The 547,265-nt window shown below is 54.9% G+C and overlaps 25 protein-coding genes, 6 long non-coding RNA genes and 2 other non-coding genes across 183 annotated transcripts; 10 read left to right on the top strand and 23 right to left on the bottom strand.

Moving 5' to 3' along the window:
- Positions 1 to 4,930: 4,930 nt before the first annotated feature.
- Positions 4,931 to 10,715, bottom strand: PRDX5 (peroxiredoxin 5). Of its 6 annotated transcripts, none has more exons than XM_045370543.2 (6): positions 10,533 to 10,715; positions 9,059 to 9,193; positions 8,163 to 8,294; positions 8,052 to 8,090; positions 7,887 to 7,948; positions 4,931 to 5,156 (listed from the first exon to the last, which is right to left on the bottom strand). In XM_045370543.2, exons 1-6 carry the CDS (start codon positions 10,704 to 10,706, stop codon positions 5,051 to 5,053), a joined length of 648 nt encoding a protein of 215 aa, XP_045226478.2. In that variant the 5' UTR covers positions 10,707 to 10,715; the 3' UTR covers positions 4,931 to 5,050. The 6 variants fall into 6 exon arrangements, with proteins under 6 accessions (XP_045226478.2, XP_045226477.2, XP_045226481.2 ...); XM_045370542.2 differs by having other exon boundaries at positions 4,931 to 5,204; XM_045370546.2 differs by lacking the exon at positions 9,059 to 9,193.
- A 652-nt stretch (positions 10,716 to 11,367) lies between these two features.
- Positions 11,368 to 12,235, top strand: TRMT112 (tRNA methyltransferase activator subunit 11-2). Of its 2 annotated transcripts, XM_015434523.3 has the most exons (4): positions 11,368 to 11,483; positions 11,563 to 11,664; positions 11,780 to 11,869; positions 11,959 to 12,235. In XM_015434523.3, exons 1-4 carry the CDS (start codon positions 11,406 to 11,408, stop codon positions 12,064 to 12,066), a joined length of 378 nt encoding a protein of 125 aa, XP_015290009.1. In that variant the 5' UTR covers positions 11,368 to 11,405; the 3' UTR covers positions 12,067 to 12,235. The 2 variants fall into 2 exon arrangements, with proteins under 2 accessions (XP_015290009.1, XP_073869483.1); XM_074013382.1 differs by lacking the exon at positions 11,563 to 11,664.
- Positions 12,186 to 22,884, bottom strand: ESRRA (estrogen related receptor alpha). Of its 6 annotated transcripts, none has more exons than XM_015434520.4 (8): positions 22,672 to 22,884; positions 21,711 to 21,850; positions 20,885 to 21,221; positions 15,162 to 15,278; positions 14,861 to 14,989; positions 14,342 to 14,509; positions 13,983 to 14,252; positions 12,186 to 13,219 (listed from the first exon to the last, which is right to left on the bottom strand). In XM_015434520.4, the coding sequence occupies exons 3-8, from the start codon at positions 21,207 to 21,209 to the stop codon at positions 12,960 to 12,962; spliced, it is 1,269 nt and encodes a 422-aa protein (XP_015290006.1). In that variant the 5' UTR covers positions 21,210 to 21,221; positions 21,711 to 21,850; positions 22,672 to 22,884; the 3' UTR covers positions 12,186 to 12,959. The 6 variants fall into 6 exon arrangements, with proteins under 6 accessions (XP_015290006.1, XP_045226474.1, XP_005577474.1 ...); XM_045370539.3 differs by lacking the exon at positions 22,672 to 22,884 and adding an exon at positions 21,955 to 22,371; XM_005577417.5 differs by lacking the exon at positions 21,711 to 21,850.
- Positions 22,885 to 23,626: 742 nt separating this feature from the next.
- Positions 23,627 to 28,633, bottom strand: CATSPERZ (catsper channel auxiliary subunit zeta). 6 transcript variants are annotated; one of them, XR_012423126.1, is made up of 6 exons: positions 27,649 to 28,633; positions 27,088 to 27,418; positions 26,059 to 26,231; positions 24,819 to 24,898; positions 24,533 to 24,599; positions 23,627 to 23,856 (listed from the first exon to the last, which is right to left on the bottom strand). XR_012423126.1 is itself a non-coding variant. In XM_065529454.2 (5 exons), exons 1-5 carry the CDS (start codon positions 27,667 to 27,669, stop codon positions 23,753 to 23,755), a joined length of 603 nt encoding a protein of 200 aa, XP_065385526.1. In that variant the 5' UTR covers positions 27,670 to 28,633; the 3' UTR covers positions 23,627 to 23,752. The 6 variants fall into 6 exon arrangements, 4 of the variants coding, with proteins under 4 accessions (XP_065385526.1, XP_065385527.1, XP_073869482.1 ...); XM_065529454.2 differs by lacking the exon at positions 26,059 to 26,231; XM_065529455.2 differs by lacking the exon at positions 26,059 to 26,231 and having other exon boundaries at positions 24,489 to 24,599.
- KCNK4 (potassium two pore domain channel subfamily K member 4) lies at positions 28,056 to 36,468 on the bottom strand. 9 transcript variants are annotated; one of them, XM_045370541.3, is made up of 7 exons: positions 36,243 to 36,468; positions 34,621 to 34,886; positions 31,126 to 31,249; positions 30,830 to 30,990; positions 30,443 to 30,629; positions 29,848 to 29,987; positions 28,056 to 28,737 (listed from the first exon to the last, which is right to left on the bottom strand). In XM_045370541.3, exons 2-7 carry the CDS (start codon positions 34,807 to 34,809, stop codon positions 28,357 to 28,359), a joined length of 1,182 nt encoding a protein of 393 aa, XP_045226476.1. In that variant the 5' UTR covers positions 34,810 to 34,886; positions 36,243 to 36,468; the 3' UTR covers positions 28,056 to 28,356. The 9 variants fall into 9 exon arrangements, with proteins under 9 accessions (XP_045226476.1, XP_045226475.1, XP_015290010.1 ...); XM_045370540.3 differs by having other exon boundaries at positions 36,024 to 36,278; XM_015434524.4 differs by lacking the exon at positions 36,243 to 36,468 and adding an exon at positions 35,691 to 35,831.
- Positions 36,469 to 38,577: 2,109 nt separating this feature from the next.
- GPR137 (G protein-coupled receptor 137) lies at positions 38,578 to 59,811 on the bottom strand. Of its 8 annotated transcripts, none has more exons than XM_015434530.4 (8): positions 59,297 to 59,811; positions 41,184 to 41,555; positions 41,051 to 41,100; positions 40,119 to 40,344; positions 39,850 to 39,999; positions 39,596 to 39,724; positions 39,343 to 39,461; positions 38,578 to 39,030 (listed from the first exon to the last, which is right to left on the bottom strand). In XM_015434530.4, exons 1-8 carry the CDS (start codon positions 59,387 to 59,389, stop codon positions 38,871 to 38,873), a joined length of 1,299 nt encoding a protein of 432 aa, XP_015290016.2. In that variant the 5' UTR covers positions 59,390 to 59,811; the 3' UTR covers positions 38,578 to 38,870. The 8 variants fall into 8 exon arrangements, with proteins under 8 accessions (XP_015290016.2, XP_065385501.1, XP_065385502.1 ...); XM_065529429.2 differs by lacking the exon at positions 59,297 to 59,811 and adding an exon at positions 42,675 to 43,255 and having other exon boundaries at positions 38,578 to 38,924; XM_065529430.2 differs by lacking the exon at positions 59,297 to 59,811 and adding an exon at positions 42,675 to 43,255.
- BAD (BCL2 associated agonist of cell death) lies at positions 42,634 to 60,125 on the top strand. 3 transcript variants are annotated; one of them, XM_005577427.4, is made up of 4 exons: positions 42,634 to 42,992; positions 43,691 to 43,885; positions 58,531 to 58,721; positions 59,624 to 60,125. In XM_005577427.4, the coding sequence occupies exons 2-4, from the start codon at positions 43,699 to 43,701 to the stop codon at positions 59,747 to 59,749; spliced, it is 504 nt and encodes a 167-aa protein (XP_005577484.2). In that variant the 5' UTR covers positions 42,634 to 42,992; positions 43,691 to 43,698; the 3' UTR covers positions 59,750 to 60,125. The 3 variants fall into 3 exon arrangements, with proteins under 3 accessions (XP_005577484.2, XP_045226466.1, XP_005577483.2); XM_045370531.2 differs by lacking the exon at positions 42,634 to 42,992 and adding an exon at positions 43,361 to 43,466; XM_005577426.4 differs by lacking the exon at positions 42,634 to 42,992 and adding an exon at positions 43,361 to 43,424.
- Positions 60,126 to 60,563: 438 nt separating this feature from the next.
- On the bottom strand, positions 60,564 to 78,732 carry PLCB3 (phospholipase C beta 3). 2 transcript variants are annotated; one of them, XM_005577430.5, is made up of 32 exons: positions 78,496 to 78,732; positions 75,891 to 75,968; positions 75,567 to 75,635; positions 75,340 to 75,480; positions 75,065 to 75,144; positions 74,929 to 74,982; positions 74,762 to 74,837; positions 74,557 to 74,657; positions 73,832 to 73,998; positions 73,610 to 73,756; positions 71,320 to 71,560; positions 71,071 to 71,155; positions 70,796 to 70,982; positions 69,944 to 70,149; positions 68,386 to 68,482; positions 68,218 to 68,302; positions 67,807 to 67,931; positions 67,323 to 67,477; positions 67,076 to 67,237; positions 66,287 to 66,386; positions 66,089 to 66,193; positions 65,776 to 65,867; positions 64,781 to 64,934; positions 64,657 to 64,692; positions 64,381 to 64,573; positions 63,843 to 63,996; positions 63,680 to 63,756; positions 63,479 to 63,568; positions 63,331 to 63,388; positions 62,605 to 62,691; positions 62,304 to 62,523; positions 60,564 to 61,425 (listed from the first exon to the last, which is right to left on the bottom strand). In XM_005577430.5, exons 1-31 carry the CDS (start codon positions 78,592 to 78,594, stop codon positions 62,320 to 62,322), a joined length of 3,705 nt encoding a protein of 1,234 aa, XP_005577487.1. In that variant the 5' UTR covers positions 78,595 to 78,732; the 3' UTR covers positions 60,564 to 61,425; positions 62,304 to 62,319. The 2 variants fall into 2 exon arrangements, with proteins under 2 accessions (XP_005577487.1, XP_015290011.1); XM_015434525.3 differs by lacking the exon at positions 60,564 to 61,425 and having other exon boundaries at positions 61,966 to 62,523.
- Positions 78,733 to 83,289: 4,557 nt separating this feature from the next.
- Positions 83,290 to 85,652, top strand: PPP1R14B (protein phosphatase 1 regulatory inhibitor subunit 14B). Of its 2 annotated transcripts, none has more exons than XM_005577433.4 (4): positions 83,290 to 83,816; positions 84,926 to 85,009; positions 85,251 to 85,283; positions 85,378 to 85,652. In XM_005577433.4, the coding sequence occupies exons 1-4, from the start codon at positions 83,559 to 83,561 to the stop codon at positions 85,444 to 85,446; spliced, it is 444 nt and encodes a 147-aa protein (XP_005577490.3). In that variant the 5' UTR covers positions 83,290 to 83,558; the 3' UTR covers positions 85,447 to 85,652. The 2 variants fall into 2 exon arrangements, with proteins under 2 accessions (XP_005577490.3, XP_065385528.1); XM_065529456.2 differs by having other exon boundaries at positions 83,383 to 83,816; positions 85,159 to 85,283.
- Positions 85,653 to 86,060: 408 nt separating this feature from the next.
- On the bottom strand, positions 86,061 to 88,897 carry LOC123568623 (uncharacterized). Of its 2 annotated transcripts, none has more exons than XM_074013376.1 (6): positions 87,964 to 88,897; positions 87,619 to 87,793; positions 86,879 to 86,991; positions 86,693 to 86,739; positions 86,317 to 86,352; positions 86,061 to 86,225 (listed from the first exon to the last, which is right to left on the bottom strand). In XM_074013376.1, exon 1 carries the CDS (start codon positions 88,895 to 88,897, stop codon positions 88,100 to 88,102), a length of 798 nt encoding a protein of 265 aa, XP_073869477.1. In that variant the 3' UTR covers positions 86,061 to 86,225; positions 86,317 to 86,352; positions 86,693 to 86,739; positions 86,879 to 86,991; positions 87,619 to 87,793; positions 87,964 to 88,099. The 2 variants fall into 2 exon arrangements, with proteins under 2 accessions (XP_073869477.1, XP_073869478.1); XM_074013377.1 differs by having other exon boundaries at positions 87,619 to 87,820.
- Positions 86,061 to 89,091, bottom strand: FKBP2 (FKBP prolyl isomerase 2). Of its 6 annotated transcripts, none has more exons than XM_005577442.3 (6): positions 89,045 to 89,091; positions 87,619 to 87,793; positions 86,879 to 86,991; positions 86,693 to 86,739; positions 86,317 to 86,352; positions 86,061 to 86,225 (listed from the first exon to the last, which is right to left on the bottom strand). In XM_005577442.3, the coding sequence occupies exons 2-6, from the start codon at positions 87,787 to 87,789 to the stop codon at positions 86,164 to 86,166; spliced, it is 429 nt and encodes a 142-aa protein (XP_005577499.1). In that variant the 5' UTR covers positions 87,790 to 87,793; positions 89,045 to 89,091; the 3' UTR covers positions 86,061 to 86,163. The 6 variants fall into 6 exon arrangements, with proteins under 6 accessions (XP_005577499.1, XP_005577498.2, XP_005577501.1 ...); XM_005577441.4 differs by having other exon boundaries at positions 87,619 to 87,820; XM_005577444.4 differs by having other exon boundaries at positions 88,939 to 89,091.
- Positions 89,092 to 91,398: 2,307 nt separating this feature from the next.
- Positions 91,399 to 95,357, bottom strand: VEGFB (vascular endothelial growth factor B). Of its 5 annotated transcripts, none has more exons than XM_005577447.4 (7): positions 95,039 to 95,357; positions 94,413 to 94,455; positions 93,897 to 94,093; positions 93,507 to 93,580; positions 92,962 to 92,997; positions 92,529 to 92,663; positions 91,399 to 91,837 (listed from the first exon to the last, which is right to left on the bottom strand). In XM_005577447.4, exons 1-7 carry the CDS (start codon positions 95,096 to 95,098, stop codon positions 91,816 to 91,818), a joined length of 567 nt encoding a protein of 188 aa, XP_005577504.1. In that variant the 5' UTR covers positions 95,099 to 95,357; the 3' UTR covers positions 91,399 to 91,815. The 5 variants fall into 5 exon arrangements, 3 of the variants coding, with proteins under 3 accessions (XP_005577504.1, XP_005577503.2, XP_073869480.1); XM_005577446.4 differs by having other exon boundaries at positions 92,529 to 92,764; XM_074013379.1 differs by lacking the exon at positions 95,039 to 95,357 and adding an exon at positions 94,611 to 94,770 and having other exon boundaries at positions 92,529 to 92,764.
- A 152-nt stretch (positions 95,358 to 95,509) lies between these two features.
- DNAJC4 (DnaJ heat shock protein family (Hsp40) member C4) lies at positions 95,510 to 99,745 on the bottom strand. Of its 8 annotated transcripts, XR_010581163.1 has the most exons (7): positions 99,346 to 99,745; positions 97,985 to 98,078; positions 97,332 to 97,516; positions 97,081 to 97,245; positions 96,612 to 96,690; positions 95,954 to 96,046; positions 95,653 to 95,861 (listed from the first exon to the last, which is right to left on the bottom strand). XR_010581163.1 is itself a non-coding variant. In XM_015434541.3 (6 exons), exons 1-6 carry the CDS (start codon positions 99,429 to 99,431, stop codon positions 95,750 to 95,752), a joined length of 678 nt encoding a protein of 225 aa, XP_015290027.3. In that variant the 5' UTR covers positions 99,432 to 99,745; the 3' UTR covers positions 95,653 to 95,749. The 8 variants fall into 8 exon arrangements, 7 of the variants coding, with proteins under 7 accessions (XP_045226457.2, XP_045226458.2, XP_015290027.3 ...); XM_015434541.3 differs by lacking the exon at positions 96,612 to 96,690 and having other exon boundaries at positions 97,135 to 97,242; XM_005577451.4 differs by lacking the exon at positions 96,612 to 96,690 and having other exon boundaries at positions 97,081 to 97,242.
- A 517-nt stretch (positions 99,746 to 100,262) lies between these two features.
- Positions 100,263 to 103,968, bottom strand: NUDT22 (nudix hydrolase 22). Of its 3 annotated transcripts, XM_005577471.4 has the most exons (6): positions 103,814 to 103,968; positions 103,109 to 103,606; positions 102,575 to 102,673; positions 100,929 to 101,026; positions 100,703 to 100,796; positions 100,263 to 100,429 (listed from the first exon to the last, which is right to left on the bottom strand). In XM_005577471.4, exons 1-6 carry the CDS (start codon positions 103,814 to 103,816, stop codon positions 100,289 to 100,291), a joined length of 933 nt encoding a protein of 310 aa, XP_005577528.2. In that variant the 5' UTR covers positions 103,817 to 103,968; the 3' UTR covers positions 100,263 to 100,288. The 3 variants fall into 3 exon arrangements, 2 of the variants coding, with proteins under 2 accessions (XP_005577528.2, XP_005577530.2); XM_005577473.4 differs by lacking the exon at positions 102,575 to 102,673; XR_012423123.1 differs by lacking the exons at positions 100,929 to 101,026; positions 102,575 to 102,673.
- TRPT1 (tRNA phosphotransferase 1) lies at positions 103,889 to 106,419 on the top strand. Of its 50 annotated transcripts, none has more exons than XR_012423122.1 (8): positions 104,018 to 104,256; positions 104,384 to 104,467; positions 104,673 to 104,754; positions 105,281 to 105,450; positions 105,535 to 105,598; positions 105,762 to 105,967; positions 106,042 to 106,152; positions 106,281 to 106,419. XR_012423122.1 is itself a non-coding variant. In XM_074013361.1 (8 exons), the coding sequence occupies exons 5-8, from the start codon at positions 105,553 to 105,555 to the stop codon at positions 106,370 to 106,372; spliced, it is 453 nt and encodes a 150-aa protein (XP_073869462.1). In that variant the 5' UTR covers positions 104,018 to 104,256; positions 104,384 to 104,467; positions 104,673 to 105,114; positions 105,217 to 105,450; positions 105,535 to 105,552; the 3' UTR covers positions 106,373 to 106,419. The 50 variants fall into 50 exon arrangements, 45 of the variants coding, with proteins under 45 accessions (XP_065385509.1, XP_065385511.1, XP_065385513.1 ...); XM_074013361.1 differs by having other exon boundaries at positions 104,673 to 105,114; positions 105,217 to 105,450; positions 105,535 to 105,709; positions 105,878 to 105,967; positions 106,039 to 106,152; XM_074013365.1 differs by having other exon boundaries at positions 104,673 to 105,114; positions 105,217 to 105,450; positions 105,535 to 105,709; positions 105,911 to 105,967; positions 106,039 to 106,152.
- Positions 106,365 to 123,726, bottom strand: FERMT3 (FERM domain containing kindlin 3). Of its 3 annotated transcripts, none has more exons than XM_015434534.4 (15): positions 123,633 to 123,726; positions 122,924 to 123,094; positions 119,632 to 119,865; positions 119,304 to 119,423; positions 119,032 to 119,200; positions 118,729 to 118,831; positions 110,842 to 110,949; positions 110,541 to 110,675; positions 110,411 to 110,460; positions 110,185 to 110,309; positions 109,898 to 110,004; positions 109,555 to 109,788; positions 109,087 to 109,211; positions 107,061 to 107,202; positions 106,365 to 106,935 (listed from the first exon to the last, which is right to left on the bottom strand). In XM_015434534.4, the coding sequence occupies exons 2-15, from the start codon at positions 123,081 to 123,083 to the stop codon at positions 106,756 to 106,758; spliced, it is 1,992 nt and encodes a 663-aa protein (XP_015290020.1). In that variant the 5' UTR covers positions 123,084 to 123,094; positions 123,633 to 123,726; the 3' UTR covers positions 106,365 to 106,755. The 3 variants fall into 3 exon arrangements, with proteins under 3 accessions (XP_015290020.1, XP_005577511.1, XP_073869434.1); XM_005577454.5 differs by having other exon boundaries at positions 122,924 to 123,097; XM_074013333.1 differs by lacking the exons at positions 119,304 to 119,423; positions 119,632 to 119,865; positions 122,924 to 123,094; positions 123,633 to 123,726 and having other exon boundaries at positions 118,729 to 118,900; positions 119,032 to 119,201.
- Positions 123,727 to 126,216: 2,490 nt separating this feature from the next.
- STIP1 (stress induced phosphoprotein 1) lies at positions 126,217 to 146,164 on the bottom strand. 2 transcript variants are annotated; one of them, XM_074013334.1, is made up of 15 exons: positions 146,098 to 146,164; positions 145,004 to 145,200; positions 139,470 to 139,679; positions 138,410 to 138,551; positions 138,121 to 138,262; positions 136,302 to 136,470; positions 134,738 to 134,864; positions 134,542 to 134,644; positions 133,875 to 133,995; positions 131,529 to 131,625; positions 131,270 to 131,394; positions 127,852 to 127,888; positions 127,536 to 127,639; positions 127,144 to 127,316; positions 126,217 to 126,703 (listed from the first exon to the last, which is right to left on the bottom strand). In XM_074013334.1, exons 4-15 carry the CDS (start codon positions 138,426 to 138,428, stop codon positions 126,631 to 126,633), a joined length of 1,290 nt encoding a protein of 429 aa, XP_073869435.1. In that variant the 5' UTR covers positions 138,429 to 138,551; positions 139,470 to 139,679; positions 145,004 to 145,200; positions 146,098 to 146,164; the 3' UTR covers positions 126,217 to 126,630. The 2 variants fall into 2 exon arrangements, with proteins under 2 accessions (XP_073869435.1, XP_005577532.1); XM_005577475.4 differs by lacking the exon at positions 145,004 to 145,200.
- LOC135967209 (uncharacterized) lies at positions 139,800 to 141,274 on the bottom strand. The gene is made up of 2 exons (XR_010581173.2): positions 140,986 to 141,274; positions 139,800 to 140,833 (listed from the first exon to the last, which is right to left on the bottom strand). It is a non-coding gene; the product is annotated as an uncharacterized lncRNA (long non-coding RNA).
- LOC141408437 (uncharacterized) lies at positions 145,091 to 145,963 on the bottom strand. The gene is made up of 2 exons (XR_012423130.1): positions 145,849 to 145,963; positions 145,091 to 145,203 (listed from the first exon to the last, which is right to left on the bottom strand). It is a non-coding gene; the product is annotated as an uncharacterized lncRNA (long non-coding RNA).
- A 4,491-nt stretch (positions 146,165 to 150,655) lies between the features above and the next one.
- On the top strand, positions 150,656 to 153,778 carry LOC135967206 (uncharacterized). Its single transcript, XR_012423128.1, has 3 exons — positions 150,656 to 150,737; positions 152,647 to 152,819; positions 153,622 to 153,778. It is a non-coding gene; the product is annotated as an uncharacterized lncRNA (long non-coding RNA).
- Positions 153,779 to 165,688: 11,910 nt separating this feature from the next.
- On the top strand, positions 165,689 to 337,965 carry MACROD1 (mono-ADP ribosylhydrolase 1). 7 transcript variants are annotated; one of them, XR_006692350.2, is made up of 11 exons: positions 165,689 to 166,105; positions 180,568 to 180,669; positions 182,255 to 182,371; positions 320,851 to 320,880; positions 336,208 to 336,324; positions 336,756 to 336,877; positions 336,959 to 336,989; positions 337,117 to 337,190; positions 337,445 to 337,566; positions 337,649 to 337,683; positions 337,834 to 337,965. XR_006692350.2 is itself a non-coding variant. In XM_005577484.4 (11 exons), the coding sequence occupies exons 1-10, from the start codon at positions 165,808 to 165,810 to the stop codon at positions 337,651 to 337,653; spliced, it is 978 nt and encodes a 325-aa protein (XP_005577541.1). In that variant the 5' UTR covers positions 165,689 to 165,807; the 3' UTR covers positions 337,654 to 337,683; positions 337,834 to 337,965. The 7 variants fall into 7 exon arrangements, 5 of the variants coding, with proteins under 5 accessions (XP_005577541.1, XP_005577540.1, XP_073869449.1 ...); XM_005577484.4 differs by having other exon boundaries at positions 337,485 to 337,566; XR_012423120.1 differs by lacking the exon at positions 337,649 to 337,683.
- On the top strand, positions 170,315 to 174,269 carry LOC135967208 (uncharacterized). Its single transcript, XR_010581172.2, has 2 exons — positions 170,315 to 170,439; positions 173,823 to 174,269. It is a non-coding gene; the product is annotated as an uncharacterized lncRNA (long non-coding RNA).
- FLRT1 (fibronectin leucine rich transmembrane protein 1) lies at positions 215,976 to 299,815 on the bottom strand. Of its 2 annotated transcripts, XM_005577481.5 has the most exons (3): positions 299,436 to 299,815; positions 229,675 to 230,664; positions 215,976 to 218,719 (listed from the first exon to the last, which is right to left on the bottom strand). In XM_005577481.5, exon 3 carries the CDS (start codon positions 218,668 to 218,670, stop codon positions 216,646 to 216,648), a length of 2,025 nt encoding a protein of 674 aa, XP_005577538.1. In that variant the 5' UTR covers positions 218,671 to 218,719; positions 229,675 to 230,664; positions 299,436 to 299,815; the 3' UTR covers positions 215,976 to 216,645. The 2 variants fall into 2 exon arrangements, with proteins under 2 accessions (XP_005577538.1, XP_073869433.1); XM_074013332.1 differs by lacking the exon at positions 299,436 to 299,815 and having other exon boundaries at positions 215,976 to 219,447; positions 229,675 to 230,211.
- Positions 337,966 to 338,104: 139 nt separating the features above from the next.
- OTUB1 (OTU deubiquitinase, ubiquitin aldehyde binding 1) lies at positions 338,105 to 350,224 on the bottom strand. The gene is made up of 7 exons (XM_015434550.3): positions 350,141 to 350,224; positions 348,458 to 348,519; positions 348,104 to 348,202; positions 339,873 to 339,991; positions 339,591 to 339,675; positions 339,288 to 339,482; positions 338,105 to 339,183 (listed from the first exon to the last, which is right to left on the bottom strand). The coding sequence occupies exons 1-7, from the start codon at positions 350,196 to 350,198 to the stop codon at positions 338,986 to 338,988; spliced, it is 816 nt and encodes a 271-aa protein (XP_015290036.1). The 5' UTR covers positions 350,199 to 350,224; the 3' UTR covers positions 338,105 to 338,985.
- Positions 350,225 to 356,034: 5,810 nt separating this feature from the next.
- On the bottom strand, positions 356,035 to 356,651 carry LOC141408436 (uncharacterized). Its single transcript, XR_012423129.1, has 2 exons — positions 356,522 to 356,651; positions 356,035 to 356,259 (listed from the first exon to the last, which is right to left on the bottom strand). It is a non-coding gene; the product is annotated as an uncharacterized lncRNA (long non-coding RNA).
- A 3,538-nt stretch (positions 356,652 to 360,189) lies between these two features.
- Positions 360,190 to 362,341, bottom strand: COX8A (cytochrome c oxidase subunit 8A). The gene is made up of 2 exons (XM_005577486.4): positions 362,197 to 362,341; positions 360,190 to 360,508 (listed from the first exon to the last, which is right to left on the bottom strand). Exons 1-2 carry the CDS (start codon positions 362,308 to 362,310, stop codon positions 360,413 to 360,415), a joined length of 210 nt encoding a protein of 69 aa, XP_005577543.2. The 5' UTR covers positions 362,311 to 362,341; the 3' UTR covers positions 360,190 to 360,412.
- Positions 362,342 to 364,283: 1,942 nt separating this feature from the next.
- NAA40 (N-alpha-acetyltransferase 40, NatD catalytic subunit) lies at positions 364,284 to 399,054 on the bottom strand. 11 transcript variants are annotated; one of them, XM_045372031.3, is made up of 11 exons: positions 398,804 to 399,054; positions 391,689 to 391,784; positions 389,981 to 390,033; positions 385,282 to 385,377; positions 385,050 to 385,208; positions 384,778 to 384,861; positions 383,677 to 383,754; positions 383,209 to 383,321; positions 381,232 to 381,299; positions 372,784 to 372,927; positions 364,284 to 364,476 (listed from the first exon to the last, which is right to left on the bottom strand). In XM_045372031.3, exons 1-11 carry the CDS (start codon positions 398,807 to 398,809, stop codon positions 364,411 to 364,413), a joined length of 963 nt encoding a protein of 320 aa, XP_045227966.2. In that variant the 5' UTR covers positions 398,810 to 399,054; the 3' UTR covers positions 364,284 to 364,410. The 11 variants fall into 11 exon arrangements, with proteins under 11 accessions (XP_045227966.2, XP_015290044.3, XP_015290039.4 ...); XM_015434558.3 differs by lacking the exons at positions 364,284 to 364,476; positions 372,784 to 372,927 and adding an exon at positions 380,368 to 380,510; XM_015434553.4 differs by lacking the exons at positions 364,284 to 364,476; positions 372,784 to 372,927 and having other exon boundaries at positions 380,368 to 381,299; positions 385,140 to 385,208.
- On the bottom strand, positions 365,799 to 365,905 carry LOC123569001 (U6 spliceosomal RNA). The gene has a single exon (XR_006692533.2). It is a non-coding gene; the product is annotated as a U6 spliceosomal RNA (small nuclear RNA).
- Positions 398,159 to 399,482, top strand: LOC135967207 (uncharacterized). The gene is made up of 2 exons (XR_010581171.2): positions 398,159 to 398,467; positions 398,812 to 399,482. It is a non-coding gene; the product is annotated as an uncharacterized lncRNA (long non-coding RNA).
- Positions 399,483 to 424,360: 24,878 nt separating this feature from the next.
- RCOR2 (REST corepressor 2) lies at positions 424,361 to 430,320 on the top strand. Of its 5 annotated transcripts, none has more exons than XM_005577493.5 (12): positions 424,361 to 425,192; positions 425,911 to 425,967; positions 426,269 to 426,349; positions 426,570 to 426,622; positions 426,709 to 426,870; positions 426,984 to 427,108; positions 427,195 to 427,264; positions 427,356 to 427,571; positions 428,591 to 428,668; positions 428,806 to 428,863; positions 429,006 to 429,235; positions 429,370 to 430,320. In XM_005577493.5, exons 1-12 carry the CDS (start codon positions 425,066 to 425,068, stop codon positions 429,682 to 429,684), a joined length of 1,572 nt encoding a protein of 523 aa, XP_005577550.1. In that variant the 5' UTR covers positions 424,361 to 425,065; the 3' UTR covers positions 429,685 to 430,320. The 5 variants fall into 5 exon arrangements, with proteins under 5 accessions (XP_005577550.1, XP_015290057.1, XP_065384108.1 ...); XM_074013393.1 differs by having other exon boundaries at positions 425,052 to 425,192; positions 425,739 to 425,967; XM_015434571.4 differs by lacking the exon at positions 429,006 to 429,235.
- Positions 430,321 to 430,529: 209 nt separating this feature from the next.
- On the bottom strand, positions 430,530 to 506,310 carry MARK2 (microtubule affinity regulating kinase 2). Of its 20 annotated transcripts, none has more exons than XM_015434561.3 (19): positions 505,860 to 506,310; positions 446,464 to 446,643; positions 446,168 to 446,221; positions 443,533 to 443,581; positions 443,140 to 443,205; positions 442,980 to 443,050; positions 442,704 to 442,760; positions 441,727 to 441,963; positions 441,164 to 441,283; positions 440,963 to 441,062; positions 440,773 to 440,885; positions 439,198 to 439,330; positions 438,746 to 438,924; positions 438,371 to 438,468; positions 437,390 to 437,551; positions 436,491 to 436,748; positions 435,430 to 435,456; positions 433,255 to 433,299; positions 430,530 to 432,685 (listed from the first exon to the last, which is right to left on the bottom strand). In XM_015434561.3, exons 1-19 carry the CDS (start codon positions 505,911 to 505,913, stop codon positions 432,325 to 432,327), a joined length of 2,364 nt encoding a protein of 787 aa, XP_015290047.1. In that variant the 5' UTR covers positions 505,914 to 506,310; the 3' UTR covers positions 430,530 to 432,324. The 20 variants fall into 20 exon arrangements, with proteins under 20 accessions (XP_015290047.1, XP_005577554.1, XP_065384105.1 ...); XM_005577497.4 differs by having other exon boundaries at positions 438,746 to 438,927; XM_065528033.2 differs by lacking the exon at positions 505,860 to 506,310 and adding an exon at positions 453,160 to 453,592 and having other exon boundaries at positions 438,746 to 438,927.
- Positions 459,386 to 459,489, top strand: LOC123568875 (U6 spliceosomal RNA). The gene has a single exon (XR_006692435.1). It is a non-coding gene; the product is annotated as a U6 spliceosomal RNA (small nuclear RNA).
- A 9,704-nt stretch (positions 506,311 to 516,014) lies between the features above and the next one.
- Positions 516,015 to 531,091, bottom strand: SPINDOC (spindlin interactor and repressor of chromatin binding). 5 transcript variants are annotated; one of them, XR_012423131.1, is made up of 7 exons: positions 530,730 to 531,091; positions 526,416 to 526,745; positions 526,185 to 526,334; positions 525,903 to 526,028; positions 525,554 to 525,754; positions 522,029 to 522,246; positions 516,015 to 516,808 (listed from the first exon to the last, which is right to left on the bottom strand). XR_012423131.1 is itself a non-coding variant. In XM_015434573.3 (7 exons), exons 1-7 carry the CDS (start codon positions 530,854 to 530,856, stop codon positions 516,676 to 516,678), a joined length of 1,125 nt encoding a protein of 374 aa, XP_015290059.2. In that variant the 5' UTR covers positions 530,857 to 531,091; the 3' UTR covers positions 516,015 to 516,675. The 5 variants fall into 5 exon arrangements, 4 of the variants coding, with proteins under 4 accessions (XP_015290059.2, XP_005577560.1, XP_015290062.1 ...); XM_015434573.3 differs by having other exon boundaries at positions 522,029 to 522,086; XM_045372024.2 differs by lacking the exon at positions 516,015 to 516,808 and adding an exon at positions 521,506 to 521,680 and having other exon boundaries at positions 522,029 to 522,086.
- Positions 531,092 to 547,265: the final 16,174 nt, after the last annotated feature.

Raw genomic sequence — 547,265 nt, forward strand, 5'->3', positions numbered from 1 at the left:
CTGTCTTAACTCCCAGCTCCTTCCCTACAGACAGACAGGCTGCATGGTAGAGAATGGAGATCTTTATCGTTCTTTTTTCTTTCTTTCTTTCTTTTTTTTTTTTTTTTTTTTTTGAGACAGGGTCTCACTCTGTCGCCCAGGCTGAACCGCAATGGCACAATCTTGGTTCACTGCAACCTCTGTCTCCCAGGTTCAAGTGATTCTCCTGCCTCAGCCTCCTGAGTAGCTGGGACTACAGGCATGGCGTCACCATGCCTGGCTAATTTTGTATTTTTAGTAGAGAGGGGTTTCACCATGTTGGTCAGGCTGGTCTCGAACTCCTGACTTCAGGTGATCCGCCCGCCTCATCCTCCCAAAGTGCTGGGATTACAGGCATGAGCCACCATGCCCGGCCTGATTTTTATCTTTCAAATAACCTTTTATTGAGCTTTCCTTTTTTTTTTTTTTTTTTGGCAGGGTCTTGCTCTATTACCCAGGCTGGAGTGCAGTGGCGTCATCATAGCTCACTGCAGTCTTGGCCTCCTCGGCTCAAGTGATTTTCCCGCCTCAGCCTCTGGTGTAGCTAGAACTACAGACATGTGCCACCACACCCGCCTAATTATTTTATTTTTTTGGTAGAGACGGGGTGTCACTTATTTATTTATTTATTTATTTATTTATTTATTTATTTATTTATTTATTTTGAGACAGAGTTTGGCTCTTGCTGCCCAGGCTGGAGTGCAATGGTGCGATCTTGGCTCACCGAAACCTCCGCCTCCTGGGTTCAAGCGATACTCCTGCCTCAGCCTCCCACATAGCTGGGATTACAGGCATGAGCCACTACGCCTGGCTAATTTTGTATTTTTAGTAGAGACGGGGTTTCTCCATGTTGGTCAGGCTGGTCTCAAACTCCCAACCTCAGGTGATCCACCGACCTCAGCCTCCCAAAGTGCTGGGATAATAGGCTTGAGCCACCACACCTGGCCTATTTTTATTTTTTTAGAGACAAGGTCTCGCTCTGTCACCCAGGCTGGAGGGCAGTGGCACAATTATAGCTCACTACAGTGTCCAACTCCTGGTGTCAAGCGATCCTCCCGCCTCAGCCTCCTGAGTAGCCAGGACCACAGGTACGCACTACAACTTATTTATTTATTCATTTATTTAGTAGGGACGCTGTCTTGCTATGTTGTCCAAGCTGGTCTCAAACTGGCCTAAAGCAGTGCTTCCACCTCAGCTGCCAGAGGAACTGGCATTATAGGCCTGAGCCACTGCAGCCAGCCAGTTTGTTATTTTAATGTAAATTCTCAATAAACAACTCAAGAACTCTCTTGTCCTTTTAAAATCCATTTCTACTGCTGCTAATCCGAGTGTATATTCAGGGCAACTTGCATGTGTGCTCCTGGGATGCAATCCTCAAGCTTGGCCCAAATAAAGTCTCTGCTGATATTAATTTTGCCTAGGCTTCTTCCTATGAGGTCAACACTCTTTTTTTTTTTCTTTTTTTTTTTTGAGACGGAGTCTCGCTCTGTCGCCCGGGCTGGAGTGCAGTGGCCGGATCTCAGCTCACTGCAAGCTCCGCCTCCCGGGTTCACGCCATTCTCCTGCCTCAGCCTCCCGAGTAGCTGGGACTACAGGCGCCCGCCAACTCACCCGGCTAGTTTTTTGTATTTTTTAGTAGAGACGGGGTTTCACCGTGTTAGCCAGGATGGTCTCGATCTCCTGACCTCGTGATCCACCCGTCTCGGCCTCCCAAAGTGCTGGGATTACAGGCTTGAGCCACCGCGCCCGGCTTAGGTCAACACTCTTACGGCTCATGTGGGGGTCTGTTCAGCTGTGTTTCAAAGGGACTCTAGACCCAGGAAGGCCCAGAACCACTGATACTGAGTAACACCCTTGGCCTTCTGGGTCTGAGTTGCTATGGCCTTGGGCATGCTAGGACAGGCAAGTGAGTTTCACTGGGGCATGTGCTGGGTGGATGTTTCAGGTTCTTTTCTTTCTTTTTTTTTTTTTTTCCAAGACAGAGTCTTGCTCTGTCTCCCAGGCTGGCATGCAGTGGCACAATCTTGGCTCACTGCAACTTCCACTTCCCAGGTTCAAGCAATTATCCTGCCTCAGCCTCCCTCTTCAGTAGCCAGGATTATAGACATGCGTCACCATGCCCGGGTAATTTTTGTATTTTTAGTAGAGATGGGATTTCACCATGTTGGACAGGCTGGTCTTGAACTCCTGACCTAAAATGATCCACCCGCCTTGATCCCAAAGTGCTGGGATTACAGGTGTAAGCCACCGTGCCTGGCCTATTATGTTTTTTTAACTTTGGTCTTTCAGCCACCAAGAGCCCAGGAAGGCCACACGCACAGCTCTGCCAGATGCAGCCCAGGTGTCCAGGGCTCTCTGGTCCAGGACACCATGGCCTGGTCTGCCCTTATCCCCAGGCCTGAAGCCGCACCTGTCCACCCTGGAGACAGCTATGCAAGATTCTCTTGCCAGGTGCTGTTTAATCTTGGGCCCTCCAGGGCCTGGAACAGCTCCCAGGGCCAGTCCTCCCTGCCTCCACCCAAGGACGTCCTCACCCCAGCAAGCTCAGCCACATGCTCAGCAGTCAGGGCCACTGAGGCCACAGCCCCGCCGCGACCCACACCAGGCTGTCCTAGAGGGCCACCCCAGCCCTGGAAGCCCCCTCAACCCTTCCTAGAGGCCCAGCCAGTGGCAATGGACCCTGGAGGGGACACTTCCTCTAGAGGCCTTTTTCTTGGCCTCAGCCAGCCCAGATAAAAACCCAGGAGCAGAGGAAACAGAGGCAGCGGAGTGACAGAGACAGAGCTGGGCTTCCCCGATAGCAGGGAGCTGCCTGGGTAGCACAAGGCTGCAGGAACGAGGAACGGGGTGCACAGCCCATGGGGTGGGCTATTTGCCACCACCGCCCCCTGTTTACTGATGGAGACACTCACTAGCTCACAGGCAGCTCCACGTCTGTTTCCTCATTTGTATCAGGGAATGATAGGGGCTCTGTGCCATGCGTGTCCACGAGGACAGCACTGTACCCCCGAGAATAGCAGGAAAGGAGAGGCAGGCAGCTTACCAGGGTGGCTGGAGGTGCAGTCAGCCTCCTTCCCTGCCCCTACCCGGGACCCCTGAAGGGGTGGCAGGTTGTGGGAGAGAACCATGGTGACAGAGGTTGGTGGGCAGTGCGACTCGGGCAGGCTGGGCACCTGCAACCCTGGGCAGGGAGGCCAGCTCCCCTCCTACTGTCTGTTCTCACAGACATGACCATAAGCACCCAGCCCCTCCACCTTCAGCAAGCGGCTGCCTGGATGCACCCTCCCTCCCAACACGTCCCCACCCCCACCTCCTGGGCATTGCTCTCATCATGGGTCCTGCTCTCTGCTGCCCACCTGGTGCCTCTCCCAGCCTCCCCGCTTGGGGGCTGCACCCGGTAGCCCATGGCCAAGGTGACTGTAGGGTGGAAGGCAAGCTGCTCGTCAGCTTCAGGGGCCCCACTGACCTCCAGGCATCCTCTCTTGTCCCCGACATTTCCCCTACTCCCACTACCCATCTTGCTGTGGCAGCATGGGACTGTCCCACCCTCCACCCCTAGGGCTATGGGGCTCACCCCTAGGATGACGGGGCTCCCTCCGACTCCCACTTGAGGTGCCACTCCCACTACCTCAAGGGTCATTTGCTCTGAGGCCCCGCTTTGACCTTCTCCCTGACCTCCCGAGTGTGGCCTGCCCGAGTCAGCAGTGGGGGCTGACCCCTGGGGACCACTAAGCACGAAGTGCCCAGGAGCCAGGTACTGATGTGGCTCATGGCAGGGCAGCTCCACACAGTGATGGAATCCGGACTCCCTGTAGGTGGCTGAGAGGCAGCAACAGTCCATACCTCACTGATTCTTGTGAAGGCTGTTAGGACACCTGGGGCAGGCAGGCAGCATCCCACGCAGCGGGGCCTCACCATCACACATGTGGCTTTCCAGCACCAAGGGACAGAGGCCCAGGAGCAGGGCCTGCCATGGCAATGGCCCCCATCCCCACACCGTGCTGGCATCCCCGCTCAAGGCCCCTCATACCCAGCCACCACTGGTCAGACCTCACCAGCGTCTTCTCCCCTCCACAGCTCACCTAGTCTCTTCCCCCAGGGAGCCCCCCTGGACTGAGCAAGTGCTGTGCCAGAGCCCCTCTCCCTGTTCATCAGACGGTCCTAAGGTGACCTGAGCTCTCCCTGGGATGAGGGTGCACCCCGGAGGGGTTCAAGTTTGAAAGGATGGTGGGGCTGAGCCCCGGCAGGAATGCTGGGAGCCAGGGTTCCCACCATGGGATTTCCAGACAAAATGGCATCAGTCAGCACCCAGAGAGCAGGTACAAAGGCCACCCTGTGCGCCACGCGGCATAGGCCGGGCCTTGCCCTCTGTGCTGCCTCTGTGGGGACCGCTGCTTCCCTTCCTCTTCAGATTGCTGGCTCCTTCTCAGTGCTCAGTAACACCTCCCTCGAGGCCGGGTGCCGTGGCTCACACCTGTAATCCCAGAACTTTGGGAGGTGGAGGCGGGTGATCACCTGAGGTCAGGAGTTCGAGACCAGCCTGGCCAACATGGTAAAACCCTACGTCTACCAAAAATACAAAAACTTAGTCGGGCGTGGTGGCAGATACCTGTAATCCCACCTACTGAGGAGTCTGAGGCAGGAAAATCGCTTGAACTTGGGAGGCGGAGGTTGTGGTAAGCTGAGATCATGCCACTGAACTCCAGCCTGGGTGACAGAGTGAAACTGTCTCAAAAAAAAACCAAAAAAAACCAAAAAAAAAACCTAGGCCCTGCCTAGCTTCCCCTTAATTAAGCCAGGACCCCCTACATTCTCCCTTTCAGCCCATCTGTACCCTCACCACTCTCACCCAGTCTGTGATGATGCCAGAATGCCTGGCACTCAGCAAAACAGCCATTCATAACCAAGGAGATGGACACAAACTGCAAGTGTTTATTGCAGAAATCTGGCCAAGATTCCAACTGCAGGGCCCCGGCACAGGGCTGGACAGGTGAGATAGGGAGAGGTGGAGGAAGCGATCTGGCCCAGGGCCTCAGAGCTGTGAGATGATGCTGGGTGCCAGACTGCAGGTGAGGCCTGTGCCATCTGGTTCCACATTCAGGGCCTTCACTATGCCATCCTGTACCACCATGGAGAACCTGCCGGAAAGAAGGGCCCAGCCAGCTGCCTCAGCCTGGGCTTGGAGGCTGGGCATAGAGACAGGTGGTGAAGAGCCAGGGGCCGAAGAGAACTCCAGAGAGGACTCCCCGACAGAGGACTCTCCCCACAGAGGACTCTCCCCCACAGAGGACTCTCTCCACAGAGGACTCTCCCCCACACAGAGGACTCTCCCCCACACAGAGGACTCTCCCCACAGAGGACTCTCCCCCACAGAGGACTCTCTCCACAGAGGACTCTCTCCACACAGAGGACTCTCCCCACAGAGGACTCTCCCCCACAGAGGACTCTCTCCACAGAGGACTCTCTCCACAGAGGACTCTCCCCCACACAGAGGACTCTCCCCCACACAGAGGACTCTCCCCACAGAGGACTCTCCCCCACACAGAGGACTCTCCCCACAGAGGACTCTCCCCCACACAGAGGACTCTCCCCACAGAGGACTCTCCCCCACACAGAGGACTCTCCCCACAGAGGACTCTCCCCCACACAGAGGACTCTCCCCACAGAGGACTCTCCCCCACAGAGGACTCTCCACACAGAGGACTCTCTCCACACAGAGGACTCTCCCCACAGAGGACTCTCTCCACAGAGGACTCTCCCCACAGAGGACTCTCTCCACAGAGGACTCTCCCCCACACAGAGGACTCTCCCCCACAGAGGACTCTCCCCACAGAGGACTCTCCCCCACACAGAGGACTCTCCCCACAGAGGACTCTCCCCCACACAGAGGACTCTCCCCACAGAGGACTCTCCCCCACACAGAGGACTCTCCCCACAGAGGACTCTCCCCCACAGAGGACTCTCCACACAGAGGACTCTCTCCACACAGAGGACTCTCCCCACAGAGGACTCTCTCCACAGAGGACTCTCCCCACAGAGGACTCTCTCCACAGAGGACTCTCCCCCACACAGAGGACTCTCCCCACAGAGGACTGTCCCCACAGAGGACTCTCTCCACAGAGGACTCTCCCCCACAGAGGACTCTCTCCACAGAGGACTCTCCCCACAGAGGACTGTCCCCACAGAGGACTGTCCCCACAGAGGACTCTCTCCACAGAGGACTCTCTCCACAGAGGACTCTCCCCCACACAGAGGACTCTCCACACAGAGGACTCTCCCCACACAGAGGACTCTCCACACAGAGGACTCTCCCCACACAGAGGACTCTCCCCCACACAGAGGACTCTCCCCCACACAGAGGACTCTCTCCACAGAGGACTCTCCCCACAGAGGACTCTCCCCCACACAGAGGACTCTCCCCCACACAGAGGACTCTCCCCCACACAGAGGACTCTCTCCACAGAGGACTCTCCCCACAGAGGACTCTCCCCCACAGAGGACTCTCCCCACAGGGGACTCTCCCCACAGAGGACTCTCTCCACACAGAGGACTCTCCCCACAGAGGACTCTCTCCACACAGGGGACTCTCCCCACAGAGGACTCTCCACACAGGGGACTCTCCCCACAGAGAACTCTCCCCCACAGAGGACTCTCCCCACAGAGAACTCTCCCCCACAGAGGACTCTCCCCCACAGAGGACTCTCCCCACAGAGGACTCTCCCCCACAGAGAACTCTCCCCCACAGAGGACTCTCCCCACAGAGAACTCTCCCCCACAGAGGACTCTCCCCACAGAGGACTCTCCCCACAGAGGACTCTCCCCCACAGAGGACTCTCCCCCACAGAGGACTCTCCCCACAGAGGACTCTCCCCACAGAGGACTCTCCCCACAGAGGACTCTCCACACAGAGGACTCTCTCCACACAGAGGACTCTCCCCCACAGAGGACTCTCCCCCACAGAGGACTCTCTCCCACACAGAGGACTCTCCCCACAGAGGACTCTCCACACAGAGGACTCTCTCCACACAGAGGACTCTCCCCCACAGAGGACTCTCCCCCACAGAGGACTCTCTCCCACACAGAGGACTCTCCCCCACAGAGGACTCTCTCCCACACAGAGGACTCTCCCCCACAGAGGACTCTCTCCCACACAGAGGACTCTCCCACACAGAGGACTCTCTCCCACACAGAGGACTCTCCCACAGAGGACTCTCTCCCACAGAGGACTCTCCCCACAGAGGACTCTCCACACAGAGGACTCTCTCCACACAGAGGACTCTCCCCCACAGAGGACTCTCCCCACAGAGGACTCTCCCCACAGAGGACTGTCCCCCACAGAGGACTGTCCCCCACAGAGGACTGTCCCCCACAGAGGACTCTCCCCACAGAGGACTCTCCCCACAGAGGACTGTCCCCCACAGAGGACTGTCCCCCACAGAGGACTGTCCCCACAGAGGACTCTCCCCCACAGAGGACTCTCCCCACAGAGGACTCTCCCCACAGAGGACTCTCCCCCACAGAGGACTCTCCCCACAGAGGACTCTCCCCACAGAGGACTCTCCACACAGAGGACTCTCTCCACACAGAGGACTCTCCCCCACAGAGGACTCTCCCCACAGAGGACTCTCCCCACAGAGGACTGTCCCCCACAGAGGACTGTCCCCCACAGAGGACTGTCCCCACAGGGGACTCTCCCCCACAGAGGACTGTCCCCACAGAGGACTCTCCCCACAGAGGACTGTCCCCCACAGAGGACTGTCCCCCACAGAGGACTGTCCCCCACAGAGGACTCTCCCCACAGAGGACTCTCTCCACAGGGGACTCTCCCCACAGGGGACTCTCCCCCACAGAGGACTCTCCACTTTTACCTCTTGAGACGTCGATTCCCAAAGATGGACACTAACGAATCATCTAGTAATAAGTCTGTCTCCTAAGAAGAGACAGAGAAAAGTATCAGAAATCCCTGAAGAGGCTAAGGGCCCCCACTGCTCCCCACACGACCATGTTCCTGTGGTGGTCAGGGGAACACTCACCTTCCCAAAGGCCCCAGTGGGATCAGCCAGGAGCCGAACCTGCAGAGAAAGGAAAGGTCACAAGAAGAATATCCTACCTGGCCCTGACTCCCTGCAGGCCCCACACCTCACCTTGCCTTCCGCCTTGTGGGCTCGGCCCCACTCGCCAGTCACAAAGGCATCATTAACACTCAGACAGGCCAACACCTGGACTCCCTTGGCCTTCAGAGCCTCAGCCTGCTCCACAAACCCTGGTAGGTGGGTCTGGGGAAGGGGAACAAAGGGTTGGCAAAGTGATAACTGCATCTGCCCCCTAGCCCACCCTTCATCTCCAGGCCCTCCTCACTGCTCTGCCTCAACACCTTTGATCAGACAATGAGAGTTGTCTAAACCACTCTATTTCCTTTTTGCCTTGGCCACTAGGAAGCTCAGAATGAAACCTAATGCCTTATGGTCCAGACGTGAACTTTCCATGGGCAGAACTATGTCTTAGTTATCTGAGTTCCAAGCACCTTCCAAAGTGCCTGTCATTTAGCAGGACCAACAGGGGTGTTGGATTTAATTGCAATATGTTTTTCTTCAACATTCCTGGTACTGTTCCCTTTTTGCAGTCTCTATTTTTTTTTTTTTGAGACGTAGTCTCACTGTTTCGCCCAGGCTGGAGTGCAGTAGCACAATCTCCACTGACTGCAACCTCCGCCTCCTGGGTTCAAGCAATTCTCTGCCTCAGCCTCCCCAGTAGCTGGGATTACAGGCACTCGCCACCACGCCTGGCTGATTTTTTTGTATTTTTAGTAGAGACAGGGTTTCATCATCTTGCCAGGCTGCTTTTGAACTCCCAACCTCGTGACCCACCAGCTTGGTCTCCCAAAGTGCTGGGATTACAGGCGTGAGCCACCGCGTCCAGCTCTACTTGTTTTCTGATGGCACTGAAATGCTTTTTAGGAGTCCTGTCAGGACTATGTGGACGACTTAAGAACAACACAAGAGATCCCAGGTCCTGATCTTCAGAAGGGGAAGGGCCTCACCTTGGAACATCCAGGCGTGAAGGCCCCGGGAACTCCAAACAGCACACCCTTCTTGCCCTTGAACAGCTCTGCCAGGTTCACCTTGTTCCCTGGCTCCCCTTCAAACACCTCCACTGCAGGGATGGCATCTCCCACCTAGAGGGAAGGACTCCAAGGTAAGGGGGGTGAGGGAGCGGGGCAAACCATAGGCAGGAAAGTGAACAGAGCGCCTGGCAGCCGGGCCTTCAGGAGCCGGGGCTGAAACCCAGCAGGATGCTCCAGCCCTGTCAGAGTTTCCAAGGGCCCTCCCTGCCCGCTCACACCGGGTTACCCCATATCCTCTAGGTTTCAAGATGGCCCTGCTCCTTTTAAGGGGCCATTGGTGACAACAGAGAAAGGGAGGGAAGGCTTCCCCTAGTGTCACAAAGGGTTACATAACATGCTGTCTGTTACAGGAAAGGAGTGGAATAAAATGGGCAGGGGCTAGAGGGCTGTATTTGGAGGTGAGGAGGAGTCCCTGACAACATGGAGGGAGAGGATCTTGGGCAGGTCTGAGGGTCCCACCCTCAAGAGGAGAAAGAGGGAGGGCAGCGGCAGGTGGAACACTGGGGGAGGCTGTCCAGGCCCCTACACCCAGGAGGGGTACAACAAAAGAAGGAATCTTTTGAAGGGGGAAGGATCCGCCCCTGGAGTATGTGAGGGCTTCATGGGGCCAGAGTGGGTAGGGAGAGAGAGTCTGAGGTGGTGGAGTCTCTGAGGAGCCCAAAGGTTGGCAGCAGGATGAAGTAGAAAGGGAATGGGGTCTCACAGGGTTTGGGAGGAGAAGGGGGAAGGTCCAAGACCCCGGGGACGGTTCCAGGAGGTGAGTGAAAGACGAGCAAAAAGGTGGGAATTCGCCATGGGAGGAGGGGAGGGCGGAGCGGGATGGGGGAAGCCCCGGCGGGGGCACTAAGGGACAGCTGTTTCAGAAGATATGGGAAATCAGGCCAGGAGCGGTGGCTCACACCTGTAATCCTAGCACTTCGGGAGGCCGAGGCGGGCGGTTCACCTGAGGTCAGGAGTTCCAGACCAGTCTGAACAACAGGGTGAAACCCCGTCCGTCTCTACTAAAAATACAGTAGCCGGCCGTGGTGGCTCCCACCTGTAGTCCCACCTACTCAGGAGGCTGAGGCAGTAGAATCGCTTCAACCCGGGAGGCGGAGATTGCAGTAAGCAGAGATTGCGACACTGCACTCCAGCCTGGGCGACACAGAGGGACTCCATCTCAAAAAAAAAAAAAAAAAAGAAACAATGCCTCGGAACTGCCCCGGGAGGTGAGGTCCCCACGATTGGCGAGAAGGGTGGGCAGCCACGAGGGCCTTCTGAAGGGATGAGCGGGGCGGCCGGCGGGGAGGGGTCTGGCAGGCAGGAAATAAGGCGATATTCCCAGACCAGCGCGACGGGGGTTGGCATGGGGGTAGTGGGGGATGTCAGGCCCGGCCGGGCCAGCGGTCACCTTGATCGGGGCCATGGCTGCAGCGGTTCTGCTGAAACTGCGGACCCCGCCAGACGCCCACCCTCCTTCACTTCGCCGTCTTGCTGCTGCTGTCGCTGCCACAGACTGACCGGCGGCCCCACCGAGTATATAGCCCGCTGAGCGTCTCAGGACGCACACGCCGGCTAGTCCCATACCCGCCCTAAGACCACTTTCACTCCGCCCCCTAGCTGGGGCCACCGCAGCAGGCGGGGCACGGCTGGAGGCACTGCTGCGACACCCTGCGGAAGGCGGGCCTGGGCCGCCTCCACTGCGCAGGCGCGAGCGGCCACGCGTGTAACAGAGCTTCCGGGACCCTCGCCTCATTTGCCTTGGGGGCTAGCTGGACAGCAGACGCAATTACAAATTGGGCAGAGCTTTCGGCATTGGGGCAGCTAATTTGCATATAAGAATGAGGTGCCGCTCGGCTTCCACGGGTCTAATTTACAGATAGGGCAGTATTTCTGCCCCTTAGCCGAAAGCGGGGTACAGAAGACGACGGTGTTAGGCGCCTGTGTAGGAGTAAAACATGTTTATTTTGCATTCAACGAGAGCCCCTGCATTGCAGCTATTTTGCATATGATTTGCATGATACGACGGATTTGTGCAAAAAAAAAAAAAAAGCTGGGCGTGCGCTGTAGGAACCTCCTGCTGAGACGCTTCCGGTAGTGGCGCGTGACCCGACAGGTCTTTCACTTACCTAGCTCAGCTCCCGCAAGCACGAGAATTTCCAGTAAGTTCGCCACTTCCGGTTCTCCTGGCCAACCAATAGCATCGAGTGGAGCATCCCCGGAAGTGACGAAGCGGAGGACGCCCTCTTTCCGGTTCCGGCCTGACGAGAGCCTGTTCGGCGATATGAAACTGCTCACCCACAATCTGCTGAGCTCGCATGTGCGGGGGGTGGGGTCCCGTGGCTTCCCCCTGCGCCTCCAGGTACCACGGCGGGCTTCCCTTTTCGGGTGGGATGGTGGGCCAGGGTCCAGTGCTTGCCTAAACTCCTCCGCCCTGCCAGGCCACTGAGGTCCGTATCTGCCCTGTGGAGTTCAACCCCAACTTCGTGGCGCGTATGATACCTAAGGTGGAGTGGGCGGCGTTCCTGGAAGCGGCCGATAATGTGAGGATCCTTACCCCGCCCGAGCATATCCCGGGGAGTGCGGGGCGGGCACACCTCAGCCGGGCTGAGGCGGGAGTTCGGGATGCCCGGAGATAATTTCGCCTCTTGCCCACAGTTGCGCCTGATCCAGGTGCCTAAAGGGCCGGTTGAGGGATATGAGGAGAATGAAGAGTTTCTGAGGACTATGCACCATCTGCTGCTGGAGGTGAGAAGCGGCCCATCACTTGCTTCCTGGGCCACCTGCCTCCCTCACTGAGGCCGCCAGTGCTCAGCTCTGTCCCTCCCCGCCCGCAGGTGGAAGTGATAGAGGGCACCCTGCAGTGCCCGGAGTCTGGACGTATGTTCCCCATCAGCCGCGGGATCCCCAACATGCTGCTGAGTGAAGAGGAAACTGAGAGTTGATTGTGCCAGGCGCCAGTTTTTCTTGTTATGACTAATGTTTTTGTTGATGTATACCGTTTCCAAATTCTGCCGTGTATATCCCCAACCCTTGACCCAATGACACCAAACACACAGTGTTCTTGAGCTCGACATTATATATTTTTTTCTCATTAAAGGTTCAAAACCAAAAGCGGTTTCTCTTTGCAGCAAATATACATTAAAATAGAGTCTCTGTACAGCCAAGGGCTCTGGGCCCTGGCTTGCCCCATGTCCCTGCGCCTCCCTGGCCAAACCCAAAAATAAATATAGTGTTATTGCTCTGCAGGGCATAGAGGCAGTGCTCTCCTACCCCCTGAGGAGGCTGGATGGGAGCTGATGGGGAAGCTCTGGCCACCCCAGGGGTCCAGGGGCTGGAGCCTGCTTGGAGTTATTGCTTCAAGGGGGGGCACTAATGCCCAATGCAAATGATGAGAGGAGGAGCGAAGGGGTATGGGCCTTTGCTCTCCAAGTCCCACTCTGCTCTGAAGAGGGGGTAGGATTAAGCAGCAGCAAAAGCATCACCCACTGGGAGACTGTGGCCTCCATCCCCTTCCCTCCCTGAGATAGGCTTCTGCCTCCCACACATCCCCTGCAGCCCCCTATGGCTTCCGCAAGGCCCCCTACACTCTGGGGGCACGTTATGGCTTGCAAGGGGCAGCACTGTGCCCAGAGTCTGGACACACGTTCCCAGCTTCTGACACCCCCTAGGAGGGGGGAGGGGAGGGCGTGGGGCCTGTTCCCAGGGGCTGATGGCATTGCCCTGGCCTTGCCAGCAGGCTGTGGCACTGCCCAGACCCCAGCTCCGCCCCAGCCCTTGGGGCTGACCCCATGCTAGGCAGGTCCTGCCAGAACCCCCACCAGGACCACCCCTTGCCTCAGTCCATCATGGCCTCGAGCATTTCCAAGAAGAGCTTGTGCATGGGCACCTTGCCTTCCAGCTTCACCCCATAGAAATGGGCCAGCACTTTGCCCGCTGTCTGGCGGAGGAGCGGTAGCGTGAGCAGCAGCCTGCCCGCCCTCCGCCGCTCAGCACCCCCTCCGGGGCCAGCCCGGCCGGCTTCGTACTCCAGCAGGGCCTCATGCAGAGCTTCTCGCAGCTGCTCCACAGCCTCAGCATCTTCGATGTGCACAGAGTCTGCAAGAAGAGAGGAGCATGGTATTGGCCTGGGCTGTCTCTGGCAAGGGCACTCCCCACATCTTGAACACTGATGGATGGGGTCTAAGGAGGAGCCAAATGAGGATTTGGTTTTTTTTTGTTTTTTGTTGTTTTTTTTTTTTTGAGACGGAGTCTTACTCTGTTGCCCAGGCTGGAGTGCAGTGGCCGGATCTCAGCTCACTGCAAGCTCCGCCTCCCGGGTTTACGCCATTCTCCTGCCTCAGCCTCCCGAGTGGCTGGGACTACAGGCGCCCACCACCTCACCCGGCTAGTTTTTTGTATTTTTTTAGTAGAGACGGGGTTTCACTGTGTTAGCCAGGATGGTCTCGATCTCCTGACCTCGTGATCCGCCCGTCTCGGCCTCCCAAAGTGCTGGGATTACAGGCTTGAGCCACCGCGCCCGGCCTGAGGATTTGTTGATTGGCTGATTGAGGGGCACCACTCACTGCTCCAGCACGTGGGCCAGGACCCCACCTTTTCTCCCTCAATTGTGGCCACCTTGTACCGTCCCCATCTTCCCTCCCACTAAACTTGACCTTTCTGCATTAGCATGGCACTAGGGCTCAAAATCCTGTGTGCAGTTTGGAGCCTGCGCTTGGCTTGCTTTTTGAGTTTGAGCAAATCATTGTTCTTCCCTAAGCCTCAGTTTTCCTTATCTGCAAAATGGGACTGTGTCACCATCACTGAGTTAAAAACCTGAAGACCTTACGGAGACACCTGTCCGTGCCTGCTCCAGACTCACCTGAATTGGCAAGGGCCAGGGCCTTCAGTAGAACGTACTCCTCTCGCTCCAGCCGCAGGGCCTGCAGCCGCCGCACCAGTTGCAGCAGGGCAGCCCCCAGTTCCCCCAGGCCAGCTGCCCGTGCCCCCTCTTCATCCAGGACTAAGTCCTCAGCAAAGGCCAGCTCATCCTGCAGTGGCAGTGAGCGCTGGGCCACACCCAGCACCAGCACCTCCATCCACACGCTCTGCAGTACTGACATCTGGTCAGACAGCGACAGCGATGAGAAACCTAGGGGGCAGTGGGGAGCGGGCCTGGCTGAGCAAGCACACCAGAGCCGGGCCTGTTCAGGGCAGCCCCAGGTCACCTGGGCCCTTTACCTGGGATGCTCTTGGCCCAGCTGATGGTGACCACAATCTCTCGGTCAAAGAGGTCACAGAGGGTAGCCACGGCTGGGAGGTGCCCATCAGGGCCCGCGGGGTCGGGCATGGCATAGAGCTTCTCAGGCTCAACCACCAGCAGATGAGACACCAGTGCATTCACTGGGGCTGCGGTGACAATTAGAGGACAAGAGTCAAGCCTCAAGGGGTCAAGCATCTTCCCAGAGTCGCTCCCCCTGTGGCCTTCCTCAGTAGCAGCTGGCCAGCGACTTCCCTCCGGGAAGAGCGCTGTCTCCCAGGGAAAGCCCGTGTGTTTGTGGACAGGCTGTGAGTGTTGGAAAATCGTCCCTGTTCCCCGTCCTACTACTTTTCCCAACGCAGGGAAAGGCATTTTCACATGTCTTGGGGAAGTGAGTGAAGAGACGAAGGGGAAATACAGGTCCCAGTGCCAAAGGTTAACTATGATGCCACACATAGGCCTCCCGTGTCCTAGCCCCAGGGGACCCACAGTGCTCTCACCTGTCTTCCGGGGGCCGCCAGAGACTGCCAGGGGCCCAGCAGGGAAGGGGCCCGGGAAGGGCAGTGGGTCCACCTCTGGTCGCCGCTTGTACTTCTGCCGCCCACCCCGGACGCGGTCCAGGCGCACTCCTTGAATTGTAGGACAGATAGGACTGTGACTGCGGTGCTGTGGGCGGAGTGGGGCTTGCTCTCCAGAGTTGTCCTCCCCCAGTCCACTCACCAGAACTCCCAGGCCTCGCGCCCATCCGGCCCGGGCCCCCCCACTCCCCCAGCCCTCGCCCAGCCCCTGCCCAGTGCTCACCCTCCTTGAGCATGCCCACCCGCAGGCACTTGGTGAAGCGGCAGGCCTGGCAGGCCTTGCGTCTCCGCTTGGTGATCTCACACTCGTTGGAGGCCGGACAGCTGTACTCGATGCTCCCTGCCAAGAAGAGGCAGGGCTCCAGAGGTAGCCTCCCAGGGTCGGGAGGGGACCCAGCTGACAGGAGAACCCTGACTCTCCCCGGGCAAACACAGGTCTGGGGGTACGGGGAGGAAAGGGAGAGCAGGCAGCCATGAGCGGGCAGGGAGGGGAGTGGTTGCTGGGCCGGGAGACCCTGCCTGGATGAGGGAGGAGCTGGAACAGGCAGAGGGGCTGCATCTCGGCCCCAAGCCTCATCTCTGGCCCACAGCCCTCATCTGCTGATGAGGCCACAAAGGCCACAAAGACCTCTGCGTTGCTAAATCCAGTTGTCAATTCTCAGTCCTCATGTTACTTGGCCTAAAAGAAGGATCTAAGGCTGTTGATCACTTCCTGCTCCTAGAAACACTTAAACACTTTCTTCTTTTGCTTCTAGGACACCATGCACTGTGGTTTTCCTCCCACCGCACCAGCCACTTTGTGGTTTCTGTGCATCTTCCCAAGCTCTTCCATCCAGACTGCCAGGGTTGTCCTTGGAGTTCATCTCCAATCCTATGGCGATCTTCTCCAGCTGTGGGGCTCTCATGTTTCTATCTCTAGCCTGGACCTGCTGTGAGCTCCAGACCCATCTCTCCAGCTGCCTCCTCGACATCCTGCATGTCTAGAAGGCACCTCGGACCGAACACAGCCTACGTGGACTCCACGTGTTCACTTGCCCAAAAAGAAACCTGGGCAGAATCTCTGGTTCCTCTCACACCCCACATCCAAGCCACCGACACATTCTGGTGGGCTTTACCTCCCCCGAGGTCCAGAATCCACCTCCTGCTCCTGGCAACTACTTCCACCTTTGACCCGATAGTCACCATCACCCCACCCCTCGCTGGCCTCCTGCTCTGTCCCTGCTTGCTCCAGTCTGTTCTCAACACAGCAGCCAAGAGGGTTCTATTAAGCCTCCATCACATCCTGTACCTCCTCTTCTCAAAACCCTCCAGGGATTTCCCTTCTCTGAGTCTAAGCCAAAGCAAACCCACGTCCTCCCAGGCCTATGCCCCTGCTCCTTGCCACCTTTTGACCTCTGCTCCTTGCTCTCGCCTCCTCCATGTTCCTCCAACAGGCCCTGCCTGGAGCTCTGGTCCTGAAGTTCACACAGGCTCCCTCACCTCCCTCTGCTCACTGTCACTTTGGAGGTCCTCAGCACTAGTAACGTGGTGCTGGCGGCCCTCCCGGCCTCACAGGGCCTCACAAGGACCAAATGACACAGCTAGACAGCAGGCCAGCAGCACATTTCTCCTCGCAGTGCGTTTTCTCCTACCCCCTACTTGGGCTTCTACGCTCAGCTCAAGACACCATGGCCGGGCGCAGTGGCTCACACCTGTAATCCCAGCACTTTGGGAGGCCAAGGCAGTCGGATCACCTGAGGTCAGGAGTTCGAGACCAGCCTGGCCAACATGGTAAAACCCCGTCTCTACAAAAATTAGCCTGGCATGGTAGTGGGCGCCTGTAATCCCAGCTACTCAAGAGGCTGAGGCAGGAGAATCGCTTGAATCTGGGAGGCAGAGGTTGCAGTGAGCCAAGATCATGCCACTGCACTCCAGCCTGGGTGACACAGCGAGACTCCATCTCAGAAAAAAAAACTAGCTGGGCATGGTGGTGCATGTCTATAATCCCAGTTACTCGGGAGGCTGAGGCAGGAGAATTGCTTGAACCTGGGAGGTGGAGGGCGCAGTGAGCTGAGATCGTGCCATTGCACTCCAGCCTGGGCAACCAGAGCGAAACTCTGTCTCAAAAAAAAGGCCGGGCGCAGCGGCTTACGCTTATAATCCCAGCACTTGGGGAGGCCAAGTCAGGCAGATCACAAAGTCAGGAGTTCGAGACCAGCCTGACCAACGTGTCTACTAAAAGTACAAAAATTAGCTGGGCGTGGTGGCGTGTGCTTGTAGTCCCAGCTACTTGGGAGGCTGAGGCAGAAGAATCGCTTGAACCTGGGAGGCAGAGGTTGCAGTGAGCTGAGATCGCACCACTGCACTCCAGCCTGGGCAACAGAGCGAGACTCCGTCTAAAAAAAAAAAAAAAAGAGGCCGGGCGCGGTGGCTCACGCCTGTAATCCCAGCACTTTGGGAGGCCGAGGTGGATGGATCACGAGGTCAGGAGATCGAGACCATCCTGGCTAACATGGTGAAACCCCGTCTCTACTAAAAATACACAAAAATTAGCCAGGTGTGGTGGTGGGCGCCTGTAGTCCCAGCTACTCCGGGAGTGTGAGTCAGGAGAATGGCGTGAACCTGGGGGGCGGAGCTTGCAGTGAGCCGAGATCACACCACTGGACTCCAGCCTGGGTGACAGAGCGAGACTTCGTCTCAGAAAAAAAAAAAAAAAGACAAGCCCTCTGGAGCCTCAGAACCAGCACCTCCCCTTCCTGCACATACCACAGCTGTAATAAGACAAGTCTGTGCCACTCACTGTTGCCCAGCTCTCCCCTCTGCCAGGAGGAAAAGTGCCTGAGGGCAGAAACAGCCCTGCTTCAGCCCCAGCTGTGTCCCCAAGGCCTGGAACACTGGCCAGGACAGAAAAGCATAGGTCTGTGCCGAGCAGGGACTCTGGCTACCACATACCTTTATGATCTTGGGCAAGTCCCATACCTAACCCCTTGAACCCTCAGTTTCCTAGCTGTAAAAGTGCCCCGAATTAAAGGGGATAATGTGGGCAAAACATCTAGCATGGTTCATAACACCTAAGTGCTCAATATACAATTCCTATTCACAGCCAGCACACAATAAATATTTGTCAAGAGTCAACATACAGTGAGGGGCCCCAGGGTAGGTAGGAGACATCTGCACCCTGGCCTGCTGGCTCACTGGTCTTCAGAGCGGGAAGGGTGCACAAAGTTTTAGATCAGTGAATTTTGGCCAAGTTAAAACTTGCTGGATTGGCTGGGCCCAGTGGCTCACACCTATAATCCCAGCACTTTTGGAGTGTGAGGAGGACAGATCACCTGAGGGCAGGAGTTTGAGACCAGCTTGGCCAACATGGTGAAACCCCATCCCTACTAAAAACACAAAAATTAGCCGGGCATGGTGGCAGATGCCTGTAATCCCAGCTACTTCGGAGACTGAGGCAGGCGAATGGCTTGAAGCCGGGAGGCAGAGGTTGCAGTGAGCCATGACCGCAGGCACTCCAGCCTGGACAAGAGCAAAACTCCATCTCAAAAAAAAAAAAAAAAAAAAAAAAACTTGCTGGAATGTCACAATCAGTCATTTGGCGTCTGTCCAGAGTTTCGTGTTACTAGTAATAAGCAGAGGCAGCAGTCTAACATTGAAGAGCTCAGCTCTGGACCTATACTGACCCAAGTTCAAATCCTGGTTCTGCCATTTCCTAGTTGTGAGACTTCAACAAAGTTTCAAATGCCTCTCAGTCTCACTTATAACAGTACTGACACCTTAGAGGGTTGCTATGGGGACTAACTGAGATCATAAAAGAACACAGTACCTAGCACAAGGTAAGCACTCAAGACTTTTTTTTTTTTTTGAGATGGACTCTAACCCTGTCGCCCAGGCTGGGAGTGCAGTGACACGATCTTGGCTCACTCCAACCTCCGCCTCCTGGGTTCCAGCGATTATCCTGCCTCAGCCTCCTGAGTAGCTGGGACTACAGGTACCCACCACCACGCCTGGCTAATTTTTGTATTTTTAGTAGAGACAGGGTTTCACCATGTTGGCCAGGCTGGTCTCAAACTCCTGACCTTATTATCCTCCCATCTCAGCCTCTGAAAGTGCTGGGATTAAAGGTGGGAGCCACCATGCCTGGCCTTTTTTTTTTTTTTAATTATACGTATTATGGCCCCCAAAGTAACCAATGGTTACATAAAAGCAGAAATAATGGAAATAATAGGCGCTTCCCAGGCAATGCTTACGTCAGCATCTTGCTCATTCCCCCGAATTCTGATAAGCTTTCCTGAGTGAGAAAAAAATTAGTGACTTTTAAGAGCAGAGATGCCTGTCTTTTTTTTTTTTTTTTTGAGACGTGAGTCTCACTCTGTTGCCCAGGCTAGAGTGCTGTGGCACAATCTCAGCTCACTGCAACCTCTGCCTCCCAGGTTCAAGCGATTCTCCCGCCTCAGCCTCCCAAGTAGCTGGGATTACAGGCACTCACCACCACACCCGGCTAATTTTTGTATTTTTAGTAGAGACGGGGTTTCACCATGTTGGTCAGGCTGGTCTCGAACTCCTGACCTCGTGATCTGCCCGCCTTGGCCTCCCAAAGTGCTGGAAGTGCTGGGATTACAGACCATGAGCCACCAAGCCCAACTTTTTTTTTTTTTTCGAGACGGAATCTCGCTCTGTCACCCAGGCTGGAGTGCAGTGGTGTGATCTCGGCTCCGCCTCCTGGGTTCAAGCAATTCTCCTGTCTCAGCCTCTCAAGTAGCTGGGATTACAGGTGGGAGCCACCATGCCTAGCTAATTTTTTGCATTTTTAGTAGAGATGGGGTTTCACCACGCTGGCCAGGCTGGTCTCAATCTCCTGACCTCAGGTGATCCACCCACCTTGGCCTCCCAAAGTGCTGGGATTATAGGTGTGAGCAACCATGTCCAGCCTCGCCTGTTAGTCTTTTTAAAGTTGGGTGCTAAACTATGATGTAGTCCCTCTCAAGCACTGATAAAAATCTGCCTTGTTTTGGGAGGCCAAGGTAGGTGGATCATTTGAGGTCAGGAGTTCAAGACCAGCCTGGCCAACATAGTTAAACGTTGTCTCTCCTAAAAATACAAAAATTGGCCGGGCACGGTGGCTCACGTCTGTAATCCCAGCACTTTGGGAGGCCAAGGCAGGCGGATCACAAGGTCAGGAGATCGAGACCATCCTGGCTAACATAGTGAAACCCCATCTCTACTACAAATACAAAAAAAAAAAAAATTAGCCGGGCATGGTGGTGGGCGCCTGTAGTCCCAGCTACTCGGGAGGCTGAGGTAGGAGAATGGCGTGAACCCGGGAGGCGGAGCTTGCAGTGAGCCGAGACTGCGACACTGCACTCCAGCCTGGGTGACAGAGCAAGACTGTGTCTCAAAAAAAAAAAAGTACAAAAATTAGCTGGGCGTGGTGGTGCACACCTGTAGTACCAGCTACTCAGGAGGCTGAGGCAGGAGAATCTCTTGAACCCAGAGGCAGAGGTTGCAGTGAGCAGAGATCGTGCCACTGCACTCTAGCCTAAGCAACAGAGTGAGACTCTGTCTAAAAAAAAAAAAAAAAAAAAAAAATTTAAAATCTGCCTTGTGTTGGTGCTGCTTTGGGAAAATTAAGAAAAAGGGGACATGTTCTATGCTGGGGAGAGGTCAAAAGCTGCCAGAAGCAAGAACAAAGCTTAGGAACAGAGGCTGCCTTGGACTCTTTCAGAGCCACTGTAGAAGGTGCTGGGCCTAGAGTACCCAGGTGGTACCCTGAGCTCACTCACATCCACTGCAATGCATCAGTACACCCAGTGCGTTTACCATACTTCTCAGGGAAAGGGTGTCTCTGGGAGGTAGAGACCCTGGAAACACCAGATTGCCAGCCTCAAGCGGTGCCACAGCCATCTGGGGGCCTATTGCACCCAGAGGGTGCAGGGCAAAGGGCAGGGGAGTGGGCTGGGGGCTCACCCTGGATGGTCCTCTTGAAGAAGGCTTTGCAGGCCTCACAGGATGCCACACCATAGTGATAGCCAGAGGCCACGTCCCCACAGACCAGGCAGAGGCGCTTGGGCAGGGAGCTGAGCACCAGCTTCCCACCGCCCTGCTCACCAGGCCCAGCCCCCTCCCCATCCTCCTCTTCCTTATGGCCTGGGAGGCAGCGGGTGGGAGCTGGACCAGGGGCCAGTGCCACAGGAGGCTCGGTCTCCGTCTCTGAAGAACCCTTTGGACTGTCAGGGCTGGCCGGCTCTGCCTTGATGTAGAGAGGCTCAATGCCCACCACCTGGCTGGACATGGTGCTGGTCACCTGCAGGGAGAGACCCGTGGGTTCGTAGGGAGGCACTGTGATGGGGGATGGGAGACACCCTGCCACACGGGTTGCCCAACCTCGGGCCTAGGGCCAGGCTTCCAGGCCCAGCAAGGGGGGAGGAATGGGGGCAGAGTCCAAGGAAGGACTGCCCAGTAACACTGTCCCCCTCCCAGCTGTTGCCATGGAAACAGAGTCTTCAGGGCCAGTAACTGACAGCTGGTCTCTCCCTTGGGAACCTGGGGGAGGCTTAGAAAGGCCCTACTCCCACCCAGTCCAGGGAGCAGGGTAACCGTAGCCCCCAGGCAACCTTCAACCCCACCTGGAATCCCTAGACAGGGGCAGGATACTTCCCAGTTTTCTCCAGATGTTGGGGGGACCTCTGAGACCCTGCCCTCATGTGGATATTCTGTATTGGAGAGCGTGCACTGAAGCCCAGACCCCAAGGCCAGTGGACGTGCTCACACCGAGTTCACACACTCCACTCACCGAGGTGCTCAGGGGCCCCACAAGCCCACGCAGGCTCGCTCTCTGCTGGGGGTTTTCACATTCGCACCGGCCTTCCCAAACCCGTGCTCACTCCTGCTCACACCTGTGCTCACATACTTCTCCTGGAGCGCACACCCCATCTGCGAACTCAATCAAGGCTCATGATCACACACACTCTCACTAGGTACCCACATCCACAAGCACAGGCACGGACTCATGAAAACACCTCCAGAGCTTTTCACACCTGACACGCGGCTGCCCTCCTGCCCCAGCATGCCGATTCCAGGCACACGGCGGGTGCCGCTCCACCTCCTCGAGACCGGCCTGCAGGTCCACTCTTATACTCCCGCTGTCGCAGAGGCCGCCACCTCCCGGGGCGCCGCGTACCACCCACCCCCCCAACCTGCGCACACCTTTGGGAAGTTGCCTAAAGTTGCTATGCCTCCCCACCCCGCCGGCGGGAGACCTCTACCAGGTTATCAGGAAGTAAGTGGGGAGAGCCAAGGAGGAGGAAGTTCTCCCCTGCCGGTGCGATGACCTTTGACCCAGAGAGGAGGGTGGCCCCAGGCCCCTTCGAGCGCCCCCACGTGGTCTTCAGAGCCCCTTCCCCGACACAGAGCCCTCCCCGTCTTCCACCCGGGCCAGCCCCAGGGACTTCGGCAAGTGGGGGATTGAACCCTGCCCCGGGGCGGGCCGGATCGGAGGCCCAACCCTGACCCGGGTCAGGACCCGTAGCCAGAGCCAGATCCTGCCCCAGGCCGGCCCACCAGGACTCAGACGCCGGATCCCGCTCGAACCCTGACCAGCCCGACAGTCGACTGGGTCCCAACCATGGCCCGGACTGGCCCCAGAGCTGGACCCCGCCTGCAGCCCGCCCCGCCCGCCTCCCTGCCGCGTTCGCACATGGCCCCCGCGCCCCGCCCGCCCACCCCCGCGGCAGCGCTCCCCTCCGCCCCCGGACCTGGGGCTCCGACAGGGCGTTCGGGCAGGCATGGGGGCCGAGCGGCCCGGAGTGCCGGGGTGAGCCGGGGGCCGCGGGCGGCCCCTCCTCCGCCGCCTCCTCGGGCCGTGCCGCCCCACCGCGCCGCGTCCCCTCACTCGGCGGCGCCGCCGGCTGCTTGTAGGACACAAAAGGACATCGCGGCCGCTTCCTACTCCGCTTCCTCCAGCTGACAGCGGGGGCGGGGCCGGCCGTGCGCATGCAAAGCAGGGGGCGGGGCCCGGGGTCCTATGCTAATCAGACCAGCGGGGCGGGCGGCGCCTGCGCGCCCGTACGAGTCGGGGCGGAGCCGGCAGCGCCAGTGGGCGGGCCTTCGCGCAAGTCCCGCCCCGCAGCCGGCCGAGCCACTGCGGCGCACATGCGTACGCGGCCCCTGGGAGGGGCGGGGGCGGAGGCGCGGAGGGTTGGGGGATTAGAGTCGGGAGCTAGTGGGGCCAGAAGCGCGCTTTCGTAACGGAGGAGGTGGGGCGCGCTGCGCGCGCGAGGAGTGGGAGAGGCGGTGCAGGCTGCAACCGCGGAGCCGAGAGACCACTTACATATGAAAACGCAAGGGCGGGACGGGTGGAGAGGCTGGACCTGCTACCTATGCTTGAGGGGCGGAGCCTAGCGCGCCGTCGCGAAGGGGGAGGTGCTGCCCCCTTCCTCCTTCTCTCTTCCCCCTAGCCACTTCCCCCAAAGCGACACCAACTGGGCACTCGAACCATAGACCCAGTATCCCTACAGAGCTGCGGAACTCGGGGTGGGTGAAGCCGACTTAAAACATGCAAGAAGCCCTGGATTACGAGTCCCGGAAGGTAGGGCCGATAGGGCCCGGACGGAGAAAGCTCAAGGTCACTGCGGTGACCGAATGAAGGTCACGGGGAAGGGCGGGGCCACGTGCGTCCGCCTCACGCGGGCTGCCATGCACTGACTCACGGACCATGCATAGACTCTTTTATTTCTTTAGGACTCAAATTCCACTCGGATGGGTTCGGGCTTGGGTCTGGGGACCGGGCAGGCACAGGGCTGGTTTGGGTCGCTGCTGGAGCCCAAGGTGGCGTTTTTAATTCACGTACAGCCTCTTGCTCCGGCGCTTCTTGAGCCCCTCGATGTATCGCTGCAGCTCCTTAGTCAGGAAGTGGTCCCTGCCGATCCCTAACTGGTAGCCTAGGAGGAGGGCAGAGCTCGGCTCAGGGCAGTGAGCAACCGAAAGGTCTCCCCACCAGTGGGCGCCCCATATGTAGTTCGAGGAACCGCAGATGATTCGGGGTAGCAGCAGCGCAGGGCACTCAGGTCTCTGTTAGCCTGGGGAACTTTGCATCTCTAAGGGTGCTGAGTGTTAAGGTCAAGGCTAGGGAAGACGTTGCAGGCCTGAACTAGGGCAGTGGTAGCGAGCAGTTTGGCCACCTTCTGGACCAGCCACCCGTTCTAAGCCATCAGCCGGCCCTTTATCACCACTGGGCTTTCCTACCCCAGCAGCAGAAATTCACCCACATAATCCACTGTCCAAAGGCTCCCCAACCAGCGGGAGTCGAGGCCACACCAAGGCGGTTATCCCACTGGGCAGGTGGAGAAACAGCCAAAGAAAAGCCTCCCTCAGCTAGAGAGGGCCTGCACTCAGCCTGGAGCCCAGGCCTCTGCCCATCACCACATGTCCCCCACTGGTTCTTCCTGTGCCCAGTCCCTCAGCTTTTAACTTTTATGGGGCCCTTGGAATACTTGTGAGTGCCAAGGGCATCTGACAAGACATAAGGCACCCTGAAACCCCAACCCTTGGGCCCCAGCCCTGCAAAATCCACCAGAATCTGTCGTGGTAGCTCTTGGGGGTTGGCGGGGAGCTCACTCCGGAGGGCTTTGGTGAGGATTTCCAGAGCTTCATTCTCCATGAGTTCCATCAGGGGCAGCGGCAGCTGGAGAAGCAGCAAGAGGCTTAGGCGTCCAGGGGACTTCATCTCTGCCCACAGCTGAAATGCCCCCACCTGCTCCCTGTGGCCCCCAAACCCCCAACCAGCCTGCCTGCCCGCCCCTCCACCCTGCCAACCACCCCCAACTTTCATGTCCTATCAGCAACCCCCAACTTGCCTAGCCCCTACCCCACTGAAACTCCCAGTCTCCCCAGCCCCTCCAACCCTGCTCTGCTGCTCTGCCCAGTAGGCTCGATGGGGCGTGTGCTTCGCAATATTGAGTGATGACATTGAGGAAGACTTTTCTGGGAGAAGAGAAAAAAGGGTCAGTCATCTGCAGACTCCTGGGCCTTCCCTGGGGCAGAGGAGATGGGTAGGCACCTTGTGAGAGGGAATGGCCTTCAGAGACCAGCTCCTGGTGCAACCGAAAGGTCTCCCCACCAGCGGGTGCCACAGATGTGGGGTCAGCATGGGACAGAGGTTACAACCCTGGGCTTTAGAGCCCCACCCACCTGGTTCCCGTTCTGACTGCCCCACAGTGTGACACTTAGGACTAGTGACTGACACTCTCTGACCCTCAAGTTCTTCATCAGTAAAATGGGGTAATAAAAATAGCTCTTGGCTGAGTGGTGGGTCATGCCTGTAATCCCAAAACTTTGGGAGGCCAAGGTGGGCAGATCACAAGGTCAGGAGTTTAAGACCAGCCAGGCTAGGCCGGGCGCGGTGGCTCAAGCCTGTAATCCCAGCACTTTGGGAGGCCGAGACGGGCGGATCACGAGGTCAGGAGATCGAGACCATCCTGGCGAACACGGTGAAACCCCGTCTCTACTAAAAAATACAAAAAACTAGCCGGGCGAGGCGGCGGGCGCCTGTAGTCCCAGCTACTCGGGAGGCTGAGGCAGGAGAATGGCGTAAACCCCGGGGGCGGAGCTTGCAGTGAGCTGAGATCCGGCCACTGCACTCCAGCCCGGGCGACAGCCAGACTCCGTCTCAAAAAAAAAAAAAAAAGACCAGCCAGGCCAATCTGGTGAAACACCATCTCTATTAAAAATACGAAAATTAGCTGGGCATAGTGGCAGGCGCCTGTAATCCCAGCTACTCAGGAGGCTGAGGCAGGAGAATTGCTTGAACCGGGGAGGCAGAAGTTGCAGTAAGCTGAGATCACGCCATTGCACTCCAGCAAGGGCAACAGAGTGAGACCCCAACTCAAAAAAAAAAAAAAAAAGAAAAGAAAATAGCTCTTTATGCAGGTTGTGAAGTTTGAAGGTGACAATCCAGTTTGAAGGTGACAATCCGGGGGAAGCCCCGTGCCTGGCACACAGCAAGTGCTCAATATGTGACCATTGTTATACTGTTATTGGTTCTGACTCTGATGAAGTGGTTTGAGGGGGTGCCAGACAGTGTCCAGCGTGTAGTAGAGGCTTAGAAATTGTAACCAGCAACTGACTAATGGAAAGACATACACCTCCTCAACCAGCGCAAATCATAAGACAAGGCGGGATGATTCCATTAAAAACGCAGGTCTTGCTGGGCACGGTGGCTCACACTTGTAATCCCAATACTTTGGGAATCCGAGGCAGGAGGATCACTTGAGCCCAGGAGTTTGAGACCAGCCAGGGCAACATGGCGAAATTTTCTCTACAAAAAAATAAAAAATTAGCTGAGCAGGGTGGTGCCGGCCTGTCTTCCCAGCTTAGGGTGGTGGGGGTGGCTGAGGTTGGAGGATCCCTTGAGCCTAGGAGTTTGAGGCTGCAGTGAGCTATGATCACAACACTGCACTCCAGCCTGGGCGACAAAGCAGGACGCCGTCTCTAAAAAACAAACAAAGTCCGGGTGCAGTGACTCAAGCCTGTAATTCCAGCACTTTGGGAGGCCGAGGCTGGCGGATCACTTGAAGTCAGGAGTTTGAGACCAGCCTGGCCAACATGGTGAAACTTCGTCTCTACTAAAAATACAAAAATTAGCCGCACGTGGTGGCGCACGCCTGTAATCGCAGCTATTCGGGAGGCGGCGGTTGCAGTAAGCAGAGATCGTGCCATTGCACTCCAGTCCGGGCGACACAGCGAGACTCCGTCTCAAAAAAAAAGAAAAAAAAAAAGGCGGGAGGCGGGAGGATCACTTGAACTGCAGTGAGCTATAATCCCACCACTGCACTCCATCCAGCCTGGGTGACAGAGCGAGATCCTGTCTCCAAAACAAAACAAGAAAACCCCGCAGGTCCTACCGCGGGATCTTTGCGCAATTTATTTGGTGCGTCCTTCGCCGGACTCTGCGCGCCACGACTGAAAGGCCTGTTACAACGCCTGCCCGGGAGGGGGCGCTCCAAGAATGCCTGGCGGATTTAAAGGGCGAAAGATTCGCGCTGGCGCCTCTCCCAGGGAATCCTAGAAACTTGGATCCTATCAGCTTCCCCCCATTTTACAGCTCCAGAAATTGAGTCCCCGGCTAGCTTATTGCCCCGCGGGCGCCCACGGCCTGGCGAGGCCACACTGACCGGCCTCGATCTGGGATGCGGTGTCCTTCTCCCCCGGATTGATTTCCATGGAGCTGCCGCGGTGCAACTCTAGCTCCACCAGCGCGTGCTCGTCCATTTCCTCCGGCTTGTGGCTGGCCTTGTCCCCTTCGTCCAACGAGCGGCTCCCCGGGCTGTACCACCCGCGGGTCTTGCTAATGCTGCGGCCCTCCGCGTCGAAGCCCTCGCAGACCTCGGACAGCGGCATGTTCAGCTGTGCCTGGGACAGCGTGGTCGTGGTCCACAGGTCCCGAATGTCGCTGTGCACGCTCTCCTTGTCCGAGTCATGGCGGTCGGAAGACTTGAGCGACACCTGTGGGCCACATACAAGGAGGGAGCCAAGGGTCGCGGGTGGCTGGAGCCGGAAGGAAGAGCAGGCTGGGGATCTGAGCCGGGTCCGGGCGGGGATCCCGTAGAGCGTGGGGTTGGTTGGGTGGGGGCTGCGGGAAGCCAAGGCTGAGTAAGAAATCGCGCCGGGGACCCGAGTCGGACCAAAGGTGGGTTGGGAGCGGACAGAGTAAGGGGTCCGGGGAGAGGTCTTACTTTCGAAGGCTTTTCCTCCATGGTTCTGCCCCAACGGACCCAGACGCCACAGGCCTCCGGACGAGAAGGGGGTCAACGCTCCAGGAAGGGGGCGGGGCAGGGCCTCTCGCGCCGGGAGAGTTCAAACGACAGCCCGCCACGCGAGATGCCATCCTCTCTCCCCTGCCTCTCCACCCCCGCACCCCACCCCCCAAAGTGTGTGCAGAGGCTGGAGACGCACAGCCCATCCCGGCTGATCCCCACGCCGGACCCTACCCAGCAGCCTCCAGGCAGAGACGCGGGCCTGAGCCCAGCCGAGAGGGCGGAGAATTGACCGACCTGGGTGCCCGGGGACCCTCGGCCTGGGGGCCACGGGAGGCCAGATGTGCCCCCACGGTGGCCCGAGGAAAGCACTTCCACACTCACTAGCGTCCGGGAGCGTCATGCCCGCAGCGGTGCAGACCGTTTTCATTTATTGATGCAGGCTTTCAGGCACAGTCGTGAGGTGCTGTGAGGGACACGCCCGCCCGGGGCAGCGACACAGAAAGCCGTGGGGGGTCTGGAGATGGATGGAAGTGAGGAAAGGGCCGGGGGACGGCGGAGAGGCAGCCGTAGCCTCCTCCCCAGACTTCAGTCTCGTGGAAAGAGGGCTCTTTGGTCAAACAAGCCAAGCATGCCGGGGAGAGCAGGAACGAAGCCCTTGAGAGGCCCGGGCCGGGGATCCTGCCCCTACACCGGCACGTCTTTGTCTCGGGGACGCCCGGGGCCGCGGGGCCGCACGGGCTTCCTGGGGGGATTAGGGCGGCGGCGACCTCGCGGCGCGCGGGGCAGCGGGCAGCCGCGCTCGCTCTGCGTGTCCGAGGACTCGTCGATGAAGGCCAGGTTCTCGCTGGGATAATCCAGGGCCGAGGCCGTGGGCGGGGAAGGCGGCTGAGCCTTCTTCGGGGGCGAAGGGGATCGGGGCCTGCCCAGCGGCTGCGCTGGACAGGGCGGTGGAGGCAGCAGTGGCCGCTCCTTCTCTGGCGGCGGGGCAGCGGGCCCGGCTCGCTGGGTCACGCGCGCCGTCACCGTGCCAGTCCAGCTGGCAGCCTGCGCCGTGAGGCCGCCCATCTGCACGGAGAGGGAAAGCAGCCCTCGACTAGAGGTCCTGGACCCCCTCCGCGACCCCCCAGGAACCTGCCCCTTCACCAGCAGGGATCAACCCCCAACCCTCTTTTCTGCCTGGTCCTCTAGCGTCAGCCAGCCCCGAGGATGGAAGGGCTTCTCTCCGCTGGGTGCTCCCAGAAAGGTGGCAAAATACAAATTGCCTGGCTAAATGTGAATTTCCGAGAAACAACAAATAAATTTTAGTATAACTATATCTCGTGCAATATTTGGGACATGCTTTTATATATATACATACATATATATATATATATATATATTTTTTTTTTTTTTTTTTTTTTTGAGAGGAGTCTAGCTCAGTCATCCAGGCTGGAGTGCAGTGGCGGATCTTGGCTAACTGCAACCTCTGCCTCCCCAGTTCAAGCAGTTCTCCTGCCTCAGCCTTCCAAGTAGCTGGGATTACAGGAGCCTGCCACCACCCCCAGCTAATTTTTGTATTTTTAGCAGGGTTTTACTGTGTTGGCCAGGCTGGTCTCGAACTCCTGACCTCGTGATCCACCCACCTCAGCCTCCCAAAGTGCTGGGATTACAAGCATGAGCCACCGCGCCCGGCCAAATTAAAATTTCATTTATTTGAAATTCAAATTTAACTGAGTTTTGGTTTTTTTTGTTTTGTTTGTTTGTTTGTTTGTGAGACCAGGGCTTACTCTGTTGCCCAGGCTGGAGTGCAGCGGTACAATCATGACCCACTGCAGCCTCGACCTCCCCTGGCTCAAGTGATCCTCCCATCTCAGCCTCCCGAGTAACTGGGCACACACCACCACGCAGGGCTAATTTTTGTGTATTTTCTAGAGGCGGGGTCTCACCATGTTGCCCCAGCTGGCTTTCTGCATTTTTATTTGCTAAATCTGGCAATCCTACCCATGAGGGCAGAGGTGGTGAAGTTACCCACAAACATATACCCCTCTGTTCCCTGCGAGGCACACACAGAGGCTCACTCAGCCCCTGCCTCAGGAGCCCACACCCTGGATAGGAGACAACCTGCTCAACCCCCTGCTAGGGAACAGCACATTTGCACCACAGTGCACAGACGCAGTGCCAACCCTGGGCGCCTACCTCTGCCCGAGTGCGGCGGGACACTACTCGCAGCCAGTTCCCGATGGTGGTGAGCACTGAGGCGAAGTAAGCCAGGCCGAGCAGGATCCAGAACCACACCAGCGGCTGATAGGCTGGGGAGTCCTGCCTGGGGTCCGCGCCTGGGATACCACCAGGAAAGGCAGAAAGAACTGGATTGTGGGGCAAGCCTGTGAGCTCTGGTTCAGTGTCCCCCTCCCAGCTCCTGGAGAGGACCTGCGCTCCCTAGGGCAATGGGTATGTGCTTGAGTGTGTGAGTGGAGGCAGGAAAATGAGTGGTGTGCATGAGTTGAAAGTGTGCAAGATCAAAGCATGCAAGAAGGGGCGCTCCTGTGCAAGAATGTGACACATGCGAGGGGTGTGTTTAATATATGTGTGAGCATGCATGGGACTCAAGCATACAAGAATGTGAGTGTGCATAAGGCGCTGGTGTGTGTGCAAGGCTGTGATGGTGCATTCCATGATGGAGGCAGGCGTTAGAGCAACCACATGGATTTGGAGGGAAAGGTGGGAGTGCAGAGCCCCTGATCAGGAATAAAGTAGATGGGAAAGTGCAGCACAAGAAGGGCAGCCTCACCGGCCACATAGTCACCAAAGCCCACGGTGGTAAGCGTCACTATGACAAAGTAGATGGCCTCCAGCTTGCTCCAGTCCTCCATATAGCAGAACACGAACGTGGGCGTGAGGACAAAGAGCAGGCAGCCGATCAGTAGGAAGAGCATCGCTGACAGCACTCTTACTAGCTCCGGTGGCACGTGCCACTTCTGCGGGGAGGGGCAGTAGACAGGACCCAGGAGACACCAACAATCCCCACTCCCATACTGTCCACTCCCGCCCCCAGGAGCCTGTGGGGAGAGGCTTAGGGTCGGCGGGCGGTGGGGGTGGGGGGCACTCATGTGCCAGGGACATGGGGAAGGGTAGCTGGAGGCCAGCACAAGGGCAGGCAGGGCATGGAGCAGCTCACCAAGAAGATGGCTTCAATGTGACCGATGCCACGGCGCAGGGAGGAGCCCAGTCGGTCCCCAACCCCTGCCAGTAGGATCCCAAACAGCGGAATCCCCACCAGTGCATAAAAGATGCAGAAGAGGCGCCCAGCATCTGTGCGCAGGGCCACATTGCCATAGCCTGGGCAGAGGGGCGATGCAGGAAGTCTAGGGGCCGCCTGGGACCCCTCCGTCTCCCTGCACCTTCCCCCATGAGGAAGCTCCTTGCCTGTCCCCCACATGCCACCGTCCCCCACATGCCAATCCCCTCCCCCACCGATGGTGGTGATGATGGTTCCTGAGAAAAAGAAGGCGCTGCCCAGGTCCCAGGCTGAGTGGCTGCTGTTACTGGTCGAGTTGGTTTCTGGGTCCGCACCTCCTCCCAGGGCATCAGCCACCTCCTGCAGGATAAGGTATAGAAGGAGGAGCTTCAGTTCTTCCCTCCTGTCTAGGCCAACTTGTGGCCCCTCCAGTCTGTAGGGTGGCTCCCCCCCTGCTCCTCCCTGTTCTCCCCTTCTCTCTGATCTCCCAGGAGGCAGTCCCTTACAGCAGAAGATGCAAACTGGGTCTAGTCTACCTACAGGCAAGTTTGTTTGACCTCTGCAATGTCTGAGAAACATTTTTGGTATCTGGCCCCTAACTTCAGACAACAAATTTCTACTTTTACCATGGTCAGGAGCAGACCTGGGACCAGATTGCCTGGCTTCAAATGTTTATGCTGTGGGACCTTGGGCAAGTTAACTGTCTGGCCTCGGCTTCTACATGTCTCAAGTGGGGATGATAATGACAGCATCTGCCTCCCAGATTTTTTGTGAACTTGCAACAAAGTAAGCACTGACTGTTAAGTTCCCAAGCAGTGACCACACCCTGTGTTTCTAGCTTTCCAAACCCACCCTCCCATTGCACCTATGGAAGCTGAATTTGAGTCCGTTTCCTTAGAAAATCTCATGAAAGCTAGGGCCTTTCTCTCCAGGAAGGTTTATGTGCCACAAAATTTTGCTTCCAATTTTTAGAAGGTTTATACGCGCACGCACAAAAACACACACATCCCAACCCTGCCGAAGTCCAAGCCAAACCCTGTGCTGCAGTGTAAGTAATGTTGATTGAGCACCTCTCAATAAGTATTACTATTTTTTTAAGGCTAGTCAAGTGAAGCAGTGGGAGTGGAGAAGGAACCAAGAAATCTGTAACTGGTTGTGATCAATTAGTTGTAAACAACACCACTGTACTCAAACCAGCCAATACATATTATTAAATGAACGTAATGTCCCTATTTGGATGTCTCCCTCTCGCCAGCATGCAGGTCCCACGGGCAGGGACTATTTTGAGAGTGCTTGCCCTAGGTGAGAGGAAGTCAAAGAGACTCTTCCCCAAGCAGCAGTGCCAAGGCACAAGAATGGTGTCTGTGGGGCACATCGTAAAGCACTTCTTCTCTCCCTGACTGCAGTCCTCATTAGCAAGACTCAGTCCCAACTGATCTTCCTAAAGTGACTGCTCAGCGCCCTCCATGGCTCCCCACTCCTTGCAGGCCTAAACTCCCCAGCCCAGCATTGAAGCCCTTTTTTCAAACTGGTCCCCACCTCCCTTCCCCTAGTCTTGTCCCTGGGACTCCAATTTGGCACCCCATGTTACAGCAACCTTCCCCCCAGATTTTCTGAGATGATTGCATTTCCTGTAATAATTTTTAATAAAAGCAAGAAGTGAAAGAGCTAATTAAAAGTGATTTAATGTGTATTTTGCAACCCTTTTCCAATAAATTCACAACTTCAGGGGAAAATCCTGTGTCATCCTGTGTGTTCTAATTTTTGCTTCAAATGACTAGGCATCTGCTAACTCCAGGTTCTGCAAAATGCACCGGAACTTTCCAGCTTCCACGCCTTTGCCCATGCTGTCTTTCCACATGGGCATCTCTTGCCCCTCGTCTCTACTCTCTATCCCTCTCGCCTGGTGTGTTTCAATCACCAGGTCATCCCTCAGGCCGCTGCCATCTCCCTCCTGGTCCCCAGCACCTAGCTCAAGGCCTAGCACAATTGGTGCTTCACAGAAAGAAGGAAACTTCCTTTCCACTGAATCTACAGTGATCTGTCTGACCATGGATCTCTCCCCTCCCCTAGGTGTGACGCCCTCCAAGGCAGACCCTGTGTCTGATCCACCCCAATATCCCCTTGGCGTATAAAACTACAGCACCTAGCACACAGTAGGTGCACAATAGCTGCACAACTAATTCAGGGAGTGAATCCTACTGTGAAAGAGAAATAAAGTGGCTGTCACCCACCCTTCTCAGTCCTGCCTCTCCTTTTCTTCCTTTTTCTTATCCAGGAAAAAAGCAGTTCCATTGTGAAGACAAACTAGGTCAGATTCCCTCCCTCCCTCCCTCTGCCCTGTGGTCTGGCCAGACACATTCTTCCCAGGCCTCTCTGAGCCTCCACTGGCATTCTGGAAGTGTCAGAGATGATGTCAGGTGGTCTGTGTCCTGACCCCACCCCACACACATCTCTGCCCTGAGTCCTGCTGCCTTGAGAATCAGCTGGAACACTGAGGCCTCCGTGCCAATGGGCCCTCCCTCCACAAAGAACAGGCAGGGAACAAAGGGTACTCTTCAATTTCAAGTAATAGACATTAATTTATTAAAGCTAGGTCTTCATTTTTTTGTATGACAGTGACTCCGAAATCAGAGAAAGCAACAGAGGTGCCTGGCTGACTGTACCCCCAGAAGGCTGCAGCCCAAAACTTTCTTGAGTCTATGGTTGGAGTCTGACCAGAAGTGCCTCAGGGAACCCTGACGTACCCCCCTTCTCCCCACATGGTAAGCATGCACCCTAGGGGGAAGGGGCACCTGACCTGGCATCCCTGGTGGCATGGATCCTGGAACCCTCCCAGATCACCTGCACACGCTCATATGCACACTTTTCCAGGGGGACGGGGTGTGTTCACTGTGTTCTTGGGTTTTTCTAAGACACATGACTCCAAAAACTGTATGGGAACCGGTGTAGGCAGGGTTGCCAGATTTTAGCAAACAAAAATATTGCACGGGATGGACTTGTATTAAAAAGGCATTTGTGGGCCAGGCGTGGTGGCTCATGCCTGCAATCCCAGCACTTTGGGAGGCTGGGGTGGGTGAATCACTTGAGGTCAGGAGTTTGAGACCAGCCTGGCCAACATGGTGAAACCCCATCTCTACTAAAAATACAAAAATTAGCCAGGCGTGGTGATGCATTGCATCTCTGTAATCCCAGCTGCTCGGGAGACTGAGGCAGGAGAATCAATTGAATCTGGGAGGCCGAGGTTGCTGTGAGCTGAGATCACACCACTGTACTCCAGCCTGGGCGACACAGGGAGACTCCGTCTCAAAAAAAAAATAAATAAAATAAAAGGGCATTTGTGGTTTAACTGTAATTCACATTTAAATAAGAGTCTTGGATTTTATGTGGCAACTAGACCGGTGAGTGAGACCTATGCAAATGTAACATAGCCCTTGTGCTATGGCCATTCATTCATTCATTTTCCCCTCATCCCACCACCATCACACCCTGAAGGACACAATCTAGGTTCACAGTCCTGTGCCAGGCTCTCCAAGGAAACAAATGACCCCATTGTTGCCCTATTGAAAACACAGAGACCTGGACCCCAGCCTCTGTCCCACAGCCTCTAGCTGCACCCCGTCCTCAGGGATACTGATCTGAAAGCAGCACCGGCACAGGGCCTCACTGGCACGCAGCTAGTGCCAGGGGTGATGGGTGACAGCTGAAGGGGCTGAGGCCCACCCACGCACCTTGATGAGGAGGCCCAGCTCCTGGTCGCTCACACACGGATGGGCCCTCAGGAACTTCTCTCGGACCTCCCCCAGCTCCCTCTGGGCCTGCTGCTCGTGGGGCTGCTCCAGGGCCCGGAACACCAGGGCACCAGACACCAAGTACAGCAAGACCAGCGCCAGCAGAGCCAGGAGCGTGGTGCTGCGCATGGCGCGCCCAGGCGCCGGGCCAGCTCCACTGCCCCCCTGGAGGGGCCGGGCAGGGGGCTCCTGGGGAGCTGTCGTCACTGCGGGCAAAACCAGGGATGCTGGGGTCACTGAGCTGGCCTGACATCCACACCCTTCTCCTCGATCCCCTACACACCCAAAGATCCATGAAGTCCCCAGCCGCACTGTCCACAGATATCCCTCTGACTGAACACACCCAGTCCCCCTCCTATCTCCAGCCTTCCCCTTACCTCCGCTGCCCCTGTCGGGGACCACCGGGTGAGGAAAGAGAGGAGGGCACGGGGAAGGGAAAGGAAGGCGAGTGGGAGGCCGAAAGAGAGCCTAAGCCTGGCTAGGGGGAAGCGGGGCGAGTGAGGAAATGTGGGGGGTTTGGGGGGGTGTGGGGAACTGGCCCTCGAGGAGGAGGCTGAGGGGGGCTCAGAGACGTCCGAAGGGAAACCCGGAGGAGAGGCCGGACAGCGTAGGGCGGGGACAGGGGAATGGTGGGTCCCGGCTCGCCGGCTGCGGCTGCGACAGCATCTCCGCGGCTTCTCCGTCCCCTCTCGCCTCGCCCTGCTTCCCGGCTGGCCCTCCAGGGTGCCCCCGCGCCCCGCTGGACTTTCGAGGAACCCAGGGATGGGTCCCGCACCCAGGCGAGGAGGGGTGCGGGGGACGCCCAGTTCCCGGAAAAAGCAGGGAGGGGGTCCGCAAAGGCCACACCGGGGCGGTAGTCCCCGGGACAGCTGTCAGTCCCTGACAGCGGGCGGCGGCGCCCACGCGCACACACGCCCCGGCACGCGCCGCCACGCGCGGGCACAAAGACCCGCGCGCCCACGCTCCACCCCGAGGCTGCAGCGCCGCACCGCCCCGCTGCACGCACGCACCCCACCTGCACACTCCGCAGACGCCCGGGCACCCCCGGCCCCCATGGGCGTGCCGGCCGCGCCAGGGCACCCAGAGCCCACGCACATGTGTGCGGACACTCGCGTGCACACGCCAGACCGCAGGGCCACCGCGCAGCGCCCGCCGCTCGCTCCCACCGCCTCCCCCGCGTCCCCACAGCTACGCCTCGGAGCGTGGCGGGCGGCGGGACCGGCGGCCACACCACTCCCTGAGGCGCCCACGCGTGGGAGGTGGGCACCCCGCCTGGCCAGTCGCCCCCGGGGCGCCCCTGCCCCGGAGTCCTGCCCGCGCACCGGAGCCCGCCCCACACTTACTGTCGGCCCTGCTGCGGCTGCGGCTGAGGCCCGGGTTCCAGCACGGCCTCGCCTGTGCCGACTGGGCCGCGGAGGCGGCAGGGGCGGAGCGGGCGGCCGCTGGGGCTGGGACCCCCCTCCCGCCGGCAGAAGCCCCCCTCCTCCCGCGGTTAACCCCTCCGGCGCCGCTCTTCCCTCCTTGCAGCGCGCTCGCCGCCGGCGCCGCCCCAAGCCCTTTACCTGCGGCCGCCCGGCTCCCCAATGCTGGCCAGCCCCGGGAGGTGGGTGGCAGAGGAGCCGGAAAGGGGTTGCAGCCGGGGCCAGCCTTCTAGCCTTGGACCGGAGCCCAATGTGGCCAGCGGCAGGGCCCTGACCTGGGCATCAGCTGGCCCACCTCTCTGGACAGGCAACACGCTAATCTGGCATCTCCCAGGCCCATTACTGGATCGGGAAGGGCCCGCAACTCTCCGCCCCTGGGGACAGCCTGGCCCTTGGGCTCAGCACTCATGAGGGAGGGGCTCCGCGGGACAAAGGGGTGGGGGAAACCCGGTGAGGTCACCTGGAATTGGCCGACATGGAGGTTGGGACCCACCTCTGGGGAGTCACTGCTGGAGCACTTCCTGCCCCCACTCCAGTTTTGGCCCTCTACCTGCTCCCGGGCTATCCCTCCAGGGTGCTCCCAGCCCCAGCTTTTGGTTCTCACTTCCATGACCAGAAATCAGCCCCAGAAGGCTGTGGCTGGAGCTGCCTGCAGATCCCAGCGTGGCACTGGTGCCAGCATCCGCTCTCCCACTGCCTGAACACCCAGGACCTGGCTGGTCCTGAACTTGCCCTGCCCTGTTCTCACCCGCTTGACAACCTGTGACCTCTCCAAAGACCCTCTGGTGCCCGCTGGGGTCCTCAGCCCTCATGCTGGATGGCTTTCAGGCTGGGCTTTGAGGCTGACCACCCCCTACTGGTAGGGAACCTGGACAGGTTTCCAAACTCTGGAGTGTCCCTGTTCCCACTTACAGAAAAGGGGTGATTAATCATCACTTCGGGGTGCTGTTCTGGGCATTAGGGAGGCCAGTGTTTAGAAATCCTCAAAACAGAGCCGAGCACACGCAATAAAGTGCCCACAAACGTTAGGAGTTTTCCTTTCCACAAAAAGTGATTGTCCAGCTTCAAGCTGATTCTCTGAGTCTCAGATGCCCTCTCTGGAGGCCCTGAGGGTCTGGTGCCCACGATGGTCCCAAGTAAAGGGTTTTGAGGCAGGCCCAGCAATAAGCCAAGGGAACTCTGAAAAGCTGGGACAACCACCTATGTGGGCAGGGGACAGACCCTCTAGTAAAGGACTCCTAGCCATCAGACAGACCTGCCAGGACCATGGGAGCAGAGAGCAGTGACTATGCTACTAAGGACAGTGGAGAAGGGGGCCACTGGGAGGGCACAGCTAGGGGACCACCTGTACATCTGCACAAACCCACACCCTGGTAGGAAGATGGGGGCTGCTCAGTCACCAGGCCAACTCCCCGGCACGCCCTGGACTAACTCCTGGCTCCTAAAGACCAGGTTGGGGTGGTGATAGGGAAACAGGGCCTCCAGAAAGTCTAATCCATTGGGGTTAAGACTCAGTAGCTGCCAGGCATGGTACCTCATGCCTGTAATCCCAGCACTTTGGGAGGCTGAGGTGGGTGGATTGCTTGAGCCCAGGAGTTCGAGACCAGCCTGGGCAATATGGTGAAACCCCACCTCTAAAATAAAAAATTAAAAAATTAGGGCCGGGCGCGGTGGCTCAAGCCTGTAATCCCAGCACTTTGGGAGGCCGAGATGGGCGGATCACGAGGTCAGGAGATCAAGACCATCCTGGCTAACACGGTGAAACCCCGTCTCTACTAAAAAAAATACAAAAAAACTAGCTGGGCGTGGTGGCGGGCGCCTGTAGTCCCAGCTACTCGGGAGGCTGAGGCAGGAGAATGGCATAAACCCGGGAGGCGGAGCTTGCAGTGAGCTGAGATAGCGCCACTGCACTCCAGCCCTGACGACACAGCGAGACTCCGTCTCAAAAAAAAAAAAATAAAAAATAAAATAAATTAGGCAGGCTGAGGCAGGAGGATTGCTTGAGCCTGGTTGGTTGAGGCTGCAGTGGGCCATGATCGTGCCACTGCACTCCAGTCTGAGTGACAGACCCTGTCTCAAAAAAAAAAAAAAAAAAATCCTCAGTAGCCACATAACCACAGTAATGTGGGGCTGTGGGGCCTAGTAGAGGGGCCACATCCCTTGACCATTAGACAGAAGGCTTCCTAAAGATAGTAACAGTTGACGCAGGTCTTGAGGAAAGAGTAGGAACTGTTCAAGTGGAGAGGGATCTGGAGTTAGTGGGGCAATTCTGGGCCAGCAGAGCTTTGAGAACAAAGGCCTGTGTGGTCTCCTTCCCTTGCAAACTGCAGGCCCCTCCTCTCCCAGCCCACCAGCCTTGATGGGGTAAGTGGCCCCTGCCCAGCCTAGCAGCCCACTTCAAGGGCCACTGTTCAGCCTTAGGCCAAACAGGCAAAAGTGACAGGAACACAAGGCAGATGATAGACAGGTGAACAACTGTGGGGCGCAGACACTGTTTATTGAGTGGCAGGCACAGGAGAGGTAGCTGACTCCGGTGTGGAAGCGGAGGTGGCAGGTCATGCCAGGGTGCTGTGGGCATCTGGCAGCCAGGGCCACGCCCCCATCCTAGGGGGACGGCACAAGCTCACTATGACAGGAGCAGCAAGGAGCTGGCCAGAGGAGGGGGCAGCCACGACCCCCAGGATCCTGGGCAAGAAGTGGCAAACTTGGCACAGGGGCTTAGGGTGACGGGGACTGGGGCCTGGGTATTCTGTGGGGGAGGGAAGGGGATCACGTCTGTGGGGTGGAGTAGAGACTGTGGTGGTGGCCACCTGGTCCTGGCACCTGGGAGAAGAGCAGAGGAGTGGTCTTCGTCTGGCTGCCCCCATACCAGCCCGGCTCACGCCCGATGGCGCCATACCAGCTCCCAGAGCCTAGACTGCCTGACATACTGCAGCAGAGAAACAGGGTCAGTCTCAGGACAGTGACCAGGGCCACAGTCACAAGAGCTGCAGGAGGAACAGAGGCTTAGAACAGAACCCCTGTGACCTAGACCTTCGGGGCCCAGGGCAAAGTACATCTCTAGGCAAGGGATGGAGGCTTTAGCCATAGGAACCCAGGGGACCTCACCTAGTACAGATGGGGAAGCAAAGGCCATGGCAGGGGTGGAAGGGCAAGACCCGGCTCTCTCAGTCCCCCATAGCTCGATGGAGCCAAGTGGGTGGTGGGGGCAGGGGTACTGAGGCAGTGCCATGGCTCCTACCTGGTGCTCTCACCCCGGCTGTGCTCCCAGGAGCAGCCCTCATCTTCACAGTGCCCAGCCCGGTCAAAGAAGTAGGACCGGGAGGCAAAGACCTGCCCATTGAGGATGTGGCTGGTGCTCTGGAGAAGGAAGCCATCATCGATACTTACTCCTGTCCCACACTGTTCTCCCTGCCCATCCCCAGATGCCAACCCAGGATTCCCAGCATCTGCCCCTCTCCACTGGGCCCACAGGGGAGGGTGCAGACCCTTACCAGGTCCTGTGGGGGCCGGTGTACCCGGAAGAAGCCCACCAGCAGGGTGGTGGGCAGCAGCTCCCACACGAAGAGGATGAGGCCAAATACCAGGTAGCCTTTGTTCCCCAGGTCATTTACCAGGTCCGCCTGTGGGAAGGCAGGGGCTGGTGCCAGTCTGCAGTCACGCCAAGGGGGCAGTGGGACAGGGCCCAGGCCAGCTGGGGCCAAGGTGCCACGGCTACTAAGGAGGTGGCAGACATGCGTATGCCCACCTGATCAGACACATTGTACCAGTCGTAATCGAAGGTGTCCAGTCGGCTCTGGGGGGCCAAGGCCAGTGCTGTCAGGTTGTAGCAGGCCCGGCTGGCATAGAGCAGGACCATGGCTCCACCCATCGCGGCCGCCTGGCACACACTGGTCCCCTGGCACAGGTAACAACAGAGGACCCTCAGGGAGAGAAGGCTCCCAGCTTCCTCTACACCCTGAGAACCGCTGCCCAGAGATCCCAAAGGACACCTGGGCATCAGTGCTGCGGCCCTACCTTGGCCTCCAGGTAGATGCTAGTGGAGGGGGCCCGCCTGGCGACGAGGCAGAGGCAGGCAGCAAGAGACAGCGCACAGATGACGAACAGGGAGTCGCTCACCAGGACGCGGACAAGCAGCAGGGCCCAGGGCTGTGCCCGGCGCCGATGGGAGAGCACAGCACACAGCACGTTCACCAGCAGAAAGAGCAGCGAGGCCCCCACAAAGGCCCCTCGGACAGCCAGCCTGCAGCCACAGCACAGTCAGCCCGGGCCCTCAACAGCCCTCAGCACTCACCACCTGCCCCACCTCCTGCAGGAAACCCCAGTGTCCACAGAACTCAGGGCATCCAGTCTGAGCCCTGTTCCTCCATTCTTATAGATGGAGAAACTGAGGCTCAAAGAGGTCAGAAGGTGACTGACAGCCATGGTACCTCGGAAGGGGCACCAACTGGAGTCAGAAGTCTCCGTCTGAGCCCCAGCTCTGCGACCTTGATCCTGATGCCTTACCTGGCTGGGCCTCAGTTTCTTCATCTCTCAAGGGAGGAGAGTAGCCTCTCAGGGAAATTGTACAAATGAAAGATGGCTGGGAAAGCTCTTTATAAACCGTAAGACACTGTACAAATGACGAGGGCATTGCGGCCCCAGGTCACCCAGGAGTGCATATGGCTTTGGTGCTTCCATGGACTGGAGCCTCCAGCTCACCCTCCATGGTGGATGCCACTGGGTTCCTCTCCCTCACACTACCACAACCATTCCTATTCTTGTGCCTTGCAGATCTGCAACGCCTCTGCTGAGCCATCTGCGCCAGGTGCTTTAACTTTTCCAAGCTCTTCCACAGACATTCCCTGGGTTGTCTTTGTCTCAGCCCTGAGAGGTGGGAAGGGATCTACATGGGACTGTCCCCTGCCCCTGACCTGGAGGTTGAGCCCACCAGTGTCCCGAGTACTTACAAGCCTCGGCTCATCTCCGGCCGACGCTTCGCCTTGGCCTTGAACACCACCTAGGAGCAGAGATGCCCTTCACTCCCGTGGGTCCTTAAGGCTTGCCACCTCCCACCCCCCACCCGGGACCACAGTTGGTTACCTGGGCAAAGTAGAGGTTCATAAGCGTCAAGGTGAAGAACTGCAGGCAGACGGGGCAGCAGTAGAGAAGCCAGAAGGGCAAGGGCCCCAGGCGGTTGGCGCGGGGAGTATCTCGGAAGTAGAAGGAGAAGAGAGTGGTACGCAAGGCAGCCCAGAGCAGACAGAGGGCCAGGAACACCGTCTGATAGCTGAGACGCTTGTGCCCATACAGAAGCACCAGCCAGAGCTGGGCATAGACGGAGAAGAAGAGCAGGGCATACAGGGTGGTGTAGGCAGCCGTCAGCCCCAGGGTCACAGCAGGTGGCAGCGCAGGCACCAGCCCGGCAGCAGGCACCAGGCCAGACAGGTTACTCTCCATGTCAGGGAGGGAGGCCTGAATCCCGGAGACAGAGAAGGAGGGGCTGTCGGCAGGGCCAGGGTAATAAATACGGAGGGGTGGGAATTGCAGGGTGCAGAGAGGGAGATGGGGCGCTGAGGAGGAAAGAAGTTGTGGCTGACAGGCCCCTCCTCCTCAACAGAGAGACCCTTGCCCTTGGGGAACACGGGCAGCCTGGGCCCCAGGCCCCTCACTCAGGGGCATGGAAGGGCAGTCTCTTCTCTCCAGGGCAGACCGGGTGGGGGTTGGGGGTGTCTCCTCCCTGGGCCTACCCCAGAGTCAGGGATGGGGGGATGCAGAGGCCCAAGGAGCGGAGTCCCTGGCCTCGGTCGCTCGTGTCGTCCTGGCTGGAGGGGGAGAGCCAGCCGATGCCCGTCGGGTCAGGGCAGCGGCCGCTGCAGGGGGCGCCCAATGCCCCGCTCTCCCCCTCCCCAAGCTGGGGGAGGCTCTCCTCCAGTAATGCGGATGGGGAGGGCCTCTGCCTTCTGTCCTTGTAATTCTCGAAAGCTGCCCCCCGCCCAACCCCCCCCCACCGCGTCCACTCTCCAGCCTCAAGGGGCGGGAGGAGGCGGATGCCAGGTCCTCAGGCCGCTGATGGGAGAGCCGGCTCAGGTCGTGGGGACCCGGGGCTCCGGCTCCCCGGCTCCCGCTGCTCCGCCCCCTCCTGCGCCTGCGCGGGCGCTGTTCGCTACGCAAATTGCGCAGGGGCCCGACCGGCTCCGCAGTCCAGCGCCGCACCCGGCGTGAAACCGTACGAGAATTGGCGCGAGCTGCGCCGCTGGCGGGCGCCCGGGGTTACGGGAGGCGGCTGGAGGGCGGCCGAATTGCGGGGGCCGTGCCGCATCCAGGGGGTCCCCGGGTGGGCTGTGCCTGGGCGGTCCGCCTTAACTTGTATGGGGGGCCGCCAATTCCCACGCTCCTCTCTCCTATACCCAAATCGGGGTCGTGCCACCCAGCCGGGGGCGGCAACGGATTCCCGTCCCTCGGCCTCTGAAGAAAACTTCCGCCCATAGCCAAGATGGCCCCCGGGCCCCGCCCCCGGGCCTGAACCCGCGGAGCCCCGAATCCCCAGCGCGGGCCCGCCCCCCGCCCCGGCGCGCCCGCGGCCCTGCTCACCTGGCCGGCCGCCTGCCAGGCCTGAAGCCCCCACGGATCCTACGGTCCACCCTCACCGGGTCCCCGGCCCTCCTCCCGCGCCCGGGCAGCCATCCCAGCCAGGGAGGAGGTTCCTCTCCTTATCTCCAGTGCCCCCGAGGTGGCGCGGGAGGTGTCCCCCGAGGCGGGCGGCGCGAAGCTTCCACGCCTGGGAGGAGGAGCGGGGAGCGGGACTTTCCGACCGGGCACCCAGTCCAGGCGGAGCGGTAACAATAGCAACAATAATCGCATCCGACGGCTGAGCTTCAGTTGTGGCTGTGCCAAGCGCCTTCGCCCGCAGTAATCACTCCCTTCACAAAGTTTTCACTGGCTCCTGGGGGAGCTGTCACTATCCCCACTTCACTGGGGGGAAACTAAGGTCCAGAGGGGCTGAAGGACTTGTTGGCAGAAGTGGGTCTCCAGGTTCCAAATGGGGACCCCAGAGAATCCCTCTCCTGCTCCCACACACGTCCAAGGTGTGAGGCAGCGAGGATATGAGCACCAGGGCTGCAGGAGGGAGAAAAAAGGCTGCGGGCGAGTAGCCGTAGGTCCGGCGGGGAGGCGGGGCCGGGCCGGGTTGACCCCGCCTCTGGACCTACCCGAGTGACGTTCCGAGAGGTGATTGGGCCAGGTCGCTGACAGTTCCCGTTGCCCAAGCAACTAGGGCCGGGAGCCCGGGGTGCAGGAGGGAGGCGGCAGGCCCGGGTCAGGGGCCTCGAGATCGGGCTTGGGGTGAGACCTGTGCGCCGTCACCACGGGCGGGGCGGGGCCTGGGTAGGGGCCTGGGTCCACCAGGGTTCTAAGGGGAGATTGAGGCCCTGAGCCGACAGCATCAGCTCCCTGCCAGGCCAGACCCAGCAGACAAATGAGGGCCCGGGAGGCCTGGCGGGCCTGGGGGCCCTAGGGTGGGAGAGGGAGCCAAGGGTACCTGCCTCTGCCTTCCAGGGCCACCGTTGGCCCCAGCTGTGCCTTGACTACCTAACATCTTGTCCTCATAGCCCAGAGCATGTTCCAGATCCCAGAGTTTGAGCCTAGTGAGCAGGAAGACTCCAGCTCTGCAGAGAGGGGCCTGGGCCCCAGCCCCGCGGGGAACAGGCCCTCAGACTCCGGCAAGCATCATCGCCAGGCCCCAGGCCTCCTGTGGGACGCCAGTCACCAGCAGGAGCAGCCAACCAGCAGCAGCCATCATGGAGGTAAGTACCCCACCACCTCCACCTGCCGGGTCACCTCACCCCCAGCCCACTGGCTCCCTGCATCCCAGTTGTATCCACGGGCACTGAAGGCTTTGGGTCGGTCCCTAACCTCTCAGAGCCCCAGTTTCCTCTTTTGTAAAACAGAGCAATTAATAACCACCATTGTAGGACTGTTGAGTTAATTAGCAGGAACATATAGGATGCACTTGATTACAGAGCTGGTGCACATTAAAGCTAAAAAATGGTAGCTGCCAGGCATGACGGATCACACCTGTAATCCCAGCACTTTGGGAGGCCAACGCAGGAGGATCGCTTGAGCCCAGAAGTTCAAAGCCAGCCTGGGTGACTTAGGGAGACTCCATCTCTTAAAATATGTATATATATATATGGCAGCTCTCAGTGTGGGGCCAGGACAGAAATTAGTGACAGGCAGGCAGGCAGTGATCCGAAAAGGAAAAGGGGCCTACCTAAGGCCATACCTGCCTGGCATTTCTTTCCTTAGAAGGTGGGGGCTGGAAGACTCCTTGGTGCCCTGCCCCAGGCTACATGCTTTCCCTGGGATTGGGCCTTCCAGCTCCCAGATGTGTTCTTTCTTGCCCCGAGGCTTGCGCCCACAGCAGGCCTGTCCTGGCACAAAGGCCAGGGGCAGGTGACCTCAAGGGGCAGACGGTCCTCCCAGACAGCAGGGCTGTGTGGGGTGGGAAGCACAGGCTCCAAGATGGAAGGATAGACACTGGGGTTCAGTGTCCATTTCTCAGTAGGCTCCACCACCCCTGTGCCCAGCACTGGCCTTGGCACCTGGAACAACAACATATATCTTCTGAACACAAAAACCAGGTCAAGCCAGGTGGGGTGGCCCATGTCTGTAGTCCCAGCAGCTCAGGAGGCTGGCTTGAGCCCAGGAATTCAAGACCAACCTGGGCAACATAGCCAGACCCCATCTCTAAAAATAGAAAACTAGGTCATGTCACTCTGGCACTGAAGCTTAAACGACCTCCTTCCCATTTTCAGGATTAAGAAGGCTTAAGAGGCCTCCTTCCCCTCCCTCTCTTACGCACAAACACACACACTCAGTTCTCTCAGATTGGATCCCATAGCTTGCTTTCTTTTTTTGTTGTTGTTGTTTTGTTTGTTTTGAGACAGGGTCTCGCTCTATCACCTAGGAGGGAGTACAGAGGTGTGGAGTACAGAGGTGTGACCTCAGCTCACTGCAGCCTAGAACTTCTGGGCTTAAGCGATCCTCCCACCTTACCCTCCCAAGTAACTGGGAATACAGGTGTGTGGACTACACCTAGTTAATTTATTTTTAACTTTTTCTTTTTTTTTTTTTTTTCTGAGACAGAGTCTCACTCTGCCACCCAGGCTGGAGTGCAGTGGTGCAATCTCAGCTCACTGCAACCTCCGCCTCCTGGGTTCCAGCAATTCTCCTGCCTCAGTCTTTCAGGTAGCTGGGACTACAGGCATGTGTCACCATGCCCGGCTAATTTTTTGTATTTTTAGTAGACATAGGGTTTCACCATGTTAGCCAGGGTGGTCTCTATCTCCTGACCTTGTGATCCGCCCGCCTCGGCCTCCCAAGGTGTTGGAATTACAGGCGTGAGCCACCACGCCCGACATTTTTCATGTTTTCATTAGAGACGAGGGCAGGGGCGGGTCTCCTTTTGTTGCCCAGGCAGGTCTCAAACTCCTGGGCTCAAACAATCCTCCTGCCTCAGCCTCCAGAACAGCTGGGACCACAGGTACATGCTGCCACACCAGCTCATTTTTTATTTTTTGTAGAGGTGGGGTCTTGCTTTGTTGCCCAGCCTGGTCTCGAATTCCTGGGCCCAAGAGATCCTCTCATCTTGGCCTCCCAGAGTGTTGGGATTACTGGCGTGAGCCACCATGCTCGGCCTCCACAGCTTTCTTTAACTTTCTGAGCTTGCACTTGGCTGTTTTTCTGCTCACAAACTCCCCCTGCTTTCTGCCCCCCGCCACACACACTCAGCATTGACTTGTGTCTCAGAGTGAGTGTTCACCATGTGACACAGGTTGTTCCAGTTGCTAGGGGGACCTCGGTGAACCCAAGCATCAGGAATCCTTGCCCTCGTGGAGCTTACATTCTAGTGACGTGGTGGGTCCATAAGCAAACAAGCACAAAAGTGCATCCTATCATGGATGAGAAGATTTGTATGGGGGCAGCATGTAAGAGTTAAGAGAAGCTGGGCGCGGAGGCTTACACCTGTAATTTCAACACTTTGGGAGGCTGAGGCGAGCGGATCACAAGGTCAAGACATGGAGACCAGCCTGGCCAACATGGTGAAACCCCATCTCTACTAAAAATACAAAAATTAGCCAAGCATGGTGGCATGCACCTATAGTCCCAGCTACTCAGGAGGCTGAGGCAGGAGAATCACTTGAACCCGGGAGGCGGAGGTTGCAGTGAGCCAAGATCACACCACTGCACTCCAGCCTGGCAACAGAGTGAGACTCCGTCTCAAAAAAAAAAAAAAAAAAAGAGTTAAGAGAATCCAGAGTCACGGGGCTGGGGGAGTGATGGTAGCAGAGGTGGTCAACACTCACTTGGTGAGAAGCACCACTGGAACCAAGGCCACAGGGATGATGGGAAGAGAGTTCCAGGCAGAGGGAAGGGCAGGTGCTAAGGCCCTGAGGGCAACACCTGCTCCCAGCTAGGGTGGGCCTAGAGGAGGGGGTTAGGAAAGGGTCTTTGGAGACCTAAAGGTGGAGGTCATTGTAAGGACTCTGACTTTGCCTTTGGGTGAAAACCTGGAAAGGCTTTGAACAGAGGCAGCATGGTCAGATTTAGACATTCAGAGAGTCACCAGGGAGGTGGTGAGAAGTAGCTGGCCTCTGGATTTATTTATTTATTTATTTATTTTTTTTTTTTGAGATGGAGTCTCGCTCTGCCGCCCAGGCTGGAGTGCAGTGGCCGGATCTCAGCTCACTGCAAGCTCCGCCTCCCGGGTTCACGCCATTCTCTTGCCTCAGCCTCCCCAGTAGCTGGGACTACAGGCGCCCGCCACCTCGCCCGGCTAGTTTTTTGTATTTTTTTTTTTTTAGTAGAGACGGGGTTTCACCGTGTCAGCCAGGATGGTCTCGATCTTCTGACCTCGTGATCCGCCCGCCTCGGCCTCCCAAAGTGCTGGGATTACAGGCTTGAGCCACCGCGCCCGGCCTATTTATTTATTTATTTATTTATTTTTATTTTTTTGTTGAGACAGAGTCTCGCTTTGTCGCCCAGACTGGAGTGCAGTGGCCGCATCTCAGCTCACTGCAAGCTCCGCCTCCCGGGTTCACGCCATTCTCCTGCCTCAGCCTCCCTAGTAGCTGGGACTACAGACGCCCGCCACCTCGCCCGGCTAGGTTTTTTTGTATTTTTTAGTAGAGACGGGGTTTCACCGTGTTAGCCAGGATGGTCTCAATCTCCTGACCTTGTGATCCGCCCGTCTTGGCCTCCCAAAGTGCTGGGATTACAGGCTTGAGCCACCGCGCCCGGCCCTGGATTTATTTTTAAAGCAGAACTGGCAGGATCTGCTGATGGACTGGATGTGGGGTGCGAGGGAAAGAGAGGAACCAGGATGATGCCAAGGAATTTTAAAAAAATTATTAGGCTGGGAGCGGTGGCTCACACCTGTAATCCAAGCACTTTGGGAGGCCCAGGCGGGCGGATCACGAGGTCAGGAGATCGAGACCATTCTGGCTAACATGGTGAAACCCTGTCTCTACTAAAAATACAAAAAAAAAATTAGCCGGGCGTGGTGGTGGGCGCCTATAGTCCCAGTTACTTGGGAGCCTGAGGCAGGAGAATGGCGGGAACCCGGGAGGCGGAGTTTGCAGTGAGCCGAGATCACACCACTGCCCTCCAGCCTGAGACAGAGCGAGACTGTCTCAAAAAAAAAAAATTATTGTTGGCTGGGCGCGGTGGCTCATGCCTGTAATCCCAGCACGTCGGGAGGCCGAGGCGGGCAGATCACTTGAGTTCAGGAGTTCAAGAGAGCCTGGCCAACTTGGTGAAACCCTGCCTCTACTACAAAAACACAAATTAGCCAGATGTGGTGGTGGACAACTGTAATCCCAGCTACCTGGAAGGCTGAGGCAGGAGAATCACTTGAACCCAGGAGGTGGAGGTTGCAGTGAGCTGAAATTGTGCCACTGCACTCCAGCCTGGGTGACAGAGCAAGATTCCATCTCAAAAAACAAAAAATAAATAAAAATAAAATAAATTATTATTAATTTTAGAGATAAGGTCTTGCTATGTTGGCCAGGCTGGTCTTGAACTCCTGGCCCCAAGTGATCTTGGCCTCCCAAAGTGCTGGGATTACAGGCATGAGCCACAGAGCCCAGCCAACACCAAGGAATCTGGCTTGAGCATCCAGTAAGATGAAGTTGCTTTTAATAGAGAAGAAACACTGAAGGGTGGGGAAGGATCTGGAAGCCACCCTAGAGGGTGGGCTAGAGGTGGCTTTTTTTTTTTTTTTTTTTTTTTTTTTGGAATGGAGTCTTGCTGGGATTACAGGCATGTGCCACCATGCCCAGCTAATTTTTGTATTTTTAGTAGAGACAGGGTTTCACCATGTTGACCAGGCTGGTCTCGAACTCCTGACCTCGTGATCCACCTGCCTCGGCCTCCCAAAGTGCTGGGATTACAGGCATGAGCCACCACACCCGGCCACTAGAGGTGGATTTTAAGCATCTGGTGGGATTTTTAGCAGGGTGCTAGTGGGAGCTGGCCGGGAGTTAGAGTCAATCAGAGTCGTGCTTGTCTCAGCCCAGTTAGGGGTAGGGGCTTCAAGTGTGTGCAAAGGAAGGAAGGGTAGGTGTGGGGTCCAAGCTGGCTGAGCTTCAGGGAAAGTAGCAAGCCCTGGGAAGCCGCAGCATGGTTGGAGTTGGGGTCCCAGGGGTATGATCCACACAGGTCGGGTCAGCTGGTGGGAAGCTTGGGATGGAGTTATTTGATGGTGACAAGGCCTAGGTTATGTCCCTGGGAATGAGTCTGAGGGGAGAGTGGGACAAGATCATGATAGAAGGAGTAGCAAGGTACAGAAAGGAGATGGGGTGCTGGTGGAGTGGCAGAAGACAGGAGTAACATTCTGCACTGGCCAGGGACTTGACCCAGGAGCAGGGCATGGGAGGGGCCTGCAAGGTAATAAGGAGCAAAGCGGGCGACACCTCCCCCCACCCCCAGCTGCAGACCCGCAGGAAAGAGGGCTGCGGGAGAAGACAGCTGCTAGGTGAGGACAGAGCTGGATTTCTGAACCTTTTGATGTAGTTTTCAGTGTCTCCAAAGCAAGTGATTTCCCAAAAGAGATCAGCAGGCCGGGCGTGGTGAGGCGGGAGGCTGAGGCGGGAGAATGGCGTGAACCCGGGAGGCGGAGCTTGCAGTGATCCGAGATCACGCCACTGCACTCCAGCCTGGGAGACACAGCGAGACTCCGTCTCAAAAAAAAAAAAAAAAAAGAGATCAGCAAGTGCCAGTGCCCTTCCAGAGCCACGGGGCGTCTGCCCCTCTACCTGCGCAGAGCAGCTCACACTTGTTCGGTCACTTTTCACAGCCCCTGCCACCAGGCCCCTGCTGGAGGCTAAGGTGCCCCAGGGCAGGGACCGCAGCCACCTTGTGCTGTGACAGCCCACACAGCCCAGTGTCTGAAACAGGTGTGGACAGTGGAGAGACAGAGAGAAGCAGCCCAGTGCTAGCCCTTGGGCCAGACTGCAGGTTCAAATGTGGCTCTGCCCTTCCTAGCAGGTTGAGCTTGAGCAGGTTAATGAACTCCATCTACCTGAGTTTCCTCATCTGTAAGCGGGAATAGAACTAGTCCAACCTCGCAGGGGTATAGCAAGGACCTGATGAGTTAATACAGGAAAAGTGCTTGGAAACAGTGCCTGGCACAGAGGAGGGGCTAAGTGTTTGCTGCTCTTATTATTAGTACTGACATTGTTATTAATTTATGTATATATTTTTATTATATATATATTTATATATATGTAAATATATATATAATTTTTTTTTCCCCAAGATGGAGTCTCGCTCTGTTGCCCAGGCTGGAGTGCAGTGGTGCAATCTCGCCTCACAGCAATGTCTACCTTCCAGGTTCAGGTGATTTTCTTGCCTCAGCCTCCCGAGTAGCTGAGACTACAGGCGCACACCACCACACCCAGCTAATTTTTTTGTATATTTTATTAGAGATGAGGTTTTGCCACCTTGGCCAGGCTGGTGTCTCACTCCTGACCTCAACTGATCCTCCTGCCTTGGCCTCCCAAAGTGCTAGCCACCACACCCAGTCAGTAATTTTTTTTTTTTTTTTTTGAGACTGAGTTGAGCTATGTTGCCCAGGCTGGAGAGTGCAGTGACATAATCTCGGCTCACTGCAGCCTCCGCCTCCTGGGTTCAAGCAATTGTCCTGCCTCAGCCTCCCGAGTAGCTGGGATTACAGGCGCCCGCCACCACGCCTGGCTAATTTTTTGTATTTTTTTTAGTATAGACGGGGTTTCACCGTGTTAGCCAGGATGGTCTCGATCTCCTGACCTCGTGATCCACCCGCCTCGGCCTCCCAAGGTGCTGGAATTACAGGCTTGAGCCATCGCGCCCGGCCCAGTATTTTATATATTTATAAAGCCTTGAATTTCTGGGCTCCAACCATCCTCACACCTCAGCTTCCTAAGTAGCTGGGACTACAGGTGCACGCCACCATGCCTGGCTAATTTTTTATTTTAATTTTTGTAGAAACAAGGGTCTTTCTGTGTTGCTCAGGCTGGTCTCAAACTCCTGGCCTCAAGCAGTCCTTTTGCCTTGGCCTCCCAAAGTGTTGGGATTACAGGCATGAGCCAACACATCGGGCCTACATTTTAAAATTGTGCACAAAAATCCAAAGAACTATATTTTGTAACATGTGAACATTCTATGAAATTCAAATTTCCAGATCCCTAAAGAAAGTGTTAGTGGAACACAGCAAGGTGCAGTGTATTCATTTACACATTGATTATGGTTTCTTTTCAGCTCTGGCCACAAAGCTGAGTGGTTGTCACAGAGACCATGTGGCCCACTGAACCCCCTTTATAGAAAACATTTCCGGCCGGGCGCGGTGGCTCACGCCTGTAATCCCAGCACTTTGGGAGGCCGAGATGGGCGGATCACGAGGTCAGGAGATCGAGACCATCCTGACTAACATGGTGAAACCCCGTCTCTACTAAAAATACAAAAATTAGCCGGGCGCGGTGGCGGGCGCCTGTAGTCCCAGCCACACGGGAGGCTGAGGCAGGAGAATGGCATGAACCCGGGAGGCGGAGCTTGCAGTGAGTGGAGATCGCGCCACTGCACTCCAGCCTGGGAGACAGAGCGAGACTCCGTCTCAAAAAAAAAAAAAAGAAAACGTTTCCAGCTAACGGGAAAAGGGAAAAGAAAGTGAACAAACATTTACCAGCCGGCCTTAGTAGCTCATGCCTGTAATCCCAGCACTTCGGGAGGCCGAGGCAGGAGGATCACTTGAGCTCAGGAGTTCAAGACCAGCCTGGGAAAGATGGCAAGACCCTGTCTCTAAAAATTTTTTTAAATTAAAAAATGAGCTGGGCATGGTGGTGCCTGTAGTCCAAGCTACTCGGGAGGCTGAGGTGGGAAGATTAATTGAGCTTAGGATTTTGAGGCTGCAGTGAGCTGAGATCGTGCCACTGTACTCCAGACTGGGTGACAGAGACCCTGTCACTGTTTTTTAAAAAGAAAAAGGAAACATTTGCCAACTTTAGAGTGCTTTCTGATTTTATCAGCTCTGAGCAAGACTGGGGATTGTTCTCTGCAGGCCTGAAGGGGCTTCTGTCCTGGAAGGCTAACGTCAAGGCCGAAGCCTGCAGGTGCCAGAGGCTGACAGGCTGCAAGTGTCTGCCCAGGGTGGGGTGGCAGCACTGGCCACCGTGACGTCAGCCTCCCCCAGCAGCAGATTGTGTGTGGTCGGTATGTGGTTGGGGCAGGATCCAAACCCAGCCCTGCCTGATGGCAGAGCTTGACTGCTTCAAACGGTCTAGAACACCACTGTTTTAATTAAGTGTGCAATTCAGCGTGCAAGAGTGTTGTAATTAAGTGTGCCCCTGTTTCCTCATCTGTAAAACAGGGAGAGCTTGGTATTCTCCTTCTTGGGAATCTGAGGACTCTGAAAATCCCAGTGCAAGGATGCTCGCGGAAGCATCAGCACGGATGTCTGCCCCAGCCACTGACTCAGAAGCCCAACACGCAGAGAATGTAAAGCTGAAGGTGCCATGCTGGGGCCTGGGGCACTTCTAGCCACAGCCACCATCCCCCGCTTCCACACCCCAGCCCCGGGCCAGGCTCTAGACGGATGGCAAGAGTGGGCAGGCCTGGGCACCCACCCACGCTCGCACCCAAGGAGGAGCCACACCCCCTTCCTTCCCCAGAGGAGGGAGAGGCTGGCCCAGGCCCTGCCCCAGCCCTCCCCTTCCCCCAGGGAATTCACAGGGTTTTTTTCCCCGTAAATAGGACACTTTTTAAAAATTCAGTTTAGGGCTGGGCATGGTGGCTCAGGCCTGTAATCCCAGCACTTTGGGGGGCCGAGGCACATGAATCACCTGAGGTCAGGAGTTCAAGACCAGCCCCACCAACATGGTGAAACCCCGTCTCTACTAAAAATACAAAAATTACCCAGGCATGGTGGCAGGCGCCTGTAATCCCAGCTACTCAGGAGGCTGAGGCAGGAGAATCATTTGAACCCGGTGAGCAGGGGTTGCAGTGAGCCAAGATCACATCACTGCACTCTAGCCTGGGTGACAAAGCAAGATTCCCTCTAAAGAAAAAATACATACATATATACACACACACACACACACACACACACACACACACACACATATACACACACACACATATATATACACACACAAATATATATATATATTTGTACTTACATGTATATAATTCAATTTACACAAATGGGTGTCATCTTGATAACAACTGGCTTGTCATTGCTAAGTCCACGAATTTGGTGAGAAACTCCCACCCCATAGGACAGGCTCCCGGCAGAACTGGTGCTAGCAGAACGCCCAAGGGAGCCTTCCCCAGCCTAAGCCTCCAAGGCAGCCCACGGTACAGCTGAGAGGAGCCTGGGGCATGACAGCCAAGCACACAGCCCCTGAAGCCACATTGGTTGGGTTGGGATCCCAGCTCTGCTACCTACTAGCTCTGTGACCTTGGGCAAGTTACTTAGGCTCTCTGCCTTAGTTTCTTCCTCTGTAAAGTGGCAACCATGAGGAGCCTCCCTGATAGGGTGTGGCGAGGATCAAATGAATGAATACACAGGGAGGCTTCCGACCATCCACCGCACCTGGCCAGTGTCTTCTGCTTGTTCTGATCCCTGGGCAAGGGGCGGTGCCCAGGCCAAGTGCCTGGGTGCAAGTCACTCACCTTCCACCTGTGGGGCCTTGTGTCCGGCAAGCGCAGTGGTCCTGTGGCCCCACTCAGAGCTAGTGGAGGAGAACAGCTGCTGTTTCCTGCGTATTTAGGTGGCTAAGCAGGCTGTCCCAGTCACATGGCCTCAGGCAAGTTCCTAACCTCTGCCTCTGTTTCCTCATCTATACAATGGGGAGAGCTGGGTATTCCCCTCACTGGGACTCTCAGAGGCCTCAAGCTGTGAGGGGCAGGTAGGGGCTCTCCTGCTCTCATTTGTTGTCACGGTGGTCCTGGCAGATAGGGAACTGCCTCCATTTCACAGAAGACACTGGGGCCCCAAAGAGTCGGAAAATGGGCCAAGGTCAGAGCAGGAATTTGACCAGGGCCCAGCCCACCTAGCTGACCCCTGCTCCACATCCACCGCCCCACAGAACTGGAAATTACTCTGCGAACAGGCCTGTTCCGTCAGTGTCCCTTCTGTTCCTGGCTCTCCTGCCCCTATCCAAAATCCTTCAGCCTTCCAAAGTGCTGAGATTACAGGCATGAGCCGCCACATCCAGCTCTCATCTGTCATCTTTACTCCTGACCTAGTATGCCTCTCCCTACTGCCACCTCACTCCTCTAGGGGCTTAAGGAATCCCCACCTGACCTGGGGGCAGCTCCGGGCTTTGGTGATGCTCAGAATGGCCAGGCACTCTGATCACACCTTATCTTACCCTAGGCCTTTCCGGATTCCATCCTCTTGTTCCCTTCCTTGCTTTTTTTGTTGTTGTTGTTGAGACAAAGTCTCACTGTGACTCCCAGGCTAGAATGCAATGGCGAGATCTCAGCTCACTGCAACCTCTGCCTCCCAGGTTCAAGCGATTCTTGTGCCTCAACCTCCCTAGTAGCTGGGAATATAGGCCCACGCCACCATGCCTGGCTAATTTCTTTTTTTCTTTTTTTTTTTGAAACAGAGTCTTGCTCTGCCACCCAGGCTGGAGTGCAGTGGTACAATCTCGGCTCACTGCAACCTCTGCCTCCCAGGTTCAAGTGATTCTCCTGCCTCAGCCTCCTAAGTAGCTGGGATTACAGGCTCGCGCCACCACACCCGGCTTATTTTTGTATTTTTAATAGAGACGGGGTTTCACCATGTTGGTCAGGCTGGTCTTGAACTCCTGACCTCGTGATCCACCTGCCTCAGGCTCCCAAAGTGCTGGGATTACAGGTGTGAGCCACCACGCCCGGCCTTTTTTTTTTTTTTTTTTTTGTATTTTTAGTAGAAATGGGGTTTTACCATGTTGGTCAGGCTGATCTCGAACTTCTGGCCTCAAGTGATCCACCTGCCTCAGCCTCCCAAACTGTTGGGATTACTGGCGTGAGCCACTACGCCCACTTGCTTGCTTTCTTTTTCTTTTTCTTTTTTTTTTTTTGGCGATGGAGTTTCACTCTTGTTGCCCAGGCTGGAGTGCAGTGGCTCGATCTCGGATCACTGCAAGCTCCGCCTCCCGAGTTCACACTATTCTCCTGCCTCGGCCTCCCGAGTAGCTGGGACTACAGGCGCCCGCCACCAAGCCCAGCTAAGTTTTTTGTTTGTTTGTTTTTTGTTTTTTGTTTTTTTTTTTGTTTTTTTTTGTTTTTTTTTGTTTTTGAGACAGGAGTCTTGCTCTGTAGCCCGGGCTGGAGTGCAGTGGCCGGATCTCAGCTCACTGCAAGCTCCGCCTCCCGGGTTTACACCATTCTCCTGCCTCAGCCTCCGGAGTAGCTGGGACTACAGGCGCCCGCCACCTCGCCCGGCTAGTTTTTTGTATTTTTAGTAGAGACGGGGTTTCACCGTGTTAGCCAGGATGGTCTCGATCTCCTGACCTCGTGATCCGCCCGTCTCGGCCTCCCAAAGTGCTGGGATTACAGGCTTGAGCCACCGCGCCCGGCCTGTTTTTTGTTTTTGAGACGGAGTTTCACTCTTGTTGCCCAGGCTGGAGTGCAATGGCACGATCTCGGCTCACCACAACCTCCGCCTCCCAGGTTCAAGCGATTCTCCTGCCTCAGCCTCCCTAGTAGCTGGGATTATAGTCATGTGCCACCACCAGCCAATTTTGTATTTTTAGTAAAGACAGGGTTTCTCCATGTTGGTTAGGCTGGTCTCGAACTCCCGACCTCAGGTGATCCACCCACCTCAGCCTCCCAAAGTGCTGGGATTACAGGCGTGAACCACCGTACCCGGCCAATTTTTTTGTTTTTTTTTTTTTTTTTTTTTTTTTGAGATGGAGTCTCGCTCTGTCGCCCAGGCTGGAGTGCAGTGGCCGGATCTCAGCTCACTGCAAGCTCCGCCTCCCGGGTTCACGCCATTCTCCGGCCTCAGCCTCCCGAGTAGCTGGGACTACAGGCGCCCGCCACCTCGCCCGGCTAGTTTTTTGTATTTCTTAATAGAGACGGGGTTTCACCGTGTTAGCCAGGATGGTTTCGATCTCCTGACCTTGTGATCCGCCCGTCTCGGCCTCCCAAAGTGCTGGGATTTTTTTGTATTTTTAGTAGAGATGGGGTTTCGCCGTGTTAGCTAGGATGGTCTCGATCTCCTGACCTTGTGATACACCCGCCTCGGCCTCCCAAAGTGCTGGGATTAAACACGTGAGCCACTGCGCCCAGCCGCCTACCTGCTTTCTTAGTCATGTGTCTCATTTATGTGTCCTAGCTGGGACCCCTGGAGGCCCTGCACTGGCCCACAGGCCCTGCCTCAGGTCCTCTGAGGGGAGAAGAGACATTCTGATGGTTATCCCCCGCTTTCAGTTCCTGGCCTGTAATTTACCATCTCCAAAGAGCCTCCCTGACAGACATACTTTTCCATAAACACCAAGTATGTTCCCTACCTGCCTCTATTTTTTTTTTTTTTTTTTTTTTGAGACGGGTGCAGTGGCGTGATCTCGGCTCACTGTAACCTCTGCTGCCCAGGTTCAAGCGATTCTCCTGCCTCAGCCTCCTGAGTAGCTGGGATTACAGGCACCTGCCACCCCGCCTGGCTAATTTTTTTGTATCTTTAGTAGAGATGGGGTTTACCATCTTGGTCAGGCTGGTCTTGAACTCCTGACCTCGTGATCCCCCCACCTCGGTCTCCCAAAGTGTTGGGATTACAGGCATGAGCTGCCGCGCCCAGCCCCCCACCTGCTTCTCACTCTAACATTGTGCTCTGAGTGTTTGCTCCAGGGCGTGGTTCCAAGTCTTTATCAGTCTGGGTAGAAGAGTGGAGTTGGCAGCAGTCGAGAGATGGCATGGAGCACAGTTCAAACACAGTTCAAACAGTAGGCGGGCCTCTGAATAATAACCCATAGTGTATTTGCGGCCTACAAAGCACTTTCTTTTTTCTTTTGTCATTATTATTATTATTATTAGAGACAGAGTCTCGCTTTGCCGCCCAGGCTGTAGTGCAGTGGCACAATCTCGGCTCACTGCAGCCTCCACCTGCTGGGTTCAAGCGATTCTCCTGCTTCAGCCTCCTGTGGAGCTGGGACTACAGGCGTGAACCACCACACCTAACTAATTTTTGTATTTTTAGTAGAGACAGGATTTCACCAGTTTGAGGCCAGGATGGTCTCGAACTCCTGACCTCAGGTGATCCACCTGCCTTGGCCTCCCAAAGTGCTCAGATTACTGGCATGAGCCACTGCCCATCTGGCCTTCTTTTATTATTATTATTTATTTATTTATTTATTTATTTTGAGACAGAGTCTCGCTCTGTCGCCCAGGCTGGAGTGCAGTGGCGTGATCTCCGCTCACTGCAAGCTCCACCTCCAGGGTTCACGCCATTCTCCTGCCTCAGCCTCCCGCATAGCTGGGACTACAGGCACCCACCACTATGCTCAGCTAATTTTTTGTTTTGTTTTGTTTTTTTGTTTTTAGTAGAGAATGGGGTTTCACCATGTTAGCCAGGGTGGTTTTGATCTGACCTTGTGATCCGCCCACCTCGACCTCCCAAAGTGCTGGGATTACAGGCGTGAGCCACCACACCCGGCCTATAATTTTTTTAAATTAGTAGAGATGGGGTTTTGCGATGTTGCCTAGGCTGGTCTCAAACTCCTGAACTCAAGCAATCTGCCTGCCTCGGCCTCCCAAAGTGCTGGGATTACAGGTGTGAGGAATCACACCCAGCCACAAAGCACTTTCACATTTTTTTATTTTATGTGACCTTTACACAATCACTGGGAGTCAGGGCTAGGATTATCCCCTCATAAAGGTGAGGACACAGGCTCAGAGAGTCAAAGGCTGAATAGACAAGGGGAGAGACACAGAGCTCCACTGATAATCACTGGACTCTGGATTCCACCAAGCCTTTGGAACCTTCCAGCCTCAGGCCTCCACAGCTTCACAGAAACTGGGCAAGTCTTAACTCTCTAAGCTTCTGTCTTCTCACCTAAGCATGTTTAGTACTCACCTCCCAGGGTGGTTAGGAGGATAATGAGGGAATGTCTTGGCCTACACATAAGTGCACCATCAATGGTACCTAAAAACGTCAACAGTTCCAGACACTGTCTCCAAAGAAGGCTCTGGGGGGGATGCAGACATGTAGCGGACAGGTTCTTGTTCTCCAGGGGCTTTGCAGGTCCCTTGCAGAGGCAGCGTTCAATCCTGCCAGCTGTGGCAGGACACTTTCCTGTCCAAGGGATTGGCTTCCGCTGATGTAGAATAGACGCTATGAAATAGCTACCAACCCAGGGCTTGCCACGAAGCCCCATGAAGGTGTTGCACTAATAATATGCCTTTCTTTTTTTTTTTTTTTCTTCTGAGACAGATTCTTACTCTGTCACCCAGGCTGGAGTGCAGTGGCACGATCTCAGCTCACTGCAACCTCTGCCTCCTGGGCTCAAGCGATTCTCCTGCCTCAGCCTCCCAAGTAGCTGGGACTACAGGCGTGCGCCACTATGCCCAGCTAATTTTTGTGTTTTGAGTAGAGACGGGGTTTCACCATGTTGGCCGGATGGTCTCGATCCCCTGACCTCGTGATGTAACTAGTATTTCTTATGCCCTTATTTTGTGCCGGGCACAGGGCCTCACCCATTATTGGCACTCAGTAAGGATTCGTGGGATTAATGAAAAGTTAACCTGAATCTTCAACAAAGGCCCCAGAGCTTCCCTGGAACGGACTGGGGCTCCGAGAGGTGGACTGTGATGCGCCCCTGGAAGACCTACGAGTGGGCCTGCAGAGCTGATGGGGAGGGTTCAGGCAGGGCCAGGGACTTAGAGGAGCTGAGATTAACGTCACCCCCTACCCACTGACCCTCTCCAGGCGCTGGGGCTGTGGAGACCCGGAGTCGCCACAGCTCCTACCCCGCGGGGACGGAGGAGGACGAAGGGATGGAGGAGGAGCCCAGCCCCTTTCGGGGCCGCTCGCGCTCCGCGCCCCCCAACCTCTGGGCAGCACAGCGTTATGGCCGCGAGCTCCGGAGGATGAGTGACGAGTTTGTGGACTCCTTTAAGGTGAGCGCCGGACCCCCGCGTGCCAGGACCTGCAGTCCCAGGCCGCCCCGCGCCGGTCTGTCCCTTCCTTGTCCCAAGGCACGTCCGGATCTGATGTCCCACGATCCCTCCCCAACGCCGTCCTGCCCCTTCCTAGCTCCATAGCATTATGGGATTTGTAGTCACAAGACCTCCCTCTAACCACCCCCCCCCCCAGCTCTTCCGTTCCAAGTCCCAGAATTCCCCCCTCCTGGTGGTTGGATGTGGGGGTATGTGTGTGTGTGTGTGTGTGTGTGTGTGTGTGTGTGTGTGTGTGTGTGTGTGTGTGTGTGTGTGTGTGTGTGTGTGTGTGTGTGTGTCACAGGGCATGCTGGGACGTGTAGTCTAGCTCCCACTCCAGGCCAAAGCTCTTGGATTCCCCGAATTCTTGGAAGACTAGGCATGCTGGTATTTGTGCTCCTTGCTGGCACCTGTGCGCTCTGTCACCCAGGCTGGAGTGCAGTGGTGCGATGACGCCTCATCGCATCCTGGAACTCCTGGCCTCAAAGGATCCTCCCGCCTCAACCTCCCAAAGTACTGGGATTACAGGCGCTCACCACCACTCCCGGCCTTTTGATTCTTGAATTGCGGTCCCATCTTCTGGGTGCTAGGTCTCCAGCTCTGGCCTTTCCATTTAGGGCCCTAGGCATCCTCTCTTCCCGTCCCCGGCACGGAGTTCCTGGGATCTAACCAGTTCCCATTCCTGGGGGCCCGTGCGTCCTCCCGAGCGTCCCTGACCACCCGGCGTGGAGCCTCCTGGGAGTTGTGGCCTTCATTATCTCCCCCCGATCTCAGTTAGAGGAAGGCTCACGGAAGTGGAGAGCCTGGCACCAGCTGCCATGGTAATCTAACTCATGTAACTCTTTTCTCCCACAACCCGGAAGGGACTTCCTCGCCCGAAGAGCGCGGGCACAGCGACGCAGATGCGGCAAAGCTCCAGCTGGACGCGAGTCTTCCAGTCCTGGTGGGATCGGAACTTGGGCAGGGGAAGCTCCGCACCCTCCCAGTGACCTTCGCTCCACGCCCGGAAACTCCACCCGCTCTCACTGTCCTGGTCGGCCATCTTGGATATGGGCGGAAGTGCTTCCCTCAGGCCTTATGCAAAAGAGGATCCGTGCTGCCTCTTTCGGTGGGAGGGCTGACCCAGATTCCCTTCCGGTGCATGTGAAGCCGCAGAAGGCTTGGTCCCATGGGAAGTTTTGGGTTTTCCGCCCATAGCCGCCAGAAGTGGCTCGTGGCCCCGCCCTCCGGCCCCGGGCTACCTCCCCAAGTGCCTGCGCCAAGTCGTGAACCAGGCTTAACCGTTGCGTCACCCGGACCCGAGTCCCCGCGATGTCCCGCGGGCCGCGCTCACTACTAAATGTTAATAAAGCCCGCGTCTGTGCCGCCGAGCCTTTTCTGTGCGTCGACTGGGGCTCCGCAGGCCGGGTAGTGCTCTCACGGATACTTTCAAAAGAGGCCGCTGTCTTACGAGGGATATAGGCTTTGCCTGACATCCGCGACAGAGACGGAAGGGGTCGCGGCGGCTCGCGGGCCAGGGCTGTGAGGCCCAGGTCCAAGTCCCCAGCACGCGCATTGGGACCGCAGCGCTGCCGGCCGCCGAATCTCGCGCTTTGTAAACCGCGCCGCGGCCCCCCAGGGAGGGTCACTTGCTCCTATTTGGGTCAGCCCTTATAGGACTGACCTAGCTGGGTCAGCTACTGTATGGCCGGCCCGGGGGCCTGGCAGACCGCGCGGGGCGGGAGGGAGCGGCGGAGCCAGGCTGGCAGCAGCCCGGTCGCTGGAAACCGAGGCTTCACGCAGGGACCCGAACAGAGCGGGGGCTCCGTTCCAGAAAGATTTATTGGACCCCCCTGTAACCCGGCCCGGTGCTTCGTGCTGGGCACAGAGATCCGTTGCGCGACGGCCCTGTTCTCGGAAGCTCCCGAGGGCCCGAAGTCGGCAGGGCAGTCAGAGGGCTTCAGGGAGGAGGCGGCTAGAGCCGCTACCTGAAGGTGAGGGTGAGGGTCATCCCTCCCGGCGCAGGGAGGAGTGGACCCATGGAAGGACAGGGGAGCAGTAGAGGCCAGGCTTCCGAGGGGCTGGAATGTCACACCCAGGAGTTAGCAATTTAGCTGGTGTCCTTCAGTGGACACCAGCTAGTCAGGAAGATGGGAGTTGGCTGCTGAGGAGCCTGGATACGGAATACACTGGAGTGAGCAGAACTAGGGGATAGGGCAGGGCCCCACAGCAGAAGTGAGGAAGTCTGGGGCCACTGCACTGACCCTGAGGGAGGAGGGCCCTACTCCGGAGCCTATTTCCCTGGCCTCCCCACCCCATCTGTTTGCCTGAGGCTGCAGCAAAAACAAAGCAGAGAAGATACTCAATTGGCAGGAGATAAGCCCAGATAAGAGGCCTCCTTCCCCTGGAGGAGGGATGCAGGCGGGCAGCCTAGGAAGAGCCAGGAAGCTGGGAGAGGCCTTGAAGAGGTGCCAAGCCGACCCTGCTTCGAGCCCAGCCCCGCCCTCGAGCCCGCACTGTGGGCTCTCCGCGACTTTTCGCTGGTCTTGAGGCATAGGACAGGTCCAGGCTGGCTGAAGACAGTCCACCACGGAGGGTCCAGGCCCGCCCTGCCTCCAGGTCAGGACATCTTGATTTAGCTGTGGCCTGGCACATGAGAGATGGCTCCGGGCCTCAGTCTCCTCATCTGTAAAACAGGCATAATATCTCCCTCACAGGGATGAGGGTATGCTGGGTGGCCCAGCCCCTGCGTGTCTGTGACTGTCCACTTCCCTTCCCCCTGGGTCACAGGCAGGCCTACTGCCCACCTCTCTCTGAAGACCCCCGTCCCCTGGCGTTGGGCAGGTTCTGAGCTGCCCTGCTCCACCCTGGCTGATCCATCACCCGATAGAGTCAACTGCCTGTCGGGGGCCCAGAGCAGCCCGGGCGGAAGATGCTAGGCGTTTGGGTCATATCAGGCCACAGGAAGCGGGGCAGGGAAGGCTTCCTGAAGCAGAGGCCCGAGCCTCAGCGAAGAGAGAACAGGGAGAGCTTCGGAGAGATGAAAGTCGTGGGGATGGAGGAACAGGAACAGGGAAGCTCAGCAGACTCGGCAGGGCAGGCTCAGGTTCAACCCAGCAGTCCTTGGCTGGAGGCGTGCCCTCAACCCCACCAAACACCCAAAGCCCATTTTACAGATGAGGAAACGTACAGAGTCCTCTCACCCCAAATCACACTGCACACAGGGTCCCTGAAATCCACTTTTATTCATGTAAAAAAAATCCTCAAAGAATAGAGAAAAAATGTGACACCTACTTCCTGAAGCTCCAGCAGCTCTCCCAGGGAAGGGAGGAGACACTGCTACCTCGAGGGTGTGGGTGTCACGGGGAGCAAAGCCCTGACCAGGGCCCTAACCTAAGACTGAGGGCAGGAAGGAGGGGCCCCAGGAGGATGAAGGGAGTTAGCTCAGGTACTTGCCCCAGGTTTAAAAAAATAAAATTTCTAGATAAAAAGTTAAAAAAAAAAAAGCATTAGTGTCGTTGCCTCCTGCCCTCCACCCAGCGCCCACCCTGGCCCTGTGGCCACCTCTTGCTCAGCCAGTTCAGAGCTGCGTGTTCTCCTCCTGGCTCTCCGAGTCAGCGCCCGACAGGTGCCCGCTGCTCCCAGGTGCGTGACCGTTGCTGGCACAGGCCACCAGAAGCCCATCCCCCAGCCCCTCCGGCATCTCGCCCAGCAGGCTCCTGCGGATCTCCTGGGGGAGCCTCGCCCGCTGCTCCTGACACTCCTGGGCCAGCTGGGCCAGCAGCTGTGGGAGGAGGACGGGCATCACAGGCGAGGCCTGGCTGCCTTGCACCCCATCTGCCCGCCTGTTCGCCCATGGCCTCACCTTGGGCTCCTCTTCTGCCAGCTGTTGCAGGACCTGCTGCTGCCCAGCCACAAGACGGTCATGCCGCTGCTTCTGGGCCTCCTCCAGCTACAGGGGTGGGCAAGGGCTCAGCTGAGGGGCCCTGAGGGGCTAGGGCCTCGAGGCTCTGGCTGGGTATAGAAGTCAGGTGGGCAAGGCCAGGCGCAGTGGCTCACACCTGTAATCCCAGCACTTTGGGAGGCCGAGGTGGGCAGATCACCTGAGGTCAGGAGTTCCAGACCAGCCTGGCCAACATGGTGAAACCCCATCTCTACTAAAAATACAAAAATTAGCCAGGCGTAGTGGCGGACGCCTGTAATCCCAGCTACTTGGGAGGCTGAGGCAAGAGAATTGCTTGAACCCAAGAGGCAGAGGTTGCAGTGAGCCAAGATCGCACCACTGCACTCCGGCCTGGGTGACAAAGTGAGACTCTGTCTCAAAGAAAAATAAAGGAAGTCAGGTGGGTGAAGGCTCCCAGGGTGATGTATCAGGTTTGTGAAAGGACTGGGCCCAAGGACACCAAAGCCAGGGGCACTGGTGCAGACAGTTGGCTTTGGGTATGAAGCGGGTACCCTGGAGCTGTTGGGCACTCGAGAAAGGCTCTAGAAGAACTTTGAGGGCAACGTGGCACCAGGCCAGGCACGGAGAAGGGTGTCTGATGAGTGAAGGAAGGGACGTGGGGTAGGGTGGCCCAGGAGCCCAACTCACCCGACGGATGGAGTTGACTGACTCAGTGATGTGCCGACGGTTAATCTCCGTCAGTTCCCTGCACAGGAGCAATGCAGGATGGCTCGGGGCCCAGACACCCGCCCTGCCTCCCCAGTACCCAGGTGGCCCCCGGCCCTGGTGCCCTTACGCCTCCTTCTTATGCTTGTCCCTCGTCTTGGCCTCCGAGATGCTGTTATGGCGCTTTCTGTCCAGGATCTTCTGCAGTTCCTTCTTTTCCCTTGAGAAGCCAGCAGGGAAAAAGGAGGGGTCAGCGGCAGAAGCACAGACTCTGCCTTCCTTCTGTATTAGAAGTCCCCAGCCCTTCCCATAGACAATCCTAGGCCTTCACCTCTCGTTCATCTCTTTCAGCCTCTTGAACTGAGTTGTGTTTGCATCAAGGACGACCTCCCTGAGCCGCTGCAGAGCCTATGGACACAGGGAGCCGACAGGTGATGCCGGGTCGATGACCAGTCTATCCAGGAGGCTTTCCCTGGCCACTGCAGGCCTCCTACCTGTCTCAGATGCTCCAGCCTCCGCTGGGCCTCTGCGTCCACCTGGGCCTCCCGCAGCTCCAGCAGGCTCTGCACCTGTCTGTTCTGGAACTCCTGATACCGCTTTGCCTCGTCCTCCCCCTCCTTCGTGTCCTCCACATCAGCGGCCCCGCCTCTGCGAGGAGAACCCCTCTGGGTGATGCTTGGGTCCGTCACATGAACTGGGATGGGGAGGGTGTGTGGGGGGGCACACCCCGGCAAGCGATGGCAGACACCACCCCATGGGGCCAGGTCTGTTATGCAAACCAGGAGGCCTGTTAGCTCCACACAAGTGATGGGAGCCTGTTTGGGCAACACACTCCTCATGGACTTCAAAAGAGATGTCACTCCCTGGGGGACACGGAGGTGCCTGGTGTAGAAAGCCTCCTCCATCCTTGCACCCGAACCCTCCTCCCTGGGGGTCAAGGAGCGGCTCTTGCCATCTCTCCATGCCCACCGACCCCCATGTTCACTTCAGTGCACCCAGCACACATAGCACACAGGCGGCCCAGACACTCACAGGGCACCTGGCCGCAGCCGGCACCTGCCCTCAGCCTGTGCCTGAGCCAGGCCATCCAGCAGGCGGCGGGTGAGGGTGACTGCCTTCCGCTGATGCTTCTTGCGCAGCTCCCGCAGGTCTCGCTCTTGCCGGCTCTGGAGCTTGACCAGAGCCTTGTGACCTCGGAGCTCATCCAGCGGGGTGGGGGCCACCTCTGGGAGTGGCAGAGGAAAGGTAGGCGGGGGGTGGGGGAAACTGCAAGGCAGCCCCCCGGCCTCCAGGTACCCCGCCCCCTACCTGAGAGGATGCTGGCGATGAGATCGTCGCGCTGCCCTAGGGAGCAGAGGCCCTGTGAGGAGCTGAAGGACAGGGTGGTGGGGCACCTCCCTGCAGCCCACCCCTGACCCGAGCTGCTCCTTACCTGGGCTGCTGAGGGAGGTGCTGGCAGGGGAGGCGGTGGGGCCGGGGGGCCGGCGGGGGGAGGCATCCAGTGGGCTAGGGGTGGGGTTTGGGGACAGCTGAGACCCCAGCTGCTGAGACTGGGTGTCCTGGCACATCTCTTGGCCAGCCTGAGCCTATAGGGAGAAAGGAGAATGCTCTTTCCAGAAATGCTGTTCCCTCCAGACCCTTCTGTCCTCTACCACCTCCCGGGGCCCCTAGCACCCCTGGCAGCTTCCCTTAGTCCAAGCCACTGCTGGGCTGCTCTGTAACAGGAGGCTGTCTGCATGAAAAGAGCTATAAATCAAGCCTTTCTAAACCCCTTTTCCACATGGGCTGTGGGGAAGATAACATAATGCCAGCCCACTGCATGCGCTCAGGAACACCCAGATTGTTCTGGAAAGGCCTGGCCCAGGCCCAAGCCTCCTCTCCTCCCCTGCCTGTGTCCCCCAGGCTTGCCTACAGTCGCTCATTTTCCTTGCTGCTCAGCTCCTGATTAAATCAACAGAGGACTCCACCAGCCGCAGAGTGGGCACCAGCCTCTCCACTAACAGCTCCGGGCAGCCCTAATTGCAGTCATCTCTCCCTGCCTGCCTGCCACAGGCCCCGGGGGGACTGGGTCTGGAAGCACAGGTGAACCTCTGAGCCTGACCCCTCCCCACGGAAGCCACTGCCCTCCTCATGGCTCCCAGGACACCACATATGAACAGCTTCTGTGGCTTCGCACTGCCCTGACAAAGTGAGTGGGACCCCTGTACCCCCACTCGGAGCCTGTATAGGCTGGAGGAATTCCAGCCCAGGTCTGACCTGAAGGCATCCTGAATGCAAATGGGTGGTTTTCATCTCCTCAAAATCCCAGGGCTGCCAAGCCTATTGCACTAGAGAGACCAGAAGCCTCCTCCTCACGTGGCCACAGCAGTCGTGTCCAGCGGCCCCCTGGGTCACAGTGAGCCTGAGCCCTGCCCTGCCCCGGCTCACCTCACTCTCCCCAATGAGGGCGGCCAGCTGCCGGGCCCTCTGGTCCATCAGGCTGACGTGCTTAATGGGGTTGATCAGGGCCTCCGCGTAGTCTGCGGGGAGGCAGAAGGCCAGGGTCTCAGAGACAGGCCCCCCAGGCCACCCCCACCCGCCAGCTCTGGTCACAATGAGGAATTCCAGAGCTTGTCCTTGGATCTGTGGATCTGTTCCCCACTCAGTCGGGGCCATCCAGCTTGGCAACTCCCAGACCCTGGGGATGGCCCTTGTCCCTCACACTCCCTGGCCAGGCCGGCCCTGCCCACCCCCAGCTCACCCTGGTGGTCATCAGGAATGTAGTCCGAGGCTTCAGTGTAGATGAGCAGGGCCGGAAGGCACAGCGGCTGGTTGGCCTCGTTCCGCAGGCAGACGTAGTGGTACCCTGGGTGGGCAGGAAGGCAAGGTTGGGTTGCTAGGCCAGGCGGGGGCCCTACCCACTGCCCGCTGTGCTTCCCAGAGCCCACCAAGGCCTCACCAGAGCGGATGGCAGAGACAGGCAGGATCCGGTGCCCTACAAATTTACCCCCCTCCTCAAAGGCTGCGATGCGAAGTGAAGCCAACGTAGGCAGCACCACCTGTGGGCCAGACTGGAGCTGAGCCACGGGGCTGACCCTGAGCCACCGTGGCTACCAGGCCACAGCTAACCACAGCCATCAAAGCCTAACAGAGCAGACCTTCAGACAAGCTGGCCTACTGACCATCAGTCACCATTGCCACTAAGCTGATGGCTGACCCCAACTCCATGGCCTGGCCTAATGGATGACTATAGCCATCAGGACCCTGAGGCAAGATGACAGGCAGCCAGGCCCCTTCAGGGCCCCCACAGACAGTTCTGGTCATCGCCAGTTTAGAAACTCGAGTGAGCCATGAGCAGGAAACCAAGAACGCATGCGCCTAGGTTGGGAGCAGAGGCCGCGTCCATGCAGGGCCGTTCAGGGTGCGGAAGAGCGAATATGAGCTTGGGGTTGTGACCTCAGCTCCTGCATCCGAGATGGGGCAGGCTGTGTTCACTCCTCGCAGAGGATACAAGATCTCTAGCTGACACCCCCCAACCCCATCTCACCTTCTCACCCTGGTGTCTTACCCTGAGGAGGGCAGGGAGCCTGACGCTCGGACAGGCAGGTCCTGGGGGACCCATGGTGCCCCCCACTTTCTGATCCCCAGTCGCCAACAGTGTGCTTGGTTTTTGTTCTCCCACCCGAGAACCGGGGCGGTCTGTGCTGGATCTGCCCTGTGCCTGAGCAGGTGCGGGGGCCAGGCTCACCTTGGGGAAGTCGAAGGGCTCCTCATCCCACACGGGGTTGAACGAGTTCCCCTGAGAGGTCCGGGTGCGGTACTTGCGCCGCGTGTCAACAGGGAGGCCAAACATGTCCACCTCCACGTAGATGCCCACCTTCCTGTCGGATAGGAACTGCCCCGAGATCACCTGGGGGGTGGGCCAAGGAAGGTGAGGCAGATGCTGAGAGTCCTGCCCCCAGGACATCCCTGGCCTGAGCACCCCCAGGCCCCACCTTGACCCGCAAGGCATTGGCCACGATGCCATCCACGATGACCTCAGTGAAGGGGTCGAAGGATTTGTCAGGCCGCCGCATGAACTCCGGCTTGAGCAGGTACCCACTGCGCCCGTTGTACTCAAAAACGCCCGCATTGAGCTGCATCGCCACATCTGGGGTGCCATGGGCCAGTCGAGCAGGGCCAGGGATCAGGCAGGACGGTGCCATGTGGGGAACGGGAGACCATCAGGTCAGATGGCATCCAAGGTCCAGGGCCAGGGGTGGGCTCAAATGGCATCAGGGTCCGGATCCAGGACAGATCAGACAGGGGAGGGGTCTGGCATCAGCCAAGGGCAGGAGGCGGGTGAGTCGGGGGCTGGGATCCCCTGGGATCTGGGATTAGACAGGGCCAGAGGTCTGTTCAGGCAAGACCAGCAGGATCATGGGTCAGAAGTCAGTAAGACTGAGGGTCGGGATCAAGATGGAGGGGGCCAGGGCTCACCGAGGGTCTGGAAGTTGAGCGCAACAAGCTGGCACCCTACGTTCCAGAAGAGCTGGGGCATGTAGTTGGAGGAGTCCACGCGGGTGCCCTTGGGGTAGATGCGGCTGAGCTGCTGCTTGTTGTATCTGAGGTTGGTGGTCAGGGGCCACACAGGTGCCAAGGCCCACCCCATCAGCCTTCACCTCCGGCCTCAGCCAGGTGCTCCTGTGACTCCCACACCCAGCCTCCATTTCTCAGCCTAGCCATGCCCCCTGAGACTGCCTGGACCTGCCCAAGCCACAGGCCAGGGTGCAGGAGGGCCGCCGGAGGGCCAGCACCCTGTGCAGGTGGCACACGTGGGGACAGAACACCGCAGCCAGCCTCCAAGCGCCCCACTCTGGCCTGCCCGCCCACAGCACCTTCAAAGGATACTCCACAAACTCCATGGGGCTCTTGGTCAGTTGCTCCATGGCCTTGGTCTCCACGAAGGACGACATCTCGAAGCATTTGTTCCTCTCTTGGGGTGAGCCAAGAGACGGCATCAGACCTGGCAGGGCTGAGCTGGGCAAGCTCCCATGGCTGCCACCCACCCCTACTCACTTCGAGCAGCTTCAAAGGACTTGAACTTGACAGGCTCGATGTAGTTGACAAGCGTGGACATCTCCTCAGTGGCATTCACCTCGCTGCTGGCCGTGCCCTGTGGGCCCCAACCCAGGGTCAGCAGTGCCACTCCCGCCACAGCTGGCCATTCCCTCACCTGCCCCCCATGAAGGAGGTGCTGACCCTCTTCCCACCACTATCCACGCACTGCTGGTGATGCCAACAATCTTCTTCCCAGGGTCTCACTGATGCGCCCTGGACACCACCTGGCTCAAGCAATTTTCCTGCCTCAGCCTCCCAAGTAGCTGGGATTACAGGCGCCCACCACCTTGCCCGGCTAATTTATGTAATTTTAGTAGAGAGGGGGTTTCACCATGTTGGCCAGGCTGGTCTTGAACCTCCTGACCTCAGGTGACTCGCCCACCTCGGCCTCCCAAAGTGCTGGGATTACAGGTGTGAGCCACCTCGCCCAGCACATATAGGTGTTAAAATTATTACTTTTACTGAATCATTTGGGAGTAAATTACAGACATCATGACCCTTTACCCATAAATACTTCAGCATATATGGACATTCTCTTATATAACTCCAATACAATAATTAAATTCAGGAAACAAAACATTGACATATTATCTAATATGTAGTTCATCTTTAAATTTCACTAATTGCCCCAGTAATTGTCTTTATAGCAATGTCTTTTTTTTTTTTTTTTTTTTTTTTTTGAGACAGAGTCTCCTTTTGTAGCCCAGGCTACAAAATCGTAGCAACGGCGCGATCTCAGCTCACTGCAAGCTCCACCTCCCAGGTTCAAGGGATTCTCGTACCTCCGCCTGCCGAGTAGCTGGGATTACAGGTGTGAGCCACCATGCCCGGCTCAGATTTTTTTGGAGACGGAGTCTCGCTCCGTCGCCCAGGCTGGAGTGCAGTGGCCAGATCTCAGCTCACTACAAGCTCCGCCTCCCGGGTTCACGCCATTCTCCTGCCTCAGCCTCCCAAGTAGCTGGGACTACAGACGCCCGCCACCTCGCCCGGCTAGTTTTTTGTATTTTTTAGTAGAGACGGGGTTTCACCGTGTTAGCCAGGATGGTCTGGATCTCCTGACCTCGTGATCCGCCCGTCTCGGCCTCCCAAAGTGCTGGGATTACAGGCTTGAGCCACCGCGCCCGGCCCAGACTGGTTTTTTCTATACCACTCCTCACAGCTACTCAACGCTCCCCGCTCCTGCACCCCCTGGCTCTGCCCTAGGACCTTTGCACATGCTGTCCCCCTTCCTGAGCTCTGCCAGCCCCACCTCCCTGCCCAGGGCTGCCCTCTGCCAGTTCTGTGCCCTAACTCACACCTCCCAGGCCACATCACCAGGAGAACTGTATGCTTGTTTCCATTCCTGATGACTGAAGACCCCTCCTCCCACCTTCACTCACACCCACACTGAGCCCCAGGGCGCAGGGTGATGTCGGTCTTGGTGGTGGTCAGACCCTCAGCCCCCAGTGGAGGTAATAAACTGCTTGGGAGGTAAATAGATGCTACCTCCCCGACCTGCCCGCCCTCTGGGCCTGACCTCATCTGTGGTCGGCTTTTTGGGGTCTGTCTGCTCCTCCTCTTCCTCATCTTCCTCCTCATCCTCACGGTCAGCAGGTCCAAGAGCATAGGGGCCCCGGTTCAGGCCCTCCTCACCCAAAGACTTCCGAGGCTCCAGGCTGGGCTTCTCAAGGGCCCCCTCCTCCCCGTTGCTCAGGCCTGGGCAGCTGTCAGAGCTGGGTGACCCTGCAGAGGACAGGGCCACAAGGTCAGGGGTCAGGACCACACAGCTGCTTAGGAAGCGTGGAGGGGTTTTTCCCAGTGTGTGCAGGTGACTCAATGGGGAATTCAAGGGGTACTCTCAGAGAAGTGTGGCTTGGGGAGAGGCCAAGAGGTCAGGGGTCAGACAGTATTAAATCCAGTAGTGGTTGAGAGGGGTCATAGGTCAAAGGTAAAGGTCTGGGGTGATATTCAGCAGGGAGGCAGATAGGGTGGTTCAGTAGGGTGAGAAGTCAGGAAGTAGGGTACCCCAGCCTTAATAGCGGGGTAAGAGATGACACAGAGGGGTTACAGGTCACGGGTAAGTCACAGCCATGTCTAAGGAGGGGGCATAGTGAGGTGAATCGTCAGGGGTAAGAGGTCAGAGGTGAGCTGAAATGATAACTAACTGGGCAGGTGGACTCAATGCAGCTCGGTGAGGCATGCACCTGAGGTCAGGGGTCAGAGGCCCCACACCAGCCAACAGGTGGTGAGGAGAGAGGCCAGTTGTGGGAACAGGTGCACAGCGAGGCGGGAGGGTGGGCTGGGGGTCTGGGATGAAGTGTCACAGCGCCGACAGCATGAGGCCAGAGGCTGGGGTCAGGTCAGGGTGGCGGGCCAGGCTGGGGCCTACCAAGCTGCGGGGAGGAGGGCTCAGTGGCAGCGGAGCTCTCGCTCAGGGCCGAATTGCTCTGCTCCAGCGGCCGCTTGCGCCCGGCGCTGTCTGGGCCACCTGTGCTGGGTCTGTGCCGCTTCTTGTTCTTCACCAGGATACGGCCCATCAGGTCCTGGGGGCTGGGCAGGGGAACACCTGGGGCCAGCTGGGCAGGCATGGACGAGTCAGGGCCCTGGACCAGGTCCACAGCACCGTGGCCCGCATACCCCCACCCTCGCTCTGAGCCCCCGTACCGGGTACTTGTCCAGAGGCTCGATGAGTAGCGCATCTCCAAAGATGGAGCGGCAGTACTCAGCCATCTTTGCCTGCTGCTTTGCCCTGCGGAGCCGAGGTCAGAGATCAGAGGTCCCTAGGGGAAACTGGGGTCTACAGGACAGGTCAGTGGCGGTTCACAGGGTTGGAGGTCCCTGAGCAGTCCAACAGCGCTGAGGCGGGAGGGCTGTCCCTGGGTCCATGGGGTTTCATGCCAGGGGCTCACTCACGAGTCCACGTGGTTCTCGAAGGAGAGGATGACGGGGTAGGGCGAGGTCTTGAAGGCAGTCTCGGCAATGGCCTCCAGCACGTCGCGCAGAGGCACCTCCGTGGTCATGGTGAAGCCATGGGTGATGAAGGGTTCCTCCTCGGGCGGCCGTCCTTTCCACACATCCAGCTCCACACAGCGGCAGCCCCACAGCAGCACCTGGCGGTACATCTCCACCGACGAGGTCCCGGCCAGCTGCCCAGCTAGGGGCAAGGCTCTGTCACCAAGGCCGCCCACCAGCCCAGCTCCTCACCATCCCGGCCCCACCCGGAACCAGGCCATGCTGGATTTGCAGAGGGCTCTCCATCTCTCAGATGGATACCCACCACCTGACCATCCCACCAGCGTGAGCTGGGGGAGTCATCCCCGAGGCTCACTATAGCTCCCCACTGACTCAACAATCGCCCCTCTCCTCCCTCCCTCCACCCATCTCGGCCCTGGCACAGCTCACACCACTTCCTGTGTGGAAGGCTCAGGCCTCCCTGCCTCCAATCCAATCTCTCTGTCTTTGTTTTTTTTCTGAGACCGAATCTCACTCGGTCACCCAGGCTGGAGTGCAGTGGCAGGACCTTGGCTCACTGCAACCTCCGCCTCCTTGGTTCAAGCGATTCTCCTGCCTCAGCCTCCCTAGTAGCTGGGATTACAGGTGCCCACCACTATGCCTGGTTAATTTTGGTATTTTTAGTAGAGACAGGGTTTCACCATGTTGGCCAGGCTGGTCTCAAACTCCTGACCTCAGGTGATCCACACACCTCAGCCTCTCAAAGTGCTGGGATTACAGGCGTGAGTCACTGCTCCTGGCCTGAATCCAGTCTCTACAGAGCACCTGGAATCATCCTTCTAAGAACATATCATATCAGATCACATCACCTCTTCTGCTTCACCCTCCAAAAGGCCTCTCCCTCCCACTCAGGATGAATCCAAGTGCCTCTGGGTCCCTGGGCCTAGCTTGCCTTGCTCTCCCTCTCTTAACAGGCACCTATCCCCAGCACTCTGCACCCTGCCCCCTCCAGCTTCCTTTCTGCTTTTTTTTTTTTTTTTAATTATTATTTTTTTTTTGAGACGGAGTCTCGCTCTATCGCCCAGGCTGGAGTGCAGTGGCTGGATCTCAGCTCACTGCAAGCTCCGCCTGCCGGGTTCACGCCATTCTCCTGCCTTAGCCTCCCGAGTAGTTGGGACTACAGGCGCCCGCCACCTCGCCCGGCTAGTTTTTTGTATTTTTTGTTTTTTTTAGTAGAGACGGGGTTTCACCGGGTTAGCCAGGGTGGTCTCGATCTTCTGACCTCGTGATCCGCCCGTCTCGGCCTCCCAAAGTGCTGGGATTACAGGCTTGAGCCACCGCGCCCGGCTCTGCTTTTTTTTTTAAATTATTATTTATTTAATTTTTTTTTGAGAAAGGGTCTCACTCTGTCACCCAGGCTGGAGTGCAGTGGTGCAATCACAGCTTACTCCTGCCTCAACCTTCCCAGAACCAAGGGATACTCCCACCTCAGCCTCCCAAGCAGCTGGGACCACAGGCATGCGCCACAATACCCAGCTAATTTTAAAAAAATTATTTGTAGAGATGGGGTCATGCTATGTTGCCAAGGCTGGTCTTAAAACCTGGGCTCAAGTGATCTGCCTGCCTTAGCCTCCCAAAGTTCTGGGATTACAGGCATGAGTCACCACACCCAACCCCCTTCCAGCCTCTTAAAAGCACCCTGCAGGCCGGGCGCGGTGGCTCATGCCTGTAATCCCAGCACTTTGGGAGGCCGAGGCAGGCAGATCACCTGAGGTCGAGAGTTTGAGAGCAGCCTGATCGACATGGAGAAACCCCGTCTCTACTAAAAATACAAAATGAGCCGGGCATGGTGGCGCATGCCTGTAATCCCAGCTACTTGGGAGGCTGAGGCAGGAGAATCACTTGAACTTGGCAGGCAGAGGTTGCGGTGAGCCGAGATCGTGCCATTGCACTCTAGCCTGGGCAACAAGAGCAAAACTCCATCTCAAAAAAAAAAAAAATGCACCCTGCAGTCTCTCCTGCTGCAGGCCCTAACACAAGCCATTCCAGTCCTTGCCTGGTAAAGCCACCATGGGGCACACTCCCGCAGAGAGGCCCCCCTGCTCAGGGCCGCTGCCTGTTCCTTGCCTGCATCCCCAGCACTGGCCGATGAATGAGCAAATGGGCCAAAAGGACTGTGACCCAGGAGGAGTGGGGCAATGCAAGGGTTACAGGGCAGAGGTCATGGGCCCCACCCTTGCTCCCCGCTCACCAGTGAGATAGGTGTTATGCGAGGAGTTGATGAAGTAGGCACTCAGCGGCTGGGTCATGTCGGCGCTCAGATCCAGGGCTTCCAGGGGCAGGATGCCGTTCTCCTCGCCTCCCAGGTAGCGGCTAAAGCCCTCCATGGACATCTGGTCTGGGGTGGGAGGGGATCAGCAGGGTCAGCTGGGGCCCCACCTGCCCCCGCCCACCTGCACCCTGGCCAGCTCACCTCGCTCCAGAAACTGCTGGTTGGGCTCATACTTTTCGATGAGCAGTCGGGCCTGGGAGGGCCGCAGCGGCGGGTACAGCACTTCGTTGAGTCTCGGGTCGCGTTGCTTCTGGTTGATGAAGTCCATGAGCTGCTCCAGTGTCAGGTATGGCTTGCCCTTGGCACCTCTGGAGGGGGCAGGAAGCCGGGTGAGGATGGAGCCTTGCAGGGCTCCCATCCCCTCACCAAGCCCTTGCCCTGGGCAAAGGAGTCAGAAAGCCTACTCCTGGGTCTGGCACCCAGTGAGTGGGACTCTGGGTGAGTCACGGCCAACCTCTGGGTCTCAGTTTCCCCGTTCACTCTCCTGACCACTCAGGATTGTCAAGGCAACAGACTAGTGGGCACTGGCAATGGCCAGGGCTGAGGAGCTGCCAAGTGGTCAGCCCACCACCCCTTGCTTCCAGACCTCACAACACACCTGAGCCTTGGACCCCATTGCAGAGTGGGCTGATTAAACCAACCCTGGTACAGGGTTAGCCCAGAGCTACCTGTAACTGAGGGGCAGAAATAGCCGCTCTGAGCACAGGCATATCATTGACAGTTTCTCCCCGGGCACTCCCACCCGCCCCCGGCGCTCCAGGACCCGGCCCACCAGTTTCCCCTCTCCCCATTGAGCTAGAGGTGCACTAAGCAAAAGCCAAACACAGAGCACAAAAATGGTGGGAGGCAGGCTGGGCCCTGCTCACATCTCCAGCAGGATCTTGTCAATGTCCGGCCGCAGACACAGCTTGTTCAGGAACCGCTCAAAGATTTCCAAGGAAAACTCATCAGGCCGGATGGACTCACTCTGGAGGTCAAGGAGTGTGGGGTGAGAGGCCGGGGGCAGCCAGCCCCGGAAGGGTGGGTGCCCACCATGACACCCCACCCCGCCCCTGCCCCCACCCCACACACCCGGTTGAAATTGAGGCCACAGGATTCCAGTGCAGTCTCCACCCGCTTCTTGTCTGCTGAGAACATCTTCAGGATGCTGATGCGGGCAGGAGGGGTTGAGGGTCAGTGGAAGACAAAGGCTACCAAGGTCGGGGCAGGAGGAAGGTGCTGGGGGAAGGGGTGCTCACTTCTTGACGGGGATCCGACCATCCTGGTTCACCTGCAGCTTCAGCTTCGTGTATCTGGGGAGGCAGGTGAAGAGGTCACACCCTGAAAACGGCCACGTGAACCCCCCGGCTCCCCCTCAGGTGGCCTGGGGCTCACGCTTTGCGCAGGAAGGTGTTCCGGGAGGCGTTCTGAGCCAGGATGTTCATAGCCAGCTTGAACAGCTCCTCGGACCAGACCTGGGGGGCCAGTATACACGGGGAGGCGGTGAATGGGGGACAGAGGGGCTGCCCAGCCACAACCCAGGTCCACAACTATCTCTGGTACACAGTAGGTCACAGAGCAGCCTAGAACACAGCAGGTGTTCGGTAAGTGACGGCCAACTCACAGAATAAGACAGTGACTCCCCGCTTGTCCCCTTGGTGCCAGCCCACCTTGGCTGTGTCATCCTGCACGGCCATGAAGTTCAAGAACACTGTGTTCACTGGGTCCGGCCCAGACACCACCGTCATCAGCTTCTCCTCCAGCCGGGCATCGGGACCCCCAAAGCCCAGAACTTCCCGGATCTTGGGGTCCTGAGTAGGTGACAGCGAAGGGTGAGGAGGAGCTCCCAGGCCTCACAGCCTCGCTGTGGTCTTCACTCCCAGGTTCCATCACTCACCTTGGGCAGACGGGCGTACCGGCCTGTCCGTGTGTCCCTGATGGAACTGATGTCCAGTGTGTCCACCTCCTGGGGGGAACCAGATGCCGGGCTGGGTATGAGAGGCTGTAGGGTGACAGCCAGGAGCTTCCAAGCTCCCTACCCAGGCCAGGGAGTGGCCAGCCCCTGGCTATAGCCCCAGCCTCAGCTCCTGCCCTGAGCACTTCCTGTCTGGGCAGCAGTGGGAGAGGTCAGCCTGCAGTGCGGCCCCACCCCCACGGGCAGGGCAGGGGTCTGGGACAGGGGCCTTTGGCCTGAGCGAGCTGCACCAGCGGCCCCCCTCACCATGTTGGGGCCTGTCCAGTACAAGAAGAAGCCACTGGGGTCCACACGCAGGGTCACCAGGTTCCGACTGGAGGTCTCCTGGGGGCGGCACAGGGCAGCAGGGGTCAGGGAGTGAGGGCTGTGGTGCAGGCCTGGCCCCTGGGGCTCTCCCATCATGCACCCCAGAGTTCCTGCCCGTGAGCTAAGACAAAACCTCATCGAGTCCACAGGTCCTGTGTGGCTGCCTGTGGCCCTCAGAACAAAGCCAAGGTCCTAGGTGTGACATTCAGTGTCACACCTGGAAGGGCTCCCCAGCCCCCATCCTGGACTCCATTTCCCCAGAAGTGCTGAGAGCTCTGTGACGGTGACAGCCCCCCTAATTCACCCCACTACAGAATGTTTAAGGCATGAAAGTGAGAAGTCTGACTCCCACTGCCCTTCTGCATCCCTTGGGATACCACGATGACCCCTTGGTCTGCCTCAAAGTCCACTCTTCACCTTACCACATCTGCCGGGGTCCTCACAGCTTCAAAGCTCATCCCATCTTACAGAAGAACAGTCCCCCTAGAAGGGGACTCGCCCTACTCTCAGGACAGGGCAGTGAGCTCTTCCTCCCTCAAACAGCCCTGCAGCTGGCAGGGGGCAGGGAAGTGCATGCCAGCACCATTTTCTGAGAAGGGCCCGGTCCCTGGCAAACTCCCAGGGCCACCCCGTGTGACTCAGGACCAGCAGCCAGAGGGACTGTTCTCCAGGGCTTAGACTCAGCCAGGGCCAGACTGACCAAGTGGCTACAGGTAGAACCCTCCTATTCCAGGCTCTTCCAGCCAGAAAAGGACCCCACCTCATGTTGGGCACCACCCCTAAACAGCTGCTCAGTGTCTGGTGGACAATACTGTCATTATCAATACATCTCATATACACACGTCGCCCCTACTGCACACCAGGTACAGTTCTATGCACCTAGCATCTTCGAGCACACAAAGGCCCCCTAACCAGCCTAAGAGATGTGCTGTTGTCACTCCCATTTCACAGATGAGGACACTTAGTTACAGGCACACTTCGTAGCCTGCCCGAGGTCATTGGAGCCAGGACTTGCTTGCAGGCAGTGTGGTTGCAGCGTCCTGTGACCTGGGAAGCAGGGATCGGAGACTCCCAGCTCCTGGCCTCAGCCACACCCCATTGTGGGGCCTGGGATAAGTCTCTGCTTTCCAGACCTCAGTTTCCTTTTCTGGAGAATGGGGATTGCAGCAGCCCCACCCATGGCAGGTTTTGCTTACAAACTATGGGTGTTCATCTGGGAACAGAAGGGACAGAAGGCCTCAAAACTTTGGGGATGCATAGGCCTCCCCACTTCAGTGTGCTGACACCCAGCCCCGAGCCCCTCTCGGGATTCCCAACCCTACATTGAGTCTGAGGCCCCCCAGTGGTGTGCGGAGGGGGGAGGGGAGTCTATGGGTACTGCCCCTCGGGTTTCCCCCCAGCCTCTCCCCAGAGGTCTGGCTCTCAAAGACAGCCCAGGACCCCTGCTCTCCTGCCCCAAGCCTCTGTCTGCACCCCCCACCCCACCCCCAGGGCCCTCTCCCTGTTCCCACTTCCTTATTTGGGTTTATCACAGTGGAAAGAAAAGAAGAAACTTTTCCCTTCAGGCCAGCCTGGGGGGAGGGGTCTCCCCCGGCCTCTGGGGCACCCAGGCACCCCTCCTCACACACCTGCCGCTTCGGGCCACGCCCCCATCTCCTCCCCCCAGCTCCCACGCCTACCCCGGGGCCCCACCCAGCCGGAAAAGAGCCCAGAGTCTTCCAGGCCCGTGGCCTGACTGGGAAGGAGCCGAGAGGAAGCTCAGGCCGGCCGGGTGGAGGCCCTGGGGAAGGAGAGGCCCAGGGGGCAGAAGAGGGGACCCAGGATGGGGATGGGCAGCCAAAGGTGGGGACACGGGCATTTGGGAAGCACCAGGGGCAGGACAGGGAAAGGGGGGCCAGGATGTATTGGGGTTCAAGATCCCAAGCCTAAGGAGTGGGGAGCAAAGTTCCCAGGGGTGGAGGAACTTGGGGGTCAAAGTCTTCCCTAGGGGGTGACTGGGTGCTCCCACCTGAGCAGGGAGCTGAGCTGGGATCTAGAAGCAGGGCGAAGGGGTGCCAACCAGAATAGGGGGAAAAATGATGAATGGACGAGGACTGTTCAGGCAGGGCACCGGGGAGAGTAGGGACGCCCTGGCACACACCCAGAATGAGGATGCCCCAAGCCAGCCTGGAGGTCAGGGTCCTGCAGCCGGGGAGTCTAGTGCTGGGCAGGGGTCTGGGGACCAGGCCAGGATCGAGGAACCAGAATTAGTCTGGCAGGGAGTGGTGGGAAGGGCGAATGAAAACGGGGGAACGGGGTTTATTGGGGTTCAAAGTCTCTGCGCCAAGGAGTGGAGCCCAGTTTTCCAGAGCTGAGAGACTGGGAGTTGGGGGGACAAAGTCTTCATTACGGAGACGATCGGGGACTTAAGTTTCCGGGGCGCCGCCAGGCTGGGATGAGGGTGGCGCCACGGGCAGGCGAGGCTGGGGTAGGGGTCCCCAGCGACTGGTCGAGCTTGACAGAAAGAGTCCCGGGATCGGGGCGGAGCAGGGGCCCGCACGCTTACCTCGTCCCATTTGATGAACTTACTCCCGCGCCGCAGGGTCTCCACCACGGTGGGCGGCTCCAGCTGCAGCGCGTGGACGCCGGGCTGGGCGCCCGCCATGGCCGGGCCAGGGGCGGGTCGGGGACCCACGGAGCCCTGACGGGGACTGACGGCGCCGCTGCTCCCACCGCCCGGCCCGCTTCGGCCCCGCGGCGTCAGTACCCGCCCGCCAGTCTGTCCCGGACCCACCAGAGCCTCGGCGGGGCCCGGGCGGGGCGGGGACGGGGCGGGGCCTCCCGGGCCCCGCCCCCTCCCGCCGCGTCGGACCCGCCCGCCCCGCGTCGGCTCCCCCTGGCGGCCGGGGCGGCGACTGCAGCCGGAGCAAGGATTGGGGCAGGGGCACGCGAACCGGTCGGGGGCTTTGCCGCGGGGCTCAGCAGGACCTGATTCTTCAGGCCTATGGAGGAAGGAGGGTGCTGGGGGCCGAAGTGGCTGTTGGGGAGCAGCTGGAGGAACTGGGTGTAGAGGGCGCTGCTTAAGGCGGTCCGGGATCAGCCCACTGAGGTTTCTGAGCGACGGGGGCTGCAATACCACTGGAGAGCTGGACTTGGGCCGGGGGTCGCCGCAGAGCCCTGTCGCCCACCCTCTTCTGCCTCACTTAGCTGAATGCAGGAAAAGCTTCTCCCGCCCCCCTCTGCCCTGGCTTCGCCTCACCCACTCTTCTGCTGCGCGGTCCCCCCTCCCTGGGAGCACTTAGCCGGCTAATGGGCCTCCCGCCGGCAGGCGCCCCTCCCCCGTCCCTGGCCCAGGGAGGCCGGGCGCCTGCCACCTCCTCTGAGGACCCAAGCATCCTGGTCTTCGAGAGTGGGCCCTAGAACAGCCCCCTTCTTGTTGCCGCAGACTCCCATGACTGGAGCCTGACTGTGAGCCTCTTGGCTGGGAACCGCGGGGGGGACGCTGTTGTCTGCCTAGAGGGGTCAGAAGCTTTGCGGGTGTCCCCAGACAGGAGGGTTGAGGAGGGGCTCTGCAGTGCCTGGCCCACAGCAGGTGCCCTGAAATCTGCGTTCCAGGGATGGGAGCGGGGAAGGCGCATGGGCAATGGGATGGGTGGGGGCTGCAGCCCCTCCCGCAGGGCTTGGCTGGTGGGGGGGGTTCCTGCCTGGGGGCCCCTGTGGGAGCCCCCCCAATACAGAGGCAGTAACAGCAGCAGGTTTAAAGTAGAACTCATCCAGAGGGGCCAGCCAAGTCACCTAGAAACCCAGAAAGAGATGCAGCTGGCTCTGGGGGAGGAGGGGTCAGCGGAGGAGGCGCTCCCCTGCAGGCCCCTTTGCCCCAGGCTCTGAGACCCCCACAAGGACCCCTGCCTGGCCCTGGCCTTCCTCCACACCCCACCAAGTTCTCCATCAAGTCTAACCTAGCAGATCTCCTAGCTCTCAGCCCTGGCCTTGTGGGGTGTGATTACGATCTCCACTTGAGGCCCAGAGAGGGGAAGGGACTTGCCCAAGGTCACACGGCTTCTTAGGAGGATTTCAACCCTCCCACTTCCTGAGGCCCAGGAGCCTCTAGACCTCATTGGGAAAACAGAGCCATGCAAGGTGGAGCTTGGCCTCTGCCCTCACAGGCTGGAGTTCAAGTCCGGCTCTTGCTAGCAGCCTCTTGCTAGTGGCAGAACCTAGTCTCTCTAGGTGCCTCAGTCACCTTGTCCAGAACCTAAAGGTTGTTAGATACATAAGCAAATGGGTGGGACATGAGTGGCTGGAAGCTGTGGGGACACCAGGGAGGGAGCAAAGGGCATAGGTCGGCTCTGGGGCAGGGGAACCTCCAGCCTGTGCCAGGGCTAGCAAAGCCTGGAGCCAAGGCTTTAGCTTAGGGGGTCTCAGCTGTGGGCCCTAGGCCTTGGGCAAGGGTACTTTAGAGAAGCATTGGGCGGCAGCTCCTTGGGGAAAAAAACAGGATAGGCACCTGTTTCCTGGGCTTAAGCCTCTCTCCTCCCCCAACCCTGTGTCTCCGGAGGCCAGGGCAGCCCCCATTACAGGGCTCCTTCCTTCCCAGACACTTCCATCCTTGGTAACGGTAATAGGGTTTCTCAGCAGGCAGTAATGGTGAAGGCAGGAAGCCTTTCCGGACTCTCCCCTTGATTAAGGAGCGGTCTTGACCCACAGGACCCTCCCCAGAGCCTCTGCTTCAATGATGTACTCTAATGGAGGGGGGGCTGGGGCCCTGGGAGGGGTAGGGCCGAGGAGGCCACAGCCTGAGGCTAGAAGGAGGAGGAGCAGTAGTACACTCCAGTCCCAGTAGGGCTCAGGCAGGAGGGCCAGGGCTGGGCACGGGTCCCAACCACAAGAGGTCAGGACCGCAAGCCCCGTGAAGAGGCTCTGGGCAGGTAAATGACTTGCAAACAGCCTCCCAGCCCATGGGGCAGAGCCAGGATTTGAACCCAGTTCTTCTACTCCAAGACTAAGGTTCTGTGGCCCAGCTTCCAAGCAGGTGGCAGGCCAGCATGCCCACCTGCACCAAGTCATCTTGGGTGGATAGCCATGGGAACTGGACAGGAATCTGGGTGTGCCTGGGCATGGCACAGGAGGGGGAAATAGGGAGTGTCAGGAAGAATGCCTGACCTGTGGACATGGCCGGAGACCTTCACACCAACCCTGAGGGAGGACAGACAGAAAGGTCAGTGCTCAGGGTCACAGCATCTTGGGGGCAGAGCTAGGGCTGGAGGTCCTCATGGCCTGCAGGCCCCACTTCCACAGAAGCTGTTGGGCATTAGGGGCTGTTTGAGGGTCTTCCCCTTTAATCCGTGTGCACCTGCAAGGTGCAAACAATGCTTGGGTTCAGAGGAAGCTGGCCTGGCCTGGTGGGGTGTGGTGGGAAATTTGGACTGGGGTCAAGTGATCCTCCTGTCAGGCCAGGCTTAGGGCAGGAGGCCAGGCCACAGATGGGGCTCCCGGTGGAGAGGGTGGATCCTGTCTAATCCGCAAGAGTGAGGGTCAGCCCTTCCTCGGGGCCCAGACTGGCTGAAGGGAGGCTGAGGCCAGAGGAGGGGCACAGGAAGGGGAGGGGTCAGCTCACTCTACCCTTCCCTGAACTGAGCCCTGTGAGCCCATTGCCCTTACAATGCCCAGCTTCAGTCTTCTCTTTGTCTCTTCTCTCTGACTGTAGGGCAAAGGAGGAGCCCAACGTCCTGGGTTGGAGTTTGGATGCAGCCCCAGCTGTGTGACCCCGGGGCCAATCCCAATCCATCTCTGAACCCCACCCACTGCAGAGGGCTTCCCCCCACAACATCCAAAGAGTGTCTGTGAGGGGCTGGAGCAGAAACATTGTCTCTCAGATCCAAGACCCTGTTTGGGATGGCACAAGGTGAGCCTGCCTTCCACAGAAATATGCCCCGGGAGCTGCACAGCCTTACTGGGTGGTGTCTACAGGGAGGCGAGAAGGTTGAGTAGAGACTTCGTGTCGGGGGTTTGAGCTACACAGCCTGGGTTCAAAGTCTCATCTCCCGTTTTATCTAGAAGTGCGACTTAATTAACCTCTGTGGTGTAGTAATTGAACTTTCTACGAATTTTCCTATTTAATCTTTGTTACAACCTTCTGAGGAAATGCAGGCACAGAGGAAGCCATTCATTCTTTCAAAATCATTTGTTCAACCAATGCGGCGACCTACTGAGTGTGACATAGTTCTAGGTGCTGGGGTTCAGCGGGAACCAGATAATTTGCCTAATAGCAGTGGATTTGAAGACCATTCAAGCCTGGTGGCACCAGCAGGCCATGTCCAAGCAGGGCTCAGCCCCACGGAACTCACAATCTAAAAGTGGGAGACAGACAATAAACGAATGAATGAGGCCATTTAAAGATGCAGAAAATCAAGTAGAGGAGGGAACGGGATGCGCCGTCCACTTATAGGAGGTGAGCCAGGGCTATGTGAAGGACCGAGGGGCCGCAGGGCTGGGGTGCAGAAACCCCGGCACGGCCCCCTCTCCGCGGAGCCGACTGGGCGGCGGTCCGGACGCACGCTTGTAGGGGCAGCCGCGATTATCGCCTTTATTATTATGAGTCCCGGCCCCCGCACTGCCCAGCTCTTTGCGCCTTAGTTTCCCCCTCTGTGCACACACGGGTCGCGGGGCGCAGAGGAGGCCCCAAACAACTTTGCGCTTCCCGGCCTGGCCGCACAGCGGGGGAGGGGCGGTGCCGGGCGCGGACTCCGTTTCCCACAAGCCCGAGCCCCGCGCCATCTTGCCGGTGGGCGGTGGCTGCCCGGGGTCGGCCGTTCGGGCCGGCCGGGTGCCACCGCTCACCCCCCAGCCCCGGCTTCCTCCGTTGGGGGCGTGGGACCTGCTAGTCAGAGTCTAGGGACCCGGACAGCTCCTGGCCGCCTTCTCCACTCCTACTTTCCCGGGAGCCCAGTCCACGTGTGGGTCCGTGCGGAGCAGCCCGTTTGCCCCTCGCCGGCCGAGGGCTGGAGGACCTGAACATCGGGGACCGCAGCGTCTCCTCACCAGACTCCCTGTCTGCACATGATGTCCACTCCCCTGCATTCTCAGATGGCTCCTATTCTCAGATGGCCTCAATGAGGATAGAATGAGGAAGGGTCCAATGAGGACTAGGGTCCTGGCGTGAGCGCAAATCGTCGTCCTGAGCGCTTAGAACGCCTGGGTTTGGGACTGGAAGGTTGCATTTGGGGGCGATACGGACAGCTAGGCCTCCCCTTGCCGAATAGACCCTCCCCTACCCCTGCCCGGGGGCGGAGTAGGGGAGAGGGGCCCGTAGAGGGGCTGGCCCTTTAAGGGGGTGTGGTCGGGGGGCGGAGGAAGAGCTAGACAGAGAAAGCGCTTCGGCGGCGGCAGCTCGGGCGGCGGCCGCGGGGGACAAAGGGCGGGCGGATCGGCGGGGAGGGGGCGGGGCGCGGCCAGGCCAGGCCCGGGGGCTCCGCATGCTGCAGCTGCCCCCGGGCGCCCCCGCCGCCGCCCTCGCCGCGGAGCCGCGCGGAGCTGAGCCGGCGAGCTAACCCGAGCCAGCCGGCGGGCGTCCCGGAGGCGGCGGCACAGGGAGGGGCCCAACGCGCGCACGTGGCCCCGGCGGCCGCCATGGCGGACAGCGGCACGGCGGGGGGCGCGGCGTTGGCGGCCCCGGCCCCCGGGCCGGGCAGTGGCGGCCCAGGACCACGCGTCTACTTTCAGAGCCCCCCCGGGGCCGCAGGAGAGGGCCCGGGTGGCGCGGACGATGAGGGCCCAGTGAGGCGCCAAGGGAAGGTCACCGTCAAGTATGACCGCAAGGAACTACGGAAGCGCCTCAACCTAGAGGAGTGGATCCTGGAGCAGCTTACGCGCCTCTACGACTGCCAGGTGTGTTCCCACCCCGCGCCGACACCCCAAAATCGGTCTCGAGCCGGTCCGCCTGGGAGCCCCACTATGAGCTTGCCTGTCACCGGAGTCAAAGGGCGCTCTGCTTCCCTGCGCGCTCCCCTCCCCTCTGCACTCCCTGCCCCCAATATATACTCTTTCTTCCCTGACCTAAGTCACTTCTATCTTCTCCGCTGCCTCGGACCCTGGCCCCCATTATGCCACTCCCCGCGTCCAGCTTAGTGTCCTCCAGAAGCCTCAAGGGGTGGCCTGGGCCTTGGGCGAGAGGCAAGGGGGCTAGTCTGGGCTGGCAGCGGCAGGAGGTCTCACCGCCTGGTGCCCACTGGCTTAGACTGTGGTTACACGGGGCTGGTCTGGTAGGCAACTGGGGCTGGGCTGTTCTGTGGGCTAGCCTGGAGCTCCATCTTGGCGTGCGTGCAGGCTAGCCCGCTTTCTGGGCTCTGCTTCTCCACCCCCATGACTCCCTGGTTGTTCAGACGGTGACTCAGGCCCCGGGGGGCAGGGTGGAGGAGTGGGCTTGCCTGGTGCTGCCTGCCTACCCTAGCCCAGCCCTGGAATGCAGCTGACTACAAACAGGATAGGGGCTTCCTGCGGAGGGTGGGGCAGGGTGGTGGGCACCCCTCCCTCACCAAAGCATGGGCTCTTTGTTTCCTCTTTGCCAGGCCTGGGTCCTTCCCAGTGACCCCTCAGCCTTCACTTCCTCCTTGCTCCCGGGGAGCTGTGACAGGTGTTTGGGGGAGGGGAGGGGGGCATGATAAGCTGGGACAGCTGCACCCACCGGTGCTCTGGTGAGATGGGGGGCCCGGATGTTGGGGAGACACATCTGCTGGGTTCCCAGCCCAAGGTCCCCAGCCCTGGCTGTCTGGCCTTGTCTGGCACCCCCGGTGCCCACTGGCAGGGACAGGAAGCTCCCCCCCCACCCTGCTTTGGGCAGTTTGCCTTGGCACGGGCCTGATCTGTTTTCCTCCTCAGAGCAGCTGCCGTTGTGTCTGCTGGGCAGAGGGCCGGGTTCCTCAGAGGTAGGCAGGGGCCTCAACCCCTCTCTCCAACTCAGGCTCATGTCTCTCCCTCCTCCCCCACCCCCACCCCAGGAAGAGGAGATCCCAGAACTGGAGATAGATGTGGATGAGCTCCTGGACATGGAGAGTGACGATGCCCGGGCTGCCAGGGTCAAGGTGAGGGGGCTGAGGGGCAGCGGGTTGCCTGAGGCACTGCCCTAGGAAAGCGAGGCTGTGGAGCCAGGCCCTCAAGCCTCAGCTCCTGCCTCAGCGGAATGGGGCCAATGCCTAGCTGTGAGGTGGTTGTGGCATCTCCTGTGCCTCAGGGTGGCCCCAGTCCCTTGGAAGTCGGTAAAGGTGAGCTCCAGGCCCCCACTCCAGAGGACTCACTTATCCTTCCTCCCCTATCCCCTGCTAGGAGCTGCTGGTTGACTGTTACAAACCCACAGAGGTAAGAGATTTCCCTGGGGCGGGGGTGGGGTGAGGGGAGCCTGGCTCCTGTCATCTAGGGGTTTGGTCTCCTTAATGTTTATCCTCCCACCCAGGCCTTCATCTCTGGCCTGCTGGACAAGATCCGGGGCATGCAGAAGCTGAGCACACCGCAGAAGAAGTGAGGGTCCCCGACCCAGGCGAACGGCGGCTCCCACAGGACAATCGCTGCCCCCTGACCTCGTAGCAACAGCAATACCGGGGGACCCTGCGGCCAGGCCTGGTGCCATGAGCAGGGCTCCTCGTGCCCCTGGCCCAGGGGTCTCTTCCCCTGCCCCCTCAGTTTTCCACTTTTGGGGTTTTTTATTGTTATTAAACTGATGGGACTTTTTGTGTTTTTATATTGACTCTGCAGCGCGGGCCCGTTAATAAAGCTAGGAGATGCCTTTGGTGCAGCTAACAGGCTCGGCTGGTCTCTTAGGGGGCACCCTGCTCTGTGACTTCTGCCAGCTCAGCTTCTCCCCAGGTGACCACAGGCCTTCCTGAGGGCCATGTAGCCATGATGATAGCCCAGTGCTGGCTCCCAGACCAGGAGCTGGAAGTGGCTGGGGCGCTGTGGGGAGCAGTGCTATTGCTGCTGGCAGGCAGGAACACTCCTTTTTCTCTGGGCAAGGGCCACCATGTCCATTGAGCCTAGATCCCCAAGGCTCCACAGTCAGGAAAAGAGAAGGTGGTGGGGTATGCCAGAGCTGAGGTCTCTGAGTCTCTAAGGGCCCACAAACACACACAGGCTTACTCCTTGGGCTTTTAAGTTTTTTTGTTTTTTTTGTTTTGTTTTGTTTTGTTTTTGGAACAGTCTGGTCCCTGATGGGGGCCTCTCCCCCTACCCCTCCCCAGTCTGGTTACAGCTCGGATCGTCGCTCGATTTTGAGCAGCTCCACCTCGAACACCAGGGTTGCACCACCTGTAGGGGAGAAGGGGAGTCAAAAGGCCAACCAGGGCCACAGGGAGGTGGGCTGGCTGCAGGTGATGGGGGGCGTCAAAAGGTTTACTACCTGGAATCTTTGGGGGAGCTCCCCGCTCTCCATACCCTGTTGAAGATGCACAAAGAAACAGTCAGTGACGGCCAAGCTCCCTTCCAGCTTCGGCAAAGGGAAGGTGTTCTGCCCCTCTCAGCAAGAAGGCCAGAAATGGAGAAGGGTAATGGAGATGGGAAGGGGGTGCCAAAGGCCTGGCAAGGGCAGAGTTGGGCCGCTACAGCTGAGTGCTTCAAGGATCTTGCCCTGTACTCACTGCTAGACAGCCAAACTTGGAGAAGGCGTGTATTGTAATGAATGGATATGGTGAAGACCAAGGAAAGGCTGAAGCAGCTTTCACCCTTCCCAGTCACACACCGCAACCTGCTCTGCACCCTCAGGAGGGGCCTCTTACCCAGCTCAGACGGGATCACCAGCTTGCGCTTCTCCCCCTCACACATCCTGCAGGAAGACACATGCTCAGCCCATGGCAGCACCCAGGGCCTCTGTCTTGTATTCTTGGGGCTTGCCTCCCACAGCTTACCTCCTGGGCGGTGGCCATGCACGCCCCCGCTCCCAAGCCCATTCCCCCATGACTCACCCCAGCAGCCCCTGGTCCCAGCCCTTGATGACCTGGCCTGTGCCAAGGGAGAAGACAAAGGGCTGGTTCTGGGGCAGGCTGCTGTCAAACTCTGTCCCATCTTCCAGCTTCCCCTGTGGGACCAGGAGAAGGCCAGTGAGGAAGAGGGGACCACCCCAGACGTCCCCCTCCCTCAGCTGCTTTCCCCATCAAGCTGGCCCCCACAGCACTGGTGGTCAGTCCTTTTTGTTTTTTGAGATGGAGTCTCTGTTGCCATGGCTGGAGTACAGTGGCATGATCTTGCCTCACTGCAGCCTCTGCCTCCCGGGTTCAACCAATTCTCCCACCTCAGCCTCCGAAGTAGCTGGGATTATAGGCGCCTGCCACCACCCCCGGCTAATTTTGTATTTTCAGTAGAGAAAATTTCATCATGAGGCCAAGCTGGTCTCAAATTCCTGACCTCAGGTGATCACGTGCCTTGGCCTCCCAAAGTGCTGGCATTACTGGGGTGAGCCACTGCCCGGCTGGTCATAGTTTTTTAAGAGGACAGAGCCTTGGGCAGCTCACAGTATACTGTCACTGCCTGCTGGTGCCCACCTGGGCAGTAGGCAAGGGCAAGGCAGAACCATGGAAACTGGCTTAGAGGGGAGAGGGGACTTGTCCAAGGTCATCTACCTGACTGATGGAGAACCAGACTCCCAAGCACTTTCTGGTCCTCGGAAGCCCCATCCACTTCCAAAAGGCCCGCCCATCCCACTCACCGTGTAGTGCATGTGCAGGACATCCCCTTTACGAGATTTGATGGGACAGTGGTCCACCCGCTTCTTGACCCCGATCTGCAGCTTCCTTTTGCCCTCGGCCCCCGTGGCCGTGGCCACGGCGCTCAGGCAGATGGACAGTACTGTCAGGACCCGGACCCAGCTCAGCCTCATGTTTCTGTGGGCACAGACCCCGACCGACCGACTGAACGTGGGGGAGGGCAGGAAGAATATGGAACACGGGTAGGTAACAGGAGGGTTCCACCACCACTGCATCTTGCTTGCCCCGGGGAATCCCCTTTGTCCCGGGTCACCGCCCTCTCCCCCGGGCTCCGGGGCCACACTTACCAGTTCAGTGAGAAGGGGGCTTGGCCGAGGACCCCAGCAGCGGGGGGAGGGGGTCAGGGGAGGCCACAGCAGCCAGGGCCCCGCCCCTTTGCTCACCCCCATACCTTCCCTCCCTCCCGGTCCCCACCTCCGCTCTTCAGTTCCCGCCTGTCCCTTTGCGTAAAGTCCAGACCCTATCTGGCTGCACTGCAGTTGCCCCGACTGGGCGGTCCCACTCACGCCACACCCAGCTGCCCCCGGCCCAGCACACCCACACCTCTGCGGCCGCTGCCGGGGGCCGGCCCCGAGGCACCCACACATCCCCGCTGGGTGGCTCCGAGGAGCCCGGGTCCTCGGGAGATACCCCCCAGCCTGGTCCTGTGCCTCCGCCCGAGGCGCCGCCCCAACTCTGAGCCCTTGGGGGTCTCCGGGGCACCCAGACTGGCCCTGTGTCTTCTGGCCGCCGAGCCCGCTCCACCCACACCACCTCTCCCGGTGGAGTTCTCGGCCTACCGCGTCCCCAAGCCCGGCCACCACGGAGACCACCCCCACGAGGACGCCCGGGGCCATTACTCGGGCCGGGCTCCTCCCTTGACTCCTTGGCACCGCCCTTCGAAGGACGCGGTGCCGCCCCCGGGCCTGCAGCCCCGCCTTCGACAGAACTAGACCCTTTTTCCGGAGCCGTAGCCACGCCACTCACCGGCTGAAGCCCCGCCCCCAGCGCCTGCGCTCCGTCCCCCTCTGCTTCCGACCCCGAGGCTCCGCCTTTCACCTCCTCCAGCTCCTCCTTCAAGAGCCAGGCTCCGTCCCCCGACCTTCCTAGCTCCGCCCCCTGCCGCCGGGCTCCGCCTTCCACTGGCACCAGCTCGGAGGTCCCACCCGTCACGGTTCCACGTCCCGCCCCGAGTCCCAGGGCTCCGCCCCGTGCGGCGTGAGAACCCTCCCCCTGCGGCATCTCCGGACAGCTCCGGCCCCCACCCCCAATTTCCTAGTCACCTAGCTCTCGTTGACACTTGGAGCCCGGTCCGCTCCTGCCCGGCCTGATCCAGCCTGCCCTCTTGCACCCCGGCTCCCCCCAGCCCGGGCTGTGGCCCCCGCTCACCTCCTCGCCGCGCCCCCGGAGTCAACCCCGGTGGTGCTGCCGCCTCTGCGCAGGCGCGTCCTTGTCGCTACCAGGCCGGGCCACGCCGCCCTCCCTCATTGGGCCGTGCGAAACCCGCGGCCACACGCCCGCTGGCGCGGGTCTTTCCCTAGCCCCGCCCCCACGACGGCGCTGCTGCGTCACCTCCGGCGGAGCGGTAGTCTGTAAGGTTAGGTGAAAGTGACTTCCGAAAAGGCCGGAGGCACTTCCGGCCGAGGTGATAGTAAGGTCAGGACGGCGTGGGTTCCCGGAGGGGGTCTTGAGGCGCCATTTCAAGTCGCCTCCAGCCTCTCCCACAGCACTCCTGTTTTCCCAGGCCTCATCATAGCCCACAGCCCTCAGTCGCTGTGGAAAGAGCCTGGGCTTCACAGTGACCCTCAGGTTTGAATTACGGGTCGGCTGTGTGCTTGGTGGAATTTGTCATCCAACACAGGCGTGTAACACAGGCTTGATGACACCCAGCCCACGGGATCCCTGCAGGACCGAGATGATGTTCAGTGCCAAGCCCTGGCTTCCAGCCAATGCTCCCACCCACGTCTCTCTCCCAGGAGCCAGGCTTACCTCTACCTGTGCACCTGGGCTGTGACTCATGACTGGAATGATCTGGCTGGGCCTGTTCCCCCACCAGACTTATTTTCAGGCGCCCCAGCAGCCACCAAACATCTGTCAACTGAAGTAATGAACCTGCGGTTGAGAGGCAGCTAAACCTAGGTTGAAGGTTAGGGAGACAGCCGATTTGAGGTCAAATCCCCCGGCCAATTAGCCTTTCTGAGCCTATTTCCTCAATTGTAAAAGGAAGACAATCATGATGCTGACCTCAGAATTAAGGAGGAAGTGAGGAGGTGCATGTGAAGCATTGTGCCTGTCTGGTGGGGCTGACTGGGCTCTGGAGGTGGTAGCTCTTTGGAGCCCGAACCCTCCTCTGCTTCATGCTAATTGACCTATGGCATGTCTAGTGACATCATGACTGAGAAAATGATTTGAAAGTAGTAATCGCTGTCAGGAATTGTCTGCTGGTTCAACCCACTCCTGCTTTAGGCCCACTAAAATCATACCCACATGCTCTGACCCAACACCTCAGAGAAAGCCTCCATTAGGGTGGCTGCCCACCCCCCCCCCCCCCCCGTGGCTGCCCAATTGAGTTAACTCTGCCCCGAATGTCCTGCCTCAGCAGGCAAAGCACTGGTGCCCAAGGTTGGCCTTTCATCCACCCCAAACCACTCAGCCCTGGGTACTGGAGGCTGCAGGGAGAAGGGTGGGGGCTGGGCTTGGGCTGGGATAGACAAGTCAGGAGAATCTCAGGCAGCAACTAGTGAAGGGAGCTGCAGGGTGCGAGGGAGGTGAGGGTGGAGAAAACTGTGTGGGTTGGGCGGGCGTGGTGGCTCACACCTTTAATCTCAGCACTTTGGGAGGCTGAGGCAGGTGGATCACCTGAGGTCAGGAGTTCCAGACCAGCCTGACCCACATGGTGAAACCCATCTCTACTAAAAATACAAAAATTAGCTGGGCGTGGTGGTGGGCGCCTGTAATCCCAACTACTTGGGAGACTGAGGCAAGAGAATCGCTTGAACCCAGGAGGTGGAGGTTGCAGTGAGTGGAGATCGCACCATTGCACTCCAGCCTGGGCGACAGAGTGAGACTCTGTCAAAAAAAAAAAAAAAAAAAAAAAGGAAAGAAAAAAAACTGTGTGGGTTGGTTTGAGGGGAGCCTGCCGCCCAAACCAGGCCCACCAGCCCCAGACCTTTGGTGCTTCTCTTTCAGGGAAATGGGAGTGAAGTTAAGACAGGGCAGGTACCGGGGCTTTAGATTCAAGCTGCAGGGAACAAAAAGCAGCAGATGCTGAAAGTGCTGCCTGGCAGGAAGAACAAGTGTTTTTTTTCTGTTATGTAAAGATAGTCTCAAACTTCTCTGAGACCCGAGGACGCCAACCATAGCAATCTTCTGTTCCCTCTATGTGCACATGTGGAAACTGCTGCTCAGAGAGGCAGGGGTAGTGACAAGCAAGGTCACTCAGCAGATCTGGGTCCTACCCCAGGCTCTTTGGCCACAGAAGGTCGTCTCCTTCCAGAAAAGAACCCCGGTGAAGAGGAGGAGGGCAGGCTGTTGACTGGGCTCTCCCTGACTCCCATGCCTGGCAATAACATGAAAGTAATGAATACATAATTCTGGCCCTGCCTGGGATCTGCTGTGGAGCCTTAGTCCTCATTTCTTCCATCTGCACGACGAGGGAGCAAGACAAGCTTTAGATTTAGTGATGCAAACATTCATGCCCAAACCAGCCAGCCTGGACAGTGACAAACAGTGACACAGGCAGGGACAGCTCCTTCCATCTCTTTTATCAGGGTTGGGGGATCACAGTTCTTGTACCAAAGCCCAAATCCTATTATGCAGAGATTTGGGTCTTCTTAGTGAGAGGAGGAAGAGCCAGTTGTAAGATGCTTACTTGCACAGAGTGGTTAGAAACTGAGACAGTACCCCATTCTCCCCTGAGCTGGTATATGACCCCTCTTGCTGCTTCCCAGTCTCCTCTTCCAACTCTGTCCTGTTTGATGATGGCCTCAGGGAGACAAGGGATGGCAGAAGAACCCTCTGAGAGGCCCAGGTCCTGGAGCAGCTTCTGCCTGGGCTGAGGTCTTGGGGGCTTGGCTGTTTTTTACCAGGCTCCTCTTTGTCCCCCCACTGGAATATAGCCTATGAGGCAAGTCACCCCGCTGAGTCTGAAAAGCCATGTGTCACCTTCGCAGCTTCCGGCACCTGAGGAGGGAGGAAGTGATCTGTTCATGCTGGCTGGAGCACAGCCCCAGCCCTGGACTCACGTGTGCCTCGGGCCCACTAAGATCACAACCTGAGCGTCCTGCCACACCACTCGGCCCTGGGCACTGGAGGCTGCAGGGGGAAGGATGAACCTTCTGTGAAGGCCATCCCCTCCTGACACTCCTCGGGAGCCCCCACTGGCCTGGCCCATATGATGTCACCCCATGGCCTCACTGCAGGAGAGAGGTGGTGAGAAATACATCAGATAAGGGTGTACGAGGGTTCCACTATGTCCTCTCGAAGCCCATAGGTAGGGAGATGTCTACCACAGGGGCTTCTGGGAAGGCCCGAACTGCAAGCTGGAAAAGCTATGTCCCACATTTCTACCCCAGGCAGATGTCACCTCCTCCAAGAGATCTCTGACCTCTGAAAGATGAGGCCAGGTGCCCCTCACCACAGCCCTTGACATCCTCTGCTGGCACCGTCCCTCCTGTATCTGACTCCTGAGTTACAATGTTGGACTTGCTTACATAGCTCCAGGTGCCAGCAGCTGCTTGGTAAATATTTGTTCAACACATTCAACAGTTTCCCCTTCCCTGGCCCTCCTCCTACTGGCAGGCTCACCCTGGACCTGCTCCAGGACAGGACCTTGGTGTCTTCCCAAACAAACACCACCCTACAGACACCTCACCTGCAGGTGTCTGGGTTGAGCTCTAAGCCCCGCCCTTGGCAACGGAGGAAACTGCGGCGTCGACAGTGGCAGCGGCAGGTCCGGGGGTCAGGGCGCTGGTGGCGCTGGGTGCAGCGTGGGCAGAGGGTCCTGGGGCTGGAGTGGGATGGGTGATGTCAGCTGGGGAGGGTGCTCCGGGGGCAGAGTCCCAGCCCGGAACAGAGCGGGGCTGGGGACGGTGGTGGGGAGTGGCAGCCCTAGGGAGGAGAAGCGACATGTCTGGGGTGGGAAGGAAGAGTCTTCCCTGGAGCTGGGGTCGGGACAGAGAACACAGGCTTGGGGAGCAGAGGAAAAGGGAAAGCGGGGGACAGGTGGGAAGAGAAAGAGGGGCAACAGCTTCCGGACTCACTTGTACTCCCCCTGCCCCCACTCAGCTGGAGTCCAAAAGACTCACCTGTCCGGCTTCACAGCACTGTCCTTTTTTTTAGGTCTGAAAAATTAAGAGAGATAGACACAAAGAGGAGGAAGATCAGGAAATCCCAGCATCCTACTCTCTCTCTCTCTTTTTGAGACTGAGTTTCCCTATTCTTGCCCAGGCTGGAGTGCAGTGGCATGGTCTCAGCTCACTGCAACCTCCGCCTCCTGGGTTCAAGCTATTCTTCTGTCTCAGCCTCCCAAGTAGCTCGGATTACAGGCATCCGCCACCACACCCAGCTAATTTTTGTTTTTGTTTTTTTTTTTAGTAGAGACGGGGTTTCACCATCTTGGCCAGGCTGGTCTTGAACTCCTTACCTCAGATGATCTGCCCACCTGGGCCTCCCAAAGTGCTGGGATTATAGGTGTGAGCCACTGACCCAACCATCCTACTTTGTTGCCCCAGATCCAAGGCCTACCCTTGGCTCTACTCTTAGGAACCTGGTCCCCAGTTCTGTGGACCACCATACCCAGCACCCCCCCAGCCTGGCCTCTGTAAGCTCAGAATTTGGGCCTGGCTGGCACCTGCATTCACACTGGCTGTGTTCTTCCAGGGACATCTCCCCCAGCTGACTGCTCGGGTACCGGATCATGAGGATCTGTGCTCAGGAGAAGAACAGGGGGGACAGTGAGGGAGAGAGAGAAAGGGGATGCTCTAAGGCTGGAGGGAGAAAAGCTCACCCAACAGCCAGGAGGCTGGCCACCAGCCCTCCCCCCAACCCTACCTCCTGTGCCTCAGTCTCCAGGCTGCCCCAACCCCAGAGCCAGCCAGCATCCACCCTGCCCACTGCCCCACCTGCCCAGTACCTGCATCCCCTGCCCGCTGCCCCACCTGCCCAGTGCCTGCATCCCCTGCCCACTGCCCCACCTGCCCAGTACCTGCATCCCCTGCCCACTGCCCCATATGCCCAGTACCTGCATCCGGACTTGGTGCTGCCCAGTGGGCACACACTCCAGGCCATCATCAGGGCAGCAGCCACCACAACGCTGCACAGTCACACAGCTGGGCACCAGCTGTTTGGCCACGGTGCCCATGAGCTCCACAGTCAGGGGCACCACCACCTCCCGGGGCTGGCAGGTAGCGCGAGTATACACATCTATCCATGACACCACTGGGAGCAGACCGGTAGGGGTTAAGTCCTCACTGTTTTTCCTGCAGCTGCTCCCAGCAGCTGTCCCCCCCAGTCCCCAAGTCACAGCCACCCTCCAGTAGCCCTCCCCACTCTGCCCTCACAACCTGTCTTCCCCTGCCCTGTTTATCCAGATCCCAGTAACCCCGCTGCCTCAATTTCCTCCTCTGTGAAATGGGTAGAATAACAGTTTGCATATTCTAGGGGAGTTATACAAGATGACGGACACCAGGCACCTGGAATCAGGGCCAATGACAAACCCTCTCAGTGCTGGCTAGTGCCGAGTTTTTATGAGTATTACCTTTCTTCTGGTGGCCAGGAGCATCAGGCTGGGAGACAGGGGCCTGTGGGAGAGAAAAGACCTGTACCCAAGGTACCCTTTAGGAGGGTCTTTCCCTGTCGCCATCCCTGGGGCTTTGCCCTTGCATCAGGAGGCTTCACCACCTCTCTGACATCTTTCCAGATTGCTCTGTTCCTGTGGCCACTGCTCTAGCTTTACCTGTCCTTTCCTGGCCACCCCGGACCTGCCCTGGCCCAAAACACAACAGGTGCTCCGGCGGCCTCATCAAATCTCCAGGCCGCAGAACCGAGCATGTCTGGGGGCTGCATGCAGATCAGGAGCGCGCACAGTGGGCACCGAAGCAGGTCCTGCGAGCACTGAGGGAGCCCCGCCCCCGGCGGTGCCCAGGGGACGGGGTGGGGCGGAGGAGTGGCCCCAGACTGGGGCTGGCGGGCCAGCGGGGAGGGGCACCTCCCAGGGGATGCACGCGCCGGGCCCCGAGACGCCCGCGTCCAAGGCCGGACCCCGCAGATCCCCCCGGCCGAGGCCGCGGGTCGCCTCCTCACTTCCGCCAACCTTGAGAGAGGGCACGGCGGGCTGGCGGGCTGGCGGGCGGGCTGGCGGGCGCGCTGTCGGGCCGCACGTACCTGGGCGGGGGCCAGCTGCAGGAGCGCGGCGAGCAGCAGGCGGCGGAGCAGGGGGCTCATGGTGCCCGCGGGGGCCGCCCGCCGGGGACGCCCGCATCGCCCTAGCCCGGCGGGGCGGGGGGCGGCGGCAGCCAGAGCCCCATGGCGCGGGCCCGGGCGCGGCGGGCGGGGGCCGGGCGCGGTGGGCGGCTCCTCCGCGGCCCCCTCCCGAGCCCTGGGTGCAGGCAGTGCAGCGCAGAGCAGCGGAGGCGGCCGGAGGAGCCGGGAGGGCGGGCGGCCGGTGGCGGCGGGCGGCGGCGGCGGGGACGGCGGGGGCGGCGGGGGGCCGGGCCCGGGCTGGCGGGCGGGCGGCTCATGTGACCCAGACACGCGCTCCCCACCGGGCCGTGGGGCGGGGGCGGGGCGGCGGGGCGGGGGGGCGAGGCCGCCGGCGGGACCCGCCTCCTCCACACACCCCCCCTCCCCCCTCCCGCCGCTGCAGGGGAAAGGGGACGCACCGCCCAGGGGGCCGGGCTCCCGGGTCGCGGCAGTCACTACCCAGAGGGCGGGGCGCTGCCCCTCGGCGAAGCCGGGGCAGGGGGCGCCGGGCCTGAAGGAGGGAGCCGCACACTAGCTCTGCGAATCACTTTATTGCACGCGTTTTGGGAAGCGGGCAGTCCAGGGAAGGAAGCAAGGCGGGAACGCACTGCAGGCCCTATCCAGGTGAGCCCCTCAGGGGCCGGCGCCCGGGGGCACGATCTCGGGGACTTGGGTTGGCTCCGGTGGTGGCGGCTGCTGCTGCCTTTGCTGTTGTCGCTCCTGCTGAAGGCTGGCTCTGTTGGCCCTGGAGGAGAGGGCACCTGGGTGGTTGGGATAGGGATCCCGAAGTGTGGTGCCGGGACAGGGAGCAGGGGGCAGAATAGAGCAGGGACAGACCTGGCCCGCGCCCGCTCCCGCGCTTCATTGTGCATGGCTGTGATGATCCGATCCTTTTCATCCATGAAGTTAAGGTGCATCTGCTTCACCTTCCTGCAATGTGTCACAATTAACCCTGGGACTCGAATTCCTGTTGTCCCTGAAGTCCTGCCCCCTTCCACCCCACTCTAGGGGCCTCACAGCTTTTTAACCCACACAGGGTTAGGGACCTCAGCCTAACCCTGCCTGTGATAGGTAGGGAGGGCTCAGAGTGGCCCTGGCTTGTCTAGGGTCCAATGGCATCCGAAGTCCCTGGCCACTTCGAGGTGTTACAGCAGCTGTGGACATGGGGGTGCTCCTCCCAGAAGACTAGAAAGGGTATGCATCTAACTCCATCACTGAACTAGGCAGGCTGCTAGCAGTGGGCACTGGCCTTTAGGTATTTGCTATAGAAAATCGGCTTCGTGGCTAGGCGCGGTGGCTCACGCCAGTAATCCCTCTACTTTGGGAGGTCGAGGCGCATGGATCATATGAGGTCAGGAGTTTGAGACCAGCCTGGCCAATATGGTGAAGCCCCATCTCTACTAAAAATACAAAACAATTAGCCAGGAGTGGTGGTGGACGCCTGTAGTCCCAGCTACTTGGGAGGCTGAGACAGAAACAGAAGAATTGCTTGAACCTGGGAGGCAAAGGTGAGGTTGCAATGAGCCAAGATCGCGCCACTGTACTCCAGCCTCGGCGACAGAGTGAGACTCCACCTCAAAAAAAAAAAAAAAGAAAAAAGAAAACAAAAAAGAGAATCAGCTTCGTGGCACGCGAGAGTGGCGGGGAGATGCCTGCTGCCAAATGAATGAGCTGTGCTGCATTTGCTGCTTGTGCTTGATTTTGTTTGGCTCAATCCCTTCCTGGCAGCCAGCACGAAAGATTTATATTCGAAATATGAAAAAGTGTAAATGACAGTGTTAGCTCTTAGTGCAGCGCTGTCTTTACTAAGTAAGGAGAGGCTCCAGAGACCGATTTCAAGCAACTCTTAGCTTGAGAGACACAATAGTACGGGACACGAGGTGCTGTGGAGGACTGGCTGACCACACTGGAATTCGCCCACCCTCCTGCCCTCTGCCCATCACCCCAGGGAGAACAGGCATCACCTGAAGGCAATGTAGTGCAGGCCCATGCCCGCCAGCATGAGGAGGAGGCAGTACCTCAGCACTTGCTTGTTTTGTTTGTGTTGCTGCTGCCTCGACTGGGGCCCCTGTGGCCTCACGCTATGAAACTGGGACCAGTACTGTGCGTTGGGGTGTGCCCAGGAGCTGCTGGGAGGCAGAGGAAGGGACATTGTGGAAATGAGCCTCCCCAAGAGACCTGGGGGTGGGGCAAGTTGAGGGCGGGATTACTGTACCTGTGTGTTTGGCCGGCAGACTTGTCATGGGCTGTGGTTTGTGGAGACTTTGGGGGACCACCTGAGCGGAGCTGAGCATCATACCTTCGGCGGCTCTGCTCACGGCTGAGCACACGGTATGCCTCACTCAGCTCCACAAAGCGGCTGTGCAGGCTTGGGTTCCCAGGGTCCCGGTCCGGGTGCAGCTGGGGTGGGGCAGGACTCCCCTTATCTCCCTTTGCCTGTCCCTCCCCAGGACCCATGCTGATGACATCCACCCACACCAGGGCTCTAGTCATACCCAGGAGCCCTGCCTGGTCAGTGACCCTCACTCAGGCCTGCCCACTCCTCAGAAGGCCAGAGAGCATGGACTCCTGCCTCCTCCTGCGTTCAAGCCCTCCCCACCTGCCAGCCCCCTGCATTCACCATATGCCCCGGTCCAGGTTTCTTAAGAGCAGGCAGGCAGGTCAAGAAAACGAAGCCCAGCCCATCAGACAGGACCCCTGGCTCCTGCCCACAGCCTTCCCCCCACCCTTGAGCACCCGCCACTCACTGTGAGGGCTGAAAAAAATGTGGCACCAGCCAGAGATGCAGGTCTACTCCTGGGAATTTGAAGCACACCCCCACTGGCTCAGAGTTCCTGCTCCCCCTCCCCACCTTAGGGGTACCGGTACCTCTTTGGACTTGGAGAAGAAAGCTCGTTTAACTTCCTCAGTGCTGGCACCAGGATGCACCCCCAACAGTTCATAATAATTACTGGGGCTGGACCTGTGGACAGAGTCGAAAACCTGCAGGGGCTGAGGGAACCCAGAAGCTAGCTCTGCCCTGCCCTTCCCAGCCCCTCCCTGGGCTACACCCTTCAACTCAGCTACCAGGAGCTGAGAGGGCTGAAACAGGTCCCAGGACAAATCTGTCTCCCTTTGGAGTGTTTCAGGCATAGTGCAGGTCAGGATTTCTCAAAGTGGAGTCCAAAGACTTGTTAGAAAATACTGATTCCTGGCCAGGTGCGGTGGCTCACGCCTGTAATTCCAGCACTTTGGGAGGCCGAGGAGGGCGGATCACCTGAGGTCAGGAGTTCAAGACCAGCCTGACTAACATGGAGAAACCCTGTCTCTCCTAAAAATACAAAATTAGCTGGCTGTGGTGGCGCATGCCCGTAATCCCAGCTACTGGGGAGGCTGAGGCAGAAGAATCGCTTGAACCCGGGAGGCAGAGGTTGCAGTGAGCCGAGGTTGTGCCCAGCAGAGATTGTGCCATTTGCACTCCAGCCTGGGCAACAAGAGCGAAACTTCGTCTCCAAAAAAAAGATAAAAGAAAAAGAAAGAAAAAACTGATTCCTGGCCGGGTGCGGTGGCTCAAGCCTGTAATCCCAGCACTTTGGGAGGCCGAGACGGGCGGATCACGAGGTCAGGAGATCGAGACCATCCTGGCGAACACGGTGAAACCCCGTCTCTACTAAAAAAAAAATACAAAAAACTAGCCGGGCGAGGTGGCGGGCGCCTGTAGTCCCAGCTACTCGGGAGGCTGAGGCCGGAGAATGGCGTGAACCCGGGAGGCGGAGCTTGCAGTGAGCTGAGATCCGGCCACTGTGCTCCAGCCCCGGCGACAGAGCGAGACTCCGTCTCAAAAAAAAAAAAAAAAAAAAAAAAAAGAAAAAACTGATTCCTGAGCCCCACCTAATTGATTCCTCCAGTTCAGAATCTCTAGAGCAGAGCCGAGGAATCTGGATTTTTGTACCCAACACCTCCCCATCTCCCACCTCCCACAGAGGGTTATGCACAGTGATGCCTGGAAACCACTAGAGCTGTGGTAAGAGCGTTGGGTTTAACCTGGACTCAAACTCCTCCTCTGCTGCTTAAATCGGTGTATGACCTTGGGGGTCTTCTCTATCTCTGATCCTCAGCAGGGAAGGCGAGGGTTACCTGAGACAAACCTGGGAGCCTCCTGACACGGAGTAGAGACCACAACTATCTCAGCACATAGGGCAAACAGAAACCCATTGAACAACCGGGCCGGCCCCCCGCGCCCAACTCACCGCTGCCCGGCGGCCGCTCCGAGGAGCCGGGAGGGAGGGCTGCGGGGCCACAGCCGGCACAGGCGCAGGGGTAGTAAGGGCGGCATGGCGGCGGGCGGACAGCTGGGAAAGGAGGCTACCAAGAGCGCACTGGTACCAGGATGGGGGCTACACTTCAAGCACCCGGGGGCAGAGAGAAGGGGCCCGGCCCGGTGTTCTGCGAAGGAAGACTGAAGCAGGCCCCGGGAGGGGGCGGTTCTTGCCCAGGACCAGACCTGCGTATTCTTGGACCTGCCCCTTTCTTTCACCCGGGCATCCGCAGCCCTTCCCAGCGCTGGCTTCGGGGTCTGGCCAACCAGCCAGGTACTCCGAGACCCCGTTCCCACCCAGGGAGCTTGTGGACGGGCGAAGGAGGGGCCACAACCAGGCCCCGCCCCCGCTGCTCAATGACCCGCGGCCGTCGCCATTTCCTGCGTCTACTCAGGCCCCGCCCTCGCACTCTCATTGGCGTGGATGCCAAGACCACGTCCACCAGGCGGGAAAAAAAAAAATCGGTGGAGCCCCCGCCCCTACATGTCTATTGGCCTTTGGTGCCTCCGGTCCCCCAGCCTGTGGACTCTCCGGACAGGCGCGGGCGCCCACCCGGGGACCGGGCGGGACAGAGCCCGCTCTCTGAGGCTTTGTGACGCTTTCGGCCCGGCCACCGTCTCTCCGTTCCTCTGTTGCTCCCCTCTGCAGCGAGGCATATCTTACAGAGCTGCTTCGGCCCCGGAGCCTCTCAGGAGGCAGCCAAGGGAGCCATAGCTCTTTATCCTCTGCTTGTAGAGAAGGACACTGAGGCTGGGCGGGTTTTTTTTTTCCTCAGGTCACTTGTCCTGCCTTACGCACTCAGGGCCCACTGTTCCTCTCTGTCACAGAAATAGCAGATGCCAACAGAATCCAAGAATAAAGTCCTTTATTATCTTCAGAGCGGTGGGAGTAGGGCTGGGGACCCTAGGGCTGCTCCGGTGGGACTTCCCTGAACCTGGTTGTAGAGGATGATGGCGCCTTTGGCCGAGGGGCAGAGTTCAGCCCACATCTCCGTCTCCTGCAATCTCCGCACGTTCTGTGGGGAGACAACAAGACCCAGGCATTCAAGCTTGCCACATCTCCTGCCAGGGCTGTGCCCAGAATTCCTGAGCCTCAGAGACCTCTGCGCTGTCCTTAGGGAGGCATGTTAAGGGGCTGAACAGGTCCCTGGACCTTTCCCTTGTACTAAGGGCAAATCTTGTGCCTCTGGAGGGAATTGTGACCCAGCCAACACCTGGGGATAATGCATTGCCAGGCCTCTGCAGGCCCCAGCCCTGGCCTCCAAGCAAGATGGTTTGTCACTCTGCACCTGTGTCTCCACAAAGATGATGCCTGTAGACTCGTGGGCCTCGGGTCCCCCACTCAGGTAGTGCTTTCTCACCTGCTCAGAAGTCAGGCTGCACCTGGACAAGAACACAGGGTGGCTTAGTGGGTGACCAGCCCCTGCGGGGTCCCTGTGGAGCCACAGCTGCCTCAGCCCACTCCTCACCACCCACCTCCCCAAGACCCAGGATCATGTACCCGAGCCCACTCACTGGACATAGAACTCGGCACTGGCTCGGCCAGCACTGGTCTCGTTTCGGGCGATGCCCAACAGCAGGGGCTGGCTCAGGGTGAGTAGCGGCAGGTTCACCTGTGGTGGAGGGTGGGGTAGGGGGAGGTCCCCCCATCAATGCCACTGCCCATATCCCTGCCCCTCTCAATGAAAAACAGCCTGTTGCCTGTGTACAGCACTTTACAGCCTGTAGATCAAGGGCCTGGCATCACAGAATATCAGATGATGGGCATGTTTGTTTTACAGGTACACCAAAACCAGAGAGATTGAACACGTTGCCCAAGGTCACCCAAGTGAAGTCAATTTAGTGACTGGGACTCCCACTTACTCCTTTTTCCGTTTTTTTTTTTTGAGATGGAGTCTCGCTCTGTCGTCCAGGCTGGAGTACAGTGGCGCCATCTCAGCTCACTGCAACCTCTGCCTCCCAGGTTAAAGTGATTCTCCTGCCTCAGCCTCCTGAGTAGCTGGGATTACAGGTGCACGCCACCATGCCCAGCTAATTTTTGTATTTTTAGTAGAGACGGGGTTTTGCCATGTTGGTCAGGCTGGTCTCGAACTCCTGACCTCAGATGATCCACTGGCCTCGGCCTCCCAAAGTGCTGGGATTACAGGTGTGAGCCACCACGCCCTGCCACACTTACTCCTTTTTCAACAAACTTGGGGAGTAGGTAAGATATTTATCATTGTTTCCATTGAAAAGAAGAATCCTTGGCTGGGCAAGGCATGATAATCACTTGAACCCAGGAGGCAAAGTTTGCAGTGAGCCGATATGGCACCACTGCACTCAGCCTGGACAACAGAGCAAGACTCTGTCTCAAAAAGAAAAAAGAAAAGAAAAGAAGAGGAATCCGCTGGGCACAGTGGCTCACATCTGTAATCCCAGCACTTTCGGAGGTTGAGGCAGGCAGATCACGAGGTCAGGAGATCGAGACCATCCTGGCTAACATGGTGAAACCCCGTCTCTACTAAAAATACAAAAAAATTAGCCAGGCATGGTGGCGGGCACCTGTAGTCCCAGCTACTCGGGAGGTTGAGGCAAGAGAATGGTGTGAACCTGGGAGGCGGAACTTGCAGTGAGCTGAGATCGCGCCACTGCACTCCAGCCTGGGCGACAGAGCGAGACTCTGTCTAAAAAATAGAAAAGAGGCCGGGCGCGGTGGCTCACGCCTGTAATCCCAGCACTTTGGGAGGCCGAGACGGGCGGATCACGAGGTCAGGAGATCGAGACCATCCTGGCTAACACGGGGAAACCCTGTCTCTACTAAAAAATACAAAAAACTAGCCGGGCGAGGTGGCAGGCGCCTGTAGTCCCAGCTACTTGGGAGGCTGCGGCAGGAGAATGGCGTGAACCCGGGAGGCGGAGCTTGCAGTGAGCTGAGATCCGGCCACTGCACTCCAGCCTGGGTGACAGAGCGAGACTCCGTCTCAAAAAAAAAAAAAAAAAAAAAAAGGAAAAGAAGAAGAATCCAAGGCAGAGAGTACTGCGGGCTAGAATTCCACTCCTAGTATGCCTAGCTGCAAAGCCAGATGCCTGCAGGCCTCCCGCCAGCCCAGATCTGTAGAATTCTGGCAAGTCCTAACCCCTCCCTTTATGTCTACCACCCTGTCCAGGTCACCCTCACTCACCTCATCACAGATCTCCTGAAGGACACTGGAAAAGAGCTCACGTACCACCAGCTCCCCAGCGAGGTCCTGGTGCTGGGGGCTGTCACCAGGGCACAGGGCCTGTGAGAGGTCAGGCTCAGCTCCTGCTCCCCACCTCTTCCCCCTGCCCCATCTCAGGACCAGCAAGCCTATACCTGCTGGCCCTAAGGGCCTGATGTGGCACAGTGTAAGAGACTTAGTGATCCTGCGTCTGGTGTCCTTTTCCCGGCAGACAACCAGCGGTCCAGCTTCAAAGGGGAACACAGGGGGCAGGGGTGGGGTAGGGCATCTTCTTCCTGTGCCCAGTCTTTCCCCCCTGTGTTTTCTAGTTTCTCACAGGACTGGGGCAGGGGTCAGCGGGGAGGCAGCTGGACTGCCCTGAGCAAACTTTCAGAGAAACACCAGGCCAATTTTCCCTTTAAGGAATGAGGAAACCAAAGCTGGGAGGATTGGGAGGGTGGAGAGCTGCAGCTCCCTTGAGCTGTCTGGGTCTTTGTGCCCAGCCTGGCATCTCACCTGAGGCTCAGGGTGCCCACCAGGCACATCCACCAGCCCAGGGGCCTCAGCCACCTGCCGGGAGCGGCGCAGGAAGACAAGGAAGTCATCGGCCGTGGCTAGTGCAGCGCCCACCCCCAGTGGGTCCGCGAGATAGGCCTGCGTGTCACCCCAGTTGGTGGCCCCCTGCTGTCGCAGCCAGGCAGCTGAGCTGGACCAGTTGGTGCCCAGGAAGTCTCGGTAGGAAGTAAGGCCCAGGCGCAGAAGCAGCTGTGGCCCCCGAGAGCCAATGGGCGCCAGGGTGGCTGAGTGCAGGCGGAACTTGGGGGCGTTGAAGAGCCAGGGTTGGGCCTTTAGCCGGGTCTCCCAGATGGCAGTGATGGCCTCGTCCCCACCTGGCAGTGGGCGTCGGTCGTGGGCGGGGCTCAGCTCGGCCTGTACTTGCTCCCGGGGCAGGCCCCCACCAGGGCACTGAAGCAGCAGGGTCACCTCAGGATCCATGATCTGGACAGGGCAGCTCTGGGGGAGGATAGAGCCAGGCCTGTCACCCAGGGGGGCCACTACCACTCCTGGGCTGCGCAGCTGGCCCCGTCTGTCGCAGACCTCCTGAGGGTACCCGCAGCCCTTCTCCACCCCCCTGACCACTCCCTAGGCAGTAAAGCGCCCCTTCTTCCCCGCAGGAGCCCCGAGTCCCGCAGGGTGTCCGGGACGCCCGGGCATCCCTACCATCCAGAGGTCTTGGGTTCAGGCGCCCCCAAATGCCCATTCCCCTCAAACCCAGGGGTCTGCCTCCGACTCGGGATGCGCGGGGACCCCTTTCCAGGGCCCAGAAGCTCCAGCCTCCAGCCGGCGCTCCCCGGCCTCCAGTTCACGCAGGCTCCGCCCCTTCCCCGAAGCGGAAGTGCCCGCCCCCTTCCCCCGCGGCTTTTCATTGGCGGGCCCGCCGCCCGCCCCGCAGGTGTCAAGGAGCGTGGAGGTTTGTACCCGCAGCCCGGACGCTTCCGCCCCATCAGTCTGCACGTCGGCCCTGCCTCCCAGACCACCTTGCGGGGGGCACCAGTGATCTGGAGTGTGGGACTCGGCCTCCCTGCGCTCGTGGTTGACGGTGTGACCTTGGGCAAGTCTGGCCTGCTGGGCCTTAGTTTCCCTCTCTGCAGCAGAGCATGGAGGTGGTGAACTTAATGAGCCTTATACTCCCACCCAGCGCTCACTTCCTGAGGCTTTGTGACTTTCTGGGAGGGGTGGGGACGTGGGAGGGGCCTTAAAGCAGTCCCCCCTCGTCACTGCTCCCCACAGGTCTTGGCCATGAACTCCTCTGGAGGAGGAAGGCAGGAAGCAGCAGGGTCCAGGGGTAGAAGGGCCCCCAGACCCCGGGAACAGGTGCGCGCCTCCTCCCCACCCCCTCCCACCAGTCCAGGCTCCCTGGGAGTTGCTGGGGGGAGGAGTTGAAGGGTCCTACTATTCCTGGAGACCACTGGCACTCCTTTCTCTCTGGGCTCTCTCTGCAGTGGGTCATTGAGGGTTCAGGATGGGCAGCAGGGCAGGGTCACCATGGAGACCAGGGGCCACTGCTGGGTTCTTTCAGGACCGAGACGTGCAGCTGTCCAAGGCTCTGTCCTATGCCCTGCGCCATGGGGCCTTAAAGCTGGGGCTTCCCATGGGAGCTGGTAAGTAGGGGCCTTGGAGGCTGGGGCTTGAGCCCAGAGAGAAACGTGAGCCTGTCTGCGACTCCTCCCCCATGGCTGCCTCCACTGCTCCCTGAGGAAGGCACAGAGGGCACTTCTTCCCCATGCACAGAGGAGAGCAAGGCCTAGAGGCCCTGTCATGTCCACAGCAGACTGAGGAGAGTTCTTGTCTGGGCCAGGCCTGGTGACCGCCCCCTCCAGCCAAGCAGCCAGATCAGCACTTACCCCGAGGGTGTACCCCGGAGGGTATGGGGCAGCTGGTGTTGTGAGTGTGCACTCCAGGCCAGCTCTATGCTGAGCACTCACCTCCCTGCCCCTCCGTGAGGCAGATCCTCTTTTTATGTAAGTTGAAAAAACTGGGACCCAGAAAGGGGAGACTCAAAAGGTCCTACAGAGGATGCCCAAGCGATCTCCAAGCCCAGACTTTGTTTCGGTTGCCTGTAGCTCCCTGTTAACCCTGGCCCAATCCAGTGCAAGATTGGCTCCTGAGCACCCTGCCTGCCCACAGATGGCTTCGTGCCCCTGGGCGCCCTCCTGCAGTTGCCCCAGTTCCACGGCTTCTCTGCTGAAGATGTGCAGCGTGTGGTGGACACCAATAGGAAGCAGCGGTTCGCCCTGCAGCAGGGGGATCCCAGCACTGGCCTTCTCATCCGAGCCAACCAGGGCCATTCCCTGCAGGTCGGGGTGAGGGGACAAGCACGAGAGCCAGATGGGAGGGACCCCTGCCTGCGAAGGGGGTCTCACTGCTGCCTATTCAACCAGGTACCTGAGTTGGAGTTGATGCCCCTGGAGACGCCACAGGCCCTGCCCCCGATGCTAGTCCATGGTACATTCTGGAAGCACTGGCCATCCATCCTACTCAAGGGCCTGTCCTGCGGGGGAAGGACACACATCCACCTGGCCCCAGGACTTCCTGGAGACCCCAGTGTCATCAGTGGTCAGTGCCCTTCCCTCTCACCTAGCTACTCCCACCCACTCTGTCCTCCCAGGTCCCCTCCAAAGGTTGCAACACTTGTCTGAGGCCACCCCATGCCTGGCATGGAGCAGCAACCCTGCAATCCCAGCCCAGGACCCCAGTCTACCCAGGTTGCTGACTGCCCTCTAGGTGCCCAGTCCCCAGCTTCAGCTGTCTCTGCAGGCATGCGGCCCCATTGTGAAATAGCTGTGTTCATTGATGGACCCCTGGCTCTGGCAGGTGAGTCTGGACAAAGCAGGGGCTGGCCTTGCCTTCAGGGAGGGCACGAGTCACATCTCTGGCTCTGTCAGCAGATGGAATATCCTTCTTCCGCTCTGCCAATGGGGTGATTCTGACTCCAGGGAATACTGATGGCTTCCTGCTTCCCAAGTACTTCAAGGAGGCCCTGCAGCTACGCCCTACCCGTGAGAGCCACCACCCCAGCCCCTATGCCTTGTGCCTGAAGCCTGTGTCCTTCTGCCCTCACCTCTCTCCTAGCTTCCAACCCCAGACTGACTTAGATCTCCCTTTAACGAACTCTTGTCTCTATCAGGAAAGCCCCTTTCCTTGGCTGGTGATGAAGAGACAGAGTGTCGGAGTGGCCCCAAGCACTGCTCCAGAGAAAGGAGAAGGATCCAACAATAAAATATTAATTTATAAAAAAGAAATTTTAAAAAGTAACAAGAAAGAAACTCCAGTTTGAGACCATGTTTCATCATCCTGTAGCTACATCCGGTCTTCCTTGTGTGCTAGGGGACTGCAGATAGCTCAGGGGTATCAGCCTTAGCCACTCGGACAAGGGAAGGGGGTACCGCAGGAGCTCAGGGACCCCCACCCCCATCCCTGGCCTGGGTGATGACAGCGTCTGGCCCTGCCAGGTCCTTGGCCTGCACGAAGTCAGTGACCGCAGGTGAAATGCCCAGCTGGGTGCCTGCCTGGAGCGGGTGTGGGGCAGTGAGCCCCTGTGGGTGTGGGCTTGGGAGTTGCCGTGGCAGGTGGTGAGCAGGGCAGGGGCAGTCAGACAGCCCTCAGAAGGCCTCATGGCCCCCGGTGAGCTGTAGGAAGAGGTCTTCATCCAGCTCCTCCCCACGGGCCCGCTCCCGCGTCGACAGGAAAATGTAACCCCCGATGTACTCGTGTACAATTCGGCAGCTGGCAGACACGCAGCTGAAGGCCACATTGATGTGCTCATCAAACTCGATGGCCACCTGAAGGGCAGAGAGTCAGAGAGGCAAATGGGGGTGGGATATGGGAGCAGCCCCTGCCCCACCCTGGCTGGATACAGCTCCAGCCTGGCACCTGTCCCCCATCCATACCCTGGGTCTGGGCCCACCTGCCGGATGTCCCAGTTGACATTCCACTGGCGCATGTTGCTGAAACGCCAGGTCTTGACCACGTCGCCCACAGCCAAGTCGATGCGGATCAGTCGGTTGTTGGCGATGCCCAGGATCTCGTCTTTCCTACTGCCCTTGAACCTGACCCCCAGCGGGAGAGAGTCAGCCAGGGCTCCACCCCGCATGGCCCAAGCCCGCCCAGACAATGTGGCGCCGCGCTGGAGAGCCAGCCCTTCCCAACTGCAGCTCGCAGCTCTGTGACGCTGAGCAAGCCATGTGGGTTCCCTCGGCCTCAAGTTTCTCATCTGGAAAATGGGGGTTAATTGATAGAATCCCCACAACAGCATTTAGCAGCATCGGGCAAACAGGCCATGCCTTTAAATGGTAACTGGTTTTGGTTTTTGGTATCATCCTCATCAGCTGCTGTCTCGCTCCCTTCTTTGCAGTCTTGGGAAACAACTAATCAGAGGGGTCCACTCTCCATAATGGCATCCACCGCTATGGCCAACCCAGGCCCAGACAGTGAACTGTCCACAACAGAGCTGGGGCAAGAACTGGTTCTTCTGCTCTCCTGACCTGAACTTTGTCTCTTGTTTTTGTTTTTTTGTTTTTTTTTTTTTTGAGACAGAGTCTCGCTCTGTCACCAGGCTGGAGTACAGTGGCGCAATCTCGGCTCGCTGCACCCTCCGCCTCCCTAGTTCAAGTGATTCTCCTGTCTCAGCCTCCCTAGAAGATGGGATTACAGGTACGCGCCACCACGCCTGGCTAATTTTTGTGTTTAAGACGGAGTTTCCCCATGTTGGTCAGGCTGGTCTCGATCTCCTGACCTCATGATCTGCCTGCCTTGGCCTCCCAAAGTGCTGGGATTACAGGGGTGAGCCACCGCACTGGCTCTTTTATTTATTTATTTATCTACTTACTTACTTGAGATGGAGTCTCACTCTGTCGCATCCAGGCTGGAGTGCAGTGGCACGATCTTGGCTCACTGCAACCTCCGCATCCTGGGTTCAAGAGATTCTCCTGCCTCAGCCTCCCGAGTAGCTGGGATTATAGGCACCTGCCACCACACCTGGCTAATTTTTATATTTTTAGTAGAGACAGGGTTTCACCATGTTGGTCAGGCTGGTCTCACACTCCTGACCCCAAATGATCTGACCACCTCAGCCTCCCAAAGTGCAGGTATTACAGACGTGAGCCACGGCGCCCCGCCTATTTATTTGTTTGTTTTGTTTTGTTTGTTTGTTTGAGGCAGAGTCTCGCTCTGTCACTCCGGGTGGAGTGCAGTGGTGTAGTCTCAGTTCACTGCAACCTGTGCCTCCTGGGTTCAAGGGATTCTCCTGCCTCAGCCTCCTGAGTAGCTGGGACTACAGGTTCATGCCACCACACCGGGCTAATTTCTGTATTTTTAGTAGAGATGGGGTTTCACTATGTTGGCCAGGCTGGTCTCAAGCTCCTGACCTCATGATCCGCCCGCCTCGGCCTCCCAAAGTGCTGAGATTACAGGTGTGAGCCACCGCACCTGGCCTGGCCTATTTATTTTTGAGACAGAGTCTCGCTTTGTCACCCAGGCTGGAGTGCAGTGGTGTGATCACAGCTCACTGCAGTCTTGACCTCCCAGGCTCAAGAGATCCTCCCACCTCAGCCTCCCGAGTAGCGGGGACTACAGGTGACCACCACCATGCCCAGCTAATTTTTTACAATTTTTTGTAGAGACAGGGGACTTTCTGTGTTGCCCAGGCTGGTGTCAAACTCCTGGGCTCAAGTGATCCTCCTATCTCGGCCTCCCAAAGTGCTGAGATTATAGACATGAGCCCCAGCACCTGGCATGAGCTTTGTCTCTTATGTTTGTTGTGGAGGGACAGCATGAGGGGCACACGTGGGGCCCTCAGTAAGGCCTGCTTACAAGGGAAGGGAGTCTTCGGGGTGCCTGTCCAGAACCCAGTCTTGGGATGTGGGCACACAGCAGCCGGGTGGCAGGTAAGGGCAGAGACGGTGCTGGGCAGGGGGATGGGCTGGGGGCCATACCTGACCATGACATAAGAGATGCCGAAGTCAGGCAGGGACTGCCAGGCCTGGATGAAGCGCAGCTGGGCCTCTGCCAGCGACAACTGGGCCACATTCTGGTGGGCTTCCAGGATCCGTGGAGTGAGCTGCGGGAGCATACTGGTGATGGGCTGCCAGGCACTATTCCCCTCTTCCAAAGTCACCGAACCCCCACCTCCCCATCAGGGTGACAGCATGTGAGCCTGGGAAGGGGCAGTGCCCACGGGCCACCAAGGTACAGATTTGCAGTGTGCCAGGCTGCAAGGTGAACATGGGCACCTGGACCGTGACTCCTCCCAGAGGGTGGGTACCAGCCGCGCAATCTCAGGGACGCAGTGGGAGAAGCCCAGTGAGCACGTAGCTTTCCTGAGGAAGGCTCTGTGGAGACCCAGGGGTCAGGGGTCTCCGGGTAAACACTATGCGCATTCCCACCCTGACTCCTCCTGGTACCTGCTTGGCCTTGAACTTTCGCTGGAAACGGGGGGCAACCAGGCCATAGGGGTTGAGGCCTTCAGCAGAGGCATCAGGGCCCTGGGGGTGGTTGCCGGGGCCCCCGCCACCCGTGCGCTGCAGGCTGAGGAAGGCCAGGATGGCCTGCACCTCACTGGCGTAGCTGCTGTCAGCCATGGTGCGGCCTTTGGAGGCCAAGCGGCAGCCAGCCATCCAGCGGGCATACTGCTGCTCCTGGGCGAGAGGGGTGAGGGGGACAGTGCTAGCCAAGCTTGATGCTCCTTAGCCCCTGCCCCTGCCCCAGCTCCTGCCCAGCTCTGGCCCCTGCCCGGCCCTCACTCACATCCTGGCACCGCAGGTAGATCTCACTCATGCCCTCAGGGGAGGGCACTAGGAGTTTAATGCAGAACTTCTGGCCGGAGACATTAACATCGGGGACCACCTCACAGCCTGGAGGGAGAGAAGCGGTGGTCTAGGAGGTTGGAAGGGGAAGAGCTGCCTGAGTCCTCGAGTGTATGCTGGCCCCACACCGTCACCTCAGAACAGAGAGCATCTTCCCCCATCTCCAGGAGGAAACGGCCAGTGAGAGCGACAGCTGAACCCCACCAGCCCCTGGCCCTGTGCACTCACCCTTGAGGTTGAGCTGCTGAATGGGGTCCCCAGGGGCCTCATCCTGGCTCTTGTAGTAGGACAGTGTAGTCTCCTTGAACACCACCCAGTGCTGGCGGTAGCCCTTCAGGGTCAGCTTCCGGGGCCTTCATGGGGTGTGGGAGTTTGTGAAAGGCCGCCTCGCCCCCTCCCTCCATACGCAGACCAACCCCTCCAGCAGGGCTGCCTACTCTGGCCCCCAGCTCACCGGAAGATTCGGAGATAGTCCTTGAGCTCTGGGATAGTGGTGAGGCTGTCCTGTGGGAGGACCAGAGTCAGAGGGGCACCCGGTGCCTCACACTTGTCCCTGCCCAGCCCTTCCCCGAGCCCCTCCTCACCAGCACATCCGTGGGTGCCGACCCCTCCAGCTTCACCTCCAGATTGCTCAGGGCTGCATCCAGGTCGTCCAGCCCTGGGTCTGTGCCAGCCGGCTCCCCCACCTCCCCGCTCTGGGATAGCTTGTTGATGTGGTACTAGGTGGTCATGAAGCCAGGGAGGGCTGAGTCCAGCAACCTGGTCCCCTAGCAGTCCCCCCCAGGTCGGGCTTCCCTGGAGGTAGCCCCCACTCAGGAAGGCCCTTCCTGCCCTGGGACTGGCCCACCTCCCAGCTGCCCTGGGGCCCCCAGGCCCGCCTGGTACCTGCAGGGCAGCAAACACCATCATCTCCTCCTCAGTGCAGTCAATCTCCTCCAGTAGCAGGTCCCACCGGGCCTGCTCATACAGCTGCGTCAGCCGCACGGGGTCTGTCTGGAGTGGTGGGAGGGGAGGCTGGGCTGGTCAGGTGCCAGCTGCCCTGGACGCCCTGCACTCAGCCCCTGCCAGCCTTGGCCTTCTGCCCTGCCCTCCTTGCTGAGGCAGATTCATTCAGTGGCTGGACATGGGCTGCAGACCTCAACCCCACCCTTACAGCCTGCCAGCCCCCTGCTGCCAGCCCCCCAGGCCTGCACATCTAAATCTGGGCTCGGTTGTGCAGATGTTTACTGTGTGCTGGCATGCTGCCCTGGGTGCAGGGGAGACCGAGTAAACCAGTCAATAAGTCGAGTAATTCAAGGCTGCAGTAAACACTATCAAGGAAACAGTTTCCACAGGGAAGCTCAAGTTCAGTGGAGATGAGCGAATGGAACATGCGGAAGCAGTCAGGGAAGGCTTCCCTGAGGAGGTAACAAGCTGAGTAGAGACGGGAAGGATGACAATGGGCCACTCAAGGGAAGAGTGAAGGGAGAGGATTCCAGAGAAAAGGGACAGGGAGGGCAGAGACTCCAAGAGGGGATCCCAGTTACCCACAGAAGACCAACGTTCTCGCTAAATCCCACCCAGAATTGATAGCAAAGGTTTAGGAAGGCAAACCCAAAAGGACAAAGGAGAGGCCGGGGCGGTGGCTCTCGCCGGTAATCCCAGCACTTTGGGAAGCCAAGGCAGGCGGATAGCTTGAGCCCAGGAGTTTCAGACCAGCTTGGGCAACATGGTGAAACCCTTTCTCTACTAAAAATACAAAAAATTAGCCACGTGAGGTGGTGTGCGCCTGTAGTCCTAGGTACTCAGGAGGCTGAGGTGGGAGAATCACCTGAGCCCAGGAGGTTGAGGCTGCAGTGAGCTGTGATTGTACCATTGCACTCCAGTTTGAGGGATAGAGTGAGACCTTGTCTCCAAAAGAAAGAAAAAGAAAACAATTTGAAAGATGGAGAGCAAACTGTAGATGGGAACTGGGTTATGCAGAGAGAGCTGCAGCCTCACGCCTTTTCGCTCTCCTGTCTGGTAAATCCACTAATGAGACTTGAAAATAGGCAGAAAGCAAGCAACAAAAAGAAGAGATCTGAACAGAGGCATCCAGTTTGCATGGCGGACCCCTGGCAGACTCTGATGCGGATCCTCTGAGTGAGATGCAAGGGCGAGCTGAAGAGAGGACTGGACAAAGTCCATGAAAAAAAGCAGGCCCCTCCCCAGCTCCGTGCAGCCAAGTGATGGCAAGCAGGCACCTGGCAGAAGCTGGGGCCCCCTCTCTGGAGATGCTGAACCAGATGCATCCTTGCATTTGGTACCCCAGACACAGCTGGATGGGGTGGGGGTTGCACTAGGCTGAAAACAGACTTTTTTTTTTTTTTAGATGGAGTTTTGCTCTTGTTGCCCAGGCTGGAGTACAATGGCACGATCTTGGCTCACCAGAACTTCTGCCTCTCGGGTTCAGGCGATTCTCCTGCCTCAGCCTCCCAAGTAGCTGGGATTACAGGCATGCGCCTCCATACCCAGCTAATTTTGTATGTTTAGTAGAGACAGGGTTTCTCCATGTTGGTCAGGCTAGTCTCGAATTCCCAACCTCAGGTGATCCACCTGCCTTGGCCTCCCAAAGTGCTGGGATTACAGGTGTGAGCCACCGTGCCTGGCAAAAACACAAATTTAAAGAAAGCTAGCATTCAGATGAGTGAGACACCCACACCTTTTCCCACTTGTCACCCAAGACATTGGCAGGGAGCCTTCTATCTCCACTTGAAAGATCAGTGGAGTTGCCACTGAGAGGCTGAGCCACCAGAGAAATGCCCGACAAAGAATGGCAGCCCAGTCCCATTGCCTCCAGGGGGCCACCAAGATGCCAAGCCCTACTCACACACTCGGGTCTCCAATTAGTTTCTTTCTTTCTTTTTCTTTTTTTTTTTTTTTTGAGACGGAGTCTCGCTCTGTCGCCCAGGCTGGAGTGCAGTGGCCGGATCTCAGCTCACTGCAAGCTCCGCCTCCCGGGTTCACGCCATTCTCCTGCCTCAGCCTCCCGAGTAGCTGGGACTACAGGCGCCCGCCACCTCACCCGGCTAGTTTTTTGTATTTTTTAGTAGAGACGGGGTTTCACCGTGTTAGCCAGGATGGTCTCCATCTCCTGACCTCGTGATCCACCCGTCTCGGCCTCCCAAAGTGCTGGGATTACAGGCTTGAGCCACTGCGCCCGGCCTCCAATTAGTTTCTTAGAGCTTCACTTTTAAATATGAATAGACAGGTATGGACTACCCACATTTAAGGAAAGCTTCAAGAATGAACCATAGAGACCAAGAAAACAAGAATAAAACAGCTTGGAGGAAATGAAGGCCAGGCAGGGCGCACAAGAGAACTTCAAACGCAACTCAAAATCCTTATAGAGTACAAAAATTAGCTGGGCATGGTGGCACGCGCCTGTAGGCCCAGCTACTCAGGAGGCTGAGGCAAGAGAATCGTTTGAACCTGGGAGGTGGAGGTTGTAGTGAGCCAAGATCGTGCCACTGCACTCCAGCCTGGCAACAGACTAAGACTTCATCTCAAAAAATAAAAAAATAAAAAATCCTTATAGAATCTGAGCCTGGTGGCTCATGCTTGTAATCCCAGCACTTCGGGACGCTGAGGCGGGCAGATCACGAGGTCAGGAGTTTGAGACCAGCCTGGCCAACACGGTGAAACCCTGTCTCTACTAAAAATACAAAAATAATTAGGCCAGGTATCATGGTGCATGCCTGTAATCGCAGCTGCTTGGAAGGCTGAGGCAGGAGAATGGCTTGAACCCAGTGGGCAAAGGTTGCAGTGAGCCGAGATCGTGCCATTGCACTCCAGCCTGGGTGACAGAAGAAGACTCTATCTCAAAAAAAAAAAAATCCTTACAGAGCTAAAGCACTGCACTCATAAAACAAGACCAGAATATTCTTTTTTTAAAGGAATGTTAACTGGGTGCAGTGATTCACGCCTGTAATCCTAGCACTTTGGGAGGCTGAGGTGGGCAGATCATTTGAGGTCAGGAGTGTGAGATCAGCCTGACCAACATGGTGAGGTTTCACACCGTCTCTACTAAAAATACAAAAAATTAGCCGGGTGTGGTGGCAGGCGCCTATAATCCCAGCTACTCGGGAGGCTGAGGCAGGAGAATCTCTTGAACCCAGGATGCGGAGGTTGCAGTGAGCCAAGATCGTGCCACTGCACTCCAGCCTGGGAGCGACAGAGTGAGACTCTGTCTCAAAAAAAAAAAAATCCCAACTTCTCAGGAAGCCGAAGCGGGAGGATCACTTGAGACCCAATCTTGGCAACGTAGCAAAACTCCATCTCTAAAAAATTTTTAAAGAATTAACCAGGCTTGTGGCACATGCCTGTAGTCCCAGCTACTCAGAAAGCTAAGGCAGGAAGATCGCTTGAGCCCAGGAGTTCAAGGTTGCAGTGAGCTATGATCGCACCACTGCACTCTAGTCTGGGTGACAGAGCGAGACCCCATCTCTAAAAATAAAAAAAGAAAGATAAAAATATAAATTTGGTTCTATTAAAATTAAGAGCTGCTGTTTATCAAAAGAAACCATTCAGACAATTATAAGGCAAAGCACAGAGGGGGAAAATATATTCACAATGTATTTATCTGGCAAAGTGCTCATATCCAGAATATATAAAGAACTCCTACAAATCAATAAGAAAAAGACAAATGACTCAATATGACAATTGTCAAAATATTCGAACAGAAACCTCACAAAGCAGCATATCCAGATGGCTAATAGCCATATGAAAAGGGACTCAACTTTATTAGTCATCAGGGAAATGTAAATTAAAGCCACATGGAAAGCAGATCAGTGGTGGTTGGGGGTTAGTGTGGGAGGAGGAATGACTGCAAATGGGCATTGTGCCGTCAGTGCTTGTCTGGGGCAGTGGAAATGTTTTAAGACTGGATTGTGGTGTTGGTTGCACAACCATACATGTTTGTTACAAATAAGCTGATCCAGGCATGGTGGCTCATGCCTGTAATCCCAGCACTTTGGGAGGCCAACATGGGTGGATCACAAGGTCAGGAGTTCAAGACCAGCCTGGCCAAAACGGTGAAACCCGGTCTCTACTAAAAATACAAAAATTAGCCGGGTGTGGTGGCACATGCCTGTAGTCCCAGCTACTCGGGAGGCTGAGGCAGAATAATTGCTTGAACTTGGGAGGCGGAGGTTGTAGGGAGCCAAGACCGCACCATTGCACTCCAGCCTGGGCAACAGAGTGAGACTCCATCTCAAAAACAAATAAATAAATAAATAAATAAATAAATAAATAAATAAATAAATAATCAAGCTGAATGGTTACAATGGCTGGAGTGTAGTGGCATGATCTCAGCTCACTGCAACCACCACTCTCTAGGTTCAAGCAATTCTCCCGCCTCAGCCTCCCAAGTAGCTGGGATTATAGGCGCTTACCACCACGCCTGGCTAATTTTTGTATTTTTAGTAGAGACGGGATTTCACCATGTTGGCCAAGCTGGTCTCAAACTCCTGACCTCAGGTGATCTGCCCACCTCGGCCTCCCAAAGTGCTGGGATTACAGGTGTGAGCCACCACGCCCAGCCTCCTCCGGAGGCTGAGGCAGGAGAATGGTGTGAACTCGGGAGGCGAGGAGGAGCTTGCAGCGAGCCGAGATCGTGCCACTGCACTCCAGCCTGGGCGACAGAGCAAGACTCTGTCTCAAAAAAAAAAAAAAAGAAAGAAAACGCTATGGCCAGGCATGATGGCTTATGCCGGTAATCCCAGCACTATGGGAGGCCAAAGCAGGGGGATCACCTGAGGTCAGGAGTTCGAGACCAGCTTGGCCAACACGGTGAAACCCCATCTCTACTCAAAATGCAAAAATAAATTAGCTGGGCATGGTGGCGGCAGGCATCTGTAATCCCAGCTCTGTGGGAGGCTGAGGCAGGAGAATCACTTAAACCCAGGAGGTGGAGGTTGCGGTAAGCCGAGATCGCGCCATTGCACTCCAGCCTGGGCAACAAGAATGAAACTCCCTCTCAAACAACAACAACAACAACAAAAAGCCCTATAAAGGAACACTCAAAAAACAAGACCTCTTGGAACTTAAAAACATAGTTACAGAAATTAAAAATTCAATAGGTGTTTGAGAGTATAAGTGGAGGAGGTCTCCAAAGAGTAGAACACAGAAAGAAAAAGAACTGAAAAATAAGAAAGAAAAGAAAAGTTTCGGCCGTGTGCGGTGGCTCACGCCTGTAATCCCAGCATTTTGGGAGGTTGAGGTGGGTGGATCACCTGAGGTCAGGAGCTCAAGATCAGCCTGGCTAACATGGTGAAATCCCGTCTCTACTAAAAATACACAAAATTAGCCAGGCATGGTGGTGGGCTCCTGTAATCCCAGCTACTAGGGAGGCTGAGGCAGGAGAATTGCTTGAATCTGGGAGGCGGAGGTTGCAGTAAGCCAAGATCACACCATTGCATTCTCTCCTGGGCAACAAGAGCAAGACTCCACCTCAACAACAAAAATAAATAAATAAATAAAATTAGGGGGGCGTGGTGGCGTGTGCCTGCAATCCCAGCTACTTGGGAGGCTGAAGCAGGAGATCGCCTGAACCCAGGAGGTGGAGGTTGCGGTAAGCCGAGATCGCGCCATTGTACTCCAGCCTGGGCAACAAGAGTAAAACTCGTCTCAAAAGAAAAGAAAAGAAAAGAAAAAGGCAATTATGAACTTCAAAAACATTTGAGCAAAAAAGGAAAAAATAATCATAGTTACTCTGTGGCTTAACTAGGAACACTATTTATATATGTTACTATTTACAGCCATATCACATTGTTTTAACCAAAGACTATAGATACTACTCACTTAGAAAGATGCAAGGAAATGTGTGTATTGTGTGGGCAGGGAAGAGAATGTAAGACGGTGAAACCTTCTCACAAAGTCAATAGATAATGTGTGAAATGGCAAAACAAAGAGGTGGAAATATGTCATAGAGAGGAAAACACTAGAATAAAAAGGCACAGCCTGCCCGACGCAGTGGCTCACGCCTGTAACCCCAGCTACTCGGGAGGCTGAGGCAGGAGAATCGCTTGAACCCAGGAGGTGGAGGTTGTGGTGATCTGAGATCACGTGATTGCACTCCAGCCTGGGCAACAAGAGCAAAACTCTGTCTCAAAAAAAATAAAATTAGGCCGGGCACAGTGGCTCACTCCTATAACCCCAGAACTTTGGGAGGCCGAGGCGGGTGGATCACCTGAGGTCAGGAGTTCGAGACCAGCCTGACCAATATGGTGAAACTCCATCTCTACTAAAAAAATACAAACATTAGCCAGGCGTGGTGGTGGGCGCCCACCTGTAATCCCAGCTACTCAGGAGGCTGAGACAGGAGAATTGCTTGAACCCAGGAGGAGGAGGTTGCAGTGAGCCGAGATCGCGCCACTGCACTCTAGCCTGGGCAGCAGAGCAAGACTCCATCTCAAAAAAAAAAAAAAATAGCCAGGTATAGTACATGCCTATAGTCCCAAGCTACTCAAGGAGCCGAGGCTGAAGGATCACATGAGCCTGGGAGGTCCAGGCTGCAGTTAGCTGGGATCACACTACTGCCCTCCAGTCTGGGCAGGCGACAGAGAAAGACTCTGTCTCAAAAAATAAAAATAAAAAAATATATAAATAAATAAAGCTTAGGGGAGAGCCATCTGAGCTGGATATATCAACTGGGAGAGAGTGTGGAGATGGTATTGAAATCCACAACACTGGAGATGACTGAGAGAGGGAGGGGAGAGAGCAGAGGCCCAGGGCGGAGCCTGGGCAGAGCCTGGGGCTCGCCAACACCGAGGGGCCGTGGAGAGGAGGAGGGAGAGTCACAGAGCCTGGCAGAGTGGCTTGGGGAGAGGCCACCCCCCAAGCAAGTGGACAGGAGGCTTCAGGAGGAAGCTATTCCGGAGGAGCAGTCAGGGTGGTGTCTATGTCACAAGTAAGTGGTCAAGTAAGAAGCAAGTAGGACATGGCCAGGGGACAGACAGCCTGGAGGCGTGGCCACCTCAGCAGATGCGCTTCTCACGTGTGGATGGTGACAAAAGATACAGAATAGCTGTGGCCAAGGAGTGAGAGGGAGTCGAACAGCACCCAGAGGAAGCTCGGAAGCAAGAAGTGGGATTCTGCGGCGCAAGTGTTCAAACAACTCCGATGTTTTGCAGAGAAGTGGGGCAGAGAGGCGGGGCCTATGGGTAGAAAGAGCAACCTGTGGGCTTCTGGGAGGTTTTTGAGATGCGCATGAAGCACATCCCATGGAGCCCTTTGCATGGAGCATTTTGCCTGGAGCATGTTGGTTGCCAATGGAGGAAAGGAGGAAGAGTGGACAGGGCACAGAGGGGCCACCCTGCAAAGCTTCCTTCCTCACCCACCCCCAGGTCCTGCAGTCCCAAATGCTGCCCCCTCCAGGAAGCCTTCCCAGAGCTCCCAGGCCTGGGCCTCTCCCACCTGAGCCCCAGACTTCTCAGGGGCACCCCCACACACACTGTCTACGAGGATCTGTGGGTCTTAGCTTCCTCCTTGACGGCTCCCTGGGAAACAGGCACTGAGACTTATTGGTCTCCATCTGCTTCAGCATCTGCCCGGGACCCAGGATCTGGCCCGATGCTGAGGTGCGTAGATGAGTTTCAGTGCGTGTTTGTGGGGTCAGTAAACAAAGGTGTGGATGGACAAACGAGCAGAAGGACAGGCCACTACAAGTCACTAACATCCCAGAGCCCATACCCCAAGCCCTAGGTCTCCATGTCTCATGGACTTGAGGCCTGCTTTCTCCCTGCCCCGGCCCACCTTGGGATCCAAATCGAAGAAGCTGTAGTACTTGAAGCGCAGCCAGAGTACGTCCCCAGCCTTGATGCCCTGCTGCATGAGACACCGCGACGAGTCCAGCCACCTGGGCCGCAGCAGAGGCAGCAGTCAGGGCTGCGCCAGGTACGGCCCTGGGGTGGGGAGGGGGTCTGGGCTGGGGGACAAGCACATACAGAGAAAAGGCCTGGAAACAAAGTGTGGATTTGGGGTGGGCACAGACATGGGACAGGGGGTGGATCCTGGGTGGGGGAGCCCCGACACAGGGGGCGTGGCTCCTGGGCCCACCTGCTGTGGAGCTGGGTCTTGTCTGACAGGGAGCTAGGCCGTGGCAGACGCTGGAGCAGGAGGGGGTCAGGTGGCGGCTGGGGCCGGCTCAGCATGTGGTAGCAGGCCTCTGTCTGGGCGCTGTCTGAGAAGTGAGCTGGCATTCCCCGGAACACTGCAGGCGCCACGCCTGGAGTGCAGGTTGGGGATCAACCAGGCCTGTCCCCCAGGGTTGGGACTCACAGGCCGGCCCCTTCCCCCATCCCCCCAGTCCCACCCCTACCTGCACTCACCCCCAGCCAGGACGACCTTGCTCAAGTCATAGAGTTCTTCCTCTGGCTCCTTCTCTTTCTTCTTCTTCTCCTTCTTCTCAGGAGCCCGGAGCAGGGACAGCTCCTCGGGGTGCCGGATGCCTGAGGGGAGCTGGGGTCTCAGCAGGGACAAGGTCCTGCTGCAACTTCCCCACCTCGCCCATGGGCGCTTGGGGCGGGTCACAGCCCTGCAGGCAGGGTGGCAACCCAGACAGCAAGGACAGCATCACCAGAGCTGGGCCTGGAAACGGGGGTACCTGCCTCTTTGCATCACCCTCGTGGGCCAGGGGGAATCAGCCGGGCAACTCACTGAGGAGGCGGCAGATGGCAGCCACGGCCTGGAAGAGGGGCTGGGAGAAGCTGGCGCGGAGGCGCAGTGCACGGCGGTTGGGCAGCCGAAGGATGACGGGCCGGTGCTGGGGCCCGAAGAAGAGGCGTGCGTCGGCCAGGATCCCGTACTTGTCCAGTGTCCAGTGGGTCTGCAGCAGCCACTGCCTCTTCTGTTCCCACCAAATGGCGTGGTCTGACCAGTCCTGCTTGCGGTCTGTGGGGCACGGGGGCACATCCGGGTCCAGCCTTCCTCCCTGCTGCCCCCAACACTCAGCACAACCCCAGGATTCAGAAGCCTGGGGTGACCATTCCCCTGTCCTGCCTAAGCCAAGAGTGGGGCAGCCTGGGCGGGCCTGGGGTCTACCCCATGGTAACAGCAGCAGGGCTCTCTGCAGGCAGCCCCCCGATGGGCCTTCTAGGCTTGGCTTGTATTTCGCTTCCCAGGGGAGCTCTCCAACCCAGAATCTGGGTGCCCCAATCTTAGCACCCCATCTCTTCCATTCCAGCCCACTGGGCTCCCTCCACATGACGCCCCCTCTGTCCTCCCGTAATCTACGGTTTAATGGCCTCTGTCTTGCATTCTGGGGAGCTCCCAGAGGCACAGACTACATCCGTCTCACTGCTGTATATCCTCAGGGCCTGGACCTGTGCCTGGCCTGGAGCAATGGGCACTCAATATTTATAGGTATTAGCTGTGTGACCTTGGACAAGCCACTTAACCTCATGGGGCCTCAGTTTCCCTGTCTGTAAGATATAATAACCACCTTACAAACTGGGACATGGAACAATGCCTCCCATGTGGTAGGTGCAGAGTTTGTGGCAAACTCGTGCACGCACGTGACGATCCATGAGTGGGCATTGAAGTAGAGATGTGCGTCTGTCCCTTGTCAGCCAGCTGGGAACTGGAGACACAGTAATGGAAGGCACAGGTCTCCCCGCGGCCTCCCTCCAGGAGCATGAACAGGCAGGAGGAAGCGTAGAAAAAAGGCTGCCGGAAAGCTGCTCTGGGTGCACGGCCCTTGAGAGTTTGTGAAGCCGTTTCCTGAGTTCCTCCCAAGTCCTCCCAGTGAGTTTTCTGATTCCCACTGCATCCCACCCGCCTCAGCCAGCCCCCAACTCCACTGCTACACACGCCGGGCATCACCACTGCTGCCAAACCAAGAGAAGTGCCCGTCCTCCTGTGTCTCCCCTCCCAGGTTGGGCCCTTCCCTCCTGGGTGCCCCAGCGGGGCCCTGGCTTTGTGCCACTGCTTCCCCTTCTCTTGGCTCCTTGCTCTTCTCCTGTCCTCTCTGGCCCCTCTCCTGACCTGCCCTTTACCTTGTCCTTTCCCCAGGTTCGGCCTGGGACCGTCTTCTCCCGCCTTGGCCATGTCCCCTTACTGGGTCTCCCTATTCTGTGGCTTCAGTTGCCACTTTCTGCCACAGCCCCATGCGTGGCCCTCAGCCCAGACCCCGCCTTGGGCCCCCAGCCAGAAACCCATGTGCTGCTGGCTGAGGGGACTGTCTACCGCCTTCCTCCCTTCCAGAACCCTTTGTTCCCCTGGCCAAGTGGCTGACACTGGGACTGTAAGCACCACGACTCCTGGTCCTGGCTTTTGGTGCTCAGCTCAGACTCGCTGTGCGCAGAGGCACCCGCTCCTCTCCAGCTCCCCACGCCACCTCTCAGGGTTGGGGGATGCGGACTCATGCCAGAGGCCCAGGCATCCTCCCTTTCTCTTCTAGCCACCACATGTGATCAATGCCAATCCCACCTCCAAAATCCACCCTCCTTTCTGTCCTCCCTGCCTGGCCTTAGGAGGCCCTAGTGTCTCTAACCAGGACCACAGCCTCCTCAGGGCCCCACAGCCTCCAGCCCTTCGCCTTGCTGCTGACCTTAGCAGGACAGCCTCCTGCTGAGAACCCTTCGGTGGCCACCTTCCCCTCCAGAAGAAAGTCTAGACCCCTTCTGGAGGCCTTCGGGGCCGTGCAGAGCTGGCCAGGCACCATCCAGCCTCATTTCTGGTCACACTCCGGCATCCTCGCTGGCCGAGAGCCCTAATTCACAGCCCTCCGAGTCCCAGAGCCACCACCTTGCTCCTCCCTGCTGAGGCCACCTCCCAGGACTTCTCCTGGGGTTATCCCCATCCTAGGCTCAGAGCAGCCCCCTCCTCGAGCCCCAGGCCCCCATAATAGCTCCCTCTGTGCGGCAGCCGGCACGCAGCCTCCACGGGTCCGTCTCACCCGCTGCTCCAGGAGGCCAGGGACTGGCCTGGGGTGGCCAGGCTGAGCCTCAGTAGATAGAGCTGATGTGCTTAGGAGTGACAGTATCCCTACCACAGGGAACAAAGAGCTAAAGGGACTTGCCCTGGGGTGCCCAGCAGCGGGTAGCGCAGCAGAGTCTGTCTGACTCCAGGTTAAGGCCTCCTGCGTTACCCTTGTGCCATGCCCTGGGGCCACCCAGATCTTCACCGCCCTGTCTCTGTTCCTCACTTCTACTCTCACAGCTGCTCCGGGCCCTGCCCCTGGCAGCTCCCCTTGCAGCCTCAGCCTTGTGGCTGGGCTACTCTGGGCCCGATCCTCTCCATAGTTGGACTGACCTCCTCCTGGGCTGCATGTGGTAGCCTGGCGGGGTCTGAGGAAGCCTCCCTGCCATCACCCACCCCCCTCCCACTGGCAGCCCAGGCCCAGGCTCTTGGCCAGGACTGTGGTGGGCCCGCCTTCCGGCTCTGCCTATCGGGGTATTCCTGCTGCCCTCTCAGGAAGGGGTAGCCCCCACTGCTGGCATGGAAGGAAGATGAGGAGCCCCTGTGTCACTGGCCCCGTGGCCCTCCATGACTGATGCCACAGGCTGCTCTGCTGTAACTTCCTGTGGGGGCAGGGCCTTCCCACCCAGGCTGGGCCTGTCACCAGTCTGCTGAGAACTTCCGCCAAGCGTAGGGAGTGTGGGGGCAGGCCCTTAGGTCACCTAGACCCCCTCAGACCTCAGCAATGTGACTTTGGCCTTGGTCCAGGCCAGACCACTCCTTCCGCTCCTGTTGGTGGCTGAATGGGGGATCGTGGCTGGGTCTGATCTTTAGCAGACCAGCTGGAGCAGGAGGGAGGGAGGGAAGAGGGTAGGAGGGAGAGGAAGTTGGGGAAATGTCTTTTTTGGAACCAAATGATTAAGCTAATGCCTGAGTCACCGTGACACCATTATCGCGAGCTGAGCAGCAGGGATGGCCCGGAAGTGCCCGGAGACACCCGTGGCGGCCACCCGTGGTACTGAGTTCAGCAGGTGGGCGGCGGGACACTCACTGATCTGCTCCACAATCTTCAGGAGCACCCCGCCGATGTGCGACTCCCCAGTGACCCGCAGGGTGACCGACTCGGCCTCCGGGTCCTCCTCTCCCACAAACACCCGCAGCTCCCATGATGAGTCGATGTAGTCCCCGGAGGCTGTCTTCATCCCCGCCATGGCTGCGGCTGCTGCTACAGAGAGTGGGGAAGGAGGCAAGGTGGGCAGGCCCCGGTAGGCTCCTGGGTTTGGGCAGAAGAGTTCTGTGGTGCCCTGGACACACCCAGGGGAAAGCCGTTCATGAAGGAGGGCAGGAGCGAGCCCCCAGGCCCGTATGCCCATGGTACCCTCAGACCATCTCACCAGCGCTGGCGCTTGAGCTGCGAGGGCCCTCAGAGACCATTTAGTCCAACCCGCTCCCATCCTACAGACAGGCAGACTGAGGCCGGGTAAGAAGGGGCTCACTCAGGACCACCCTGCTCGATGCCAGCCCACAGCTCACCCCCAGACCCTCAGGGGCAGCTGCCCACTCTGGCCATGGCTTTGTACCCAGGCCAGGAAATAATTCTGATCCTGGCCCACAACTCAATGCCAACATCACAAACCAGCCAAAGCCTCCCGGGGGAGGTGGAAAGTTCAGGCTGCCGCATGGCGAGAGGCAGGCTGGGCAGAGGCTGCAGGAGGATAAGGAAGAGAAGGGCCTGTGGTCCCAGTGAGGCCCGAGCTTACCTTTCCTGGCAAGGACTGGGGGCTGCAGGTGGGCCTCAGGCTACACCCCTGAGGGCTGTGGGCTTCCTGCCCTCCTTTCTCTTTGGAGCTTCCTTCAGGGCAGCCCTTGCCTGTGCCTTATCATGAGCAGGGCGGGCTCAGCCCCTCCCCAGGGCGGGCTGGCGCTGGGTGCAGGAAGCACGCTGCCAGCCCGCAGAGGGTTCCAGGGGCCCCCGCCTTTGTCCCCAGAGAGCACAGGAAGCTAGGGAGAGCCGGCTGAGCGACTCAACACCGTCGAAAACGCCCCCTGCCTCATTTGGAGGGAAGCTCAGTGCAAACTCAACAAGTCCCCCGACTGTTTGTGTTCAGGGCTGGGTCCGCCTTTGTGGGAAGTGTCTCCCATCCCCAGCCTGTCACATGAGGTGGGGACCTTGGGCTTTGAAACATCACTGGGCTGCCGGAGGGAGAGCTCAGGAGTTGACAGAGTGTATCCAGGTTATTTGGGACTCACAGGTCAAATCGGCTCCAGTCTGGCTGTCCCTATCAACCAAAGATCCCTCAAGGCCCCAGAGGGAAACAAGTCCATTTTGCAGTTTTTCCTAGCTCCGCATAGGGCTACTTTCTTTTTTTTTTTTTTTTTTTTTTTTTTTTGAGACGGAGTCTCGCTCGCTCTGTCGCCCAGGCTGGAGTGCAGTGGCGCGATCTCGGCTCACTGCAAGCTCCGCCTCCCGGGTTCACGCCATTCTCCTGCCTCAGCCTCCCGAGTAGCTGGGACTACAGGCGCCCACAACCGCGCCCGGCTAATTTTTTGTATTTTTAGTAGAGACGGGGTTTCACTGTGGTCTCGATCTCCTGACCTTGTGATCCGCCCGCCTCAGCCTCCCAAAGTGCTGGGATTACAGGCGTGAGCCACCGCGCCCGGCAGGGCTACTTTCAAACTCATGAACTCAGACCTGCCAGGCGAATGAGTGAACAGAACTTGGACCTGACCATTCACAACCTCCCAGGCCCTCAGGTCCCCCAGCTCCAAACACACCTCCACTGTGCTCCACTTGGACGTGCCTCCCTGAGTCCCCACAAGGCTCACTCCCATCAAATCCCTGCTTAGGTGTCACCTCAGGGATCTCTGGTGGTCTATACCCTCCTGCTCATCACATGTCCTAGGATGTGGGCTTCAGTAGAGCAAGGCATATCCGCCACCAGCTCTGCACACAACAGTGGCCTTTCCAGTGAATACACTGGGGATCGGAGCACAGAGGGTGGGCAAGCCTGGGGGCGGCAGAGTCCTGCTGATGGGGGAGGCTGCCTAAACAGCGTCACCCAGATGAGGAAGGGGGAGGCCTGCTGGGGATTCCCAGGGGAAAAGCAAGCTGATGAAACTAGCAGCAGGAAGTCCAGCCAGCTGCTAGTCTCAGAGCCTTCCTAGCCCAAAAAGCAGCACTCTTGGAGCAAATGAGGAAGTTTTACTCCTGCCCCAGAGGCCTCCCCAGTCCAGGAAGACAGCTTTAGAAAACGCAGCTTTTTGCAACCATGGAAAAGTGTAATTAAAGCTTAGAACCCTAAATTCTCAGGTGAGAGATGTGCATTGTAACCATCACCCAGGCCGGGGGCGGTGACTCACGCCTGTAATCCCAGCACTTTGGGAGGTCAAGGCGGGCAGATCACGAGGTCAGGAGATTGAGACCATCCTGGCTAACATGGTGAAACCCTGTCTCTAATAAACATAAAAAAAAAAAAAAATTAGCCGGGCGTGGTGGCGGCTACTCAGGAGGTTGAGGCAGGAGAATGGCGTGAACCGGGGAGGCGGAGCTTGCAGTGAGCCGAGATCGTGCCACTGCACTCCAGCCTGGGCGACAGAGCGAGACTCCCTCTCAAAAAAAAAAAAAAGAAAAAGAAAAAACAAACAAAAACCCATCACCCAGTGGGGTGCGGTGGCTCATGCCTGTAATCCCAGCACTTTGGGAAGTTGAGGCAGGCGGATCGCTTGAGGTCAAGAGTTCGAGACTAGCCTGGCCAATATGGCAAAACAGCTGTCTCCATTAAAATACAATTATTAGCTGGGTGCGGTAGCGGGCTCCTGTAATTCCAGCTACTGGGGAGGCTGAGGTAGAAGAATCGCTTGAACCCAGGAGGTGGAGGTTGCAGTGAGCTGAGATCGCACCACTACACTCCGGCCTGAGACTCAAACAACAAAACAACAAAACAAAAATAATCCATGACCCAACTCCTAAATCTAACAGCAACTGACAGTATAGCTGCCCTTCCCCCACAGAGGTCACACTGAAATTCTGTTCTCTGGATCTAGCCAGTTTCTAACTTTGGGACTATAATGTGGAGAACTAACAGCACCGGGGATACCCCAAAGCTTATCTGAACCTCTCATTAGTACCACTTGGGGTGGGGAAGCCTCCAGATGTCCTTCCAGCCACTGAGCAACAGCGCCACCTAGCAACCCTCTCAGCAAAGCCATGGAGCTGTGCCAAGCCACCTGACTCCTCCTAAGCCCACCCCGAAGAGAAGAGCAAGATCAGATTCCAGGAGCAGCCCCTGCAAGACAAACTCTTGGTTAAAAAAAAAAAAAAACACACTCAAGGCCAAAGCAACATATAACCACGCCCAACTGGCTTGTTTTATTGGAGAAGGGGACGCGGAATAAACAACGTGAGACAGCTGGGACCTGAGGCTGGAAGAACCCCCTCCCCTCCCCATACATGCCCACTGCCCCAAATAAAAAATAACCAACTATGGGAGAGCAGCCGAGACAGCAACTGGGGGCAGGGGAAGGAGATACGGAACTCGAGGGCAGCGGTGGAGAGACCATGCGTGTGCTGGGAGGGCCCAGAGGCAGCGGTGGCACAAACAGCGCAGGTACGAGTCTCTGTGTCTTCCCCGGGGTTATGTATAAATATAGAGAGATGAGGCCTTCTCTCCCCTGCTCTCCCTTCCGCTCCGTGCTGCTCGCCGCGGTCCCAGCTCCTCTTTCCACATGAGGGCGAAGGGAAGGGGGATGAACAAGTCATCACCGAATTGCAATCAGACCCACATCCATCAGCTTCTGGATCTTCTGTGCTATTACAGGATTCTTTAAGTGTCTACAGAGGAAGAGGCAGTTATTTGAAATGAGACAACCTTTAAAATCTTACTTCCTTACTTCCTCTCAGAGCAAGCCCCAATTCAACCCCCTCTACAGAAGGCCCCGGCAAGGAGGGGTCCTGGCGAGGCCTGGGGCGCAGAGCTGCGGAGGCCTGCTCCACTTCGCAGAACTTGCCAGTCCTACTCCAAGCCCACGACACAGTTTCCAGCTAAGACCTTTCTCCCAGCTAAATGGGCCTTTCCAAATGACTGCTCAAGCTATCATGACAAACAAGGAAGGCCCTTCCAGCTCTCCACCCACTACCAATCTCCTCAAGTTTAGGAGAATGACAGAATTCCTCTTCCTCCCATACCGAGCACACCCCTCCCAGCTGTGTGCACTCATCTGCCTGCTTTTGTTCTCCATTTCCAGCAAGGCCACCTCTTTGACTCTACGTACTCGCTGAGTGCCTGGGGGTCCTTCTGCATCTGTTCCAGGATAAGGCGCATGGCTGGGTCACTCATGATCTGCTGCACCTCGGGGTCGGCCATGGCTCGTCGCTTCACATCTTCGGGGCTGTCATGCCGGTTGTACTGCGCCATCATACAGCGTTGGTAGCCGTCTGCCGCCTCCTGCAGTCCAGAAGAGACAAAGGCGAAGAGTGTTGGCACCACCCAGCTCACTACTTCAGCAGGTCCAAGATAACAGAGGTAACTGACAAGGGAAGACAGAGCAAGTAAGAGAGAAACGGAGAAATGGAGGTGACAGGGAAGAAATCAGGGACTGAATGTGGAAAAGACCCAACAGAGAAAGAGGCAGGGGGAGCCCTGGAGCCCCAGAAGCAGCCCCACCTTACAGCTGGAGTCCAGGTCTAGCGCCTTCTGGTACACATCCATGGCTTTGGTGTAGTCCTTCATCGCTTCCAGGGCAGCAGCTTTCCGTGTATAACCCTTGACTACAGACAGGAGAGGTGGTGCGTCATCCAAACGCAGCGCCCAAGGCTGCTCCTTGCACCTCTTCACCTGCACATCAACACTGTTCACACCTGCTGATGCTGGATCCTAAATGCTACAGGTCCCAAGGACACACAGGTAGACAAAGGGCTTGCCCTTTCCTTCTCTAATCTTTTGGCTAGAGACAGGGGACAGGCAGCAGAAAGGTACTTACTGAAGGTCGGCTCCAGCTGGATACATTCCTCACAGTCCTAGAATGAAGCAGCAGAAAGAAATTAGGCTCATTCCCTTGGACAAGCTCACTACAGGCAGCTCAAGCATGTGAACTTCCAACTAACACCTCACCCAGCACCACACAGAGGTGATGACACCAGAAAAGACAACTCCAGATGATGGATCATCCCATAAAAGACAAACTGCCCGGACTCTGCAAGAGGCTGATGCTATGAAAAACACATAGTGGGGGACAATTCCAGTTTGAGAAACTGAAGAGTACATGACAGCTAGACCAAATGCATGGGCCTTGGTACTGAGAGCTTTGGAATCCAAAACCACTGCTGATTAAAAAACAAAACAACGCCAGGCGCGGTGGCTCACGCCTGTAATCCCAGCACTTTGGGAGGCTGAGGTGGGTGGATCACCTGAGGTCAGGAGTTCAAGACCAGCCTGGCCAACATGGTGAAACTCCGTCTCTACTTTAAAAAAAAAAAAAAAAAAAAAAAAGCCAGGTGCAGTGGCTCATGCCTGTAATTCCAGCACTTTGGGAGGCTGAGGTGGGTGGATCACCTGAGGTCAGGAGTTCAAGACCAGCCTGACCAACATGGAGAAACCCCTTCTCTACTAAAAATACAAAATTAGCTGGGCGTGGTGGCACATGCCTATAATCCCAGCTACTAGGGAGGCTGAGGCAGAAGAATTGCTTGAACCTGGGAGGCAGAGGCTACGGTGAGCTGAGATCGTGCCATTGCACTCCAGCCTGGGCAACAAGAGTGAAACTCCGTCTCAAAAAAAAAAAAAAAAAAAATTGCTGTGTTGGTGGCTGCACCTGTAATAATCCCAGCTACTTGGGAGGCTGAGGCAGGAGAATCGCTTGAACGTGGGAGGCGGAGGTTGCAGTCAGCCAAGATCATGCCATTGCACTCCAGCCTGGGCAACAAGAAAGAAACTCTGTCTCAAAATAAAATAAAATAAAATAAATTTAAAAACCCCAAGTTTTAAAACATATTTTTGGAGAAGTAGGCAAGTCTGAGTATGGATGGACAGACGGCAGATGGCATCAGGCCTTGGTCTGGTGAGGCTGCGTGAGCTGACAGTGCTGCACTGGACAGGGAGTCTTTTCAGGCAATGCGTGCACAAGACTTGGATGTCTCATTCTAAGTGCCAAATGTATACAATTTCCTTTTGCAAACAGTTCAGCAAAAAAGGTGAGCATTTAATTGTCAGATAAAGGTTGAAGATACACCAGATATTCACTATGTATTCTTCTTTTTGAAACATCTTCAAAGTAGGAAATCATGAGGAAGAGAACATTATGCAGTACACTGAGCTCACCTGGGATTAATTCCAACCCTTCCACCAAGAAGCTGGGACAGCAGCAGAAACCCCATTCATTCTTTCTCCACGCTCTCATGATTGGGAAAGCACTGCCCACCTCCGAGGTGACTGACAACCCGCTATTCTTTGCCTCACAAATCAATATGCTTTTGACATGACTCTTGTACAATCCTACTAGTAGAAATGATGTCTCTAGGCCCAGACACAGACCCAGAAGACAGTGGCACAAAATATAAAAACCTACACAAACCCAGGTATGGCTGTTTCTAGACGGGTCACACTTTGTCACCTTCCCACAATATGGCCCAGGTTTGTCAGCCAGAGAACAGTCAAAAAACACTGCTGAAAGAGGCAGCGTGGTTGATACTCAAGAGAATGATGGGAACTCCATTCACAGTGTCAAACAATCGTATTTGACCAAACTTGATATGACTGAGAACAGCAGACCTACCTAGCTGAGCAAAACAGAAAAGCAAGGAAGGATGGCACAGCCGCTGAGACACATGGTGGCTCCTCAAAAATTAAACGTAGGCCGCGCGCAGTGGCTCATGCCTGTAATCCCAGCACTTTGGGAGTCCAAGGCAGGAGGATTGCTTGAGCCCAGGAGTTTGAGAGCAGCCTGGAAAAACATGGTGAAACACTGTCTCTATAAAAAAAAGACAAAAATTGGCCGTGCGCGGTGGCTCACGCCTGTAATCCCAGCACTTTGGGAGGCCAAAGAGGGTGGATCACGAGGTCAGGAGATCGAGACTATCCTGGCTAACATGGTGAAACTCCATCTCTACTAAAAAATAGTGAGCCGAGGCCGGGCGCGGTGGCTCAAGCCTGTAATCCCAGCACTTTGGGAGGCCGAGACGGGCGGATCACGAGGTCAGGAGATCGAGACCATCCTGGCTAACACAGTGAAACCCCGTCTCTACTAAAAAATACAAAAAACTAGCCGGGCGAGGTGGCGGGCGCCTGTAGTCCCAGCTACTCGGGAGGCTGAGGCAGGAGAATGGCGTAAACCCGGGAGGCGGAGCTTGCAGTGAGCCGAGATCCGGCCACTGCGCTCCAGCCTGGGCGACAGAGCAAGACTCTGTCTCAAAAAAAAAAAAAAAAAAAAAAGTGAGCCGAGATTGCGCCACTGCGCTCCAGCCTGGGTGACAGAGCGAGACTCCCTCTCAAAAAAAAAAAAAAAAAAAAAAAAAAAATTAGCAGGGTACAGTGGTGCACACCTGTAGTCCCAGCTACTCAGGAGGCTGAGGTGGGAGGATGGCTTAAGTTGGGGAAGCAGAGGTTGCAGTGAGCTGAGATCGTGCCACTGCACTCCAGCCACCCTGGGCGACAGAGGCAGACCTTGTCTTAAAAAAAAAAGGGGGAGGGGGCCCAGGCACAGTGGTTCACGCTTGTAATCCTAGCACTTTGGGAGGCTGAGGCAAGTGGATCACCTGAGGTCAGGAATTCAAGGCCAGCCTGGCCAACACGGTAAAACCTCGTCTCCACTAAAATACAAAAAATTAGCCGGGCATGATGGCGGGTGCCTGTAATCCCAGCTACTTGGCAAGATGAGATGGGAGAATTGCTTGAACCCAGGAGATGGTGGCAGTGAGCCAAGATCGTGCCACGGCACTCCAGCCTGGGCAGCTGAGTGAGACTCTGTCTCAAACAAACAAACAAAGTAAACATAGACACCACAAGGCCCAGCAATTCCACTTCTTAAAAATGGTTAAAAAGGCAAAAACAAAGAAAAAAGAGGAAGGATACAGGGGTGAAAGGACCCGCCTTCCAATGTACTGCCAACCAGTAATAACTCCATGGGCCAGGACCAGTTAGATACAGGTCCCATATTTTACACACACACACACCACTATAAATCTAGGCAACACAGCAAGACCCCAACTCTACAAAAAAATTAAAAATGAAGCAGGATGTGGTGGTATGTGCCTGTGGTCCTAGCTCCTCAGGAGGCCGAGGCAGGACAGAGTGAGACACTGTCTCAAACATCATCATCAACCCATGTTGATGAAAACACAGAGAGAAAACCCACTCCTCACATGCAGGCTTACAGTAATGGCCGCCCCCACAGGTCTCCTCACCTTGAGTGCCAGCTGGAACTCCAGGAGTTTGGTGTAGCAGGCAGCTCGATTGCTGTATAATTTGGCATCTTTTGGGTTCCTTTTGATGGCTTCTGTATAATGCTTCATGGCCTGAGGATAGTCCCCTGGGGAAGAAAAACAAAGTCTATTTTTTAAAAAGCAAAAGGCCCCCACATATAGCCGGCCATATTACCCCACAGCCTGGCATGGGAGGCACATGCAGCACCACTCCCCCCGATCCCCAAGCTGCAGGCAGCACCTTTCTGAAAACACTCGTTGCCTTTGTTCTTCTCCTCCAAAGCCAGGTCGGGGTTTATGTAGGCCAGCCGCTCTTGCTCCTTCAGGATTTTCTCTGCCTACAAAACATAATTATTGGAATAGTAATTTAAACACTCATAATCATCTAAATATTAGGATTTTAATTTTCAGAGTATTGCTGACAAGCTTTTTTTTTTTGAGACGGAGTCTCGCTCTGTCACCCAGGCTGGAGTGCAGTGGCGCGATCTCTGCTCACTGCAAGCTCCGCCTCCCGGTCATGCCATTCTCCTGCCTCAGCCTCCTGAGTAGCTGGGACTACAGGCGCCCACCACCACACCCAGCTAGTTTTTTTTTTTTTTTTTTTGTATTTTTTTTAGTAGAGACGGGGCTTCACCGTGTTAGCAAGGATGGTCTCGATCTCCTGACCTTGTGTTCCGCCCGCCTTGGCCTCCCAAAGTGCTGGGATCACAGGCGTGAGCTATTGCTATGGTCCTTGCTATTGCTGGCAAGTTTTTAAAAGAAATTTACAGTTTTGTTTTTTTTTTTGAGACGGAGTCTCGCTCTGTCTCCCAGGCTGCACTGCAGTGGTGCGATCTCAGCTCACTGCAAGCTCTGCCTCCCAGGTTCACGCCATTCTTCTGCCTCAGCCTCCTGAGTACCTAGGATTACAGGTGCCTGCCACCATGCAAGGCTAATATTTTGTATTTTTAGTAGAGACAGTGTTTCACCGTGTTAGCCAGGATGGTCTCTATCTCCTGACCTCATCATCCACCCGCCTAGGCCTCCCAAAGTGCTGGGATTACCATAAAAGAGAATGAATGGCACTGACACAACACTGGTACAAGAATAAGCCCTGTATGAAAAGGATGCACACCTCACTAGCACAATTCATTCTCTCACCAATCCTTTTGTGAATATAAAGTCACACCCTACATAATTTATGACAATTGGCCTGATTCACATCATTTTATCATTTTTGTTGTATAAAATAGTCAAAGTGTTATGTTACAAGAACTATTAACACTCTTTTTTTTTTTTGAGACAGAGTCTTGCTCTGTTGCCCAGGCTGGAGTGCAGTGGCCGGATCTCAGCTCACTGCAAGCTCTGCCTCCCGGGTTTACGCCATTCTCCTGCCTCAGCCTCCCGAGTAGCTGGGACTACGCACTCAGCCACTATAAACACTCTTAATGCACAGGCCCTCAATATTGACACATTTAGGGTTGAAATCTTGACCAATACAAAAAACTGCAAAAAATAAAACAAAACAAAACCAAAAACCAGATCACTTCCTATATGTTGTCACTGTTAAATGAGAGAAAAAGAATCATGTAAGATGACCAAAGCCACTACCTAAAAAAATGTCAGGTTCAGCCAGGCATAGTGGCTTACGCCTGTTAATTCCAGCACTTTGGGAGGCTGAGGAGGGCGGATCACTAGAGTTCAGGAGTTCAAGACCAACCTGGGCAACACAGTGAGACCCCTTTCTCTACAAATAATAAAAAAATTAGCTGGATGTGGCCAGGCGCAGTGGCCTGTGATCCCAGTACTTCGGTAGGTCGAGGTGGATGGATCATGAGGTTAGGAATTTTGAGACCAGCCTGGCCAATATAGTGAAACTCCATCTCTATTAAAAATACAAAAATTGGCCGGGTACGGTGGCTCAAGCCTGTAATCCCAGCACTTTGGGAGGCCGAGATGGGCGGATCACGAGGTCAGGAGATCGAGACCATCCTGGCTAACACAGTGAAACCCCGTCTCTACTAAAAAAAGAATACAAAAAACTAGCCCGGCGAGGTGGCGGGCGCCTGTAGTCCCAGCTACTCGGGAGGCTGAGGCAGGAGAATGGCGTGAACCCAGGAGGCGGAGCTTGCAGTGAGCCCAGATCGCGCCACTGCACTCCAGCCTGGGCGACAGAGCGAGACTCTGCCTCAAAAAAAAAAAAAAACCCCCAAAATTAGCTGGACGTAGTGGTGCGCACCTGTAGTCTTAGCTACTCGGGAGGCTGAGGCAGAACTGCTTGAACCTGGGAGGCTGAGGTTGCAGTGAACAGAGACCGTGCCACTGCACTCCAGGCTGGGTGGCAAAAATAAAAAATTAGCTGGATGTAGTGGCACACGCCTCTAATCCTAGCTACTCAGGAGGCTGAGGTGGGAAGATCAATGAAGCCCAGGAGATTGAGGGTGCAGTGAGCCATGACTATGCCACTGTACTTCAGCCTAGGCAAAAGAGTGAGACCTTATCTCAAAAAAAAAAAAAAAGGTCGAGTTCGTTATTAAATAAAACAGTAAGAAACAATGGCTCAATTATTAGGAAAACAAGAAAAGACCCCTATTCCTTTCCTACCCACCTGCTGACATTTCTTGAGCACATCTGGGGTTCGGTGCTCTGCTAGAGACTTGTTATAGAAATGGATGGCATCCTTGTACTTTTCTTCTTTGAAGTATGAGTTGCCAATTCGAGCATACGCTCTGAAAAAGAGAGACAGACAAGGACTGCTTAGGACAAACAGATAAGGTCAGCTCCTGCAGAAAAACACACCTGCAACTAGAAAGACCCGCATCGCTGCCTTCAACACTTTTTGTCTTGTCTGCGGTGACCTTCTTGCCAGCCCCTTTTTTTTTTTGGAGACAGAGTCTCGCTCTGACACCCAGGCTGGAGTGGTGGTGCGATCTCAGCTCACTGCAAACTTTGCTTCCCAGGTTCACACCATTCTCCTGCCTCAGCCTCCTGAGTAGCTGGGACTACCGGCGCCCGCCACCATGCCCAGCTAATTTTTTGTATTTTTAGTAGAGACGGGGTTTCACTGTGGTCTCCATCTCCTAACCTTATGATCCGCCCGCCTCGGCCTCCTAAAGTGCTGGAATTACAGGCATGAGTCACCGCGCCCGGCCTGCCAGCCCTTTCTTAACACAGCAGATTCTATGGCCAGCAGCCCTCCTCCCCATGCAGAGAAACTTAAGTCTTGGACAGCAAACCCTCCACGCTATCAAGGTATTCTGGAAGGTCCAGCCTACTTGGCAATCTGTCGATAGTCTTCTCGGTTTTCTCTCCCCACGTCAATGGCCTTCTCACAAAGCTCCCGGCACTTATTGTAGTCACCCTTTTCGAAGTACACCGCTGCCAGGCAGGATGGTGAAGAAGGAACAGTCAGTCCTTGCTTCTTCCCTCAGATACCCAATAATTCCCTTGCCCCTTGTTTCTGGGCCTTACCTGCTTGATTGGTAATGTAAGTCATGTTGGTGGGGTCCAGCTCCTTGGCTTTGTCGTAATGCTTCAAGGCTGTGTCAAAGTCTTTCTTCTTGTAGGCATCATTCCCCAGCTCTTTTTCTTTCAGTGCCTAGATGAGGTTTAGAAGTGAGTGCTGAGCAAATCTAACTCAGGTGACAAAGACAGCAAGAATCTATGATCTGTCACAAGTTCTGAAATACAGCTAACATGTATAGAACTCTAGCAAGTTCTCCTGAAGGCCTCTTCATCAATCAGCTATAGACAATACAGTCAAGTATCAGCCATTAGAATGAAAACTAACTTCATCTTTGCTTGCTCTGAAACTCCCCCTTTTCCACCTACTCTCCTGGATCTTTGTCAGGAAGCAGAGCGCTTCTTTAGGGGAGAGGAAATGCCTTCAACTTGAAGCAACCATTGAGGACAGCAGAGTTTTGGACCAGGCTTTATTCTGAGAGGCTGTAGCAGATCTGGTGTCGGTCCTGTGGCTGCCTCAGGGTCTTAGTTGTCAGGGAATCATAGCAGAGGGTGTGGTGAGAGGATGAGAAGGGGCTGAGTGGCACGAGTCTTCGGCAAAACTCGCTACCGCCCACAGTGGAGGGCCTTTTTCCAGCTGAGACACCCTAAACAACCAACGCTTACCCATTTCAAGGTGCTAAATTTGGCAACAATCTGCTGTTCCAGTTACAAGGAGGGAAATGAAATCGTTGAGGCACATGCCTCCTGCTCCAAAAGAGTGCTGCTTAGCGGACGCTCCCAACTGCATACCATGTCCAGCCAGGAAGCAAAGGTCTAAGGATTGATGTGGACAACATTCTTCTGGATCATGACAAGGATGTGAATTACTCCCAACTTTCTGGTCTTGCTCTGACCAACATTCACACTGGCAGCAATGAAGCTACCGTTGCGTCCACGGGAAGGGCAACTCCCGCTGCTCACTCTTGGCTACACATCACTCCTAGGAATTCTCTTGTGCAGCTCATCTTTTTTTTTTTTTTTTGAGATGGAGTCTCGCTCTGTCGCCCAGGCTGGAGTGCAGTGACAAGATCTCGGCTCACTGCAACCTTGGCCTCCCAAGTTCAAGTGATTCTTCTGCCCACCATGACACATGGCTAATTTTTCTATTTTTAGTGGAGATGAGGTTTCACCATGTTGGCCAGGCTGATCTTGAACTCCTGACCTTAGGTTATCTACCCACCTTGGCCTCCAAAAGTGCTGAGATAACAGGCATGAGCCACTGTGCCTGACCTGAAGCTGATCTTTTAACATGCTGACCATTCTAATGAATAATAGTCATAAGCTTAGCACATACTAAAGCACTCAAAATAGTTACAGCTGGGCACAGTGGCTTGTGACTACAATCCTAGCTGAAGCAGGAGAATCGCTTGAGGCTAGGAGTTCAAGACCAACCTGGGAAACACAGCGAGACTCCGTCCCTAAAAAAAACCATAATAATCATGGTCATTCAAGGTCGACAGATGTTCCCATTCAACATAAAGATTTCTAGTTGTCTATAAATGAGTGACAGTGAGGAGAGAAAAAACAAGACCTGCTTCTTATTCTCTGGAAGATCTTCTTCCATTGGCTCTGGCTTGGTCTCCTTTTTGGGAGGGGGTGGTGGGGGAGGTGTTGCAACCTCTTCCTCCTCATCCATACTGCCCAGATCGACCCCAAGGAGGACACTGAGAGTGGTCATGATCCGGGGATCTTGTAGTTTCCTAGTATTGATTTAAAAAAAGAAAGAAAAATTGCAATTACTTCTCCCCAGTCTTTTAACTCCCACTATGAAAGTCAGATTCCTGTGTTTAGAAGCTCCTCACCCATCAAAAGATGGCTAGATTTTGCATCACTCATGAGATACAATTGAGGAATGCTCAAACTGTCAAAACACCATCTAAAATAGAGTCAACAAAAATAAATAAAATGAGGTCACAGATGGCCGGGCACGGTGGCTCACACCTGTAATCCCAGCACTTTGGGAGGCTGAGGCAGGCAGACCACTTGAGGTCAGGAGTTTGAGACTGGCCTGGCCAAGATGGTAAAACCTGTCGCTACTACTAAACATACAAAAATTAGCCAGGTGTGGTGGTGTACACCTGTAATCCCAGCTACTCAGGAGGCTGACGCAGGAGAATCTCTTGAACCCAGGAGGTGATGTTGCAGTGAACCGAGATTACACCACTGCACTCCAGCCTAGGTGACAGAGCGAGACTCCATCTCGAAAAAATAAAATAAATAAATAAAATAAAATAAAATAAAATAAAATAAAATCAAGTCACAGAGGTCAAATTTATTCCTCAAGGTTGGCAGATACACAGAGGAATAAGTTGTTTTAGGTATACTTCCGTAGCTGATCTCAGGAGCCAGAGGATTGAGATAGAGATGGATACCAGTACAAGATTTAGCCACATTTTTTTTTTTTTTTTTTTTTTGAGAGGGAGTCTCGCTCTGTCACCCAGGTTGGAGTGCGGTGACGCGATCTCGGCTCACTGCAAGCTCCGCCTCCCGGGTTCACGCCATTCTCCTGCCTCAGCCTCCCGAGTAGCTGGGACTACAGGCACCCACCACCTCGCCCAGCTAGTTTTTTGTATTTTTTAGTAGAGATGGGGTTTCACCGTGTTAGCCAGGATGGTCTCGATCTCCTGACCTCGTGATCCGCCCGTCTCGGCCTCCTAAAGTGCTCGGATTACAGGCCACCGCGCCCGGCCGATTTAGACACATCTTTTTTTTTTTTTTTTTTTTTTTTTTGAGACGGAGTCTCGCTCTGTCGCCCAGGCTGGAGTGCAGTGGCGCAATCTCGGCTCACTGCAAGCTCCGCCTCCCGGGTTCACGCCATTCTCCTGCCTCAGCCTCCCGAGTAGCTGGGACTACAGGTGCCCGCCCCTGCGCCCGGCTAATTTTTTCTATTTTTAGTAGAGACGGGGTTTCACCATGGTCTCGATCTCCTGACCTTGTGATCTGCCCACCTCGGCCTCCCAAAGTGCTGGGATTACAGGCGTGAGCCACCACGCCCGGCCTAGACACATCTTTACACATGAACTTCAAGCTTGTTTCCACCCTGATCTACCAACAGAGACAGTAGGGCCTTAGTAGATGGAAAGGATGGGGTTGACACTAGATCAGAGTTCTAGGATAGCAGGCAAGAGATGTATATAGATGACAAGGAACATTCTAGATTACTGTGATATATGCTCCCCTGACCCTTTCTATAATTACAAATAAACGACCACCCGCTACTGCTCTGCAGAGAATAAGCAAAGGCAGAAACTGCAGTTTAGGGCAGGGAACCCTCTGCTGTGACGCTACAGGAAGAAAAAGCATAACATTCCTCCTGATTTCCAGAACCTCAATGAGCTGCATCCACTTACGTGCCCAGGTCGGAGGGCTTGTTTCGCAGCTGCTCTATCAGCTCTCGGTAGGTAGGATCACTGAGTAGTGTCCTTGTCCTGGGATCACTCTCCAACTTCTGATACAGATTGGGCATGTTGAAAGGGTTCATGAATTTTCTCTCTGTCCGAGTAAAGGAAAGCACATCACTATGAAACGAGTTCACTAGAATTACTGTGTCCCATACCCTAACAGACTGACATTTCTCAGGGGGAAGACTCAAAATTAATCCCATTAATAATAAGAAAGAAAACTGTGCGTAGTACCTACCTGCCAACCTGGCCTCCATATTCTGTAAACCTTCTTTCAGTTGAGGGTTATTTGCCTCGTGTTTTAAGCCCTCCTCATAGGTTCGCTTAGCTTCTTCAAATCGGTTTAAGAACTCTAGAGCTGCTGCCTTTCGTGAATAGCCCTTAAACCACCAAAGAAAGACACAAAATAAAGAACACCCAGAGGTAAATCCAGAAGATGAACTCCAAAAAGAACAATTCTACTTTTAATGGGGGAAAAAAAATGAGTATTCGCACAAAGGCCAAAGAGCAAAAAGGAGAGGAGTAGGCTACAAGACCAAGGCTGCTACTTTAAGGATCCATCCAAATAGCAGAGGCACATCCGCCCCACCCCATTCACCTCTGATCAACTGTGGTCAGTTTCTTTAGCAGCATTTTTTTTCCTTATTTATTTTTTTGGTAAAGACAGGGACTCCTTATGTTGCCCAGGCTGGTCTCAAACCCTTGGGCTCCAGTAATCCTCATGCCTCAACCTCCCAAAGTGCTGGGATTACAGGTGTGAGCTACTGCACCTGGCCTCTTCCTCCTCCTCCTTTTTTTTTTAGACAGGGTCTTGCTCTGTCACCTGGGCTGGAGTGCAGTGGCACGATCTCAGCTCACTGCAATATCCGCCTGCCAGGCTCAGGTGCTCTTCCTCCCTTAGCCTCCTGAGTAGATGGGAATACAAGCACATGCCACCATGCCTGGCTAATTTTTTCTGCATTTTTAGTACAGACAGGGTTTCTCCATGTTGGCCAGGCTGGTCTTGAACTCCTGACCTCAAGTGATCCGTCCACCTCAGCCTCCCAGAGTGTTGGGATTACAGCATGTGCCACCGCGCCTAGCCCCAGCCTCTTCCTTCTTAGTACCAAAAATAAAGGCTGTATTACAACTAATAGCTATCTTAGATTTGATGAAAAATGCCGTTTCTGAGGAGGATACTCAAACAGGGAGGTGGGTAGGTAACTATCAGTCTATCAGGACAGGTGAGCCTCAGGCCACCAAATGGCATTTCTGGAAAGGTCGGAAGGGCCTCTCTCCCTCCACTGCCCACAGCTGACCTTGCCCCAGTCAGGCTTTAGCTCGACAGTTTTGCAGCCATCCTCGTAAGCCTTCTGGTAGTCTCCTTTCTTGGCATAGGCAGCAGAACGGTTGCTGTACAGCACGTGGTTGTGGGGATCCAGCTTAATGGCTTCAGAGTAGCACTGTAAGGCATCGTCGATGTTGCCCGCGCTCAGGGCCTTGTTGCCTTTCTCTTTCAGCTCATTGACCTGAGGGGAAAGGAGCACACAGCTTCTCTATGATCAGCCCATTTAATCACAAGCTTTTAAGATAACACTCATTCTTTTCTGGAGTTACCAACAAATAAATGGGTGACTTTACAGATCAGAAAAGAGAAAAGAAGTTCATTTATTTAATTTCCCACACTTTCCGTAGGGAGCCAGCAAAGAAAAAATAAGCAGGGGCAAAGAGCCCAGGCTGCACTCCACGGCAGCCCTCATGTGACGAACGAGGGCTCTGCCACTCTTCCGGTCTCTACATGGAGCTCACGAAGCCACTCCAGGACGTATTACAGGCTCCTTTCATGGAAAAGTCAATTCATCTGTCACAGATTTCCAAAGCATCCAAATGATAAATGGAGCACAGGCCTAGTCACCCCTCACAGGAAGAAGGTGGGCGGAGTGGCACTGATCCATGCTCCAGTGACCCAAAGGCTGTGGGATGGCAGCGGAGGCTTCTCTTTCTTGGGAGCAGCAAGATGCCTGCCTATGGCATGGTTGCCATCTCCTCCCATCAGAGAAGAACTAGTCTCCATTTCCTGGTGTGACAACATGTCGCCACATGATAGATAAATGTTCATTAATGGGTAACAGTCAAGCTAGCCCCCCAAATTGATTCCTGCCATTCTTAAATATTACTGCATTACAAAGCGGATGGAGGATAAAGAAATGCTACTGTGGTTTAAACCTCTCCATTCTCAAACATTTAGAGTGCAAGAAGTAGGGATACAGCAGGGTTTGGTTTTGTTTTGTTTTTCGAGACGGAGTCTCACTCTGTCGCCCAGGCTGGAGTACAGTGGTGCCATGTTGGCTCACTGCAACCTCTGCCTCCCAGGTTCAAGTGGTTCTCCTGTCTCAGCCTCCCAAGTAGCTGGGACTACAGGTGCCCCCCCCGATGCCCGGCTGATTTTTGTAATTTTAGTAGAGACAGGGTTTCACCATATTGGTCAGGCTGGTCTTAAACTCCTGACCTCAGGTGATCCATCCGCCTCAGCCTCCCAAAGTGTTGGGATTACAGGCGTGAGCCACTGCGCCCGGTGGGATACAGCAGTTTGAAAAAGTGAAGCAACTCTGCCTGGCCGCCCCACTGTCGGAGAAGTAAGAAGCCCCTCTGCCCGGCTGCCTGACTGGGAAGAGAGGAGCACCTCTGCCTGGCCGCCTCTGTCTTGGAAATGAGGGGCACCTCTGCCTGGCCGCCTCTGTCTTGGAAATGAGGGGCACCTCTGCCTGGCCGCCTCTGTCTTGGAAATGAGGGGCACCTCTGCCTGCCCGCCTCTGTCTTGGAAATGAGGGGCACCTCTGCCTGCCCGCCTCTGTCTTGGAAATGAGGGGCACCTCTGCCTGGCCGCTGCACTGTCTGGAAAGTGAGGAGTTCCTCGGCCCAGCCCCTGCATGGTCTGGGAAGTGAGGAGCGTCTCTGCCCGCCCATCCCACTGTCTGAGAAGTGAGGAGTGCCTCTGCTGGGCTGCTGTGCAACCCTCCAAGTGTGAAGTGACAGCCTTGTGTGTGATCTTTCTGCCCTCCCCAAGTTTGCATTAGACATTAAAGTTTACTTTTTAATAAAAAAAAAAAGAAAAAGAAAAAAAGTGAGGCAGGCCTTGGCCCTGTCTTAACAGGGTCCTCACTAAAGGGTTTCTCCTCACTGAGCTGCCCCACAAAAGGCCAGGCGCCCCACAGCAGCCTACCTGAGGGCAGGCAGCCCCTCGAGAAGCTCCTTCATTTATTCATCTTATTATTATTTTTTGAGACAGAGTCTTGCTCTGTCCCCAGACTGGAGTGCAGTGGCACGATCTCGGCTTACTGCAACCTCTGCCTCCCGGGTTCAAGCGATTCTCCTGCCTCAGCCTCCCGAGTAGCTGGGATTACAGGCTCCCGCCACCACGCCTGGCTAATTTTTGTATTTTTAGTAGAGATGGGGTTTCACCATGTTGGCCAGGCTGGTCTTGAACTCCTGACCTCATAATCCGCCCATCTCAGCCTCCCAAAGTACTGGGATTACAGGCGTGAGCCACCGCGCCCGGCCATATATATACATATCTATGTATTTTTTAAAGACAGTATCTCACTTTGTCACCCAGCCTGGAGTGCAGTGGCATGATCACAGCTGGCTGTAACCTTCAACTCCTGGACTCAAGCAATCCTCCTGACTCAGCCTTTTTTCTTTCTTTCGTTCTTTTTTTTTTGAGATGGAGTTCCACTCTGGTTGCCCAGGCTAGAGTGCAATAGTGCGATCTCACCTCACCACAACCTCTGCCTCCCAGGTTCAAGCGAGTCTCCTGCCTCAGCCTCCTGAGTAGCTGGGATTACAGGCATGCACCACCACCACCATCCATCTAATTTTGTATTTTTAGTAGAGACAGGGTTTCTCCACGTTGGTCAGGCTGGTCTTGAACTCCTGGCCTCAGGTGATCTGCCCGCCTTGGCCTCCCAAAGTGCTGGGATTACACGTGTGAGCCACTGCGCCCGACCAACTCAGCCTTTTAAGTAGCTGGGACTACAGGTGTATGTCACTACGCCTGGCTAAATGTTTTTCTCTTTCTGTGGTAGAGATGGTGTCTCTCCATATTGCCCAGGCTTGTATCAAACTCTTGGCCTAAAGCAACCCTCCTGCCTCAGTCTCCCAAAGGTGAGCCACCACACCAGACCAAAATATACCTTTAAGAGGTAAACGTTCTGTGAGATAGTTATGTCACCCAAGTTACTAACTCATTCTATGTATTATCCACTCACGACCCAGTAAATTGATGCAAGAAATAATTTTGTTAAGAGAAATGATTTTAGGCTGTAATCTCAGCACTTTGAGAAGCCAAGGCGGGTGGATCATCTGAGGTCAGCAGTTCGAGACCAGCCTGGCCAACATGGTGAAATCCCGTCTCTACTAAAAATACAAAAATTAGCCCGATGTGGTGGTGCATGCCTGCAGTCTCAGCTACCCAGCAGTCTGAGGCAGAAGAATCACCTGAACCTGGGAGTCGGAGGTTGCAGTGAGCCGAGATGGCGCCACTGCATTCTTACCTGGGGGACAGAGTGAGACTCTATCTGGGGGGGGGAAAAAAAAGAAAGAAATGATTTTGGAATCCTGAAATACATCAGGAACTTCCATCAATCAGAGACATTACAGAGGCACAGGCAGAAGGAACCTGCCAAATTAAGCAAACAAGGGATAAAAAATCCTAGAGCCCAAGATGGAGGGCAGAAGACAAAGAGTTAACAAAACTCAAGTGGTGTCAAGAGGCAGCTGGTGAAGTTCTTGCCTATGCTTTAAAAAAGCATTTTTCAAACAGAGTACTGATCAACAGTGGGTCAGGAAATCAATTTTGTAGGTCATGACCAGCATTTTAAGAGACCAAGTGGGACAAAAAATACCAGCACACAGGGCACATAACAGTAAATACTGTTTTGCTGAATGTGTTACATGGCTGGATGCCTGTGTTGGGTTAAATGTAAGAAGTATATCATTGCAGGATTTATTTGAAAGGCCCCTATTGAAAAAAAAGACAAGCTTGAACATTCAAAATCTGTCCAACTTGTTTTTTTTCTGGAGACAGAGTCTCACTGTCATCCAGGCTGGAGGGCAGTGGAGCAATGTTGGCCCGCTGCAACCTCCACCAGCCGGCTTCAAGCAACTGTCCTGCCTCAGCCTCCCATGTAGCTGGGACCACAGGTGCACGCCTCGATGCTCACCTAATTTTTTTTTTTTTTTTTTGAGAGAGAGTCTTGCTCTGTCACCCAGGCTGGAGTGCAGTGGCACAATCTCGGCTCACTGCAAGGTCCGCCTCCTGGGTTTAAGCGATTCTCCTGCCTCAGCCTCCCAAGTAGCTGGGACTACAGGAGTATGCCACCACGCCCAGCTAATTTTTGTATTTTTAATAGAGACACGGTTTCACCATATTGGCCAGGCTGGTTTCGAACTCCTGACCTCATGATCCACCCGCCTTGGCCTCCCAAAGTGCTGGGATTACAGGCGTGAGCCACCGCCCCCGGGGCGATTTTTTATTTTTTATTTTTTTTAAATTTTTACTACAGATGGGGTTTCACAATGCTGGACAGGTTGGTCTCAACCTGACCTCATGATCCACCCACCTCCGCCTCCCAAAGTGCTGGGATTACAAGTGTGAGCCACCGCACCCAGACCAACTTGAGTATTTTCTAAACTGAAATACAAACCTCACAGTTGAAAATGAAAACAAAGTCTTGTTTATTTTCAGGAATGGCTTCCAGATGGTGGGCTCAAACACACCTGGGGTTAAATGCCAGGTCATCTGTACAGTCGCCATGTCAGTTTGCTGTCCTAAGTCAAATATTCATTCACCATCTATCTATCTGCACATACACTTCTACCATGGGTGGTGGTGATTTAAAAACAAACATTTTAAGACCAGGCAAAGTGACTCACGCTTGTAATCCTAGTGCTCATGCAGTGGGAGGCCAAGGCTGAAGGATAGCTTGAGCCTAGAAATTCGAGACCAGCCTGGGAAACATAGCAAAACCTCTGTCTCTACAAAAAATTTAAAAATTAGCCAGTTGTGGTGGCGTGTGGTTAGCTACTCAGGAGGCTGAGGCAGGAGGATCGCTTGAGGCCAGGAATTTGATGCTGCAGTGAGCTATGATCCCACCAGTGCACTTCAGCCTGGGCCACAGAACCAGACCCTGTCTCTAAAAAATAAAAAATAAATTTGGTAACAGCAGAAAGAGGTCCTTTCTCTTTTTTTCAAGACGGAGTCTCACTCTGTCGCCCAGACTAGAGTGTGGTGGCACAATCACAGCTCACTGCAACCTACGCCTCCAGGGGTGAAGCGATTCCCCTGCCTCAGCCTCCCCAGTAGCTGGGATTATTGGCATGCGCCACCATGCCCCGCTAATTTTTGTACGTTTATTACAGAGGGGGTTTCACCATGTTGGCCAGGCTGGTCTCGAACTCCTGACCTCTGGTGATTCGCCCGCTTTGGCTTCCCAAAGTGCTGGGGATTATACGTGCGAGCTACTGCACCCAGCCGAGATCCTTTCTTAAAAGTAAAAGAGCAATGTCTTATTCCAGAAAATTTTTCCTCACCTATAATACAGCCCATTTAATCCTAGACACAACTGAAGCATTATATGGGCACAAAAAGTTTATTAACTTCATTTCCACTCTTTTTAATACAGCAAGGAAGCTCGAGCTTTGCCTAAAGCAGCAACTGCTACAAGAGACCAAAGGCTCAGCTCTGGAACTCCACCAAAAAAAGGGTGGTAGTCACTAGTCCATCGAGATGTCTTACTTAAGGGGAGCGTGTGGGCAATCTTAGTTTTATGGATCTGAAGTAAGAACCAAATACCAGGTATAGTTTCAGAACTGTCACCCCGAAGTGTTATGGGCCCGGAGCGACGAGGGTAGTACTCTCGAGCAGATGATTTCTCAGATGTTGGTAGAGGTTTCTCGGAGGTTGTTTTGTTCTTTTTCTTCCGATGAATCATTATAGCTCAATGACAGCTTCCAATGGAACAAAATCTCTAGGCCTTTCACAACCACAAGCTACTGAGGACATAACCAAGTCACTGAAAGGAAGCAGCAGCCGCTTCAAACTCTGCCCCCCAAATGCTCAACAGAGGCCCATAACTTCTAGCGGTTAATCTCTGCAAATTGTCTACAACCGCCCCAGTGTAGCTAGAAATCCACCTTTCGGAAGTGTCGGTCCTCGGTCACTCGACAATCACACACACGCATACAAAAAGAGGGGGAGGGGCCGCAATACATTTGTAAACCACTGTCAGAGATGGAATTCGTTCCAAGGACTTTTGCGGCACCCTTCCCTTTACTGCATCAGCTACACTCGCTCTGTAGCTCCTCAAATCCCCGCTCAACGCTCTCCCACCCTCACATTCTCAGATGCAGAAGAGTAAGATTTGCCCCAACTGGATCTCAGGCTGCTAAGACCCAGTGTATTCCCGTCCCCGCTCCCTGGATCCGTCCAAGTTCCTCGTGGCTAAGTCCGAGCGGTTTCTCCGTCGGCTGTCTCAGATCTCCCGGAGCGCTACCTCGCGGGTGCCGACCCCGGCCCCTGGCCTAACTCCACCCCGCCCTCTGCGGCCCGCACCCTCCCCAGCATAGCCTGCAGCAGCCCCTTCGGGACACCTTCAGGGCCCGGTCGCGGCCCCTCTTCCCGCCGCCGGCCGGACTCACCCAAGCTGTGGCCTCCTCCCGGCCCTCTTCGCCCAACCAAGGGGCGATGGGCGCTCCCCGCGGCCGGCCTCTACAGATCCCGCTCCCGCCCGCCGCCCGCGGCCCTCGCCTCCCCGCCGCCGCCCCGTCCGGCTCCAGCACCCAGCTCCGGTCGCCCAGATCTGGCACCCGCCCCGCCCCCTACCGCGGGCCTGGCCTCCGCCGGTCCCCGAGCGGTCTCGGGGCCTCAGCCCGCCCCTCCCCCTTCACCTGCTCCATAGCGCAGCGCGGCCCGGAACCCCGTTGAATCGAATCCGTCCGCTCCGCGATCCCAACCGCACGCGCCGCCTTCTGGAACCTACTAGAAGCTGCCGGGACCCCGGCTCCCGCCCCTTCCTCGCCTGCTCACTGGTCGAGTACTTCTAGGGGGCTCTCTGTGCTGTTCTACTACTGGCTTGAGGTCCAGCCCATCATCTCCACTTCCCTCTCATTGGACAGCGGGGAGTGATTCCCTCAACCCTGCCTCCCCCGCACCTCAGGATTGGACGCCGCTCTATAAACCCACCCATCTCAGGCTGCACGAACGGAGGGAGGAGCGGACTTCTGCGACACAGATTGGTCTTTTGCTCTGCCAATCGTAGCCGCGCTGGCCGCGCCCATTGGTTCCGTTCGTTCTGGAAATTTCCACCTCTCCCATTGGGCTGCCGGACTCCAAGTCGGAACCGCCTTCAGAATGAGAGCGATTCCAATTGGGCGGAGGGTTGCCAACCCTCTGCGCTGATTGGTTTAAATCGCTGCCTTTCAAAAGGCTGGGTTTCGCCCCGCCCGTGGCATATGGCAGTCTCGGCCGTAGTCCGGTACTGTAGCCGTGTCTCCGGCGGCTGCGGTGCCTGTGGGTTACTTTCCATCTGGATCCCTAGTGCCGCGAGTTCCAGGCGGTCCCCGGGATCGCCAGCGGCACAGGGCCCCAGCCTTTCGCCCACGCATCGAGATGGAGGTCCTAGCCGGTCGCGCTGCGTGGTCCTCGACCGCCAGTTGCGCGCGTTGTTCAGCGCTGCGGCCTCGGCCTGGCCCTCCTGCATTCTGGCTGTTAGGTTCCAGAAATGCCACGTGACCGCGAGGGCGCTTGGGCTTGGGCTGGACAGGCAGGGGATCTCATCGCGGCGGGTGCGGCTGTTCTGCTGGGCGTCCTCAGTGGAACCGCACACCCTCTCTGAGTCGTTTGGTCCTGTAGGGCCGAGGGGAATTCGTGCGGTGTTTAGCACGCGGAAAGTACTTAGCGAAAGGGAGCTGTCCCCCAGCCCTCGTGAGTCCGATGTAAAGGAGTGAAAGAGACGAAGAGCTGAATCAGGTAGTTAACCGCCTATGAGCTGGCTAACTGTGGCCTGGTAGAGCCTTAAATCCCAGCCCCAGAAGTCAGAGTCAGGGCAGGCACCCCAAAGCGTGGAAGAGATGCACCTGCGGAGTGAAAATGCTGCTATTGCTTCTAGAGTCAGCTGTGGTTCCTGGAACAAAGGAGCCGCATGACTCGGGTCTGGCAATGGTCTTGGGCTCTGCAGTGTCCTCATCCTTCCCCCTCTCTGGGTAATGCCATCTTCCCAGGGTTTAAAGTGTGTCCTCTCTGCCAATAGCTTGTCTCCACAGCCTCATCTTTAATCCCACCTGCCCCACCCATTTTGGACACTGCAGCCAAGTTGCTGCAGACCTGCAAACCTGGTAATCCCTCACTTGAAAGTGCTGAAGGCTTTAGGGTGGGATTCAGGGCCTGTGTAATCCAACCGCCTGCTTTTTTTTTTTTTTTTTTTTTTTTTTTGAGACGGAGTTGAGTCTCACTGTCTCCAGGCTGAAGTGCAGTGGCGCCATCACAGCTCCCTGCAGCCTGGACCTCCTGAGCTCAAGCCATCCTCCCACCTCAGCCTCTCAAGTACCTGGGGTTACAGGCAGGCACCACTACGCCTAGCTAATTTTTCTGTTTTTTTTTATAGACGGATTTCTTCGTGTTGTCCAGGCTAGTCTTAAACTCCTGCTCTGTCTCTCAGGCTAGAGTGCAGTGGGGCGATCTCGGCTCCCTGCAACCTCTGCCTCCCCGGTTCAAGCAATTATCCTGCCTCAGTCTCCCAAGTAGCTAGGATTACATGTGTGCGCTACCACGCCCGGCTAATTTTTTAATTTTTAGTAGAGACGGGGTTTCCCCATGTTGACCAGGCTGGTCTCAGACTCCTGACCTCAAGTGATCCGCCCGCCTCGGCCTCCCAGTGCTGGGTTTACAGACCCAGCACTTCGCCCTGCGGTTTTGCATTTTCAATAGTGAGGCATGGTGAGAAAAGACTTAAAGAAAGCAAGGGAGTGAGATCCTTGGAAATGTGGGGGAGAACTTTGCAGGCCCATGGAACAGCCAGTGCAAAGGCCCTGGGATGGGAGCTGCCTCGGGGTAGCCAGGATGGCAGGAGGCACAGCTGCCGAGAGGAAGTAGGGGCCAGGTCCTGCAGGGTTAGAGGCCATTGCCACTCCCGAACACATTGGCAGGTTTTGAGCAGAGGAGTGTCATGATCTTAAGTTTTCTCAGGATCCCTCTGGCTGCTGTGTGGAGGAAGAGGGGAGAGTGAGAGCAGGGTTACCTCTTAGGAGGCTGTGGCAGTAATCCCAGGGAGCCAGGATGAGAGCAGAGGAGGGGACAGGAATAGGATTCTGGATGCATTTTGGAGGGAGCATGAAGGAAAGCGGGGTCAAGGGTTCCTCTGAGGCCTTGGCCTCCTCTCTTATTCATCTACATCCAATCTGTCAAGGACACCTTTCATTTCTTCTTGGCACTGTCTCCAGGCCACCACACGTGCCCACCTGACCAGCAGTGGCCTTTCCAAGCCTTCCATCTTCTCCCCAGCAGCTTCTCTCCGAATGGCCAGGTCCCATTTCCCACACACCTTTTTTTAGAGTGTGTTGCACTGCTCTGGGTGCAGGGCTGTAGCAGTGACCAGGGCAGCCCCAGATGAAGCTTCTGCTCACAGGGACCTTTTCTACTGAAAGATGATACCTAAACTCTCAGCTGTGTGATGTTAAGCAATTTGCACAACCTGTCTGTACTTCAGTTGCCTCCATCTTCAAATGGGGATTAAAAAGTGTTGACATCATAGTGGTTGTGAGGATTACATGATTTGATATTCATAAAGCACTTAGAACTTGTCAAGAAGAGGGCCTGGGGATCGCCTGAGGTCAGGAGTTCGAGACCACCCTGGCCAACATGGAGAAACCTCATCTCTGCTAAAAATACAAAAACTAACCAGGTGTGGTGGTGCACTCCTGTAGTCCCAGCTACTCTGCGGGCTGAGGCAGGAGAACCACTTCAACCCGGGAAGCGGAGGTTGCTGTGAGCCAAGATTATGCCACTGCACTCCAGTCTGGGCAACAGAGCAAGACTCTGTCTCCAAAGAAAAAAAAAACAGTGCCTGGCTACGGAATAAGAACTACATGGATTTATTAAATCAAAATCAGTGCACAAATGATAATTCTCAAGAGTGAGTGCTACAGAGAACACAAAAGTCAAGGCACAGAGAGATGACCTGGGTGGCAGGGAAGGAAAGCACTCCCAGAGGTGAGTGGTTAGTGAAGGCCTGTCAGAGATGGATCGAGGAGAAGCTTAGGGGGCACAGGGGACCACACAGGCAACAGAGGATGCAAAGGTCCTGAGGCCAGGGCAAATTCAGAATTTTTTTTTTTGAGAGGGAATCTCGCTCTGTCACCCAGGCTGGAGTGCAGCGGCGCGATCTCGGCTCACTGCAAGCTCTGCCTCCTGGGTCCAAGCAATTCTCTGCCTCAGCCTCCAGAGTAGCTGGGATTGCAGGCACCCACCACCATGCCCGGCTAATTTTTGTGTTTTTAGTAGAGATGGTTTCACCATCTTGGCCAGGCTGGTCTTGAATTGCTGGCCTCATTATCCACCTGCCTCAGCCTCCCAAAGTGCTGGGATTACAGGTGTGAGCCACCATGCCCGGCCCAGAATTCTCTTTATCTTTTTTGAGGGGGTGGGGGATGGAGTCTCACTCTGTAGTCCAGGCTGGAGTGCAGTAGCACGATCTTGGCTCACTGCAACCTCTGCCTCCCGGGTTCACGCGATTCTGCCTCAGCCTCCTTAGTAGCTGGGATTGTAGGTGCCCACTACCACGCCCAGCTAATTTTTTTTTTTTTTTTTTTTTTGTATTTTTAGTAGAGATGGTGTTTTACCATGTTGGCCAGGCTGGTCTCAAACTCATTACTTCTAGTGATCCACCTGCCCCCGCCTGCCAAAGTGCTGGGATTACACAGGTGTGAGCCACCACGCCTGGCCCTGGCCCAGAATTTTCAAGAAATCTAAGGAAGTCTTTTTTGTGCTCTAAGTGTCCTTGACTGTAAGGTGGGGAGGATGAAGTGCCCTTGACTTCCCAAGGTTACTATGCAGAGTGAACAATATAATCCTCCCGGGTTGGACTTGAGTCTTGTCAGACCTGAAGCTTATGACAATTTGAGAGCTCGCTTTGAGAGAAGAAACACACAAAAAATGAAGTGTGTGGCTTTAGAAGGAGCACGAATGGGGTCCCCGATGTTTAAGCTGCTTTAGTGTTACAGTAAAGCCACCTCTGAATACCCAGAAGTGTTAGCTCTTATAACTTCCACCAACTCAGTTTTCTCCAAGCCTCTTGGTAGACTCAGAGGAGGACAGGGAGGCAGCCACTCTGGCTGGCCAGGGCCCTCCTCCCAGGTCCCTGGAACACAGGAGGACCAACCACAGCCGCGTCTGGCCTGTGCATCACGTGACGTCCCAGAGTGATTCATGCTGCTATTTCAGTGCTGCTGCAGTCAAGGGTAGGGAGAGGCATGGCGAGGCTGTATCTGGAGTCAACCTGAAGGCCGTAGTTCCTGCAGCAATGGCACTGAAGGTAAAGTGAGGGTGACTGAGTCTCAGCAGAGCAAATTCCCAACTTTAAAGTTTTCTCAATATCAGAAAAACTAGGAGAGCTGGATCTCAGCATAGGTGGGGAGTAGGGATTAGGGAAGGGCTGCAGCTCAGAATTTGGGCTCTGTAGACCTGGAATTTTTGTTTGAAACTCCTAAGAACTCTCTTAATTTCCTACTTAACTGAGTGATCCTAACTTACAGCTCTTCTGCTAAGATAGAATTGGCATCCTCATTAGTGGGGAAAGTAAAGTACTGTAGAGTTCTGTCCAATTCCGAGGACTTGTATAGAGCCAGGCACTGTGCCAGATGCTTCAAGGAATAAAATGATAATTATTATCTAATAATTATTAATCAGAGAACCCTGGAGCCGAGTCCTGGGCCTTGCTATCCACACCCCGCTCCCCTGGGAGATCCAGCCAGTCTTGTGGCTATAAATGCCATCTCAGATGACTCCCATAATTCTGTCCTCAGCACAGATCTCACCCCCCAGTCCCAGACTTATCTATCCAGCTGCCATCTTGACATCTTCGTCTGGATGGCTGACAGACTTCCCCGGGTGCTCAAATCATAACTCCCAATATCCCTCTCAACCCCGCCTGCCCTTGACTTCCTCTTGCCAGTGGCATCATTATTCTTCCAGTGGCTCAGGCTGAATACTGAGGAAGCATTCTTGACTCGTCTCTTTCACAGCCCAATCCAGTCCATCAGCTAATTCCATCAGTTGGATGCAGACTCCCGGGACCCCCTCAGGGTGTTGGGGGAAGGACTGTTGCTCCTTGTACTGGTAGATGGCCAGAGTCAGAGGTGACAGTGTGCTAAGATACCCTGCAAGGGGCCCCCCCAGCCTGGGCACCCAGGCCATATATAGCCTCTGCAAGATGTGGGGTTGGGTTGGGGGACAGGAGGAGAGACTCCGTATTTCAGGGAGACTGCTGAGGTGAGGCCAACTCAACGGCAGCCACGGCACACGGTGGACCAGAACCCTTCCCAAGGGTTAAGGACCATGTGGGATGAGTTCCTCACAGCTGAGTAGGATGGAGGCTTAGAGTCAGAACAAGGTGATCCCAAGGGAATGGTTTTCTTTTTTTTCTTTTCTTTTTTTTTGAGACAGAGTGTCATTCTGTCACCCAGGCTGGAGTGAAGTGGCGTGATCTCAGCTCTCTGCAACCTCTGCCTCCCAGATTCAAGTAATTTTTCTGCCTCAGCCTCCCAAGTAGCTGGGATTACAGGTGTGTGCCACCACACCTGGCTAATTTTTGCATTTTTAGTAGAGATGGGTTATTGTCATGTTGGTCAGGCTGGTCTCGAACTCCTGACCTCAGGTGATCCACTCGCCTCGGCCTCCCAAAGTGCTGAGATTACAGGCATGAGCCACCCGCGCCTGGCCGAGGCAATGGTTTTCAGCCAGGGTGTCCCCAGCTGTCATTCAGCAATGTCTGGAGACATTTTGGGTTGTCATAACTGAGTGTGTGTGTGTGTGTGTGTGTGTGTGTGTGTGTGTGTGTGTGCACATGCTGTAGTGGCCAGGGATGCTGCTAAATACCCTACAAGGCATAGAATAGCTATCACAATTATTTGGTTCCAAATGTCAATAGAGCTGAGGAAGAGAAATATTAATATAAACACAGCAGTTCTTGCACACCTGAGGTTGAGGTTCGAGGGTGAAACCTGCCTGCTAATGTGGCAGGCAGATTGCAATTGACCACAGCACATAATATGACACCCAATGGCAAGAGAAGGATGTCAGGGGTCACTGAGGGAGACGAAAGACACTATATATTCGTTGACACCCCTCATTGCAAAGTGGGAGGTCTGTGTCCCCTCCCCTTGAATTCCATGGAGTTGGGACTACACTGACTAGTAGAATACAATAGAAATAACATCTTGCAGTTTCCAAGCCTTGTAAAACTGGCGGCTTCCACTTCCTGTTTCTTGGGACACACTGTCTTGGAGCCTGTGCTGCCACCGAAGAAGTCTGAGTGCCCTGAGGCCACCATGGTATGGGGAAGCCTACGCTAGCCTTGTGGCAAGCCAACTGTTCTGCAGCACAGCATGGGCTCCAGGTAACATGAAGGAAGCTGTCTTGGGCCCTCTAGCCCAGCCCAGTCTCCAGCGAATCCCACTGAGTGACCCTAGTCGAGGCCACATGGAGCAGAAGAATCACCTAGCTGAGCCCTGACCCACAAAATCTTGAGATGGAATTAAATGGCTGTTGTTCCCAGCCAGAAAAGCAAGGTAGCTTAAGGTAGTTTGTTCTACAGCAGTAGATAACTAGAACAGTCACACCCAAGGGTTTTTTCCTGCACTTTCCCCCTCACCACGTATGGCAGAAATTCTCGGGAATATCATGAGCCAGTGTCATGCTAGTGCTTGTTCCATCTGCTCCTCCCCAGCCACCCCAGCCCGCTGATCCAAGCACTCTCTGAGATGACTCCTGTATGTTGACTTCTTCCCATGAGGAAGAAGTTTCCTTCACTACTATGTGCTGGATCCCAGCACAGAACCTGGGGCATTGTCAGTGCTTAGTGTTTGTCAAATGAGCCAATGGAACTGGTCACCCTCTGCTGCCCTGGGGGTCCCTCAGCCTCTCCCAAAAGGTCCCTTGGACCTTCCCTCTGGGCTTCCTCACTCCCTATTCTGCTTATTCTTTTCTGAGCCAAATTGTTGTACCCCTCAGATACAAATGGCCCAACCCCACTGTCTCCTTTCCAGTACCTCTGTTGAGAAATACCAAGTTGCAGAGAGTGTGCCTGTGTGGGCGTGGGTGGGATGCGTGCCTCTTCTACACCGCCTATAGGAAGGTACGCTTAGCAATAGCTATTGAAAACACAAAAGTGATTCCGCTCTTAGGAATGTCTCCCGCAGGTGACCCCACCCTGGTGGCACAGGATGTCTCACACAGCACCGTCTGGGACAGCAAAAGGACTGGAAACCACCTGAGTCCAACCATGGAGGACACTGGAAAACATGATGCTGCCTCCATAGGATGAGATATTGGCAAGTGTGAAGAAACAACATTTGGGTAGATATTGACATGGCAGTGACATATGGTAGAATGAAAAAAGTTAGCGGTTGTGATATTGTGAATATAATAAGTATGCATATTTGGGTTTCACTTCCAGTTCCTGGCACAGAGCTCCTGAAACACTTGTAATTTCCTGAGTGATGGTGGGAGAGGAGCATCTTTTGTTACTCATAATGAGCCCCTTTCAACCATAAATTTATGCTAATGAGGTGACTCTTGGTGCACGAGGGTGTAGCCAGGGGAAGGGGAACCCAGCAAGTGATTAGAGGGTTCAAACCCTGGGGAGGGGAGATGGGGCGGACATTGAGTTAATCACCAGTGGTCAAGAATTAAACAATTATACCTGTATAATGAAGCCGCCATAACACTCCTAAAGGAAGCCGGGTATAGTGGCTCATGCCTGTAATCCCAGCACTTTAGGAGGCTGAGGTGGGTGGATCACCTGAGGTTAGGAGTTCAAGACCAGCCTGGCCAACACGGTGAAACCCCGTCTCTACTAAAAAGACAAAAATGAGCCAGGTGTGGTGGTGCACGCCTGTAGCCCCAGCTGCTCAGGAGGCTGAGACAGGAGAATCACTTGACCTGGGTGGGAGGCAGAGGTTGCAGTGAGCCAAGATTGCACCACAGCACTCCAGCCTGGGTGACAGAGCAAAATTCCATCTCAAAACAAAAACAAACAAAAACCTAAATTACAGGGTTCAGAGAAGAACACACGGAGATGCTGGGAGGGTGGCGTGATCAGAGAGGACTTGGAGACTCCACATCCTGCCCTCCACACCTTGCCCTATGCATCTCTTCTATCTGGCTGTTCCTGAACTTGTATCCTTTATGATAAACCGGAAATAGTAAGTAAGGCTGGGTGCAGTGGCACATGCCTGTAGTCCCAGCTACTCAGGAGACTGAGGCTGGAGGATCGCTTGAGCCCAGGAGTTCGAGGCTACAGCGAGCACCATTGCACTCCAGACAGAGACACACTGTCTCAAAAAAAAAAAAAAAGTAAGTAAACTGTTTTCCTGAGTCCTGTGAGCTGTTTCTGGCAAATTATTGAACCTGATGAGGGGGTCGTGGAAACCCCAATTCATATGTCAGAAGTATGGGGGGCCCAGGACTTGCTCTTGGAGTTTGAAGTGGGGGCAGTCTTGTGGGACTGGGCCCTTAACATGTGGGAGCTGATGCCAACTCCAGGTTGATAGTATCAGAATGGATTCAATTGTAGGATACCCAGATGGTGTTGGAGAGTTGGTCGATGTGGAAAAAAAAAACCCACACATTTGGTGTCAAAAGTGTTGTGAGTAAAAAAAAAAAAAAAAAGCATAGTAGTTGTGGAACAGTGTGTATGGCTGAATCCTATTTTTGTAAAAATAAAATTATGTGTGTGTTTCTTTACATATGATTATACATGCATGGAAAAAATCTATGATACGCAGCCAATGGCTAAAGGAATTACCTCTGTGGACTGGGAACAGGGAGGCGGTGTGCTGTGATAGTTTGCTGGGGCTGTCATAACAGAATGCCAGAGATGGGGTGGCTTAAACAACAGAAATGTATGTTCTTACAGTTCTGGAGGCTGCAAGCCCAGGTTCAAGGCATCAGCAGGTGTGGTTTCCGCTGAGGCCTCTCCCATCGCTTGCAGATGGCCGCCTTCTTCCTGCCTCCTCACGTGGTCCCTCCTCTGCACTCCAGCATCCTTGGTGTCTCTTTGTTTGTCTAACTTCCCCCCCCCCCCGCCCTTTTTTTTTTTTTTTTTTGAACCAGTCCGCTCAGACTGGAGTGCAGTGGCGTGATCTCAGCTCACTGCAACCTCCGCCTCCCGGATTCAAGCAATTCCCCTGCCTCAGCCTCCCAAGTAGCTGGGATTATAGGTGTGTGCCACCATGCCTGGCTAATTTTTATATTTTTATTTTATTTTATTTTATATTTTTATTTTATTTTATTTTTTTTGAGATGGAGTCTCGCTCTGTCGCCCAGGCTGGAGTGCAGTGGCCTGATCTCAGCTCACTGCAAGCTCCGCCTCCCGGGTTTACGCCATTCTCCTGCCTCAGCCTCCCGAGTAGCTGGGACTACAGGTGCCCGCCACCTCGCCTGGCTAGTTTTTTGTATTTTTTAGTAGAGACGGGGTTTCACCGGGTTAGCCAGGATGGTCTCGATCTCCTGACCTCGTGATCCGCCCGTCTCAGCCTCCCAAAGTGCTGAGATTACAGGCTTGAGCCACCGCGCCCCGCCAATTTTTGTATTTTTTTTTTTTTTTTTTTTGAGACGGAGTCTTGCTCAGTCACCCAGGCTGCAGTGCGGTGGCGCGATCTCGGCTCACTGCAAGCTCAGCCTCCCGGGTTCTCGCCATTCTCCTGCCTCAGCCTCCCGAGTAGCTGGGATTATAGGCGCCCGCCACTACGCCCGGCTAGTTTTTTGTATTTTTAGTAGAGACGGGGTTTCACCGTGTTAGACAGGATGGTCTCGATCTCCCGACCTCGTGATCCGCCCGTCTCGGCCTCCCAAAGTGCTGGGATTACAGGCTTGAGCCACCGCGCCCGGCAATTTTTGTATTTTTAATAGAGATGGGGTTTCACCATATTGGCCAGGCTGGTCTCGAACTCCTGACCTCAAGTGGTCCATCCGCTTCAGCCTCCCAAAGTGCTGAGATTACAGGCATGAGCCGCTGCGCCCAGCCCCCAACTTTCCTCTTAAAAGGATATCAGGGCTGGGCGCGGTGGCTCACGCCTGTAATGCCAGCACTTTGGGAGGCCGAGGCGGGCGGATCACAAGGTCAGGAGATCCAGACCATCCTGGCTAACACAGTGAAACCCCGTCTCTACTAAAAATACAAAAATTAGCTGGGCGTGGTGGCGGGCGCCTGTAGTCCCAGCTACTCGGGAGGCTGAGGCAGGAGAATGGTGTGAACCCGGGAGGCGGAGCTTGCAGTGAGCTGAGATCCGGCCACCGCACTCCAGCCTGGGTAACAGAGCAAGACTCCGTCTCAAAAAAAAAAAAAAAAAAAAAAAAAAAAAAGGATATCAGTCAGGCCAGTCGCGGTGGCTCAGACCTGTAATCCCAGCACTTTGGGAGATTGAGGCGGGTGGATCACTTGAGGTCAGGAGTTTGAGACCAGCCTGGCCAACATGGTGAAATCCAGTCTCTACTAAAAATACAAAAATTAGCTGGGCATGGTGGCAGGTGCCTGTAGTCCCAGTCACTCGGGAGGCCGAGGCAGGAGAATTGCTTGAATCTGGGAGGTGGAGGTTGCAGTGAGCTGAGATTATGCCACTGTACTCCAGTCTGGGCAACAAAGCGAGACTCTATCTCAAAAAAAAAAAAAAAAAAAAAAAAAAAAAAGGACACCAGTCAGACTGGAGTAGGGCTCATCCTAATGGCCTGATTTTAAGTTAATTACCTCTTTTTTTTTTTTTTTTTTTTTTTGAGACGGAGTCTCACTGTGTGGCCCAGGCTAGAGTGCAGTGGCCCGATCTCGGCTCACTGCAAGCTCCACCTCCCGGGTTCGCCATTCTCCCGCCTCAGCCTCCGAGTAGCTGGGACTACAGGCGCCCGCCACCACGCCCGGCTAGTTTTTTGTATTTTTTTAGTAGAGACGGGGTTTCACCATGTTAGCCAGGATGGTCTCGATCTCCTGACCTCGTGATCCACCCGCCTCGGCCTCCCAAAGTGCTGGGATTACAGGCTTGAGCCACCGCGCCCGGCCCTTTTTTTTTTTTTTTTTTTTTTGAGACAGAGTCTCGCTTTGTCACCCAGGCTTGAGTGCAGTGGCACGATCTCAGCTCACTGCAACCTCTGTCTCCCAGGTTCAAGTGATTCTCCAGCCTCAGCCTCCCAAGTAGCTGGGTTATAGGCGCATGCTACCATGCCAAGCTAATTTTTGTATTGTTTAGTAGAGACGGGGTTTCTTCATGTTGGTCAGGCTGGCCTCAAACTCCTGACCTCAGGTGATACACCTGCCTCGGTCCCCCAAAGTGCTGAGATTATAGGTGTGAGCCACCACACCCAGCCTTAATTACCCCCTTTAAAGGCCCTGTATGCAAATACAGTCACATTCTGAGCTACTGGGGGTTAGGGCTTCAACATAAGAATTCAGGCAGACACCATTCAGCCCATAACAAGGGCTTTCACTTTTTTTCTTTTGGTAGAAATGGGGTCTCGCTATTTTGCCCAGGCTAGTCTTGAACTCCTGGGTTCAAGTGATTCTCCAGCCTCAGCCTCCAGATTAGCTGGGGCTACAGGTGCACCAGCACGCCCAGCTAATATTTTTACTTTTATTTTTTTTAGACAGAGTTTAACTCTTTTTGCCCAGGCTAGAGTGCTTGATCTCGGCTCACCACAACCTCTGCCTTCTGGGTTCAAGCAATTCTCCTGCCTCAGCCTCCCAAGTAGCTGGGGTTACAGGCATGCGCCACCACGCCCGGCTAATTTTGTATTTTTAGTAGAGACGGGGTTTCTCCATGTTGTTCAGGCTGGTCTTGATCTCCCGACCTCAGATGATCCGCTTGCCTCAGCTCCCCAAAGTGCTGGGATTACAGGCGTGAGCCACTGCGCCCGGCCAATTTTTTTATTTTTTGTGGAGTCAGGGTCCTACTATGTTTTCTAGGCTGGTCTCGAACTTCCAGGCTTAATGAATCCTCCTGCCCTGGCCTCCCAAAGTACTGTGATTCCAAGCCTCAGCCACAGCACCCTGCTGGCTTTTACTTTTTACTTTATTTCTATGTTGTTAAAATTTATTACAATAACCATTACTTTTAAAGGATTTTGTGCACTTCAATACAAATGTCCCTAAAGCATCTACCTCCTTGCTGGGCCTTCTCTGAAGTCAGAGTAGGGGCAAGTGAAGCCCTCCCTCTGCCGGCTCCAAGGATGAAACCCCCTGGCCCACTAAGGCCGTTCCCCTGGGGAGGGTGGCGTGGGATAAGAACATTCAGTTCAGTTATCTGTTTGGCCCTCTCGAGATCACTGAGGCCTTTCCCAGACAGCTGACATGGTCTTCAGACCATTCTGCCAAACATCAGGTAGAGGCTGGGCATGGTGGCTCTCCCTTGTAATCCCAACACTTTGGGAGGGCGATGTGGGTGGATCACCTGAGGTCAGGAGTTGAGAACAGCCTGGCCAATGTTGCGAAACCTCATCTCTACAAAAATACAAAAGTTAGCCAGGCGTGGTGGTGGGCGCCTGTAATCCCAGCTACTCAGGAGGCTAAGGCAGGAGAATTGCTTGAACATGGGAGGTGGAGGTTGCAGTGGACCAGGATCGCACCACTGCACTCCAGCCTGGCCAACAGAGTGAGACTCCATCTCAAAAAAAAAAAAAAAGGTGGAGGGGCATCTTCTGTTTTCCAGGCTCCTGGTTTATAGCTACAAGCTCTGGACATTTAATACCTTGTAATCCATCCTTCCCTTATATACCTCTCAACATAATGACTATACAATATGGCCAATGAAACGGATAGTAAAATGAAACATAGGCAAGTAATAAAGTGAAATATGGGGCCGGGCGCGGTGGCTCAAGCCTGTAATCCCAGCACTTTGGGAGGCCGAGATGGGCGGATCACGAGGTCAGGAGATCGAGACCATCCTGGCTAACACAGTGAAACCCCGTCTCTACTAAAAATACAAAAACTTAGCCGGGCGAGGTGGCGGGCGCCTGTAGTCCCAGCTACTCGGGAGGCTGAGGCAGGAGAATGGCGTGAACCCGGGAGGCGGAGCTTGCAGTGAGCTGAGATCCGGCCACTGCACTCCAGCCTGGGTGACAGAGCGAGACTCCGTCTCAAAAAAAAAAAAAAAAAAAAAAAGGTGAAATATGAAGAGAGTAGTACAACCTGGATGAGGGTGGAATGCAAAATTGTCATCAGACAGAGAAGACGACAGGAGGACCTGAGAGCTGGAGGGATGGATGCTTATCTACCCAAATGAGGCAATAAAAAATAGGAAGATGGCAGGGTAAAAATGGGGGAGAGCTGCCACTTGAAAGACTCTCAGGAAACAGTGATGCATCAGACTTTGTCATTAAGTCCCAGAGGAGAGAAGTGGACTGGGGATCCCTTTAGATATGGTAGAATTCTCCTGGGTCCTGCTCTGGTCTTAAATCTCAGACCAGTAGCAGGAAAACCCTAACTGTACTGTGGTCCTGCATGTCACTGCAACGTCAGCCCTGCTGTGATAGTGTATCTGCTCCTCTGGATGGCTTTGCCACCTTTGAAAGGTGAGACCATGTGGAGCAGAGCCAAGGGGCCTCAGCTGACAGCCAGCACCAACCATCAGTTATGTGAGTGAGACCACCTTGGACCCCCAACCCCAGATGGGTTGTCAGATGACTACAGCTGCAGGTAAAGGAGTGACCCAGTGACACCAGCAGATGAACCAGCCAGCTTAGCCCAAACTGCTGACTTAGAACTGCTGTTATTTTAAGCCAGTAAATTTTCAGTGACTCATTACAAAGCAGTAGATAACCGTGACAGTCTAAGAGGATTTAAGTTCAGAAATAGTATTGAATATTTAAGATAACTGATTTGCCACATTTATAAGTTTATTAGCATATAAGAGTTGCTTGGCTGGGCACAGTGACTCATACCTGTAACCCTAACACCTTGGAAGGCTGAAGCAGGAAGAATGCTTGAGCCCAGGAGTTTGAGACCAGCCTGGGCAACACAGTGAGACCCCATCTCTAAAAAAAAAAAAGAAGAATTAACTGGGTGTGGTGACACACACCTATAGTCCTAGCTGCTCAGGAGGCTGAGGGTGGAGGATCGCTTGAGCCCAGGAGGTCAAAGCTGCGGTGAGCCATGATTGCTCCAGACCCTGTAGACGCTGTCCCTGAAAAAAGGAAAAACAAAAAGAGGTGCTTAAATGAGAAGAAAAAAAAAACAACAACAACCTTGTAAGTCTCTTCTGTTGGGAATTTGAGGTGTTTGAGAGGATCAGCTACTTTAACTCTGTAAAATATAGTTTAAAATCTATTAGAGGATTTAATTACCTAAGTTTGTAATTGGCATTCATTTTTAGAAGAATTTAATCTGTTGAACTTATGAGTTAATTAAATATTCATCAAAGTGAACATAATTGTTCTTTTATAAAAATAATTAGTAGGCTTATACATAGAAAACTAGATTTATGAATTGCTCTTGGATGTTTAAGAAAAACTAGTTTTTAAAATTTATATGTTTAATAAATACAGTATTAATTTAAACACAGGCAGCAGTAGGTAGCTTTTCTTTGCACAAAACCCCCTCTCCAACATTAAAAATCCTCAACTGACAATGCCCTATGCCACAGCCCCAGTGGAAGATTCAGCATTCCACAGACTTCCACACCTCTGCTTCTATGGGTCCCTCTGCCTGGAACGCCCCCAACACATACACACCTTCCATACCTGGCAAAACTTTACTTTTTCCAAAAGATCCAGCTCAAATTCTATGAAGATATCCTCCCTCACCAATGTTCAGAATCCTGCTGCCTGCCCACGACCACTTGTGCATGTGACCCAAGCCTCCAGTAGACCACGGAGAGGTGTTAGCCGGGACCTTCACTATCACAGAGCTGAATCTCAGGAAAAAGAAACAGTAGCACTGGTACACAGTGGGTGTCCAGGGTGCTTCAGTAGCCTGGCAGTATAGGACACGGGTTTTGGAGATGTCTAAGCAGGTGAATAACATGATATTATAAATGTTTTTTTAAAATACATGTTTGTTGGCTGGGCACGGTGGCTCACGCCTGTAATCCCAGCACTTTGGGAGGCCGAGGTGGGTGAATCATCTGAGGTCAGGAGCTCGAGACCAGTGTGACCAATATAGTAAAACCTTCTCTACTAAAAATATAAAAATTAGTGGGGCATGGTGGCACATGCCTGTAATCCCAGATACTTGGGAGGCTGCTCCTTGAACCTGGGGGAAAGAGGTTGCAGTGAGCCGAGATCATGCCACTGCACTCCAGCCTGGGTGACAGAGCCAGACTCCCTCTCTAAATAAATAAATAAGTAAGTACATGTTATTTATTTATTTATATTTAGAGACAAGGTCTCACTATGTTGCCCAGGCTGACCTCCAGCTCCTGGCCTCGAGTGATCTTCTTGTTTCAGTTTCCCAAGTAATTGGGACTGCAGGTGTGACCCACTACACCTGCCTTATTTTTTTTTTTGAGAGGGAGTCTCACTCTGTCACCCAGGCTGGAGTGCAGTGGCACAATGTCAGCTCACTGCAACCTCTGCCTCTCAGGTTCAAGCAATTCTCCTGCCTCAGCCTCCTGAGTAGCTGGGACTACAGATGCGTGCCATCATGCCCAACTAATTTTTTTTGTTTTGTTTTGTATTTTTAGTAGAGACAGGGTTTGGCTTTGTTGGCCAGGCTGGTCTCGAACTCCTGACTTCAGTTGTTCTACCCGCCTCAGCCTCCTAAAGTGCTGGGATTACAGGCGTGAGCCACTGCACCCGGCCTGAGCACCAAGACTTTCTTATGACTGGGGCCCCTGCCTCTACCTCATCATCCTCTCTAGACATTGCCAGGAAGGTTGCACAGGGCAGAATAATGGCTCTCTAAAGATTCCATATCCTAAATCCTAGAGCCTGTAAATATGTTACATTTCATGGCAAAGGGGAATGAAGGTTGCAAATCAGCTAAGTAGAGAAATTGACACCGATTGTCTAGGTGGGCTCCATGTAATCACAAGGGTCCCTGAAGATGGAAGAGAAAGGCAGAAGGAGAGTATCAGAGGGAAATGCCACTACAGAAGAATGCTCAGATGCAACCGCGCTGGCTTTGAACATGGAGGAAGAGGTCTCAAGTCAAGGAATGTGAGTAGTCTCTGGGAATCAGAAAAGGCAATGATACAGGCTCTCTGCTAGGGCTTCCAGAAAGGAACATGGCCCCATGTTCCCCTTGATTTTAGCCCAGTGATACCCACATCATACTTCTGTCCTGAAGAACTTTAAGATACTACACGTGTGTCGTTGAAGCCAGTGAATTTGCGGTAATGGTACAGCAGCAATGGAGAAGTAATATACTGCAACACCCACACGCCACATTTCACCAATCAGTGACATCTGCATAACCACTTTCCAGACCACAGATGGGAACCAAACAGACCTGGACCCAAGTCGGGGCTGGGATCCTGACTGTTCTGACCTTGGGCCAGTCATCTCTCTGCCTGGAGGTGGTGAGAGCTGAGGATATAATGGGCTAATGGAGGTAGTGGGAATGGACATAGAGGGCTTAGCTCAGTATAGCTGGGACTTCGTGCATGTAGGTATCGGCTGTCCTGGTTGCAGTCAGCAAGGTCCTTCTTTTACTCTGAGTTACTGGAGGGGCCACAACTGGTGAGGTGACCTGGAGCCTGACTCCTATATCCTTGTGGTAAAAAGAGAGATCAGCCTGTTACTGTGTCTATATAGAAAGAAGTAGACATAAGAGACTCCATATTGTTCTGTATTTGAGATGCTGTTAATCTGTGACCCTACCCCCAATCTTGTCCTTGCAAGAGACATGTGCTGCGGTGACTCAAGGTTTAATGGATTTTGGGCTGTGCAGGATGTGTCTTTGTTAAACAAGTGCCTGAAGGCAGCTTGCTGGTTAAAAGTCATCACCATTCTCTTAATTTCAACTACCCAGGGACACGTACATGGCCAAAGGTCGCAGGGACCTCTGCCTAGGAAAGCTAGGTATTGTCCAAGGTTTCTCCCCATGTGATAGGCTGAAACAATGCTGCTAAAAGGTTTATGGAGATGTTTGCATATGCATCTCAAGGCACAGCATTTTCCTTTAAACTTATTCATGTCACAGAGATTTTTGTTCATATGTCTTACTGCCGATTTCCTCCCTACAATGATCCTATTGTCCTGCCACTCCCTTATCTTTAAGATGGTAAAGATAATTATCAATAAATACTAAGGGAACTCAGAGACCGGTGCCGGCGTGGGTCCTCTGTAAGCTGAGCGCAGGTCCCCTGGGCCCACTTTTTCTTTCTCTATACTTTGTCTCTGTGTCTCATTTCTTTTCTCAAGTCTCTCGTTCCATCTAACGAGAAACACCCACAGGTGTGGAGGGGCAGGCCACCCCTTCACATCCTGAACCATGTCTTGCTAATGTTTTCAGGAGAGGGTGCAGGCCTTGCTGGTGGTCCTGGAATGCTGGGGGCCGTGGGCTCTTCCTTCCTGCCCTCTGGCCTCCCCTTTGCCCTCACTCCCAGGACTGATGACTGCCTACCCAGGTGCTGGCAAGTCTATGCTGATCCTGTCTTGGGCGGATTTAATGTCTGAAGTCCAAGGCTGAGCCCATGTTACCATCCCAGTGGTTCCATCTGCATCCATGGCAGGTCAGGGATCCTCCTACGGCCATCCAGGGTTATTGCCACACTCAGAGCCAGAGGCCTGGAGCACAGGAGCAGGTTTGCAACCAGCCAGACTCTCTTATTCCTAGCTGACAGCTCAAGAAGCTTGAGTCTCAAGAGGCTAGGGTACCCCAGGGTAGCAACACTAGTACTAGAACCTTCTCCGAAACCCTGGCTCCTTCCTCCCTGGTATTAAAATATATTATTATTATTACTTTTGAGATAGGGTCTCACTGTGTTGTCCAGGCTGTAGTGCAGTGGTGCCATCATAGCTCTCTGCAGCCTTGAACCCTTGGGCTCAAGTGTTTGCCTGCCACAGCCTCCAGAGTAGCTGGGACTAGAGGTGAGTGTCTACAACCATACCAGGGTAATTTTTTTGTGTGGGGGCGGGTAGAGATGAGGGGGTCTCACTGTATTGCCCAGGCTGGTCTTGAACTCCTGGCCTCTGATAATCCTCTTGCCTCAGCCTCCCAAAGTGCTGGGATTACAGGTGTGAGGCACCTATTCATTATTCATTATTAGATTCATTATATTATAATAGCCCAGGCTGTATCCATTATATTTATCATAAAGTAATATTAATAGTACATAAAAATATATAAAAGAACTTAAAAATCCATCCTCGTGTTTTTTTTTTGAGACAGAGTCTCATTCTGTCACCCAGGCTGGAGTGCAATGGTGCCATCTTGGCTTACCACAACCTCCACCTTCCGAGTTCAGGTGATTCTCCTGCCTTAGCCTCCCGAGTAGCTGGAATTACAGGCATGCACCACCACGCCTGGATAATTTTTGTATTTTTAGTAGAGATGGCGTTTCGCCATGTTGGCCAGGCTGTCCTTGAACTCCTGACCTCGTGATCCACCCGCCTCAGCCTCCCCAAAGTGCTGGGATTACAGGCATAAGCCACCGCGCCCAGCCGGTTTTTGTAAAAAGAAAACATCACCCCAATCCTTCCACCCTTGAACGCCACTTGAAGCCCAAGTTTCCTGCCTCCAAATTCCACTATTTCCACCCAGCTGTCCTAGATTCTGCTCCAGCTGAGCCTTGGCCCCGGGGCTGTTAGGAGGCAGAGCCTCTGGGGAGAAGTCCCCAAACCGGATTTACCCGTTCGTCGCAACTGTCCCTAGGAGGGCGGGCTGGGGTGTGGAGGCGGTGCCCTGCTGACTCTTGGGGAGATAAGCCCGGGTCGCCCAGGCTGCAAAACGCTCGGCACCGCGGAAGCCGCGCGAGGCTCTCCCAGCTCGGTACGCAGGGGCCGGAGCGCCTGCTTCCCTGCGGAGCAGAGCGGCAGAGGGGCCCGGGGCTGCGTGGAAGGTCCGGGGGCTTCAGCCCGTGCGGGCAGCCGGTGCGGGGAAAGCCGAGGCGCAGCCAACTAGAAAGCTAGAGGCGGCCGAGGCCACGCGGAGTGGAGGCACCTGGAGGCCACTGGAGAAGTGGGAGGGGCTCCGGCGTGGCTCCACCCGCGACACTGGGAGCCCGGCCGGGCGCGCACGTGTGTATACGGGTGCGTGGGCCCATCCGGCGGCCCGGACTACAAGTTCCAGGGTGCCCAGCGGCGCTCCCGGGTTTTCTGGCTGCGCCGCCCGCTGCCTCCGAGCAGGTCGCCGCTGGCTGGCAGTCGCCACCCGGTCCCAGAGTAAATAAGGGAGAGACACTCCCGAGCGCCGTAAATAGAGTCCAAGTGGGCGGAGAGCCGTCCCGCGCCGCCCGCTCATGTCTCTTCAGAGCCGACTGTCCGGCCGCCTGGTACAGCTGCGCGCGGCGGGGCAGCTGCTGGTCCCCCCGCGCCCCCGGCCCGGCCACTTGGCGGGTGCCACGCGGACCCGCAGCAGCACGTGCTGTCCCCCAGCGTTCCTGGGCGTGTTCGGCCGCAGCGCCCGGACCTCGGCGGGAGTTGGGGCGTGGGGGGCGGCGGCGGTGGGGCGGACAGCCGGGGTGCGCACTTGGGCCCCCCTGGCCATGGCGGCGAAGGTGGACCTGAGCACCTCCACCGACTGGAAGGAGGCGAAATGTAAGTGTAAGCACGAGGGGGCGCGAGGGAGAGGGCGGCCTCACGTGGGGCTTCCCGGCTGGGCAGCCCCCATCAAGCGAGCAGCCCCTTCCACCCGAGAGACCCGGGGAAGTTGAGGCCTCATCTGCCCTGGAACGGACCCCTCCTCCCCATTCACAGCCACCCCCGCCCCCTGTGTGTTCCCAGCCCCACAGAACAATTCACTCCAGACCAGGTCCAAGTGTCCATGCAGGGGGCAGCGTGAGGAAGGCGACCTTCCTTACCCCACTGGAATGGGTCACAGGGCACCCCAGGGATTGTGCAGGACCTACCATCTTCCTCCCCTGTGCAGGAGGAAAACTGAGGCCGAGTGCTGCAGCTGGTTTCCCCAAGGTCACTCAGGGAGCTGGTGGCAAAGTGGAGGTTATGATCCCGGACTCTCCAAACTTTGCACAGTGTGGTTCTCAAGTGCTCGGGAATGAGCTGAGGGAACAGCTCCGGGGCTGGCGTCCCACCTGGTGGGGCATGTAACCCCACAGAGTGACCTCCCTGGGCTGGCCTGTCCTGCCTCCACCCCACCCTAAGCCCGCACTCTGATGCCTTTCTGGGCACGTGGTATGGTGCCCTTTTCCCCTTCTCGCTGGCCTCTGGCCACTTGTTAGCAGTTTGCTCATGCCAGGAACAGAGGTTAGAGGAGCAGGTCAGGGCAGGGGTGGGGTCTTGTGCTTGTGACAACTGATGACACCCCCCAAGAATCACACCACTTCCTCTTGCTCCTGGAGTGGGCATGAGTCCGGGGGCCTGGGAAGGGAGAGAACCCAAGCTGCTGCTACTGAGCCCCAAATAGCTCTGCTGGGCACCCAGCTGTCCCTGCCTTTCAGGGTCTGCCTCCTGGGATCCTGTGATTCTTCCCAGCTGGATCCCCTTTCAAAAGTGCAGGGAAGTGGCTCATTGGCTGGGCCTCTATCCTGGAGTAGGTATGGCCTCTGGGCTGGGCGGGCAGGATGGAGAGTCCTGCAGTGTTAGGAATGAAGAGAAGATGGCTTTCTCGGGACCAGCAGTGGAAATCAAAATGATTTACTCCTGACATGAATTGCGTGGCCTGGGCCAGGATCTAAAAGTGATGGCAGAAAGCACCGACTTTAGGCTGTGAGCCGATGGAGAACTTGTCAGGCACTTGGCCCTTGCCCCAGAACAGCAGGAGGAGTTGGGGGCTGGCAGAGACCCCTGGAGGGGGAGCCACTGTCCCCACAGAGACCCTGCTCCCCTGAGCACTCTCTCAGAGAAGAACAACTCAGGAGGTTGGCAAAGAGCTAGGGAGACAAGGCGCCCAGGCATCTGTTTGAGGGCTGCCGCTCTTTCCAGGATCCAGCCCCCACAACCCTACTCCTTGGTGCCAGGAAAGCAGCCAGACCTCGTAATCGGGCCGGGGTTCCTGGGCTGCTGTGCTGTTGCTGGGGTCTCCCTCTTTGCTTCGAGCTGGGATTTCCAATCATGAAGTTCCAAACTTTTATTGAACGCCCTCTAGGTGGCCAGGCTGGGGACTCAGACATGTGTCAGATAGGCAAGGGCCCTGCCCTCATGGAGCTTGTAATCTGGTGTGAAGATTACAAAGCATCTATTGTAAAGAATGTGTTCTAGCAGCTGAGACAAGGCCTGATAACCTCAGTGCTGTGAAGACACCATAGCAGATGGGGCTGCCTGAGCTGGGGAGATGAGAGGAGGCATCTCAGGGGTGGCAGCCTGAGAAGAGGCATCCAGCTGGGGAATGATATTCCAGACCCGTTACTGAGTGACAGTGGGCCAGGCCCAAGGAGTGGGGCTGGTCTGGGGCTCTGCCTGCTACTGAAGCCACAGTTAGAGGAATGCTTTTGGGGGTGAGACGTGGAGATCCCCCAATAGTTATCTATTGCTGTATAACAAAATAACCCGAACCTTAGTGGCTTAAAACAGCAAACCTGCATTCTGTCCGTCTCTGAGGGTCAGGAAACGGAGAGACGCTTAGCTGGGTCGTTCTAGCTCAGAGTCTCCCTCCCCTGAAGCCGGGTGGGACTTGGTTAGGGTCGGAGGATTCACTTTGGGGCCCCTCCATGGGGCTGCTTGAGTGTCTTACGGGATAGATGTCCTAAGCCTTTTCCCCCAGAGCATGTGCTCCACGAGAGGGATCGTGAGGAGACCCTGATGGAGCCACAGTGCTTTCTTTGTGACCTCGTCTTCAAAGTCTCTCCCGCTTTATTCTAGGGGTTCGAATCGAGTCAGGGAGTCTGGCCATACTCTGGGAGAGGGGAATTAGGGTCTACCTCTTGAAAGAATCTTAAATAATTTGCAGGTGTGTTTTTATTTTCTGAAAAAAATTTTTTTTGAGACAGAGTTTCGCTCTTTTTGCCCAGGCTGGAGTACAGTGGTGTGATGTCACTGCAACCTCCACCTCCGGGGTTCAAGTGAGTCTCCTGCCTCAGCCTCCTGAGTAGCTGGGATTACAGGCACCCGCCAGCATACCTAGCTAATTTCTGTTGTTGTTGTTGTTTGTTTGTTTGTTTTGAAATGAAGACTCGTTCTGTTGCCCAGGTTGGAGTGCAGTGGTGTGATCTCAGCTCGCTGCAACCTCCACCTCCAGGGTTCAAGCGATTCTGCTGCCTCAGCCTCCCCAGTAGCTGGGATTACAGGCGTGTGCCATCATGCCTGGCTAATTTTTTTGTATTTTTAGTAGAGATGGGATTTCACTGTGTTAGCCAGGATGGTCTCAATCTGTGGACCTCATGATCTGCTCGCCTCGCCTCTCAAAGTGCTGGGGTTACAGGCGTGAGCCATTGCACCTGGCCAATTTTCTTAAATTTCTTTGTAAATTTTTTTTTTGAGATGAAGTCTCGCTCTGTCGCCCAGGCTGGAGTGCAGTGGTGCGATCTCGGCTCACTGCAAGCTCCGCCTCCCGGGTTCACACCGTTCTCCTGCCTCAGCCTCCCGAGTAGCTGGGACTACAGGTGCCCACCACCACACCCAGCTAATTTTTTGTATTTTTTAGTAGAGATGGGGTTTCACCGTGTTAGCCAGGATGGTCTCGATCTCCTGACCTTGTGATCCGCCTGCCTTGGCATCTGCCTGCCTCGGCCTCCCAAAGTGTTGGGATTACAGGCGTGAGCCACCGTGCCTGGCCAAAAATTTTTTAATTCATTTAATTTTTTTTTTTGAGACAGGGTCTCACTCTGTTGCTCAGGCTGAAGTGCAATGGTGTAATCATGGCTCACTGCACTCTTAAACTCCTGGGCTCAGTGATCCTCCTGCCTCAGCCATCTGAGTAGTTGGAACTATAGGCGCACATCACCATGTACAACTAATTTTTTTTTCTTTTGAGACAAGGTCTGTTGCCCAGGCTGGAGTGCAGTTGTGAGATCTCAGCTCACTGCATCCTCAACCTCCTGGGCTCAAGCGATCCTCCCACCTCAGTCTCCCGAGTAGCTGGAACTACAGGCATATGCCACCACGCCTGGCTAATTTTTTGTATTTTTTTGTAGAGACAGAGTTTTGACATGTTGCCCAGGCTGGTCTCAAACTCCTAAGCTCAAGCAGTCTACCCACCTCAGACTCCCAAAGTGCTGAGATTACAGGTGTGAGCCACCGGCAGCTAATGTTTTAAAAACTTTATTGTAAAGACTGGGTCTCACCATGTTGCCCAGGCTGGTCTCGAACTCCTGGCCTCAAGTGATCCGCCCACCTCAGCCTCCCAAAATGCTGGGATTACAGGTGTGAGCCACTGTGCCTGGACAAGTGTATTTTTTAAGCCATCACATTATAGGAGATCTGGGGGGCTGCCTCAGCTGGACTCTGCCTCTGATTAGGGTCTGAGCCGTGGCCCTTGAAGACCCCTACACTTTTCGTGGTTACATTCTAATCACACTTTCAGCCAAGTTACATTTGACAGCCAAGTGCCACAAGTGTGGAGATCTTCAGTGCACAGCATATGCAACTGTGCAGCCACTACATGGGTCAAAAGGTAGAGCATTGCCATCACCCCAGAAGTCGCCTCTTTTCACTTGGTACCGTCTGGAGCTAATTACTCTTGTGATATCTGTTCATTTTGTCTCTTCTTGAAGTCCGGCCCCTTTCACTCAATATCCGGCTAGTTCGTCCATGTTATTGGATGTGGCAATGGTTCGCTCTTTTTTATTGCTGTATAGTGTTCCAGCATATGAAGGTACCACAGCTTGTTTCCCACTGTTTTGTTGTTTTGTTTGGTTTCGTTTTTTTGAGATGTAGTCATGCTCTGTCGCCCAGGCTGGAGTGTAGTGGCGTGATCCCAGCTCACTGCAACCCCTCCGCTTCCTGGATTCAAGCGATTCTTCTGCCATGTTGCCCAGGTTGGTCTCAAAATCCTGACCTCAGGCGATCTACCTGCCTCGGCCTCCCAAAGTGCTGAGATTACAACCATGAGCCACCATACCCGGCCCCCACTCTTTTGTTGATAGACATTTGGATTTCTTGTGAATAAAGCTGCGCTATACTTTTTTTTTTTTGAGACAAGATCTCATTCTGTTGCCCAGGCTGAAGTGCAGTGGTGCAATCACAGCTCACTGCAGCTTCCAACTCCTGGGCTCAAACCATCCTCCCACCTCAGCCTCCTGAGTAGCTGGGACTATAGGCGTGTTCTACCACTCCTGGCTAATGTTTTTAAAAACGTTTTGCAGAGACAGGGTCTCATTGTTATCCCAGGCTGGTCTTGAACTCCTGAGCTCAAGTGATCCTCCCACCTCTGCCTGCAAATGTGCTAAGCGCTGAGATTACAGACGTGTGCCGCTGTGCCTAGCTTCCTGAATATTCTCTCCATGTCTTTGATGGACATGTGCTCTCATTTCAGGGCTGTAGCTAGATAGGCCTCCAAATACTTGTCTGCCTGAGAGGATCCTCTCTCAAAGCCTGACACACAGTAACCAAACTCACAAGAGACTGACGTATAGGTCAGAAGGCATAATGTGCAGTTCGTGGTGGGGAAATATAATGGCAGTGTGTCTGAAAACTCAGGTGTGCCTGGGCAGAACCTCCTGTCCCTATGGGAAAGCCTCATGGAAGCCAAATTGTAATCTTAGGATTGCTCAGAGCATGCATTCTCATCCAGGGCTGGTTGAGTGATTTTGGAAGCCTTGCCCTGGGCAAGGTAGGGAAGCTTCCCTGCTTGAGAAGGGTCAGTCCCCCCACAAGGATCCCCTTTCCCGGGCGTTTGCTCGGTATTTCCATCTATATGCAGTGCTGAGTGCCTGCTCTGGACCCATGTAAGGATGCCCAACCTACGGCCCAGCTTGTCCTCCAAGCTGATGACCAAATTCAGCTTCCCCCTGGACACTCCTTTTCTTTACCTCGAAGCTGATGCTTATTTCCATGGGCCCATTCTCCCTCCAGGTATGTACATACCTTCAGGCTGGATCTTCCTGGCTGGGAGACTTTCAGTCTTTTGGGGAGACTTCAGCAGTGTCTGATTTTACTAGCCAGGGGTTACTTTGTCTAATTTATTTATATTTATATTTATTTTTTTTTTTTGAGACCGAGTTTCGCTCTTGTTGCCCAGGCTGGAGTACAGTGGCGCGATCTCAGCTCACCGCAACCTCCACCTCCCAGCTTCAGGCGATTCTCTTGCCTCAGCCTCCCAAGTAGCTGGGATTACAGGCATGCGCCACCATGCCTGGCTAATTTTGTATTTTTGGTAGAGACGGGGTTTCTCCATGTTGGTCAGGTTGGTCTTGAACTCCTGATCTCAGGTGAACCTCGCCCGCCTCGGCCTCCCAAAGTGCTGGGATTACAGGAGTGAGCCACTATTCCTGGCCTGTTTATTTATTTATTTGAGATGGTCTCACTTTGTTGCCCAGGCTGGAGTGCAGTGATGGTATCTTGGCTCACTGCAGCCTCTGCCACCCAGACTCCAGCAATCCTCCCACCTCAGCCTCCCAAGTAGCTGGGATTACAGGTATGTGCCACCACACCCGGCTAATTCTTGTATTATTTTTTTTTTCTGAGACGGGAGTCTCACTCTGTCACCTAGGCTGGAGTACAGTGGTGCCATCTCGGCTCACTGCAACCTCCACCTCCCGTGTTCAAGCAATTCTCCTGCCTCAGCCTTCTGAGTAGCTGGGATTATAGGCCTGTGCCACCACACCGGCTAATTTTTGTATTTTTAGTAGAGAAGGGTTTCACCATGTTGGTCAGGCTGGTCTCGAACTCCTGACCTCTTGATCCGCCTGCCTCAGCCTCCCAAAGTGCTGGGATTACAGGCATGAGCCACCGCAGCCGGCCTAATTTTTCTATTTTTTGTAGAGACGGGGTTTTGCCATGTTGGCGAGGCTGGTCTTGAACTCATGAACTCAAGCAATCCACCCACCTCAGCCTCCCAAAGTGCTGGGATTACAGGCGTGAGTCACTGCACCCGCCCTGCTTTCTCTAATTTGATACCCTCAGTTTTGAGGCACTTCGTTATCCCCCCGGGAGTGCCTTTTCATCAGAAGATCGTGGAAACACCCTCCCTGTAAAGGCAGTTGAGCACGAGGGACTTAAGGTTAGGCCCTTGTCGGTATCTGGTGCTGTGTCATCACAGGAGGGGCCTGGCTTTGGCTCCTTGTTCCAACAACCCTTGCAGGCAGAGCTGTGAGCCACAAAGAGCAGGGACATTGTTGTCATCAGACCTGGGGATGTGCTGCTGCTTCCTCACTCTCCAAGCCTCAGTTTCCTCATCTATAAAATGGGACCAGTGGCACCTGCTTGGAGGTTGTGCTGAGATCACATTAGAAACCACTTTGGGCCGGGCGCGGTGGCTCAAGCCTGTAATCCCAGCACTTTGGGAGGCCGAGACGGGCGGATCAGGAGGTCAGGAGATCGAGACCATCCTGGCTAACACGGTGAAACCCCGTCTCTACTAAAAAATACAAAAAACTAGCCGGCCTAGGTGGCGGGCGCCTGTAGTCCCAGCTACTCAGGAGGTTGAGGCAGGAGGATGGCGTGAACCCGGGAGGCGGAGCTTGCAGTGAGCTGAGATCCGGCCACAGCACTCCAGCCTGGGCGACAGAGCGAGACTCTGTCTCAAAAAAAAAAAAAAAAAAAAAAAAAAAAAAAAAAAAGAAACCACTTTGGGCCAGGCGTGGTGGTTCATGCCTGTAATCCCAGCACTTTAGGGGCCAAGGTGGGAGGATTGCTAGAGCCCAGAAGTTTGAGACCAGCCTGGGCAATATATCAAGACCTTGTCTCTCCTAAAAATAAAATAAAGAAAAGGAAAGAAACCATTTTATATACCATGGCCCAGAATGGGTCCCAGCGGCCCCCCTTCCTTGTCACCCCTTAGACCGTCAGACCTGTCTCTGCTCTGTGCTGGCCATGGTGACACCGGGCTCTTGTAGGCTTGTCTCATGTGCTGGGGCCCTGAGCCTGCACAGCCTAAGCCATCCTCTCCTTGGTGACTCAAGGTAGGGCTGCTGCACTCCAGCCTCACACCACACTGCAGAACCGGGGCTAATTTCAGCCCCCGTGGGATTTCATCCAGAGTGGGGGGCTTATCTGATTTGAATGCAGCACTGGCAAATTTTCCAGGTACCCCTGGGAGTCGGGGGACTTCTCCCACCTATCTCCTGGGGACGCAGCCTTGCCAGTGCCCTGGTGTGGGCGGAGACAAGGGGGCAGGGGAGAGGAGAGAGGTTCCAAGGTGCCGCGTGCTCTGTCTCCCTTTGCTCGAGCTGTGGGCTTTGACAAGACCCTGTTCTTGCAGGCCGGTGAGCACAGGTGATTAATGCCCCTGCCACCGAGTCTAAATGCCGCCGCGTCCTGGGAACCCAGCCGGTATCAGCCCTGCCCACCTGGCATTCTCTCTGAGCGGAGCTCCGCCTTGGCGCCCCAGCCTGCCCTCACATCTCTGAACACCATCTTGCAAAGTGCCATAAAGACACTTCTTAAAACACATCATTGAATTCCCGTTGGCCTGCTGCACTTTATGATTCTGGCGGAGCCTGCTTCCTCCTGCTCGGCTTTCGTGCCTGGGAGCCGCTGGAAGCTTCGTCCGGGGTCACGTCTCTCCATCAAAATTTACTGCGGACATCTTTTTGCAACACCTGTCTCACTGAGCTGTGAAATACTCTCGCCTCTTCAAAAATGAAAGAAAATGAAAATGCATGTTTTACATCTTTTATAAAAAATAAAATAAAACTCACTTGTGCTTTAAGTCTGCATTTGTCCTTCTTACAGGAGGAGGTGGGAAATGTTAGAAATTCATGGGCAAGGCCGGGCGTGGTGGCTTACACCTGTAATCCCAGCACTTTTGGAGGCTGAAGCGGGTAGACCATCTGAGGTCAGGAGTTCAAGACCAGCCTGGGCAACATGGTGAAACCCCATCTCTACTAAATATACAAAAAATTAGCTGAGCGTGGTGGTACATGCCTGTAATCCTAGCTACTCAGGAGGTTGAGGCATGAGAATCGCTTGAACCCAGGAGGTGGAGGTTGCAGTGAGCCTCAATCGCACGACTGCACTCCAGCCTGGGTGAGAGAGTGAGACTCTGTCTCAAAAAAATAAAAACACAGAAATGCGTGGGGCATGTTCGTGGCTTAAGGCCCCTGTTTATTCTCCAGGGGGAATGAGGAGGGGTCTGGTGGGCGAGGACTGCCGACAGAGGACATGGAGGTGAGACGCCGAATGGGCGCGGTTGGCCTTTTCTTTCCCCATAAATCAGAAACCAGTGCGGTGTGTGGCTCTTTGGGGATCAGCCAGGCCACAGCCTTGTTCTAGTGGTGAGGACAGACTTGCGTCTGGCATGCTGGCCTTCTGAGGTATGCACTCGGGCTCCATAGACTAGAAGGGACAGGCTGACAGATGTCCTCAAGGTCAGCACCCAGCCGGCTGGTGGCAGAGCCAGCATGCTGTCTCTGGGAAGTGGAGCCATCCTGTGGGCTTTGCTGGAGAAAAGGGGCTGTGTGGGCTGTGGGTCACTCAGACCAGGCCACCATGCTTAGGGAGGACAGTGTGGGAGGAAGCCCAGGTTTCTCTCACTTGTGTGTGACTGGGGGCAGGTCACTGTGCCTCTTCTCTAGAACATGGTGGTGGCATCTGCCAGATGATATCTGCTAGGGCACCTGAGGTGTCTCTGGTCACCCTGGTCTAGTACCATGGGATGCCTAGGACCTGCCCAGCCAGAGACACTTCAGCAAGGCCTCTGGGGTCCATCTGGGTCCTAGCCCAACAGTCCCGCCAGCATCACAGTGGGTACCTGACTTTCTGGCCACAGGTCCAGCCGTCTGGGAGTGTCCAGCCGTCTGGGAGTGCCCACACAGTGGCATGCCAAGCCTCGCAGTGGGGAGGTCACAGTTATGCAAAGTGACAAATATGGGCACTCAAATTATTTATTTAGAGACAAGGTCTCACTCTGTTGCCCAGTCTGGAGTGCAGTGGCACAATCACAGCTCACTGCAGCCTTGACCTCCCAGACTGAAGCGATCCTCCTGCCTCAGCCTCCCGGGCAGTTGGGACCACAGACGCACATCCACCACGCTCAGCTGATTTTTTTTTTTTTTTTTTGAGATGGAGTTTTGCTCTTATTGCCCAGGCTGGAATGCAATGGTGTGATCTCGGCTTACCGCAACCTCTGCCTCCCAGGTTCAAACGATTCTCCTGCCTCAGCCTCCTGAGTAGCTGGGATTACAGGCATGTGCCACCATGCCCGGCTAATTTTGTATTTTTAGTAGAGACAGGGTTTCACCATGTTGACCAGGCTAGTCTCAAACTCCTGACATCAGGTGATCCGCCTGCCTCAGCCTCCCAAAGTGCTAGGATTACAGGTGTGAGCCACCATGCCAGGCCACTCGGCTGATTTTTTTGTATTTTTTGGTAGAGATGGGGTTTCTCCATGTTGTCCAGGCTGGTCTCGAACTCCTGGGCTCAAGCGATTGGCCTGCCTTGGCCTCCCCAAGTGCTGGGGACCCAAATACTTAGGAAAGGTCCTCTGTCTGCTGTGTTCCCAAGTTGGAAAAAAAAGTTCTCCACAATTTTGTCCTGTTTGCTTTGTTCTCTTTGGGCCTTATTTTGCCGCCAGGAAGGAGTGAGTGTGTCTGGTGTGTAGACTGCACTTTACAGTTCACAGCCACCTTCTCCTTTGACCCTCCCAGCAAGCCTGGGGGTTAGCAAGGGAAGGTCTTCCTTGTCCCTATTCTAGAGATGGGAAAACCGAGGCTCCAAACTGAGCATGGTGTTGGGAGGTCATGAGCCCAAACCTGGCGGGACCTGTAACAGAAGAAAAGGCGCAGCCTGGGTCTAGGCCGGCTGCCACCAGCATCTGTCACAGCTCTCGCAGGCAGGCTCTGTGGGGGTCAGAGGCTCAGAAGAGAGTGGAGGGACAGCTCCGGAGGTTGCTCGCTTAAACAGGGTTTTGAATCTGTGCAACTGATTAGAAGACCTAGGGAGGAAAGCAGTAAGGACACTTCCTGTCCACAGGGAAGGCAGGAGGGGCCGCGGCATGGGGTGTGGTGACCTTGACCTTGTTGGGGGGGAGGGACCAGACTGGGTGGACTGAAGGGAGCATGGGAGGGAGGAAGTGGAGACAGCAGAGGAGGGGGCAGCTGCAGGGGTGTGGAATGCGGGCGTCGAGGGTGGGGACGGGGATTGTTTGAGGGCAGGCAGGACGGCCTGGTGGAGGGGTACCTGCAGCAGTGAGTGCTCTGGGAGGTGGGCCTGGCAGGTGGCAGCACTGACAGGAGGGACCTTCATGCCCAGTGACCTGAAGGAGGGAGGACAAGGTGCGGGCAGGTGGTGGAGGTGCCTGGCTCAGTGGGGGAGGACAGCAGCTGGAGGAAGAGTGGGGGCAGCTGGGGAGAAGGAGGAAGGGGGAGTTCACTGCCAAAGCAGCAGCTGCGTGGCCAGGCTGACAGAGCCCCCATGGGGGAGGTGAAAAATTTAGAGGCAGCCTCTGCTTGGTGGTGGGATTTCCTCCAGTGATTTACAGCCCCTGGGACCAACCAGAGAAATTGGGATCACTTCCTCCCTGAAGCTTTCCTGGCCTCCCCTCTTCTTGGTCAGGCTCCAGGACCTCACCTTGGTGAAGGTGAGGATGCTTGATAAATATTTATTAACTGACTTATTGGCATTCGAGCTGCCGATGGGAGGTGCAGAGCCCAGATGGAGTGGCCTCTCCTCTCTGGCCTGTTCTTTGCCCTCGGTAGGTGGTACTGGCTTCCAGCAGCTCAGCCCTTTGCCACGTGCCAGGCTAGCCCAGTCCACTTCCTATGAAATGCAGGAGGTAGCTTCCCACAGCCTCATTATTCTGTAATGAGCCTCATTATTCTGTAGCCTCTTCCTACAGAAGAGGCCAGCAGAGGCTTGGGAATGCTCCTTGCAGATACCAGCATCCCCTACCCCCACACAAAGAAAGGAGTCTTCAGATGGGAGGCCCCTGGCCTGCTCCTCAGGTCCTGCTGGGGCCATGTGCCCAGCAGGGAGACTGGCCTCTTAAAAAGGGGGGGCAGGGAATGGGCTGTGAGAAGCAAGGGACACTAGTGATGGAGGGGCCAGCAGAGGTACCCTTGGCCCCTTAGAAAGAACGCACATGGCGGCTGGGTGCAGGGGCTCATGCCTGTAATCCCAGCACTTTGGGAGGCCAAGGTGGGCGGATCACGAGGTGAGGAGATCGAGACCATCCTGGCTAACATGGTGAAACCCTGTCTCTACTAAAAATGCAAAAAATTAGCCGGGTGTGGTGGCGGGCGCCTGTAGTCCCAGCTACTTGGGAGGCTGAGGCAGGAGAATGACGTGAACCCGGAAGGCGGAGCTTGCAGTGAGATCGCGCCACTGCACTCCAGCCTGGGCGACAGAGCGAGACTCCGTCTCAAAAAAAAAAAAAGGAAAAAGAAAAAAACCCTCTCTACTAAAAATGCAAAAAATTAGCCGGATGTGGTGGCAGGCGCCTGTAGTCCCAGCTACTTGGGAGGCTGAGGCAGGAGAATCCCGGGAGGGGAGGTTGCAGTGAGCCGAGATCACGCCCTGGACTCTAGCCTGGGCGACAGAGCGAGACTCCGTCTCAAAAAAAAAAAAAAAAAAAAGAAGGCGGCACATGGTACACTCATGGGAAGTATCTGGTGAAAGCATTTTTTTTTTTTTTTTGGCAGAGTCTTGCTATGTTGTCTAGGCTGGAATACAGTGGCATGATCTCGGTTCGCTGCAACCTCAGCCTCCCAGGTTCAAGCGATTCTCCTGCCTCTGCCTCCCAAGTAGCTGTTATTACAGGTGCCCACAACCACGCCCAGCTAGTTTTTGTAATTTTAGTAGAGACAGGGTTTCACTGTGTTGGCCAGGCTGGTCTCGAACTCCTGACCTCAGGTGATCCGCCCACCTTAGCCTCCCAAAGTGCTGGGATTACAGGCATGAGCCACTGTGCCTGGCCATGTGAAAGCATTTTCAATCTGGTTATAGCGCTCCTGGGATGAAGTCAGTTGCCTATCTCTGTCACCCCACAAACAATTTTATTCTCCTACGACCTTTACATGCTGTTCCTGCTGCCAAACACCCTTTCCGGCCCTGGCTACTTCTCACGCCTCTTCCGAGTCTCCCTTAAGCCTCCCCGCCGCCCTGCCTGGTCAGGGTTCCAGGGAACTCCTCTGCCAGCCCCGAGTGTCTCATAGCGCATCTCAGAATTGGAATTGCTCGACTAAAGTGCCTGGACCAGCTTCTGTCTCCCTGGCTGGGTTGTAGATTCACGAGGGCCAGGGCCAGGTCAGCCCGCTCAATGCATCTCTGGCGCTGAATGCAGGACCTACTTGTGTCCAAGCATGTTTATGGAAGAGGGGGCAGAAGTGGCTGCCAGGAAAGGTGGCTCTGGCTTGAGCAGCAGTTGAGGCTGACCAGGGGTGGGCGTAGCCTTTTGTGATGACCCCAGCTTTGCATCCAGCAGGGACTCTGGACTGGGCCCCTTGCATGAGTTCTGTCATCTAATGCTCTCAGCATCCTTGGGCTGTTATCACCACTGCCAGCAGCTGTCAGATGAGGAGATGGAGGCCCGGATGGTGAAGTGACTCTGGTGGAGAAAACATCCTGCTGTGTGAGGGTGGCCTCCCCATCTCCCTGAGCATTTGTGGAGGGACCTACCTGTCCCCCTCACCATCATGTGCATAGAAGCTTCCAGGCTGCAATCTTTCCTTTCTCACCACCTCCTCTAATTGCTCTTCCACCTCTACATACTTCTTTTTTTTTTTTTTTTTTTGAGACGGAGTCTCGCTCTGTCGCCCAGGCTGGAGTGCAGTGGCGCGATCTCAGCTCACTGCAAGCTCTGCCTCCCGGGTTCACGCCATTCTCCTGCCTCAGCCTCCCCAGTAGCTGGGAGTACAGGCGCCCGCCACCTCGCCCAGCTAGTTTTTTGTATTTTTTAGTAGAGACGGGGTTTCACCGTGTTAACCGGGATGGTCTCGATCTCCTGACCTCGTGATCCGCCCATCTCGGCCTCCCAAAGTGCTGGGATTACAGGCTTGAGCCACCGCGCCCGGCCCTCTACATACTTCTTGATGCTTTTTGGGTTTCTCAATTGTAGCCTTTGCTGTTTGCCGTGGGGGCTGCCCCATACCGGGAGCCTGTGGTCCAGGGAGGCAGGCAGGGCTGAGAGCCTGGGTGTGCTGGCGGCCTCAGGCCAGCAGGGGGAGCCCGCGAGCTGCGAGCCTGGCCCGGCGCGGTCTGGGCGGGCCTTTCTGAGACGGGTTCCAGGTTTCTGTGCCTGGTGCCACCCCCAAGGGAAGGCAGAGCCCATGGGACAGTGCCCAGGCAAGGGGGAGCCGGCCAGGGTAGACCCAGAGTCCGTGAGTGGGTGGGGGGTGCCTGGCTCCTCTCTCAAGTCCCTGCTGTGTGAGGGTGGCCTCCCACCCTTCCTGAGCCTCAGTTTTCTCATCTGTAAAATGGGGGTGATTCCAGCCCCATTGGTCATGCTGGGAGCCCTCAGCCGATGCTGGTGAGATGTTGGGGACAGGTGCCAGGTCCACTTGGTCCTGCAGCTCCTGGAGGAGGACAGCTGTCCCGCTGCCTGCATGCGGTGACAGTGAGGGCAGAACTGACTGGCGGTGGGACTGACGGATAATGTCACCGGCTGAGTGCTGCCAACCGGCTTGACCTTAGTGTGTGGGAGGAAGCTCGGAGCTGTTCCTCAGGGGACGTCTTCACCCCCGTTCTAATCAGGGAGAAATGGGGGACCCAAAGAGATGTGGACTCTGCTGGAAAGTGGCAGAGCTGAATTCTGAACTCAGGTCTGCGATGCCTGAGCCAGTCCCTCAGCCTCCCCAGACCTCAGTTTCCCTCCCTGAACAAAGAGAGCAGGACAAGATATTCTAGGGGCCTCTGAGGCTGCCCCAGCATGCCCGCCCTGTGTGCCCAGGGAAGGATGGACAGGAAGGGCTGGTTTGCATTCTTGGATAAGGCAAGAAGGGAGATGTGGGGGTGTGAGCACCTGGCCAGCTCCTCTGCCCCCACCCTGACGCTCCTTCCTGCCTCTGCAGCCTTTCTGAAGGGCCTGAGTGACAAGCAGCGGGAGGAACATTACTTCTGCAAGGACTTTGTCAGGCTGAAGAAGATCCCGACGTGGAAGGAGATGGCGAAAGGTAGGCCCTGCTCTGGGGAGGCCCTGGTGGGCAGGCTCCAGACCCGTGGCTTGGGAGAATCGTGCAGACAGGAAGAGCGAGTCCAGCAGCGTGTATCGAGTGCTTGCTGCAGGCAGGCGCTCTGCGTGTATCACCTCATTCAATTATTTTGTTTTATTTTTTGAGACGGAGTTTCACTCTTTTTGCCCAGGCTGGAGTGCAATGGTGCGATCTTGGCTCACTGCAACCTCCGCCTCCTGGGTTCAAGTATTCTCCCACCTCCGCCTCCCAAGTAGCTGGGATTACAGGCATGTACCACCACATCCGGCTAATTTTGTATTTTCAGTAGAGATGGGGTTTTACCATGTTGTCCAGGCTGGTCTTGAACTCCTGACCTCAAGTGATCTGCCCGCCTCGGCCTCCCAAAGTGCTGGGATTAAAGGCGTGAGCCACCAAGCCCGGCCACCTCATTCAATTATTTATTTATTTATTTAATTTAGTTTAGTTTTTGAGATGGAGTCTCACTTTGTCACTGAGACAAGTGCAGTGGCGTGATCTCGGCCTTCTGCAACCTCTGCTTCCTGGGTTCAAGCGATTCTCCTGCCTCAGCCTCCTGAGTAGCTGCGATTATAGACATGTACCACCATGCCCGGATAATTTTTGTATTTTCAGTAGAGATGGGGTTTTACCATGTTGTCCAGGCTGGTCTTGAACTCCTGACCTCAAGTGATCTGCCCGCCTCGGCCTCCCAAAGTGCTGGGATTAAAGGCGTGAGCCACCAAGCCCGGCCACCTCATTCAATTATTTATTTATTTATTTAATTTAGTTTAGTTTTTGAGATGGAGTCTCACTTTGTCACTGAGACAAGTGCAGTGGCGTGATCTCGGCCTTCTGCAACCTCTGCTTCCTGGGTTCAAGCGATTCTCCTGCCTCAGCCTCCTGAGTAGCTGCGATTATAGACATGTACCACCACGCCCGGATAATTTTTGTATTTTCAGTAGAGATGGGGTTTCACCATGTTGGCCAGGCTGGTCTCGAACTCCTGACCTCAAGTGATCTGCCCTCCACGGCCTCCCAAAGTGCTGGGATTATAGGCGTGAGCCACTGTGCCTGGCCACTTCATTCAATTATTAACACAACAAGTGCAATTTTTATCCCCATTATATGGTAGGAAACAGAGCCCTAGGTTAGGTGAGCCACCTGCCTGAGATTACTTGCTTGTAGGGAGCTGGGGTTTGAAGTGCGATTTGGTTGCTTACAGTAGGGTGTGTTGGTGAGACAGCAGGCCTGGTGACCCATAAACCTGGGCAAGTCCCTGACCCACCTAATCCTCAGTTTCTACCTCTGTGAAATGGGATGGATGATATTAGCACTGTACCTGCTGGTGGCCTTGCTGTCAAGATGCAAGGAGTCCCCGCATGATGCTGGCACACAGTAGGTGCTCCTCAGCGTGGGTTCCTGGTACTGGGTCAGCAGTCATCATGCTGCAGGCTGCCTCTGGAGGTGGAGGGAGGTCGATAGGGAAGGCCCTGGCCCCTGGGCCCTGGCTGGGTCCCTCTGCAGTGGGCAGCCTTGCTGTGACCTCCCCGGCCCCTACTTGTTCCAGGGGTGGCTGTGAAGGTGGAGGAGCCCAGGTATAAAAAGGACAAGCAGCTCAATGAGAAGATCTCCCTGTTCCGCGGCGACATCACCAAGCTGGAGGTGGACGCCATCGTCAACGCCGGTGAGTGGCTGGCCTGAACCAGAACCCTGGTGGCCGCCCCGTTGCCTTTGCTCTACTCTGCTGTGCCAGGCCTGGGTGGACGCCACCTGGCTCCAGTGAGGCTCGGGTTGCTGGCAGGGACGGCCTGCTGGCGCCATGGCAGCCTAGCGCGTCGGCCACTCGGGCTCCTCTTCCCTTGAAACCCTGACCTGCTGTGTCGGGGGCGCCTTGCTCCACTGAGACCCATTAGTGGCCGGGGAAGTGGGAGAGCTGGGCTGGAACTGGGCTTCCCTGCCAGGAAGGCAGAGGCCACAGCGGAGAGGTCTGACCTTGGGGGACCACAGAGGCCCCAACCACCACCTGCCTTCCTCTACCTTTGGCCTGCCCTGCCCTCCCTTCAGACCTGGGCAGGTGAAGGAGCTTGTCGAGGGATAGTGGGGGCAGAGAGGTCCCCTGCGGTGCCCTGGCCGCTTTCCAGCGCCTGGAAACGGGAGCTGCTCAGCTTCCTGCGCTCGCCTCTTGCTGGCTTGGCAGTTTGTTGTGATGAGTATGGGAGCCGGCTGCTTCTTTGTGGGAGGGAGGAAGGGGGCTGCTTCTCCACGCAGGCAGTGGTTGTCTGGCAAGGTCAAAGGTGCCAGGAAAGGACTTTGGCATGGGGTGTCAAGGGCCGGTTAAGTCCAGCAGGTGGCTTGTGGAACAGGTCGAGTGGCGGCTGAACCCCGGCCCTCGCCCGCCTGCTCACTTGCTCCTTTGCTTACCCGGCGTCTGCACCAAGCATCAGAGGAAGGGGAGCTCTTTTTCAGACCCTGAATTTGGGGGGCAGATCCTCTCATCTTGGGCTCCAGCTCACGGGAAAACCCTGCCGTGCCAGCCTCTCCCCAGCCTGTGCAGGCCCAGGGCACCCCCAGGAGCTTCTCGACTCTCCTTCGTCTCCACTTTGGGCTTGTAGTGGTCGTGCTTGGCTCCAGCGCTGTCCCCCAGTGACTCTGGGGCTTGGTGGCGCCGATGCTGTGAGCATTTCCGTTGATCTCTCTGAGTTACGGGCTCTAGGATCCGGAGAGCGAAGGTCACTCGGCTGCCCCGGGCCTGGTCCATGGGGTCTGAGTTGTGTTTCCTGAAGCAACCTTGCTCTGTGCGTCTTCCCACCGTTGACTGCAAAGCTGGATAGTCATATGGGGGTGCCTTGCCCACACATTACCTGTCGAGACACACAGGTGACAGGTTACACGTAGGCAGGAGTTTCTGCTCAGAGTGGCTGGCTGAGGGGAGCAGGGGGAGCTAGAGTCACCTTGGGCTTCTGCAGGTGGTTCTGGTGTGTTTCTCTAGGGCCACGAGGAAGAGGACTGCTAGTCCATCTGGGGCCACACGGCTAAGACAAAGCCACATCTGCACTGGCAGATGTTACAGCGGCCTGGGGGAGGGCGTTCTTGCTGCCTGTGCCCAGGAGGGGCTGGCCTGGAGCAGAAGGGCAGAGCCTTGGGGCTGTGGCTGAGAGGGCAGTCAGGCAGGACAGTGGGTACTCCAGCCCTGCCAGTCACTGGCAAGCATGTGAGAGGTACCCCAGCGGTATCTTCTTGCTGAGCTGCAAAGTGGCCAGAGGGAAAATGAGGTATCTTGTGAGCTCTGTCCCCCTGGGTTGGTGATTGGCTGCAACATGGGCCAGGAGAAAGGGTTCAGGGAACAAGGTGGGGTGTTGGCGGGTGCAGATGGAACAGGGGACACTCTGGAGGCTGCACCCGGGCTGTGGGCGTGATTAACGCCGCTTGCTAAGTGCTCTTGGGAGTCGCCAGGCTTTGGATGCAGCAGCTCCATCGGAAGTGCTTTAGTGCCAGCTCCATTTGCACCAGGGCCAGGGCTGGGGCAGTGCTGGCTGAGTTTCTCTGGGGACTCCCCTTCTCCGTGTCCTTGCCTAGGCCTCTGTTTCCTCCTCTGCACAATGAGGGTAGCAAAGAAAGCACCCATCAGGTTGCTGGGGGCACTTGGAGCTGATGCACGTGACGTGCAAATGGTGGTCACTCATCACCAGGCGGGAATCGGGGCTCAGCACCTCGCATTGGTGCTGAAACTGGTGTCATCAGCGCCATTCTGGGCATCATCCCTGTCCTGGGGGTGCTGAGGGACATGGTGCCTCCTGCAGATGATCAGCTTTCGCCTCCCCCTGCTTGCCTCAGTTTACCCACACTCCTCTTGGTGTGTTTTCCTGGGATCTTTTTGTTCTAGAATCTCACAGCCAGGAGGACCCAGTACCCACCTGGAATCCCAGGGAATGGCGGAGGCAGGGTCTGGACACAGGCTTCCCACACAGAGCCCGAGTCTCCTTTGGCCGTCCAGGGCTTTGGGGAACCCCAGCGTTCAAAGTGGCTTTGGCACTGGTCAGGCCTCCAGGGTCCTGGGTGGCCTTGGCTCCCACCCCAGCCCCTTTGCCCACCAGGGGGCAGCAGAGATCGCAGTTCCCAGGAGCCCATAAATCAGCCTGTTTATTAGTGGAATAAAAGTCGTCCACAACGGCGGGGCTTTTCGGGGCTGCATAAATCTGCGTCTGTGCCTCGTGAAACCCATATGTGCTTAATTCATATGTAAAGTTTCAAGCAGGAAGAGAATACGTGTCCATTAAATTCTATTTGACTTGATTATAATCATTAGCCGTGAATAATTGCTTCTCAGTGCCTACCGCGGAGCCACCACAATAAGCAAGAGGAGAGAGCAATTATCTTGGGGTGGGGATTTTTAAATTTATATTTTTGAAGCCAGGAGCAGTGCTGGCCCCGCGGGCGTCAGTGGCCCATGGAGAACGCTGCGGGTCATACTGGGCTGGGAGCTTGAGGTCTGGCCGCCCGCCGGAGCTTCTGGATTTTGTTGTGGGGGGCGGTTCTCTTTGTTCCTGCTGCCATATGGGAGGGGCTGTCACTGCCTGGGCTTGGGTCCAGCTGCAGGGATGTGGAGGGGAAGGGTGCAGTGGGAGCTAGGAGAGGGCTGTGAGGGAAAGGGGGGCGGGGGGAGCTCCCAACCCCCCACCCTCTTCCATCCTGAAAAGCTGTGGGCTTGAAGGGGTCTCCAGCCAGGCTGTGGGCATCTCTCCTGCCACTCAGGGTCCTGGGGATCCTTGGAGAGGGCAGTTGCCAGTTGTCCCCCTGCCTGCCCCCCTCACTCCTTCCCCTCCCTGAAGAGGCATCTGCCTGTGACCTCCCTCAGGCCTTTAAGAAACAACCCTGGGTGGGGGCGGGGGGGGGCAGTAGCTCACTTCCTGTAATCCCAGCACCGTGGAAGGCCGAGACAAGAGGATCACTTGAGCTCAGGAGTTTGAGACCAGCCTGACCGACATAGTGAGACCCTGTCTCTACAAAAAATTTTTTTAAAAAATTAGGCATGGTGATGTGTGCCTATAGTCCCAGCTACTCAGGAGGTTGAGGCAGGAGGATTGCTTGAACCTGGGAGGTTGAGGCTGCAGTGAGCCACGGTTGTGCCACTGCACTTCAGCCTGGGTGACAGAGTGAGACCCTATCTCCCAAAAAAAAAAATATATATATATATATATATATATATATATATATAAATAAAATAGAAAACAGAACATCAGATTCTGGGCCAGGTGCAGTGGCTCACGCCTGTAATCCCGGAACTTTGGGAGGCTGAGGCAGGCTTGAGGTCAGGAGTTTCGAGACTAGCCTGGCCAACATGGCAGAATCCCATCTCTACTAAAAATTTGCAAAATTAGCTAGGCATGGTGGCACGCACCTGTAATTCCAGCTACTTGGGAGGATGAGGTAGGAGAATCACTTGAACCCAGGAGGCTGAGGCAGGAGGATTGCTTGAACCTGGGAGGTCAAGGCTGCAGTAAGCCATGATTGTGCTACTGCCCTCCAGCCTGGGCAACAGAGTAAGACTCCGTCTCAAAAAAAAAAAAAAATCAAAAAGAAAATCAGACTCTGAGGCTGCATGCAGTGGCTCACTCCTGTAATCCCAGCACTTTGAGAAGCTGAGGCAGGAAGATTGCTTGAGCCCAGGAGTTTGACACCAACTTGAGCAACACGGTGGCACCCTATCTCTACAAAAAGAAAATTTTTTTTTAATTAGCCGGGTGTGGTGGTGCATGCCTGTAGTCCCGGCTACCTGGGAGGCTGAGGTGGGAGGATCGCTTGAGCCTGGGAGGTCGAGGCTGCAGTGAGCTGTGATTGCGCCACTGCACTCCAGCCTGGGCAACAGAGTGAGACCCTGTCTCAAAAAACAAATAAAAATAAGAAAATCAGATTCGGTTTCCCTACTGATCTCCTGGCATTCGAAATTCAGGACTGGTTTCCACTCTTACATTATTGGGCTATGAGATGTGATTGGGATGTGTGTGATGGTGTGTGTGTGAGGTCAGGAGTTCGGCCTTGTGTTTGTGATGTGTGTGGTGTGTGTGTGTGATATAGCGTGTTTGTGTCTGTGCTCGTGTGATGCGTGGGGTGTGTGTCATAGAGTGTGTGTGTGAGGTCAGGAGTTTGGCCTATGTGGGGGGGGGGTGTGCATATGCACTTGTGTGATGTGTGTGATGCGTGTGTGTGATACATGTGTGTGTCTGTGCTTGTGTAATGCGTGGGGTGTGGGTGATGGAGTGTGTGTGTGGTGTGATGTGTGTTTGTATGGGATGTGGTGAGAGTGAGGTGGGAAGTTGGGCAGAAGCATAGACGTGGGATGCCTGGCTGGCGGGTGGCAGGGCTTGAAGTTACAGGGACGGGACAAACCCCCACACCCTCAGGCACAGTGCAGGCCTCCCTGGGCCCTGTCCCAGCGGGCTGCCAGCTGAGGCTGCTTGCTCGGGCAGCACCCGGGAGAGTCTCAGGCTCCTGCCATCTGTACTGGCCATGACTCCTGCCCACAGGAGCATGGCACATCTGTCTTAATGAAATTGGGCTGCCGCATGCAGGAGATAAGCCAGGGAGCCCCCGCAGGTCCCCTCATCTGGAGGAGGAGGTTCTCAGAGCCGGTGCCTGCCTCTCCAGCCCTGCCTATGACCTGTGTCTGGAGATAGCGCCGGTCTCAGAGTCTCCACTAGGGGGTGTTGTGGCTTCCAGGGTGTTTGTGTCTCCTTTTTACTGCAGGGGGGCAGTGACCTTGACTAGGCCACCTCCCTGCCCTTGAGTTTCCTGGTGCACCAGGCCTGTGTATGCGGATTTTTTTGTTCCTGACAGCAGAGTCCCGGGCAGGACATGTCCGGGCACAAAGAAAGATCCCCATTCTTGGCCAGGCATGGTGGCTCACGCCTGTAATCCCAGCACTCTGGGAGGCAGAGGCGGGCGGATCACTTGAGGTCAGGAGTTTGAGACCAGCCTGGCCAACATGGTGCAACCCGATCTCTACTAAAAATACAAAAATTAGCCGGACACAGTGGCACGCGCCTGTAGTCCCAGCTACTCAGGAGGCTGAGGCAGAAGAATCACTTGAACCCGGGAGGCAGAGGTTGCAGGGAGCTGAGATTGCTCCACTGCACTCCATCCTGGTTGCTGGGTGACAGAGCGAGATTCCATCTCAAAAAAAGAGAAAGATCCCCATTCTTGGCCAGCCCAGGGGTCTGGCTGCCTGGCTTTGGTCTTCAGGTCATAAGAGGACAGAGCAGAGATGGATGAAAGGCTTTGTGCAAAGATGGAAGGGATCTTTTGCTTCAACGCCAGCCCAGAGCGGTGAGCAGGCCGTGCGCACCGTGGCCAGGAGCAGGTCGGGATCCCAGCGCCCCTGCTGGCCACGCCGTGGCCTCTGCTTCCTCATTTGAGAAATGGCATCAGCATCAGTCCCACCGCAGGGCAGGGGTGAGGAGGACAGGAGTTCAGGCCTGTCCAGCCCTGGGCCTGGGACCTGGCATGGGGAGAGTCCCCAGGAAATGACTACTGGGAAGTCAGGAGTGAGAGCAACTAAGCAGAATATAATGTGACAAAGCGCTAGGAGCAAGGTCTGAACAAAGTGCCACGCAACGCCGCAGGGATCAATTAATTCTGCAAAGAGGTGGCGGGAGGCGAGGCGGGTCGGCGAGCCTTTGAGGGGCTTGGGCGTGCAGCGGGGACGGGTGGGAAGCCATGTTTCACAGCGACAAGCTGACCTCGTGGGGAGATTTTTAAGCTGCTTATTTATTTAAAATAAGTCATGAAGTGGCGCTCTGTCTCCTTAAGTCTTGGGGCTTTGATTTGTGAGAGTCTGCTGGCCGCTTATCACCGCCCTCCTCCTAAGCACAGGCAGCCCCTGCCTCATCCTCTCCTGCTGCCTGGAGGGCCCAGCAGATCCTGGCCTGGTGAGAAGGAGCAGGCCAGGACCTGAGTGGCCACCTGAGCAGCCACCCGCCCCTGCGCCTGGCCATCCCCGGGCGCCGCTTGGAGTCAGTGATTTAGAGACCGCCTTGATGGACTACCAAGCAGGGGGCCCGGAGGGATGCGGACTGCCTTGTGGGAAGTGATCTGACACTAAACTGTCGCCGTAAATCGCTTTATCTGTCACTTCAGATTTAAATGTGTTTGCTGAGGCTTGCTGGCCGCCACGACAGCAGAAACCTCTCCACCGTGGGCAGGGGAGGTGGCCGGGCCAGCAACGAGCCCAGGGCCGGCTGCACAGCAGACTTTGCCGCTGGAACCTGTTAGCTACACGGCCCTGGCCCTGGGCTCCCTCCTCCTCAGGGGAAGCGAAGTGCAGGCCGGGCCGGGCCACTTTCCAGTGCTCTGGCCACTCTGGATATGTGCAGTGCTCTCAGAGGCCCAAGAGGCAGGCAGAATTGTTGCCCCATTTTCGGGGATCAAATAACACGTCCCACCTCGGCAGGTGACTGAGCCAGAATTAGAACTCAGACACTTTCATCCATGCAACGAACACAGATGATACGGCTGCCGTGCACCACACCGTGGGGTGGGCCTGGGCTGCAGAGGACACAGTCTCTAATTCCAGATAAGGGGTGACACGTGTGAATGGAAAGGGAAGTGCAGCGCATGAGAGACAGGAGTCTGGCCTGCAGGAGAGGGAAGCAGGGGGGAAGGCTGCCTGGAGGAGAGGGTGCTTGGGTTGGACGGGGTGCTAAGTCAGAAGTTGGGGCAAGAGCATTCTTCGGGGAGAGAGCACAGACAGGGTGGGGCCACGTGGATGGAACACTGTGGGGAGGCTCTGAGGGGTCTGGAGTGAGCCACGGCCCGGGCCTGAGTTGGGGGTGCTCGGTCAGATCACTTGGGCTGCTGAGTGGAAAAATGGGGGCCCAGAGCGTGGGGTGGGAGGTGTCTCCCTCTAGGTCTAGGCTGCATTCATACCCTATGCAGTTAACCTCTTGCACTATTTCAGTCTCATTATGCTAATGGTGAAATAGAGGCTCAGAGGCGTGAAGCAACTTGTTTAAGGTCACACAGCTAAATGGTAGTAGAGCTGGGATGGGAGGTTTGCCAAGCTCCAGAGCCCCCAGGAAATTGTGTGTGTGTGTGTGTGTGTGTGTGTGTGTGTGTGTGTGTGTCGGGGTTGGGGGAAGGGAATACCTCCTCTCTGTTCTCTTTTTCCTGGTTGATGAATTTGAGTTCTGAGACTGGCGTGTCCTGTGTGTCCTCACGGCCAGGAAACTGAGAGGTGGGGCAGAAGTTTGCCATGGGCAGGGGGAGGGGTTGTTGTAAAAAAGATGGAACTAACATCTGAATCTGGGCTCCTGGGTCTCCTGAGGCCTCCTGGTGGGCTCCAGCTCCCTCAGCCTGCCTGGCCTCCTGTGTCCCAAGCCCCCTCAAGTCTCCGGCATGCCCCACAGAGCCCTGGCTCTGGACTGAGGGTGGCCTGTCACCTGCCACTTGGTATTGAGTGTTCCCATTGCTCAACACGCTGCACATGTTGCCTCATGTCTGAGTCAGGCACTGACATTTCCCCCATTATACAGATGAGGACACTGAGGCACCCATGGGTCATGGCGCTGGGTAAAAGGCAGGGCTGGGAATCAGATTTGGGGTTTAAGAGAGAGACCATCATGTCTTTCTTTCTTTCCTTCCTTCCTTTCCTCCCTTTCCTCCCTCCCTTTCCTCCCTTTCCTCCCTTTCCTCCCTTTCCTCCCTTTCCTCCCTCCCTTTCCTCCCTTTCCTCCCTTTCCTCCCTTTCCTCCCTTTCCTCCCTTTCCTCCCTTTCCTCCCTTTCCTCCCTTTCCTCCCTCCCTTTCCTCCCTTTCCTCCCTTTCCTCCCTTTCCTCCCTTTCCTCCCTCCCTTTCCTCCCTTTCCTCCCTTTCCTCCCTTTCCTCCCTTTCCTCCCTTTCCTCCCTTTCCTCCCTTTCCTCCCTTTCCTCCCTTTCCTCCCTTTCCTCCCTTTCCTCCCTTTCCTCCCTTTCCTCCCTTTCCTCCCTTTCCTCCCTTTCCTCCCTTTCCTCCCTCCCTTTCCTCCCTTTCCTCCCTTTCCTCCCTCCCTTTCCTCCCTTTCCTCCCTCCCTTTCCTCCCTTTCCTCCCTCCCTTTCCTCCCTTTCCTCCCTTTCCTCCCTTTCCTCCCTTTCCTCCCTCCCACCCTCCCTTCCTTCCTTTTTTTTCTGACAGGGTCACACTGTTCCCCAGGCTAGAGTACAGTGGTGCAATCATGGCTCACTGCAGCCTCGACCTCCTGAGCTCAAGTGTTCCTCCCATCTCAGCCTCCTGAGTAGCAGGGACCACAGGCATGCCACCACTCCCAGCTAATTTTTTTATTTTTTGTAGAGACGAGGTCTCGCCATGTTGCCCAGGCTGATTTTAAACTCTCGGGCTCAAGCAATCCACCTGCCTCAGCCTCCCAAAGTGCTGGGACTACAGCTGTGAGCCACCATCCCCGGCCCAGGTTTGCTTTTTCGCTAGCTCCCTCTGGGTCGTCTGGAAGTGAGGGGCAGAGTTGCTCAGGGGGGCCAGTCAGGACGCCTGGGGTCCAAGAGGCCCCCTCCCCACATTAGAAAGCCCAGAACACCTAGACACGGCCAGGAGCTAATTTCCACCACTGTAGGAAGAGGGCGGCTCATCCCCACAAGGTCGAGCAGTGGTTGCATAAATTCATAAATGATGGATCCCTCCTGAATTATTGAGATGCCCTCATGGGCTCGCAGGGCCTGGTCCAGAGAGTGGAGCACTGGCCGGGGGGCGGCACTCGGAAAGGACCTTCCAGGGACCTTCCACCCCAAGGTCTTCCGCCGAGTCCCCTGCTTCTTACCCAAAGTTCTTCTGTCATTTCCGCGGGGAATGTGAGAGTAGACTGCGGACCCAGTAACTCTCTGTCCTGCGTTTCAGTAGATTTCTTTTGTGAATTGTTTTGTAGAGGTAGGGTTTCCCTGTGTTGCCCAGGCTGATCTCAAACTCGCGAGCTCAAGTCATCCTCGTGCCTCGGCCTCCCCCATGGTGGGATTACAGGTGTGAGCCAACATGCCTGACGTGATGTTTTGTTGAATGGATAAATGACTCCATGCCCTTGAGAGTTGCTCAGATGGTGGAAGGGGCTGCACGAACCATTGACACCCTCTAAGTCCCCTCTTCCTGCCTAGCCCAGCCCCCTACCCTACCCCTCTGGGCCTGAAGTGGTTGATTCATTTTACAGATTAGGACGGTGGTGGGCATTTCTGGGTCCTCATGAGGTTCCTGGCTCCTTTCGAGGCGCTGGAGGTACAAGGCCCAGTGTAACCCAGTGCCTGCCCTCCTGGCATTTGGAGTCCTGTAGAGGAGGACAGGGGAGGATCTGAAGCCCAGAGGGGGACAGTGACCTGCTCGGGGTCACACAGCAGGAAGGTGGCAAAGCAGAGCTGCAAACCCAAGGGCTTTTTCTACCCCTCATGGCAGAAGTGTAGTTAGAAAACCGCAGCTTGGAGTCTGATGTCCACCCATGGGGTGGCCACCCTGCCTCCCACCCTGTGCCCAGTGTCCCGAGCACGTCCTCTCTGGCTCCTTCCCGTCCTTGAGGCCTCAGCGCCCGCACCTGTGCCCCTGCCTGCGTCCCCGCTGTGCTGTCCACCCGAGCGCTGAGCCGAGGAGGCCGGAGCTTGTGGGAATGTGTGTGTTTTGAAATTAATGGGGACCATTAAGTTGGCCAAGCATGAAAAGGGCTGGATCTGCAGCCCTTGGCTCGCTCTCCTGGAATGATCCGCCAGTTCCTTGGCAAGGCGCAGCTGAGCTGGTTTCAGGGCTCCCCAGGAGGCCGCGGCTTGCCTGCCCGTTTAACGGGTGAGTACTCTGTGTGCCTAGGACATCAAGGGGTCTGGCCGCAGCAGCGTGCGATGGCCACAGTGCCCCTGCTCTCAGGCTCTGTGCAGATGGCTGTGTCTGTGGGTGCGTTGACTTGAATCTTTTCCCTAGACCTCTAGAGTGGGCTCAGACACACTCCAGACCCTGACCCTGGGGCTTCCTGGGTGAGTCCTGGCCCAGCCAGGTGAGCTTGGTGTGGCCTCCAGGACATAGCAGGATTACCAGTCAAGGACCCAGGCCCTGTCTCCTCACCTCCCCCACCATGAAGAGCTCCATCTATTGTGGATTCTCCATGTGGACATTTTCTTTTCTTTACTTTTTTTTTTTTTTGAGACAGAGTCTCGCTCTGTCGCCCAGGCTGGAGTGCAGTGGCCGGATCTCAGCTCGCTACAAGTTCCGCCTCCCAGGTTTATGCCATTCTCCTGCCTCAGCCTCCCGAGTAGCTGGGACTACAGACGCCCGCCACCTCGCCCGGCTAGTTTTTTTTTTTTTTTTTGTATTTTTTAGTAGAGACGGGGTTTCATCTTGTTAGCCAGGATGGTCTCGATCTCCTGACCTCGTGATCCGCCCGTCTCGGCCTCCTAAAGTGCTGGGATTACAGGCTTGAGCCACCGCGCCTGGCCTCATGTGGACAGTTTCTTAAAGATAGGGTCTTGCTCTGCCACCTGGGCTGGAGTGCATTGGTGTGACCACAACTCACTGCAGCCTTGACCTCCTGGGCTCAAGCAATCCTCCCGCCTTGGCCTCCCGAGTAGCTGGGACCACAGGCTCATGCAACCACACCCAGCTAATTTTTGCATTTTTGGTAGAGGCGGATTTATACCGTATTGCCCAGGCTAGTCTCAAACTCCTGGGCTCAAGCGATCCTTCTGCCTAGACCTCCCAAAGTGCTAGGATTACAGGCATGAGCCACTGTGCCTGGCCATATGGGACATCTTTTTTTTTTTTTTTTTTTTTTTTTGAGACGGAGTCTCACTCTGTCACCCAGGCTGAAGTGCAGTGGCCGGATCTCAGCTCACTGCAAGCTCCGCCTCCCAGGTTCATGCTATTCTCCTGCCTCAGCCTCCCGAGTAGCTGGGACTACAGGCGCCCGCCACCTCGCCCGGCTAGTTTTTTGTATTTTTTAGTAGAGACAGGGTTTCACCGTATTAGCCAGGATAGTCTCGATCTCCTGACCTCGTGATCCGCCCGTCTCGGCCTCCCAAAGTGCTGGGATTACAGGCTTGAGCCACCGCGCCCGGCCCCATATGGGACATCTTGTAACTGGAAGTTGGAGTCCTGGGTACAAGTCCTGGCTTCACCGTGTACCAGCTGTGTGACCTTGGGCAAATCACTTAACCTCTCTTTTTCTTTTTTTTTTTTGAGACAGAGTATCGCTCTGTTGCCCAGGCTGGAGTGCAGTGGCACGATCTCGGCTCACTGCAAGCTCCGCCTCCCGGGTTCACGCCATTCTCCTGCCTCAGCCTCCTGAGTAGCTAGGACTACAGGTGCCCGCCACCATGCCCAGCTAATTTTTTGTATTTTTAGTAGAGACGGGGTTTCACCGTGGTCTCGATCTCCTGACCTTGTGATCTGCCCGCCTCGGCCTCCCAAAGTGCTGGGATTACAGGCGTGAGCCACCGCGCCCGGCCCACTTAACCTCTCTGAGCCTGTTTTCTTGTCCGTAAAACATAATAGTGCATGCAGACCCAGCCCCAGCACTGTGGGTTTGAGAGGAGACCGCTTGTGTAGGATGCTCAGTACAGTGCCTGGCACAGAGCAAGCACCCAGGAGATGCCACCTCTTGTTCTTGTTGCTGTAGCTGCTGCTCTGGGAGGGCTGCTGAGACCTGCTGAACCTGGCATCCCATTAGCTAGCACTTGCCCTGCACTCAGCGCTTGGTGGGGCTGGGAACAGGGGAATGGTCCCTCTATCCTGAATGGGCTGAAGGAACCTCCTTCCCATATTCGTGGTAGGGAATCGAGTCACGTGCTGTACCTGGCATGGCCAAGGGGACGGCCCTCTCCTGACCGCGAGAGTCTCTTGGATGGGTTTCCTGACCATGAGGGTGCAGGACAGGCAGGCTGGGCCCCTCTCTCCCCACTGCTAACAGGGCGGTCTGTGCCTGCTCCGCCTTCCATTGGGAAAGATGTGTGTTCACATGGAAACGGCCTGTGCAGTGGGGCCCCCGTGAGGTGGGCTAGGACAGGGGATGTCCCCAGGGAAGCTGGGTGACTGAATGGCCCTGTCAGGGCCTGGATGCCATCTGCTGAGGCCTAAGCTGCCAGAGAAGGCCCCTGAAGGCCTCCCCTGCAGCCGCCACCCTCCTCAGGTCTTCATGTGTTTCAGATGCTCGCCTTTTGAACTCCACTGTGGTGGTGCCATTATGGCCCCCAGCTCTCTGCCACTGGGGTCGGTGGTGAGGTCCAGGCTGGGGTGGAGGGCACTGGCATGCTTGGTTGGCAGCTTTGGAGGTCCCAGAGGCCAGGGCAGTGGCTGTTTACCAGACAGACCCGGGTAAGATCTGGTTCCACCACTATGTCGGGCAGGCTCCTGCCTCTTTAGGCCTTGGGGTTTCCCCGTCTGTCCCTTATGGGGGCATTAATAGGAAGAAAATTCATTACTGCCTGGAAGGCCCAGCACACTGGAGGGGCTCATAAATGGTAGTGATTCTTACTAGCAGTGAGGGATCTCACTTCGCCACCCACAGGACCCCGAGCCCCTCGAGGGCAGGGGCAGCTCCATGGACTCTGGGTCTCCATCCCTGGACAGGGCTCTTCTGCAGTGGGGGCAGCCCAAGCATGCCTGCCCTTGGAAGGACATACAGGAATTCATGATGGCTCACGGCTAAGGAGCCTTACGGGGAAGCAGGCTGCCCTGGTAGGCACGGCTACGCGGAGATCTCCTGCTCTGTGCACTCCTGGCAGGGGCGGAGACGCGGCTGTTTATATCTGCGCCAGGTGTCAGGAGATGGAAGCCAGGGAGGACAGAAGGACGCGGGAGCATGGAGAGCATGTGGGCTGCAGACCTGGGGGAGGATGGGCACCAGGATGGAGCTTGTCCTGACAGTGGTGCGGGAGGCAGTGAGCAGAGGCGGGGCTGAGAGGTCACTGGCGGCTTCCTCTTCTAAGGCATGACTGGCATTCCCTTCGGTTCATTAAAACCCATCAGTGGGACTGGCATGGTGGGTCATGCCTGTCATCCCAGCACTTTGGGAGGCCAAGGCGAGTGGATTACCTGAGGTCAGGAGTTCAAGACCAGCCCGGCCAACATAGTGAAACCTCGTCTCTACAAAAATACAAGAATTAGCCAGGCATGATGGTGGGTGCCTGTAATCCCAGCTACTCGGGAGGCTGAGGCAGGAGAATTGCTTGAACCTGGGAGGCAGAGGTTGTAGTGAGTTGAGATGACGCCACCACACTCCAGCCTAGGCGATAGAGCAACACTCTGTCTTAAAAAAAAAATCCCCATCAGTGGCACCCACCTCCCAGCGGCAACAAGTGGCCCTTGAATGCCCATTCCCCACTCTCCTCCCCGTTGCCGCCTCCTCCCCCTCTTTGGACATTGTAATTGCAGTAAAAACCGGAGGCGAGCAGCGTCGCAGGTGGAGAGAGAGGCCCAGCTGTCAGCCATTCCTCTGCCAGCAGGACCCGTGGCTGTTTTATTATTGCCGCCTGGCTGTATTTCAGGTACGGATTAAACATCATCAAACGCCACGTCCCTTTTGAAAAGCAAGAGCTACCTTGCTGAGGATGTTGAGGAGAAACAGGAACATTAAAATCTACGAAGCAAATGGCCCAGAATTGACATTTGTGACGAGAGCTCTGCAGCTTCAATTGTCAAAGGAGCTAAATCCCCTCTGGCAGTTGGCGGGGAGCTTTCCCCATGAGGGTCACAGGAAGGTGGGGTACGTTTGCCCGGGAGGAGACCAGGCAGCACCAGGGAGGGGATTCTGTGGGTCAGCTGCCTGCCTCTCAGGGCCTCCCTGGCCTTGGCCTCTACCGAGCCTCCTCTTCTTCCTAACGAGGAGGCAGGAGCCTTCTGGTGCCCGTGGGACAGGGCTGGGATCAAGTCCTGCTGTGGCCACTTGCTAGCTCTTATGACCTTGGCCAGGATATACCTCTCGCCTAAATCTCAGTTTCCTCATCTGTAAAACCAGGAGAGCGATGTCCCCTCTGAAGGCGGAGGATGGTGCATGCAAACACTTGACAAGTCATTGGAATTCAGTAAATGGTGACTACTGTCACCCAGGAAATGGGCGTGTGAGCTGGCATTAATTTTTACAAAAAACATTTACTTATTTCCACTGAAAAATAGGAACAGTAAAATTGAGAACCATTAAAACAGGAATAAAAAGAACCAAGCCACAGCAGGGGATGCTGAGCTGGGTATCTCCTAAGAACTGTGCTCCTGGTCCCACCTGGAACTCTGTGGCCTGGATGCCCTCAGCACATGCTTTCCAGGTCACCAGCCTCTTGCCTGGTTACTGGTCACAGCCTGCTGTCTGCCCTGGCACCTGCCACTCGATGCTGGTATGTGGCCTTCCGAGGAACTATGGCTCAAATCTGCCCTTGTAGTTTATACTCTTGATGGCTACTTGGGGGTATCTTGGCTCCTGGTATCCTTTCCTGACCCGGCCCAGATGACACTTCAAAACTAGGCTGAGTAAATCTGTTGCAACTGAATATGAAATGCAGCTTTGAGCTTCCCAGCAGCCACTGCAAAGTTTGTAACAAGATTTTAGGATCCTTAACTCCAAGCTTGGAAGTCAATTTAAATTTCGGCTGAATGCCTCCTTTTCTTTCTCCTCTTGGCCTTTTTTCTTCATTTTTCCTCTCTAGTATCCTCACCAACTGTTCTTTATCTCCCCCAAGGATGGTTTATCCCTTGCTCCAGAGCCCGTCCCAAAGTGCTCGCCCCTTACATGGCTGTGCCTCAGCTCGGGAGACCCCCCCGCCGCTGCCCTCCTATTTGCTGCTATTGACTCCCCTGTGTCGTGCTCATGGCGGCTGGCCTCTGGGCCTCTTGTCTTGCCCAGGCCCACTGGGTCTGCTGTTGCTGTTTCTCTCAGATGAGCCTGTGACTAATAAGGGTTGCCCCCGGGGGGCTGGCAAAATCTTTCCCTCCTTAATATCGGAGTTTAAAAATGTGTCACCATCGATTTGAAGAAAAGCCTTGTTCCTGCTGAGAAAAGCGGCCTGGAGATTCGTCTCGCCTTAGGAATCACAAAGGCAGCTGCATAAATTCAGCACCACAGAGAGCTCTCCATGCAAATGCTGAGATGCCCACTCTAGCCCCGCACCAGCCCTCCCCACTGCTCCTGGGGGCTGGCACCCCCATTTCCTCATGCCCCCGTCCCTGCAGAGACTTGGGGATGCCCCTGTGTGGGGAGGGGCTCCCTGGTTGGAAGATCCCCATCTCCCAATTCTCTCCACTTCTTTTCAGAGACTGAGCCCGTGGCTAATTCCACGTCACAATGTTTTCTAATCCCAGAGGAGAAGGAGGATGAATGACTTCCAGGCCTGGGGCTTCTGGAAGCCATCCGGGTCTCTTACAGGTCGGGTGGGGGGGTCCCCCTGACCCTCCTTGGTGGGTCTACCCTGAAGGCAGGAATGTTACCCCCGCAGGCCTTGTCTCCTGGCCTTTTTGCATCCTTGCCTGGAAAGGACTGTTGGGGTCCTTTGGTGCATCCCCCTGCTTCTAGGCAGGCCCCTCCCCTCTGGACGTTGCCCTCATACTGGACCCAGCTTTGCAGCTGCCAATGCATCCCACTGTCATCCAGCAACTCTCTCAGCCCAGAATAACCATCACAGTCATGGCCTGGGAGGTGGCTGTGGGTCCCACTTCTCAGGTTGGGAAGCTGTGCTATAGAGACCATAAGTGACTTGTCTGGGATCCAGGAAACTTGAATGAATGAGGAGGTGTGGGCACACGGTGACCACTCTAGGTGTTGTTCTGGTTAGTGAACTTGGTGACAGCCCAGGATGGGGTGTCTGGAGGGTTTGAGGGAGGGCTGAGCTTTCTGGTCCCTGATGGATCCCCTCCCACTCTGCCATCGAGGTCATGGTGGCCATCTCTGTGGCAGTATCCTTTGTGTTCCCCAGAGGGCTCACCTGAGCGTGGTGGGGAGCAGGACGGTGGGTTTGACTACCTAGGACATCCACCGGGCTGCCCGCAGCATGGGCCGTCCCCTGCGCTGGCTGCAGCAGGGGTGACTTGGACCAGCTGGGAAGCTGCTCCAGGGGTCCTTGCAGGGAGCTTAGTGGGGGAACGGGAGAGAGGGCAGGCACGGGGTGCCAATGAGGCTTCCCTGGTTCTTGGGGAACCACACAGCCGTGGGCAGGGCATCAGGGAAGAGGGTGAGCAGGCAGTTTGCAGTCTCTCTGGCTGCCGTGGGCCCTCGGAACATGTGCTGAGTGGCCATTTACCACCTGGCGCAGGAAAGGCTGTGGGCTGGCCCTGCGCTGCTCCCCTCCAGCTGCAGACGGGGGCCCCTAGAGGACTCCTGGCAGCCGTTACTCCGGGAAAGGAGGGGCTTTATTTCTCCTCCTCCCTAAATGTTATTGCCTTTATAGGCTTTGGAAATCAGTTTTATGGCCTGCGCGTTTGTCCGCTGAAATGTGGGATGCTCTGGAGGGAAAATAAAATGCTGGGATGGTTCTGGCCCTGAAAGGTCAGGTGGCCAAGGGCAAGCGGCAAGGGCTCAGGTGTCTCCCACAGGCCAGGGTTGCTCTTTAGGGACCATCGTAGCTGGAAAGGGGGACAGGGAAGGTGTGTGCCAGGACCGGGAGGGGGCCTGGAATTCTAGTGGGAGGGCCGGCCTGAAGCTTCAGGACCTGTCCCCTTTGTCATATGGTCCCCGCCAGACTGACCTGGGATGGCGAGAGTCATTCTGTTCTCCGCGATGCCCGGGTATGCCAGCTGGCTCCCCTCAGGTGCCATCTGGGGCACCTTGCCAGCCACTGGCAGTGTAGACTTCTCAGTGTAAGTGAAAAATAAGCCCTCTGGGTTTTGCCAGTCAGGATGCAGGCCTGGCAGGGGCTCTCACCTGCAGGAGATGCCTCATCTTTCGGCAGAGTTGGCTGATCGAGAGCCGGGCAGGGGGCAGAGATTCAGCAGGAGCACCCAGCAACCCACACAAATCTTCCTGCCTTCCCTGGGACCGAGGACCCTGGAGGGAGACTCTGAGGGCCCTGCCCTAGGAGAAGGCTGCTTCTCTACTCCTCTCTTAATACGCGAAGAGCTCCTACAAATCAATAAGAAAAATGGGGAAAAGATGTGGACAGGCAATTCCCGGTAGGAGAAAAACAAATGGGCAGTAAACAAGTGAAAAGATGCAGAACTTCGCTAGTAATCAAGAAAAAGCTAATTGAAATAAGAGACATCATTCTTCACCCACCAGAGAGGCGGGTGCTGGAAGTATTGGTATGCACAGGTGTGGCGCAGCCAGGGGAGGCTGGCGCTTCCTCAGGTGCTGTCCCCCACCCCTGCATCTCACACCAAACCGGCACTTAGTAGGTGCCTGGAAATACTTGCTTCATGCCAGATAAACAGGGCTCATCTCGGCTCACAGCAAGTCTCAGCTGGGCTGCTGCCGCCACTGCGTTTGTATCTTTTGCTTTCCCTCCCCCCTGTGGGTTCAGCTTCCAGTCTCACCTCTACCCCCCAGCTCCCTTGCCCTTGGGGTCCCCATGCTTCCTTGGCAGAGGCTGGGGTCTCTCTGGGCTTGGCCTCTCACTGGGAGAATGCTGCTTCCTGCTTCAGGGTTTCAACTCTCTCTGCAACCTCACGGCTGGTGCCAGGGGTGCACTGCAAAGCTCAGGGCGGGGTGGATTGGCTGCGATGGACATGGGGACCTCCAGAGCTGGGCGGCCCTGGCTGTTATTTTGGTTTCTTTGGAATCCCCTGGCATCCTCCACTGTAGGAAGCTCTAGTAGTGACCTCAGCCTTCTTGCCCTGATGGCCACCTCCATCATCCGGCCCCAGAACTTCTGCCTTTTCTCATTCATTCATTCCCTCTACTAACCTATCCATTCTAGCCGGGCTGGGTGACTTTGGGCTTTATAGCTGCATGTTGTGTCTCTGCTCCTGGCCTTTGCCTGGGCACTTACCTCTGCCAGGAGCACCCTCTCTTCCATTTCCTTGGCTGACTGACCATCCTCCAGGTCCCAGCTGAGAAACCCTACCCTCGAGGAACTTCCCCAGACCTGGGTTTGCCATCGCTCCCATGTGCTCCGTAACACATTCATTCATTCATTTCATTAATTCCTGCAGCAGGTGCTGGGGCTGCAAGGGGGAGCAAGGGAGATGTAGCCCAGGCAGCTGGGGTGCCCTAGGGTCCTGCAAGTCACCTGTCATGACCAGATCCCAGGGGAAAACCTGTCTGAGAGTCAGGGACGGGACAGGAGCCCTGCGGCAGCCCACTCTGGGAGTGGCTCAGCTTGCTGCACTGGGAAGGGAGGCTGGGGTGGGTGGTAGGGCCATGCCCATGGGGTCCAGGTCCAGATGTCTTTCTCTGCCTGCTCCACCTGTGTCCAGTGCTTTTGGAGCACAGGGGAGCTGCCTTTCAGGAGGAGATCAAGGGAGAGAACGCGAGCTATACTTCATATGGCCGCAGCCCCGGGCATCTGGCTCAGCCTCCTGCCCTCTCAGTTTGCATGTGCCTCCCTGTGCAAGGCAGCTAGCGGGAGAGCTCCAGCCTGGGATCCCCAGCAGTCTCCTCTCTCAGCTCCCTCTGTCCCTGTCCCCCATCTTTTGAGGCATAGCCTGGCCTATTCTGTGCCCCCGGCTTCCTGCCAGTCTTCTTTCCAGTTCCCCAAGCCAAGGTAGATGCAACCTTCCTTTCTGCATTCAAAGGGAACAAAGTGATTAAGACCCAGTCCCTGCTCATTGTGTAGCGGGGCAGCAGGGGCATAGCGTGGGGGCTCCGTGCATCTGTGCAGGAATCCAAGGTGCTGGGGGCTGCTCAGGGACGGCTTCCTGCGGGAGGTCTTCCTGGGGAGGTCTAGTTCCCCCCAGGGCGCTCTGGCTGGGGCTTATGGGTGTGCATTTCCGTCCAGCTCACTGACCCTCAGCCTGGTCTCTTCATGAGGCCTCATGGGGCCAGGACTCAGGGCATTGGGGGGAACCTGGACAGACCTACTTCCAGAGCTAACTCCGTCACCATGGCCTTGGGCAAGCTGCTTAGATCTGGGCCTTGGTTTGCTGATTTTAAAATGGGAGTAAACCAGCCTGCCGTGCCTCCCTGCCATGAAGATGAAGCTCGGTGACAGATGCCTGGCGCCTGGCACCACTGGCCCCCACTGCCTTGCCTCTCGCAGATGGGCGCCCCTTCAGGAAATCCCCCCTAATTATGAAGTTACAGATCTGGATAGTCACATGGGGAAGAGCCACATTCATTAGGAGACCCGGGCACACAGCCTGGACTGTGCCAAGCATCTCTCCGTGCCAGCTTCCTGGGGATCGTGGGCTCAATAGAGCACATCCCTGCATCTTCCTGGTGGCAGGTTCCATCTGCCAGACCCTGAGGAGCCGCTGACTGGGGAGGGCCTGCTCGGGACCCGCCCATCCCTGGCGTCTGCCCCGAAACCCTTCACCCTGGGTTTGTAATCTCTGCTTTAAAGAGGACGCCGATCCCTTTCCCCTCCCCCGGCCCCACCCCTAACGACCAGGGCCCTGATCCAGGAGAAAGCTAATTAAAGAATTTCTGCTCTTGGCTCAGCCTGGACATAGAAGATTCCCCTTGGTCTTCCTGGAGTATCTGAAAACAGGTGGAGAAAGGGGGCATCAGATAAGCCCCGGGAGCCTCCATAATAGGCTTAATCTCCCCAAAGCCAGCAGGTATCAAACAGCTCTCCTCCCAGCACCACTGAGAAAGGGCTCGAGAGCTCAGAGGATGCGGGGCTGTTCCCAACCCCATGGGTCCCAGACTGCAGGTTACCTTGTCCCCAGCTCCCCATGAATGGGAGACTGTGTTCCCCATGAGTTTAGATGGAGTATCAGCTGTTTCTGCATAGTTCTCCAGAGCGGGGGAAGGTGCAGAGACCTGGCCCCAGCAGCTCCAGCGTGGGGAGGCCCCACTTCCAGGGCTGCCAGCAGTCACTGTGATGACTGACAGGTAGCAGGTGCTCAGTCAATGCGCCCCTTCCTCCTGCTCACTTCCCTCCTGTTCCCCCTGCCCCCCTCGTCTTTCTTTCAAGGGCCTGTTTGCCTCTAGGAGATTTTCATCAACCAACCACAAATATTTACTCAACACGGCAGGCAGCACATGAGCTCCACGGGGCAGGGGGCTCTCGGTCCCATTTGCTGCATGTTCCCCATCTGAATAGGGCCTGGCATGCAGTAGGTGCTCAATAAAGGCTTGGTTGGCAGTCACATCCTGAGACAGGGTAGTCTCTGCTCCCAGAGAACTTACACTCCTGCTGCCTTCAGAAAACATCCTGAGGGGCTGGGCGCGGTGGCTCACTCCTGTAATCCCAGCACTTTGGGAGGCTTAGGCGGGCGGATCATTGAGGTTGGGAGTTCAAAACCAGCCTGGCCAACATGGAGAAACCCTATCTCTAGTAAAAATACAAAAATTAGCTGGTCGTGGTGGCACACGCCTGTATACCCAGCTACTTGGGAGGCTGAGGCAAGAGAATCGCTTGAACCTGGGAGGTGGAAGCTGCCAAGATCACCTCACTGTACACCAGCCTGGGCGACAGAGCGAGACTCCATCAAAAAAAAAAAAGAAAACGAAGCCGGGCGCGGTGGCTCACGCCTGTAATCCCAGCACTTTGGGAGGCCAAGGTGGGCAGATCACAAGGTCAGGAGATCAAGACCATCCTGGCTAATATAGTGAAACCCCGTCTCTACTAAAAATACAAAAAATTAGCCGGGCGTGGTGACGGGCGCCTGTAGTCCCAGCTACTTGGGAGGCTGAGGCAGGAGAATGGCGTGAACCCGGGAGGCGGAGCTTGCAGTGAGCCGAGGTCGCGCCGTTGCACTCCAGTCTGGGCGACAGAGCAAGACTCCGTCTTAAAAAAAAAAAGAAAAGAAAACGTCCCGAGGGTCTTTGAGGGATCACAGAGTCCCCACACGTGGGTGGGGTGAGGGTCTTAAAGTCTGCCCTCCCCGTCACTCTGAGCTATGGCCAAGCTGGGTGTAACACTGGAGAGAGTCAGGGTGTCCTCACTCGCTTCAGGCAGCTGGCCCCCATTTCCCTCTGCAGTGCCTGGGGCGGGGGTGACAGGCAGCATTTAGACCCGCGGCTCCCTGCGCAGGGACCTCCCGGGGCACTCGCCTGCATCACAAGAATAAAAATGATAAAAACCTGCCACTGAATTCTGGGTGGCAGTAAATTACTTAACACCTGAAACAGGTTGAAATGTGGCCACCGTGGTTTTAATAAGCCCATCTCCGATGCAGTGCTTCCTTGAGGGGCCGGCCGGGTCTCTTCTCGAGGCATAATTTCATCTCGTCCCAGGCTTGGCAGCATTGCAAATAAGATTTCACTTCCCCTGTAAATCTCCGACGGGGGGAGTGCAGGATTTCATTTGTGCTGTCAGTTAGCACTCCAGAGAGCCTGTTTACTTTGCCGCAGGAGGAGAAGGTCCTCCGGAGGTGCTGGACAGGGTGGCAGGTGGGGAGGCGGGGAGGTAGCAGCATGAGTGGGGGCCCTGGAAGCACGCTTTATTTGGGGTGCCTGAAAGTGGATGAGCCAATGTCAGAACCACGGAGGCAGAATTTCAGGGCCGGCTGGGAGCCCTCCCATGCGTCCGGGACCCTCCTAGGCTGGGTGATAAGACTCAGCCGCAGAACTTGGGTGTGGGGGTGTGGCCTGGGGTGTTAGACCCCTCCCGGGTTTGGACGCCTCTTCTCCAGGATGCTCGGTGAGGTCAGAGACTCCTCCTGGGAAGTAGGGGCAGGAGAAGGGAAGCTTCCAGAACCCAGTGGTAGCCAGGTAAGGGCAGTTTCCAGGTACAGGAAAGCAGCCATGGAGGGGTAAGGTATCACCCACTCTTTCTCCCGTTTGAGCAGAACTTTTAGTCCTGAGTCTGACAAAACAGATGAAGTCAGATACACAAAGCTGGAGCCCTGGGACTTGAGGTGCCGCAGGGCAGCCATTCGGGGGTATTACCCACACGTGCCCCTAATCTCAGGGATAATGTAAGTCCTGAGAGATTTGTGGGGAAAGAAAGGGCCCAAAGTGGCTTGGCTGGAGGGTGGCATGGTGGGGGCTGTAGCAGTGGTGGGGGGCAGGTTTCTCGGGGGACCACCCCATCTCCTGGCATCCAGCTGAAGACGTGGTATCAGGGCTATTTGGGGCCAGCAGGTCCCCTGCAGGGCCTTTGAGGCACTGGCCAGCCCTGCTTGCTCTCCTGTAGGGACGGGAGGCTCACTGCCCCTCCGACCACCCAGTCCTCTTCAGAACAGGTTATGTTTGGAGGGTTTTCCTTCCATTCCTGAAACACAGGTCCTGGCAATTCCCTCCTGTGCGGCCCAAACCCGGCTGGGCCTCCAACTCCCCTGGGGGACATATTAAAACCTGAGATGTCCCCCACACCCACCCCCCGTCCTGAAGCCTCAGGCTGCAGCCAGCCTGTCATCCTCTTCAGCAGGCTGTGGACCTGGGAGAGCTGGGGGTGGTTTGGGGAACAGGCCCCACCCTGTACGGATGCCTCTCTGTGCTGGACCTGGGGGCACTTTGCTGCCTGGCTCCGAAGGTCCTGCCAAGAACCTGGGCCTCCCTGCAAGAAGTGCCAGCCAGCTCAGCACCTGGTTCCATCCCTGGGGGCCAGGAATGCGGGAGAAACCCCCCAGGAAGCTGTGCTGGGGGTGGGGGAGGCCTGCACTCCCCAGACAAACTGTAGGCAACACGGCCTCCCATGCCCTCTCACAGAGGCTCCGTCACAGCCGTGGGGTCGGTGCGGATGGTTTCTGAGCTGGGCACTCCCAGTGGCTTTACCTGTGTCGGCCCCCCTCACCCTCCCAACAGCAGTCGGAGATGGAGTTGTTATCATGTACACACGGACGTGGAAACTGAGGCACAGAGAGGATGAGTAGCACAGATGGAAACTGGTGGAGCCCACGGGTCTAACCCAGTACCCAGGGACTCCAAGGCCCCGCCCCAGGAGGGCAATGGTGTTAATCCAGTGGTTCCCAAAGGCCTGTGACCGGGAACCCTTTCTGGGCAACACCTCTGTTAGCTCCAGGGACTGAGGAACACAGTATGAGAACACAGCCCTTCTTCCCTGGCTTCAAGGGCTCCGCAGGAGTCCCCAGATTTGTGGCGCTGCCACACATGGGGAGGGTGAGGTAAAGCCGGGAGCAGGACTTCCTGGGGGAAGGGTGGGTTCCCTGGGGTTGGCAAGGGCTGTGGTGCTTGGAGAGTCATCCTCCTTGTACTCACATGGATCCAGGAGCAATTGGCCGATTGATTTACTGTTTATTGACTCACTCTTCATTCCTGTTTACGGGGCCTCCTGGTGCCAGAGCAGTGCCCTCTGGGGATCTGGAGGTGTGGAGGGTAAGACCTGCCAGTCTGGGCCCACCCGAGCGAGGCGCTGGAAGGGGTCACCTGTGCAGGTGAGAAAGGACAGCAGAGGCACAGGGCCAGGGCGGGACAGCCAAGGAAACCAGCGCAGCATAGACCTGGAGTCTGAGCCACACTGGGCCTGGGCGGCGTCAGGTGTGGTGGGCAGAGGGTGAAGCTGCACTGGGGCTGGAGTCTGAGCGGGGCAACGGGGAGATGGGGGGACACAGGGCCTTCCTGAGTGGGGCGCAGAAGCGGACCTGCCCTCCTGTGTGCCTCAGGCAGGCGGCGTGCCAGGCCTTCCCCATTGCCTCCTAGTCCTCCTCATCCATGGAAGCGTCCTCTGTGGAAACCTGGTTCCCCACAGAGCCTCCCCAGCCCCACCCAGGCTAGGCCCCCACTCAGCCACGGAAATTCCTCCCCACTCCTCCATGAGGCAGGAATATACCAGCCCCAGCGCATAGTAGGCCCTCAGTCAATATCTCCTGGCTGGCTGACTGACTGTGTTCCAGAAAGAGCCCTCGGCAGCCCCAGAGAATGGGTCTCAGGTGAGGGAGTGGGCACCTTTCTTGGGCACCCACTGTGCGCTGGGTCTGAGGGGGAAGTTGGAAGAACAGCCTGGGTCCTTTCCCGGGTGGTCACACTGTGTGTGCCACACTTTAGAGTGGTCTCTTTTGAGCTGCTCCTGCCCCGGCAGGATAGGAGGTGAGGATGGAGGAGGAAGGTGGCGCATAGAGCACCTGTGGGGCCCGCGTAACCCCACCCAGGGCCACCCGCCACCAAGAATTAACTTTGCTTCTTTGGAATATAAGGAAAAACCCGTTAACTGTATCCAGACATGAAATCAGATCTCAGGCAGAAGTAATGAGTTCTTGTTTTATGTTAAATTTAGCAGAAACTGCTATTGTTCTCATGGAAATTTTGTTCCTTCCTGTCCCCCTCCCTTTGGGGTGTGAGAGAGGCAGATGAGGCTCCAGAGCTGAGTGTAATGGGCACATCTAGGGGATGGGGGCGTTTGGGGTGGTGGCATAAGTTCATGTCCCCAAACACCCGGACAGTCCCACTTTTAGCCGGGAGCCACTTGGTTGCTGGAGCCTCTTCCAGGATAACCCACAGCTCCTGCTGACACATACTTCTCCATGTAGAGACCCTCTCAGAGTCTGCGTTCAGCTCTGGGTCCCCTCATGGTGACTCAGGTGTCAGTAGACCTCTGGGGCCTGTGGGTGGGGACAGAGGGCCCTTCTTCCTGCAGCGGAATCATTTTGGTTGGGACAGTGCCAGAGCGAACAGTCTCTATCCTGCCCAGCCACCGCCTCTGAGCCAGGGCACCCCAAGAACGGAGCTGACCCTCGGGGACAAGGCCCGGGGAGGGGTGTGGGCCGCTGAGACCGCATGTGCCCCGGACACCTGGCCCCTGGCCCGTTGGGGTGCCAAGCCGAGAGTCAGCAGCAGAGATGACTGTAAAAGTTAAATCTTTCTATTTATTTCAAGAAAGAACAAGGCAAGTGGACTTGGACATTTTCTATGAAAACAGACAAACAGAAAATATGACCAAGTAGTTAATCACATTCATCTCAACATTGAAGTTTCAAGGCACCTACAAGAAGGAGGCCAAAGGGCGGTTCGCAGTGCACTTTGGTTTGTGTTGTTGTCCAGGTGGTGGGTGTTTGGGCCAGGTCAGCCATCCAGTCGCATGGCAGTGGGCAGTAGCTGGGGTGGTCAGGCCCGTCACTCAGGCCCCTGAGACCGCTTCCAAGAAAAAGAAAGGAGACAGTGCTGCACCCGGGCGACTGATTCTGCAGGTGAGGAAGGCTGGGGGGCTTGGGAAGTGGGGGTACTGGCTCAGGAGCCCCTTGGACATCAGATGGGATCTTGGTCACTGGCTTGGGAGAGATCAGGCCTGCTCCCCAGACCCAGGCTTCCTGCCTTCTGTAGAGCAGAAGAAGGACCCACTCCATTCGCTAGGGGCTGGCCAAGGACCCCTCCCTGGTCCCCTCCTCCTCTTCAGACCACCGGGAAGGGGACGACGCTGTGTGCCACTCCAGAATGCTTTACGACGCTACATGAGATACAAATAACCTGTTAACATCTGGAAAGGGAATTACTGTTGGTGGCTCTTAAGACATTCCTCTGCCGTGTTTATAGGGGGTGCGGGCTCTTTTAGACAACTTTCATCTTTGGCCACCCTGTTCACACTTGCCTCCTGGCTCCAGCCAGCAGAATCCCACAAGTGCCCCTCTCTCTGGCTAGCCTATTTCGACGCCACGTACCCACTCCACCCTCCGTCATCTCTCTCCCCACTTCTCTCCCCCTTGGATGACAAGCCAGGAACACTGCGCTGTGTGGCTTCCTCCCCACGGCGCTCAGCCTCTCCTTATGAGCAGGAAGGCACCAGGCAGGTTCCTCGGAAGCCCCTGGCCGCTTGCGGTGGGTGCCCGGGCGGGCTGCTGGCGGTGTGCAGGTGTGTTGTGTTGGGGAGAAACAGTCTTAGGCTAGTTTCGGGGTTTTGCGGGGGTGTCTTCTCACCTGCGTACTCAGAACTTGTGAAAATGGGACTAGCCTGAGGAGGGGTGGGCTCAGAACATTGCAAGCCTGCGTTCCATACAGGGAAGGGGAGAGAGGCCTGGGGCTGCCTGGCTCCAGGGAGATGAGCCGGTGGCGGCCCCACATCCGCCATGGCTTTGATTGTCGGTTTGTGGTGCGTTTGTTTTTTCCCATCTACAGAGGAAGCCTGAGGAGTTCCTCCAGGTGGGTGGCTCCTGGTGCAGGGATTCTGCGGGGGCGGCAGGCAAGGCAGCAGGTGTTGCCTGGGATCTGGATTTCTTGCAGCGCCTCTGTGGGGCCCTCCCCCAGGTCTCTCCCCCTTGTCATCCACTCGAGGCAAGTCTTGAAGAAGGGAAACTGAGTCACCCACGCAGGTGGGGGCAGCCACCGGATCTCTCAGAGTGGCTACATTTCTCCATCTGGCTCACAGCTGGCAACGCGTGGATCCGAGGCAGGGTGGAGCGAGGTGCTTCCGAGAGGTAAAGCTGCCGAGATGAGCCCTTCTCTGTGCCAGCTGCTGGCGGGGCAGGTGCAGGACGAGAGAAGCCCATTTGTTGCCAACACTCATGCCTGGGACATCCTCACTGAGTGGGCAGATGGCAAGTGGGGAGGAAGTGAGAGGAGGAGGCGGCCTCATTCCATTGGTGGCGGAGAAAGGATTGAGTACCCCTGTGTGCCAGGCACTGTGCTGGGCCCCAGTGACCCTGGGAAGGGCAAGGTGCTGACTCTGACCATTTACCTTGATGAGATTTAGGGCTGGTGGCAGCAAAGACCTTCCTTCGAGGACTGTCTGGTCTTAGGCTTTGGGCTTTCAGGTGTGGGGAGGCGGGGGGCCAGGGCACTGTGCCCACTCAGATGGCCACAAGTGTTTTGGGGGCTGGCTTTGTTAGGATGTGGGGGCAGTCATCCCACCCACAGGGTGCCCTGTGCCCTCAGTGCCCCCACATTCTCTCCTGGCACAGGCCGGGCATTTCAGTGACAAGGGGTGGGAGGGGACAGTGACAATGATCTCGAAGAGCCAGGCCCTGGCCAGGGTCTCTAGCAGGTACCAGAAGCAGGAGCTGTCCCAGGCAGGGGTCTCCAGGGGAGACGTGGAGAAAAGATGAGGCTTTGGCCCTGCGCGGTGGCTCACACCTGTAATCCTAGCACTTTGGGAGGCTGAGGCGGGCGGATCACCTGAGGCTGGGAGTTCGAGACCAGTCTGACTGACATGGAGAAACCCTGTCTCTACTAAAAATACAAAATTAGCCGGGGTGGTGGCATGTGCCTGTAATCCCAGCTACTCAGGAGGCTGAGGCAGGAGAATCGCTTGAACCCGGGAGGCAGGTGTTGTGGTGAGCCGAGAGTGCACCACTGCACTCCAGCCTGGGCAACAAGAGCAAAACTCCCATCTAAAAAAAAAAAAAAAAAAAAGACTAGGCTTTGCTCTGTGGCTTTGGGGGTCTCCAGGCACACCTGCACATCTATTTATGGTGAGAAAGGGGGCCTGACCCCCTCTTTTGGAATTTCCAAAACCAGGGAGAACCCACAGATTAAAAATGCCGAGGGAGGGGGAAGAGCAAAGAAAGGGGATGGAGAGCAAAAAGAATCTGTGAGTTTTTAAAAAGAAGCAAATATGGGTATTTCAGGCACCTACTTAGAACATTTCAAAAGAAACGGTAAATGCTTAAAACCACAGAGTGAAAAGTGCCCCAGGCGCCGTCCACCGGCGGTGATGGATGGATGGATACAGTGGCAGCAACAGCATAGAGTGTGTTGGACTGCACGGGAGGCAGTCCTGGCTTAAGAGACAGGCCCAGGATGCAGTCCGGGCTTTGGAGCCGCAGGGCCCGGGAGGTGCTCTCCGTCAGCCCCTCCGGCGAGCCACAGGTGCTGAGTTTAGACTCTGGAAAGTGGGTGGCGCACATCTGTACTTTCTTGGTGCCTCTTGGACACTGAGTATAGGTATTTTGCAGCCTCTCTGCTGGCACAAGCGGCTTCTTGGTGGGGCTGGATGGTCTGGCTACAGGACTGCCCTGACTTGGGGTTTTCAGGGGATTCCAGTGACTTTGAGCAACACAGTGAACATCTCTTGATATCTGCTCCCTTTCAATGTCCTGGGGGATGAGAAAGCAAGGGTGGGAACCAGGATCTTCTAGTCAAAGCACCAGACCTTGGGAGGAAAGTATCTGCCAGGTCCCCATCTAGCGCTTGAATGCTCCCAGTGATGGAGAGCTCACTGCCTGCTTCCTTTGCTGGGCTAGAGTTTCTCTTCCCTGACCTTCAGTTTTCCCTTTGCCCACTCCCCTTTTACTGGCCACAAGGAGTGGACTGGAGACAGACCCACCCAGAAAGGAAAGTAGAAACAGAAAGGAAGTAGAAAAGCCCATGACTCTAGAGTCTACTCTCTAAGGACTGGATGGGCCACTTGTCGCAGAGGCCTGAGCCCCTTTCCCTAGGGCAGTGCTGGAGCCTCAAGCCTGAGTACTCTGACCCATTCGGTGTTGGTCTTCAGAGACCCTGGCTCCCCAGAGAGCCAAGCCAGGGCAGGTGCCCCCTACCTCGCACCCACCTCCCCCCGCCCCCGGCCCCCGCCACCCATCGAGGCCCAGGAAGTCCCTGCTGTGCAGATAGCCACTTGGGGCAGGTTCATAAACCACGAAAAGTCCCCCTTTCCCTTCACCTCCAAGGAGTTTAACCTCTCCTAATCAATTTAGCAGACTCCCTTGGTTGTAAACGGTAACGATTTGCATTTTTGAGCCTTTTTATCCCTCCTTAAGGAAAAAACATGCCTCCTGTCTGCACTCAGGAAGGCCGATGCACGGCTGCGAATCGCTTGTGAGTACTCGCCCTGGCGCCCACCCAGGGGCAGGCAGCAGCCGCTGTCACCTGCGCCTATCGAGTATGAGGAGGCACGCGGATGCTCGCCACTGATCCTGGCTGTGTCCTGGCCCTGAAAGCAGGGTCTGGCCCTTGGGGGCACAGTTCCCTGCGCCCGGCCCCTCCTGCCAGCACCGCCCCTGCTCTCCCCATTGCCCTCCCCGCCCCTTCACTCTCTGCCACATCCAATTCTCCTTGTTGTATTTTTCATAAGTGCGAGGCTCAGAAGCCCCTGCCTCCTCCCTGGCACGTTCAGCAGGAAGCAGGTTTCTGAAGTGGGCTGGCTTTGGGACTTGAGCTGCCATTTTCAAGGGGGAGGGTCTGCTCTTTCTCCTCCTCTCCTGGCTCCTTGGCTCCAGGGCTGGAGGTGAAGGAGGGAGGCACAGGTTTGGAGGCAGACTTGGGTCCCGGCCTGTCCTCTGCTCAGGCCCTGACCAGCCCCTCCCACCCTTCAGGGATCCCTCACCTGACTTGGGCCAGCTAGGACCTTTCAGCGCCAGCACTGGGGAGGGGCCCCCACTCGGCCTCTGGAGCACCAGTTTCCTGAGTGGCGTTGGACCCCGCCCTAGCACACCCCTACTTTACTGAAAGGGAAACAGAGGCCGTATTCTCACCGAACCGTCTTTCCCTGCACCTCTTGGAAAATATCTCCCTGACCGACTCCTCGGCTCTCTGCCTGGCTTTGTTCGGACAGGGCTGGGCTGGGCTCAGAGGGAGGGTTTCCTGGACCCCCAGGGGAAGGAGGAGACCCCGTGCCTGCATAGAGGGAGGGAGAAGAGGCACAAGGCAGGTGTGGGCTTTGGGCTTTGGGAGTGTCAGCTTGGGCCCCTCCCAGCGGCTGCCGTCTTCCCAGGTGCTATCCCCTCCCCTGCCAGAGTCACCCAGAGCCAGGAAGGTGCAATGCCCCAGCTCTTGGCTCCAGACCTGCATCCCGGCCCTGGGTCAGGGAGACCCCTGGCTGCCTCATGTACCATGTTAGCATGGAGGTGGTCTAGCAAGCCCCAGCCTATTTAAAGAAGATGGAGGCTGTGGCGGGAGGCCGTGGGGAGGGGGAAGGAGAAAAGGGAAGAAAAGCAGCTTTTGATGCACATCATGTCTGTGGAATTGAGTATGACTAATTAATAGATTTTATTTTTAGTAATCTCTTAAGCATTCCATACGTTGGGCCCCACGCCTGAGCTGAGCTTACAAGAGGCCTCATTCGCAAAATGCAAATGATTCCCGGCCTGCTGGTGCCTTCTCTCTCTCCTTCCTTGCCTTTTCTTTCCTTTCCTTTCCTTTTTTTTTTTTCTTTTAAGGGGAAATTTAAAGGAAAATTGCCATGTAATAGAAAAGACATTCCAATCACTACATCTAATTACCACGAAGGGTAAACCACTTAACCAAAGAAGTGTCGTGGGTTTTTTTTATCTTTAACTTTAAACCTGCCTTAAATGCCACAAAACGTACTCATCAGTGCTGAGGCCACTGAGGTTGTTCTGGTTACTTAGAGGCTGTGAGGGTCAGCCCGGCCGAGGACGTTCCCTTGGAAATGTCGGCTGTGCACGGGAGCCCGGGAGAATTTAGACAGGCCCGGGGGAAGGCAGGGTGTCCTGAAACATCTCCTATCTTGTGGTGTGAGACCAGCTGGGAAGACCTGGGCCAAGAGGGGATGGGGTTTCAGAACGGACCTAGCTTCTGGCCCCCTCCCTGGCTGAGGGGGCTGTGATACAGCAGATATTTGGGGGCTTGCTCTGGGAAAGCCCAGAAAGGACCCTGGGAAGGTGTCAGGATTGCTGAGGGGCAGAAAAGATGAGAAAGTCAGCTCTAGAGCTGGGTCCCAGGGCCCTGACTGGGTGGAGCTTCCACCTTCATCCGCACTTAGAGCTCCGGGGGCGGGTGATCCCTGCAATGAGGCAGGCAGGGTCTGGTAAGAGGGGTCGAGCCCCGCACTTGCCCAGTTAGTGCAAGAACCAGGAGCAGGAGACTCGTGTGGTCCTGGGGCCCAAGGAGCTCCTCTGGGGCAGCTGCCAGGGATCCTGCCTGCCTGGGCCCACTCTGTGCAATGCGGGGGAGGAAGGCTCATCACCTAGGCGTTGTCTGGGAGGGCGTGGCTGGGCACAGGCTGGCTCCCAGCTCTGCCTGCTCTCTAGCACTAAGACCCCGCACTCCTGCCCCAGCCAAGCGGGACCTTCCCAGGCAGCTGTCAGTCCAGGCCACCTACTGTCCCCAGATGCCTTCCTAAACACTAAGGGCATGACCTGACCTGTCTAGGGTAAGGAGAGGAGACAAGGGGACCTAGGTGAGGTGGGGACAGTGTGCTGGCAGCACCGTGTTGCAGATGGGTGGCACTTGGGGGAAGGCAGTGATCAGAGTGGTACCCTTCAGGGAGGGGGGGCTCATTTTAGAATCAGCAGAGACCTGGGACTTCTGTCCCCCATGCCAACATGGCACACCTCGGGCACTCTCTCCTCCCAGACAACCCAGGTGGGCCCTTCTGCTCGTCTCAGGGCGGGGGGGGCCGTGGTCCACAGGGAGGGCCTCCTTTTTTTTTTTTTTTTTTTTTTTGAGACAGAGTCTGGCTCTGTCGCCCAGGCTGGAGTACAGTGGCCGGATCTCAGCTCACTGCAAGCTCCGCCTCCCGGGTTTTTTACGCCATTCTCCTGCCTCAGCCTCCCGAGTAGCTGGGACTACAGGTGCTCGCCACATCGCCCGGCTAGTTTTTTGTATTTTTTTTAGTAGAGACAGGGTTTCAACGTGTTAGCCAGGATGGTCTCGATCTCCTGACCTCGTGATCCGCCCATCTCGGCCTCCCAAAGTGCTGGGATTACAGGCTTGAGCCACCGCGCCCGGCCTTTTTTTTTTTTTTGAGATGGAGTCTCACTCTTTGCCCAGGCTAGAATGCAGTGGCACAATCTCGGCTCACTGCAGCCTCTGCCTCCCTGGTTCAAGTGATTCTTCTGCCTCAGCCTCCCGAGTAGCTGGGTAACAGGCGCCCGCCACCACGCCCGGCTAATTTTTGCATTTTTAGAGAGACGGGCTTTCACCATGTTGGCCAGGCTGGTCTCAAACTCCTGACATCAGAAGATTGCCTTGGCCTCCCAAAGTGCTGGGATTACAGGCGTGAGCCACCACGCCCGGCCTGGGGCTTTTACACAGACCTGACATTAAGGCCTGGGGAAATTTCTCTCTTGACCTTATTGTGTGAGAAAATGATTCAGGCAGGAAAAGGAAAAACACGTCTAGTTTCGAGTGAAAGGTGCCCACGCTGCTTGGCTGTTCCCCAGGGCTGAGGAGTGGACCTGTTCTGTGGGCTAGCTCCCCGGGGGCCGTGCTGGGAACCTGCGCCCGTCCTTCCACTTTCCACGTGGCTGTTGTGTCCGCTCCTTTCAGCCTCATCTCCTCCCTGAAGGCGCTGGTCGGGCCTTTTAACGTAACCCCTGCCCCGCTGCTGCTTCTGCCTTTGCTTTCGCACGGCGGCGGAGGCTGTTTGAAAAGAGCACCACCAGGCGCTCCTAGCCCTCTCATCCTCCTGCCCTCGGACCAGCATCTCCTCTTTGACGTTCCTTTTCCTCGGTGCAGAACAAGCAGCACAGTGACAGATGGTGACCCGGGCTCCCCGAGTACTGGGACGCAGGCTCCACTCTTCCCCCCTCTCCGATTCGCTGTCATTATTTCATCATCGTTTTAATCTCATGGCTCACCACACTGCACTGTCAGTTGATAAATGAATGATAGCGACATGGATTCCAGAGAGAGGAAATAAAATCTTAACTCTTCTGAGGGCCCCAGCCAGGGCCCTTTTGGAGGCTGGCATTTTTAGAAAGAGATCTGGCCTCTCCCTCTCAAGAAACAGAGTCCCAGGGGTGGGCCCAGCTGAGTTTTCTACGTTCAGGGAGGGACTGCCGTCACCCAGGGCTTTTTTGAGAATTTTTGTGTCTCTTTCTGGGCTTTGTTTGAGCAGCCATGGAAACCAATAGGTCTAATCAGCTGATATTAAAAAAAAAAAAAAAAAAAAAAAAAATCCCTGCGCTAATTACCCGTCCTAGGAGGGAACATTCAGCACATGGTAAATGCTCCGAAAGTAGCTGTTAAGGTGATTGCACGTGGTGGGGGAGGGAGATGAGGACACTGGAATCAAATAAAGCTTTTATCTAGATCAGAAAGGAGAGCAGCCCAGCGCTGGCCAAGCTGAGCTAGGGTGGAACTAGAAGCCCCTGCTGCGACGCCTCCCTAAGCCACCCGTCTGAGACATACACGCCTCAGCCTTTAGGAACAGCAGTAGCCCCCAGAGACCAAGTCTCTTCCCCCACCTCACTCCCATCCCCAACACACCGTCTACTTACTCAATGATCTCTAGGAGAAAGCAACACTTTCGCAATTCTATTGTCTCAGGAAATGGTAAGAACTGACCCAAGGAGAACGGTAAGGACCGTGCATGTGGCTCTGTCTACCCATCTGTACTTAGAGACACTGCGACAGGGATAGACAGGCAGACAGATGCACCTCCAGGTGGCGGGGAAAGCTACGGCTTCCGCCGGGGCTTCTACAGGAGAGCGTGGTGCATGGAACTGAAGAGGGCTTCAGCCTAGGGAAAAACAAGTTTGTTTGTTTTTTAATCAACTACATGATTGTTCAAAGAATGCAGTGAAAGACGCCATGTTTCTGCAAATCTGCAAGGGAAATGGTATGGAATGAGCCAGGGGAGAGATTTCAGGTCCGTATCTCCAGGGCAAAAGATCTTTTCTTCCCTCTCTCCTTTGTGAGGAGCCTGAAAACCTTCCATCGCGTTGCCAGCGAGTGGCCAGCAGCGGGAGAGCTGCGTGGGAGCTTTGAGAGCCGGCTGCTTCTCCCTGGCGGTTCCTTTGTGACGGCCCTGAACAGAGCATGAGGTGTCCACAGATGTTGTACAGGTAGTATCCTTCCAGTTCAGGGAAAAAAAAAAAACAACAAAAAACCCAACCCAGCCCTTCCTGTGATATTATTTTTAGTCCTTCCCTCCCCAACTGGTATAACTCGGTATAAATTATGTCTTCAACAATGTCGAATTCCCCCTCCTGCCTTCTATTCTTTAAAAAAAAATTGTCACGGTTGTGTTCTACAAAATCGTCAGCCCTCCCCAAACTTTGCTTTCTGCGGGGGAAAGTCATCCGTGGAATTTCTCTTCCTTGCTCTCTCGGGTTGCAGCAGGCTGGGCAAAGCCACGTGGCCACGCCAGGGCAGCTGGGGCTGGGGCGAGGCAGCCCAGGTGGGCGGGCATCATGTGTAGGAGTAGTCTATGTCGGGGATGCCGCCGTCCCGGTAGCCCCGCGTGGTGCCGTAGCCAATGGTGTGCGTGGCCTTGCAGAGGCTGCTGCCGTTGGAGGGGAAGATGGTGTGGACCACGTACTCCTCTTTGGCGCGGTATGGGTTGATGGGCAGCATCTGCAGGCCGGGCCCACGGATTTCCAGGATGGAGTTGTCCTTCTTGGTCCCCGACTCCATATAGTCATCCTTTTTCCTGCTGCCCCGGTTGTAGGCCCTCTCCCGGGTCAGCAGTTCGCCCGCTTGGTGCACGTACCAGCAGACGGCCCCCAGGACCAGGAAGAGGAAGACCAGAGCCACGGCCCCACCGATGATGCCCGCCAGGGGCAGGCCCGCCATGGGGCCGGCATTCTGCTCCTGGTTGAGCGTGGTGGTAGGGCCGTAGCTGTCGGCCGTCTCTGCCTTGGCACACACGGGTGTCTCGTCAGCTACATAGGCATTACTGGTCTCCATGGTGACCATGCAGATGATGTAGGTAGACTTGGGCTCCAGGGCCGTCAGCAGGTACTCTGTCTTGTCCCCCTGCACCAAGGTCTCTGTGATGGAGCCCACGGCCGGGCTGTGGCCCAGGCGCAGCCAGCTGAGCCGGAAGGAGGAGGCGGGGAGCGTGGCCTTCCACGTGATGCGGATAGAATCTGCTGTCAGGGCCTTCACGTGGATGGCCAGGGTCTTGGCACCATCGCCCGTCGCCATAGGGTAGTCAATGTTGGAGTCGGGGATGCGTAGCCCTGGCCTTTTGGCCTTGAGGGTAAACAGGGAACCCTGGGGCGTGGTGGCGGAGGCGTGGTTGCTGGCCGTGGTCTTGGCAGCCGCGTTGGCCACGCCACCCTGTGACCCCGTCTCAAAACACTCGTCCATCTCGCTAGTGATGTCCTTGATGGCCATGCCTCGGACCTTCTCAGGGCCCTGGCACATGAGGCCCCGCACGTTGACCACGGCCGCCCGTGCCTTCACCCAGTCCCGCAGCCACATGAGGTTGCAGCCACAGAACCAGGGGTTGTTCCTGAGCAGCAGCTGGGCCAGGTTCCCCAGGTCGTCGAACAGGCCACGGGGCAGCGTGGTCAGGTTGTTGTTGGACAGGTCCAGCCGCTCCAGCTCACGCATCTTGGCCAGCGTGTTGTAGGGGATGTGGCTGATGGCGTTGTCCTGCAGGTAGAGCTTCTGCAGGTGGGCGCTGGGCAGGTTGAGGGGTGGTGCGGCCAGCGAGTTGCGCACCAGCGAGAGCTCTGTGAGGTTCTGTAGGCGGCTGAAGGTATCGTCCGCGATGCGCTGGTTGGCCAGCAGGTTACCGTCCAGCACCAGGCGCCGCAGGCTGTTGAGGCCCTTGAAGGCATGCAGCGGGATGGTGGAGATGCGGTTGTCGTCCAGTCGCAGCTCCTCCAGCGTGTGTGGCAGCCCCGAGGGGATGCTGCTCAGGTGGTTCCGGCTCAGGAAGAGCAGCTTGAGCTGTTTGCTGTCGGCAAAGGCGTCCTCCTCAATGCTGACGGTGGACACAGAATTGTCATCCAGGTGCAGCTTCTCCAGCAGCGGGATGCGGGCCAGCGAGTCCCTGGCGATGGTGCGCACGTTGTTGTCCTGCAGGTGCAGCTCCCGGAGGGAGCGGGGCAGGTTGATGGGGAACTCGTCCAGGTCATTCTCGTACAGGTAGATGACCTGCACGTTGACCTTGGTCTTGAGGTCCTGGGGGATGCCGGCGTTGTTGATCTGGTTGTTCTGCAGGTAGAGGGTGGTGGCGTCATCAGGGATGTCTGCGGGGATGGAGGTGAGTCCCCGGTCGTTGCAGTAGATGAAGCCGTTGTCACAGCGGCACACCGAGGGGCAGGTGGTGCTGTCGATGACCTCCGTCAGGAAGGCGATGAGCCCGTAGCAGAGGAACAGCCAGTCCCGCAGGTCCATGGTGGACGTGGTCATCACGACAGTGGCCGTGACAGTGGCAGTGGTTGTGGTGGTGGTGGTGGCGGTGGGGTGTGCCACCACCATGGTGGATGGCTGGGGGTGTCTGGCCCCACCTGGCCTGGAGCCTGAATACCTGCAAGGAGCACAGGGCGGGGTCAGTGAGAGGGAGGAGGCGACAGTGACCCCAGGAACGAATCGTGCACCCCTCCCACCTGCCAGCCTGCACAAGGGGTGGCCGAAGTCACCCAGGAGCGAATCGTGCACCCCTCCTGCCTGCCAGCCTGCACCAAGGGGTGGCCGAAGTCAGGTCCTGCAGGGTGCGGTCAAGCTGGAGGAGCGGCCTTTGTGCCAGGTTTATGCCACAGGTGATTGCTCCCGCCAAGGTCGGATTCTAACAACATCTGGCTAACGTTAAATCGTATCGGGAGCCAAGAGGTTGCCCATTAATGAGACGCACACTGCCACAGCCCTCCTGAAATGTGATCCGGAGCCTCGGGGAGGTTAATTTAGTGAGAGCCATGCGGCAGGTTTGGTTTCTTCTCTCAAGACTTCACACAAAGCCAGTCTTTATGACCAATGCTAAAGGTACCAGTCAATATGGATGGGATGGATTTAGGGCGTGTTTTATGGATTCACAGCGGCTGTTTCCCTGGCACCGCACGAGGAGCAGGCATTGCTATCTGGCTCGGACCCAGGGTTCAAAAGGAAAGCTTGTTTCTGGAAGGCCCAGGAGCTCAAAAGGGGGGCGTCGCCAGAACCTGCGAGAACGAAGCTGTCAGTGCCATCACTGGCGAGGAGTGCAGAGCAGGGAGCTTCATTGTCTGGTGTTAAAACAACATGTCCTGTTGTCACTCGTACATTCTACAGACAGAAGAATGAGGTGTCAACAGAATCACTTTCTCATGTATTTACAGAAATCTCTTTTCATCAGATGTGCCTCCCTGGCCCTGGGTTTCGAGTTGTGTGGGAAATTGTCCCACACCTTGCCCCTTTCTCAAATCATAAACAGACCGTTTTTTTTTTTTTTTTTTTTTTCCTGGAATAGCTGAATTTTAAAGGAATGAGACAAATAAAAGGAGGGAGGCATTTGTACTCTGAGGGAATTGGCTGCAAGGTGTAATTTCAGTTTTCACAAATGGAAAAATTGCAGCATAGATTTTTCTTATATTATTTTACTGTTCATAGTGGTAAAAAAATCAATTAAAGAGAAATTATCTTTCAGTCTCAGTGAGGAAGGTGTCTTCATGCAGCCAGCAAAAGTCTGCTGTAAAACGCTGGGTTCACGGAGGCTTTTCAATGATGGGACAAGATGGTCTCTCAGAGCCTGAAGCCCCAGCCTGGGAGGGCAGCCCTGGTGTACACAGCAGAGCTGGCACCTGCCCACTGAGCCAGCAAGGACCTTACTTCCATGCCCCAGGGACTGAACACCTGTTTCTCAACCAGGCAAAACTTTCTGTCTTCTCTGTCCTTCTCTATTCCTGGCTGCTTTTTCTTTCCATCACGCAAGTTACTCTTGCAGGACCCAGCTCAAATGTTACCTCCTCTACTAGGTTTTCCTGGGGCCCCAGATAAAGCTTCCCTCTGTTCTGCCCATCCATCTGTCCACCCACCCATCCACCTACCATCCATTCATCCATCTGTCCATCATTCATCCATCCATCCATCCACCCACCTAACCATCCATCCATCCATGCATCCATGCATCCACCTGTCATCCATCCATCCATCCATCCATCCATCCATTCTGGCATGCACCTGTCCATCCATCCATCCATGCATCTACCTGTCCATCCATCCATCCATGCATCCACCTGTCCATCTATCCATCCATGCACCCACCTGTCCATCCATCCATCCATCCATCCATCCATCCATCCATCCATCCATCTATCCATCCATCCATCCATCATGCATCCAACAGAGCTTTATTGAGAATCTACTATATTCCAGGCCCTGTTGTAGCCACTTGGGATTCCTTTCTGATGGGATGGATGGTAGCTCAAACTATAATAAAGACTTTGCTGAGAACTTTCCTAATATTTAAGTCATTTAACCCTCCCAGCAAACATGAGGTCAGTGCCCTTAATCCCACTGAGCAGATGAGAAAACTGAAGCTCAGAGATGTTAACTTACTCAAGACTACTTGAGAACCAGGTAGGAGGAACCTAGGCCATCTGGGGAGGAGGCCAGAATCTTGGCAATCTTGAGGCTGGAGCACTCTGTGGGTTGCAGGTCACACTGTTTGGTGACTGGTGTTTTCATGTCACCAAACTGCAAGGGCAGGGACTGTGGCCAAGTGTGGCTTTACATCAGTGGCCACCCGACGACAGAATGGGCCCCACCATGGTGAATGCCTCTGCCACTCACCCCTGCACACTCAAAAGCTCCCTTTGCACTTACAGGGTCTCTGCCCAGACAGCCACCACAGTCATCAAGGTGGCTGCCAAGGCCCTATGCAATCCTGTGTGGCACCCCCGTTGGCCTTGTCCACTCCATTCCCCTCTCACTGACTGCAGCAGCCAGGCAACCCCTGGTATCCCCAGGGCCCTGGCACATGCTGTGCTGTCTGCCCAGACAGCTCATCCCCAGATCCATGCCTCCATCTCCTTCTGGTGAGGCCTTTCCTGGGCACCCTATCAAGAATTATAACTCCCAGATACTCCTCTCGGTTCCTTGCTTACCTATAGTATTTACCACCAACTAACACACTACATGTTTTATCTTTTTTGTTTTGTTTTGTCTTGTTTTGTGTTTTGAGATGGAGTCTCGCTCTGTCACCAGGTGTGAGTGCCATGGAGCCATCTTGGGTCACTACAACCTCCGCCTCCTGGGTTCAAGTGATCCTCCTGCTTCAGCCTCCTGAGTAGCTGGCACTACAGGTGCCCACCACCACGCCTAGCTAATTTTTTGTATTTTTAGTAGAGACGGGGTCTCACCATGTTGGCCAGGATGGTCTTGGTCTCTTGACCTCGTGATCCACCTCCCTGGGCCTCTCAAAGTGCTGGGATTACAGGTGTGAGCCATCGCTCCCGGCCCTTTTTTGTTTTCATTGTCTGTCTCCCCACTAGAAGGTACTCGCTATAAGGGCAGGGATTCGTGCATCTTACTCATGGTGTTTCCCACGTGGCAGATGCTCACTAAAGATTTCAAAGGAGAAACTGTGATGGACTTGTTCTGTAGATGAGGGAACGGGGGCACAGAGACCTGCCCATGGTCCCCTGGCAGGAGGAGGTGGGGTCTGGATTCCACCCCAGGGCTGTGTGGCTGCAGGACCCCAGTGCTTGACTCCAGATTGCTGAGGGCTGTGAGTCCCTGGCCAGCCCAGACACAGTCCTGCGGCCCAGGCTGAGCATTCTCAGACCTTCACGGAGGTACCCACTCTCCCGTGAGCCTCCTGCTTCCTTTGCCCAGGGCCATCCCAGGTTGCCCTGGCCCTTATCTGACCACCTTACCTTTCATTACATCGGGCACTGGGAAGGACACTGGCCCAGATCGTGGGAGAGGACGGGCTTGGAGGCCAGGACAGCATGCAGAGCTAGACACATCAGCCTCCAGAGGATAATGAAAAGCCTAGGCGGTGGGGTGACTTCTCTGGCCAGACCTCACCCACTCCCCTTCACAGGCAAGGGTGCAGAGGTTGCCACCTACACACAGGTCCACAGCCCTCATTTCACAGCCCAGCAGCCTGAGACTCAGAGACAAGAGGGGCCCAGCCAAGGTCACAGTCAGCCCAGATTTCCCACTGCACGTCTGTCCCTTCTGCACCGAGCCAGGCCCATGAAGGTTATGGAGCCGGAGGTCCTGCCTCAAGTCACTTATGAGCAGGCAGGTAGCACAGGGCAGGTGCTAGAGACAGGAAGACACAGGCCTGCTCACAGGTCACCTTGCCTCCATCTCCAGGGTCAAGTCTGAGTCTAGGAGCACCTCTGCCAGGGGCCCCCCAGCATCTGGCTGGAGGATTACCCCCCTCCCTGGTCTGTTGGCTGATGACTCCTGGCACAAGGGATACAGGTGGCCTTTGTACTCGGCTGTTCCTGAGCAGTGCCCTAAGTAGGGGGCAAACTTGTAAGGCAAAAGCCAAGGCAAACCACCGCATTCCCTGGCATGGACATCTGTTCCCAGTGCCCGCTCAGCTCATGGCCACGGTCCTCAGCCTCCAGAGGCCTCAGCATCATAATAGAGTCTAAATTGCACCTTTCAGAGATGCTTGATAGATAACCAAGAAGCATTTGGGAGGCAGGGACCCAAGGCCTTTCCGCTCCACTGTCTGTGAGCCTCATCCATCTTGGCCAGAGGCTCCCCTGCCACCCCCCGCCCCCCAAGGCCAGCCCGAGGCTGAGCCCTCTGGCTACAGGAAAATAGGGCGGGGCCTAGGGGTGGCGAGGAAGATGGCACACCTCACCAGAGGAGTCTTTAATTGCCTGGGTGCCTGGCTGCCTTTTTATTCCCTTGTTGTGTGTTTCATAGTTTATGCGGCCATCAAATTAAACTGGTAAATCGCCTGTCTTTTATGGGATCGCTTGTCGTCCTTGCGTGGATCCCTCAGACTTCAGCGTCGTATGAGTTACGACCTGCCAGCTCCATGACTGACAGCCGGATCCTTGGCGGGCCACAGGGGTGGGGGAGGGGAGCAGTGGGATGGCTCCGGCTGTAGGTATCCAGGACTCCCCCCGCTTAGCTGGGGGCCCTGGGGCATTATTCTTGGCATTATTCTTGGCTCTATCAGTCCTTGGCCCCTGCCAGCCTCCAGGACAGAGAGGCCTGGGTTCAAGTCCTGCCTCTGCCACTTTCAGGTCATGTGATTTCTTTTTTGAGACAGGGTCTCACTCTGTCACCCAGTCTGGAATGCAGTGGCTCGATCATGGCTCACTGCAGCCTCGACCTCCCTGGGCTCAGGTGATGCTCCCACCTCAGCCTCCTGTGGAGCTGGGACCACAGGCGTGCACCACCACATCTAGCTAATTTTTGTATTTTTTGCAGAGATGGGGTTTTGCTATGTTGCCCAGGCTGGGCTTGAACTCCTAGGTTCAAGCAATCCGCCCACTTCAGCCTCCCAAAGTGCTGAGATTATAGGCATGAGCCACCACGCTGGGCCTCAGGCTATGTGATTTTGAGCAAGCTGCTTGCCCTCTCTGAGCCTCGATTTCCTCATCTATAAATGTGGTCATAATAGGGGCCCTTACATGGGAACTTACAATTCAGGGTTCGCTGACATTTTATGTGCAGAGTACCCCCTCCTGAGTGCGATCTGGATGGCCCTGACGCATCCAGTTTAAAAGCTGCCACAAATCTCTGCCTCCCCAGACACGCGGCCTAGCTTCTGCAGTAGCTGCTTGTCTCTGTCCTCCATGCTCCAGTGGCCCGTTCTCTACTCCCGTGCTCCTGGCTGCGCCTTCGGGACAGGCTGACCCCTTATCAGCCTCTGTGAAGTTGAGATGTTGCCCCCCCGTCCACCTCAAACTGTGTGGGTGCAATCCTGCGCCTCCCCCAAGCCATGCTGGCAGCCTTGACCCTATGTCTGGGCCGCACAGAGCTGGTGGATGGAGCCATCAACCGTCCCCTCCTATGGGGCCGTGTCAGCCTCCTATGGGAGGCCCTCCAAGCTGGTGGCAGGGTGGAGGGGTTGGGAGAGGTAAGAGGGTTTTAAATGGGCCTTTGTCATCAGGTCACCTAGTGGCCAGAAATAGTTTCTTACCTCCTCCACGCCATACTCACTCCTACCCCTGAGAAGTCCTGAGGCTTCTCTCCCTCCCCTCTCCGCTCCGTCTGCAGCCCTCCCCAGAAGCTGCGCTCACGGTGCATTAGACCCTTTGTGGAGCTCCTGCCCAGTGTCACGAGTGGGGAGAAGACAGCAGCTTCCCAGGTTTCCCAGGTCTAGGGGAGCAGTAGGGAAGCTGAGTGTGGGTGTCTGCACCCAACTGCAAAGCCTTTACAAGCCACTGACACCGAGCTTCTTCCCCACCACTTGCGGTGGCTTATGGCCGACTGTCTGCTGCTCAGCCTTTGCCGGGGACCCCACTGCTGGCTCCTGGCCCTCATGGAACCTGGGGATGCTATTTTCTATTCATAGGCATGTCCTAGGAGCTTCCGGAAGCCAGCAAGGAAACAGCTCACATCCCTGTCTGGCCTCGCTCCCGTGTGTCCTCTTTCACCTGCCCCATCCCTGGGATGGGGGCATCTCAGGCAGGGCCAGGTCAGGAGAGGAAGTGTCCTGCATGCAAACTCTGTATGTAGGAAAGACAAGCACATGCTCACGTGCATGGATGCTGGTCACGTCTCCCCCACCCCCACTCACCCCTCAGCCTCCTTCCTGCCTACCTGCCTGCCACTGTCCTTAGGAATCTGTCTGCCCGTGTAGCCTGGCACTGGTGTGTGGCTGCTGCAGACCCTGGGGTCCTCTGGCTTTTCCCTACTTCCCAGCCCCCAGGTAGGGTCTCTTGCAAGGGTCTTTCCCCTGCCAGTCCCTCCCTTCGGCAATAATTCCTGTGTTTCCCCTAAACCTTGCCAGGCCTTCAAGTCCTCACTGAGAATGCTGTGCAGGCAGACTGGGCAGAAGCAGTTTCTCAGCTCCAGAGCAGGAAGGGCCAGTGGGACCCCAGTCCCACCTCCCACTAGACAGGAAGCCCCACCAAGGCACAATCATCTCCAGCTCTGTGACGGGGCTTCAGCAAACCTTTGTTTAAATTAATGAGAGACCCCACCTTCCTGGGGGCTCAACTGCAAACAAGACAGCGGGAAGAGGGCCAGGAGGTAGACAGGGCAGGCCGCTGCCTCCTGGTGCTCAGGGAGACCCAGGGAGAGCTCCCCTCCTTCTTCCCAGGAAGCCCCTTTCCTGCGAAGGCAAGTAGACCTGGGGCCTGCATGGCTCAACCCAGCTGCTCAGCCTACTGTGGGGTGGCCTTGGGTCTCAAGTCTTTTTTTGAGACAGTTTCGCTCTTGTTGCCCAGAGTGGAATGCAATGGTACGATCTTGGCTCACCACAACCTCCATCTCCTGGGTTCAGGCGATTCTCTTGCCTCAGCCTCCCGAGTAGCTGGGACTACAGGCATGCGCCACCAAGCCCAGCTAATTTTGTATTTTTAGTAGAGATGGGGTTTCTCCATGTTGGTCAGGCTGATCTCAAACTCCCGACCTCAGGTGATCTGCCCGCCTCGACCTCCCAAAGTGCTGGGATTACAGGGGTCTCAAGTCTTTATCTGCAAAATGTGGCCATAAACTATCTACTTCCCTGGGCTCTTGTGGAGATAAAGTAAGGTTTCTTTCAATGCTTAGCAGAGTCGTATTCAGAATGAGGGGACTATTACTGTTACTAGCAATGAGCTGTGCTTCCCCGAGCCCCAGACATGAACTGCAAGAAGAGAGGGGAGCCTTGAGTTGTGTGAATGAGGCTTTTCCAAGCCCTAGTTCAGGCAGATGCCCCAGGGACTGCAGGCCCACCAGAGGCATCTCCTTAGGGCAGGGGCTAGATGCCATGGCCCTCAAGGGCTTTCTAACTCCAGCTCCCACCAGGGCAGGGTGCCAGCCAGCCACACCCATCACCCTAAACAACTTTGCTCTGGATCCCGTCCACTGGTATCATTTAGAGCTTCTGATGCATGGGGGCTGGGGCGGGGATTCTTTTAAGACCTAAAGTTAATTATTTTTCTAATTTCATGCCACATGCATTATGCATCAGCTGTTATCACTAGCGGTAATTGCAGACAGGTATGCAAATCCACTATAAATGCACCTAACTGCATAGGCCGTCTGGGCGGTGCTGGTGCCAGGCGGCGGGATGTCCTGAACTTCAGAGAATGTAAATCGCTTTAAAAAAACAAGACTTTAGAATTGTGTCTTAGGAGGTTAATTATATTGATAATAGTGTTCGATATTAAACCATTCAAGGCCAGGAGGGGGTGGGGGGATGAAAGGAGACACGTGTAATTTTGTTCCTTTCTCTCTTGGCGTTATTTAATAAGATGCGCCTACACCTGATGTTTCTGTCTGTCTGTGTCCATTTTTAGTAAAGCTGCCTAAACTGAGACTTAATTCCTTTAGGAAAGGGAAAAAGAAAGCCCAGTGGGCTGGGCGAGGTGGTTCCTTGTAATCCCAGCACTTTGGGAGGCTGAGGCGGGTGGATCACCTGAGGTCAGGAGTTCAAAACCAGCCTGGTCAACATGGTGAAACCCCGTCTCTACTAAAAATACGAAAATTAGCTGGGTGTGGTGGTGCGTGACTGTAGTCCCAGCTACTTGGGAGGCTGAGGCAGGAGATTCACTTGAACCTGGGAGGCGGAGGTTGCAGTGAGCTGAGGTTGTGCCACTGCACTCCAGCCTGGGTGACAGAGTGAGACGCTATCTCAAAAAAAATAAATAAATAAAAGAAAGCTCAGTGGAGTTTCAGAGTGAAGGAGAGGGGCTAAAGGTCTTTATTTTGGGGGGCGAGGAAAAGGAAGAGCAGCAGCACCAGCAGGGCTGGGGACAGTCCCCAAGAACAGGGCTGAGGCTGTGGGCTCTGCGCCGCTTCCCTCCTCAGCCTCCTTTAGGATCCTGGGCCGCAGCAGAGGGCCTGGAGAGGAGCAGTATGACTAGGAAAGGCTGGTGATGGGCGACACTCACTGATCCTAGATCAGAGGCTTGGCACTGGGCTCTGAGGGCAGGGCCTCTCAGGGGCTGAGAACAACCCTGAGAAGGTGGGAGGCAGGTCCTGCTCCGTCATCAGTTTACGGATTGCCTCCTTCCCCTGGAATGTAAACTCCTACAGTTAGGACATGGTCTGCCTTGTGCCTGGCATGGAGCCTGGCACAGAAAGTACTCAGTAAACATCTGATGAATGAATGAACAGGGCCACCAAAAGGGAGGCCCCTGAACCTAGACCCAGGGCCGGGTGGTGGTAGAGAAGAGGGAGGCTGGCCTTCCTGCAGCCCACCCCAGGATGCCATGGTGACCCAGGGTGCCCTTACCACAGCAGCCCAAAGAGGCAAAGGGAAGGGTCTGGATTGTGCCACAGATGGCAGAGGGGTGGCCACAAACCCAGGCCTCAGACTTGATATCCGGAGCTCTCCCCTTCCCAGGTCTCCTACCACCTGTCTCAGCTGCCCAGTGGGACCTCTGTGGCCCCAAAGGGAGACTCTTGGCCGTCCCTACTCACCCCCACTGATATGGATGCTGGCCTGGCACTGCCCAGCCGCGTGTCTGTCTCCAACTATCAGAGGTGAGCCTCACTTTACTACACAGGCCTTTTCCCCTCCCGCCCACCCCACAGATACACACACGGATGGAACTCGCCACTCAGGACCCTGGAATCATGAGATAAAGGACCTCAGTGATTGTCTGCTTTTTGCAGATGAGGAAAATCTGAGGCTCCGCATGGATGAGACGGGGTGGAGAAAGAGCCCTCCAGCAGCTTGGGCAGCCTCCCCGCCCATCTCCTGGGGCCTTGGCGCCCAACTCTAACCCTTTCCCAGGGGTTTGGCACAGGGAGGGTGCTGGGGTACAGTGTCCCAACTCCAGCGGGGTCTCACAGGGGCTGGTCTTCTCCACCAGCAGGTCCGCAACCCCTCACGCCTGTGGGCTCACTCACGCCTGTGGGCTCACTTACGCCTGTGGGGCCACTCATGCCTGGGGGGCCACTCATGCCTGTGGGGTCACGCCTGTTAGCGTTAGCAGTAGCTAGCAGGGCTGGGTGCTTGAGTGTTGGGCACGTCAGAATGCTCTCGCCAGCTGGCCACAGCCTGTGTGGAGGGGAGAGGCTGCATCCCCAATGCAGAAAGGGGAGGCACGCAGGGAGGGGCAGACTTATCCAAGGTCACACGCTCACAACCAGAGGGCCAGGCCCCAACCCAGGTCTGTCTGCCCAGAGCGTTTGTTCCTTGCCTCCCTTTGCACAGAGCCACTGAGCAGATCTTCCATGGCAGCAGGCCTGGGGGGCAGCAGCTGCTCCCCTCCAGCTTCGCTACAACCTAGGAATGACCCCCAAGCCCTCCTAGGGACTGGAGGGGCAGTAGGGACCAGGGCTGGGCACTGGGAGAGGAGCAGCTGGGAGCAGAAGGGCTGCAGGGCAGGGGCCCAGCTCAGGCTCAGGCGCGTTCGCGGCCCCGCTGCCGGGCTGGCGCACTTTTATAATAAATAACAGCAAATAGCCCATCCGCAGGGCATCTTTCACGCCGGTGGCTAATAACACGGCTATTAATGCCCCCGCAGACGGCGTGCACGCTGTGCCGCTCTGACGAATGTCCCAGGCCCTGGTGCAATCATAAATCAACCCCTCTCCTGAGGAAGAGCGTGGGAAGTGTCATTTTCCATCTTGGTAATGAATTGGGGCTTCCCTGTCCTGCCCAGGGCACGGTGGCTTAAGGTTGCCTGGGATTTGTGTTTTCCGAGGTGAGGTGCAGCCTCTCCCTCCGGCCTCCGGGGATCCTTGGAGGAGTCAGCTCCACCTCAGTGGGAGGGAGCGCTCACCGCCTGCTGTGTGACCCTTGGGGCACTCGCTGCCCTTCTCTGGGCCTCAGCTGGCTCCTGTAACCAACAAAGAGGCTGAACTGGAAGCCAGCGCAGACGATGCCCCAGGGCCAACAGGAGCAGGACCTTGGGCAGTAGCTTTGGATCAACCCCACCCTGGGTCCCCGGCCAGACAGCAGGTAGCAGACCCTGCTACCCAGACAGCAGACCCTGATGTAGACTTGTGGACTCCCTCCCGTTCAAGGGCAGCAGGCACCAGGGAAAGTAGCCTAGGTTACCAGAGCTCCTGCCCACCACCCACCAGGCCTCACTGCCACCACCGTTAGGGAGGGGGCTCAAAATGAGATTTCCCCACCCCACTGCAGGGCCATTTACTCCAGGAGAGGCCACGCCGTTACATCCCAGGTCCAGCTGCTGGGTAAAGCCCAGCAGCACAGGGACCACCAGGTGGCAAATGATGCTTATGCCGGCAAGCAGAAGCCGCCAGCTGCGTGAACTGCGTGAGTGGGTGGATGGGATGGAGCTGCAGACCTGTGGAGACCCGTGGAGCTCTGGCCGGGAAAGGGGTCTTTGGAGGGCGGGACCCAGCTGTCTGGGCGCGAGGAACCCTGGGCCACCCTGGAGCCCTTCCCTCATCCTTGGGCCTTACCTCCTTCGTCGCTGCAGCCCAGGAGCCCTCTGGGTCCGACGAGTTGCTGGTCTGAAGGCACACGCCAAAGTCACGAAGCCGCAACTCGGGACACCGTGAGCTCAGATGGCGCTCACATTCCCGGCCCCGTGGTCCTACCAGGCCTTGCACCACTAGGGACACAGACCTCAGACCTGGGGTGACTGGGCAGTGCTGGGGCACCCCAGGGCACAGAGAGGGGATCCGATGCCTCAGTCTTCTGGTCTCCTGGCGTTCAGATGAGGCTGCGGGCCACAGTCAGCAGCATCCTTGGCACCCTAGGCCGCGGGCGCAGCTGGCTTCTCCCTGCAGAGTGAGGGTCCTGCGCACAGGGGGTACAGGGACACCCCTCTGGGCCCCAGGACTCCTGAGGGTGGCCTGAGGGGGTTCCGACTCCCTGTTCGTCGGGCATGCCCTGTGGCCTGGCACCCAGCCCCGAGCAGGGTGGCCTCTGCTGCTTGCTACCTCCACGGCCGTTTTCAACTCTTGCCCTTTTGTCTGCAGGCCGCCACCTCTTCTGAAAGGCCTCTGCGTGGCTTTTGGCTTTTACCCCCTTTTGGTTTACCAAGGCTTTTTTTTTAAATCCCTTTAAGTCACTTGGCAGAATGGGCTGGGTGCAGAGAGCGTTCTTGCATGACAGAGCTGAGAGGGAGCCACTCTCCAAAGGCTCCGTATTCCTGTCACTCAGGCTGCGTCTCCGGGGGGAAGGAGGGGTCCATTACCCCGCTGAGGAGTTCAGATGTTCACGGTGGGGCTGGAGCTGCTGACACGTACAGCTGAGCTGTCAGGCCCCCACATGCCCTTCTTTGGGAAGGTGCTTGGGGGGCGAGGGCCTCAGTCCCGCTTGGCTGCTCCTGTTTGTAGAGGTTTCCTTGCTGGGAAGGTAGGGAGGATGGGTTATTCCCGCTTCACCCCCTGGTCTTGTCTTTCCAAAAAGGAATCCATCTTCTCGCCCACTGCCTGCTTCCTTACCTGCCAAAAACAATACCAGTGATTAAGCCCAGAGACATGAGGGACCGCATTGGGACAGCATCCATCAGGGCCACTGGGCTGCAGCCCCCTTTGCTTTGGATCCTGTTTTTTTTTTGCTTTTTTGAGATGGAGTCTCACTCTGTCGCCAGGCTAGTGGTGCGATCTCGGCTCACTGTAACCTCTGCCTCCCGGGTTCAGGCGATTCCCCTGCCTCAGCCTCCTGAGTAGCTGGGACTACAGGTGCAAGGCACCACACCTGGCTAATATTTTTTTTGTATTTTAGAAGAGGTGGGGTTTCACCATGTTGGCCAGGATGATCTTGATCTCCTGACCTCATGATCTGCCTGCCTTGGCCTCCCAAAGTGATGGGATTACAGGCATGAACCACCGCACCCAGCCTGGATCCGGTTTTTTTTTTGTTTTTTGTTTTAAATGCCACTTGCCCATGAGCCGGGGAAGGGCCTGGGGTTATTCTCCCCATCTCCTGCCTCTTTCCAAATCCTGACAACAGTTGGCTATGCATAGTGCCCAGCCTTGCAGCTACCTGGTTTTCCCTCCCTGGGGGTGGAAGGACTGGGAAGAGAAAAATGAAGTTTTTTGAGCTCCTGGCCTTGCAGGGCCACCCGCCCAGCCCAGAGCTGGCTCCAATTCCCCCAGCACCTGCTCTTCTTGCTAAATGTCATTCAAAAGCTCCAACTGGACCGCCATGGCCTGGGCTTCCAGAACAAGCACTGCCTTTCCCCACCATGGGAAGCAGAACCGTCAGGGAACTGGGGAAGTTGGGTCTCCATGTTCCTGGCCTCTGTCCGGTGCCCACCCCACTTCCTAGGTGGGGGGTCAGTCCTCAACACCGGCAACCGCCCTCCCCTTCCGCACAGACGGAGGGCAGGGCAGGCTGTTCCAGAATCCAAAACAAAAGCCCGAGCCCTCCCCAGTACCTCTCATTAGTGCGGCATGTGGAAAGGCCGTGGTGCCCTGGTGTCCGTATTCCCCCTGCAGGAGCCCCTCTTTGGAAAAGGGCTTTTATTACACATCTGAGAGTGCTCGCTCTGGTTTGAAATCAGATCCAGATGGGCTCAGCTGCATCTGGACACTTGTCTTTGTAGGGCCTAAGGTGGCTGATTTGAGAAATGCTTGTTGGAGGCTGTTACAAATAAAAACAGGGATATTGGGGTGCATGTTTTTTTTTGTTTGTTTGTTTGTTTGTTTGTTTTTTGAGACGGAGTCTTGCTCTGTCACCCAGGCTGGAGTGCGGTGGCCGGATCTCAGCTCACTGCAAGCTCCGCCTCCTGGGTTCACGCCATTCTCCTGCCTCAGCCTCCTGAGTAGCTGGGACTACAGGCGCCCACCACCGCGCCCGGCTAGTTTTTTTGTATTTTTTATTAGAAACGGGGTTTCACCGTGTTAGCCAGGAAGGTCTTGATCTCCTGACCTCGTGATCCACCCGTCTCGGCCTCCCAAAGTGCTGGGATTACAGGCTTGAGCCACCGCGCCCGGCCTGGGGTTCATGTTTTAATAAGCCCAGCACCCAGATAGGGGGTGGCTGCCCACGGGACTCACAGCCTGGCAGGGAAGGCGTTCGGGAAGGGCGTGTGCCAGCCAGGTGGTGTGCAGGCTGAGTCTGATGGGGTGGACAGAGTGGCGGGGGCAGTTTTCTTGGGACAAGCTGCCCTAGGAGAAAGGAGGTTTCAGAGCCAGCAAGCCCCATGGGACATCGATTCTGAATGGCCAGTCCCTGGTGAATACTACAGGTGGGGCACAGGCCCTGGAAGGGGTGCGGCGGGGCTTACGCAGGGGGGAAGATGAGGACAGAGTCCCTGCGTGCGGGGGGGAAGGCGGCCGGCTCCAGCACAAGCCCTTACTGCTATTACCACCCGCGTGATTTCATCCAATTATAAATTGTAATTTCTCCATGAAAGCGAGAGATGGAGAAAGTCCAATGAGGTCATCTGCCTCCCTGGCCGGGGCGCAGAAATTGTTTTATACCAATGGGGGTGGGGCAGGGGCAGCAGGCTTCGGCATTTTGAGAGGATGACGGCCGTGTCCTGGGAGCCTAGAGGCTCCAGCCAGCCGTGGCCGCTGCCTCCCGATAAAGAGAGAAACCACTGAGCTCTGCTTTTGAAATTAAGAACCCAGGCTGGGCGCGGTGGCTCAAGCCTGTAATCCCAGCACTTTGGGAGGCCGAGACGGGCGGATCATGAGGTCAGGAGATCGAGACCATCCTGGCTGACACGGTGAAACCCCGTCTCTACTAAAAAATACAAAAAACTAGCCGGGCGAGGTGGCGGGCGCCTGTAGTCCCAGATACTCGGGAGGCTGAGGCAGGAGAATGGCGTGAACCCGGGATGTGGAGCTTGCAGTGAGCCGAGATCTGGCCACTGCACTCTAGCCTGGGCGGCAGAGCGAGACTCCGTCTCAAAAAAAAAAAAAAAAAAAAAGAAATTAAGAACCCAAAAAGGAAGCAAGTTCATCCCACTGGTGTGTTCGCCTCAGACCCTTCCCATAGCTTCTCAGCTTTATCCTGAGAGTGTCCCATAGCTGTCAGGATAGAGGCAATGCTGCTACGGTAGTCTCCAAGGGCCCTGCCCAGCCCACCTGCCGTGTCTGCCACGACTGCCCACTAACGCCCTGAGCTGGCTCCAGCCTGGCCCTTCACTGTACTGTTCCCCTTCTGTAAGAATCCATGCAGACGTCATCCCTCCCTTCCTGCAATGGGCCACCCTCCCCTTGGCTTGTGTGGTCCTATGAACCATGACAGCAATGACATAGCATGAAAAGAATTGTCTCCCTGGCTTCAAGGGAGGACCTGAGGCTGGATCCCCCAGCGTCTGGCTCAGTGCCTTGCACACAGTTGGTGCTTAATAAATGCACTCAGCAAACTTCCCATCTGCTTCCTCATTTAGAAAACCAAGGCACTAAGTGAGGCTCTTGGTGCCCATCCAGCTTTGTATGTCCTCAGTCCACCTTCCCTGCTGCAGCCCCCACCCCCACCTTCCCTGGGGCCTGCAAAGCCTCCTGGAACCCCAGTGCTGGGATACTGGGCTCCTCGGCGTCTGTGCCCTTGATGAGTGGGGCCTCTCAGGCTTCTGGGGTGTGTATTGGTTTTCCAAGTGAGTCTGGCTGGCAGTGGTTGGGAGGTGTGAGCTCTCCAGCAGCACTGTGGCTCTTCCCTTGTGTGGGTGCATAATGATGATCATTAGTAGCCACCTGCATTCACTGAACCAAAGGAGGCCCAAGAATAAATATGTAAATGCGTGCGCCTGGCAGACACCTCCCGCCAGAGCCACAGCGCCCCCAGTGGCCACCCTCCTGGCTCGAGTGAGTGGAGACCACGCCGTGTGAAGTTAGTGGTTACACTCATCCCCTTGGCCTCCCCTGTTCCCACAGGCTCCAGGTCTGGTCTCCGTGCTCAAAACCAGTAAACCATTTTTTGAGTCAACATCATAAAAGCTTCCATTTTGAGTAAAAGTACTTTGAGATGCTTATACCATTCTACTTTTGTTATCATCAATAACATCACCACTGTATTAAAAGAAATTTGAAAGGAGGGAGAGAACGCCAAGTCCCCAGTCTCACATCTCTGCATTACCCTCTGCATTTTGGCCGAATCTGCCCATACGTATATGCCAGGGGACAATGCACCTTGTCCCTTCCCAGTAATTTCTGCCTTGCCATCTTCCCTGAGCTTGGGAAGACAGCATGGCTAGCAGGTCAGGGAGGACCACCTCCATTGTGTGGACTAAGAAGAGGGAGTGGGACTTGTCCAGGGTTATACAACCTGAAGCAGAGTCAGGGCCTCAAACTCCAGGCCAATTTCCTTCTGGCTACACTACTCCTAGACAGCGCAAGAGAAACAGACCCTCCACCAAACACTGCACTGAGGGGCCCTGGGCTTCTCCTGAGGCTCTCTTGTGTACCCCTCCATCCATACATCCCTCCATCCTTCCATCTCTCCCTCCATTCCTCAATCCCACCATCTCTCAGTCCCTCCATCTCACCATTTCTCTATTCATCCATCCATCCATCCATCCATCTATCCATTCATCTCTCCATCCATCCATCCTTCCTTCTCATTTCTCCATTCACCGATCCATCTCTCCATCTGTCAACCCATCCATTCATCTCTCCATCCATCCTTCCATCTGTCTCTCCATTCATCCTTCCATCTCTTCATCCATCCATCCCTCCAATCTATCCATTCATCTCTCCATCCATCCTCCCATCTCTCCATCCTTCCGTCTCTGTATTCATCCTTCCATCCCTCCATCTCTCCATCAATCCATCTATTCACCTCTATCCATCCATCCATCTCTCCATCTTTTCATCCATCCATCCATTTCTCTATCTATCTCTCCATCTGTCCATTCATCCATCCATCTCTCCCTCTCCATCTATCCATTTCTCCATCTTTCCATCTACCCATCTCTCCATCCAGCAAACATATTCTGAATCTAATCATGCTCCAGGCATTGTACGAGACATTGGGGATCCAAAGAGATGCCCCCATCCTCCAGGAGCTCACAGTCCAGTGGGGAGGGCACTGGTTTTCAGAGGGCTACAATCTGAGGCGCACACAGGGCAGTGTGGGAGCCAAGAGCTTTGAAGAAGATGATGCTGTGCTGTGGTTCTGGGGTACTCCCATGTCATGACAATCACATGTGAGCTCAGTGGCCATCCAGAGGGGGGCAGGTATGGCTGGGTTTTCCCTTGACCACCTGCCTATCTTCCAGAGCCACTGCTCACCCTTGGCCCTCAGGGCTTCCTCCCGAAGTAGAAACGATCCTCAAGCCCTCAGCTTTACAGTTCATAGCTGCCTTAAAGATCAGAGCTCTCCGATGTTAATTCCTATATTAGCAATTAGCCCTCCTGTTTCATTTCAACCTTTGGCTCCTAGGGATGGATTTTTATGTATGTGTCATTAATCAGATGACTGGTATGTGCTGCTAGAAACCCAGGTGGGCTTTATGGCTGGTGACTTAGCGAAGTGGTGTTTTAAATGAACAACATGCCTGCCCCCTCCCTGGGCAGAGCTGCCCTGTGGCAAAGAGGGCAGAGTTTAGATCATTGTAAGCAGGTCAGAGCTGGTGCGAGCTAGGAGACCCAGGATTTTCTTTCATTTTGGACTTCCAGGCTGAGGTCAGCATCTGTATCTGACCTTTATAGATGAAAAGACTCTTTGTGACTCAAACTGGAGTTTGTTCCATGGCTGCTGACTTCCCCCTACCAGGATGGCTGTCCACAGAGCCCGTTCCTTTTTTTCCCATTGCAGAGAGCGGTCTGGGGGCTGCTTATTCCCTCTCTCCCGAGGGCACTGGAGACAGAAGGCTGCGGGCAGGGAGAGCATTGCTGTCTGGGGGCTAGGACCGCTCCTGTAATGGGCTCAGCATGTAGGGAGTGGGACGGGAAGAACATTTCAGGCTGAGGGAACATCCTGTGTGAAGGCTGGAGGGCTTAGTACAATGAGAGGTCAGTGTCCCAGAGCTCTGAGTGAGTGGAGGGCTGTGATCCGAGCTGAAGCAGGGCCCGGAACCTGGCTTTGGGGGTGCTCTGAATGCTGCGCTGAGGGGCCTGGTCTTCGTATGAGGGCAGTGGGGAGGCCGTGAGGGTGCCCAGGCATGGAGGAGTGTGACCAGACTTGCAGTTTAGAAAGCGCATTCTCGCTGCTGCATGGAGACCTGGAAGGTGCCCAGGTGCACAGGAGAAGACCAGTGAAAAGCTGGAACCGCACCCTCAGGAAAAGGGGCAGGGACCTGGGCTGGGGACCTCACGCAGTGAGGGGTTGAAGGGAAGGGGCCAACTTGGGAGTCCCCCGGGCTTTACTCCCTGAAGACAGGCCTGGGTGCTGAGTGGGTTCCCACCTCCTTCTCCTCACTGGAGGGCAGCTGAGTGCTCCTGGGAGCACCATCAAGAGAGCCATGGACAGCCGGCTTGCTGTGGGTTCCGAGCCTGGTCCTGATCTGCAGCCCGCAGCCCCGGGCCTTAGCAGGAGCAGGAAGGCCTCTGGAGGCTGTGCCTTCTGCTCTGTGAGATGGGCCCACCCCATTCCCTGCCCACTCTCTCCTGGCCCCCAGGCTTGGCACCACTGCATGGCACCCGAGTAGCAGGGTGAGAAGAGGCGGAGGCGAGAGCCTGCTTGTGTGGTGCGAACCCTCCCAGCCTCCGCTCTGCTAATTAAACCATCTCCTGACAAAATCCAGACTTTCAGGGTATTTGCGAGAGTGCGAGCCAGGCCGTGGGTGGCTTCAGGAGTCTGTTCCGCCCGGCCAGCAGGCCTGGGCCTTTGCCAGCGCCCACCCTCAAGATGGCCATCAGAGAAACTCAGCAGGCAGTGCCCAGAGCAGGGCCCTCCAGGGGTGCGGGGCCCACTCGCCCGGGACGGAGCTTCTCTTGCCACGGGACATCTCCCCTTCTTTATTCTCTTCCTTCCTTCCCTTCACACGTGGGCAGCTGTGGCCAGAGGTGGCCTGGGAGTTCACCCATCCCCTGGTGCTGAGTTGGCAGAGAAGCCCAGCAGGCCAAATTGGGCACAGACCGTAGCTACCTGCCGCTCCCTACCTGACCCGCTGGACCCAGCAGTCCCTCCCTGCACGGTCTGGGGGGTCTGGAGGCCCAGTTCTGCCAGGCTCAGGGTGCTGCAGAGGGGAGGGCTCCCTAGCTGAAGCCGCTGCCCTCACAGTGCAGCTGAGCAACAGGGGACCTAGAAACGGCTGCCAGCGGCAGGGAGACAGGAGCAGGCAGGCGCCTGAAGAGTCCTCATCTGCCTGGAGTGCTCTTGTGCCTTTGAAATCTCCTCCCAGCAAGGGCAGGCAGGAATTCCTGGGCCCAGACGCTGAGAGAGTGGGTGAGGGGGGGACCAGCAAGGGCCGCTCACACCCACCTCACTGAGGGACAGGCATTGGCTCTCAGCTCTGCGCGGGGAGGCCCTCGAGGGGACGCAGCCGGCAGTGTGCTTGGAGGGGATGGGGACACGGCAGCCCCGCACAGGCCTGCTCTCATGCTCTCAGGGAGGCACGCTGCAGCCGGAGCCTGCCCCTTCACAGAGCAACTCTAGGCACAAAAGGAGACAGGGCAGGGTGCGGTGGCTCACACCTGTAATCCCAGCACTTCGGGAGGCTGAGGCAGGCGGATCACTTGAGGTCAGGAGTTTGAGACCAGCCTGACCAACATGTTGATACCCCCGTCTCTACTAAAAAAAAAAAAAATTAGCTGGGCGTGGTGGCAGATGCCTGTAATTCCAGCTACTTGGGGGGCTGAGGCAAGAGAATCACTTGAACCCAGGAGGTGGAGGTTGCAGTGAGCCGAGATCGTGCTGCTGCATTTTAACCTGGACAGCACAGAGAGACTCAGTCTCAAAAAAAAAAAAAAAGGAGGGGACAGGAATGACCGCTTGCCTGCCTGCTCTACCTAGCAGACCTCACTGTGATGCATTGCCCGTGCCCATTAGGGCCTGTGTCCAGCCTAGAGGAAGCTCAGGGGGTGATGAACCTGGCGCCACCAGCCAAAGCCGGAACCCCTTCTTTCAGGAAATTGGCCTGCTTTTGTCGGCAGAACAGTGGCTGTTCGACCCCCTGCCTGCCCGTCACAGTGCTCTTGGCTGCCCCTTGGCCGAGGCAGGTGGTGGAGCCGGCAGGCAGCCTTGGTCCGCTCCTGGCCTCCAGGGTCTGGGCACTCTCACAGCGTCTCCTGGCAGCCTGGCTGTGAAATGGGCCCCGCGCTGGAGCTCTCGAGAGCGGCAGTTTGAGGCAGCACTGTGCTGACTGCAGCACAACACATCCTGCAGGCTCACGGGCCCCTGGGGGATGGGGGACCACTGCTGGAGACTCCCCAGGGAGAAAGCTGAGGAGCTGTCAGGGAACCCAGGCTCTGCCCAAGGGCCATCAGCTCCCTTCCTCAGCTACCCCTTCCCCAGACCCTCCCCGCAGCCTCGCACTCCACCATTCAGGTCTCGACCCCTGACTTGGAGCCCCTCCTGGCCTATTTCAGGAGCCCCCTGCCCACCTCCTTCCAGGGCTCTGTGCTAGTGCTGGGGGTCCAGCGTGCACCCTCAGGAACTGGCAGCACCTCCCTCCGCCTACTGCATCTAGAAACCCAGCCCTCCTTCTCAGACCTCCGCTGTGAGCTGGGGATTCCAGGCCGCATATGCCATCATCCGAGTTACTCAGGTGCAGCTGGGGGAAGCTGCCTTTCCTTCCAGAAGCATCCACTAGCAACCTCAGTTCACTACTTCGCTCCCACCAGCTCTGCCAGCCTCCGGCCCCCAGGGACAGGTGCCCTCTCACTCAGCTCCCAGCTCTCTGGTTTCCCTGCACCAGCAAGAGCCTGTGCCAGGGGATTTTCTCCCTCTGTGTTGGAAATCTCCCACCCTTCCCTCCTTCCCGTAAACATGCTCTCTGGCCGAGAGCAACGCTTCGCGCTCGGCCCAGGCGGCCAGACTTTGTTAATATTTACAGCGAGTGGCTCAGGAAGCTATTAGCTTCCTTTTCTTGTTGTTAATTGAAAGAGGAGAAAATGGTTGTAACACTTCAAAAGAACTTAAAGCGCAGCCTGAGAGACTAGCTGAATTGGGAGGAATGGGGGAAAAGAGAGAGACTATTTTAAATAAATAAAGCAAGCAAGCCAGCCCACACCTCACACGAGAGTGGAATGTCATTCCTTCCCCATCTTTGCAGACGCCTGGCTTTCCTCTGAGGTTTCCTTAGTGCCTCTCATTGTATATTTTCCTTTTCATTCGGGAGCCTGCCTTAAGGAGAGAAGGAGGAAGAGAAAGGATTCGCAGCACACTTTTGTTAATCATGAGGCTCTTTGAAGCTGCAGCTAACGAGGCCCCTGGTACCTTCGCTCCCAGAGCACACGGGGCTGGGAGACCTGTGGCTACCTCCCCTCCTGGGACACAGGCCACTCCTGGGCCCCCCAACCTGGATGCGACCTCTGGGAAGTGCTTCGGCCTCCATGCCCCTGTGAACCCCAGGCACAGCCAAAGATGCCCTGGTCGTGGGGTGGGGAGTGATTTTCTGAATCCTGGTAGATAGGGGCCAGCATTGAGAGGCCTCTGACCTCTGTGGCCAGCCTCCCTGAACCACTTTTCCCAAAGACAAATGATCCTGCCCACAGCAGCCGCACACTGAGCTTCCGGAGTCTGCCCCATGACGTACGCGACCAAATGGCTCTGCCAGTCACCCTGTGGTTAGGCAGGGGCAGGAAAGGATGACTCAGGAGGCCTTCACTCCAGGAGCCTGCCATTCATTTCTGACCGACAACTGTTTCTTCCTCCAGGAAGCTTCCCTGACCCTTCCTTGTCCCCAGCCTGCTTAACTTTGTTTTTTGGGATTTTTTTTTTTTTTTTTTGTATTTTTTTTTTTTTAGTAGAGACGGGGTTTCACTGTGTTAGTCAGGATGGTCTCGATCTCCTGACCTCGTGATCCGCCCACCTCGGCCTCCCAAAGTGCTGGGATTACAGGCGTGAGCCACCGTGCCCGGCCTTTTTTTTTTTTTAGATGGAGTCTCTGTCACTCAGGCTGGAGCGCAGTGGCACGATCTCAGCTCACTGCAACCTCCGCCTCCCAGGTTCAAGCAGTTCTCTGCCTCAGCCTCCTGAGTAGCTGGGATTACAGGCGCCCGCCACCATGCCTGGCTAACTTTTTTTGTATTTTGAGTAGAGACGGGGTTTCACCATCTTCCAGGTTGGTTTTGAACTCCTGACCTCGTGCTCCACCGGCCTTAGCCTCCCAAAGTGCTGAGATCACAGGCCTGAGCCACCGTGCCCAGCCTAAGTTTTATATTTTTAATAGAGATGGGATTTCACCATGTTGGCCAGGCTGGTCTCAAACTCCTGACCTCAGATGATCTGCCTGGCTTGGCCTCCCGAAGTGCTGGGATTACAGGCGTGAGCCGCCGTGCCCAGCCCCGGCCTGCTTAACTTTGGCCTTTCAGGCTCCCCTGGCACCCTGCTCTCTGTCAGCCGGCTCCTCTGCTGCTGCGGAGCAAGGTGGCTCACTGTACCAGACACAGAGGGACAGCCTGCCCCCAGCTTCTGGTTGCTGCACAGGCTGCATTAATGGAGGAATCAATGGCATATTGAAGGAGGTGATCGCTACACCACCTCCTCCCTCCTTCCACCCTGGTCACGCCAGACTAGAACACTGTTCTGTTCTGGGCACTTAGAGACGCACAGCCACACTACAGAGCAGGCGGCCTAGTGGGTGGGGAGTGACCTTGGCCATGACCAAGAGGGGGTGGGGCTTGTTCAGCCAGTCCGGGAAGAGGGCAGTCTCCTGTCCTTGGCAGAGAAGGAAAACGGACCTGTTCTGGGAGGCCCAAGAACTGGAAGGACTGGGAGGGAAGTACTGGGAGGGATGGAGTTAAGAAAGAAATCTATACCAGGTGGAGATGCCCAAAGGTGGGCCAGGCTGCCCCCACCAGGGGCATCCATACCTAGTCTACATGGCCACTGGCAGAGATGCCAGGCAGTGGTGAGCACGCCAGGTGGAGGCCTGGCTTCCCGGCTCACTCAGCCCTTGCCCTCTCCACCGGGGAGTATAACTGTCTTTTCCCAATGGGCCGTGAGCTCTTAAGGGTAAGGACTGTGTCCTCAGCATGACAACACCAGCAGCTGACTCAATTGAGCTCTAGATGGCCCAGGCACACAGAGCTGAGATGTTGATGTGGATAATAATAATACTAACAACAACAGTAGTGGCCACCCTGTGTTGTGTCTGAGGCAGACACTATTCACACGTCGCCTCACTGAATGCACAGGCACTGTTACTACCATTCCAATTTTCCACCTGAGAAAACAGATAGTCAGGAGCCTGCCAGGGTTCCACAGGGGGTCTGCTCCAGGGCCTGGATGCAAACTCACTCCTCTCTCCACTCTGGGTCCTCACGGCCACACCAGCCACTCCTGTGTGGCCAGGGACTAAAGGTCAGCTCGCACAGCAGGAGGCTGCAAGCCCAGCTCCCTCTGCAGGGTCACAGGGCGCATTAGCAAATTAAAGGCACTGAGAAGTCCTGCGGCAAAGATGCCGATTGAAGTTTGTTCACTCCAGCGGTTACCAACTGACTTTGTCTTTGGTGGCACCTGTTAACCTCCCAGCATTCGTGTCTTCTTCAAACCATGCTTGGGGAGATGCTGAGGGTGTTCATGTACCCGTTTACTCAGGCTTTTGGTAAGGGGCTGCTGTGTGCCAGGCAGGGGCCTGGTGCTGGTGACATGCAGTGGTGAGGACAGGCCTGTCCCTGCCCTGTGCCTCCCTGGTGCCCAGATGGTGGCTAGCACACAGTGGCACACGTGCCTGCAGCAAGTGAGGGCTGAATGAGAGTGGGAGTGGATGGGGCAGAGGAGCCGGGCTGGGCCATGGGAAGCCACTGTCATGGCCACATGTGGTCTCTGAGCCGCCCCCATCTCCTCCCATCGTGTATGCTGTGTCAGGACCTCTGGCCACACCCAACCTCAACCTCTCCAGCGGCATATAGGCCCCTGGGAGGCCCCACCAGCCCTCCATTGGCAGGGTCAGAGCCCTCTGCCCCCACCCCAGGACCCCTGCCTGGCCCAGCACCTCTTCCCTTCCCTTCAGGCCCTGTGTCTCTGGCCTTGACATTCTGATCACATCCACTGGCCTGCCTGGAATACTAATTCTCCCCAGATGAAACCATCCATGTTTAATTTTTTTGAGAGGCAGACAGAAAGACAAGAACGGGGGAGACGTTAGTGGGTAGGAACTGGAGCCGTCTTTGGAGCCCTGAGACTGTGCAGTGACTCCAGCCACTTGGGATGCCACAGCAACCCTAACACAGGCCAAGCTCGGAGGCCAGGAAGGACAGTGGCCTTTTGAATACACCAGAGTGTGCTATGGTCCCGGCTAGGATTGTTTTTTGAGACCCTCAGGAGCTGAGATCACATGGGGATAGAGGGCCGGCAGCCCCGCTGTCCTCCGTGCCACCTGAGAGCCCAGAGTGACCCCACCGCCCTCAGTATGCTTCCTGCAGCCCCAGAGAGAGGCCTCGGGACACAGAGAAGAGTGGCCAGATGCTGGGGTTGGCCCAGCAGCCGCTCTGGTGCTCCTGCCTTTGGCTGTTCTGGGCCTCAGCAGCCTCCTGGGGGACTGGGGTAGTGGCCCACTGTCAGGAGGGCCGTTGTGGGAAGAACAGGTAAGCCTTGCTGTAGGGGACAGGACGGTGCTAACGGCCGGCGTCCAGGTGGGGAGTTGGGGCCCCTCATGCAACTTCAGCAGCTGCGTCCCTTGGGCCAAGTGTCTTCTGAACATCAGTCTCCTTATCTGTCAGATGGGGGGGATGGTGGCAGCAACATCCTAGGCTGTGGTGAGGACTCCAGGAGGTGCTGTACGAACGCCCAAAGGACTGGCCCAGCTCTCCCTGGGCATGCACCTCAGCTACTGTTCTAACCCACCAGCCCGACCCCACCCCAGCCTTACCCCTGCAGGCTCCTCCCCCACATCCACCTCCCTGGCACCAGCGCAGCCCTGGGGCAAAAGCTACGATGGTGCCACCCGCCCCCCAACCTCCCAGCCTCGCATCCTCATGTCCCCGGAGGAATGAATGAGATTGTAATGGCAGGAAACTTGACAGAAAATGAAACGTGATGAAATCAGCTACATGAATGATGAAATCCAAATCCCAGCCTCCTTCTGAGGCGGGGTGAATGCTGTCCCATGCTCCGCGGGCTGCAGACCCTGCAGTGGAGCCTGCCACTGCCCCTTCCCTTGCCCCAGGAGCTAGAGTCTTAAGCCCCCTCCCCATCCCTCTTCTATCCTCCTCCCATGCCCCCTCCCCATCCTCTCTTCCCTTCTTCTCCCCTTCCTCCTCCCCTCCTCCTCCCATGTCCCTCCCCATCCTCTCTTCCCTCCTCCTCCATCTTCTTCCTCCTCTCCCTCCTCCCATTCCTCCTCCCCTCCCCTTCCCATGCCCCCTCCCCATCCTCTCTTCTCTCCTCCTCCCTCCCTCCTCCCATGTCCCTCCTCGTCTTCTCTTCCCTCCTCCTCCGTCTTCTTCCCTCCCTCCCTCCTGCTCTCCTCCTCCCATGCCCCCTCCCCATCCTCTCTTCTCTCCTCCTCCCCTCCCTCCTCCCTTCCTCCTCCCATGTCCCTCCTCATCTTCTCTTTCCTCCTCCTCCGTCTTCTTCCTCCCCTCCCTCCTCCCCTACTCCTCCCATGCCCCCTATCCTCTTCCCTCCGTCTCCCCGCCTTTTCCCCTTTGTCTTCTCCTCCTCCTCCCATGCCCCCTCCCCATCCTCTTCCCTCCTTCTCAGCCTCCTCCCCTTCATCCTCCCTTCCTCCTCCCATGTCCCTCTCCATCCTCCCCTCCCTCCTCCCCCTTCTCCTAGGTATAGCCAGCAGTCAGTGACCAACTGACCCAGAGGTCAGAGGTCAGTGCTGCAGATTTGCCAGTGCCCCTTGCAGAGCAGACCAAACTGAGACTACCCTGGCTGGTCCTCCCCCTGCCCTCTCCTGCTTTACTTCTTCCCTCAGGGCTCCCTGGGAGTGCAGGGCTGGACCCAACTCAGGCTCTGCTTCTGCAGAGCCCCAGAGACAAACCCCAAGTGCCTGGTGGGGAGACACTGCCACCCCTGCCCCCATTTTAGTCTCGGGACGCCCCTGCCTTAGAGAAGGGGTCTGTTGGTGGCTGGGACAAAGCCTGGCACTGCGCAGTGCTCCAGCTGGGACCCCTCCTGCGGTGATGGCTGGCCACAGCCTCCACTTCCTGCCTCATCCCGCAGCCTCCCGGCCCAGCCACCTGTGAGCGGCAGAGCCGGTCAAGGGAGGGCCGGTGGAAGCAAATGTGGTTATTTGGCCTCCTCCTCCTCCTCCACTTCCGGGGCTGCCTCATAAATTATTATCGACCCACCGCTGCCTGGGCTGGAGGCGAGCTGAGGAAATAAAGCACCGGGCTCAGTAATTGTGCCCTGCTGCCTGAGTTTACTCATTTGTGGCTTTCCTACCCACTAAGAAACGAGACAATAAATAACTGCTGACTATTAGGTCCCAGACGGGAAAAGCACCGCACGATGCGCTTCCCGAGGATGAGCAGAGGCTGGAGACCCACACACCCGTTGGCCTTTCCCACACTCTCTCACCCTGTGGACTCAGGCTGTTCGGGGCCTGAAACCTGGGGCCTGGGAAGACAGGCAGAGGCTGAGTCCCCAGCCCTGTGGGGAGAGGGTGCATATCTTCCCCTCTGCCAGCCCCATTCTGGAAAGTTCTGGGCTCAGGATGGCACGGCTGTTGAGTCCAGTCACAGGCTTTGTGTTTCCCTTTTGTTACTTGGATGGAGGGCCTTGTCGTAAGTGCTGAAAGAATGAAGACGCCACCTTATCCAGCCCTCTCACTTTACAGGGCGTGGGGGGCAAACTGAGGCTCAGAGAGGTGAATGCCCTGCCCAGGGTCACACAGGGCAGAGCTGGTCTCAACTCCAGCACCATCATCCTCCTCATTCTTTCCCTGGGGGCAGGACACCTATGAGCGGGCACAGAGACTGACATCAGGGGCCCTTACCCTCCTCTCAGCCCTGCCCCCACGGAACTGGCAGCTTCCCTGATGGCACCATCTCAGGGCCTCTCACCCTCCCTCAAGAGCCCCACTTTGTCCAGGCCCTGAGCCGGCTTCTCTCAAGGCATCACCTTCACCCTAGGAGTGGGGCCAGGTGGGGATTGGGGAGTTCCTTGCTCTGAGAACAGTCTCCCCAAGTTTTCAGCCGCTTTCTCTGGTCCGTGGCTGCCGACCTGGCAGCTGGGAAGGAGGGTGCATGGATAAGAGAAGGAGGCTGGAGAAAGCCCCAGGGGAGTCAGGGGAAGGGGCTGGACCCACACCCGTGCTGAATCCCGCCCCTGCTCCGTGAGGCGACGACTCTTCCATGCTACGGATGGGGAATCTGGGCTCAGAGATGGTGGGCCTCCTGCCCCAGGTCTAGGGAACTCGCGGGCCCTGTTTTGACCGGGACTTTCCGAGTTTGGGTACGAATCCCTGGCACACTGGGACACTTGGCCACCCTACCCAAGTCTCACAGCTGGTAAACAGCAGCACCAAGCCCTGCTCTCCCACCCAGAGCCCGGGGTCCTCACCTCTGCAGCGCAATGCCAGCCCCTCCGCAGAGCACCTTGCTCCATCAGATCACTCCCCAACCCGCCCTGTGCCTGCAAGGCTGCTGGTCACCAGTGGGCTCCTGGGCCCCTGCCTTCCAGCTGGGTTCACAGAGGAGCCAGAGCAGCAGGTCAGAGGGAGGGAGGGCAGCCGGGGGGCATGAGTCCCTGAGGCATCCCTCTCTTGTCAGTGGCCCTCCCAGTGGCTTCGGTGGCTCTCTCTGAGTCTGGTAACCTCTGCTTCCTCCTCAGCCTCCATGGTGACAGCTCCCCACCTTCCCCTGTTGGTTTCCTAACCCCACCCATGACTTTGAACGGTGCCTTCGATACACCCGATTCCACCTGCGATCCTGCCTAGTGCCCCTGCCAAGTAATAACAGAACAGTCGCTCCCACCCACCAAGAGCCCACTGTGTGCCAGGCTCTGTTCAGTCTCTTACTGTCTGCCGTCGCTCATGTCGTGCTCTTAGTGACCTGGGGAAACACACCATTATCCCCATTTCAGTCTCGGGACGTGGTGGAGAGACACTGCCACCCCTGCCCCCATTTTAGTCTTGGGAAGGGGTTGGCCTCAGAGAAGGGGTCTGTTGGTGGCTGGGGACAAGGCTGGGGCTGCGCAGTGCTCCAGCTGGGGCCCCTCCTGCGGCGATGGCTGACCACAGCCTCCACTTCCTACCTCATCCCGCAGCCTCCTGGCCCAGTCATCTGTGAGCAGGCAGAGCCGGTCGAGGGAGGGCCAGGGCAGCCGAGACCCAGAGAGGCCGAGTGACTTGCCATGGGTCACACAGCCAATAAGGGTGGCCTGGTTGTGTGTGCTGATGGAAAAACAAAACCCGGGGAGGAAAAGGAGAGACCTGCTCCAGGCCAGGAGAAACAAATTATAAAAGGTGGTGCCACCTGCCCGTGAGAGGACAGTCAGCTTCTGCCGTCCTGGGTGAGCAGGAGGAGGCCAGGCAGCCATCTCCTAAGCACCTGCCCTGCCCAGGCCCGTGGCCACACCTGCAGGGCCCACAGGGAGGGCACTTGTGCCAGCCTTCCACAGGAAAGGACCCCGAGGCTCCCAGACAGTCACGCCCAAGGCCCCAGTGTCCCCTGGTCTGTGCTGCCCCTCCCTGGCCCCGCCTGGTCACCCAGCCTAGTGACTCGAGGTCCCCCCATCTCCTGGCTACGGCTCCCCTGGGTGCTTGCCTGGTCCCTCCCGAGGGGAGGCAGCGACTTTTACCAACCTCCCCACCCTACGCCCCTGGAGGAGTCTGGCTGCCCTGGGTCCCTGCGGGATTCAACTTTATTTTTGCAGAGCACTTTCTGAGTAACAGAACCCCTAGGGCCCCGGGGTGGAGACAGGGGGGCCAAGTGCCTATGGGAAGAGCCAGGGGAGGCCCAGAGAGCCAGTGACAGGGCCACCAGGGCCTCCACCGCTGGGGTGTTTCCACACCGCAGCCCCTCTCAGGGCCCTCCCAGCTCTGGCCCCTCGAACAGCTGAGGAGGCCCAGCCTCCCCTCCTGACACAATCCAGGCCTCTCCACCTCTCCCCTGTCGCAGAAAGGAGCTAAGCCCTGTGTACCCGCTGCCTTCATCTCCTGAAACAGCCCCCAGGAGAGTGGTCTGTGGACCCCAAAGTGCAGAGAAGCCAGCCCTGGGCAGGCGTCCAGCCTCCGGTCATTCGGACACACACAGCGTGCTCTGTGTCCTGGGTGGACAGGGTGGGGGACTGCAAGGGCCAGGCCAAGCATGCGGCATCATGAGATCATCACAGGAGAGCGAATATAAGGACAAGGACCCGTGGCTGCATGTCCTGCACGGTGGCTGGGGCCGCGGGCAAGGCCAGCCTTGCAGGCCACAGCGAGTGAAGCTGCAGGATGCTGGTACCAGCTGTGCCCATTTCCCGGGGACTGCATCCCTGCCTCCAAGCCCAGAGCTCCAGCAAGGGGTGGTGACTGTGGAGAGGTGTGGCCAACTGGACTCTGCCCAGTCTGGTTCCCAGAGAACCCAGCTTTCTTGGGAGGCAGATGCACCCCAGAGTCCCCTCGGGCTGGGGAAAACTGGCCTGTGGTCAGGGCTGGGCAGGACCTACAGCCAAGGCAGGGGTGGCAGGGTTAGGTTGAGGTCTGGGTGGTGGACCCTGTTCCCACATCCGAGGTGACAGGAGCAGGTTGATTTCCCTGCACAGAGGGCACGGAGCTGGGGCGGGGGGCCCAAGAGAGCAGTGGGGGCGCTGCGCAGGCGCACTTCTGCCAGACCCAAGAATGAGACCTCACTGAACTGGCCGTCATTTATTTTAATGCCTCTGTGGCCCACATTTGGGTGCAGGTGAAATGTGGCCCCACATCATTTACTGGTGGGGATGTGAATTGTGCTTTGCTGTGGGGGGACAAACACATCAGTGGGGGGTGTAGGTCACTGTGGCAGCTGCTCAGGGCAGCCGCGTGGCTGCTGTGTGGGTGGAGGCCGGGGAGGGGTCCTCTCCCTGCGTCGAAAGGCTTCTCTTCGTACCCCGCCATCAAGGAGAGAGGCAGTGACAGCTCCTGCCAGGACAGGGAAGGGCTAGCAGGCTGCCTGCTACCTCCCCTCCCAGCTCCATCCCCAGCCTCCATCCCCAGCACTGCCTGTGGAAGTCACGGGCTGGGTGGAGGAGTGGATGAGGGCTCACGTCCCGCTCCACAGCTGCTTGGGTGATCTGGGTGTGTCCACATCTCTGTCTGTACTGCGAGCATGAGAACCTTCCTTCCTCGTGCCCTTCTCCCCTGTCTCTCTTCCCTGAACATACAATGTGAGTCCCTGGAGCCTCAGACAGAAGTGGGGCTGCAGGAGCCGGAAAAAGCACCCCCAGCCGCAGAACCGCACGTGCAAAGGCCCGGAGGCAGGAGGAAGGCTGACTTTGTGGATGTCCTGAGATAACTCAGCCTGGGGCAGCGCGGTCAGCTAGGAGACCTCAGGGAAGGGCCTGGACTTCCTCCTGAGGGCATGGGGAGAGGAGAGGGACAGGTTTGGACTTGAGAGTAGAAAGCTGGGGGTAGGGAGGGAATGTTCCATCCTCTGAGATCGGGGTAGTCACAAAGGCACCATATGCACATGTAAAATTCCCAGGTCTTAGAGCTGCATACCCCAGGCTATGCAGGTGACCCGTATACTCTTCCTCCTAAAACCACAATTCAACAAAGGAAGCCTTCCTCTGGCCCCGAACGCAGGGCCTGGGGCAGGGTGGGCTCTGAGCTAAGCCCCTCCTCCCCACCCCAGCCCTGGGGGACCCCACTATTGAATCCTGGCTTCCTCTGAATGGATGTGTGTGCGTAGCTCCCCACCCCACCAGTGCTGAGTGCTCACGGCCTGGCCCAGCCAACTCAGCTCATACCCCCACAGGGCTCCGGAGGGAGGGAGGGAGGGCAGAGACAGGCTGTGGCCACCTCCACCCCCACCCTCCCTCCCTGAGCCTCCTTTAAGGCAGCAAGGCCACTAACCATCTGCTGAGGCAGGGGCTGGGGGCGCAGGAAGGGCACCTGAGCCTCCCCTTCTGAGGGGGTGGGATGGCCCCTGAGAAGAGCCCACTTTCCTCGCCCCCCAGGACTTTATCTGCATCATCTCTTATTCCTCCTGCATCCCTGCTGGGGATGCTGTTATTCCCCCACTTGCCCAGCTGAGGAAACTGAGGCCTGAGAAGTTAAGGTTGCTGGGAAAGTGAGAGCCCACCCATGCCCCCACTGGGGCCCTGGCCCAGGCCTTCAGGCCCCCAATGGACAACACTGAACTTCCTCCTGGGACAGCCTGCAGGTCGCCCCCAGGCCTGTCTGTGGGTGACTGTCCCACCCTTCCCAAGGCAGGTAGGCCCAGCCTCCCTGCAGGCACGTGGGGCAAAGGAACAAGGCTGTCGCTGTGCTGGCCCACGCTGCGGCCCAGAGTGGACCCGGCGGGCGGCAGGGGACTTACTTAGTGGAAGATTTATAAGCTGGGTTAAAATTTAATTTGGGTGGACAATCCCAGTCAGCCAAGCTGGCCGCCCCAGACACATGGCCTGGTCCCGGCAGTCCCGTGGTTGGGCCTGGCCCCCCCTGCCAGTCTCCCCCGCCTTCCGTCCCCGGAAGGCAGGCAGCCCGCTGCCCGCAGAGAAATATTAGCATGAATTCGATTTCGGGCGGTAGCAGTGGGCGCTGAGCCTTGTTTGCACTTCAGTTCAAAATTGAACAGGACAGAATCAGCTTTGGCCAGGAACCACCTCCATGGTGCCCAGGGACAGCGTTGCTCTCCAAGGAGCCCCACTAAGCCTTGCAGCTCCCCACCTGTTCACTCGGGCATGCCCCTCCAAGCTGCCCTCTGACCTCAGGCCCCATCCTCTGCCCAGCACCCCCAATCCTCCCTGGTGCCCCACTGCCTGGGCTTGAAACCTAGTGATACGTTGGGGGATCTATGCAATGACTGAACCTTTCTGAGCCTCAGTTTCTTCATCTGTAAAATAGGGATAATAGGACCCATTGTTATCATAACACAGAGTTAGAACTGCTTCTGCACGTGGCCTCCCCATAGACGGAAACCCTCGCTGTGGGAGGGCAGCACCAAGGCTGGCTGAGGGAGCAGGGGGACTGCAGAGCCCCCACATGCACAGGTCCCCCCATGAATGCTGTGGTCTTGCGCCCCTCCCAGGCTGGGACATTACCTCTTTGGACCTTGCGGCTACAGTTCTTGGTTGCCCAGTCTGGGCTGGTGGGCGAGGGAGAATGCTGGGGTCGCCAAGGCACGGGGTGTGGCCTAGGGCTGAGCCGAAGCAGCACGGGCACGCGGACAGCCCTGCTCCCTCCTGGCTGGCCCTGCCTGACCTACCCATCACTCTTTCACCCCACTGCCATGCGCTGGGTCCCTTCTAGGTGCTTTCCTAAGTAGGTACTGTCCACCCATTTCACAGAGAAGGAAAGTGAGGCTCAGAGAGGCAAAGAAACTGCCTCGGGCCTGTAGCAGCGATGACTCAAGCCCAGGCCCCTTGACCCCAAGGCTCACTGTCCTCCCACCCCCACTGCCTCTTCGCTGCTGCCCACAATGCAGGGAGGGGGCTTTGCAGGGAAAGGCAGGCAGCTCAGGCCGCAGGGGCAGAGCAGGAAATACATGTGGGCAGAGCATGTGCCAGGGGCTCCTCGAGGCTGCGGGACGCATCCGCCACTCTCACACATGTGCTTCTGCTGCCTCTGGCCAGGATCCAGGCCTGGAAATAGCCATGTCACCTTCAGAGGCTGAGTCCCTGTCACTGCTTTGCCCCAGGCCTGGGAGGGGGCTGAGAGGAGGGGGAGGCAGCATCCTCCAGGACTGCAGAAGGCGTGCGTGCCATGCACTCATGCACAGGTATATCTGCATGCACACCTGTGCACACGCTCACAGATGCACACACAGGCCCGTGTGCAGGTTGGCGGGGACACGCTATGGACACCTCAGTCTCTGCCTCACCACCAGCTCCACCTCCTGAGGGACCAGTGAAAGGCCTGAACCCGGCACCTGTTCCAGTTGTGTAAATGGCACTCTGCATGTCAGCCCACAGCAGCACCGGGCTGCCGCACATGTGCCCCTGCCCATGGGGCCGGCCGCACACCCGCCTGCACACTGCTCACACTCGCCCAGCACCCCCCAGGTCAGCGCCCCCCACCGGCCCTGGCAGATCTGTCAGTCTATCGATGCCGACCCCTGCTGACTCACCCCTTGACCTTGGGAATTTGGAGCTGGGGCCCTTCAGGAGTCACCGAACCCCCATTCCACACACTAGCAGAAGACCCAGTCTGGCGAGTCCCATTCCTATTTTGATACCAGGTCCTAGCTCTGACCCGACGTCGGCATCTTACTGCGGCCTCTCATTACTCACTTGCATGCTTATTTATTTATTCCCAGCTTGTTCTCGAAAGGATTTGTGGCAGCTTACAGAAATACAACATAATACGAGAGGATCAAGAGGAGGGAGGGAGATGGGATGGAAAAAAGCCAGACATCCAAAGCGGACAGGCTGGGGTTCAAATCCCGCCATTTTCTTATTCTATTTTTTGGAGACAGAGTCTCACTGTGTTGCCCAGGCGGTGTTGCCCAGGCTGATGTACAGTGGTGCAATCTCAGCTCATGGCAACCTCCACCTCCTGGGTCCAAGAGATTCTCCTGCCTCAGCCTCTGGAGTAGCTGGGACTATAGGTGACCACCACCATGCCCTGCTATTTTTTTTGTATTTTAGTAGAGATGGGGTTTCACCATGTTGCCCAGGCTGGTCTCAAACTCTTGAGCTCAAGTAATCCACCCACCTTGGCCTCCCAAAGTGCTGGGATTACAGGAATGAGCCACGGCACCCGGCTCCATTTACGTATTATACCGCTGTTTACTCATTCATCTTTGGCCTATGGAGTCACTTTGCCCGCCTGAGCCTCAGTTTCCTCACCTGTGAAATAGGGAGGATGATACCCACTGTGTGGGTTGCTAATGGGATATGAGAAAACGCCAGGGAAGACTAAGCCAGCACTTAGCACACGGGAGGTGCCAATGGCACACGGCAGCTGCTGCGACAAGGAAGGAAGGCAGAGAGAGGTCAGGGCGGGGACAGATGAGGGCAGAGAGGCAGGGGCCCTGGGCTGGAGCAGGCACAGCACTGTGTATCTCTGTGTGTGGCGCCGTCTGGGTCGCGGTGGAGTCTGAGCTGAAGAAAGCAGGCGAAATGGGAACAGATGGTTTTCCGGGGTCCCAAATCCAAGGCCCAGGAATCCCCTCCGAGTCCTCTCGGAGGAGGACGCTCCACATTCCTTGTGTGAGACCCAGGAGCCTGCAGGGTGGAGCAGGACGGGGGTCTGGGGCTCCAGGCTGGGGGTCCCCACCCTCCCACCTGGTGCCTGCACTCAGAGGTTCGGTCTTCAGCCCAGGGACCCCTGAGCTGCACCTGAATCCGAACCCCACTTCCACCTGGAGCTCTGACTCCCGCGGCCACCACCGTTAGGCACCGAGCCTTGTTTCACACCCTTGCCAGGACCAGCTCTTGGCCCCAGCCTGGCCCTCAGTCCCTCAGCCCAGCCCCCAGCTGCCCCCAAGCTCCTCATCTGTCTGCCCCTCACCTTAGGGTGCCCCCACTTCAGGCTCCCTCCCAGCCATCAATCACTCCAGCCATGCTCCTGGCCCCCATCCTGCCTTCCATGTTCCCCCCGAATCATCCTCTACCCAGCATCCCCACTGGCTGCTCAGAGCAGGAAGCAGGATTCTCTCCATCCCCCAGACTCAGCCACCCGCTACTAAGCAGTGACCCAGTGCTGCCGAGAGCACCAATATTTAAGGGATGTTTCAGGCCTGCTCCTGGCGGTGGCCTCCCTCCGGGGGGGCTCCAGGCACAGCCACAGGAGGGCCTGGGGAGATGGGCACAGCCCCATCTGTTCTCGCCACGGCCCCTCTGCCCCAGCCCAGGACGCTGCAGCTCACACACTTTTCAACCCTGTCATGGGATCCGGTGCCTGCTCTGTAAATGGCTGATTTATTGACACAGCTGTGGGGATGGCACGTCCATTTAGAACACAGCAGGTGGAACGCGGCACTCCAAAGCTGGGAGTCCAGAGGGCTGCAGGATGCTGCCAAGCCCCAGCCCCACCAGCGAGCAGCCACTGGAACCGTGGCCTCAGTCTTCATGTCTGTGAATTGGGGAGAATGGACCTGGACCTCTCCCTGGCAGCTCCAGGAGGCAGTGAAGGGGGGCTGTCAGGCTTGGCTCTGGACCTAGAGTTGGGATGCTGTGTGGCCAGCCCCCAAGCAGGAACAGGCTTCAACCGCACGCCCTCACCTGCATGGTTCAAGCAGAAGGCATGTCTAGGGCGCCGACTGAATACCAGACAGAGTCTACACCCAGAGTGGTCCCCTCCCTCACCTCGCTGCCCGTCCTTGGCCTGTGCCTTCAGCCACTGCTCTGATAATACCCATGATATGTGTGGTTTGCGGTGGGGGGGAGGGGTGAGAGGGGTGGAGGGGTGTGACACTGATGTTCACAGAACCCCACGTACCAGGCAGGGCCTGTCCCGAGCCCTTGCTGGCACTCTGCCAATCCCTGTAGGAGGGTCACAGCTGGGACCACAGCGCTGCTGTAACATCCCTGAGCACACCCAGCACTCTAGACACCTCAGGATATGCGAGTTCACGGTCATTGATTTCAAAATATGAAGCGTAGGCCGGGCTCGGTGGCTCACGCCTGTAATCCCAGCACTTTGGGAGGCCGAGCTGGGCGGATGACCTGAGGTCAGGAGTTCGAGACCAGCCTGGCCAACAGGGTGAAACCCCATCTCTACTAAAACTACAAAAATTAGCTGGGCGTGGTGGTGGACGCCTGTAATCCCAGCTACTCCAAAGGCTGAGGCAGAAGAATTACTTGAACCCGGGAGGCAGAGGTTGCAGTGAGCTGAGATCACGCCACTGCACTCCAACCTAGGGACACAGCAAGACTTCGTTTCAAAATAAATAAAATAAGAAGTGTAGCCTTTGGGGGAAGATGGCAGAATGTTCCCTCATTAAACAGATTTCAACAATGTCACATAATTCCAACAGAGTGGAGGGACTTCAGGTGCAGTGGGGATCCCCTCAAGGTCTCCCTGCAGCCTGAGTCCTCAGCGCCAGAAACAGCCACTGATGGCTGCTCAGGGCACCTCTCCCCTCCCCATCACCCCAAGAGTTCTCCTGTCACTAAGCCCGAGGACACTGCTGGTCCTCTCTGAGCACCACTGGCTCTAAAAGTCACCCCCAGATCCAGCCAGGGGCCTGTCCCCTCCACACGTCCTCCTTCCCCAGTCTTGGGTCTGAGAGGTCCTCAGTAGTTGAGGTCTGTGTAGTGGACGCAGGGAGGGGAGGCTCCCCGGGGCCATCTAGGATGGAGACATGGGAAAGGGCCATGTTTCTGGATTATAAACGTAACCCTCCCTTGCTGAACGCCTACGCTTCGGGCACTGTACTGCGTCGGGCACTATACTAGGTGTCTTGTGTTCAACCCTCGTCACCTCCCTTTGACTTAGGTGCTTATTTTTGTCCCCACTTGACAAATGATAAACCTGACGCTTCTTTTTAGGGGATGAAAATGTTCTGGAATTACGTAGGAATCATGGTTGCACAACCTTGTAAATACACACAAAAAACCCACTGAATTCTACACGTTGAAGGGGTGACTTTTATGGTATGTGAGTTATATCTCAATGTTTAAAGATGAATTTGAACTAAGCTTATAAAGAAAAATATTCAGCCAGGCACAGTGGCTCACGTCTGTAATCCCAGCACTTTAGGAGGCTGAGGCAGGCGGATCACTTGAGGTCAGGAGTTTGAGACCAGCCTGGCCCACATGTTGATAGCCCTCTCTCTACTAAAAATACAAAAATTAGCCAGGCGTGGTGGTGTGCACCTGTGATCCCCGCTAATTGGGAGGCTGAGACGGAAGAATCGCTTGGTCCTGGGAGGCGGAGGTTGCAGTGAGCAGGGATGGTGCCATTGCACTCCAGCCTGTGTGACAGAGTGAGACTCCGTCTCAAAACTAAAATAAAATTCCAGGCTCGGAGAGGGGAAGCAACTTGTTCAAGGTCTCAAGTGAATAACACAGCTGAGGCCTGATCTCAGGTCACTTTGTCTCTTCCCGTGATACAACCCTGCTTCCCTCATTTACGACTGAAGACAAGCTTCTATCTTGGTACTCCCTCACTCCGGAGCTGTCGCTGGCTCCCTGTGGCTCCTTCCTGGGGTCCAAGTGGTCCCCAGGCCCAGCTATACCTCCAAATGGAAGTGCCGCCTTCTCCCTTCTTACCTCCACTCCACATTTCCCTGTGTGCGCCCCACTCTCTCCCTGCACCCAATCCCCAGTCCTGCCTGTCCCCAACACCACCTCCTCCACCTCCTCTAGGGGTCTCGGCTCCCACAGGCTTTGAGTGAGGGGCCTCTGGGCCCAACTCTGCCTCCGTCTAGTCCATCTCCCACCCCACGCCCAGGACCCTGGACTCCTCTCTGTGCCCGTGATGGCTTCGGTCTCCCTCACCTCCAAGCCTTTGCACTTGCTGGTGCCTCTGCCTAGGGCACAGTTCCTATCCCTACCCCATTCCTGCCCCTGCGTGCCCAGCTGACTCTGTGTTCCTTCCTTGGATCTTGGCTTCAACATTCACTGTCTTCTGCACACTCCCCCTCCCCAGTGACCTCTTCCGTCCTATCATCTCTTGCTCCAAATCTGTCTACCTTTAAGCGTAACCTCCCAGAGGGCAGACCCCTGTCTGTCTCATTCCCAGAGGCATCTGCAGCACCAGCTCCTGAGACAGCATAGGTGGGAGCCCCTGTGACCCCTCAAGCCACATGCCAGAGCAGGAAGGGGCTGTGGGGCTCCCTGGACACCCTCTTCCCTCATCCCACACACAGTTGTCAGCAAGTCCTTTCCAAATCCTATGAATCCAACCACCTCCCTCCGGTCCACCGCCCCCTACTACACCATCTCTTGCCAGGAGACAGCAGCGCCTCCCCACCGCCCTCTAGTCTGTCCGCACAGCAGCTCAGCAAGCCCGTGGGAACCCAGTCCCATCACCACCCTCCCCTCAGAACAAATCCATATTCCTTGTCGGAGTCTACAGACCTCTGTCCCTGCCATTCACCACCCTTAACCACACTGGCATAAAGATATGTCCTGGAACCTGCCAAACCCCCACTCTGAGTTCTCACTGTCCCCTCTGCCGGGACAGTCTCCACCGCCAGCTCTGTGTCCTCAAGCTGGCCCCTGCCCTCACGCCCCCTGCTCAGAGAGGCCTCCCCCGCTGCAATCACCTGCCTTTCGGGTTTCCTCGTGGCCTGTCTCCCCAGTTTGGGGTGCCCTCCCTGAGGGCAGAGCCTGGCTCCCCCTTCACTGCTGGGGCACCTCGAAGGTCGGTGAAGAGCACATATTTGTAGGACAAGGATGCCGGAGCCATGATCACCTCGGGAGAGGGCCAAGCAGTCCTGTGGCCAGCCCCCCTGCCGTGGGACCCTGTGGGGCACAGGGCCACGCTCACACCACTGCCCACCCAGACAGCTCCCCTCCCGGGTATCCCTCCGATGCTGCAAGGGGAGGCCGGGGAGGAATAACCAGATTAGCCTAAGCGGCTCCTCTTGTTTCCTGGCGTAATTGGATTGAGGCCATGTTTTGGTGCAGCTGCATTTAATATTGTAATTCTGCAGCCGCTCAGCCCCCTGAGAGCAGCCGCTGAATGCAGACGGGCCAGGGACTGGGAAGGGAGGAAGGCCTGCAGGCGGGGGTCCAGGCTGGAGAAGAGGCGAGGGCAGGGGCCTCATGCCTGGGACCTGTGCTGAGAGCACACCTGTCCACCTCCATCCTGGAGGGCATGTCCTACTGGGCATGGCCATGGCCAGTTCTTTCTGCATCTCCGAGCCAGGCACGGAGCTGGGCACAAGGAAGGTTGAGGGTGGGAGGAAGGAAAGGAGCGCTGCCTGCAGCCCCGAGCCGGCAGGTGCGCAGGGCAGCGTGATTGTGAAAGGGAACGCATTCCCGGAGCTGCCGTGGCTCCCTGCACCCTGATGCCTGAGTCTTGGGCACAGGGAGAGCATCCTGGATCCCCGCTGAGGAGGAGGCAGGGGAAAGAAGGCCAGGCTGAGCACAGGCCCATCAGGGCTTAGCTGGCTGCAGGCCGCAGTCCCCAGAGGGTCTAAGGGCCTAAACATATCAGCTGTTGCCACCAATCGGGGGCCCTGGGCTCCTGAAGCCCACCCATAGCCAAAGGAGGCTCCTCACCCAAATGTCTGAGTGGCGGCCGGAGGCCCAGCCACAGCCCAGTCCAGCCACGGGTTGGGGACTCCTCCCTCGGCAATGCAGTGAGGGACAGTGACCTCCTGAGACCTGTTTGAATGCTGGTGCCCCCAGAGACCAAGAGTGCACGGCAGGTGGGGGCGTGCCAGCGTGTGCCTCTGAGCCTCCGTCTGTGAGTTCTGTTAGTGTGTGCCTGTCAGTCTGTGTCTAGGCAGAACGTGTGCGCATGTGCACTGGGAGTGAGGGAGCCCCCCCACGCCCACCCCTCACCTTCCTACATGCGGCCTGAAGCCCAGTCTGTCTCCACAAATGCCCATCAGTACCTGGGTCCTGAGGCCGAGCTGATGGGTCTTTAAAAACCAAGAAGCTGGGGGGAAATATCCAAGGACGGGCACAGCTAGGGAGGGACAGAGGGCAGGGCAGTCCTGTGACAGGGGCCTCCACTTCCCAGACTTTGCTTCTGGAAGCACAGCCCCGGAGAGATGGTGCTGGCCTCCCCGACCCCCTGGATGCAAACATTTCCAGCGGGCTGGCTGGGGTACCTGTTGGGCAGATGAATCACTGGGTCCCTGTGGCTGGTGCCTTTCCAGGTAGCTCCTCCTGGAGGCTCAGACCGAGTTCTGAAGACCTCAGCTGCAGAACAGTTTCTCCCCCACCAGGGAGAAGGGGTTCAGGCCTACCCGGGGCTGGACTGAGGTGGAGGGCACTGGGCTGAGGTCTGTGGGGTCTGGGGTCTGTGGACCCCCCTACCCTGCCCTATCTCCCTCCCTCCCTTCTGCTCCCCACAGCTCAAGGGCCTAGTGAAAGCTCCCATCCATCACTCAGCCCTATTTTTAGGAGGTGATAACCCAGCTGTGAAAATTCTCTCCATGCTGATCCCTTCCACATGAGGAAGTCTTAGCCCCAAGCCCATGAGTGGCTGTGGGAGCTTGGGAAGGCAAGGGATGGAGGCAGGAAGAGGCTTGCAGGAGGGCTGGGGGCTGCTCACAGAGTAGGAGGGACGGGAGCCCAGAGCCTGGGTCCCACCTTAGCTCTGCCAGCAACAACATGCTCATCCCAGTGTTGGCCTGGATCAAACCTCCGGCTCCTGAAAACATGGAGGACCAACCTCTTTCCGAGCTGTGTGTTCTTAGGCGACTTCATCTCTCTCTGTGCCTCAGCTTCCCGCTCTGGAAAATGGGGATAGTGATAGTATCTGCCCAATAAGGCTGTTGTGAGGATGACGTGAGCCAACACTGGCCGAGAACTTAGAGAAGCAACTATGTCTCCAGACCCCAGTGCCAGCACAGGGCCCAGCACAGATGAGACATCCATCCATCCATCCATCCATCCAGTACAGCTGACCACCTATGATGTGCCAAGCACTGCTGTGGGCACTGGGGACTATCAGGGTCTCCAGGCTGCTCTGGCCACCAGGGAGCCTCCAGACCTGTCCCTGTCCCTAACACCAAGTCAGAGTGTAGCATATGGGGTCTTTTGACCCACGGAGTGGAGGATCATGGGGGCACCTGGTAAGGGTCGGAGGGTCTTGCTAAGGAGGCAGGACCCTGCATGGTGAGAAGGAGGGGCAGGAGCACAGCAAGGGAAGGGTGATGGGTTGGGAGCTGGGAAGGTCGCTGGGGTCAGGGCAGGGGCAGGTGACTGGCAGGACCAGCCTGTGCTTTAAGGAGAGGCCTCTGGCTGCAGGCTGGATCCTCCAGGAGGCTGTGGGAAGGAGGGATCGAGACTGCGACTTGGAACCAGGGCTTCCTTCACCCCAGCCTGAGGGAGCAGTGTGCCAAGAAGACAGGGCCAGGCCGGGCGTGGTGGCTCATGCCTGTAATCTCAGCACTTTGGGAAGCTGAGAGGGGTAGATCACTTGAGGTCAGGAGTTCGAGACCAGCCTGACCAACATGGTGAAATCCCATCTCTACTAAAAAAAATACAAAATTAGCAGGGCGTGGTGGCTCACGCCTATAATTCTAGCTACTTGGGAGGCTGAGGCAGGAGAATCACTTGAACCTGGGAGGTGGAGGCTGTAGTGAGCTGAGATTGTGCCACTGCGCTCGAGCCTGGGCAAGAAGAGTGCAACACTATCTCAAAAAAAAAGAAAAAGAAGCCAGGGTCAGATTCAGGGTCCCCCTTCTTCTTGGTCAGAGCTGTGTAGGTTGTCACTCCATATCAGGATGGAATGGGACAAGGATTTGGCCGCTGAGGGGAGGAGGGCAGCAGGCCGGATCATCCCTCCACCTCCGCCTGTTCCTTCGGTTTGAGCCCGGCTGGGGCTCTGCCATCTACTAGCTGGGCAGCTTTGGGCAAGGTACTTAGCCTCTCTGAGCTCCGGTTGTTTCCATCTGTAAAATGGAAACAATATTGGACTGCAGTGAAGAAATGATGGGTATAAATGAAGAAATGATGGGTATAAAGTGTCGAGCTTGGGATGGTGCTCAGGGAACGGCTTAGACCCAGAAAGATGGGTTCTGTCTAAACAGGATGATGGGACGTCACCTGGAGGGAGGGGCCAAAGACCAGCCAGGCAGGTCCCAGCCTATCTAGACATGGTCCAGGAGTCCCTGAGAGGCTGGAGCTGGCATGTGATTCAGAATGGTCCAGGCTGATGGCCTCAGACCCTCACGCACTGCCCTGTGGGGTCAGCCTCACCAACCGCTTTCTCCAAGTGAGAGAAAGAGGCCCGGAGAGACCAAGGTGCTTCCTGAAGCCACAGTGGAGCCCAGGCCTGCCCCAAAGCCAGAGCCCCCTGTCCCCACATAGGTGGCTAGGGTGGGGTCTTGAATTCCTGGACCTCCCTTTTCAACCCTGAGGAGAGGGGTACAGTGGTCAGGAGCCCAATTTGATTTGATGGGAAGTGACCCCTTTGGCCCCAGGGTGGCAGGCACCTCCCTGACCCTGCAGGAGGCTCCCAGATGGAAAGGGGGTGTTCAGGATCCCAGAGCGAGGCCAGAGATCACCAGGCAGGCCACAGGCTTCCCCACCCCAAGCCCCAGGAACTGGGGAGTGACTCCATTGAATAACCTGCTTGTTTCATGAGAAGCCCAGAGCCTGGTCACCCCTGGGCCTCTGGGGCAGCAGCTCAGGGACCCACAGGGCAGTCTGATGGTTATCTGGCTCCTGGGAGAAGGGCGGTCCCACTACCTGGACATGCCATAAGGGCACAGCACCCCTTGGGGAAAGCCCAGTTCAGCAGTGGGAAAAGGGCTGCCACGGAGGGCCTGCGGGGACACGGAGGTGACATCGGAATTGCTTCTCCACACGTTATTTGCTGCGTGACCTTGGGTGAGAAACTGAACCTCTCTGAGCTCTGTTCCTCATCTATAACATGACAGGTCCTCCCTCCCACGGCTGTTCCTAGGGTCACATGGGATCCTGTAGGTGGACCACACCCCTGGAGCTCAGCACACGAAGCTGCTATTAGAAACTGCAGAGGTGAGAGGGCAGTGGTCGGGAAATCTTCCCAGAGCGGGGCCTTGCAGAATGCATAGGAGCTCGGCAGCTAGGAAAGGTGGGGAAACCTTCCTCATGAGCCTCACACCCTGGGAAAGAGGAAAGAACCCCACAAACTGCATTCTGGGGCCTTGGGGAAGCCCTTCCTTTCTCTGTGCCTCAGTTTCCCCATCATAAAAGGAGACCATTGCCCTGAGCCAGCTTCATGTCTACTTGTGACATTCTAGATGACGCTTGCCTTGAAGGGAGGCAAGGCCAGAGTAGGGAGGGAGTATTCCCCCTACCCCCATCCCCAGCTGGCTGGGCTGACAGTGGCCCTGGAGCAGATATGCTGGGGACTCAGGGCCTGGTCAGATGCCTCTCCCTTGTGCCTGGACCTCCAAAGCACCCCCAGGGGCTCAGGGCCCCAGCCTCCCTCCCTGACCCTCAGCCCAACCAACCCTCCAACCCCAGAGCCACTAAGTGGCTGGGCTGGATCTGGGTCCCCAACTGCATCTCTGACCCTGCAAGGCCCTGGGGGCTCTGGACCGCCCTCCCCAACACAGGGCTGGACGCGGCTGCTGGGTTTCTCAGTGGGAAGCTCCAGTGTTTACCCTGCCGAGGCCCAGCTTTTACTCCCCAAGGAGTGTGTTTGGGAGGCGAGAACCCACGCGCACACACGCTCTCGCATGCCATCTGATGCGCCAGACCGCACAGGCTCCTGGCCCAGACGCAGATGTGCACCCCCAGCAAGGCTCTGGCCTGCGCCTGCCGTACCTGGGCCAGGCCGGTGACCTCAGCACAGCAGGCAACTGGCACTAATTTTGAATTAGTAAGTTAATTAGTAAGTGCCAAAGAGGACCTCAGCTAATCCTTCCACCAACCTCCAGTTTCATGCTGTCCACCTGACAGGTGCCCAAACTAAGGCTCAAGGGAGTTAAGAGTAGAAGCCAGGGCCAGGTGCAGTGGCTCACGCCTGTAATCCCAGCACTTTGGGAGGCCAAGGTGGGCGGATGACGAGGTCAGGAGATGGAGACCATCCTGGCTAACATGGTGAAACCCCATCTCTACTAAAAATACAAAAAATTAGCCAGGCATGGTGGTGGGTGCCTGTAGTCCCAGCAACTCAGGAGGCTGAGGCAGGAGAATGATGTGAACCCAGGAGGCGGAGCTTGCAGTGAGCCGAGATCGCACCACTGCACTCCAGCCTGGGCAACAGAGTGAGACTCGCCTCAAAAAAACAAAACAAAACAAGAGTAGAAGCCAGAATTTGCAAGTGGGGTTCAAAGACAGATCTCTGGGATCCCCAAGTCTGGTCTGGGCTGCCTCAGAGAGAAGCCAGGATGGGCATGGGGGGAGTAGGAGTCTGCTGAGGGCACAGGACACTGGCTGGGTGACAACCCGTTGATCACAGCCAGCTCCATCAGCACACAGCGGGTACCCAGAAGTGTCTCTGAAGAAACTGATGGCCAGATGAGGGGGTAAACTGAGGCAGAAGCAGGCAGCCCTGGGAGTCTGTGCCTGGTGCCCTGTGGCCCTCAGAAACACACGGTGGGGGTCTCTGGCCCCCTCCGCAGCCTCTCTGCATGTGGCTGGGCACCCTGGAGCAGGGACAAGTGGTTCTGTGCCGTCAGGAGCTGGGTCTGCAAGCTTTGCCTCTGGCTGCCTGTGGGTGGGTCCCAACCCCTCTCTGGGCTACAGGACCCTTCAGAAGACTGGGCAGTTAGAACAGATCAGAGGGTTCCACTTTGGGGAAGGTCACCTTGAGAACCTGACTCTTGAGAAAAAATAAAGCCCCTGCCCCACACTTAGGTTCATGTGAGAGTCGGGGCTCAGAGATCCTTAGACGCTTAGGTTGGGGACCACTGAGCCACATGCAGGGTGGAGCTGCAACACAAAGCAAGAAAAAGATCAACCCCAGATTCCAAAAGCAGTTGCTTCTTAATGTATTTCTAGTGCTTTAAGACGTTAACTCCCCTAATCCCCAGAACAGCCCTATAACCAGGGCATGCGGGGTGATGGGGGCTTTGTTATCCCCATGTGATGTTTGTGGAGACCAAGGCCCCAGCAAACATGCCCAAGGCCACACGTCAGGATGCAGCGCAGCTGCTGTGTTCTTAGTTTCTGTGGTGGGTTCACGGGTGCCTGGTTTGTCATCATGCTCGTAACTTATGAAATGCCACATGTACGTTTCATATTTATCCAATGTTATGTAATTATTTTTTTTTAAAAAAATGAGCCGGGTCAGCTGACCTTCTAATTTTGGCTTCTGGGATTCCTTCGTTGCTGGCTTCCACGGCCTCTGCCAGAGGCAACCCCTAAAGGCTCACCCTGGTGCAGCCACAGGCTGCTACAGTTCTGGGGCCTGGCTCCGCCGGGCCAGCATCACCCGTGTACCTGTGGGTTGGGTGCAGAACCAGCTCCCCCGTCCCACAGCAGCTGAGGATGAAGCAGACCCTGCTCCCGGCCCCCACATCCCCCCAGGCCCAGCCATGGCTCCCACTCACTCCCACCCCTGGCTGCCAGCCGGGGCAGGGCCCAGCGGTTATGAGTTCAGCAGTCGATTCGATTCGGGCTCACATCATCTTGTCTGCCGGGAGGATTTAGTGCGCGCGGCGGTCAATAGTGCGTTTGTTTTGCTATCGACCTGCTGGAGCGGCTCAGGAGCTGGCCTGTCCCCCTCAGCAGCTGAGGCCTCTCCAGGCTGCAGAGCCAGGACCTGGAAGTGTCACTGGGCACATTGGGGGGTGCTTCTTGAGGCGCCTTCCCAGGGCTCTCACCACTACCACCCCCAGCCCACAACCTGGCCTGAGTGAGTCTCGATGCCCCTTAAAGATCCATCCCCACAGGCCCTGAGGAGGACGGGGCAGGCCAGTCTCCTGCCATCTGTGACTTTAGGGCGTCCTGCTTGACAAAGGGCCTTGGTCTCATGACCACCCCATAACCACCAAGCTGGGGGGCTCTGTGGTTCCCACTTCACAAATGGGGAAACTGAGGTCTGGAGAGGTGATGCGACAGAACTTGTAGCGGGAAGAGCAGTCATTTGGGGAAGGAAACTAAGGGGCAAGGTTTCCCACCCTGCCCAGAGTGGGCCCCTGGTCTGGGATGGGCCCCAGGATGGCTCCTGGGAGAGCTGGCCCAGGGGATGCTTTCCTTGGCCTCAGCCCAGCCCCAGCCCTGGCCATACCAATTAAGGGGAAGGGTAGACACTGGGTCTCCGTTGGTGAGTTTCACTCATTCATTCAACAAACATTGCTAGAGAGCTGCTCTGCGCTGGGCCCAGAGAGTGAGACCACAGGTCTGGGATCCCAGCTGGAATCAGGGAGCACCTGAGTACCCCCTACGGGCCTGTGCTGGGTGGGAACCCTATGGGTTCCCTGAGAGAGAGGCACCTGACAGGGTCTTAGGGAGGAAGCCTGGGAGGGTGGCTTGCAGCTGGGGGAAACCAGGGGCCTTACAGGAGGTTTTTTTGAGGGGGCTCTGGGGAAGGATGAATAGGATTTTGACAACAAAGGCAAAAAGCCACCCCAGGTGGAGGTCCCAGCAGGGACAGAGGCCTGGTGTCCCCAACAGGTGTGCAGAAAAGAATAAAGAGATGGGTCTGGCCACTCTGTGAACCGTGGAGGTCTGAGGACTGAATGGCAAATCCTTCAGAGCCTGGAATAAAGACAGCCCCTCCTTGGTCTACTTAACCAACCCCTAGAAGACGTGGACCCATGGGTACCCCTTCCCCAAGTGTCCCGGAGGGGGCCCCCCACTCACTTCTCCTTCCTCTTCTCCCCACTTCCCAAATGAGAAAGAGCAAAAAACTATTACTGTTCACGCCTCATCTCCCACCAAAGTTATTAAATTTCATTCCACGAACAAATAAATCCATTTTTATTGCAGCGGGAGGAGCAGGCAACGGTTTTGCTGTTTTACCTTTTTTATTTTTCCAAGTCCTGTTAAATCTGCCCCGATCAGCTGGGAGGCCCCTGAGGCCCCAGGCCCGCGTTAGTTATGGTGCTTTCTCCTCCTTGGGGAAGGGTGCCTCTCCGGGGGAGCGGGGAGGGTGAGGCTGGATCCCACCTGACTTGCTCGGAGCTCTCGAGCTCTCTCTCGGGCAGCCTTCCCATGGCCTGCATGCCTGCAAGGAGGGTCCAAAAGCTTCCCACCAGCTCCTATTTGTTTGGCGTTATATCCCTCACATTCCCTCCCCGAGGCCTCTCCTGGAGAGGCGTGGCCGGCTCTATTTCCTGGGAGAGGAAGCTCAAGCTCAGAAGGGCCCGGAGGATCGGTAGAGTTCTGAGTCACATCTCCGAGGGCCCCATGGAAGGTGAGGAGGCTCCGATTCCTTCCCCAAGGCTGGGCTGAGGACTGGCAGCCCAGGTAGGGCTCTGATCAGCAGACCCAGACGCCCCACTTGGTGCAGCAGGGATTCACCTCACATCTCTGTCACCCAACCAGCTGTGTGACCCTGAGCACACGACCTGGCCTCTCCGGGCCTCAGTTTCCGCATCTGTGTAAGGGGTATAATAGTGATAACAGCATCCATCTCTCAGGCCGTCCTGAGGATTAAGAGGCTGCAGGGAGTGCTTAGCACAGAACCTGGTCTGGTGGACACCTCTCACTATCCCCGCCAGTCCTCCAGCTTCCTGGCCCCCTGCTCTGCCCCCTGCAGAGGGACATAGATCCCACTGGGGGCAAGTCGGGCTCAGGGTGACATGCGCCTTCACAGTTGAGGTCTGGGAGGGGTGCCCAAGATAAATCCTCATCGCGGCTATTTTTTCTCCCTGAACCATTTACTAAAGACTTAATGACTGTCGATAAGAAGCCTGTTGCGTCTGCTGCGTCTGCAGTGGCCGGCAGCACGCGGAGGTTTCCTGGCGAAGCATTTAGGTGACACAGCTGCCGGGGCCTGGGTGTCACCGGCCCCGCCACTGCCTGCATACAATAGCACAGCTCTGCCTGTGCCCCTTCAGGGAGGCCGTGGAGGGGCTGCCTCCCCATGCCCAGGATGGGCTCAGGCCACTGCAGGAGGCATCAACAGCCCTGGCCCCCTCTACACCTGGCCCTACAGCTAGGGGCACCCCATGGGCAGGGAGAGCCCCTCCCTCCCCACAAAGGCTTGCTGTGGCTGTGCTCGCCCCTCCCCCACCCCAGAGCCAGAGGCTAAAGGGGACCAGACCGGCCAGCAGCTTGTCCTTGGGGAGTGGGCTGCAAGACCCCCAGGGTCGCTGAGCCAGATGGCGGGGAGAAGGTCTGGCTCCTGGGGCTTTGGGCCAGAAAGAGACCCCACTCCTCTGGCAGCCTCCTGTGCCCCGCAGGCTCTTCGGCTGACAGCCATGCCTCATCCAGGCCTGGCAGCACCTTCCCCTGCGGTTCAGAGCTGTCCCTGGTGTCAGGTAGAACTGTGGTTCCAGGTGAAGGCGCCCACCTCGGCCCCCCAGCCACACGCAGCGGCCCTCCTGCTCTGCTCCCCCCACCTCCCCCTCGGCCCCTGCAATGGAAGGTTGGGAAAAGGGCTGGCCACCCTCACCCTCACACCCCTAACCAGTTCTCAGGGCCCCATCTCCTGGCCCCATCCTGCCCCACCCCCACCTGCTACTGCTTCTGGGGGAATCCCTCTTCTTTTCTGTCCCAAGCTGATTAGTGAGTGGCGCTATCAGGACAGGCAGCTCTAGATAATGTTCCCAGTGCTGTCTGTTGGCACCTGGGCCACTCTGGGGTGGGGGTTCACATGGGTGCCCATGTCCCGCCAAGCCCCCACACTTCTGTGAACCTCCGGGGAACCCGAGGCTGACTCAACCAGGGTGGGAGGGCTGCTCAGGAGCACGGGCCCACGAAGGATGGGGGGGGCATGCCCATGGGGGTGCTGCCAGGTTCTGAGCCCATTATCTGAGCACCCAGGCTGGCAGCTGGCCCAGCTGCAGCTTCTCTGCCCTCAGCTGGGAGAGACAGACGTGAGATCAGGACCCTTGGTGCAGGCTGGAGGGGTGGAGACAAAAGCCCCTCTGCACACGGAACCCTACCTATTCTGCCTGGGCCTCCCTGGCTTCAGTTTATCTGCCAATCAAATGGGAATGCGGGGCTCTGTAAGAGTCAGTCGGCAGTAAATATGTGCAAGGGAGATAACCATCGTTAATCTAGGACCTCATGCTTATGGAGGGCTCCAATCTGTGCTAGCCCTTAGCGTCCCCAGTCTCTTTTATTCCTTGCTAGCAGCCGGTGAGGTCAATGCAGTAGGTATCTCCATTTTACAACTACTAGGGCGTGCAGGGAGCTGGGCCTGAGCCTGCCAGGGCCTGGTAGGCGTGACTGTCCCCAAAGGCGGAAGAGTGGGACAGGTGGGTGCTGGGTGGGGTCGGGGTGGCCGTGCCACCAGCTCCCCAGTGCCTGGGACTGAAGGGGTTTCTGGCACCGCTTGGAGGTGCCACGTCACCTGAACAGAAGGCAGAACCATTGCCAACACTCCCGAAGCATGAGTCCTGCCAATTCGAACGCCGTATCTTAACGCCATTAATTTACATTTTGATTCAACTTTCTTAATTTTACTTCAACTTCGCCCGGCTCCGGTTTGAGAATCATTTTAATGTATTTATCTGTGAGGCAATTTGTTAAATAACCCCCAAGACTCGGCGGTTTTCCGTTCTGAGCTTTTATTGCAAGGCTGTTTTAAATTAAATTAGTTGTCAGGGTCCCTGAGTGCATTGTGACGGGGATGGGTTCACCGCCAGCCCCCTCCTAAAAGCCAAGCGAACCGCTGGCTAAATGGACGGCAGCAGGAAGTGGGCCGCTCAGCTCCTCCCCAGCCCTCTCGTCACCATTTCAGGAATGTGGAGGTGGCACAGCCACCCCTCAGTCAGGGAAAACAAACAGCTCTGGGGCCACTCCCAGTTCATAAGCTAGGGGTGGCAGCCTGCGGTGCCTCGCAAGGTGCACATCCACGATCACTACGGGGTGCAGCTCCAGGCACCTCAGCCCTCCAGCTGCCTGCTTGGGGACCCTGTGTGTGCACTGGAGCCCACGGGCACGTTGGCGCGTCACCCACCTAGGTACAGGAGGGAGGCAAGCCTAGGTCCTGGTCCCTGCTTTGGTCCCTGAGCCCCAGGGAGAAGGGCTGGGGAGTTGGGGAGGTGCGTTCTGTCCCTGTCCCCAACCTATCTCCTCCCTTCTGTTATCTGAGCCGGGCGTCTGTGCTGGCTGTCACCTGGGCCAGGGGCATGATTTGTGAGCTGAAAGGCACAGGTATTGAATCTATATTTCATTTTCACGTCAGCAGCTGCTATTTTGCCCGATAATGGATTCCCCCCTCACCATCCTCCAGGAGAGGCTGAGCAGTGGGGAGGAGGCCATGTCCTGTTAATGATGCTCCTTCCCTCCCTCTCATGCCTCACAGGCGGGAGTGGGTGCCATGCAAGGCCTCTCCCCACCCCTCCCATCTGCCATATCCTTGGAGCCGCACGTGCCTACAGGTGGGTGTGGCCGGCCTCCCACCCCCACCAGCCCTGCCTGCTTGGCCCTGGCCTGTGGGGTAATGAGAATGGCTTCCATTCTGCCAAGCCTTAGTTTACCCAAATGAGCCAGGACATTGGGCATGGGGAGTCACTGAGCCCCTCATCCAGTCTCCCCAGGGGCTGCCCAGCGCGAGGGCAGAGGCTCGGGATGCCGGCCAGGCTCTGTGTGACCCTCTGCAGCGCGCTGGGGTGGGCAGGACCGGAGCTGGGGCGTGGGCTCTGGAGCTATAGCCTGAGCCTGAATCCTGGCTCTTTGGCTTCCAGCAGCCTGACCTTGGCCATCTGCTTCACAGTCTGCGCCTCAATTTGCCTCTCTGTCTAATGGAGTTCTCATAGGATAGTTGTTAGGATTAAGTTGATCAAAGTACTCAGAAGGGCCTAGAAGGTAGGAAGGAAGCCTCATGCCTGGGGGCTCTCATCATATTCCCACCTTGCAGGCAGACATCTCAGAAGGAGCGTGATTATTTACATTCATCTTTTTTTTTAATTTATTTATTTATTTTGAAGATAGGGTCTTGCTTTGTTGCCCAGGCTGGAGGCTGGAATGCAGTGGCTATTCACAGGCAGGATCGTACTACACTGTAGCCTTGACCTCCCAGGCTCAAGTGATCCTCCTGCCTCAGCCTCCAGAGTAGCTGGGACTACAGGTGCGTGCCACCACACCCCACTAATTGTTTTAAAATTTTTGTAGAGATAGTGGGGCTCTTGCTTTGTTGCCCAGGCTGGTCTGAAACTCCTGGCTTCTGGTGATCTTACCACCTCGGCCTCCTAAAGTGCTGGGACCACAGGTATTAGCCACCACACCTGGCCTGAATTCATCTTTTTTTTTTTTTTTTTTTGAGACAGAGTCTCGCTGTGTCACCGAGGCTGAAGTGCAGTGGTACAATCTTGGCTCACTGCAACCTCTGCCTCCTGGGTTCTAGATTCTCCTGCCTCAGCCTCCCACGTAGCTGGGATTACAGGTGTCCACCACCATGCCCAGCTAATTGCTGTATTTTTAGTAAAGAAAGGGTTTTGGCCGGGTGCAGTGGCTCAAGCCTGTAATCCCAGCACTTTGGGAGGCCAAGACGGGCGGATCACGAGGTCAGGAGATGGAGACCATCCTGGCGAACACAGTGAAACCCCGTCTCTACTAAAAAAATACAAAAAACTAGCTGGGCGAGCTGGCGGGCACCTGTAGTCCCAGCTACTCGGGAGGCTGAGGCAGGAGAATGGCGTAAACCCGGGAGGTGGAGCTTGTAGTGAGCTGAGATCCGGCCACTGCACTCCAGCTTGGGTGACAGAGCGAGACTCTGTCTCAAAAAAAAAAAAAAAAAAAGAAAAGAAAAGAAAGGGTTTCACCATGTTGGCCAGGCTGCTCTTGAGCTTCTGACCTCAGGTGATCTGCCCGCCTTGGCCCCCAAAGTGCTGGGATTACAGGCATGAGCCACCGCGCCTGGCCTAATTCATCTTTATAACCACTTGGCAAGCTTCTTTTTGTCTATCAAGACCCATCCAAAGGTCACCTCCCCTGGGAAGCCTTCCTTAGGCAGGATTAGTTGTGCTCTTCTCCCTGCCACCCACTCTGCACTGGGGTGAATGGTTGTTGCGTTCTCCCGCCTGCCTGGCTGTGCATGGGGAGAAGGGGAGTCTCCTTGTTCAGCTTTTAAGTCCTCTGTAGCTCAGGACAAGCACACACCCTGCCAGGCTCTCTGGAGCCTCAGTAAATGTTCTGTTTTGGAGAGGAGGTAGGGAGGGAACTCTTTGTACATGACAAATCTGTGAAGACCTGGCTTAAAACCCTCCAAGGCCCCAGCCGCCCTCAGAACAAAGCCTGGCCTCCTGCACGTTGAGGCAGCCGACGCCTGCCCGCTGCCTGTCGGATCCTGCCCACCCGCCGCCTCACTGCTCACTGCGCCTCACTGCTCCGATCGCTCAGCACTCCACCCGCTCTTCCTCTCTGGGCCTCTCTTCCTGAAACTGTCCTGCACCCGTTTCCTGGGCCATCTCTACCTCACTCCAGGCCCACCTGCAGCCCATTCTCCTCTGGGAAGTCTCCCCGAGGCTCAGGTGCCTGTGCTGGGCCCTGCTGGGCTTCTTCACCCCTGCTCATGTCCCTAGCACCAGCACTGCCCACCTCTGGCTTGTTCCCCCAGCTAGCCTGTGCTCTGGAGTGGAGGGACAGACTCTATCTCAGTCACCATGGTGGCCCTCCTGCCCGCTGCCTTGCCTGGCACGTCATAGGTGGGCTCTGGAAGCACTCATCGAATGAATGAATGAATGAATGAATGAGGTCCTTGTGAAACTCTAGCCTCTTGGCCACTGGGTTCCCAGGTTTTAGTTGGCAGCGTCCCTTCTGCTGGCCTTTGCCAGATGGTGGGTCTAGGCCTGGCTGCCTGCTGGGGGGCTGGCAAGGAGGGGAGAGGAGAACTCAGGGAGGGCCCCCCTCCCTCTATCTCAGTGCCGTTTAACATCCTGCCAGAGGCCCCTACTCTGCATCCTGCTCCGATGCTGTCAGGATACATGCTGGGTTTTAACAGGGCCAGGAAAGAAAGCCAGCTCCGTGTCAGCCAGCAGGCAGGACTCCGGCAAGGACCACGCCAGGCACATACGTACATATGCACCCTGCCTGCGCACCCATCCAAGGCAGGCCTGAGGTCTCCGGTTCTTTGGTCGAGAGAAAACAGAGATTGCCTGCCCAGTGCCGAGAGGAGCTGGCGTCCCGCACTGGCCCTGAGCCTGCTCCGTCCTCCATCCAATGCCTGTGGCCCCATAGGATCTACCTGGACAGGCAGGCCCCTCCTCTGATGAGACGTCACTCCCCTACCTGCCGCCTGAACAGGGCTGCACGTGGAGACTGCAGTGTGGCTTGGTTGCTTTTTGTCCCCAACCCTAGGCTGTGCAGTTTGGGATTTTTTTTTCCCCTACACTGATGTTTTATTCATGTAAACCCAGCCTGCATCTGTCCTCAGAAGACAAGAGAGAGAAGATGCTGAAAGAGAGAGTGGGAGAGACCGAGGGGCTCGGAGGGATAGGGGGCGCAGAGAGAGAGACCTCGGGTTTGTGTGGGTGTCGCTGTTCAAAGCCGGCTAACCTACAAAGATCCAGTGAAGATGCGCTCTCTCCCTGCGGCTGCCTGACAAGAGGAGCCGTCACTCGGATGCGATTCATTGTCACCTCTTAGTCTATCACCAGTTCCTTTCAAACCTCTCCACAGCTCACTGGGGAGGGCCCGGCTGGTCCCCCTCCGCCACCCTCTCTGGGGCCGGAGGAAGCGGGAGGCATTGTCTGTGCTAATTGCATTGTTAGAGTGAAGGTGCTCCTGTTCGGCTGTCTCATTTGGGGCCTTTATTAGGCATGATTGCTGGCTGACAGCCGGGCGAGGACCGCGTGGCTGCCCGAGGAGGGGGGAGTAGGTTTCAGCACCCGCTGAGGTGTGTCCCTTGACACCCCCAGGCTTCTGCCCATCCAGCACACACTCCCACGTCACCCAAACCCCACTTCTCCAGAGGTGGTTTCATTCCTGCGTGAGCAGGGACGTCAGGGAAGAGGCTGCATTGAAGGTTGCTGGCTGCTGGGCAGTAACGGAGGCTTTTGGGGGCACCTGGGACTTTGCCAGGATGCCCTTCCCCACCCCTTGATGAACTGTTCATCCTTCAAGAAAGTACAATTCACCATCCCTGGAAGTCCTCCCCTCCCTCCATCGCTCCTTGGGCTTCCCTGACGTCTGGCATGGGTCTCTGCTGGATTTTCAGTTGACACGTGTGTGGCACCTCCCCGCACCCAGCAATCCTCTAGGTGTTTTACAACTGTTAACTCATTTGGCCAATATGAACCCTAGGAAGAGGGCACTAGTATTGCTCTCCATTGTTCAGATGAGGAAACTGAGGCACAGAGAGGGTAAGTGACCTCTCTGCGTACCTTAAGCAGGGCACACAGAGCCGTGACGCACCCAGCTCCTGCATCTGTGCCTTTGATCACCATAGGGTGGCCTCTCCGCTGCCCACGTTGCTCTCTGAAGTCTCCATTTGTATGGAGACTAAACTAGAACGACTATCACCAGGCATAGTGCTTTTGCGCGAGTCATCTCACTGAATCCCTCACAGCTTGGAAGATGGGCCAGGAGCCCTGTCCCCTTGCAGCTGTGGTGTCCCAGCCCCAGGCCATGCTGGAGCATGGGGGTGGCTCAGGTGTTTGTGGGGAACAAAGGGTCATACTGAGTGCAGGGCTGGGAAGGGCTGGCCTGGGACGCGGATGCGGGGCCAGGGTGGAGGTGCCCGCGCTGAGTTCTGTCCCTGCTGTGTGAGCTGTGTGGGCAGGCACCCGCTAAAGCCAGGCACCCCAGCCCTGCCTGGCCTGGTTTTGGGGTGGGCATCTGGGACTTTGGCCTGGGTCAGGCTGCACAGGGCAGGAGGGGCACACTGGAAGCCTTTAGCACTCTGGCTTCCCTGAGAAACCTCGCTGCAGAGTGGGAGACTGAGGCAGGGCCATGCGCCTTTGCTGCTCCATCCCTGGCACCCAAGACAGCGCCTGTACACGGTGGTGTTCAAGAAACAGAGACTGAGCTTGTACAAGAGTCTCACGGTCACCTCTGTTTGGGTGCCAGAGTGCAGCCAGATTGGCTGAAATCTGTGATGCTTCCTTCAGCCCTGTGTGAGGCGAGGCTTCCACCTATGTCCAGTTGGTCCCAGGGTATGGGCAGAGGGCTAGGCAGACATAAGACCTCCAGGTGTGGGAGAGCCTCTGCATATGCCTGAGCCAGCCACAGACCCAGGACTACCTCTGGGAGACACCCAAGGCTCATCACTCACTGATTCATGCATTTACTGAGCACCTACTGTGTGCCAAGTACTATGCAAGGCACAGGGGCTACTCCGAGAAGCAAAGGGGAGGTGGAGCCCTCATAGTGTGGCAGGACCAGGCCCCTGTGGGTGCTCAGCCAGAGGAATCCCTGTCTGGGGAAGTCCAGGAAGGCTTCATGGAGGAGAGGGGCATTTCAGCACAGCTAACCAGACATCCCTCAGGCAGAGAAGGGGCAAAGGCATGCCAGACAGAGGCTTGGGACAGGACAGAATCTCAGGACAGGATTTGTTTGGAAAAGGAACTAACAAAAGCAAGTAGAAAGGGGCAGGGGGGTGGGGGGGCGTGGTAGTGGCAGAGGCCCAGGAATTTGAGTCCAGCCTTGGCAACATCACAAGATTCCATCTCTACCAAAAAAAAAAAAAAAGCCAGCGTGGTGGCACACGCCTGTGGTCCCACTACTTGAGAGGCTGAGGTGGGAGGATGGCTTGAAGGATGGCTTGAGCCCAGGAAGTTGAGGCTGCAGTGAGCTGTGATTGCACCATTGCACTCCAGCCTGGGTGACAGAGTGAGACCCTGTCTCAAAAAAAAAAAAAAAAAAAAGTCCCATTTACTCCTCTAAAAATTAAACTTGGACCTTGATAGTATATCAAAAGTGCCCTGGCTGCCTAACTTGGAGCCAGAGAGAGGCATGCAGACTCGGACCCCATCTACAGATAACCCAATGCAGCAAATCGGGGGTGGTGCTCAGGACCCTGAATTGTGAACAAGGCCAGGTGATCGCAGTGCAGAGCTGGGGAGGGGCTGCCTGGGGGGACTGCGGGGTCAGAGGCAGGGGACTTGGAAAGCCCACGCCGCTGTTGGGTGCAGGAGGCACCCCAAGGTCCTGGGAGACCGGCCTGGGGTCTGGGCAGGCCAAGGCCATTCCTCTTGCCTAGCAGAGGACCCTCACCTCCAGGCTGCGGGCTGGGGGCGGAGGCTCAGCGTGAAGGAAGGGCAGACGGCGGCAAAGTCGGCGCGCGGAGCATCCATCTGCCCTGACAGCCAGCAATTACACCGCGTGATCGCCAGATTACTCCAAATGCATTTATTACAGGGGTTAGAAGCGGGGGACTTATTTACTGGCAAATCCATACTCATTACAAGACTCAGCCTAGCCTAGACTGAAAACAGCTCAACTGAAACAAATAATTACCAAAGTCCTTCCAGCGCGAGGCTCTCAGGTGGTTGGGAGTAGGGGGGACGCCAAGCCCTTTCCATCAAGACAAGGGAGGAGGAGGCCGCAGTTGAGGATGCCTGGGTCAGGGAAGGTCGACGCCGGCCCGCGCCGTCGCCTGGCCGCCCGGGAGCCCCGCCGTCGCCCCGTGCGCATGCCCGCCAAGGCCATGAATATGCAAAGAGCCTCGGGGGCGGGGCTGACACGTCGGTCCTGGAGGGTTTTAGCCCAGTTCACACCCGCCGGCTCCGGGACGCGGGCAACCCGGGGGCTGCAGGACTCAGAGACTGGGCATTCGAGAGGTAGAAATGAGAGTCTCGCATCTTCCGGTGAAAATACATTGGGCTCGGCACCGAGCACAGCCCCGAAGTTGCTGAATGAATGAACGAATGAACTAAAGAGAAGGGCAGACAGGCCTTGCCCCAGGTCACAGCGTCGGGAGGAGAACCCAGTTTCACCAGTTTCACCAGTTCTAATCCTCAGGCTGGGGACCCACGGGAGGCCACTGCCCTACGTATCCCCAGGCTGGGGTCTGCTCTGGGTACCCCTCACAGCACACACAGCTCCGACCTCAGAGCTGCCAGGCATCTGGTGTCGCGGGCTGCTCCGACAGGGCCCCCAGGCCCCACATGCCTCCCGCACCCGCCTGGGACTTTAGGGATCCGGAAACAAAATCAATCCGAGGCCTTCTAGGTCTGGCAGAAAGACTGGCGTTCTGCTGGACTCCTGCCCCCCATTTTACAGATGAGGAAACTGAGGCCCAGGTCGGCCTGCAGGCGGAGGAAGAGCTTCCGCTGCTCCCGGAGCTCTGGGGCCTCCTGGGCGCCCGCGTGGGGAGCTGTCAGGCCGCTTGAAATGTGGGCCCGGCCTTTCTGCCCGCTGGGCAGATGTTGGCACCGCCGTCCGCGCCTTAAATATTCATTCACTTGACAGAACACTAATTAAACAAAGTAAGGTGCATTATTACTTGATTAAATTTTTTATTGGCAGCTTAATTGGTCTGTTAGTTGCCCCTTAGGGAGTTGTTCGCCGTTCCCCCCTGCGGTGTGGGAGGGGGGCCCCTGGACGTCCCACACCACCTTCCCCAGCCCGCAGTGCCACTGGCTGCCCCGGCCCCCCCAATAACCCCCAAGCACCCCAGCTGTTCAGGAAGTCGCGGTTGCCAGCCTCGCCTAGCCCCCTCCGCCTTCAAGGTCTGGACCCTATTGGATCAGTAGCAACCAATCAGCACCTAGGGGCGGGCCTCTCGGGGTCAGAACCCTTGGAAGACCCAAAATGAGTAACTGAGACACTCAGGAGAGGGAATAGACCCGGACTCTGAGGGGAAGACCTGCGTTTGCCTCAGCTGGAAATAGCTGAGTGACCTGCCCCTCTCTGTGCCTAGGCCTCAGTTTCCCCATCTACACCACTGCAGGGCTGGGCCTTTCAGAGAAGGTGGAAGCTCCCCTATCACTGGTCCTACCCCCCTTGCCAGCCGCCCTCTCCATGCCTTCCCACCCTCCAGAGAGGATCCAGGCCCTGGCCGATGACAGAGGAATTGTCTGGCCACCCCAGAAGCCGCCGCTGGCAAGGTTCCCCGAGACCCCTGCGGAGGCACATACACCTTCCTGCCCACGGCCTCTGAGCTGCCTGTTCTCCAGATGAGAATGGAAATGCCCTGCAGGCAGGGATGGCCTGGGGGGCCTGGGTACCCAGGGTCAGCCTGTGGAGGGGCATGGGATGCCCTCTCAGAACAGGTGGGCCCAGCCTTCCCTGTCCAGCCTCCAACCCTGGGGGGTGCATCTCTTCCCACCCCCACTACAGGGAGCAGGGCAGCCTGCTGGGCTGCGAGCCTCTTGGGATAAGCCCACAATGCCTCCCATGTGGTTGACTACACACATCCACCTTCAGTGGAGCCAGGACCTTCGAGACCCTCTTTGCAGGGCAGCACCTCTCACTGGTTTCTCCTCCCCCTACGCCTGGCAGGACGAATCTGGAGCCAGCCTTTGCCACTTTTAGATAGGCTGCCCCTCCCCACTGCTCCCCAAGTCTGTCCTGTGGGGGAAATACAGAAGAGGAAAAGAAGGACCAGGGGCTGTTCCATCCTTTCAGCACTGGTCAGATCTCCATGTGGGCCTCAGTTTCCCCCAGTGCAAACTGGGTGCTCATCCATCCTCACTCCATCCAAAGAGCGTCAGGCACTCCTCAGCCCATTCAGCAGACAGCAAGCCCCTGTTCTGAAGGTGGGGGCAGAGGAGGAAATGGGGCCCTCCCAGGGTGGCCTGGGTCCATGTGTCACTCACCCCCATCTCCAGCTCTGCCCAGGTGTGGCCCAGGCCAGAGTGAAGATGGAAGCTCCCCTATCACTGATCCTACCCCCCTTGCCAGCCGCCCTCTCCATGCCCTCCCACCCTCCAGAGAGGATCCAGGCCCTGGCCGATGACAGAGGAATCGTCTGGCCACCCCAGAAGCCGCCGCTGGCAAGCAGGAGGCGAGGTAATTGGCATCGCCGGCCAGGGAGCAGGAAATGAGTGGTTGCAGCCGGCATGGAGCGGGAAGCTGTTCAGTGTCATGGGCCTTATCTGGGAACAGGCTGCCCAATTACAGGGCCGTGCCCGCTGCACCAGGCAGCTGCGGCTCCTCCACCACCCCCTCTTCAGTGTCCTCGTGGCATCTCCCAGGCCTGGGCATCTGCTGCCCCTTCCGAAAGGCACGTGGCAGCTGCCTGGGAAAAGGCCTGACCTGCTCTTCGCCCACCCAGGTGGCAGCTACAGGTGCCCCCTCGTCAGGCCTGGCATACAGGGGAGCCCCCCCCCACAGCCCTTCTCACCTGCAGGTGACTGTCCGGGTGGAGCCCTGCCTGGGCTGCCTCCTCTAAGCATCCCTATGGGTGGGGGCTGAGATGGGCACCAAAGGCACAGCAGAGCCGAGAGTGGTCCCGAACTGCTCATCCGAGAGCACCACTGGGACAGGAGCAGGTCGCCCTGCTCAGATGCCCACCTCTCTACCAGCCCCAGAAAGAGAGGATTAGTCATTTCGTGGGTGGACAGCATTCCACCGTCTATCCCAGAAACGTAGTCGCTGGGGGCTGCAGTAAGGTGTCATGGATTAGGAAAATAGGCCTGTAATGGGTTCGCATTGTTCCTAGCGCAGCCCAGTGTCGCAGATTACATTGCACATTACTCGGTGGCTCACAGACGGTGGCAGGCCGGCTGTCCGAGGAGGCTGAGCACAAGGTGGGGTGGCAGTGGCAGAATTGTCTTGGGAGCCCAGGGGTGGCACAGTGGAAAGAAAACTGCCTTTGGGGTTGGACCCACATGAGTTCAAATCCTGTGACCTCACGAATTCATGCCTCGGTTTCTGCACCTGTAAAGTGGGGGTGCTGCTGCCTGCTGGACCCCCAAACATGCACAGCACTGAGTACAGAGCAAGCGCTCAACAAGTGGCTGTCCCCTTTCCTCCTCCTGGGCCTTGTCAGGCAACCCTTTGTGGCAGGGTCTTCCTCAGGTCTGTGGACAGATAGAGTAGGGGAGCAGACACCCTGGGGACCCTGTAGCCCCCTCTCCTGACTTTGATCTTCAAGGGGTCTAGGCCCTTGGACGTAGGTCTTGCTCGGGCAGTGACCAGCCAGATGGCCTCAGGATGCCAGCTCCTCTCTCATCTGTAAAATGGGCGTGGCAACTGTTTGGCCTGGAGAGCTGGGCTTGCCTCCATGCCAGCCTTCGTGGCTGGCTGGGGCTTCCTGAGGGGAGGGACTGGGTCTGGCCCCTCTCTGTCCTCGGAACTGGCATGAGCTGGCACCATGTGGATCACTCCCCATGAGGTTTTACATCTGCGTTGGTAGGTGAAACTGTTCACCAAGCAGGAGCTGTGCACATACAGGGCAAATGAGGGGTGCCTGCGGCCTGAGCAGAGGGACCCCACCTGCTCTCAATCTGCAGGGAGGAACCACCAATGGGCTGTCCCATCCCCTGCCCTTTCTCCCAGCCTTATAAACACGGGGCTGGCTGTGGCCCAAAGTGGCACAGGGGCACCCAGGTCCAGCAAGCACTCAGGGAGCCGATGAACACACAGGAAGCCCTGTTTCGTGAGAGCTGGTGTGACACAGGCTGGCCTGCAGGGAGGCCCGAAGCCTGGGAGCCCAGGGCATGCCTGCTTAGGGGGGTGACACAGGCACAGAAACTGAAAGGAAGGCCAGCGCTGTCCCCGGGCTGGGTGGGGAAGCTGGGGGCAAAGGAGGGGCTATCCTGTGGCAGTGAGCCTGATGGGTGCAGACCAGCTCCGACCCTGGTACCTTGGGTCTAGGGAGTGTAGATGAGTTTAGAAGGCAGAGTGGGGGTCATCCCGGGGGTGGGACAGGACTTCCACCAGCCAGACCCCTTCCTTGAGCCCAGGGTTCACACCACCCCACCCCACATCGAGGGGTCCCCAGGATGGGACTCACGCACCTGTCGGGTTCTCAGCTGTCCCCTGTGAGTGCTGCTGGTGGGCACAGCCCCGGGTGGTGCCTGTCCCCCATGACCTGTCGGCCATGTTTCTCTATCACAACCAACACTGGCTGCTGCCATCCAGACTTGGGGCCGGCCACCCTGGCCACAGCCTCTAGGGTGTGAGGTTTGGGCCGGGCCCCCGGCTGTTGCCTACAGATGGAGACCCAGGCTCTGTCTCTTCGTCCGTCTGTCTTCTCTCTAGTAGAGCCTCCTGTTCCTGCAGCTGCTCCCCCTTCCTCCCCACCCTCCTCCCCACAGGCAGCCTGGTTGGGCTGTGGGTGTGAATTTCCACTAGGAGAGGGGACCTGTTCGTTCTGGCACTGAAGCAGAGCCTGGGCGGGGGTGGGGGGTAGCGGGAGGAGCAGGAAGCGAAGCTGGGAGGGGCTGCAGCAGGGACCCTGGAGACAGGCTGAGGCCCAGCTCCCTCAGCCTCTCCTGCGGGCCCACCTGCTGCAGCAACTCCAGGAAAGCCAATGGGCTAAGACACCCAGGCATTTTTGCCTGCACAGCCCAGAAGATGGGAGCAAAGTGGGTGGGGGTCCCAACTGCCGGGGCTGCGTATTGCCAGCGGATGGAGCGGACTCCAAGCTCCCTTCCTCCTCCTGTCTTTATACAGCCTCCTGCCAACCCTGGCCCACAGGGAGGACAAACTGTGCTCCCATTCTGTGGACAGGAGGCCCGAGGCCTAGAGAACCGACAGCGTGTCCCTCCCGGGAGCTCCCCAGGCGCTGACACGGCTGTCGGCTGCAGGCAGCGTGGCATCTGTCCCCAGCCTGCTGTGCCCTGCCTGCCAGCAGCCCTGGAGGGACAATAGCAGACCCAAGAGTCACCGGCCTGGCCTGGCACTAAGAATGGTACCCAGAAAGAGGCTGAATCCCACCAACCAGTGTCCTCTGTATGAAAGGGGAAACTGAGGCAGTGCAGAGGAGCAGGGAATCCCCCTGCCACTCCCTCCCATGGCCCTCCATCCATCCATCCATCCGTCTATCCATCTCTCCACCCATCCATCCATCCAAGGCTATTTATTACTGATCTAACATGCAGGCCCCGGGAAATAGAAGCAAGAGACGAGGTCCCTGCCTCTGCTGGGCTCGCTGCCTCATGGAGGGACAGAGAAAGTCCCCTTGTGCTCCATGCTGGAAAGGACACCAGTGAAAGGTTCCCCAGCTCCTCTTTAGCCCCCTAGTGGGACAGGGGAGCCACTTAGGATGGGGATAAGCAGACCCTGGGCTCCAGAAGCTACCTTCCCCGCCACTAGCTTCCGTCCTGGCCTGTGCAAAGCACTCATCCCCCATGGTTTCTTGTGAATGAAGGGCAACTCCACCCACCCAGAAACCGGGCTGCTTCCAGCTGGTATTTAAAGAGGTGTCTCTGAGTGTGATGATGGCATTTGTTCCTGTCTCCCGCCCACTGCATGGTGTCCCGCTCAAGGCAAATTCGAGGCAAAGCTATTGGCTGCCCGTCACCCTGCTCCCGGCCCAGAGGAGAACCTCCTGCAGGCTGGGCTCCATGCCAGGCCCTGTGCTGGGCATGGTGGATCTAGGGACAACTAAAGCCCAGGGCTGCTCTCAGGACACACAGGTTGGTGGTGATGAGGGTCACCTTCTGGACCAGGCTTAGGGAATCTGGGAAGGCCTCCTGGAGGAAGGGCTGTCAGCATAGGAAAGAAAGCAAAAGACTGCCGGAGTCTGGATGGTCGTGGGGTAGGAAAGGGCTGGTAGGAGATGCTGAGCCATCCTGAGAAATTCAGCGGTGAAGGGCAGGGGAGAAAAAGGGCAGTCACCAAGACAGGAGTGCGGGTATTTGTCATGGGAGATGCTAGAATTCCCGTAAAAGCTGGCTGGAAAGTACCACCCAAGGAAGGGGTGGCCACTCGAGGAGACAAAATGAGTGACACAGGAGGACCCGTCGAGGCAGGAAAGGGCTGGCCAGGTGGGGGTTCAGGCAGGAACAAGAAAGTCTGTTGATTCGGCAGCGAGATGGAGGGGAATGTCTGTCTGCTTCCTAAAGCAGGAGGTGAGGCTCTCTCTCCTCAGCAAGCACTCCACCCACTTTAAAGATGAGGAAACGGAGGCCCAGGAACCGTGGCTTGCCTGGTAGATGGACCAGCCTGGGGCCGGCTGGCTGGCTGCCACTCTGCACCCCATCAGGCACCTCTGAGCAGAGAGAAGATGCAAGGGGTGAGGGCTGCCGAGGGCGCCACACAGCGAACCCAGCACCCACTTTGTTGATATTTACTGGAAACACCCTGGATTTATAGTGTGGTGTTTTGCAGAAGAGCTCAAAACCTATCAGGCTGGCTGCCGAAAGCACTCAGTCTCCTGGGGAAGTGGCCGCTTCCTTCCTTTGCAAACTTGTTAATAATCCCTGTTGTCAGGCAGTTCCCCCTCTGTCTAACCTAAATCTCTCCTGTCATGACTTGAGCCAGCTGTCTCCTGAAGCAGGCTGTGGTCTGTCCTCTCAACCCCAGGGAGACCTAAAGACATCCCCAGGGAGGTTGGGGCCTCCTTTCTGCTTCCCTGCCCTGACCCTGGCTAGCTGTGGGGCTCCTCACTCCTGCCTGGTAGGAGAACTCAGGGACCGTGGAGCTGGGCTCCTCATCCCCCTTCACAGGTGGAGGTGACAGCTGCTTGCTGCCACCAGGGCCAGAGCCTCACTTTCTGAACCACGCCGGAGCAAGGAGTCAACTAGATCGCAGTGCAGAGCGCCCAGCACGGTGCTGGAGCCCAGGAACGGCTCCGTGCCATGCAAGGATGACTCCTGGCCAGCAGAGGTGGTGGGGGGATGACAGGGAAGGAACTGGAGATGCGGCCTCGCGTCTTAGCCCTGCCCCTAGCTCCCATGTGACCTGGAGCACTCCCCTCCCCATCTGTGGGCAGGCAAGGGGCTCAGGAGGCTGCTATAGGGCTCAACCCCACTGGGCTAGAAGCAACCAAGGCCCAGCAGCCCCAGAGAGGGGAAGGCAAGGGAAGGAGAAAGTAGGGGCTCCAGGCCCCCCAAGCCCCTTCCCCCAGGCATTCACACCTGCTGAGGACCCACTGAGCCAGCTGCCCCCTCTAGATCCCCAGGGTAGAGGCCCCACATCCCTCCCGTTTCCTGCTCCCACTCTGGCCCTTGTGTGCTGTGGTGTCTGGGTCCAGGGTTGTCCCTACAGCCTCAGACCAGCCTTGCCTCCCCAACCCAGGCCTGGGTTCCTGGCCACACTCCCATGGGGGCCACAGACATCCCCGGCCCAGCCTGACCTCAGTGCCCCTGGAGGGAGGGCTGGCCTCTAAGTCCAGATCTGCAGGAAACCATGGGCTGTGACAGCCCCAGTTAACAGAGCCTAGCCTGCTTAATCTGCTTCATTAAAGGCACTAATTAATTGGCTTAATTAAAAGAGTAACCTCAAAGCCAGGAAAACTACCTCCTAACGAGGCCCAAGGTGTACTGAGGCAGCCAGCCTAGCAGCTGAAGAGGGGTGCCTCACCCCACCCTGCTCCCCAGCATGCCTGCCCCAGGGCCACAAGCCCAGCTCCAGCTCTCAGCCTAGGGCCTGCATCAGCCTGGGGACTGCAACTTCTTGGTCCCTGCACACCTCTCAGGCAGGCCCAGCGTGCTGGAGGGAATCGGAAGCCCCACATTCAGAGGCTGCAGTGCACTGTTTGGCTGCGGTTGAGAGCCCTGGGTATAAGCGACCGAATGTAATTAGACCCAAGCACAGGCAGGTTGCAGCTGGGGGTGGGGAAAGAGAGATGGCCGTGACCGTGAGGCCAACCCTGGCCATACTGAGCCTATCTGGAGGGTATCTGGGTAGAGTAGTGGTAGGCTCTGGCAGGGGCATATTTAAGGCTGCTGGCACCACAGCAGAACCCCACCTGAGCAAAGGGCCCCCTGGACCACCAGCTTCCATGATCACAAAGTTCTGCTGTCAGGAGAACCAGGCTTACATCACAACTCCACTCCTAGGAGCTGGGAGGTTGTAGCAGGCTACTTGGCTTCTCTAAGCGCCATTTCCTCATTTGCAAAACACTATCAGGGATGCCCAGGTTGGTTGCCTTCCCAGGTGGACCCTCCCCGGACTCAGCAGGGACAGGGCTGGGATTGATTAGCCATGTCTGCCAAGGGCAGCAGGTGAGAAGTAGAAGCTCAGATACCATCCTGCTCCTGACCATCCTGCCAACCTCAGAAGGGCTAAGTCTGCATGTCAACATTTAAACCTTCCCACGAGCTAGGCCCAGGCCTGTCCCTGTAGTCCTAGCAACTGGGGAGAGAGACTGAGGGGGAAGATCGCTTGAGGCCAGGAATTTGAGTCCAGCCTGGGCAACCTAGTGAGACCCCCATTTCTTTAAAAATAAAAAAATTAAAAACTCTTTCCAGGGTCACACAGCTTCTCACATTGTTTCAAGGCCTCACAGCTCAAAAAGTTCCCACCCCCCGACAATGCTGCTTTGGGCTTCCTGCCATCCTCTAGATTTAGAACTGAGCATCCCTGGTTTGGCACTGGGGCTCTGGGTGCCTTGTTGGGAGCCATCCTCTGGCCCCAAGGCCACTCTTTCTCACTACAAGGAGGAGGGCCAGGGCTTCCTCCAAGGCATTTGCTCCAATGCAGGGACTCTGCCTTCCTCCTTCCCAAAATGCCCCCATAGATGCCAGCCAAGTTCATTAGCAAGCCCCCAGCTCTCACCTGGACCCCCTCTCATTCAAGCAGGAATGGCATAAACACTTAACACTGGCCGGGCACCCGTGGCCTTGGAATATCCAGTCTCTACCTCTCTTGCAGCCCCCCAGAGAGGAAAGGCAGGGCCCCATGATGGGATGGGCATGGCCCCCGACATCCAGAGGATCCCAGCTAGGCCCTGATGTCCCTGGGGGTGGACAGGCAATGAAGCCCTGGGCAATGGGCACCCTCAGAAGTTGTCCTGAGAAGGACTGGGCCGCAGGGCTATCTGGCCAGCCCACTGTTCAGGGAGGAGCTCACCAACCTGGGCCCCTGCCCCTACAAGCTCCGGGCCGTGAGCTCGGAGAGGGCTGATGTACACACTGCCACCCACTCCACACAGCCCACCACCCGCTCCACGCAGGAATGGCAGTGGTGGCACAAGGCCGTCTGATAGACCCGGACAGATTTAGTCTCTGCACAAACAGCTGTTAGCCTGCCCGGCTGACAGCTCTGCCCAGGAGCCAGGAGCGAGGCTTCCGAGAGGGTGCCCCCACCCCACAACGATGAGAGTCAATCAGCGCCACCCTGGGGAGGGTGGGACCACCATCGCTGTCACCACTGAGTGTCAGGCCAAGCCGCCAGAGTCCCCACTGCCTCCCCAGCTCGCAACCACATGTACCCACCCCACCACCACATCAGCACCCAGAGGGCCGTCAATGCTGGTGTCTGCCCAGAGCTACTTCAGAAGAGGGACCAGCCCTTCCCCTCCCCTGATTGGGCACCTACGTGGGGTAAGGCTGCTGCCCACATCATTCTGTCTTAGCACCCCTGGCCCCATGTCACAGATGACAAAACTGAGGCCTAGCGAGGTGGCTAGGTGAGTGGTCATGGGGCCTCAAACCTGGGATTTTGGGGGCTGCACCCACAGGCAGCATCCATGGAGTGAACCTCTCCCCCAGATGGGTGGGGCACAATACTTCAGCCCCAACCCTTGGAATTCACCAGGCTGTCCCCCTGGGCAAGGCTGGTCCAGAGGATTCAGGAGTGGGGCTCAGGGGACAGGCCTGGCTGCCTGCGACAGGAAAGTCTTAGAGGGTCAAGAAAAGCAAGGCTGTGGCCGGGCGCGGTGGCTCAGGCCTGTAATCCCAGCACTTTGGGAAGCCAAGGTAGGTGGATCAGCTGAGGTCAGGAGTTTGAGACCAGCCTGGCCAGCATGGCAGAACCCCATCTCAACTAGAAATACAAAAGTTAGTGGGGCATTATGGCACGCGCCTATAATCCCAGCTACTCAGGAGGCTGAGGTAGGAAAATTGCTTGAACCTGGGAGGCAGAGGTTGCAGTGAGCCATGATCGCGCCACTGCACTCCAGCCTGGGTGACAAGAGCAAAAGTCAGCTGGGCCATGGTCACCACTGGGTCATGATCACTGCTGGACAGCCCTCACTGTGTGCCAGGCTCGTCCTCAGTGCTGTGAGGGAGGGCTGTCCTCACCAGGTGACCCTTGGGAATGGAAGCAACAGAGAGGGTAAGGGGCTGAAGCGTCCATGGCCGCAGAGCCAGGAAGGGCCAGAGTAGGAACAGTGCCTGGGCGTCTGGGTTCCCACCACTGTCACACTGAGGGTTGGCCAAGGGCCTGGCCCCAGGACCCCTACGTGTCCAGCTGCCCCCAGGTAACCTGCACATTTCAGAAGGGTCAGTGGGAAGAGCACTAAACTCAGTCAAGCTCTGGGCCTCGTGGTAGCTGTGAGTCCTGGGGAGCCCCGCATCTCTCAGGGTCTCAGGTCCCTCCTCCTGTGGGGATGGGTCATCGGCCCTCCCTGTGTCCCCAGGCTGCGGTCCAGGGAGGGAAGGGTGGGAGCGGCAGGGTGAGGACAGAGCCTGTACCCGGCTTCCCTGGGGGGGTATAAGGACTGAGGGCCTGGTTTCCCAGCCTCTGGAGAGATCTCGAGGGAAGAGCAGGCCGTCATCCTCATCGTCACTTTGCCAGACCATTTCTTATTAATATTAATAGCATTAATTATTTATAATCAGGCATCCAGGCCCGGGCTGGTCCTGTGTGATCTCTAGGCCAAGAGAGCTCTGAGAGAGGTTTGGCCTCCTCCCCAGGGCCACAGCGTCTTGGTCTGGGACACAGCCTTTCTAGAACAGAGCTGGGGCATGGTGGGGGGTGGGTCACAGCTCAGCCAGGTCCCAGCCCTAGCAATAAGGGAGTCTGCAGAGACAACTTCACTTGTGGGTGCCCCACAGGCCTGGCGCCCATTTCACAGATGGAGAAACCGATCCCCCTCAGGATGAGAAGGCAAGTTCAGCGGCAGGACACTGGGCTCTGGGGTGTGCAGCCTGCCCCGCAGATCACTGAGCTGTCTGTGTGCACCCCCAGCCCACACCCTTCAGCAGGCACCTCCAACCCTGAACCATCAGGATGCCGGTGCGGGAGTCAGCAGGTCCTGCAGGACAGGAAGCTGATAGAACCAGCTGAGCTAGGAGACCAAGCCCGCTCGGGGAGGCTGACCTTGGAGGTGTGGCCTGGGGAAAGGGCCTCAGTTTCCTTGTACCTCCCCCATAAGGTTGTGAAGATGAAGCGAGTCATGCTGGTAATGCTCAGACTGGGCTCGGTGCACAGGAAGTGCTCAGGGGGCCTGCTGACCTCCCTGCCCAGGACCAGCCATGGGCACCACTGTGAACAGCACAGCCTTTGGGCATCGGCAGGACCCTGTTCAATCCCCAAGGCGTTGGGGATCCTGGGCCAGTCCCTTTTTCCCTCTCTGTGCCTCAGTTTCCCACTACACAGTGGGGTGTTAACAAACACAGTGGTCTCTGGGGGTCCTTCCAGGAGTGGGACTATGAACGGGATGGCTCAGCCCTAAAGTCCCCCAGACCCCTCAGGGGCTCTGTCACTTTTCCTCCACTGTTCCCCACTCCAGTGAACATGATACCTCACCCACAAAGTGCAGGCAACGGCCCCACCACCTGAAAGACAAATATGTGATCTGCCCATCACCCACACTCAGGGCAGGAGGCAGCCGGCACCCCAGTCTGTCTCTCTGAGCATCAGTTTCCTTGGCTCTAAAATGGGATGACAGGCTCTCCCTCACACCAGACTGCTTTGAGGGTCTGACGAGCTGGCTGGGAGCTCTGTGGGGACAGGGCAAGGGCGGCTTTGGGTGTGCCCCATAGGATGGCCCTGGTGCCCGGCCCACCTCGGGTGCTTGGCGGGGACAGCAACCCCTGGGGCTCAGAATGGGTTCTGGAGTGGGATCCAGCTCCGCCCTTAGAGTTATGGGATCTGGGTTGAATTTCCTAACCCTGCAGAGCCTTGGTTTTCTCATCTCTAAAATGGAGCAAATAACTACAGGCACCTTGTAGGGCTGCTTTGAGGAATCAGTAATAACGCACAAAGTGCTTAGCGGCAGGAACAGTGAGAATTCTGCTGGGGCCGCAGCCCCTGCTGCCATGACTGTTATTAACCATCCTGCTGGACTTCTGCACCTCTCCAAGCCGGAGTCAGGCCAAGGGCCAGCCCCTTCTATGGCTGGATCTGGGAGCTGGAGGGGCTCCTGGGTCCCTGGCAACCACAGCCTGGCAACACAGACCACACCCGTCCCAGGCCAACGGAGGGTCCAGGGCAGCCCCTCCCCAGGGGGCTCCCAGCCTCCACAGACAAGGGCCTCTGTCCTGCTGACCCCGGTCAGGGCAGGGACAGTGCATTGGCACAAAGGCTGGGCTCTGTCTGCACCTCCCATGGGGGCAGCTGCCCATGGCGGACTCTCCTGCCACAATGAGGCCTTTGAGTAGCTGCCGGCGGGAGCTGAGCTCTCCTCGAAGGCCCCCGGCTCTCACAAGCCCTGTCTGTCTGAGAGGCCAGTGGGCCAGAGAGGCAGCTGTCGTGGGGGCAGGGCCCCCGCCTGGCCCTGCTCCTGGGCCCACTGCCTCCTGCTGGCCAGGGCAGGCTGCAGGCCTGAGAGTCAGTTTGGGCCTCAGATGGGCAGGGCCTGCCAGCATCCCCACTCTGAAGTGGTGGCTCAGACCCAGCACACAGGGCGCTGGGAAAGCCCCTGTCCACCATCAGGGTCCCAGGAAGTTGCTGCAGGGCTGGGGCCTCCCAACTTCCTTCCCTTTTTTTTTTTTTTTTTTTTTTGAGATGGAGTTTCACTCGTGTCACCAGGGCTGGAGTGCAATGGCACGATCTCAGCTCACTGCAACCTCTACCTCCTGGGTTCAAGCGATTCTCCTGCGTCAGCCTCCTGAGTTGCTGGGACTACAGGCACCTGCCACCACGCCCAGCTAATTTTTGTATTTTTAGTAGAGATGATGTTTCACCATGTTGGCCAGGCTGGTCTCGAACTCCTGACCTCAGGTGATCCACCCACCTCGGCCTCCCAATATGCTAGGATTACACGCATGAGCCACCGTGCCGGGCCTTCCTTCCCTCTCTTAACCTCAGTTTCCTCATCTGTAAAATGGAGCCTCTGAGTACATCTGGGCACTGTAAAGATTAAATGTGACCATCCGTGAACGCCAGGCAGGTGACATGGGCTCAGGGAATGCCAAGCTGGTCACTCCTGCACCTGTTCACGGCTGCTGGGGGTGAAATGGAACAGGGCAGGGACCCCATGGCATGGACCTGGCTTCATCTCCTCCGATTGCTGGGTGACCTTGGCCCAGTGTCTGAACCTCCCGGAGTCTCAGGTTTCGCCTTCTTAAAATGGGCTCACGCTACGCACTCCCAGGGCTGTTGTACAAAGAAAGCCATTTATCATCGAATCTCGGGCCGGAAAGGCTTGCTGGGAGGAGTTGAGGAATCTGACTGCTTCCACCGTTCACCAGCACCTCTCTGGGGCAGGGGAGGGGAGTGGGGGGCACCACAGGCAGGTGGAGGCAGGCAGTGAGGGTGGCCTTCCCGACACAGGGAACAGCACATTGAAGACTCAGAGGTGCGAGCCTGCTAGCCGGGGGAGGCACTGGGGCGAGGCTGGTGCATCAGGCCATGCTGGGAAGGTCTGAAATGCCAGGCTAAGGGCACTGGACTTGACTTCTCAGGAACTAGGGAGCCAGTGATTGTCTCAGAGCTAGTGCGTGACTTGACTGAATTCAAGTTTTTAAAAATGTCTGGCAGTGTCTGGCTAGAGGATGGGGAGAGGCAGGGATGGGGAAGATTTTGCATCACACCGTGAATTCCTGCCTCCACAGCTTAAAGAACGGGCCAGGCCAGGCGCAGCGGCTCACACTTGTAATCCCAGCACTTTGGGAGCCTGAGGTGGGCGGATCACCAAAGGTCAGGAGTTCGAGGCTAGCCTGGCCAACATGGTGAAACCCTGCCTCTATTAAAAATACAAAATTAGCTGGGCATAGTGGCACATGCCTGTAGTCCCAGCTACTTGAGAGGGTACAAGATCGTGCCACTGCACTCCAGCCTGAGCGACAAGAGCAAAACTCCATCTCAAAAAGAAAAAAAGAACAGGCCAGTCAGGAGTGTGCATGAAGCCAACGTGAGCTGGAGCACAGCGCCGGGTCCCAGACAAAGGCCAGCACTGTCTGGGGTCCAGGGCAAGGGTAGGACCCAGCTCCCTCCTATCCCCTTGGGCAGCGTCGCACCCCACCATAGGGGACACTTTGGGATCGCAGGGCCAGCCTGGCTCCACCCTGCCTTTGTCACCTCTGTAAGCCTCTGCTTCCTCATCTGTGCCCCACCAGACTCCTATGACAACTAAGTTGGCTACTAGAAGGTTCTGCAGGAAGTGGCCCCTGTTCCCTCTTCTGGGGCTTCCTCACTTTGGAAGAGAGGCGCTGGGGACCCAGTGGGAGTGGGCTGCTCCAGGGGACAGAGGCTCAGGAGGCCAGAGGCAGCACCCATGCTAAAAGAAGCTGGGTTTCCATCCTACCCCTGCCGCTTAGAACCTGTGTGACCCTGGCTGCGGGTAACTCAGTTTCCTCATGTGTAAAAAAGGAATAATAAGAGTATCACTGCCCACTGATGGGGATTAAATGAGATACAGTACTGTACGTGACATGCTTAGCTTACTGCAGGTCCACAGTGAGTGCTCAGTCATGCTAGCCAGCATCACTGCTGTTACTGTTTTAAGAGATGGGGTCTCACTATGTTGCCCAGGCTGGTCTCAAACTCCTGGCCTCAAGCCATCCTCCTGCCTCAGCCTCCCAAGATGCTGGGATTACAGGTGTGAGCCACCACGCCTGCCTGTTATTACTATTATTGTTAGTTCTGAATTCCTTCTCATCCCCCAGAAAAGTGAGGTCTGTTTCAGGTTTTTGGTGTCCAGGGGTACAGTGGCTTATGCAACCACATAGCTGGCCAGCAGCAGGGATGTGTGCCTGCCCTTGAGACCCCAGGAGCAGTCTGTCCGATCTGCACCCTCAGGACCCAGCAAGGCGGCTACCTCCCAAACCCCATGAGCAGGGCGGGCCGGGGCTTCCACATCAGAGCTGGAAGCAGGGCAGCCAGAGGCCTACCCCAGCTGAACCCCACTGGTCCCTCGGCAGACCCTCACCCCTCCCACCGACCAAACTGGGTCCCATAAGTGACCCAGAGGCTGGGATGGGGTGGTAGAGCCCCATCTCCAGCTGCCCTGTGACAGGGCCCGCGCTGCAGATACCAGGCTGAGTAAATGATGACGTTTCCTCCTGTCTCCGGCGCTCTTCGCCCCTTTCCCTTCCACAAATAAATTATCAACATGCCCAGGTCCCGGCGGAGCAGAGCATAACGCGGGGAACAATGAAAAAGCTTTTAATAGGATTCCAGGAGCTGCTGCCACTCGCTCACGGGCCCTAATGGAGATTGCTCCGTGACCGCAGGCCGCCAGCACCCTCGCGGGCCCCCTCACCCACCACCCACCCTGCTCCTCCTGAGGGCACCAGCGGGCAGTGAGGCCTGGCGGGGCCACCTGCTGACGTCACCGGCCAGCGTCTGGGCTGGAGAGAAGTGCTCGGCAGAGGCAGAAGCACATGCCACTCACCACACGCACCCAGGCTGCTCCCCCTCGGCCGGCACAGGCCTGACCACTCGCAAGGCCTCTGCCAAGGCTGTTCCCCTCCAGGAATAATGCCCTTCCGCCTGGCTCCAAGGCGCAAATGACACCTCCCCTGTGAGGCCTTCCCTGATTCCTCCCTAACACATGTGTTAAATGACATCATCTATTGTCAGTACCAGCCCCAGGCCCAGCACACAGTGGGGCCTCAGGAAACGAAGGCAAATCCAGGCAGGGAAGAGGAAGCATGAGGCTCTTAGACCACAGGAGACAGCCCAGAGGTCCCCAGCAGGTCCCCAGCTTGGGGAGGGGTCTGGTGAGGGGGGAGCATGACAGATACCAAAGCTCAGGGTCTGGTGACCTCGGGCAGTTACCTGCCGTCTCCATGCCTCAGTTTCCCATCCTCCTTTGTAAAGGACCCAAGTTCGCCCTAATGAATGTGGTTCCCCTTCCTCTATGTGACCTTGGGCAAGTCACTTCACCACTCAGTTCCTCAGTTTACCCCGGGGTAAAATCAGGATAATAATAGTGCCTACTTCAGAAGTTGCTGGGGGATCAGGAGCAGTGGCTCACACCTGTAATCAGGAGGCCAAGGCAGGAGGATCACTTGAGGCCAGGAGTTCAAGGCCAGCCTGGGCAACATAAGGAAACCCTATCTCTGCAAAATTAAAAAATTAGCCAGTGTTGTGGTGCACACCTGTAGTCCGAGCTACTCGGCCTGCTGAGGTGGGAGGATCACTTGAGCCCAAAAATTCGAGGCTGCAGTGAGCTATGATTGCGCCACTGCACTCCAGCCTGGGTGACAGAGCAAGACTCTATCTCAAAAAAAAAAAGTTGGGGGAACTGCCAACCATCAGGTACATGGTAAGTGTGATATAAATGTCAGCTACTACTGCTGCGTCGATTACTCTCATGTGTTGGGGGCTGGGGGGGTTACGAGCATATGCTTTAAGATGCCATGTCCTGGGCTGGGCACAGTGGCTCACACCTGTAATCATAGCACTTGGTGAGGCTGAGGCGGGTGGATCACCTGAGGGTCAGGAGTTCGAGACCAGCCTGGCCAACATGGTGAAACCTACTAAAACTCTACTAAAAATACAAAAATTAGCTGGGCATGGTGGCACATGCCTGTAATCCCAGCTACTTGGGAGACTGAGGCAGGAGAATAGCTTGAACCTGGCAGACGGAGGTTGTGGTGCACCCAGATTGTACCATCGCACTCCAGTCTGGGCAACAAGAGTGAAACTCCATCTAAAAAAAAAAAAGATGCCATGTCCTGGCTACGTGACCTTGGTCCAATCACTTTATCTGCCTGAGCCTGTTTTCTCTTCTGTGCAATGGGGCTGTTGTAAAGCCTCAGTGGGATTCTGCAAGGTAGAGTCCTTAGCATGATGCTCTGTGAAATACACATCGTATGCAGTAAACACTCAATAATGGCTACAATGACCTCTCTGCCACCCTTAGTGAGCAGGTGACATTTGAGCCCCACGATTTCCCTTTCCATGATTTGACCTCTAGCCCCTCCCACACCTGCTGCCTCCTAACCCTTGCTGCTCTCCCGAGCCCTCCAGAGCTCAACTCTCCCCAGCTCCCCCAGGAGTCACCCACACCCCAACTTGCCCTTTTGTCACAACCGGGCAATTAGAGTCCACTGCTCCCTGATGCATTCCACCTGCTACTGCATGGGCCCCAGATGTTGGGGCTCCGCAGTGCCACACACGCCTTCCTGCCAGACAGGGTGGGGTCCTGAGGGCGGAAAGCTAGCCTGTACAGCCCCTCTCCAGCCCCTGAGCGCCTCAGAGCCCTGAGCAGTGTCATTATCCCAGCACGTTTCTGGTGGGGCCTGTCCAATGATCCAAAGTTAACTACTGGTTCCCACAAAGCCCTTCTGTAGACACAGTCACATGGAGTCTTCCTGCTAACCCTGGGATGTGAGCACGTGTGCCATCGTCCCGTTTCACAGGTGTGGAGACTGAGGCACAGAGAGGGGACGTGAGGCGTCCAGGGCGCTCAGATGATAAGTAACAAAGGTGGGCTTCGAGCCCAAATCCGTTGACTCGAGCCTGGCATTTTCATTTCACAGCCCTGCTGCCCCGGGGTATGTCCTGACTACCACATGGCATTGGACAGGGCTGTCTCCACTCTGTGCCTCAGTCTCCCTGCTCTCACCGTGGGAAGAAGATAAACCAGGCAGAGCTTGTCAAGCCAAAAGCCCCTGGAAACTGGGGTGTGGCACTGCCCAGTCCCTCTGGCTAGCCCAAGCCTAGTGGGGGTCTCAGGGCTCAGAGCCATGGTGCTGCTCTGAGTGGCAGCTACTAGGGACCTAGTGGTCCAACCCCTTGTCCAGAAGTAGTGGGAAACTGAGACATGGAGGGCCCCACTATCACTGGGGGGTCAAGAGAGTGTTATATGGTCTATCTCCCTGGGACCGGTGGACAGCCTAGGAGGCATGCAGCCCCAGTGAGGCAGGGAAAGGCTTCCAAGACCCCCACAGGCCTGGGCACCAGGCCAGCCCCCCATTGGCTGGCCAGGGGTGCAGCCCTACCCAGAGCCCACTTGACTGCTGGCTCCCTGGGGTGAAAGGTTAGGCTGCAGGGCTGGCTGTCACAGGGCCTCCTCCATTGGAACAGGGCTTAGGGGAGGGGCTGTCACTCCCACCTCTCATTCCTTCATACACACCCATTCCCCAGAGAGGGGCCCAGGCCTGGGCAACAGATGGCCACTGTCTGGGGTTAGGAAGGGCAGGGGACTGCACGGGAAGGGTGAGGCAGCCACTCCAGCCCCTTCCTCGCGGCAGCTCCCAGAGGTGGGGGTGAGATGTGGGCTTCATTCACCTCAGAGTCTGGCTCAGCCTGGCTCAGGGAAGGCAGGGGAGGAAGGTGGGTTAGGTGTGAGCATGTGTGTGCAAGAGTGTGTGCATGAAAGTGCATGTGCGCCCACCAGAGGTGTGAGCGTGATGCAAATCTGTCTCCCCCTCCCGCCTGGTCCCACTGGACTGGGCTGCCACCACCTCCCCTGTAGCCGGCTCCAGGCCTGGCCCACCGTGGCCGCTGCCTGAGAGAGTGAGTGGGCGAAGAAGGAAGGGTAGGCCCCTAACTGCCCCCCACTGAACCTAAGTCCCCACTCAGGGTGGGGCAGCCCAGCCCAGGCTAGGAGCCCAGGGGCTCTCAGCCCACCGAATCTCACTCCTGTGCTTTAACTGGGTGGGGCACCCTCAGCCTTGAGGTCAAACTCCCGTGACCCTCTGTGACTTGCTGTGTCCCCAGGGCCAGACGCCCACTCCCTAACAGCCAGATTCCCTGAACCAAAGCCAGGCCCCGTCTTGTCCGACCAGAGAGAAGTGGAATTGGATCCAAGACCCAAGATGCTATGTCGCTTGAGAGACAGCTCAGTCCCGCGGATTTTGTCCCTAGGAATCCTGATGGGCAGGCTGGACCCTCCACTGCTGCCACGCCAGCTCCCGAGGCAGTCATTCAGTCCCGGCTACACCCTTTTTTCCATTCATTCATCCGTTCACTCACTCTGCCCCGGGCCCAGCACCAGGCCCTGGGGCTGCCGCAAGGAACCCCATAGACCGATCCCTGCCCTCAGCCATCCCTGCCTCTCGCCAGGCCTCTGACCCCCTCATCCCCAGCTCTGCCACCACTCAGAACCAGCCAGGCGTCCCCCCACACACCCTCCAGAGCAGCCCCCTGAGCTCTCCTCTCCTCAGCAGCCTCTGGCAGACCTCCCCCAGGAAAAGCCCATCCTGGCTCCGGCACCCGGCAGCATTTTTGAGGACATTTTCCCCAGCAGCATTTCCCAGGCGTCACAGGGGTGGGGGGCTGAGGGGCGACAGGGACGGTTCAACAAGAGCAAATTGCTTCTGGAGATAAACGCCGGCTCCTCACGGAAGGCATTCCTTCCTTTCTTTTCTCTCTTCCTCTCTCGCTCACGCTCGCTCTCCCTCTTTTTTTTTTTTTTCTTACAGTTTGCTAAATCTGTTGTAATCTGGTGCCAACGATTAATTCAGGCAGAAGGAGGGAAAGGGGCGTGAAAAAAATACTGCCACAGAGCTGCCTCTAGAGAGTGATGCGGGCAGGAGTGGCCAGGACTAGCATCCCATGACCCCAGTTTTAATCCCAGTTTCAATTAAGTATAAGCCATCCCCAACCAGCCCAGCCACTGCCTCCCTGCCAGCCAGACCAGAGACCCCTGGCTGCCCAGGAGGATGCCCCTCGAAGCAGAGCCTGCCGCACCTGGGGCCAAGCCGGGCGTCGGATGCCTGGGTCCTGGCATCCTGGGAGGCAGTGTCCCCTAGTGGCTAGCTGAGCCCCATACAGCCGGGTCCGGGGCCCTTCAGGCCATAGCCTCTTCACTCCCTTCTCCCTCTGGCCGGCACCCCAGCCCCGCTTCCCTGCACCGGGAACATTCAGGGCTGGGGAGGGTTTCTGTGTACTCTCCTTCATCACTAATAGCTCTCGGTCCACCCAGGGCTACCGCCCCCATCATAAACACGCCCACATTTGTCTCACAGCCCATCAGATGTGCTGAGGCAACCTGTCTACGCAGGTGAACACACAGCTCTCAGGGCTAGGAAGCCCACTCTTCCAGAGGCCCGCCTACAAGGACAGGCAGAGGGTCCCTGAGGCAGACCCAGGAATCCTGAGAGAGCCGGAGATGGATGGGCCGCAGAGACCCAGGGAGACAACCCCCCAGCCCCCGCCCTGGCCAGGTGCCTCAAGCCCCTCTGCCCTCCTGCCAAGGGGTCTCCATGCAGCCCTCTCCATCCATCCTGTCCTCCAGGCCCTTGTTTCTGTCCCTGCCCTTCCCTGGCTCCAGCTCAATCTTCACATCTTAACTCAAGCACCCCCTTCCCTGGGAAGTCCCCCTCAATCCCACCCCCCAGCAGACCCCTCTGTTACTTGACCTCACCACTTTGCACCTTCAGAGCCAAGGCTTCACGGGGAAGAGGTAGACCTGACTAATGTCTGACACCACATCTGACTGGAAGCGCCCTGAGGGCAAGACATCCACTGCTTTTGCTCCCCACTTTGTCCCAGAGCCCAGCACTGTGCCTGGCAATAACTAATGCTCAGTGATTATCTCAAGAATAAATGAATGAATGAATGAGTGGGAAAGGAAGGAAGGAGTGAGGGAAGGGAAAACAGAAGAGCCAGGGAGCCAGGGGAGCACTGGTGGGCCAGCCCATTTATCCTCCATGACTTCAGCCCCAAACTCCCACCCATCCTCCTCCCTGCCCTCTCCCCAACCCTCACTAGCCCCCAGCTCTGCAGGGTGTCAGTTTAAAACCCAGGGCTGCAGAAATCCAGCAAACAACCTCCACAAAGCAAGGAGAGGCCCCCAAACCCTGACATCATCTGCAGAGCCGCTGGCCCGGGGGAGCGGCAGTGCTCTGGGGGCCTCGAGGGATGGTAAACAGGCAAACACAGGCCTGCACAAACACAGCCTACTCCGTGGAACCCTCTCGGTGGCTCCAGCTGCTGCCAGAGAACTCCAGGCAGGCTGTCCGGGGGAGGAGGGCAAAACAGGGGCGCTATCCTTTCCCCATCTCCTTCCAGTCATCCAGTCTGCCCCACACCGCAGCCCTGGCCCTCTCAGGGTGAGTGTCCCATGGCAGAGGACAGAATGCAGCTGCCTTGTGAGCCAGCCAGAGCCTGAACTTTGTCTCCAGGAGAACAACACAGGTTCTGAGGAGGACCCCCCTACCTCAAACACACTCGGTGGGGCAGCAGCCAGGGCCTGGGGCCTGGGCCTCCCAGAGGCTGGTGCTCTCCTCTGCCAGTAAGCACGGAAAGCTACCCCCTGGGGCAGTCACCACCCACCCCACTGTAGGCAGTTAGCACCCTCACCACACCCACACCCCTTCTTGTCCACCCACGCTCGCTTGCCCATATGCCTCACACACCCCAGGCTATAAGGGGCCTCAGCAAAAGCCCTCCAGCCCCCCGCTTGCTCTGGGGCATTTCCCACTGCCCCTTGGGCTGGGTACCAGAGTGAATGGCCCCTGCCTGCAGGGGATGAGGGCCACATCCGTCCTCCCTGCCACCCCAAGGCCTGAAGAAGCTGAAAGCCCTTGGCCCACAGTGAATGAGGGGTGCAGACCAGGCAGGGGCCCCACATTGCTAGGCATGAACTCTGTGCTAGAAACCTCATATGCATCCTCTCAAAGTGGGTATCTCTCCAAGGTAGGTACTGCTGTTACCCCACCCTACAGATGAGGAAGGCGGGTCACACTGAAGGTCAGCAGGCCAGTTAGAGAAACCCTCCCCAGGAACTGAAAGTCCTTAGAACCCTGGGGTGGCATTCTAGTGTGCCAGGAACACGATCAGCAGGGATGACTAGGTGGTTGATATCATTTCCAGACTCTAGAGCAGAAGGGCCAGCACAGCCAGACCCACACAGCCCCAGACAGGCCCCATCTCTGAGATTAGGCCATGTCCAGCCCTGATTCTGGGGATGTCTGGCTGGCTGGGGAGGGGCTGCTAGCCCCCTGACTGGGCAGAGGTGGCTGTGCCCAGCTGACCCCAGAGGCCTCATCCTCCCCCTGCACCAGAGCAGCCACTTGACAGCTGCCATTGCACTGGCCTCTGGGCTCTAAACCCACCTCTCAGTCTTTCAACACCCGCAGGGTCAGGGCCACCTGGAGCCCCACTCCTCTCAGCTAACTTTGAAGCGAGCACAGACACCACCTGCTCATGTGTGCACCACCCTTCCCTGCGCCCACACGCAGAACTCCCAGACATCCTCTCTGTGGGGCAACTGCTGTAACCCCCTGCTCAGGCAAGGAAGCCGTCCGAGAGGGGAGGCTGCAGGCCCAGGGTCACCCAGTGGATGCGACACAGGCTCAGCCATCAGGCATCAATCTCTACAGAGCTGAGTCTGTACAGCCCTGGCAGTGGGTGACCAGTGGGGTGGCAGCACCCCCTCCCCATCACCTTAGAAACAGGCTGGGCGGATCTCCCAGGGGCTTCCATGGGAGGCCTCGGAAGTGGGGAGGAGGGGACACGGGGCGCTGCCACCGAGGGTTAGCGTGAGGATGAAGTCCAATGACAGCACACTGACTGGGGGCGGGAAAATCTGACCGCCTGACCCTCTAAAGTCCCTGTAGGTACCCTCAGCCCTTGAGAATCCTCCAGTCCAGGAGCAGGACTACTAACAATATTTGTCAAATGCACTTACAAAGCAGCCCCCCAGCTCAGGCGGTGGCACTATTAACCCCATTTTACCAACAAGGGAAACTGAGGCACAGGGAGGTGGAGGAATCAATAAATGGTAGAGTGTGGACGCATGGACCCAGGTCTAGCTGAAGTCCAGCAGGCCACAGCTGCCTCCAGGGTGTGGGCTATGGAGCCTCCATGATGGGGTCAGGGTGCTTTTTACTGAAAAGCGTCCAGTCTCTGTGTCTGGGTAAGAACATGGGACCGGGGGCACACATGTAGCCCATGTATGTGCACACACACACACCCTGTGCCCATGGTCGACCCTTCAGCCAGATGTGACAGCCCTCAGCTCTTCCTGACCCTCACACCTACCAGGGCCCCCTCACTGCTGGCCCTGCTGGTCAGCAATCCCTCCCAGGCACTGGCCCCGTCAGCTCAGGCCATTTCCATTTTAAACCTTCTGAGGAAGCCCTGAACAGTCGCCCACGGAGTCAGCACCAGCTGACAGGTGATGTCTGCGCCTCTCCTCCCGGGGCTGGCGGAAGAGATGCAGTAGCTTTCAACTCCAGAAACTGGAGCCTGGAGCCCCCGAGTGCGGCTGCCTCCCCCACAGCCGCCGGGCAGAGACGGGGTGCCCCAGCCACCTCCCTCCACAGTGGCGTCTTGGGTCCCTCACACAGGCAACCTCCTTCCAAACTCCTGAGCCACCTGGGGAAGGGGATGTGGAGGGACTGGTTTCTATGCAACCCGAGGGCGTAGGGGCTTCGGTGAGGCAGGGCTGTTCTCAGTCACCCCTCACCTCCGTTCCCAGCCTTGGCTGTATTTATTCACATCAGAGCTCTGGCTTGGGCCTCGGGGGCCTGACACACCCCAGCTGGGCTGTATTCTCTCAAAACTGCCCACCCTGGAGGGCCTCGAAGGCCTCCTGGCGCCACCGGGAAGGCTGTGGCAGCTCCCTGGTGTCCCTGCTCCACAACTTTCTCCTCCTCGGGGAGCTCTGATCAGCCACGGTTCCCTGCAGCTGGGCGACAACACTCCCCAGCCTTCCTCCCCGGGGCCTCCAGTGCCCGCGAGGAGGGGCGTGCGCCACCGAGTCGGGCCGCCTCCTTGTCTTGAGAGCTGGGGGATGGGGGGTGCCCGCCGCCCCCCGCCCGGGCACCGTGGTCTCACCGTTCCAGCCACCAGGTGCACGGCCCCAGCCCCCGCCCGGCTCAGGGCTGACGGTCCACAGCGTGCACAGGGAGGGAAGTTGGAGGCTGCGCCTGCCCCCCTTGAAGTCGTTTTAAAAATAAAACCTCGCTCCAACCGTGACTCACGCGGCTGGTGGGGACGAGAGCGCGGCGCCCGGGCCGGCCGGCTGTCCCTGGCCGCGCGCCCTCCTCCGGTTCCCGAGTGCGGGAGCTGGGACCCACATGACCGGCCTGACGCCCCCCACGGGTCAGGCCCCCTCCCTGAGGGCGCAGCGAGGGCTTGGACTAGAGCTCCAGCTGAGCCCCCGCCCTTTCCAGCCTCAGCTTGGGAGAGCGGAGCCGCCGGCCGCGCACCCCGCGCCTCCCCGCGGCGGGGCCAGCGCCACCGCCACCAGCGCGTAGCTCTTGACTCAGGGACCCCCACCCCAAATCCCAAAGGCTGGGCGTCCCGTCTCCCGCCGCTCTGGGGCAAAGCCAGGCTGCCTGACCCCGTGGCGCCTCGGTGCCCCCGGCCCCCGCCCCGCCGGCCCCAGCGTCCTGTCCTGGACGCGCGGACCCCGACCCCCGCCCGGTGCAGCCAGCCCTACCTGCGCAGCGGCCGGGGAGGCGGGTCTCCTCGGGAAACTTTGCGGTGACGGCTGAAGCCTCAAGGGTTATTCCAAGGAGCGGGCGGGAACCAGAGCCGGAGGGCGCCCAGGGGGGGCCGGGAGAGGAGCCCCCGCCGCGCGGCAGAGCACGGTGGCGGGCCCGGAGCTGGGGGCGCGCGGCGGCGCATCTGCCCGGCTCGGGCGCCCGGCGGAGCCGCGGGAGGAGTGCGGGGGGTGCGTCCAGCGGCGGGGTGCGTGTGCCCGGGCGGGTGTGCTCGGCGGGGCGGGGGCCAGCGGCGGTGCCCGCGCGAGCGGCGGCTGCGAGCAGGGCGCGGGGAACCAGGCTGTGCGGCCGCCTCTCCCCTCGCGGCGGCAGCGGCGGGGGCCGTGCGTGCAGGCGCGGAGCGGGGAGGGAGGGGGGGAGGAGGGGGAGGCAGCGGGCGGGGAGGAGGCGGCGGGGGCGGGGGCGCCGCGCTGCGCACTGGCCGGTAGGACCCGGCGCGGGAGGCTGCGCCGCCGCGCGGGGACTCTGGCCCAGCCTGGGGGAAGCGGCCTCCGTGCCCCCTCCCCCGCCCTCAGCTAAACTGTCTGGGGGGAGAGCGGGTGGGAGAGCGGGTGGGGGAGCCGACCCCTCTGGGGAGTGGGGGGAGGGAGGCTCCCAAAGCCAGCCTCCAGCGCGGAGGAAGAAAGGGGTTCTCGCTCACGCGCCGCCTCCCTAACACCCTCCTCTCTGCACCCACTCATTCATCCATCCCTCCAGCCATCCATTCATTCATTCATTCATCCGTCCACCCATGCATTCATTCACAAACAGGTACCCACCGCCTACTCTGCATGCCAAGGTAACCCCTTCCTCCTTGCCTGGCGCCCCTTCCCTGGTCAGACCCTCTCATCCGCCGCGTGCTGTAAACACCCAGGCGTTCCCCAGCAGTACCTCTCCCACCTGTTAAGGGGGCAGCGCCAGGGTCCCATGCCAGCGCCCCCTCCCATCCCCAGCTGACTGTGACCTTGGCCAAGTTGCTGAACCTCTCCCAGTCTGTGTCCTGGATTGTGAAATGGGAGCGTTACTACCTAGCTCCAAAGGTTACTGTGAGAGATGAAGAAGACCTTGAATGGGAGGGTGGCTGGCCCAGTGTCTGGCACCCATTAGAGATTGGGAAGATGTTCATGCCTATGGTGTGGCATCTGGGTGGGGTGAGGGAGTGTTTAGACCAGATAGCCTCCTCTTAGCCTGAAAGTCCCAGTGCTTTTGGCATTCGCTGGGACACTAAATAAGGGACTCTCCCATATACCCAGCCTGGCCTGACCTGGTCAGACCTCATCACCTTGTCAGTGGCTGCTCTGAGTACCAAGCCTGCCCAGAGCCCCCACCAGGGTCCCAATGCTCCTGATCCACCCTCAGACCGCCTGCAGTCTGGCTAGGACCCCCTCTGCCGGCCCTGCTCTTTGCTGTCCATTGAGGCCTGGAGGCTACCTCCCCTCTGGGATGCCCTCCCAGATCCCCCTGGGGAGGGTCTCCCCACAGAGCACCTCTCCCCCTCCTTTCCCTGTGCAAACCCAGCCCTCTTGCGCCCAGCCCAGGGACAGACTGGGGCCTGGCCTGAGGCCACCGCCTCTGTGCGCTCTGCACGCGCCTGTCTTTGCCCTTCCTACCTCTCCCTCACTTCACCCTTCCAGATTTCCCTCCCCTTAACTCCCTTTCTTCCTTCTCCCGATTTCTACTCAATTCACCAAACAGCTATTTTTTCCTCCCAATTTTTATTTATTGCCCAAACAGCATTATACCAACAATAAAAGAAAGAAAAATCACCCACAATGCCACCGCCCTGTGGCGTCAACAGCTTCCGTTCCTCTGCTCCCTTCCAGGCTTGTCCATGCAGAGACGGCTGTAATTTTTACAGAGCTGTGGTTTCCGTTCCGCCTCCCCAGACCCCCAGATGGACGTGTGGCCCTGGGGCTCCGTCATTTCTCCGTCACGGCACTTGGCGTGTGGCTCAGGAATTACGTTCAAGCCTTCCTCCTCTTTTGAACCAAATGTCTTGAAGGAGAGACCCCTTTCTATCCCTGCCACCCCCACGCCAAGCCACAGAGCTGGCACAGAGCGCAGACACTCAATGCCTCGCAGTGGAATGGATTGTATGATTGTAGCTCTGTTTGACATGTTCCACTTAGATATCAAAATGTTATCGTCGAGCCAGCCATGGTGGCTCACACCTGTAATCCCAGAGCTTTGGGGGGCTATGGTGGGATGATTGCTTGAGGCCAGGAGTTTGAGACCAAAAAATAATATACAAAAAAATACAAAAAATATATATATATTTTTTGAGATGGCGTTTCACTCTTGTTGCCCAGGCTGGAGTGCAATGGCACAATCTTGGCTCACGGCAACCTCTGCCTCCCAGGTTCAAGCAATTCTCCTGTCTCAGCCTCCCGAGTAGCTGGAACTACAGAAATATGCCACTAAGCCTGGCTAATTTTTGTATTTTTAGCAGAGATGGGGTTTCACCATGTTGGCCAGGCTGGTCTCAAGCTCCTGAACCTCAGGTGATCTGCCCACCTCGGCCTCCCAAAGTGCTGGGATTACAGACATGAGCCACCGCACCTGGCAAAAAATAATTTTAAAAAAGTAGGCACCTGTCACCCCAGCTACTCAGGAGGCCGAGGTGAGAGGATCACTTGAGCCCAGGAAGTCGAGGCTGCAGTGAGCTATGATTGTGCCACTGCACTCCAGCCTGGGCAACCTTGTCCCTAAAAAACAAACAAAAATCATCTTCATAATTGTGGTTTTAACAGCTGCACGATATTCCACAAAGCTGATGGAGTAACTTGCTCAGCCATGCCTGGTGGCTGTGCACAGTTCAGGGGATGTGGCTGGAAGTCCACTGTGTGCCAGGCGCTGTTTAGGGCACCAGGGACCAGAAGTGAATCAGGCCCTGCTGGATCTTGCCCTGGCAAAGCTGGAACTCCAGCATGGGGGCTGGGCACCTAGACAGTTATGGCTTAGCAAGATCTTGCTGAAGTAGGCATTACCTCGTGACCCCAAGACACAGGGCCAAGTCGATTTTGACATCAGCTTCCCCAGGGAGGTGCCTCTTGACCTGGGTCTTGGAGGGTCAGGAGGGATGTTCATGCAGACAGCAGAAGCTCACAGGTGCTGTGACATGAAACAGCCTTGGCTTTGAGACTCAAGAATTCTTGGTTACAGTGGGGGACAGAAGCCGGGGGACCATAGTGGAAGATGAGGTGGCTGGTGTCAGCCAGGATGGGTGTGCAGGGTCTCAGACAAACCTGGAGAGCCTGGATTTTATCTTGGAAGGAGTAGGGCACCACAAGGGAGTGTCATTCCAGGAAGGGGACAGTGGGCTCTGAGAATCAGAAAGATCGCTGTTCAGTCAACAAACCCTTGCCGAGCTCCTGGGAGCTGTGGCCTCCAGGAGGACGCAGGTGACTGGTAAAGGCAGTGTGGCCTTGGCCTGGAGGACTGAGCTAGTCACTGCTGGGCACTCATGGGGGATGCACTCAGCCACGAGGGCAGCTCAAGTCACCTGACGATGATTTGTAGTTTCAACCTTGAGCTCGCCAAGCCCCAGCTCCCCGGCTCCCAGGGCGGCAGTAACCCATGCAGCGTGGTGGGGTGGGCCCTACCACCGGGCAGCCAAGGTCACCCTGGCCCTGCCCGAAGCATCCTTGCCTCTCCAGCTGCCATCTACCCACTCTGGAGCCCCTAAATCTGGGTCCTGCTCGCCATCCTGTAACTCACCAGCCATCGGCCCTGGGCACCATCTCAGCCTTGCTGTGCCCCCATTTCCTTAACAGGGCCATCTTAGACCTCCTAGGGCTAGCGAGAGTCCAGTGAGGTCCCAGGAGGAAAGTGCTTCATATCCTGTGAAGTGTTGTAACAATACGACTCACCATTATTAGACGGTGGTCAACTAAAGCTGGGCCACCCCTGGCTTCACTTGGGCCTGTTCTCAGCTGGGGGCAGGGGAAGGAGGTGACTTGACTCAAGGGAGGAACAGGGTCTTCCCCACTGGGAGGTGGGGTCTGTGGTCATCATCAGGGGCCCTTAGCCCCAGGCTCTGTGCTGGGCATCCAGGCATGAAGCCATGCCAGGGCAGTGGTCAGGGGTTGGCACTAAGACAACAAATTGCAGATATTCAGAGGGCACAACTCTGGCCTCAGCCTTCCCCACAGGCCCCAGCCTGGGCATCACTTCCAAAGAGGGTTGGACTCCCAGCCCGGGGCCCCAGCGATGTCCCAGTATTCTGTGGAATGTTCACATGAACGCATGGATATGTCACCTGTGAGTAGGCAGGCTGTGTGCACCACTTCAGGGACACCTGGCCAGCACACATCAGAAAGCTCCAGCGGCCAGCTGCGGTAGCTCATGCCTGTAATCCCAGCACTTTGGGAAGCCGAAGCAGGTGGATCACTTGAGGTCAGGGGTTCGTGACCAGCCTGGCCAACATGGCGAAACCCCGTCTCTACTAAAAATCCAAAAATTAGCTGACGTGGTGGCGGATGCCTATAATCCCAGCTACTGTGAAGGCTGAGGCAGGAGAATCACTTGAACCTGGGAGGCAGAGGTTGCAGTGAGCAGAGATTGTGCCACTGCACTCCAGCCTGGGCGACAGAGTGAGACTCCGTCACAAAAAAAAAAAAAAAAGAGGAAGGAAGGAAGGAAGGAAGGCTCCAACAGCTTTTCTGATCCAAGTTCTAACTCCACCGTGCTCCCTTCCCACCATTATGCACAACACAGAGGGGCTGGGGCTTCTCCCCTCTAAGCACAAGGTCTAGGACCAGGAGGGTGGGCCTGGCACAGAGCTTCAGGGAGAGCCAGAGAGCAAGACCTCCAGCCCAGGAGGAAAGTCCTAGAGAGGGTGCCCTAAGGAGCAGGCACAGAAGGGACAAAGCCAGGTAGGGTGAAGTCAGCAACCTCCAGGACTGGTCCTGGGAGCAGGGAGGGGCCCAAGGCAGGTCAGACCAGGCCACTGGCACTGGCACTGGGGAGGCTGCCAGCCGGGACAAGAGCACCCCTACAGCCCTGCTCCAGTGCTTGCCTCCATCCTCGTCCTCACCCCTCCCCTCAGCATGCTCCTGCCCCCAGGCCCTGAAACAAGGGTCTTACTTCTCTGCACCCTTCCACCTCTCCAGTCCTAACCAACTCTTCCTCATCAGCCCAGGGCCTGGCCAACCTGTCATCAGAGAGGCCTCCCTAAACCCCACATCCCCACCCACCCACCTTCCCTTTTTTTTTTTTTTTTTAAAGAGATAGGATCTACTATGTTGCCCAGGCTGGATTCAAACTCCTGAGCTCAAGCGATGCTCCCACTTCAGCCTCCCAAGTAGCTGAAATTGCAGGTGCACACCACCATGCCCAGCTTCTAACCCCACCTTCCCGATTAGGTCACCTTCTTCTGTCTCCCTCCTCCGCTTCTGTTTTGTAGCACTCAGCTCGTTGGTGATTGCTTACGATTTCTATGACTGCGTTTCGCATCTACCGGCCAACATGTCCACATCTCTAAGATCCGGTGTGGCTGATTTTTTTCTCTGGTGGTGTGTTTGCTTCTTGGGCAGTACATATAATAGTAGCGTGACTTAGAATCACAGGTCCCTGTGTCCAGTGATGTGTATTTTGTTAGTATTCATCTCTCCACCAGACTGTGGGCACCTTGAGGGCACAGCCGGGCCTATTTGGGTTCCTGCGTGTCCCCAGCCCCTGCTACAGTGTCCAGCATGTGAGGACAGCATGGTCAGGCATTGGTGAATGTGGCGAATGGATGAATGGACAGAACATTAAACAGGAGTGAGCATCAGGCTGACAGAGCCCTTCAAGGTAACAATGACAGAGCTGTCCCAAGGCCAACCATGATTCATAAAACTGGGAATTGCCCAAAGATGATGGCTCCTGGGGTTCTGGGGGGCCAGATGCACATCCAGCTACTGGGGAGTGGGTAGAGTCTGGGTGTGAGTTTGGGGGGTGATGGGGATATGACGGGGGAGATCAGGTCTAACCAGCTGCCCCTAGGTGGGTGGGGAGACAGACTCCAGAGAGGGTGGGAATGCAGGCCTGGGCAGAGGCAGGACTATGTCACCCAGGGGGTGGCGGTTCCACTTGTCAGCTGGTCAGCCCCCAGCCCCAGCAGGACTGAGGCGGTTGGTGGCCAGGCTTCTCTCATGAGCCCCTCTTTCCCTTGGGAGTTTTCTCTGCTCCCCACCAGTGACATCACCTCCCCTGCCCCCATCCCTTCCAGACAGTCAGGGCTGCCTCTCCCAGCTCCCTGCCTTCTCAGCCATCATTCCCAGCAGAGGATATGCTTTTTGCGGTGATTTAGACCTTCCTTTACTCCAGCTGTCATTCACCTGTTACACACATCCCAAGTTCAGGAAGGAGATGTGAACTGTGTCCTGAAAGAGCCCTGTGGAGACACCAGCCTCGGCCAGGGCAGGGAGGGCTGTGTGATGAGCAGCTCATGGGCATGGGTCCAAGAGGAGGGTGGGGGCGAGGCCAGCTGTGCAGGGTGGGCTGGGAAGGGCCTCCAGGAGAGAGACTGGGTCTTCTGGCCGTGCAGAGTCTGTGGCAGGTGGAAGCAGATGGGGGCTGGAGCCTGACACAGTGAGGAAGGGGATATCATTGGGAGCGAGAGGTGGGGCCTGATCCAAAGGGAGGGTGGCAGCCCCAAGACATCGGGGAGCCAGGGGACGGGGTCCCTGTGACTGCCCGAGGTCGGGGATGCAGGAGGCTCTGAGATTGGTGCCTCAGAGACCTCTACTGGGGATCCCCCAACCCTGTCACTGTGCCTCTTCTGCCAGCCGCCAGATTCCGGTTTCAGGGGCTTCAAGCTCTGCAGCCCCCTCATCTCCCCTCCCGTTCCTCTGCCCCAGTGTGAGCTGCTTTATGGCCTTAGCCTCCTCCACAGCGCAAAGGCTCTTGAGGCCCATCGTCCACATCCCAGCACCCGGCTGAACCAACCACAGCAGGTGGCCACTCCCCACTTCACTGGGAACTCAAGAGGCTCCTGGCCCTTCCCCTTGGGTTGTCTCTGTCCCCCAACAGACCCCAATAGAGCTAAGGCCACTGATGGTGCCCTGGGGCGGGGAAGTCGGGATGGGAGAGTCTGAGGTGGGGTGCCCTGAACCCAGGGTCCCTCTCCCAGAGTCCTGGGGCTGCAGAGCTGGGGTTGAGGAAACAGATGGCATCTTCTGGGACCCCTCACCTGCCCTCACCTGCTGGCCTAGGTGCTCCAGAGGCAGGGAAGTAAGGAGAAAGAGTGTCCTAAGCCCAGGGTCTCCCTCCCTGAGTCCTGGGGGGCACAGCTGTGGTCCAGGGCTGGGGCCGGTGCCCCCAGCAGCCAGGCCTGGCAGGTTCTGAGCTGGGAACACCAGCGCCGCTGAGGCTGGGCACTGGGAGGAGCTGCGGGAGGAGGGGGAGGGGAAGAGGACCAGCGCCAGCGGCAGGGGGCGGGGCGCGATGGGGTTGCCCAGCAACCAGCACGCTGCCGCTTCCAAGGAGGGATTCTTAAAGAGCTGAGCAGAAAGGCTGGGGCGCGGAGCGGAGGGGCTGAGGCTGAGCCTCGCATACCAATGGCTGCCACACTGACCTCCTCCTGCCTCCTGCTCCTTCCTCCTGCCTCCTGCCTCCCACCTCCCACCTCCCTCCACCCTTCTTCCTCCTCCCTCTCCCTCCTCCCTCTGCAGCGTGGAACCCAAGCTGGGAGGGCAGGGGAACAGAGAGGAGGAGGCGCCCAGGCCAGGGGGGCCCTAAGGTAGGCAGGCAGGCAGGCAGGGACCAGGCTAGGGTCCTCTCGTGTCCCCACAGGACAAGGCCTGGGAGGGGTAATAACACAGGACAAGGGGCACCCTCGGCTCCAGACCCTCAGCACAGGCCCTGGCACTGGGGACAGCAGGGAACTAGAAGTCCTGGTCCCCACCCCACCCAGCCCTTCCCATGCACCTCCCGGGCACTCCCCACTGGGGAAGCACTAGTTTTAGAGTCAGACAGAACTGCTTCTTCCACCAACCCAGCCCCGCATCCTGAGAGTCCTGGGCAGCCTCAGAGAGTGAGCAGCCACTGGCTGCACAGAGGTGGCGGGTGCCCGGCAGGCACACAGGATGGTGCTTCCTGGGGTCTGACTTAGATTCCCTGTGCAGCAAGTGGCTGCTGCCTTTCCTCTGTCCTTACTGAGAAGGGAACGGTTTTGGACTTGGCGCAACACTTCGTATTCCAAAAAGCAAAGTGACAATTCAGCTGTGCCACCTTATTCCAGTTCCTTTCCTTCTAGGGCCATGGTTTCAAATCTGTTTTGGGGGAGGGGAACATAGGTCAAGGGCACCTTGCTGGGGGCCCCGAGAGGATTCTCCCATGGAAATTCTAGGAAATTGTAGGCCAAGTGTAGTGTTCACAGGCAGAGTCTGGGGAAGTGCGCAGAGCAGTCACTGGGGGCCAGAGGGAGGCGGTAACCTCAGAGGTTAAGACCTGGGCCTCTGGGTGGGCTAGACATGAATGAGCCCCTCCCAGCTTCCTGCAGAGGGTGGTGGAAGGCAGCATGGGCAGGAGGGTGGGAGGGCTCCAGCCGCCACTGTGTCTTCACAGACGATGTGCTCTTCCATTGACTGGATTGAGGCACAGTTCTAAGCCAATCCCATCCTTGATCCAGTCCTATCTCCATGGTCTTCTCTTTGGTCCCATGGGCTGGGTCATGCCGCCTCTCCCAGCCCTCCCTCAACCCATTCTCAGCCACCATCATCCCCGCAGCCCCTGCCTCCAGGCCCACCCCTTCAATCTGCTCCCTTCCCCAGCTCTAAAGAGGGTCTTTCTAAACGGCAAGACCAACCCTGCTGCTCCCAGCTTCAGCACCCGCCATGACACCCCATGACTGTGGGAGAAGGATCAGGGAGGGCCCCGTGGGCCTAGCCACCTCCTCTGCCCTCGTCTCAGCCACACTCCCCTCTGCAAAGCCCCTTCCCCACTGCTCACCCTCTGTGACATCCATGGCCTCATCAATGTCTGTTGAATGAATGAGTAGTCCTAAGAGGAGCTCTTAGGTGCCATGCCATGCTGGCCTTTGGGATCCAGGAATGTACAAAGCAGAGGAGGTCGTCTCCCCACAGGCTGCCATGCTGTTAATAAACCAGCAAACACATCAGAGGATGAGGTCATTATGGGCCCAAGGTGTGGGCTCCAGAGGAAATAAAGAGGCTGATAAGAGGAATGGGGCAGAAGGCCTTTTAACTGGGTGGTCAGGGGCGGCCCCTTAGAGGAGGTGACATTTTCATTGAGTCCTGAAGGATAAGAAAGAGCTCCGCTTGGGAAGAGCTGGAAGAAGAGTGTGCCAGGCAGAGGGACCTGTATGTGCAAAGGCCCTGAGGCATGAAAGAGCCAGCCCTATTGAAGGAAGAGAAAGGAGGCCAGGAAATTGTGGGGGAGGGGTGTGGGATACAGCCATGCCTCCATGGAGGGAAGCATGGATTTTATTCTAAGTATAATCGGAAGCTATTGGAGAATTTTAAGCAGGGAAGTGACATGATCTAATTTATATTTTAAAGCGATCATCTGAACAACCACTTTGCAGAGCAATTTGGCAATAACTAGTAAAGTTAAGATTATGCGCACTCCACAACCCAGCAGCCCGCTCCTAAGCGTGGACCCAAGAGAAATTCTGGTGCATGTGTGCATGGGGTGTGTAAAGATGCTACTGCCACTGTGTTTGCATGAGACAAAACCAAGCATGCTTGACTGTGGGTCAGTGGGAGAATGGGTGGCTTGGCATGGGGTAGTTCCACCATGGAACATTAAACACCAGTGAAAAGGGGCCCACGAGGCCGAGCGCAGTGTCTCACACCTGTAATCCCAGCCCTTAGGGAGGCTGAGGCAGGAGGCTCACTTGAGCCCAGGAGTTCAAGACCAGCCTGGGCAACATAGGGAGATCCCGTCTCTGTGAAATTTTTGTTTGTTTGTTTTCCCGAGACAAAGTCTTGCTCTCTCTCCCAGAGCTGGAGTACAATGACACGATCTTGGCTCACTGCAACCTCCGCCTCTCAGGTTCAAGCAGTTCTCCTGCCTTACCCTCTTGAGTAGCTGGGATTACAGCCATGCACCACCACACCCAGCTAATTTTTGTATTTTTAGTAGAGATGGGGTTTCCCCATGTTGGCCAGGCTGGTCTCGAACTCCTGACCTTGTGATCTGCCTGCCTCAGCCTCCCAAAGTGCTGGGATTACAGGCATGAGTTACTGCGCCTGATCTGAAAGTTTTAAAATTAGCCAGGAGTGGTGGTGTGTGTCTATAATCCTAGCTACTTGGGAGGGTGAGGCAGAAGGATCTCTTGAGCCCAGGAGGTCAAGACTGCAGTGAGCTACGATCCCACCATTGCACTCACTCCAGTCTGGGCAACAGAGCGAGACCATCTGAAAAAAAAAAAAAGAGGTGCGGGGCCCATGAGAGCAGTGTGGGCCTGCCCAGATAAATCTCACAAGCATTGCAATGAATGATAACAGCAAACTGGGAACTCCTGTTTATACAAAACTCAAAGACACTGAACCTGTCTTACCTTATTGAGGGGCATGCATAGTAAAACTCTAAAGAAAATACATGCAAATCCAGAATAGTGGATAGCTCTGCAGCTTCCGCTGTTTTTGAGGTTGATTTCATGCATGCAGGAAATGCATGGAAAAGGCTCACCAGTTGCTGGGAGAGGAAGGCATGGAGGGGTGAGGGGCAGCTGAGGAGCCGCCGAAGTAGGAGGCCACAGCAGCCAGGCCTCCTGGGATGGGGATCTGGGAGTCAGAGGGAGCCCAGCCTGGCCTGGCTGTTCAGAGCTGGTGCTCACTCTTTCCTCCTGCAAACCCCTGTTTTGTTTTCTATTAAAATAGCCCCAGCTAGGTGCGGTGGCTCACACCTGTAATCTGAGTACTTTGACTTGAGGTCAGGAGTTCAAGACTAGCCTGGCCAACCTGGTGAAACCCAGTCTCTACTAAAAATACAAAAATCAGATGGGTGTGGTGTTGTGTGCCTATAGACCCAGCTACTCAGGAGGCTGAGGCCTGGCAGAATCTCTTGAACCTGGGAGGCGGAGGTTGCAGTGAGCCCAGATAGTGCCACTGTACTCCAGCCTGGGCGACACAGTGAGACGCTGTCTCAAAAAAGATTAAAAAATTAAAGAACAATAAAATAGCTTCTGGTTTTGTCCTTTTAGAAGAAAGCTGAATCACAGAGAGGCAAGGGGCTTTCTGGGGTCACCCAGCAAGCTGGGTGCAGAGGAACCCATGACCCTTCCTACCGGGCAGTCGGGCCTGCCCAGCTGGGGCTGGGCCTTGACCTTTCCTAGGGTTCAAGGCTGCCTTCAAGACCCACCCGCTGAGGGGTCCGTGGCCGTTCTAAGGCCCCCCAACTCCTCCCTCATCTTCTCTGATGCCCTCCGCCTTCCCACCGGCCAAGGCTCCCTTGATCCCCAGCCCCTCATTCCTGCAAGGATGGAGACTGCCCGGCTGGCTGGGGCCCAAGCCATCTCCTGGTAATTGAGTTTCAGGGATGCTTATGGTTATGCTAATGTGGGATGCTGAGTGCCTGCCCCATGGCGCCCGGGGGAGGGGAGGCCCAGGCAGCAGCTGGGGGTCCAGCAGCGCAGCAGCTCAGTCCTCCCATGGAAGCCAGACAGCCCGATTCAGACCCAGCTCCCCAGTCCCCAGCTGCATGACCTTGGGCAAGTCACTCAGCCTCTGTGAACCTCTATTTTCTCATCTGTAAAGTGGGAAAAATCACAGGACACCCTCAATGGGCTCTTGTCAGGAGGGCGAAATGAAAGAAGCCACTGGAAATACTTGGCCCAATGCATAGCACGGAGAACTTGCTTGATAAATGTGTCATCAGCTATTTTTTGTTTCGTTTTAAAGTCTGGAAGGTCCTCCAGGGCCACGGGAATGGGGTGAGCCGAATCTGCGCCCTGAGCGAGCCGCTGACTTGCATTTCTCTTGTTTTTATGTTGCATGCTCGTGGTATTCCATTTGGTGGAATGAACATGAATTTCTTACTTAGCAAAATACCAGTAAGTGGAAGGTGCCTGGGGACAGGGCTTGGAGAGGGGGTATTGAGGGGGACCTCCATGTTGCCAGGGGTTTAGGGGCCAGCTTGGGGTGAGACTGGCCAGGAGATTGGGTCTCCAGGGGCCCAAGCAGCCAGGCAAAGACAGAACCCAAGAAACCCAGGCAGGAAGCAGACAAGAGAGGCCCAGGCCAGCTGGAACCGCAGCCACGTCACCTACTTTGAGCTTTAAACAGTGAACTGCGAGGCTTTTATGGGGAGAGGCGTGGGGGTGGGATGCCTTGATTAGACCAGGAAGAGGGGCTGTAGAGTGGAGTGGACATGGGTGAACGGGCAGGGGGCATCTGGAGGTGTGTGGGAGTGAAGGAGACCGCCCTGAGGTGAAGGGGAGTCGGGGGAAGGAGGGCCTGGAATGGGCACGGTGAGAAGAAGGAGACCGAGGGGAATCTAGTGGGGAGGCACAGCTGGGTGCCACCCCTAGCAGCTTTGAGCAGCTCGCAGGCTCCTGTCAGAGAAGACGTGGTGAGGGGCTTAGCCCTGGACCAGCGGGGTTCAAATCCTTCTCCCTGACTTACCAAGGATGCTGGGACCTTCCGCCCCCAGGAACCAGCACCCCCAGCTTTGGGGCCCAGTGCCACAGTGAAGCCCTATGAGGCTGTAGGTTTTACAGGCATTTTTAACTTTATCATCTATGCCTCACAAGGGCCTCAGTTAAATGATCACCCCACCATACGGATGAGGTGGGGCAGCTGACCCGAGATCACAGCTGGGGGTTTCAGGACCAGGGCCGGCAAAGCATAAGGATGTTGGCTCCTCCCACTGAAGCCTGTGGCCTTGGGCAAGTCATTTCTCTTCTCTGGGCCTCAGTTTCCCCATCTGTAAGTGGGGCAGGAGGGTGTGTGCACACATGCAAAGATGATGGTCAAAGATCCATGTGGAGGTCGGGCGTGGTGGCTCACAACTGTAATCCCAGCACTTTGGGAGGCCAAGGCAGACATCACTTGAGATCAGGAATTTGAGACCAGCCTGGCAACATGGTGACACCCGTTAGTACTAAAAATAGAAAAATTAGCCCGGCATGGTGGCACACGCCTGTAGTCCCAGCTACTCGGGAGACTGAGGCAGAAGACTCTCTTGAACCCGGGAGGCGGAGGTTGTAGTGAGCTGAGATTGCACTACTGTGCTCCAGCCTGGACAACAGAGCAAGACTCCATCTCAAAAAAAAAGAAAAAAAATTCCATGTGGAAGCTTGCTGGGGATGCACTTGGTGCCCACAAATGGGGGCCCTCACCCTCCAGTGAGGTCCCTGCTCCCATGGCCCCCCAGCCTGGGGAATGTCCAGGAAGCCTCCCACCTTCCACCTGGGCCGCCCCACCTCGGAGGACAGTGACCTTGGCCTGGGGGGACAGAGCTTGTCAAACAAGCAACTGCTCTCACAGCTTGAGATGCCTTTGAAGTCTCTTATTTTATCTTCAAAATCCAGCACATTTCACATTTTATTCCATCTGCGGGGTGTTTCTAATCTAAAACATGTTTTAAACGACTCGCCCTCAAGTCACACGGATACCCACCGCTGGCCTGCGGGAAATGGGGCATCGATTTCTCAAGAACAAAACCCGCTCCCCTAAGCCCCCTGTGGGGCCAGGCCTGCCAGCTGGTCAGATGGTGGGACAGTTGGCAGTCACGGAGCCCTTTGGAGGTGCCAGGCTCTGTGCTGATGGCAGGGATCTGGGCTCGGGGAGGGCAAGGGGGATGCTGGGGAACGCACTTGGTGGTAGCACCAAGGAGGCTTGCTATCCCCAGGGGAAGTCTGAGAGGCATCCCGGAGGCAGGGGTCACCTGGACACTGCAATAGCCAGGAGGCCTCTCCTGCCACCACCTGTGCCCCCAGTCCCTTCCCTGTGTGGTTCATCTGTCCTCTGTCTAAACCCCCCAGCAGCTCCCATTTCTCACTAAGGCTCTCAAGGCACCCCAGGGGCTGCTCCTGCCTGACCCCCCACTTCTGTCCTCCCTCCCTGCTCCTCACTCAGCCCCCGAGGCCTCAAGGCCTTTGCCCCTCGTCCCCCACCCCTGCCTGGCTGTGCTGCTCACAGCAGCTCCAGGGTTCAACAGGACCCGCCCACCCCTCCAGACTCACTGCCCGCCGCCACCCCCACCCCTTGCATTTCCTTCGCGGCCTCTGGCACTCACAGGGATTCTTGTGCAAGTTGATTCTCGTGCTGTCTTTCTTGACGATCTCCCGGCCAGCTGATGCACCATGTGCCAGCAGGGCTGTGCCCATCCGTGTCCCAGCACCCGGCACACGGTGGGGCTGGCTGCACACTTGTCAGAGGACAGAAGGCTGAGATCCGCCTCACAAGGGGGAGGGGAGAATGAAGGTCAGGCCAGGACACTGGGTGACTTAAGGGAGCAGCCCCCAGGCCCCCACTCCTGGCCGGGGCCCCTCCAGGCAGCTGAGGCCAGGGTGAGGCACAGAGCAGCAAGCAAGGGGAGTGGAGGCGGCCTCCAGGGACTTGCAGGTGGGCTGTGCCCGCCTCAAAGTCACCGCTGTGCCTGCTCGCCCGGCCTCTCCCTGGCCCAGGAACCTGCTCAGCGCTTTCCTCGGGTCACTGCTTCTCCTCTGACGTCCCAGCCCCCGCACAGCGCCCCTCACCACCCTCAGCAGCCCCCCTCCCTGGGCTGGAGGATTTCGTCCCTGTCAGAGAACAGCAGAGGCAGCTCCTGCACCTGAGCACCTTCATGGCTCAGGCCTCCTGCCACTGCCCTTGGAGCAGCCCCTGTCGCCTACACAGCTCCCGGCCCAGGTCCTGCCTCCCGAGGGCCCCCGGCCTCGGCCCTGGGATGGGCTTCTCTGCATGGCCCATGGTAGAGAGCTGAAGCTTGTGAGTCAGGCAGGCAGACCCAGCTCAAATTCAGCTGAGTGACTCTGGGCACCATCTGTAATGCCCATGGGCTCCTTTAGGAACTCATTAGTGGGCACCTGCGGTGAGCCAGGCACTGTGCTGAGAGCTGGAGAAGAACCGTGGGGGAGACACCTGAGGGCAGGAGTGGGGGTATCAAGATAGGCACCTGGGGGCCGGGCGTGTGACTCACGCTTGTAATCCTAGCACTTTGGGAGACAGAGGTGGGTGGATCATCTGAGCTCAGGAGTTCAAGACCAGCCTGGCCAACATGGTGAAACCCCGTCTCTAAAAATAAAAAAAAATGAGCCAGGTGTGGTAGCTTGCACCTAGACTTTCAGCTATTCAGGAGGCTGAAGTGGGAGAATCGCTTGAACCCTGGAGGCGGAGGTTGCAGTGAACTGAGATCCAACCACAGCACTCCAGCCTGAGCAACAGTGAGACTTCATTTCCAAAAAAACATAGGCACCTGGGAGGGGATTCTGGAGGCAGTGATAATGACTCATGGCCCCCCAGGAGAGCATCACTGGGGACCAGGAGACCTGAGGAGGTGGGGGATGATGAGGGCCGCCTCCAGGTAGAGGTGCCATGGCAGAGTCTATGCAAAGGGCCTCGGGCTGGAGAGCATGGGGCAAGTTTGAGGACCATGTGTACGGCAGAGGGAGAGGAGGAGGGGAGGAGATGGTCTATGGGGCCTGGAGATCTGCAAGGAGCCAGTCTTTATCCTAAGAGCAAAGGGATTTCTCTTTTTTTTTTTTTTTTTTTTTTTTTTTTGAGACGGAGTCTCGCTCTGTCGCCCAGGCTGGAGTGCAGTGGCCGGATCTCAGCTCACTGCAAGCTCCGCCTCCCGGGTTCACACCATTCTCCTGCCTCAGCCTCCCAAGTAGCTGGGACTACAGGCGCCCGCCACCGCGCCCGGCGGCTAGTTTTTTGTATTTTTTAGTGGAGACGGGGTTTCACCGTGTTAGCCAGGCTGGTCTCAAACTCCTGACCTGGTGATCCGCCCGTCTCGGCCTCCCAAAGTGCTGGGATTACAGGCTTGAGCCACCGCGCCCGGCAGGGATTTCTCATTTCTCACTAAAGCTCCCGAGACCCCCAAGGCTCCCCACCGCTGGGGGGGTGGGTTTCATGGGGCAGCTAGGGCCAAATAGGAGATTTTATCTCCTCTCCAAATGTACATTGTGAGAGGATCACTTTCCATGGCTCAGCGTCCTCATCTGTGAAACGGGTTTGTAATCGCGTCTTCCAAACAGGGAAAGGATTGAGTGAACTGTGCGCGCACCAAGCTCACCCAGCCTGGGCCCAGGCTTTCCACCTGGTTCGTCCCTTTCCTCCATCACAAATAAGTTATATTTTATGACTTGGTTAGCGTCAAGACAAATGTATTAATATTTTATCTGATAACATTGTCTTTGACCTAAAAGTTCATTGTTTTCTTCTGATTTTAAAAGAACTACAATATCTTTGTGGGCCCCTAAAAGTGTCATGGGCCTAAGCACGTGCCTGCTGTGCCCAGCGGGGAGGCTGGTCCTGCCTGGGCCCTGGGAGACTGGCAACGCCCTCTCAGTGACGTGTTGGCTGGTAGGGTGCCGTCCTCATGCACGTCCCTGTGCCCCTCCCTCCATGCCTTCTTATCCCTCAAGCCTCAGCTCAAATGCCACCTCCTCCGAGAAGCCTTCCCAGTCTGCAGACTTCAGCAGATCCCACACACCCCCGTTCCCCTCGCCATACCCGGGGCAGCTCTCAAGTCTGCTCCCAGCTACCCCTCCGGTCAGGACTGGAAACTTCCAAGGCCCAGGGACTACATACTGTTCTCTTCTCTGTGCCTGCTGCCCAGCACAACCCTGGCACCCAGTTGGCACTGAATTCAAATGTTTTGTGTGGAGCATGGAGGAAGGGCTGGGTGCCACCTGTGCCTCAGGCCTCCTGTGACCTGTCATGACAGTTTCCAAACACTCAGGTCTGGCCCTCTCCCTTTCGCTGGGCAGCGGCCACCTGCCAGCCTCTAACTAGACTGGGAGCTGGGCACAAACTGGGGAGCTACTGCGCCCTGCCCTCAGGGACGGCAAGTGCTGGGGCAGAGGAGGGCCGGGAGGAGGGGTGTGTGGGAGATGGAGACTGAGACTTCCAGGCCCCCAGTCCCCAGGGACCGTCAGCAGGGGACAGAGGACTTGGCAGTGACTGGCATTGAGGGGTGCCACCCCAAGGTCACAGGCACAGCACCGGGCTGGGGGCCAGTTAATCAAATCCCAGGGAGCATGGCACAGGCACATCCTCGGGTGGGGGGAACCCGATGGGGCCGGGCTGCCTCCGCCTGCAGACTCCAAGAGCAGACCGCAGACCGGGGGCCCCACAGCCTCCAGGGTGTGCTTGCTGCTGGGAGGCCCCACCCCTACCCAAAGCCAAAGCAAACTGTGCCCCTCCAAGCTCCCAGGGCCAGGCTCGGGTCCCCCACTCAGCCCCACACAGCATTCAAAGACCACTGTTTGCTGGGAGCAGGTCTGGGTCCCTTGGGTGGGGCCGGGTCATGAGCCCCAGCTTGGACTCGCAGTCCAGTGCCCATCCCCCACCTCACGCGGCCACCGCCTGCCCGAAGTCACCATGCCTTCAGCAACAAGAGCCTTTCGAGACGGGCATGCTGGGGGTCAAGAAAAGGAGCTGTAACAACCAGTGCTCCCGGGCCCAGCTCCGTCTTCCCCAGTCCCCAGATACTCTGTGAGCCTCAGTTTCCTCCTCTGAAACTGGGTTGATGACTTGTATAAGGACCAGAACCTCCCAGCAAACTGAGGGGGGTATGGGATGCAGTAGAGAAGGGACTTAGAGGCTCAAGCCGGTGCCAGGGACTAGCTGAAATGAAAAGGGCTGGCCACGGACCAAGATGTTGGGGTGCACACAGGCCTGAGGAGCAGGGAGACCTGAGAGGCCCTGCCCTGGGCTGGGTGGCCACACCCGGAAGGCTGTCTGTTGGCATCGGCTGGCACAGCCGCCCTAGACTCTTCTCCGCAAGCCCCCAGGCCACTTCCCTGCATAGCCTGGTCCAGCTGTCAGCCTTGGAGGCAGCTTTATGGAGGCACCATGTGGCCGGGTGTCGAGGCCCAGGCGAGGCCCGGGGAAAAGAGGAGCTGAGGAACGGGGTCCCAGGCACCAGGTCGGCCACCTGCCCCCCGGAGCCCTCACCCATGGAATGTCAGGCAGGGGGACCGGAGAAGGGGACATAGCAGACTGGCCTCCCCAGGCACCCACTGGGTGTGGGTCAGGCCTGGGACCAGGTCCTCTGTGCAACCGAGTCTGAGCCCCCAGCACTGGGCCGCAGCCACTCTCTCCTGCCTGTGGCAAATCACATCTCCTGGCCTGGCCTCCCCCACCTCCACCCAGTGAAGTCTTCCCTCTGCCCCCATTCACCCCTCCTCAGGCTCTGGCCAGGTTACTATCAGGTCAGTTCACCCCACTCACCTTGCCGGGTGCAGTGCAGGCCACACACAGTGGAGTTTGGGGGTGCCAGGTGGGCAGGGGGATAGCATCACCTTCCCACAGGGGCCTGCAGAATGGCAGGTCAGCACCCCTCCTCTACCATCCCTTCGAGGCTCACTGCCAACCTATTTGGCACGGTGCCGTCTTTGAGCAGGAGCCAGCTCATTTATGGCCGGTGTTAATTAAGAGAGAGAGGTGATGGGGGGATGTGGGGAGGGGCCAAGGAGGGCAGCTGCCAACCACTGCCAGGACTGCCCAGGCCGAGGGGCCTGGAGCTGGACCGAGACCTGAGATGCCCCTCCTCCCTCGCTAGCTCTGGGGTGGCGCTGCCCAGACGCCCAGCCCTCGCCTCTGCAGCTGCACCTGCTGGGGTGGGGAGTGGGTGGAGGCTGCATCTGGGGCTTGCAGGGTGCTCTGCCTGGTTTTGAGAAGGCAGGCCCCACCCCTGGCCAGGGAAAGGCAGTCCCTCTGACCGACCCTCAGGCAGTGTCGCTGGGGTCAGCTGGCTTTGTGGCTTGGCTTGGAGTCAGAAAGACTCTGTTCCAGTTCTGCTGCTGCCATCCCATGACTCAAGCTCCCTGAGCCTCAGTCTCCTTCTCTGTAAAATGGGAACCATCACACCTCCCTTGTGGCTTTGTTATGATAATAAATGGCCCCATCTGTGCACCAGTCTGTAGCACCCAGTCTACACCCAGCAAATAGTCTCGGTCAGCAGAAATGTACATTCGTGCCCAGGCACAGTGGCTCACACCTGTAATCCCAGCACTTTGGGAGGCCATGGCGAGTGGATCACTTGAAGTCAGGAGTTCGAGACCAGCTTGACCAACTTGGTGAAACCCTGTCTCTACCAAAAATACAAAAAATTAGCCAGGTGTGGTGGCACATGCCTGTCATCCCAGCTACTCAGGAGGCTGAGGCAGGAGAATCACTTGAACCTGGGAGGTGGAGGTTACAGTGAGCCAAGATGGCGCCACTGCACTCCAGTCTGGGCCACAGAGCCAGACTCTGTCTCAAAAAAAAAAAAAAAGAAAGAAAAAAATGTGCGTTTGTGGGCACAGGCCCCACCCAGAGTCACTGGGGGGCCCGCCCCTCTGCAGCCTGTCCGGGGCCAGCCTGGGCACCCCATTGTGGTCTGGCTCCCTGCTCTCCCTCCGGCTCCGACTGCGGCTCATGCTCCCACTGCCTCACTGGCACCACTCAGCTCGCCTCCCCCTCACTTCCTGCGGCCCCCACCCCTGCTCTGGGAGCGCCCAGCCGCTCCTCGCCTCTCCATCTTAATTAGCTGCTTGTATTAATCTCGCAAGTAACGTGGCAACTTGCAGCCTTGGGTTTTCGGGCTGTGGAATTAATTATTCCCCAAGCGAAGAGCTGTCAGCTCTGGGAGACCAGCCACTCGGAGCCGCCCGACACCACTTAGCAGCGTCCATGCCATCCTCATGGCATCTTGGGCCCACAGCCTGGCTGGCCCAGCTTGGCTCTGTGTCCCCCCATCCTTCCTACAGAAAGGGTTGCAATGGACTGGGCAGATGGGGTGGGTGGCAAAGCCGTGTGCAGAGCTGAAGGCCCCACCTGGGAGCCAGGACTCCTCAGCAGAGGGGCGAGCACAGCTGGCCTCTCACTTGGCCAGCATCTGGGCCTGGGCAGCACCTGCCTGGCCTCGCCCGCTGCTTTCCCTGATGAGCTCTGACAGTTACCACAGACGCAGGCTGCAGGCGGGAGCCGGAGCCCAGGCTGGGGGCAGCGTTGGCATGCACAGCTCTGGCATTCCTGCAGAGACGGGCTGCCAGCCTCACTTTGCCCCCGTGTCAGTTGCATGGTGGTGGGGGGCAGCCAGCCGGACAGACTGAGATGGACAGGGCTGTGCAGGAAGGTGGCAGCCACAAAGCTGTCAGTCCAGCTCTGCCTGGCAGCGCCACCCCTAGTCCGAGGAGGGGGCGGGGACCCAGGCCTTCCTGCAGCGGGGCTCAGAGCGGAGGACCCCTCTCCATTGGCCTTCACACCACCCGGTGAGGTGGGGCTGTTCTCCCACATGGGGAAACTGAGGCACGAGGCCACATGGCCTGTCACCCCGCTGTTGATCTGGCTTTGGCTTCAGTGGCGGTGTTCCAGGCCCTTACCCGGCGTGCCTTGCCCCTCTTGCAGTTGGGCGCCTTGCCCCCATCCCCGCCCCCATCTGCGCCCCCCAGCGCTGCCCCGAGTTCTCAGTCCTCCAGCTCTGGCCCTGGGCAGCGCTTAGCCCGGTTGCAAAGGTGCAGTTGCTTCCTAGTGGCTTCCAGGCTGTGCCCTGCCGGAAGCTGTGAGCCCTGGGGACAGGTCCTTTCCTCCCCACATCTCTGCACCAGGCCTGGCGCTGACCGGCCTTAGGAGATACTGTGGGCAAAAGAGCAAAGGAGGCCGGGCGCGGTGGCTCAAGCCTGTAATCCCAGCACTTTGGGAGGCCGAGACGGGCGAATCACGAGGTCAGGAGATCGAGACCATCCTGGTTAACACGGTGAAACCTCGTCTCTACTAAAAATACAAAAAACTAGCTGGGCGAGGTGGCGGGCGCCTGTAGTCCCAGCTACTCGGGAGACTGAGGCAGGAGAATGGCGTAAACCTGGGAGGCGGAGCTTGCAGTGAGCTGAGATCCGGCCACTGTACTCCAACCTGGGCGGCAGAGCGAGACTCCGTCTCAAAAAAAAAAAAAAAAAAAAAAAAAAGAGCAAAGGAATGAAAGGGCCATGGCAGGGGCCATCCGCCTCTCTGGACCACCCATGCACTTGCGTTCGGGTGAGCGGGCAGGCCCTGGTAACTTTCCTGTGTCCCCAGCCGCACCACCCTACAAACCCTAGGCCCACGAGGAACCTCCTCCCTCTCCACCATCATCTACCACCGCCCCAGAGGGCTCAAGTCTGAAGACCCAGCTGGCAGCCCACTTCCATCTTGACCTCACCCTCCCCTCGGGGCTGATACTCCCATCGCAGCCCCTTCCCCACTGATCTGCCTTTGTCTCTCTCTCTTGCAGCCAACAGCTCCCTGCTCGGAGGCGGTGGCGGTGAGTGGACCTTCTGTCTTGGTGGGGGTGGGGGTGCGGTGTGGCATCTCCCCTGCCGTGTCTGTTCCTCCCCTGCCCCTCAGCCCCGGCGCCCAGCTCATTGCCATCCACCTTCCCCGCTGTCCTCACAGGGTGCCTCCCTCCTCAGAGCTGGAGACCTGGATGGCAGGCCTGGCACCCTCACCACCAGGCAACCCAGGCCAGCTCCCCACCCCTCTGAAGGCAGGCCTCCTGCTCTGTAACTGGGCGGGGGCCACAAGTGTGGTGGAAAAAACCCAGCCCTGACCTTGATCTCCCTGTGACCTTGGGCAGCTCTGTCCCTCTTGGCCTCAGTTTCCCCACCTGTGAGGGCAAAATTATCATCTCTGCCCTGCTGTTGGACCTCGGGCTCTGCAGCCAGGACAGGGAGAGACCTGTCAGCTGTCAGCCCTGGGACGTCTCTGTGTTTGCCATTGTTAACGACCACAACGGAGCAGGGGTTCTGGCGGGGCCAGGCAGGCAAGCAGGAGGTCAGAGGTCAGGGTGGACCTGGCCGCAAGCGATACAGGCCAGGTCACAGGTACCAAGTGGGGGTGTCCCTGTACCCCCAGCACCTGCCTCATGGCCAGCCCACCCAGAGCAGACCACATCAGCCCCTTAGCCCAGTCCCTCAGCCCCCCAGCTGGCCGGGCTGCCCGCTGTCTGCACAGGCAGCAGGATGATTGGTGAGCCAGGGGCCAGGGGTTAATGCGCCGTCGGATAAATCCCGGGGGCCGTGTTTACGGCAGTGGTGGCGGGGCCCAGGCCAGGTTTTAAAAGGGGGAAAAATAAAAGGGGCATGAAGGTCAGGAATAAATAAGAGCAGCGTTAAGAGCTGTCGGTGACCAGCCAGGATGCAGAATGGGGGTCTGTTTGTGGCTGAAATGTTTTCCCTCCTCCCCATTCTCCTCTAGCTGTCCCCATGGAGGTCACAGCTCCCTGGAGGCCTCACAGAATAAGGGGCTTTGCTGGGGACTGTGGTCCTGAAAACAGGCCACCTAGGACCCTCTTCCGAAGCCTGTCCTTTTGGAGGACACTTTGCAGACCTGACACCTGCGTGTCCCACCCACAGCACCCTGCCCTTCCTCTGTTCATTCATTACCCTTGTGTGCCAGGCCCTGAGCTGGGTGCCGGGACAGGTACTGCCGGGCACAGATGGGCCTGGCCTCTGTCCCGTGAGCTCCCAGTGCAGATGACAGCACCACCAAGACACAGGGTGATCTGTGGTGTGGGCTTGGGGGTGGGAGTGGCACCGTAGGAGCTTGATGAGGAGTGCCTGTCCCTGCTCGGGCATCAGGAAGGCTTCTAGAAGGAGGTGGTGCCTCCACTGCAATCTGAGGGATGCATAGGCGTGAGCCCAGTGAAGAGTGCTGGGAAGGGTGTCCCGGGCAGAGGGAACGGCGCAGGCAAAGCCTGAAAGTGGAGGAGAGGGAGGGGAATTTAGGGAGGCTCTGACACAGGAATGGCTGGAGCCCAGCCAAGAGGTGCAGAGACGCGAGATGGCCCAGGAGCCCAGAGAGCCTGTGAGGAGCGAGATCGTTAGCTCTTCAGTTCAGGAAGATAAAGGATCACAAAGGGGGTGGCCTTTCAGTCCCACACCAGCTCATCAAGTCTCTTCAGCCACAACCCTGCCAGGGTTCTCATCTCACTCAGGGCCTGGGCCAAGTTCCTTAGCATGGTTCGTCAGGTCCCCAGTCACCTCTGACAGTCACCTCCACGCTGCCACCCTCCCCACTTTGCTCCGGCCACCCTGGCCTCCCTGGACAGGCCCCGCCCACTGCTGCCTCCGGGCCTTTGCCCTGGCAGTTCCTTCTGCCTGCAGTGCCCTTGCTCCAGTTGTCCACGCGGTTGCTCCGTTCACTCTGACAGGCCTTCACTTGAATGTCGTCTCTCAGGAGGGCCCACCCTGGCCCCTAGCTGAAATTGCGGCTGCCTCCCCTGCCCCATGCTGGCACTCCCTCGGTCCCCGCCCTGCTCTGGTTTTAATTTTTCTGAGCACCTGTCTCCTTCTAACGTGCTATATGATTTACTTATATATGATGTTCCTTGTCTTCTACCCCTGAAAATGAAAGACTATCTCTTGCACCCAGAACCGGGGCTGGCACTTACAAGTGCTCAATACATGTTTGTAATCCCAGCCTGTAATCCCAGCACTTTGGGAGGCCGAGGCAGGAGGATTGCTTGAGCCCAGGAACTTGGGAGCAGCCTGGGGAACATAGTAAGACCCCATCTCTACAAAAAAAAAAAAAAAGAAAGAAATCAACCAACTATGGTAGCACGTGTGCCTATAGTCATAGCTCGGGAGGCTGAGGTAGGAGGATCACTTGAGCCCGGGTGGTTAAGGCTTCAGTGAGCTGTGATTGTGCCACGGCACTCCAGCCAGGGTGACAGAGTTAGACCCTGTCTCAAAAAACAAGGAACAAGGGGCCAGGCATGGTGGCTCATGCCTGTAATCCCAGCAGTTTGGGAGGCCGAGGCGGGTGGATCACCTCAGGTCAGGAGTTAGAGACCAGCCTGGCCAAGATGGTGAAACCCTGTCTTGGCCGGGCGCGGTGGCTCAAGCCTGTAATCCCAGCACTTTGGGAGGCCGAGACGGGCGGATCACAAGGTCAGGAGATTGAGACCATCCTGGCTAACACGGTGAAACCCCGTCTCTACTAAAAAATACAAAAAACTAGCCGGGCGAGGTGGCGGGCGCCTGTAGTCCCAGCTACTCGGGAGGCTGAGGCAGGAGAATGGCGTAAACCCGGGAGGCGGAGCTTGCAGTGAGCTGAGATCCGGCCACTGCACTCCAGCCTGGGCGACAGAGCGAGACTCTGTCTCAAAAAAAAAAAAAAAAAGAAAAAGAAACCCTGTCTTTACTAAAAATATAAAAATTAAGGCTGGGAGTGGTGGCTCACACCTGTAATTCCAGTTCTTTGGGAGGCTGAGGTGGGCAGATCACGAGGTCAGGAGTTCAAGACCAGCCTGGCCAACATGGTAAAACCCTAAAATACAAAAATTAGCTTTTTCTACTAAAAATACAAAAATTAGCTGGGCATGGTGGTACACGCCTGTAATCACAGATACTCAGGAGGCTGAGGCAGGAGAATTGCTTGAACTCCATAGGCAGAGGCTACAGTGAGCCAAGATCGCACTACTGCACTCCAGCTTGGGTGACAGAGTGAGACCCTGTCTCCAAAAAAAAAAAAAAAAAGTTTATTGAATGAATGAACTACAGGTAAAGGTGGGTGATCTGTGGTGTGGGTGTGGGGTAGGAGTGGCACCGTAGGAGCTTGATGAAGAGTGCCTGTCCCTGCTTGGGCATCAGGAAGGCTTCTAGAAGGAGGTGGCACCTCCACTGCAATCCCAGGGACTCTATGCATTAAGCAGCGACCTTACCCAAGGGCAACCAGTGGAAACCACAGATGTTTTGGCAAATCAGGAGTGGCTCACAGATGGCCAGTAACCTCACTCTAGGAAGTGGAGGGGCCCTGCCCTGGCCACTCAGGGGCACCGTGGAAGCCTCTCTGGTTCCCCTTCCAGCATTTAGGGGTGAGGAGCGACTGGCACAGGCCTCTCACACAACCCGACTGATGCAGAGATGGACGGGGCGGGTGCCCCTGGAGGAAGTGGGCCCAGAGTCCAGCCTTTTAACACGGGCTGAGATTTATGGAGCCGCCGCTAGTGCTTGCTGGGCCTGTCACTCTGCTAATGTGATTGGAACACAGTGGAGGTGGTGGGGAGGGGGCTGTGGTAGGGACGAGGCTGGGGCTGGAATGGAGCCCAGCCTGGGCCCCGGAGATGCTCTGCCCTCCCCTGTACCCTGCTCCTCCCACCATCCTTTGAGTTCATCCAGCCCTAGTCCCCTACCTGCCCAAGTTAGACCCCACCTGACTCTGCCCAGACACACCCATCTTCCCCTGGAGTCCCTGGACATCCCTCCTACATGAGTTCAGGCCTCTACCCACGTCCCTCCCATGACCACCCACCCATTGTTCGAATAAGCACAAGGGCCATCCTGCCTGCCCCAGCCACTCTGCCCAGAACCCTGACACACACCACTGCTCCGTGTCTTCGTCCCACAGCCCTGGTTCCCTGCTTGTGTTTTGTGTTTGTTCTTCATTGCCTGCTTCCCCACCATTCCGGTGGCCATTCCGGAGTCCATTCCGGACTCTCCCTGAGGGCAGGATTATGGGAGATTCTGAGCCCCTAGAAGAGCTTCCTGCTTTGAAGTAAATAATTAACATCTGTGGTGCAGTGAGTGGCACCCTTTGTGTGCCCTGGGAGCTGGGAACACAGCTGTCAGTCTGGCACCCTCATCCCATCCCCTCACCCTGGGGGGGACTGCCAGCCTGCCAGTCCCTCAATGGAGAGGGGCAGTAGGCAACACCCTGGCCAATACCCCAACCAGCATTCTAGCCAACACCCAACCAGCATCCTAGCCAATACCCCAACCAACATGCCAGCCAACACCCCAACCAACACACCAGCCAATACACCAACCAACACACCAGCCAACACCCCAACACACCAGGCAATACCCCAACCAACACCCCAACCAACACCCCAGCCAACATGCCAGCCAATACCCCAACTAACATGCCAACCAATATGCCAGTCAACACCCCAGCCAACACCCCAGCAACATGCCAACCAACATGCCAGCCAACACCCCAGCAACATGCCAGCCAACACCCCAACCAACACACCAGCCAACACCCCAACCAACATGCCAACCAATACCCCAACCAACATGCCAACCAATACCCCAACACCCCAGCCAACACACCAGCCAACACCCCAACACGCCAGCCAACACCCCAACCAACACACCAACCAACATGCCAGTCAACACCCCAGCCAACACCCCAGCAACATGCCAGCCAACACCCTAACCAACATGCCAAGCAATACCCCAACCAACACCCCAACCAACATGCCAACCAACACTCCAGCCAACACACCAGCCAACACCCCAACCAACACGCCAACCAACATGCCAACCAACACTCCAGCCAACACGCCAGCCAACACCCCAACCAACACCCCAACCAACACACCAGCCAACACCCCAACCAACACCCCAGCCAACATACCAGCCAACACCCCAACCAACACACCAGCCAACACCCCAACCAACACCCCAGCCAACACCCCAGCCAACACACCAGCCAACACACCAGCCAACACCCCAACACCCCAGCCAACACCCCAGCCAACACACCAACACCCCAGCCAACACAACACCCAACCAACACACCAACCAATATGCCAGTCAACACCCCAGCCAACACCCCAGCAACATGCCAACCAACATGCCAGCCAACACCCCAACCAACATGCCAGCCAACACCCCAACTAACACCCCAAGCAACACCCCAACCAACATACCAGCCAATGCCCTGGCCAATGCCCCAGCCAATACTCCAACACCCCAACCAACACCCCAAACAACACCCCAACCAACATGCCAGCCAACACCCTGTGCAACACCCCAGCCAACACCCCAACCAATACCCCAACCAACACCCCAGACAACACGCCAATGAATACCCCAACCAACACCCTAGGCAACACCCCAGTCAACACCCCAGCTAACACCCCAACCAACACCCCAGCCAACACGCCAGCCCATACCTCAGCCAACACCCTGCCACCCTGGAATTCCTGCCAGTAGGGGCAGGCACAACTGGGGCTCAGAAGATGGGACTGGGCCTGGCCTGCAGGGCTTTGGGGTCCAAGCCCACTGTTTTTACAGCAAATGTGCAGTGATTCATAGCAAGAGAGGGCTGCAGTCTCAGGGGAGCAGAGACGGGAGTCTCCCAGGCACCCCCAGTGCAGTGAAAGCCCCAGGGGCTGCTGGGGCTAAAGGGATTTAACCTGGAGGGCACAGGAATACTGTGCCTGCCTCACTCTGGGCCTGAACCCCCACCCACCAGGCCCTGGTGCCGAACTAGATGGTGCTGGCAATGCAGTGAGTCCCGGGGAAGTCCCCCTACTCCCCTACTGCCCATTCCTCCCTGGGGCTGTCTCTGAGTTGAGGGGGCTATGCCAAATGCTGGGACTCAGCCTTCAGGGAGACCCAGTTTGGTAGGAGGCTTCCCAGCAGAGGGAGCATTTGACTTGGGTCCTGAAAGCTAAATAGGAGTTCTGCAGGTAGAGCAGGATGGAGGGCCCCCAGGGAGAGGGCCTGTGTCAGCTTCAGGGAGGCCTGATGGGCTTGGGGCAGCCACCAGCCTTCCCGACAGACCCTTTGGCCTGGTGACTGCCAGGCCCCCTCCTCTCTCCCACCTCCCTCCTGGAAAGCTTTTACTGGCTCAATAAAAACATTTTTTAAAACACTCTCCTATTGTATGGTAAGAAGGGAGGCAGGTCCTAAATCAGGATGGGAATCGACAGGGCCCTGACGCGTGTCTCTCCCGTTTATTAGGACTGAAATGTTTACTCGGCGATAAGGAGCCTGCTTTCTCGGGGAGATTTGTGCGCTCTTTTTCAATTACCCCTCGTCTTTCTCTGCCACTTTTGCACTAAAGGGATAATAAATGTATCGGAGCGTTTCAATTATTCATCTAAATCATGACTGCGCCTGCCACGGCCAAGCTTTAGTGACAGATTAATTCAGGGCCGCCTTCCTCTGGCTGCGTGGCCGCCATCTCTACTCCAGCCTGGCCAGCGCCCCAGAGGGTCAGCTCCTGGGGTGGGTGAGAGGGAGTCAGGCAGATCCCCGGCAGGCGGGCAGGACAGGATGGAACCCCATCCCCACCCTCCCCACATTCGGTCTGGGGCCTTCCTGAGGTCAGCAACCCCACCCAAACTGCAGGAGTGGGCCTGCCTGTGTGGGTGCAGCTGCCCCTGCCCCCATGCCGTCGGCCCTGAGCACCCCTGCACCCTGTGCCCGCAGGGCAAGTCCGTGTGTGTGTGTCCCCTACACCCGGGCCCAGCTCCTTCCCACCCAAGAGAAGCCAGGGTGGCTGGGCTTCCCTGGCTGTCTTCCCGTGGCACCGGGCATTTGCACACGCTGCTCCCGGGCCCGAGTGCTCCTCCGCCTCCTGTCGCAACCCTCCCACCTAGTTTCGCCTTCCCATGTCAGGGCAGCCCCTCCGACACCCCCTCCACTGCTCTGTTTAGTGAAGGCCTGCCATGTGGACAACGCTCCTGTGCCGTGCCCGCACCCCAACCCTGGGCGCCTGTGTGTGCGTGGAGCGCACCTCTCACCTCTCCCCAGGCCCCACCGCAGACTCCCTCACCTGCTCAGAAGCCGCCACCCACGGCCGTCCCTCCTCATACACATGCTGGGACCTTGGGGGCCAGCCGAGCACTCTCCCCTGCAACCCTGCCTCTCTCCATCAGGTCTTTCTCTTGCCACTTCCCTCTCTCCCTCGTTTTCTCCATTTCTCCCTCCACACTTTGCCTCTGTCTGGCTCCCTCTCCCTTCTCCCGTCGTTCTTCCTCTCTGGCTCTGACTGGCTCTCTGCTCCTAGACGGGCAGGCCCGGGAGAATTCGCCCAGGCCTCTAAGTATTCAGCACTCGACTCCTGCCCGGCTCGCGAGCGCTCCGCGCCCTGCTCCGGCGCTATCTCCCATCGCCCGGCCGCTGCTAATCCGTGATTGGTTCCCGCCGCCGCTAGGAAAAGGCTCAGCTCCGGCCGCTCCGTTTAGCCGATTAGCCGATTAGCCGTGGCCTTGCTCCACGAGCAGATAACGTGACCTCCGTGACCTGTGGCCAGCCTCAGCCCTCTGGAGGCGGGACTGTGTGCGGCCCTCCCCTCCCCAGCAGGGCTGAGCTCAGAAGAAGCAGGCAGCCCAAGGGGATGGGCAGTCCCCGCACCTGTCCCTGTGCCAGTCTCATGGGTGTTGTGTGTGCAGGGTGGGCGTGCCAGGACCCTCTGGCATGGGGCTGTCTGGCAAAGGGCAGGGGTAGGGGCTGTGCTTCAGCATAGAAGGGAAGGGCGTGCCAGAAAGAGGGAACAGAAGAGGGCCCAGAGGCCGAATCACAACACATCCTTCCACTGTTGGAAACTTCCCACCGCGCTGCAACCAATTCCCGGTTGCTCGATTCCTCGCACTGCCCAGGAGGTCCTGTAGAGGCAGCGCGCCCTCCCAGCCTCACCTGCTGGCCTGTTCCTGCCACAGGGCTCTGCCCTTCCAGAGCCTCCCACCTGACTCTCATCCGGGACTGTCCTCCCCACCTCCTTCCAAAGCCAGTTCTTTCTCATTACTCGGGGCTCTGCTCAAATGCCACATCCTGGGAGGGGCCACCTCATCCTTTGAACAGCCTGCTCCTCCCTCCTCCCTCTGGTCCAGCTCCATTTTCCCCTTCTCCTTTTTCACCACCGCCACAACTTAGAGCTGCGTGTCCTGTCCCTAGAACTGCGGCCACAGGACTCCTGGCCCTTACATAGGGCTGGCATGTGGCACGCTGCCCCCCAGCCCTCGTCCGCATTTTTTGAATGGTGCAGAGTTTGAGCCAGTAGGAGGGGCACGGGAGGTAGTGAATTCATCTGAGGGGGAGGCTGCAGGGAGTCCCAGAGAGTCCTTGAAAGCTTTGTTGGAGTTGAGGATTTTTTTCCATGTATCCTTGGGAGCCATGGGAGGTTTTATGACAGGTGGCGCATGCCCTTCCCCAAGGAAAGGCCCCCAGGCCTTCCTGCCACCCCTGCCTGACCCCAGTTGATGATGATGGTGCCAACAGCAGCCAGGCATTCTCAGTACTCATGACATGGCCACCAGCGCCCTTTGAACCTCTCCCTGCAGAATCTCACACACCCTCACCCAGCCCTATGGGAGGCATCATTAGCATCTTCATTTTGCAGATGAAGAAACTGAGGCACTAAGTCCCTGGAGCTGAACCTCACTTCCCACCCCACCCCGCAGCTGGCCCCTTGTGTAAGAGGGATGCTGGGACTTGGGCCCCTGTCCCATGGCCACAGCTTTGACCAGGCAGGACTGTGGAGCTCCTGCTCTGCCCCCCAGCAGGCACGATGCCACCAAGCCCCTGCATGCAGCTGCCATAGGGATTTTTAATAACGGGAGTGATTTTTGCATGATGAATGAGGCACTGCCGTTGTGTACATAATGAAGCCCTAATGTTTTCAAATCCCCATTTAAGGAGCTGATCTCACCCCGTAATGAATTTCAGATCACATCACAGAGCTGTTGTCCATCCATCTTCTCCCTGGGGCACCCACCCGCCTTGGCACCGACAGAGTGGGGCCTGGTGAAGATGGGCTCTGCACCCCACTGGGCTGAGCCCAAGCCTAGCACAGAGCCGGGGCTGGCTAGGGTTTGTTGATTAAATGGATGACCAGGAGGGTGTGGGCAGAGGCAACGATGGTTCGGCAATGGGCTGTCACTCAGGGTCTTGGCCTGGGAGTTGAATAGAAGCCAGAGGTAGAGAATGAGGAGTGGGCTGGGAGAGAAGAGAGTGCAAGACCCTTGAGTGGGTCACTTATCCAGGCTTTGTGGCTAAACCTTCCCTCTGCAGTGTTTGAAGCCTGGGGCAGCAGGTCAGATGTCTGCCCTTGATGCAGTTGGTACCCTCTCAGAGACTCAGTTTCCCCATTTCCCGGGGAGCCTGGCCCCTTTCTGCCTTAGCATCTGGTATTTCTGTAGCCCTCCTCCGGAAAGGGAAACCAGCACGGGCTGCACCAAGGCTCGGCTGCCAATGCCCTGCAGGTTGTGCCTAGATGTCCAGGCGGAGTGGTCCCTGGAGCCCAGACCCCTGGTCCTTCCTGGGCTGGAAGGGAAGCACACCCCTCCCCCAACCCCCAACTCACACCTCTGCCTCCCCAAGGCCCTCTGTCCCCAGCCCCTCCTGCCTGCCTTCTCAGGGGCACCTCTACCCTGGCAGTGCGGCCCGTCCCTGGGGTACAAGGCCCCCAAGATCATGACGGGGCAAAGGAATCCCCTGCCTGTGAAGTCCGTGGCTGAGCCTCAGCCTCCCATCTGTAAAAAGGGGATCCCCCCACACAGCCCCCGAAAGCTCTTTTCAGAGGCGTGAGGTTGAGCTAGAGAGGTATGAGACTCGGCACCTGAGCGGCAGGGCCAGACGCTGTAGTCACAGGGCAGGCCGGAGACCCAGCCAGCCCAGGCCCCACTCACCCTCACAACCAGGCCCCGCTTCCTGCTCACCTCCCTACACTTGGGGCCCACAGGAGTCTAGGAAGGTGGGGACCAGGGGCGAGAGCTGCCCAGGCAAGGCCTTACACTTTGCTATGTGGCTCTGGGAAAGTGACTTTCCCTCTCTGAGCCCATCACTACTTCTGTAAGATGAGGGTTAATAATGTGAGTCTTGGTCAGGCGCGGTGGCTCACGCCTATAATCCTAGCACTTTGGGAGGCCGAGGTGGGCAGATCATGAGGTCAGGAGTTCGAGACCATCCTGACCAACATGGCAAAACCCCATCTCTACTAAAAATACAAAAATTAGCCATGCATCATGGCACACACCTGTAATCGCAGCTACTCAGGAGGCTGAGGCAGGAGAATTGCTTGAACCTAGGAGGCAGAGGTTGCAGTGAGCCAAGATCATGCCATTGCACTCCAGCCTGGGCAATGAGCAAAAACCTATCTCAAAAATAAATACATAAATAAATAAAATACTATAGATCTTAGTTTCTGCCCCTGCTCTCACTGTTGGGCCTTGGACAAGTTGCTTAACCTCCCTGGTCCTCAGTCTCCCGAATCCTTGACACCTCCCAGCATATCTCAGTGCTCCCCACCACTTTTTTTTCTTTTTTTTTTTGCGATGAGGTCTTACTGTGTTGTCCAGGCTGGTCTCAAACTCCTGAGCTCAAGCAACCCTCCCACCTCAGCCTCCCAAAGTGCTGAGATTACAGGCATGAGCCCCCCCTCCCAGCCCCCACCACTCTCTTGAGGCCAGAGCTCTGAGACTCAGAGAGGTTAAGTGACTTGCCCCAAATCACCAGCAATCTCGTGGCCAGGAATTCTGGGAAGAGAAATCCCAAAGAAGGCACACCATAGGCCAGCCCCACGGGATGGCAGGGAGAACGGGGGAGCATAGCGAGACCAGGGGCAGGTCCAGGCCTGCAGGTTGGGGTGCCCTGGCCTCAGCAGGGGCACAGCTGCCCTCCTGGTCCCCCGGGCCACAGGCCTCCTCATGTTCCTGTAAATAATTAATTAGCCCCTGCCTGCTTGTTTGTTTAGCATGAGGAATGCTCTCCCACTGAGACGCATTTATTGCTGAATAAATTTAAATATCTAATCTTCCCTTCATGAATATTACAGCACCCTAAATAGCGGCCAACTCATCCTAAGCGCTTTGGTGGATGGCCCCACTGGAGCCCGCCTGCCTTCCGCCTCTGCTGGCTCTGAGGACAGCCTGGCTCCAGCCCCAGCCTGCCCACTCCTGGTGCCCTCCACTGCCCCAGGAATGCCCAGGGCCATGGGCAATCACTAGACCCAGCCCTCCTTCCTTCCTCAACATCCTTCTATGGGAGGCGCACACAGAGGCCAGGCGGAATGCAGGCAGGCAGGGCTTTACCACAGCAAAGCAGGGACATGCCTAAGATGGGGCGGAGGGCCAAGGGCTGCTCAGAGGCCAGGGCTTGGGGCAGAGAGAGGTTCCTCCGGGCTCAGGTGAGGGCAGACGCGGCATTTGAGGAGTGGCCTGAGGAACGAGAGCTCACGAAGGAGATGGGAGAGCCCGCTGGATGGAGGGAGCCGTCAGCGCTGGGGGCAGCCAAACCATCCAGAAAGACAGTGGCCTCAGAACACTGTGCAACAAGAGGCCACCAGGGCAGCCCCTCTGCTGGGAGAGGACGTACTGATGTGGGGAGACACTGCCTCCCGAAGAGCGTGGACCGGGGGCCATTTGAACCAGTCAGCCAGAGTGGTTCAGGGCGAGGCCCTTTGATGGTCCCAGAGGAAGCAGAGCCACCGAGGGTGGGAGCCCAACCTTCTAGCTGTGTGGGCAAGTTTCCCTCTCTGTGCCTCGGTTTCTTCTTCTATAAACAGGAAAAATTTTAAGACAGCGGCTGTAAATCACCACGCAGGTGCTTACCCAACAAGAGGGCTGACAAAGGCCATGGGGGGTGAGTAATACCACCTACTTACCAGGCTGAGGCAGGGCAACATAGCAAGAGCCTATCTCAAAAAAAAAAAAAAAAAAACAGACCCGCATGTGTAATCCCGGCATTTTGGGAGGCCGAGACGGGTGGATCACTTGAGGTCAGGAGTTCGAGACCAGCCTGGGCAACATGGTGAAACCCCGTCTCTACCGAAAATACAAAAAATTAGCTGGGCATAGTGGTGCGTGCCTGTAATCCCAGCTACTCAGGAGCTGAGGCATAAGAATCACTTGAACCCGGGAGGCAGAGGTTGCAGTGAGCCAAGATTGTGCCACTGCACTCCAACCTGGATGACATAGTGAGACAGAGGGCTGATGTGAAGGAGCCAGATCAGGGGAGCTTAGACGCAGAGGAGGGAAGAGGGAAGAAGGGGCTGCAGGGAGGAGGCAGAGGCATGTTAGGGGCCGTCTTCTGGCCACAGGTGGAGGAATGCTTCATCTTTGACCTGGTGGAGAAACATCTCAGGGGGGCCCCGCCACCCAAGTGGGCTCTGTCTCCCCAGGAAAGACCCCAGCTTTTCTGGTGACTTGGGGTGAGGGTTGAGCTGGAGCCTGGAGGTTGGTTTTGGTGGCTGAGGGCCCTGGAGAGGAGACTGAGGGTTGGTCAGCTCCTGTGAACTGGGAATACCCCACCTCCCACCAGGTAGCCCCTGGGACCAGGGCTGCTGGTCTTTTCCAGCTGCCTTGGGGTGGGAGGAGGGAAGAGGGGAGAGGGAAGGAAGGGCATCTCCCCTGAATGGGACCCCGGGAAGCTTGAGACTCTGGGACCTAGCTTAGCCCCAGGTAAGAACCAGGACAGGGCCTGGAGGGCAGAGCTAAGGGGGCTCTGGGAGTGTGTGTGGGAGGGGTCCTTTGGGCCTATGGCTAAGGACAACAGGGTGCAGGGGTTCCCCTCTGCACTGGCAGGGGAGAGAGCAAGAAGTCTGGTGTGTGGACAGGGAGGGACACACAGGCAGGAGAGGCCAGGCTGCACTCTAGCTTGTTGGGGTGAGGGTGGGGCAGCAGTGGGCTGACAGTGACCTGTCCCTCATCTCTGCTTTAGGGGAGCCCCTCCCCTAAAGCCCCTGGGGCCCCTGCAGAGCCATCACCTGGCCCAGGCTCTGTTCTGGAACTGCTGGCAGTGAGGAGGGGGCATCCGGCCTGAGCCCTCTGCTGGCATTGATTCCAGCTCCCTCCACCTCCCTCATGCCCCCAGGTCAGCCCCAAAGGCCTGGCGGCAGGCCCATCCACTTCCACAGGAAACATTAAATCCCTGAAACACTGAGCTCCACTTCCGAATGGCCCCCACAGCTGGCCGAGGTCGCCTGCAGGGGGGTTAGCCCCCAGAGACCATGAGCACCTGGGTGCCAGGTGGCTCAGGCCTTCAGGGCAAGGTCCGGGAGGCTCCTAGGAGAGCCAGCTCAGACAGGTCCCTGGGCTCACCCCCACACACTGTGAACACCCTGTGTGCACCCACCTCCCATCACACGGATGTACACATACCCAAACATGCCCACAGTCACACTGTTGTAATAACAGGATACACTCACATCACCTCCATTCTTGCCAAATACTGCCTTAAGCACATTACAAAGTTAACTCAATCCTTCCAACAGCCCAATGAGCTCTGAGGTGGGTGCTGTTATCCCATTTTCCAGATGAAGCAACTGAGACCCAGAGAGGTTAAATGATATGTGAGGGGTCATACATCTGTGGCTGCAGAGCCGGGATTTGAACTCAGGCTGCCCAGCTCCACAGCCAAGCCACAGCACCCCATTCGGAACACTCACTGCCCAGCACTGGGAGCTCTAGCCTGGAGGCCTGCTCTGGGCCCTGCCTTCTTGCTCCATCTCAGCCTCTCACTGGGCTACAGTTGCCTTCCTCCCTGCAGAGGAGAGGAGCAGGTGGAAGGGATCCAGGCCTGAGCCATTCTCAGAGTTCCCCTAACCTCTCTGCCCACCCATCCCTGGGACTTTCTGGGAAATTGCCTGGTGCCAGCTCTGAGTAAAGTTGCAGAATGAGGTTTAATTGTGCCCCTAGGGCACAAGAGAAAACAGCAAAAGAAAGGGGCGTGAGCCAGCTGGCATCCCTGGAGCTGTGCTGAGACTGAGGTGATGAAGGAGAAGGGGGCCTTAGTTTGTCCATCTGTAAAATGGGGAATGATGGTCCTCTCTTGATGCCCGCCTGTGAGCACCAGGCAGCTGGTGCCTGAGGAGCTCCTGGTGGGGGCGATCAGAGCTGCCAAAGATGGGCCGTGTCCTCCCGGCCAGCACGCGGCGTTTTCCTCTGTGGGAAGGTCGCTGTCCCGGTATTCCAGATGAGACAGTGGACGCCAGAGAGGGGAAGGGGCAGGATCTTACAGCCGATGAGGGGTGAGCCCGGGCTGGACCCAGGCCTGCCTGAGGCCGCGCCTCTCCTGCGGGTGCCCTGGCGAGGTTGGGCTGCTGGAGCGTTTCCTCCACGCCTCCCGCTGCGCCCGGGTTGTTTATCTGAGCCCGGGTCCCCAGAGTCGCTCGCGAGGCCCTGGAGCCGCCCTCGGATAAACAAGCCCAGGCGGGGCCGCAATTAAGCCGGATGCGCTAACGAGGCGGCTCATTAACCAGCAGGAGTTTGTGCGCCAGGAGACCCGGGCCCCGGCGGCGTCGGGCTCACCTGCCCGCGCGGCTGGAAGACCCAGGCTTCAGCACCAGATCTGATCACCTTGTAACAAGGTGGCCTCTGTTTCCTCATCCGCAAAATGGGTCCTAGGCTTTGCCGCCGCCCCGTAGTGGGGCGCCGCCTGGGGAGGTGGGTCTTGGGATCGCACCGACGCTGAGGCCCGGGCGGAGGCAGGGACTGGTCGCAGGCCCTGCGGTACGCCCGGGACAAGGCTAGAGAGGGACGTCGGGGAGGAGGGTGAAGCTTCCCAGTCACCTCGGCTCGGGCGGCGGTTCCTGCGCCGGCGGACCCCGCCTCCCGGAGCCGCCCTGCCTGGGCCCTGGCTGCGCGGCCTGGAAGGGACAGGATGGGCCGGGTGCGCCCCCTGCCGGCCTCCTTGCGCCACTTCCGCCAGGCCCAGGGCAGTCCCGCTGTGCGCCTCGGTTTCCCCAGATGTGAAACCCTTCGGGCGGGGTGGAGGCAGCGGCCGGAGGCCACGGGGTTGGGGCGCGGCGCCGCGTGGGTCCTCGCACCAACGAGGGGCTTCTCGGGACTAGGGGTGCTCAGCCCGGGGCCGCAGCCTTCTTTGCCAGGCCAGCTCAGTTCCGCCCGCCCTCCCTGCAGTGGACGGCTGCATTCACCGGGCCGCCGGCCCCCTGCTTACCGACGAGTGCCGGACCCTGCAGAGCTGTGAGACTGGCAAGGCCAAGATCACCGGCGGCTATCGGCTCCCGGCCAAGTGTGAGTCCCCAACAGGGCGCCCGTGTGTCACTGGGACATCAGGGGTGCGGCCCCGACAGGAGTGCTGGGGACCTCCTCAGAGGGCCCTTCTTAACCTTAAGGGCCAAGACCCGGCCCCCACCCCGCACCCCCCAGGAAGCAGATGGGGGAGACCGTGCGTGGAGGCTGGGGAGGGAGCCGGGGGGCAACGCCTTCGTGCCCACACTCGCGCTCGGGTCTCAGCCGTACCTATACAGATATGGGGAGGGGGCGCTGTGCGCGTGCGGATTCAGGCTCGAGGGGGACCACAGGGGTGGGGGCCTTCGTGGAGGAGGCTCAGCGCTTGGGGGGAAAGGTGTTTCCTGCCCCCTTCTGCCCAGGCCGGCAGGGGAAAGCGAGGGAGCTGAGGGTCGCGTACACCCCCGCCGGTCTGACCCCGTCGCCCCCGGTAGACGTCATCCACACGGTGGGACCCATCGCCTACGGAGAGCCCAGCGCCAGCCAGGCTGCCGAGCTCCGCAGCTGCTACCTGAGCAGCCTGGACCTGCTGCTGGAGCACCGCCTCCGCTCGGCGGTGAGGGGCGGCCCGCGGGGGAGGGCGGGAGGCGGGGCGCAGTGACAATGTTCCAACCCCCTCTCACCCCTCCCCGCCCAGGCGTTCCCCTGCATCTCCACCGGCGTGTTTGGTGAGTCTGGAAGAAGTGCAAGGGCCAGGAGTGGGAGGGGCCGGGGCGGACGGGGAATGGGCGGGGCCTGGTGCAGGCAGGGGGCGGGGCCAGAGCCCGAGACTCACTCCCGCCATGCCCGCCTCAGGCTACCCCTGTGAGGCGGCGGCTGAGGTCGTGCTGGCAACCCTGCGAGAGTGGTTGGAGCAGCACAAGGACAAGGTGAGTCCTGGGCTCGGGCGAGGGTGGGGTCCGCATCCCGGCCAGAGTGACCAGCCCCCGTCATCGCCCAGGGAGTCAGGGTGCAGAGCGCAGGGCCAGGCCCGCCCTTTCCTTCCCTGTTTCTCCTCCGCGAGGGCGCCTGGCGGTGGCGAGATGGGGGTGATGGCACACAGCCCCGAGCCTCTGTGAAGGGCGTGGGGCCAGGCAGGTGAAAGCCTGCACCGGGGCGGGCAGTCACAGGATCCTGGGTCCAGGCGTGGCGGCCCGGCCCCGGCTGAGCAGCCCCTGGCGCAGGTGGACCGGCTGATCATCTGCGTGTTCCGCGAGAAGGACGAGGATATCTACCGGAGCCGGCTCCCCCACTACTTCCCCGTGGGTACGTGCCCCGCGCCGCCCCACGGCCCGCCCCTGCCCCGGTCCACCCTGGGGGCGGGCTCTCACTGTCCTCTGCCTTCCAGCCTGAGGCTCCCGCAGCCCACCCTGACCGGGACTGGTAAGCAGGGCCTCGCCCCGTGCGGCGGCCCCGGCCCTAGACTAACCCGCTCACTAACCCCCGCTCACCCCCAAGCAGGGCGGGAAACCACGGGGCAGCCTGGGAGGTCGGGGACGCCCACAGACACCTCTGACTCTGCTCTGCCCTCAGACCTGCCTTCGGGACCCCGCTCCCAGCTCTGAGAGGTCGCCAAAGCCTGCAGCCTGGCCTGGGCCCGGCCAGTCCTTCTTTCCCTCCGCGCCCCGCCCGAGGAGCCTAATAAAGATCACGCTGTGGCAGCTCCTACTGTCTGAGCTCTGACTGGGGGAAGGAGGCGGCCCAGGTGTTGGATGGAGCCCCTGGCCAGATGCTTTCGCTGAAAAGGGCTGGCAGGAGCTCTCGGTGAGCCAGGCGGGCGGAGGCACAGGCGGACGGCAGAGGCGGCAGCAGCAGTTCACATTTATTGAGGGCCTGCCCCCAAGGAGCTCACAGCCTGGGGGCTGAGACCCCGAATGTGCAGGGGGCGGGGAAGAAAAGAGGTGAAGGCAAAAAAGGCAGGCAATGCAGAGACACCATGGCCCAAGCAGAGGGGGTGCAAGGCAGGCACAGGCAGGGGGCCTGGGGGCGGATGGGGGAGTGGAGAACCGGCAGCCCTGCCTAGACCTGAGGACTGTGGACCCCGCACGTTTGAAGGCTGCCCTCCTCCACCAGGCTGGCACTGCCGGGGCACCCTGTGGGAGGCCCAGCTCCTCCACCTGCCCTGAGCCAGGTCCAGCCTCACAAAGGCCCCTCCACCCAGGACTCCCGACCATGCAGACCCCTGGTGGAGGGCAGGAAGCTGGGGTCTGGGACCCAGCCGGGACGTGGAGATGGGGCCTGTGAGGGAGCAGATGAAGTGTGGGTGGCCCTGGGACCCTGGGCAAGTCCCCAAGGAACTTCCAGGATCCCATATAAGCCCCTGAGCCAGCTAAGAAGTGAAGGGGGGCCTTAGGGAAGGAAGCAGAACCCAAGGAAGCAGGAGGAGCCTCCAAGAGGCCTGGCTCCTCAAACCTGCTCCTGTTGGGGAAGCTCAGGCGTGGATGGGTGAAAAGCAGAGGGACCCACCTGGGGGGAGGGGGCAGCAGACAGAGCAGCCAGGCGGGCAGCAGAGCAGGGACACGCACACACGGCTCACCACCAGCACCCCCTTTAATAAAACATGGGGGGTCGTGTGACAGGAAGAAGGGGGTGAAATAGGACCATTTACAACCACAGAAAAACCTCTGTACATGTCTAGCGCCTGGCAGAGGGGGGCAGCAGGGCAGCAGCGGGCCGGGGCCAGCCCTATTTGTAGAGGATATCGTAGTGTCCAGGCCGGTAGAGAAGGTAGACCTTGGGCTCGGAGCCCTCAGGGAAGATGTGCGGGTTGGTGGTGCCGCCCTCGCCGCGGTCCATGTACTCCACCTGGATGGACACGCTGAGGGCCTGGGCCAGCGCGATGATGTGGATGTGGTCGCTCTCCTTGCACATGGGCTCCACCTCCTGTGGCACAGGTGCGGGTCAGGCCCCGGTCTCCGCACCCCGCCCCAGGCCCTGTGGACCCACTGCATTCCCCAGGCCAAGAGAAAAGGGGAGGGGGATGGCACCTGCTGGCAGAACTCCTTGACAGTCCGCCCACCCTCGATGAAGTGCTCGAAGAACTTGCTCTCGCGCTGCAGGTAGCCTGAGGTGAGCAGCCGCAGGTAGACCACAAGGTAGTCGGAGGTGCTCTGGTCATTGAAGGAGGCCAGCAGGTCGGCGACAGAGGTCTGCTTCTCTACCTGCTCGATCAGGTCCATGAACTGCAGCCACGGAGGGAGAAAGGGCAAGATGAGGGGGAGGAGATGGGTGGTCCTCACCAGGGGAACCCCTCCACCCTGGCCCAGCCCAAGACAAGTGCCAGGGCTCACCGTGTTGTGGAAATCCTCAATTGTGAATTCAGTGAAGCCCTGGGACACCAGGTCCTCCTTGCTCTTGGCAGACACAGCCTTAAACCTGGGGGTGGGAGGGAAAGGCGGGCCCAGCATGGGCTCCTCGACCAGCCCAGACACCAGGGCCCAGACAGCACCGCCCTGCCTGGCAAGGCCAGTGTCCAGCCCATCGCCTGCCCTCAAGTGGAGCTGTACCTCCTACTCGCCCAGGGAGGAGGGAGACACCCACCTGCCTCAGTGCCCAGTGCCCACCCTTCTCACCGCTGCAACTCCTTGCTGTCATCCAGCAGCGCCTCCAAGTGGGAGAATCCGAAAGCCCGATAGAAACAGTTGCCGTCAGGCCTGGTCTTGCGGATGTACGAGTACTTTTTGTGGAGGTCCTGCAGAGACAGCCCCACCCTGACAGGTTAACATCAGGCCAGAACTGGGGCTGGCCCAGGAAATGTCCCCCAGCAAAGGTCACACTACAAAAGATGGCGACTGAGTTCCCAGCAGCCACCTGCCACCCTGGGCCCCTGAAACAGGCTGCTGAACATAGTAATGGGAGCAGCCCACTGCCCAGAGTCCTCCCAAAAAGCAGCAGGAAGCTGGGCACTTAAGGACAAACTAGCTGCATGGGTCACTAAAGTGCTGCGGGGCCTGTACAACAACAGGTGAGGGAATCTGTCCTTCACCAATGTGTCTTCTCCAGTCTTTCAGCCCAAGAGAACTTTAGCAAAAGCAAGTCAGGGCCAGGGTGGAGTGCTGGGCTCCACGCCTCTGCCAGGTGGCTGGGGCCCTCTGCACAGCCCACCTCAGCCCCACTCCCGCCACGCTGAGAATTCCCCCACCTCCAGGCCTTGCCCACAGCCCTCCTGGGGCTAGAAACAGCCTCCCTCCTCTACTTGTTTTTTTGAGACGGAGTTTTGCTCTTGTTGCCCAGGCTGGAGCGCAGTGGCACAATCTTAGCTCACTGCAACCTCCACCTCCCGGGTTCAAACGATTCTCCTGCCTCAGCCTTCCAAGTAGCTGGGATTACAGGTGCCCACCCACCACGCACACTTCACCTGGCAAGCACACTTCACTCCCCTGGCCTGGGGACCCTGCCCATCTTGCTCCCACCCCCAGCTGATGACCTTGTCTTTTTTCCTCAGCCCCCACCAGCACATCTGCCCTTGGCCTCCTCCCACAATCCTCAGAGGATCTGTTCCAGCTGCCACCTAAGCCGCCTCTCCACTCCACACTAGCCCACCCCCACCCTCAGGCTCAAGCACATCATTCCAAGCTGGGTGCCACGGCTCACGCCTATAATCCCAACACTTTGGGAGGCCAAGGTGGGAGGACTGCTTAAGCCCAGGAGTTCGAGACCAGCCTGGGCAACACAGTGAGACCCCCGTCTCTCTCTAAAAAAAAAAAAATAATAAGTGGCTAGGCATGGTGGCTCACACCTGTAATCCCAGCACTTTGGGAGGCCAAGGTGGGTGGATCACCTGAGGTCGGGAGTTCGAGACCAGCCTGACCAACATGGCGAAACTCCATCTCTACTAAAAATACAAAATTAGCTGGGCATGGTGGTGCATGCCCGCAATCCCAGCTACTCGGGAGGCTGAAGCAGGAGAATCGCTTGAAACCGGGAAGCAGAGGTTGCAGTGAGCAGAGATGGCGCCATCGCACTCCAGCCTGGGCGACACAGCAAAACTCCATCTTGAAAAAATAAATAAGTTAGCTGCACATGGTGGTGCATCCTGTGGCGCCAGCTACTCGAGAGGCTGAGGTCGAGGACTGTGTGGGCCCAGGAGGTCGAGGCTGCAGTGAGCTGTGATGGCACCACTGCACTCTAGCCTGGGTGACAGAGTGAGACCCTAGCTCAAAAAAAAGAAACATCAACCCAGTAAGTCCCCCGATCATCAGTTTTTCCCTCCCTACTGGTTTAGACCCAACAGCGTATACACATTCAGCTACTTCTTTAAAAGGAAGGGAATCTTGGACTTTACGTTTCTGTCTGGCTACCCTTCAATTTCTCTACTTTCTTTACAGGAAAACTCCTAATGAAGCTGTCCTTGCTGCCTCCACCTCTTTTCTCCCTTGGGAGGCTTTTGCTTTAGCCAAGGTCAGCTGAATGCCCTCAATAAGAGGGGCAAACCCAGCCCCGCACCCCCACTGGCCCCTTAGCAGAACTGAGGCCACTGGCCGTGGCCCTGCCTAGATGTCTCCTTCCCTGGGCTGGCGCCTCCACCCTCTCCTTGTCGTCCTCCTGCCTCCACTCCTCATCTCTCTAAGTTCTGAGGATCAGGGATGCCACCAAACCATACAGCACCCTTCAAGACATGGTGTGTCACGTGCAAGAAAACAGTCACTGAGGCCGGGGTAGTGGCTCACGCCTATAATCCCAGCACTTTGGGAGGCTGAGGCAGGCAGATATCAAGGTCAAGAGATCGAGACCATCCTGGCCAACATGGTGAAACCCCGTCTCTACTCAAAATACAAAAATTAGCTGGGCATGGTGGCACATGCCTGTAGTCCTAGCTACCCGGGAGGCTGAGGCAGGAGAATCACTTGCAAGTGTCGCCTGGTGACAGAGCGAAACTCCGTTCCAAAAAAGAAAAAAGGAAAACAGTCACTGCACACTTAGCCACTGTGCCTGCCATGTGACCACAGGCGTGAGGGCTGTCTCCCGTGTGCCTGCCCCACCCTGCTCAGGCCTGGGACAGCTTCCACTTTTCTTTTTTTCTGGGCTGGAGTGCAGTGGCAAGATCACGGCTCACTGCAGCATCAACTTACCAGGCTCAAGCGATTCTCCCACCTCAGATTTCAGAGTAGCTGGAACTACAGGTGTGCACCACCGCGCCCATTTAATTGTTGTATTTTTTGTAGAGACAGGATTTCGCCATATTGCCCAGGCTGGTCTCGAACTCCTGGGCTCAAGTAATATGCCTGCTGCAGCCTCCCAAAGTGCTGCACCCGGCCAGCTTCCTCTTTTAAACTACACTCACTCCCATGGCCAGGTACAGTGGCTCACACCTGTAATCCCAGTTTTGGGAGGCCAAGGTGGGAGGATCAAGTTGAAGGCCAGCCTGGGCAACACAACAAGACCTCATCTCTACAAAAACTTAAATTATACTTGCTCTCTTAACGACGTCAGTCTCAAGCAATTTTTTTTTTTTTTTTTTTTGAGATAGTTTCGCTCTGTTGTCCAGGCTGGAGTGCAGTAGCGCGATCACGGTTCACTGCAACCTCCGCCTCCTGGGTTCAAGCAATTCTCCTGCCTCAGCCTCCAGAGTAGCTGGGATTACAGGCATGCGCCACTATACCCGGCTAATTTTTTTGTATTTTTAGTAGAGACGGGGTTTCACCATGTTGGCCAGGCTGGTTTTGAACTCCTGACCTCACTCCCTAGCCAAAGTCTTCTCAAGGATTTAAATAGCCCCACGTGTGAATCTCAACTCGCAACTCCAATTGCGATCCTCATAATTACCAGCCTCAGCACACCTCTTCTGAACTGTCCAACAGGTATTTCCACTGAGTGCAGCTGAGATCAACCTCTGAACAACTGCTCCTCCCCAAGGCTGCCCCACCTCAGTCACCCACAGCACCTAAAGTCTTGTAGTCACTGCGGACTCCATCACCATATCCATTCCTTCAATGTCTGGTATCCAACTGCTTCCCACTCTTCACCTCCACCACCCGCTGCCCACTTCCAGCAGATTTTACTGCACAAGCCTCCTGGCAGTGTCCCTGCCTCCACCTCACCCTCTGAAGTCTATTCTCACCCCAGCATGAGAATGGCCAGGGTCGGCTTAGCGTGATGGCTCAGGCCTGTAATCCCAGCACTTTGGGAGGCCAAAGTGGGTGGATCATTTGAGGTCAGGAGTTCAAGACCAGCCTAGCCAATATGGTGAAACCCCGCCTCTACTAAAAATACAAAAATTAGCCGGGCATGGTGGTAGGCATCTGTAATCCCAACTACTCAGGAGGCTGAGGCAGGAGAATTGCTTGAACCCGGGAGGTGGAGATTGCATTGAGCCGATATGGTGCCATTGCACTCCAACCTCGGTGACAGGGCAACACTCTGTCTCAAAAAAAACAAAGTGACCAGAGTCACCTGCTAGATGCACCCCATCTCCCTCAGAGTCCTTTCTCTTGCCACAACACTCCTCCCGGCCCTGCTCAGTTCCCCAGCCCCAACCCCTCGTTCTGCACCAGCCACACTGGCCTCCATGCTGGTCTCAAACCATCCAGGTGCCCTCTTGCCTCGGGCCTAGGCGGGCACTGCTCTCGGACGCCTGGGACTCGCTCCCCGGCCTTTTTCTGTTCATTACTCAAATACCACCTCATCAGCAAGGCCTTCACCAAGCCCTGTTTAAAATGGCAAATGCTCCCACTCCCAATCCCCCCTCTTTTTTTTTTTTTTTGAGACGGAGTCTTGCTGTGTCACCCAGGCTGGAGTGCAATGGCCAGATCTCGGCTCACTGCAAGCTCCGCCTCCCGGGTTCACGCCATTCTCCTGCCTCAGCCTCCCGAGTAGCTGGGACTACAGGCACCCGCCACCTCACCCGGCTAGTTTTTTTTTGTATTTTTTATTAGAGACGGGGTTTCACCGTGTTAGCCAGGATGGTCTCGATCTCCTGACCTCGTGATCCGCCCGTCTCGGCCTCCCAAAGTGCTGGGATTACAGGCTTGAGCCACCGCGCCCCGCCCCAATCCCCCTTTTTTTTTTTTGAGGAGTTTTGCTCTGTTCACTTTAGACTGGAGTGCAGTGGTAAAATCTCGGCTCATTGCAACCTCTACCTCCCAGGTTCAAGGGATTCTCCTGCCTCAGCCTAAGCAGCTGGGATTACAGGAATGCACCACCACACCTGGCTAATTTTGTAATTTTAGTAGAGACGAGGTTTCACCATGTTGGTCAGGCTGGTCTTGAACTCCTGACCTCAGGTGATCCACCTGCCTCAGCCTCCCAGAGTGCTGGGATTACAGGCGTGAGCCACCGTGCCCAGCCCCAATCCCCATTTCCTTTTTATTTTTCTCCATAGCACTCACCGCCTTCTGATACCCCACATGTCCTAGAGCCCTCTTTGGCTTATCATGTCTTTCCACCCTGAACTGTAAGCTTTATGAGGGCAGGACTTTTTCGGTTTAGTCATCGCTCTATCTTCAGTACTTAAAACAGCACGTGGACCACAGTCCGTGCTCAATACATGTTAAATGAGTAGCACACCAGGACCACAAAGAGCCCAAATCATCGCTGCTACTGTAACAGCCACCATGGCCATTCTGAGCACACGCTCTGTGCCAGGCACTTGGCACAGGGCGAATAAACATCCTAATTGATCCTCACAAGAGCCCATTTATAGAGGGGAGCTCTCTGTAACCAGGCCTACTTGGGCTCTGCTGCCACAGCTGCCTCTGCCCAGGGAGAAAAGGTGGGCTCAGGCACAGCACAGAATGCGGGTGCTGGAGGACAGAGAGAGGCCTCTGACAGCATGCTCTGGACATCCAAATGTTTGATGGCTCTGTGGGAAGAACCTGGGGCCCAGCCTGTCCACTTTACCAGGGTGGTCTAGCACAACTGGCAGGCCTTGGCATGGGTGTCCCACTGGAGGACAGTGACATAAGAGGAACGAATGAATGAATGAAGCTCACCCCCTGTATGGGGAGAGGAGGGGATTTGCAACCCGCTGCTTACAACCCGTGGGGTAACATCTCCTTCAACCCTCACACTTGCCCGGTGAGGAAGACAATGTCCCTGCCCAGAGAGAAGAGAACAGGGGATCCAAGAGCTTCAGGGTGTTGCCCGAGATCACACAGCTCAAAGTGGTGAGGCCAGGACTGGAACCCAGGCCCATGGGCTCCAAGGCCAGTGCCTTCATCTCTCCACAGGCACCCTGAGGAAATCCAGTTCCCTAAGGAGGGGGTCTCAGTAGATCACAGAGCACAGACCTCACACAGGTGGATCTGGCCTGCAAGTGTGTTTGGCCCACACATTTAAAATTTGAATTAGCTGCCAACTGTTAGATGTCAGGAGCTGTGGTTACCTCTGGCTTCTCTAGGAAAAACAGATCTGGAGACAATGGTGTTACAGGTATGGATGCTCCCATTTCCCCCAGGGGCCTCTGCTCTCTATTATTGTCTGGCTGATACTGAGCTGTGCTGCCCTCCTTGTTCACCACCTGACTTCCTGGCCACCTTCAATCACCTGGGTTACCTACCTGGCCACGGAGGCCTCCCCTACAGGTAGAGGATTCTAAGCATCTGTGATCTTTCACGGGAAGAGAAACACTTACTAAACACCTACATTGAGCCTACCAGATACTATTTCCACACACCCATTGTCACATTTCTTTTTTTTTTTTTTTTAAAGAGACAAGTCTCACTGTCACCCAGGCTGGAGTGCAGTGGTACAATCGTGGCTCAACTTCTTGGGCTCAAGTGATCCTCCAACCTCAGCCTCTTGAGTAGCTGGGACTACAGGCATGTGCTACCATGCCCAGTAATTTTTTGATTTGGAGAGACAAGGTCTCACTATGTTGCCTGGGCTGGTCTTGAACTCCTAGGTTCAAGCGATCCTCTGGCCTCAGCCTCCCAAAGTGCTAGGATTCCAGACTCAAGCCACCATGGCTGGCCCCACTTCACATGTCAACCTCCCAGCTCACAGACCTGGAAAGTGGGTGGTGAAGTTTGCCTCCGTTTGAATGATGCAGCATGGCCCTTCTGGGAAATCTGTGGCCCCTTCGCCCCACTGCTGTCTGCCTCTCCACAAAGATCCAGGAGGCAGGCTATGGGAAACAGCCTTCCGGCAACCATTCTGCCCCCCTGAGCACCAGCCTGTTCAGCCCCCGTAGAGGCACCAAGATCATCAGCTTCTGCCCAGCCTGCACCTCCGGCAATCTCACAATCACCCTACGGGAAGATGCTTTTTTTTTTTTTTTTTTTTGAGATGGAGTCTTACTCTGTCACTCAGACTGAAGTACAGTACGGGATCTCTGCTCACTGCAACCTCCGCCTCCCAGGTGCAAGCAATTCTCCTGCCTCAGTCTTTCCAATAGCTGGAACTATAGGCGCTCACCACCACTCCCAGCTAATTTTTGTATTTTTAGTACAGATGGGGTTTTGCCATGTTGACCAGGCTGGTCTCGAACTCCTGACCTCAGGTGATCTGCCCACCTCAACCTCCCAAAGTGCTGGGATTACAGGCATGAGTCACCGTACCCGGCCAGAAGATGCTTTTATTGTCCCTGTTTTATAGATGAGAACACCCATTTTAGAGACACTAAAGGACGTGCCAAGGATACAGCTGTTGAGTAGCAGAGTCTAGATTTGAATCAATGTCTTTTTTTTTTGTTTTTTTTGGTTTTTTTGAGACAGTCTTCTTCTGTTGCCCAGGCTGGAGTGCAGTGCTGCAATCTTGGCTCACTGCAACCTCCGCCTCCCAGGTTCAAGCAATTCTCTGCCTCAGCCCCGCGAGTAGCTGGGATTACAGGCACCCACCACCACGCCCGGCTAATTTTTGTATTTTTAGTAGAGATGGGGTTTCACCATATCGGCCAGGCTGGTCTCGAACTCCTGACCTCAGGGGATCCACCCACCTCGGCCTCCCAAAGCGCTGGGATTACAGACATGAGCCACCGTGCCCGGCCCCCCTTTTTTTTTTTTCCTGAGATGAAGTTTTGCTCTTGTCACCCAGGTTGTAGTGCAATGGTGCAATCTTGGCTCCCTATAACCTCCGCCTCCAAGGTTCAAGCAATTCTCCTGCCTCAGCCCAGGAGTAGCTGGGATTACAGGTGCCTGCCACCATGCCCAGCTAATTTTTGTATTTCTAGTAGAGATGGGGTTTCACCATGTCGGCCAGGCTGGTCTCCAACTCCTGACCTCAGAGGATCCGGCCACCTCCTCAAGCACTGGGATTACAGGTGTGAGCCACCGTGCCCGGTCCCCCCTTTTTTTTTTTTTTTTCCTGAGATGAAGTTTTGCTCTTGTTGCCCAGGCTGGAGTGCAATGGTGCGATCTTGGCTCCCTGTAACTTCCACCTACTGGGTTCAAGCATTGAATCAATGTGTTTTTGAGGCCCCAGCCTGTGCACTTCAAGAACCAGCAAGGCCGGGTGCGGTGGCTCACACCTGTAATCCCACCACTTTGGGAGGCCGAGACGGGCAGATCACAAGGTCAGGAGATCGAGACCATCCTGGTTAACACGGTGAAACCCCGTCTCTACTAAAAAATACAAAAAATTAGCTGGGCGTGGTGGAGGGCGCCTGTAGTCCCATCTACTCAGGAGGCTGAGGCAGGAGAATGGCATGAACCCTGGAGACAAAGCTTGCAGTGAGCTGAGATCATGCCACTGCATTCCAGCCTGGGCGACAGAGCAAGACCCGTCTCAAAAAAAAAAAAAAGAACCAGTAACGAGAGGTGTCCTCCAACACCCCATTCCCTCAGACCCAGCAGGAAGCAAGTCTGAAGCAGGCACCCTCCTGCCCCATCCCCAGGGTGCTTCCCACCCACTCTGGCCAGGCTCCCACCTTGATCTTCTGTTGATAGATGTTGTCATCTTCAGCATACTCCTTGTATAGGACCGAGAGCTCCAGCCGCTCTGACACCAGAGGGTTCTGCACAGCAATCTGGAGGAGGCAGGGATCCGTCATGTCCCAGCAGGGAGATGGAGTGACCCATGCCTAACAGTCAGAATAACTACAAAAGGGCTGGGCTGGTCACCCAGTGACACAGCAACCCCCAGAAAAGCACCAGTACCTAGCATAGCCTAGGGAGGAGGGAGCTTCCAAAGTAGAGACAGACAACAGGCCTCAAGCCCAGCCTATGCATTTCCACAATGGGGCTGCTGGCCACTGCCTCCCTTGCCCACTGCAGCCCCTCACCTCTTGCTGAATTCGGTCCTGCTGAGCCATGATGGCTTCATCATAGGCCAGACAGTTAACACCTGGGAAAAGGAAAAAAGCCAAAGATTACAGGAGGTCCTGGCCGTCTCCACTGCAGGCAGCTGGGCCAGGGACAACAGCAGCCCAGGGGCAGGACGACAGGCTTCGAACCTGGAAACAGGTGTGTTACATTCTGCTCCACCTCCACTGTGTCATCTTGGCAAAGTCCCTTCCCCTTCTGGGCTTTCATTTCCTCATCTTTAAAATGAAGGGGCAGAGGTGCACTGTGGTACCCCTAACGTGCACTCTTCCAGCTCTGACACCCCCTTCCTCCCGTTAACATCACTTCCCAGCAGCCTAGGAATGTTCTGGGGCCAGGCGTGGTCTCTTGCAGAAAGTAGGATGAGGAGGCAGAGTCCTGGGCTGGAGGAGAGCTTCCTGTGAGCCTGCACTTTACTCCATCACCGCCTTCATCCTCTTGCGGTGCTGGATATTGTTAATGGTGCCCATTTTACAATTAACAGAATAAATGCAGAGAGGTGAAGCAATCTGCCCAAGGTCACAACTAGCAAAGACCTGTGGTCAAACCCAGGTTGGTCTAATTCCAGGCTGAGCTCTTCAGCACAATACCTATCCTTGGCTACCACATGGCTGAGACCTTTCCTCAACTGTAAAATGGGGCGAGTACCCCCGCCTTTCTTAGAGGCATACCAGTACGTGCTCTAGGATTATCAGTCAGCTGGGCAGCTCCACCCTGTCGACCCCACTGTGAGCAGCTATCGGTGAGTAGCCAGGACACCTGAATTTGAGTCCTGGCTCTCTCTCAATGTCATCGTGAACAAGTCCCTTCCGGGGCCTAGTTTTCCCACTTCTCATTCCCACAAGTGTTCGGTGAGAGTGAGGTGTGTGTGCTGAATGACTTTTAAGGTCAACCCTTTTGGGGCTCGCCATCCCAAATTCTTGGCTGGGCGTCGACCTCCCCTTTTCGTACTGCTTTGCAAAAGAGCTGTCCCTGCCACCCAATGACCTACGCGGTCCCCAGGGCCCAACTCACAGGCGGGAAAAGACAGTGGGATCATTTTTGAACGGCCCATCTCCTCAGGAGACTAACAATGCCTAGGCAGGTGGAAAGGGGCTGCAAGGCCAGAAGTGGCGGCTCTACCAGAAAAAGTCGCAGGCCTCAGGGACAGATCCCGCAGCCCCTCACATCCCAGGGCCGCCTGCGACATCCCGAACGGCCCGCCCGGACGTTTGTGCTCTGTAGCCCAGCAAAACTTGAGGCCCTCAAGGCGCGGGTCGCTGCTGGAGCAGGTCGGGGGTCTCGGCCCTGGCCTAGGCCTCAGCCTGACTGCGAGGACCGGGGCGGGAGGGCTCGGGGCCCCTGGAGCCGGGAGCCCAGGGGCCGGGCAGAGGGCGGGGCGGCCCAGGCCCCGCCCCGGGCGCGCACGATGGAGAAGGGCCGCCGGCCTTGGCCCGCCTCGCCCGTCCTCCCTCCCGGCCGGGGGTCGCTGCGGTAGCTCCTTCCATTGTGAGGGGGAGGGGAGGCAGCGGAGGTGGAGGAAGGGACCCCCCGCGCACCTCGACCCCAGGGCCGGCGGCCCTGCCTCCCCTCCCTCCTCGGGAGCAGCTGGCCCGGCATCGCCCCCACTAGCCTGGGCCGGACATCCCTCCTTGGAGCTGTACCTTCGGAGTCGCTGCCCAGCGGCTCCTGCTTCTGCTGCTGAGGTTCCTCCGCCGCCATCTTTAAACAGCGCCGCACTGCCGACCGCTTCCGGGTTGCCAATTGCCCTCCTCCCGGAAGTGAGCCCCTCCTCGTGGCCCCGCCTTGGCAACGGCCCTAGCAACGGGATCCCCTTAGGCGTTGTCAAGGAATCGGCTTCCACTCCCGAGGCAGGTGCTAGCACGCCAGGCCCACCGACCTGAGACCTGTAGGAGAGGCCGGCCGCCCCGGGTCCGCATCTCCACCCCACACAGTGGTTTGGCTTCATCTTCCCAGCCTCCCAAAGTTCCCGGTGGTGATTGCAGAGCCTCCTGGAGCCAATTCCGTTTTCTTTTCCCTGGAGTTTGAAACGCGGATCGTGTTATTGAGAGAAGTAGGAAGGTGAAATTAAAATCACCAATGGCAGCATTCCTGCTGCGGGCTTCGGCACGCACTGCATGCGACCACTGCTGCAGTGCGGAGCAGCATCTGGCCCAGGAGACAGGAAGTCGGCCAACGCCAGGGCGCCCGCGGAGCCCCACATCAGTGGCCCCGCGGAGCCTGGGTTCTCTGCCGGCTTTGGTGAGCTGCTTCCGGCAGGGAGACGGCGTCCCTTGGTGTCAAGGCCAAAGCCTCGGACCTAACTTTGGGCTCTGTGTCCTTCTGGTTGTGACAAAGCAGGGCCTTTAAAAAAAAAAAGAAAAAGAAAGAAATAAGGAAGAAAAGAAAGGGTCTCACTATGTTGCATAGGGTAGTCTCGAACTCCTGGGCACAAGTGATCTTCGGGCCCTCCCTGAAGAGTAGCTGAGATTCCAGCCACGAGCCACCACTAAAGCAGGGTTTTTATAAAAGCAAAGACTTCACAAAAGAGAAAAATAATGGTTGCCAAGAGTCAAGCAGAGGTGCTGGAGGGAAGTGGATGTGGCTGTGAAAGGGAAAGTCTGGATTGTTGCGAAGGTGGAAATGCGCAATACCCTGACTGTGTCAGTAGTCTGGTGTAGGCTTTACTGCATTTTTGCAAGATGTTAGTGGGGGCAGGGGAGACTGAGTAAAGGATACATGGAATCTTTATAATTTATTTAAGTTCCCTGTGAATTATCTAAAAATTATGTTTAATTTTTTTTTGTTTGTTTGGGTTTTTTTTTTTAGAGAGTCTTGCTGTCGCCCAGGCTTTAGTGCAGTGGCGCCATCTCAGCTCACTGCAACCTCCACCTCCCAAGTTCAAGCAGTTCTCCTGCCTCAGCCTCTCGAGTAGCTGGGACCCACGCCCGGCTAATTTTTTGAATTTTTAGTAGAGACGGGGTTTCACCATGTTGGCCAGGCTGGTCTCAATCTCCTGACCTCGCAATCCGCCCACCTTGGTCTCCCAAAGTTTTGGGATTACAGGCATGAGTCACCACGCCCAGCCACGTTTAATTTCTCAAATGGCAAAGATGGCTGGGTCTGGTGGGTTATGCCTGTAATCCCAGCATTTTGGGAGGCCAAGTTGGGAGAATTGCTTGAGCCCAGGAGTTGGAGACCAGCCTGGGCAACACAGGGAGACCCACCCCTGCATCTCTACAAAAAATTAAAAAAAAAAAAAAAAAATTGTCCGGATCTTTTTATGACCATCATCCTTTAGCACTTAAGGAGGCTGCCTCAGGCCATCCCAAACAGCCTCATCGGGTCCTGCAAGGACAGGAGTGGAGTATGACCAAGCGGTTTCATTAGTTGGCGCCAGTCCTGGAGTGGATGCAGTTGGTACCTGGGTTCACCAAACTCAGCCCACCCTGACCTTCTCACAGCAAGGTTTCTCACACAAGCAAGATGTAAAATGCCACATCTTACACATTACGCAGCAACATCACACATTACTATTTATTGGGTCATTAGATCTTTGGGGTTGCTTCCAAACTCAAGAAAACAAAAGGTCCCTCCATGTGGACCCCATGGCTATCAAACCGTTCATTCCTTTTCCCTTTTCCCTTTTTGAACCATGAAATCCATAACCGCCAGTCAGACCCGCAACCAGCAGGAGAGAAATGGTACCAAATGAAGGGCAAATATTTTGATAACAAAGATATTTATTTCTATTTGGCTTTTTAAAATCTTCAGAATAGCTCTATCCCTTCCCCCCTTACCTGGACTAGGGGGTCCATGCAGTGGAGCTGGGATTGGGACTAACGACAGGACAGGGAACAGCTGCTCTAGAGAGTGGAAGGGACGCCCTGTAGTGGCTCAGTGCTGGCCCGCAGCCAGGCTGCCAGTGCCAAGTGAATGCCTCCTCCTACTCAAGGCTGTGGGTCCTTTTTTTTTTTTTTTAGTTTTTTGAGATGGAGTCTCACAGGGTCATGCCTGTGATCCCAGCACTTTGGGAGGCCAAGATGGGCGGATCACGAGGTCAGGAGATTGAGACCATCCTGGCTAACACGGTGAAACCCTGTCTCTACTAAAAAATACAAAAAACTAGACGGGCAAGGTGGCAGATGCCTGTAGTCCCAGCTACTAGGGAGGCTGAGGCAGGAGAATGGCGTAAACCCGGGAGGCGGAGCTTGCAGTGAGCTGAGATCCAGCCACTGCACTCCAGCCTGGGCGACAGAGCGAGACTCCATCTCAAAAAAAATAAATAAATAAATAAGGCCAGGCGTGGTGGCTCAAGCCTGTAATCCCAGCATTTTGGGAGGCCGAGACGGGCGGATCACGAGGTCAGGAGATCAAGACCATCCTGGCGAACACCGTGAAACCCCGTCTCTACTAAAAAATACAAAAAACTAGCCGGGCGAGGTGGCGGGCGCCTGTAGTCCCAGCTACTCGGGAGGCTGAGGCAGGAGAATGGCGTAAACCTGGGAGGCGGAGCTTGCAGTGAGCTGAGATCCGGCCACTGCACTCCAGCCCGGGCGACAGAGCGAGACTCCGTCCCAAAAAAAAAATAAAATAAAAATAAAAATAAATAAATAAAATAAATAACTGTTCTCTTATCCCCATTCCATCTGTCCTGTTAATTTTACCATGTGAGGATTTTGGTTCTCTATCCTGAAGCATCTAAATCCCACCTGCAGGCCGAGCACGGTGGCTCACACCTGTAATCCCAGCACTTTGGGAGGCCGAGGTGTGTGGATCACCTGAGATCAGGAGTTCGAGACCGGCCTGGCCAACGTGGTGAAACCCTGTCTCTACTAAAAATATAAAAAATTAGCCGGGTGTGGTGGCAGGCGCCTGTAATCCCAGCTGCTGGGAAGGCTGAGGCAGGAGAACCGCTTGAACCCGGGGGATGCAGGTTGCAGTGGGCCGAGATCACGTCACTTCACTCCAGCCTGGGCAAAAGAGTGAGACTCCACCTCAAAAAATAAAAAAATAAAATCCTTGGCCAGGCACGGAGACTCACACCTGTAATCCCAGCACTTTGGGAGGCCGAGGCAGGTGGATAATGAGCTCAGGAGTTTGAGACCAGCCTGGTCAAGATGGTGAAACCCTGTCTCTACTAAAAACACAAAAATTAGCCAGGCACGGTGGCAGGCGCCTGTAATCCCAGCTACTCAGGAGACTGAGGCAGGAGAATCACTTGAACCCAGGTGGCAGAGGTTGCAGTGAGCCGTGACTACACCACTGCACTCCAGCTTGGGCAACAGAGTGAAACTGTCTCAAAATAAATAAAGTAATTAATTAAATTAAATTAAATTAAACCCACCTGCAGATTTGCCAGGAGCCCCTGGCACAGCCCCAGACATTTGTCTCTGCTCCCCAATTTGCCACCCTGGAAATGGTCCCATGCTGCTGGTCCTGGCTGTCAAAGGCCTGTAATGACACAGGCAGCACAGGCGCTTGGTTGAGGCTGCATGTCGGAGACAGTCACAGAGGTGACAGGCAGCAGCCAGAGTGCCAACATGGCACAGATGCCTCCTCACAGCAACCTGCCAGACTGGTACCTGCCCAGGCCCCACATCCATGTCCATGGGATTCCATCAGGTGGAGGGAGGGGAGGAGACCCCATAGTTGGACTCAGGGACTGCGAAACCTCGGCCTTAGAGGAAGTTTACACAACAGCCCAGAGGCCCCAAAGGGCCACATGGCTCCAGACCCACCCGATCTCTTCTGCCTCTGCCTCTCAGGGAAGGGAGCCAGGCTGAACGGACTAAGACAACAGGGGCATGGCATGGGCCCTGGAACAGCCACAGTCCTCACAGGAAGGCATGACCAGCCAAAAGCCTTGAAGGGTGGGCCACCCATGGGGGTTAGGTGACCATTCTCAGTGCAGGCTTGGGAGCTGGGCAGCTGCCCAGACAGCAGGAGTAGGGGCATGCTTGGCCCCCACATGAACCTTGCATCGTACCCACAAGAGTCCCCAGACAGCAGCCCCAAAATCGTGGTCTAGGGAGGTTTTGATGGCAGCAAAGGCTGATGCGGCAGAGCAGGGTCTGTACCTCAGGGCCATCAGTTGAGCTGTGAGTGACCTGCAAGATTCAGACCTTCTAAGGCCGAAAGCAAGCAGAGGGGCAGAGGCAATGCAGGCAGAGCCCCTCCTAAGCAACTCACAGCGCCCCAGTCCTCGCTGGGGCACCCACTGTAGGTGCTGTACGTTCACTTCACTCTCCGCCTGCAGAGGGTCCCAGCAACTGGTCCCAGCCCCTCCCCAAGGCCTCACAGCACCACATGATGCATTACTTTCCTTATTGCTTCGGTAACAAGTCACCACAAACCTAGTGGCTTAAAACAACACAAATTTATTCTCTTTCAGTTTTTTGGTTTTGTTTGTTTGTTTTGAGACAGTCTCGCTCTGTCCCTCAGGCTGGAGTGCAGTGGTGCGATCTCGGCTCACCACAAGCCCCGCCTCTCAGTGCATGCCATTCTCCTGCCTCAGTCTCCTGAGTAGCTGGGATTACTCGTCTCAAAAAAAAAAGGAAACTCAAGATAATGGGCTGGGCGCGGGGGCTCACGCCTGCGATCCCAGCACTTTGGGAGGTCAAGGTAGGAGGATCACCTGAAGTTAGGAGCTGGAGACCAGCCTGGCCAACATGGTGAAACCCTGTCTCTACTAAAAATACAAAAATTAGCCAGGTGTGGTGGCGGGTGCCTATAGTCCCACCTACTCAGGAGGCTGAGGCAGCAGAATCGCTTGAACCTGGGAGGCGGCGGCTGCAGTGAGCCAATCATGCCACTGCACTCCAGCCTGGGCAACAGAGCAAGACTCCATCTCAAAAAAAAAAAAAAAAAGAAAAGAAGAAGGCCAGGCGTGGTGGCTCATGCCTATTCCAGCACTTTGGGAGGCCGAAGCAGGTGGATCACCTGAGATCGGGAGTTCAAGACCAGCCTGACCAACATGGAGAAACCCCATCTCTACTAAAAATACAAAATTAGCCGGGCGTGGGTCCCAGCTACTCAGGAGGCCGAGGCAGGAGAATCCCATGAACTCGGGAGGCAGAGGTTGCAATGACCCGAGGTCGCACCATTTCACCCCAGCCTGGGCAACAAGAGCGAAACTCCATCTCGAAAAAAAAGAAAAAGAAAAACTCAAGATAATACTTTTTCCAGTGCCACATCCTTGCTGTGTGCAGCCCCCTGGCTATGAGACCAGCACCTCATCTGTGCCCACAGCCAGAGGAAAGCAGCCCTGAGTCAACCAAGGGCCAGGCCACTGAGGGCCCTCTACTCAGGAAGTGCAGGCCTGGGGAGAATGCCCTGGCCTCCCACACCGTGGTTGGTCCCCAGGGCCAGTGAGCTGCCAGCTAGGCCAGGAGATGGGCCTGAGAGGACAGGCAGGGGGCGCTCAGGTCCCACCTCCACAGGGACTAATGTAAGCAGAAAAGCCTCCCAGAACCATGCACAGAACAAGGGGTGGTCCTGTTGTGTGGGAGATGGCCATGAGACCCCTCTATCCAGAAACAAGGGAGTTGTTGAGGTACCTGTATGTGGCAGGTGGATTCTCCTAGGTCAGTACCCCATCCTGGCTCCAGATCCAGCACGGACTCACTTCTCCCTGGCTGATGCTCCCACCGGGCACACGTGCAGCATTCTGAACCCCACCACGGGCAACAGGTCCAGGCAGCTTCTCCCCGGCCCTCCAGCCAGGCCCTGTCCCTTCAGCCTTAGATACAAAGTCTGGCTTGTGTGGAAGGAAAGGAGCCACCTAGGAGGCAGAGGACAATTTCCTAACACTCGGGAAACAGCTATAGCAGAAGCTGAACCCACTACAGTATCGGGCACTGGGCCCCACAGGCTTCCCTGGGCATCACGCAGAAAAGCCAAGCAAGACCAGACTACGGCAGGAGAGTCGGGTCCACCCTCAGCTCTGTCAACATAAATCAGGAAACAGCCTGCAGAACAGGAGCTGGGAAGACCTGTGTTCAGACACCCAGGGCCTGAGGCCAACCACAGCCCTCCCCTCTCACCTGACATCTTTGCCCACTATTCTGGGGACAGGCGTCCTGGCAGCCTCAGCTCCACAGGGGAGACTGAACCTGTGTCTGTTCAGAAATCAGCCGAGTGACCCCAGCAAAGAGGATGCAAAGGAAAGGTAAAGCCATGTCTTCCTCGAGGCTGGAACCCGGCAGGTCTGTGTTTCTTCCAGCTGCTGGCAATCAGGACTCCAGCTCAGTGCAGTGTTTCTGAACATCGCCCCTGCTGAGGTACTTCCTGCCCCTCACACACCAGGAGAATCACTGAGGAAGGACTCCTGGGGACGGAGGAATGGTAGATTCCCCAAGTCAAACAGAGGAGGAGAAAGGGAAGCTGGCAGATAGAACAAGGAAGGCCAATTAGTCCACAACCATGTATGGAAAGTGTTGGAAGGAAAGGGGCCCCCGAGTTGACATTTAAAAAGCAAGCAGTGGCCGGCAGCGATGGCTCACACCTGTAATCCCAGCACTTTGGGAGGCTGAGGCGGGCAGATATTGAGGTCAAGAGATCCAGACTATCCTGGCCAACATGGTGAAATTCCGTCTCTACTAAAAATACAAAAATTAGCTGGGCGTAGTGGCACACGCCTGTAGTCCTAGCTACTTGGGAGGCTGAGGCAGAAGAATCACTTGAATCCAGGAGGCAGAGGTTGCAGTGAGCTGAGATCGCACCACTGCACTCCAGCCTGGCAACAGAGCAAGACTCTGTCTTTTTTTTTTTTTGAGACGGAGTCTCGCTCTGTCACCCAGGCTGGAGTGCAGTGGCGCGATCTCAGCTCACTGCAAGCTCCGCCCCCCGGGTTCACGCCATTCTCCTGCCTCAGCCCTCCGAGTAGCTGGGACTATAGGCGCCCGCCACCTCGCCCGGCTAGTTTTTTGTATTTTTTAGTAGTGACGGGGTTTCACCGTGTTAGCCAGGATGGTCTCGATCTCCTGACCTCGTGATCCGCCTGTCTCGGCCTCCCAAAGTGCTGGGATTACAGGCGTGAGCCACCGCGCCCGGCCAAGACTCTGTCTTAAAAAAAAAAAAAAAAATGCAAGCAGCCAGGCGCAGTGGCTCACGCCTGTAGTCCCAGCACTTTGAAAGGCTGAGGTAGAAGGATCACTTGAGCCCAGGAGTTTGAGATCAGCCTAGCCAACATTAAGACCCCATCTCTACAAGAAAATTTTTTTTTTTTTTTTGAGACAGGGTCTTGCTGTGACGCCCAGGCTGGACTGCAGTGGCGCAATCTCTGCTCACTGCAACTTCCGCCTCCTGGGTTCAAGCGATTCTCCTGCCTCAGCCTCCCCAGTAGCTGAGATTACAGGCGTGCACCACTATGCCCAGCTAATTTTTTTTTTGTATTTTTAGTGGAGACAGCGTTTCACCATCTTGGCTAGCTGGCCTCAAACTCCTGACCTCAGGTGATCCATCCGCCTCAGCCTCCCAAAGTGCTGGGATTACAGACATGAGCCACCGTGCCCAGCCAAGAAAATGTTTTAAGAAACTAGCCAGGCATGGCTGGGAGCAGTGGCTCATGTCTGTAATCCCAGTACTTTGGGAGGCCGAGGTGGGTGGATCACGAGGTCAGAAGTTCGAGACCAGCCTGACCAACAGGGTGAAACCCCGTCTCTACTAAAAAAATAAAAATTAAGCCGGGCGCGGTGGCTCATGCTTGTAATCCCAGCACTTTGGGAGGCCAAGGCGGGCGGATCACAAGGTCAGGAGATCGAGACCACGGTGAAACCCCGTCTCTACTAAAAAATACAAAAAAAAAAAAACTAGCCGGGCGAGGCGGCGGGCGCCTGTAGTCCCAGCTACTCGGGAGGCTGAGGCAGGAGAATGGCGGGAACCTGGGAGGCAGAGCTTGTAGTGAGCTGAGATCCGGCCACTGCACTCCAGCCTGGGCGACAGAGCGAGACTCCGTCTCAGAAAAAAATAAATAAATAAAAATAAAAATAAAATAAATAAATAAATAAATAAATAAAAATTAAAAAAAAATACCATTAACTGGGCATGGTGGCAGGCGCCTGGAATCCCAGTTACTCAGGAGGCTGAGGCAGGAGAATCACTTGAACCCGGGAGGTGGAGGTTGCAGTGAGCCAAGATTGCTCCAGTACACTCCAGCCTGGGCAACAGAGTGAGACTCAGTCTCAAAAAAAGAAGAGGAAGAAACTAGCCAAGCATAGTGGTAGCACATGCCTATAGTCCCAGCTACTGGGGTATGACCTGTAGTGGGAGGATCACTTGAGCCTGGGAGGTCAAGGCTGCAGTCAGAATTCAAGGTTACAGAGCTGTGATTGCACCACTGCAGTCCAGCCTCAAAAAAAAAAAAGGGCTGGGAGCAGTCTCTCACACCTGTTAATCCCAGCACTTTGGGAGGACGAGGAAGGTGGATCACAAGGTCGAGTTTGAGACCAGTCTGGCCAACATGGTGAAATACCATCTCTATTAAGAATACAAAAATTGGCCGGGCGCGGTGGCTCAAGCCTGTAATCCCAGCACTTTGGGAGGCCGAGACGGGCGGATCACAAGGTCAGGAGATTGAGACCATCCTGGCTAACATGGTGAAACCCCATCTCTACTAAAAATACAAAAAAAAAACTAGCCGGGCGAGGTGGCGGGCGCCTGTAGTCCCAGCTACTCGGGAGGCTGAGGCAGGAGAACGGCGTAAACCCAGGAGGCGGAGCTTGCAGTGAGCTGAGATCCGGCCACTGCACTCCAGCCTGGGCGACAGAGCGAGACTCCGTCTCAAAAAAAAAAAAAAAAAAAAAAAAAAGAATACAAAAATTAGCCAGGTATGGTGGCATGCCCTGTAATCCCAGCTACTCAGGAGGCTGAGGCAGAAGAATTGCTTGAACACCAGAGGCAGAGGTTGCAATGAACCGAGATCGCACCACTGCACTCCAGCCTGGATAACAGAGCAAGACTCTGTCTTTAAAAAAAAAAAAAAAAAAAAAGGCAAGATTGCCGGGCACTGTGGCTATAACCTCAGCACTTTGGGAGGCCGAGGCAGGCGGATCACTTGAGGTCAGGAGGAGTTCAAGACCAGCCTGGCCAACATGGTGAAACCTTGTCTCTACTAAAAATACAAAAAAAATTTAGCCAGGCTTGGTGGTGTGCACCTGTAATGCCTCGAGAGGCTGAGGCAGGAGAACTGCTTGAACCTGAGAGGTGGAGGTTGCAGTGAGCCAAGATCATACCACCGCACTCCAACCTGGGCAATAGAGCGGGACTCAGTCTCAAAAAAAAAAAAAAGCCAGGATTCTGCAAAGTCCCTACCCCCAGTTAGGAAGGGCACCAGCACCTAAGAAATGAAGTCCACCAAAAAGGAAGACTAGAGAAGGTTGGCCCGTTAGAGGAAAGGCTTCTAGCTGAAGATCCAGCCCCAGTGGGACAGACACACACACACACACAGACACACACATGCCCCCACTGGGCTTTGCACAAACAAGGGAGCTGGAGGCGATGAGCCAGAAAAACTGCCCAATGACAAAAGGCTTTGTCTTCTCAGGAAGCCAGGCACCATTTAAAGGCACGGAAGCACACAAGGAGACCAGCTGAGGCAGGCACACACAACCCACCACAGGGCAGTCAGCCGGGCACTCTTCTCCACACCCCCACCCAGTGCCAGTGGAGGCATGAGCCCAGGGAGGAGGGAAGGCACAATGAATTTCTGAAGTAGAGTTTAAATAGATTTTATTGTTACAAGGGGGATCCCACCAAGCAGGGTCAATGACCCCCCAGGAGGTCACCATGGAGACATCAAGAGGTCATGATTGCAGAAGAGGTGACTGGAATTGAATGACATGATCCAGGGGAGGCCGGCCAGAAATGCAGTAACATGACCAGGATAGGCCGGTGGGGCTGGTCAGGTCACAGTGTGAGGAGCAGAATGGCCCCCTTCACTCCGGCCTCTTGTAGTCCTCCAGGTGTGACAGGATCCAGCCCGCTGGCAGGAAGAGGCTTACAAAGCAGAAGGTAAGCCCAATGGCCTTTTCCTACACAAAGCACAAGAAAGAAGGCACCTCGGAGTCAGTATTCCCCTAGGCTCTCTAAGTCCTAGCAGTTCCCAGGCAGCAGAAAGCTCCCCTCAGGGAGCCAGGACTCAGAGGCAAGTGGGAGGCCCCTCATCCTCACATTAAAGGAATCCACGCTCCAGGGAGCAGACAGAGCAGATCCAAGGCTCCACTAACCCTTGAGGTAAAGGGTCAGTTATAAGGAGGGGGAGGAGTGAGAGGAAAGAGAGACAGCTGGGGTGAGGGTTCAAGGAGAAATCCACCACCAGATCACAAAGGAAGGGAAAGGAAGCAGGACTTATTGAAACCTGGTTTGTTTGTTTTTTTGAGACAGAGTCTTACTCTGTCACCCAGGCTAGAGTGCAGTGGCATGATCTCGGTTCACTGCAGACTCGGCCTCCTGGGTTCAAGCGATTCTCCTGCCTCAGCCTCTCGAGTAGCTGGGATTACAGGCGCCTGCCACCGCGCCCGACTAATTTTTGTATTTTTTAGTAGAAACAGGGTTTCACCATCTTGGCCAGGGTGGTCTCGATCTCCTGACCTCATGGTCCACCCTCCTCGGCCTCCCAAAGTGCTGGGATTACAGGCATGAGCCACTGTGCCCGGCCTGAAACCTGTTTTAAAGCTGGTCTGGGGCGGGCATGGTGGCTCACGCCTGTAATCCCAGCAATTTGGGAAGCCAAGGCTGGCGGATCACAAGATCAGGAGTTAGAGACCAGCCTGGCCAACATGGTGAAACCCCGTCTCTATTAAAACTACAAAAAATTAGCCGAGAGTCGTGGTGGGCGCCCGTAATCTCAGCTACTCGGGAGGCTGAGGCAGGAGAATCGCTTGAACCCGGGAGGCGGAGGTTGCAGTGAGCCAAGATCGCACCACTGCACTCCAACCTGGGCGACAGAGCAAGACTCTGTCTCAAAAAAAACAAACAAAAAAAGAAAAGCTTGTTTGTTAACACCCAGGATCCTTGCATGGGCCAGTAACTCCAAAACTGTACCTATCCTTCCTTGCCTTAAAACCCCCTCCCAGGCCGGGCGCGGTGGCTCACGCCTGTAAGCCCAGCACTTTCAGAGGTTGAGGGAAGCGGATCAAGAGATAGAGACCATCCTGGCCAACATGGTGAAACCCCGTCTCTACTAAATATACAAAATTCAGCTGGGCATGGTGGCGCGCGCCTGCAGTCCCAAGCTATTCGGGAGGCTGAGGCAGGAGAATCGCTTGAACCCGGGAGGCGGAGGTTGCAGTGAGCCGAGATCGCGCCACTGCACTCCAGCCTGGCGACAGAGCGAGACCCCGTCTCAAAATAAATAAATAAAATAAAATGCCGGTAACAACCATTATCGTCGCTGACAGCGTCAGGCATCCCCCAATGAACCAATGAGAAAATGGGCTCGAGGCAGTGCAGCGAGGAGGCGACAGGGGAGGGAGGGCCTGACAGGACCTGAGCCGAGATCCTGGGGCGGTGGGGAAAGACCTAACGCCGACAGCCCCGACTGTCGCCCGGGCACTGTCCCCGTCGTTCGCGCCCTCCAGACATGCCCAAACCGGCAATGCTGCTCCCCGCTAGGCTGCGGGGCGCGGGGTGCGGGGCATTCTCAGGACCGCCTGAGGTCAGCAAGGCAGAAGGGGCAAGCCCACGGCGCCTCCCATGCTCTTCCCGGCCAGTTCCTCACCATGATCCCAAGCTCCTCCTCCGGCGGCATCGAATGGACCTTGGCGCGCGGCACTGGGAGCCGCCGGGCCGAGCCTGTCAAGCCCCGCAGCAGCAGGGACGTCAGGACGGACATGATGACACGGAGTACACCACAAAAAGCTGTCAGCCGTAGCCCAAGGTCAGCAAGCAAAAATGGCTGCGCCGGCCGGAAGTTCCGGCATTGGGGAGGCCGGGAAACGGCGGCCCGGAAGTCTCTAGGAAATGACGCAAGAACACACCTCCTACCGCTGTTGGCAGTTTTTGGCGCATTCCTCGAAACAGCCAATTGACACCTTCCTACCGCTATGGGCGGAGCACAAAAGGGCTCTTCTTCTGGTTCTGTTCCTCCTCCAAGGCCTATACTTGTGAGTGACATCTCGGTCCACCCAATCATGTACGCGAGAAGCCTAAACTGTTCTTGACTCCTCCCTCCATTCATACTGTTAAATTTCTCTCTATTCAGGCCGGGTGTGGTGGCACACGCCTGTAATCTCAGCACTTTTGGGGAGACTGAGGCGGGCGGATCACCCGAGATCAGGATGTTTGTAGAGACAGTAGAGACAGTGTTTCGGCCGGGCGCGGTGGCTCAAGCCTGTAATCCCAGCACTTTGGGAGGCCGAGACGGGTGGATCACGAGGTCAGGAGATCGAGACCATCCTGGCTAACACGGTGAAACCCCGTCTCTACTAAAAAATACAAAAAACTGGCCGGGCGCGATGGCTCAAGCCTGTAATCCCAGCACTTTGGGAGGCCGAGACGGGCGGATCACGAGGTCAGGAGATCGAGACCATCCTGGCGAACACGGTGAAACCCCGTCTCTACTAAAAAAATACAAAAAACTAGCCGGGCGAGGTGGCGGGCGCCTGTAGTCCCAGCTACACAGGAGGCTGAGGCAGGAGAATGGCGTAAACCCGGGAGGCGGAGCTTGCAGTGAGCTGAGATCCGGCCACTGCGCTCCAGCCCCGGCGACAGAGCGAGACTCCGTCTCAAAAAAAAAAAAAAAAAAAAAAAAAAAAATACAAAAAACTAGCCGGGCGAGATGGCGGGCGCCTGTAGTCCCAGCTACTCGGGAGGATGAGGCAGGAGAATGGCGTAAACCCCGGAGGCGGAGCTTGCAGTGAGCTGAGATCCGGCCACTGCACTCCAGCCCGGGCGACACAGCGAGACTCCGTCTCAAAAAAAAAAAAAAAAAAAAAAAAGAGACAGTGTTTCACCATGTTGGCCAGGCTGGTCTTGAACTCCTGACTTCAGGCGATCCACCCACGTCGGTCTCCCAAGGTGCTGGGATTACAGGTGTGAGCCACCGTGCCCAGCCTTGTTTTTTTTTTTTTTTTTTTTTTGAGACAGGGTCTCACTCTGTCACCCGGGCTGGAGTGCAGTGGTGTGATCTCAGCTAACTGCAACCTCCACCTCCCGGGTTCAAGTGATTCTCCTGCCTCGGCCTCCCTAGTAGCAGGGACTACAGGTGCCTGCCACTGCGCGCAGCTAATTTTTGTATTTTTAGTAGAGACGGAATTTCACCATTTTGGCCAAGGTAGTCTAGAACTCCTGACCTCAGGTGATCCGACTGCCTCTGCCTCCCAAAGTGCTGGGATTACAGGCGTGAGCCACCGCGCCCAGCCTAATTTTTGTAGAAATGGAGGGGGGTCTTGCTATGTTAGCCAAGCTGGTCTCAAACTCGTAAGCTGAAGCGATCCGCCCAGATCAGCCTCCCAAAGTGCTGGGATTACAGGCATGTGCCACCGCGCCTGGCCTGGCCTCTGAACTTTGGGTTTTGTTTTGTTTTGTTTTGTTTTGAGACATGCTGTCACCCAGGCTGGAGTGCAGTGGTGCAATCTCGGCTCACTGCAACCTCCACCTCACTGGTTCAAGCAATTCTCCTGCCTCAGCCTCCCAAGCAGCTGGAATTACACACCCGGCTAATTTTTGCATTTTTAATAGAGACAGGGTTTCACCATGTTGGCCAGCCTGGTCTTGAACTCCTGGCCTCATGTCATCTGCCCGCCTCAGCCTCCCAAAGTGCTGGGATTACAGGCGTGAGCCACTGTGCCCGGCCTTGCTTCTGCATTTTATGTTCATTTTTTCAGCTCCTATCCAGGCTGCCTTTTTCACCAAGCTAACTCCTGCTTCCTGGCTTCCAGTTAATGATACCACTTACTGTATTCAGTGAATACTTGTCAGCCTTTACTGTGTGTTAGGAACTATTGTAGACACCAGTATAAACGAGGTGGATAAAGTTTCTTGTCACAAAGCTGACATTCTGAAGGTAAAAAACAGACAATAAATGGGCACTTAATTAGAAACGATTGTGTAAGTGTCGCGGTGAAAATAAAACGATGATGTGCTAGGAAGATACGTGGGGTGGGACTACTCAGGATGCCTTCACTGGCCACCCCAAGCCTGTGTCTCCTCTCTGTCCAGCAACACCTGTGACAGCCCTGCCCCACATGGTGGGTCTCCATCAAGACTAGGGGCCACCTGAGGGCAGAGCCTGTGTTGGTTCACCACTGTTTCCAACCAGACACTCTGAATGTTTCTAAACTGCAGGAGACTGAACAGTATTGAACTTAGGTAGAAGGCAGACAAGGAAAGGGGGTGTGGGACCAGCCACTGGGCCAGGTCTTAATGGTACAACCTCATTCCAGGTTTACAATAATGTCATGAAAGAGATACTACTATTATTTCAATTATTTGAGACAGTGTCTTGCTCTGTTGCCTAGGCTGGAGTGCAGTGTCATGACCACAGCTCACTGCATCCTCGACCTCCCAGGCTCAAGTGATCCTCTTGCCTCAGTTTCCTGAGTAGTTGGGACTACAGGCACACACCGCCATACCTGGCTAACTTTTTATTTTTTGTAGAGTCAGAGTCCCACTATGTTGCCCAGGCTGGTCTTGAACTCCCGGGCTCAAGCAATCCTCCCACCATGGCCTCCCAAAATCCTGGGATTACAGGCGAGAGCCACTGCACCTGGCCTATTTCAAATTTTTTACAAATGAGGAAATAGGCCTGAAGAGTCAGGTGACTTGATCAAGATCATGAAGCTACAAGGCTGCCTTGCCAGGATTACAGGGCGGGTCTGTTGCCTCCAAAACCCATGCTTTTAGCCACCACACATGCTGCTGCAGAGGTGGACTTTCCAGAAGTTCCAGTTTTGACATTGAGGTTAATAACCAAAGTCTGTGGCAGGGGGTGGCGATGGGGTGGCAAGAGATTGAGAAACAGGAGCTTCGGAAGAGAAACCTCAGTCCATGGGTGGTGGGGGCGGGTGTCACAGCAAGGCGGCAATGAACTCGGAGTGCCCTAGAAGGGGAGCTGTGTCTCGGCTTCCTCTGGAGGGATGTGTTCCCAGGCCCCAAGCTCATCCCTCTTCACTGCCCCCTCATCTTCCCCACCCCATTCTAGTTTGTTGTTTGTTTTTGGCTTACAACACCACAAATTTATATTCTTACACTTCTAAAGCTCAGCAATATAAAATCAAGATGTCAGAAGGCCAGTATTTCTTGTCGGGGCTCCAGGGCAGAATCCATTACCTTTTTTAATTTCTAGAAGCCACTTGTATCTCTTGGTTTGTAATCCCTTCAAAAAATATGGAACGCTTCACGAATTTGCGTGTCATCCTTGCACAGGGGCCATGCTAATCTTCTCTGTATCGTTCCAATTTTAGTGTATGTGCTGCCAAAGTGAGCACTGGTTTTTTTTTGTTTTTTTTTTGACAGAGTCTCGCTCTGTAGCCCAGGCTGGTTTGCCGTGGTACGCTCTCAGCTGACTGCAAACTCTGCCTCCCAGGTTCAAGTGATTCTCCTGCCTCAGCCTCACCAATAGCTGGGATTACAGCCACGTGACACCACGCCTGGCTAATTTTTGTTTTGTTTTGTTTTGTTTTGTTTTTGTGGCCAGATCTCGGCTCACTGCAAGCTCCACATCCCGGGTTCACGCCATTCTCCTGCCTCAGCCTCCCGAGTATCTGGGACTACAGGCGCCCGCCACCTCGCCCGGCTAGTTTTTTTTTTTTTTTGTATTTTTTAGTAGAGACGGGGTTTCACCGTGTCAGCCAGGATGGTCTCGATCTCCTGACCTCATGATCCGCCCGTCTCGGCCTCCCAAAGTGCTGGGATTACAGGCTTGAGCCACCGCGCCCGGCCTAATTTTTGTATTTTTAGTAGAGACACGGTTTCACCATGTTGGCCAGGCTGGTCTCAAAACTCCTGACCTTGGCCAGGCACGGTGGCTCACGCCTGTAATCCCAGCACTTTGGGAGGCCAAGGCGGGCGGATCACAAGGTCAGGAGATCTAGACCATCCTGGCTAACATGGTGAAACCCTGCCTCTACTAAAAATACAAAAAAAAATTAGCCGGCCGGGCGCGGTGGCTCACGCCTGTAATCCCAGCACTTTGGGAGGCCGAGGCGGGTGGATCACAAGGTCAGCAGATCGAGACCACGGTGAAACCCCGTCTCTACTAAAAATACAAAACATTAGCCGGACGCGGTTGTGGGCGCCTGTAGTCCCAGCTACTCGGGAGGCTGAGGCAGGAGAATGGCGTGAACCCGGGAGGCGGAGCTTGCAGTGAGCCGAGATCCCGCCACTGCACTCCAGCCTGGGCGACAGAGCGAGACTCCGTCTCAAAAAAAAAAAAAAAAAAAAAAAAAAAAAAAAAAAATTAGCCGGGCATGGTGGTGTGTGCCTGTAGTTCCAGCTACTTGGGAGGCTGAGGCAGGAGAATGGTGTGAACCCGGGAGGCGGAGCTTGCAGGGCAGCAGAGCAAGACTCTATCTCAAAAAAAAAAAACCTCCTGACCTCAAGTGATCCACCTGCCTCAGCCTCCCAAAGTGCTATGATTACGGGCGTGAGCCACCATGCCTGGCCCCAGTCTTAGCAATCTCAGCCCAACCCCACCCACAACCACTAAGGGCCCTGTTCTTGCCCTGTGCTGAGTCCTAGCAAACAGCCTGGGATAGATGCTTCTAAACTTCCTCCCCAATCCCCAGGGGCACAGGGCTAAGAGACCCAGGCCCCAGCTGGCTGCCGCTGGGAAAAGGAAGAGGCAAGGACCTCCCTGCTGCCCACCTGGGCTTGTCTGGCACCGGGAAACAAAGGAATAACTCCCCAATTAGAGCACTGTCAGGTGTAGGCAACAGAAAAATGGCTTCCCTCCACCCCTCTAGGTTCTTTGGCTGGACTATGAACTAAATTGACTTAAGACAGATCAACAGGTGAAAAAACATTTCCAATTAGATGCATATTATGATGGTTAGTACTGAGTGTCAATTTGATTAGATTGAAGGATACTGATCCTGGGTGTGTCTGTGAGGATGTTGCCAATGGATATGAACATTTGAGTCTGTGCTGGGGAAGGCAGACCCACCCTTAATCTGGGTGGGCACCATCTAATCACCTGCTAGTGGGGCTAGAATATAAAGCAGGCAGAAAAATGTGAAAAGACAAGCCTGGCCTCGCCTCCCAGCCTACAACTTTCTCCCATGCTGGATGCTTCCTGCCCTCAAACATCAAATTCCAAGTTCTTCGGTTTTGGAACTTGGACTGGCTCTCCTTGCTCCTCAGCTTGCAGGCAGCCTATTGTGGGACCTTGTGATCATGTAAGTTAATACTTAATAAACTCCCCTTTATATACATATATCCTATTAGTTCTGTCCCTCTAGAGAACCCTAATACACACACACAAGGGAGTACCACAAAACATGCAGCTCGAAGGGTCAGCTGAAGCTTATATAGCATCCTGAGCTACAGAAAGAAACAGGGGATGGGAGTTCTCAGGGGCTATGAGGGTGAGGGGAGGATGTGTATGGTGAAAAAGGGCTGTCTTATTACACAGATGAAGTCTCCGGTGATCAAAATTGTTTGGGCCAGGCCTGGTGGCTTACACCTGTAATCCCAGCACTTTAGGAGGCCGAGGTGGGCAGATCACGAGGTCCAGAGATTGAGACCATCTTGGCCAACATGGTGAAACCCGTCTCTACTGAAAATACAAAAAAATCAAGCTAGCTGGGTGTGGCGGCGGGCACCTATAGTCCTGGCTACTCGGTAGGCCAAGGCAGGAGAATCACGTGAAACCAGGAGGCAGAGGTTGCAGTAAGCTGAGATTGCACCACTGCAGTCCAGCCTGGTGACACAGCAGGACTCTGTCTCAAAAAAAAAAAAGTTGGTCGGGCGCGGTGGCTCAAGCCTGTAATCCCAGCACTTTGGGAGGCCGAGACGGGCGGATCACGAGGTCAGGAGATCGAGACCATCCTGGCTAACACGGTGAAACCCCATCTCTACTAAAAATACAAAAAATTAGCCGGGCGCGGTGGCGGGCGCCTGTAGTCCCAGCTACTCAGGAGGCTGAGGCAGGAGAATGGCGGGAACCCGGGAGGCGGAGCTTGCAGTGAGCCGAGATCGCGCCACTGCACTCCAGCCTGGGCAACAGTGTGAGACTCCGTCTCAAAAAAAAAAAAAAAAAAATACAAAAAAAAAACTAGCCGGACGAGGTGGCAGGTGCCTGTAGTCCCAGCTACTCGGGAGGCTGAGGCAGGAGAATGGCGTGAACCCGGGAGGCGGAGCTTGCAGTGAGCCGAGATCTGGCCATTGCACTCCAGCCTGGGTGACACAGCAAGACTCCGTCTCAAAAAAAAAAAAAAAAAAAAAAGTTGTCTGGAGCAGCCCTCTTCCTGATATAAGATACTCTTACCAATGTAAGACTAGTAATATAATTTCCATTATGCATGTAAATTACAAAATAGCAACCTAAAAAGAAGAAGCTGAAACAAAATTAACATAAGCAGAGAGCTTATTTGGGCCAAGTTTGATGATTATAACCTGGGAGCATAGAATCAAGTTATCCTGAATATACACTCTGATTAGCAGCAGTTGTAACTGCATTTTTTTTTTTTTTTGAGAGAGTGTCTTGCTCTGTCACCCAGGCTGGAGTGCAGTGGCACCATCTCAACTCATTGCAACCTCCGCCTCCTGGGTTTAAGTGATTTTCCTGCTTCAGCCTCCCGAATAGCTTGGATTACAGGTGCCTACCACCACACCTGGCTAATTTTTGTATTTTTACTTTTTATTTTTAAATTTTATTTATTTACTTTTTTTTCTGAGACAGAGTCTCGCTCTGCCGCCCAGGCTGGAGTGCAGTGGCAAGATCTCGACTCGCTGTAAGCTCCGCCTCCCAGGTTCACACCATTCTCCTGCCTCAGCCTCCCCAGTATCTGGGACTACAGGCACCCACCACCATACCCGACTCATTTTTTGTATGTTTTAGTGGAGACGGGGTTTCACCGTGTTAACCAGGATGGTCTCGATCTCCTGACCTCGTGATCAGCTTGGTTTAGCCTCCCAAAGTGCTGGGATTACAGGCATGAGCCACTGCACCCGGCCAATTTTTGTATTTTTAGTAGAGACGGGATTTCCCATGTTGGTCAGGCTGGTCTTGAACTCCTGACCTCAAGTGATCTGCCTGCCTCAGCCTCCCAAAATGCTGGGATTACAGGCGTGAGCCACCATGCCTGGCCTGTAAGTGGATTTTTAAAAGCAAAAAAAGAAGACAGGGAGCCAGGAGGATCGCTTGAAACCAGGAGTTCAAGACCAGACTGGGCAACGAAGTAAAACCTTTGTCTCTACACAAAAATAATAATGGTGTGACATGCGAGTACCTGTAGTCTCAGCTACTTGGGAGGCTGAGGTGGGAGGATTGCTTGAGCCTGGGAGATAGAGGCTGCTGTAAGCCATGATCATGCCACTGCGTGAGTGACACAGTGAGACCCTGTCTCAAAAAATAAAGTAACAAAACGGGGGACAGGGAGTGAGCCCATACAATTGTCAGAGGTGTTTGAACCAGAGAGACTCCATCTTGAGTAGGGGCTGGGTAAAATAAAGCTGAGACCTGCCGGGCTACACTCTCAATAGTTTAGGCATTTTTTTTTTTTTTTTTTGAGACGGAGTCTTGCTCTGTCGCCCAGACTGCAGAGCAGTGCCACGATCTTGGCTCACCGCAACCTCTGCCTCCCAGGTTCAAGCAATTCCCCTCCCTCAGCCTACTGAGTAGCTGGGATTACAGGCGCATGCCACCATGCCTGGCTAAATTTTTTTGTAGTCACCATGTTGGCCAGACTGGTCTTGAACTCCTGACCTCAGGCAATCCGCCTACCTCGCCCTCCCAAAGTGCTGGGATTACAAGCGTGAACCACTATGCCCAGCCTAAATTTATTTATTTATTTATTTATTTATTTATTTATTTATTTATTTATTTTTTTGAGACGGAGTCTCGCTCTGTCGCCCAGGCTGGAGTGCAGTGGCGCGATCTCGGCTCACTGCAAGCTCCGCCTCCTGGGTTTACGCCATTCTCCTGCCTCAGCCTCCTGAGTAGCTGGGACTACAGGCGCCCGCCACCGCGCCCGGCTAATTTTTTGTATTTTTAGTAGAGACGGGGTTTCACCGTGGTCTCGATCTCCTGACCTTGTGATCCGCCCGCCTCGGCCTCCCAAAGTGCTGGGATTACAGGTGTGAGCCACCGCGCCCGGCCAATTTATTTATTATTATTATTATTATTTTGAGATGGAATCTTGCTCTGTCACCCAGGCTGGAGTGCAGTGGCGCCATCTCAGCTCACTGCAATCTCCGCCTCCCGGGTTCAAGCGGTTCTCCTGCCTCAGTTTCCTGAGTAGCTGGGATTACAGGCGCGCGCCACCATGCCCAGCTAATTTTTGTATTTTTAGTAGAGACGGTATTTCACCATGTTGGTCTCAAACTCCTGGCCTCAAGCAATCTACCTGCCTTGGCCTTCAAACTGCTGGTATTACAGGCATGAGCCACCACACCCAGCCTAAATTGATTGGTTATGGAGTCTCACTCTGTCACCCAGGCTTGATTTCAATGGTGCAATCTCAGCTCACTGCAAACTCTGCCTCCCAGGTTCAAGCAATTCTCCTGCCTCATCCTCCGGAGTAGCTGGGATTACAGGTGCATAGCACCACACCCAGCTAATTTTTGTATTTTTAGTAGAGACGGGGTTTCACCACGTTGGTCAGGTTGGTCTCGATCTCCTGACCTCGTGATCTGCCTGCCTCAGCCTCCCAAAGTGCTGGAATTACAGGCATGAGCCACTGCACCCAGCCTCCTTTCTTTTCTTAAACAATTTGCTTTCGCTTTATGCTATGGACTTGCCCCAAATTACCTCTTGCAGGAGGTCCAAGAACCCTCTCTTGGGGTCTGGATTGGGACTCCTATTCTGCAACACAATGTTGTTTGTAAGGAATTATTGGTTTATAGAAATGAAGCTGATTAGTGTTACATTACAGGGTATGGGTTATAGTGTCTGGCGTGGCACTGTTAGGTTAATTTGTAGCTACTTGAGGCAATAGTAAGCAGTTTCAAGAGATGAACACATAGCTCAAAAGAGAGTAAGATGTAATTACTGTCTCATGTTTGTATCTCTCTGGGCCTAATAATTAAAAAGATTTACATTCCTTAGGCTGGGAGTGGTGGCTCATACCTGTAATCCCAGCACTTCAAGTCAGGAGTTCAAGACCATCCTGGCCAATATGGTGAAACTCCATCTCCACTAAAAATACAAAAATTAGCCAGGTATGGTGGCGTGCGCCTGTAGTCCCAGTTACCCAGGAGGCTGAAGCAGGAGAATCGCTTGAACCTGGGAGGCGGAGGCTGCAGTGAGCTGAGATCATGCCACTGCACTCCAGCCTGGGCAACAGAGTGAGACTCCATCTTGATAGATAGATAGATAGATAGATAGATAGATAGATAGATAGATAGATAGGATAGGATTGATTTACTTTCCTCAGATAAAAATACTTTTCTTCTCAAAAAGGTTAGCTTTTTGCCGGGCATGGTGGCTCACACCTGTAATCCCAGCACTTTGGGAGGCCAAGGTGGGCAGATCACCTGAGGTCAGGAGTTCAAGACCAGCCTGGCCAACGTGGTAAAACCCCATCTCTACTAAAAATACAAAAATTAGCTGGGCATGGTGGCGGGCACCTGCAATCCCAGCTATTCAGGAGGCTGAGGCAGGAGAATTGCTTGAATCTGGGAGGCAGAGGTTGTAGTGAGCCAAGATCACGCCATTGCACTCCCGCCTGGGCAATGAGCAAAAAACTGTCTCAAAAAAAAAAATTAAAACATTAAAAAGGTTAGCTTTTCAGAGCTTCTCCTATGTCTGCAGTTTCTCTGAATAACCAGCTCAAAATATGTCGAGGTAGTATATTTCAGGGTGGGATATTCTGTTCTCCTACAGTTGCATTTTGGGGTGGTGTGTCCCGAGCCCCAACACAGGCAAGGGGCCTGGAGATACTCTAGGAGGTGATGGGGACTCTCTGGCGCTGGGAAACTGAACTTTTTGTTTGTGCTGTGCTCCACGGCTTTCCTCAGGCCTCTGTGATGCGTTTCTCTCCGAACCCCTATCAGAGTGGAGTAAAGAGAGGCTGGCAGACAGGTTCCATAATGCAGCTGAGTCTGCTAGTGCCAGGCAGGGCTTGCACCTAGGTCTTGGATTAATTATTGGATTAATACCAAGGTCTCTGCTCTTTCCCCATCCCTCCCAACAACCAACCCTTACCAGAATCCAGGCACAGTCCTTCAACAAGAGGGCAGTGAGACTGTGTGGCGCATTTACACAATGAAACGTGACAGAGTAGTGAAAATGAACTCCAGCTGCAGCACTGATGGATCCCACAGACGATATTGAGGGAAGAGGCCAGACCTGAAAGAACACAGACTGCATGCTTCTATTTATACAAGCCCAACAGCAGATAGGTCTGAGCCATGAGGTGGGAGTCAGGTGGTGGGGACCCCAGGGGAAGAAGGAAGACGGGGGGCCGAGAGGAGGCATGATTGGCTTCTGGTTTCTGGCCACCCTGTTCACTTAGTGATGAGTCCATCGTGAGTGGTGGGACTTCCATGATTTGTGCACTTTTCTGTACGTATGTTACACTTCAATTAAAAACTTTAAAAATTTTTGACAAGGCCAGATGCAGTGGCTCATACCTGTAATCCCAACGCTTTGGGAGGCCCAGGTGGAAGGATCATTTGAGATCAGGAGTTCGAGACCAGCCTGGGCAACATGGCAAGACCCCCATCTGTACTAAAAACAAACAATTGGCCGGGCGCGGTAGCTCACGCCTGTAATCCCAGCACTTTGGGAGGCCAAGGCGGGCAGATCACGAGGTCAGGAGATTGAGACCATCCTGGCTAACACGGTGAAACCCCATCTCTACTGAAAATACAAAAAATTAGCTGGGTGTGGTGGCAGGCACCTGTAGTCCCAGCTACTCAGGAGGCTGAGGCGGGAGAATGGCGTGAACCCGGGAGGCGGAGCTTGCAGTGAGCCAAGATTGCGCCACTGCACTCCAGCCTGGGCAACAGAGCTAGACTCCATCTCAAAAAAAAAAAAAAAAAAAAAAAAAACAATTAGCCAGGCATGGTGGCACAAACTTGTAGTCCTAGCTACTAGGGAGGCTGAGGCAGGAGCATTGCTTGAGCCCAGGAGGGTGAGGCTGCACTGAGCTATGATGGTGCCTCTGCACTCCAGCCTGGATGACAGAGCGAGACCCTGTCTCAAAAAAATAAGGCCAGGCCGGGCGTGGTGACTCACGCCTGTAATCCTAGCACTTTCGGAGGCTGAGGCAGGTGGATCACGAGGTCAGGAGTTCAAGATCAGCCTGGCCAAGATGGTGAAACTATGTCTCTACTAAAAATACAAAAATTAGCCAGGCACAGTGGCAGGCTACTCAGGAGGCTGAGGCAGGAGAATCACTTGAACCCGGGGAACAGAGGTTGCAGTCAGCTGAGATCGTGCCACTGCACTCCAGCCTGGGTGACAGAGTGAGACTCTGTCTCAAAATAAATAAATACATTTAAAAAATAAGGCCAGGCGCAGTGGCTCATGCCTGTAATCCCAGCACTTCAGGAGGCCAAGGCGGGAAGACCACATGAAGTCAGGAGTTCGAGACCAGCCTGACCAACATGGTGAAACCCCATTTCTTTTCTTTTCTTTTCTTTTCTTTTTTTTTGAGGCGGAGTCTTGCTCTGTTGCTCTGTCGCCCAGGCTGGAGCGCCATTCTCCTGCCTCAGCCTCCCGAGCAGCTGGGACTACAGGCACCCACCGCCATACCCGGCTAATTTTTTTGTATTTTTAGTAGAGATGGGGTTTCACCATGTTAGCCAGGATGGTCTCGATCTCTTGACCTCATGATCCGCCCGCCTCAGCCTCCCAAAATGCTAGGATTACAGGTGTAAGCCACCGCGTCTGGCCTTTTGAAACCCCATTTCTACTAAAAATACAAAAATTAGCCGGGCATGGTGGCACACACCTGTAGTCCCAGCTACTTGGGAGGCTGAGGCAGGAGAATCCCTTGAACCCGGGAGGCAGAGATTCCAGTGAGCCGAGAACGCACCACTGCACTCCAACCTGGGTGACAGAGCAAGCCTCCATCTCAAAATAAAAAAAATAAAATAAGCAAGGAGAAGGGGGTTTGTTGGTCCAATGAGGGAGGTGTGCCCCATGTGGTGACAGACTGTGACAGGAACCTTCCACAGGACAAGGACCCCCTCTATGACCCTGGAAAGTTGCTGTGCTGCCTGCAAAGACAGGGAGCTCAGTTCTCCCACCTGGGACTGCCCCCACGCTCCAATTGCTTGCTAGGGAGTCCCTCCCTACCAAGGAGTGAGGCCTAAGTCTCTTGAGCCCTTGGTGTCTCTGATCCCAGGGCTCAACCTGTTCCCTCCTGAATGGGGCACTAGGGATAGATCCTAAGCCTTGGGGATGGGTAGGGGAGCTGGTCCAGGCCTCCTGTCACTGATTGTCATACCAGGTGCCCCATCCCAGAGGAGATCCCCAGACCCACTGCTTACACACAGGCTGGATAAACACTGGGTCTCCCCATCCCAGATCTGGCCCTCTCTCCATAAAAGGCTCTGGTCCAGCAGCTGCTCTGGTCCAAATATGGAACTGCGAGGCCTGGGGAGGAAGCCGCAGCCCAGTCCTGAGGGGCCAGCAGGTAAAACCCCTCAGCTGCTCCTCCCCTACACACTTTCTAGAGCTTGCCACCTCCCAAAGCATCTGAGCTGGACCTGGTGAGAACCTGAGTTGTGGGTCTCCAGTTTCCCTACCTGGCCTGGTCTCTCCTCCTGGCACATCAGGTGGGTGCCAGGCACTGAGCCCTGGGGCTGGCCAGAGGGAGGGCTGCAGGGTGAGGGTGCAAAGGAGCCAGCCCTGTGCTCTCAGAGGGCAGCTGGGGCCTCTTCATCTGCCTGTGGGGAAGGACTCTTGGGCTAAGGGCAGCAGTAGGAGACTGGTGAAGCTGCAGGAACGGCCCAGTGCCCACCTGGGGGAAGGAGGTACAGGCCTAACACTGGGGTGCTGGGTACCTCGAGAATGTACCTTTCCCTCCATGGGCCTTAGTTTCCCCATCTGCAAAATGGGGACACTAATACAAAGTCCAGGAGAAGGTAGAGGGAGAGATGGCATCATTGGAAGAGCTAGTTTGGGAAACCTAACCAGGCAACGGTCAAGGGAGGGGGCGGGACAGAGACAAGGGTCTCAGAGGAGTGTTTGCTCTTCCTGGGGCACAGCTGTTGCCAGGCTTCCAGGGGGCAGGCCCAGACACAGCTGTCGGGGTGGGGTGGGGGTGGAGCGGTTGCTCTCTAGGCAGTCACAGCTGTCCTGGCTGGGGCACCCCAGGGTTCCAGCAGCAGGAGGGAAGGGTACAAGCTGAGGGCTGGGCGGGCCTGCTGAGAGCCTGTGATGGTTAACCCCTTCCGGAACACAGACCACAGCCAGCGGCCCTGTGTGATAAGGGCAAGATCACCGCATTTGCACCCGTCTGGGACCGTGGCTCCAGCTTGGTGAAGACTGGCTTCTCAGGCCACATTTCCCTCCATCACGGACTGGCCCCCAGCCTCACCCCTAACAGGCTGTGAACCACATCCAGGCCCCTCTGCCTTCTAAGCCCCTAGCCTGGGCTCACAGCTCCAGTACCCATAGGCCTCTCTCGCCTCTAGACCCCTGATCAGCTTAGGGCAGGTCCCCACTCCTTTTCATTGTTCCTGTACACCAGTCTCACTGCTGGGACACTCAGAGGGCCCTAGCCCAAGCGCCTCATCCCTGGACCCCTCCAGCCACATACCCTACCTTTCCCATCCCATATATTCAACATTCCAGAGAGGGGCCGCCACAGGAGTGGTCCCCCAACATCTCCCATGTGTGACACCCGTGTGGCCCACCTGCCAGGCATTGAGCTAGGCATGGGGGCAGTTCCACAACATGCCCAACTTCAAGGGCATATGCTGTTCCACTTGGCGGCTTGAGACCTCACTATGATCCTCAGTGAACATGGCTGCCTAGTCCTTTGTCTCCACTGAGGGGCTCAGGGCCGGGGAGCCGGACAGGAGCCACTAGTGTCCAGGCCACTCGTTGGTCTCACCTGCTGCAACAGAGCCATCCTGTACCAGAGCAGGACGCCAGAGAGGCGCAGGGCCTGGCTTTCAACTGCCAGGGAAGCCACAGCCGGCTCTCACCCTGCTCCCAATCTCCCAGCTGTGGCCTACCAAGCCCTGCTCTGAGTCAAACAGCCTCCACCCCTTAGGAGGCTCCCTGCCTGATCCCATTTCTCAGGGCCTCCTCCCTCCAGCACTGGGGTGGCCTGCACTAAGCACCAGCGCCACATGGTGTGACCTCAGCCCCAGTCCTGCCAGTCTGTAGGGACTATTAAATGTTCACCTTAAAAGAATTAACACTCCACAGCAGGGCCAGGCTTGGGAGCTCACATCTGTAATCCCAGCACTTTGGGAGGCTGAGGCGGGAGGATCACCTGAGCTCAAGAGTTTGAGACCAGCCTGGCTAACATGGTGAAACCTTGTCTCTACTAAAAATACAAAAAATTAGCTGAGTGTGATCGCGTATGCCTGTAGTCTCAGCTACTCGGGAGGCTGAGGTGGGAGGATCACTTAAGCCCAGGAGGTTGAGGCTGCAGTGAGCTGATTGTGCCACTGTACTCCAGCCTGGGTGACAGGGAGATCTTGTCTCAAAAAAAAAAAAACCCCACAGCATACTCCTAAAGCCCCAATACAGGTTCTCCTTGCCCACTTCAGCACAATCAGAATTCAGGAACGTAGATGGACTTCACAGAAACCAACGTCCTGTCCAGGGCCGCACTGCATAATACCCTGGCATTGCTGGGCAGAAGCAGGAGACACCACCCTTGCCCCCAGCACCAGGAATAGCAAAGTGGGGTGGGAGGGGCCTCTGGGGCCCATAGCTCCAGCTCAGGAAGAAGCTGGGCCTCTCACAGGCACCGTGGGACAGGGCAGCATAGGGAAGAAAGGGACCTAGTCAAGCACACAGCTGTGGGTGTCCTTGGCTTGCTCCTTTCTTTCCTAAGCTGCAGGTTACCTAACTGTGAAACAGGGTAACACCTCCTACGCTGTGTTCAAATCTTGGCTCTGCCATTTACTACTGGGACCATGAGCAAGTTACTTTTCACTCTCAATTTAACTTTTTTTTTTTTTTGAGAGTCTTGCTTTGTCACCCAGGCTGGAGTGCAGTGGGGCGATCTCAGCTCACTGCAGCCTCTGCTTTCCAAGTAGCTGCAATTACAGGCACACACCACCACACCAAGCTAATTTTTTTTTCTCTTTTTTGAGACAGAGTCTCGCTTCTTCACCCAGGCTGGAGTGCAAAGGCACAATCTCGGCTCACTGCAACCTCTGCCTCCCAGGTTCAAGCGATTCTCCACCACATGCCATCACGCCGGGCTAATTTTTGTATTTTTAGTAGAGACGGGGTTTCACCATGTTGGCCAGGATGGTCTCAATCTCTTGACCTCGTGATCTGCCTGCCTCGGCCTCCCAAAGTTTTGGGATTACAGGTGTGAGCCACCGCACCTGACCTAATTTTTTTTTTGAGACGGAGTCTCACTCTATCGCCAGGCTGGAGTGCAATGGCGTGATCTCGGCTCACTACAACCTCCGCCTCCCAGGTTCAAGCGATTCTCCTGCCTCAGCCTCCCAAGTAGCTGGGAATACAGGCATGTGCCACCACGCCCAGCTAATTTTTGTATTTTTAGTAGAGACAGGATTTCACCCTGTTGGCTACGATAGTCTTGATCTCTTGCCCTCGTGATCCACCCACCTCGGCCTCCCAAAGTGCTGAGATTACAGGAGTGAGTTACCGAGCCTGGCCTAATTTTTTTATTTTTAGTAGAGACGGCTTCACCATGTTGCCCAGGTTGATCTTGAACTCCTGGCCTCAAGTGATCTGCCTGCCTAGGCCTCCCAAAGTGCTGGGATTACAGGCATGAGACACAATGACTTTTTTTTTTTTTAAGAACAGGGTCTTGTTTGCTCTGTCACTTAGGCTGGAGTGCAGTGGTACAATCATGGCTCACTGCAGCCTCAGACTCCTAGGCTCAGGCAATCCTCTCGCCTCAGCCTCCCAAGTAGCTGGGATTATAAGTGCCTGCCACCAGGCCCAACTAATCAAAAAAATATTGTTTTTTAGAGACAGGGTCTCACTATGTTGCCCAGGCTGGTCTCAAACTCCTGGCCTCAAGCAATCCTCACGCCTCAGCTTCCCAAAGTGCTGGGGCTATAGGCGTGAGCCATGGCACTGGCAATTTATCCTTAGATTGGGAGTCACACCACCACATCAGTTCACCAGGCTCTGTAGCAACACTTCCCCTCTCCCCAGACCTCGTCTGTCCTCAGGGATATAGAACAACCTCTGTTGCACTTGGCGAGAGAGTATTCTAGCAAAAACTAGAAAAGCCTCCCCCCTTCAAAGCCGGTGGCAGAAACCATCTTGTGAGTAGCGTCCCTCCCCCTGGGTACATAGTCTCTTTCAGTCCAGTCCAGGCTCTGGACTATCTATTGCTCAGTGGTGGTGCCTCTTGCCCCGCCTGCCCACCGAAGCTGTGGCAGCAGCATGGGGCAGGCCCAGGAGTCACACCACACCTCACTGAAGCAGTCGCTGTAGAGGGCCCAGGCCACTGTGAAGGTGGAGGAGGAGGAATGGGTGCAGACCTCAACTCTCCCTGCACACAGCCAGCAGGGATAAAGGAATGGCCCCAAGCTCTCCAACTGTGCCATTTACCCTTCAGTAAGGGGATGGCCATTCCAAGAAGTTTCTGCCTGGGATGAAAACACAGCCTTCAAGGAACAAATAACTTGGGGGGCAGAATTCTGTCACATGGGAAACTGGCCGTGTGATTCGCCAGGCAAATTGCTCTCCCTTCCCAAGGGCTGTGCTGCCTTTCTTTGGGCCTCAAACATAAGACAGCTGCACAAACCTCAAAGATAAGACAGCTGCCTGCAGGTGTGCCCCCGCCCACAGGGGAGAAGCCACAACATGCCACGGCTGGGACCCACGGAACAGGTATGACCCCAGCTCCTCTTTCCCCAGGTGTCTGCTCTGCTAGGGCACGAACACTCCATGTGGATCAGAGTCTCCTGCCCCCCACTCCAGCAGATAGACCACCAAGCACAGCACAGTGGGGCAGCCCTCCATAGTCCACAGAAAGTACTGAGCTCCAGCTCCCCCGGGCCAGGGCTGGCAGGAGCCCTGCTTGGGGAACAACCTGCATAGCTCCATCTGTCACGTTAGGGGGTCACAGCCTCCACCAACTCATAACTCTCCTGCCCCAGCAGGCCTGACAGGAGCTACCCTTCCTTGGAGCCTCTGTCTTCTACGAATGGACGGAAGAGGGCAGGAATCTTAAGAGACAAAGAATATTTTGAGTAACCCAATAAAGTCAGAGGAAAGAAGCACTCTCGTCTATTCACCTCCCACACACGGGGACTGAAATTTACATTTGGACACAGATGTCAAATGTCACAAGGCTGGCTTGGGACTTTCTTTCCAGGATGCAAAGCAGGCGCCCTTCAGAACACCTTTGGCCTCTCCTTAGAACTTCTGGGAAGTGGCACAAACACATACATTTGGTCTCTGTTCCCAATTCTGGCTGCTTGCCTCGGACAGCCTGAGGTTTCCTCCGGTATGGGGCTTCTTCACAGGGCAAGGCATGGGGCTATCATAGCCACGCACATTCTGATGTTCGGGCCCAATGTTGGGACAGGCTCAGGGTCCAAAGCTTCCCAGATTCACGCTGCCCATGGTGCCCCAGCATCAGGAAGCCATCTCAGCAGCTGAACAAAGTGTTTTTTATTTGTGACATACAAATACAACCAATGCAAAAAGAGATCACTTTTTCCCTTTGATTCCAGTGATAACAAGCTGCTAAAGAAAAATATATATATATATCAAGAAGGAGTTTATCTTCCGAATTTCCTCTAAAAAAAAAAAAACAGGATTAAAAATAACCATTCACATGTCCTATACATACTTGACAGCAACAAAAATAACCTGAAATAGGGTGGATGTAACTAAAATTCAAAAAAAAAAATCTTAACATGCTCCAAACAAACAAACAAAAAGCCTGGTACAAGAGGCCTGCTATGTTTTTTTTTTTGAGATGGAGTCTCGCTCTATCACCTAGGCTGGAGTGCAAGGGCATGATCTCAGCTCACTGCAACCTCCACCTCCCAGGTGCAAGCGAGTCTCCTGCCTCAGTCTCCCGAGTTGCTGGGATTACAGGCCACAACCACGCCCTGCTAATTTTTGTATTTTTTAGTAGAGATGGGGTTTTGCCACGTTGACCAGGCTGGTCTTGAACTCCTGACCTCAGGTGACCCTGCCTGCCTCAGCCTCCCAAAGTGCTGAGATTACAGGTGTAAGCCACCCCGCCCAGCCATGCCTGCTATGTTTCTCAAAACCAAGACCTGGGGGAAGTGGAGAAAGACAGATGTTTTGGAAATGAATGGGCTCAACACCAACGAGAGTGACTGCGGGTCTCAGACAGTGCCTCTCCCACCCTAGTCCCGACCTCCTGAGGAACCCTTCGGGACATGGCCTGCAGAGACTGGGGTGAGCAGGGTATGGCACCAAGCACCCTTTGACCAGTTGATGCCACGCATCCAGTGACTGGAAAGAGACAATGTACACTGAACTCACCTTACAAGGGATGAACACGGGGGGTTCCTTTTGGTCCCCTTGAGTGAGAGGTATCAGGAATCCATGATCTAAGACAATAAATATTTATCATCTGTGTCCTTTGAGAGACAGGGACCAGAGAAAAATCTCTTCCTAAACATGCTCCTGTGGTTTCATGATTCTTAGGAGTCTACCAAACCCCTCCAGCAATGTCATCTCTCCCTGGGATGAAACCCATCAGGAGCCAGCAGGGTGAGGCAGAGGCAGACTTATTCCAGTGTAAAGTCGCAAGGCCCTCTCTAAGGAGTACCCAGTCCCACTGCTGCCCATCAAGAGCGGTGCAGAGTGCTCAACAGAGGGGCCAGGCTGGGTGAGGGAGGCCCTGTGTACGCAGGCTCCTGCACCAGCAGGAATCCAGGTGAGAAGCAAGGACCACTCTGGGGAGATCTGCCAGGACAGACTGCCGGAGTCGGGCAGAGGGTAGGATGTGAGCAGATGCTGAGGTCAGAGGGACCAACAGACCTCCGCAAGATCAACTTCACAAAGGCTGGAACCTTTACGATACTCCCCAAAGAGGAGCTCAGGGATATCCACAGGGAGCTGTTAGGTGCTTTTTCCTTGATAAGGATTTGGTTTTTCTTCCCTGTAAGAGGAACAAGGTCTAGAGATCAGGATGAGCATTAGTTCTGAGCCTGCCTTTCTATCCTATGAGAGAAGAGGAAGGCTTTCTGCTTCCCCTGCTCCAGCCTGTTACCACAGGGTGACACCAGAGAGAAAAGCAGCTGTTTTGGCCACTGAGAGGCATTCCTGCTGCAGCCTGAGCTATGGCTCGGCTGGGCCATGGCAGTGGCACTAGTGCCTCACTGAGGCAGTGAGGGGCAAAGCTGAGGAGTGCAGGCAGAGGGGCCTGCTGCTGGCTGGGGGCTCTCTGAAGAGGGAGGGTGACTGCAGGGAGGGGTGCCCTACCCTTAGAGAGCTATCAGCACCAAGAGATGAGAAGAAATGGGAGTTAACTATACGAGAAACGAGAAGTCCTTCTGGGGAAGACGAGGGACTCCCTGATGTTATTCTCCCCTTGAGACTAAGAACAGAGGTATTTGGGGGTAGACGTGAGAGGCAGAGGAGAAAGAACAGTGAGGGCTGGCAGACAAGAACAAGCAAAACCTCTGGCTTTCTTCTATGAATCAAAAGCTCAGGTCACTGCCATGAGACCAGGAGGTTAAGCTTAGAACGCAGCAATGTCCAGGAGCCTAGAGAAGCAATCATCCCCACGGCGGGTCCCACAGAACACCTCATTCCTGGTCCTTTCAGCCTCTCTCACTGACAGAGAGGCAGTCTTCCTCCCAGAGTCAGCTGGTCTCAACATGAGCCCACTCCATGAATCCATAAAAACAGCTGGAAAGAGCTTTCTTCACTTCCCTGCATCTTGGCACAAAAGATCTTCCCACAGTCTCCATAAGAGCATTCCATCTGCGAAAGTGTGAGTCTCTCTGAAGCCTCCCTCTATGCCCAGATCTTACACCCTGTGTGCTCCTCTTTGGGGATCAGCAAACCCCAGACCCAGGACTCCAGAACTTTCCTAAAGGTGGGCATAAACATTCCATTCGTCCAAGTGTATGTGTCAGGGGAGGGGAGATTTCCAGGACTCTAGGAGCTGCAGAGGTGGGAGAACCTCCACTGCAGGCCCCAGGAGCCAAGTGAGGAGGCAGCCACTGTGGAGGATGAGCTTCACTGCCAGGCCCCACCCACTCTTCCCTCTCTCTTTCATTCCCTCCTAGCACTCTGGTCTCCTAGGAGAGGAGGAGCAGCTCATACCACTTCTCCCCAGGGTTCTGTGCTCTCAGGGTGCAGCCTGGTACGTGCAGGGCTGGGGAGGCCACAGCTCTGAGGACACCTGGCAAATGGTGAGACCAGGAAAGAGGAAAGGCCTTAGGAGAGAGCATTGTGACTTGAAAGTGTCTCTGAGAGTTCAGTGGCAGCAGCCACCACAGTGCCCACCCGCGTGGGAGTGCTGGCTGTCCCCAAACTTGGTCCTCCGGCTCAGGATCTCATAGGAGCAATCCTCCCCACAGCAACCGGACATGCTGGGGGAAGAGTCATCAATTTCAAATCTGCAAGGCAGGCAGGAGAAAAGGGTTGGTGGCAGGCAGCTGAGTGCCTTCCTCCCTGGCCTGAGAACTCTTCCACCAGCCACAGTGATGAGACCCTTAGGACAAGGGTGCAGGAGGTGGACAGCTGACCAAGTCAGAGAGCACTGCCATACCAGCTCCCCAGACCTGAACCCCCATGACCACTGGACCATGAGCTCAAAGTCAGAGAGCACTGCCATACCATCTCCCCAAACCTGAACCCCCATGACCACTGGACCATGAGCTCAGGCATCAGGATGAGTAGGGGCCAGGACCAGAAAAATGGCCCTGGGAAGGCCCACCTACCACCCAGAAGGGCCCACACCCAGCTCCTTACTGCAACGCTTCTCTGAAGAACTGGTAGGCGCCATGATTGTGTTTAAATACTGTTAACATAACCTTCTTCATCTGTGTGCTAGAAGAAAGCAGAGCAAACACCTTTTAGAAACAGAAACATGGCCGGGCGAGGTGGTATGCACCTGTAATCCCAGCACTTTGGGGGGCCAAGGCGGGAGGATCACTTGAGCCTGGATGGTAGAGGCCACAGTGAGATATGATCATACCATGGCACTCCAACCTGGGTGCCAGAGTGAGACCCTGTCTCAAGAAGAAAAGAAAAAGAAAGAAAAAGAAAAGAAAACAGAGACTACGGTCGTGCTTCCTTTCCTTTCTGTCTTTGTCTGTTACCCCCTTTCACCCGCACAAGTGCTCCTGAATTTGGCCTCTAGCCTCTAGAGGTCTTGGACCCCCTCGGCACTCACTGCTTCCCCCAATCGCAGGCTGATGAGACTGCACAGGCATCAGCCCTGACCAGATGGGCTTCTTTCAGAGCAGGGATCTTTCCCACTTCCTCTCTGTAGCACCGTTACTTAGGTACAGAACGTGGCACAGATTAGGAACTCAAAAGATGCTCGCTGGCCAGGTGTGGTGGCTCACACCTGTAATCCCAGCACTTTGGGAGGCTGAGGTGGGCAGATCACCTGAGGTGAGGAGTTCAAGACCATCCTGGCTAACATGGTGAAACCCCATTTCTACCAAAAATACAAAAATTAGCTGGGCATGGTGGTGCATGCCTGTAATCCCAGCCACTCGGGAGGCTGAGGCAGGAGAATTGAACCCGGGAGGTGAAGGTTGAGCCCGGGAGGTGAAGGTTGCAGTGAGCCAAGATCGCATCATTGCACTCCAGCCTGCAACAAGAGTGAAACTCTGTCTCAAAAAAAAAAAAAAAAAAAGATGTTTGCTGTGCTGAGCTAAATATGCAAAATCTGGAGTCATAACAAGGCAGGGAGCATCTTATTGACAGGGTTCTAAAACACCTTTCTCCCAAAACACGCCTATGAGCCTCCCCCTCCAATGAGACTCAAAGAATAGCAAGTGCCTCAGCGGCAGCTCCTTCCAGTTGAGTGCTATATGGATCTCCTAAGAAGGGAGGCCTTACCTGTTGGCCATGAGCTGTAGAATCTGTATAAGGAACTTCCCCAGGCCTTTCCGCCGCACCTTGCTTTCCAATTGCACTTCATAGCTAGGTGAAGAAAGGAGAGGTGAGCGTGCAGGATGGGGCATGAAGAGGCTGTAAGGTCTGGCAGAGGAGCTTGCAGTCCTTGGCAGCCCATAGACCTAGGAAGGTCCAGGGCACTTGTCACCTGGCTGGAGTGCCTGTACCATCACCAGGGTCTCTCTCCCCTACCTCCCCCAAGCCATGGCTCCTACCAGTACAGGACTTCATCCCCACACTCCACGTCAAACCGGAAGTGAGAAAAGGCAACAGGGACAGAGCTGTTTTCCCATGCGATGAGGTACCAGGCTCGGTCATCTGTCATTTCCTCCCGTTTCTCTCGGTCCTTCCAGCCCCACTCACTCTGCTCATACCTGGGGAATTTGGGAGCAGTCAGAAGGGAAAGCTGGGAGAGGAACTAGGCTCCCCTGGTTGGGACACGCTTACATGGTTTGCATATTCGTTTTGGTCAGGTCAAAGGCCCAATCCACGGTGGCTGGCTCCAGTCCAGACACTCGCTTACATTCAATGGAGACATTCAACCTGTGAAGAAGACAGGAGGTGTACGGAATTGGTTACAGCTCTCCTGCCAGGGCACTGCTGTTCCTCCCTTAAAGTCTACAGGGAGGAAGGCCCAGTAGCAGTTACTCTACAGAGAAAAGCCTACCCTGTATCTTCCCCAGCATGACTAGAGAAGGTGCAGGAACAAAGTCTTTCAGGTTGAGATTAACAACTGTGGCCACACCGCCCACCCCCCAACTACAAGGCCCATTTCCTGCCTCCCCAAGCTGTCCTAATCCGCCTCAGCAATTTGTAAACTTCTTGTCCCTCTCTGCTCCTTCTTTATTCTTTTCCTACCTTTTCTGTCTCTTCTGTACTTTGTTATAAACACTCATGTCTTCTGTTATTTAGTTCCTGCCCTTAGACATTTTTCCTGTTGCTGTAATTTCTGAACTGACTCCTCACCGGGCTCCCACAGGACCCCATTCCTTTTATCTACTAATTGCGCCTTCAAAACCACTGGGTGACCCTAGGTCCTTCAAGAAGACTACGGCTCAACACGCCCCACCCCGCCCCAGGAGTCCTGCCTGCCTCATCTGAGGAATAGGGATACTCTCAGCTGATCAACAGGTTAAGGCCGGCACAGTGGCTCACACCTGTAATCCCAGCAATTCAGGGAGGCCAAGGCATATGGATGACCTGAGGTCAGGAGTTCAAGATGAGCCTGACCAACACAGTGAAATCCCGTCTCAACTAAAACTACAAAAAAATTAGCTGGGCATGGTGGTGGGTGCCTGTAATCCCAGCTACTCGAGAGGCTGAGGCAGGAGAATCGCTTAAACCTGGGAGGTGGAGGTTGCAATGAGCCAAAATCATGACATTTCACTCCAGCCTGGGCAATGAGAGCGAAACTCTGTCTCAAAACAAACAAACAAACAAACAAACAAAAACGGGTGAAGCAGGCTCCAGCCCAACACTGTTCTTCTAAACCTGCAAATGCTGTAGGTGTTAAGATATCTGTTTCTAAATGAAATTTAAGTAACAGTTAAACTCCTTGACCAATCTGTGAAATCACATTCTTTAGATAGCACTACATTCTGAAAGGACTAGAGGCAGCAAACCCTAAGCCTTTAAAGAGCTCCCGTATCAATCTCTCAGTGACCTTTGATACAATCCCCAGAGGATATGCTCACTGGAATCCCATCACTTCTACTGACTGGCACGCCACATTTGCTCAGCCTTATAAATTCAGAACTTCCTGCCCCTAAAGCATCTTCCTTTCTTTATCAATCACTTTGCCATCACAGCTGCCCAAACATAGCACTGCATCTGTCTTAACTATAAAATGCCCAGAGTTGGCTGGCAATGCCTGTTTTGGAGCTATTCCACATTTCTGGAAGCCAATGGAAATATGGAATATGAAAACACTATGAAGCCGGGGGCAGTGACTCACGCCTGTAATCCCAGCACTTTGGGAGGCCGAGGCAGGCGGATCACCTGAGGTCAGGAGTTAGAGACCAGCTTGGCCAACATGGTGAAACCCCATCTCTAATAAAAATACAAAAAATTAGCCGGCGTGGTGGCGGGCACCTGTAATCCCAGCTACTCTGGAGGCTGAGGCAGGAGAATTGCTTGTACCCGGGAGGCAGAGGTTGCAGTGAGCTGAGATCACGCCATTGCACTCCAGCCTGGGTGACAGTACAAGACTCTGTCTCAAAAACAAAAAAAAAAAAACACGATGAGATATCACAATATGGGACCTCTAAAGTATGTCAAAAGCCTTTCCAGGCTGGGCGCAGTGGCTCACGCCTATTATCCCAGCACTTCGGGAGGCTGAGGTGGGTGGATCACCCGAGGTCGGTGGATCACCTGAGGTCAGGAGTTTGAGACCAGCCTGGTCAACATGGTGAAACCCCATCTTTACTAAAAATACAAAAATTAGCAGGGCATGAGGGCATGTGCGTGTAGTCCCAGCTACTAGGGAGGCTGAGGGAGGAGAATCGCTTGAACCCAGGAGGTGGAGGCTGCAGTGAGCCGAGATTACGCCACTGCACTCCAGCCTAGGTACAGAGCAAGACTCTGTTTCAAAAAAAAAAAAAAAAAAACTCATACCAGCTGCTACTTCCTGAGCTGCATATATTCTTTTTCTTTCTTAAAAAAAAAAACCTTGCGCCAGGCGCAGTGGCTCACGCCTGTAATCCCAGCTCTCAGGGAAGCAGAGGCGGGAGGATAGCTTGAGCCCAGGAGTTCGACACCTGCCTGGGTAATACAGCAAGACCCCGTTCTCCACAAAAAAGGGAAAAAAAAAAAAAAAAACCTTGCCAATTTGGCATCATCATCCTATTAGGTAAGAAAATGAGGCTTGAGGAATACGAGTGACTTCTCCAAGTAGAGCTACTAAGACGTCCAGCTACAATTCAACCCCCCAGCACAGAGAAACCAGAGCCCCTGTTTATCCCCAAGCCAAGATGTTACATTCTGGAAGCACAACTCATCAACAGCATCTCAGGTAAGGCAGATTATGCTTCCTATTTAGAAACCAAAAGGACAAAAAATGGTGAGGGAGCCTTCAGTCCAGAGCCTATAGTTAACTGGATCAGTAATAATAATAGCAAACAGGGTGAGGGTTGAAAATTTACCTACTGGGTACACGATCACTATTTGGGTGATGGGTACACTAGATGCCCGACCCCACCATTACACAAAATATCTGCACATGTACCTCGCGAATCTAAAATGAAATTGTAAAATAAAATAACAGCAAACACTTATCTAGCTTTTATTACGCTCCAGGAACTAACACTTTACATCTTATCCTCCTGACAACTCCATGAGAAAGGTACTATTATTAGAACCATTTTGGGTTTTTGGGTTTTTGTTTTGTGTTGAGACAGGGTCTTGCTGTCACCCAGGCTAGAGTGCGATGGTGCTACCATGGCTCACTGCAGCCTCCATATCCCAGGCTCAAGCAATTCTCCCACATCAGCCTTCTCAGTAGCTGGGACTACAGGCATGTGCCACCATGCCCAGCTAATTAAAAAAATTTTTGTTTTGTAGAGACAGGGTCTTCCTATGTCGCCAGAACTGGTCTTGGACTCTTGGGCACAAACAATCCTCCCAACCTCAGCCTCCCAAAGTGCTGGGATTACAGGTATAAGCCACCACACCTGCCCCAGGCCCATTTTTAACTAGAAAATTGAGGAACAGAGAGATTAGGTAATTTGTTCAGAGTCAGTTGGGCACAGCATTTTAGGAGGCCGAGGTGGGAGGATCACTTGAGAACAGCAGTTTGAGACCAGCGTGGACAACGTAGGCGAGACCCCTTCTCTACCAAAAAATATTTTTCTTTTTAAAGAAAAAGAAAAGTAATTTGTTCAGGGCCAATTAGCCAGTAAGTGGCTTTTAATAATTATACTATATACTCAGGGAAAGAGCACTAGATTGGAAATTAAAAGCCCCCTCAGCTGTCAGGTGAAAACTCCATAAACTCAGAAAGCTCGTTTGACTCTCTGGACCTCAGTTTCCCATGCATTAAATGTGAGTGTCAGCCTAGATAATTTTCCAAATTTGTTTCAGCTCAATGATTCTTTGCATAGAGAGAATAATCACTCCGGAAGAGACATCAGGCCGGGTGCGGTGGCTCATACCTGTAATCCCAGCACTTTGGGAGGCTGAGGCAGGCGGATCAGTTGAGGTCAGGAGTTCAAGACCAGCCGGGCCAAGATGGTGAAACCTTGACTCTTACTAAAAACACAAAAATTAGCTGGACATGGTGGCAGGCACCTGTAATACCAGCTATTTGGGAGGCTGGGACAGAGAATTGCTTGAATTCGGGAGGCAGAGGTTGCAGTAAGCCGAGATCGCACCACTGCACTCCAGTCTGAGTGACAGAGCAAGATTCTGTCTCAAAAAAACAACAAAAAAAACCCCCACAAAAATTAGTGAGGTGTGGTGGCGCGCACCTATAATCCCACGTACTCAGGAGGCTAAGGCAGGAGAATCGGCTGAACGCAGAAGGCGGAGGTTGCAGTGAGCCAAGATTGCGCCACTGTACTCCAGCCTGGGTGACTGAGCAAGACTCCATCTCAAAAAAGAAAACTTTAACTAAAGAGACATTGGTCTGAGATTAAGTGCAATCTTTGCTCATTTATGGATTCTTCTGCCACCCTACCTGGGGGATTTTATATCAACAGAGGACACGAGCCACAGTTTCTGCTTTTTCTTTTTGTTTTGTTTTGAGATGGAGTTTTGCGCTTTTTGCCCAAGTTAGAGTGCAATGGCGCTACCTCGGCTCACTGCAACCTCTGCCTCCCGGGTTCAAGCAATTCTCCTGCCTCAGCCTCCCAAGTAGCTGGGATTACAGGTGCCCATCACCACACCTGGCTAATTTTTTTTTAAATTTTTAGTAGAAATGGGGATTCACTATGTTAGCCAGGCTGGTCTCGAACTCCTGACCTCAGGTGATCCAGCCGTCTTGGCCTCCCAAAGTGCTGGGATTACAGGCATGAGCCACCACGCCCAGCCCTGTTTTTTCATAGATATGAAGAAGAATGAGAAAATTTGTGTCTGAGGAAGCCTACTCTGGAAAGGGAATTCCTGAAGACGCTCAAGGAGACAGCAGTTGGTAATGCTCAATGTAACTCACCCGTTTCTATCATATTTCTTGAACACTGGGAAAGCCTCCAGAGGGTCTCCGAGCTGTGGAGGGAAAGAAAAGAGGAATAGCACAGACAAGTGTGGCGGAGGTACAGGCCCTGTCCCAAGAGCTGTTGTCTTGGAGTGGGATGCTGTGGGGATCCACAATGGGAGACTAGCTTCAGCCCCAGGAGCAGTCTCCCAGAACCCTCCATTTGCCTAGCTCTGAAGTCACATGTGCGAGGAAGGCTTTGGTGGGGAGGCCCATGAGAGTTAAGTTTGGCATCACCTGACAGGGCAAGAGGAAACCTCGCTGGCCTGTGGGCATACTACCTGCTCACAGCACAGCTAACCCAAAGAAGAGAGGCTACCTGATCTGCCACACACGTCTTAAAAGAAGCCTCCGGCCAGGCGCCGTGGCTCAAGCCTGTAATCCCAGCACTTTGGGAGGCCGAGACGGGCGGATCACGAGGCCAGGAGATCGAGACCATCCTGGCTAACACGGTGAAACCCCGTCTCTACTAAGAAATACAAAAAAATAGCCGGGCGAGGTGGCGGGCGCCTGTAGTCCCAGCTACTCGGGAGGCTGAGGCCGGAGAATGGCGTGAACCCGGGAGGTGGAGCTTGCAGTGAGCTGAGATCCGGCCACTGCACTCCAGCCTGGGCTACAGAGCGAGACTCTGTCTCAAAAAAAAAAAAAAAAAAAAAAAAGAAGCCTCCACTGACTTCACCTGGTTACAACTCCAGATGGAAAATCAAGTCCCTGAGCCACATCCTTTTTTTTTTTTTTTTTTTTTTTGAGACGGAGTCTCACGCTGTTGCCCAGGCTGGAGTGCAGTGGCGCGATCTCGGCTCACTGCAGGCTCCGCCTCCTGGGTTCACGCCATTCTCCTGCCTCAGCCTCCTGAGTAGCTAGGACTACAGGCGCCCGCCACCGCGCCCGGCTAATTTTTTGTATTTTTAGTAGAGACGGGGTTTCACTGTGGTCTCGATCTCCTGACCTTGTGATCCGCCCACCTCGGCCTCCCAAAGTGCTGGGATTACAGGCTTGAGCCACTGTGCCCGGCCGAGCCACATCCTTAAAATGAGTGTTTACCATGAGTGGGTTAAAAGAATGACCAAAAAAATGGGATACTAAATGGAGGCAGAGGCTGAGCGCTGTGGCTCACGCCTGTAATCCCAGCACTTTGGGAGGCCAAGGTGGGTGAAACGCTTGAGCTCAGGAGTTCAAGACCATCCTGGGCAACAAGGTCAAACCCCATCTCTATAAAAATTACCCAGGTGTGGTGGCAAGCACCTATAATCCCAGCTAATTGAGAGGCTGAGGTGGGAGGATCGCTTGGGCCCAGGCGGCAGAGGCTGCAAGGTTGAAGTGAGCCAAGATCGCACCACTGTATTCCAGCCTGGATGACAGAGTGAGATCCTGTCTCACAAAAAAGAAAACAAAATTATCTAGATCCTCCTCTATCCATAAGGAAGAAGTTCCACAGGGAGGCAGCCACTTCACTGGAATCCACATTTTCCCAAACACCTGGGCCAACTGCCAGCGCCAACTCCCAACACACAGGTATGAGCTCAGTTCCCTGCACAGCAAGGAGGCAGAGGCGGTGTGGGTGGGTAGTGTCACAATTCTGCCACAGGGTGGCGACAAAACAAGTCAAATTATAAACCAACTTGAAGTCCCAGGAGGCAGGGACTGGGAAGAAAGGGAGAATCACCCTGTTGGCAGCGTCCACTTTGGCACAAACGGCATCCATGGCTGCTCGCTCCTCCAACCGCTTCTGCTTCTTCTCCTTGGCTTTGCTTGACTTCCTCTGCAACAGAGGAAAGCAACATTAGCTGGAAGGGCTGTGGCCAATAAAACACTGACTTTCCCTTTAAGGAACCGAAGTGCCCTGCATCCACAGGCCTGGCCCAGTGGTGAGAAATTTCCCGCCTCATCTGCCACACATTTGGAGGGGCGGGAAAGACCCAAGCAGGTCATTTTGTAGTGGGGAGTCCTCAGAAGTCACCAGACTTCTCAGCTTCCCTTCAGGAAGAGCAGTGGCCTTCCAGACACAGACACTGTGGGGATGCTGCGGAACAGCTGACAATGCCTGCAGCAGGCACTTAGTAAATATGCACTCACCCGCTCCCTCCTAAGGAGGGAACACCCAACTTTAGGCACATTGAAGACCGCTTCAGGGAGGAGACGGCATCTGAGGTAGCCACTGACGGCTGTTCCTAAGTATGTTTATTCAAAGCCTTTTCAGTGTCTTCCAGCGTTGGGTGACAAAGATCTGGTAGGCCACAGCTCCTGTGGGAGCTGGGTCTCATTTCAAGTGGGGGCCACCGTGTTCTGACTCAAGGATATCAGAGCCATTCCCAGAAGCCCTGCTCAGTTTAGGCCAACGAGTGGCAGGCACACTACACACCCAGTGACAGGGCAGAGGGCAGGGGCCCAAGGGGTTCACCTCAGGACAGAGATGACACATGGCCAGCAAGACGAAGCTGCAGGCACACAGTCAGCAGCGGGGCAGCAGAGGAGCAGCAAAGTGGGGATTCTCCTGGCATAGAGCAGCGAATGGCAAATTGCCCATAGCTGCTTCTAGATTAGGTCCGGTTTTGAGGCCGATGTGATATTCTCTCAGGCCTAAGACCCGCTCACCCTATTGTGAAAAGGCTGGTAACACAGGGCAAGAGCCAGGCTCTGACACCTGGCAGGCCTCATCCAAAGCCTTTTTTTTTTTTTGAGATGGAGTCCACTCTATCGCCCAAGCTGGAATGCAGTGGTGAGATCTCGGCTCACGGCAGCCTGTGCCTCCTGGGTTCAAGCGATTCTTCTGCCTCAGCCTCCCGAGTAGCTGGGATTATTGGCGTGTACCATTCATGTCCAGCTAATTTTTGTATTTTTAGTAGTGACAGGATTTCACCAAGTCGGCTGGGCTGGTCACTAACTCCTGACCTCAAGTAATCTGCCTGCCTTGGCCTCACAAAGTGCTGGGATTACAGGCATGAGCCACCACTCCAGGGCTGTCCAAAGCCTCTTCCTGCTCTCTACCCACTGCAGTGCTAGGAAGAGGCACAGCACTTCTCCAAGCCTCCCCCGGCTTGATGACTGAGGGTCTTAATGAGGGTTAATATGGCATGTGTTCAATAAAAGACTTCTCATTCTCTCTCCCCAGGACAACCAGACAGCACAGGCATGCAAAGCGCATGCACCACCCAGCTGGTCCCCAGAAGGCACTCCAAAGGCACTGGTAAGTTGGCTCTGCTTTTTACCAATAGAGCAGCCTCTTTTGACACCCCCCCCACACACCCCTCCTTTCCCTGAGCTCTCTGGAGAGGTTTGACAACCCTCAATTACATCTAGCCCTGACACAGACTGGCCCCAGGAAAGGACACTCAGAGCAATGAACCTTCTGCATGAGTTGAAAAACCAGCTGCCGGGGAAATTCTCAGAATCAATTCTACCCATGATTTTCCAAGGAATGACACTGCTTACCTCCTACTTTAATCAACCAAGAAGCAAAAGAGTTCAGATACCAGGAACTCACAGGGATTGCTCTTACAGCCGCAAACTCTACCAACACCAGCTGTTAATTACCTCATGGCTGAGCGCCGTGTGGAACACAGGCAAGATCTCATATCTTACCTCCCCAGAGGAAGGAACAAACCCGAGAATGGGCTGTCTTCACAAGGCTGGACTCCTGGGACAGAACTCCCCTCCCTCTACCATGGATGGGTTTAGAGCATTCATCTTTTTCTCTGGAAATTTGGGTTTCAAGACAACACTGAGATATAGCTTGCAAAGTACCTTTACAAACATTATGTTTCTTTTTTTTTTCTTTAGTTTATTTTTTTAGAGAGGGGGAGTCTCACTGTGTTGCCCAGGCTGGTCTCAAACTCCTGGGCTCAGGCGATCCTCCTGTCTTGGTCTTCCAAAGTGCTGGGATTACAGGTGTGAGCCACCACACCCAGCCTAGGTTATGTGTTTCAATTACCAGGGCAGAAACTATCACTTCCCTTTACACAGCAGGAAACTGAGGCTTGAAGAGACAACGTGACTACTCAGTTCTGCAGTGAATAAAGGGCAGAGGAGAGACTCAATCCCAGGGATGGGCTGCAGATCATGTTTGTTCCACTGGCCACACTGTCCCCTACTAAGGCACCTACGTCCTGCATAGTGGACTTCCATTCCGTCACCAACAAAGATTCTTGCACCCTGCCACAATAAGGCCTGGGCTTCAGAAGCCCTCAGCAACCACTCGCCAACTCCCTTCTCATTGCCTGGCTGGTCTGGTAACAGTGTGCCAACACAGTGCCGCTACAGGCCCTACCCTCTGCACTGAGGTAGAGGTGAGGGACAGAGAAGCCTCGGATGGAAGGTGAACAGGGCTGCACCACGGGGCAGAAAAGCATAAGCTTTGGCATCAATCAGACTGGACCTATGCTCTTCCTGACACCCCCAGAATGACTTGTGAAAGCAACTCCATCTCCATGAAGATGGGGGTGCAAATGCTGGCCTTTTGGAGCTGTAGGGGCAGGTTAGAAGCCAGCACACCTTCAGAGCAGGTACAAGCTCCCTTACTCCACCCTACATGCTTGCTCTCTTATACAGGCCTCAAGGATCAAAGGTGCTGGAGGGCAAGGGTAACGCCCAGAACCCAGAAAGCACTGAAGCCTGGGTTCCCTCCATCTCATTTCTAAGCATGAGCTGTAATTCCCAAGCACAAGCAGCAGGAGGGCCAGCCGGGCCTCTAGATTTGTGGGCTCATTCATGTAGACCTGGCAATCCTTAGAGCAAGGCCTGGGGCTGCCATGGCCTGAGACTGCAGTAACTCAAGAACCCCGAGCTCTGCTGCCTGCCCACGGGGCAGGAGGCAGGGTGCAGTCAGCTGGGCCAGACAGGCAGGGAGGGGCTGCACTAAGAAAAGTGGTCTCCTGTTCCAATGAGCTCTGCCCCTGCCTTGTGGAGGTAAGGCTGTCCTATAGGGACACAGGAAAATGCTCCTAATTAAAATGGGTAATAAGCACAGTGAACAGTAAAGCTCATTGTGGTTAAGTGTCTTTTCCAAGGGAGCTTTGTATAAAAAAAGAGAGTGCAGGATTTTGAGTCAAAAGACCTGGATTTCTCAGCTCTTTCACTTACTAGCTGTGTGACTTCAGGCAAGCTACTTAAGCTCTTTTCAGTAAGTTGCTCAAAATTTCTGACTCTCAGTTTTCTTTTCCATAAAATGGGGCTCGCAATGCCTCCACCAACAATCGCAGGAGGAGACTTCTGTTTACAAGAACCTCCCTCAGACCTTCTGCCAGTGCTTTAATAAAGGTACTGGCCCGGGTGGTGGCTCAAGCCTGTAATCCCAGCACTTTGAAAGGCAGAGGCGGGCAGATCACGAGGTCAGGAGATCGAGACTATCCTGGCTAACACGGTGAAACCTTGTCTCTACGAAAAATACAAAAAATTAGCTGGGCGTGGTGGCGGGCGCCTGTAGTCCCAGCTACTAGGGAGGCTGAGGCAGGAGAATGGCATGAACCCGGGAGGCGGAGTTTGCAGTGAGCCGAGATCACACCATTGCACTCCAGCCTGGGCAAAGAGCGAGGCTTCATCTCAAAAAATAAATAAAATAAAATAAAATAAAAGTGATCGATTTTTCTCTTCACAACCCAGCATGGTAGGTGTGACTACTTCTTTGATGAGAAATCTGAGGCACAGAGAGTTTACGGAACTTGGAGGGTCACAGAGCCGGTGAGGAGAGTTCTCAAAGTGGTTTCTTCCTTCCACTCCCTCCGACTCTCCCCATGAGGTGAGGGTAGATCCACTTTATCTGCCTATATTCACCCAGTGCTCACCAAACAGCAGGTACTCAGTTCATAGCTGCTGAATGAATCATCCAAGATCCAAATCTACATTTGAACCCTAAAGTCATGCTCCTTCCACCATGTCACAATTGCACTTATATGGCATTTTTTGTTTTAAAGTGTTACATAAATGTTTTCATATGCAATGCAAAACTCCTTCCCTTACTATTCCCATTGAAAAAATAACTCCACACATAGTTCTACGACTGGAAGGGGTCATAAAGACAAATGAAAAAAAACCACCCAATCCGGGCACGGTGGCTCATGCCTATAACCCCAGCACATTGGGAGGCCAAGGTGGGTCGATCACCTGAGGTCAGGAGTTCAAGACCAGCCTAGCCAACATGATGAAACCCGTCTCTACTAAAAATAGAAAAAAGTAGCCGGGCATGGTGGTTGATACCTGTATTTCCAGCTACTCGGGAGGCTGAGGCAGGAGAATCACTTGAACCCGGGAGGCAGAGATTGCAGTGAGCTGAGATTATACCACTGCACTCCAGCCTGGGCAAAGAGCACAACTCCATTTAAAAAACAAAAAAGGAAAAGAAAAGAAACATCCAGATGGGAGGAGGAGGCATCTTTCAGAAAAGGAATTTGGCATCTTTTAGATTTTCAGTATCAATGTCTCCATCCCATATACTACCCATTATCCAAAAAGAACCTGTTTTTGATGAAGCAAGAGAAATATAAATTCTAATTCCTGAAAGACGACACATGTGTGGCAAATAGGACACGTGTGTGGCAACTGAAGAGAAAGCCTCCATCTGAAGCCTCACTCAGCCTGAGGCCAGGCTCTGCCACACGGTGACTACGAGGAATGATGACTTCCCCAGTACCCACAGTTGTGGAATGAGGGTGATGAGACGGTTCTAGCTGTGTTTCAGGGAGGAGAATTCAAGTCTCTCTGTTACTGTGAATTTTAGGCCAGAAGAGACTTTGTAGGGTCTCATGTGAGAAACACATCTGTAAAGTATAAGATTGAGGCCCTAAAGGATGCAAGGATTGCAGAATCTCTGGGGCATATTTCTTTTCTCCCTCACCCTGTTTTATGGTGTGGAGGGTCTGCTATTTCCACCCAACCAGCGAGGAAGTGCTGAACTAGAACGTCATGTTACACTTCGTGTTTTCTGCTGAATCTGCAGTGGCCGCTTCTGGTTAGACAGTTACTAAGCGACACCAGGGACAGAGGTTTCATTTAGTTTCAACCATGGCTGCGTCTAGGACCTTTCACCAAAATTTAGGTTAAATATGCCTAAGGTCTCTAGACTTGGTTTTCTACATATGAAGTACGTAATATCCAAAATTATTTGTTAAAACATGATGACTGTTTTGACACGGAGTAGACAACTATTTTTGTCTAATAAGTTGATTTGTTCAGTCGATAACTAGTGGAGTGAGGGGGGAAAAAACTAGGTTAACAACAGTAGGGACAACTCAATGGGTTAAAAATAGCACAAATCTATTTTAGATCAGTAAAGTGAAGGCTGAGGATACAGGCAAAAATAACAGCCACTACTTAGGAGACACCTCCTTAGCAATCTACATCCATTATCTCACTTAATCTTCACTACTACCCTAAAGGGGAGGTGTCGGCATCCCAATTACAGAGGTGAGGAAATTCAAACACATAAAGGCCAACTCACTGGCACAATATTATACCGCCAGCAGCGAACACGGGGCTGGAATGGAGGTACCTCGGACTCCAAAGTCAGGGTTCCCTTAAGGTGATGGAAATTCCATGTAAATACTAACATAGGCCTGCGTGGTGGCTCACATCTCTAATTCCAGGAGTTAGGGAGGCCTAGGCGTGGACGGTCTGAGGTCTGGAGTTCGAGACCAGTCTGGCCAACATGGTGAAACCCTGTCTCTACTAAAAATACAAAAATTACCCGGGCATGGTGAGGGGCCCCTGTAATCCCAGCTGCTGGGGAGGCTGAGGCAGGAGAACCGCTTGAACCCAGGAGAAGGAGGCTGCAGTGAGCCGAGACCGCGCCATAGAACTCCAGCTTGGGCGACAAGAGCAAAACTCCAAGTCAAAAAACAACAACAACAAAAAAAACGAATGCAGCCAATACTAGGAAGGGCGTTATCTTTTTAGGAGGGTGACTGATACTGCTGTAATTGAGACTTAGTACGGTGAACGCACAGAAACTTGCAAATAGTTTCTGCCCTACCCTATATCCCGGGAAAGTGAACTAAAATGCACCTCCAGGCTGCCGGCACGGAACAGGTGGTCAGTATCCATCCGCGGCTGGGCCGCCGCCCCCGCCTCCCCGCATCTTCCCCTCTCACTCGCACAGCCCTCCCCTTGCAAAAACACCTGCTCTACCAAAACTCGTAACAACCCAGTGGTCATAAGAACCATTCCACTGCAACCAGGAGGCGTGAAGGCAGGAGTCTATGGGAAAGGAAGGCTGTGTTTATCAGGAGCAGCAAGAACCTGGTGGAGAGCTTTCGAAAGAGTGTAGGGGAACCGGCTTCGCTGAGACTGGAGTAGCGGGAAGCGCAGTGGACTGGGATTCGGGAGGCCCAAGGTGGGGTCTGACGCCCCCGCCAGTGTGACCTTGGCTAGGCGCCTTCTTTCCTCTGGGCCTCAATTCCCTCCAAACCAGGGTTGACCTCGGATGTGAAAAGCGACGAAGCTGGTGACAGCCAGGTGATGAGTGACCCCGACGGAGCGGGAGGCTAACCCCAGGGTCCACGCGGGGGACGGGGGTGGGGAGGCCGGTAACGGGTCCGCGAGGCAGGAAGGGGCGGGCGTGACGCTGGGGGCGCCGAGGGGGTGGGGCCCCGGACAAGGGGCTCTCCAGAGGATTCCCGGGCTAGGCCTAGCGTGGGGACCCTTAGAATAGGGGAGTCAGGTCATGTGGGGGTCAGGGGTCACGTGAGGCTAGAGGGGGTCGGGGTCACGTGAGGGGGTTTAAGAACAAAGGGGGCGAGGGTAGCGAGGAGCGCCCCTGGACCTCCCATCTCCTCTCTCTGCCTCACTCACCCCCATAGCGGCGGCGGCGACCCTCAACTCCTTCTTCACACACTTGCCGGCAGGGAGGCGGCAACGGCGGAGGCGGCAACAGCGGCGGCTGCAGAGCGGCGTACCCCGCACCGCGCATGCGCCTCGCAGCTCCCCCGCGCGCCCTGGTACCGCGCCGGCGCAGAACCGGTGTAGGGGGATCGGGGAGCCGGCGCGCAGGTGGAGCGCCCGCTAGGCGGGCCGAGGGTCTCGGACCAGAAGGAGGCGGGAACGCGGCGGAGCGTCGCGCCGGGAATGACGTTCGGCCAGGACCCGCCCCCTCGCAGGGCTGCGTCTGTAGCTATGGCAACGGCGGCGCCAAGCCTAGCTGTTGACCCAGGCCCTGAGCCGCGGGCCGCTTTGGGCCGGGTGGGTGGCAGCACCTCTCCTGCGGCCAGCGACTTCTCCGCCAAGCGCGTAGCAGCCGGCGGCACAGCCACCTTCCCAGGCGGCCAATCGCGTCTCGACCTCTGAAGTACCTGCCCTTCCAGAGCCCCAGCGCGCGTAGCGGAAGTCTTTGGAAACTTTCCCACCTTCCAGATCCTGACTCTTGAAATTCCTTTTCTAACCAGAGTCCTGCTGTTCATTCATTCGTCTTCTAACCATTCATTCCCCATCCATTCATTCACGTTCTCAATAAAAATTAACTCGCGGCCGGGCACGGTGGCTCACGCCTGTAATCCCAGCACTTCTGGAGGCCGAGGTGGGTGGATCGCTTGAGGTCAGGAGTTCGAGACCAGCCTAGCCAACATGGTGAAACCCCATCTCTACTAAAAATACAAAATAGCCGGGCGTGGTGGCGTGTACCTGTAATTCCAGCTACTCGGGAGGCTGAGGCAGGAGAATAACTTGAACCCAGGAGGCGGAGGTTGTAGTGAGCCAAGATCACGCCACTGCATTCCAGCCTGGGCGACAGAGCGAGACTGTTTAAATAAATAAATAAATAAACAACTCGCATCTACGAGGTGCTGAGCCCAGGGGGCACAGAGGGGAGCGAGGTGCCATCTCAGCGCCACACCTCAGGGTTTAGAGGGGAGACTATCACGTAAGCACTGTTCAGGAGGGAGTGGATGGTGCTGTTAGAGTGAACACCAGGCATCCCGGACAGTTTTAATTTCAGCCCATCCCCAGCACATCAGAGTGACCCCAACATGATCCGAATCCAAACCGCCGGGGGGCGCTTCCGCAGTGTGCACACCTCTGCAACCTACCCCAGAATCTCCCGGGGTAGAGCCAGAGTCTTCACTTCCTAGTGCTCTCCAGGTAGGGTCTTAGACACGAAAATTAGTGAAATGCCGCACAACACTTAAGCTTCATGGACTTTTTCAGGTTTTGCTCATTATTCCATCTTTTTGTTTTTTTTAAGAGACAGGGTCTCGCTGTCGCCCAGGCCGGGGTGCAGTGGTGCAATCACAGCTCTCTGCAGCCTCGACCTCCTGGGCTCAAGCGATCCTCCCGCCTCAGCCTCCTGAGTAGCTGGGACTACAGGCGTGCACTACCACACGCAGCTCAATTTTTATTTATTTATTTTATGTTGAGATGGGGTCTCACTGTGTTACCCAGGCTGGTCTCAAACTCCTGGGCCCAAGTGATCCTCCCACTTTGGCCTCCCAAAGTGCTAGGATTATAGGCGTCAGCCACTGTGCTTAGCCTCATTATTCCAACTTTAGTGCTCAGTTCAGTGGTGGCCTCAGCAACATTTATCCAGTGTCTACTGTATGCTAGGCATTGTTCCAAACAGCAAGGAAAACAATAAGAAACAGAATAGGCACCACCCTTGTATGCTGGAAGGAGGAAACGGATAATAGATGAAATAAATAGGTAACAAATAAATAATATACATAGTAAGTTAAATGATACAGGCTCTAGAAGGAAGAAAAAGCAGGGAGAGAGGACAGGGAAGGTCAAGATTTATAGTTTTGGCCTGGCACAGTGGCTCACACCTGTAATCCCAACACTTTAGGAGGCTGAGATGGGCGTATTGCTTGAGCTCATGACTTTGAGACCAGCCTGGGCAACAGAGTGAGACCTTGTCTCTACAAAAAAATTAAAAAAGAAAAAAAAAATTAGCCAGGCATGGTGGTTTGCACTTGTGGTCCCAGCTACGCGGGAGACTGAGGTTAGAGGATTGTTTGAGCCCGGGAGGTGAAGGTTGCAGGGAGCCTATAGCACCACTAAACTCCAGCCTGGGTAACAGAGCCAGACTCGGTCTCAAAAAATAAATGAATAAATAAAAGCCGGGCATGGTGGCTCACGCCTGTAATCCCAGCACTTTGGGAGGCCGAGGTGGGTGGATCACGAGGTCAGGAGATCAAGACCATCCTGGCTAACACGGTGAAACCCCGTCTCTACTAAAAAAATACAAAAAACTGGCCGGGCGCGGTGGCTCAAGCCTGTAATCCCAGCACTTTGGGAGGCCGAGACGGGCGGATCACGAGGTTAGGAGATCGAGACCATCCTGGCGAACACGGTGAAACCCCGTCTCTACTAAAAAAAATACAAAAAACTAGCCGGGCGTGGTGGCGGCGCCTGTAGTCCCAGCTACTCGGGAGGCTGAGGCAGGAGAATGGCGGGAACCCGGGGGGCGGAGCTTGCAGTGAGCTGAGATCCGGCCACTGCACTCCAGCCTGGGCGACAGAGCGAGACTCCGTCTCAAATAAATAAATAAATAAATAAATAAATAAATAAATAAAAGCCGGGCACGGTGGCTCACGCCTGTAATCCCAGCACTTTGGGAGGCCGAGGTGGGTGGATCACGAGGTCAGGAGATGGAGACCTTCCTGGCTAACACCATGAAACCCCATCTCTACTAAAATTACCAAAAAATTAGTCAGGTGTGGTAGCAGGCACCTGTAGTCCCAGCTACTCGGGAAGCTGAGGCAGGAGAATGGCGTGAACCCAGGCAGCGGAGCTTGCAGTGAGCCAGGATCGGGCCACTGCACTCCAGCCTGGGCAACAGAGCGAGACTCTGTCTCAAAAAATAAAAATAATAAATTAAAAAGGCCAGGCATGGTGGCTCACGCCTGTAATCCCAGCACTTTGGGAGGCCAAGGCGGGAGGATCACCTGAGGTCAGGAGTTCAAGACCAGCCTGACCAACACAGAGAAACCCTGTCTCTACTAAAAATACAAAATTAGCCAGGCGTGGTGGCACATGCCTGTAATCCCAGCTACTCAGGAGGCTGAAGCAGGAGAATCACTTGAATTAGGGAGGCGGAGGTTGCAGTGAGCCAAGATCGTGCTATTGCACTCCAGCCTGGGCAGCAAGAATGAAAATCCATCTCCAAAAAAAAAAAAAAGATTTATAGTTTTAACTAGGATGCTCAGGAAAGGCAAATATGAGGTGATACTTGAGTCAAGATCTGAAGGTTAGGGAGCAAGTAATGAGAATGTCTGGGGGAAAGGGCACTGCAGACAGAGGCAGGGCCTAGAACCACCCTGGCTTCTGGGTTGAGATGAGAATGTAGGGACAAAGTCAAGGAAGGACAGTCCAGGCTGGGCAAGATGGTGGCAGGATTATAAATCCCCGCACTTGGCGTAAACCCAGGAGGCGGAGCTTGCAGTGAGCTGAGATCCGGCCACTGCACTCCAGCCTGGGCGACAAAGCGAGACTCTGTCTCAAAAAAAATAAATAAATAAATAAATAAAAATAAATCCCCGCACTTTGGGAGGCTGAGACGTGTAGATCACTTGAGGTCAGGAGTTTGAAACCAGCCTAGCCAACATAGTGAAACCCCAGCTCTACTAAAAATACAAAAACTAGCCATGCATGATGGCGGGTGCCTATAATCCCAGCTACTCGCGAGGCTGAGGCAGGAGAATCGCTTGAACCCAGAGCCGAGATCGGGCCACTGCACTCCAGCCTGGGTGACAGAGCAAGACTCTGTCTCAAAAAAAAAAAAAAAAAAAAAAAAAAAAAAAAAAAAGGAAGGACAGTCCAGAGGCCACTGCTATAATCAAGGCAACAGAGGAAGCCTCCATGGCTGAGCAGCGGCGGAGGTGGGAGAAGGACGTTGAAGGTAGAGCCTACAGGACTTACAGATTGAGTGTGGGGTGTGAGGGAAGGAGCGGAGCCAAGATACCTTCGTGATTTTTAGCCTGAGCTGCTGGAAAAATGGAGAGGTGAAAGGAGCTGGCTTGAGTATAGGGAAGATCGGGATTCTGTTTTGGCCATGTCAGGTCTGAGTGCTTTTTAGACATTCTGGTGGAGATGTGGGGTAGTCAGAGTCGAGCTCAGGAGAGGGGTCCACGCTAGAGATAAAAGTTTCAGCACAGTCGGCGCATAGATAACATTTAAAGCTGTGAGACTGGCCAGGCACGGTGGCTCACACCTGTAATCCCAACACTTAGGGAGGCTGAGGCAGACAGATCTTTTGGGGTCAGGAGTTTGAGACCAGCCTGACCAACATGGTGAAACCCTGTCTCTACTGAAGTACAAAAAATCCTTAGCTGGCCATGGTGGCAGGCGCCTGCAATCTCAGCTCCTCAGGAGACTGAAGCAGGAGAATCGCTTGAACCCAGGAGGCGGAGGTTGCAATGAGCTGAGATTATGCCACTGCACTCCAGCCTGGGTGACAGAACGAGACTCCCTCTCAAAAAAAAAAATAATAATAATAATAATAATAATACATAGAAAAGACAAAATCAAATTTGATTTTTTTAAATAAAATTAATAAAGCTGTGAGACTGAGGCCGAGCATGGTGGCTCATGCCTGTAATTCCAGCACTTTGGGAGGCTGAGGTAGACGGGTCCCTTGAGTTCAGGAGTTCAAGACCAGCTTGTGCAACATAGCGAGACCCTGTCTCTCCTACCAAAAAAAAAAAAATGCTGTGAGACTGGATGAGGCTGTGGAGGGAATGCAGTTAGACTGGAATGAGTGAATCTTTGGCCTGAGAGCCCTATTGTGTGGTCAGGAAATTTGTTGTGGTTGCCAGCCCTCTAAGGACCAGGAGAGGGAGCTGAGAGTGGGAGGAGGGTAGCCAGGTGGGAAGAGGGGATATCCGAGCTCATCCTTGAAGAATGAAGAGGGGGCAAGGAAATTTTCTTTTCTTTTCTTTTCTTTTTTTTAAGACAGTCTCGCTCCGATGCCCAGGCTGGAGTGCAGTGGTGCAATATTGGCTCACTGCAACCTCCGCCTCCCAGGTTCAAGCGATTCTCCTGCCTCAGCCTCCTGTGTAGCTGGGACTATAGGCACATGCCACGGTGTCCGGCTAATTTTTGTATCTTTTTTTTTTTTTTTTTTTTTGAGACGGAGTCTCGCTCTGTCACCCAGGCTGGAGTGCTGTGGCCGGATCTCAGCTCACTGCAAGCTCCGCCTCCCGGGTTCACGCCATTCTCCTGCCTCAGCCTCCTGAGTAGCTGGGACTACAGGCGCCCGCCACCTCGCCCGGCTAGTTTTTTCTTTTTTGTATTTTTTAGTAGAGACGGGGTTTCACCGTGTTGGCCAGGATGGTCTCGATCTCCTGACCTCGTGATCCGCCCGTCTCGGCCTCCCAAAGTGCTGGGATTACAGGCTTGAGCCACCGCGCCCGGCCTAATTTTTGTATCTTTAGTAGAGTAGAGATAGGGTTTCACCATGTTGGTCAGCCTGGTCTCGAACTCCTGACAGCCTCTCAAAGGGCTGGGATTACAGGCATGAGCCACCACGCCTAGCCTAGGCAAGGAAATTTCAACTGACAGAAGAGGATTTGCAGAGCCGGGGAGGTGTGAGGGAGTGGATAAGGTGGGAGATGAGACTCCACCCCCGCCTCTGCACAGTCCCCACAGTGTTTTGGTTTTTCTGGTCTCCTTACCTACAGGGAACTTCATGGTCAGCTGTTTCAGTGCACAGATGACTGCCACCACCGTCCCCTGTGCCCTGTCCCTTCTGCCACACCCCACTCTTGGGTTTGCTCCTTGCTCCCCCAGCCTGCTGGAATTTGCTGGAAACCAGGCAAGGCCTGGGAGGTGAGCCCAGTAGTCCTTGGGGGAGGTGACATCATCCAGGCCACCCAAGAGGCCTGAAAAGGCCCAGTGCCCTATTTCTGCCCCAATCCTTCTGTCTGAGGCCTGCCCTGATTATGGGCCATCTCCCCTGCTCAGGGCTTCCTTGTTCTTATGGGGCGGTGGACAGAGCCTGCTCTGGAGTTGGACCAACCTGTGTTTAAATCTCCTTTCTGGCCGGGCGCGGTGGCTCAAGCCTGTAATCCCAGCACTTTAGGAGGCCGAGACAGGCGGATCACGAGGTCAGGAGATCAAGACCATCTGGCTAATGCGGTGAAACCCCGTCTCTACTAAAAAATACAAAAAAACTAGCCGGGCAAGGTGGCGGGCGCCTGTAGTCCCAGCTACTCGGGAGGCTGAGGCAGGAGAATGGTGTAAACCCAGGAGGCAGAGCTTGCAGTGAGCTGAGATCCAGCCACTGCACTCCAGCCTGGGCGACAGAGCGAGACTCCATCTCAAAAAAAAAAAAAAAAAAATCTCCTTTCTGCTACTTGTTAGCCTTGTGACTTTAGGCAAGGTGCCTACTATCTCTGAGACCCAGTTCCCTTGTTTGTAAAGTGAGACCACCAGTAGCAATCATCTTCATCTTCAGTAAAATCTTCTTCCAGGGATGGTAGTGAGAATTAAATAAGATGGGATGGATGGCAAGGCCTAGGGCAGGAACGGAACCGCCTACCCCCATACAAAAGTATATCAAAGTGGTAATCCCAACACTCTGGGAGGCTGAGGGGGGTGGATTACCTGAGGTCAGGAGTTTGAGACCAGCCTGGGCAACATGGTGAAACCCCATCTCTACCAAAAATAAGAAAGTTAGGCCAGGCGCAGTGGTTCACGCCTGTAATCCCACCACTTTGGGAGGCAGAGGAGGATGGATCACCAGGGTGGATTCGAGACCAGCCTGGCCAATATGGTGAAACCCCATTTCTACTAAAAATACAAAAACTAGCTGGGCATGGTGGTGGGTGCCTATAGTCCCAGCTACTTGGGAGGCTGAAGCAGGAGAATCACTTGAACCCACAAGGCGGAGCTTGCAGTGGACCAAGATTGATCCACTGCACTCCAGCCTGGGCAACAGAGGGAGACTCTATCTCAAAAAAAAAAAAAAAAAAAAAAAAAAAGGTGAAACCCCGTCTCTACTAACAATAACAAAAATTAGCCAGGCCTGGTGGTGGGCATCTGTAATCCAGGCTATTCAGGAGGCTGAGGCAGAGAACTGCTTGAACCTGGGAGGCAGAGGTTGCAGTGAGCAGAGATCGCACCACCACACTCCAGCCTGGGCAACAGAGCGAGACTCCATCTCAAAAAAAAAAAAAAAAATTAGCCAGGCGTAGTGACGCACACCTGTAATCCCAGCTACTTGGGAGGCTGAGGCAGGAGAATCGCTTGGACCCTGCAGGTGGAGGTTGCAGTGAGCTGATATTTTTTTTTTTTTTTGAGACGGAGTCTCGCTGTGTCGCCCAGGCTGGAGTGCAGTGGCCAGATCTCAGCTCACTGCAAGCTCTGCCTCCCGGGTTTTTACGCCATTCTCCTGCCTCAGCCTCCCGAGTAGCCGGGACTACAGGCGCCCGCCACCTCGCCCGGCTAGTTTTTTGTATTTTTTAGTAGAGACGGGGTTTCACCGTGTTAGCCAGGATGGTCTCGAACTCCTGACCTCGTGATCCGCCCGTCTCGGCCTCCCAAAGTGCTGGGATTACAGGCTTGAGCCACCGCGCCCGGCCTGTGAGCTGATATTGCACCACTGCACGCCAGCCTGGGCAACAGAGCAAGACTCTATCTCAATCTCAAAAAAAAAAAAAAAGTATATGTCCCCTTCTCCCCTCCCTGGCATTGCATCCCTCCCGCCACACCCACATTGACCAGGCTTTCTACGCTGCCTCATTTACCCTTCCCTCCAACCCCCACCCATGGGGCTGAAGCGCCCCTTCTCCACGCTCAGCTCTGACCTCTCTGGACAGGAACTCTGTCTCCCTCATCTCTCCCAGGCCCCTGGACTCCCCGGCTCCTCCCTCCTCCTCCGCCTCCTCTTCCTCCCTATTCCTCAGACACAGCCACTCCCCAACCTCCAAGCTTTGCCCTCTTTTCACTCTACGGCCCTCAGCCGCTCCCAAATATTCATTCACTCCTTCATTCAGCCAAGGCACGGGGCCGCCATGTGCTCCGTTTTGCCTTCTGTGCGGAGGAACAGCTTGGGAGACAGCTCCTGCCAGAGAGGGAGAGCACATTTGGGGGGGGCAGTCATCGCACTGTGTGATGAGTGGGCAGCTGAGAGTCCCCGGACTTCCCCAGAAGAATCTGAATTTACACTTCTCCTCCTGCCACCCAAGGCCAGGTCCACCTAGAGTGTCAAACGCTAAGGCCCCTCAGGGTCCCTCCCGGCTGTGAACCTCTCTCCCCAGGCCTTCTTCACTTGTGCTCCTCCTTGGCTCCTGCCTGCCCTAGGGGGCCTCTCTTCCCTACTCAAAAGCTTGTGGAGGCCGGGTGTGGTGGCTCATGCCTGTAATCACAGTACTTTAGGAGGCCGAGGCAGGTGATCACTTGAGGTCAGGAGTGTGAGACCACCTGGCCAACATGGCAAAACCCCGCCTCTACCAACAATACACAAAATTAGCCGGGCGTGGTGGCGTGTACCTGTAATTCCAGCTACTCGGGAGGCTGAGGCAGGAGAATCACTTGAACCCAGGAGGCGGAGGTGGCAGTGAGCAGAGATCTCGCCACTGCACTGCAGCCTGGGTGACAAAAACAAAAACAAAACAAACAAACAAAAAAGCTTGTGGAGGCAGCAGCCTACTCTGTGTCTCCCTCCTTGGCTTCTCATTCCACTCACTCCTCAACCCCTGCAGCTTGGCTGCTGTCCCCTGCAACCTACGCCTCCCTCGGGGTGCCTCCAGCAGTTTTGCTAACTCCAACTGTGCTTCCCTGTCTCAGCCTCATCTTTCCGGCCCTTCCTGCAACATGTAGCTCTGTTATTCCCTCCCTTTCCTGGAAACACTGTTCTTCCCTTGGCTCCTGTGACACCACACGCCCCTGTTTTTCTAAAACCCACATCTGGTTGGTCAGTTACCCCTGCCCACGTGGCCAGGGCCGCTGCTCCATCCTGTGCTCCCAGCAGTGGGGGACTGTGGCTTTCTGCTGTTAGGGTTGCCAGATTCCATAAGTGGGACAAACTGAAACTCACTGTTTATCTGAAATTTATTTTATATTTTATTTTTTTTAGACAGGGTCTCACTCTTGTGGCCCAGGCTGGAGTGCAGTGGCATGATCTCGACTCATTGCAACCTCCGCCTCCCGGGGTTAAGTGATTCTCCTGCCTCAGCCTCCCAAGTAGGCAGGATTACAGCTGCACACCACCACGCCCGACTACCGTTTATCTGAAATTTAAATTTAACTGGCCAGGCACAGTGGCTCACGCCTGTAATCCCAGCACTTTGGGAGGCTGAGGCATGTGGATCACCTGAGGTCAGGAGTTCAAGACCAGCCTGGCCAACATGGTGAAACCTCATCTCTACTAAAAATACACAAATTAGCCGGGCGTGGTGGTGGGCATCTGTAATCACAGCTACTCAGGAGGCTGAGGCAGTAGAATCACTTGAACCTGGGAGGAAAAAAATAAATAAAATAAAATAATAAAAATAAATAAAATAAAATAATTTGAGACAGTCTTGTTCTGTCACCAGGCTGGAGTGCAGTGGCACCATCTTGGCCCACGGCAACCTCTGCCTGGCAAGTTCAAGCGATTCTCCTGCCTCAGCCTCCCGAGTAGCTGGGATTACAGGCGTGCACCACCACACCCGGCTAATTTTTGTATTTTTAGTAGAGACGAGGTTTCACCAGGTTGATCAGGCTGGTCTCAAACTCCTGATCTCAAGTGATGCACTCGCCTTAGCCTTCCAAAGTGCTGGGATTACAGACGTGAGCCACCGTGCCCAGCCATCTTGTATTTTTATGTGCTAAATTTGGCACCAGCTTGGTGCCTGGCATAGAGCAGGCACTCAGTAAATGTTAGCTGAAGGAATATGGGCAGTGATGGCGGCAGGCACAGGTGTTGTGGGGCACAAAAGAAGTAAGGTCCCTAGAGGAGGTGACACCTGAGCCCTGCAGATGGAAATATTAGGTCATGTACCAACGGCCCCTCCATGGAGATATCTCCCACAGTGGGTTGAATAGAATCCCCCCAGATTATATGTTCAAGTCCTAACCGCCCCCCTACCCTGTATCTGTGAATGTGACCTTAATTAGAAATAGAGTCTTTGCAGATGTAATTGAGTTAAAGCTCTTGGGATGAGATCATCCTGGATTTAGGGTGGGCCCTAAATCCAATGACTGGTGTCCTTAGAAGAGAAAGCAGAGGGAGAGTTGAGATACAGCGGGAAGACAGCCATGTGAAGCCAGAGCCGGAGACTGGAACGAGGCAGCTAGGAGTCAAGGACTGCCAAGGAGAGAGGCACGCAGTGGGTTTTCCCTCAGAGCCTAGAAAAGGAACCCGCTCTGCCAACACCTTGATTTTGAGCTTCTGGGAGAACTGGGACAAAATGAATTGCTGTTGTTTTAAGCCATCTGGTTTGTGATATTTCATTAGGGCAGCCCTGGAAAACTCACACACTCCCAAGGCTCCGTGTTTCCCCAAATCTCTGTTTCTTCCTTCGGGACCTCTGCCCCCAGAACCCTCTGTAGTACAGACCTCTTGTGTAGCCAGCCACCAACATGGTCTCGGTAATCTTTTGTTGTTGTTGTTGTTGTTGTTTTTGAGACAGAGTCTCCTTCTGTCGCCCAGGCTGGACTGCAGTGGCACAGTCTCGGCTCACTGCAAGCTCCGCCTCCCGGGTTTACGCCATTCTCCTGCCTCAGCCTCCTGAGTAGCTGGGACTACAGGCGCCTGCCACCATGCCCAGCTAATTTTTTGTATTTTTAGTAGAGACAGGGTTTTACCGTGTTAGCCAGGATGGTCTCGATCTCCCGACCTCGTGATCCACCCGCCTTGGCCTCCGAAAGTGCTGGGATTACAGACATGAGCCACCGTACCCAGCCTGTTGTTGTTTTTTTAAGACAGAATCTTGCTCTGTTGCCCAGGCTGGAGTGCAACGGGGTGATCTCAGCTCACTGCAACTTCCACCTCCCAGATTCAAGTGATTCTCCTGCCTCAGCCTCCCGAGTAGCTGGGATCGCAGGCATGTGCCATCGTGCCCAGCTAATTTTTTTTTGTATTTGTAGTAGAGACGGGGTTTCACCATGTTGGCTAGGCTGGTTTTGAACTCCTGATCTTAGGTGATCCACCCACCTCAGCTTCCCAAAATTCTGGGATTACAGGCATGAGCCACTGTACCTGGCCTTTTTTTTTTTTTTTTTTTTTTGAGACGGAGTGTTGCTCTGTCGCCAGGCTGGAGTGCAGTGGCACGATCTCGGCTCACTGCAACCTCCGCCTCCTGGGTTCAAGCAATTCTCCTGCCTCCTGAGTAGCTGGGACTACATGCATGCACCACCACGCCCAGCTAATTTTTGTATTTTTTCCTTTTTTTTTTGAGACAGAGTCTTGCTCTGTCACCCAGGCTGGAGTGCAGTGGTGTGCTCTTGGCTCACTGCAAGCTCTGCCTCCCTGGTTCATGCCATTCTTCTGCCTCAGCCTCCCGTGTAGCTGGGACTACAGGTGCCTGCCACCATGCCTGGCTAATTTTTTGTATTTTTAGTATAGACGGGGTTTCACCGTGTTAGCCAGGATGGTCTCGATCTCTTGACCTCGTGATCCACCTGCCTCAGCCTCCCAAAGTGCTGGGATTACAGGTGTGAGCCACCACGCCTGGCCAATTTTTGTACTTTTTGCACAGACAGGATTTCAGCATGTTGGTCAGGATGGTCTTGGTCTCTTGACCTCATGATCCGCCCACCACAGCCTCCCAAAGTACTGGCATTACAGGTGAGAGCCTCTGTGCCCGGTCCCTTTTTTTAAAATTATTATTTTTTGAGACAGGGTCTAGCTTTGTTGCCTAGCCTAGAGTGCAGTGTCTTGATCTTAGCTCACTGTGACCTCCACCTCCTGGGCTCATGTGATCCTCCTGCCTCAGCCTCCTGAGTAGCTGGGATTACAGGCATGTGCCACAATGCCTACCTAATGTGTGTGTGTGTGTGTGTGTGTGTGTGTGTGTGTATGTTTTGGTAGAGATGGGGTTTCACCATGTTGCCCAGGTTTGTCTCAAACTCCTGGGCTCAAGTGATCCTCCTGCCTTGGCCTTCCAAAGTGCTAGGATTACAGGCATGAGCCACTGTGCCTGGCCTCAAATTTCCCCTTCTTATAAGGACACTACTCGTATTAGGGCCCACCCTAAAGATCTCACTTTAACTGGATTACCTCTTTAAAGACCCTATCTCCAAATAAGGTCACATTCTGAGGCACTGAGGGCTGGGACTTCCATACAGGAATTGTGAGGAGGGCATAAGTCAGCCTGTAAAACGCCAGGGTCTCTTGCCCATGTTGAGTGCAGTGGTGTGATCTCGGCTCACTGCAGCCTCCACCTCCCAGACCCAAGTGATCCTCCTGCCTCAGCCTTCCAAGTAGGGACCACAGGTGTGCACCACCACACCCAGCTAATTAAGAAAAAATTTTTTCTTTTTCTTTTTTTCTTTTTTTTTCTTTGAGACAGGGTCTGGCTCTGTCACCCGGGCTGGAGTGCAGTGGCGCAATCTCAGCTTACCGCAGCCTTGTCCTCCCAGGCTCAAGCAATCCTCCCACCTCAACGCCCCAAGCAGCTGGGACTACAGACGAGGTCCCAGAGACGAGGCCTCCTCTCTTGTGAATGGGATTAGGTGTCCTAATAAAAAACTTGATGGAGGGAGTTGCCCTCCCTTGCCTTCTGCCTTCTGTCACTGGAGGATGCAAAAGGAAGGTCCTCACCAGATGGCAGCGCCATACTCTTGGACTTCCCAGTCTCTGTTCTTTTTTGAGATGGAGTCAGTCTTGCTCTGTCCCCAGGTTGGAGTGCAGTGGCATGATCTCGGCTCTGTGCAACCTCCGCCTCCTGGGTTGGGTTCAAGCGATTCTTCTGCCTCAGCCTCCCAAGTAGCTGGGACTACAGGTGCCCGCCACCATGCCTGGCTAGTTTTTGTATTTTTAGTAGAGATGGAGTTTCACCATGTTGGCCAGGCTGGCCTCGAACTCCTGACTTCGTGATCTGCCCGCCTTGGCCTCCCAAAGTGCTGGGATTACAGGCGTGAGCCACCGTGCCTGGTGCCTCTGTTCTTTATAACCCAGTCTCAGGTGTTCTGTTACAGCAGCACAATGGACTAAGACAATGGCAGAGCCCCACCTCTGCTCAGGTGATGGGTGGGGGTCACGGCAGGTGTGCTGGACTACAAGTACCATGGGTCCAATCCAAGCCTGGGAATCCTAATCTTCTTTGCTAGGGATTGTTTTAAGGGGCATAGGCCTGCTCTGGGATTCCTGGAAAGGGTTGTTCTTCCTGATAACAAGACAAATGCCAAGGAGAAAGCCCCTGCTCCCTGCCCATCCTTTCCCACTCTGGAAATTGTCCTCAGAGGATGGGATGCTTGGAGCAACTGCAGCCATCTAGTGATCATGAGGAGAAATCTGATACGTGGAAGGGACAATGCTGAGAAAGGAGAAGCACCTGAGACATTGATGACCACTGAGCCTCTCAGTGGTGACACTGACCTCCTGACTCCTTAGGAAACATAAAATGCCTGCTTTGCCCAAATCATCACTGAGTGGCTGTTCCTCTACTTGCGGCCACATGCATCTTAACTGAAAGGGAGGGGACACAGGATTTTGAAAATATGTCTCCGTATCACCCAGCTTGGCACTGGCTCTCAGCTTTGCCACCATCAAGCTGTGTGATCTTAGGCAGGTGACCCGAAGCCTCAGCCTTTCATCTGGAAAATAGGGCTGCTGTGGGGGAGAAATGGGATAACCCAGGTAAGGCATTTTGCACATGGTAGTTGGTATATATATGCATTCATTTCATTTGTTTATTCCTCCACTAATTTATTTAACAATCATATTTAAACACCTACTATGTACTTGCACTAATAGGGTTTGGGAATGTAGTTGTGAAAAACTAACTAATAAGCACTTGAAATTGGCTCTTACTTCTACTATTATTGCAAGACTTTGCCTTCAAGGAGCAGGTTTTGATATGTTGGTAAAATGAAGATAGGTTTGGCAGAAGTGATCTTCTTGGACCTAGCAGTGTGGGTATCTGGAGTGAGAGGAGCTGGGGGCAGTTAGGGAGGGGAGGAGCAGTTAGGAAGGGAGCTGGGGGCAGTTAGGGAGGGGAGGAACAGTTAGGAAGGGAGCTGGGGACAGTTAGGGAGCTGGGAGCAGTTAGGAAGGGTTTTCCTGGGGAGGTGGTGCTTGGGACACCTGAGGTTGATTCTCCCAGCAACCATTTGTTAAGCACCTACTGTGTACCAGCTGCTGTGGAACTGTGTAAGTTGCTAGGGTAAGACAGGTGCCCCACCCTCTGGGCTCACAGCCTCCAGAAGGTGATAAACAGGTACATGGGGCCAGGTCATACGTATAATCCCAGAACTTGGCCGGGCGCGGTGGCTCAAGCCTGTAATCCTAGCACTTTGGGAGGCCGAGACGGGCGGATCACGAGGTCAGGAGATCGAGACCATCTTGGCTAACACGGTGAAACCCCGTCTCTACTAAAAATACAAAAAAAATTAGCCGGGCGAGGTGGCGGGCGCCTGTAGTCCCAGCTACTCGGGAGGCTGAGGCAGGAGAATGGCGTAAACCCGGGAGGCGGAGCTTGCAGTGAGCTGAGATCCGGCCACTGCACTCCAGCCCGGGAAAAAAAAAAAAAAAAAAAAATCCCAGAACTTTGGGAGGCTGAGGCGGGCAGAATCACTTGAGCCCAGGAGTTCAACACCAGACTGGGCAGCATAGCAAGACCCCATCTCTATAAAAAATAAAAAGTTAATAGGGTATGGTGGCACACACCTGTAGTCCCAGCTACCCAAGAGGCTGAGGTGAGAGGAATGCTTGAGCCAGGCAGATTGAGGCTGCAGTGAGCCATGATCTTGCCACTGTACTCCAGCCTGGGTGACTCAGTGAGACCCTGCCTCAAGAAAAACACAAAAAAATGAAAAACAAAAGCAAGTAGGTGGTTCCATTAGATTGTGATCAGTGTTGAGATGGGGAGGGGGCAGATTTCCTACAGAAGGTGATATCTGAGCTTCATTTCAAAAGGTAAATAAGAATTAGACAGCAAGAGGCCAGGCACAGTGTCTCATGCCTGTAATCCCAGCACTTTGGGAGGCCAAGGTGGGTGGATCACATGAGGTCAGGAGTACGAGACCAGCTTGGCCAACATGGTGAAACCCTGTCTCTACTGAAAATACAAAAATTACCCAGGCACGGTGGCATGTGCCTGTAGTCCCAGCTACTCGAGAGACTGAGGTAGGAGAATCATTTGAAGCTAGGAGGCAGAGGTTGCAGTGAGCCAATATCGTGCCACTGTACTCCAGCCTGGGCAACAGAGCGAGACTCTGTCTCAAAAAAAAAAAAAAAAAAAAAAAAAAAAAAAACCCACAAAAACAAAACAACAACAAAAAAACAGGCCTGGCACAGTGGCTCATGCCTGTAATCCCAGCACTTTGGGAGGCTGAGGTGGGTGGATCGTGAGGTCAGGAGTTCAAGACCAGCCTGGCCAAGATGATGAAGCCCCGTCTCCACTAAAACTACAAAAAATTAGCCAGCATGGTGGCAGGCGCCTGTAATCCCAGCTACTTGGAGGCTGAGGCATAGAATTGCTTGAACCTGGGAGGCGGAGGTTGCTGTGAGCCAAGATCACGTCACTGTACTCTAGCCTGGGCGACAGAGCGAGACTCCGTCTCAAACAAACAAACAAAACAAAACAAAACAAGGCCGGGCGCAGTGGCTCAAGCCTGTAATCCCAGCACTTTGGGAGGCCGAGACGGGCGGATCACGAGGTCAGGAGATCGAGAGACGATCCCGGCTAACACGGTGAAACCCCGTCTCTACTAAAAAAAAACAAAAAAATAGCCGGGCGAGGTGGCGGGCGCCTGTAGTCCCAGCTACTCGGGAGGCTGAGGCAGGAGAATGGCGTAAACCCGGGAGGCGGAGCTTGCAGTGAGCTGAGATCCGGCCACTGCACTCCAGCCTGGGTGACAGAGCAAGACTCTGTCTCAAAAAAACAAAACAAAACAAAACAAAACAAAACAAAAAAAGAGATAATTAGACAGCAAGGAAAGGAGGAGCTTTGTTCCAGGTATTGCATATATAAAGACTTGAAGGCAAGAGAGGGGACTCGGCATCCTGGCCATTTCTGGTTGCTGAGTATGCTGATAGCTAAGGCATATCATTAAGTGGGATAGTGTTGAGAGGTATATTGTTTCTGAGGCTTTGATTGCAAGTGACAGAAAACAGAAATCAACCAGGCTTAAACAATAAGGAAAAAAAATGTATTGGCCTACTCCTTACATAACTAAAAGGTCCAGAGGTTCAGGCCAGGTGTGGTGGCTCACGCCTGTAATCCCAGCATTTTGGGAGGCTGAGGAGGGCAGATTGCCTGAGATTAGGAGTTCAAGATCAGCCTGGCTAACACGGTGAAACCTTGTCTCTACTAAAAATACAAAAAAAATTAGCCAGGCATGGTGGTGGGTGCCTGTAATCCCAGTTATTCGGGAGGCTAAGGCAGGAGAATTGCTTGAATCTGGGAGGTGGAGGTTGCAGTGAGCCAAGATCAGGCCATTGCACTCCAGCCTGGGCGACGGAGCAAAACTGCATCTCAAAAATAAAAATAAAAGGTCCAGAAGTTCAGTGGCTTCAAGTGAGGTTGGTTGGGTGACTTTTTCTCCTCTACCTCCAGGTTCAAGTGATTCTCATGCCTCAGACTCCCATCTTTTCTTTTTTCTTGAGACAGGGTCTCACTCTATTGCCGAGGCTGGAGTGCAGTGGCACACTCATGGCTCCTGGGTTCAAGCAATCCTCCCACCTCAGCCTCCCTAGTACCTGGGACCACAGGCACGTGCCACCACACCTGGCTAATTTTTTTTTTTTTTTTTTTTTTTTTTTTTTTGCAGAGGTAGAGGTCTTGTCACGTTGCTCAAGGTGGTCATGAACTCCCAGCTTCAAGCGATTCACCCACCTCTGCCTACCAAAGTGCTGGGATTACAGTGTGAGCCACTGCACCTGGCCTTGGGTGGCTTTTTTCATCCCCTCGTGGTATTCTCCATAGTGCTGGCTTTCCCCGAAGGTTAAAGATGGCAGCCAACACTCCTGTGCTCAGCTTCCTGGTCTTTGTCTTGTATTTACAACATGCTGATTGGACCAGCTTTGGTTTCTAGTTCATTTCTGAAGCATTCATGGTATCCAGGGCCTTGGGAAAGGCTGGCATCAGCATGGGATCAAAGCCATAGCACCACATGGATCCCCAAACAAAAAAGGGGAAGGGGGATGGATGTCAGGGGACAAGATTTTGAAGGAGATAAGTCATGCTAAGGAGCTTGATCTTAATCCAAGGATAATGAGAAGCAGAGGATTGACTTGATCAGATTGGGTTTTAGAAAGATCACCCTGGAGGCTGGGCGCAGTGACTCACGCCTGTAATCCCAGCACTTTGGGAGGCTGAGGCGGGTGGATCGCCTCCTGGAACTCCGGAGGTCAGGAGTTCAAGACCAGCCTGGCCAACACGGTGAAACCCCGTCTCTACTAAAAATACAAAAACATTAGGCGGGTGTGGTGGCGGGTGCCTGTAATCCCAGTTACTCGGGAGCCTGAGGCAGGAGAATCACTTGAACCCAGGAGGCGGAGGTTGCAGTGAGCCGAGATCGCGCCATTGCACTCCAGCCTGGGCAACAAGAGCAAAACCCCATCTCAAAAAAAAAAAAAATCACCTTGGCTTGGCATGGTAGCATGCACCTGTAATCACAGCTACTCAGGAGGCTGAGACAGGAGGGCAGCTTGAGTCCAGGAGTTCAAGACCAGCTTGGGCATTATAGGGAGACTGTATCTCAAAAAGCAAAAAAGAAAGATCACCCTGGCTGTCGAATAAAGAACAGATTAGAGGAAGGCAAGAGAAGAGGCGGAGAGTCCGGTGGGGGCTCTTTTGGAATAGGATGAAGCCCAGGAGGGGCAGTGGGAGAGGGGACTTCACAAGAGTTGGAGACTGATGGATCAGGAAGTAAAGGAGAGGGAAAGTGGAGGACCACTCCCAGGTTTCTACTTTGACTCCCAGTGGGGAGAGAGATAAAGGGTCTGTAATCCCAGAACTTTGGGAGGCCTAGGTAGGCGGATCACTTCAGGTCAGGATTACGAGACCAGCCTGGCCAGCATGGTGAAACCCCCAATTCTTCGGATGTGGTGGCACATGCCTATAATCCCAGCTACTCAGGAGACTGAGGCAGGAGAATCTCTTTAACCTGAGAGGTGGAGGTTGCAGTGAGCCAAGATCGTGCCACCGGACTCCAGCCGGGGCAACAGAGTGAGACTCCTTCTCAAAAAATAAAATAAAATAGACCGGGCATGGTGGCTCACGCCTGTAATCCCAGGACTTTGGGAGGCCGAGGTGGGCAGACCACCAGAGGTTGGGAGTTCGAGACCAGCCTGCCTAACATGGAGAAACCCTGTTTCTACTAAAAATACAAAATTAGCCGGGCGTGGTGGCGCACGCCTGTAATCCCAACTACTCGGGAGGCTGAGGCAGGAGAATCGCTTGAACCCGGGAGGCGGAGGTTGCGGTGAGCCAAGATCGTGCCATTGCACTCCAGCCTGGGCAACAAGAGTGAAACTCCATCTCAATAAATAAATAAAAGGAAGAGGGATAGGGAAGGGGCAGGCTGGGCACATGGTGGTGAAGATTGGTGACAGTTCAGAGAGAGTTTTGGACAGGCCTAGGAGACAGCAAGTGATACTGAGTCCGGAAGGCAATTGGTGGGATATGGGGGTTCAGAGCCTGGGGTCAGGGCTAGGGAAGGAGGGGGTTATCCACAGCCCAGGATTTGATATATCTGAGCCTGGGGAATTGAGGGAATGGATCGAGCCCAGAGGAACCACATGAAAGGTTTGAAGTCCAGCCAGGAAGGGAGCCAAGGAGGAGCTCACGTCCTGGAGCTAGAGGTGGCCCTGTCTGTCCAGTCCTGCCCAGAGATGGAGTGAGAACATACCCGCCAAAGGTCCTTTGGGTTTAGAGATAACAAAGTCACTGGTGACCTTGGAGGAGCGGTTTCTGTGGAGTGGTGGAGTTGGGGAGTGAGTGGGAGGTGAGGACAGGGATGGAGGGGTGTGAACATCTCTTTTAAGCACTATTTTTTTTTTTAAGGCAGCAATACTGCTAGCTGAAAGGGGCAACTAAGGTGAACATGGGATGAGGGAGGGGTGGAAGTGGGGTATGGGAGGTGCGGGGGGTGTGTTTAGGATGAATAGACTTAGGCAGGTTCATGTGATGAGGGGGAAGACAAACATGAGTAAGGAGAGGAAAATGAAAATCAAGGTGCTCAGGATTGGGGTGTGTGTGTGGTGAGGCTGGCACTGGGGGTGATGCAAAGCCTTGGAGTGAGGTTGGCCTTGAAGGGGGAAGATCCATCTATGCTACAGGGAGGGGAAGGAGCAGACAAAGGCTATGAAGGGGGTTCCTCCCAGATGGCCTCTGTTCTCTCTGAAAGTGGGAGGCAAGGTCCTGTGCTAAGAGCCATATGGTGGGTGGAGTGGTGGAGGGGGACTGTGGAGAGACAGAAAGGGTACTCACTGCTCAGCCAGGAGCCCTGGATGTACCCTGGCAGAGCAGAGCTCAGCTGCAGAACCCAGCAGCCCTGAGGGAAGGGCTGGGCATGGGGCATGCAGATGGGTGAGCCAGGCCAGGGTTTGCAGGGTGGGTGGAGCATCCTGGGGCACCAGGTGAGGCTCAGAGAATGGTGAGCCAACTGTTTGGCTGGATCATACATGGGCTAAAAACCCCTTGAGTACTGGCCTGTGAGACCTTTGCCTGGAAGGCAATAGGGAACCATGGAAGGCTGAGCAGGAATGGGACATAATCGAAGCTGTATTTAAAAATTTGTATTTAGTGGCCTGGCACAGTGGCTCACACTTGTAATCCCAACACTTTGCGAGCCAAGGCAGGTGAATTGCTTGAGATCAGGAGTTCCAGACCCACCTGGCCAAAATGGCAAAACCCCATCTCTACCAAAAACATAAAAATTAGCCAGGCGTGGTGGTGCATGTTTGTAATCCCGGCTACTTGGGATTAGGCTGAGGCAAAAGAATCGCTTAAACCTGGGAGGCAGAGGTTGTAGTGAGCCGAGCTCAAACCACTGCATTCCAGCCTGGGCGACAGAGCAAGACTAGGTCTAAAAAAAAAAAAAAATTGTATTAAGTGATGTGTGTATAGTGTATACTGGATTAGAGAGGTCAGACTGAAGGCAGTCTGGAACTGCTTCATGTCAGTATCTGGAACTGCTGACATGTCTAAAGGGGGTATCTTAGTCCATTTTGTGTTGCTGTAACAGAATACCTGAGACTGGGTAGTTTATAAACAAAGAAGTTTATTTTTCTCACAGTTTGGGAGGCCAAGAGCATGGTGCTGGCATCTGGTGAGGGCCTTCTTGCTGCATCCTCACATGGCAGAAGGAGCTTACATGCGGGGTGGGATTAGGGGGCCAAACTCATCTTTTATCTAGAACCCACTCCCTCAATAACTAACCCACTCTTGAGATAATGGCATTAATCTATTCCTGAGGGCAGCACCTCATGCCCAAAGGTCCCACCTCTCAACACTGTTGTATTAGGGATTAAGTTTCAACACATGGACTTTGTGGGAAATGTTCAACCCATAGTTGAGAAGATGTTTAGTGTCCAATGTCATGGAACAGCTTCTTGCTCCAGAGGTCAGACCCAGGAGCTCAAGGTGGGGCTGGCCCAGAACTGGTCCACTGGGCATGGGCTGCCTCATGGAGCAGTGAGCCATGGGCAGAGGGGGCCCTGCTGGGGGTGCTCAAGAGGGGAACATGGCTTCAGCTGGAAACCAGCAGTGATGTTGTTACTCCATTTAATGTGAGATGTCCTTGCATCCTCCTAACAGTCGATGAGGTCAGGATCATCTTTCCCTTTTAGAGATGAAGGACTGAGGCTCAGAGAAGCCAAGTAATTCACCTAAGGCCACACAGCAAGCAAGAAGCAGAGCCAGGACTCAGCCTAAGTCTGAGCTCCTGCCACTTCTCTAGGGACCTCTGCTCCACCTGACTGCACTGGAAGGTTATGGGTGGTTCTGGGGCAGGGCTTGCTGGGGGTGGATTTAAGGCTCAATGACTCCAATGGCCCAGGGGGACCATGATCCAGGCACTTACCCAGGAACACGGGTTGCCCAGGGTGCCAGGCTCAGCCTCTCTGGGAGGACATTTATGCCCAGACTGAGGTGGGATCCCCTTGGTCCATGCGGTCACCGCCAGAGGGCGCAGCTGTTGTCCAGGTGAGGGCAAGGGGAGGCCCCCGCCCCCCCATCCCAGTTTCCGGAGAAACCAAGCAGGCTCCCCCTCATGGAGTCGGGGAGCTCCTGTCACCTCTCATCTCAACCTGAGGTCTTGCTGACCCTTCCCCAGGGATGTCGGATTTGCTCAGGGAGTCAGATTTCCTCCGCGTGGGTGTCTGAAGCCTGGAGTCTCCTTGCTGACCCTGTGCCTGGTCTGCTGCATCCTCCTCCAAGTGCCACTCCCAGATGTGCTTGTCTTGCCTCCCTCTGCCTTCTCCTTGCACGGCTCCGGTGCCAGGGTGGTGCCAAGCACCAGGTTGCCACCTCTGTCACCTCTCTCAGCTTCTTCACAACCCTGAGGGGGTGAGGTGGGGTGGGGGAAGGAGTGCCAGCTAGACCACGGGGGTCACCGACAGGGCCCAGAAAAGGGGAGGGCAGCACCCTGGACCACACAGCCTGCCCAGGGCCCCAGTGGGCGGCAGGGGAGGGAGGAACTGAATTCCTGTCTGGGCAGGACTGAGAGAGGGTGGGGGCCCCAGAGGGAGCTGCCCTGGTCCTTCCACTCTAGCCCACCTCCTCCATTTCCCCAGGGTCACCTCCCGCCAGGCCCCCAGTCGATGGGAGCTCCTCTCCCCAACCCCCTACTTGCTCAGCCAGGTTTTGGCTCGGATCCTACCACACTCCCTCCCCGACCCCAGGGCCCTCCCGCTGCCTCCCTCCCTCCCCAAGTTTAGCCCCTTGGCTGTGGCCACTGAGGGCCTGGCTAGGGTCCCAGGAACCACACCACAGCGGCCAGGCTCGCTGGGCCGGAGCTCGGGACAGTCCCAGTCTGTCTGGCAGGACTGGCGGGCTTGGGATTGGCTGGAGCTGCCCCCGCCTGTGGGAGGAGGGAGCTGCAAGGGGAGGCCGCGTGGCTTGCCCAAGGTCACCCTCCTTTTCCCTCCCAGCATCCCTGTTCAACCTTTGTCCTCTCGGCCTCACCTTGAGGAAGGAGGAAACAAGAAACCCAGTAGGCAGAGCGCAGAGAAGCCCGATGAAGGCAAAGGGCTCCTGACACACTTATTCATTCAGTAAACACTGAGTACCTACTGTATGCCAGGCCCCCAGAGCACAGCAGCAAACAGAGCCCCTGCCCTCAAGGGGTCACAGCCCAGCCAGAGACAGGCAAGGAAACCACCACAGGCATCATATAGACTTGTGTCTCTGAGCTGTGTGTGTGGCAAGGGCGCAGAGTGGGACTCGGCCTGGCTAGGGCCGGCTTCCCTGGGGACCGGAGAGGTGAGGAGCCTTTTCTGGCCCAGGCAACGGATGCAGCTTCTGGCGGAGGCCTGTGTAGGGGCTGTGCAAGGCCTCAGTTTCCTCATCTGGAACAATGTAGGAAATAAATGTGCCCTGATCACGCTTGCTTCCAGGCGGCCTGCGTCCTGGCCTGTAGCCCTCGAAAAGAAGGCGCTGTCGCTTCCACCGGAAGGGTGAGCCCGAGCTCATCAGCGAAAATGGTGGGGAGGGCATTCCCGGGAGCCCCCTGGCTCACACCAAGCTCGGAGGTAGCTCGCGGAGGTGAGGGCCCCGGGTTCTCGGCCGCGCTGCCCAGCTTCCTTGGCCCCTTCCGCTGCCTCAGGCTGCAGGAGAGGAGGGGCTGGTCCCCGGGCTGCCTCTCCTTCCCTCCCCTCCCACACCCCCATGCTCCTGGCCACGTGGCACCTCTGTGCCCCAGGCCTGGGGGAGGACGATCTCTGACCTGGGGACAAGTGGAGCCAGGGAAAGGTGGGTGGGATCTGGGATACCGCGGAGCCCGGATCCGGTGGCGCAGCCCCGCCCCGCAGCCCCGGGGGTGCTGTCTCTTTAAGAGCCTTCAGGCTGCTGGGAGCAGATGGCCAGGCCGGCCGGGGCCCCTTGTCCTTTGTGTGGCTTCGCACAAAAGAGGGGGCCAGCTGGGGAGGGGGCGGCTGTAGCAGGTGGGAGGGGTGGGGCCTTGCCCCTCCCCCTCCTAACCTTGCACCCTTGCCCCTCCATGAGGGGGTTGTTCGCTAGGAATGCGCCTTCCCTCTAGACCCTGTGGCCCCCACAGTCGCCCCAAAACTCCTAGGACACACTTCCTGTGTCGTGGCCCACCTCCTAGGCAGAAGCCTCATTGCATCCGGGCCTAGGGACTCTCCCAGCCCCCGCCCCAAGGAATAAACCTCCCCTCCCTGTCCCCACCTCCAGAGCAGAGTCTTCCTTTGGCCCAGAGTGCCTGGCTCTAGATAGAAATAAAGAGAATGAGGTTCTTAGGGGGCGGGGGAGAGGGATGCTGGGGCCGGAGGGAATCCAGTGGCTGGGGATCCCTGCTAGAGAGACTGGGGGTACCTGGGGCAGCCCTGGAGTAGGGAGGCAAGAAATAAGCAGGATGCTGAGCCTGCGGGTGGGGGTGAGGAGGCCGGGCCCGGGTCCCCAGGTTTGAGTCTGGAAAGGAGGCAAGGGGGGATGGGGGGTTCAACTGAGGCCCTGCCTAATAGGGGGCGGGGGCAAGATAGAAGACAGCATGGTAGGAGAGGCTGGTGTGCAGCAATGGTTGCCTGCCAGGCAGGAGGGGAGAGAGATGAGAGCCTCTCCAAAGGGTGGAGGTGCTGGGGACAGGGATGGCGCCCTGCCACTCAGGAGGGGTCGGCCTGAGAAGACTCTCTTAGTCTTGGAGCAGACCTCCTTAGCTCAGACCGGCCCCTGGTCCATTCATTCTCCTCCTTTGTCCAGACCTCCCCACCCTGGGGCTTGGTGCCCAATCCATGATTTAAGAGGAGGATAGAGGCCCCGTAGCCCTGGCCCGAGGTGTGGCGGGCAACGTGGCCGCTGGCTGGGTGGCCCCATGTGGCTGGACAGCGCAGCAGCCGGGTGGGGTTGAGCCTAGCTTTCCCTGGTTGTCCGCAGGAGCCCCCAGGAACAAGCGGCCCCAGCCGGGTCATGGCCCGACCGCAAGACCCCGGCCGCTCGGCCGCAGGCAGCGGGTGGGGGCAGGGATCCCTGGCTGGGCCCTGGGCTGCTTCTAAATTTAGGAATCTGATTACAGAGTGGCCGAGGAAGGGAAGGGAGAGAAGGGCGCGAGTGCGGGCTCGGCTCAGTCTGGGCACAGCGGGGTGTGCCCGGGTGGAGGTGTGTCCAGGAGACTGGGGCTCCGGGTGGGAGGGGCGGCGGGCGGGGGCTTCAGCTTGTGTGCGCGGCAGCACGTGCCCCGGGCGGCGGGGACGGGCACGGGCGCAGCTCGCAGGCTCGGAGCCGCCGCCGGTGTGTGCGCTGGCTCTTTGTGTGCCTGGCAGGGTGGCTGGGTCTGGCTTTGAAAGTCTCTGCCCACCCCCTCCCCCATCTCCGTCTGTGCCGCTCTACCCGCTTCCCTGTCTGTCACTCTGCCCATGCTTGTCCGGGGGGAGGGGGTGCTGCTTCCAGCTGGGGTGACAGTAAACCCAGTGGGGAGGAGACCCAGTTCCTCTATCCCCTGCAGCCCAGACCTTCCCCTACACCTCCCACTCCCCATCCCTCAGCCCTTGCTACCACTGTTTAGGGGTGCACACTGCAGCAGTTAAAGGGAACTGGGGCAACCCTTGGGGACCCACAGATCCACCAGAAGCCAGGCTCTGGCTGGGTAGCACTTGGAGGAACTCATTCCTTGCCTGTCCAGCCTCCCATCCGTTCTGGCCCCTAAGGGCGCATGAAGGGGGGTCCCCCCTGCGGAAGGGGGGGCGGGGAGTTCCTTGGCAGGAAGGGAAATGGAAGGAAAAGCTGGGCTCCACCCGGGCGGGCGGGCAGGCGGCCCCAGGGCCCCCGGGGCAGGCGGCAGTAACCCGAGCCCACTGGTGTGTGGTGCTGGTGTACGCGTGGGTGGGGCTGACCCCTGGCTACTCCTGGGGGGCAGTGGGGTCTCCCCCAGGGGCAAGTCTGGGAGCCCAGGGACGCGAGGGGGGCCCCCGCAGCGGGACGCGTGCCCCATCAGGGTCCTGATCCCACCCCCTGGAGGTCTGGCCCTGGCCCCCAGGCCCCGCCCCCCGGGCCCTCCCTCCCACCCCAGGGCCAGATGTTCAGCTGGCGGAGGCATCGGCTGGGGGAGGGGTGCTGAGGCCGCAGCCGGCACTACTTCCCTGCCAGCAGCTTCATTGTGTGCGCGAGGAGCGAGCGGCGGCGGAGAGCGGGCGAGCGAGCGGCAGCCCGAGCGCGGCGGGGAGAGCGAGCGCGCCGGGGAGGGTGCGAGGCGGCGCCCGCGGCTGAGCTCCGCCCGCCTCCCGGCAACTCTGCCCAGCGCCGCGCGCCGTGCGCGCCGTCCCGCCGCCGCCGCCGCCGCCGGGGCCCCGGCGGGCTGCCGTCGCGGGCAGGGGTCTGCTTGGGACACGGGTCCCCGCCCGGGGACTGGGGCATCCCCGGCGCAGCCGAGAGCCGCAGAACCCTGGGGGCGCAGATTGCGCTGCAGCGCCCGGCCGCTGAACGGCGTGGGCAGGTGGGCGGTGGGGTTCCAGGGCGCCCGGAGGACGGGGGACCCCGACTTAAGGGGAACCCCAACCCTGAAGGGCGTACATAGCAATCGCACCCCAGCCGCACCGGACCTTGCGCTCATCCCTTGCGTCCCCCACTTCTGCACAAACTTTTCTGACGCCCTGGCTCGTGGGGGTCGCGGAGAGCGCTGGGGCTGCCCGGTGGGCTCCCACCCCGCCGGACCCTAGCCACGCTGACCTCCTGCCTCTCCTAACCTCAGTGGCGACCTCTCCAGGCCGGGCCGGGCTAGGCACTCGGAGCGAGTGCAGCAACCACTGTCGCTCTCCGAAGGTTCCCGCGCCCCCCCCCCCCGGGGCAGCTGGGCGGGGTAATGCCCTCGGTGATGGAGAAGCCGAGCGCGGGCTCCGGGATCCTGTCCCGCAGCCGGGCCAAGACGGTGCCCAACGGCGGACAGCCCCACTCGGAGGATGACAGCAGCGAGGAGGAGCACTCGCACGGTGAGCCAGGTGGCCTAGGGTTAAAGGCGCGCCGGCCTTGGGGGAGCGGAGTGGGGCGGGAGGGGGAAGAGTTGCAGACCACGAGTCTATTACACTGATGGCTCCTGCCTCTCCTGGATTGGAGCCTCTGCTTTGCTTCTCCCCCAAGCCCAGGCTGCCGGCACAGCCAATCTGGAACCTGGGCCCCTAGCTGCTGTGGAGGCGTCCTGTCGGCCCCTCCCCTGCCCTCAGCTCCTCAGGGACCGAGGCATCCCTCCCTTGCATAGAGTGGATCTCTCATACCTTGCCATCTTGCAGGGGACTGAGGTCTGGCTGGAGCAGGGGCTGGAGAGACACCTCCATACAGAGCTGTGAGGCTCCTGTGGTGGGGAGGAGCCTTGGGTTCCTTGCAGGGCTGTGGTCCAGGTCTAGGGGCTGCCCTCCAACCCGGCTCCCCTCCCCCCAGCCGGAACAAAGCACTGTGCTTGGCCTGGGCTCTAAAACCGTCCCCTTGTCCACCCTCCAGCCCCAATGGCCATGACTGGACAGGGTCTTTTCCTCTTCCAGTCCCTTCTGTGGCTGCAGGTAACTGAGGGGGACAATCAGGGAAAAGTGAGCCTCCTGGAAGGTGGGGGCCCTGGGTGGTCAGGAAGAACTCCAGGCCAGCCACCTCCCCCGCCACATCCTCTCTCCCGTCCGCCCTCCCTGGAGTCCTGACTACCTCCCCCTGGCTCCACAGACAGCATGATCCGCGTTGGAACCAATTACCAGGCCGTAATTCCGGAGTGCAAGCCTGGTGAGTGGCAGGACAGGCTGTGAAGTGGGGTGGGGGTGGAGGCTCCGGGCTTAGCCTGCAGCCCCACCTGGGGTGCCCTTGGCTGGCTCCCCCTGGGAGGACAGGCTGGCAGAGGTGGGTGGCCCTGTGGCATGGTTAGCTTTCCTGCCCTGCCTTCTTGTCTGGGTCTCTGCCCCTCCTTCCCTTCTGGGCCTCAACCTCCCTGGCTCCACTCCTCTGCTGCCCTCTGGCCATGGGTCCAGCCAGGCTTGTGCCACCAGGCTGATCTGAGTGTCTTCCCTCCTGCTCCTCGGCCTTTCAGAGAGCCCTGCACGCTACAGCAACAAGGAGCTGAAGGGGATGCTGGTGTGGTCACCCAACCACTGTGTGTCAGATGCCAAGCGTGAGTGGGGCACAGCCCTGGGAGGTGGGGGCTTGGGTTCATCCCAGCTCCAAGCCAGCTCTTCTCAGAAGAGGGCTGGAGGCTGTGTGTGTGGGTCCAACCCTTGCCCTGGGGCTCGTGTTCAGGGGCCTGGCCGCTGGGGGGTGGTCCCTTTCTGGACAGGCCTGGGTTAAGAGCTATAACCCCCTTCACCAAGACCCTGCCCCTCCTGCCCCTGCAGTTGACAAGTACATTGCAATGGCCAAGGAGAAGCATGGCTACAACATTGAGCAGGTGAGCCTTGGCCCCTAGGGACTTGGGAATGGGGTGGAATGGTGCTGGGGGCAGCTGAGCCTGAGCTGCCCCTTGCCCCGGGCCAGGCGCTGGGCATGCTCCTGTGGCATAAGCACGATGTAGAGAAGTCGCTGGCTGACCTGGCCAACTTCACCCCATTCCCTGACGAGTGGACAGTAGAGGACAAGGTGCTGTTTGAACAGGCCTTTGGCTTCCACGGCAAGTGCTTCCAGCGTATCCAGCAGATGGTAAAGCCCTTCCACCCCCACTCCCTGGCGCTCCTCTGCCCCTCCTTTCTGAAGAGCTTACGTGGGGCCCAGAGTCTTGAGTGGGCCCCAGCTTCTGGCGTTGCCTCCTCCAGCTGCCTGACAAGTTGATTCCCAGCCTGGTGAAATATTACTACTCTTGGAAGAAGACCCGCAGCCGAACTAGCGTGATGGACAGACAGGCCCGGCGGCTGGGGGGCCGCAAGGACAAAGAAGACAGGTGGGGGCAGGAGCAGGCACTGGGCATGGGGGTAGGTAGAGCTCCTGGCACCTGCCTCATTCCCTCCCTGGCCCCTGTGTCAGCAGTGATGAGCTCGAAGAGGGTCGAGGAGGCGTGAGTGAGGGAGAGCCCGATCCTGGAGACCCTAAGAGAGAGGTGAGCTCCCAGAGACTCTGGGCCCTGCCTGCCTGTCCTCTTGCCTCTCTCAGGCTCTGCACCACCTACCCGCCTCTCCTTTCACTGGCAGCCTCTGCCCTCTCGGCCCCTGAATGCACGCCCAGGCCCTGGAAAAAAGGAGGTCCAGGTATCTCAGTACCGCCACCACCCCTTGCGAACCCGGCGTCGCCCACCCAAGGGCATGTACCTGAGCCCTGAGGGCCTCACGGCGGTGTCAGGAAGCCCGGACCTTGCCAACCTCACGCTCCGAGGTCTTGACTCTCAGCTCATCTCCCTCAAGCGCCAGGTGGGGCCCTGGGAAATGATGGGACTATGCAAAGGGGGCACTCGGCACCTGGGAACTGAAGTCTGGGGGGAGCTGAGGTGTAAGTGAGATGGTTCAGGGGCTGAGCCCCATCCTCTCGGACTCTGGGCAATGCGGTGTTCTTTTTGGGCCTTCTTTTAAAAAACTGGTCTGTAGGCTGGGTGCGGTGGCTCACGCCTGTAATCCAGGCACTCTGGGGGACTGAGGCGAGAGGATCACCTGAGGTCCAGGGTTTAAGACCATCCTGGCCAACATGGTGAAACCCCATCTCTACTAAAAATACAAAAATTAGCTGGGCATGGTGGCACATGCCTGTAATCCCAGCTACTTAGGAGGCTGAGGCAGGAGAATCGCTTAAACCTGGGAGGCAGTGGTTGCAGTGAGTGGAGACTGCACTATTGCACTCCAGCATGGGCAACAGAGTGAGATTCTGTCTCAAAAAAAAAAAAGGCTGGGCACGGTGGCTCATCCCTATAATCCCAGCACTTTGGGAGTCCGAGGTGGGTGGATCACCTGAGGATGGGAGTTCGAGACCAGCCTGACCAACATGGAGAAACCCTGTCTCTACTAAAAACAATACAAAATTAGCCAGGCGGAGTGGCAGGCGCTTGTAATCACAGCTACTCGGGAGGCTGAGGCAGGAGAATCGCTTGAACCTGGGAGACGGATGTTTTGGTGAGCTGAGATTGTGCCATTGCACTCCAACCTGGGTAACAAGAGTGAAACTCCGTCTCAAAAATATATATATATATGTGCGTGTGTGTGTGTGTGTGTGTATATATATATATATATAGTAAAAATAAAAACTGGTCTGCAGAAAGGGGAGAACCCCAGCGGCTCCCCTACTGAGTAGTGCAGGGGGAACAAGCCAGATGGTGGACGGCAGGGAGCTTTGCCGGGGCAGTGGTGCTGGTGTCTTTGCAGAAGTAGGGTCCTGTGAAGGGCATGGTGGCCTGCCTGAGATGGGAGTCTGATGTTCCTCCACTTCCTGGCCTTCCCAGGTACAGAGCATGAAGCAGACAAACAGCAGCCTACGCCAAGCCCTGGAGGGCGGCATTGATCCACTCCGCCCCCCGGAGGTATGGCCGCTCTTTAAGTTAGGGTGCAAAAGGGGATCTCTCTCTGGAGGTAGAGCAGAAAGAGTACTACTTGGGGAGCAGGGCTGCCATTTGCATGGTTTTAAGTCTAAAGGATATGTGTGTTCCTTGCTTTCCAGGCCAACACCAAGTTCAACTCCCGCTGGACCACAGATGAGCAGCTTTTGGCTGTCCAAGGTGGGTTAAACTGTGGTGAGAAGAGAGAACCCCAGGAATCTATCTCCCCACCCTCCAAGGAGTGGGGGGGGCAGAGGGGAAGGGTCAAGGAAGTAACTAGTTCTAAGGGGTATTGACGCTGCTGCCCTTTTGACCCTTGCAGCCATCCGTAGGTATGGCAAAGACTTTGGGGCTATTGCAGAGGTGATTGGGAACAAGACTCTGACCCAGGTGAAGACTTTCTTTGTGAGCTACCGGCGCCGCTTCAATCTGGAGGAGGTGCTGCAGGAATGGGAGGCTGAGCAGGATGGGGCCCCTGGAGCCCCGGTCCCCATGGAGGAGGCTAGGAGAGGGGCTCCATTGCCAGCCCCAGCCCTAGAGGAAGATGATGAGGTGAGAAGGGTTTCTCTCTGAGAAACCCCTCAGAGAGAGGAGGTGAGGCGAGGCGAGGCAAGGCGCTGCCTCGGTCCTTAGACTGGGCTGAGGGCAGGAAGAGCCTGGCTTCTCACTCTTTTCTCTCCCCTCAGGTCCAGATTACAGCGGTCTCCACGTCTGTGCCCCGATCAGTGCCCCCTGCACCACCACCCCCTCCACCTCCCACCTCGCTGTCCCAGCCGCCCCCACTGCTGAGGCCACCTTTGCCCACGGCTCCCACTCTGCTCCGACAGCCACCCCCACTGCAGCAGGGCCGCTTCCTCCAGCCCCGGCTGGCCCCCAACCAGCCCCCACCACCTCTCATCCGCCCCGCTCTGGCTGCCTCCCGCCACAGTGCCCGTCCTGGCCCTCAGCCCCCACCCACCCTGATTGGAGCCCCTCTGGAGCCCCCAGCACCCTCACTCTGAGCCCTGTGGTCTTCCACCAACCACAGGCTCCAGGATCCCTTTGCTGGCCATCTCCAGGCATCTCTGGTGTCACCGAGGACAGAAGGGACTAGGGATCTGGCGGGGTCTTTGGAAGACCAGAGCTGCGCACAGCCCAGCCCCGCCCTGTGGGTTCTGCATGTGTTCCTGGCAGCTGGGCCTGTCTCCTGTGGCCATGGCCAGGCTCAGGGGCCTTTGAGCTGGCCTGAGGGCACTTTCGCTTCCTGGCTGGGACTGGAATGGCTGCCTCCTAGCCTGCTGGGGCTTGGCCTCTGGGCTCTGCCCTTTGTGTGTCGGGGGTAGTGACCTTAGCATGGGGTGGGGAGAGGGCAGTTGGGTGTGCTGGCTGTTCTCATTCCTCTTTCCCTTATTTTAGCAATAAGTCTGGGGTGAGGTGGGGAGGGAGGCTGCAGAGGGGGAGGTGGGCAGAGGGGCCTTACAGCAGCAGAGGCTGGAAGAGAAGCTCTGTCTTCAGGGGCCAGCTGGGAAATGCTGTGGAGCTGAGGGTGCCCACCAAACCCACCTTCCAGAAACTTGGAGAAATGGGGGTTGGGAATTTATGCAGACATGGGTTTATTTTTCAACATTTTTTAAAAATTAAAAAAAAATAAAACCTAAGCTTACTGAGTTTTCTTTCCCTTTTGGTGCAAGGGCCCTGGGCTTTGCTTCCTGTCTGTGCCCTGTGGGTGGGTGGGGAGCTGGGCCCACCCAGCAATGGCCCCAGACAGGAATCAAGTGTCTCCTGCAAGGCAGGCGTGCTGGGCCACATCTTGCCCACAGGGGACTGGGTCCCTGCCTGGCTGGGAGAAGAAACAGGAGGAGGCAGCTCAGATTCCAAACATTCTCTTTATTATGTGTTTGATCCAGAGGAGAAACTAAGTGCAGGGTTGGGGAGGAGGGGGCTAGCCGGGGAGGGGCCACCTTGCCTGGGTGCCCCGGGCCCCTACCCCCTTTGGGAGCCAAGCCATGCCCTCCCGGCCCCCTCAGAGCACCCGGGCTGTTCCATAGGGCAGGAGGGGGGAAGGGAGGGAGGGGGAGCCCTTGGTCTGAGCCGCAGTAGGAGTGTGGGGCAGGAGGGCTGAGGTTGGCGAGGCCCCTTCCTAGGACGCAAGGGCTCGACTTAATCGCTGAGCCTGGCCTGGGAGCGGGGGTGATGAAGAGGGGTGGAGTCATCATAAATCAAAAAAAAAATAAAATAATAAAATAAAAAATAAAACCCATCACAAAAAAATGTACAACTCAGGTGAGGGTAGGGGCAGCCTCTGTGTAGGACTCCCTCCCTCAATTTCTCAAGAACAGAAACAGCAGAGAAATAAATTAAGGGATGCAGTGGCCACCACCAGCCAAGCGCCCAAAACCGCCCATGCCCACACTGGCCACTGAGGGCAGCAAGCTGGGAGTCGCTTTGCCTATCTGTCCCCCACCCTGTGGAGGGCAGATGCTCCCGGCCCTGCTGCCTAACCCAGCCTTCTGCCAGGTGGCCCTGGAGGCCCTGGGCAGTGTCTCCTGAGAGGAGGGGGCGACAGTGTCAGGAAGAAAAGGCAAGGCTGAGAGATGAGAGTGGTGAGGGAAGTCACTGCTATGGAGAGAGCTGGTGCCCAGATTAATGCCAATGAAGGGGAAGCCATGGGGAGAGGAAGGGCGAGGGGGCTGTGCTTTCAGACAAAGGCTCCCCCATCACAGAGTGCCCAGTGGCCCTGCTCTGGAGACCAACAGCCCAAGCGGCCCCCCTGGGGACCGAGGAGCCAATTTGCCCTGCAGTCCCCTCCCCTCTCCCAGCCCTGGGGTCAGCCCCTCCTTCTATCCGGGAGGGGTGGGAGAAGATGGCACAGACTTTGAGGAGGGAACACACGTCCCCACAGCAGCTTGTGGAAGGAAATGCCCAGCTCTGGGAAGGAGGGGCAGAGGGTACAGTGTGGAGGGAGGCGGAGCCTTGTGCCGGCCCTCCAGCCTCGGCAGCCCCGGGGCAGCCCCCAGTCCCACCCACTGCAGGGCTGCGCAGCACCCCCGCCCCCTGCCCCGCCACCCAGGCCTCCAGCCCAGGGGCCTGAGGTCAGGGGAAGGCCACCTCTGGTGGTTTGCTTGGAGGGGAAGGAGGGAGGAGAGGGAAGAAGCCCACAGTGGGCCTGGCGGAGGGCCTGACGGGAGCTCCACCACTCTTGCCTGAGAGTGTTCCAGCCCTGAGCCACCCTCCCGGGAAACCCCACAGATCCAGTCTCGACTGTCCCAATGGGGCAGGGAGGAAAGGTGGCCGCTGGGATTTTTTTTTTTCTTTTTTTCTTTTTGGTAATAAAAAATTTCTTGGTTTAGGCGAAATACTCTGTGCAACCGCAGTACCGAGGGGGAGCCCTGCCCCCCCATCCACCCTCCCCTTCCTTTGCCTCCAGTTGGGGAGAGGGGAAGGGGGAATCTCTGGGCAGGGGTGAATGTGGGGGGCTGGAGAACAATCTCCCACCCCCCACAAACATGTAAGTGAAAACTGAGAAGGGCCAGGGAGGGGAGAAGTGCCAGCAGGGGAGACACACCAATCCATCGCTGCAGTCTCGCCCAGGTGGGGCGGCGCGGCGGCCCGGCAGCCCGTCCAGCTGGCCCGCCCCCGCCGCCCCCGCTCCTGGCAGCCTGTTAAAGCTTCAGCTCGTTGGCTATTTTGGAGGCAATGTTTTTGAAGGCCATGGAGGTGCCCGATATCCGCTTAAATCGAACCCCATTGAGAGAGAGCCGCGGCAGTTTGCACACCTCCATCTCCCACTGCACGAAGTCCTCGTGGCCCGGCGTGCCGTGCATGCACAGCAGCATGTATTTCTCATGCAGCTCGCTCTGGCAGCTGTTCGCGTCCAGCACCTTGCGGATCTCCCGCATCATCTCGTTGGGCTCCATGGAGCTCGTGGTCTTCATACTCCACGTGAAGCGGAGGGAGCGGGGTTTGGCCTCCCGAAATTCTTCCTTTTCTTTGTCGTTGACGCCACTGCCCACCACGTGAGGTCTGTGGAGAGGGCAGAGGCGGGCGTCACGGGGGGCTGAGGCACCCCACCCCAGGAGGGCCACCCTGGCAGACAGCCCTCGAGCCCAGAGAGGAGAGCGGGAGGGAGCAGGAGCAGCCAGGCACGGCCCCTGGCCGCGGGGGCGGAGGGAGGCAGTCCTCCAACCCCTATGTGTCAGGACAGTGAAGGGGAGAAGCCAGCCTTGGGGTAGGCGGGGTGGGGTCAGGGAAGACACCGGTGCCCTCAATAGCACCAGCACAGACTCTATCTCCAGAAAGAAGCCTCGGAGCACAGGGAGGTGGGATAGGCCAGGGGTAGGAATCTGTAGCCCCGACCACCCGACCCAGAACTCCGACTTCCAGAATATACCAGACCTGAAGAGAAGGGCCCATTAACTCCTGCAATTGGGTTTGGGAAGGGGAAACTCTCTGAGGAAAGGGAGGCCCCAGAGGGTAGGGACAGGGCAGAACCACGGGAGGAAGAGCCAAGTGGCAGAAGGAAGAGAGGAGCAGGAGGCTTGTGGCAAGCCCGGTGGCCCGGGCAGGGCCAGTGCTGGCTCCAGCCCTCTCACCTGAGCGTCTCCACTCGGTCTTTGCTTTCAGGTTCATTCAGGTTCCTCAAAAAACAGAGCGAGGGAGAGTTTAGTGCTGGGATCTCTCGCTCCTTCCGCCGCCACAGACCCAGATGAGAGTGGGTCTGGGGAGGTGCCACCAGTGGGTGGGCAGGACCCAAGCCCAGGGCCCTCTGCCCATCACCTGGCAAGCCAACAGGGCTCTGCAGCACCTCACACTGGCGGCTCAACCATTCCTTTCCAGCAGGGAGCCCAGCACATGGGGCCTGTCCCTCCCCACACTCCCAGATCTGTGCCGGGGAGAAGGAGCCTCCGCTCTGGGGGAGGAGGGGGAGTGGCTGTGCACGCACTTCACTGAGCACACCGAGCACACAGCCGGGCACGAGGCTGCTCCCCCACAGCCAGGGCTCACGCGCTGTTCTGGGGGTTGCGGGTGTGAGTAAGTTTTTGGAGCCACACGCTAGGGTCTCAGGACTGCAGTCCTTTTGGAGGAAAGGGGCTGCAATGCTTTGGGTCTCTGTAGGAGGAGGGGCTGTGGCTACGCAAGGGTCTCTGTCAGAAGGCTCAAAGTGCCAAGGCCTGGGTCTGCATGGTAGGCACCTGGGGATGGGTGCCTGCTGCTGAGTGGAAAAGGCCGCCTCCTCCGACCTTTCCCAACTCCCCTACCTGCTGGCCTGCCAGGCCATCTGCTCATACACAGGGAGGACGAGGGCGGGGCGGGGCAGACACCTTGGGTGGGTGGGTGGGGAAGAGGTCTGGCCCCGCTGAGCGGCTTCTCCAGCTCCTGGCTGGAAGATGGGTGTCTGGAACTAGGAAATTGGGGATTGCAGAGGGAGGATGTGAGAGGAAGGAGAAAGAGCAGCAGCACATAGAAATAAACAGGAAGACACAACCAACACAGGGGTGCACACAAGCGCACTGCGAGCAGGGAGCCCGGCTGTGCGAGGAAGGCACCCGCCCCGCTCTCTCCAGATGCCCTGTGGGGCAGCCCCCTGCTGGGGCCCCTTGAGGCAGCAGCCAGCCAGGCAGTCAAGCGCTGGGTGAGAGGAGGAGGGGATGGGGAAAGCCTGAAGACCCTGTCTGGACGTTCCTCCATCAGCTGTGGCACCAATGTGCCTGCCAGGCATCCCAGTTCCAGTGCAGGGCCTGAGCAGACAGCCCTGGGGAACAAGCACTCTTAACCTGGCCCTTGGTCTTCAGCTTGGTATTTGGCCCCCGAGGCCTGCAGAGAGGATGAGCCTAAGGCCAGGGGTGAAACAGCCAGGAAGGGGCCCATGAAGGGAGACCCCTGGGTAAGGGTGCAGAGATCTGTTGTTTTGCTAGGGCTTGGGGTAGAACGGCCCTTGCCCTGGAATGTCCCAGCTCCCGGCACTTTGGAAGGGACAGGCCATATCTGGAGAAAACAGCCCAGAGGAGAAGAGGCTTGATTTATCCAGATGCTGCTGGTGGCAGGGGTGTTGGGGCAGGGGTGCGGGTGGGTGGGGCTAGTCCTGCAGGAGCTGCCAGGAGGGGGTGCTGTGCTCCATTTGTGAGACAAAAGCTCCTAAGGTCTGGAGGATCTAGACTGAAACCTTGGGGCCCCAGGGTCCCTGTAGTGTCTCCAAAGTCCTGCCATCCCATAGGCCAAGGGGAAGAGGTCACACAGCTCTGAAGTTCAGGAAGCCCAGGACACAGACAAGATACCATCCCAGATGCACTTGTAACCCTGGAGCTTCCTCACAGCGCATGCACATGACAGGGGAAAGGGCCAGGAAAGGATCCCAACACTGTGACCAAAACCTGGAGTGAGGGGGAGTGGGGATGGGGTGGGGTGGGTGAGAGGAGACAATCTTAAAGGGAGGCTTCCCTGAGACAGTCTCCCCTTACTTGAGGACAGGCGTAACTGTGGGCCCAAGGAAGGCCCCTCATTTTTAAAGCCATTTGCCCTGAGTGGGCCAATGTGGCCTCTTAGCCCTGCCTGTTCGTACTGGGGGCACTGAAGGCAGGCCCTGTGCCGTTGCCCAATCAGAGGCAGTCTTCATCCCTTTAAGATGGCAGAGAGAGGAGGGCCACACAGACTTGGTTAAGCAGATGGAGGAGAGTAAGAGCCAGAAAAGGGGAGTTAGTGATGGAGGCAGGACACAGGACACGGACACACACACACACACACACACACACAGCGGGCTCAACGCCTACCTTCTGGCAAACCTGAAAGACAGATTTCTAAAAAAACAAACAAAAAAAAAGACAAAATAAAAAAAGAAATAAAAAAAAACCAACAAGACGGTATGTGGATAAGCAGGTGGGGAGTGGCTTCACAGGTTCAAGGGTCATCCCATTTTCGGAAGAGCCGCTCAGCGAGACTAGAGTCCCAGGCTTTCAGACCTGCCCACCCTCTCTGCAGGCCTCACACCTGCATTTTGGGGTTCAGATGGGGCAGTGGCTTTGGCTCCTCCAGCAGAGTGGAGTGAAACGTAGAGGAAGGGCAGGCGAGCCTGCTCTCTCAAAGCCCCTGCTGCTTCCTGAGCTGCTACTCCAAGGCAGGGAGAGGAATGGGCATGACAGGGACGCGGAGCATCCCAGGAGGCCAGCCAGTTGGCTGGATGCACTTCAAGCTGCCCCTCTGTGGTGGCTGGGGGCTCAGGTGTGAGAAACCCCATGAAGAGATCCCCACCCTGGGTCCAACACAGGAAAGCTTTGGCACAACCTCTGGTTAGGCCACTGTGGGCCCTCGCCAGTGATTTCATTTATAGGTTTCACCGTAAGAACCCCCGGGCGGAAGGGCACGGCTGTGGCTGCAGCCACAAACAGAACCAGCTAAGGGGAGAGGCAGTCAAAGGGACAAGAGACCAGGACAAAATTTTCCTTGCTGGCCCCAGCCTGGCTCATGCCTCATGACTTTGCAGCTGCGTCACCAAATATAAGTTTCCATGGGAACCCAGGAGAGAAGGGGGGGCTTTTATTTTAGCATCTGAGTTCACACTCTCCTAGAGAGGAGGCGGCATCGGCCATCTGCTTGGGGCCAGAGAATGAGGGGTGCCTGTAAGGAGTTGGGGAGAGGCCTAAGAGGGGTGGGCCTGGGCATACAAGGTGTTGACAAAGACCCAATTTCTTGTGCTTCCCCAAGCCTCTTCTAACCCCAAGACCCAATACCAGTACAGAGTGTCCCAAATCCCAACCCCCAACCCCTAACCCACTCCCAGTCAGGTGGGAAGGCCTGGCCTAAGCCTCTCTGCCACCCAAAGCTCCTTGCTTACCTGCGTACAAACTTGGAGGTGAACTTGCTGAAGATGCTCCCAGAGGCCCCCCGCCGGCCCTGGCTGTGGCCAGAGGGAGAGGCTGGGGTCACACCATAGGGCAAATTCTGCTGGTCCCGCACCTGTCGGAGCTGCCCAGCATGGAAGGTGCTTCGGCTGGACACACCCCGGGGGAAATTAGTTCGGTCTGGGGCTCCACCACTGCTGCTGATGTTGTGGGCGGATGGGGAGGCGACAGGGACACGTTGGGGGGCTGTGCTGTGAGAAGAGAAGTGGGGTTGAGGGGGATGAATTAGGGTACAGGACAGCCATCATCACTGGGCACCTGGACACCCTGTGGTGGGGACAGGGAGGGGGATGCTAGGGCAGAGGCAGCCATCACGAGGACACAGAAGGAAGGGTGTGACTATTGAGGACAGTGGTGAGAAGGAAGTCTTGTGGAAGTGGAAGGAGATGGTTTGGGAAGGGAGGGAGGGAGGCAAGGAAGGACCCGTGTGTGGAGTGTGGTTTAGGCTGGACAGAGCGGCCTCCCTGGGAGCCGGGCAGATTGGACCCTCAAGCGGGCAATGGGGACCAACCCTCGAGGATTGAGTCCCTGTGATGCCGACTATCCCCGGGGTCCCTAAGGAAACCCAGGAAGGTTCAGAACAAAAAGGTTTCCCTTTGGAGCCTTAGGACAGCTTCCTGCATACCTGTTCTGAGAGGGAGAACTGGAAAAGAGGGGCATTAACGCTCTTTTTTGTTCCCTCCACTTCCTGGCCGCAGGGGACAGACCCATTTCTTGTGGCTAAGATGACAAGAACAGAGCAGGACCCCCAAGTGGGAAGAAGAAATTGCTGGGGCAAGGGGGTAGGGTGGGCTGAGGGCAGCAGGTGCAGCAGCTGCCCCAGCACACTTGCCTGGGCCGCGGCACCTCACAGTTACTCTCCGTGGGGGGCAGCCCAGAGGCCTTGTTGGGGTGCACGGAGGCCGACATGGATTTCTGGTGCTGGCGGGGCCGGGCCGCAGAGACTGCGGCAGAAGCAGAAGCCGTGGAGGCCCGGGACCCTGGCATGGTTAGGCTAGGAGACAAAAGCAGCGGAGAGGCCCGTGTTAGGGGTGAGTGAGGGCAGGAGGCCTGGATTAGGAAGCAAGGGCAGGGGAAGGGCCAGAGCTGGGGAGCTCCAGCAGGGTAGAGGTCAGGCCTGGGCAGCAGCGGGATGGAAGTCAGAACTGAGGAATGCGGGGCTGGGAGTGGAGGTGAGTGAGGTCGGGAAGCAACGAGGTGGGTCAGAGCCTGGGAAGAGGAAACCAGAAATGAAGGAGAGCAGACAAGGGGCTGCTGCCTCCAGGCTGCACTGGCCTCCTAAGAATTCTAAGAACAAGAGAGTTTCTTCTACAGAAAGAGTGGGGTATTGCTGAGGGGAAGCTTTCATAAACTCTGAAGAGATAGAGCCAGGAATGCAACAGTAAGAAATGCGGCCGGTGAAGGCTGGGGAGCTCTGGTCTCATGGGGATGGCTGGAGTTGCCCTCTATGTGTACACCGCTCCAGATGGGCATCTCTTGGTTCTGCCCTGAGCTGGGACCCCCAACACAAGGCCTTAGGTGCTCATGTCTAGAGAAGGGCAGCTGCCATGCGCTGGCCGTGGTCGAGAAGCGAGCATGCAGCTGAGAGTCAGCCCCACACTTGGCAAACTGCAAGAAGCAGTCAGAGGAAGATGGGGAGGAGGCAATGGCGTGGAATAGGGGAGGGGAAAGCTGGACTGGACACAGCCAGGATGGAACTCCAGGGAGCAGGGAGCAATGCGCTGGCAGGGACAGGAGATGGTGCTGCTGACAGACATCACCCTGTGAGACGTGGCTCCCAGGGAGCGAGGCAGGCAGGGCCCGGGTCTCTCACCTGTCTTTGCCATTCTGGATGGAGGCCTGGCCGAGGCTGGCCCGCTCCAAAAGTGGGGAATTCCTGCTTCGATTTGTGCTGGTGGAGAGGACGCTGTTCTGTGGGGAATAAAGGGCAAGCGTTCTATCAGAAAGCCAAAGTGGTCTACAGCCAGGTTCTCCCGCAGGTTCATGGAACAAGCTTCCCCTCCCTTCCACCTGAAGCAGACAGCGGTAGGTTAAGGAAAGGATTCTGCTTTTACTCCTGGCAGCGAGGCTTCCTACTGCAAGCAGAAGTGGCAGCCAAAGGGAACAGAGTCTGAATTAAGAGAAGAGCTGCCTGGAGCGGGCAGGCCCCACCGCAGGAAGGAAGGAGAGGGCGGGGGCTGCGGCTCACCGTGGAAGGGGTTGGGGTGGTCTTCTTCCTCTCCAGGCCGGGCAGGGGGCTGGCAGGCACCTTGGCTGTGCTGCTGGCTTTCCGCCCCGACTCCCGGTCCTCCTCGGGCCGCTTATTTTCTGCATTGTTACTCTGAGTCTTCTTAGAGTAAGAATTAGAGGTGGGAATGGCAGGACCAGCTGCTGGGCCAGAGGGAGGGTGGGAATGCGTAAGGCCAAGGGGTCCACTAAGTACCAGCCCCATGCATGCTCATCTCCTACAGGGCTGGCCAACAACCCAGCAAGCCCCCATTCCACAGAGGTGAGGGAAGGGAAGTGGCTTGCCCATGGCCGTGCTACTAATAAGTGGCTGAACAAGGACTGAAACTTAGCTCTATTACCCAAGTCCCCACAGAACCTGTGACCTCTCTGGAGAGGGGTGACTCCCTACCTACAACTCCCAAAAGCATTTACCCTGGTCGCTGAAGCGCCGCTGCTTGGGATTGGCCGACACGCTGCGCTGTACCTTGTGGGATGGGGATGGGGCGCTGCTATTGGTCAGATCAGCTGAAGGCCGGGGCTTCAGGGTGATGGTGTCACCTTCCAGCTAAAAGAAACAGAAAACAGCTTCAAGGGAGGGCAGAAGTCACGTGGAAATCCCTACAGATGGACACATTTACACATACCACCCTCTCCCAACACTCCAACACCCCAGGATCATACCAGACATCCACTTGTAAGACCAATAAATCCCCCCTTCACCCTGGAGATACACATGCTCTGACACAGACACTGACAGACACAGCCTCAGAGAGGAATACATAAGCCACACACCCAGAGACACAAATATCCACAAGAACACATGTCCAGACTCAAGACCACTCCCCTCAACACAGAGCAATATGGGCCTACACCAAGTGGCAGCAGGCGCCTGTTTTTGTTTTTTTTTTTTTTGAGACGGAGTCTCGCTTTGTCACCCAGGCTGGAGTGCAGTGGCGCGATCTCGGCTCACTGCAAGCTCCACCTCCCGGGTTCACGCCATTCTCCTGCCTCAGCCTCCGAGTAGCTGGGACTACAGGCGCGCACCACCACGCCCGGCTAATTTTTTGTATTTTTAGTAGAGACAGGGTTTCACCGTGTTAGCCAGGATGGTCTCCATCTCCTGACCTCGTGATCTGCCCACCTCGGCCTCCCAAAGTGCTGGGATTACAGGCGTGAGCCACCGCGCCCAGCAAGCAGGTGCCTCTTAAGGATCCCACCACCAGAGGGACAGCAGGGCAGGGAGGCTGGGAGTTCATGTGGGGACACACAGATGATGAACAAAACCCAAATGGGCAGAAGAACAATCACAAAGTCTCCAGATCCACAGACGGGAAGACGGACACATACACACACACACAGATACACAACCCAAACATAAAGCACTAGACAGAAGCAACAGACTCAATAGCCAGGTGTGGTGGTGCATGCCTGTAATCCCAGCTACTTGGGAGGCAGAGGCAGGAAATCGCTTAAACCCGGGAGGCGGAGGTTGCAGTGAGCCAAGATCCTGCCATTGCACTCCAGCCCGGGCAACAAGAGCGAAACTCCGTCTCAAAAAAAAAAAAAGCAAAAAAAAAAAAAAAGCAACAGACTCAAGCTTCTGATCAGATACACACACAGACCCCCCTGCCCCACACACACCCACCCACCCATGCAGAAATGTACACTTCCAGATACAGAAAGACACAAAGATATCTAGATCAACACAGAAGTGCTAGCCGATGACCTAGACCCATCTAATCAACGCAGACTAACCTAGATCAACTACTCACCCGTATTGAAACTCTGACCCAGTCTCACACCGACCCTAACAGCTTTCTATCAATTCAGTCATGGAGATCAGTGAATGGGCCAGAGGACCTTAGACACCAAAGCTGAGGCTTAAAATTGGTGAGCAGAGAGCACACCTACTCAGAGATGAGCTTCTGCCTTCAACAGGTGTTAGAAGCATGGGTGCTACTGACAGTGAGGCTGGCCAGGTCAGAGAATGGAGCGGGGAGCACACACCTCGGAGCTCTTGTAGCCCAGGAGCAGATAGGTGGCCATCACCTCGTTGTATCTCTGGCCCACCAGCGAGTCCTGGATCTCTTCCCGTGTGTAACCCATGGACACCATCAGCTCTGCACAGGGGGACATATCGTTAACACTGGCCTCAACTCCTAGGCAAGCTTAACCTCACAGCCCGGCACAGCCTCACCTGTCCGCCGGGGGTCCTTGTAGTCAGGGAGTGGCTCCACATAAGGCTTTAGTTCATCATCTTCGTGACCCACATTCATCCATCGATCTTTCATGATTTGCTGGGGAGCACAGAGAAGGAAAAGGGCAGGGGGAAGAAAGTCAGCTGGAAAGTTTCCATGGGGACCCCAGGCCCTTCCGCCAGTTGGGCTCCACCGCTCACCTCTAAAGTGCCTCTCTTGCTGGGATTAAGAATGAGAAATTTCTTAAGCAAGTTTTCACAGTCCGTGGACATGTAGAACGGAATACGGTATTTTCCCCTCAGTACCCGTTCCCGCAGCTCCTGTAGGAGGATCCAGGGTTAGAAAATTGAAATTATCCCAAGGCCAAAGGAAGAAACATAATATCCAAGATCCTCAGAGCCTAGGCCTGGCCAGACATAAATGAAATATGGAAGAAGGCAGAGAGCCTGGGACAAGACACCTCACCAGAGAGGCAAGTGAAGTCAAATACCCTCGTACCCTCTAACTTGACCAGTCCGAGGCCTGCAATCCGGAGTGCCTTGGGGGATGAACACACACACAGTTTATCCCATCTTTCGAGAAAGGAACTGAGGTTATTCATTCCCAGGTGCAGAAGGCCTTTGACTGCTGCTACCTCAGCAAGCCCTTCTCTGAAGCTTTGGCTTGGGACAAATGTAGACAGGTGGCAAAGGCGGGAGGTCAGGGCTAAGACCAGAGGCCGAGAGGAAATGAGAAGCAATAAAAAGCTTGCACTTCACTCCACCTTGAGATTCTGTCCATCAAAAGGCAGGGATCCGCTGACCAGTGTATAGAGGATAACTCCTAGGCTCCACACATCCACCTCGGGTCCATCATATTTTTTGCCCTGGAAGAGTTCTGGGGCAGCGTAAGGGGGACTGCCACAGAAGGTGTCCAGCTTGTTCCCAAAGGTGAATTCATTGCTGAAGCCAAAGTCTGCAATCTTGATGTTCATATCAGCGTCCAAGAGCAGGTTTTCTGCCTAGGAGGTAAGATGGAAAACATCAGGGAACCAAGTGAACCAGAATAAGGCCCTGGGCAGGAAGGAGCTGAGGGGAATGGGAGAACAAATGGAAAGTCATCTTCAGTCTCAGAACTTTCTCCACCAATGTCAGGGCAGGGCTTCAATCAGCGTGAATGGGCTGGGCAGGAGGAAGGCAGTGCAGGCCCCTCCTCACATGGGCAGCCGTGGGACAGATGGGATCCGAAGGCCCAGAGACCCTGTGAGCTGTGCAAAGCTACAGCATCAGGCCCAGGTTAATCAAATCATGTCTGTGAGGACTCAGCAACCAAGAGACTCACAGGTGTCCTCAAACTTGAGTATCTTGGTAATGGAGATGGTATATGCATCCCTGCCTGAAAAGCAGCTGGGATACAGCTGTGGAACTTTCAGCACTCTTCCCTGGGTCGGCTACCAGGTTGCCTGAAAGACCAAGAAAGCCTGGAGTGTGCCTGCCTCTTTTGGCAGCACTGAAAGGTGATGTGCCAAGAGGTGAAATGGCAAAGGCCCCCTGCTCAAGGGCTGGAACGGAACCCGAGGTCCAGCCACAAGGTCTCTATCAGAGGCAGCCCTAGGGGCTTTCTGGTCATCTCAAAAAAAAAAAGAAAGGCTGGAGTTTCCTGAACACTCAGGGCCTGATGGTTATTGATGGTTTTATCATGGAGAATGAGGGGAACAACCTGGCCCCCACTCAAAGGCACAAGGAGAAGTACATGCCTTACCTTTAAGTCTCTATGGACAATAAACTTCTGGTGACAGTACTGTACAGCAGACACTATCTGAAAGGAAGGAAGAAGGGTTAACCCAGGGGTGCCTGAGGGTGGGCCACAGGGGCTGGCAGAGCAGTGATCCTGTGACCTAGTGCTAAGCTACCACACAGATAAGCAGAGCCCAAAGTACCCTCCAGGGGCCACTTATAGACAGGCAGCTTATCCTTATATGTCAAACCCCAAAAGGCAGAGGTCAGGTCCAGATCCTATGGAGGGAGTCACACCTACCTGGCGGAATTTGGCTCGAGCCTCTTTCTCTTTCATCCTGCCATGAGCCACTAGGTAATCAAATACCTCTCCTGTAAGAGACCAGGCAGGGATCTCAGTCAGAGCTGGCTGGAGGTGGAAGAAGTGGGGGCACAACAGGAAGAGGCAGTTCCACACCTACCGCCACTAGCATACTCCATGACAAGGTAGAGCGTTTTCTCAGTCTCAATCACTTCAAATAATTTAACTACAAAAGAAAAGGCCAAGGCTTAAGTCAAGAAGCAGCAGGGGCCACATACTGCTCTAAAACATGTCCAGGAGCATCCTGGGGATGAAAGTCTCCCCTCCTTTCATGATCCCCCACTCCCAAGAACAAGTTCCTCTCATGCCAGCCAAACTGCTAAGGACAGCCCAGTATGCCAGAAGCGGAAACGGATTTTGAGCTGAGCTTCCCCAGGGGCATCCTTGAAGACCGCAGACTCCAGAAGGCAGTGTGCCTTGGGGAGAAGATGACACGCTGGAAAGCAGAGCCTTGCTGTTGGGGAAGAAGAGAGAAATGACAACTTGTGCTCACCTATGTTGGGATGATTCAAAACCTTCATTATTCTTACTTCGCGGAATAGCTGGAAGATAAAATGCCAGGGGTCATGCTTGCTCAACTTGCTCCCCTCAGGTACCTCCAAACAGAGCCCCTGCTAGGATTATTTTTTCCCAAAAAAACCAAAACCAGGCAGGGAAAAGAAAATAGGGTGGTTGTCTAGCTCATGTGCAGCCTTCCCCGTGGCTAGGAAGTCGGGGAAGCTGGAGGAGGGCTGGCTATGGGGACGTGCTACCCGGGATGGCATTGGGATGAGCCAGCCGTGCCCTCTGCTGCGTCTACCAAATCCAGCCCCAAAACAGCAGGCGGGTTTTGGCTGGGTGCCTCTGCTGGAGGGAGTGTGAGCCCATGTGCGTGAATATTCAGAACCCGAGCTGCTGCCTTGGTTCAGTGACAGTACACACCCCAGCTTGGTCTGTGTAAAGGGGTGGTGGAGCACCAGAGGGGGACCCCATCATTTTCTGATTTACAGTAGTCAGAGGGCTCTGTTCCAGGGGATAGGCCTTTCCTTCCTGGGCCTCCAGGGTGGTGACAGAAGAAGCCACTCCTATATATAGCTGATGCCAATTTTAATCAAATCCACCTCCACACACTCACGCTCTCTTTGTGAAACAAAACCAGGGGCTCCAAACCATGTATTTTCATAAAGACAGATGACAGAAATGAACTCTTTCCCCTCTGCGGGGGCCAGAGAACTGGAGGTGGGGCTTTTTGTAATTCCAGGCCTCATCACTTGCACAAAGAGCAGAACTAGTTTTTGTTGTTGTTTTTGTTTGGGGGGGGGGGTAGGGGAAGCCCTAATTCAAGATATGGTTTATGGAATAAAGTGAATACATTTGTTTCCCCTTTAATGATGCCCCAGAGCTTTCCTGAGCTAGAACACAAAAGAAGAAAAAGGCTTTCCAATCTTCAGGAACCCAATGCTGACCTTACCCTTTATTAGAGCCTAGGTTTTTCTTACTTTTTTCCCTGGCCCAACAGATATTTTGGAAGAAGAGGCAAAAAGCCTCGCTACCACCCTCTGGGGTGGTAATGGGGAGCGGCACTGAAATGGGGCCAGAGGCAACTGCCAAGGTTTCTTCCCCTAAGGCTGCTCACCTGGCATGGAAGTGGCATTCTTCTGGGAGAACTTGGGGTTTTCTGGGCTCATCTAGACCCCTGAGGGGGCTAGCTTCTTCGATGTTCATTTTTTAGGGATTATTGCTGAGATCACATTTTTGGCCAGAATCAGACTGGCTTTAGTAACAGAGTCTCAAAAGGTTTTGAAAATGGCTCTATTTGTCCGGTGTTGGTGCCTTCCACAGAGTCAGGAAGAATTAGGGAGAAAAACAAGGTAGGGAGTAAGATGGCTTGGTGGACTGGCGATTATTACGATGGCAGGTTAGACTGCTCCCAAGGCCAAATGGCCCATCCCACGCTGACTTCTTCTGTGGGGCTGCAGCCAGTATGTCAGGAGCAGCCCTTTTTCCCTTCCTCCTGGAAAGCTCCAAGCAAGGACACCCTGGTGATGACAGCAATGATTCCACTGAACTGAAGAACCCTTGAAGGGATCCCAGGGGTAACAATAAATAGGAAACACCTTGGTTCTGGCTATTTGCACGTCAGGGGAACAACTCATCCACTCTAATTCCATGAGCATTGCCCTCAACAACAATCCTCAGCCCCTACTCCTAAGGTTCCCAGTATCACTGTATCTGACTCTAATGTTAGCACGAATCATGCCTTCTCCTAACTCAACTACCACAATATGCTTACGGAGAAAATATCTGATTTGCCACAAGATGAACAGAACTAGGTTTTGTTGAGAAAATTTGAGCTGGAGCTCATTCTCTAAAATGTAGCTGGCACAGAACCCAGCTGCAGGTTCCCTGTTTCCTCTTATTCTTGTATTTCTAAAGCCACTGCCCTGGATCATTCCAGATCTTGAAGTAGCTGCATGTGTTTCTAGTAGTGGCTACAAACATGTGTTTTTGCATAGGGCTGGCCGCAAGCCAGAAGATAACAAGATGCAGGAAGTAGGTCAGACAGGTAGGCCAAGCGGCTGGGAATGAACAGAAAGACTTCACAAGAGCCAGTGCCTGTGGCCAGGAAACCCACTCAGGAGGAGTCACTACAGAGGATTCAACTAAAACCCCTAAGGTAGCAGAGCCATGTGGGGTGGTGAGTGAAATGGCCGGAAAATTTAAACTAGGAATTCAAGAGGAGGTCTAAATGGGGTGAGTAGATCATTGACCCCAGAAGAGAGATTTAGAAAGGGACAGGAGGGCTGGGCGCGGTGGTTCACACCTGTAATCTTAGCACTTTGGGAGGCCGAGACGAGCGGATGACTTGAGGTCAGGAATTTGAGACCAGCCTGGCTAACATGGTGAAACCCCATCTCTACTAAAAATACAAAACTTAGCCAGGCGTGGTGGCGGGCGCCTATAATCCCAGCTACTTGGGAGGCTGCAGTGGGAGAATCACTTGAAAACAAGAGGCGGAGGTTGCAGTGAGCTGAGATCACGCCATTGCACTCCAGCCTGGGTGACAAGAATGAGACTCTGACTCAAACAAAACAAAACAAAACAAAACAAAACAAAACACAAACGGACAGCAGGTGCCATGTGCTTACCTTCTGGAGGCTGGAGGAGTTCAGTTGAGTCTTGTCAATGATCTTCACAGCTACCTGAGGATGAGACAAAAAAGCCCCAAATCACTTCTCTGACTAGGCAAAATCCAGGATTCCAATCTACTTCCTCCTTTATATTTCGCACTCCTTTTCATCCCACAGCTTTTTGCACCCCTATATGTCAGATCTCATTTCTGCCGGATAAACAAGAGGTTGGCTGCAGTAGTAGTCCCATCACCACCTGCTGGAGTGTCAACAGGGCTGGGAGGTGCTGCCATGTCCCCAGTCCCAGTGCTCACCTCTTTCCCAGTCAGGATGTGTCGGGCCAACTTCACCTTGGCAAAGTTACCCTTGCCAATGGTCTTGAGGAGCCGGTAGTTTCCAATGTGGGGCTGCTCATCAGCAGAGGTGGCTGAGTTGCGGCCCCGAATCATGTTGGACTTACTGCTGGGCTTGGAGTCAAGGTGTCCCAAGGTGGGCTGCAGGGTAGAAACAGAGATACCATTACAAGCTACACTTCCAGTCCTCTAAACACTCTCTGCAAAATATGTAAGGGAGGAGGGTGCAGGGGCAGACTCCAGGGGGCTGGTAGGCATGTGAAGAAACATAGGACAGGAGAAGAAAGGAGAGGGGGCTGAGATGACAGCCAGTCTTCACTCCAAAGGAGCACATCATAAGGTCCAGTGCCCAGGTCCTGTGGGTGGCAAAGCTCAGGAGCAGAGCTGTCCCATCACTGGCTCCCTGAACCTCCACTGGCAACACAGCAGCTCGTCTGGCTCAGGAGGGAGAGCCGGTACCCCACTTCCCACTATGCTGCTTGTGCAGACTGCGAGAAGACTGCATCTCAAAGTCATGGTAGCAACATGGTCATAACTGCTTCAATGCCCTCACTGCCACCCAAAACTTACATGAAACTTTATTATTTATTTATTTATTATTTTGAGACAGAGCTTTGCTCTTGTTGCCTAGGCTGCAGTGCAATGGTGCAATCTCAGCTCACCGCAACCTCCGCCTCCTGAGTTTAAGCAATTCTCCCACCTCAGCATCCCGAGTAGCTGGGATTACAGTCACACGCCACCACGCCCGGCTAATTTTGTATTTTTAGTAGAGACGGGGTTTCTCCATGTTGCTCAGGCTGGTCTCAGACTCTCGACCTCTGGTGATCCGCCCGCCTTGGCCTCCCAAAGTGCTGGGATTACAGGCGTGAGCCGCACCCGGCCATAATAACCTTGTTGGGTAGAAATGTAGTAGCCCTCCCTGCATGGAAGGACTGCATGGCCGGAAGTTAAACCCAAGTCTCCTGCATGGGAGACGAAATTTCTGCCGCTGAACTACCAATGCCCCACCGAACCTTTATTATTTATCACTTTACATTTATTTTCCGTCTCTCCCAGTAAGAATGGAAGCATGTGAAAGCAGGCATATATTCTTTATTCACTGATAGATCCCAGCACTTAAAGAGAGACTGGCTTATGTTTGCTGCTCAATGAGTACTTGTACAATGAAATGACTGACCGACTAGGTCTGAGCAAGGCAGCAGTCTGCCCTGCTCTGCCCTCCTGGCTCAAATGAGGGGACGAGGATGCAGAAGCTATAATGACCAGCACTGAACAGGCATACAAACATAATACAGGTTGAATATCCTTTATCCAAAATGCTTAGGACCAGAAACGTGTCAGATTTTTTATCGTTTTGAATTTTGGAATATTTGCATATACATAATCAGATATCTCAGGGATGGGACCCAAGTCTAAACGTTTATTTTTCACGTATACATTATATGCATGGCCTGAAGGTAATTTCATATTTTAAAATAATTTTGTTCATGAAACAAAGTGATTGAATTTTGATTATAACCTGTCATATGGGGTTACGTGTAGAATTTTCCACTTGTGGCATCATGCTGGAACTCAAAAAGTTTAGATTTTGGAGCATTTTTGCTTCTGGATTACGGATGTTCAACCTGTACAAAAAGGGATGGTCTAGACAAAAAACATTATCTACGTGAAGACATGTACATTCGTCAAACTGCTAAACACAGACTATGTGAGCCAGCAATTCCGCTCCTCAGTATATACAAAAGAGAAATGAAAACATAAATCCACAAAAAACCTGTAACCAAGGTTCACAGCACCATAATCCATAATAGTCAAAAAGTGGAAACAATTCAAATGCCCATCAGCTGGATGAACAGATAAACAAACGTAGCATCTCCCTACTGGGGAGTACTGGTTGGCAGTAAAAAAGAATATATGCTACAACACAGAAGAAACTTGAAAATGATGCTGAGTAAACAAAGCTGGTCATAAAGAACCACATATTGTATGATTCCATTTATATGAAATGCCCAGAACAGGCAAATCTATAGAGACAGAAAGTAGGTTAGTGGTTGCTGAGAAGGATGGGGGAAATTTAAGGGTGACAACTAAGGAGTGTGGGGTTTCTTTTTGGGGTAATGAAAATGTTCTAAAATTGATTATGGTGATGGATACACAACTGTGAATTTAATAAAAGTCACTCATTTAAATTTCAAATGGATAAACTTATGGTATATGAATTATCTCTCACTAAAACTGTTCAGAGTTTGAGCCAGGCAAGGTGGCTCATGCCTATAATCCCAGCACTTTAGAAGGCTGAGGCAGGAGGATCACTTGAGGTCAGAAACTCAAGACCAGCCTGGGCAACATAGGGAGACTCTGTCTCTACAAAAAATTAAGAAATCTTGGGAGATTGAGGCGGGTTGATTGCTTGAGGTCAGGAGTTCGAGACCAGCCTGGCCAACATAGTAAAACCCTGTCTCTACTAAAAATACAAAAAATTAGCTGGGCGTGGTGGCAGGCGCCTGTAATCCCAGCTACTAGGGAGGCTGAGGCAGGAGAATCGCTTGAACCCGGGAGGAGGAAGTTACAGTGAGCTGAGATTGCACCACTGCACTCCAGCCTGGGCAACAAGCGTGAAACTCTGTTTCAAAAAAACAAAATAAAATAAAAACAAATAAAGAAATCAACTGGGTGTGGTGGCACGCACCTATAGTCCCAGCTGCTCTGGAGGATGAGGCGGGAGGATCGCTTGAACCCAGGAGGAGTTCAAGGCTACAGTGAGCCATGATCATGTACTCCAGCCTGGGTGACAGAGTGAGACCTTGTCTAAAAAAAAAACAAAAACAAAAACAAAAACAAAACACACACACACACACACACACACAAAAAAAAAAAAAAAAAAAAAAACCAAAAATGCAGAGTCTGGTCTAACTCCTGATTAGAGCCCTGGTTTACAACTCACAAAGAACATCTCACAAAGAACATCTGGTACGATCGCTCCAGCATACTGCAACAAAGCATATGAGGCCACAGCCTCATCCCAGAACCATCCAGAGCTGCCTTGGAAACTTCAAGAAACAGTTTGGAGGGCAGCAGGGTGACCAGAGGAGTGTGAGTCAAAGTTCTTCCTTTCATGGCCCCTGTTGGCTGTAAGTGAAGCACTCAAAAACCACAGAGAAAAAGAAGGACTTGCTACTACTACCCAAGGAACTGTCCAGCATTCCTAGGCAAGAACCTTGCTAGGCCAGCCAGATGCTTTTCAGGCAGAAATGAGAGCAGCAAGTAAATTCAGTATCCTGATTCTGACATTTCCCCTTCTTCACTGTGCCCATGCAGGGCCTTTGCATAGTAGCTGCAGGGTGTCTTTTGGTGAGTGTTTGACCAGATTCCAGAAACACATGGGGTTGAACCTTGGAGGAGAAAGAGCCCATGTATTTGGTAGATGTTTGAAGGGGGAGGAGGCTCCTCTCACATCCCAGAAGAGGCCCTTTTAACTTCCTTCTTTCTCTCTTCCTCACCAACCTTTGCATCTCCATGAAGCCCCCCAGCCCTTACTGTCTGCTCATTCCAGCCCACAGAGCTCTCTGGTGCTCTGTTCTCCATGCACCCTGTAGCTCACCTAAGACTGGTTGGTTCTCAAACAGTGTTTGCTAGACAGGTGGATTTTTAAATACCTGCTTTTTTCCCTTCCAAAGGATCTCTAGGTTTCACATCCCTTGGAGAGCAGGGCATTGCTGGTACCTGACTGGGCCAGTCTCCTGAAGGGTACCCCAGCCCTGTTCAGCAGGGTACTGAAAGCCTGGCCTCCTCAGGCTACCTTTTTCTCAGCCCCAGCTTCCCTTTCCAGGCTGCTAGACTGCCTCCCACTTTCCCCAGTCTGCCTAAGGGGCAATGAACAGGAAAAACCTTCCTTCTGCCCCAACTCCTACGAGAGGAAGATGGGTGGGAAAGTTTCCTTGGCAACCTCTAGTTCACCTTCTAAGTTTGTTGTCACTCCCCTTTTCTCTGACGATATAAGTCCAAGGCAGCAGGAAGCGTGACAGTCTCTAAGTTCTCAAAATCCAGACCAGGGATTTAGCATCTACCTGGGGACTTGGGCCTTTTGCCAGTTGAGACCAAATCTGGGCATCCCACGCCCATCCTGAGCTCTGCTCTGCCCATCCCTCTTGGTGAACCGAGGGGCTGATCTGTGTGGCACAGGTCAGCATTCCCTGCCTGGCCCTGCTGCATGCACACTGGGCTTCAAGGAGCCTAACAACCACAAGCAAGATTCTGCCATTCATTCTCCTCCTTTCTGGTTAAGACTGTAGATGTCGGAGATAACCTGCTAGGTTTCAAATCCCAAATCTGCCACCTACTCAGCACATACTAACTTTATTATTATCATCAACATCATCAAGTCAGGCACAGTGGCTCATGCCTTTACAGGCAGCACTTAGGGAAGCAGAGGCAGGAGGATAGCTTGAGCCCAAGAGTTCAAGACCTGCCATTCACAAAAAGGAAAAAAAAAAGAATATATTTAAAAAGGCAATATAGCGAGACCCTCATTCACAAAAAGGAAACACACACACACACACACAAAACCCCAAAACAGAACAACTGTAACATCAACATTGTCAAGAAGGAGGTGAGATTATTACAAATAGGAAAGAGAAGTACCCAAAAAAACGACCGGTGGCCAATATTGCCAGACATTTGTGCCAGGCAGCGATCTTGAGGAACGCTGCAGTCCAACAGAACCAGGTTCAAGTCCTGTCTCCCCCACCTACAAGCTTTAATTTCCTTATCTGTAAAGTAGCAATAAACGTTCCCTACTTTACAAAAGTAAATGAGAGAACACATGTAAAACACCCTATCCAGTGTTCAGTAAGAGCAACCATTATGTCCCCAAATACTACTATCTGCCAATCCAGAGGTCTCACTGTCAAAACAACCTTCCAAATCAAAGTTGAGCCCGCTAAGCCAGCTACAGCCCAGCTGGAGGCTGACAAGAGATGCTAGGGGCCTTTCCGCAAAAGGGGCCAGGTTGAGCGCCCGCTCTCCTCCAGACCTGGTGAACTGCCACACTCCCTCAACCTGTTGCTAGCCGACACCAGCACCTCTACCCTTCAAAAGAGGGAAGAAGGGGAGTTAGGAACTCAAGACAGGGTCGCTGTGAAGGGCTGGTCCCACACTGGATATCCAGGACAGGGAAAGAGAGGAGGTTCTGCTTGTTCAGGAGCCAGAGAAGCAATAAGCACTGATGCTTGCTCTTTGATCCCCTGCTCCAAAGTCACCAACCCACTTTTCAGGACTGAACCATCCAACTCACAGGACTCCAAGTGCTCAATCCTTCCCTTACTTACCCCTGCACCCCCTCTTCTATGCTGTAATATGTTTCCCACAGCAGGGATGTGAGCCAGGGTAAGGAGGCAAGCCACGGGGAGGAAGCAGAGAAAAGAGAACGGGAAAAGAGAGGAGAAAGTCTCCAACAGAAATGCTTCTTGGGGGTAAGGCCCCAAGTGACACAACTTCCTCACCTAGCTGCTTCCCTGAAGGATAAAGTGGTAAGAGTATGCAGTGGCTAATATAGAGCTAGAGTTTCCCTTTTTGGGTTCTGGCTGCACCATTCAGCTTGGCCCTGGGTCTCACCAACAGGATGGCAGGCTGAGGATTAGCTACCCTACTAGGCCAACTCAATAGGACCTGGCGAAAACCATGCTCTCTCCTCCACCACCATCCTCCCTGCTTATAGTAAGATGTGGCACACCAGGCACTCCCAAAGCTCTGGCCTATATCATACTCCAGGCAGGCCCTAAAGGATGGAGGAGGTCTGTCGAGAGGAGCCCCTGTGGCTCTCAAGTAGCCTTTAGGAAGAATAAGGGGTCACCCTGCAAGGCAGTTATTTGGAACCAAAAGGCAAACCAAGCAGTTACTAAGCAGGCCTGATTCAGAAGTAGGGCTGAAACAGCTTTGGGGTCGGCTACTGAGAGGAAGAGAAGGCAGGACATGGAGGAGAAAATAAAAAGACAGTTTTGCATCCACTGGGCCTGTCGGGCCCTTTCCGCCTGGGATCTCAGACTCGGCCTAGGTGTGTTGTCAGGCTTGCCCGGAAGACAGCCTCCACCCCGAGAGGCCTGGCGCTGACTCAGGTAGGCAGGGCCCCGGCCCTAATGCTGGAGGCTCCTACCAACAGTTGTCCCGTGGAGAAGCTCATGCTTTGGGGCTCTGCATTCAGGGCTGGCCTTAAGTGTCCTTTGGCTTCCCGAGGGCTGAGAAGGGGCCAAACCAGGAGGGGTGATACTCTCTGGCCAGAAGCAGAGTAAGCCGGGCACTACAGAGTCGGGAGAGAAAAGTATCCCTTGGGCACCGGCCCTGGGTGACAGCCCTAGATCCTAGGCTCCCCCTCACTGGAGCACCGGAGCATCCTCTCTGAGGCCTCGGGACTCTGCCTCCCACCAGTCCCTCCTCGCCCACTTGTCAAGCCGCTTGTTCCCAGGGGAGACTCTTCTGGTATGTGCTCCCTCTTCCTTTCCTAGTCAATGCCACTTCCACATCTGGACAGCCTTCCCATGAATATTACTATGCTGGACTCAGGCAGGGCGCCACTTAGCAACTCTCTAAAGATCCTATGTTTGAGGTGAGAGGGAAGAAAGAGGAGGAGGCAATCCTAGAGTAAAAAGGGGGACAACATACCAGACTGGAGAAAGGGAAAAGGACTACCAGCGACTTCCATTCAGCAGAGCCCACAGCAGAACCTGTCAGGCAGCGAGGGCAAAGTACAGAGGCCGGGAAGAGCCAGGCCCAGGGCGGGGGCTGCCGGCTCAGCCAGCCACCCTTACTCAGCCGGAGCAGGCGACACCTTCCACCACCTCCTCAGTGAAAAGTAGCTAAGCAGCCAGGCCGAGCGGTTCCTGCCTGGGAACCTGGACGGTGTCGCAACCGAAACCACCACTAGCAGAGAGACTGGGTTTGGCAAGGAGAGCAACAGGGACAAAGCCCCGCTGACTTCTCAAGGGCCAGAAGCCTGGTGGTAAGGAAGTGCGTGCAATTCCAGGACAGTACACCAGAAGCAAGGTGGGAGGGAAGGGGCAGGAGGGGAATAGGGCAGGAAGGGAGACAGAGAGAGAAAGAGGCGGGTTTAGATCAACTTCCTTCTCCCCTCCCCCCCCTCCCTCCCCGGAAGTGGGCAGCCCCACCCTCCCCAAGGTGCTTTGCTGGGTAACAGCTGGCGAGAGGGTGAGGAGACTCACTGCAGCCACGGCTGTCATAAAACCCTAGCTCACCTGTAGCAGGTGGGACCTGGGTAGGGGCAGATGACTTTAACAAAACCTCCAATAGGGCTGGGGAGGAATACGTGTGACTCAGATGTGCTGACCCAGAGTGGCGGCCCTGCCAAAGACCAGCAAACCACCCCCTCAAGAACGGAGCAGGGAGGAGGGTGAGCAGAAACCAGCAAGCTGACAGTGGCGGATGGACCTCCTACTTCCTAAAAAAGCAGTGCTTAACCTTAGAACCATGCACATTCCACTTAGACACAAAATATTTTGGGCATAATTTCAGGGAGTTCGGGGACTCTATGTAAAGCCCCCTAGAGGTCTGTTTTCTAGATTAAGAGCCTTTATCACTGATAGAGCATTCTATCAATGAAAAAATCATGTTTAATCCTAGATTTTGCCCAAAAGCTAGAAACAATCCAAATGTCTCTTCTAAGTGCCTTCCAGCCCTGCTTCTGAAAATTCATCCATCCCTAGGTTCTAACTCACCTCCAAGTCTCCAGTCTCCAGTTTTGCCTTACCTTCAAAACAACACTGCTTTCTCAAGGAATTCCAAAGGCCTGGGATTTCTCACACTTTCCTCCTGCTAAGCCCCCACTACCTGGGCACATGGTGAGCACGGGGCAAGCTGGCTGTCTCTCATCTGGAGAAGACTCCCCTTCCAGACCAACGACCCCTGTCTACGTGCTGGTTGCAGCCTTGCCTCTGGTTCTCAGAACGATTTCTCATTCATCCCTGATTCTAGGCTAGGCTCTTTCTCATTAAGGAACTCTGTGACCTTCTCATGTTGGTAGCCATTAACCCTCTAGGGAAGGGCAAAGCTTCCTCTGTGCTCTTACAGAGGAAGATATCTTATATCCCTGCAAGACCATGCTACTCAGGAATGGCCAAGAAATGTTTGCCTTACACATGAGCCCTGGCCAACAGATTCACATTTCTGATACTACTGTATGTCCACTTTGTTTTCTCCAAACACAGACCTACAGGGTAGGTAGTCTCCCCGTTTTCCATTGAGAAATTGGCATTCAGAGGTTATGAGACTTGCCCAAAATCTCACAGCTTCTCAGTACAGAGCTGGGGCCAGAGCCCAGAGCTTTTGTCACCATTTCAGCACTCTGCTGTTCCTGACAGTCAGTCCCCCTTACCAGTTTCTCATCAGCCCTTCTTGATGCCTAGTTGTGCTCTCATTTCCCCCAAAAGATAAGCCCCTGGCTCCTCCTCCATAAGCTAGGAGGCAGAAAGTATGAAAGCTCAGGAAAGGCACTCGGGACAATGGGAATGACAATGTTTGATTCAGGCCAATGGTGGAGGGCTGTTTAAAGGCCTCTCCCAGTGGTCCCACTGCAACCCTTTCCTTTTCTCAGCCCCCGAAAAGTGGGCCCTGACTTCAGTGGGCCCACTGGATCCTGGGCTTGAGCTTGCCTGGGCCCTCCGGCCCCTTCACTCACTGGTAGACTGAGAACCAGAGCAGGATCAAACAGCTTCATTTTTCCAGTCCCTTCATTTTTCTAGGGCTTTGCATTGTGACAGAAGGACTGTTTCCTCAATCCTATTTGTGGGAGACAGTAAGGGGTTTTGCAAACGGAGGAAATACAAAGCACTGACCTCAAACAGAAAGGCTGGGAAGAGACAGGGTAGGATTTAGATAAAAAGTCACATGGGGGCCAGGCACGGTGGCTCACGCCTGTAATCCCAGCACTTTGAGAGGCCGAGGAGGGTGGATCACTTGAGGTCAGGAGTTCGAGACCAGCCTGGGCAACATGGTGAAACCCCATCTCCACTAAAAATATAAAAATTTGCCGAGTATGGTGGCATGCTCCTGTAATTCCAGCTACTCAGAGGCTGAGGCATGAGAATTGCTTGAGCCTGGGAGGCAGAGGCTGCAGTGAGCACAGATTGCGCCATTGCACTCCAGCCTGGGTGACAGAGTAAGACTCTGTTTCAAAGAAAAAAAAGCCACATGGGGCTGAGCACTGTTGCTCGTGCCTTAATCCCAGCACTTTGGGAGGCCATGGTGGGAGGATGACTTGCGCCTGGGAATTCGAGACAAGCCTGGGCAACACAGTGAGACCCTCTCTCTCCGAATTCAAAAATTAGCCAGGCATGGTGCCATGGGCCTGTAGTCTCAGCTACTCAGGAGGCTAAAGCAAGGTGATTGTTTCAGTCCAGGAGGTGGAGGTAACAGTGAGCTATGATCGTGCCACTGCACTCCAGCTTGGGTGACAGAATAAGAATGACTCTTGTGACTCTTATTATTTTTTTTTTGAGATGGAGTCTCACTCTGTTGCCCAGGCTGGAGTGCGGTGGCGTGATCTTGGCTCACTACAACCTCCGCTTCCCGGGTTCAAGTGACTCTCCTACTTCAGCCTTCCGAGTAGCTGGGATTACAGGAGCCTGCCACCACACTCAGCTAATTTTTTAATATTTTTAGTAGAGATGTAGGTTTCACCATGTTGGCCAGGATGGTCTCAATCTCCTGGCCCTGTGAACCGCCCGCCTTGGCCTCCCAAAGTGCTGGGATTATAGGTCTGAGTCACCGCACCCAGCCTCTTTTTTTTTTTTTTTTTTTTTTGAGATGGAGTCTCGCTTTGTCACCCAGGCTGGAGTGCAGTGGTGTGATCTCGGCTCACTGCAACATCCGCCTCCTGGGTTCAAGTGATTCTTCTGCCTCAGCCTCCCAAGTAGCTGGGATTACAAGTGCATGCCACCAAGTCCAGATAATTTTTGTATTTTTAGTAAGACGGGGTTTCACCACCTTGGCCAGGCTAGTCTTGAACTCCTGGCCTCAAGTAATCTGCCCGCCTCAGCCTCCCAAAGTGCTAGGGATTACAGACATGAGCCATTAAGCCCAGTCTCTCTTTTTTTTTTTTTTTTGAGACAGGGTATGACTCTATCACCCGGGCTAGAGTGCAGCAGCACAATCTTGGCTCACTATAACCTCTGCCTCCTGGGCTCAATCCATCCTCCCACCTCAGCCTCCCGAGTAGCTGCAACTATAGGGCCACAGCAATATGCCCGGCTACTTTTTGTATTTTTTGTAGAGATAGGGTTTTGCCAGCTTGTCCAGGCTGGTACTGAACTCAACAATTCAAGCGATCTGCCCACCTTGGCCTCCCAAAGTGCGGGGATTATAGACATGAGCTATCACTCCCAGCATAAGACTCTGTCTCTTAAAAAAAGTCATGTGCCTGTGGCAAGTCCCTATTTATTAATTTATTTTTAGACAGGGTCTTGTTCTGTTGCCCAGGCTGGAGTGCAGTGGTATGATCTTGGCTCACTGCAGTCTTCGTCTCCTGGGCTCAAGTGATCTTCCTCTTGAGCACCTGGGACTACAGGCATGTGCCACCAAGCCCGCTAATTTTTGTATTTTTTGTGCAGACAGGATTTCTCCATGTTGCCCAGGCTGGTCTCGAACTCCCTGGGCTCAAGCAATCCTCTCACCTTGGCCTCCTAAAGTGCTGGGATCACAGAAGTGAGCCATTGCGCACGGCCATATGAAACATCTTGTAACTGGGAGCTGGAGTCCCTTGTTTTTTAACCCTTCCTCCCTCACTGTATCCAGAAACCGTCTTTGCATCCTTTGATTCTGAGCAACTATGGTTATCAACTGCCAAGAGCCAATAAACCAGAGGAGCATTCAGTGTTGGAGAGCTTGTAAAACTGGCAGGCACTCACCAGTGGAGAGCCTGGATGCTCCCACCCCCAAAATTAACTGTGACTGCTCCACTTGAGAAACAGCCACATTCCTTTACTATCCCACTGTAGATGGGAGGCAGGGGCTGCTCCCTCTTCCCAGCCAGGGTAGGAGCCTCCCTCACAAAGGATAACCAGAAAGCCTGCAACTTAAGCACAAAGCCAAAACCAAGGTGGTTTACTGCCCTTTAGCTCTCTGAGCTACAATCCTCAACACAAGGCAGGGAGATCAGCACTGCAGCCTGGCCCATGAGGCGGGCCGGGCCTCAAACCTGCCTGGGAAAAACCTGACATGGCAAAAGAGGTGAGAACAGAGAGCCACCTCCAGCTCACTCTCCTTCAGGCCTGGAAGCCACAATGCAAAGAGCACTCTCCAAATCTCTTGTCTTCAGAGCCACTTGAAATGCTGGGCTCCTCTTGAAAGTAGGCTTCCAGGACCACTTTCATCCCTGAGAATCTGCTTGCTGGGGTCTGGTCTCTAAATCCCCAACTACTGTTAGACTAGCAAACCTTTGTTCAACAGTATTCTGGAGCCCTGGCTCCAGTTGCAAAGCTCAGTGAGATCTGGCTCCTGCCTTCCAGAATCTTAGAAGAGGTAAACTATACAGAAAACTTACTAGAGTCGCTCTGCCCACCTCTGCTGCTTACCAGTTGACTGAACATGAGCAAAGTGACATAACTTCTCCAAATCTGTTTCTTCATTTGGGACATAAAGATACTAGCTGGACCCATTTCACAGAATTAGCGGGAAGACTGAGAAAATCTGGCCGGGCATGGTAGCTCACGCCTGTGATTCCATGACTTTGGGAGGCCAAGGCAAGCAGATCCCTTGAGCCTAGGAGTTCGAGGCCAACAGGGCGAAACACCGGCTCTACAAAAAAACACAAAAATTAGCCGGGGTGTGGTGGCATGTGCCTGTAATCCCAGCTACTTGGGAGGCTGATGTGGAAGGATCACTTGAGCCCAGGGAGGTAGGCTGAGGCTGCAGTGAGCCGTGATCACACTGCGGCACTCCAGCCTGGGTGACAGAGTAAGACCCTGTCTCAAAAGAAAAAAAAAAAAAAGAAAAAAGAAAATCCATGTCAGTGTTTAGCATAGAACCTGGTGTTCGGGAATGTCTTGATGATGGATTCTATTATTATCTAGCTTCACTTTGGGGTAGGAACCATTGTTTCCCATCTCCAAGGGTTCTCTGGGCTCTGGGAAGAGCTGCAATACCTAGAAACTTGACTGTAAGTACCAGTATGGCTAAGTTGATTCCTGTCATCCTGCTATTCCTTCTATAACAAGGAAAAGTCAAATTCTTGCCATGGCTGGGACATCAGGCAAAGACGACCTTCTTTCCTAACATAAAACCATCCTGCAGGAAGAGTAGGTGAATGACAAAGTGCCCATGCCTCTGCCCTCTGTGTGGCCCAGAGGATGATGACAGTGGTCCTGCCAGGGTTCTTGCCTTCTTCATCAGTTCCTTAACTCCCTCCTCCCAGAAAAGGTCCACAAAACAACTGATATACCAGTACCACATGGTGCCAAGGGCTGGGGGAAGCTCACACTGCCAGCCTCGCACTTTATGCGGTTCTTCCCATACCAGTGGGTTACCGTAACCATGGAGACCAACAAATTCCTCCATATCACAGGAGAGCCAGCCTGCCAGTAGCCCAGGGCTCTGGGGGATGGGGGTGGTGGGGGTAGGCAGAAGGCAGCCTGTAGCACAGAGGTTTGGCTCACTTTACACAGGACTGTGGGGAGGTAGCAGATCCTAACCAGTGCAGCTGAGGTGGCTGGGCTTCCTCCTAAGCTCGTTTTCTTTGCCTAGTATGTGTGTTCTTGGCATATTTTCTGGGCTCTCTAGACACTCGGTCTCTCTTCCTAGCTCCACTGCTATACACTGGGGATAATAGTGAAGGGTGCCGTTCCGGAGTTAGACCTGTGATAACCCAGTTCCACCGCTCTGCACATACATGCGCATACACAAAACATTGGAACAATACAGAAAAGATTAGCATGGCCCCCGTGCAAGGATGACACACAAATCTGTGAGGCATTCCTTTTTTTTTTTTTTTTTTTTTGAGACAAGAGTTTTGCTCTTGTTGCCCAGGCTAGAGTACAGTGGCGCGATCTTGGCTCACCGCAATCTCCACCTCCCAGGTTCAACTGATTCTCCTGCCTCAGCCTCCCAAGTAACTGGGATTACAGGTATGCACCACCATGCCTGGCTAATTTTCCTCAGGTGATCCACCCAGCTCGGCCTCCCAAAGTGCTGGGATTACAGGTGTGAGCTACTGAGCCCGGCCCATATTTTTTAAAAGATTAAAAATTGTATTATTTCAGGCTAGGCATGGTGGCTTATGCCTGTAATCCCAGCACTTTGGGAGGCCAAGGTGAGCAGATCACCCAAGGTCAGGAGTTCGAGACCAGCCTGGCCAATGTGGTGAAACCCCATCTCTACTAAAAATACAAAAATTAGCAGGGTATGGTGGCACGCGCCTGTAATCCCAGCTACTAGGGAGGCTGAGGCACGAGAATCACTTGAACCTGGGAGGTGGAGGTTGCAGTGAGCCGAGATTGCACCACTGCACTCCAGCCTGGGCTACAGAGTGAGATTCTGTCTCAAAAAAAAAAAAAAAAAAAATTTTTTTTGAATAAATAAAAATAATAAGAAAAAAGAATAGTCAGGATTGTGGTACAAGGAGCTACCCAGATCTACACATACTAAAAGGAAAGTGGTCATCTATCCTACGTGTCTTCCTGTGATCCAGGTTAAGTCCTCTTATCCTTTGTTTATCTCAAATCCAGACACTGTCTTAGCTGGGAGTGGTCGCTCACTTCTCTGGACTCTCAGCACTCTATCTGTACCCTTCATTTCTTCTTCTTTTGTAAGAGATGAAGTCTTGCTCTCTCGCCCAGGCTGGACTGCAATGGCACAATCACAGCTTACTGCATCCTCAAACTCCTGGGCTCAAGGGATTCTACTGCTTCAGCCTCTCAAATAGTTGGGACTACAGGTGTGTGCCACTATACCTGGCTAGTTTTTTATTTCTTTTGTAGAGATGGCATCTTGCCATCTTGCCCAGGCTGGCCTCAAACTCCTAGGCTCAAGCAATCTTCCTGCCTCAGCCTCCCAAAGTGCTGGGATTATAGGCGTGAGCCACCACACCCAGCCCCACTAATTTCTTGTTTGTGTCCCCATACCTTAACCCCCTCATGCTCTGACAGATCAGAGCCAGTGTCTCCTTCACCTTCATATACCCTCAGTGCCCAACAATGCCCACACCTACTTGGCCCATGTTATAATACGTAGGGAACAAGAGAGGCACAACTTTTTCATCTTTAAAGTTGCCTACTCTCGACCCCAAGATATAAGGGTAAGGGAAGGAAGATCACAACTTCTTGCTACCAGCCCCGTTTCCCCTCTTTCAAGGCATTTGTTGCCCTTGAAGTTGGTTGGTTACTATCTGTCCTTCCTGCTAGACTACACTACAAAAGGAGGGACCTTGGTCTTTTTTTTTGAGACAGTTTCTTCTCTGGCCATCCAGGTTAGAGTGCAGTGGTGCGATCTTGGCTCACTGCAACCTCCGCCTCAGGAGTTCAAGCGATTCTCCTGCCTCAGCCTCCCAAGTAGCTGGGATTACAGGTGCCCGCCACCATGCCTGTTTTTTTTTTTTTTCTAAGTAGAGACGGGGTTTTGCCATGTTGGCCAGGCTGGTCTCGAACTCCTGACCTCAGGTGATCTGCCCACCTTGGCCTCCCAAAGTGCTGGGATTACAGGCATGAGCCACTGCACCAGGCCAGGTCTGTCTTATTCATGGCCCAGAACAATGCCCAGCACAATATTCAATATAGTACTGAATGAATAAATGTATACAAATGAATAAATAAGAAAACATGTTAGGGTGTCTTCATGACAGTCTCTGGGACCAAGTGATAACTGACAGCCCACATCAATGTACTCTGCAAAAAATAACCATGAGGGTAGTGAGCCACGAGATCCCCTATTCCAGCGATGGATGAAAAGTGAGTGATCACCAAGGTGAGCTGGAGACAGACTCAGAATATAGGCACAACCAGGGACCAGCGGGGCCCATCACACTTGCTCCCCTGAATCAAGCCCTAACCTTCCTTTCGTCAGAGGGAAAACCCTCTCCTTCAAACTTCCTGCTGCCCAAGACAACCACCAGGTACTCCCACTTAAGACAGTTCTCTCTGCCTCTCTACATTTAGTTTCTCTACTGCTTTGCTATCAAAACCATTGTGTCTTGCTGTGACAATGAATGCAACTCCAGCCATTCTAAGAGCTACCAATTGGGGACAGACAGTGACTTGTGTAAGAATCTAGGAGACATTTATTTATTGTTTGCCACACTAAGAGTTCTGCTTTAATATTTCTTACTTGAACCAATGTACTGACTCTAAGGCCCTGTTAAATGTAGGGTGTCAAAATAATTTCACCCATACACACCTGCCTCCTGTCCTGCTGCACGAATCAGCATTCCCACCCTGCCCCCAACCCCTCCCCAAACTGCCTCCTGTTACAAAAAAGCAAAGGAACTAAAAACGGCAGCTGGGGAGCTCAGTTGACTCACCCAGCATAATCATCTCCTCCCAGAATCTCCCATCTTCTCCTGGGGTTTTTGCCAACACAAAGTAAAAAAGAAGCATGAGATCTTAAAACAAAAAAAAAAAAAACTCTCTCAGCATTTATGCAACAGTCTTTCTACCTGGGTACAGATTTAACCCTTTGTTTCTGCCCTTTCCAATGTGGTTTCCTTAAAATTTGCTTGTATGCTGAGGATAAGATCCAGTCTGGAGCTGGGAAACAGGCCTTCTAGACCCCCCAGACCCAGCACTGCTGCTGGAAAGTGCAGAACAAGACATGTGCCTCTTCCTGCTCCATCTTTCTCTGGAAGTGAAGAAATACTGCCTTCCTACTCCTCCAGTTTCAAAGAGGGAGTTGAAGAAGAAGGAGGAAATGTCAGAAAAAAACACTGGGACAAAGTTTGTTGCCCCAGAAGTCACCATGGCCAGAGGTCACAGCGCATCAGAAACCACCCCAAGGCTGTCACTGCCACCCTCACCTCAGAACTGTCTCCCTGTTGGGCCCGGCTGCAAAGTGGCTACTCCACTTAAGTGACAACTAAAAATCCAACTGGCTGATCTTTCTAGAAGCAAGCCCTTACAGGGCTGCTCCTGCTGACAGGGAGAGGTGCTATCTTTCTCCTGCAGCAGATCACTAAAAACCCAAGCAGGAGAGGGCACCTAAGTTGTGGAATGAGGGCATCCTGTTTCAGGTGCTACCGGACTATGGATCAAATCAGCTGACATGGAGAACCCAGACAAACCTAGCCCTCAAGGCAATCACAGAAGACAAAGGCAGCTCTCCAGCAACTTTTCTGGGTAGGAAGAGGAGGGTGCTTCTTTTTTGCCATCTGGCGTATAGGAGGACGACTTACTTGTACGATGGATAGTGCCATGACCACAAAATATGATTAAAAAAAAATTTTTTATTTGAGACAGAGTCTCACTCTATCGCCCAGGCTGGAGTGGAGTGGTGTGTCATCTCAGTTCACTGCAACCTCTACCTCCCGGGTTCAAGTGATTCTCCTGCCTCAGCCTCCCGAGTAGCTGGGAGTACAGGTGCGCACCACCAGGACCAGATTTTTTTTTTTTTTTTTTTGTATTTTTAGTAGAGATGGGGTTTTACCATGTTGGCCAGGCTGGTCTCAAACTCCTGTCCTCAAGTGATCTGACTGCCTCGGCCTCCCAAAGTGCTGGGATTACAGGCGTGAGTCACTGCACCCAGCTGAATACAAAATAAAGAGACACTTCCACAGGCAAATGCAAATCTGTTGCAGCATATTAGTCAAGAAATCCCCAAGTTACCAAAAGTTCTGTTCTGAGAAGGAACTCTTTTTCCATGGAAACATGTTACAAATGGTAGCTGTGTTCTCAGGTCAGCCCATAAGGTCCCAGCATAGTATTTCAAGTGGTACGTGAATCGTACCTAAGAGTTAAACCATAGCCCAGAACAGGAAATGGATTCAGAGTTCCAACTCAGGACCTGGGAACAGATCTTTGCTCTCCAAGCACCATGGGCAGCAGACACTGGGGCTCCCTAGCCTTCAAGCTCTGGGTGAGGGCTTGAATCAAGAAGACTTGAGCCAGGTGCGGTGGCTCAATCCTGTAATCCCAGCACTTTGGGAGGCCGAGGTGGGCGGATCACGAGGTCAGGAGATTGAGACCATCCTTGCTAACATGGTGAAACCCCATCTCTACTAAAAATACAAAAAATTAGCCGGGCGTGGTGGTGGGCACCTGTAGCCCCAGCTACTGGGGAGGCTGAGGCAGGAGAATGGCATGAACCCGGGAGGCGAAGCTTGCAGTGAGCCAAGATCGGGTCACTGTACTCCAGCCTGGGCAACAGACCCAGACTCCGTCTCAAAAAAAAAAAAAAAAGGAAGACTTGAACAAGAGAGCTTCAAAGCATTTGGGGTAGAGCTTAAGGCTGGGTAGGAGAGAGGGTCTGAGGAGATATAAACCCAGATGGAGATGAGGAATGAGGCTAGAGGAAAAATTTTAAATGGGTGCTGCCTTACACAAGAGAAGAGCTAATTAAGGAAGACCAGGTAGAACAACTTCCAGCTAGAGGAGACAAGACAACCTGCAACAGTACCCTGACATATCAGGGGCAAAAAATGCTCTTTACAACTGTCTTCCCTACTAGGCAGCTGACGTGGGGGCTATGCTTCATACCTGCCTTACTCAGCTTGCCACTGCTGCTGCAGTCTCAACCCTGCGCTGATGGCTGGATCCTGTTACTAAGTGGCCATGGCCTAGGCAGGTATCCTGGCCAGCTTGCCAGATCAATGGAGGATTCATTTGTCAGCAGTTAGGTGAAGAGTGGAAAGCCCGAGCTTCTCAGTGAGACTGAGTATATGTCAGCTTATGGCTTTAGGCTGAAGGTGCCCCTCAAAGCCAACCACTGCTGTTTATTCGCTAGTGGCAATGACAATTTTGCTCCAAGGGGGCCCTTGCTGTTTGTACTTTCTACTTAGGAGCAAAGTATGGCAAACCAGAGGACAGTCATTTTCCATTACATGTGCCTTATTAAAAAGTACTTTTTTTTTTGAGACAGGGTCTCTGTCACCCAGGTCAGAGTGCAGTGGCACAATCTTGGCTCACTGCAGCCTCGACCTCCCCAGGCTCAGGTGATTCTCCCACCTCAGCCTTCTGAGTAGCTGGGACTATAGGTGCCCACCACCACACCTGACTAATTTTTGTACTTTTGTAGAGATGGGGTTTCGCCACGTTGCCCAAACTCCTCTCAACTGATAGGCGTGAGCCACTGCACCCGACCAAAAGGCACTTTTTATACTTAATTCATCCTTTCAACATCCTATGAAAAGAGTCTGGGCTGGGTGCGGCGGCTCATGCCTATAATTCCAGCACTTTGGAAGGCTGAGGCGGGCGGATCACTTGAAGTCAGGCAGTCAAGACCAGCCTGACCAACATGGTGAAACTCCATCTCTACTAAAAATAGAAAAATCAGCCGGGCGTGGTGGCGGGCACCTGTAGTCGCAGCTACTCAGGAGGCCCAGGTGGAAGGGTCACTTGAGCCTAGGGAGGTCGAGGCTGCAGTGAGTTGAGATCACGCCACTGCACTCCAGCCTGGTTGGTTGACAGAGCAAGACTCCGTCTCCAAAAAAAAAAAAAAAAAAAGAGTCTGATTGAACTGGTTTCTAAGAGAAGGGAATGGCCCAAGGCATTTCTAACCTCTGTGGTATGAACCTGGGAATGGCACTGTTTGGTGAGATTAGCTCATGCACTGTGGAAGCCCTCAGGAACCAGAACCACCTATTAACAGGTGGCGCTGGGAGGAAGGGGGCCGCTCTTGGGCATTGCTAGATGTGCTGCTACAGAGACTGTGGACAAGGGAACGCTGGGTGTTTTGAAGGAGGCGAGCAGCCAAGTCTGTAGCTCTCCACCTCTGAATTCACTCAGAGACGGCAGGGAAGAAAAGATGGCTCCAAGAGGAATACAGCTCCTACCCAACAAATCCTAAAAGGCAGCTCTAACTGGAAATAGGTATGGTGGCGTAAATGAAGACCCACCCAGGACACCTCTCATCAGTAGAATTTAGCTTGGTGGCCACAGGCCGTGGCTACCCATTCTGTTGCTCTACATAGTTCATGCTAACTACCAAGGACAAAGAACCCCACAGCCACAGAGGGGTCCCTACCAATTCTTGAAAACAGAAGTTAAAGAGGCCGGGCGCGGTGCTCATGCCTGTAATCCCAGCACTTTGGGAGGCTGAAGCAGGCAGATCACAAGGTCAGGAGATCGAGACCATCCTGGCTAACACGGTGAAACCCCGTCTCTACTAAAAATACAAAAAATTAGCCGGGCGTGGTGACGGGCGCCTGTAGTCCCAGCTACTTGGGAGGCTGAGGCAGGAGAATGGTGTGAACCCGGGGAGGCGGAGCTTCCAGTGAGCAGAGATCGCGCCGCTGCACTCCAGTCTGGGAGAGAGAGCGAGACTCCGTCTCAAAAAAATAAAAAAATAAATAAAATAAAATAGAAGGTAAAGAATCAGAAATTACCAAATATCCACACCATCTAAAGCACTGAGAACAATGCCTGGTGACATGCTGGTTATTTCTATAATTTCATATCCTTTTCCAACTTATTCTGTAGGCTGCTAGAAGATACAGCTTGAACTTCTTTACTCAAAGCTCATCACGAATTCCCTGCATCTCCAAAAGGAGACGGATGTTTTCTCCAGTAGAGCCCTGCAGCTGAAGGCTAAGTTCTGGTCATCTATGTACATGGCTTGAACTTGGACTTGGGTTCAAGTCTGCATCCAGGCAGAAAGGCTGCTGCATAAATGGAGCTAGAAAAGGCTCCAGCAGCTCAACCATTTTCTCTCTTCCACAAAAGGCCACTCTCCTCTCCCCTGATGAAAACACACACATCCCACCCTAGATGTATGGACCTGGAAACTCTGCAAATCAACTGTCATTATGGGAAATGTGATCAATGTTTCTCTCTCACACACATGCGTGTGCGCAGTGTGACCAGAGTAAGTCCATTCTCATACACAGTGCTTACTGAAGCTGGGCGCTGCCTCTTCAGCTGTGAGACAAGGGAAACCTGTGTGCATGTATATAGGGAGGGAAGTGATGGTGCTGGTGAAAGCTTAGCCACACTTCCAGCTCCTGGGTGTGTCTGCCATAGAATCCAGCAGCCTCTCTGGCAGTCAGGCCCCTATCGCCACTGTCCTTCACACAACATAACAGGATCGCTGTTTAGGAAGATGGGATTTTTGGTGTTGGGTTTTGTAGCCCATGAACTAGCATACATCTGCCCCATCTCAGGGGTAGTTTCCTGAAACAGCGGCATGTCCTGGGCCCCTGCAGACAGGGTCTGAGAAAGAAAAACAAGATGCCAGAACTAGAAATTTTAGGGTAATAAAGAAGGAATGAAAGTTGGCCACAGTGGCTCATGCCTGTAATCCCAGCACTTTGGGAGATGGAGGTAGGCAGATCATTTGAGGCAAGGAGTCTGAGACCAGCCTAGGCTACATAATGAGACCCCCCATCTCAACAAAGAAAAATTAGCTGGGTGTGGTGGCTCACACCTGTAATCCCAGCACTTTGGGAGGCTGAGGCAGGCAGATCATGAGGTCAGGAGTTTGAGACCAGCCTGAACAACATGGTGTAACCTCATCTCTATTAAAAATACAAAAATTAGCTGGGCGTGGTGGCACGCACCAGTAATCCTAGATACTCAAGAGGCTGAGGCAGGAGAATCGCTTGAACCTGGGAGGCTGAGGTTGCAGCAAGCCAAGATCACACCACTGCACTCAAGCCTGGGCAACAGAGTGAGACTCCATCTCAAAAAAAAAGAAAATTAGCTGGGCGTGGTGGCATGCACCTGTGGTCCCAGCTACTCAGGAGGCTAAGGCAGGAGGACTGCTTGAGCTAAGGAAGTTGAGGCTGCAGTGAGCCTTGATTACACCACTGCACTCCAGCCTGGGTGACAGAGTGAGAATCTCTTAAAAAAGTAGAAGGAATGAAACTGTCCTCTTCTCACAGCTGAAAGCCCTACCCCATGGGAGCAGACTTTTCCCACCTGGTCCTGAGGCCTCACACACACTCCCCTTTACCTTTCTTCACAGACCAGGATTCCTGCTGGTATCTCCACTCTACCCTGACAGCTCTACCATGTCAAGTGACCGTGGTATCTAACGCTGATACTGGTTACCCCATGAAGAGATAACCAAGGTCATGTGAGCTGGGCTGACACGTTCTGCTGCACTTGTTTACAGACAAGGGGATTAAAACAACCTGTCAAGGGAGGGGAGGGGGCACACGGGCAAGCATTGGCAACACGGCATAGAGGCCTCCCGCCAAGAAATTTTTTGCTCAAATATAAAGCAGAAATCTCTCACCAAACCAGCTAACTATGCCAAATACCACTTATGGTCAAGTGACCTTGAGGCACTGCTCAATTTTTCCAATGTTCTTTGGGTTTTTTGGGGGGTGGAGTGGAGGGGAAATTAGGGAGGTAGGCAACATAAGGTCCCTAAAAAGCCCCAAGTTCAATTAACACCCAAGCAAAGCATGTAGGGCTTAAAAAAGACGAGATGTCTTAAGGCTATATTTGTATAAAGCAAGCATTCAATTCTCAGATGCCTAAACTCCCAATCAGAAATCCAAATGCCAAAACAGAACTTTCTGTGATCACTTAGGTTGGAATTGGGAGGAAAGGAATTCCTCTTAGGTGCAGTTCCAGGGCAGAGGGGATCAGGTAGCAGGGAGTCTGGACACCAGGCCAAAGTCATCCTCTCTAACCAGAGGGTCAACCTGACAATGATAGTCGCTGGCCACAAGACACAGGAAGGAAGAGGGAAAGGTGGTCAGCACCTGAGACCCCGGCCTCAGGCAGTACAGGCCGCAGAAACTATATGGCTGTGGTGCAAAAGCTGACCCCTGGATCTGTGAAATTACAGGCTTTCCACCGCTCCTCTGCAAAACCATCTGTCACAGCCCCTAATAACCAATCCTCGGGTTGGGCACAGTAGCTCACACCTGTAATCCCAGTCCCTTGGGAGGCCGAGGCAGGCGGATCACCTGAGTTTGGTAGTTCAAGACCAGCCTGGCAAACATGGTGAAGCTCTGTCTCTACCAAAAATACAAAAATTAGCTGGGCGTGGTGGCGCATGCCTGTAGTCTCAGCTACTCGGGAGGCTGAGGCAGGAGAATCACCTGAATCTGAGGTGTGGAGGTTGCAGTAAGCCGAGATTGCGCCACTGCACTCCAGAGCGGGCAACAGAACAAGACTCCGTCTCAGAAAAAAATAAAATAAAATAAACAGTCCTCCCCATTCAGCAAGGTCGGGCTACTACTGGCTGGTCTCTGCCTCAGGCTCTCAAGTCTTAGCAGCAAGAGGATGTTTCCATTTGGGTTTTCCCACAGCTGGCTGTGGAGGTTGGCAGAAGGCTAAAGTGGTACCCCTTTCCTAGCCAGCCAAAGGGGGAACGTGAAACAATTGCTGGCAGCCTGTGCTCCCACTCCAACATCCCCTTTCTCGCAAAGGAGCAGCTACCACTCTCTTGACCTTTCATCCACAGTCTTGTTGAGGCCAGGGAAGATGCACCCAACCTAAGAAAACTGAAGGTAGTAAGTTAGCGACAAGAGAACGCAGTTTAGGAACTAAAGAACCTGGCTTTCGGGGAAAAGGGGGTATTGTACTCTAAGGGATTCTAAGAAGAAACTCGCCAAACCACCCAGCCAGCTCTTCTGAAGAGCAGGGGTATTTAGAAGTGCTTTTCATTTTCCAAGCTATTAGAGAACAGGGTGGCCTTGGACAGACCTGGTTACAGCAGAATGAGTGCACACACCTGCCACAGAGTGCCAGCCCGGGACAGTAACGTGCTCCAGAGTTCACATACTCACGCGCCCAGAAATCTCCTCCAGATCACTGCTGACAGGCAGAGCAGGGAGGTGGACTGAGTCCCGCTCTGAGCTGGTCACTCCAGTTTGCCTGGCAGGGTGGGGGTGGGGGTGGGGGCAGGGAGAAGTTGGGGAGAGGAGGAGGAGGAGGAGGAAGGGAGATTACTATTCTCTATTTTCAAGCCCTGCCCCTAAAACCAGGGAGGGAAGCGGCGGGGCTCCTGTTGCAGGAGCTCCAATCTCTAGGCACTACAGAGCCAACCAGCTGCATAAGAATTTTGGAGAACATGCACATCAAACAAACTGGGAAAAGGAGGGGAAACCAACCAGGGTAGAAGTGGGTTGGTCCCCTGCCAAGAACTCTGAATGGTACTCCTATCAGAACTAAAACGTAACAGGAGGTGGGCAGGTTTGTGGCCTCTGGGAAAAGGCAGGAGGGAAAGCAGTAAAGACCGGACAAGCATGGGAACAAAACTCACTCCCTGGCAGGAGACGACAGCCTATGGAGTCAGAAGTGAAATGCTGTCCCAGTAAACCTTTCCCAGTAGGACAATCACATTCTAACCTTAGGTCAATTTTCATATGCTTCGCCGGCTGTGACCTGGACCCTGCAGTGTGGAACACGGTCACTTCTACAACCCTGTAAGTTAAGGCCTGCCACTCCAAGCACTTGTGAGGGAAGAGGGACTCTCACTGGCTGTGTTGTGCAATCTAGTCTGTGGCCAAGGGCAAAGCAGAAGCCACAGATGACGGGCCCTCCCACAGAGAGAGGAAAGCTCCTCCCTTTCCAGAACAGAGCCCAAGGCTGCCACAGAGAGGTGCTGTTTAGTGACAGAAATATTTGTCAGGAGTGACCAGAGGAACGGCCACTACGTACTTCCTCTTTCTCACCAACTGCTACCATCAGCCTCCACTGGCTGCCTCTGAAAACCCTGCAGAACCTCCGGTGGCAGGAGTGTTCTCTGAGTCATTCCCTCAAGAGAAAAGGGAAAGTGGGCCTGACTCCTGGGCCTGAAGAAGCCTCCCAGTGCCCTCAGCCAGTCCTTGCTGCAGAGCAAAAGCCAAGGACTGAAATCCTGGACGGCCTACTCTTCACCCACACCTGCATACAGTAAAAGCACTCCCTCTTACTCTAGAAAAGGCACGTGGCGGTGGGGGAAGCACCAACACTCATCTCCACAGCCACACAGCACTGGGAAAAGGAACTGATGGCTTCATATTTAAAGCCTTAAAAAACCAACTTTCTGTACGCACACACGTACACACGCACAAATACGTATATACACACACACAAACGTAACTGATTTTATCTATGTGTGTGTAGGCATATACACATATACATGTAAAATTGATATCCAGATTAGATCCATGTGGTTTCTGGATTTTTGCCCACAACTGTATTATGAGCTGGCTGTCTCCCCTTCCCTGCCTGCAGCTCCAGGCTAACTCTCTTCCCTTCCTAGAGTCTCACTCGGGGTTCCAGCCACCTGTCTTCAAACGCAGAATGGTGTCTCAGACCTCCAGGTCTTGGCCACAGCTTTCCACTGCCTGGAACACTTTCCCTCTAACAGTCACTCCCATTCCTCTTCGTGGTGAGCCTCAGCTCAGACATCGCTTCCACCAGGAAGCTTTCCTGATCCATGCATCACTTCACAGGGTCTCTCTGGACATTTCCCAGCTCAGGCCTTCCTGCACTAGCACTTCACTGCTTGCTGAACAGCCTGACTCCTTCACAACTCTTGTTGGCTGTCTTGTTCACTATTACACAGACTGAGAGCAGCAGAAGGGAATTTCCAAGACTAGACCACTCTGTGTCTTCAGTGCACAGGCACAGCGCCTGGCACCTAACAGGCTCTCCAGAAATGCTTTCCTAACTCACCATGGGAAGTCTTGGGGTCAGAGTCTTCTTGCTTTTCTCAGAGTGACTCCTCACCCAAAAGCTCTTTGCACAGCTCTGCTCCATGTGACCCCTTTTAGCCTGGGTCAGGGCTAGAATGCTGGTGCCCACTTTTAAACCATTCCCAGCCAGGCGCCACGGCTCATGTCTGTAATCCCAACACTCTGGGAACCCAGGTGGGAGGATCGCTCGAGCCTAGGATTTGACACCAGCCTGGGCAATATTATAAGACCCTGTCTCCACCAAAATACAAAATATAAAATAAATAATCATTCCCTAGGGCCTCTGGCACCTCTATGGACACAGTCTCTGGCAGGATTTCAGAGCTCCTCTCCGGTGTGCAGAATTGGGGCCTGCTACCCTTCCACTTGTCCTTTCCCAGCCTGCCTTCTGCCGTAAGGGCTGCAGCCAGCCCCTCTTAAGTGATGGCAATGGAGGCACAGTGCCAAGGGCCTAAGATCCATTCTAGACCCAACTCTGTGCAAACAATTTATGTCACCTTGGGCAAGTCATTCACCCTCTTGGGACCTTTGTTTTCATGCTTATAAAATGAGGCACCGGAGACGAGCCCTGAGTGTCTTCCTGTGTGGATGTGACAGTCCTCAGTGCCTCTGTGCTCACAAGCCTTCCAGCCCTCTTCAAGACCACAGCAGGAAGTGGGCATCGTCTGCATGTCCTGAAGATCGCTTCCTGACCTTGACTTACGTCAAGACAACCTGCCTAAAAGTCTGGCTCCGGAAGTAAACCTCACCTAACATGACTAAACACCAGGTTGGAAAATCTCTTCCGCCTAAGGCTGAAAAAATTAAAAGCAACCTAGGTAGACAACTCCAGAAATCAAGGTAGTAAGCAGCAGCACACCCCAGAAACATGACAACCCTGAACTCAGGGTGCCCTCAAGAAGGATCATCTCCCTCCCTAGACTTCATTTACTCACAATTTACAAGCTCCTGGCCCCTCCCAGACACTCCACATACCATAAATGTAGCCACAAGGCGCAGGGAAAGGCACAGTCTATTTCCAACAGGCCCCAGGGCTCTGCAGCCTTACTTTGAGCAGCCCAGAGTAGGCACAGCCCCTGTTAGGGTAAATGGCACACCTAGTTCCTGGCACCTGCCCCCACCTGCAGCATGATTCCCTCGGAAGCTCGGTGAGTCTGCAGGCTTCCAGGTGGGGAGCTGCCTGCCTGCCTGCCTGCCTGCCTGCCTGCCACGAGCAGGTAATCCATGAAGAATAACTGAGTTGGCAAAGCCTAGCAAGCAGCAGTTTCAGCCTCCCTGCCCAGAGCGGGGGTGGGTGGGGTGAGGGGGGAGCAGGGAGGCAAGTACAAGCAGACCAGTTTAACAGGTCCTTATTTCCACCACCCCACACAGCTGGTGCCTTCTTCACCAGTCCAATAAAAGGAGATTCAAAAGTCAGATGGCGCTTTCATACTACACATCACAAAGAGTAGAATCAAGGAAGAAAACGGTCATCCTTTTCACTCTTCCCCCACCCACAGTGGTCTCGGAAAACATGGTCCCTAATCTCACAGTTCGCGGGTCAACCAGGAAAAGCAACTGATCTGCTCTGAGAGGCTCAAAGGAAAATCTGGGTCCTCGCCATCATCAGGCGCTGAGCTGGTGTGAAATCAGTTCTTCCTGTGCCATGCTCCTGGGCTTTTCTCCCGCTATAAATAACTCCAGCCTTCTGACAGACCACATGACCTCTCCAACGCTGGACAAAATGCCCAACACTAGTGTTCCTCTGCCCACCCATCAAAAAAGAGGCACAAGACTGAGACCACTGTAACCAGGAGCAACAACGCAGGTAGACACGTTGGTGTCTGGGCAAAGTGTCAGGGGCAAGGACAGAACTCAACAAGGCCAGGAGGGCAAGGACAGAACTCAGCAAGGCCAGGAGGGCTTGGCTCTCTGGCTCTGGTCCCTACTCCAAGAAGCCAGACAGTTTCCTCAGCAGTGCAACCTCCCTGCGGTTTCCTCTCCGAGTTCTTAACACAATCCAGCAATGGTGTAAATCTTCTCCCTCATCTTCTCATCCTGAAAAAGCACTTCTTTGTAGTCATTACCACACCTACTTAAGATATTGGTTAAGACTTGTGACTTACACAGCCAAAGAATCAGACAGACAGATATCTGATTTACAAACTGACATGGACGCACTTCCCTAAGGGTAGCTGTAATAGAGAATGCCCACATTACAATTTTTTTTTTTTTTTTTTTTTTTTTTGAGACAGAGTCTGGCTCTGCCGCCCAGGCTGGAGTGCAGTGGCCGGATCTCAGCTCACTGCAAGCTCCGCCTCCCGGGTTCACGCCATTCTCCTGCCTCAGCCTCCCAAGTAGTTGGGACTTACAGGCGCCCGCCACCGCGCCCGGCTAGTTTTTTGTATTTTTTAGCAGAGACGGGGTTTCACCGTGTTAGCCAGGATGGTCTCGATCTCCTGACCTCGTGATCCGCCCGTCTCGGCCTCCCAAAGTGCTGGGATTACAGGCTTGAGCCACCGCGCCCGGCCTACAATTTTTTAAATTAATTTTTTTTTTTTTGAGACAAGGTCTCAAGCAATCCTCCCACCTCTGCCTCCCAAGTAGCTGGGACTACAGGCCTGCACCACCATGCCCAGCTAACTTTTCTTTTTTTATACAGACAGTGTTTCACTATGTTGCCCAGGCTGTTTTCAAACTCCTGGACTCAAGCAATCTGTCCACCTCCACCTCCCAAAGTGCTAGGATTACAGGCATGAGCAACCGCACCCAGCCTCATGTTACGATGTTAAAAAGTTTTGTTTCACAAATAATTCATTGAGAGGTGACCATGTGCAAAGTACTCCAACAGTTTCTAGGTGTCCAAAGTGATACAGAGAAGGATAAAATACAGAAGGTAACAATCTAGTAGGAGATAAGCACAAATCACACAATCCAGTGTGGGACGCAAATCCAGGAACTGAAGTTATCGTCAGCCTATTCCCCCAATTTACTGTCTATGGCTTTTTTTTTTTTTTTTTTTTCAGAGGAACAATGGGCTAAGAGAGATCTAAAGGTCCCCGTATCACTTCCAGTTAGGACCTGGCCTTCCATGAATGAGGATGCCTGCCCATGGCGTCAGCCACGGTGAGAGTTAGGCAGTGCTGGAATGAGAAGAAGCCAGCTCTGGGAAACTCACTGAAGAACCAGTCATTTAGCTTTTCTCGTCTTTCATCTCCCTCTGGAAACTTGAGACAGGCCCAGTATACAAGCAAAGGTGACATGATAAGTGCTTAAAAATCCCAAGTTGAAAAAAATGCCGCTCAAGACTCGGTAATGGAAATGAAGTTGGAAAAAGCCCCTAATAATACGAACAGAAGAAGTTCTCTTGGGCAGGAGGTGGAAGGGATTCCTGAAGTTCTATATCCAAAACCCCAATATCACAATGCTAGCTGTGACCAAGGAGGCACATTTATATATTTTTCCTTTACTTCCCAATTATTGGTTGTCTGGTTTCCCTAATTCCCATTCAACCAGTTCTACAGCTTAGCTCATAAAACTATACCTTGGCCAAGTGTGGCGGCTCACACCTGGTATTCCAGCGCTTTGGGGGGCTAAGGCAGGCGGATCACTTGAGCCTAGGAGTTCAAGACCAGAAAGGGCAACATGGGGAAACCCTGTCTCTACAAAAAATGCAAAAAATTTGCTGGGTGTTGTGGCACATGACTGTGGTCCCAGCTACTCAGGAGGCTAAGGTCGGGGGACAGCTTGAGCCTGAGAGGCAGAGGTTGCAGTGAGCCAAGATGATGCCACTGCACTCTAGCCTGGGTGAGAGAGTGAGACCCTGTCTCAATAAATACATAAATAACTGTACCCTTATCCATCAGGCTACCAGCAGGTTCAGAGCTCTTCAGGAAGATAGGGAGGAACGAATACTAACTCCTGACAGTGCCTGGCAAGAAACAAAATTCCCTAGACAGACAGAAGATTCTATGCCATCTAAAAAAAGAAAAGTCAGTTAATCAGAGCCTGGGGGTAAAGATTAAGGCCCCAGTCTTCTGTTAGGAAAAAGACACAATTCTGAAGCTAGTTCTCCTATCTTAAATGGGAAATGCTAGGGAGATGGTTGGTCCAAATCACCTCAAAAGAAAATCACTTCTTGAAATTAAAACAAAAAACAAAAAAACACAGATGAGAGTGAATGGGAACTGGTTTATTTAAAAACCTTTCCTGTACAGTAGACAGTGAATTAGCTACACAAGCCTCTTCAGAAATGATGTACCAAGAGGAATTTGATAATAGAAGCATTCTGAATGTGAAACTGGGAGTTCAGCACCTAAACGTTTCTTATTGAGAAAAATCCTCACACCAGTCATAATGAAGGTTTAACATCAGTGTTTGACATTTTGTCATTAAGAGATTGGTTTTAACAGTCTGGATTTGGCAGCCTGCCTTATCGGCTGTTTCACAAGCAGTTTCTGTGGTTTCAAGAAAGGCAGGGTGTTTGCTTTTAAACACTACTTTTTTTTTTTTGAGACTGAGTCTCACTCTATTGCCCAGGCTGGAGTGCAGTGGCGCAATCTCTGCTCACTGCAACCTCTGCCTTCTGGGTTCAAGCAATTCTCGTGCCTCAGCCTCCCGAGCAGCTGGGATCAGAGGCACGCCACTATGCCTGGCTAATTTTGGTATTTTTAGTAGAGACAGGGTTTCACCATGTTGACCAGGCTGGTCTCCAACTCCTGACCTCAGGTGATCTGCCCACCTCGACCACCCAAAGTAACACTATCTTAAAGTATATATTTCAGAATAGGGTCCAACCATTCCAAGACAGAAAGAGGGAATGAAAACCAAACGAAATAAAGGAATGTGGTGCTACCAAACAGAACGGGAGCACACCAGAGAGCAGGGTAGGAAAAGACGTTATTCACCACCCGCACCAAAATGGCAAGACAAGCCAACTTAGTATTTCTTACAGCCAAGTTAGAAAATTAGGACACAAAAGTGGCACTAAAGACATGATATTAACAAAGGGAAATCCCTACACAGAATTTCGTCTCTCCAAAATCAACTTACCTGGCCTAAATCTACCTGTTTACTTGAAAAAACACAACAAAACCACCCGACAGGGCCACATCAATGAAAAAGACTGTCATCTAATCAATTAGTAGCCACACCTCTCTGCCAGCACGAGATGTCGGTAATTAAGGTGGAGATTTTTCTCCCTGGGAATACAAGTACAGAAGGGCAGAGCCCCTATGGACCTAACCCATTATGACAGCCTTTTCATTAGCAAGGAAAGCATTGCCACACTCTCCAAGGAAGCCATGGCCACAGCATTAAAGAACACCTGAGTGAACAGCAGCTACCTCTGTTGAGAGATAAAAATGTGTTGGAGATGGGGTACGGGAAGGGGCAGAACCAGTCCTAAGAAAACCAACAGGCTGTGTTTCTCAAAAAAACTTACATGGACCTTGGCTTTTCCACTCTTAACAAAAAGAGCACCTATGGCTCCAGCTACTTGGGAGGCTGAAGTGGGAGGGTCACTTGAACCTTGGGGGCCAAGGCTGCAGTAAGCTGAGATCACACCACTGCACTCCAGCTTGGGTGACAGAGTGAGACTCTGTCTCAAACAAACACCAAAGATACGGGTTCTGAAGTAGTTTAGAAATGGCACATAACTACATAACTGGGCTGGATACAATGGCAACTGCCTGTAATCCCAGCACTACGGGAGGCCAAGGCAGGTAGGTTGCTTGAGGCTAGGAGTTCCAGGCCAGCTTGGGCAACATGATGGAACCCCATCTCTACAAAAAGTGCAAAAAATTAGCCAGGCATAGTGGCACACGCCTGTAGTCCCAGCTACTTGGGAGGCTGAGGTGGGAGGATTGCTTGAGCCTGGGAGGTCGAGGCCAAGATTGCACCACTGTACTACAGCAGCCTGGGCAACAGAGTCAGACTCTTGTCTCAAAAAGAAAAGAAAAGAAAAGAAATGGCATACAACTGTGATTCTGGATAAGTAAATCTTATTTATTTATTTAATATTAGAGATGGAGTCTTGCTTTGTTGCCCAGGCTGGTCTCAAACTCCTGGGCTCAAGTGATCCTCTCACCTTGGCTTCCCAAAGTGCTGAGAATACAGCCGTGAGCCACCGACTATATCCAGCCCTAGGTGATATTTTAATCAAGGGCAACAGACCAGGCGCAGCAGCTCACTGCGATTTCACTGGCTTGAAATCCCAACGCTTTGGGAGGCCAAGGTGGGTGAGGGTCACTTGAGCCTAGGAGTTTGAGACCAGCCTAGCCAACAAAGCAAGACCCCATTCTCTACAAAAAATAAAAATAAGGCCGGGCACCATGGCTCACGCCTGTAATCCCAGCACTCTGGGAGGCCGAGGCAGGTGGATCACCTGAGGTCAGGAGTTCAAGACCACCAGCCTGACCAATACGGAGAAACCCAGTTTCTCTACTAAAAATACAAAAAAAAAAAAAAAAAAAAAAAAATTAGCTGGTGGTGGTGCATGCCTGTAATCCCAGCTACTAGGGAGGACGAGGCAGGAGAATCGCTTGAACCCAGGAGGCAGAGGTTGCAGTGAGCAGAGATCAAGCCATTGCACTCCAGCCTGGGCAACAAGAGCGAAACTCCATCTCAATAAACAAACAAACATTAAAAAAATTAGCTGGGTGTAGTGGCACAGCCCCTAGCTGCTCAGGGGGTTCACGCAGGACTGAGTCCAGGAGGTTGAGGCTGCAGTGAGCATGTTTGGGCCACTACACTCCAGCTTGGGTGTCAGAACAAGATCCTGTTTCAAAAAAAAAGTGGTGTGTTGGGGGGGACACAGTGGTTCTCACCTGTAATCCCAGCACTTTGGGAGGCAAAGGCGGGCAGATCACTTGAAGTCAGGCGTTCAAGACCAGCCTGGCCCACATGGTGAAATACTGTGTCTACTAAAAATACAAAATTAACCGGGTATGGTGGCAGGCGCCTGTAGTCCCAGTTACTCAGGAGGCTGAGACACAAGAATCACTTGAACCCAAGAAGCGGAGGTTGCAGTGAGCCGAGATTGCACCACTGCACTCTGAAACCCTGTCTCAAAAAAAAAAAAAAAAAAGCGGGGCTGGAGGAAGGGCAACAGCTCACCCCTTTACTCTCACCCCATTCTGTCATCTTAAAATAAAAGGCACCCTTCTGTAGTCCCAGCTACTCAGGAGGCTGAGGCAGGAGAATGGCTAAACCCGGGAGGTGGAGCTTGCAGTGAGCTGAGATCCGGCCACTGCACTCCAGCCTGGGCGACAGAGCGAGACTCTGTCTCCAAAAAAAAAAAAAAAAAGGCACCCTTGCCACAGTTAGACAAGCAAGTAAATTAAACCATACACTCAAGTTTAACTAAAATTCTGTAGAGAGGCATAAAGCAACCATTCCCACTAAGAAACAACTGCAGATGTCTAGGATATCTAAGATGTCTGGTCCCCATAGCTAGCCATGTGCACAGCTACGGGGACCCACTTTAGGAGAGAGAAGCAAACCAAAGGAGAGACTGAGCAAATGCAAACAGGAAGTAGTGGCATAAATTATACCAGCGATGGGATAAAGAGACACATAGCAGGATGTCCAGAGTCCAGCTCCCAGGACTGAATTGGCAAGTCCTAAACACACACAAGGCCTGGCACTACCAGCTACAGTGCTCAGGGCTGCTAGTAGTCAAGGCTACGAACAAGTAGCTCTGTGCCTCTGTGAGTGCAAGTGGCACACAGAGGGTTGCAAGAGAGAATCTGAGTTTGCTTCCTAGAGACAAAATATACACAGTTAAGATCCACACACAAGGCCGGGCGCGGTGGCTCACGCCTGTAATCCCAGCACTTTGGGAGGCCGAGACGGGCGGATCACAAAGTCAGGAGATCGAGACCATCCTGGCTAACACAGTGAAACCCCGTCTCTACTAAAAATACAAAAAATTAGCCGGGCGCAGTGGCGGGCGCCTGTAGTCCCAGCTACTCGGGAGGCTGAGGCAGGAGAATGGCGTGAACCTGGGGGCGGAGGTTGCAGAGAGCCGAGATCGCGCCACTGCACTCCAGCCTGGGTGACAGAGCGAGACTCCGTCTCAAAAAAAAAAAAAAAAAAAAAAAAAAGAGCCACACACAAAAGCTTCTTACGTTTTGTGGGGTTCTTTTTGGTGGGGAGTGGGGCGCTTACAAAGAAAGAGTTCTAGAATCCCAACATTTCATGGGTGCCACAGAGCAGGATAGTCAAACCGAGCCATCTATAATGCCCTATATTTTAAGGTACTTAATTGTTGTTTATCAATTTTAGGACCCAGGGCTTTGGTTTTTCTAAAGGGGTTCTTGAAATTCCAGAATATGGGAAAAGATAAAGATGTGAATCAGAAGCTGGGGTCAAAGACCTTCTTTAAAAGGTCTCCCTTGCACACAGCACTCAACAGTAGCGAGGTAAGCCCAGAAAGCTGCTCCCACTCCATCCACACCATTTCTGCCACATTTACCAATGGCCACCAATGACAGAAGAAACAACTGGAGGCCATTTGTGACTCTAAACTCCATCTGTGAGACATCTGCCTCACACTTACCGTGAGCTAATCCTAAGGAAACTAACTTCTACTGCCTGGACACAACTGAAGCCAGGGACAAAGGATTCTTCACAACCAAGAAAAGCTGGTTCTGACAATGACATACTCTGGACCACCTGGGTTTGCAGCCTTAAACAAGTTATTCAACATTTCTGGGCCTCTATTTCCTCACCTGTAAAATAGTAAGACCTACTAACTTATAAAAAATAAATGAAGCCAGGCATGGTGGTTCATGCCTGTAATCCCACCACTTTTGGAGGCTGAGGTGGGTGGATCACCTGACGTCAGGAGTTTGAGACCAGCCTGGCCAATATGGTAAAACCGCATCTCTACTAGAAATACAAAAAATTAGCCGGGCGTGGTGGCGGATACCTGTAATCCCATCTACTTGGGAGGAAGAGGCTGGAGAATCGCTTGAACCCAGGAGGCGGAGGTTGTGGTGAGCCAAGATCGTGCCATTGCACTCTAGCCTGAGCAACAAGAGTGAAACTCCGTCTCAAAAAAAAAAAAAATTAGTCAGGCACGGTGGCAGATACTTATAGTCCCAGCTACTTGGGAGGCTGAGGCAGGAGAATTGCTTGAACCTGGGAGGCGGAGGATGCAGTGAGCCAAAGTCGTGCCGTTGCACTCCAGCCTGGGCAACAAGACTGAGACTCTGTCTCAAAAAAAAAAAAAAAAACAACAAGTAAATGAGTTAATGAAGGTAAAACAGCTAAACAAGTGCTTGGGACAGAGTAAGTACTCAATAAATCTTAGCTACTCTGTCTATAGCTAAAGATACACAGCCTCAGAGGCAAACCATGCAAAAATGAGGAGACCCTGCCCACTCTTCAGCCACTCAGTCCATTCTCTTTAAGGCTGAGTTTCCCAATGACTTGGAGCAGATTAATGCACTTAGAGGGCCATCCAGGAGGTGCCATTACTAAGCTATTGCCTTAACTAATACAGTAAACAAATCTTTGAAATTAAAATTCTTTTTTTTTTTGAGACAGAGTTTTGCTCTTGTTGCCCAGGCTGGAGTGCAATGGTACGATCTCGGCTCACCGCAACCTCCACCTCCCAGGTTCAAGCAAATCTCCTGCCTCAGCCTCTCTAGTAGCTGAGATTACAGGCATTTTTTGTCCTATAATTTTGTATTTTTAGTAGAGACAAGGTTTCTCCACGTTGGTCAGGCTGCTCTCGAACTCCCGAACTCAGGTGATCCACCCGCCTTGGCCTCCCAAAGTGCTGGGATTATAGGCATGAGCCACCATGCCCGGCTAAAATTCTTTTTATTTATTTATTTTTGAGACAGAGTCTCGCTCTGTCGCCCAGGCAGGAGTGCAGTGGTGTGATCTCGTTTCACTGCAGCCTCCGCCTCCCGGGGTCAAGCAATTCTCTGCCCAGCCTCCAGAGTAGCTGGGATTACAGACGCCCACCACAACGCCTGGCTAAGTTTTTTGTATTTTTAGTAGAGATGGGGTTTCACCATCTTGGCCAGGCTGGTCTTGAACTCCTGATCTCGTGATCCACCCGCCTCAGTCTCCCTAAGTGCTGGGATTACCGGTGTGAGTCACCACGCCCAACCCAAAATTAAAATTCTTTATCTTCCACATAGACCAGTAGCCGAAGAGAGAAAATAGCACATTAAGTTCAATTCTGGAACTGAAATGCAAGCCACATGTAAATCTGAAAAGAAATATGCTTTATGGAAAAAGCAGATTATGGGACTTGCTGAGTGATGGGAAATGGAGCTACAATCCTGTATGTAGACAGGAATTGATATGTTGAGCACTTGATTAAACAGTTTTTAAAAAATGATTCCAATGAGATATGATTCTGAGCAAATGACATGAGTTTTTGTTGTGTTTTTTTTTTACTTTGAGATAGAGTCTCATTCGGTCACCAAGGCTGGAGTGCAGTGGCATGCTCTCTGCTCACTGCAACCTCCGCCTCCTGGGTTCAAGTGACTCTCCTGCCTCAGCCTCCTGAGCAGCTGGAACTACAGGCACTCGCCACCATACCCAGCTAATTTTTTGTATTTTAAGTAGAGATGGGGTTTCACCACATTGGCCAGGCTGATCTCGAACTCCTGACCTCGTGATCCACCCACCTTGGCCTCCCAAAGTGCTGGGATTACAGATGTGGGCCACCGTGCCTGGCTTTTTTTTTTCTTTTTTTTTTGAGAGGGAGTCTCTCTCTGTCGCCCAGGCTAGAATGCAGTGGCACGATCTCGGCTCATGCAGCCTCTCCCTCCCGGGTTCAAGCCAATTCTCCTGCCTTAGCCTCCTGAGTAGCTGGGACTACAGGTGTGCACCACTACACCCAGCTAATTTTTGTATTCTTAGTAGAGACAGGGCTTCACCATGTTGGCCAGGTTGGTCTCGATCTCCTGACCTCATGATCTGCCCGCCTCAGCCTCCCAAAGTCCTGGGATTACAGGAGTGAGCCACTGCACCCAGCTGACATGAGTTTTAAAAGATTTGCTTAAAGTTGGTCAAAGTGACTATTAGAGGAAGCCCAAGGTCTATTATTCGTATGACTTAGGGAAGCTGTTAAAAGCTAGAGGTGCTGGCCGGGCGCGGTGGCTCAAGCCTGTAATCCCAGCACTTTGGGAGGCCGAGACGGGCGGATCACGAGTTCAGGAGATCGAGACCATCCTGGCTAACACGGTGAAACCCCGTCTCTACTAAAATACAAAAAAAATTAGCCGGGCGAGGTGGCGGGCGCCTGTACTCCCAGCTACTCGGGAGGCTGAGGCAGGAGAATGGCGTGAACCCGGGAGGCGGGGCTTGCAGTGAGCTGAGATCCGGCCATTGCACTCCAGCCTGGGCAACAGAGCTAGACTCCGTCTCAAAAAAAAAAAAAAAAAAAAAAAAAAAAAAAAAAGCTAGAGGTGCTATGGAAATTGGAGAATGAGTATACACAAAAGAACAATGTTGAGAATTACAGGGTAGTTTAAAGATTATACACTACTACAATTCTCCCTGTCACTTAAGGACTTGTCAAGGAAATACAAAGTTCACACCCTGCTACAAACACTCCAAATAAACCTATCTCTTACAGGAAAAATAAAGTATACCTACATAAAAGTAGGATTTACAGGCATGTTTCATTAAGAAACAAGGGTTACAGGCTGGATGCAGTGGCTCATACCTGTAATCCCAGTACTTTGGGAGGCCATGGCAGGTGGATCACCAGGTCAAGAGTTCAAGACCAGCCTGGCCATCATGGCAAAATGCTGTCTCTACTAAAAACACAAAAATGAGCCGACCATGGTGGCACACACCTGTAGTTCCAGCTACTCGGGAGGGTGAGGCAGGAGATTCACTTGAACCTGGGAGGTGGAGGTTGCAGTGAGCCAATCCAGCCACTGCACTCCAACCTGGGCGACAGAATGGGACTCTGTCTCCATAAAAAAAAAAAAAAAAAAAGAGGCCGGGCGCGGTGGCTCAAGCCTGTAATCCCAGCACTTTGGGAGGCCGAGGCGGGCGGATCACGAGGTCAGGAGATCGAGACCATCCTGGCTGACACGGTGAAACCCCGTCTCTACTAAAAAATACAAAAAACTAGCCGGGCGAGGTGGCGGGCGCCTGTAGTCCAAGCTCCTGGGGAGGCTGAGGCAGGAGAATTGCGTGAACCCAGGAGGCGGAGCCTGCAGTGAGCTGAGATCCGGCCACTGCACTCCAGCCTGGGCGGCAGAGCGAGACTCCGTCTCAAAAAAAAAAAAAAAAAAAAAAAAAAAAAGAAAGAAAGAAATAGGGGTTAGCCCGGGCATGGTGGCTTGCACCTGTAATCCTAGCACTTTGGAGTAGCTGGGATTACAGCTGCGCCCGGCTAATTTTTGTACTTTTAGTAGAGACAGGCTTTTCACCATGTAAAGCCTATCTTTACATGGTAAATGATAGGCTCATGCCTGTAATCCCAGGCCAAGGCAGGCGGAGCACTAGCTCAGGAGTTCAAGACCAGCCTGGCCAACATGGTGAAACCCTTCCTCTACTAAAAATACAAAAATTAGCTGGGTATGGTGGCAGGCACCTGTAATCCCAGCTACTCAGGAGGCTGAGGCAGGAGAATTGCTTGAACCCAGGAGGCGGAGGTTGCAGTGAGCTGAGATAGGCCACTGCACTCCAACCTGTACGACAGAGCAGGACTCCTTCTGGAAAAAAAAAAAGACAGAAAAGAAAAGAAAGAAACAGGTTAAAAAGAATCAAGTACAAAAGGAAAAGAAACAAAAAGAAACAAAGTATGTCAGCTCTGGAGCCACCCAGGGAATAGACCATTGAGTGTCTGGCTTTAGTGACTGCAGCCTAACAGCCCTCAGCTAATGTAAGCACCAAGGTTCTTCAAGGATAGAAGCTGTGTAAGCTTTGCAGTTTTCAAATTTGGAATTGACCAATAGCCAACATATACGTTAAAAAAAATTAAAAAAAAAAAAAAAACCTACTGTCATAATAAAATCCAAGTAAGCCAAATGATCTTTTTAATGGAATAAAACAACAAAAAGTAATGCTATGTATTCAAAGGAGGAAATGAGCCAACTTTGGCCAAGGTCCATCAGGTCACTGACAACCAGCTTCCTCAGCTAGAACAACTGAAAACCAAGACAGCAAGTGCCTTCCTGAGGCCCAGCCAGGGCCCCAGAAATTGCAAAACAGAGGCTCATTATGAGGTCATAGCAAGTAATCAACCAATCAAAGACAGGGATTATCAGTCCCATCTCTGTTTACAGAAGAGTTCTCACACTGTCTGGAATCCCTTTACTCTTACTGATGACGTCAAATGGATTTCTTCGTGTGGGTGACAGCTACTGATATTTATTGCATTAAAATTAAAACTGGCCAGGCACAGTGGCTCATGCCTGTAATCCCAGCACTTTAAGAGGCCGAGGCAGGTGGATGACGAGGTCAGGAGTTTGAGACCAGCTTGAACAACATGGTGAAAAGCCTATCTCTACTAAAAGTACAAAAATTAGCCAGGCGCAGTGGCGTGTGCCTATAATCCCAGCTACTCCAGAGGCTGAGGCAAGAGAATCGCTTGAACCTGGGAGATTGCAGTGAGTGGAGATCACGCCATTGCACTCCAGCCTGGGTGACAGAGCAAGACACTGTCTCAAAAAAAAAAATTACAACTGAGAAAATGTCACACTATTAACTCATGTAAAATTATATTACAGGGTCAGGTGCAGTGGCTCATGCCTGTAATCCTAGCACTTTGGGAGGCCGAGGCAGGCAGATCAATTGAAGCCAGGAGCCTACCCAACTTGGCAAAACCCTGTGTCTACTAAAAATACAAAAATGAGCCAGGTGTGGTGGTGTGCACCTGTAATCCCAGCTACTTGGGAGGCTGAGGCACAAGAATCGCTTGATCCCAGGAGGCAGAGGTTGTAGTGAGCCGAGATGGTGCCACTGCACTCCAGCCTGAGTGACAAAGCAAAACTCCATCTCAAAAAACAAAACAAAACAATAATAATAATAATGATAATAATAAAGCCAGGCATAATGGCTCATGCCTATAATCCCAGCACTCTGGGAGGCTGACATGAGGGGATTGCTTCAGCCTGGGAGGTTGAGACTGCAATGAGCCAAGATCATGCCATTCCACTCTAACCTGGGTGACACAGTGAGAACCTGTCTCAAAAAATAAAAAAAATTTATCGGCCAGGCGCAGTGGCTCAAGCCTGTAATCCCAGCACTTTGGGAGGCCGAGACGGGCGGATCATGAGTTCAGGAGATCGAGACCATCCTGGCTAACACGGTGAAACCCCGTCTCTACTAAAAAAATACAAAAAACTAGCCGGGTGAGGTGGCGGGCGCCTGTAGTCCCAGCTACTCGGGAGGCTGAGGCAGGAGAATGGCGGGAACCCGGGAGGCGGAGCTTGCAGTGAGCTGAGATCCGGCCACTGCACTCCAGCCTGGGCGACAGAGCGAGACTCTGTCTCAAAAAAAAAAAAAAAAAAAAAATTTATCAACCAAAGTCATGGAGAACCAACCCAAGTTTTGTCTACAACCATGATTCTTATAGTTTTTGGTTTCAGGACTCTTTGCATTTTGAAAAATAACTGAACACTCAGAAGTTTTTGTTTATATGAATTGTATCTATCGATATTTACTATATTGGAAATTCAAATGAGGAAAAATTTAAACATGTATCAATTCATTTAACAGAACATGAGTAAACTCATTACATGTAAACATAAATGACTAATCTTTAATAAAAAACTTATTTTCCAAACCACAACTAAATATATACCAAAGAAAATCTACCTGATGAACTAATCTTATAATGCAATCAAAACTCAACAGCTGACCAAAAAACAGGCCAGAGGCAGTGGCTCACGCCTGTAATCCCAGCACTTTGGGAGGCCAAGGCGGGCAGATCACCCGAGGTAAGGAGTTCGAAACCAGCCTGACCAACATGGAGAAACCCCGTCTCCACTAAAAGGCAAAATCAGCCAGGCATGGTGGCAGGTGCCTATAATCCCAGCTACTGGGGAGGCAGAGGCAGGAGAACTGCTTGAACCTGGGAGGCGGAGGTTGTAGTGAGCCGAGATTGTGCCACCACACTCCACCCTGGGTGATAAAGTAAGACTCTGTCTCAAAAAACAACAAATACTAACAAATTAAAGAAACAAAACAGGCCGGGCGCGGTGGCTCAAGCCTGTAATCCCAGCACTCTGGGAGGCCGAGGCGGGCGGATCACGAGGTCAGGAGATCGAGACCATCCTGGCTAACACGGTGAAACCCCGTCTCTACTAAAAAAAATACAAAAAACTAGCCGGGCGAGGTGGCGGGCGTCTGTAGTCCCAGCTATTCGGGAGGCTGAGGCAGGAGAATGGCGTAAACCCGGGAGGCGGAGCTTGCGGTGAGCTGAGATCCGGCCACTGCACTCCAGCCCGGGCGACAGAGCGAGACTCCGTCTCAAAAAAAAAGAAACAAAACAAACAAAAAACAGATGAGTATAAAAACTGAAAAATTTAGGCCAGGCGCAGTGGCTCACGCCTGTAATCCCAGCACTTTGGGAGGCCAAGGCGGGTGGATCATGAGGTCAGGCGATCGAGACCATCCTGGCTAACACAGTGAAACCCCGTCTCTACTAAAAATACAAAAAATTAGCAGGACATAGTGGTGGGTGCCTGTAGTCCCAGCTACTCGGGAGGCCAAGGCAGGAGAATGGCGTGAACCCGGGAGGGGGAGCTTGCAGTGAGCTGAGATCACGCCACTGCACTCCAGCCTGAGTGACAGAGCAAGAGAGACTCTGTCTCATTTAAAAAAAAAAAAATCTGGCCGGGCGGGCGCGGTGGCTCAAGCCTGTAATCCCAGCACTTTGGGAGGCCGAGGCGGGTGGATCACGAGGTCAGGAGATCGAGACTATCCTGGCTAACATGGTGAAACCCCGTCTGTACTAAAAATACAAAAAACTAGCCGGGTGTGGTGGCGGGCGCCTGTAGTCTCAGCTACTTGGGAGGCTGAGGCGGGAGAATGGCGTGAACCCGGGAGGCGGAGCTTGCAGTGAGCCGAGATCACGCCACTGCACTCCAGCCTGGGAGACACAGCGAGACTCCGTCTCAAAAAAAATAAAAAAAAAATCTGAAAAATTTAAAAATCAAAAAAAAAAATGAGAAAAACAAAAAATAAGGCAGGTTGCAGTAGCTCATACCTAGCTCTTTGGGAGGCCAAGGTTGGCAGATCACTCAGGCCAGGAGTTCAAGACCAGCCTGGCCAACATGGCGAAACACTGTCTCCACTAAATATACAAAAATTAGCCGGGTGTGGTAGCACACACCTGTAATCTCAGCTACTTGGGAGGTGGAGGTGGGAGGATCAACTGAGCCTAGAGAGGTCAAGGCTGCAGTGAGCTGAGATCACACTACTGCACTCCAGCGTGGGCAACAAAGTAAGACTCTGTTTGAAAATAAATAAACAAGCAATAAAGGAATGAAAAGGGAAAATGAGAAAAAAAATTTAAGATATAAAGGGGAGAAAAAGAATAAACAAGCCACATATTTTAAAGAACAACAACAAAAAAAACCAACAAAACCCACAGGGCCAGTGGTGTATGTATCAGAAGGAAAAAATCAGTTATCTTTGGTCAAAGTCCCTCACATCACAGGAACCAGAGGGACTGCAAACCAAAGTACTGAATGCCTCTTTGAGACCCAGGCAGGGATTATACTGGGGCTGGGAACAGCAAAACAAGGGCTCCTTATGAAGTCATAGCAAGTAACCAACCAACCCATCAAGACAAGGGCCCCATGTTTTGTCTACTACCGTGGTTTTCTCACCTTTGGTCTCAAGAACTCTTTATATGCTTAAAAAATTATTGAGGACTACACAGCTATCTTATTAGAAACTGAAATTAATTAAAAAAATATTTATTAATCCATTCAAGATAATAAACCCACGTTTATGCTAATAACCTTTTTAAAATAAAAAACTTGTATTTTCCAAAACAAAATGAAATTTCACCACAAGAGTAGCAGTGCTTTACATTCTTGCACATCTTTTTAATGTCTGGCTTAATGAAAGACAGTTGACTTCTCTCTCATATCTGCTTCTGCATTCCATGTGTTTTCATAAGTTGTTTTGGTTGAAATATACGAAGAAAATATCACTTCACAGAGACATGTAGTTGAAAAACAGAGTTCAATAGCCTTTCGGATACTGAGGATTTTCTTCTTTGATACTACATCAAAATTCACCAAGTGGTAGTTTTTAAAGGCTAGTTGCAATGTGGAACCTGAACTCTTATCAATAAACATTTCATATACTTTTACATTAAAATCCATTAGTCATCCTGCACTTTGCTTTTTTTTTTTTTTTTTTTTTTTTGAGACGGAGTCTTGCTCTGTCGCCCAGGCTGGAGTGCAGTGGCCGGATCTCAGCTCACTACAAGCTCCACCTCCTGGGTTTACGCCATTCTCCTGCCTCAGCCTCCCGAGTAGCTGGGACTACAGGCGCCTGGCTAGTTTTTTTGTATTTTTTAGTAAAGACGGGGTTTCACCATGTTAGCCAGGATGGTCTCGATCTCCTGACCTCGTGATCCGCCCGTCTCGGCCTTCCAAAGTGCTGGGATTACAGGCTTGAGCCACCACGCCCGGCCCACTTTGTTTTTTGTTTTTGTTTTTGTTTTTTTGGAGATAAGGTTTCACTCTGTTGCCCAGGTTAGGGTAAAGTGGCACAATCACAACTTACTACAGCCTTGACCTCTTGGGTTCCAGTGATCTTCCCGCCTCAGCCTCCTAAGTGGCTAGGACTACAGGTGCATATCACCAATGTTAGCTAATTTTAAAAAAATTTTAGCAGAGATGATGAGGTCTTGCCATGTTGCCCAAGCTAGTCTTGAACTCCTGACCTCAAGCAATCCTCCCTCCTCAGCTTCCCAAAGTGCTGGTATTACAGGGGTGAGCCACCATGCCTGGCCTCATCCTGCACTTTGAATGGCTCTTTTACCCACTAGAATTCTGGAAAATATTTCTTCACTGACTTGTGCAGAATTTCCAAATACTGATATTTCACACAATATCAAAAAATCACACTCATTAATTTTACTACCAATCTCAGAAAAGTTTTAGCAGACACAAGTTTTCCAAAATTCTAATTTTCACTTGAAAACTTGAATTTTATCAGTGGCAACAATGACAGGCTCACCTTTTTCATTTTCATAAAATGTCCATATGAACAACTCTAGTTTGTCCATCAGCTGTTCTTTCAAGAAAAAATTATGATCCCTGCAGCTGGTGCAGCTCCAACACACACGCTTTCCTCAAGTTTGGCATACAGCAGCAATGCTTCATGGATACTTTGTATTTCATCACTTGGAATACCTTTTTTTTTTTTTTTTTTTTTTTGAGATGGTGTCTCCCTGTTGTTGGCCCGGACTGGAGTGCAATGGCACGATCTCGGCTCACTGCAATTCTTCTGCCTCAGCCTCCCGAGTAGCTGACATTACAGGTGCCCACGACCACGCCCAGCTAATTTTTGTACTTTTAGTAGAGACAGGGTTTCACCATGTTGGTCAGGCTGGTCTCAAACTCCTTACCTCAGGTGATCCACTCGCTTTGGCCTCCGAAAGCGTTGGGATTACAGGCATAAGTCACCACGCCTGGCCTAAAGAGACCTTTATTAAAGGGTTGATAAAATAAAAGGCTGGGCATGGTGGCTCATGCCTGTAATTCCTGCACTGTGGGAGGCTGAGGCAGGCGGATCACTTGAGGTCAGGAGTTAAGACCAGCCTGGCAAACATAGTAAAACCCTGTCTCTACCAAAAAAAAACCCAAACAACAACAACAACAACAACAACAAACAAATAGAAAAACTAGCCAGGCGTGGTGGTGCGAACCTGTAGTACCAGCTACTGGGGAGGCTGAGGTGGGAAAATCACTTGAACCCGGGAGGCAGAGGTTGCAGTGGGCTGAGGTCGCACCACTGCACTCCAGCCTAAGCAACACAGTGAGATCTTGTCACACACACACACACACACACACACAAAATTAATAGTTTTGGCCAGGCATGGTGGCTTATGCCTGTAATCCCAGCACTTTGGGAGGCCGAGGCAGGTGGATCACCTGAGGTCAGGAATCCCAGACGAGCCTGGCCAACATGGCGAAACCCTGTCTCTACTAAAAATACAAAAATCAGTCGGGCGAGGTGGCAGGTGCCTGTAATCCCAGCTACTTGGGAGGCTGAGGCAGGAGAATCACTTTAACCCAGGAGGCAGAGGTTGCAGTGCGCAGAGATCATGCCATTGCATTTGAGCCTGGGAGACAGAGTGAGACTCTGTTTCAAAAAAATAAATAAAAATAAATAAAATAAATGAATAAATTTAAAAAATAGTCTTTAGTCCTTCATTCAACACATTCTCAAGTAACAACGGCTTTTATTTTTCAACCACAAGTTTGTGGTGGGAAAGACCATGACAATGACCACTGGTAGAGTTTATTGCCACTTCCTTGATCCATGTTACGGAGCCAGCAGTTTTCTCCACCACTGCTTCTGCACCAAGGGTGCAAATGGAAATAAAGTTGTTCCAGGATAAATCATGAGATTCAGGAAGTTATTCAACCCTTTGAATATTTATCACCATTTGTATCTGCTTCTGAGCATTCACATAAAATAAATTATTCTTTGATGAGCAGTTGGTGCTGATACAGCAAGTCGAGCCACGTCTATAGATTTGCTCATTTGTAATGTGAAAGTAAAATTCTGTAAATAAGATATTAACTTGGTCTTCATGTGTGCAGCTACATCTTTTCTGTTGAGACGGAGTTTCGCTCTTCTCGTCCAGGCTGGAGAGGGATGGCACGATCTCGGCTCACTGCAACCTCCACCTCCTGGGTTCAAACGATTCTCCTGCCTCAGACTCCCGAGTAGCTGGGATTACAGGCACGCACCACCATGCCCAGCTAACTTTTGTACTTTTAGTAGAGATGGGGTTTCACCATGTTGGCCAGGTTAGTCTCGAACTCCTGACCTCAGGTGATCCACTTGCCTCGGTCTCCCAAAGTGCTGGGATTACAGGCATGAGCCACTGCGCCTGGCTAAATCTTGAATTTAATGAATCCTGGTAACATCTGAAGTGGCACTACCTTGAATTTTACTGACTTTTCATCCAGTGGGCATTCAGGAATGTCAGCTGTTCAAGACTTCATTAGTCTCTCAGATTCTGTGTGGGCTTTTCCAGTCAAAGCAATGTGGCAACTTATTCTGATAGATAGAGGCTTCAGTGACTTTTTAATTTCTAGTTTAAAAGCTGGAAGAAATTTTGGGTTTTAAAGAGCTCATAGTACACACGCATAAAATACGTAAGTCCTTTTTCTTTAAACTCTAAATGATCCTGAAAGAATGCCACAACTTAACTGGTACCATAATACTACATGAAAATGTTCTATCGCATAAGACACAGTAAGGTACATTATGAACATTTATGAAACTGGGAAGATAGTTTTCATTATAGTTTATTTCTTTTCTGCTTTTTTTTTTTAGTTCTTATTTACAGTTTTGCCCAGTTTCTTTAGAGTTCTCCTTTATACTTGTTGGTATGTCCGTTTTAGTATTTTTCAACATACAAATTGCAGCTATGGGTTGAAAAAGCAAGTCTTCTAATCTCCCTTTTGTAAGCCAACAATCCACCCTTACATATAAGGGAAATATTATAAATTTTTTTCTATTTTAAAGTGCTAAAATAAGTTGTCAATAAAATTTTAAAAATTAGTTTTCCCAAAAAAAATTTTTTTTTTTTTGATATGGAGTATCGCTCTGTCACCCAGGTTGGAGTACAGTGGCGCGATCTCGGCTCACTGCAAGCTCCGCCTCTCAGGTTCACGCCATTCTCCTGCTTCAGCCTCCCGAGTAGCTGGGACTACGGGTGCCCGCCACCACGCCCGGCTGATTTTTTGTATTTTTAGTAGAGACGGGTTTTCACCATGTTAGCCAGGACGGTCTCGATCTCCTGACCTCGTCATCCGCCCGCCTTGGCCTCCCAAAGTGCTGGGATTACAGGCATAAGCCACCGCGCCCAGCCTTCCCAAAAGTTTTTACAAGAAACTTTTACAAGTAGTACTTACTTCTTATATTTCCTCAAAGGTTCCAGGAAAATGTTGGGATTTCAAAATAAGGATTTATTAGACAGTAATGAAGTGTACAAAAAGATTATAGCACTTACAACTGAAGAAAGCTAGTAAGAGCACAGGAGTACTGAGAACAAACTGAGTTCATCAATGAAAACTTCCATATTTTTACCTTAAAGTACTACCTTAAAAATTACAGATAACACAAGAATACAGAATTACACATTTCATTAGCCAGAAGAATGTGATGTCACCACACATCATTTAGCCTCTGGAAAATGTCACTGTATACTGGTGAGGGAATGAGAGCGAAAAAGGCAACACTGTGTTAATATTATGATGAACAGAATTTTGACTTCGTGCATCACCTGAAACAGTCTGAGGGTCTCCAGATCACAATTAGAACCGAATTCAATATTACAGTGTCCAAAATTCTCAAGTACCTCTCCGGATCTCTCCCAAGACAGGGCATTCCTGATAGGTTAGAGAAAACAGTCTAGAATCAGTTTAAACGCTGTCACCAGGGAAACCAGAATGCTGTCCCTAATAAGTCGCCAAGACTGGTTTTACTGAGAGAGGTGGCTCCAGAAACATGGAAAAAAACAAAAAGCAAAACAAACAAACAAACAAAAACTACACCATGTTTTCTAAAGCAGTGAATCCTTAAATGTATAGAAATCAGAAGAACGAGAGAAAAAAAGGACCAGGTGGTCTGGGATTCTATACCTGAAGGAGATCTTGGACTATCAAAATTCATACCCTGAGCCACGACATAAACAGGGCACAGAAACAGGTTAGGGAGAGTGGAACAAAGAAATGAAAAACCTAAGATGGACTGGAACAAGGACATGATAATGAAGAAAGGGAGTTCAAAGAAACCAAACAAAAAATGAAAGTGAAACAAGTCAGCAGAGGGGGCAAAAGGAAGAGGAAAATACAATGAAAGAAATAGTCCCTGATGAGTTCTTTTTAAAAAAATTTTTGAAATTTTTGTAGAGATGAACTCTCACCATGTCGCCCAGGCTGGTCTCAAGCAATCCTCCAGCCTCAAGTGATCCTCCTGCCTCAGCCTCCCAACATATTGGGATTCCAGGTGTGAGTCACTATGCCTGGCATCTCCATGAGTTCTAAGGGGACACTGTTACCTTCCCCCAGTCACAGCTGCAATGTGAAAAAACTAAGCAACTTACCTGCTGCTCTGAGAAGGCATGCAGGCTCCAGAAATGGCAAGTGATGAAGATAAACAAGCAACCAATGGAGACCAAAATCTGAGCTCCAGATTCAAAGTCCACAAATTCCCAGGAGCAGAAATGCCTGTGTCCCTTCAGGTCTCTGAAAGGGAGGTAACAAGAACCTGCCCTTGAAGGCCACTCTACAAGGGAAAAAGGAACCTACAATCATGGGCTGCTAGGTTCCCACGTGGTCTTTAAGAAAAACTGGGTGCTTTTTCCTGTGGCCAAAGGGTCAATACCCTACTTGAAGAAAGGAACATGGCTGAGTGTGTAACCCCAGCACTTTGGGAGGCCAATGCAGGAGGATCACTTGAAGCCAGATACTCAAGACCAGCCTGGGCAACACAGTAAGAACCCATGAGAAAAAAAAAGAAAGGAAGAAAGAAAAAAAGAGAAAAGAAAAAAGAAAGGAACACGATGGTATGAATCCCTGATCTTGGTGCTGTAGAGAACCCTAGGGCTTCCCCTTTGACACACAGATCTCAACTCTCAAAAAACTCAAGCTCTGGTGACTTTGGATTTGGCCTTCTAGCCACAGATGAGGCTACACATCCACCACCATCATTTGCAACACAGAAATATAGGCAGGCAGCAGGTGGTGATTTTTTTATTACTTTAATCAAGAAAACTACTTAATATTTGATGCCTTACAAAACATGAGCTAGGCCGGGCGCGGTGGCTCAAGCCTGTAATCCCAGCACTTTGGGAGGCCGAGACGGGCAGATCACGAGGTCAGGAGATCAAGACCATCCTGGCTAACACAGTGAAACCCCGTCTCTACTAAAAAAATACCAAAAACAACTAGCCGGGCGAGGTGGCGGGCGCCTGTAGTCCCAGCTACTTGGGAGGCTGAGGCAGGATAATGGCGTAAACCTGGGAGGCAGAACTTGGAGTGAGCCGAGATCCAGCCATTGCACTCCAGCCTGGGCGACAGAGCGAGACTCCATCTCAAAAAAAAAAAAAAAAAAAAAAAAAAAACCATGAGCTAAAAGTGTTATCAGAAGTACATGAATCTCTCCAGTAGCACTCCACTTTTTTTCAGATAGATGACTGGTAAAAAAGCAAACTAGGCCAGGTGCAGTGGTTCACGCCATAATCCCAGCACTTTGGGAGGCCAAGGCTGGCAGATCATGAGGTCAGGAGTTCGAGACCCGAGACCAGCCTGGCCAACATGGTGAAACCCCCGTCTCTACTAAAAATACAAAAAAAAAAAAAAAAAAATTAGCCAGGCATGGTGGCAGGTGCCTGTAATCCCAGCTACTCAGGAGGCTGAGGCAGGAGAACTGCTTGAACCCAGGAAGCAGAGGTTGCAGTGAGCCAAGATGGTGCCATTGCACTCCAGCCTGGGCAACAAGAGCAAGATTCCATCTCAAAAAAAAAAAAAACAAAAAACAGAGATGTTAGAAAAAGCGCCTATAGGACCCCAATGGGTTGAAGATGCCAGAAGAACAAGATTTTTTCAACTGATAACAGAGAAATTCCAAACATCACCCCTTATACTACTGACCTAGAGTTGTGTGGTGCTCAGATAAAATTCACTGTGTTGTTCAACTGGAACAATAATGGCAATGATTATTCTGCTGTGCCAGGCACTATTCTAAAAGGTTTCTATTCATTAACTCTTTTAATACTCATAACAGCTATACCTATAAGATAGGTACTATTCTCCCATTTTACAGATGAGCAAACAGACACAGAGGGAACCTAAGATGACAGGAGACGATGATCCAGGATTCCAATACAGGAAATCTAGCCACAAAACCTGCTCTTATTGTTTGTCTGAGATACAGTCTCGCTTTGTTGCCCAGGCTGCAGTGCGTTGGTATGATCTCTGTTCACTGCAACCTCCACCTCCCGGATTCAAGTGATTCTTGTGCTTCAGCCTTCCGAGTAGCTGGGACTACAGGTGTATGCTACCACGCCAGGCTAATTTTCGTATTTTCAGTTGAGATAGGGTTTTACCATGTTGGTCAGGCTGGTCTCGAACTCCTGACCTCAAGTGATCCGTCTGCCTTGGCCTCCCAAAGTGCTGGGATTACAGGCATGAGCCACCGCGCCCAGCCCACCAAACCTGCTCTTAACCATAGTGGAACCACTTATCAGAAGTCAAAAAGTGTTCAAAAAGTGTGGGACTCTCCATTCAGCTGTGCCATAAGCTCAACATAATCAGTATGCTATGTGACATGGAGCTGGCCTAAGGAGCCCCACTTCCTGTGACTGGAGAACCGGTAATTCAAACTTTCATGGGCAAAAAGACAAAGCAACAATCTCCAAGTGCCTTCAACACTACACGCAAAGATAGCCAATGACAGTCTTTTGTGGCGGAGAAGTAGGGAGTGATGGGGTGAGTGAAAGTCCAGAAGGTGGAGGGGTCAGGTATGACCTGTAGTCCCAATACTCTGGAAGCTAAGGTGGGAAAATAACTTGAGCCTAGGAGTTTGAGGCCGCAGTGAGCTATGATCACACCACTGCACACTAGCCTAGGTGACAGGGTGAGACCCTGTCTCTTAAAAACAATAAGGTCAGGCGCGGTGGCTCATGCCTGCAATCTCAGCACTTTGGGAGGCAGAGGCAGGCGGATCACGAGGTCAGGAGATCGGGACCATCCTGGCCAACATGGTGAAATCCAGTCTCTACTAAAAATACAAAAATTAGCCAGGTGTCACAGTCAGGCGCAGTGGCTCATGCCTGTAATTCCAGCACTTTGGGAGGCCGAGGCGGGCAGATCACGACGTCAGGAGATCGAGACCATCCTGGCTAACACGGTGAAACCCCGTCTCGGCCGGGCGCGGTGGCTCAAGCCTGTAATCCCAGCACTTTGGGAGGCCGAGGCGGGCGGATCACAAGGTCAGGAGATCGAGACCACAGTGAAACCCCGTCTCTACTAAAAATACAAAAAATTAGCCGGGCGCGGTGGCGGGCGCCTGTAGTCCCAGCTACTCAGGAGGCTGAGGCAGGAGAATGGCCGGAACCCGGGAGGCGGAGCTTGCAGTGAGCCGAGATCGTGCCACTGCACTCCAGCCTGGGCAACAGCGTGAGACTCCGTCTCAAAAAAAAAAAAAAAAAAAGAAACCCCGTCTCTTAGCCGGGCGTGGTGGCGGGCACCTGTAGTCCCAGCTAGTCAGGAGGCTGAGGCAGGAGAATGGCAAGAACCCGGGAGGCGGAGCTTGCAGTGAGCCGAGATCGCGCCACTGCACTCCAGCCTGGGTAACAGAACAAGACTCTGTCTCCAAAAAAAAAAAAAAAAAAATAGCTGGGCATGGTGGTGCATGCCTGTAATCCCAGCTACTCAGGAGGCTGAGGCTGGAGAATTGCTTGAACCTGGGAGGCGGAGGGTGCAGTGAGCCAAGATTGCTTCACTGCACTCCAGTCTGGGCAGCAAGAGTGAAATTCCGTCTCAAAAAAAAAAAAAAAAAAAAAACCCAAGAAACAAAAAATTAGCCTGGCATGGTGACCGGTGCCTGTAACCCCAGCTACTCAGGAGGCTGAGGCAGGAGAATGGTGTGAACCCAGGAGGCGGAGCTTGCAGTAAGCTCCAGCCTGGGCGACAGAGCGAGACTCTATCTCACAAAAAAGAAAAAAAAAAAAAAAAAAGGCTTAGCCGTCTGTGGTGGCGCGCCTGTAGTACCAGCTACTTGGGAGACTAAGGCAGGAGAATTGCTTGAAACTGGGAAGCGGAGGTTGCAATGAGTTGAGACTGTGCCACTGTACTCCAGACTGTGCAAAAGAGCAAGACTTCGTATCAAAAAAACACAACAAAAAGAAGGTGGAGAAAAAAGGGAGCTGCACGTGGGATATCAGAAAACAAAGCAAAACTCATACTGAAATGGTAATTAGAAGCAATGAGTAGCTCACTGTAGTAAAAACAGGGGCAACCAGCCCCCAAGGACAAGGTCTAGGCTGGAGCTCTGTCTGCAGGTAGTTACACTCACTAATTGCTAAACATTCATATTTTGGCATTTCCTGCTTAGCTGGGAGACTGGGAAACAATCCTACCTGGCTGGGCCTTGCTCCCTGAGAAAGACTCCCTACTGCTATTGCAGGTCACACATGGTGACCCGTAGCTCCCACCTTTCCTACAGGTTGTTTCCTGAAGTCCCTGTAAGCTGCCACAGACCAAAAGCTATTTTTTCTCTCTCTTCTTTCCCAGCAGGCCTGGAGAGACAGTCCCATTGCATGGACCAAAAAAGGCCTGGGGTGTCACTGAATTTAGCAGCCAAATCATAGCAGTAAGGAGTCCTGATCCTCTTCCAGACCCATAAATGAGGAGCCAAAGGCAGACCCAGTTCCTTCCTCCTGGCCAGGCTGAGGGCCTTTTGCCAAGCTGTGAATTGGGAAGGGGGACCACAAGAAGGAGCTATGGCTTAGAGCTTTCAGTGAAAGGTGTATAAAGCAAAGCTGCCTTCAGTTCAGCATAGGGCGGAGAGAAAGCCTCCTCCCTGGAGTGAAGGACCAGCTCAGAGACCCATTCAGTGTTTGGGGAGAAGGGGGTTGTTTACAATAGATGGCTTCCAAACTTCCGCCTCAACGAACACAGCCCCAAAGGAGGCCGACCTTCATATTGCCAACTTCCCAAAGAGCACACAAGAAAATAGGCCGAGGCTGCCTAAAACCAGCTTGACTGGTTCTACAGAGAAGCCCCTGGTCTGCTCCGCCTTCCTCATGTTAAAAAGAAAAAGGCCAAAAAGGTGGCTGGGAGCCAGTCACTGAACACAGCCCTCCTCTCTTCCTGTCCGGCACCAGTTGTCCCTCAGGATCACCTAGCCACCAGTATCAGTGTCCATCTCCCCTCCTCTCCTACCAAATCTTCTGTTCATTTAGTTTTATAAGCGTAAAACTAATAATTTGGTGTAAAAAGGAAATGGATTTACTTTTGCCATTTTTGCCATTTTCGAAAGAGAAATGTAAGGAATAACTGCAAGTGGGGGAAGTGCCAACCCAAAGACAGACATCTGTGGAAAGAACCCCCACAGGGACTGACAAACCTTATTTATCTTGAGATGGGGTCTCACTTTGTTGCCCAGGCTGGAATGCAGTGGCATGATCATAGCTCACTGCAGCCTCAACTTCCCAGGCTCAAGTGATCCTCACATCTCAGCCTTCTAAGTAGCTGGGATACAGGCACGTGCTACCACACCCAGGTAACTTTTTAAAAATTTTTTTGGCCGGCAAGGTGGCTCATGCCTATAATCCTAGCACTTTGGAAGGCTGAGACAGATCACGAGGTCATGAGTTCAACATACCAATATAGTGAAACCCTGTCTCTACTAAAAATACAAAAATTAGTGGGATACAGTGGCATACGCCTGTAATCCCAGCTATTCAAGAGGCTGAGGCAGGAGAATCACTTGAACCCAAGAGGTGGAGGTTGCAGTGAGCTGAGATGACACCACTGCACTCCAGCCTGGGCGACAGAGCAAGACTCTGTCTCAAAAAAAAAAAATTTTTTTTTTTTTTTGGTAGAAATGAGGTCTCGCTATGTCGCCCAGGCTGGTCTTGAACTCCTGGGCTCAAGTGATCCTCCTGCCTTGGCCTCCCGAAGTGCTGGGATTACAGATGTGAGCCACCACACCTAGCTTGAGAAACTTGAAACATTCTAGACAAAAACAGATATGAAGATAAAGGGATCTAGCCTATTTATATTCATCAGAGGAGGAGCTGTCTAGAGGGCAAGAGGAGGAACTGGGATGCCTCCTCCTCTGAGACACAACTGGAAATCAAAAGGCCAGATTCTCTCTTGGTGTTGTTTTAGAATCAGCTGTAACATCTCAGTCTAAAAGATGAGCAATGATGCCGGGCACGGTGGCTCACTCCTGTAATCCCAGCACTTTGAGAGGCCAAGGCAGGCGGATCACTTGAGTTCAGGAGTTCAAGACCAGCCTGGCCAACATGGTGAAACCCCGTCTCTACCAAAAATACAAAAAGTGGCCAGGTGTGGAGGTGCGCACCTGTAATCCCAGCTACTTGGAAGGCTGAGGCATGAGAATCTCTTGAACCCAGTGGGTGGAGGTTGCAGTGAGCTGAGCTCGTGCCACTGCATTCCAGCCTGGGTGACAGAGCAAGACTGTCTCAAAAAAAAAAAAAAAAAAAAAAAAAAAGATGAGCAATGACCTTCAATGGCCTATACTATAAAGGAAGGGGGCGGGGGGCAGTAACATTCTGCTCAGGAGTCAGAACTTTCAGGGTTAACCTGGGGATAGCCTGGCTCTCCAGCAGTGGGAAGAGGGTGACTTCCTCCCCCACAGGTTTGTAGAGGCTTACTCTTCCCTTTGCTGAGACAGAAGGGGGAAAATGCATAGATAACACTTCTGTGACTCACTCATGTTTGATGAAGGCTGGGAGGTAGCCTGGAGAATCCAAGCTTCAAGCACAAAACCGTACAAATACTGGAATCTCCCGTCAAGAGAAGGAGATTCAGCCACCTATCTGGTTTGTCATTTTGCTGAACTTCCACTGAAGGAGGAAGGGCCAGATTTAAACTCCACCCACCCTTTCCACATCCTTCTCAATTTTTGCTTTGATGGGAAAGTGGGGAAACTGGTGGCCCCACCATGGCTAAAAGAGAATCAAATCCTTTCTACACTTCTCAAAGCAGAGGCCTAGCAGCTCCAGTCCACAGCTTAACCAAGCAGAGGGAATAGGGGCTGGCCCTGGTTACCGCAGGAAAGCCTCCTCAGGCAGTCTCAGGGAAGGAAGATGACCACCCTCCTCACTCTTTCCCTCTGCTGAGGTTACTTCATTCCAATCCATTAACGGGCTTCAAAGTGCTGCTGGGGAGAGTCCATTTAGCAGAGAAGCTATCACGGGGCCAAAGGTGGCGCCCACCCCCTACCCCATTTGTCGATAATGGGCCACAAAGTCTGAGGCTTGGCTGCACTCTAGACATAAAATATTCATTCAAGTCGACATAATACATATATAGGAACCTCATGGAAGCTCCCGGGAGAAGAGTAATGCCAGCCAGGTGGCTAAGTGCTCAATGAGAAAGAGTTCATGAAGGCCTGGGTTAGTCCTGATCAAATGCCCACGGAGAATTGGGTTGTTCTGTCCAAAGGGGAAACAATCTAGTCTGAGAAGTTCTGACTCCCAAGAGCTCTAACCCTGCAAACCTCTTAAGCAAACAGTCTCAATCTTTTCCTACCTCACAGGCACCAGCTCTGCTTAGGACATTTATGTTGAGAAAAATCTCCAGCCCAATCTTTGGTTAGTCTGAAAGATTCAGTTATCCCTGTGTAAACTTTTATTTGAACCTGCAGCAGGCCAAGTTTCAACAACTGCCTTATATCCATCTGTTTAGCTACTTCCCAAAGTCCATAAACTGGAGAAAAGTAATTTTTTTTTTTTTCTGAGATAGTGTCTTGCTCTGTCACCCATGGCACAAACACAGCTCAATGCAGTCTCGACCTCCCCAGCTCAAGCCATCCTCCTGCCTCAGCCTTCTGTGTAGCTGCGACCACAGGCATGTGCCACCACGCCCAGCTAAATTTAAAAAAAATTTTTTGTAGGTATGGAGTCTCACTTTACTGATCAGGCTGGTCTTGAACTCCTGGCCTCAAGCAATCCTCCTGCCTTGGCTTCCCAAAGTGCTAGGGTTACAGGCATGAGCCATGGTGTCTGACCAGAGAGAAATTATTATAGTTTACTAGGTACAGTTACTTTTACCAGGTTCAAAGGTTACGAACTCCAAGGACTCCCAAAGCCCTTGCTCTAACAACACGTCATTCCAGATCCCTACGGCCAAGCTGAAAGTGACACTATTTGGTCTGACATTCACCCACATTCCTAACCAGAAGGCAGCACCATCAAGGAGCCCCTGGCCAGAATCAAAGGACAGAGTGAGAATTAGCACCAGGACACACTGCTGCACAGCTCAGAGTGTGGAGTGAGATGCTAGCTAGCTCATCCAATCTACCTAAGTGACACCAAAAACAAAAAAAATATATTTACCCAGCAGATCACCTGAGGTCAGGAGTTTGAGACCAGCTTGGCCAACATGGCAAAACCTCGTCTCTACTAAAAATACAAAAATTAGCCAGGCATGGTGGCAGGCGCCTGTAGTCCCAGCTACTCCGGGAGGTTGAGGCAGGAGAACAGCTTGAACCCGGGAGGCGGAGGTTGCAGTGAGCCGAGATGGCATCACTGCACTCCAGCCTGGGCGACAGAGCAAGTCTCTGTGTCCAAAAAACAAAAAGAAAAAAAAAAAGATTATATATATGTCCAGAGTCAACAATGGGGTCCAATGAAGAGTGTTTGGAGTACTTCAGCTATTCTTTATAGGATCTTGTAACTTTGTTTTCTTCACCAGTACTTCCAAACTCCCCTTTCTAGAACTGAGAGAATAAACAATGCCACTCACCACCTAGAAGCCTGACAGCTGCCCCCTCCCTTCCCACTGTAGCAGGAGTGGGGCGAGTTTTCTCTCAATCTCTCTCTCATAGTTTCTGAGGCTCAGAGGTGGGGCAGGTCCCAGATCCAGTAGCCTCTCCCCCAGGTGTTATGAACTCTAGCAGGTGAACTCTGAAAGCTGGACCTTTCTCCAGGCTTGCCTGTGACTACTGCTGCTGCTGGCTGGAAGGCGAACAGTCATCTTGCTGATTGCTTTCACAACTGCCAAGCTTCCAGGCCAGCAGAGCCATTTGGAAAAGAAGTGAACTGAAAGCTCAGCTCACAGACTAACAATCCCCCAAACTACCAGCCCCAGATTAGAACCCTCCTTCTGCAAAAGCAAGAAGTCTATGGCTGTGAACAAGCACATCTGGAATCAGGTGTCACAAAAACCATCTTAAAGACAGGGCTTGACTTTTTTTTTAGTCTCCTACTTTCGCTGTTACAAGCGAAGTCGACAGCAAACAGGCAATCTCCCTGCAACGCAAGGTTTATTTTTATGCTTCAACATTTTCTGTGTCTGTGTGTTTCAGAGTGATCAAAGGGCTCCTGGAAACAGGTTCTCATCAGCCACATTTTTAAAGAAGAGGGAGAGGAAGAGCAAGAAAAGAGACTGGAGACAACCAGTGGTGTTTGTTTACCTATTTTCTGGTAAAACCAGTTTAAATAATTTAAATTTAAATAAGGTGACAGAAGACCTTTAGGGGAGGAAATCAGCCCAACTAAATCCCCTTTTTAAAAAAAATAACATTAAGACTATAGTAATGACCAAGTTTCCATGACTACTTTAGCTAAAATCACAAGAGGACCAAGAAGAGGTTTCTTTCACTTGGTGGCATGATCTACTCTCGGAGGTCAATGTTTGATACCCCTGGCCTTGTGACCTGAGGAGCTGCTGTTTGTCTTTTTTCCTATTTTAAAGAATACAAGGATCAGGCCCGGCGCGGGGGGCGTGGTGGCTCACGCCTGTAATCCCAGCACTCTGGGAGGCCGGATCACCAGGTCAGGAGATTGAGACCATCCTGGCCAACATAGTGAAACCCCGTCTCTACTAAAATACAAAAAATTAGCCAGGCACGGTGGTGCGTGCCTGTAGTCCCAGCTACTCAGGAGGCTGAGGCAGGGGAATCGCTTGAACCCGGGAGACGGAGACTGCAGTGAGCCAAGATTGCGCCACTGCACTCCAGCCTGGTGACAGAATGAGACTCCGTCTCAAAAAAAAAAAAAAAAGAAAGAAAGAATACAGGAATGTGTCTGGGATAGGTGCATCCAAGGTTTTCCAAAGTCCCTGCTTTTACTGGAATGAGACTTCATATTAAGTCGATACAGTGATTGGCTACCCTGAGAACAGTAGAAGGTATGAAGGGGCTAAGGAGAATCTAAGTCCATAAAGAGTAGAAATAGGATGGGTAATCAATAATCATAACAGGATGACAACATACGCAGCTACTGCTCTGGGCAAAGTTATCAAAGAGCTTACTTACATTCCCAAATGGTCACTGACTGCTGCTATCATGAAGTCAGTGGATGCACACTACAGTGGAATCCCTACTATATGCTCAGCAGTACACTAGGCATGTAAGGAAGAGGGGAAATCAACACACATATCACAGGAATATACCATGGCAATAATGCATTTACATGTAGTAAGCAGCACAAAGAAACCACACTGAGGCAGTCTGTTACTCTGCTCTGCTGAACACAATGCCCCCCACCAGCCTCACTGAGAGAGTAGGCACTCCATCGCCACTCCCCAAATGCCTGAGGGTGCCAGTCAGTCACTTGGTCTCCTCCTACCAGCTCACGATCAACAGTCTGGGAAAGTTCTCTGGTTAAGCAGGGTTTACCTGCTAAAACAGAGGTTGTGAGAGGAAAAAGGGTGGAAAAAGCAACCTCAAGAGGGCCTAGAGAAAGCAATTCCCAGTAAGGAGAGATAAACAGCTGGCAGGCAAGGGAGAGAAAGACTGCGAGACACCGAACATGCTCCTCTGTCTCCGAAGACCCATGAGAACCAGCTGCCGAACCCAGTGATGAAATGGAAATCAACCATCCCTCCCTCTCAACCCCTATTTCACCCCTAGAAGCAAATAATCCACAAGTAATAAAAGGATCAACCCTGCAGAGAAAAACTCTGCCTAGAACTTCTTTTGAGTTCCTAACTGCCCAGGTGACAGAGAGAGCCAGGGGTAACAAAATAGAAAAACACAGTAAATGAAAGGAGGTAAGATTTTTCAAAGAATGTTCACATGCAAGAGAATATAACAAGTGCTCTACCGGGCTACAAAGAAAGAGGGGAGTAAGAGGGAAACATAAAGGATGGAATGAGCGGAAAGAAGGCAAAAAGCACAGCAGCCCCGGGGCAGAAGCACTTCTTTTTCAAGTCAAGTTTTTTTGGCCTAGTAAAGTTCTCCACCAAGAAAGGTATGACAGGCAGGGGCCTCTGCACAGAGCAGTCAGCAAAGGACGCTAGAGACGGTAAAAGAAAGGGGAGGGGTGGAAAGTGGACGCCTCTGGGATCAAAAGTGAGATGACACAGAAAGGCTAAGACTTGGGTGACAAACCATAGCAGTGATTGCCAGGATGAGGGGGACCGTGGAGTCGTGAGGCTGAGGTGTAGCTAGAGAAACTAGCATGCAAAACACCCGGACTTCCTGGGAATTACAAAGACTTAGCCAATAGGAACAGAATGGATCCAAGCATGGTGGGGGGATACACAGGACATGAAGAAGGCAGGAGACTAACGTGGAGATGAAAGGCAACGCTGAGTAAAAGGTACAGTAAGGAAGATGCGGTGAGGGTGGAGAAACAGGAAGGCAACAAGCAAGAAAGAAAATACTCTAAGTGCCAGGCACGGGAGTGAAGACACAGAAAGTCATCATGGTTTGTGTTTCAGTGTACGAAGACAGAAAGGCAAAAATTGTGATGCAGCGAGGTCTGGGAAAGGACTGAGCAACAGGTTGTGTTAATACGGTGGGGCCAAGTGTCTTTCGGTTGGGAGGAAGAGCCCAGTAGAAGGCTAGTAGAACCCTCACAGAGAGAAACAGGAGACCCCGGGACCTAAAAGCCAAACCCGAGGGCAAGAGAACAAGAGGGATCCAAAGACTCTGAAGGGAGTGATGATTGGAACCCCAAAGGCAACCTGTGGGAAAACTATGCGCATGACAGCTGTGGGGAAACACGGAAGCGACAAATGCCAGCGCCAGGATCCAGGGAGCTCCTGGAGCAAAGAAGGGAAAGTGATGAGCAAAGAGTAGGCGAAGGATTTGGAAAGGTGATGAGGGTGGAGCTGGTGGGTTGCAAGCAAGAGGGAGAGAACAATTTGGAAAACGAAGAAGCAGGATAGAAAAAGCTGGGGGAACTGCAAGGGGCCAGGGATCGAGAGCGCAGTCCAGGGCAAGGACCCTGAGGGTGATAACCAGAGACTGGCAGAACCGGTGCGGGCGGAGGGGAAGCGAGGCAGGAGAGAAGAAGGGAGAGGTGGACAACGATCTGTGGCAAATCGCGGGGTGCTGCTATTCGAGGAGCGGGAGGGTGGCTGCTTTAAGCGTGGGTGGAGGAAGACCAGAAAGGCCCCTGAGAGAAAAAGGGAAGAGAAAGGGAAGCTGGGGAGGTGACACGGAAGAGCGCAGGAGGGCGGTGAGGGGAGAGGGGGTTGGCAGAAAGACAAGTGTGCAGCTTGGAGTCAGGACGAGGTGGGTCCCAGGTCAGGACTCGGAAGCGGGATGTGCGGAGCTGGAGCCGGGAGCCGGATGACAGGGCAGCCGAGGCTTGCAGGATGGCAGCAGGGGCACGAGGAGAGCAGAAGAGGGAGTAGGCTCCGCAAGGTGCAAGGGGCCCAGCCAGAGAATTCGGGGAGCCCTCGGGGCTCCTTACCTGCTCCGTGTCCCTCTCGTTCAGCGTGGGTAGGGGGGTCCGAGCGCTGGACATGGCGCCGGTATCTCGGGGGAGGGAACCGAGAAGCTTGGAGGAAGGGAGGGAAGGGAAGGCGCGGAGCCCGGCCGGGCGGGGCTTCTCACAGCAGGAGCACCCGCCGCATGGGCCCCGGCCGGGGGTGCGGGGAGGCCGGGCAGCCGCTCACGCCAGCCCGGGGATGCGCCGCTCGGGCTAGGCCGCGCCGGCTCCGAGCGGCTCCGGACCGCACCCCCCCGACCCCCGGCTGGGCTGTGCCGCCTTTCGGCCGGGCCGCGCCGCTCCGCCTACTCTCTGCCGCCGCAGCCGGCCGCCTGCCTCGCTCCTCCCCTGCCCTCAGCGGCACTGCTCCGCGCCCGGCACACAGGCAGCCGCCGCCGGACCTGCTGCTCCCAACATGGCCGCCACCACCGCCGGCCCTCGGCTCTTTCCGCCGGCAGCAGCCGGAAACATCCGAAGCGGCTAGAAACGGGAGGTGGGGCGCGCCTTCTCCTCCCGGCCACAGACTACGGGTGAATTCCGGAAACAGCCGAAGAAGGTAACCCCCGGGGACGCGCGCACCTCCTCGTAAGAAGACGAAGCTTCGGCTCTGTTTACGGAAATCCACGAAACGACCCCGATTACCTACCCCCTCAGCCCCCGTCCACAGACATCCAGCCACGCCCACCGGCCTTTCCCCGCCCACTTCAAGAGGGCTTTCGGCAGTTTCCGGAAATACCCGAAGCTGCTCCGCGTGCTGAGCCGGCCACGCCCCCTCCCACCGCCCTGCCTAGGGCGGTCGTCGGCCATTTCCGGCAACACCCGAGGCCCTCCGAGCACCCGGTCGTTTCCCCGGGTGACTCTCGGAATCTGATTCGCTTCGTGTCTTTCCGTCAGTTTTCGGGTATTTTCAAACCTTGAACAGGAAGCATGGGTCACCTGTTCGTGCTTGTGATTTGACTAAATACAAAACAAGATTGTTAGCCGGCCCTGCGATTGGCATCCTCTGGTTCTATAGCAGCTTCCTGTCTGCATTTCTGTCCATCTGTCGGTCAGCTCATAAAATCCATCTTCTTTTTATCATCTAGCCTATCAACATACCTGTCAAACGCAGCATCAGTCTATTGCCTGTCTGCCACCGTCTATCTTGGCTTCTTTGGATCCATCCGTGCATTCCTGCATCTAGTCTGCAGGGCTCGGCAAAGCCCCAGGAAGGCCCAGGGCAGCGTCCTCTGCACCGGATGCGGGAGCGTCCAGGGCCCTGCATTTCAGCCCCAGCTCTGCCAAGCGCAAATGCTGCGTGATCTTAGAAAAATCACATAACATCACTGAGTTTAGGCTCCTCTTTCCTATGGCTTTGTTCCTGCGTTGACATTCGAAATGACATTTCTAAATTCCAATTACCTTTTAAAATGCATCTGCAAGATAAGACATTTAAAGTTTATTTTCTTTCCTCCTCTGGGCCTCATTTTCCCCATCAGTAAAGTGAAGCCATTGGATTCATGAACTCGGAGGTCCTTCTCAGCTTTGAAGAGCCCTTGACTAACAGGAAGTCTGTATGGCAACTGCAGTCCACTCCTCACTTCCCCTTACACTGTGTTACCAAGGACAGGCAGTATCCTGGGCTGATTTCCCCAGCGCCAAGCTGTCCTCACCCATAGTACCTGGAACATGTTGGAACCACACCCTCCCGTCAGTGGCTTAAGGTGGGCAGGAGGCAGAGGCCCCACAGAAGTCAGAAACCAGGCTCAGGCAACAGGTTCCCAAAGGTACAGGAGCAGAGAGGCCCCAAGAGTTATTGGGAAAACTGCTGATTGGACCCCTGCTATTTGACCTCCAACTCCCAGCTACAGCATCTTGAGCCAGCCTTCATCCCACCAATCAGAGAAATAGGCATCTGAGCAGATGTAATTACCAGGGTATGAAAGTACTTCCTAAGGCAACAGGTATCACTACACTCTTAGTAAATCCCTGGAACTCCGGCACTGCTCCCCATGCCCCATGCCAGCTCTATTCAGGCACCCAACCGTTGAGGAAGAAGGTGGTGAAGGCACACCCATGAAGGTGAGGGCAAGACAGAAGAGGACAGAGAATATTTCACTCCCCCGACCCAAATTCAATCCTTGAGAATCATCTGCCCTCTGGTGGCCAAAGGGAGACACACTGCTGATTCCTGTGCCTGGTATCACCTCTAATGCCAGGGTCTGGAAAGCAGGGAAAAGAGAGAGGAAGCAGTTGGTGGTCGGTGTTCCAGCAGTCTCTCCCTGGTCCACGCTCTCGTCTAAATAGACTCCATCTTCTCCAAGCTTCTCACTCTAGCTCTAACCCCTGCCTCACCCTTGCCCTTTGATCTTCAGCCCCGACCCCTACCCTAACTATCCTTTTCTCTTCCTCGCTAGCTTTGCACAAGGCCGCTGAGCTTGTCTCCCTGCCTAGACTCCCTCCAACCTACTGCACCAGACATGTCAGAATAATCTTCCCAAAGTCCAGCTCCAATAACATCTCTGCTCTGTTAGAAAGCTATCACCAGCTCCCTCACAGGTTATAGGCAGGGCTGGCTTCATTGACCCATGACCCATGCAGTCACACAGAGCCCTGTGCTTAGGAGGGCCCTGAGCTTGGATTAATGTTCTGCTGTCACCATCTTGATTTTTTTTTTTTTTTTTTTTTAAAGACTGGATCTCGCTCTGTAGCCCAGGCTGGAGTGTAGTGGTGCGATCTCAGCTCACTGCAACCTCCACCTCCCAGGTTCAAGTGATTTTCATGCTTCAGCCTCCTGAATAGCTGGGATTATAGGTGACCACCACCATGCCTGGCTAATTTTTTATGTTTTTAGTAAAAACAGGGTTTTACTATGTTGGCCAGGCTGGTCTCGAACTCCCAACCTCAAGTGATCCACCTGCCTCGGCCTCCCAAACTGCTGGGATTACAGGCATGAGCCACCACGCCCGGCCCACCATCTTGAAATTTTTGACCAAAAGGGCCATGCATTTCCATTTTGCACTGTGCCCCACAAATTATGTAGCTGGTCCTGGCTGTAGGAAAAGCCTTTAACCTGCTTTCAAAACTTTGCTCAATCTGGCCTCACATTACCTTGCAATAACCTCTCTAACTATCACTGATCACACTTCTCCCTAACTCCCACCCTGCTGCCAATCTCTCTTCCTTCCATGCCTTTGTTCAAGCTGATAGATGATTGCCCGTCACCCACCTCAGCTTCCAGAACCGCTTCAAGATCCAGTTCAAATTTCACCTACTCAAATCCATGAGCCCTCCCAGTTCTCCTCAAAGATGAATTACTGCCACACATTTACCCCCTCTCTAAATCTGCAAATTCATTCATTCATTCAGTAAATCCCTATTGAGCACCTACTATGTGCAAGGCATTGTTTTAGGCTTTTAGGTAGATCAGTGAACAAAATAAAGATCTCTGCCTGCCAGGTGTGGTGGCTCACGCCTGTAATCCCAGCACTTTGTAGGAGGCCGAGGTGGGTGGATCATGTGAGGTCAGGAGTTCGAGACCAGCCTGGCCAACATGGTGAAACCCCATCTCTACTAAAAAAAAAAAAAAAAAATACAAAAAATTAGCCAGGCATGGTGGCGGGCGCCTGTAATCCCAGCTACTTGGGAGGTTGAGGCAGGAGAATCGCTTGAAACCGGGAGGCAGCAGTTGCAGTGAACCGAGATCACAGCAAAAAAACTCTGCCCTCTGGGAGCTTACTTTTCATTTTGAGGAAGACACACAACAAACAAAAGAGTCAGTATTAAGTGACATCAGAAAAAAACAGAGCCAGCTAAGGGGGGGGGTCAGGAGTACAGGGGTGAGAGGGTGGAAGACAAACTGCAGTACTGAGGGGGTTCATGAAACCCTCACTGAGAACGTGACACTTGAGTAAAAACTTGAAGGAGACCGGGTGTGGTGACTCACACCTGTAATCGCAGCACTTTGGGAGGCTAAGAAAAAAAAAAAAAAAGACGTGAAGGAGGTGAAGGCATGAGCTCTGCAGACATCTAGGGGAAGAGCAACCCAGGCAGAGGAGCGTACCTGTCCTGTTTGAAGATCAAGGGGCCAATGATCCTGGAGCAGAGTGAGTGAGGAGGTGTGTGGCGATGGGAACCAGGCCTGGTGGGCTACCGTCGTGGTTTTCCCTGGGAGTGGGATGAGTTGCCGCCGGAGTGACATGATCTCACTGGCTGCTGGGTTGGGAACTGAGTGAAAGGGCATGACAGAAGCAGACCCGGGGGACTAGCAAGGAGGCTTTTACGACAATTCAAGGGAGAGATGCCAGTGGCTTGGGGCCAGGCAGCAGCAGTGGAAGTAGTGAGAATTGATCAGATTTGGGACGTATTTGAAAGGTGCAGCCAACAGGCTTTCGGATGGGTTGGGGTTATGAGAGAGAGGGGTTAAAGATGATTGGCCGGGCGCGGTGGCTCAAGCCTGTAATCCCAGCACTTTGGGAGGCCGAGACGGGCGGATCACGAGGTCAGGAGATCGAGACCATCCTGGCTAATATGGTGAAACCCCGTCTCTACTAAAACTACAAAAAACTAGCCGGGCGAGGTGGTGGGCGCCTGTAGTCCCAGCTACTCGGGAGGCTGAGGCAGGAGAACGGCGTGAACCCGGGAGGCGGAGCTTGCAGTGAGCTGAGATCCGGCCACTGCACTCCAGCCTGGGCGACAAAGCGAGACTCCGTCTCAAAAAAAAAAAAAAAAAAAAAAAAGATGATTGTAGGCTTTCCCACCTGAACAGCTGAAAACACACACACAGAGTACAACTGCCGGGAGGTGTTGGCATTCAGCAGGCCCTTCGGGGTGACAGACTTTCCATCCTAGAACTACATTTGTCCTGAGAATGAGGGTGTTCTCTCTAGGGGAGAAAAGGACTGAGCAGATTTGGTGGCATGATGGCTCTGGGCTGAGGCACCTGGTTTCAGGGAGGTAGGAAGGCAGACACCCCAGGAGGTGTTGCAGCCCCTTCCCTGTCGCTGCACCTGCAAGCAGCCTCAGTAGGGTGCCCCCCTCCCAAGAGACTCCGGTGGCAGAGAGGGTCTGCAAGCCCATTAGAGACCCTCTCCCATCCCAGCCCCCACCTTCTACCACACCTTAGGGGTGTGCAGGATTTTACAGTTTACAAAGGCCCCCAAATGCAGAGTCTCATTTGAGCCACACAGCAGCTCAGCTGTGTGTGGGGTGGAGGTGGGGGTGACTACCACATTTTCTGCAGAGAAACAGGAAGCTCAGATTGCAGGAGCATCTGTTGGAAAGCCTCAGGGCCTGGACCAGACCAGTTCCACCACTGGGGTGCGGCAGGGGCCCAGCCAGTGTCCCCCGTTCCCATTCACACTCCCACATGCTCCAGTTTCTCTTCAAGGAGGGCAGGGGCAACTGTTCCCTTGTCTCAGACTAGCTTTGTCCACAAGCTTTGTCCACAAGAAAGAGAGGATTACCAGCATTGTGATATAAAAAGACAGATATCAGCCAGGTGCGGTGGCTCACACTTGTAATCCCAGCACTTTGGGAGGCCAAGGCAAGTGGATCACCTGAGGTCAGGAATTCAAGACCAGCCTGGCCAACATGGTGAAACCCCATCTCTACTAAAAATACAAAAAATTAACTGGGCATGGTGGTGGCAAGCACCTGTAATCCCAGCTACTCGGGAGGCTGAGGCCGGAGAATTGCTTGAACCCTGGAGGCAGAGGTTGCAGTGTGCCGAGATCATGCCGTTGCACTCCAGCCTGGGCCTCAAGAGCGAGACCTTGTCTCAAAAAAAAAAAAAAAAAAAAAAAAAAACCGCCGGGCGTGGGTGGCTCACACCTGTAATCCCATAACTATGGGAGGCCGAGGCAGGAGTTATCACGAGCTCAGGAGTTCGAGACCAGTCTGGCCAAGAGAACAGCCTGGCCAATATGATGAAACCTCGTCTCTACTAAAAATACAAAACTTAGCCGGGCATGGTGGTGGGCGCCTGTAATCCCAGCTACTCAGGAGGTTGAAACAGGAGAATCATTGGAAGCTGGGAGGTGGAGGTTGCAGTGAGCCAAAGATCATGCCATTGCACTCCAGCGTGGGCGACAGAGCAAGATTCCAACTCAAAAGAAAAAAAAAAAAAGGCATATATATCTGGTCTTCATTCGGGGTTTCTGGCCCAGAACTAAAACTCCTGGAATTTCCTGAGTGATGGGGAGAGAGGAGCATCTTTTGTTATTCATAATGAATCTCTTTTCACCACACCTGAGTTCACACTAATGAGATGACTTTTGGAGGATGGGGCTGGTGGCCAGAGAAACCAACCACGTGATTAGGGGATTGCAACTTTCATCCCTACCCCAGACCTCGGGGAGGGAAGAGGGGCTGCAGATTGAACCAGTGGCCAATGATTTAATCAATCGTGCCTAATGAAGCCTCCATCAAAACCCTAACTAATGGGGTTTGGGAGGTTCCAGGTCAGTGACAGCACCCACATGCCAGGAGCGGGTGGCTCAATCCAACTCCACTAGGACAGAAGCTCCTGTGCTTGGAACGGTTCTGAACATCACCCTCAGTAGCTCATCACCTGTTTGTCTATATCCTGTGTGACATCCTTTATAAACCATTTTGAAGTTCCCACAACCCCCTCCTTAGGTTTGATAATTTGCTGTAATGGCTCACAAAAATCAGGGAACGTAAGTAAATGTAAGTAAACCTAAGTAAATGTTTCCCTAATTTTTTTTTTTTTTTTTTTTTTTTTTTTTTGAGACAAGGTCTCATTCTGTCACCCAGGCTGGAGGGCAGTGGAGTGATCTCTGCTCACTGCAACTTCCACCTCCTGAGTTCGAGTGATTCTCGTGCCTCAGCTTCCCGAGTAGCTGGGATTACAGGCACCCGCAACCACGCCCAGCTAATTGTTGTATTTTCAGTAGAGATGGGGTTTTGCCATGTTGGCCAGGCTGGTCTCCAACTCCCGATCTCAAGCGATCCACCCACCTCGGCCTCCCACAGTGCTGGGATTACAGGCCTGAGTCACCACGCCCGGCCTGTTTCCCTGATTTTTGTGAGCCATTACAGCAAATTATCAAACCTAAGGAGGGGTTTGTGGGAACTTCCAAATTTGGGCTGGTCAGAAGTGCAGGTGACAAGCTGGGACCTAGAACTGGTATCTAAAGCAGGGGCAGTCTGCTGGGACTGAGCCCTTCGAAGACCTGTGGGGTCCGGGCTAACTCTGGGTAGTGAGTGTCAGAACTGAGTTTTAGGACAGCCGGCTGGTGTCTGGAGAGGTGGAGAATTGGTGTGGGCGCCCCCCTCCCCACTAACATTGGTGTCAAAAGTACTGGGAATGTAGAAAGTTTTTCCTTGTTAGGTATCCCAAAAGATCTTCCACACCTGGATCCCAAGGAAGGCAGCAGGAGGTGGCTGGCTTCAGAGAGCCAAGGAGGACTGGGAAGTCAGGGAATGGGTGTGTGGCTCAGCAGTCAGGGGCTTTTTCCCCAACCTCTTCAACTAAACGCATGGTTGGGCTTCAGCACCACATGGATGAAGGTGCCACCACCAGCCCTGAGAGTCACCGACATTTGTGCAGAGCTTCCCCAGTGTTGCACCAGGATGCAGGACCGGGGTCAGGGACTCCAAGCCAGTGTGGAGTAGGAAAGCCCTGGGCAATCCGTCAGTAAGGTCCTTCCAGCCTGGGCTGGAGTCACATCCTCAGCCCCACTTTCTCCAACTCTTTCTTGGAAGCCCAGAGGTGCCACACGCAGTTGCTGGCCACACACACTCACATAGTCCCCAGGGTCCTGGCTGAGGCTGGGGAGACCCCTATAGGCCACAATGTGGGGATGAAGCTCCCACCCACAGTCACTGTAGCAACCACCCTGTGCTGAGAACCACACTCCAGGGACTAGCACGCACTAGAAAAATGTCACACAGGAATACACACCCAGAGGGCACTCGAGAAACATTTATTGAGCACCTACTATGTGCCAGGCCCCAGGCAGGACACTTGGAAAACCAAGTCAATACAACCTGGTCTCTGCCGAGGAGCTCACAGTCTAGAGGGCTAAGCCATTAATCACAGAACAGCAAAGGTGCATTTAGCTTCACAATTTTACAACAAACGTTTACATACGTTTTCTCAAGTGTAAACACCCAGCAACACAGTCATGTTGTTTTAAAAGCACATTGGCAGAAATGTAAACACAAGTCACAGGATTGAAAGGATGGGAGAAAACCATTTGCAGTATTTGAGATTGCAGAACCAGATTTTTAGCATTATTTATTCTTTCCTATCAGGTAGGATCCAAGTTTTGCCAATCTGCGGATCATGGTGTTTGAGACACGGGAGTTCCGTGGCCTGCCTGCCGTCATGCAGTGGGGGAGCCACCCTAGATACAAGGCATCCTGAAGCCTTGGCCACTGCCTTCTGTCCACCACACCTCACTGTCTTTTAATGTCCCCTAGACAAAGACCCTGTACATTTTTAGGCTCCTCCTGAGCTTGTCAGATGGGGAGAAGGGACCATGTCTCAGGAGCCCACCAAGCCGTGAGATCCCTCATATCTGGCTTGGCTCATGGTGACACCCCATCAGGCGAGCATGCAGCACACGCTACCCAGGCCCAGATCCTGCCTGCCTGAGATGAACTTCCTGGTTAGTCTCAAAATCTGGCAGCATTGGCCGGGCACGGTGGGTGGCTCATACCTGTAATCCCAGCACTTTGGGAGGCCAAGGTGGGTGGATCACTTGAGGTCAGGAGTTCGAGACCAGCCTGGCCAACATGGCGAAACCCTGTCTCTACCAAAAAATACAAAAATTAGCCAGGCGTGGTGGCGCACGCCTGTAATCCCAGCTACTTGGGAGGCTGAGGCAGGAGAATTGCTTGAACCTGACAGGCGGAGGTTGCAGTGAGCTGAGATTGCGCCACTGCACTCCAGCCTGGCGACAGAGCAAGACTCCATCACACACACACACACACAAAAGTGGCAGTTTCAGTGTCCTACAGGAATAGGTACCCTCCAAGTCTCACCTGTGCCCCCACTTCTCCTGTGTGCACATTTGTCAGCAGGTGCAGAGGTGTACAGTCCCGCTTATCACAACTGCTCTAAACAGGACAGTGCAGCTGGGGTTTGAGAGGGGGCTGCCTGTGTGCTCCATCGCGCCAAAGGGAAAACCGCACACAGATCTGGCACCTGTTGGTTTAGTTTATGAAGGTAAGGAATCCGGTGAAGAGACCCAAAGTGGCCTCCTCGTGGTCCAGGGAATAGGGGAAACCAGCAAGCGTTTGGGTTTAGTTAGGCCAAGGGTTGGCTGGGATGAAGGTGGAAGCTGAGGGTGCAGGCCTGCAGGGCTGGAGAAGGCGGGGCTGAGTTGAGGACCCCTGTGCCCACCTCACCATCACAGGGAAAGGGAGGAGAGGCATCTTGCCACTTGTAAGCTGGCTCTGCCATTTCACTTTAGAAAGCTCAGGATAAGCGGGGCGCGGTGGCTCACGCCTGTAATCCCAGCACTTTGGGAGGCTGAGGCGGGTGGATCGCCTGAGGTCAGGAGTTTGAGGCCAGCCTGGCCAACATAGTGAAACTCTATCTCTACTAAAAATACAAAAAAATTAGCTGGGCATGGTGGTGGGTGCCTGTAATCCCAGCTACTAGGGAGTAGGGAGGCTGAGGCAGGAGAATTACTTGGAACCTAGGAGGCGGAGGTTGCAGTGAGCTGAGATCATGCCACTGCACTCCAGCCTGGGCAACAAGAATGAAATTGTCTCAAAAAAAAAAAAAAAAAAGAAGAAGAAAAGAAAAAGCAAGCAAGCAAGCTCAGGCTAATTCCCATCTCCCTGGTTGTGAGCACCCCTGGGCTTCTACAGTGACCTCTTCTGGGCAGAGGCCTACCAGGTGAGCCAGAAGGTACAATGTTGAAGAAAATAGTTTCTGATCCCATTTCCAGAGCACAGAGGAGGCGAGGGGGTGAGATGCCCACAGGTGACTGACAGCACAAGTCAGCCTTCGTCCCTGGGCTCCACAGAGGCCTGCCCTGGTGCTGTCCCACCTTCGGGAGAGGTGGCTCCCCGGCTCCCCCTAAGACCATCTTCCAACCCTCCTGCCCCTCAAGGTTGCTCTAGGCAGCCAGGTATCCTGCTAGCAAACCCCTTTCCCCAATGATGGCCCAGACGGAACTCTTAATAAAAAAAAATAATTTATTGTCAACAAAGGTGATATATACAACAGGAAAACAGATGTAAATGAGAACAGGAGTGAATGGGGTGCCCAGGCCCAGCTTCAGGCCTCTGCAGGGGTGGGACAGGAAGAGGTAATGGAGGCCTCCTGGTTTAGGAGCCTGAACAAGTGGGGAGGGGAGGTGTCCCCCGAGGTAGTGGGACTCAGTTCAAACCCCCTTATGACCACTCTTGTGTAAGGCACTGTGCCAAGGGAGAATGGTGGGGAGCGGGGGGAGGGTGGGAGGAGGTCACGGGGGACAGAGAGGTGGGGGTCAGCGAAGGACTGGGGTAGGTGTTCTCCACAGGCCCAGTGCCCTACTGCACAACAGCCTCAACCACCCTTGCCGACCTCAGGCCTGGCCAGGAACAGACACTTTTCAGTGCCCCGAAATAACAGTGGATGTTGCCCCAGCCCCCTCCTGCCCTGGCACTTGTTTCTACTCTCTCCACCAGATGGGTGAGCCAGGCAGCTCTGAGTTATAAGCCACAGGGGGACGCTGCCTCCTCCCTCCCCCCCCCCTCCCTCCCCAGGAAAGCAAGAATTTACACCCCATTCCCTTTCTCTGGCTTCCCCGCCACAGTGGTGCTGGATTCTGACAGAACCGTGGGCCAGTCTGAGGTGTCACCTGCTCCCACACGCTTGGTGCCCTGGGGGTGCCTGGACCAGTCTTGCAGGAGGCTGACCGCTGGGGGCTCCTCCATCCGCACGCGGATAACCTGGAGATCCAGTGTCCCGCGGAGCCCCGGAGGGGGAGCTGGGCAGGGATGAGAGCAGAGAGCAGTCAGAGCCTCCCAGACACCCCACCACGAGGATGCTCCCTGGAAGCTCTGCAAACTGTACCCCCATTTCCAGGGCTTTCATTATGTCCACAGCCCAGTGCCTGGCATGAGGGGAAGTCCAAGGATGGCAGGAAGCTCCACTCCTGGGTGATCAAGGACTGCCACCGGCTAGAAAATGAGGCTCACAGCCTCCCTAGGGATAAGCCACATGAAGCCAGGCAGCCTTCCTCCTGCGTGTATTTCGGCACAGGGTGCCTGGTGCTGCGTGCCTCTCCCCGTAACTCCTACCTGCAGCCAACTCCATTTTATCTCAAACTTACTGGGCATCCTAGCCTAACGCGTTCTGCCTGAGTGGGGCAGAGGTGATGCGGTGGGAACACCCAGAACAAATCTGAGGCATAGCTGTGCCCACCAAGGAGTTCATGAGGGACTACACAGGGTGGAGAAAAGACCCCTGGTGAACTTCCACCAGGCTCTTCATCTCCTGAGTGTCAACACCGACATCACCAAGATCAGGCGTCCACCTTAGCAGTATGGAGAAGGCACTCACTGGCCTCGAGGCAGACGAAAGAGGACTGAGGACTGCCGTGGCTGCACGCAGCCATAAAAACCAAGCATGCAATAGGGATGTGTGCAAAAGTTACGTTACAATAGGGCTGGGCGTGGTGGCTCCTGCTTGTAATCCCAGCACTTTGGGAGGCGAAGGTGAGCAGATCACTTGAGGTCAGGAGTTTGAGACCAGTCTGGCCAACACAGAGAAACCCTTTATCTACTAAAATACAAAGAAATCAGGCAGGCATAGTGGTGCACCCCTCTAATCCCAGCTACTCGGGAGGCTGAGGCGGGAGAATTGCGTGAACCCAGGAGGCAGAGGTTGCAGTGAGCCAAGATCACACCACTGCACTCCAGCCTGGAAGACAGAGCAAGACTGTCTCAAAAAAAAAAAAAAAAAAAAAAAGTTACATTACATTGAAAGGCAAAAACAGAAAATGGTGATTTCAACTACTGCACTGTCTATATTGGGAAGGATTCATTTGTGTGTGTTCCTTTTCTACCCTGTTTTTAGAGACACGATTATTTACAATGTGGCAGAGAAAACAGGTACAGTTTTGCTGTGCAATGTGCTGGAATTTAAAATGACTTAGTGGCTGCCACGGAACTTTTAACACCTACCAAATTCTATTCTGTGTTCCCAGAAGCTGGTTTGTCTCCCCGATAAACTATATGCTCCCTGAAGGAACACTGAATCCCATTTGTTCATTAATTCGACAATAATTCATTGAGCACTATCTGCCCAAGGCTGTTTGGATTGCCAGGGGTACAGCGGCGAATGGAGCTGCCTAAGTGGCCTTCTGGGACTTCACATTCTAGTTATCAGAGCCAATAAACAGGATAAACAAATAAAAAATGCAGTAGGTTATATATGGACAGACGCAAAGTAGCAAAGTACACCAGGGAAAGGAGATAGGATAGCAGAGAGCTGACAGGGGACTGGAGACACAGAGGGAGTGAGGAGCCAGCTGGGCAGACGGGTGAAGAAACAGTATTTTGAGCACAGGGAAGAGCAAATGTGGACCCCCTGGTGGAGCACGCTGGCTTCCCCAGGAACAGCAAGGCCAGCGCCTGTGCAGGGAGTGGGGTGTGGGGTAGAGGTCAGGAGCCTGGGGGGAGCGCACTGGTCACCATGAAGGCTCTGGCTTTTATCTGGAGTGCAACAGGAGCAGCACAGGAAGGCCGGGAGTAGAGGAGTGACTGGATCTGACTTGTGTTCTCAGTAGGGACACTCTGGCTGCTACAGGAGAGCAGAGGATAGCGGGCAAAGCTCAGCAGCCAGGAGACCTGGCTTAGCTTTGTTACAGGAACCAGGTGAGAGCAGGCCCCGACTAGGGCAGTGGCAGTGGATGTGGTGACAGCAGTGTGAGCTCTGAACTTGTTTTGGAGGATCGACTGCTGGACAGATGCTGGGTTGGAGAAAGAAGAGGATGACTGTGTAGGTGTGGCCACAGCAAACTGAAGCCTGGGGCTGCCTGTTCACTGGGAAAGGGAAGATTGTGGAGTCTGTGGGTGGGGTGCATTGGGGAGACTGGGGGTTCTGTTTCAATGTGCCGAGATTTTTTTTTTTTTTTTTGAGGCAGAGTCTCACTCTGTCGCCAGGCGGCAGTGCAGTGGCACAATGTTAGAGATCTTTTAGACAACCATGTAGAGACGTCACCTGGGCAACTGGAAAAGAGGATGGAACCAGGAAGGAGCAGCCAAGGTGGGCATTATGAGCACACACATGGCATCGAAAGCTGTGAACCTGGATGAGATCTCCCAGGGAGCGCGTACGGACACTGACCTATGGCTGGGGATACTTAAGCACTTACTCATTCACCAAACACATAAGCTGGGCCTATGCTGTGCCAGGCACTGTTCTGGCTACTGTGCATATCACAGTGCAGGAAGCAAACACCGTAACCTGCAGACCCTTACATTCTAGAAAGGGAAAGGCAGACAACGGTATGACATGTTCCAACTCTGGGAGCTGAGAAGGAGCGGCAAGAGAAACTGAGAAGGAACAGCTAGTGAGGGAAGAAGAACACCAGGCGAACAGCTGCCTGAAAAGCCAAGGGAAGAAAGCTGTCTCCAGGAAGGAGTGATCGGCCCACTGTAACCGCCAGATCAGAAAGAGAAGGACCGGCCAGGCGCGGTGGCTCACGCCTGTAATCCCAGCACTCTGGGAGGCCGAGGCGGGCGGATCACCTGAATTCAGGAGTTTGAGACTAGCCTGACCAACATGATGAAACCCTGTCTCTACTAAAAATACAAAATTAGCTGGGTGCGGTGGCGCATGCCTGTAATCCCAGCTACTTGGGAGGCTGAGGCAGGAGAATCGCTTGAACCCAGGAAGTGGAGGTTGCAGTGAGCTGAGATCGCACCACTGCACTTCGGCCTGGGCGACAAGAACGAAACTCCATCTCAAAGAAAAAAAAAAAAAAAAAAGGACTGCCAGGCACGGTGGCTCATGCCTGTAATCCCAGCACTTTGGGAGATCGAGGCAGGTGGATCACAAGGTCAGGAGTTTGAGACCAGCCTGGCCAACACAGTGAAACCTCATCTCTACTAAAAATACAAAAATTAGCTGGGCGTGGTGGCAGGCGCCTGTAATCCCAACTACTTGGGAGGCTGAGGCAGGAGAATCATGTGGAACTAGGAGGTGGAGGTTGCAGTGAGCCGAGATCATGCCACTGCACTCCAGCCTGGGCAACAGAGCTAGACTCCGTCTCGGGAAAAAAAAAAAGAAAGAGAAGGACCAAGAACAGACTATTGAATTTTATGGAAGTCAACGGCGACCTTGCCAAAGGAGCAATTTTCGTGTGGATTGCTGAGGATGAATTCCAGAGAGATGGGAGGCAGCTGCTACAAAAAACACAGTCCGGCTTTACTGAAAAGGTACAGGGACAAATGAGACAGTGGCTACAGGGACAAGGGGCTAAGAAGGAAGAAATAATAACTTTGTATAGGCTGATAGGGAAGACCCAGGGGGCAGTGTGACAAGGGGGAGGTAGGATGAGCTTTAGTGACGAGGACAGGGGCTAGCTTTTGCTAGGAGCAGTTCAGTTACATGAGCTAGAGAGAAGGCATGGAATTCAGCCTGGGTGCTGGAGGGAAGGGAGCTGGGGGCAGGGGACACTGCTCGAAGGCAAGGTTCTGAGTGGGCAGAGTGGAAATACACCAGGCTGCCAGGTGTAATGGCTCACGCCTGTAATCCCAGCACTTTGGGAGGCTGAGGTGGGCAGATCATTTGAGGTCAGGAGTTCAAGACCAGCCTGGCCATCATGGTGAAACCCCGTCTCTACTAAAAATACAAAAATTAGCCGGGTGTGGTGGCGGGCGCCTATAAGGCAGGAGAATCACTTGAACCTGGGAGGCGGAGGTTGCAGTGAGGCTAGATTGCACCATTGCACTCCAGCCTGGGTGACAGAGACTCCGTCTCAAGAAACAAACAAACAAACACCCCTGTGAAACTCACACTCACACTTATGTACACGCATGCTCGCTCTCTCACTCCGCTACCTCCCTGGTCCAGCCTGCAACATAGGATCTGGCCCAGGTATCCTAAGCCAGATCCCTAGGTTCTACTCAAACTAACATCAGTGAGGGCCACGCGTGGTGGCTCATTCCTGTAATCCCAGCACTTTGGGAGGCCGAGGAGGGCGGATCACGAGGTCAGGAGATCGAGACCATCCTGGCTAACACGGTGAAACCCCATCTCTACTAAAAATACAAAAAATTAGCCGGGTGTGGTGGTGGGCGCCTGTAGTCCCAGCTACTTGGGAGGCTGAGGCAGGAGAATGGCGTGAACCCGGGAGGTGGAGCTTGCAGTGAGCCGACATCGTGCCACTGCACTCCAGCCTGGGTGACAGAGCGAGACTCCGTCTCAAAAAGAAAAAAAAGAAAGAAAAAGAAAAACACCAGCGAGACAGAGAGGCTCCTCTTTCCATTACTTGTCAGTGGGTCACTGTGGCCCACCTCCTCTCCTGGCCTGGATACTGTCCCCATCCTTCTCCGGCAAGGTCCTTAGAAAGTTCTAGTCTTCCCGGACCACCTCACATTCACATTCATCAGCTCAGCTAACCTGACCATGGGTGGCCTTTTCCAACTGTTAAATCCATGATTTTTACACCTCTAATGTTTTTTAAAGTGTCAGGATCTTTATTTAAATAAAGTCTTCAGAGAACTTCAATACGTACATAACAACACATAAAGTAGAGACATTCTGGTCGAAGCCTCACAGGTTTCTGAGAAATCTGTCCAAGCTTTAGGTTCGTGAGACCGTCTGAAACCACAGGTCCAGAGCCTCTGCTCTGCAAAAAACCGCCACAGGGGCCGTGGTTTTTAAAGATTTACTGCCTCCAGCCTAAACTCCTGGACACAGAGTTTTGGAGGACAAAGGCTGTCTCACTCTCGCCATCTCCCAGGGTGCTTCCCTTGGGCACAGCCTCCAGGAACACTTGTGAATCACTTAGGTCTCTTCTGTGGTTTCCCAAGCATCTCCAGCCTCCATGAAGGCTGCCACTGCTGACAACACCCGACAATCGCCTCTGCCCCTCTCAGATCACTCAAGCAGCCTGCTGAAGCCCCTTCCTCTCAGACTCTGCCCACTCACCCCAAAGAAACCTACAATCTCAGGGATTCTCTTCTCATCTACTCACCACTCCAGATAGGTGGAGTTTGCGCACAGGGTACCCCAGGACTCGAAATGAAGGCTCCCTTTCGAGAATGAAACCAGAAGACCCATTAGACAGTGGAAGAGGTCAGCCATTTAGAGCAGGGATCCACCGGAGAGAACCAGGAGACTCGGGACACGTTCAAGTCCAAGCAGCACACACGGTCTCAGGGAGCCAGGAATGGAATGTGACTCAAGCTGAAACTTGAGACAGTTAAAACTGTGATCTATGTGAAGGGGTGAGGCCTGCCTCGAGATCAGAAAAAGGGGGGCCCAAATTTAGGCAAATAAATAAAAGCAGCTACGCACACATGCGAACACACAGGGAGCTCTCTCTGAAGGATACCAACCAAATTAAGAGTATTATAGCAGTGAACACAAAGAAAAACCTTGTGAGGGGTGAGTGGAGTGTGACTAAAGGAGTGTATAATACGCTGACTTTTTTTTGTTTTTTTTGTTGTTGTTGTTTTGTTTTTTGAGACCGTCTAGCTCTGTTGCCCAGGCTGGAGTACAGTGGTACAATCTGACTGGAGTACAATCAGAATTTATTGCAGCCTCAAATTCCTGGGCTCAAGTGATCCTCTTGCCTTAGGCTCTAGCCTTAGTAGGGACTAGAGGTGCACACCAACATGTCCAGTTAATTTTAAAATTTTTCTATAGAGATGGAGTCTCCTTATGTTGCTCAGGTTGGTCTCGGATGCCTAGCCTCAGGCAATCTTCCCACTTTGGCATCATCCCAAAGTGCTGGGAATGACAGGTGTGAGCCACTGTGCCTAGCCAAGGCTTTTTTCTTTATGCAAAAAAGCACACCTGTCATCCCAGAACTTTGGGAGGCCGAGGTTGGAGGATTGCTTGCGCCCAGGAGTTGGAGACCAGCTTGGGCAACACAGGGAAAACCTGTCTCTACAAAAAATTTAAAAATTAGCCTGGTGTGGAGATGCAAGCCTGTGGACCCAGCTACTCAGGAGGCTCTGGCAGGATTGTTTGAGCCTGGGAGTTTGAGGCTGCAGTGAGCTATGATGGCGCCACTGTACTCCAGCCTGGGCAGGGTCTCTATCTCTTTTTTTTTTTTTTTTTTTTGAGACGGAGTCTCGCTCTACCGCCCAGGCTGGAGTGCAGTGGCCGGATCTCAGCTCACTGCAAGCTCCGCCTCCCGGGTTCACGCCATTCTCCTGCCTCAGCCTCCCGAGTAGTTGGGACTACAGGCGCCTGCCACCGCGCCTGGCTAGTTTTTTGTATTTTTTAGTAGAGACGGGGTTTCACCGTGTTAGCCAGGATGGTCTCGATCTCCTGACCTCGTGATCCGCCCGTCTCGGCCTCCCAAAGTGCTGGGATTACAGGCTTGAGCCACCGCGCCCGGCCTTAGGGTCTCTATCTCAAAAAACAAAAACAAAAACAAAAACAAAAGCACATCTGCTTTTCGAGAGCCCTATTCTCAGGAGAGCCTCCAGCCACCTCGTTGGCCATCATCTATGGCTCTAGTTCCAAACACACATTTCAGACAAGTTGGTACAAGGAGACATGCACCCCTGACCCACTCACTTCTTCAAGAAGCATTTCCTGACCGCCTATAAACTATGCTTGGCATGGAGAGGTGAACAGACGACTAGGCTCGGTCTCTGCCCTGCTGGACTACATTCCAGGCTCATCCTAATTCTGTCTGCTGGGTCACGTGTGGTTGGCAGAACGATGCCCCTCACCCCCCACCAGATGTTCATGTTCTAATCCCTGGAACCTGTGAATGTTTTGTTACATGGCAAAGGGGAATGAAGGCTACAGATGAAATTAAGGTTGCTCATCAGCGGACTAAAAAAGAGATTATCCTGGACTATCTGAGTGAGCCCAATATAATCATGAGGGTCCTTGAATGGGGAAGACACAGATAAGCCGGAACCCAGGGCAGTATCTGAGAAAGACTCTACTAGCCTCTGCTGGCTTTGAAGATGGAAGGAGGCCACAAGCCAAGAAATGCAGGCAGCCTCTAGGAGCTGGGCAAGGCAAGAAAATAGATTTTCCCCTAGAGCTTCCAGGAAAGAACATAGCCCTGCCAACACCTTCGATTTTAGCTCAGTGAGACCCATTTTGGACCTCTGACCTCCAGAATTGTGAAATAAATTTGTGTTTTGTTTTGATTTTAGGGAGGGTCTCATTCTGTCGTCCAGGCTGGAGTGCAGTGGTGTGATTGTAGCTCATTGCAGCCTTGAACTCCTGGGCTGAAATAATCTTCCTGTCTCAGCCTCCCAAGTGGCTGGGACTACCGGCACAAGCCATGTGTGTTGTTTCAAGCCACTACATTTGTGTGATTTGTTACAGCAGCAAATAGGAAACTGACATAAGGACCATGGGGAAGAAGGAACCATTTCTTTGAGAAGTGGTTTTCCCTTTTGGAAAAAGGAATGGACATCTGCCTTTCTCTACAAGCTATTTTTGTAAGGGCCAAATAAACTATATGTAACTTCTTCTTTTTTTTTTTTTTTTTTTTTTTTGGAGACAGGCTTTCACTCTGTTGCCCAGGCTGAGTGCAGTGGCACAATCTCACTGCAACTTCTACCTCCCAGGTTCAAACGATTCTCCTGCCTCAGCCTTCCAAGTAACTGGGATTAGAGGTGCCTGCCACCATGCCTGGTGATGTGCCCACCTCTGCCCACCTCAGCCTCCCAAAGTGCTGGGATTCCAGGCGTGAGCCACCGCGCCTGGCCTTGTATGTAAGCTTCTTAAACTCAGTAGGACACCAAACAACACAAGCACCTACGGCTATTATGAGGCAATTTACTGAGCTGGTGTCCCCTGGAGGTGTCTGTCCACTGCTCATCTCGTCTATTCCCTGGACATCTAACTGAATTGTTGAGTGGCCCCATCTGGGCCTCAGCACCACCAAGGTAAGGTGGGCACCCCTCAGGCTCTAGCTAGAACAAACTGCCTGTATGGAAATCAGTATCAGTCTCCTGGGAAACACTGGCCTTGGTCATTGGAAATCCAATGACCAATTCCAGGAAACAAGGAAACACTAAGAAAAGCCCACCTGGCCAGGTGTGGTGGCTCACATCTGTAATCCTAGCACTTTGGGAGGCTGAGGCAGGTGGATCACCTGAGGTCAGGAGTTTGAGACCAGCCTAGCCAACATGGCAAAACCCTGTCTCTACTAAAAATACAAAATTTAGCCAGGCGTGGTGGCGCGCACCTGTAATCTCAGCTATAAGGGAGGGTGAGGCAGGAGAATTGCTTGAACCTGGGAGGCAGAGATTGTAGTGAGCTGGGCTTGTACCACTACACGCCAGCCTGGGCAACAGAGCAAGATTCCGTCTCAAAAAACAAACAAAAAAAGAAAAGCTCAGCTTTCGGGCCAGCCTCCCTCATCATTCAGATCCCCCTGTCCCGGCCCCATGTCCCAGGAAACCTGGGCACCACCCACCCCTACCCTGGGCTCTGCCACAGAGCAGCCTCGTGGAGGCCCGGCCCAGGAGCGCTGCCTGAGAGGCCTCCACTGTGCTTCCCTCTCAGGAGGGCTCACCTGGAGAGGGGCTCTCTGCCTGGGGAAGGCCTCCTTCTGCCTCTTCCCTGTCTTTGGGTGAGTCCTTGCTGTCTGGGCCCCTGAGCTGGGTGTGGGAGAAGAGCTGCAGGACGAAGCCGGCGGGGAAGCTGCCATCAGTGAAGTGTCGGACCTCGGCTGGTGCTGCGAAAGTCTCTGTGGGTGAGTCTGGTGATGGGGGCTCTGGAAGGGAGGACAGGATGGAACTGTGAGTGAAAAAGGCCTCAGGAGCTGCAGGCGCCCTGTGCCCGAGCCCTGCTCCATCCTCACTGACGCGGATCTCCTCAGAGCACCCGCCAGAGCCCATGCCTCCCCCGGGCCTCCCCTTCACCTGGGTCAGGGTCCAGGTTTTTGGTCATAGGTCTGCCTCTTTTCTTTCTGACTGGCTCTTCCCCCAGGGGCTCCTTCCATCTCTGACCACGGGGCTTCTTATTTCCTGGCTCTGTGGCAGGGACAGCTGCAAAAAGAAAAGACCTCATACCCTTTCTAGGAGGCCATCCTCAAACCCTGCCACCCCAGGGGAAGATACTTGCCCAGAACACAGGGCCTGTATTTCACCCTGTCCCCAAACCCCCACCTCCACCGGGGCTCACTGGCTTTTCTGCTGACTAACCAGGAAGCTCGAGGGGACGGAGTCCCCTGGGCCGGCTCCTTTTAGGGAGGGATGGGTTATCCTCAGAGTCAAGGAGAACGACGATTTCGGCTGGCATTCTGGCAGGGTCTGGGTTGGAGTCTGGGTCTGGATGGGCATCCTGGCCTGAGTCTGCAGGGAGCAAGAGCACAATGAGCTTCCAGTGCCCCAACAAATCCGACTTCTCCCTTGGCCCACCCCAGGCCCAACTACCTGAGTTGGGTGGGGACGGCTGCTCAGCTCTCACGTCTTGCAAGAGGGCTACCCCTTCACTCCAGGCCTCCAGGATGTTGCTCTTCTCAGAAGGGCTCAGGTCCAAGGTGTGAGGGTGCTGCTCCAAGATGTGTGTGCGAGCCGTGTCGGCCGAGGGTGCCCGGATCTCAGCGCCACACACCATGCACAGCGCCCGCCCGCTGCCTCCTGGGCTGCTGCCCACCAGGAACTCCTGCTCCCAAGACACTTGCTGCTTGGGCTCCTCACAGCCATCACTGCCTGCCTCCAGTGGGCTGGGTCTAGGTGGTGGGGTCTTCTCCTGTTGGGTCACTGCGAGGGGAGAGGGGAAGGGTGTAATCACGAAAGGTGCCCACAACCAACAGCACTTAGCACGTCTCTAGACTCGGTGGTTTGAGTGGGATGGGGGAGGAGAGCATTTCTGTCCAAAGTGTTCTTCTTCCTTCCCCTGGAGCCCACGAGGCACACACCACACTCAACACAGCCAATGTGCCTGGGATCCCACGACCCTCGTGTCTATACTTCCTCTGGATCTAGTCTTGGACCTTAGGACTACACATACTTTCCCAACAGGCTGCGTTCTTGCAGGTCTCCAGCTTTTGCACATCTGTCCAGACCACCGATTTGGCTGGGCAACGTTGTCCCTGCGAAGCTTTCTGGAAACCCAATCCCTGACAATAGATTTCATCCACATCTGACTTCTACGCTTTCTTGAGGGTGAGGAAGGTAAATTCTTTTAATTTTTAAATGTTATTTATTTTGAGACAGAGTCTCACTTTGTCACCCAGGCTGGAGTGCAATGGTGCAATCTCAACTCATTGCAGCCTTGACCTCCTGGGTTCAAGCGATCCTCCTGCCTCAGTCCCCCAAGCACCTGGGACTACAGGTGAGTGCCACCATGCCTGGCTAATAATTTTTTTTTTTTAAAGAGATGGGGGACTCATTTTGTCACCCAGGTTGTATAGTACAGTGGTGTTATCATAGCTTACTGCTGCCTTGAACTCCTGGACTCAAGGGACCCTCCAGCCTTAGGCACCTGACTGGCTAGGGCTACAGACAGATGCATGCTATCACACCCAGCTAATTCACAACAACAAAAATTTTGTTTAACAGATGGGGTGTTGCTCCGTTGCCCAGGCTGGTCTTGAACTCCCGGGCTCAAGCAATCCTCCTGCTTCAACCTCCCAAAGTGCTGGGATTATAGGCATGAGCCACCGTGCCCGTTCTAAAAGCCACCCCGTCCCCTCAGAACTAGCCTCCCTTCTCAGTGCTCACAGAGCACTTACAGCCATGGTTCCACTCCAATTGCTGCCTGATACCTGCTCTTTGTGCACACAGACCATAAGCTCTCACAGAGCATCAGCCCTTTCCAGTTCAGCAAGGAAGGCAGCCTTAGACCTGCATCAGCCTGGAAGCTCAGTGCTTTTACGAAGTGCCCATGATCCTTCACGGCTGCATCTCTCTCCTACCCTCCAGAGAGGATGGGACAAAATTAAAACACAGGAGGCCCTAATACCTGGGGGCTGCATGGAAGAGGTGGTATTAGAAATAGGAGCCTCGGCCTGCATGGATACAAGAGGTGGTGTCTGAAAGAGATACGAGATACGCCTTCTACCTATCTCTCATGCGACCATGGGCAGAAAACCTGACCTCTCAGGTGCAATCGGCTTTCTTCCCTACCAGTCCTCCAAAACAGCTCTCACCCAAGTCAGCAGCGCTAAACTCTGTGCTCAGTTTCTCAACTTCGTCCTCTACCCATCACTTCTTCCATCTTGATTTTCATCACTTGCGTCTAGGGCATGACCTTCTGTTGGTTCTTCTTTTGCTTCCCTGGCACTCCTTCTCAGTTACGGGTGCTGGTTCTTCCTCATCTCTTCTCAATATTCCCTCTCTTCCTCTGGGTTGTTGCTGAAGAACCATCTCCCCTCACCAGAGCACCCCATTCCCCTTATGGATCATCTCCAACACAGCACACATCACCACCTGATACTTGTTTTTGGGATGTTCACTGCTTGTCTCCTCACCACACCATAGAATCCATGACCATGGCCAGGCGCGGTGGCTCACACCTGAATCCCAGCACTTTGGGAGGCCGAGGCAGGCGGATCACCTGAGGTTGCAAGTTCGAGACCAGCCTGAGCCACAGGGAGAAACCCCATCTCTACTAAAAATACAAAATTAGCTGGGTGTGGTAGCGCATGACTGTAATCCCAGTTACTCGGGAGGCTGACACAGGAGAATCACTTGAACCGGGGAGGTAGAGGTTGTGGTGAGCCGAGATTGTGCCATTGCACTCCAGCTTGAGCAAAAAGAGAGAAACTCCATCTCAAAAAAAAAAAAAAAAAAAAAAAAAAAAAAAAAGAATCCATGACCACACAGATTTCTGATGTTTTACATCCATATCTCTGGCATCTGTATCTGCATCTCCCGGCATGCAGTGACATTTAGTAATGTGTGATGAGGGACTGACTCGGTTTCCAACCTGCCATCACTGGAGTTTCCCAGGACTCAGTTCTTACACACTTCTCTACTTCCCTCTCATCCCACTGTCTGCCTGCTGGCAATTTCCGTTTACGCCACTAGCCAGATACTCCCAGGAAATCTAGGCTCATGTATCTGACTGCTTAGTTGACCTCTCCACTTGAATATGTCATAAATAGGCATCTCAAACTTAATTATATTCAAACTTTCATTCCCAGTTTCCCATGAGCACCGCAGCCTTCCCCATCTCAGAAAATGGGAAGGCTGTTCCTCCAGTTGCTCAGGCCAAAAACCTTGAATTCAATCTTTCTTCCACTCTCCACTGAAATCTTTCCAGCAGCTTGTGCTGCCGGACCTTTGCACTTGCTATTCGGCCTGAAATGCTCTTCCTGCAGATACCTGCAAGGTTGGCATCCTCACTTCCTTTGGGTCTGTGCTCAAAATTCACCTTATTAGAGAACACTTTCTGAACCACTCGATATATCCAATTAAACACCCATTCCCCCTTTCTCCTTGTCCTGCTTCAGTGATCTCTGAACCATTTATTGCCACCCAACATACTATACATGAACCTATTTCTCTGTCTTTAGCCATTGGTATATATATGTTCTTCAAGAGTAAGGTTTCAGCTGCTCTGTTTACTGCTACTACTTCCCAGCCTAAAAACACTAGCCTAAACAGCCTAAAGTAGACGTCCAGTGAATATTGGTTGAATGAATTCACCTGTCTATTCCCACCCTAACAGTGGGGGTAAGGCCACCCTTGCAGGGTTGAGAGGATTAACTGAGACAGCCTCTGACAATGCCCAGTGAACACTCAGCAAATATTAGCAGAAGTAGGAAAACAACCTGTCTTTTGGACTACATGCTCCGAGAAGGGAGGTGACCTTTATTTCCCTCATGAATTTTATAACCCTTCCAGTTCCAAAAAGGATGAGAGGCAGTGCAGACAGACATCATTCTGTTCGGCTGAGGTTCAATGAATGGCCTTGCTGCTCTCAACCTCTTCTGGGTACTGTCCCCCCAAAGAAAAGGCGGGTGGGAGAATGGAAAGATATTTGCATTTTCATGCATATTAAGTCTCCCACAAAGATGGCTCTTTGTTTTCTTATGGTTTGCAAGTTCCTGAGGACTAGAAATCGGCGAAGGGGGAGGGGAGAGCGAGTGTTCTCAGACTGTTCTTCCCATCCCCTCCCAAAGCTAATCTCATTCTAGCACTGCACTGCTTTTCCAAACTAGCTGTTGTATGCAGTCCCATTCATCCCTTCTCTCCAGAACCTGACACCTGTGGCTCCTGCAAGTGGAAGGCCCGGGAATGGGGATGAAGCGGGGCGGTGTGCAGGAAAGAGTCATGCTCGGGGAGTCCTTAAAATTCTCCTGGAGGTCGGCAGCGGCGCCCGCCTGTAGCCTCGGGCCTATAGGCTTCGCCGCCCCTCGGCCTAGAACACAGCCCGGCCGTTGTGCTTGCGTGAGACGGCGGCCTCAACCACCCAGCGCCTCTGGGGATCCGGCCTCCGGTGCTGGGCCCGGGAGAGGGGGCGCCTGGGCACCGGAAGATCCGGAGCGTGCGGGGCGTGGATCGAAGTCTCCAGACCCTGGGCGGGGGAAAGGGGGAGGGAGGGGAAAATCGGGGAGGCCTGAGCTTCCAAACCATGGTGGGGGAGGTGCAAGAGCGCGTCCTGGACCCAGATCCGAGAGGGAAGCCTGGGCCCCAGGATGAAGGGGATGAGAAGGTGCCCGGGTCGCGGACCCGACTGGGGAGGGACGACCCCGGCCCCGCACCGTGACGCGGAAGTGGGATCCCCTCCATCCTCACCTCTGAGCATCGGCTCGGGCCGCGGAATTACGGCCACCACCATGGCCTCCTCCTCGTCCTCCCCTTCCTCGCATTTGAGCGTCACCTCGAAGCAGTCGAGTGCGGCGCCCTCGGCCTTTAGGGCCATGGTGCGGCCGTGAGCGATAGCGGTGGCCGGAGAACTGGCGCGCAGGCTTCGCCGCGCAGCCGGCAACCGCCTCCCGCCTCCTGGCCGGAACAACGCCGGGCCCGCTGCCCGCTCCGCGCAGCCCCCTCCCCGCCACCTGCCCGCCTGCCGCTCGCCGGCCGGCGCTGCAACCGGCGCGTCCGGGCCTCCCCGAGACCTCGGCGCGTCGGGAGCCCGGGCGGGGAGGGCTCAATCCGGGGCCCCTGCCCCCCGCCGCTCCCTTTTATGGAGGCTCATTGTCGGCGCCCGCCCGGCCGGCCAGCCGCGGACCCGCCCCCGATCCCGCGCGACCAATCGCGCGTGGCCCCGCCCCGGGCACGCGGCCCCGTTGGAATCCCTCGACCCAGGAGGCGGCGGGAAGGGCCGAGCGGACCCGGGGCCGCCCAGTGCGCGGAGGCAGAGGGGCCCCCAAAACCCGCACCGCGGACGTCTTAGTCGACTGGCCAAGCCCGGGGGTTTCCCTCCGTTCAGAAGTCGTTGGGCGTTTCTGCTGGCGTGGAGAGCGCTACCAGGTGCCCCCGGATTTTGATCCGGAGTCGCTTTTGCCTTTCCGTGGACAAGCCTTCCTCCGCCAGCAGATGCCCCGGGCAGGAAGAGAAGCGGTGGGGGAGTGGAAAGGGCCTTGGTATGGAAGCGTAGAGACCGAATTCCTTCTCATGTGCCGGCTCTGTGGCCATGGGCACATTATCTGTTTTATTAGACCGGCTCATCGTTTCTTTCAAAAAGCATTTCGGACCTTTCTGGGAAGGCAAAGAAGAGGAGCGGAGTGGACTGTGAGCGGACGTAAACCACCCCGATGGGTATGATTTCCATTTTTTACACGTGAGTCCAGAGATTTTGTGACCCTCTCCAAGGACATACAGCAATCCCTTGAGAGCCCCAAGACCAGAGTCCAGTTGCCATGACATTGCTTCCCTATAACCACACTCTGGGTGAGCTTTTACTTCTGTGACATGGAATGTGCATCTCCCTCTTCTATAGCAACCCTCATGAGATTTCAGCTCAGAAAATGCAAAATGTCTGACACTGAAAAAACATCTTCAAATGTCGTTATATCAAACCAGACACAGTAGTATTCAGAATCGCGTAGTAGGATGGGGGTATGAGAAGAGGTGTGAACTAGTCTATATGGATTGCAGTCAATTTTTTTTATTATTATTATTTTGAGACAGAGTCTCCCTCTGTCACCAGGTTGGAGTGCAGTGGCGCCATCTTGGCTCACCACAACCTCCGCCTCCCGGGTTCAAGCGATTCTCCTGCCTCTGCCTCCCGGGTAGCTGGGACTGCAGGTACGTGCAACCACGCCCGGCTAATTTTTGTATTTTTAGTAGAGACGGGGTTTCACCATGTTGACCAGGATGGTCTCGATCTCTTGACCTCCTGATCCGCCCGCCTCGGCCAAAGTGGGATTACAGGCCTGAGCCACCGCGGCCGGCCTTGCTGTCTATTTTTAAGGGAATTATTTTGTTGTGTGCAAGTGTATCCGGTATTTTAAAGGTTTTACAATAAAGGTTTTACCAAGCCTGTTTATTTCTACTGAATAGTCATCCTCTACAGTTTGCTACAGATCCCTTCCGTTCCTCTTTGCTCTGCTAGATTGCAGTGGGCTGAGTCTTGTAGGGGGCAGTTTCTCAGGCTCCCAGAGCATCTGGCTTCAGGCCTCGCTCGGTTTAGCCAATGGGAGGCAGTGGCAGTAAGAAGAGAAGGCAGGAGGAAAGAAAAAACCAGGGTATTTCTTCTCTTTCTCTCTCTTGCTCAGGCTCAGATGACATCTCCAGCAGCAGATGAGGCCTCTCTGTGGCTCCAGCTCATGGATAGGTAGCTGTGGTCCCAACATCCGTAGGGTGATCCATGCCCCTGGGCTCTATTCAGTCGGCCTCCTCTTTTTGTCCCTGCAGGTTAGGAGTCGTGGGCAGCTTCTTGCTTTTGCTAATCTCTGTACTGCCTCTCTCTGTCCCCTGCTGGGCTTTCCAGACCTCCCATTACCTCTGTTAATCATGTCACCAAAACCCTGCATTACATTCTCTCTGTTTTCAATACTTAAAGTGGTTCCCTCCTGGTGGGGCCCAGTGGCTCACACCTGTAATCCCAGCAGTTTGGGAGGCTGAGGCAGATGGCTCACTTGAGGTCAGGAGTTCGAGACCAGCCTGGCCAACATGGCGAAACCCCGTCTCTACCATAAAAAAGAAAAAAAGAAGAAGAAATTAGCCCAGCATGGTGGTGTGTGCCTGTAATCCCAGCTACTTAGGCGGCTGAGTAAGGAGGATCGCTTAAGCCCAGGAGGCAGAGGTTGCAGTGAGCCAAGATCGTGTGGCTGCACTCAACTGCAGCCTGGGCGACAGAGCTAGACTGTAAAAAAAAAGCGGTCCCTATTTTCCTGTTGAACCTTGAGTGATACACCCAGTATTGTGCCATCCAATTAGTAGACATTATTTCTTTTAGGTCATATTATTCTCAGCTTATAGAGCAGGGTTAGATTACCTGCCCAAGGTAATACAGCAAGAATCTTTCATCCAAGCTAGAGTAATTATTTCCCCCACATTTTAATATCCCTCAAATGGCGATGCTTTCTATAATCAACATCAATATGAAGCTTAGGACTGAAGTTTTAGAACTATCAGGAAAGTGAAAGATGGCTTTTCTGGCATTTAGACTGTGCTGTTACCAGCAGAAGGTAAGCTATGTTTAGAATGAAACATAGATGAGGCCATTTCATGACCACAAAGTGACTTCACCTTTTTTTTTTTTTTTTGAGACAGAATCTCACTCTGTCGCCCAGCCTGGAGCGCAGTGGTGCGATCTCGGCTCACTGCAACCTCTGCCTCCCAGGCTCAAGCAATTCTCTGCCTCAGCCTCCCAAAGCAGCTGGGATTACAGGCACCCACCACCACACTTGGCTAATTTTTGTATTTTTAGTAGAGTCGCAGTTTCACCATCTTGTCCAGGCTGGTCTTGAACTCCTGACCTTGTGATCCACCCGCCTTGGCCTCCCAAAGTGTTGGGATTACAGGCGTGAGCCACTGCTCCTGGCCTTTTTTTTTTTTTTTGAAACAGTTTTGTTCTTGTTGCCCAGACTGGAGTGCAATGGTGCGATCTCAGCTCACTACAACCTCAGCCTCCCGAGTAACTGGGATTACAGGCATGCGCCATGATGCCGGGCCAATTTTGTATTTTTGGTAGAGACAGGGTTTCTCCATGTTGGTCAGGCTGGTCTCGAACTCCTGACCTCAGGTGATCTGCTCGTCTCAGCCTCCCAAAGTGCTGGGATTATAGGCGTGAGCCACCACTCCTGGCTGACTTTGCCTATTTTTAAAAAAATAATTTTTTTTTTTAGAAACAGGGTTTCACCATATTGTCCAGGCTGGACTCAAGCAATCCACCTGCCTCAGCCTCCCAAAGTTCTGGAATCACAGGTGTGTGCCACAGTGCCCGGCCTGACTTCACCTTTTTTGGAGCAATTGCTACTTCTTTTTAGCAAAAATTACTGTAGTCCAGGCTGGGCGTGGTGGCTTACACCTGTAATCTCAGCACTTTGGGAGGCCAAGGTGGGCTGATCACTTGAACCCGGGAGGCAGAGGTTGTAGTGAGTCGAGATCGTGCCACTGCAATCCAGCCTGGGTGACAGAGTGAGACTCCATCTCAAAAAAAAAAAAAAAAAAAAAAAAGATACCCAGTTTCTGAACTGCCCCTGTTTCTTGACAGTATTCAATCCTGAACCAGTTCCATATCCCTAATTCCTCCATAGAACTATGGGAACAAGGCCAAATTTAAGGAGTTTCCTGAGGGCACCCTGAGGGTATCCCTAGGATGTATTCTCCTTCACTGCAGCAAATTAAACCTAATTTTGGTTACAGGTGTATTCCTGGTGGTCATTGGTCACAGGGCTTTGACAACCCCAACCAATTTATTTTGCCTACGTTTTCATTTTTATGTATATGAAGAGTGATATATCATGAAAACCTATGTTAAAGTATCAACAAATCTAGGGCCAGGTGCAGTGGCTCACACCTATAATCCCAGCATTTTTGGAGGCCAAGGCGGGTGGGTCACTTGAGGCCAGGAGTTCGCAGCCAGCCTGGCTAACATGTCCAAACCCAGTTGCTACAAAAATTACAAAAATTAGCTGGGTGGCTGGGCGTGGTGGCACATGCCTGTAATCCCAGCACTTTGGGAAGCCAATTCGGTTGGATCACCTGAGTTTAGGAGTTCGAGACCAGTGTGGCCAACATGGTAAAACCCTGTCTCTACTAAAAATGCAAACAGTTAGTCGGGTGTGGTGGTGGGCACCTGTGATCCTAGCTACTCAGGAGGCTGAGGCAGGAGAAGCGCCTGAACCCAGGAGGCGCGGGTTGCAGTGAGCCGGGATTGCGCTATTGTACTCTAGCCTGGGCAACAAGAGGGAAACTCCATCTCAAAAAAAAAAAAAAAAAAAAAAAATTGCCGGGCACAGTGGCTCACGCCTCTAATCCCAGCACTTTGGGAGGCTGGGGCGGGGGAATCACCTGAGGTCAGGAGTTCAAGACCATCCTGGCTAACATGGTGAAACCCCATCTGTCTTAAAAGTACAAAAAATTAGTCAGGTCTGGTGGCGTGCGCCTGTAATCCCAGCTACTCAGGAGGCTGAGGCAAGAGAATCACTTGAACCCAGGAGGTGGAGCCTGCAGTGAGCTGAGATTGGGCCATTGCACTCCAGCCTGGGCAACAAGAGCAAAACTCCGTTTCAAAAAAAAAAAAAGGCCGGGCACTGTGACTCACGCCTGTAATCCCAGCACTTTGGGAGGCCGAGGTGGGAGGATCACAAGGTCAGGAGATCAAGACCATCCTGGCTAACACGGTGAAACCCCGTCTCTACTAAAAATACAAAATATTAGCCGGGCGTGGTGGCGGACGCCTGTAGTCCCAGCTACTCAGGAGGCTGAGGCAGGAGAATGGCATGAACCCGGGAGGTGGAGGTTGCAGTGAGCCAAGATCGCACCATTGCACTCCAGCCTGGGCGACACAGTGAGACTCCATCTCAAAAAAAAAAAAAATTAGCTGGGTGTGGTGGCGCACCCCTGTAATCCCAGCTACTCTGATGACTGAGGCATGAGAATCACTTGAACCTGGGAGTTGAAGGTTGCAGTGATCTGTGATTGTGCTACTGCACTCCTGCCTACGGTGACAGGGCAAGACTCTTTCAAAAAAAAAAAGGAAAAAGAATCTGCAAGTCTAAAAGAGCTCTTTTTTGTTGTTGTTGAGACAGAGTCTTACTCTGTCTCCTAGGCTGGAGTACAGTGGCATGATCTCAGCTTACTGCAACCTCCGCCTCCCAGGTTTCAGTGATTCTCCCACCTCAGCCTCCCGAGTACCTGGGATTACAGGCATCCGCCATCACACCTGGCTAATTTTTGTAGTTTTAGTAGAGATGGGGTTTCACCATGTTGGCCAGGCTGATCTCGAACTCCTGATCTCCAGTGATCCGCCCGCCTCGGCCTCCCAAAGTGCTAGGATTACAGGCATGAGCCACCGCACCCGATCAATTGTTTGTATTTTTAGTAGAGATGAGGTTTCATTGAAATGTTGGCCAGGCTGGTCTGGAACTCTTGACCTCGTGATCCGTCCGCCTCAGCCTCCCAAAGTGCTGGGATTACAGGCATGAGCCAATGCGCCTGGCCCCATTTTGTATTTTTATAGAGACAGGGTTTCCCTATGTTGCCCAGGCTAGTCTCATACTCCTGGGCTTAAATGATCCTCCTACCTCAGCCCCGCAAAGTGCTGGAATTATCGGTGTGAGCTATTGCGCCCAGCCAGGAATCTTAATTGTTGAGACAGCTCCCTGTGGAGGAGAGAGGGTAGACCCTTACTAATCTAAGTTATGTCTGTCACTCATCTTTTGACTTAGTGAATTTGGCCTTGAGACATTAGATTCTTAGGACGGGGCAGGACAGACTGGAAACAGGAAGAGTGGAGAACCAATGACTTCTGTCCCAGCGAATAGTTGCTCCAGGTGTCCCCTAGGGTAGAGGCCCAAGCTGGAGGAAGCATTTCCTTTTGGCACAGCTTTTATTATTGGTAGCGTTTTAGGACCCCAGTGACAAGCTGAGACAGTGAGTGGACTGCCTCAAGTGGGGATAGCTGTGGGGATATTGAAATATGGGGCCAGGTGCGGTGGCTCATGCCTATAATCCCAGCACTTTGGGAGTCTGAGGCAGACTCTGTCTCAAAAAAAAAAAAAAAACAAAGAAAAAGTAAAAGACATATGGGTGGGCTGCTGTAGCAAGTGGACTAGACCCAGCTCCAAGTGAGGAAAGGGCTGTCTGAAGTCTAGGCAAGAGCAGGGGGGCTTCTTCACTCTTAACTGGCTTGGCATCTAGTAGTGGTCTTCAACAAAAACCATAATAAATATATAGCCATGCCCTTTAGCTCAGTAATCCTGTTGCCAACTTACCCTAAAGTTATCCAAAAGAAGAAAAATAAGAACCTAACAACAATGTTGATATCGGTTCAGTCCCTAAAACTTAGCACTCCTCGGTGAAATTTTATTCAGTTGTTGCGTGTGGTCAGAAGTCCATCTCTTGGCCCCACATCCGTTGGAACACCACTATTATGAAACTTGGCATGTCATGCTGTAATTATTTGTTTGCAGGTCCAGGTTTTGTCCATCTTTATAGTTTCAGCATCAGCCCAGAAACTGTGGTGTTCGCACCAGCTCGGTGGCCACACTTTAGGGTGCTTGTTGCAGAACTCTCAATCTAAACTAGCTCAGGGTTGGGTGTGGTGGCTCATGCCTGTAATACCAGCAGTTTGGGAGGCCGAGGCGGGTGGATCACCTGAGGTCAGGAGTTCCAGATCAGCCTGGACGACAAGACAAAACCTCATCTCTATTAAAAATACAAAAATTGGCCAGGTGCAGTGGCTCACGCCTGTAACCCCAGCACTTTGGGAAGCTAAGGTGGGTGGATCACAAGGTCAGGAGTTCGGGACCATCCTGGCTAACACGGTGAAACCCCGTTTCTAGTAAAAGTACAAAAATTAGCTGGGTGTGGTGACGGGCGCCTGTAGTCCCAGATACTTGGGAGGCTGAGGCAGGAGAATCACTTGAACCTGGGAGGCCGAGGTTGCCATGAGCCGAGATAGTGCCACTGCACTCCAGCCTAGGCAACTCTGTCTCAACAAATAAATAAATAAATATACTAGCTTGAACAAAATGGGGGATTTATTGGCTCATGGAACTCAAGGAAGGGCTGAATGCCCAATTGTGGGAAGGGCAGGGATACAGGCCAACTTTAGGAATAACCGGACCCAGGACGTAAATACTACTAGGACGTTCTTTTCACCCCCAGTCTCTACTTCTGTTTGTGTACATCAGCCATGTTCTCTTTCCTGCAGCCTGTCTTTTTCCATATGGCAGGAGATGGGCCACTAATTCCCACAGACTAGCTTCTAGCTCTGAACATTTCAAACCTTGTTCCTCCTCCTCTGCCCATGTGTGTGTTCAGTGCTAGGCACTGTGGACATCCTCGTATCGCCAAATGACTTTCTGCTCTGCACGTTGGTGTAATAAAATAAGGCGAGTCAGCTTGGTGGGCGTAAGAATTCCTGGAAGCTGTTCCTACTTTTCTGTTAAAGTGCCCTGTATCGTCTGATATTTTTTTGCTTGTATAATCAGAATTTAAAATGTCATTTCTGCTTTTTAAGAAGAGACCCGGCCGGGCATGATCCAGCACTTTGGGAGGCCAAGGCGGGTGGATCACTTGAGGTCAGGAGTTCGAGACCAGCGTGGCCAATATGGTGAAACCCCGTCTCTACTAAAAATACAAAAATTAACTGGGTATGGTGGTGGGTGTCTGTAATCCCAGCTACTTGGGAGGCTGGGGCAGGAGGATCGCTTGAACCCGGGAGGTGGAGGTTGCAGCTAGCCAAGATTGTGCCACTGCATTCCAACCTGAGCAACAAAGTGAGACTCCGTCTTAAAAAAAAAAAAATAAGACCCCATCACACCTGTAATCCCTGAACTTTGGGAGGCCGAGGCGGGTGGATCACCTGAGGTCAGGAGTTTGAGACCAGCCTGGCCAACATGATGAAACCCCGTCTCTACTAAAAATACAAAGAATTAGCTGGGCATGGTGGCGTGCACCTATAATCCCAGCTACTCAGAAGGCTGAGGCAGGAGAATCGCTTGAACCCAGGAGGCAGAGGTTGCAGTGAGCCAAGATTGCGCCACTGCACTCCAGCCTGGGCAACAAGAGCAAAACTCCGTCTCAAAAAAACCCCAAAAAAACAAAAAAGCACAAGATGCTAATGCAGCAGAATTAGACAAAATAGATAGATTCTCATCTTTTTATGTGTGTTTATCTCAGTCTGTCACTCAGGCTGGAGTACAGTGGCACGAACATGGCTCACTGCAGCCTCAACCTCCTGGGCTCAAGCAATTCTCCCACCTCAGCCCCTTTAATAGCTGGGACTACAGCACATCTTATCACATCCAGCTAATTTTTGTATTTTTTTTGTAGAGGCCGGGTTCTGCCATGTTCTGCCACTTGAACTGCTGAGCTCAAGTGATCCTCCCACCTCAGCTTCCCAAAGTGCTAGGGTTACAAGTGTGAGTCACCGTGCCTGGCCTGATGGATGCTGCTTGACCTGTTCCCTAAAGGTCTCATAGAGCAAGAATGGCAAGCATTTGTTCTGGGTTGGTTGGCTTATTATTTCCAACTATCCCACTCCCTCCTATAATTAGATTATATGTCCAGACCCATTACCTTGCTTTTCAGTGCCTCAAATGCGACAGTGAGTATTTCCCCACCCTCGTGACTGTGGATGTGGCCATGTGACTTGCCTTGGCCAATGGGGCATGAACAGACATGAAGTAAGAGGTATCTAGCTGAGGCATTGGAGTAATTGTATGGTATGGGCTTGGTTTCTAGTGCTTGTGCTATCCATCTGAGAAGAGCATGCCCTAGGGAAATGCTGCTTCTTCAGCTTGGGTCCTGGAATGAGAGACACCTGGAATAAACTGGCACCTAACTCACAGTCTGGAGCCAAGTACAGTTGAGCCCAGCTAGCCTAGTACAGCCAACAGTTGACCCACAGACGTGTAAGCAAGAAATGTTTGCTGCAAAAAGCTGACTAATACTCCAGACACTGCATTTTCTCCCCAAATCCCACCCCCTTTTTTGAAAATTTTATGGGCCTGATAGGCTGGATGCAGTGGCTCACACCTGAAATCCTAGCACTTTGGGAGGCCGAGGTGGGTGGATCACCTGAGGTGAGGAGTTCAACACCAGCCTGGCCAACATGGTGAAACCCCATGTCTACTAAAAATACAAAAATTAGCCAGGCATGGTGGCGAGCACCTGTAATCCCAGCTACTCAAGAGGCTGAGGCAGAGAGAAATGCTTAAAACCCAGAAGGTGGAAGTTGCAGTGAGCTGAGATCATGCCACTGAACTCCAGCCTGGGCGATAGAGCCAGACTCCATGTAAAAAAAAAAAAAAAAAAAGCATGGACCTGGTGTGGCGGCTCACGCCCGTAATCCCAACACTTTGGGAGGCCAAGGTGGGCGGATCACCTGAGGTCAGGAGTTCGAGACCAGCCTGTCCAACATGGTGAAACCCCGTCTTTACTAAAAGTGAAATAAATTAGCTGGGCATGGTGGTGGGCACCTGTAATCCCAGCTACTCGGGAGGCTGAGGCAGGAGAGTTGCTGCTTGAACCCAGAAGGTGGAGGTTGCAGAAAGCTGAGATCAAGACACTGCACTCCAGCCTGGGTGGCAGAGAGAGACTCCGTCTCAAAAATTAAATAAATAAATAAATAGATACATTTTATGGAGATAAGAGTGGTACCAGGGAGACCTCCCAGTATGCCCAGCATTGAGAGGTTTCCCAGAACGTAAGGCTTTCAGGTTTTAAAAAACAGCTTTATTGAGATATAATTTACATCCCCATACACCTCGTTCACTTAATGTACATATCAGTGTTTTTTAGTATACTCACAGGGTTGTGAAATTATCACGGCAATCTTATTTTAGAATATTTTCCTCCCTCTTAAAACGAACCTCATACTCATTAGCGGTCACTCCCTGCTCTTCTCCCTCTACCCCAATCCCTAAGCAACTAATAACCTACTTTCTGTCTCTAAAAATTTGTGTATTCTGGACATTCTGTATATATGGGATCATATAATATGTGGGCATTTTGTGACTGGCTTTTTAAAATTAGCATAATATTTTCTAGGTCTATCTATGTTGTAACATGTATCAGTTCTTCCCTTCCTTCCTTCCCTCCTTCCTAACCTCTCTCCCTCCTTCCTTCCCTCCTTCATTTCCTTCCTTCCTTCTTTCCTTCTTTCCTTCCTTCTCTCCTTCCCAACCTCCCACCTTCCTTTCTTTCCCTCCCTCCCTCCCTCCTTCCCTCCCTTCTTTCCTTTCTTTCTTTCTTTTTTTTTTTTTGACAGTTTCGCTCTTGTTCCCCAGGCTGGAGTGCAGTGGCACAATCTCTGCTCACTGCAACCTCCACCTCCCAGGGCCAAGCAATTCTCCTGCCTCAGCCTCCAAAGTAGCTGGAATTATAGGCCCTCACCATCACACCCAGCTAATTTTTGTATTTTCAGTAGAGTCAGGGTTTCACCATATTGACCAGGCTCGTCTGGAACTCCTGACCTCAGATGATCCGCCCACCTCGGCCTCCCAAAGTGTTGGGATTACAGGCTGAGCCACCCTGCCCGGCCCCTTTCTTTCTTTTCCTTTTCCTCTTCCTCTTCCTCTTCCTCCTTCTCTTCTTTTCCTCCCCCTTGCCTTCCCTTCCCTTCCCTCCCCTCCCCTCCTTTCCCCCCCCTTCCTTCTTTTTCCTTTTCTTTCTCTTTTTTTTTTGAGACAGACACTCACTCTGTTGCTCAGGCTGGAGGTACAGTGGTGTGATCACAGATCACTGCAGCCTTGACTTCCTTGGCACAGGTGATCCTCCTACCTCAGCCTCCTGGGTAGCGAGGACTACAAGTGCATGCTGCCATGCCCGGCTAATTTTAAAAATTTTTTTGTAGCATGGGCTCTCACTATGTTGCTCAGGCTAGTCTCAAATTCCTGTGCTCAAGCGATCCTCCTGCCTCAGCCACCCAAAGTATTGGGATTATAGGTGTGAGCCACTGTGCCTGGCTTCATTTCTTTTTATTTCTGGATAATATTTGATAGTATGTGTATATAGCCTTTTACTTCCATTCATCAGTGATGGGCATCAGGTTCTTTCCACTTTTTGGCTGTTGTGAATAGAGCTGCTATGAACATTTATGTACAAGTTTTTGTTTGAACATCTATTTTTTCAATTATTCTGGGTATATGCCTGCGAGTGGGATTGCTGAGTGATATGGTAATTCTGTTTTAACTTATTGGAGAACTGCCAAACTCTTTTCCACAGCTGCTGCATCATACACTCCCATCAACAGTGTAAGAGAAATCCGATTTCTCAACATCCTCGCCAACACTTGTTATTGTCCATCGTTTATATTACAGCCATCCTGGTGGGTGCACAGAGATACCTCACCATGGTTTTGATTTGCATTTCCCTATTGACTAATGACATCAGACACCTTTCATGTGCTTTTTTTTTGTGGTCATTTTTATATCTTTAGAGAAACGTCTGTTGAAATCCTTTGCCCATTTAAAAAATTAAATTATTAGTCTTTTTTTTTTTTTTTTTTTTTTTTTTTGAGACGGAGTCTCGCTCTGTCGCCCGGGCTGGAGTGCAGTGGCCGGATCTCAGCTCACTGCAAGCTCCGCCTCCCGGGTTTACGCCATTCTCCTGCCTCAGCCTCCCGAATAGCTGGGACTACAGGCGCCCGCCACCTCGCCCGGCTAGTTCTTTGTATTTTTTTTAGTAGAGACGGGGTTTCACCGTGTTAGCCAGGATGGTCTCGATCGCCTGACCTCGTGATCCGCCCGCCTCGGCCTCCCAGAGTGCTGGGATTACAGGCTTGAGCCACCGCGCCCGGCCTAAATTATTAGTCTTTATACTATCAAGTTGTAAGAGTTCTTGATATATTCTGGATATTAGACCCTTATCAGATACATGATATGGAAATGTTTTCTCCCATTCTGTGGGTTGTCTTTTCACTCTCTATGATTTGCAGCACAAAGTTTCTAATTTTGATGTCCAGTTTCCAGTGTATCTAGTTTTGTTTTGTTTTGTTTTGTTTTTTTGAGTAGGATTTTCGCTGTTTCGCCCAGGCTCAAGTTAAGTGGCATGATCTTGGCTCACAGCAACCTCCACCTCCTAGGTTCAAGTGATTCTCCTGCCTCAGCCTCCCGAGTAGCTGGGATTACAGGCGCCCACCACCATGCCCAGCTAATTTTTGTATTTTAGTAGAGACAGGTTTCACTGTGTTGGCCAGGCTGGTCTCAAACTCCTGACCTCAGGTGATCCGCCGGGTCAGCCTCCCAAAATGCTGGAATTGCAGTCGTGAGCCACCACACCCAGTCTGGTTTTTCTTTTGTTACTTGTTCTCTTGGTGTTGTATCTACCAATTCCTTTGCTCACAGGAGATACCTCTAATCAGTTATTATATTCTTTCTCACTGAACCCAGATGCCACTCACCTTGAAATTTTTCTTAGCACTGCATGGTTAAAAGCCCCAATTTTGGTCGGTCACAGTGGCTCACGCCTGTAATCCCAGCACTTTGGGAGGCCAAGGCAGGTGGATCACGAGGTCAGGCATTCAAGACCAGCCTGGCCAAGGTGATGAAACCCTGTCTCTACTAAAAATACAAAAAATTAGCCGGGCGTGGTGGCACACACCTGTAATTCCAGCTACTCCGGAGGCTGAGGCAGATAATTGCTTAAACCTGGAGGGGTGGAGATTGCAGTGAGCCAAGATCACGCCACTGCACTCCAGCCTGGGCAACAGAGCGAGACTCCGTCTCAAAAAAAAAAAAAAAGCCCCAATTCTAGGCCGGGCATGGTAGCTCATGCCTATAATCTCAGCTCTTTGGGAGGCTGAGGCGGGTAGATTGCCTGAGGTTGGGAGTTCCAGACCAGCCTGGCTAGCATGGTGAAACCCTGTCTGTACTAAAAATATAAAAGTTAGCCAGGCATGGTGGCAGGCACCTGCAATCCCTGCTACTTGGGAGGCTGAGGCAGGAGAATCGCTTGAACCTGGGAGGCGGAGGTTGCAGTGAGCCAAGATCCCGCTATTGCACTCCAGCAACAGAGTAAGACTCCGTCTCAAAAACAAACAAACAAAAAAACACCCAAACAAATTCTAGAGAAGAACTGAGCAGGTGCAAATCCCCACTAGTGCCACCACTTAATGGTGGTGGGTTTTTTTTTTTTTTTTTTTTTACCTCTGGGTCACTTTACCCATTAAACAAAATGCTGGGTGTAGGTGAGAGAGATTGAGAAGGGGGATAGAGGAGGAAGGTAATGAATATAGCTGGTCCTGCAAATCTTCTTGTGATGGGTTGGTCTTAAGAAGTGGAATATATGGGAAATCTCTTGTGCATTACTTCAAATCCTCTTGGTCATACCTCTTTGTGTGTGTGTGTGTTTGTGTGTGTGTCTGTGTGGGTGTGTATGTATGAGATATGAGACAGAGTTTCATTCTTGTTGCCCAGGCTGGAGTGCAATGATGCAATCTTACCTCACTGCAACCTCCGCCTTCTGGGTTCAAATGATTCTCCTGCCTCAGCCTCCCGAGTAGCTGGGATTACAGGTGTGAACAACCATGCTTGGCTAATTTTTTTTGCATTTTTAGTAGAGATGGGGTTTTCTCCAACTCTTGACCTCAGGTGATCTGCCCGCCTTGGCTTCCCAAAGTGCTGGGATTACAGGTGTGAGCCACCGCGACCAGCCATGCTTCTTTTTTAAGCCACAGCTGCTACCGCCAGTTCTATGCAGGTTCTGCTGCCTTGGCATGGGTGCAACGTGATTGCACCTGGCCCACATCTGGTGCCTCTTGCTTTTTGCCCTGGAGCTTCTCTGATACCTCAGTGTGGGACTGTTGCCTGCTCAGCGCTAGCACACGTGCATCCTAGTAGTGGCAGAATCGATGCCTTGGGGTCACCACTGACTGATGGGGATGGGAGCTAATGAATAAGTCCTTATGGATTTTGTCCTCCGGTCTGTTTCCCAGAAGTATTCCAAAAGAGAGGGTGAAGGATGCTGAACAGGATAAACCGCAGCTGTCTGCCTTTTCTACTAATTCAGACTCTATAGAAGTATTCTAGGAATCACATTTACAACAAATAGAGGTCAGGGATCCCCAGACCCAGGGCTGCAGACCAGTGTGGGTCCATCACCTGTTAGGAACTGGGCACACAGCAGGTGATGGGGGGTGAGCCATTACCACCTAAACTTTGCCTCCTTTCAGATCAGCAGTAGCAGTAGGTTCTCATAGGAGCGTGAACCCTATTGTAACGGTGCATTTGAGGGATCTAGGTTGCGTGTTCCTTATGAGAATCTAACCCCTGATGATCTGAGGTGGAAGAGTTTCATCTCGAAGCCATCGGTTCCCCCAACGCTGTCCGTGGAAAAATTGTCTTCCGTGAAGCCAGACCCTGGTGCCAAAAAGGCTGGGGACCACTGCTATAGGTGATTCCCATGAACACTAATGTTTGGAAAACATGGAATGATGGCATTTCAGAAGGAATTTACATTATAAAAGGAGCAGAAATTACAATTAAGGCTCACTTAGCCATTCATTCCCTTGTAGCATGCAGCAAAGCAGTACATCTCTTGATCTTCTCAAGGATGGCATCTTCATGGATTCTTCTCCTCTTCTGGTCCTCAGGTTCACCCTGCCTGTGTCCATGAACTAACTTCCTAGTCTCTAAGGAAGGCAACTTCTCTCTTCCTAAGGAAGACTCCACCCCTTTCCACAGGAGGAGGTTTTGCTTCTGGGTTCCTTCCTATATCCTGTTGTCTATAGCTGTGTCCTGGGCTTCAGCCAACAAGGCACTGATGTTCACTTCCTGCCAGCCCAGCAAGCTCCAGGTGATGACAGGCATCAAGAACTCAGAGCAATGGCCGGGCGCAGTGGCTCACGCCTCTAATCCCAGCACTTTGGGAGGCTGAAGCAGGTGGATCACTTGCGGTCAGGAGTTCAAGACCAGCCTGGCCAACATGGCAAAACACCGTGTCTACTAAAAATACAAAAATTATCTGGGCGTGGTGGTGCGCACTTGTAATCCCAGCTACTAGAGAGGCTGAGGCGGGAAAATTGCTTCAACCCAGGAGGTGGAGGTTGCAGTGAGTGGAAATGCTGCCACTGCACTCCAGCCTGGGTGACAGAATGAGACTCTGTCTCAAAAAAAAAGCTGGGCATGGTGGCTCACGCCTGCAATCCTAGCACTTTGGGAGGCTGAGGTGGATGGATCACCTGAGGTCAGGAGTTCAAGACCAGCCTGGCTGACATGGTGAAACCCCATCTCTACTAAAAGTACAAAAAACATTAGCTGAGCATGGTGGTGGGCACCTGTAATCCCAGCTACTCAGGAGGCTGAGGCAGGAGAATCGCTTGAAACCAGTAGGCGGAAGTTGCAGTGAGCCGAGATCGTGCTATTGCACTCTAGCCTGAGCAACAAGAGCAAAACACTGTCTCAAAAAAAAAAAAAAAAAAAAAAAGCAGGTATGGATTTATGGTACCTCCAAGGCCCCGGAAGTACAGGAAGAAATAATAACTATTAGAAAAGATAAGTCCAGGCTGGGCACGGTGGCTCACACCTGTAATCCCAGCACTTTGGGAGGTCGAGGCAGGTGGATCACGAGGTCAGGAGTGCGAGACCATCCTGGCCAAGATGGTGAAACCCCGTCTCTACTAAAAATACAAAAAATTTGCCAGGCGTGGTGGCAGGCACCTGTAATCCCAACTATTCAGGAGGCTGAGATAGAGAACTGCTTGAATCTGGGAGGCAGAGGTTGCAGTGAGCTGAGATCACGCCACTGCACTCCAGCTCTGGGTGACAGAGCGAGACTCCATCTCAAAAAAGAAAAAAACATTTTAGACACACATTTATACTGTTTTTTTTTTTTTTTTTTTTGAGGCGGAGTCTCGCTCTGTCGCCCAGGCTGGAGTGCAGTGGCCGGATCTCGGCTCACTGCAAGCTCCGCCTCCCGGATTTACGCCATTCTCCTGCCTCAGCCTCCTGAGTAGCTGGGACTACAGGCGCCCGCCACCTCGCCCGGCTAGTTTTTTGTATTTTTTAGTAGAGACGGGGTTTCACTGTGTTAGCCAGGATGGTCTCGATCTCCTGACCTCGTGATCCGCCCGTCTCGGCCTCCCAAAGTGCTGGGATTACAGGCTTGAGCCACCGCGCCCGGCCGACACACATTTACACTTATTGCTCTCAGAAACTTTTTTTTTTCCCCCCAAGATGTGCTTAAGAAATCACCAAATTTACCAGCCTG

Source organism: Macaca fascicularis, chromosome 14 (assembly GCF_037993035.2).
Source record: "Macaca fascicularis isolate 582-1 chromosome 14, T2T-MFA8v1.1".
NCBI classification, from domain to species: Eukaryota; Metazoa; Chordata; class Mammalia; order Primates; family Cercopithecidae; genus Macaca; species Macaca fascicularis.

Coding starts and splice junctions, on each gene's coding strand:
- PRDX5 (XM_045370542.2), bottom strand. CDS start 10,706: ATGGGACTAGCCGGCGTGTGCGTCCTGAGACGCTCAGCGGGCTATATA. Junction 9,194..10,532: donor CAGCCATGGCCCCGATCAAG/GTGACCGCTGGC, acceptor CCTTCCCTCTAG/GTGGGAGATGCCATCCCTGC. Junction 8,295..9,058: donor TCACGCCTGGATGTTCCAAG/GTGAGGCCCTTC, acceptor CCCCTTCCCCAG/ACCCACCTACCAGGGTTTGT.
- TRMT112 (XM_015434523.3), top strand. CDS start 11,406: ATGAAACTGCTCACCCACAATCTGCTGAGCTCGCATGTGCGGGGGGTG. Junction 11,484..11,562: donor GCTTCCCCCTGCGCCTCCAG/GTACCACGGCGG, acceptor CCGCCCTGCCAG/GCCACTGAGGTCCGTATCTG. Junction 11,870..11,958: donor TGCACCATCTGCTGCTGGAG/GTGAGAAGCGGC, acceptor CCCCGCCCGCAG/GTGGAAGTGATAGAGGGCAC.
- ESRRA (XM_005577417.5), bottom strand. CDS start 21,209: ATGTCCAGCCAGGTGGTGGGCATTGAGCCTCTCTACATCAAGGCAGAG. Junction 14,510..14,860: donor TGGCGGCCCCCGGAAGACAG/GTGAGAGCACTG, acceptor TTGTCACCGCAG/CCCCAGTGAATGCACTGGTG. Junction 13,220..13,982: donor CCTGGCCCTTGCCAATTCAG/GTGAGTCTGGAG, acceptor CTCTTCTTGCAG/ACTCTGTGCACATCGAAGAT.
- CATSPERZ (XM_065529454.2), bottom strand. CDS start 27,669: ATGGAGGAAAAGCCTTCGAAA. Junction 24,899..27,087: donor CGCATCCCAGATCGAGGCCG/GTCAGTGTGGCC, acceptor CTCTTCTCCCAG/AAAAGTCTTCCTCAATGTCA. Junction 24,600..24,818: donor GGGCAGAGCAGCAGAGCAGG/GTTGGAGGGGCT, acceptor CTGCTTCTCCAG/CTGCCGCTGCCCCTGATGGA.
- KCNK4 (XM_045370540.3), bottom strand. Junction 31,250..34,620: donor AGCTGGGCCTCCTCATCAAG/GTGCGTGGGTGG, acceptor CTTATCCTGCAG/GAGGTGGCTGATGCCCTGGG. Junction 28,738..29,847: donor CCCGCCGCACTCGGGCAGAG/GTAGGCGCCCAG, acceptor CTCTCCGTGCAG/ATGGGCGGCCTCACGGCGCA.
- BAD (XM_005577427.4), top strand. CDS start 43,699: ATGTTCCAGATCCCAGAGTTTGAGCCTAGTGAGCAGGAAGACTCCAGC. Junction 43,886..58,530: donor CAGCAGCAGCCATCATGGAG/GTAAGTACCCCA, acceptor GACCCTCTCCAG/GCGCTGGGGCTGTGGAGACC. Junction 58,722..59,623: donor AGTTTGTGGACTCCTTTAAG/GTGAGCGCCGGA, acceptor ACAACCCGGAAG/GGACTTCCTCGCCCGAAGAG.
- GPR137 (XM_015434530.4), bottom strand. CDS start 59,389: ATGCCTAGGGCCCTAAATGGAAAGGCCAGAGCTGGAGACCTAGCACCC. Junction 41,101..41,183: donor TGAACCTCTACTTTGCCCAG/GTAACCAACTGT, acceptor CTCTGCTCCTAG/GTGGTGTTCAAGGCCAAGGC. Junction 39,462..39,595: donor ACCGGCCCCCACAGGACCTG/GTAAGGGTCTGC, acceptor TTCCTTCTCCAG/AGCACCAGCCACATCCTCAA.
- PLCB3 (XM_005577430.5), bottom strand. CDS start 78,594: ATGGCGGGCGCCCAGCCCGGCGTCCACGCGCTGCAGCTGGAGCCGCCC. Junction 64,574..64,656: donor CATCGCCAGCATCCTCTCAG/GTAGGGGGCGGG, acceptor TGCCACTCCCAG/AGGTGGCCCCCACCCCGCTG. Junction 63,569..63,679: donor CTGAAAGAGATGAACGAGAG/GTGAAGGCCTAG, acceptor TGGCTTCTCAAG/GGAAAAGAAGGAACTGCAGA.
- PPP1R14B (XM_065529456.2), top strand. CDS start 83,559: ATGGCGGACAGCGGCACGGCGGGGGGCGCGGCGTTGGCGGCCCCGGCC. Junction 85,010..85,158: donor CCCGGGCTGCCAGGGTCAAG/GTGAGGGGGCTG, acceptor CCTGTGCCTCAG/GGTGGCCCCAGTCCCTTGGA. Junction 85,284..85,377: donor ACTGTTACAAACCCACAGAG/GTAAGAGATTTC, acceptor CCTCCCACCCAG/GCCTTCATCTCTGGCCTGCT.
- FKBP2 (XM_005577442.3), bottom strand. CDS start 87,789: ATGAGGCTGAGCTGGGTCCGGGTCCTGACAGTACTGTCCATCTGCCTG. Junction 86,740..86,878: donor TGGGACCAGGGGCTGCTGGG/GTGAGTCATGGG, acceptor GTCTTCCTGCAG/GATGTGTGAGGGGGAGAAGC. Junction 86,226..86,316: donor AGCTCCCCCAAAGATTCCAG/GTAGTAAACCTT, acceptor TCTCCCCTACAG/GTGGTGCAACCCTGGTGTTC.
- LOC123568623 (XM_074013376.1), bottom strand. CDS start 88,897: ATGCCGCAGGGGGAGGGTTCTCACGCCGCACGGGGCGGAGCCCTGGGA.
- VEGFB (XM_005577446.4), bottom strand. CDS start 95,098: ATGAGCCCCCTGCTCCGCCGCCTGCTGCTCGCCGCGCTCCTGCAGCTG. Junction 93,581..93,896: donor AGCACCAAGTCCGGATGCAG/GTACTGGGCATA, acceptor TCCTGAGCACAG/ATCCTCATGATCCGGTACCC. Junction 92,998..93,506: donor CACAGCCAGTGTGAATGCAG/GTGCCAGCCAGG, acceptor TTAATTTTTCAG/ACCTAAAAAAAAGGACAGTG.
- DNAJC4 (XM_045370522.3), bottom strand. CDS start 99,431: ATGCCGCCCTTACTACCCCTGCGCCTGTGCCGGCTGTGGCCCCGCAGC. Junction 97,517..97,984: donor TCTTCTCCAAGTCCAAAGAG/GTACCGGTACCC, acceptor GCCCCACCCCAG/CTGCACCCGGACCGGGACCC. Junction 96,047..97,080: donor CTGCACTACATTGCCTTCAG/GTGATGCCTGTT, acceptor GACACATTGCAG/GAAGGTGAAGCAGATGCACC.
- NUDT22 (XM_005577471.4), bottom strand. Junction 102,674..103,108: donor GTGGGCACCCTGAGCCTCAG/GTGAGATGCCAG, acceptor GACCTCTCACAG/GCCCTGTGCCCTGGTGACAG. Junction 100,797..100,928: donor AGTGCCGAGTTCTATGTCCA/GTGAGTGGGCTC, acceptor GTTCTTGTCCAG/GTGCAGCCTGACTTCTGAGC.
- TRPT1 (XM_065529437.2), top strand. CDS start 103,889: ATGCGCGGGGACCCCTTTCCAGGGCCCAGAAGCTCCAGCCTCCAGCCG. Junction 104,205..105,280: donor GGTTGACGGTGTGACCTTGG/GCAAGTCTGGCC, acceptor GCCTGCCCACAG/ATGGCTTCGTGCCCCTGGGC. Junction 106,153..106,280: donor CCTGCAGCTACGCCCTACCC/GTGAGAGCCACC, acceptor TGTCTCTATCAG/GAAAGCCCCTTTCCTTGGCT.
- FERMT3 (XM_015434534.4), bottom strand. CDS start 123,083: ATGGCGGGGATGAAGACAGCCTCCGGGGACTACATCGACTCATCATGG. Junction 119,424..119,631: donor TGCCATCTGCCGCCTCCTCA/GTGAGTTGCCCG, acceptor AGCTCCCCTCAG/GCATCCGGCACCCCGAGGAG. Junction 109,789..109,897: donor TCTACCTGCGGTGCCAGGAT/GTGAGTGAGGGC, acceptor CCTCTCGCCCAG/GAGCAGCAGTATGCCCGCTG.
- STIP1 (XM_005577475.4), bottom strand. Junction 127,640..127,851: donor CCAGCTGGAGCCGACCTTCA/GTAAGTACCTTT, acceptor TCCTGTCTGTAG/TCAAGGGTTATACACGGAAA. Junction 126,704..127,143: donor GACCCCCAGGCACTCAGCGA/GTACGTAGAGTC, acceptor CTTCCTCTGTAG/ACACTTAAAGAATCCTGTAA.
- MACROD1 (XM_005577483.4), top strand. CDS start 165,808: ATGTCTCTTCAGAGCCGACTGTCCGGCCGCCTGGTACAGCTGCGCGCG. Junction 180,670..182,254: donor GTGGAAGGAGATGGCGAAAG/GTAGGCCCTGCT, acceptor TACTTGTTCCAG/GGGTGGCTGTGAAGGTGGAG. Junction 336,878..336,958: donor AGCACCGCCTCCGCTCGGCG/GTGAGGGGCGGC, acceptor CTCCCCGCCCAG/GCGTTCCCCTGCATCTCCAC.
- FLRT1 (XM_005577481.5), bottom strand. CDS start 218,670: ATGGTGGTGGCACACCCCACCGCCACCACCACCACCACAACCACTGCC.
- OTUB1 (XM_015434550.3), bottom strand. CDS start 350,198: ATGGCGGCGGAGGAACCTCAGCAGCAGAAGCAGGAGCCGCTGGGCAGC. Junction 348,520..350,140: donor GCTGGGCAGCGACTCCGAAG/GTACAGCTCCAA, acceptor TCCTTTTCCCAG/GTGTTAACTGTCTGGCCTAT. Junction 339,483..339,590: donor TTGAGGATTTCCACAACACG/GTGAGCCCTGGC, acceptor CCGTGGCTGCAG/TTCATGGACCTGATCGAGCA.
- COX8A (XM_005577486.4), bottom strand. CDS start 362,310: ATGTCCGTCCTGACGTCCCTGCTGCTGCGGGGCTTGACAGGCTCGGCC. Junction 360,509..362,196: donor AGGAGGAGCTTGGGATCATG/GTGAGGAACTGG, acceptor TGCTTTGTGTAG/GAAAAGGCCATTGGGCTTAC.
- NAA40 (XM_074013343.1), bottom strand. Junction 385,209..385,281: donor AAAACGAATATGCAAACCAT/GTAAGCGTGTCC, acceptor CAAATTCCCCAG/GTATGAGCAGAGTGAGTGGG. Junction 383,755..384,777: donor CTACAGCTCATGGCCAACAG/GTAAGGCCTCCC, acceptor GCTTTCTTCTAG/CACACAGATGAAGAAGGTTA.
- RCOR2 (XM_005577493.5), top strand. CDS start 425,066: ATGCCCTCGGTGATGGAGAAGCCGAGCGCGGGCTCCGGGATCCTGTCC. Junction 426,623..426,708: donor ATGGCTACAACATTGAGCAG/GTGAGCCTTGGC, acceptor GCCCCGGGCCAG/GCGCTGGGCATGCTCCTGTG. Junction 426,871..426,983: donor TCCAGCGTATCCAGCAGATG/GTAAAGCCCTTC, acceptor TGCCTCCTCCAG/CTGCCTGACAAGTTGATTCC.
- MARK2 (XM_005577497.4), bottom strand. CDS start 505,913: ATGTCCAGCGCTCGGACCCCCCTACCCACGCTGAACGAGAGGGACACG. Junction 437,552..438,370: donor ATCCAGAATGGCAAAGACAG/GTGAGAGACCCG, acceptor TTTGTCTCCTAG/CCTAACCATGCCAGGGTCCC. Junction 435,457..436,490: donor ACCTCCAAGTTTGTACGCAG/GTAAGCAAGGAG, acceptor TTGTTTTTTTAG/AAATCTGTCTTTCAGGTTTG.
- SPINDOC (XM_005577503.3), bottom strand. CDS start 530,856: ATGGCCCTAAAGGCCGAGGGCGCCGCACTCGACTGCTTCGAGGTGACG. Junction 526,335..526,415: donor GCCGTCCCCACCCAACTCAG/GTAGTTGGGCCT, acceptor TGCTCCCTGCAG/ACTCAGGCCAGGATGCCCAT. Junction 526,029..526,184: donor CCGTCCCCTCGAGCTTCCTG/GTTAGTCAGCAG, acceptor TTCTTTTTGCAG/CTGTCCCTGCCACAGAGCCA.